Source organism: Rhinolophus sinicus, linkage group LG10, assembly GCF_036562045.2.
Source record: "Rhinolophus sinicus isolate RSC01 linkage group LG10, ASM3656204v1, whole genome shotgun sequence".
Lineage (NCBI taxonomy): Eukaryota > Metazoa > Chordata > Mammalia > Chiroptera > Rhinolophidae > Rhinolophus > Rhinolophus sinicus.
In genome coordinates this window covers 84,587,143-85,163,858 of record NC_133759.1, presented here as the reverse complement: position 1 = coordinate 85,163,858, position 576,716 = coordinate 84,587,143, and the positions used below count along the sequence as shown (strand labels likewise).

Genomic DNA, 576,716 nt, shown 5'->3' with positions numbered 1-576,716 from the left:
TTATAGAGATTTAAACAAGGTGATTTGGCAAAGGAGCATCAACTTACAGTTGTACAGCCCTGAAATGAGTTTTGGTGGCAGAGAGAGACTGAGAAATGAGGTAGATGTTCCGAATACTTAATTTGTCACTTTGTGTACTTGTGCTGCCTGAGGTAACTGCAGTACAAATGTTTGATGGTCAGAGATATTTAACCTTCTTTACTGCTTGGGGGAGCATTTGCCTATCTTGTTTTAGGCTAAAGAAAAAAAAAAACACAGCTATGTAGATGGCTTCTTACCCTCCTCTTCAGTGGACTTTTACGGCTTTGCAATTTTGTTTAATGCCATGTAAAAATGCTCCAGGGAGAATGTAAAGGTGAGAAGTGAATTTTTGGGTCTCTCTCTCTCTCTCTCTCTCTCTCTCTCTCTCTCTCTCCCTCTCCGCCCATGCATGCACACGCAGCCTCTTTTTTCAGAGCGACAGCCTAATAAAAATTTAAATGTTTGTTTCTATTGAACCAAAGTTGAACTGCAATCACATGACATTTCTGTTTTAAAATGAGATGTAGTCACAGTGCCAGCAAAATATAAGAATTATTATACTTAGGAATCAAACAGCACAAATACTTGTCTGGCTCTTGACCCTGCCTCTTGTCTTTCAGGCACAGGTCCCCCCATTTAACAAAGTATTCAGCTGTGTCTCCGGTGAAGGTATTGAGCTGAACAGCTTGATTTCGACCACTGCAAGGACATCTCCTTCAAAGTTTTTTTATCAACAAAACATTTGCAACTTTTGGGATTTCCTGGAAGTCCTTCAAGAGTACGTGGCTGCTTTCATCAGAAACTGCCTGGCTCCTAGATGGAAGAGGTGGGCATCTGGTGTGAAGACAGATCATTCCCAAGGAAACCACCTGCCTGGTGTAGCACAGATGCTCAGGGAGAAGCTTTATAAACTAAAGCAAAACTCAATTTGTGACGAGAAGTGTTCCAACTCACAGAGCCCTGCAGAAGTGCAGCAGTGATGTAGGTGATGTTGGATCTGCCGGCAGTTTCTGAGTGTGGGCCGGGATCGTGTCTCGTGAAGCCGAAGAATGGAAACACAGACCAGGGAGAAGCAAAAATGTTTTAAAAAGAGGATAGTTTATTAGAGGCAGAAGATGAGGTTGCAGCTCCTGAGCGAGCAGTAGGTGGTCCCGAATGGGGGGTACCCCATGACTGAGGCAAAAGCTCTTACTTTTATACCTCCCCTTGCCTGCTTGGGGAAGGGGAGCTGTTTGGAGAAGGGAACTGTCACCTTTTAACGAAATTCATCTACCAGGTTTGTTCTGCTTGCCCATCCTAAAGGAATTAGCAAAGTAACCCACTCTTATCTATTAGATCTGCTCCATTTGTCAGACCAAAAGGAATTTTATGATTAACCTCAATGCCTTGTTACATTATGTCCTGGAGCAAAGGAGTGATTTCAAAACCTGGAGTTTTAGGATATGGCTGTCTTTTCTTTATTCCACCAGGGATCCCCCCATCTACCTAGCAATCATACTAACTAACCTGTCTCAGCAGAAACCCAAGGTATGTCCAGAATTCACAAATGTCGATCTTACAGTGCTTCGTTTCACTGGCCCCTTGCTCTCCATTCATTTATTAAATTAATAAATATTCTAGAGTGCTTACTACTAATGCCAATACATTTTGTCAGACACTCTACAAACGCAGTGGATATCAAAACGACAAAATCTCTGCTCATAAACTTACATTCTGGAAGAGGAAGTACACATACAAGAATCTTTTGATCATTATAAGTGCTATAAAGGAAACAGACAGTGTAAGAGATACTATAAAACATGGGGTGAAGTGGGGCAGCATTAGAGTGACTGATCTAAGATGCTCTTTCCGGTGCTCTGAAGGGGCTACATTTCAGCAGTGATCTGAAGAATGAGAAGACATGAGATACCAGATATGCAAATAAAGCAGAAGAGGGAATTTGGACTGAGCTTGAGGTAAGAGCTTGTGCACAAATTTGAGGCCATTGCAGAAGTCCGGGAGAGGGCAGCACAACAACAATTTACAAAGATAAGCAGGGACCATACAGGTCATTTTAAGGAGTTATGATTTACTTATTTTTTTACCCTAAGAGCATTGAAAAGCAATTAGTACTTTCATTTACAACTCACGACTAATGAGTCTTGAACACTTTTTCATGTGATTATCGGTCGGTCATTTGTACATGTTCTTCTGTTAAGTGTATGTTTGATACTTTTGCCTGTTTTATTATTTATTTTTTGTCATTTTACTATTGACTCGTAAGAGTTCATATATTCTGGACATAAGTCTTTTGTTGGATTTGTGCATTTTGATTATTCTTTCCCATTTTGTAGCTTGCCTATTCATTTTCTTACTGGCGTCTTTTGATGAACAGACATTTTCAATGTTGATGATGCCCACTTTATAAATTTTATATTTTGTCATTGATGATTTTTTTGCTGTAAAAGAAATCTATAGCTAGCCTCACATCACAAAGCTATTCTCCACTGCTTTCTCCTAAGTAGTGTTATGCTTCTAGCTTTTGTGCTTAGATCTATGATTCATCAAAAATTAATTTTTGTATGTGAAGTATGGTAAAACTCAAAATTCTCTAGTAACCATATGTTAAAAACAAAACAACAACAAAAAAACTTTCCTGTCACCACTGAATTCACTTGGTGCCTTGATCATGAATCAACCATATAAAAGTACGTATCCTTTCTTTCTGTTGCTTTTCTGTTCCTTTGATCTACTTGACTATATGCCAATAACACCCTGTATTGACATAGCTTTATAATAAGTCTTGAAATCAGACATTGTAAGTCTTCCAATTTCTTTGAAGGATTGTTTTGATTTCTCTATATACTTTGCAGTTCAATATCATTTTAGAATCAGCTTGTCAACTTCTAAATAAAAAAACTTACTTGGATTTTGATTGAGATTTAGTTGCTACCACAGATCAATTTGGGGGGAAATACATGTCTTAGTAACATCAAGTCTTTTAATCCATGGACAGCATATATTTCTCTACTAATTACTGCCTGTTTTAATTTCTCTCAACAGTGTTTTATAGTCTTGAACTCCTTTTATTATATTTATTCCTCGGTATATAATTTTAATGTCATTGTAAATTTTTTTCCTTTTACTTATTTTCCTATTGTTCAATTATAGTATATTTAATACCATACTTTTTATATATTAATCTTGCATTTTGTGACTTTTCTAAATTCATTTATCATTGCTATAATTTTTTGTACATAAGATTTTCTAAGTACACAGTCACGTCAGCTGTGAATAATGAGAGTTTTTCTTTTTCTAGTCTTACTTTTCTACCTTTTATTTCTTTTGCTTGTCTTTTTACACTGGCTATGACTTCCAGAGAATGTTACATAGCTGTGATAAGATTTGACATTATTGCTTTGTCCCAAGTCTTAGATGAAAACATTCAGTGTTTCATTATTAATTAAATGATGCTAACTGGAGATTTCTCATAGATTTCCTTTATGTAATTGAGAAAGATTCCTTATATAACTTTCAAATACTTTAGTTTGCTTGGTATTTCTAACATGAATTCATATTAGATTTTGTCAAATGTTTTTCCTACATCTATTGAGATAATCCTTTGATCTTATCATTTATTATTTTAATGTGGTAAAGTGTATTAATTCCCTTTTGAATGTTAACAAATAAAGAGCAGCATTCCTGAATAAACCCTTTTTGATCATGATACTTTTAATTATATTGCTGCATTTGATTTGCTAATATTTTGCTAAGGACTTTTGGCCCTTTTCTCACAAGGGTTGTTAGGCTTGTGTTGTATTTTATTTTGGTGTCAGAATTATGCTGAACTCATCAAACAAATAGAGAAATGTTTCTTCTCTGTTTTCTAAAACGAATTTTTGAGTAAGATTGCTATTACTTGAAAGTTTGAAACAATTCACTAGTGAAGGCATTTGGGCGTCAAATTTTCTTGGTAAGAAGGTTTTATTTTTGCTCTTTTTGTTTTTGTTGTTTATAAATTCAATGACTTTAATAGATAAAGGTCTTCCTGTGTTTTCTATATCATCTTGCATTATTTTTCTCATGTTTTTCAAAGAATTTGTCCATTTCATCTAAATATTCAATTATTTGCATGAATATCCCCTATCTTTTTAATATCTGTAGAATATAAGCATGTATATCAATAAATATTCTTCTATATGTATTTTGATATATATTTTCTGGTGATTTATTTTGTGATTCATGAGTTATTTCAAAGCTCTTGTTGAATTTCCAAATAATTGAGAATTTTATATATATCTTATCATTCATTTCTAATTTATTATTATTGTGACCTAAAACATACTCTGTATCATTTCAATCATGTGCAATTTGTTGAGACCTGATCCGTGGCCCACATATAGTCTATCTTAATGAATATTCTATATACTTTTGAAAAAAAATGGTATTCTGTAGTTTTGGACTGTAGTGTTTATAAATATCAAATAGGTCTATTTATTGGTGGTGTTAAACCGATTAATATTGTTCCATTAGCCTCAACTGCTCTGGTTCATTTTTTACACTTTTTTTTTTTTCTCCAACTGCTTCCATTTGGAACAATCTTGAAACTTCCTGACCCTTTTCTGTTATGTCCAGTCTTCTGTCAAGATCTTCAAATTAATTTTCATTTTTCCTAACAAATGCTTATTTGCACCCTTTCCGTTTGGTACTTTTTATAGTTTACTACTCTGCTGAAATTCTCCTGGACAAATGGAAATAGGGAAGATACTTCACACTTTCCAAAGTAATGATCAAAGTTCTTTTTTTGTTTATTTTTGTATTGTTTTTGAACATTGAAAATACTAAGTGCTTTGTGATCAGTAGACACTCTTTGTTTATTCCAGTTGAGGGCTAATGTAATTTGAATTGGTAGATAGGAAGTCAACAGTTATCAGATCTCATTAATTTGCACTATAGCCAAATTAGATGAGTATGAACAGGCAATGCCTCCAGCGACTATAGTACAGGTGAACCCACACATCCACAGTCTTCATTCAAATAAAGGCCATCCTCATCTTTTAAAATAAATGTAAACAAATACAGTCAAGAGATCCCTGGGTGCTGATGCTGGAGAACACCTATGTGCAGCATATTTTACTACAAGCTTTCTTCATTTTGATATTGAGATGGAGGTCAGTATGTTAATTGAAACTTAGAATATGCTAATGTGAACATCAATGAAGTCTGGCAATTCTGTAACTTCATTAACTCTTGATCTTTTGCATTTGGGAAAACAGATTTCAATATTCTTTGTACGTCAGTCCCTGAGAGATACACGAAACCCACTTTGAATGCTCTAATAATAATATGGTAACAGAAGTGTACCATTGTCATCTCCCTTTGAAGAGTGGCTATCACAATTTCAAGTGTATATGAATCATTAAGGGAGAATGCTAAAATGCAGATTCCACGGTCTTTCAGCCCAGAGATCTTAATTCAGGTTACAGTGAGGCCCAGAATCTGAATGTTAAAGACCGACGCAAGACTTATGTGAAGTACTGCCTTATAATTAAGTCTCAAATGTACAAATTTACAAAGCCCCAATGACTCCTTATATCCTGATACGGGCATGACTTATCTACCTGGGCTCCTTTTACTTTACTCTCCCCTGACTGTTTCAACTTCCGCTACACGCCATTCAGTTTCCATAAAACTGCATGCTCCGTTCTGCCCTTAAACTATCACATGTGCTGTTTCCTTTGCCTGGAACCCCTTGTCTTTTTGTCTGATCAACACCTTCTCTTTCTTGGGCCTCAGCTTAAATGCTTCCCTAGTACACAGATTAGGTGGGCCTCGTTTCTGTAAACCACTCTCCTACTCCAATTAGAAATTTCTTTTCAAACTTTCCTTCTTCACAGCTATTTACACAGCTGTAATTATGCATTACTTTAAAAAAAACAACAACATTAAATCACTGCCTTTCCCGCTAGAAGTATAAGCTTATTGATCTTGCTGGTTCTGTTCAGCAATGCTACATACTGACTATCTCCGTGACTGGCACAAAATAGGCATGCAGTAACTCCTCATGGACCGCCTTACTTCTCATGGGTGCAAAAAGAAGCAATGTCAACCATCAAACCTTTGTCCTTCCATATTGCCTGTTTGTTGTTCTAAGTCGTCATCATCCCTTCTCTTCTTTGGGGGACAGATCCTTCTAATTTTACTCCATCCGCATGGTTACTTTGGGTGCCATCCTGCTACTTAACTCTAAAACCTCTCCTCTTGAATACAGTTGCTTTGTCCAAGCACAATTGTACTTTTTGTACAACATTTTTGGAAGTAAAGTCAAAAAGAGAAGAGATTTTTCTGGGTAACTGGTCTATGAGATAAAATAGTCAGGAACTCTCGGGAGCTCTTGTTCAAACATAACTGGAGAAGTAGAGAAAGCCGGTCTCCAGACAGAGAATGAAGCAGATAGGCCGAGCCATATGTGGGAAGATAACCTTGTTTTCATTGTAGGCTGTGTTTGTTCCTGAGGCCCAACCACTTTCCTGTCTTTGACTTCCTGTGATTGTTCCACACATCAGAAGTCTGACTTGGGTTTCACTGGGCAAGAATCAAAGTGTCTGCAGGGCTGCTTTCCATTCTGCTTTTTCCAGTTTCTAAGAGCTGTCCACATGCTTTGACTCACGACCACTCCCTCTGTCTGCAAAGCCAGCCATGTCACATCTCTCTAAACCACCTGAGAAAGATTCTCTGCTTTTAAGGACTCCTGAGATTCAGATGGGTCCATCCAGATAATCAAAGATAATCTCATTTCAATGTCCTTAACCTTAGGTCTGCAAATTCCCTTCTGCCAGAAAAGGGAACATATTCACAGGTTCTGGGAATAAGAACATGGACATATTTGGGGGACCATTATTCTCTCGTGTGTATAAAGTTATACTGTATTTCTATAACAAGAGAACGCCATAAACCCTCTTGTGTTTTCTGTCTAGATCGATGGCAATACAATTCCTAGGTTAGAAACCCAGAGCTTTCCTCAATGTCTTCTGCTCACTGCATCTACATCCAGTCATCCAGTGATTCACTGAGTTCTATACAATTCTTTTTTCTCCCCAGTGTACTAGTAGTTTAGAGTTTAAATCCCTTTTTACCTGTATTAGTACAGCCTCCAACCTGGATTCCCTGCCTGTAATTTCTTTTCCCAGCTCCTCTTCTCATTGGTAATAGTATTATCTTTTACTGTTGCACTCACTATGTAATCACATAATGCTACAAATTTCCTAATAAAAAGAATTTGATGGTTCTTAAAGTCTTTAAACTAAGCTCAGACTTTAATAACATGATCTAATTTAACTCATGATATGTTTATTTTTGTTTTGCCTTCTTCTCCCACCGTACCACATTCTGAGTTCCTGTAAGTACTTAATGTTTGTGGCATGAAATGCTTGCTTCATCCATCGTTCATTTATCCCTGCACCATATTAGCTACTACGAAGGATAGGGAGATATGAAAGTACAGTCTAAGAAAATTTATGAATGGTTACAGTGTTGAAGGAATTTGAAAAATAGGAGAGAAATGGTACACAATAGACATATAGGCAGGATATTCTAGGCTGAAGGAAGACCTGATAATAGGAAACATAAAAATTGCTTTTAATAAAATGTGTCCATTCCTTAATTCAAGTGTTTTTAAAAATATTTATTATCATTCTATGTTCCTAGGAAACAGTGGTGATAAAATGCTCATCCTCATTGAGTTTATATTCTAGTGGAAAGACAATTAACAAGTGAATTTTTTTTTAAATACACAGTTTTGGATTGAGTTATTACAATAAAGAAAATAAAGCAGGATAAGAGGTTAGAGAGTATGGCTGTGAGCTGGAAGCTCTTTTAGATTGGGTTATGGGGACAGTCTCTGAAGAAGTGACATTTAAGAACTGAATAAGAAACACCCTACTGTATGGAAGCCTAAGAGAAGAGAATTGAAAGGTGGGGACTAACTGTGCCAAAGCTGTGTTTTGGAAATAAACTTGGAGTATTTGAGAAAGAGCAGCAAGGTCAGTGTGGCTGCAACAGAGAAAGCAGTAAAAAATAAAATAAGAAAAGGAAGGAATTGCAAATCTAAAATAGCTTTGTTCACTATGTCGATGTAAGAAACGTCCAAATCTGCAGAGAATTTTAATAAGTTTGAGCCAAACTAATGACAATTGCTAGGGAGCAAAATCTCAATGGATTAACAAAATGCTCTGGAGAATAGTGATTTTGAAGCTTATTTTATAGATTAGAATCAAAGGAGGAGACAGAAGGAAGGTTCCATGAAATCCGTTGGTGGTAAATTAAGGGGTTGGGAGAAAGCAAAGGAAGGAAGTCTCTGGGATTAGATAAAAAGTAAAACAAAGAGACACATACTTCTTTTACATTGATGAGTACATGATCGTAATAATTAATATTTACAGCACATAGAGATGGTATTCGGGGAACAAAATAACAATAAGGGGTTCTGTGGTCTCATGCTTTGGGGGGTAGCGTGTGTCCTGAGGAGTCCAGAAAAAGGGATTACTCTGATAGTCCCAGGGTGTTATCTTAGATGCAAAAAGACAATAAACAGGCTCATTTAAGGTAAAGATTAACTTTTATCAACAAAGCTGCAAGCCAAGGATGTTACTACCCACCATGATCCGCTTTTAGTTAGCAATTTTTATGTTCAGACCATCCTATGTGGTTAATTTCAGTCTCTGAGTTTGTAGGGCCTGCTATGCTGGCCTCCCCCGAGCTTGTCAGGTTTAGTATGTGGCCCCTTTTTCGTCCACAACCATGAAGTGGAGTTTAAATTGTATTCTAAGTGCAACAGGAAGGCACTGAAGGGTTTTAATCAGGAAATTTGCAATCTGATTTGTGTTTTAAGAAGTTCACTTTATCTGCTATGGAGGGAATGGATTTTAGGGGAGCAAAGAAGGACAAAGGGAAACCAATGTAGATGCTCTAGCAACAGAGAATGGTCTCTGAGACAAGGAAGGTGGCAGGAGATGTGGTGAGAAATCATTGCACGTGAGACACGCTGAGGACTGAGTTGCCAGGTCTTAAGGAATAGAGTGTACGGACAGAAGAGAAGAGGGCCAAGGGCTGAGCCCAGGGTGACGTTCCAGGGTGGCTTAAAACTTGGGACATTAGACAAAGTCAGCAAAGGAGATTAGTACAACAGAACCACTAAGGTTGCCAAAAGAACAGGAGAATGCGGTGTTCCAGAAGCCATGTGAAAAGAGTGTAAAGAAAAAGAGAGGAATCCACCACATGTCAAAGGAAACTGACAGGACAAAGAGGAGGACAAGTTAAAGGTCATTGTTAACCTTAATAGGAGCCATTTCCTCATCAGGACAAAAACCCTATTAAATTAGTTTCAAGAGAAAAGAGGGAGTAAAGATCTGGAACCAACAGGTATAGCCTACTGTTTCAAGGAATTTTCTGTGAAAAAAGTAAGTAGTAGGTAAAAGTGGACAGAGGCTCAAGTGTATCTTCTTTATAAAATCGATTTTAAAATGTTTGCATGCCTGTGGAATTTCTGATAATAAGCTCTGTTATAATAGGGTTGACTCTACTACATCCTGCATAACAGTTCTCTTCAAAATTTTAGTATTATTATAAGCAGCATACATCGTAATTAAAAAGTTAATGTATGGTAAATGTTGGTAAATGTATGAGCTTAGACTAGTTAGTTAAGGTCTCTCACCCATTACTTCCTTACCCATATAATGGGGATGACAATATATTTTTTGGGGGAAGGAAATATGATACTATACCAGGGGTGCCTTAAACATGTATACAAGTGAACACTTTGGTCAATGTTGCTCAAGCAGCAGTTTGCTGTCATCAGAAGTGTGTGGACGCTGATGGTAACCACTTTGAGCACACCTCTTGTCATTGCAGAAGTCAAACGTGACTTGCATTCATCTTTTGTTATGGGAATATATTGAGAATTACAATTTTAATAGTTTTTTTTCTTGCTTAAAATGTGTATACATCTTTTTGGCACCCTCTGTATAGAAAGCATCTACCACAGTGCCTGAGACATAGGAAAGCACTCAATAATTGAGATGAATTATCATCATTACTATCTTAGTGCTTGATGGTTAATACTTCTCCCGTCAGTGAATGGCCTATTAGGATTTCAGTTACACTAAAGAGAACAGTTTCTGTCTTGACTTCCTCTCTCTTGATGTACCTCCAGTTCCAAGGCAGACCTTAATGCCTTTCCCCATTTCAAAGCACGGTAGGGGACATAGCCTAGGGGGCGGAACAGCTGTATGCCAAGCCCTATATAGAAACCCAGTGAGTTAATGTCATTTTAAACATGGTCTTCTTATGTGTAAATTAGCTTGCAGATTTGCGAGCTTCCTACCACTAATTACTAGATTAGCTAGAGTTACCCTGCAGGGAAAGCAGCAATGAGGAAGACAAACATGGCATTCTTCTGTGCATGTTCATTTGCATAGTTCATCCCACTCCAGGCTTACAGAAAGACAGCCCCCTGCTTCTCCTAGTTAAATCGAATACGACATTTACTGTTTTACACAAGAATATTAGGCGACAAATTAGCCCAAAGCTGCAATTAATCACAATCCAGAGCCAACCCAAGGGAACAGAGAACTAAACAAACAAATTTCTTAACATTTAGCTCTCCTCTTGATTCATGCACATTGGACAAGATAATTTTCTAACTCAAGAAATGCTGGTTGAAATTACAGCAAAGAAGCTTTGGTAAGAAAGTTGTGAAGTGCACAGTTGCAGATATATAGTCCCTTGAAATCAATACCTGACTTCAAATCTCAATTCTCACTAACTCCTTGCATTGAACAAACGTTAGCCAAGACAATCCTGTATGCAAGGAAGAGAAGGACTCCCAATTCTAACAATTTAAACAAATATATTGGTACACTTAAAGGAAATGCTTTGGGATCAAGACTTCTTTCCTGTGTGACTGGATACAAGGGTTCAAAGGGCATTATCAGTATCTGATCTCCCTCTTCCTTATGTCACGGTTCTGCTTTCCTCTCTGTGCATCATCTATACTGCTAGCAGTCCCACAAAAAAAGAGGTTCTTTCTTAACAGCTTGAAAGCATCCCTAGAATTGAGTCACAAGCCCATCCTGAACCAATCACGGTGGCCTGTGTTGTTATACTGATGGGCTAGACCTGGGTCTCATGTCTAATTCAGAAACCAGGGTGGAGTCATCTTCACCTAAACCACACCAACGGAGAATGTTGGTGGTTTTGTTCCCCTCCCCTCCCACAGAAATAGAATGCTACTACCCTAAGGAAAGAAGTGAGTTGAAGTTGGAAAAGAAAATATAACAGATGCTCAGAATTGCAAATGATTCCACCATTCAAAGTTTCAGTTTCTGTAATTGTAAAAATATAAATAACAACTATTATTATAATAGTATCTACCTCTTGGGATTATGAACACTTGCATAAATTAAAGGCTAAATAATTACATTTTATTATTATTGCTTTCTCAAAAGTATTATATATATGTGTTGCTACTGGCCCTAATAACCCACTTCACTTTACCTTTCCATGACTGGAATTACAAATGCATTATATTTTATAAGTTAATTATGTTATCCTGTTTAGTAAGTGGTTCTTCCAGCATGAGAAGGGAACTAATTCCAAAAGACACACATTATGTTACTGGCATGGTTAGTTAGCTGTCCAGTCACTCAAGCTCAGAGATACATGGTTCTCCTTAGATGAGTAAAGAAAATTTTGTTGGATTTAGGGAGGTCAAACACCAGGATCCATCACCTGTAAAATCTCTCATGATGCACTCATATCAGGGTCAAGTATAGATACAGTTTAGTTTAGAAATATCAGTTACAGTCTGTGCCCAGATCACCTCTTGAGAAAAGGTTTTCAATTCCTTGCTGTTTATGTTTGCTTAAAACAATTCCGTATTTTATAGTGTCCCACAGAGGGAAAGCAATATTCCCACAAACACTTCCTTGAAAATAATATACACATTTCCATTATTGTTAGGTAGTTGAAAAATTACAAGAGATTTTTGTTCTCACTCTAACAATCTAAACAAATGCAATAAATTGTAAAGTCATAGTTCATAAAACCATCGGAGAGCTCGGGATGCAAAGAAATCTAAATAAATTAAATTCTAGAAAGTTACAAGCTTTCATAGAGAACAGACAGGAGGAAACTATTAAAAATAAGAAAAATGCTTGAAGTGAAAAATTTGATATTAGAAATGGAGAATTCATTTGGTAGGCTGAATAGTACACTAGATACAGCAGGAAAAAAAGGGAGAACTTGAAGATTCATCAATGGAAATTATCCGAATAGAAACACCAAAAAATGAGGAAGGGGGATTAAAAATCAGATGTCTATGGAATAATACCAGTTGATCTAATGTATATGTATTCAGTGTTGCAGAAGAAGAAAGAGAAAGGGGGCAGAAAATATTTGTATTTATAATGACCAAGGACTTTCTAAAACTGATAAAAGACATCAACCAATAGATGTAAGAAGCTCAGTAAAAACGAAGGAGAATAAATACCTAGAAACTTGCATCTAAAATTACCATGGTCAAACTGATGGAAACCAAGGACAATGAGCAAATCATAAAAGCAGCAATAGAAAAAAAGAAGATAATTTTTTTTAAATGTCAGCAAATTCAATACACAATAACCAAATGATGTTTATCCTATGGATACAAGTTTAGTTCCACATCTGAAAATCAATGTATTTTATCACAGTAAAGAATAAGGAATAAAAATCATGTAATTACATCAATACATGCAGAAAAAGTGTTTGACAAAATTCAGCATCTATTCATTATAAAAACTCTCAGTAAATTAGCAATCAAAGGGAACTTGCTCATCTGATGAAGGGCATCCAAGAAAATCCTGAAACCTATTATCATATTTAATAGTAAAACACTGAATACTTTCCTTCTTACATCAGTAACAAGGCAAGAATGCCTGTTGTAATGATTTCTATACAATACTATACTGGTGGTCTTGCCCAGTGCAATAAACCTACAGGTTATAAAGAAGTAAAAATGTTTATTTGTAGGTGACATGATTGAGTATGTGGAAACACTGAATGGACTCTAAGAAAATTAATAAATGAGTTTAGCAAAAATGGAAGATACATAGTCAATATACAAAAATCACATGCATTTTTACATATTAACAAGAAACAATCAGAAAAATAAACAACAATTATCATAGTACCTAAACTATAAAATACTTAGGAACAAATGTAATAACAAATGTGTGAGACTTTTAAAAGTTATTTAAGATTTTTGCAATAAATTTGCAGTATTATGTTATTAATTAAATAAGACCTAAGTAAATGAAGAAAAATATAATAGTCATGAATTGGAAGACTCGATATTGTGAAGATGCCTATTCTTCCTAACTTGATCAATATACAATTAGTATCTAAATTCCAATGCACCTTTAATGAGAAAATTGTCAGGTAGATTCTAAAATGTATATGAAAATGCAAAGGATCCAGAGAGCTAAAACATTTTTGAAAAAAAAGACAAAGATGGAGAACTTACATTATTTTATTTAATAACTTACTATAAAGCCACAATAACAAGGACAGTGTTAATTTGGCCCAAAGATAAACAAATCCATGGATAGCCTAGAATTTATAAACAATGACACTCTATGGTCAAAAAAGTTTCGAACAAGTTTTAAAGTCAATGTCTTTGGCTTTTATTTTGAATAATTTTAAATTTACTGAAAAGTACAGTGCAAAGAATTCACATATACAGAGAGTGCCAAAAAATATATATACACATTTTAAGAAAGGAAAAAACTATTAAAATTATAATACTCAATATATACAGATAACAAAAGATGAATACAAGTCATGTTTGACGTCTGCAATTACAAGAGGTGCTCAAAGTGGTTACCATCAGCGTCCAGACACCTGATTACGGTGAACTACTGCTTGAGAAACATTGACCAAAGTGTCCACCTGCATGCATTTTTTTGCCCCACCCCCCACACACACACCACCACCACACTCCTCACTCAGTTGCCCCTATTGTTATCATTTTCTACACCCACGGTGCATTTGTCAAAACTTTAAGAAAACAACATTGATACATTATTATTCACTAAACTCAAATCTTTATTTGGATTTCATTGGTTTTTGTACTACTGTCCATTATATTGTAGTGTCAGGATCCAGTGCTGGAAGCCAAATTGTGTTTAGTCATCATGTCTCCTTAGATGCTTCTGGTTAGTGACAGTTTCTCTGCCTTTCCCTGTTTTTGATAACTTTGCTATTTTTAAAGAGTACTGGCTGGGTATTTTGTTTGGGTTTGTCTGCTTTTGTTTGTTTGTTTGTTTTTTCCTGAGGATTGCCTGGGGTTGGAGCTGTTTTGGAAGAATATCACAGATGTTGTACATCATATCTGATGTACATGCTATCAACATGACTTATCACCAAGAATATTAACTTTGATCACCTGGCCAAGGTAGTATCGCAGGCTTCTCCACTGTTGTTTCCCCATATCATTATTCTTCAGAAGCAAGTCACAAAATCCGTCCCATAATTCAAGGTGTGTGTGTGTGTGTGTGTGTGTGTGTGTGTGAGAGAGAGAGAGAGAGAGATTGAGCTCTACCAGCTGAAGGGGGAGTATCTACATAAATTAGTTGGAATCTTCTGTAAGCAAGACTTGTTTTTTTCTCCCGCATTTACTTATTCACTTACTTATTTTGCTTTTATTTTGTGTTGGATCCAATGTTACATTATTAATTTATATACATAAATTGTTCTAGCTTTGGCCATTGGGGTCTCTTTCAGGTTTGCTCTTGTACCCTTTGACAAGCCCCCATCCTTTAGATTTTGGAGCACGTTCTTACATTTAAGCACTACAAGAAGCTCCAGGCTCATCTTGTATTTCCCCTTCTTCCGTCCTAGAATCAACAACTTATCTAAGAGACCCAGGTACCTTTTATTGGAGAATGGTATCTAGAAACCAAGATATGGGCACTGGATATCCTGTTTGCTACTGGAGCATCACTATGTCTCAGCTCTCTTTGTGGACAAAGCTAAGAAATGTATGTGTATATAGTAACCCATGTATACATACATATCTATAATTCTTTCTGGGTCTCTCCATCTGTATTTGTGGTCATTTAAATATGTGTTAATACTAATATCTCCTACTCCAATCCAGTACCGCATAATTAATTCTAGACTTCCCCTTTGTATCTATAACTTGGCCCTCCAACAATGAGAAGCCTATCTCCCACCACTATCCATATCCATTTAGTTATTTGTTTGACCTCCGTGTACAAGGCATTTTCAGAATTATTAACCTGTACCTGCATGATAAACAAATTTACCAGAGTACAGGGTTTATATTTTGTTGATTTTGTCTTTAGCCTTATAGTTGTTAGTTAAAAATCTATTTTCCAATGTTACTTAAGTCAACTCCTATTTCCTCATCCCCATCAGTGAAGTTATATCACACACATGCAATACAGATGCTTTTGTCTGGTCAACATTTCATCCTGGGGTTTCCTCCAACCTCCTCATTGATTTTTCATTTAATTTACATACATTAAAGTTTACTCTCTGAGATATAAATTTCAGTGGCTTTTGACAAATTCATAGAGTCATGTATTCTCCATCTTGATGCCATATAGAATGGATCCATCACCCTAAAAATTATTTGTTTCCCCTTTGTAATTAACCACTCTCCCGTCTCCTAACCCCTGGCAAACATTGGCCTGCTTTCTGTTCTTACAGTTTTTCTTTTCTATAAATGGAATCATACAATATGTAGCCTTTTGAGTCTAGGTTCCTTCACTAAACAAAATGCATTTACGATTCATCCACATAGTTGTGTGAATCAGTAGCTCATTCCTTTTTACTGCTAAACAGTATTCTATTGTCTGGATATATACATCCTTTCACCTATTGAAGTGCATTTTGGTTGCCTCCAGTTTAGTGAAATGATGAATAAACATACATACTCAGGTTTCTGCATGAAGAAGAGATTACAGTTCAAAGGGGTAAATATTTAGGAACGTGGTTGCTGGATCATGTGTTAAGTCTGTTTACCTTTATAAAAAACACTTGCAAACTGTTTTATCAAAGTGACTGTACGATTATGCAGTTGAATCAGCAATAAGAGAGATGCCCTATAGTTCTATATTTGCATCAATATTTGGTATTGTCAGTTTTTTAAACTTTCTCATCCATTGTACAGATCTGCAAACATGAATAAATGTAATTCCATGACTGGGATTTAAGTCAAACTGCACTGACTAGGACAAGTTAGGAAAATGCCAGTCTAAATTAGTGTTCGAAAATTTGCTTTATAAATGTTTTAAGAAATTATATCCCACTAAGGGGAAGTAAAATGATTTTGGACAGAAATGACAAAATGGTTCATCTCATGTGAACTCTGATTAATTGCTAGAGGTTTGCTTGGTGTTCTCCATTGAGAAGAATTCCGAGGCTACATCTGACCTCAGTGAGAAAGAATGCTGTGAACAATTAGCAATGTCTGTTGTAAGCCAGAGACAAGGCTCTGGGGTACAAGAATATTTAGTTTCTAAGGTTTGGGTTAATTCAGATAAATGGTGTTCATCCAGAGGGACCTAGTGTGTTAGGTAGAATAATGGCCTCTCAAAATGCCCAGGATCCCTGGACCTGTAAATGTGTTAATTTACATGGCAAAGCAGAATTAAAGTTGGGGATGGAATTAAGATCGCAATTAATTGACCTTAAAAATAGGGAAATTATTCTGAATTATCCATATGGGCCCAATGTAATCACAAGGGTCCTTAAATGTGGAAGAGGAAAGCAGAAGTGTCAGTGTCAGAAAAATGGGATGTGAGATAGACTTGACTGCCGGCTTTGCTCTCTTTGAAGATGGAATGAGACCATGAGCTAAGAAATCTGGTGGCCTCTAGAAGCTAGAGAAGGCATGAAAAGGGATTCTTCCCTAGAACCTTCAGAAAGAAATGCATCCCTGTCAATACCTTGATTTTAGGCCAATGAGACGTGCATCAGAATTCTGACTTACAGAACTGTAACATAATAATTTTTTCTCATTTTAAGCCACTAAGTTTGTAGCAATTTGTTACAGCAGCCATAAAATACAAACACACCTACTTTTGTAATTAAAAAGCAGATGTTGAAAATTAAAGTGTTTATTTTGGATATTAGCCCCTTATCGGAGGCACTGTTTGCAAAAATCTTCTCCCATTCAGTTGGTTGCCTCTTTATTTTGTCGATGGTTTCTTTTGCTGTGCAGAAGCTTTTAAGTTTCACATAGTCCCATTCGTTTATTTTAGCTTTTACTTCCATTGCCTTTGGAGTCAAACACATAAAATGCTCTTTGAACCCAAGGTCCATAAGTTTAGTACCTATGTTTTCTTCTACACAGTTTATTCTGTCAGGTCTTATGCTTAAGTCTTTGATCCATTTTGAATTAATTTTGGTACATGGTGACAGATAGCAGTCCAGTTTCATTCTTTTGCACGTGGCTATCCAATTCTCCCAGCACCATTTATTGAAGAGGCTGTCTTTCCTCCATTGTATGTTTTTAGCTTCTTTGTCAAAAATTATCTGTCCATATTTATGTGGTTTTATTTCTGGGTTCTCAATTCTATTCCATTGGTCTATGTGTCTGTTTTTCTGCCAATACCATGCTGTTTTGATTGTAGCCCTGTAGTACAAGCTAAAGTCAGGGAGTGTGATACCTCCAGTATTGTTCTTTTTTCTTAAGATTGCTTTGGCTATTCGGGGTCTTCTGTGGTGCCAAACAAATCTGATGATTTTTTGTTCTATTTCTTTAAAACATGCCATTGGGATTTTGATGGGGATTGCATTAAATCTGTATATTGCTTTGGGTAATATGGCCATTTTAACTATATTGATTCTTCCAATCCATGAGCACGGAATGTCTTTCCATTTCTTTGTGTCTTCTTCAATTTCTTTCAAAACAAGGAACTCATGAAACTCAACAACAAAAAAACAAACAACCCAATCGAGAAATGGGCGGAGGACATGAAGAGACATTTTTCCAAAGAAGACATACAAATGGCAAATAGACATATGAAAAAATGCTCAACATCACTAATCATCAGAGAAATGCAAATAAAAACCACAATGAGATATCACCTCACCCCAGTCAGAATGGCTATCATCAACAAGACAAATAGTAACAAGTGTTGGAGAGGCTGTGGAGAAAAAGGAACCCTCATACACTGTTGGTGGGAATGCAGACTGGTGCAGCCGTTATGGAAGGCAGTGTGGAGGTTCCTCAAAAAATTAAGAATAGAATTGCCATATGACCCAGCAATCCCTCTCCTGGGAATCTACCCAAAAAATCTGAAAACATTTATACATAAAGACACGTGTGCTCCAAAGTTCATTGCAGCTTTGTTTACGGTAGCCAAGACATGGAAACAACCAAAATGTCCTTCGATAGATGAATGGATAAAGAAGTTGTGGTATATATACACAATGGAGTACTATTCGGTGGTAAGAAAAGATGATATAGAAACATTTGTGACAACATGGATGGATCTTGAGAGTATAATGCTGAGCGAAATAAGTCAGCAGAAAAAGTGGACAACCATATGATTTCACTGATATGTGGTATATAAACCAAAAACAACAAAAGAACAAGACAAACAAATGAGAAACAAAAACTCATAGACACAGACAATAGTTTAGTGGTTACCAGAGGGTAAGGGGGTGGGGGGTGGGAGATGAGGGTAAGGGGGATGAAATATATGGTGATGGAAGGAGAACTGACTCTGGGTGGTGAACACACAATGGGATTTATAGATGACATAATACAGAATTGTACACCTGAAATCTATGTAATTTTACTGACAATTGTCACCCCAATAAATTTAAAAAAAAATGAAGAAAAAAAAATTAAAGTGTTAACTTGTTAGCATGAAAACAAAAAGTTTAAAGATTCTGAAGTCATCAAAATTCTTAGGTGGGTTAGATAGTTTCTCAGTAACCAATTTATTTCTTAGACAATTGTGAAAAAGCACATTTCAGACGCATTCCTATCCATTTACAACTAAGTTAGAATTGGTGCGTATAAAATAATGAGATTTTCTTACACTACCAAATTAAGCCATCTAGACCAACTGAAAACTTCTAGAGACATTCTGTCAGAGGAGTCTGCAAGAACAGGGGCCAGATGTCAGTTGAAGAACACTGGAAAGATGGAAATATTGTCACTATTGCCATGGCATAACTACACCTATGTTGATGGAAGAATCCATGTGCCAGGCGGGATTCCATCTCCGACTCTGTCCCCAGCTCCCAGAGTAAGAACAGCACATAGTTTTGATTCAACCAACCCCGCCATTCTTTTGATAATCTCTACATCTTCTTTACGACTCTGGGCTGTGCCAACACATAATAAATGCTGCCATTATTTTCTGATGGGCCCACTGTGCTCATGGGTTCTACTTGCCTCATATTAATGACGAATTCTCCATCCTCCCTCACCTCTCATTCCACACCTCCTTACCTTTCCCCTTCAGATGGCATCGGATGTGAGGGGAGAAGTGCGATCATGCTGTGAGCACATTTTTCTTTTCTCATCGCTGTGAGCTGTATCCTTTTTATTAAATTCAAAATTGTGCTTAAGGGAATGAATGCAGTGTCATGGATGGATGAGGGAGTTGCTGCTTCCTTCCCATGTAATAGAAAATCTCATGAACTATGCACACCAGTAAAAAGGGCATCCTTAGGGAAACATTAGAAAAACCCAGAACAGCTTCAAAATCACAACTTGAGGCTATGTCCAAGAAAAATAAGTTATTAAGTAGATAGTTAAATTTTAAAATAAAAGGAATGGATAGAAAAGAAGCAGGATTTTTGTGTATTCCCTCCAACATGGCTAAAAGAGTCTTTTTCATCTCCAACAGAGCCAATCAAGAACAACAGGAGCATTAATGGAGCCCCAAACCAGGAATCAGGGCAGCACTGGAGAAAACATCAGGGGATCCCCTTACCCTTCTGGGAGGCAAGAAGGCGTGGGAGTGCCTGAGGGTCTGAGGAGTATCCCACAGAGATCTTAAAAGCTGTTCTCAGACGTAAAATCATCTTCTTTTGATCTTACAGTTGATATTCAAAGGGATACATGTCTACCTACTGAAAACTTTGATATCTGTTGTTTTTTTGTCAATAATATTCATGGAAAACCTTTACCTTTATTACAAACCTGGGTTTCTCACGGCTCTTTTACATCCTTAATGAGAAATAACTGCTGTTATCTCACAGCGATGTTGGAAAATTTACATCATCATCAAAATATCTAGATATAGTGCTTATTATACAGTAAGTGCTCAATATTTAGAAGCTTCAAGTATATCTTGATTCCATCTCCCCAAAGGAGAATGTCCAATCATTTATGCCCAGTTCTCAATGGGGTATTCTAAGGGCCTTAAAATGTCATGGGAAGAGGGAGTCTTCCTAGGGTCTCACGGAAATATAAAGTAGGACATGATTGAAAAGGAAATTTAAACTTACAATTCAGTACATATTGGTTGACATTTAACAATATCTTAGTAAAATAGTATAATTTTTTCATTTTTCTGATTCTGTTGGTGCAATCAAGCCACGTGTGATAAGCTACAGGTATGGACGGTGCACACACAAAGACTCAGACTGGAATTACAAGGCTACTTATTATTAGCAGAATGAATTCTGGCAAGTGGCGTAACCTCTCTGAGCCTCTGTTTCTTCATTTGTAATAGTTTGTGAAAACTAGTGCGAACACCTCCTAATAGGCACTTAATAGTTATTGAATGGCTGAATGAAAAATGAATGGATGAATTAATAAATGAATGAATGTAGGGAATTACAGATTTTCCTCCCAAAATTGCTCCACTTGTAGCTTTCCCCATCTCAGCTGACAAACATGCTGTTGATACATTTCACATCAGATCTGTCAGGAAAATAAGAGGATCCACAGGGAACTTGCTTGACCTCTTTTCGCCATCCGCATTGTTATAATCTAGTCTGAGCTGTCTCTAACGCTCAGACTAACTTTTTCTCCAAGTTAAAAGACCTTTTAGAGTATTTCTTTCCACAGCTCCTGATAATATGCATGCTGGGTTGAGTGAGACCACTGTATAATGCTCTCATTGTGGGCAAAGGGCCCCCAAATTTCAATGGGATGAGAATTATCCAACAGTTCTGTTTCTAATGATGATGTGATCAACAGAGTAATGACCAGCACAGGTTCTTGGATCAGACTCCCTGGATGCCTTGTCTGACTTTGGGAATCACAGTTTTCAGGTTTAGGCCGTACGGGATAGGGTTCCTATAAGGATAAAATCAGGTAATGTTCATGAAGCTCTCAGCACAGTGCTTATCACATTGCACATTTTCCGTTCTAGTTTGTGCAATACTCTCTCCTGTTTTGTAAAAGAAAGACTCAGAGGCTTAAGCAATATGCTGCCAGTACAGTGCATTCTTTGGTCCCAAGGAGCCACTCTGCAATGGAAGTCGCAAGGGAAATGTGCTTAGTAATCGGATACCATGGCCGTGGGCAAGTGATATAAACATGATGAAACGTGGGCTCGTCATAAACTAAATGGGGATAATAACACGTACCTCATAGGAGCTTACAGTGGAGATAAGACATAAAAGGACAGTGCCTGGCACATAGGAAATGATTATGATTTGCATTATTATAATCATAGGCACTAAAAGAGAGTCCTGTGACTCTCTTCCCACCTCTTCCTAAATACAGACCTTCCTTCTTCCCTCCTTTCACCCCTTGTGAGTTGTTGCTGGACCTCTACACCTTCTGATTCATTGCTGGTTGGGTCAAGAGTTTCAGCTATTTGCCTTTCTTCTCAGCCCTTTCAGCAACACTAATGCTGCTTCCAGATCCCCCAGCTCTTGCCCGAACCCCAGGCTTCACTTCACTCAGAGGGCATTCCTGCTCTTAATTCCAAGTCTTCCTAATCAGGGCAATCCCAGCTGTCAAGAAGCATGGGAGAATCTGCGTCTACTTTACCTTTATGTCCATATAAAGATTCATCATCAGTATTTCCAGCAAACACTTGTTACATGTGCCTGCCCAGCACCCATTTTCCTTTATTTCGGTATAAGGTATACTTATGTACCTGACAAGGGTACACAGATGGCCTCAAGAGCACCACCTTTCCTGTGAGGAGTCACCTTTCCTCCACTCCTAGCCTTGTCATCTGGGTGGGGGCATTTCCTTGCCCCCTGTGCCATGAGGGGTTATGTGGTTGTTTTAATATTCACACAAGAAAAGGGCTTGAGAAGAGAGCAAAGCAGATGGAGACAGACCGGAGAGATGGAGAGAGAATCCAGCCCAATAACACTGTTTGAGCTCCTAGATGAAGCCATGTCTGAAGTTGAACCACCCCTCAGTTTGTCAGTTATATCAGCCAATATGTTCCTTGATTGCTTAATACATATTTAATTGGATTTGCTATCATTTGCAACTGTATCTTAATTCTCCATCTATGTGCAATTCTTCTTTGTGTGCTGTGATATTTATGTTTTTATGGGGTCACAGGTCCCTTTGAGAATCTGATGGAAGGTATGAACCTATCTTAATTCAAAAGGTATATAATACAGAAACACAAATGTTGCAAATATTTTCATGTTGTTTAGAGCTGCCTGGAATCCCAGACGCAGAACCTCATTTTCATAGGTGTGAGGGAAAAAGAAAATGACATAATAAAGCTTTTGAGAGTGAGATAATTATTTCTTAATTATTTGGTGTTGGATGAGTAAAGATGGGATAAACTGTTTGGAAGGTGGTGTGGTGTGGTTAATCCCCTTTACAAAATCTATAAAAGCTGTATACTTGAGCCAAAGATAGAAAATAGAGACAGGGAAAGCTCTGAGATTGCAATCTGTTCTGTGATGGGTCAATTAAGACACGTAAAAATGAAGTCAGATGCAGAATGAAATTGCAGCTAACTTTTTTTTGTTATTCTTGCTTTCATTTAATTTTTATGGAAAGTCTTTGACACACACAGAATAGACCAAAGGGTCTGAATCCTCATTTACCCATTATCAAATCATGGTCAATATTTTTTCACCTATATCACTACCCACTTCCTTCCTCCTGCCTTTTATTCTTTCTTTTCTAATTGAGGTGAGATGCACATAGCATAAAACTAACTATTTTAAAGTGAACAATTCGGTGGCATTTAGTACATTCACAATATTGTACAAACACCACCTCTATCTAGTTCTAAAACATTTTCATCACCCCCAAAGTAAATCCTGTACCCACTGAACAGTTGCTCCCATTCCCTACTCCTCCTAGCCTCTGGCAACTACTTCTGTGTTCTGTCTCATTGGAGCTGTTTATTTTGAGTATTGTATAAAAATGGAATCATATAATATGTGACCTTTTGTGTTTGGCTTCTTTAACTGAGCATGTTTTCAAGGTTTGTCCATGTTACAGCATATGTCAGCACTTCATTACTCTTCATGGCTGAATAATATTCTATTACGTGGATATACCGTAATTTGTTACCCATTCATCATTGATGAACATTTGAGCTGTTTCCACTTTTTGATTATTGAAATATTGCTATGATGAACATGCACATACATACACTTGTTTGAACCCGTTTTCAATTCTTTTGATTAAATATCCAGGAGTGGAACTGCTGGGTTATACGGTAACTTAATGTTTAAGTTTTTCAGGAACTACAAAACTGTTTTCTATAGTGGATGAACCATTTTACATTTCCATTAGCAATGTATGAGGGTTCCAATTTCTCTCTATCCTCATCAACACATTTTCTGATTTTTAAAATGTTTATTATTATAGTTGTCGTCGTGGGTGTGAGGTGGTACCTCATGATTTTGATTTATAATTCCCTGATGATTAATGATGTTGACATTCTTGTTATGTGCTTGTTGGCCATTTGTACATCTGCAGAAAAATAGCTATAAAGCCTTTTGTCTATTTTTTAATTGAGTTGTTTGCCTTTTTGTTGTTGAATTGTAAGTCTTCTTTATATAATCTGGATCCTAGGACCTTATCGGATATATGATTTGCAAACACGTTCTCCTATTTTTTAGGTTGTCTTTTCATTTTCTTGATAATGTGCTCTGTTGCAAAAAAAAAAAAGTTTTACTTTTGATAAAGCCCAATATAACTATTTTTAATATGTTTTATATAATAGTTATGTAATATGCTCACATTTATAAGGATATGGATCCTGGTACCCTGAAATTCTTTTGCTCTTCATACTTTTCCTGACATATGTAAGAATCTGTTGCCAAATCCAAGTGCATAAAGATGTATCCCTGCTGTCTTCTCCTACTAGTCTTATAGTAGAGGTTTTTAATTAGTTACTATACACTCTTCAATGTGTTTTGTGCTCCTCTCCAGTTTTAAACCCTGAGTTAAATGACAAGGGTACACAGATGGCCTCAAGTTCTTCCTATTCTAGAGGGGAAAGTCAGGGAGCCAATCCAAACTGAGAAACATTCTACCACCTATAATGATATAGACCCTGGTACCCTGAAACTTGCACCCTGGGCTTGTGGCACCTCTAAACTATATGGTAATTCTCTGTTGGCCCTCTTTGATCATTATCCACCTTTCCTTTCCCTTCTCTGTGAGCCAGGGGCTGACATTTATGGACTGCAACACCTGGGACACTTCGCCCTCTGGATTCCCGTTGGGTATGACCAATGAGAGAAAATGACAGAACATCAGAGGAAGGGATTGGGGTATTTTTTCCCCTGGGCTCTTTTTCTGCTTCAGCATTGTGCTACGGCAGTGGCCTCATTCCTTTACGAATACAACACCTTTGGGTAACCTGTCTTTCACACTCCAGCTCTCATAGGCCACTGATAATGTTATTTCTTCAATTGCCTCTTTAGGCCTAGAGATAGAACAGGAATGGGTAATAAAGAACTCTAAGCACAGTGATTTTTATCTATAAAGCAGGTAAAACAAAGCTTGAGATGCAAAAACCTAACCATAATGTTTGACATTGTTTCTATGGGAACTGATGTTCTGGTTCTCAAACAACAAACATTACAAACGAGCTTCTGGAGGGAAATCTGTTTGTTATTCTGGAGTTCCTCTGTTATTTCCTCGTATGTTTTTTCTCTCTCTTAATAGCTTGCAGAAAAGTGTACACTGCACTTTCTCCAACAAGTTGACTTCAGACAATGAGCTTGAAATATTTCAGTATTTTATGGAGTTAGAAGCAACTGTAGTTAGCACAGCTGTTAACTTGGGGGCATTAGCTTGTTCTAAAATTAATAGAACTAGAAGAAAACATGATAAATCCCACTAAAATTTGTGAGTACGGAAAATTTCTAACTATGAATCAAAAATCTAGGAGCCATAAAGAAAAATAAGTTAAACTATGCAAATATGTTTTAATATTTACATGGAAAATAAAACAATGTAAGTAAAGGGTAAAAGTATATGACAAAGTGGGTAGAGCGGAATGACTGCAATTTACACTAAAATAAAGAACTAATCTCTCTGATATATAAAAAGCTGCTAAAAATGAAGAAACAAAGAATAACAATCTGATAGAAAAATGGGCAGGAATCATAAACAGTTCATAGAAAAAGATGTCCCACCTCATTCATAACAAGAGAAATTAAAATTAAAATCCACTAAAATAGATCTTTCTTTAACAAAGAGATTGGCAGAAATTCATAATCATAACAATGGACTATTTGAGCAAGACTACTGGAAATGGGGTAAACTGTTTGGAACAATGGCCACTGTCAGTCCTTTCCTTATAGCCGCACCTCTTTTCAATGTGACTCCCAATGAGATGTGAAGTCCATTTTCCTAATTTGAGTTGCCCTTGTGACAGAATTTGACAAACAGAATACAGGAGATATACCCTTATGCCTGGTCTGTGATAGACCTCAGGTAGCTTTGCATGCTGCCACTTGTTCTCTTTGAACGCTGCCCAGACACCATGTCAACATACCTGGGCTAGCTTTTTGGATAAGAGACACTTGGCCTGGTCACCACCCTTCAACCCAAACAACAGCCGACCTACCTCTGAAGCTTACCTGAAATTGACCTCAGGTCAATTGACAGAGCTCACCTAAGAACAGAACTGTGCAGTTGAGCCTAGACTCAATTACCTACCCACATAATTACATACTAATTAAATTATAGTTGTCTTAAGTAACTCAGTGTTAGAGTGGTATTTTACTCGGCACAAGCTGATACAAGGAAATAGGCAGCCTCAGACTTGGTAGGAGTACAAAGCTTCCCTATGGAAAGAAATCTGGTGATATCTAACAATATCTAACAAAACTACATCGCATTTACACTTTGACCAGCAATACCACTTCTAGGAATCTATACTAAAGGTGTACTTGCAAAAAAATGAAATAAATTTTGTATTAGGTTATTTTTCGTGACATTATTTATAATAGCAAAAGATCGGAAACAACACAAATGCTCATCAAGAGGGAATTGGGTGAGTAAATGATGGTAGAAACATACATCAAAGTGTTACGCAGTTGTAAAAAGAATGAGAAAGCGCTCTTTGTTACTGACATGAGGTGAATTCCAAGATACAGTTAAGTGAAAAATGCAAGATATAAAGTAGCCTGCATTTTCTATAAGAAAAGAGAGGAGGTAATATGTATGCATATATTCTTCTGCTGGAAAAAAGAATCAGTGAAAAGATAAATCAAAAACTAACAAAAATGGTTACCTATAAGAGGTGGGAGTGTTGGGGTGAAGGAAACAGGGAAGAAAATGAGAATTGCCTGAGACTACCATTTAATACAGTTTTTGCTTTTGAACCACAAAAATATTTTATATATTCAAAAAAATCCAAAGTAGTAAACAAAAATATCACAATATCACAGATGGAAAGATCATTTTGGATGTCTTTAGAATACAATACTTGAACTGAACATATATAGTGAAATATATACTAAGATCCAAAAGAACTGCAAAAGATAAAATTCATTCAGTAGTTTTAGTGTAATCTAAAAATGTTTTACAGACATTTTAAGAAAAGATAAATAAACACACAGATCCATATGCATATACGGAAATTGTTAAATCTAATGGGAATATATGGGTGATCATTTTTTTCTCTACTTCTCTGTATGTTTAAAATATTTATAATAAAGAGTGAAAAAAGGTAACAGTGCTATCATACAGTAATAATTCTACTATACCTTTTGCTAGTTCTAAAATTCCACCTCTGAGGAGGTCATATAGTGTAGTGGTATAGAATAAGATTTAGCTTAATACTAGCTCTGTGACCTTGGATGAATAAGTTAAATTTCTGATATGGAGTTTCTCAATTTTGAACACTCTTCATAGGATTCATTAGAGTTAAATAAGATAACACCATGTACCTAGCACACAATTAGCATTCAGCTGATTTTAGCTATAACAATCATCATCATCCTCGTCAGCACCCTGCCAAGTACGTCTTCCACTATGTGCTATTTCACATGTCAAATAGATAAATTAATCCTGCTGCCATTTGCAAAAGTGGCTAAATTTAGCCCTAATTCTCTAGGCCAGTGTTTCTCAAATAGTATTCCCCATAAATCTAATTTTTGGAGATATTAGTACATGCCTCCCAAATCACAACAATTCTAAAATAAACAAACACTTCAAACAAACAAACAAAAAATCCTGTGTTTAAATTAGTTTGGGAAGAGTATCTCTATGTCTCCTCTGAGATTCACAGTTCATATTACTATATTAGAGGCTCTAAGAAGTCTGCAATGAAGAAATCCATACATTTCTGCGTATTTGCTTTGACTCACTGTTTTCAAACTTATAAGCATGAAAACGTTTCTGCACTGCTTATTAAAATCACGAAGGACAGTGTTCGGTGAGCACCAATTTGAAAGATGGATCCACGTGAGCAACACATGAGGAACATAGAGTTCATTACAACTGAGATTTTCAGGGGGTTTAATTCTCTGGGTGCCCGTTACCTACACAGCTTTAGCTCCTGGCGTCCATTAAGCTGTTTGCCAAGACCAACTATGGACTTGGATCCACTGAATTGTTCATATTGTGCTCTCATTTTCTGTTAAGTTTTTAAATTTATTTCACTTTTTTTTGTTAATTTGTCATTTGTAAGAACACTTAACATATACCCTCTTAACACATTTTTAAGTCCACCATACCGTATTGTTAACAGCAAGCACAATGTGGTACAGCAGTCTCTAGAAATGATTCATCTTGCTTACCTGAACTATATCATGGAGCAACAGCTTTCCATTTCCCTCTCCCTCCAGCTCCCGGCAACCAACATTCTACTCTCCACTTCTACATGTCTGACTATTTTAGATTCCTCATGTAAGTGGAATCATGCAGTATTTACTCTTCTGTGACTAGCTTATGTCACTTAGTGTAATGTCCTCCAGGTTCATCCATATTGTTCCAAATGGCAGAATTTTCTTCTTTTTTATAGCTGATTAATATTCTACGGTAGGTATATGTTACGTTTTCTTTATCCATTCATCCATCGATGGGCATTTACCGTGTTTCCCCCAAAATAAGACCTAGTTGGACCATCAGCTCTAATGTGAGCAAAAACTAATATAAGACCTGATCTTATTTTAATATAACATAACATAATATAATACTGGGTCTTATATTAATTTTTGCTCTACAAGACGCATTAGAGCTGGTGAGCTGGCTAGGTCTTATTTTGGGGAAACATGATAGGTTGTTTCCATACTCTTATTTTTAATCACTATTCAAAACAGCTTCATTTCCTTTATTACTATGTTTATTTTATAAATTTATTTATTTATTTATTTATTCATTCATTCATTCATTCATTCATTCATCACCTTCTATCTGAATGTCCATCACGAGCCAGATGCTGTACCAACAGGTATAGATTTAGCTTAATATTCTGTAACCTTGGTTATAGGGTTATACATTCCCCTTGCCCTGAAAGAGTTTGCAATCCTGTTATTTTCACCCGATTAATACCCTATAAATGTTATTTTATTTTAAACATTATTTTTCCTCCCCTAATGTACATGAATGCATTGGGTTAACAGTTAGTTCAAAATACACACACACAAAAAATCGAAACTCATTCCAAGCCCAGAAATGACTTTAATATTGAAATATAATCAACAGTTGATTATCCTGGCAGAATGATCCATTCCATTTTGTTGTTTTAATGAGCAAGGTAGTTTGTTTTATGTTTATGTAACGGGATCTGGGAATTTTTCCCAACAATTTATGAATATTTTCACAACATGTAATACACATCCTAAATATACTATTGAGCACAACAAAAGGAGAATATACCTCCTCGCTGAATTTCAAGCTCAAAAACAAATCTTTGAATGCATCTGCTTTCAACCAACAAGCCACACTACCTCACAGCTCAAAAAAGAAGAGGGAAAGAGGGTTATTTTTAAGTTTTCCCTAACATTAAATAGTATTCTTCCACTGACATATGGTATAGGTTATGGGGAAGATTAGGACCAGAAAGTCTGGGATTTAAAATTCTAGGAAAACACCACATGTCACTCCAGAGAGGTCATTTCAACTTTTTGTATTTCTCAGTTTAGCCATAAAATTGATAAAATCTAAAATTATATTGATAAAAATTGTAGCTCAGCTATATTTTCTGTGGAGGCATTTGCTACAATAGTCTAAATCTTCCATTGGTCTGACAACAATGATATTAGGGTAATAACAGAGTTACCCTCATTCAACCTAATTCTATTGGTACAGAATTTCACTTACAAGTAGCTACTTAATGAATTCTCTTTGAAGGAAGCATTTCATTGGAGATAGATTCTCAATTTTTAATTGAAATTTAAAGGCTTTATCCTAAAGTTAGAAGATGATAGCAAAGCTGATGGTAAAATAAAATCACAACTGGTTTCAAGATAGGTAGCCCATCATCAGTCAAATGTTCCTTGTAATGTTGGAATGTAGAAACTCATCATCAAACAATTTAATTTTCATCAAAATACAAAAAATAGTGTACATCAGGTACTCATGTCCTAAATGCTTGAATAATATGCATAAACCTTCATGAAGTTTTATGACTATTACACTTTTAGAAAACAAGTTTTGAATAATTGGAGATTTTCTATTTTCTACTAAGAGAGAGAATATTCAAGGTATAGGAAGATTTGGAAGAAGAATTGGTATACAAATGTGAAAAAGCTCTTCATCAATACAAAATAGATATATTTCTGAGTTTTCTGTGTCTAGTAATCCTTATTTAAATCCTATAATAATTGTACAGTATAAAAACAAGAGGAAAACACCTGTTCTGGTGAATACAGCTTTGCTTGTTAACTGTATCATAAATACCTTAGCTTTCCTCAGAAGAAATGGCAGAGAAAAAAGGAATGAATATACATCCACCAAAATCTTACTATGTGTCACATAATGGGCTGTAAGTTTTACTCCTGTCCCATTTAAAGAACACTTCTGTGCATTTCTTGTATATAAAATTATAAAGATTATAAAGATAAATAACATACCACACTTTCCTTTCTCCCCCCAGGGTCCTATTCTTAGCAATAAAACACACACATTTAAAAAATGCTAGTAATACTCAGGATTCCTTTTGATGTTGGTAGAATTTCCTGGACAGATTTCAAGGGACGGAGAAGACATTGTGGAAATTGGACTAGCATATATGTGTTGAGAAATGGTGAATTCCAATATAATGCCAATCAAAAATGAATTTAGAGTAAAACTTTTAAAGATTCATTATAATTCAAATGTCTTTAGGATCAATCTAACAATCATATACTACGAAAACAACATGTCAGGAAAGATTACCAACTGCTTTCCAGCTCATGAAGTAGACATGAATTGGAAGAGTGGAATGTTTGACAAAATTTCCAAACCTGGGCTGCAACCTCATACCCCAGCATTACTTCTGGTAATGCACTCAAACGCCAGGTCACAGGGCAGGTACTGGCCCAAGCACAGAAGATCATAGTATATCCCTCCTACCCTCACCACGGTTGTTGGGCCGAGATGTGGGAATGTGGCCTAAGCAAAGCCAATCAAAATACTTGCGCAGAATTTTTCAAAACAAGCTAGGTTCGGGGAAATTCTCCCTGAACAGATGAGAACAGGAAGCCATGTTCCCTGCTATGTGGAGAACACCCATCAACAGCAGAAGAGATTAAGAAGTTAAAGTGCAGAGATCAGCAGAGAAAGGAGAAAGAAATGTTCATTAAGTCCTATTCTGGATGTCAGTTCTCTCCTATACAAACCTACATTAACCCAAGTTATGTTTGATTTCTATCACTTGTCAGCAATAGCATCCTAATACACTCAGCAGTTTAGAACTAGTTGTCAATATCGGCTACATCAAATACAGAGTTGAAGCAATTATATAGATTTTTCACAAAAACTGGGACTTGATTCATTGTCAGTAGTAATTAAATTCACAGAGAAATCATACAAGTCATTACCATCAAAGCTAATTTAAAAAATTCAAACCCTAACTCCCATTTTTATCTATGTATATTTGCTCTTTTTGGTTATGTTTGCAATTACACTTATTATCTCAATCCTCCATTCAATCTAATTCTTTTCATTGTAGAGTCTTTTGTTCACTCTGACCCATATCTTTGTAATGCGACAATTAATATTATAATAACATAAATTAATTATATTATACCATTAGTAGCAGGCTAGTATATTAAACATTAATTATGAGCTAGATATTTGCCAAGCTCATTTCATGCCCTGTTTTGATTGTTATCAATACTCCGATAAGTCAGCTACAATTATAATCCCATCTTATAAATAAATCAAGGCATAGAGAAGTTAAATAATGTGCTGAAAGTTACACAGCTAGTAAATGTGAAGGAGCTGGGATTAAAACCCAGGCAATTTGACTCCAAGTTAAAGGAGGGCCTATTCAAACATAAAACAGTGCTTATAAGATTGATGCGCTCTGAAGTCACAAAGTAGTGGAAAATTGTATTTATAGCAAATGAGGCAGAAAGAAGAATAAAGAGTCCACTATCATCATCTCCTAGCTGCACTCCCATCCCCACTGGAATAGTCAAAGTGATGATGTGGGCAGTTATTTCAAATCCCTCTCATCCCCTATGCAGTTTCTTCACTTTCATAGCATCTGTAAGCGCCTGGCATAGTGTCTAGGACATAATACCCAATAAAAACTAAATGAATGGAAGAGCAGAGTCATTAAATGAACAAATGAATAAATCTAGGGGAAAATGAGAATGGAGAACAAGAAGTGTGTAAAGAAAGATCAACTAGAGGATCTGGGGATTGCAGAACATGAAAACCCTCCAAAAGAACTCAGAATCAGAGTGCACTCCATTTCACCACCAACCCTCACTGCAAGGTGACGACTGGGCTATTTTCCCTCTCCTTTGGGATGCTGAAGAGCTTCAAGGCTACCAAGCTCCTCCCCACTCCCCCACCTTGCCCTCAGCAGTTCTTTAGCAAAGAATGGCTATGGAAATGCAGGGTGCCTATTTGAGTAGGTGCCTATTTTAGACACTGTTCTCTGGCTTCCCAGCTACAAGCTCCTGAAGACCAGCTTGTTTCCTGCACATTTAATAAAGCCCAAAGGCAAGTGGGAAAACAACATAGAAAGGAGGTCATGTAAGGATCCCTTTTAGCATCTCCTCTTTAGCATAGTGTGTTTTAACTGCGATAGCTAAGAGATAAGTGAAAACTGAAGGTGCAGGGTCCTTCTGTATTTCCCTATTTTAGCTCCTTTGCCAAGAGGACATGTTTACACTTAGGATCTGTTCACTGCTGGGCTTCTCTTTTTCACTTGTCATTGCTGGGACAACAGAATATCTTGGGTTGGAAGGGGGGTGTGGAGGGCAAAACGATTCTAGTCCATCACTAATTTCTCACGTGCTGTCTTATTCTGAATTCCATTGCAGAAGGGAATTATGTGTAAGCTGAATTAACCATTAACTTCCCTGCCTTCTGCAGGCTGGTCTAATGAGGACAAGTGATTTTAATCGCCTAGGTCAGAACTCACACTGGTGCCCTGTGCTCTCAATCTAGTCTGCAGATGTGTTTTATTTTCCTGATATTGACTTAAAAAAAAAAAAAAATTGAGCCAACAGGTTAAAATTGAGAGTTTTTTCCCCACGAAGATGAGGTATGAGACCAAAGATGTCCACTCCTTTTCAACATTGCACTGCAAGTCCTAGCTAATGCAATAAGGCAATAAAAGGAAATAAAAGGCACACAGATTGAGAAAGAAAAAAATAAACCTGTCTTCGTTTGTAAATGACAGGATTGGCAGACAGAAAATCTGAAAGAAACAAAAACAACAAAAAGAACTTCCTGGAACAAAAATGAAAATAAAGCAAACTTATAGGATATATAGTTAATACCCAAAAGTTAATCACTGTCCAACATACCACAGTGAACAAGTAGAATATGAAATTAAAAACACAGCAGCATTTACATTAGCATACAAAAATGAAATGCTTAGGTATACATGTAATAAAATACGTACAAGATCTAAATGAAAAAAACTACAAAACTGTGATGAACAAAATCAAAGAAAAACTAAATAAATGGAGAGATATTCCATGTTCATGCACAGGAAAGACATGATATTGCCAAGATGCCAGTTCTTCCCAACTTGATCTATAGATTCAATGAAATCCCAATCAAAATATCAGGAAGCTATTCTGCAGACATTGACAAAGTGATTGTAAAGTTTATATGGAGAGGCAAAAAGTTCAAACTAGCAAACACAATATTGAAGGAGAAGAAGGAAGTAGGGGGATTGACACTACCCAACTTCAAGACTTATTACTATAAAGCTCCAGTAATCAAGACAGTGTGGTATTGGTAAAACAACAAATAAATCAATGGAACAGGACAGAGAACCCAGAAATAGGCCCTTATAAATATAGACAACTGATCTTTGACAAAGAAATGAAAGCAGTGACATGGAGCAAAGACGTTCTTTTTATCAAATGGAGCTGAAACAAGTCGAAATCTACATGCAAAAAAAAAAAGAATCTCAACACATACCTTACATCCTTCACAAAAATTAACTCAAAATGAATCAGAGATCTAAATAAAAAACACAAAACTGTAAAAATCCTAGAAGATAATAGGAGAAAACCTAAATAATCTTGGGTATGGCAAGTACTTTTCAGATGCAACACCAGAGGCACAATTCTTGAAAGAGAAGCTTAAGCTGGACTTCATTAAAATTAAACGCTTTTGCTCTGCAAAATACTGTGTCAAGAGAATGAGACGTGAATCTGGGAGAAAATATTTGCAAAGGACACATCTGGTAAGGGATGGTTATCCAAGATATACAAAGAATTCTTAAAACTCAACAATAAGAAAACAAACCAACTTGATTTAAAGAAGACAGGACAAAGAGCTAAATAAACATCTTACCAAAGAAGCTATACAAATGGTGAATAAGCCTATGAAAAGATATTCCACATCTTACTTCATCAGGGAAGTGCAAATTAAAATAACAATGAGATACTGCTACACATTAAAATGGCCCAAATCCAGAACACTGACAACACCAAACACTATCAAGAATATGGAGCAGTGGGAACTCTCATTAACTGCTAGTGGGTATGCTAAATGATACAGCTATTTTGGCAGACAGTTTGGTGGTTTCTTACAAAACTAAACATACTTTTACCATATGATCCAGCATCACACTCCTTGATATTTACCCCAAGGACTCGAAAACTTATGTTCACACAAAAACCTGCACACAGATGTTTATGGCAGTTTTATCCATAATTGCCAAAATTTGGAAGCAAACAAGATGTCCTTCAGTAAGTGAACGGATAAATAAAATGTAATACATCCAGACAATGAAGTATTATTCAGCACTTAAAGTAAATGAGCTATCAATCCATGAAAAGCCATGGAGGAAACTTAAATGCATATTACTAAGTGAAAGAAGCTAATATGAAAAGGCTATATACCGTACAATCCCAACTATATGACATTCTGGAAAGGCGACACTATGCAGTCAACAAAAAGATTAGTGGTGGCCAGGGGTTAGGGAGGATGGAGGAGTTAGTAGGCAGAGCAAAGAGGATCTATAGGGGGGAAGGAAAATACTCTGTAGAATATGATACCATAATGATGGATAAATGTCATTATACTTTTGCCCAAAACAATAGCATGGACAACACCAAGAATGAACTACAATGTGAACTATGGACTTTGGGTGATTATGATGTGTCAGTGTAGGTTCATCAATTCTAATAAATACACCCCTCTGGTGGGTGATGTCAATAATGGGAGAGCCACATGGGGGGGGGGGGCAAGAGATATATGGAAAATCTCTGTATCTGCCCTCAATTTTTTTTTTTAATTTTATTGGGGAATATTGGGGAACAGTCTGTTTCTCCAAGGCCCATCAGCTCCATGTCATTGTCTTTCAGTCTAGTTGTGGAAGGTGCAGCTCAGCTCCAAGTCCAGTTGCCATTTTCAATCTTTAGTTGCAGGGGATACAGCCCACCATCCCCTGTGGGAATTGAACCAGCAACCTGTTGTTCAGAGCTCGAGTTCTAACCCACTGAGTCATCTGGACGCCCCTCCGGAAGTTCAGCGGCAGCTCATTGTCTTCAATCTACTTGTGGAGGGCACAGTTCACTGGTCCACGTGGGAATCGAACCAGCAACACTTGTTATTCAGAGCTCATGTTCTAACCAACTGAGCCATCCGGCCGCCCTCCTCTCAATTTTTATGTGAACCTAAAACTGCTCTAAAAAATTATATGAATTTTAAAAAAAAAATGAGGTCACACATAAAATCCCAAAATTCTAATTCTCTATTAAAAAAAAAAAAAATCAAGGCTTTTTTTCTTTTTTCTCTTCAAAAAGCCTAGCAATGCTTGGTCCATATTCCTACAAGGCAACAAGCACCAGAAACTAAAGGTGGCTGCTGCTTTCCCTGAGAAACTGGGCTCAGAGTCACTTGCCATTTGTTATTGAGCTCACAAGGTTGTTTTTCTCAGAAGAGCAAAATCCCTCTATCAAAAGTAAGACAGCAAAGGAGAGGTAAAGAGGGCAACATGGCTCCATATGTCTATACAGCTTTACTCATACGTGTATGCTACCTGCTGGCCCCTACAGACTTCTGAGTTTATGAGCCTTAGATATGGATTCTAAAGCGATGCCTATTCATGGAGGAAATATAGTAGCCACAGTGACACTTATGATAGAGAATGTTTAATTGAGCACTTACTCTTTACTAAGCGCTTTATATAAAATGTGCTTTAAATACTATTATAACCTTCATTTTACAAATGAGGAAAATAGAGGTTAAAAAAAGGTACTTAATTTTTTAAGGGCATACAGCTTGTAGTAGTTGATTCAGGAATCAAATATATATATATATATATATATATATATATATATATATATATATATTTACTAATATACTATATACTAATATATATATATGATTCCTGAATCAACTACCATGAGCTGTATATGTACATATACATATATATATTTGGTGGTGTGTTTTTTTTACAACCAAGGCCATACTTTTCAACAAGTATATACACTAGCTCCATAAAATATAAAATGGTCAACTTAATAAACCATAAACTAGTGCTCTTTGTAATCATATATTAATGATTCTTAGGACTCTCCTTATTAGGATTTCTATATGGACATTTACAGTGACAGTCATCCAAGCTCATCATACATGAAAAACATAAAATATAAGAAATACTCAACAATTTTCCAATATTAACTCTTTTGCATGATTATATACAGGTTAACTAGACACTTACTGGTTAATTAGATTTGGTTAATTCGTTTTACTAAGATATGTTTGATTGGGTTATCAACAACTTCAACCTGAATTCCAAATGGCTTTTTCCAGAGCTATAAAGTTCTGGGATAGTACTTGACATGTGGTTAGACTTCCTGGGCCACAATCCATCAGCTGAGTCTCTGAACACTACAGCCTTAAACAACCCACCAGACAATATGAAAATCCACACCTCTTCATCACTTGGGATCTTAGAAAGAAATAGATGGTATATACACGTTGGATAATCTAAGAAGAGTCATACGTGTAGGCAGAGTATTGGGACACAGCAAGGTACTACATCATTACCTTTCCTAAGATGAAAGGTCCAAGTAAGGGGGCAGTTACGAGAACCTGGAGATAGAGCTGTGTGGAAAGAGTCACCTGAAAGCACTGCAGCTTTGGTTAGAGGATGCAGTCAAGCCATGGGGATGTCACAGGGATGGACTCATGGAAATAAATACCAGCACCATGCTCTTCTTCAGGCTTCCAGGCTCCACTGGTTCTTGGCATAGGCCAGAAGGAAGATGTAATCTATACAGGTAAGTTCTTCCAAGGCACAGAGCAAAGTGGGAAAAAGACAGAGAGTGTATCTGGAATGGAAATGGAAGACAGGCAGCACCCCCATCCTGGCTAAAACAACCAAGCTGAAAGAAATATTTTCAAATATGAATCAGGGTAAACCGTTAAGAAACCTGCATTGAACTGGGTGAGACTTCAAAATAATGAAAAAGGCTCTCACAGAATTTTAGGAAGATAGATGTGGGGAGAATTTATCCCACCCAGACCATCTAGATTTAGAGTCAGGAAGAGCTGGTCTCAAAGATAAATCATTGGTTCTATCGTTCCTAGAAGGAGGAGAAAAGGGTACTGGCAAGAAAAGAAAAAAAAAGACGTCCACCACACTCATTATGAGAAAACTCTTCCAAAATCTTCTTCTTGTCACATGCATTTGTCCTAGCTCTACCCTGTGTAGTCGTCTGGAGATCATTTACTCCCTCTTTTGCACAAATCTCTTCATATATCTGAGACCATCCCTCATATTCCTATATCGCTCCAAGTCTTCGTTAGTCAAAACACCACCGCCAGCCTTTATCTACTCTTCATGGAACATAGTTTCTACACCTCCTGTCATCCTGACTGTCTCCTCTGTATTCTGTGCAGTATATCAATGGCCGTCTTCAAGAGAAGGGCCCAGAGAAGAACACCAAATGGGTACCTCACAGAAGAATAATGAAAGTTAACATTCATCTGATACTTTGTATTTTCTAAGCACTATTCCAAGAAAGTTACATATTTTAACATATTTAATCCTCTCATACTATTGTTATTGCCACTTTATGAGGCACACAGAGGTTAAGTGACTTGCCCTAAGTTACTTGCCTAATAAATAGAATATTGTAAGTTCAAACCCAAACAACTTTGTTTCCCAAGTTTGTACTGAAAAGGCACAGAAATGGTACATAACCCTTTAAGGGGAAAAAATTTTCAACCACATTCATAAGCAAAGAAATGCAAAATCTTCCAATTTAAGAGGCCACTTTCAACTTTCAAATTGGTGTGTTTTAATACTAATAACGAACAAAATTAGTCAGGAAGAAATACAAACTCTCTTCTGCTGCTGGTGGAAGTTGTGTAACAATTTTTTAAAACAATTTGGCATGATGCAACTACTCTCAGAAACATATATTTTGTTGGAAATATATAGCCTACGGATGTAACAAATCTGTAACTGCAATCATGTAAGATGCTATGTACAATAACAAACATCAGAAACAATCTAAACACTAAGCCGTGAGAGATTGGTTAAATACCTTTGACACATCCACCCAATGGAATACAAAAGCAACCATTAAAAATGCTAATATACAATGTTTAACAATAGATAACTATGTTTATTCTATTTCATTGAATGAGCACATAAGAAAATAAAAAGTAAATTGAGAGAAATTGGAATGGAAGAGGAGGGGCTCATAATCTCTCATACAGATGTTCGACAGAATTTATTTATACAGCAAGCTCCCGTAACAATTCAATTCACAGAAATTGGACTTTCTCAACTCTTTCTAGGAGCGTATCTATTACGGAGGGTCAGTGTATCTGGGCTAACCACGTGAGAGTTATCAGTGCCTGCACCCCATGCATTGGCAAAGGCAATTATTTATCAGACTGTGTTACACACTGGTGGATACCAGCAACACTAATAGAGGTTCATTCTCTATCTTGCTTCAGCAGGTCTATGTGAGAGAAAATCTACATTTTATGTCTTCCATGCCTCTTTGGGGCAGAATTTCCAGCTTCCTCGTCTCTAGTCCTTTTAGAAATAGACACGTGGAGGCATAAAGGAAATGATTCCTGTCTGCACTCCTATGAGATCTTCATTTTTTTTCTCTCTAATTTGGTTGAAAAACAAAGGCTCAACCATATGCAAGGAGTCTTTTCCCCTCTGCTTTGTATTAGTCAAGCCATAGAACTAGAAGCACAGTATTTTTGTATACAAAATAATACTATGTGCATTGTGGAAGATGTGGAAAAAAAATAGATTTTTTTAAATGAAAGAAAATAATCCAGAAGCCTACCACTAGTTGTACCACTTTTAACAATGCGTGCATATATTTCTAGAATGTTCCCATGGATGTTTACATACACGAAATCACACTCTGTGTCCTGTGCTATAACCCTTTTTCACATCCTGAAATAGCGTAAGTGTCTTTACCTATTATTGCATATCCTAAATCAGGATATTTACCGCAAAGATGTGAATTTATTGTTTTAAAAGAAGTAAAGCTAAGCGTTCTCAAGTGAAGAAAGCAAGACTCCTTTGGTGCTTTTGGTAATATTACATTTGCCACTAAAAGCAATTAAGAATGAGGAATGAGGGGGAAAAAAGAAGGAATCTAATATTTATTACTAACAAAACCTTTTACTAAGTACTTTACATTCATGGACTCATCTCAAACATAACCCCTTGAGAGAGGAATGTTTATTCCCCATTTCCCACAGGAAGAAGTTGAGACTCAAATCTTCTATGCCTTGCCCAAGGTTGTGCTGCTATAAAATGGGGAGCCAGGACAAAACTCGCTTGTGTCTGACTCCAACCATAAAATGGGAGAACAGGGACACTCACTCAATTATGTCTGACTCCAATTTTTTCATGCTACTTCCACTTTACCACTGCCTCCTGGAATTTATTTACAGAATGTTCATTGAAGTTTTGGACAAATATTTATTTATTTTTTACTATTTTCCAGGCATGGGGTTAAGAACTGTGCATACAACACTAAACAAACCAGGAAAGGTCCTCTGTTTGATGAACTTTACATGCCAGAGGGAGAAGATAGGAAATGGATGCGTAAACTCATAAACAACTAATACCAGCAAATTGGCCTTCCCACCCAAATATCCCCATAGGAAACGCGGTTCAAACTTTGGGCTTTCCTAGAAGGGGTCTCTGAGCCAAATGGCTGTGTCCGGGAACCATTAGGCATCAGGTCAGTTCAGACTCCAGGACCCTCATCTGGAAATATATTTTTCTCCTGACCATAGGAGGCATATACAAATTAGAGGCCAGAAGCTCTGATGTCCCCTTAAGAGGGCATGCTTGGGGTGTGATGGAGCAGTGGGTGGGAAAGTGACTTTTTAATATGTCCTGTGATTGTAAGTATAATCATAGTTAACATTTTATAGGATTTTACCATATGCTGGGCATCATGCTCAGTTCTTTTCCACTTTATCTCATTTAGTTTTCAAAACCATCTTCTAGATTAGACATTGTTGAAATCCCTAGTTGAGAAAAACGAAATTTAGAGAAGTTCAATAATGTGTTCCATATCACTCAGGCAGTGAGTGGTAAGGCCCAAAGGATGCTGAGATGCACTTGACTCCAGTTAACATAATGTAATTGATACGCTAGCAAACTGAATTTTACGTGCAGGTATTAGAAGCAACTGCTCCCATGATGTTTCCCCCACTGCGATATTCATTGGCTCATTCAATAGGTTCACTGTTGAGTGCCTACTATGTGTACTACCATGGGGATGCAGCATTGAACGTGATGGGTGAGTCCTGACCTTACTGATTGTACTTTCCAGTAGGGATACAGACAATTCACAAATACACAAATCAATTTTAAAATACTATCCAGAAAAAACAATGCAGCATGGTAGGGAGTGAAGAGAATTGCAGACTCCAGGAGAGGGCTATCAGGAAAGACCTCTCAGCAGAAGTAATACCTGTCCTATTCTAAGACTTGGATGCAAGGCAGAGATACAGTAAGGTAAAGTGCAGAGGAAAATGAGCCGGGAAAAAGTAGGAAGTGCAATGTCCTTGAGGAGGGAATAAATTTGGCATATGAAGGCACACAAAGACTACCTGTGTGGCTGGAGTGTGGTTAACGACGAGGAAAGATGAGGAGAGATGGGAAGGATAGAAGAAGATCAGAGAAGTAGACCAGTCATCCTACTTGCTTACAGCTTGGAAGGAACTCTGGTTCACGGTGTCTTGTTTTTCTCGTTTATTAACTATAAAGTAATTGGAGGTGAGAGGGAGAACCAGTGCAATGCTGAAGGTACACATTTGCACTACCACTGCAATTTGGACCATGCAGTACTATGACTATAATGATGTTAAGTATTGATCAGTCTAGATTGGAGTCCATACTCACAATCTCACACTATGTTCATAGGATAGTAGGGTTCTTCTAAGCCTTAGTTTTCTCATCTGCAAAATGGGGCTAACAATAATAGCCTATCCCTATAAGCACACGGGATCCATAGCACCAAGCTGCAACATGTTGATAAAAAAAAAAACATTAAAACCCAAAAGATATTTTTACCCCCATGTTCATTGCAGCACTATTGGCAACAGCCAAGATATGAAAGTAACCTATCAGCAGATGAACCGATAAAGAATATGTTGTATACGAGTATATATACAAGGAATACTATTCAGCCTTAAAAAAGAAATCCTGCCATATGTGACAACATGGATAAACCTAGAGAACGCGATGCTAAATGAAATAAGCCTGTCACAGAAGGACAAATACTGCACAGTCCTACTCATCTATCTAAAATGGTCAGACTCCAGAAGCAGAAAATACAGCAGTGCTTGCCAAGGGGTGGGAGGTAGGGAGAGCGTGGAGTTATTGCTCACTGGGTATCAAGTTTCAGTTACACAAGATGAATAATTTCTAGAAATCTGCGGTACAACATAGTGACTGGTTAACAATACAGAATTTCCCACCTCAAAATTTGTTAAGATAAATCTCATGTTGAATGCTCTTCACACACACACACACGACACAAGGAAACTCTGGAAGATGCTGGATATATCTGTTGCCTTAATAACGGTGATAATCTCCTGAGTGTTTACATATGTCCAAAACTGTCAAATTGTATACATTAAATATTTGCAGATTTTTGTATATTAATTATACCTCCATAAAGCTGGGTTTTTTTGGCTTTTTTAATAAAATGGACAGCTAGACAGTTTTTAAAAATCTGCATTTCTGAGATAGTGTGGTGTTAACCTATATTTTGGTTTCTGCACTTGCACAGCAGCTGAGAAAACTGCCTGCCTCGAAGCGCGTCTTGTACTTATGGGCATGCATGACTCAACAATACATGTTCAAGGCATAAATCATTTTCTCTTTACCTTTTCTATGCTTCATAATGATGCTAATAGCTAAAAGGCCACCAATTTCCTGGCTGTTTATAGTCAGAGGGTTAATTTTTTTCAACTGGTTAGAAAACATCCAGCCCGTCAGTAGCATTATTCACTTCATTAGCTAATGTAGTATAATTTATTGTTTGGGGGATTAAAGAAAAGACATAGTCGAAGACTACCTTGGAAAAAGATAAAGGATATTACTCAAAAGGGAAATTCTTTGCTTAAATTACCATCATCACTACAGCTGATTATCTTTTATCAGAAAATGACCCCATATGTTTGTATGTCAAATGACCATATATTTTCCAAATAGCCCTAAGCCATGATTTAAAAAACAACAACAAAAACCCTTTAGCACCATTATATAATCATTTCAATGGCAAATATTTATTAAGCCCTAAATATGTGCAGGGCTCTGAGATGAGCATTTTAAATAAATTGCCTCACAGAATACTCATTATATTCTCACGGAGAAGAAACTAGTGCTATCATTTTGCAAATGAGGAAATGGATGCTTTGAAAAGTGCAGCTGGAGGAAGGTCACCATGTATCTGAGGCCTCACCTGTTGGTGTGTGGTACAGGAACTGGCTTGGGCTGGCTCTTGGCTAAGGCTTAAAGTCAAGGGAAATGCTATTTCATGGTTCAAATGACAATGAAAGAACATGCTATCACTCTCAGCTTTGTTCCCAGCATTGCACCAGCTTTGCATCCAGTCTTCCCTGTTTCACCCAAATCTATTTTACTGGAAAATTGACCACTGAGAGAAAAAAGATTCCATTGCTCTGGGATCTCCCTACCAAGATCCCACAGGAACGCACTTCCTGAAACCTTTGTCTTCACACACGTTGCTCCAGCCACCCTAGCCTCTCCCTCGCATGTGTTACAGTGCTAGCACATAGGGGATACTCAAGAAAAAAATGTTAAATGCATTATGACATCCTATCATTGAAAAAGGGAACCTGTGAAGTTACCTGTAATCCTCTAGTTAAAACAGTTTCCAGAACTTTCTTTTTATCTCTATTTGAACATCACATCCAGGGCATAGAAATTAATAGAAAAGAAAAGTGTAGAATTTGCTCAGTTACTGAAGTAGAGTTTGTTATCTGACATTCTGAATGAAAATTCATTCTCTGCATAATGCGACCACAAAGAAAGGATAGACTTAAAATCAATAGAAAATAGACCTGCATGAAATCTTCTCATGATGCAAACTTAGAACTGCCTCAAAAATAGTCAAATAATTTTCTTACTACTTTTACATAAGATTGCTAGAATATCATAACAGGGCAAAACCATTCTGATATCATCATTCACAGGACAGAAGTGACCAAAAATAAAACAGTGTTAGAGAACGGTATCATTTTAACAATACTTTTAGTAGGTTAGGCGAATATTCCAGCAACATTAGTCCTATTTGTTCACCAATTATTTTTTTTTTTCCTGCTGATAAAATGCTAAGTCTTAAGCTGTTGAAAAAATAATTCTGTCGTGTTTTTTCATCAGTGTTATTTATAGTCCAGTAAATCTAACACCCCAGAGCTGACGCTGATATGTTTGTCCCAACAAAGCAACAGGCCAATTCCCTGCTTTTACATCCTGTGCTGTGAGCAGGGGCTGACCCCTCCTAACTGCCTAGAGGTAGCAAACCTCATAGGATGAGATGGACACCAAGGTGGCCATGAGTGTGCAAAGGAATGTTGGGAAGAGAAATTCTGCCCATTTTACAATTTTGTCAAATGTTAGCCCTTGGAAAAAGTTTATGGCTAGATCCATGAATAATCCACATTAAAGATAAACAGAAATTTTAAAAAAAGAAAAAGAGCAAACCCTGATATGCTGACATGGTGCCTTGTGCGTGTTACTGGGAGTCCAGCAAACCTGGAATCTAGATACCCTCTTCCATCTATCAAGCATGAGGCTTAGGAACATAGTTTAAACTCTCCAGGCCCCAGCTTTCACCTCTGTAAAATGAAATAATAACAATTCCACCTCAGAAGCATTTTTAGTGACAAACAAAACAGACTATGAAGGAAGAAAGTTCTTCATAGAATAAAATGCCCAACTGCTCTTTGAAGCAGGTTCCAAGGCAATTAAAAGGGACTAGATTGCTGGTCTATTTTGGTTGAAATCCCAGTTAGTGAGCTGACTGCCTTTGGGCAAATGACTCTTGCTCTCAGAACCTTTGTTTTCTTATTTGTAAAATGGAAACACAACAGTCCCTCTCTGTGCTAGGTGTTTCCTACTGCTCCCTCACGATCACGCTCCATGCCCATCTTGCTGTCACCCTGGGGGATGGCCTCTGTGAAGTAGAGCAACAGGCTGCCTTCTATCTAACTTCCGGTTGGATGCAGCCAGTAGAAAACACAGCTGAACAGAAGGTGGGAGAAAGTAAGGTAAGGATATTTATTCCTCTGGACCCCTTCCTCGTAGGTCTCAGTGGCTTGCCTGCTACTTTCTACCCAAGCCAAAGCTCCAGTTACATGGTTCTCTCCTATAACCCCAACTATTCTCTCTGCATTCAGCTAACAACCCCTTTCTCTTGCTCCTTCAGGCCTTAAGGTGGTAACAAATAACTGTTAGCAGTAGTTAGGGTGGCTTCACCACCCCTTGTTACCTTCTCTTGTGATCCATCACACTTTGTAAATAGGTACTTTATTAACATTTCTTTAGCCTATATGAATGTCTCATTTGTTTCCTACCGAGACCACAGCTGATACAACAGGAAGGGCCTGAGGAAATAAGTCTTCCTGATGGAATTTTGAGAGGTTGCTCATAGATTTGAGGGAGGCATAGATACTTTCTTTGTAGGAGGTAAGTGAAACCCCCGTATTTCCTGTGATGTTGTGGTCTTATAATTACTTGAGTTATCACTGGAGATGGCCTGGCAAGAAGTGCAAATGGAAGGCAAGCGACTGAAAGATTAAGTGGCCGTGGCACTTAGTTTCTATGGTGACAATATTGAACAGAATGTTTTTGGGGGTTAGTTAGTTGCTGCTGACAGTGCTGGAGAGCTGGCAGACCCCCAGAGAAAGGACAAATTGGCATCTTTAACTGTCTAGCTCATAACTCAAGTAGAAAATCAGGAAGCCTTAATGATAACTTTGAGTGGTGCTTTTCCTCCTGTAGTTACAGGCTAACATGTCTGTGATGGAGCCCAAGGCCTGATTGTAAGTAATGCTGAGTCGGGATACCAATTAAATGCTCACCTCCAGCAGATCTTTTATGTAATGGCTCTGAGGGAGGAGGAGTGAGACCCTGATACTCGAGAAAGCTACATTTGGGCAGAATACAGATGATGCTGAGAACTTTGCATCTGTAAATCTCCCTAACTGAAGCAGGTATACTGACTACAATAACAATAAAAGGTAAATCTGAGCATATCCAAGGCTGAAAATTCAAAGTCTGGGAAGAAATAGGATATTTGCCAAAAGAGCTGCTGGGTACTGCCGATTTACATCAAGAGGAGTGAGTTGAGGTAGCATGCATGGGAGTGGACACTAACGGTATTAGACTAAAGATAACAAAATGTCAAACTGCATTCAGGTTAAATTTATTGATATAGGTACGCTCACCTCACTGGGAACAGAATTAATAGTCTGCTTGGTTGGATAATTAAACTTAGATTAAGGAATGGGATACGGCTAATAAAGTGAAGATGTCAGAACTTCTCTGGCACGTATGTTTATTTACACACACACACACACACACACACACACACACACAATTTCCCTGAAAATAAGACCTAGCTGGACAAATATATATATATATATATATATATATATATATATATATATATATATATGTATATATATATGTATATAGATATATACACACTTACATATACATATATATAGAGAGAGCCAAAAAATGTATATACATTTTAAAAAAGGAAAAAACTGTATTAAAATTACACTGATGGTAACCACTTTGAGCACCTCTTGTAATTGCAGAAGTCAAACATGACTTGTATTCATTTTTTGTTATCAGTATATAATGAGTATTACAATTTTAATACAGTTTTTTCCTTTCTTAAAATGTATATACATTTTTGGCACCCTCTGTATATTATATATAATATATATGTATCATATATATATGTGGTATATATTTATATATGAATCAAAAGACTCAGGGAGATGGGAATGGTAGAATAGGCCTCATATACATAATCTATTCAGCTACGCCAAAACTACCATGATGTGAGGAAAACCCAGAGGACACTCCTTTCATCAAAATCTTAAAAAATATATCCACGAGGGGCACTGATATCCTTTGAAAACAGTATGTTGGATGTCTTCCTGTGCTAGAGATGACTGATGGTATTGCAAAGAGAGTTGCTTTCTTCACCTCAATGGAAATAATGCAGGAATAATGGGAAATAAGTGCTTTGATGTACTGAGATACAACGGCAATGGTTAATGGGCTATTGGATTGCTAGGAATTAAACACACAATAAACTTTTTAAGTTCAACTTGACATATTTAAGAAAATTCTAGGTATTGGTGGCGTGGTGAGAAACCTAATTAAAATCTTTGGGGCTGATCACGGTCTCTTACAGCGTTCAGATTCTCTTGATCATGGGGGAAGATACCTCCCTCTGAGGACAGCCTCAACAAGTGACCATCGATATACACTATAATTATTCATCCAAGCCTTCCTTGAAGGAATCTGTGAACATTTACCAGACTTTCTGAGAGCTATTAGATACTGACTCTGTACTGAAATGGATCCCCTGAGACTCAAAATATTAATACTACTATGAGTTACCGGTCCCAAAAGGAAGTCAGCTGATAAATGAATTCCTGACTCAAGACCATCTCATAATGGATGTAGTGGGAAACTGACCCATGTTGTTTCTTCCTGTAATCCTAGAACATGCAGTGTGAAAAACGCAGTGCTCCCTGTTCTGTTCCTTGACCCACTGACTGAGAGATACCATGTTAGGAAAGACTTAGTGGAAGCTCCCAGAACTATTCCCCACCCCAACATATGCTGATGTCCTTTATCCATGGGGGGGGTGGCGGGCAAAGACTGGAGGTAAGAGCTTAGGTTTAATATCAAAGACTTTAAAAATACAGAGGTGAGTATTACTGCCTCATCTTCCTTTAAACTCATGTTTGGCCAGAGCTAAATCTAGTAAAATTATATTTAAATTCACAAGCCTGTGCAGATATCACAACATAAAAATCATAGCAACAGGAACAATCATGTAAATTGATGTGGCTTTTTCACTTGTCACCAAGGAATCATAACTTGGGTTAGTATCGAAAGGAAATCAAATCAGCCATTTCAATAGAAGCTTATATTGTGAAGGGTAAGGAAGGAGGCTTAAAATATCTTATTTCCAAGATGTGTTCAAAGAATATGGACTCATTTGTGACCGGGGCCAATAAAGCAATACTCCCTTTGCAATGTTAAGCCCAACAGTCATTACAGAAGGACCTTCCCTAAACTTATCTTCCTTCCTATGATCTGATTTAGTTCTTAATATTAAATATGAAACCTAAGGAGGAGAACAATGATTTTAGATAGATTAAATGGTACTTAATTTAATTCTTCAGATTTTTTTTTTAATTTCACCCAATGAGAGATCTAGGAATTCTGATATTTGAGATCTACCAATATTACATGAGGTGACCCACCCAAATTTGGAGTAGAGTTTCATCAATAATCTAGAGGCTATCAATAGCTCCTCTTTTTTGCCCTGGGACCTTTATTAGCACATTTTCTCTGGTATTAAATAGCAATTAGATTTAATTTCATCCTCCCCTTAGTTTCCAAATCTGCAAAGTGGGTTAATGACTTTTGCAATCAATATTTGAGATTCGTGAAGATGTTCCTTTTCCAGATCCCCCACCTTCCTAGGAGACTCTGTCTCAGGGTACTGCTGCCTTGGTCCTTCCACGAATCAAAGGGGCTCAGAACAGCTGACCGATAATTTTCTGGTAAAGTCTTGGTTTCCAGCAAATATATATATATATTTTTTAAAGATTTTATTGGGGAAGGGGAACAGGACTTTATTGGGTAACAGTGTGTACTTCCAGGACTTTTTTTTCCAAGTCAAGTTGTTGTCCTTTCAATCTCAGTTGTGGAGGGCGCAGCTCAGCTCCAGGTCCAGTTGCCATTGCTAGTTGCAGGGGGCGCAGCCCACCATCCCTTGCGGGAGTCAAACCAGCACCTTGTGGTTGAGAGGACGCGCTCCAACCAACTGAGCCATCCGGGAGCTCAGCGGCAGCTCAACTCAAGGTGCTGTGTTCAATCTTAGTTGCAGGGAGCAGAGCCCACCATTCCTTGCGGGGCTCGAGGAGTTGAACCGGGAACCTTGTGGTTGAGAGCCCACTGGCCCATGTGGGAATTGAACCAGCAGCCTTCGGAGTTAGGAGCACGGAGCTCCAACCACCTGAGTCACTGTGCTGGCCCTCCAGTAAATATTCTTGAGTGGAGCCTGAAATCATCTGGAATGTCTCTGAAAGCACATGCCCTGTTAGATAATCCATGACAAGTCTCAGGTGTACCAACAGCGAAAAGGGATAGCTTTGTAGCTGGAAGGGAAATACACAATAAACAAAGAAAACATTCAGAGTCCTGGAGCTAAACCTTCTAAGATTATAGAGGAATATAATTTCAAGTATCTGGGACTTCTTCCCAGTTGTTAAAAATCACAGGTGACTGTCAAAAAAGAGGTCTGGACATAGTCCACAAGGTAAGCATAACATCAAATGCTTTCATTTATATTGTCCTACAGTATTCAAACAGTTTTTAAAACCTATCACCTGAGTCCCATTAGAAATTAGGAGAGGAAGGGAAAGAAGTCATCCATCTAAGGAGAAAGGTGAAATCCCATTAAGGCAGAGAAAATGCTAATCTTGGCCACTGGATTTATCACGAGTGCACAGCATGGTGTTTGATATATAGTACGTGTTTAATACATGTTGCTTGAATGAATGCATAGAGAGAAGAAAAAGAGAGTAGGCTGAATATTTTTGGAAGACATTCCCCACCTACATGATTCATCATCTCTCCCCATGAACTGAGCTTCAAGCCTTCATGAGCTACTTCATCTGGACAAATGCAGCTCTTTCAGAACTCTTATTTTGCTTACCACTCAAGAGGTCACAAAGAGCCAGCATGCAGGATCAATTACTATCTTTCATGATCTGTCTTAAAACAACTGTGCTCCAAGCATCCTCTCTCGGATTTCATCCAGGAGGTGGTTTATTTGTCTAATATATTATTATACTGCACAGAAAAAAAGCTTAGGGAAATACGTATATCTTACTGAGTGTTCCAATTATATTCCTTGGCATATTCAAATAAGCTTCTCCTATCCTCTTTCTTATTGCCTTTCCCTTCCTCTTTTCTTTCCTTCCTTCCTTCCTTCCTTCCTTCCTTCCTTCCTTCCTTCCTTCCTTTCTTTCTTTCTTTCTTCCTCTCTCTCCCTCCCTCCCTCCCTCCCTCTCTCCACCAATACCAATGATACCAACCCATTTCTTTCCCTTCTCTATTCCTAGTTCGTGGCAAAACATTTCCTAACTCTTATGCTTCTTTGATTTAAATATCATTCACGTTTCCTTGATGTAACAATTTAATTGCTCTTTCTAGAAAAAAGCCTTATCTAATCTGAATTCCCGCCCCCCTTCCTCATAATTAGATAATTGCACATTTGGTTGCTTCTGAATCAGTTAATTGTGCATGTGTAAAAACTGCTTTAATATGTTAAAGACACTAGTTTGTCGTTAGTAAAAGAGATTAATGTTTGGGTTTAGAGGATTTGTGAGTAGATTACTTTATAGCGTCCACATTCTATTAATGGCACCTGGGGCCAACACGACTTCTGTTCTTAATGAAGGAATGGCTTCTTATAGACAGACTTTGATACCTAAGGAGAATTGAATGAAATACATTTCTTAAAATTAAAAAGCCTGTGCTTTTACTGGCATGGGGGCATTGTGGTTGATGTTGACTCGATTGTCCAAAGTAGCCATAGCCATTGTGAAAATGGTGGGAAGTGTATAGAAAACAGCATCTCTTTATCAAGTTCAAAGACTTGCTCAGGCCCTCATTTTTGAGGGTTCCTTCTTAAAACTTCATGATCGAACACCCTGGGGTCTGGAAGCTAATTGATAGTTATTTTTTTTCTATATACACCATGGGTAAAACATATTATCAGAAATTTTTAAATGGATCCTCCCAGCACTGATGTTATACATTAAAGTGGTCATACTGCAACCACCCACTTGGGGCACCCTTATCATAACCACATTCCAGCTCCCGGGACAGAGCTGTGTCTAAGAACAGGCAGAGGAAAATGTAACCTTCCCCTCACATAACCAATAAGGTATGTCAGGGCACATTAGTACCCTGACCAGAGCACATCCTCAACTTATGGAACGAAGACCACCTCATTGGAAATAGCCTGGAATTGATCAGGTATTTTAAATGCTAGCTCTTCAAACCTCTTAAACTACGTCTTTAACATGTGTATACATGGCTGTCCCTATCTTTTTCCTGACTCACCCAAGTGTTCTTTTTCTCTAAAGGTGAAGAAAACTGAAATACTCTAACAGCTTCCACTCTTGTGATCTACGTGTAAGCTCTTTCAGATGCAGAGGTGGTTACAGATTACAATTTCAGGATTCTGCCTGCTAGCTACTTCATACTCTTATTGTTTTGTCATGTATTACTAAAAATGCACACAAAAAAGTCTAACACTGTCCCCTCTTACCTGTCCCCCCCCCACACACACACACACACTGTGGATCAGAACTAAAGGGAGTATATGAAGAGGCAAACAATGCTTAGGCCACTTTTCCCCACATTCATAAGCATATAAAATAAAATGATGAATAATGATAGCCACAAAGAGGCAAATACTCTGAATATCCTAGCCCAACACCATGAATCTGATATTAATGTTTGTTAGACTGAGACAGAAGAAAATCCAATGAGGGACCAGGGTTAAATCCCTTTGAACATCTCAATATTTATAAGCAAAGAGACAAAGATCCAAGGCGGAACACTTTGAGGAACTGAACACTAATTGGCCTCAATCAGTCAAGTTCTGCCCGGGGCAATGGAAGCTACTTTGCCAACTGCACTGAAGAAAAAGGGGCTGCTGACTTTCCCTCCATCTATCTCCTCTCTGTTACCTCACCCCCCCGCCCCCCCACCCCCAGTTCAATCAGGAGAGGATCTATTTATAGACAGAATATCGTGAGCAGACCAGGACGAGCAGACCAGGATGCTTAAATCATCAAATGTCTGGATGGCCTGCACTGGCAGTTGAAGAATGACACGAAAAGTAAATCAGCAAATTAACAAAAGCAAGTCAATGAAAGAGAGACAGAATGTTTCACAAATGGTGCTGGAACGATTGGACATCCATAGACAAAAACCAACCAAACAAAAATCGCTCTGACTTAAACATCACACCTTACACAAAGTTTTGAGTTAACTCAAGATCATCACTTACATAAAACATAAAACTACGAAACTTTCGGGAAAAAAAGCATAGGAGAGAATCTTCTGTGTGTAAGGTTAGATAATTAGTTCTTAGACTTGACACCAAAAGCACAATCCATAAAAGAAAACAAAATGAGAAACTGGACCTCATCAAATTTAAAACCCTCTGCTCTGTGAAAGACCTTATTAATTAAGAAAATAAAAATATTTGTAAACCGCATATTTGACAAAGGTCTTTTATTTAGAACATATAAAGAACTCTCCTGCATTTAACAAAGTTAAAAAATGTCCTATTTATGATCCCTAACTCCTCATTCCACCTCTATTTAATCTGTATCACCCTTTAGACCAGGGGTGTCCAAACTGCAGCCTGCGGGCCAACTATGGCCTGCAATCCATTTTTAATTGGCCCCGCAGCAAATTCCAAAAAATATATTTAGTTTACTTAAATAAACCAGGTGAGGCAAGACGTACTTCACCTCGAGTGAGTGGCCCGGCTGTTTGTGTATTTTACCGCATATGGCCCTTGGTGAAAAACATTGAAAAAAGTTGGGACACCCCTGCTTTAGACTTTTGTGATCCAAATCATTGTCCCTTCCTCTCTCACCCCTCTATAAAATTAAAAAAACACTTCCTAACAACTCACCACTTAACATTTCCCCTCCCCTTCCATATCCTACCAACTCAGAAAAGATACAGCTGCAGCTGTTATATTGAATTTCTTGTGTCTGCTCCCTGACATTTCCTAGACTCCAGTTTCCTCTTCCTGCTAGGACTACTGCTCTGTTCTCTGCTTTTCTCTGCATGAAACAAGACTTTATCTCCTGCAGCCTTCTGCTCCAGAGTTTTACGAATGTTACTGGGATTATCAGATGCCAATGATGGGAAAGGTGAAGACATTCTACTGGTATTCTCTTGGCTAATATGTATGTGTCCCCTGGGAAAGATTTTTCTTATCAAATACCTTCTCTTGTGCTTTCAAAGGACAACGGAATGAGTTGAAACAATTATTTAGAAACACCAGATCTTAAGAGCAACAGCTGCTACTGATAATGAAGTAAGATTTTGTTCAGAATTATGTCACCATTAATTACATTTCCTAGATAAGTTCTTGACTCTCTGCTTGGCCTCGATGGAAAAAGAGAGAACAGGACACAGAGTTGGGGACGGAGAAGGGAGTTAATTCAGTGACTGAACAAATCAATTGAAGTTGCTTTTGGATTTCAGCTTCCGAATAGAGCAATGGTGATTGATCACAGGGAGTCATTCATTTATCTAGTAATTACAAAGCTGAATGACAGCTATGTTTCTAGTCTGTTTTATCTTGGGCATTTCCTTCACCTCCATGTATGCAAACAATTTTTTTTTTCTAAAAAGTAAAATACTGAGTGAAAATCTTTGTGAAGCAGTTCTAACCCGGATTAATTATTTAGCTACTCCAGAGAAAGTATGCTGGGGACCTGGAATTGCTTGCTTTCTGCACTTTGTGTGATTAGAAATACCCCGCACTCAGGGCCAAGTCTCAGTCGGCATTCTGTTGCAGCAAAACGTACAACTGCGCAGATGACTGTACACACCGCTGTCTTATCGGCTGGACCTAAGGATCCCAGCAAGAAAACTTCTGTTTGGAGTCACTTGCTCATGCATCAGCCACTTGCTAATAGTACCATTCACACATCTACATTGGGAATAATTGCTGTGGTCACAAACTGCCAAATCAACACCATCTAGGCCGGTGTGCTGAAGCTTGGCTCTTAACATATGTCCCTTGTTTCTATAAAGTTAGAAGGAGAGGGATAAGGCCTGCAACAAAAAACATTGTCAAACTACTTACTGGGATAGAAAGACAGTAAAGAGAGAAATATAAATGTTACGTGTAATTAATTTTTTAATACATATATAATGAAGGCCCCGAGACTACAATACTTATTGGACTTTAATGCAAATTTACTGATCACCTAGTAAAATATCAGGCACTATTGTAGGCACTGGGGATGGCGCCAATAACAAGACAGGCAAGGTCTATCCTGCATGCAGCTCCTATTCTGGGGATAAGCCAAATATGCAGGTAAATACCATGCACATAGAACACTTCAGGAAACGATAAATGGTATGGAGATAAATCAGGGTGATAGGACTGAGAGTGACTAGAGTGGGGAAGGAAGCAGAGGAGAGAGTAAGCATGCAAGTCCTCTACAGAAGAGACACTTGAGCTGGCATCTTATTGACTAGAAGATGATGCACATGGGCAGCTGCAGAGAAAGGTAATTCCTGGTAAAGGGAACAGAATGTGCGAACACCTTAAAGTGGGAACAAGCTGGGTGTGTTCCAGGATGAGAAAGGTCAGAATGGCAGGAGGGTAAGGTCACAGCAAAAACTGCACAGCACAAAGTTAAACAAGTAAAAAGGCATGATTCAAGGCCATAGCAATAAGGAGTTGGAACTCCGCACCACGGAAACACAGAGCAGAACTTTTAAAAGCTGGGGTGGGGACGTTCTAGGTCAACTGTGTCTGCTAATTGGCCTTACCCACAGTCAAAATAAACTGTGTCCTCTCTTCATGACAGAAAGTAGTTTTGGAATTTGGAGAAAGGGCTCAGTGAAGTTAGGCTCCAGCGCTCCCACAGGAACTGGGAGGTGCAGGGTGCTGTCTTCCTTGATTACATTTCAAAGGGATGGCTCCAAGGTCTTTGAGAAAGACATTCCTGGCTATAAAACTGGCAGGAAACTTTTAAAAAGATTTACACCTCAAAGGATCAGAGAAAGACTTTACAAGTTTTCTAATGAAAATGCTCTAAGAAAAGGGGAGGTCAGATCACACAATCAGGAAGAAGCCCATCTAAAGTGGAGTCAAGATGACCGGAATGTTAAAGCTATCTTGGTCAATTGAGAGTAGGATGAGATGAGCTTGTGAAGACAGGCAGGCAATCACTGAACAACACGGTGGTGGTGAGAAGAAGGCTTTACTCCTAGTGTAGCAGGAAGCCATAACGGTATTAAGCAAGACAAAAAAATTATCCTTGGCACTCCCATTTATATAGCTAAAATATTTGGTGTAGAGGGAATTAACATATATAAGCACTTAGAATGTACAGCACGTGCATTTTTTTATTTAATCCTTGTGACCTTGATATTACATTGAAAAACAAACTATGTAACTTTAGGAGTTGTGAGTTAATTGGCAATTTAAATATTATCTTCATTTTGAAGTTAAAAGGATGAAAGCTCAGAAAGGCTAAGCAACTTGCCCTAAGTTACCAAGCTTCTAAGTGGCACCTTACTTCCCCGAATTCTTTTTTTCATTTATTGGGGTGACAATGGTCAACAAAACTACATAGGTTTCAAGTGTACAATTCTGTAATACATCATCTATATAGTATTTCATTATGTGTTCACCACCCAGAGTCAGTTCTCCTTCCATCGCCATATATTTGACCCCCTTTACCCTCTTTACCATTCTCCCTCCCCCTTAACCTCTGGTAACCGCTAAACTGTTGTCTGTGTCTATGAGTCTTTGTTTCTTTATTTGTTTGTCTTGTTCCTTTGTTGCCTTCAGTTTTATATCCCACATCTGAGTGAAATCATATGGTTCTCGACTTTTTCTGTCTGACTTATTTCACTCAGCATAATAATCTCAAGATCCATCCATGTTGTCACAAATGGCAGTATTCATCTTTTCTTATGGCAGAGTAGTATTCCATTATCACTTTTTGCAGATGACACGATTCTTTATATAGAAAACCCTAAAGACTTCACCAAAAGCTATTAGAAACAATAAACAAATACAGTAAAGTTGCCAGCTACAAAATCAATATACAAAAGTCCATTGCTTTCCTAAATACTAACAACAAAATTTCTGCAAAAGAAATAAAAGAACAATTCCATTTGCAATTGCAAGAAAGAATACAATACCTAGGAATAAATTTAACAAAGGATGTGAAGGTCCTATATACTGAAAACTATAAGACATTCTAAGTGAACCTGAAGAAAACACAAAGAAACGGAAAGACATTCTGTGTTTATGGGTTGGAAGAATCAACATAGTTAAAATGGCCACATTGCCCAAATCAATATACATATTTAATGCAATCCCCATCAAAATCCCAATGACATTTTTAAAGAAATAGAACAAAAAAAAAAAAAATCATCAGATTTGTATGGAACCACAAAAGATGCTGAATAGCCAAAGCAATCTTAAGAAAACAAAATAATGCTGAAGGTATCACACTCCCTGACTTCAGCTTGTACTACAGGGCTACAATAATCAAAACAGCATGATCTTGGCAGAAAAACAGACACACAGACCAATGGAATAAAACTGAAAACCCAGAAATTAACCCACACAAACATGGACAGATAATTTTCAACAAAGGAGCCAAAAACATACAATGGAGAAAAGACAGCCTCTTCAATAAATGGTGCTGGGAAAATTGGAAAGCCACGTGCAAAAGAATGAAACTAGACTGCTGTCACCATGAACCAAAATTAACTCAAAATGGTTCAAAGATGTAAACATAAGACCTGAAACAATAAATCGCACAGAAAAAAGCATAAGTACTAACCTTATGGCCCTTAGGTTCAAAGAAGATTTTATGAATTTGACCTCAAAGGCAAGGGAAGTAAAATCTAAAATAAATGAATGGGACTATATCAAACTAAAAGGCTTCTGCACACAGCAAAAGAAACCAACAAAACAAAGAGGCAATCAACCAAATGGGAGTAGACATTTGCAAACAATGCCTCTGATAAGGGACTAGTACTCAAAATACATAAGGGACTCATACAACTCAACAACAAAAAGACAAACAATCCAATTAAAAAAAGGGCAGAGGACCTGAACAGAAACTTCTCCCAAGAAGACATACAAACAGCCAACAGATATATGAAAAAATGTTCAACTTCACTAGCTATTAGGGAAATGCAAATCAAAACCACCATGAGATATCTCCCCGAATTCTTAATATTGAAGAACTTCAATGATTTCCATTTTCTATCAACATCCGGGTTACTGGTGATCTCCTCCAATCTCGTGACTTTAAATGTTTTCTGCATGCTGGTGACTCCAAATTTCCACTTCCAGCCCACACCCCATCCTCACAGCTAGGTGAGGACAGGTGATATAGGTGTAGTCACTGAGATATAGAACAATCTTTCCGGGGGTGGGAGTCTGAAAAAGAATTTCTACTCTGGTAATAACAGCGAGATGTATGAGGACAACTTTCTGGACCATTCATTCTTTTCTTTTCTTTTTTTTTTTTTTTATCATTGTTGGATAAAGATGTGATGACCACTATTATGTGATCCTAACCAGCACACGGAGGATGAAAGGTGTAGAAACATGGGGACAGCCTGGGTCTTTGATGATTATCAAGCCAATAACACAATCCAGGACAACTGGTCTGCAGCATTTTTCTTATGTAAGAGAATATCAAATATTAGTTGCTTAAGTCTCTATTACTCGGTTAGTCTGTCACTTACACCTGAAAGCCACCTAGTCTACAGGCTGTCACAATAATTTATCGCAGTCTGTGCTTCCAATCCAGCTTTCTCACTATTCAGATGACTATTGTGCAGTGTACTGAGGCACACGCCAAGAAAATCCAACTGTTTGCCATACCCAAAGCCCCCTCTGGCGGCGGAAATAACATCAAGGTGATTGTTTTTTCTATGTTCACTCAACAAATATTGAGCATCTGTTTTGTGCCAGAAACTACTCAAAGATCTAAGGATACAGCAGCAGAGAACTAAACAGGCAAACGACCCTGTCCTCGTGGAATTTACATTCTCTCAGGGAAAGACACATCGTCGTTTGGACTTCCAGAGCTTGCACATACAGAATTCTTCTTTTTGGCCAAACACTTACTGCTACCATGTGACTCGTTCTGAACAAGTCCTGCTAATGCTTTGTGAGCAGAATACGTGCTCTTTCTGGGCCCAAACATTTCATTTTCAGTGCAAGAAACCTCTCTTCTCCTGTCTCCCATGCTTGAAGGAATCTGTATGGAGATGGATGAGCCACTCATGGTCTGGATTTCAAAGTCATCTCTTGGAGGACAGATTTCCTAGAGAGTCATCCCTGCTCTCACTGCACTTTGCACGAGAAAGGAACTTTACGATGTTTGATCACTGAGATTCTGTGATTGATTTGGATTGCCTAACCTAACTAATATAATGTGTTTGATAGCACATTTGACTATAAATTTCCTTTTTAAATACAGTTTTCTCACATCGTACAGCTTATAGAAGCATTTATAAATTTTTCTCAGCTACGTTTAGAATTTATCCTCTCTAAACAGCATGAATCATTTTAGTTTCAGTGTGTGTAATACACAAACACATACACATTGAACAAAATTATTATAAGTCAAGTCATATTCTGATTCCTATTAGTCATTGATCACAACTTCCCTTTAAATACATTTTCTCCTGTTCTGAAAATCACAAGGTAACAATTATAAGAATCTACACATTAAAAAAAATATATAAAAAACATATCCACACATTTAAAAAGATATATATTTGTGTGTGTGTGTATACACACACATACATACATACATATATTTATATCTACAGATATATATTTATACAAATATACCTATAGATATAAATATATAGCTATATTTATATAAATATACATATACACACATAAAGCTAGAATGAATTAATTGATATTTAGAATAAAAATTGGAACCAAATATAATAGTGAATTCAGTCTATTTGCAGTAAATGACTAGTGAGTCTGTATCATGTTTTTTTTTTTTTCTTGTGCTTTCTAATATGATTCTCTGAATGTCCCAGGAAATTGAGCGCCCATCTGTCATCCCAGGAGACTACTCTGTTATGAACAGTGTTCCTTTTCAGCTGTTTTCCAAGATATTTGCTCTAGAATTTTTTTTCTAATCCTAATCATTTACCACTGAAAGATTTCAAGTAGCAAATTCATTATGTCATAACATGTTTCTAAAATGGTTGTTAGACTAACTCTCAACAAGATATATTTAATATTATCATTTTTCATGTGCTGATAACCAGAATCTCCTTCTATCTCTATGAGGTCTCTAGGGAAAGATGCCTTTGTTGCAAAAATGGATAAAATTTTCGTAAATGCTCTTCTGGAGTTTTTGTCACAGGATGTCTCTTAGGAAGACTATGGGCTGTGGCTTTATGAACACAGAGAATATGCCTGCATCATCCACAGCTTTATCTCCAGGGCCTAGCTCAGTATGTGTACATGGTAGACATTCAATAAAACTTGATACGGTATTAGCCCATCTCAAGCCCACATAACCGATTATTTGCATAAATACCACTATCAAGTATACATAATAATGCTTAATGTGTTGAATGAAATAAAAAGATGAATCAATGTATAAATGTATGTATCTCTCTGAGTTGGAAATCCATTGTCATTAGTTTGATTTTTATGACATCATGGCCCCACGTTCCAAAATTAGTAGCATTTTAAAAAATAATAAAAACTTAAATAAGAATCATGCTCCACACCCCTCCACATTTATGAAAACTTATGATATAAAGGACTTCATAAATGATAAAAGAAAATCCAGATTTACCTACATATCTTGATTCATTCATGCTTCTCTGCCTTGTCTGTTATTTCTTCCTTCCCAATGAAGTTGCAACCAGAGTGCAAGAGAGCCAGAGCAATAGTAGACAGAATAAGGGAACCTATAGATATCTACATCCTAATCCCCAGTACCTGAGAATACATGGAAAAGAGACTTTGCATATGTGATTAATTTAGGATCCAGAGGTGGGGAAACTGTCATGGGTTGATTACCCAGGTGAGTACAATGCAATCACAAGCATCCTTATAAGAGAAAGAGCGAGGCAGGAGAGTCAGAGGAGATATGACAACAGAAGCAAGAGTCAGGGTCAGAGACACAAAGTTGCTGTCACTGAAGACAGAGGAAGGTGCCATGTCGCCAGAAATGAGGGTGGCCTTTAAAAGCTGAAAAAAGTCAAGGAAATGGATTCTCTACTACAGTTTCCCAAAAGGACACAGCTCTGTTGACACATTTGGACTTCTGTTCTCCATACTGTGAGACAATAAATTTGTTAAGCCACTAAATTTGTGTTATTTGTTAAAGCTACAATAGGAAACTAATACAACTACCATTTCAACTTCTCTGTAAATTTAAAAATTGTCAAAATACAAAGTTGGGAAAAATTACTGAACTTCACATTAGCTAGAATAGCAATCATTTTTAGGACAAACTTTCCAACATTCTTTCCTTAATGAGATATACTTTACATAAAATAAAACTGATTATAAATATACAATTTGATGCCTTGACATATATATAAATCTGTGTTATCATGACCCCAGTAAAAGTATACAACATTTCCATCAGCCCAGAAATTTGTCTTGTGCCTCTTTACAAGTTAATCTCCCCAGCTACTCTTAAGATTTATATCATTGTAGATTACTTCCCTGTTTTGTAATTTGTATAAACGAAATTATACTCTCTTGTGTCTGACATTTTTCAGTCAACAAAATAATTTTGAGATCTATCCACATGAGTAGTTTATTGTTTTGCTGAATGGTTCTCTAGTATGTGATTATACCGTAATTTGTTTTTCCCTTCACCTTTTGGTAAGCAATTTAGTTATTTTTGGCATATAGCTATTATATACTGAACTGCTAATAACAATCTTCCAAAGTCTTTTTGTGTATGTGGGAACATGTTTACGTTGCTTTTAGGTACATAACTAGTTCTAGAAGTGAAAATGCTGTGTATAAAGTAGGAGAACATTGAACTTTATGAGAAACTAAATAGTTTTCCAACTGGTTGTTCCATTTTTACATTCCTACCCGCAGACATTTTTCTTATGTCTCATTTTGTGAAGTGTCTTCTCAAGTCTTTTGTTCTTTCTTTACTGGATTATTTTATTATTAAAATGTAGGAGCCATTTAAATATTCTGGATGTAAGGCTGATATCAGATATACATTATATATGCCTATATAAACTTTGGTATGTTCTCATAGTTGGTGGTTTTTCATTTTATTTTTTATTATTTTTTGTTTTGTTTGTTTGTTTTTTCATTTTTATTGGGGAATATTGGGGAACAGTGTGTTTCTCCGGGGCCCATCAGCTCCAAGTCAAGTAATTGTCCTTCAATCTTATTGTGGAGGGCGCAATTCATTGGCCCATGTGGGAATCGAACCGGCAACCCTGTTGTTCAGAGTTCACGCTCTAACCAACTGAGCCATCTGGCCACCCCCATTTTATTTTCATGACAGTGTCTTTTAATTAGCAGAAATGTTTAATATTGATAATGTTCAATTCATAGTTTACTTTGTAGATTGTGCTTTTGTGTCATTTCAAAGATATCTTTGCTTATATTATGGTTGTAAAGATTTTTTTCTTCTGGTTTCTCAGAGGAAATTTATGGTTTTGAATTTTACATCAGGTCCATGATGCATCCCAAATTTATTTGTTTATGGTGTGAAGAGAAGTTTCTTTTTTTCTACTTTGCTGATATTTGCTCTTCTTTTTATGATTTCTTCAACATAGGTTGAGTTTCATTTTCTTTTTATTTTCTAGTTTTCATGAAGTCAGAATGGTTCATAATGTTCAAATCTTCTACACTATTATTGACATTTTTGAGAGAGGGGTATTAATATCTGTACCCATGATTGTAGATTTATCTATTTGTCCATTTAGTTCTCTCAATTTTCTCTCCATGCATTTTGAAGTTCTGTTATTAGGGGTCTACACAAGATACTGTTTTCTTGATGAATTTACCCTTTTATAATTATAAATGTTCCTCTTTTTATCTGGTAATGTTTCTTGTTTTGAACTCTACATTTTCTGCTATAGCTAAGTCAGATTTCTTATAGTTCATATTTGCACAGTATATTTGTATCTATTCCTTTATTTTCAAATTATTTGTTACTTTATATTTAAAATACTTCTTTTGTAAATAGCACATATGTGGGATTTCTTTTTTATCCATTCCAACAACCTCTGCCTTTAAATTTGAGGCTTCATCTAATTTCATTTAATGTAATCATTGACATGGTTGAGTTTCAATCTGCTATCTTTGGGTTTTGTTTTGTTTTCTATCTTTGAACAATCTGTCTTTGTTTCTTTGACAGCTCTTTTCTGATTTCTTTGGGTCTAATACTTTTATTACTTATTATATCTGCTTTATGGGCTTATTAGCTATGTCATTATATTATATTTTAGTGGTTGCTGTCAGGATTCAATTTGCATCCTTAACTTTGTGCTAGTTAATTTATAAAGAAACTTAATGAAAAGGAACATTATACTATTTACTGTATAAGAAAAGAATATTCAAAGAGAAATTCCAATCCCTTTCTTCTTTCTTTTGTATTATTGTGGTCTTATAGTTTACATCTACAAATACTAATGATGTTTTATTTATTTTTTATTTTACTTCATACATTAAATTGTCTTTTAAAAAATTTTAAAGAACTGAGAAAAATTATCTTTTCTATTTACCCACGTAGTTGTCATTTCCATTCATTCTGAATAACTTCCTTTACAAATTTTTCCCTCAGTTTTTATTTCTCTAAAGTTTTTATTCTTTTGTATTGACTTTGAAGAATATTTTGCTGAATATTTCTACACAATAATGTTTTCTTTCTAATTGTTTTATTTTACTTTAAAGATGGCTTTCCATTGCATTCTGGCCTCTCTTGCTTCTGATGATGTCATCTATAATTCTTATCATAATTTCCTTGCATGAAATGTATAATTTTCCTTTAGCTGTTGTTAAAATGTGTTCTTCATTTGATTTTCAACTGTTTCACTATGATGTATCCACATTTGGTTTTCTTTGTATTTATTCTGCTTGGGTTTTGCCTCCTTTTTTCATTGTTTTGGATCATTGGATTGAACTTTTTATCTTTCAATTGATATTTTTAAAAATAGCTAATATTTTCTCAAATGTTTTTCTGTTCCACTTTCTCTTTCTGGAGTCCTATTACATGTATGTTTAATCACTTGACATTGTTCCATGATCACTGAGGTTATATTTATTGTTTTCAATTATTCTCTTTTATGCTTTAATAATTTATATTGACCTACCTTCAAGTTCACTGATCCTTTCTTCTGCATTTTATTATCACCATTTAAATCTGATCACTGTATTTTTTATTTTGGGTTTTATTTTTTTAGTTCTAGAATTTCTGCCTGGTTCTCTTTTAGAATTTCCCTATCTCCCTTGACATTCACATACTTACTTTCATGTGGATTCTTTTACATATTTTCATTGTTATTTTAAAGTCTTAGCACAGATGTTGAAATTAGTAGGCAATCTGTGAATTTACTTCTAAGGTTTATTTCTCCTTATAGTCATATTTTGTTGACTTTTATTGTCTGGTAATTTTTGATTATATACTAAACATTATAAATGATACATTGTAGGTACTCTGCATTATTTGTAGTCCTCTGAAGAGCCTGGAGTTTTGTTCCAGCAGAGAATTAAGTTAATGATGGATCACCTTTATCCTATAGCAGCTTTGGTTTTTTTGTGTTTTTTTTTTTAAGAGTAGAATAATTGCAGATATATTGGATGAATAAAATATATCATTAAAATTAATTTCACATGGACACAGACAATAGTTTTAGTGGTTACCAGAGGGTAAGGGCGGTGGGGGGTGGGAGATGAGGGTAAGGGGGATCAAATATATGGTGATGGAAGGAGAGCTGACTCTGGGTGGTGAACACACAATGGGATTTATAGATAATGTAATACAGAATTGAACACCTAAAATCTATGTAATTTTACTAACAATTGTCACCCCAATAAATTAATGAAAAAGAAAAAATAAAGTATTAACATAAACAAATAAACAAAAATTAATTTCACCTGGATCTTTTAACTTTTTAAATGTTTCTATTAACAATTTTTAAATTATATGTATCTCACATTATATTTCTATTGGCTAGCATGTCTCTATACTCTTTAGTTACAGTAGCCAATAAATTCCCTTTTTTCCTGATTGTAATTTGAATTGAGCTTTTGTCACATGCAAATGAAAGAGCTAAGACAGGCACATATTGGATTTTGGCTTGGGAGGTTATGAAGACACAGGAGTGCCAAGCAGAGCTTGCATAAATCATCAGGATGGAGACCACAGAAGAACATTAAGCTCTCCTTATATATGGCTCCTGTGACCTCCCAAATCACATCTGTTTTTCTCATTTCTCTTCTGAATGCTAGGCACAGATTTACAAATGTTAGCTAGACATTTCTCTTTGGCTATTCCCCACCACGAAGTGAACATGTTTATAACCAAATTGCCAGGTCTTTCTGGTCAACCATATTGAAAGATTTGAAGTCATCCTTGATCTCATTACTCTCCCCTACCTCTTGATTTTCCTTTTTTCTCATTTATTTATTTATTTATTTATTTATTTATTTATTTATTTATTTATTTAGTTTCAGGTGCACAAGACAAAGCAAAACTTAGATGTTTATCATTTATATCCCTCACACTGTGTGAACTTCACTTATATGCGGAATCTAAAGAAAAGAATATGTGAATGAACTAAACAGAGACAGTTTTGGAAACATGGAGGAAAAACTGAGGGTTGCTAGAGGGCGGCGGGGGGGTGGGGATAAGGGGAAGGTGAGAGGTTTAGAAAATAGTCGGTAACCACAAGATGGTCATGGGGGTTTGAAAATTAATTTGGGGAATGTACAGAGGGATAGCAGCTTTGTTTTAGGCTTTACTAGTGAAGGTCTTTTTGGGTTTTCCTTTAGTCCTAGGGCACAGACCTTAGTTCTGCCATGCAGTTCTCATTCCTGAAGCATGATCCTTTGTAATTTTACTCAAAAGCCCAAGGTGTTTACTAATTTGTTATAACTTAATGAGGACTGCACCCCACACTATCTTCCCAACACAGAGAACTATTAAATTTTCAGTTCTTTCAACCTTTCAGCTTTTGAATTACTTGAAGCCTCACCCACATTCAAGAGTATATCAAAGACATAGGGAGAACATATATTCAGATTTTGAAGTTTCCACCCTCTGTGACTTTCTTCTTTTACTAGATTCCGCTTTCAATTTCCAGCCATTCTCACAACTAGGGAAATACCATTTAAATGTGGATTGCAACTATTATATTTCCCTTTTCAAACATTTTATTCCCTTAAGTTTCCACCTGCATTGTGTTGCTGTTGTGTTTTCAAATAAATCTTGTATATACTTATTTGACATTTACAGTTGTTAATAGCAAAAATAATTAATCTTATAAAATGTGCACCATCATTTTTCAAAGACATCCCTAGGGAAACTTTTAAAAGAAACGTTTGAGGTGTAAAACTGAAGCAAAAGTAAGTGAAAATAAATGACATACACTACAAATGAAGACGCTGAATCTAACCAAGCCTCTCTATCCACCTACAAGCTTACAGGAAAAAGAAAAATAAGATAAACCAAACCACAAGGGGACAGATAAATTCATAATGTGCAACATTCTACAGGACAAGCGATCTAATTTCTCCAGCAAATCAGTGGCATAAAAATAGAATGAATACCTACAGGATAAAACTAAGGATACTTAACAACTAAATATTACAATGACTCCCGGTTTAAAGTTTGATTATAAAAAAATAACTATAAAAGGACTTTTTTTTTTTTAGATAATTAGAGAAGTTTGAACATAGACTGGATATTAGATGACATTAGAGAATTATTATCTTTATATGTAATGATGGCACCGTGGGACTAATAGCATAACTTTATCAGTTAGAAATATGTCTTGAAATATTTACTAATAAATGACACCCATCAGTAATATTTTAAAATTTAACAGGAAAAACAGGTGGGGAATGGAAATATCAATGGACATTGGAAAAAATATCGTTTTGTGATAAGAACATAAATATTTATTTTACTCTTTCTTTACTTTTAGGTATCTTTTACATTTTTGATTAAACATTGGTCAAAATAATAACTGCATAAGAATGGATTCAAGATCTTTACTTAAGTCAGGCATGGCAAAACATGGTATGTGTGTTACTACTCCTGTATTCTGTGCCTATGGAAGGCACATTTCTTAATAAGCAAGATTAACTTTCTCAGCCAAGCCCTCTGGACAATTACAAAATAATGAATTGACACTAACATGGAAGATACAACAACCCTGAAAATGTCCCTTCCTTCCTTTTTATTTTCTCTTTCACTCTTTATGAGCCAGCATGTTCTCTGATTTTTCCATGAGGTTTTTAACATGTAAACCTACCAGTCTACTGAGATGAAGAAGGTTGTGGAAGAAAATACTAGAGCTCTCTGATACCCATTTTACATCTGGACCCACAGAAGTGTCTTCTGGTGTTGAGTTGATGGGGACAAAAAAGACAAAGCAACTTATATTTCTGACTGACCAGATAGAGGACAGATGGCCTGACATGTTGTTTGGAACCAAAGAAGATTTTAGCTCAACAAGGAATAATATTTTGTTGTATTAAACCACTGATACTTGAAGGGCTTACTGTTGTTATTACTGGCTTGCTTGTAGGCCTAGACTAAATAAATAAGGGTCTAGAAATGGAGATGATTGAAAGTATGGGATAACAAAATATGGGGTGTTTTTAAATTGTACACTATATTTTAGTGATAATAATAACTGTCACTTACTAGGTGCTTATTAATATTAGGAACTCTGCTTAGTGTTTTATAAAAATTACCATATATTCATTACATGAATTACACTCATAAAAACATAGAAGGAAGGTGCTGCATTTTCCAACAAGAAAATTGGTGCTCAGAGTTAATAAATAATTTTCCCACGTTCATGTAGATAGGAGACCCGGAAGCCGGAATTTGAAACTAAGTCTGTATAATTTGAAGTCTGTGCTCTTAATCACTGCACTGTAGGCTCTTGGAGGGTAGCTATAGGACCATATATTTTTATTGTATCCTCCAGGGCACTTGGTAAAAATATTGAGCCCATATTTTATTCATCATGAGTTGGATACAACAAATAAATACATTTTAATGCAGGAAGTGAAGAAGATAGTTCTAGGAAACAGACTGGGTGAGGGAATTCCACTAATGCGTAGTTTTCTCTTATACATATCTTTAAGTCATTCATAATAGGTTAGAAGTTGAATGTATAATTGTTACATTGAGAAGTAGGCCTCGTTTTTAAAGTACTTATAATTTAAACAAGTAATGCATGTGTGAAGGTGAGAAAGGGATCAGAAATACTAGGAAGAGACTCTTTACTCAGTCTTATTCTAATGCAGTTTACAAATACAGAGAGTGCCAAAAAAATGTATACACATTTTAAGAAAGGAAAAAACTGTATTAAAATTATAATACAATGAATGGCGTTAGCATTCATTTGGTTAATACCATCTTTTGAGTGACTATCATACGACACATTGCTACTGTAATTCAATGCAACTTTGAAAGTAATACATAGATAACATCTCTTAAAATGTGTATATATATTTTTTGGCACCCCCGATATTTGTTAAGTATTACGAGTATTATAGTAATAGAGTCATGGCTAACATTTATGGAGCACTTGATAATGAACCAGACAATGTGATAAATACTTTTTATATATTAGCTCATTTAAAACCCAAGCAGAACTAAGATCCCAGCACCATTGTTACACTTTACGGATGAGGGACATGAGACTCAGGGAGGTTAAATGACTTGCCGAAGGTTACGGATGAGTTAAGTGGTCCAAACACTGATCTAAGTCGAGAGTATAAGTCCTCAACTACTACACACTGTCTTCACTATCGCTCATTTTGCTTCTCTCTGCCATCTAAATCAATGGCAAAATCATTTTGTTAAAAAGGGAACTATTTCTGGTAGGAAGTTAGATTCTGCAAAAACCATGGAAGCTCTTGATTTATTCCTGCTTAGAAAGCTATCCTTTTCTTAAAAAGTCACTCCTTGGCATTTTTCTCTTCTGCCAAATGTATGGCTTCTTCTGAAATTCTGAAAACCATGTCTGAGCTTCCAGAAGCATCTCAATTGAGATGAGCAAAGTTTAATAATTAAGGTCCCCATATGATTTAGAGATTTGGGGAGGGGTCCTCTTACAACCGTGTCGGCAAAGTTAAGATTGAAGGGAACCCTGACACTGTCTTCCCACTCAACTCGAGCTTTGAACTAGACCTTTCTTGAGCGTCTGTTGTCCAATTCTGACCTTTAGAAGGATTCATTGGAAGCATGAATAAAAGATTTAAATATAATACCTATGAATCATAGTGTTGTAGACTTACAAGTCACTTTACATTATCATCTGGTCCAACTCCCTCATTTTACAAATGACAAATCTGAAAAGAGCATTTTTGAGACCAAAATCTCAATAGAAAATTAACATTTGTCTGACACACAGTCCAGTGTTCTTTTCACTTCATCACAAGAGAGGGATGGGGAGATGGGTTGTTTAAAGATACACAGGCTGAGAAAAGGAAATATCTATATGAGGCCCTTTTCATCAGTGAAGGATACAACAACAGGCAGCAAGCTTTAGCTTAAGCATTGGAGGATTTCAACTAGAAAAAAAGACAAACTCCAGTTATCGGGAATGAATAAGTTCTGGAGATTTAATGTACAGCATTATGAATACAGTTAATAATGCTGTATTGTATACTTGAAATTTGCTAAGAGAGTGATCTTAAATGTTCTCATCACACACACACACATACACAAGCATAACTATGTGAGGTGATGGATATGTTATTTGGCTTGACTGTTGTAATCATTTCTCAAAGTATATGTATATTAAAACAGCATGTTGGACACCTTACATATATACAATTTTTGTTTGTCAAGTATATCCCAATAAAGCTGGAAAAAGAAAGAAAATTGAAGTATATTCTGAGACACACACATGCACATAAAAGAAAACCCTATAAGAATTAGTTAAAGAATAGAATCGATAAGGAAAAGAGTTAAAGAGTTTCCTTCTCTATAAGCCTGGAAAATCCAAGTGATTTTCACCACTACAAAATGACATCCTTATAATCCTTACCATAGCCAACAACATGTATTCCATTCTTCATAAATATTTATGTAGGACTTTTGTCCTGTCCAATGTCTTTGAGTTTAAAGTAATAAACAACACAGAATTTTTTAACAATACCTGCCCTCATGAAGTGAGCTTTTTATTTTAATGAGGGAGAAAGGTAATTTAAAAGTACGCACATCAACAAGATAAATATGCATTGGGATGTTTATGAAGAGCATAATAGGGCAACGGAAGAGTATATGGCGAGGGTCCAATCTATACTCATAAAGGGTCATCAAGGAAAGTCTCTTGGGCTGAAATCTGAAAAATATAAACATGATAACCAGGGAAAGTGGCAGGAACAAAGCATTTCAGGGGGAAGGGAAGAGCAAGTTCAAGCAAAGAGGTGGCTTGTATCCATAAGGAATATTTTTTTTTCCTGGTCACCTAAGCCACCAAGTACATTTTCCTCTGGACTCACCGAATGCTGGCATTCTTACCCTGGTCTGTCCATTTCCTTACCAGTATTGGCTTACATTTCTAAAATTTATTTTTCCCCCTGAATTTCTTTAGTGCTTTTATGTAGATGACCATCTGGCCCAACTTAAAATCTCTCAGGAGATTCTAATCTTGTAATAATCACCAGAGGTTTCTCTGCACACATTTAATTTCAGTACTTGAATACTGATCAATCTGATTTCTGACACAGGCAAAGAGCCAACATCTCTGAGTGCATAGATAAATGGAAAAGAAATGTCGAATATCCTACCCCACGCAGTCTCTTCAGAAATTCCCTGACCACAATACCCATGGGACGACAAGAATAAGGACTTCATGATTTCAGTGCTGTCGTGATAGAACACACATTAGCATGGTTAGTGTGTGTTGTCAGTACGTCAGCACTGATTTTCCACTCTGACAGGCCTTTAACTAGTATGAATGGGCCTGTGCCAGACATCATACAGTGTACAGAAAATATCTAAAATCGTGGTTCCTTTCTTCCTTCAAGATTATAATAATTTTCTTCTCTGGGGGTACAGAATGGGTTTTAGACTATTCAGAGCAACCCATATTTCCCCCCTTAGCATAAATGTTCATTATACTTAAATATCCTTGTGCATAATTATTTAATATCCTCCACTAAATGTTAAGTTCCTTGAGAGTAAGGGGCAGATTCATCCTGTTTATCATTGTATCAGTGATATCTTTCACAGCGGGTAACACATTGTAGGTGCCAATCAAATCCCCTTGGATATATAAATGAATAAACTCATTAAAGTATAATGAGTTTGTGTCACTTATAATCTAGAAGGGTGCTAGTCGGTTTGGCTTTGGAAGAAGAAAAACCTAAACTGATGAAATGACTAGAAGGTGAGGCAGTATTCATTCACTCCATTCATTCATTCATTCATTCATTCAGCAAATGAATGAATGGCTTTATGCTGAGGAAAGTCAGTGGGCGAAATCAGAAAAAGTCTTTGGTTTCACTGAACTGACCATCTGGTTGTAGAACCAGATGCTAAATAATCACACAAACAAATGGAAAGGCACAACTCAGACAAATGCCATGAAGTTGCTGTATAGTGGCTCATTTAAATGTTAAGAGCTCTAAGCAAGGAATTGCCAATGGAAAGGTGCGGACAATCGCTCACAGTCAGGCAAGTATGGCTCTGGCTCTGATTTGCCTCATTACTATTAACAGCTTCCTGTCTGTGCCCACAGGCAACATAGAACCTGTTACTACATCTCAGGCAGTCAGACACTTTTTTCAGACCTTATGTCCCACCATCCATTGGAATCTATCTTCCTGATTTCTATCCAGCTCCCTCACTCCTGGAATCTGTGTCTTCACTTGGTCCCTTTCGATACATATCATAGCTGGACGCTCGGTTTGGTTTGGACACTTTGGCTAGATATCATACTTGGGCTCTACTTCTTGGTATCCTTTTCTGGATCCTTGCTTGTCTAGTCATAATTTATCCCGGCAGCCAACCTACAGCTCAGAGTACCAATTTCTAGACTTCTGTTTGTGCAGCAGGGGAATTGAGCCCTATGTCATATACGTCCCTGCCTCTGTATATACTCTTCCACCCAGGTTCCACCCTTTCTTCCTAGTTTATCTAAATCCAATCCAAATGCCCCAGGACTAGCTCAAGCCTAATCTCCCCTAGGAGGTTTCTGATCACTCCACTATCTCTGTACTTCGCAGTTTTCTATTATTTCATTCAGAAGTAAAAGTGATACTTTTAAAATGTAAATCACATCTTGTCATTCCCTGCTTAACACTCTCCAATGGCCTCCTTTCCTACTGAAAGTAAAACCCAAACTCCTTACCACGCCCTGCAAGGTCCTACTTGATCTGTGCCTGTAGCCTTTCTGCTTACATCCAGTATTTTTCCATCATTCACACTTTACTGAGCTTCTGCACATTGAAGCTAAATTGTGTCAACCTCATTCCCACCCAATGGCCCTAGTGCTTACTGTTCCCTTTCCTGCAGAACCTTCTCAGTATCTAGAATATTTCTTGCCTGGCTACTTCCTGTCAATTTACTATTACATGCTCTGAGAGATCTTTCCTCAGATACAAACCTTCCCTATATCCACTCTCAAGTTAGTTCTGCCTTACCCTAATCAATAGTTATTAAATTGTCCTCATTTAACTTATCCATGACTCTTACCACTCTCTCAAATTATCTTGTTTACTTACGAGGTTTGATCAAAAGATACGATGAATGTTCAAATTTTAAAAAAATTATTACAGTAGAAGACACATTGGCATTAATTAATCCTCCTCAAAATACTCCTCCTCGCTTAGAACACACTCATCCCATTGTTCTTGCCACTTTCTGAAGCACTTTTGGAAGTCCCTTTTCATGCCTTTACTTCATCCTCCATCATGACAACGCTCCGTGTCACACATCGCTTCTGGTATATGGCAATTTCTGTCAAATAAAAACATTACAGTGTGTCCTCATCCACCTTATTCACCGGATATGGCACCATGTGACTTCTGGCTCTTTCCCAAAGTCAAAATGACCATGAAAGGAAAACATTTTGAACCGATTCAGGACACTGAGGCAGCCACGACAGAGCAACTAAAGACACTCACGAAAGAGGACTTCCATTACTGCTTCAGAAAGTGGCAAGAACAATGAGATAAATGTGTTCAAAGCGAGGGGGAGTATTTTGAGGGAGATTAATACCTGTGTCTCTTACTATAATAATTTTTTTATTTAAGTGTTCACTGTATCTTTTGATCACACATTGTATATAAGAATAATGGTATTCTAACAAGTATCTAAACTGTCCAGTCAATCTTGGTTACTGAGGAGTATAAATGCATCTCTATTGCAGCTGACCATTTACTCCTGCCTCAGACATGGCATCTGTTGCCACGCAGCAGCCTACCCATCTGTCTCCTCCTATCTGCCCCTAAAACAAGGAGAGTCTGTGAGACAGATCCTTTCAGGGACTTTGCTTCACCTTTATGCTTGCACCTTATGTCTCCCTGTTTGGCCCCAGAAAAATGGCTGGTCAGCCAATGACGAGTGCGACTCCCCACAGCGGGGGGGTGGGGGGGTGGGGGGAGGGGGGCAACCTAAACCAGGCGGAGCCGTGTGGGGACCAACAGGAGAATCCACGGGGTTCATAGAGGTGGGCACAGCCCCCCACCTTCCCCCGGCTAAGGAGAGCCTCTGCCTCTGTGGCTGCATGCCTTCCCACAGCCTGCAGGCGAAGAGACTCAGTGATGTGCTCTCCATCTATTCATATGCATAAAGGTTTTGTCCCTTGGGGAAGTACATACATCCTGACACTTAAGGCTCTGCTGCCTGCAGGCAAGGGTGACTGGCTTGAGTCAGTTTCCTATTACAATGTATAGGATTCACAGATCTTGAGATTGACGAGCTTTATCTCCTTTACTTCCCCACCTAACTAATAAAAGCTAATGCGTAGGCCTGATTTGGGGCTCAGTCCTGGAGGCTGGAGTCCCTTGGCCCCACTTGCACACTATTCTTGGCTACTGTCTTTCTTAACCTTGTGCCGCCCTCCTCGCTCCCCACAACCCTCGTGGTGCAGGACGCCACAGGCATCCACTGGTACATCAGGTTGTTTCTTCTGAGGTTTGTTCAATCCAGCCCTCCTAGACAGGCGTTATGTCATCATCCCCTCCCCTGTGTTTTCATGCACATTCTATCCATGGGGACTATTTAAATATTATATTGCTCCACAAACTTGATGTCTGCAGGCGACTCAATACTCCCCCTCGGTCCACTATCAAAGCAGCTAGCCAACCTATCTTTCACTTTTTGGATTTTCTAGGAGGAATCAGACTCAAGTGTACTGTGTTCCCCAAACTACAATGAAATAATATTAAACACAGCTGGTCTCCTTAAAGACCTCTCTTAACTTGGGATGAAGGGAGAAGCAGTCACACCCATCCTTAGGGAAGGAGGTAGCACTCACAGAATCCTAAATGCTCTCAACAAAAGTCCTCTTTTTCATGTTCAAATGCTGACTTTCAGTTATGCTCATTGCAGGTGAGGGTCTTAGTAGATGTAGAAGTGGATTTCAACACCTCTTTTGAAATATTTATTTCATGACCTCCCATTTCACTTTGGAGCATGGTATTTATCATCAAGGTGTTTCATCCATAGCTTCCATTTCAACACCATTTATTAAACATCTGTATCTACAATTGTATTCAAGAACTTGCACAACCAATATGGCATAAGACCCTACCAATCAGAACGGAAACGAGCTGAAAACAACTGGCACAGCCATGCTACTTCATAACAGAGTAACAGCAGCCTCTCTGTCTCCTCCCACTAGAATCTGTACCCTCTGAAAGCCAGGCACTGTGTGTCTCATTCACCACTGTGTACCCTTTGAGCCAGAAACAATACCTGGCACAGAGTTCCTGCTCAGAAAATAACAGTTGAATGAACTGAATGAATAAACACTTACTAGGTGCCAGATAACACTGATAAAAGTTTTATATTAAAATACACATCTCAAAAATAGTTATTGTTCTTTGTTAGATAAAAGAACTGAGGTTGAAAGCAATTAAGTGACATGACCGAGGTCACATATGTGAAAGTATCTAAGACGGGATTCAAATCTAGGCAGTCTGACTGCAGAACACTTAACTTTCTTTACAAGACTATTAGGTACAAAGCTAATACGTGCAGTATACTGTAGCCCTCGAGAGCTGGAACTGAGGCTGATGCTTTTTATATCCCAATGAAAAGAATGAAACAAGGCAGATGACTATAGTAAAATGTAGAATATGTGTGCAACAAGAAATACATTGCTGTAGAATTCCAGGAGAAAGCATTAGCAAACTTTATTGGGCAAGATGCGCTTTCATAAAAGATTCTTAAAGATGATGGACTCCCAGATTACTGTGAAAAGATGTTTTCCATTTTAATAGTTGTAGATGGGGAGTAAAAGCATTCTACGAGAAAGAAAGGGGAATATTGCAGTAGGAACGAAAAGAAAAGAATCAAGAGAAACTATGAAGCCAAATCTGTTAAACTCGGTAGCTGATCACATATTGTGGATAAGGAGAAAGAGGAATTGACTATGGATATACGGATTTAAGAGCTCTAAGTTGAAATAAAAACGACAAAGAAATTGTCATTGCCATGGAAAGAATAGGAGAGTAATGATGATCTAAAACCAAAGCTAAAGGGAATATGGCAAGAGTCAAGAGTCATAAGATCAGATACATAAATAAAAGGACTAGCTAGACTCCTAGCGGGTCCACCCCAGGTACTGGGCTTTGCAAATTTGTAATGAACCCAAATAGCATCTTTCAAGAGATGTAATAGCTCTGTTCCAGAAAATGGAGAAATTGGTTAATTAAGCTATCTCTTTCCACAGAAAGATAATAGATGGTAATAGGGCCAAAACAGTCTTTTTGGTTCCTGATAGGCCTTTACTATTTCTGTGCCCTTCACTACAGAAGATGCTCCCCATAGAATGGGTTGAGAATTACCCATCCTTCCTGTGGACAATGCGAAACAGACAGAGGAAAAGCCATGAGCAGTAAGGTATACATGTAATATTTAACTCTTCACACTATAATAATTTTCCAATACCACCCTCAACTGAGATTATAGTTAAAAATCATCAGATATTTGTGAACTTTCATATATCTATCTATAACAGTAGGTATGTTTACATCTATAACTATTATTCTTTTCCCAAGATACCAAACAGGGATTTATTTCTTAGAATGCTGACTCGTGAATATGTCCAACCATAGAAAGGTTTCTGCGTCACCGAGCACACAATGAAAGGGATAAATGTTGCTGGATTGTATTGTGGGATTCACCTCAGGATCTCTAGTTCCAGAATAAAACCATGTTTCGGGTGCTAAGTTCCCAGATCCAACCTCATTTGTTCAAATGGGAGCAGCTACCTTTCCCCAAGTTTGGAAGAGATCTCAGCATGTTTACAGCTTGTTTGAAGGTTGAAAGTAGAAGCTTTGGGAATTTCTATGTCATTCTTTGGCAATCAGCAACATCTGTCCAAATTATGTCTATGAAAACAACAAGGATGTAAGGAGCAATGGCTGAACCCAACGTTGGGAGGCCTCGACGTCACTTGCGCCGTATCAGAAAGATGGAGTGGAGAGAGCACAAACAGCAATCACAAAATGCAAGTTCCAGTTCTATGCCTGCACAGTAAGAATGATAGTTTTTACTCTGCCTGCTTCCTGAGATTGTTCTGGGAACAAAAATGTTCTAGCGGATGCAAAACATTGCAATAAATGGAATAATTTCATCCACTCATGGATTCACTAAATAAATATTTACTGACTATACATTTGTGTCAGACACTCTACTACTCTCTGGGTAAACACTGGTGTGAAAACAGAAAATATTCCTGTTTTTATACATCTTACTATCTCGTGTCATAGCCATGTAAGATGTTAGTATTATGCCGTGATAGGCTTTATTCTAACCCAAGCATCCAAAATAAATGTATTTCAAGCTCTGAATCTAGTGTGTGTGTGTGTGTGTGTGTGTGTGTGTGTGTGTGTGTGTGTGTATTTGAATCTATATATGTACATTTGAATCCAACATATACATATGTGTACTTCAAGCTCTGCTCAGGGGTTTTTCACTTGGGAGGTAGGATTAGAATTGAAGTCTAGCAGACCTGTGTTTGTAAGCAGGTTCCATCACTTACTAGCTATCATCTGGAAAATTTACTTCCTTTCTGCTATACTTGGGAGTCTTCATATGTACAATGAGGATAACAATAGTTGCTCCATGCTAGCGTTGCTAGAATTTAATGAATTAAGGCTTATTAAGCACTCCACGTAACACCTGGCACACCTAAAATCCTCTATACACCATGGCTTACAAATTTCACTTGGAGATGCTCTTTTGGCCATGCAGCTGCTGGAGGATAAACATCATTCCTCCCAGCTCTCTAGGTGAAGCTTGTCACTGAGGGCTACCCTGAGAAATTGCCAAATAACTGACGTGGCTAGAGGTGGGTCTACACTCAGGTACAGGTACTATTGCAGCCTGTCTGATTTCAGTTCATTTCTATGCCAGGTTCTCAGGCCCTGGTGCCCCCATAACTAACCCAAAGTGTGGGGAAGATACAGCCCCTCAAAGATTTCCTGCCAGCTTAACGGGAGTGCATGGCTCCTGCAGCAGCTGGGAGTGGAGCCACATGAGCTAAATTCCACTGCAGGGAAACTCTGAAGGAAACGTAACCGCTCCACTACAGAGGAAGCAGCTAACCTTCTACAAGCCAATCTCCAGGAACCGGAATAGGAAAGGGAAATCTTGTTAGCTATCCTCTTCCCCAACAGCCCACCTAAGAGGCAGTGGATGGAACCCCTGTGCTGTCTGTGAGTGGGTAAACAGGCCTCCAGGACCAAGGGTCCTTGTGCTGGTGTGTGACAGGCCACCTCAGAGGGCCAGTTAGGAAAGCCACCAGGTCTAGTTCCAGAAGGATCCCTAAAGTAAGTTGCCAAGGTTGTCGGGAGCTGCTTCAGCAGGGAGGGTCTCGCTGCATGTGCCACTCTGTCAGCTCCTGCTAGTGGAAAGTAATTGAAGCAGGTGCTACATTAATATTTATCCTTCTTCCTTTAAACAGAATTTGATTTCAGAGTGTGAATTGCCACACACAGGAACTTTTCCATGGGCCCGTTCTCCAGCGTCCGGCTTCTCTCAGTGACATTTGCTACCTGAAAACCGGAGTCTAGAATTTCCAGTTAATTAGCGGAGGACGTACCAGCCCTGAACTACCAGGGTGCAGCTGACGAAATGTCCTTTACTCATAGGTCTATTTGGAGGTCTGGGGGATTTTTTCCTGCTGTATCTCGTCAATGGTACTACCTTAAAGTATTAAAGGGTATATATTAGTTTCCTAGGGCTGCTGTAACAAAGTACCACAAACTAGGTGGCTTAAAACAATAGAAATTTATTCTCTCATACTCTTGTAAGGCGGAAGTCCAAAACCAAGGTGTGTACAGGGTCAGCTCCTTCTGGGAGCTCTGGAGGAGAATGTGTTTCATGACTCTCTGCCTTAGCTTCTGCTGGTTTCCAGCAATCCTTGATGTGCTTTGGCTTGTGGCATAGTAAGTTCAATCTCTGCCTCCCTCTCCCCACAGCCTTCTTTTCTATGTGTCTCCTCTGTGTCTTTGTCTCCAAATTTATCTTCCTTATCAGGACACTAGTTATTGGATTCAGGGCCCACACTAACCTAATATAACCTCACCTTAATGTTATTCCATCTACAAAGACCCTATTTCCAAAGAAAGTCGCATTCACAGGTACTGGGAGTTAGGACTTCAACATATTATTTTTTGAGACATAATCAACCCACAACAGGCCAAAGGAGAAAGGACCAGCCAGAGGTCTGTTCTATGCTTAAAGAAGTTTCTTTAAAAAGTTTCCTTATCTTCCATATAGTGAGCATGTGGTGGACCTAGAAACCATAATTCAGGGTCATGGCTGTCCACTGAGTGACCAGAGAAAATCAGGAAAATGGTACAGTCAATTTTCATTACTTGTGGTAGTTATGGTCTATAAAGTAGTCATAAATAGAGAATTAGCAAATATTCAACCAGCACTCCTAGGAGAAATACAGGGTTAGGTTCCTGTGAACCTTTGGTCACAACATTTTTGTCAACCAATCAATACATAACCTTGTGTTTCATATCTTTTCATTTCAAGAAACCTTATTTCATGTGTACTTTTGTTAATATTGAACTTGTGGCCAACAACACTATAACTCATGTCTGAATGAAGCTTTTCTAATACACGCATTTTCTCCACAAGGCACATCCTAGCCGTTTTGTGCTGAGGAACAGTAAAATGGGGTCCATTTTAATCAGTGAAATCACCCTCAAAAAGCTCAAAAATGTGAAAAACACAACACTGAATAGACTCAGAAGGACACTTTACAGTATGAGAACTGAAACAAAGCAGAGTGTCACCTTGTTCAACCTCAACTGGGAATGTGTGTGTGAAGCAACTCAGATTTTTCACTGCTCTGAGCATGTCTCTGTGTGACCACGAAAGCACCATGGTTATTGATTTTAGATCATAAATAAATTATAGCAAATAAGAAAGTTCACAAATATGGAATCTGAAAATGAGGATTGACTGTATGTAGCAGCCATTCCCAGTGGGTTTCATGTAGGAGTGTACCCGTCTCAGCTGTAGATGTCAAAATGGATGGATTGATTTTAGGACTGCAAATAAATTACAGCAAGTCAGCAAACTCACAAATATGGAATCTATGCATAATGAGGATATATTGTATATTGTAGCCATTTCTAGCAGGTTTTATGGTAGAAGCACACCCAACTCATCTGCAGATGCCAAAATAGATGGAAGCTATCAGAGAACGTGACAGCATTATTGCATGTCTTGGTGGGCGCCAGGGTAGATGGATCCAGACCCAGCTACAGGACTTCTATCCCCACAAATACTGTAATCTTGAATAAACCCAAGATGATAAAATCTACACCAGGGAGGATGGAATGGAGAGACTCTGAATTTAACCAACTTTATCTATAAATATCAAAGTACTGGAGTTACCCAAATTAATCAAATTAATTTTTCTGCTGATGAGTAAAAGAGAGACATGACATAGATTAAATTGAGTTACAGAGAAATAGTTAATTTTTTTTCTCTCCTGTATGTGGACTATGAATATATACAATACACAAAAAATATTTATTGAGTACCTATTATGCAACAGGCACCATGCTTGGGGCTGAGGATACAAGAGTGAATTATACAGACATGGACTTAATGAGGAAGACAGATATTAAAAAGATAACAATGGATACTCAATATTTACAAATGCATGCCTAATACCTAGCCTACTCCCTGGCATATAATAGGTATTTAATATGTGGAATGTAGGTGCCAGTGAACATATCCTTGAAAAAATGACATTTAAGCTCCGATCTTAGGATGAGCTATCCTTACAGTTCAGAGGAGAGTGGTATTCCAGCAGAAGGACCAATGTTTGTGAAGTCCCAGAAGCTAGAGAAAACAAAGTGAGTTCAAAGAATGGAAAGGTCAGTGGGACAGGAGTGCAGTGTTTGAACATCAAGAATACAAAACTCATGACTACAGAAGAAATATACAACTTTAACGTAGACAGTGAAGGTGTTGAAATTGTTAAAACATTGTGCTTCCCTTGGTTCAGCCATTAATTCAAATGGAGACTGCAGCCAAGAAAGTAAGAGAAGGCTGAGACTCGGGTGGGCAGGAATGGAAGAATTAGAAAAGATAACAAAGAAAAAAGATGTGTCATTAGGAACCAAGGCTAAGATTACTCACACCCTTGTATTCCCAATTACTATGGACAGATGCAAAAGTTGGACAGTGAAGAAGGCTGACAGGAAAAGAAAGGATTCATTTGAAATGTGCTGGAGGACAGCTCTATAGATACCACGATCTCCCCGAATGATGCACAAGGAGGTCCTAGAGCAAATTAAGCCTAAGACATCATGGAAGGCAAAAATGACAAAACTGAAGCTGCCCTACTTTGGGCACATCATGAGAAAGCAGGGGTCTTTGGAAAAGACAGTTATGCTGGGAAAAACAGAAAGTCACGGGAAACGAGGAAGACCACGTATGAGATGGACTGACTTTGTAAAAGAAGCTATAGGCACGAGTCTACAGGAGCTGAGCAGGGCTGTTGAGAGCAGGTTATTGTGGACGTCACTCGTTCATAAGGTAGTCAGAAGTCAGAGCCACTTCAACAGCATACGACAAGTGTAGTATGCAAGAAGGAGAGCAGTTCAAAATGAGCCATTAGAAGCACAAAATAAAAAATATCAGTGTTGGCAACATTAAGACGTATGGCGTCAGAGGTGTTTACTCTAAAATGAAGGGTAGTATCAAGTTCTTCAAAACCCAAGTGACTTGATGTAAAACATCAATGCTTCCCTGAACACAAAAGTCCCCAAAACCCTTTGAGGGCACCCATGAGATCAAAACTGGGTTCACGGTAATACCAAGATGGCACTTGCCTTTTTCACTGGGTTGACATCTGTACTGATGATGTAAAAGCAATGATGACTAAACTTGCTGGTGCCTTTGCACGTATCAAGTCAGTGGCACCAGACTGTCCTGATAGATAATCATTGTATTCTTGACCACCATGCACTTATGTTAAAAACTAAAAGTCAATTTTCCCAAAGGATATCCTCACTGATGCAATATAAATTATTAATTTTATTACATTTCAATCTTGAGTACATGTTTTTTTAATATTGCATGTGATGAAATGGAAAAGGTGCATAAGATGTTACTGCTACACATCAAAATATGACGATTGTTTTGAGGAAAAATGCTTGTGTAGGTGTTTGAATTGTAAATTGAAATAGCTAATTTATTATTTTTTTTTCATGAAATGTAAACTTTGATCATTCAGACTTGGAAATTTGACATAAAGATGTTTTCTTGAAAATGTCTTGAGAATAATAAAGGGAGCCTGTCACTTTAAGGAAAACAGCCAATATTTGTGGTTAAAGATAAAATTTGAAAGGAAAATGAGAATTGAGAAGTTTGACAGTGCCGTGTCCACAACTATGAACTTGATAGCTTCCCAACACATATGGACTTTTCTGATGAGATTGATGATTCCATTAATAGATGTGATTTTGTTGATTCTATATAATAAAATGTGACAATACTCGAAAAATCTTCATAACTCAGTGAATCGATGTTTTCCAAAACCAGAGTATGATGTCATAAAATCATGCATTGGCAAAATATTCATTCAGAATGCAAGTAGACCACTGTATTTTAACATAATCAAGAATAAAAAGTTCATTTAAAAGAGTTGAGATTGCATATCACAACTGGTCTTTGAGAAATTATCTCTTGTTGAGTTTTAGTATAGTATCAAAGAAAAATATCCATAATTACCTGTAAAAGTTATTAAAATATGCCTTCTTCTCCAACAACATATCTCTGCGTGGTCAAATTTTTTCTCACTCCTCACCCAAAACATCATCTTACAACAAATTAAATGCAAAATAATATGTGAGAATCCAGTTGTCTTCTAGTAATCCAAATATTAAAGAGATAGTTTTAAATGTACGAGAACACAACTCACAATTTTTTTTGAAAATATAATTTTTAAATAAAAATATACTTACATTACCATAAAATGGGTTTACTAATGTTATTTTAAATGAAGTAGTAATATTTTTAGATTTTCTCAGATTTTTAAATTCTAATATGGTAAATGTCTGTGGATATAAATCCCATTAACAAAAGATTTTTGGGGTCAATAATTGGGGATCTAAGGCAAAAACATTTAAGAACCACTGATAGAGGGGAATGATACGGATTTCATAAAATCAATGGCCTGGACTCCCCTTCTTCCTGAATCACTAAGTAGGAGAGTGATCAATAAGTTACTGAACTCCCCAAAATCTGGTTCTTCTTTCATAAAATGAGAGTAATAATAATCATAAATGCTCACAGAGTCACTATAAGGAAGAAGTGTACTCAAATACATAGAGGTACTTTGTACCCTCCAAAACACTATACAAAGTTATTTCCTTATCATTATCTATGACATCAACCATTTTGTCTAAATTTTGATGAATCATGTTAATAATAATTATCTTCCTGTGATAAAAATGAAAACATAGATCCACTAACTCATGATACAAAACATTTTTATCTCATCCTTAACACAGGTTCAATGTTTAGTTTTCACTATTTTTTAAAGTCTTTAGAAACCTCAGAAATTCTGATGATAGATTTGATTGGTTGGTCTGATTGCTACAGCTTGGTTTGATAACAGACCAATTTGGAAAACAGTTTCCTAAATACTTATTTGGAGTACATGTGGGACTGGCAGCAAAACCCAGGAAAAGGTGTGCGATGATCTGAAAGAAATGAGTATGAGTGTGGCTGCAGGGACCAGCACTAAAGAGATCCAAACTAAAACACAACTCACTTCCTGCTGCTAGGAGAAAGGAACGTTAGTCAGAAGCATCATTAGCAGCCTTCTCAGTACATAACTCATCTAAAACAAGAATCTCTTCTAAAAACCTCTGAATGTATCCAGTCTCTACTTAATACTTCTAGTAGTTGGAGACATACCACCTCATAGGGTAGTTCATTTTATGTATTACAATTTTTTTTTTCATTATGCACATCTAATTATACAAAAAGCTAGTGATCTTCTATTTATAACAAGTTCCTAAGGGATGTTGCTACTGCTGGTCAGGGACCACACTTTGAGAACCACTGACCGAGGGGTGCAAGCACAATTCCTCTTGTGGCTCATATGGTAACATTTCTGAGTTGCACGCTACTGACTTGCGACAGTGCCCATTCACGGTTTTGAGACTGTCTAGATGGTGAACTCTGAATAAATGTTTGTGAGTAGAAGAGCAGTGATGTGAATAATCCACTACTGTAGATAATCCAAAAAAGGGCATTTCAGCTTGGTTTTGGAAGGTGTTCAAGTCAGATTTTAATTTTGCAGGAGCACTGGATTTGCCTTCATAAATAGGTTTTGCTGAGGCCAGTGTTAAAACTGAGTGACTGTTCCCTGGGTAAACATATGCTTTCCACGGGGGGAGGCAAACTAGACAGCTTAGCACGTTGGCCATGGAGACAAATGATAATTCACCAAGCAGACAACCTCCCCAAAGGATAACTGAGAGCTGAGTCCACATAAGACACTTTCAAAATCGTCCTTACTAAGAATATGCATGAGAGTTGGGACGACCGGGGGAAAACTCATCAGTTCTCCTTCTATACAATCCTCAAGCTAATGAAACTCGTGCAGCTTATGGCATTCAAAGTATTTCCCTTGTACCCTGTGCTCAACCCCTTATCCCTCTCCCCACCAAAAAACTTGAGAGAGAGAGAGAGAGAGAGAGAGAGAGAGAGAGAGAGAGAGAGAAAGGAGAGAGAGAGAATGAGAGAGAAAGAGAGGAAGGAAGGAAGGAAGGAAGGAAGGAAGGAAGGAAGGAAGGAAGGAAGGAAAGAAGGAAGGAAGGAAGGAAGAAAGAAATGCATGTTTATGGTTTTGCCTTAGGGAGCTTAGAAAAGAAAAATGCCATCCAAAAGCTCACAAATCCCACTGTTATCACTGATAGCCATGCTGAAGCTTGTGGTTAGAGATAGTTTTAGTCTATAAAAGTAGTTTCTGAATGTTGGCTTCTGGACAGGCTGTATCAGAATAACCCGAGAACATAAAAAACACACATCTAATTCCTTCCCCTCCAACTCATCTGAAACTGTGTTAGCAGGTGTCTTTACCTGCTTTCCTCTGACAGCCTAATTTTTCCTCTTCCACATCAGCGTCTCAAATATAAACAGAAAGAATCAATTACTACTAAACCAACTTGAGGGTATTTGGAAGAAAATTCACTGAAGGGCTCTGTAAATAATCTTCCTCCCCCAGAAATGCAAAATAATCTCAGAAATAGAGAAAATAACATCAGCTACCAATTTTTGAGTTCTTATCTGAGGTCAGATATCATGAATTACTTTACTTAATCCTCACAAAACCCTACCAAGTAGGTCCTTTCCTTGGCTTCATTGTACAGGAGAGAAAACTGTGGCCCCAAATCATATATAATAAATAGCTAGAGAGCGGCAAATCAAGGATTAGGATTCTTCTTTACCAGGCTGGAAGCCCATTTTTTAAATCACTGTTCAATATTGTCCCCCAAATGGGCACATGCTAATTACAGTATTTATTTAACAAAAGTTCCTCCTTGCAAATTAACTTGTATACCACACACTTCCTATGTGTCACATCAGATCTTCTTGGGCTCCTCAGTTCCTGGCCACTTGCCTCAGCATCAGCTACCTGTGACCAACTAGACCTAACTTCCCACAGACATAGCTCCAGAGCATAGCGTTTCAGTGCACCGCTCACCTCTCTCCTCAGGTCTTTCTTTTCCATGCTGAGATGACAGATGCTGCTGGGAACTATGAGGGAATTCATGGGGGTGTGGAGAACTCAGACCAATGAAGTCTGTGGGAGCAGATAAATGTCTCTTCTTCCCTTGCATGAACTCTCTGCAGAAGCATTCCATAAACTTCTGTGAGCACAGCCCTCCAAGATGGAGCTATCGCTCCCATACTAAGCAGTTGCTAACTTGGGAAAGTAGTTCGTATTGGCTCACTGGTTCTCACTCCTCCCCTGCCTCACACCCCTTCTTCCGCATGCTTCCTGGAATGACATCCTCTTCATAAAATGGTACCACAAAAACCTTTTCCCAGGCTCTGCTTTGTGGAAACTCAGGCAAAGACAATCTGGAACTTCCCAGCTCAAGGATATATGCAAGAGACAATGTTGCTTTTAATCCCTATTGGGGGTAGGGCAAAAGAGGAAGAAGACAACTCGGAAATGAGACAACTATAGGATTGTTTTGTCTCCCTTCACACCGTTTCTGGTAAAAGCATTCCTCTGCTGTAAGTCATGCCATAGGAACATTGCCACAGCTTTACAAGCAAAGAGGGACACAGTCGCAAACAGGCAAATAATAAACGGCTTGTCTTTCTTTTCTTACAGGGAGGTTCTTACTCTTGGTCTGCCTCCAGGCCGGAACAGAACGCAAAGTCCTGGGAATCCAGTCTATTGAGGCCGGGCCTTGTTAAAGGCCCTCCCCGAGAAAGGAGAGAGATGAGCCTCCTGAAACCAACCTCAGAAAACAGAATGACCCTTTCAGGCCTCCCTCCAGGTGGCATTGAAAAATCATGGCGATTTCCCCAGAAATGAAGCAGTCTAGGGAAGGTGTGGCTCTGAGCCAGAGCTGGAAGTGAGCAGGTGTGCCTCAGGAGACAGGTTTTCAGCATCCTCTCCAGGAGAACAAAATTAACATGTGTTTCCTTTCTCCTCCATTCTAGGAAAATCTGTCCAACAGACCCAGAAAAACAGAAAAGATAGAAAAGGAAAATACTTATTTCAAAAATCCTTAGAAAGCATGTATACTCCATATATATCAGCCTTGAATACGTTTTCAGACGTGAAAACACTAGATAATTGTGGTATTTACTGCATGTTCCTATACGTGATGTATTTGATAGCATATGTAAATTCACCAGAGTTCTCCATAAGCATAATGACCTAAGTGCTGAGCTGCAGATCAGATAAATGAACAGTTTCCAACACAGTCCTTGCCAGGAGAATAATGCTGCAAATCTGTGTGTGTGGGTGTGTTTGTACATGTGTCCAAATACAATACTTGTTTTCTAAATGAACAGGTAATGGGTTTACAAAAGGATGCTGGACTATTTTGATATTAAAATTCAGAAAATAGATATTAAGTTTGGACAACATGCCAAGTCCTATGCTGGGATTATTTTATAGTAATAAATCAGCGTGCATAAAACATAATCCCAACATTTAATGAACTCACAGATTGCTAGGAGATTGTGGTTATTAGCATTGTTATAGTAATAGTTGCTAGCATTTATTGAATCCTTGCTATTGTATTGTATTTCTTTGCGTGTGTTTTCTCATTTAATTCTCATAATGACCCAATCAGGTAGATATAATCATTTCCATGTTACTGATGAGTGAACAGACTCAGACCATTTAAGGGTCATATGTAGGATTCCATAGCTAGAAAGAGGTAGAAGAGGGACTGAGTTTCAAACCTGGATTTGTTTTTCTACAGAGCTGACTCCACTATGTTCTCTTGCCTTTTTAAATTATCATTTGATTTCCATAATCATAGGTAAAGAGGACAGCAATCCCTCCCATTTTAGTGAAGAAACAGGTTCTGCAGGGTTAAGTGATACAGTCCTGTTCACACAATTAGTGGGGGAACTACCACTTGAACTTTTATTCCTTATGATTTCAAGTTTTGATCTCTTTCCCTCACAGGAGCATGCTCCCATGGAATCCCAGACTCCAATTCTACACTCAGTTCCCATGACAAGTAGCTTTGCAATTTTGCTCCACTTTCCACTTTATAATGGAGATGTTAGAATGGAAACCTATGGAGGTGATGACCGAGTACCACCCTTCCCCTTAGCAATCTCATAGCTGAGCCCGCTCCTGCCTCTATGGCTGCAGTTGATTCATCTATAGGTAAGCAACAGACTCAAGACAAACTAACCGATTCCATTCCCTGAAATGTTTGCACTGAGGACCAGAGAGAGCCAGGGGATTTTCTTTCTGGAGATTAAAGACACACAGATACAAAACGCAGAATCTATTGATACTTCTCCTTTGCTCCCTGAGGAGAGAGCTTGGCTGTACTGAGAGATAATGAACTTGACTCGCTGGAAACAAGCAGCGTTGGGAGTCCGGGGGAAAGAATTGGTAGCACTCGAGCTCCTAGATCCATTTTTTCTTGAAGTTCAATTGCATCTGCCCTTTGTTTGTGGTGTATTTTCTCAACCCTTCCTTGAATTCTGTGAGTTAATAAATTCCCTCCTTGGACTGAACTCAATTGAAGTTTCGTTTCTCTCATGCATCACCAAAAATAACTTACCCTAATACAGTGTCCAATGAGAAAACCAACCAAAAAAGCCACTTAAAAAGCACCAAGTCGGTTATGAAAATATATGCTTATTTTATTGGAACTTCTCTTCGAGACCAAATTGGACCCTGACTTACTGTCTGACTCACACGTCTCAGCCCCGTCGAGCAGGCAGAGCCCACATGCCTCTTCTATGTGAGCACATTCCATCTAGCCACTACAGGACAGCACTCCCTGCTCTCACACCAACCTCCTCAAGATGCATTTTCAGGGCCATGATTTGGGGCTGAGGAAAGAGGTTTGCTTTGGCTCTCTGATGACAGGATATACACACTAACTGCTGCCATCCTGCCATCCCTGCCCAGAAACTTCCTGTAAGACCCAGACAAAATTTTGGGATGAGAAGGTGTCTCTCCTATCCTTTCAGAATTGCTAAGGCCTAGACAGGAGAGTTCTGTGGCTGGAGGCTAGAGAGGGTGTTATCTTATGCCAGGTCCCCTAGAGAACTCACTGAATTCAAGCCTAAAATAAGGACTTAGAAGCTCATGATTTATGGAGGGAGGGCTTTATTAGATACCTCATCTATTCCCATAGGTCAGGCCTCTTGGATGGCATCCCAGCCTGGCTGCCCTTTAGAATAATGAAGTTCATCTTGCTTTTGATGACTAATGTTGCCTGCTAGCCTCCAATACTCTGGGATCCTGTGATCCCCACTGCTATCGGGCACCTCAGTTCTGTACCAGCATTCCCTACTGTCAGCCTTGGCCTGCGCTGGCAGCCCCACTGAGCGCCTCAGGGACTGTGTGACACTGGCACCGTCCTCCCCAGTGTGCTCCTTATCAGCTTGGTAAAGGAAGTGTACTGAGGCCTCTCCCCAGAGAGAGTTAGCTGGTGGGTTCTCTGTTCTTGTTCAGGGGACACATTCTAACATGCCATTTCTCTGAGCCTTCTGATGACTTCCGCCACTGTCTGCCAATGGCATCTCCATGTAGGCCACCACTTTACTAAGCTTCCAAGGCTTATCCCAGAAACACAGGGCGACCAGCTACCCGAGCCCTGCCAGGGTGTTAACCTTCTGGCCCCTGTCTCAAGCTCTCCATTATCCAGGTTGGTATATTCCCCACCTTGACTCTGCACCCTCAGACTAGGTAGGCCTACCCTGCATTTCCAGTTAGCACACAGTAGCTACGTCATGGGGCCCCTTTGGCATATAATTCCCCCCACCCTTCAGCAATTCCAGGCCTGGTGCCATCTGCCCTCATTATTGGTCTGGTAACCAGGAGAGGAAGAGGAGGAGCCAGATCCCGAAGACCAGCTTTATCTTATAAGGCACTTGCCTCATTTGAGATTCCTCTATAGCCTCAATGAAAAGATAAGAGTAGGTAGGTACAATGGGCTCTATTTTTCAACAAGGGGAAGTGAGACACTTCTGCAGGCCCAGAGGGGTCAGGGGTATCTGGAAGTTCAAGCTGTTCAAGTACGTCTACCCATATGTCTTCATCCCAACCTCGGGGCCACACTCTTCCTCTATCGGCCCTGACTTGGCAGAGGTGACTTGCCTAGACTGAGAAATTCAGCTTTCTTCAAAGTTCTGCCAATCTCCCAATTACGTTATTTTCTCTGCATAGTCCTCAGCTCCTCTGCTCTCCAGCTGCAGGTGACAAAGTGCTCTTTAAATGCTGCCAAGGAGCCCTCTGGCCCTCATGCTTTACTTGAAATTGGTTATTGAGTCTCCTGAGCTTATTTTTTTCTGTCTTCAAAGCATCAATAGTGGTCAGCACAATATTATCATGGTAATTAGTACCTTCCTGCATCTATCAAATGCTTGAGGTATTGGTACACACCTTCCACTTGCATCCTGTACTAGTTCAACTCAGGTCAAAGTTTCAGCTTCGCTAGTGCACTGAGCTTCATGTGAGGAGCCTCTGCTACTCCATTTGCCATCAGTGACGGTGTCCTCATTGCCAACTGGTGGTGGCTGATCCAACTCAAAACTCCACCCTATTGCGCTGCTTCCCAGGACCACTCCTGATACCTGTTCCAATAGGCAGGTTCCCTCACAGCTGAAACTGAGACAAAAATTCAGGGGGGCTGCATGACGGGCGTGCCCTCTGGGTATCCTCCTTCCTGGGAGCACATGCTTCTGTATCACCACTTCTCAATATGTGTCCCCTGAATTGCCCCCCTTCCTCCACAATTCCCTTCTCTCTCTCTCTCTCTCTCTCTCTCTCTCCATATTTCCTCTATTCCTGTGTGCCCACAGCCCAGAATGACAGTCAGAAACCCATTTAAACCTCTTCAAATAACAAGTAGCCTTTCAAGTATCACTGATCTCTAATTCCAAATTCTAGATTGAGAAAACGATCTGATTTACCTAGCCATGGTAAGAGCCCATCCGCTAAGGCCACGGGTGGTGGAGAGGCCACAGTGACATAGTAAAAACTATGTCTTTCTTGGGTCTATTTCTGTGGGTGGCAGGAACTTACTTAGAAGACACTGGGCGGGGGGGGGGGGGGGGGTAATCAAGCACTCCAAACTTTCTATTAGCGCTTCCTTCTCCATAAATAGACCTGCCAGCTTACTGACATGAGAGGTAGCATAACTTACAGAGTGAAATACCCCAATATTTCTGGCAAAATGTTCCTTCCTACATATGAGAGGTAGCATAACCTTGTGTGAAATTAGTGGAATAGAAGCTCCGTGAGAGAAGGGATTTTGTCTCTTTTGCTCAGCAATGTATTCCCAGCACTTATAAAGTTATCTAGGTCATAGTAAGTTGTCAGTAAATTTCTTAAGTGAATGAGTTAATTAATGCCTGATGTTAAAAAGGTCCGTTTTACAGTCCTAAATCCACACATTGGGTTCTGTCTGGCTCAGTTTTCTTGTCTGTAAAATGGAGTAACAGTAACACCTAGTTTACAGTTATTTGTGGGTGAAGTGAATATCGATGCTATCATATTTACTTATACTTCCACACACACAGTTAAATATTCAGTAAATGAGAGCTATTAAGAGAGACTCATGCCAAGACACAGTAATAGCTGCTGAAATGAACAAAAGCCCACTGCACTTGGCAATGGCTCTGCAATGAAAGCAAGCCATCGAATGCAAAGTAAATAACATTTTCCCAGGGGAGAGATGCATTTTCCTTTTTAGGTGAATTGAGAAAATAACACAGATAAGTAATTAGAGCGGAACGAAAGGCAGTCATCCCTGCAAAAACAGATCCTTCCAGTTGGTCAGAAAAATTAACTAAAGCCCACAGCAGCAGCAGCAGCGACAATAAAACTATTAGCACAAAACCTCTCCTGACAGTGCTGCCTCTTGAGAACCAGTGGTCTTTGCCTTGCCTTCTCCACAAAAACTGTTACATGTTTCTGTGGGGAGTGATTTGAGATAAGCAACACATACTACCAATGCTGTCTGTACATGTAGGTAAGAAGACTTCAGTATACAGGAAAACGAGTCTAATTTTGAGCTAATCACAGCTGGAATGAAGGCTGTGTCTAACTCTCTTCCACCTGCTTTTTTTTTTCTTTTTCTCCCCGACCCTTGCAAACAGCACAGATGGGGAGGAGAGAAGCAGATGATTCAAACTGGTACATTACGTGGGCACAAACAAGTTAAGGAAAAACATCTTTGCATGGTGAGAAAACTTCCACTCCTTTCTTGGACATTTTCTGAAGTAATGGAAACCATGGCAACATATGAATGTAGCCAATGCATTGTACATTCTCAGTCTGAAACAATAAAAGACAAACTTAATTTATTAAAAAAAGCTAAAAGTAAACATAACTCGGACAACAGACTTTAATAAGCTTCTATTCCCTCTGATGAAAACTTATGAAAATCGGGCATTTTGAAAGAGAAAGAACTATTTAGATTTAGTTTATCTAATACATGTATACATATATGTACGTATATATAGGTATGTGTATATATAATGACACACATTATGTATGCATTACAAAGTATATAGTAATACATATGAATATTGTATAGTATATAGTAATGCATACATATATTATACATTCTATTATATTACACATATACTATATTATACATTATCACGTATTATACATATATATATCATTAATTATACATTCCATACTATGTATATCCATGTTTATATAGTATACATATCCTCAGGGCTAAGAATGTTCATGGAACACAGTATTGCTGAGTAATTATAATTACATATTTATAAATATAAGTGTGTTAATAAGTATATATAATATGCAATTTTATCATTCAACAATACCATGTATTAGGGAAAATCTTGGCAGTAAGACTATAGTGATAGACAAACACGGTCCTGCCCTCTTGGGACATACAGACTAGTGGGGAAACAGAGATGTTAGTCACACAACCAACAAAATACACAATTACAAATAGCTCTAAGTTCAATGAAGGGAAAACATACGGCAACATATGTAAGTATGACAAAGGAACAGGAAAATTTAGAAAAATAAGGTACTAGATTTTGGTAGCATGAAAAACCATTGTGTGTACTATTTCGAAAATAGTTGTAAAATATTCCATGATGTAGAAAAAGATATTCAATTAGAAAAAAAGTAGGAAGAGAGACTGATCCCCACCTGGCCTTCATTCAAGAAAGCAAGCAGAGGGATCAATTATTTCTAACAAAGGAAAGAGAAAAGTTATACCAGGTCACTGTTGCAGCATGGAAAGCTCTGCTCAAAGGCTTGGAAAAGATCGTCAGAATCATTTGGCAGTGGAACAAGTTACCAATGGAATTGGCTTCTCCGGGGAAGTCAGAAGTAGTGGAAGAAAGAAAAGTCACTTGAAGAAATCATTTTTTTTTTTTTTCTCAGATCATAACAAACAAAATGAATTTGTTCTCAAGATCATGAAAGTCATTTCGTGAAACACTGCTCCAAACTGTCCGGCAGACCCATGAACCCATTAATTAAAATGCTCTGCCATCTTGTTTTCCTTATCTTGGTTTTAGATCTCAAAGCCCAAAATAAATTTTAATTAAAATCCCTCTCTCATGAGGGGGCACTATTAATTGCATTTTTTGGAAGAAATATAATGAACAAATGTTTTCGGTGGATCATTCAATAGACTTGTTTGTTGGTCTAAGAATACAGCTTATATATTGAACTCGGACTTTCATGTATTAACGGAGACCACGTTTCTTAACCTACACTGGAAATGAAAAATTTAATACTGGCTTGAGAATGAAATAAAATAAAAACAGCAACTACACCATACACTTGAGAAATTATCTTCATATTATGTTGAGTTGTTCACTTCCTGAAACAGCCTGTTTCTTACCTTTAATAAGTTTGAGTTTGCTGTGCTCAGCATAATTGGACACAGCTGCCTGCATTTCTGCCAGGGTGTGAGGAAAAATGGAGTTATTATTAGAGCTTGGTATAGCAACCTGCCTGGCCAATGTAAATCTCAAGATTCAATTGTTTATTGGTTGTGAATTTTCCATTGTAAGGACACCTAGGAAGTCTCTTCACTAATAGGGGTCTGGAGAAAAAAGCTGAAAAGCTCCCAGTATCCAATCAGAAAATTAATTGGTTGACCCATCTATAATCCTGGAGTCAACAATAGAGACATCAGACCACAAAAAAACTGGGTTGTCCTCAAAATGAGTAACTGCAGGCAGCAATTTCCAATACTTGCAAGAGAAACTTGCGATGCTTTAAGTAGAGGCCTTTGTGAAAGCATAATATTACGAAGGAGTAGGTTTGAAATCAGTCTTGGCTTGGGTTTCCCCAGAAGCACACCCTGAGATAGGAATTTGAGTATAAGTAGTTTATTTGGGAGATGCAGAGAACACCGGCAGGAAAAATGATAGTGTCAGAGGGAAGGAAAGACAACTACTAAAGATGCATCATTTAGCCAGCTATCCCATTGAGCAAATGAAGGTTAAAGTCAGGGGGAGACTCTGGGAGATTTTGTTAAAAATGCTTCATAATTACTGAACCCCCAAGACAAGGCAGCTAGAGTATTTATACACTGACTCCTGAGGCTGCTCCCAGGGCTGCTAATTCCTTGGCATGTCTAGCCTGCCCTGAGTACAAATGCTACCTTCAGAGACTTTGCAGAAAGCCCTCAGGCAGAAGACATGCAGATATTGGCAGAGGAAGTCAGCTAGAACCCACCAAAAGTTCCGAAAGCTATGACTAGGGACAGAAATAGAGACTGCTTCAGAATTCTTCTGAGTATGGCTATTCCACACAAGAGGAACTTGGAGGCTCAAATGCCAGCTCCACTAGATTGGTAATGACTTCCATAGCACTTCCCTGATGCGGGTCCTAAGGCATATGGAGAAGAATTCCGGAACCCATTAAAGACGTCTGCCATGGAAAAGGCAGAATAGAATACTAGCACAAAAGCCACCTATGTGCCATCCTTGATCTACATTAGAGGTCAGCAAACTTTTTGCGGAAGGAGCCCGAGTAATATTTAGGTAAATATTTTAGGTATTGCAAGCCACCTATAGTCTCTGTCACCCACTCTTCTTTGTGGTTTAACAATCCTTTCTTTATAAATGTAAAAAACCATTCTTAGCTTGTGGACTGTACAAAAACAGGCTTCTGGCTGGATTTGTCCCATAGGTCATAGTTTGCCAACCCTCTATCTACAGACTAATAGTTTCTAATTGTTTTTCCTGTATGAGGACCCTCTTTTATTAAACATTATCTTAAAAAACCAGAGGACTACAAAATAATGTTTTACATATGATTCCTAAAAATATACATATTTAGGTCTTAGAAACTAGAGCTGCTCTCCCACCCTGCCCCCGAGGTTCCTGACACACAGACTGAAATCCACTCACCTAGTTCAACTGTCTCAAGTTTACAGAAGAGGAAATTGAGGCCTAGAGAGAAAAAAAGACTTGTTCACCATCAAATGCTTAGGGGTTCACAACCAAATATTGGTGAGTGGGTGATAAGGCCCTTATTAAGCCAGAACACATGAAACTATAACAGAAAATCCAAATTCTATCACGTATAAAGTACAAATTTGAGCTTGCTAGGAGCCTAAAGGAAAGAGGGAAGAAATATAGCATGAAATAATAAGAAAAGGCTTTACAAATAAAGACTCTCTCAGGAATGGAAAAATCACTTTTGTTTTATGTATGTTCAACAAACATGAATTGAGACCTTAACCTGTGTCAGGTGACATGTGGATAGAGGGCACAGCATTCCAGGGTACAGGTACTATAAAGACAAAAGAAATGGAAATGAACATGGTGTTTTTGGTTTAGATGTAGATTCATTAACACCCAGAAGGATGCTTTGCACACAGACCTCAATTAATAATTTTGCAATGAGTGAATAATGAATGGGTCCAATAGCAATTTTGGCTCACAGAACACATCCCAACTGCCATTACTCATATGCATTAGTAATAGAGTCCTTTGTTGTCTTTTACGTGTCCAGCGTTTATGAATCTGTTAAGGTTTTAGTGATCCCTGACAGCTGGAGGAGCAAACTGACATTCTTAGTTCATAATATAGTGTATAAAGGACACAACCTAGTAACTGTATCCTGGCTCAGAAACAGAGCCCAAGCTCACGTTTGCCATTATTTAGTTTCTGTCGGTCTGGTCAGTCCTCAACAAATCTAGGGGTCATGAGAGACTTATATAGTCAAGAAAGCTGGCCAATACACCGTTATGTAGAGCCTAAAACCTCAGTACAACAGCAGCAATTCACACCCGGTTGCAAAATAATCAGGGACGAGTAACATGATTGCCAAGACTTGCTGGGCAAGAAGCCAAGAACAAACGTGCAGCCCACTGAGCTCAGCAGAATATAAACATGAGATTCCATATTCCTGTGGTTTTCTTGGAAGCAAGGAGCTGTCCAACAGGCCAATTCCTTTAAACACTTAGTCAGCTTAATGTGCGGCACCCTCTGGGATGGGGTATGTAACATATAACCTATTTAATTGGTTCAACTAAACAGCCCTGAAGCATTTTTATCAGAAAACAAATGGCCTCAGGATATGGGAGTATTGGTTTAACTATGATTAGATCCCTTTATTCTGGTTACTTTAATGACATAAAACCACCACCTTTTACTTTGCTCACAGATTCTGTGAAGCAAGGATATAGACAAGGCACAGTGGGGTTAACGGATCTCTGCTCCACAATGTTGAGAGTCTAAGCGGGGAACACTAGAATGGCTGGGAGTGACATAAACAGGGGAGATTATTTAAAGATTTTATTGGGGGAGGGGAACAGGACTTTATTGGGGGAACAGTGTGTACTTCCAGGACTTTTTTCCAAGTCAAGTTGTTGTCCTTTCAATGTTAGTTGTGGAGGGTGCCGTTCAGCTTCAAGTTGTTGTCCTTTCCGTCTTAGTTGTGGAGGGTGCAGCTCAGCTCCAGGTCCAGTTGCTGTTGCTAGTTGGAGGGGGCACAGCCCACCATCCCTTGCAGGAGTTGAACCGGCTCCTTGTGGTTGAGAGGATGCGCTCCAACCAACTGAGCCATCTGGGAGCTCAGCAGAAGCTCAACTCAAGGTACCGTGTTCAAATCTTAGTTGCAGGGGGTGCTGCCCACCATCCCTTGCGGGACTCGAGGAATTGAGCTGGCAACCTTGTGGTTGAGAGCCCACTGGCCCATGTGGGAATCGAACGGGCAACCTTCGGAGTTAGGAGCATGGAGCTCCAATCACCTGAGCCACCGGGCCGACCTCCATGTTTTATTTTTATATTTTGATTTTTATTAAATTTATTGGGGTGACAATGGTTAGTAAAATTATATAGGTTTGAAGCATGCATTTTTATAATGCATCACCTATACATTGCATTGTGTGTTTACCACCCAGAGTCAGTTCTCCTTCTGTCACCATATATTTGACTCCCTTTACCCTCATCTATCACCCCTCCCCCGGTGCCCCCTTACCCCTTGGTAACCACTACACTGTCGTTGTGTCTATGAGTTTTTGCTTCTTTGCTTGTCTTGCTCCTTTGTTGCTTTCACTTTTATATCCCAAATATGAGTGAAGTCATATGATTCTTGACTTTTTCTGTCTGACTTCACTTAGCATTATAATCTCAAGATCCATCGATGTTGTTGCAAATGGGGCTACGTTTTAAAACCACCAACCCATTATTATCTGATTTTTATATAATGGATTCAAATACTGAAAGACAGCAGAGCACAGTGGCTAAATGAGTGCTGAGTACAAATACCAATGCTACCACTTATTGCCTATGGGCGCATTGTTTCAACTTTCTCTGTCCCAGTTTCCTTCTCTATAGGACAGGGGTAATAATTACCACACCTAATCTATAAGGAGGTTTGCAAGGATCAAATGAGTTAATAAAGTTATTGGCATCTGAAACAAAGCAATGTCATTACTAGTATATGAAACAAAGGAAACAATAAATGTTAGCTGTTTTATACTGATTCATTCATCAAATACCAACACAGTAGGCAATTGTGCACCCTGTCACTGTGACAGTCTCTAGGGATACAAAGATGAATAACAGATCATTGATACCGATGAGCTCATACTGAAATTAGAGAGGAGACTCACAAAAATTATAGGGACATCTAACATGTATATATCCAAGGTAAGGCTGTGTAAGGAGGAATGCTGATTTTAAAATCAGAGGCGAAAATTCAAGGCCAGAATCTGGTCATTTCTAGCTGTCACCTTCTCAATCACTCAACCTCTCCAGCCCTTATCTTTCCTTATCTATTGAGTGAGAATGGTACAGAATTTTCTAACCATCTCAGAGAGTTATTATGACAATTTGTGAAACCGATTTGTAAAAGTTCCTCATAAACTCTAATGTGTTGTGCAGATGTGAGCTACCCTCTTTGCCCAGGCAATGAATGCTGAACTTATGTGTTGGAATTTAATCACCAAGGGGTCAGTCCTGGAGAGGGGCTCCCAGGCCCTGCCTCCAAGCCAATTTCACAAAGGAGGATCTATAGCATTATAACATTACAAATCCCATATTTTAGTATGGCTGTTTGGTTAAAAAATACTTTTGAGCTAAATATTTACAAGCTATTTCTCTCTTCTGCTATACACCAGAGATTGAATCTAAATTCCAAGTCGAATAATGTGCCAGATAGGAGGGGATATTACAAGAAACTATATGAGTTACTTGAGAGATGGCAAGTGTCATTTTTTATTTATGCTCAGTCATAAAGAATAGGTAAATCTCAGAATGTGATTCCCTGGGACTGATTAAAACTAAAAATATTTTAAGTTCACTTCTTTGTACTGTTTAAACACTTACAACCCTGGAGTGAAAAGGGATGGGACTTAAAATGAATATACTGTTATCATGACAGGAAAGGCTGAAAAGATACCAAAACCACAAAAGGCATACCCTCCACCCACCCAAAAAAAAGACAGCTTTTGGTTACTCATAGACATGGGAAAATAGAGGGAGGAGATTCCAAAATTCTAAGCACCCAAACTAAGAATCTTGGGTATATAATGTCTACAAGGTGGTTGAGGAAAATGTTGGGATCTCCTCAGGAGGAGGAAGCACTCAAAATGAAAGATGTAGATTCAAGAGTCATCAGTCTAGTGATGAGGGCTGAAGCTTTAAGGATGGATGAATTCACCAAGGGGGAGAATATGAGAGGGAAAAGTTCATGGAAGCACCAGAGATCTTGGGGAGAAGGAAAAATCAGAAGAGCTAATAAAGCTGGTGAAAAATTAATCAGACAGTAAGGAGAAACAGGAGAAACTACGACATGGAAGGATTACAGCCTAATGGCATAGGCCATAAAGAGATGGAGGAGGATGAGGACAAAGTTAAAGATCCCAAGATGTGTTGCTTTCAAAAGAATTATTTTAGTAGAAAAAGTGGAGATTGAGGGACGGGCACATGGTAATAAAGAGGATATATCACGTGTAGGCTACATTCTCCGAGGAAGGATTTGGGCATATTTGCCATCCGAGAAAAAGGAGTAGAAATAACTGATGTTTCAAGGGAAGAAAAAAATAACCGATAAATCAAAGACCCAGAGAAAAAGGAACATGGAATTAATTGATGGAGATCTCTTAGCTAGCAGGGAAAAAGAAAGAAAGAGGAAAGATAATATAATTTGGAAGGCGGAAAGTAATCTTTGACTCTGGGGGAGATCACATTGAACTGTCTTGGTCTTCTGAGGTCTTAAAGTGGTTAGGAAAGGTCTGGAACTCATACTATGTATATCATCACAGCTAAGAGATTAACAAACGAGTGCAGATTTTTGTAAAATATATTAGGTAGTGTGTGAAGCATGTGCTATGTATATAGTATATAATAAAAAATATAATGTAATACATATATATTACAAAATATCCTACACCACATATTCCAGACAAGCACTAGTACTATATTCCCACACTTTTAACCATGTCCCCCATTTTTATAAATATTTCATATAGATTTTTTTAATTGGGAAAATTTCCCACCAGGGACTGAAAAAAGAAGGTGTTAGGAAAAAAAAAAAAAAATCGAGGCATTTCTGCTAGGTAATCTTCAGGAAGTAACAGAATGCAGGTAGAATGGGAGATTACTGATGGCCTCTGTCATGACGGAGAAGGTTTCCTGGAGAAGAATTAAAGGACTTTTGCCCTAAATTCCACTTACAGCCCCTAAATAGGATGAGGAAATGTAACACTGTAGGACTCCACTGGTGAAGGGATGATATTAGGGAGGACTTTCTCCCAAAGAACAGGACTTCAAAAGGAACAACGTATCCTGACTGAGACAGCCCTCTAACATAACAATAAAACAGAAGAGCATTTTAAAAATTCTAAGGTTGTGTTCCCCAAAAGATTCAAGAAAACATTTTGTCTGTGAAACTGGAGCTAAGCATTTATTTTGAAAGATATCTTCTAAAATCAGTAAATACTTATAAAGCTTTTTATAAATATTGGGGTAATAAACAGCAGATTAGATACTCCCCATAAATTAACAATGTACATGACAAAGTCAATAAATTCATAGACGATGCCAAAAATATTAACATGATGAAAGAGATGAAAGAAAAGATAGATGTATCTAATAAGAATGCCAAAAATGGGATAAAGAACAGAAAGCTAAGACAAAAACAATCAGAAATAATAGAAGGAAACAAGAAAAAAATAGAAGAAAAGTTTGCTGAGTTGAAGAAGGACACAGATTTGCAAAAATGAAGAGGTTCTTTAAATACCATAAGGCATTCCGAGTAAAAAGTCATAAAAGTACTATATAAAATGAATATAGACAAAAATATGCTATAATAATTTTAAAAGAATGAAAAAAGAAATCTCACATGTAAGTAGCCAAGAAGAAAGAGCGTGCTACCCAAAACTCTCTTCTTGAAAAATAAATTACTTGAAGATGGGTAGCAGCCTTCCAGAGATAAATGAAAATAAATATCTCCAGAAGGGAATGGTTATTATATGAGGCTTAACTATGTGCAATAAAATGAAATTAAACAAGGTAACATTGAGATAATTTTGTCAATATGGCTTTAAATTTAATGTAAGAATCCAAAGTGATCTTAGGCTTTGCCATATCATTTAACAACTTGTAATTAACTGATAATAATTTGGGGTTAACATCCAAGATTATACGAACAAATATTGAGAAGAATGCAAGTAGAAGAGAGCATTAAAAATTGTACTACAATTTCTATCCCACACAGTCAACAGTCATTTATTTCAAAACAGATCTTAGTAAATTCATTTTTTTTAATGTCTTGATTCTCCAAAGGGCATGATTAAAGCAGGACTGGGCAGAAGCACACTCCCAGCTTGGGGACCTGGGGTTCTAGCTCTCAGCACTCAGATCTTTTGGTTTTTATAAGCACCACCCAGGAAGCCATTCTCACCCACCTTCAGAGGTGGGTTCCAGGCCACCACTTTCTAGACTCAGAAACACTTCCCTCTTCCTGGAGCAAATTCTTTTAAACTGTTACAACATAACACTTCTGTTCTTACCCAGTGTCCCTAGACAATGAATTTCTCATCTAATCTCTTCGGAAAGAGCACCCTCAACAGTTCCAGGGTGCCTGATAATTCTGAGGGAGCCCACCCTCAGAGATTCAACATTGGTGTGACTCTCCAAATGACCTGAGATGATTCTTTATCCCCTCCTTAAAAGAAAGAAGCACAGATATGCATATTTGATATGATTCTACTATAGATGTACGCATATACCTCTCAAATCACTATAATAAAAGCAAAAACATGTACATGTATGTAAGTGTGTGTGGGACAAATAATAAAGATATGGAAGGAGAAAGGACATCATCAAGAAAGTGAAAAAATCATAAACAAAGATGACTGTAATAAGACTAAAGTTATCTGCTATATGAATGAATTAAGTGCCATACTAAAATAAAAGGATTTACAGGTGATGGGATCAGGACCCAAATAAATCAACTTATAAAAATACATCAGGGAAAAAATTGAGTTGGGGAAGTATCAAAGTATGATTTAATGTAAAAATATAATATAGAATAAAGACAATAAAGATGTGAGTCATAAACCCTTACACAAAGAAAATTGAATTGAAATACAGTCTACAAAATGTGTCAGAATTAGAGAAATTGTCAGAAACACAAATGAAGGGTGGAAATTTAATATACCTTCACAGCTTTTGATAAAACAAGAAGAAAAAATAATATATGCAAACAATAGATACAGGTTTTAAATATAATACATGGTTATGTATAGAATGGTTTTTACATGCAAAAAAATTAACCTTATTACCTAAAGATTACGGAACATTTATCAAAATTGGTTACATTCTGTGGTAAAAAAAGACTTACATAAATTTTTGAAGACAGAAATTATATATCACAACTTCCTCTAATAACAATCCAATAAAGGTAGAATTAAACAATAAAAGTATCTTTTTAAAACCTACCAAAGAGAACTTTTTAAAAAAGGAAAATCAAAACCATAATTACAAGCTATTTAGAAAATAATGACAATAGGATTACTATAATACAGAAAATGGCTAGAGCTAAAAGGAATTCGTACTTTTGAATTACCTCAATATTTTAAAAGAAAGGAAAGGAAATAAACTAAACTTCAAGATTTAGGAAAAGAACATTAAAACACATTTGCGAAAGCATTTGAGATCTTGCTTCCCAGCATGCCATCAGTTTGGTTCAAATAAACTCTTATAAAATTTTTCTACAGATTTGGACATTCTTACGTTTACAGCTTTTAAGCAAAGTAATGAAAACAGTTGAGCAACATTATGAAGAATAAATTTGGAAGGAGGTGAGATGAAAAGAGAGAAGCTCTACCTTAAATACTTCAGGAGAAACTTCCTGAGAACTAGTATGAAAGACCTCATTAATATATTAAATGATCAGATTGATTGTAATGTGAAAAATACCAGTCTGAGGTCATTTTCCTATACCCCACACATGCTTAGTGCTCATCGCTACTATCTACAACTTTCCTACACAGAGGGACGCGAGGGTTCAGAATGAGTCACCCCAAGAAGTGCCTCTGTGGTAGGCAGATTACTTTGATTTGAGCTAGAGGCAACCAAGACCTACCAAGACCTTTGGGCTCAAGAGAAACTTTTGTTCCCACATAACTACCTAGCAGAATCAAATAAACAAACAAAACACATTTGAGGAAAATTATTAATTCAAAGTTAATCAGAAAAATGCATTCAAACAAACAATAGCAAAGAATTGATATATGACTCTAAGACGTGGTTTTTCCTGAATGCAGAGAGATCTTAGGTCTGATGGAATCAAGAGCATGAAGCAAATGGAGAAAACAATGGCCACGCATTGAGTGTTTTGATCTTTATTTATTTATCTGGATATATATTATATAAGTAGACACATTCTGTGCACCAGCATACACATATAGACTATATAGTAGTAAACACATGGAAAATTTAAAGAGGACACATTCTAGAAAAACAAAAATACCAAAACTTGCCTAAAAAAAAAAATAACCTGAAAAGAATGACACCATTGGAAATAACAGAAAAAGATGTTGAACAATTGCTTGTAAAATTATTCACTGTGCTTAAATGGTTTTAAAAGTGATAATGATTGACTATTTAAGACAAAGATAACTCCCTTTCTCCATCATCTCTCTAATACAATACAAGGGGAAATACAGAACTTTCCATTTCATTTTTTCATTTCATTCATAAAATAGCAATTATACCAAAATCATACTGATGTATTGAAACAGATTTAAAATATTTAACATAATGTTAGCAAATTAAATCTACTCGTATTAAATCTATTCGTATTAAAGTAATTAAATGGTGGGTTAGGAAGTCAGTAGCGTGGTTTAAAACTGTAGTTTGCTATTTATACTAGTTTCTCATAACTTAACCTCAATGAGTCTGCATTTCTTCAACTGTTAAATTATTAATAGTACTGACTTAATACATTTGTAATGAGGATTTAAAAGATAATACATACAAAGTATCTTTTCTTACTGTTAGCTGCTTAAATAGATTTATTTGAAGGATGCAAGGAAGATTTAATATTACATGTGTACTAATACATTTAATTGCATTATAGACCAAAGAATAAAAATTGTATGATCTTGATATATTCTAAAACAGCATTGATACACTTAATATGTATTCTTCATAAAACACTGTGTCCCCCAAATGACAGATGTCAAGAGGCATTTTATAAATTGAAAATTGATTCATGGAATAAAAATAGAAAAATGTTTCTTAACCACCTTTTGCTTGAAAATAAAGTCATTCAGTGAGCATTCCAAAAGTTCTCTTCTAAGCAATGATCTAAAAACAATGGAGACTATACACATTCCATTTTCAGCTAAATAAAGAGACAGCTAAAGCCTCAAATCTCAAGATATGTCAAAGGACTGCCAAAGCCATGGAGCGAAAGCAAGAAATCACGCAGGCAAGGACAGGAGCAGTGCCTCAGGTACTCTCCGATAGGTACGAGGAGGCACGCCGGTGCAATGCTTGATTCCTCAGTCTACACTAATCCAAAGGGGCTCAGGGGCTGGTAGCAGAGGCTTCCCCAGATGAGACTCCCATCAACCAACCAAGAGAAAGCAGCACATACATAGAAAGTCATCAAATGAACAAACCACACGTTCAGAAATTAGCCTGTCTCTTCGGAAACAGATGAAAGATGTTGCATTCTGAAACTTCTCTCCACTACTTGGTCCAAATTAAACTACTCACAGTTGAGAGTCAGAGAGTCAGAGAGTCAGAGAGAGAGAGAGAGTCAGAGAGAGTCAGAGAGAGAGAGAGAGAGAGAGAGAGAGAGAGAACCAAACATTATTGGCTCCAAAAGCACCAGACCCACAAGTTCTAGAGAGAAGCTCTACTGCTCTTCCAAATATTTAGGAGAAAAAATGAGAGATAATTACACTACTATTTAAAATTTCCTAGAACATGAGAAAATAAGACAAGCCTCTAAAAAAATTCTTTTTTAAATGAAATGAATATAACTGATACTAAAATTTTGGAAATATTGACAAAGTGGGTATATATACCACCTTATTTATAAATGCCATTTAAAAATTCTAAGTAAAATATTAGCTGACAGAATCCAGCAATACATTAAAATAATTCTGCACTCAATGACCAAGTGGATTTAGTCCCATAATGGAAGTGCTATTAAACTTCAAGATGCTTATTAAAATGCACAACATACCTAAAAAGAAAAAACTATGTTGATCTTCACAGATGTTAAAAATGCTATTTCCTAAAAATTCAAAATTATTCCTTAATAGAAAAATGATTTAATAAGATAGGAATAAAAGCCTTCTTTTTAACATCATAAACTATGTCCATCTCAACACGAAAGTCAACATCTCACCGAGAAAGGAAGCACTTGAAGCTTTTTCAGTTAAAATCAGGAATAAGCCAAAGGTGTCCACAGCCACCATTATTATTTAACATTGTTCTGGAGCATTAAAACTGCAATTAGGAAATGCAAAACTAGAGATACAAAAAGAATTGGAAAGAAGTTAAAGTTACCATTATTTGCAGAGGGTATTATTGCAAACAATGAGATTATAAGCAAATTAACTGGAAAACAATTACAAACAAGAGAATTTAATAAGAAGGCAGTATACACAATTAATACAAGGAATCAATAGTTTTTATATACAAACAACATATTAGAAGTTTTAAAGGAAAAATAAATCCCATTTCAAGTTACAATTCCCCCATTCCTCCAATAAAAGATATAATACCTAGGAATAAACCAAGTAAGAATTGTGCAGGATTTATATGAAGCAAATTTAATTATATTTATATGGATAAATCTTAAAAATAGAGTAGTGAGTAAAAATATTAGAAATGAGACTGGTCCTTAGCAGGTCCAATAATAAATAATTTGGAAGGCATACAATTTCTTATTGTGTGACATTTATCTTATAATAATATCCATATCCAGGGTCATATATTAGACATCTCAGAGTGGGTGGTTATGTGGGTTGGTGGAGGATGGGGGTGGAATATAAGTGGAAAGCAGGAATGAGAGGGCCCTACAAATTCTGAAATGAGAATGTGCCCTGAGTTCTCTGCGTCAGAAGCTTTTTAAAAAATCCGAAAAATCTTGATGCAAAAGACAATTTAATGTCATTAGAATATGTGTATAATAAAATTTAAATGATTAAAACAGAATAAAAAATACTACATACAGATTATCTTAATTTTTGTTTAAAGTATGTTATGAATGAATAAAAGAGTAACAAGGTATTCACAACAATGTTATCTCTGAATCTTGAATGGTTTTCGATTCTTTCTTTTGACTTTTTAGATTTTTCATATGCAGCTAAAACCTTTGATTAATTATATAATAAAAACAAACAGTAACTGATAAAGGTAAAAATGTGAAAGAGCACTAAAGGACGAGAAAAGAACACCAGGTTTCAATTCCTAGCTTTCTTGTTTATTAGCTATGTGATCAGGGACCTACATTTTTAAACCTCAGTGTTTACATCTAAAAAATGGGTGTAGTAATGCATTCATTATCTCTCAGGATTATCGTAAGGATTTCTCAAGGTAGCACAGGTGAAATTATTTATAACCCATAAAGCTAAGGGTATACAGGTCCACAGTTCTTTATCTGACATCTGTGGTTGTATATGCTTCAGAATTCTAAACTTTTCTGTTTTAGAGACCTAACAGTGTAGGAATAGCATGCTACGTGTCAACCCAAATAGGGTCAAAGGAACGACCAAAGGAAACATCAATCTTCCATTAAAAAGAATCCGTAAATAAATAGCCTTAGGTCAGTTCAGGCTGTTGGCAAATTAGTTCAAGCCACATCAGGTTTAATATAAGCCACCAAGTAAATTATAAAATCATTTGATTTTCAGAATTTTTTTTTTTTTTTATATTAGAATTGCACCTCAGGGATTAAAACAATCTTATTATCTCATTTACGTAAAAGAAGAAAAGAACAACTCAGCAATTTCACATAAATGGATCTATATCTAGAAACCTAAATGTTTCAAGAAAATGCAAAATGGACTTTCCTCAGATCTGGAGGTTGGCAAAATGGATTGGGGAAATGCTGGAGGTGAAAAATATGGCTGGAAATAAAGAGCACGCAGCCACGCGGAGAGGCATGAGAACCTGGGTAGGAAAGGATTGATGGCCTTAAGGTTGCGATGAGGACGTTGAGGTTGAGACTAGGTTTCCTTGGGGGGAAGAGAAATGGGAAGATTGTGCTGAGAAGGAATTTTAGAGATAGCCCTGGATGTGTGTAAATATGAAGGAAGTCAGTTCTGAGCTTGCCACTATCTCCACTGTTCACAAGCTCTCTCAGCCATGCTTAATGGTGCGTTTATCCTCCCAACAGTGAATCCTGGCTCCTCCGTGGAGCAACGTTGTCAACTGCCACAGCTGCCAAGCCAACAGATGGTGTGGGCCTGTGTCACCAGCAGTTTCCAAATGTAAAAATATAGTCATTTAGATGTTTTCTGTGTACACCCATTTCCTCATTAATCTTCTAAGTGCAGCTGCAAATGGATAATTTCCATGTGAAACATAGTGGCATTCTGGCCACTTTCATTCACATACTTTCAGACCACCTGCCGTGTCCCCAGTGCTATGCTACAACGGGAGGTGTGCAGAGAACAAAGGACAAAGTCCCTCTGGTATTTTTCTCTTATTATTTAGTGAATCTATGCTTTATCTCATCAGTCATATATATATATATATATATATATATATATATATATATATATATATATATTATTAAAGAGTATTGGGTGACAATTGTTAATAAAGTTACATATGTTTCAGGTGTACAATTCTGTAATACATCATCTACATATCACATTGTGTGTTCACTACCCAGAGTCAGTTTTCCCTCCATATTTAAAGCTCTTTGAGGACAGCACCCTATACTTATTTTTTTATTTTTTTCAGTCTCAGGGAACACAGGGCAACATTTATCACATAAGAGTTAATGACTATTTCTGGGAAGGAGGGGAAATTGGGACAGGTTGGTAAAAGGTTACAAACTTTGAACTATAAGTTGAATAATATTTGAGGATCTATGGTATAACATGGTGACTATAGCTGATGACATTATTATATAATGGAATTTTGCTAAGAGAGTAGAACTTACATGTTCGCACTGTTATGTGATGAATGTGTGAATTAACAGATGGGAAGAACCCTTTTACAAGGTACACATACATAAAATCATCACAATATACACCTTAAATATCTTACAATTTTATTTGTCAATTATACCTGTTAATAAAGCTGAAAAAAGAGTTAATAAATAGTCCTTAAACTGATTTAAAATCAAAACTAATTTGTAAGAAGTGCCCATATCCCCTTCCAAAAAAGGGCACACATACCAACAAAACAAAAAGTGAAAGCTGAAAGAACGACTCGACAAATTGTACAGCCAAACATAAATGACTATTGAATTGTTCACCACATTTGTTTTGTAATCACTATTAAGAACAATTGAGAGTTATAATCTGTCCATTGCATCGCACCTTGAGGCTAGCAAGAGTTTCAAATTAGAACGTATTCCACTAATGCCTCCTTTCACCAATTTATCTTAAAAGTTCTCACCAAATTAATCTCTTTCAAGTACATACCCAATTTTTCCAGCTTAAAACTGTACAGGATTTCTATTACCTATGCAAAACAAATTAAAAAAACCATTGCCCTAGCAGTTTTTTATTATCTGGACCCATATTGTCATTCCAATATGGAAGAGACGGCCACCTCTCATTACTCTCCTGGTTGAGCCCTCGGCACCACGCTATAAGCAGTTATTTCCTCCTCCACTGGCAGATAACATTCCTTTCTGTGTACATACATTTGAGCATGCAATTCCTTCTACCTATGCCAGTTCCCACCATCTTTGAGGTCTACCTACTCCCCTAGCTCTATGAGGACTCAAATGACCCAGGCTTGGCCAATCATGGAATGCCTTCCTAGCAGTAAGCGTTGGTGCAGTGACACAGGAAGGACCCTCCCCAGAGACTTTTGTTGGAACTATTAGGGAAAAAACACACTTTTCACAGAGATTATATCTGTAAAGTCCATGTAAGCCTACAACTGTCAGTGGCCATATTTGTCCAATAAAGTCACCCCAAAATTAAGGATTCTTTTTCCCTTAAATTCCTTAGCTGCTGAGAATGAAGTTAGTATGGGAAAGTAGAAACAAGTGATGAAGCAAAGTTAGAAGGATGATAAACCAACTTTGAAAGACAAAGACACCAAATTTTTGAATCCTGAAGTGGGTTTTGATGTATATTCCAAACGCTCTCCAAAAATATCTCCCCACCAGGAGAGAACTCATATACACATACAAACACACACTGCCTAATAACTTTAGCCATCTACCTTGACTTTCAAGTTATCTTGTCCTTGAGTTTGATTTTAGGACCTTGGATCTATTTCTTATTTCTAATCAAAACTTGAGGGTCAGATTTTACATTCTGTCACATATACTAGTCTATATAACCCTCAGATCGAACTTACCTGTCAACTAGGTTGCTTCATAAAGAGAGCTATACAAAAATGAGGACTATACACCCTGGCAAAATGTTTATACCTCTTTTAAATCTTCTCTCCTTTCACTCACTCACATCTGGCACTCCAAATTTTCATTGTGGTGCCCAAGAAAACACATAATAATATGTGACAATATGTAAGTTTTGCTACATCCACAGACTTAAATCCCTAAGATTTCCAGATCATCATATTCCAACCTCAGGCTTCATCTGGAACAATTTATTGTGGATTCAGTCAGTGCAGGTCAAATCTCACTTTCCACTTCTGCCTCTCTGAACCACAAAGAATCTACATGACATAGACACATCTGCGAATTCAACCAAGAAAACCAGCCAAATTCTTTTTCTTTTATTGGCTTAATGCAGGTTTTAAACAAACCATTGACTAATTCTCCACTTTCCATGAAGAGCTGTTTTCTCCATGAATAGGTAGCCCCAGCCTTTGATGGTTTTATCAGCTATGCAGTGATTTTGAAAATTGTCCTGTTAAATAATTCTATCCTGCCATGTTCCTCTCGGGTATGCCAAGAGAAGGGTTGAACTGGAGCTGGGACTGAGACAGAGGTGCTTTGGCAGAAGATAAATGTAGACAGGTGGTTGGCAGAGAGAGATGCTACCCAGTTGGCAGTGTCTGAATAGACAGGTGGGTAGGTCTGGCTGTCATCACCAGAGCTTGTTGGCTCTTGGCCAAAAAACTGGGTGGAATTTTAATGCCAGAAGGTGTCAATCCAGGAGGTGAGCCAATGGGACTTGATTTTAGGACCCTGGATCTATTTCTTATTTCTAATCAAAACTTTAGGTTCAAGTTTTACATTCTGTCACATATACTGGTCTACATAACCTTCAGATCAAACTTACCTGTCAACAACATTGCTTAATAAAGAGATCTATAAAAAAATGAGGACTTGGGTGGCAGCCAACCGTGGACTCTGCCAAAGTTAGTAAGCTGAGAAGGAGCAGGACCAGGTAGTCTGAAGGGAAACAAAGGAGAACAGAGCTGTGCCCATGATGGGCAGTTACGGGCATTATCTTGATACACAGGGATAGGGAAATGGGGAGACTACACAGTGGAAAACATAGGATTTTATATTAACAAACCGGTGTTAAAGCATCAGCTTCCTCAGCTTCAACTTGGTCAAGGTATTTTATTTCTTTTAATAGCATTTTCTTCATCTATTAAATGACAGGGTAAAGAACAGTAGTTCTTAAGGTTGCTGGGAAAGCTCAGTGACAAACTGTATGCAAATCCTCCATGAATGATATAATGTTTGCAAACAAATGTTAGCTGTGTATTTGTCACAGGCAAAATCAAGTGCATTTTAAAATAGAGGCAGAATAAATGGACAAATCAATATTAAAAGCTGGAGACTTCAATATCCTATTTTCAATAATGGACAGAACTTCTAGGCAGAGCAGCAAGGACGTAGAGATTTGAGTGACGATACTAACTAAGCATCTATAGAGCACTCTACCCAACAAGAACAAAATATACATTCTTCTCAAGAGCACCTGGGTGGTACAGTCGTCAGGACAGATCACATGTTAGGCTATAAAACAATTAAAAAGTCTCAATAAGTTTGAAATCATACAAAGTATGTTCTCCAACCACAATGGAATGAAATTAGCCACCAATAACAGAAGGAAATTTGGAAAATGCACAACTATGTGGTAAGTAAACAACATATTCTTAAATAACCAGTGGATCAAAGAAGAAACCAAAAGGGAAATTAGAAAATATGTTGCTATGAATGTCAATGAAAACATAAGGCATCAAAAGTTAAATGATTCAGTGAGAACAATGTTCAAAAATAAATTTATAGCGGTAAAAATTCACATTAACAAAGAAGGTGATGTCTTGGCTATTGTGAATAATGTCACAATGAACATGGGAGTGCAGATATCTCTTCGAGATAGTCAAGACATGGAAGTAAACTAAATGTGTATTGACAGATGAATGGATAATGAAAATATGGTATATATGCACAACAGAATATTATTCAGCCTTAAAAAAGAAGAAAATCCTGCAATATGTGACAATATGAATAAACCTTGAAGACGTTATGCTAAGTGAAATAAGCCAATCACAGAAGGACAAAGTCCATGATTCCACTTACATGAGGTATCTAACAAACTCATAGAATCAGAAGGTAGAATAGTGTCTTATTCTTCAAACAAGAAAATTATTCTTCAAATGTCTTATTCTTCGAATAAGATAGGATATTATTCTACTTGTAACTCAAATGTAAGATACTTCTATATAAGATCTATAACATGTAGACCCTTAGACATTATCCTAAGTGAACAGGTTCTGTATGATTAAAACTCTGCTCAAAATTGAAGTGAATTAAGCTTAATACCATAGAACTGAATTGTCCAAGGACTCAACTTCAGTCAAGTAAATGTTACCCTGTTTATTTAAGTAAACCATTACAAATACTAAAAAAAATTAAAACACACTTCTAAATTACCCATGGGTCAAAGAAGAAATCACAATAAAAATTAGAAAATACTTCGAACTAAATAAAAATGAAACCACAACATTTTAAAATTTGCAGATGCAGGTAAAATGATGCTTAAAGGAAAATTCATAGCATTAAATGCTTATATTTAAAAAGAGGGGTCTCAAATCAGTAATCTAGGCTTCTACTTTGAGAAACTAGAAAAGAAAAAAATAAATAAACCCGAAGTCAGCAGCAGGAAGGAAATAATAAAGAGCAGAAATCAATGAAGAAGAAAACAGAAAAAACATGGAGAAAATCAATAATACCAAAATTATTAATAAAATTGATAAAGTTTTAGTCATACTGATCATGAAAAAGAAAGAAGGTACAGCTTGCCAATGTCAAAAATAAGAGAGGTGACATAGCTACAGATATTAAAAAGAAAGAATGGAACTATTATGAACTGTCAGGTTAACAATGGATATGGAGTGAATAGAACTCTCAAATATTGCTGGCAGAAATACAAAATAATATATAACCTCTTTGAAAAATGGGGTAGCTTTTTATAAAAATAAAATACAATTACCATACGACCCAACCGTCCCACTCCTAGGTAGTTACCAGAGAAAAATAAAAATAGATATCCACACAAAGACTTGTATGCAGATGTTCACAGGAGCTTGATCAACAATGGCTCGAAATGTGAAGCCACCAAGACGTCCATCAACTGGTAGAAGAATAAACCGATGTGGCACATAGATACTAGGGACTATTACTCAGCAATAAAAAAGACGACTACTACTGAAACATGCAACAGCATGGCTGACTGTCAAAGCATCATGCTTAGTTATATAAGCCAGACACAAAAGACTACATACTGTGTGATTCTATTGATATGAAAATCTAGAAAAGGCCAAACTATAGTGACAGAAAGATTAGCTGATGCAAGGGTACCTGGCAGGAGTAAGGAATTGACTTCCAATGGGCCCAGAAGAACTTGTGGAGATTACAGAATCGTTCAAATATTTTTTATCATAATGGTAATTACATAACTATATTAAATTAGCAAAACTCATTTAATTGTACATAAAATGGTAATTTTAGTGCTTGTAACCTCCATAAAGCTGATTTTTAAAAACACTACGGAAAATATATTTCTGCAAATGGATTATACATTTAAAAGTAAGGGAGAAAAAAATATCCTGAAACAAAATGGAGTAAAAATTGTTAAAGATGTATAAATAGTGAAAAACTGCTCCATAAAGCATGTCAAATTACCAAAAACTTAAGAGACTAAGATTATTATTCATTGTCATATTGAAGAACATGTTTTTAGCCAAATTAGAGTTGGTCAAAATCACCTGTTGTTAAGAGAAATATATTAACCTTTTGCAAAATATTGAAATTATGGATGATAAAGGATTACTTTCAAAATTACAAAGGATAAAATGTCTTTGCAACATCAAAATATTTAGCTAATTCATGAAAATATTTAGTTAATGAGGTTGTTGGATATTACCCATAAACAATGGCCCAGGTGAGTAAGGGCAACTTTGAACAAAATTCTGGCATCATAGGAATGTTGATTGTACAATAGTGTGATAAAATTGCAGAGTACAGAACTACATATGCGTGCTTATGCTATCGTTGTTAGTTAAACCTGGTGCTAATCCATCAATATCTATGCCACGATGACTCTGAGAGAGGTAGTGACATAAGTAGGACAGAGTTAGAAATAGACAATGAACATATGGGTAAATACCCAGTACACAGCTGGCACTCACTGAAGGTTGATTGAATGTAATTAAATCCAGTCAATGACATAAGACACGTTTTTAAAAAGTACAAGAATTTGAGTTAGGCCAGGAAAGCTTACCCAATTCAAGGAAAATGTACGGTGGTCTTTGAGGAACACAGGCCCTTTAAATAGGTAAATAGGAACGAGAGAAAGGAGAAACTTGCGCAAACACCCACCAGGGAATTGACATTGCGCGATCAGGATACAACAGCATCTTAAACTCTTTTCAGGGAGACAAATGGAGAGGCCTCAACTTGGCCTTGAGTAGAAGCACATCTAAGCCTTCGGGACTCTTCACCCTTCTTGCTTCGTATGCAAGTAAAGGCTGGCTGGGAGGCCACTTCTTGTCCTTTCCACTTAGGCTCCCCTTCATCCTGGAAACCTGAGTTTTATAGTCATCCTCAGAATTCGCAGTCAGAGAAGAGAAGGCATCCATAAAAATGAGCCTTAAAAACATAAAATAAAACCCAAGAAGCCCAGAACCCTATCCCCTGCAGTCTTGCCTCTTACATACCCTGGGGATTACCTAAAATAAACAGATAAAGCTGATTTGCAGTACTTTGGGAAATGTCACTCTCCTAATGAAGGGAGAATGCTAGGTGTCATCTCAAGCTCCTTAAAAAGAAATATATATTACCCCCAAATCACCAACTATCCCATCCTCCCACACACATTAAGAAGGGTGCCTTTTGGTGTCAATATTTGTTGGGGAGAGGATGGTAAACTTCTTGCCTTTGAAGATTCCAAGCCATCTAATTTCTGGATGAGTCCAGATTCTTTCCCTTCGGGCCATGAAAAGCTTTAGGCAGCAGAGATAAGGAGGATTAGCCAGGATGCCCCAAAACTATTAGCAGTGCTAATGAAAGGAACAAAAGGAAGGTTTATAAGCCTATGCCTGGGCATTCGCATTCATTAGGCCTTAAGGAAAATTTCAAACCCCTCAAGATAAAAGGAAAGGTGGGAGCGAATTCTAAAAGGCTTTAGCTTACTGTGTGGTTTACCTCATTCTGTGCTATTATTAAAGCCTCTCTCACCTCAACACAAGTCCACTTATGTGTCCTATAAGGACCACCTCCTCTGTCCTTCTTAGCAGGAAGAACCCTCTGGGGTCAGATACAAAGATTGACAGGACTCAGTCTGTCTTCAAACAGACTCACCAAAGAGACAGATAAGTAGGTACTGGGCTGTGACAAGACAATTTATCCTTTATTCTCCTTTTATGCAGAGTAGTAAGGACCTTTATTTCACCAGGCGGACATGAGAGCACAAATGAGCCAGACCAGGTGAAACAATGAAGGCTTTGGGAAGCAAGGGACATGTGAGGTCAGATTGCAGGCAAGGTAGCCAGAGGAAGACATGTAATTAAAAGAGGGAGGAAGAACTAAACCAAGCAGAAGAAACAGCATGGGAAAATAAGAGTGGGGATTTTGAACCTGCTGCGTTTAGGAGAAGTGGGAATTCTGTAAATCTAGATTGGAACTGCCAGAAGAAAGGTTGGGACACAAAAAGCCTGGGTGGACAATGCAGACATTTATAGAAACAGGCAAAAGAGAAGGAGCAAGTTAAGAGGAAGGTGAGTGGCGCAGTAAATATGAAGAGTTCAATGCTGATAAATATCATTTAGCAAATTTGAATACAAAACAGCTTTCCGGAGACAAAACTTAATATTCTATTTGTTCTATAGAGAAACAACTTAATATTTTCCTTGAGGCTGTGGGTTTGGACACCTTGAAAATATTAAATTCACTGAAAAGTTTAAGTATAGCACGGCCCTGTTATTGTAAATTCCCTGTTCTGCTAATATTGGCAAGCTGTTTTACAACCGTGTTGACTTTTAAGAAACAATTATGAACTGTTCCCCATAAGGTTTGTTAATTGAATTATTGAAAAGCGCTTCATACAAAGGTCAAAATCAGGATTTTCTATGCACAACATACACTAGTTTCCACTGCTTGGGTAGGGCAGAATTATTCAGGTGCCCGCACTACAACAAGGAACTACCGAGACACTACAACTTTTAAATGAGTAAATAATACAATAATTCAAGTCAATAGATCCATACGGGATGTGGATCGTCTTCTCCACATTTCCCAAAGACACAAAAGCACCCAGATGAAAGTAATTCTGTTGAAAATATAGAACATGTTGAGAATGTAGGACAAAAGCTACATTCCCAGAGTTTATACATTGTTGTCTCAGTGCACTGAATTCGATAAGAAATGAGAAAGTAACACAACCCATATGACAAAGCTCTGTTTGGAGTTCACAGCACACACAATGGCCTCCTAGCTACAGAGGCCATATGTTTCTCTGTGTCAAGAGCAGCTACCTGTCATGTATAAAGCAAAGGTCAAATGTGCAGCAGATTTCAGGCTAATCATTATCCTGTAAGAGATGATTTTTCGTTGTTTTTTGGAGGGAAATTGACCTCAATTTGTTTTTTCTTTAACCAAAATGTTAAGCCACACATATTTTTGAGTATATCTTAAACTTGTCTGAATAAAGCAATCCCTCCAACATATTTGTAGCATTTTGCAACGTCAGATGTTGCTTCCAGCTGCAAGACAATTTATGCTTTATTCTCCTTTATGCTGTAAGCAACTTAGAATGTTTACATCTACAGAAACAGTAGCTCCACGTGGAGTTCAGCACCCAAGAGATGGTTGTTTCTATACACCATTGGACTGTATCAAAGACAGCATTGTCAAGGACGTAATGGTTGGCTTTTCATGTGGGGCCCAACATTTCAACAGAGCTTTTATTATTCATACCAATCTGGCTTCAGTTCATCTTCCACAGACACTCCAGATGAAATTTTCTTCATTATCATTACAGAACTAGATGAATAAGTGGCACATCTGCTCATGAAGTGGTTTATTATCTGTTAGGATGAAGTTGGGGATGAATAGGATAAAAACTATGGAGGAGACAAATGCACCCAGGTTTGTGCCCACTGTGAAATGCAGAACTAGCTATGCTATCTGTCAAAATCCATCGGTCTCCCTGTTCTACTGAATGAGGAATTATCACCTAATGAGTTGATACAATTTCCCACGGGGAAAATGCAAAGCAGACAGGAATCAAACCTGGCATGTGATGAGGGCCTAATGAAGACCTTACATTGTTCCATTCAATTTACAGCCCTTCCTTCCACAAGAAAATTTGAAGATCTGTAAATATTTTACCAACAGTCCCATATCATATTTCTCATGCAAAATAAGACTGTATAAATAAATCTGTGGATTAGGATAACATCAACACACTACAGCTGTGCCATTCACATGGGGTTTACAATCCATTTTTTCTATTACTAATAGGCCTGTAGCATCCATTCAGGACTAGCACCAGGCCTGTACAGTACAAACAGTCTGCATACACTATAAATACTCAACTCTAACCTTTTTCTCTTATACCATCTTCTAACACCGACACTTTTAGATCACTTTTTTCTAGCTACACATATTTCATTGTGTGTATATACCATAATTCAGAACTTTGCAGCAAGCCATAAATGAGCTTCGGATATGCTCCCAGGTATGAATTTACTTGGTCCTCGGGGCAGCCAGGTAGGGCCAGGGGTTAGATCAAGGATCTGATGACACTCCTCAAGGACAAAGTGTGAGAAGCACAGCCATTAACTCCACTATATTTAGATATTTATACTAGTTTCAAACTTTCATTATTAGAAACAAACTATTACAGACATTGTTAGACACATATATTTTCCCAGTTGAGGGATCTGATGATAGAATTTTAAATACTTGTGTTTTCAGCAGATTTTTAAAGGCCGCAAGAAAACTGGAGATGTAAGAAAATAGTAGTTTTCACCCCCTCAGCTGCATGGTCATCCTTCCTAGGCCTGCAAATTCACAATGCGGCAGGATTCACAAAGATCAGTCATGTTCCTTTGACATCACTTGGAGTAACAATTAGAACTGAAATAAGTGGCCTGTGTTGCTAGGCTTGCTGGTATTTATATATCCTAAAATAGTAAAATAGAGTTAGTCAAACCAAGAGAGAAGTGGCTTCCCTTATGTTCAGCTGACAGGTGGTTGCTTTGAGCCAGTATTTGATCCATGGATAGCAAAGGTGTTTTCATTCAAATTTCCCAGTGCTGTGTGTACGTGTGCATGTCTGCATGGACACATGAGAGTGGAAGAGAAAAACAGATCGTAGGTAGACAAAAAAAGTAGACAGACAAGCAACATTTTCAATAAATTTAGCTAAAGTCCAAAAAATTTTTCAAGTTAGAGACCTAAAGCAACATTTTTCCATAAGTAGGCATTATTAGCCTTCCTTTTCAAAGAAGGTAAAGGAGGCTCAGAGAGTAACACACTCAGAAAGTCTCTAGAGCAATCTTTGACTTAAAATCTCTTGCTCCTTTTTTGAAGCCCGCACTACCCTCCAGAAAGGAACTTCTAGCAAGTCTCTCACATGCCATTTTGGGAATGCATGGTTAAAAAAATAATAATAATACATAAATGTTGGTTTGGATAAAAGCTGACCTTGATAAATAAAGCAGAACAATTAGGTAAGTTCTCCCTATGTAGTGAGCTGTGTGATGAAGGTGCCTGATCCACATTAGCCTGACACAATCACAACTGACGATGAAGATAGCCTTCTTTGAAACTGGCTGTGTTCATGATTGTCCACTGACCTGTTTAAGTTTTGGGAAGAGATTTGCCAAGAATATTCCCAAGATGCCTGACCAGCTCAGCACTAGGTATTGTACAGCCTGGGTCTTCCATGGTGCTTATCATCGTCTTATACATTCAGAATATGGAAAGGCTGCGAATAACCAGACATAGAATCAACTGGACCCACATCTTGATGTTAAAAATCTGCAGAAAATGATAAATAAGCTATGAAGTCGTAATGACACATTGGGATGATTAAAAACATAATTTTACGCATCATTGATTTGATGCTGTTTCTAAAAGGAACCCATTACATACATTTCATCTGAAAAAAACAATTTTTATCTCTTAACACTAAATGGATTCATTTGAATAATGGATCTTGCATGAGCAAAACATGCAGAACAGAGTTATGCATCAACTGTCATTTCATCGTGTACCTAGTATCAGCCGCTTGTTTTCTGAATCAACAAAGTAGCCAAGGAGATCTGAACTTTCTCTCTATAATTACAAATCTGTGGTCATTTCTTTCCACACATCTTACTTTAGGTCATACCATGTACTGGGCATGCAATAAGGATGCAAGAGTGAGCGAGACGGATGTGGCCCCTGACTTTAAAGAGCTTGAAGCCTAGACGGAGAGAAACAAGTAAGCAGGCAATTGCTTCACAGTGTGCTAGGAACTCTGGTTGGAGAACAGCAGGGCCAAGTGGCCCCAACCTAGACACTGGAGGAGTGACATCTAATCTGAATGACAAAAGACTTAAAGGAAGGATGGTCTGAGGAGAGAATGAGCAGCAATGTGAAAAGGTTCAGAAGGCTAGAGAAAGCCTGCAAATATTCAGGCTTGGCTAGAACGCAAAGTCTACGTGGGAATGGTAAGAAGAAGTGGGAGAAGTAAGCTGTAAGCAAATTACAAACTCTAAAGCAAATGAAAGAACTTGGACTTCATTCTGAGGGCAGTGAAGAAGAGGTAGCCAGACAAAATACAAGAGGCCCAGCTAAATTTGAATTTCAAATAAACAGTGGAATAATTTTTAGTGTAAATATGTTTCAAATATTGTCTGGAACATACTTACACTAAAACAATATCCACTGTTTATCTGACATCCAAATTTAACTGGGGACAGTGTGTTTTGATTTGCTTAATCTGGCAACCTAAATGGGAAGCCACTAAAAGTTTAACCAAGGGAGTAACATGATATAATTTAAGCTTTAGAAAGATGCCACTGATGTGATACAGAAAACAAATTCGTTCATTCATCGATTACAATGTTTTTGAGCAGCCACATTACATGCTAGACAAAGCTTTGGGTAAGAAACAAAATTTCATGATTCCATGTAAAGTTTAAGGCAGGTGTCTTGAATGGCACCTCTCTTCTTTTTCCTCTATACTTCTTTCTCTGTTGATACTTAAAAGGTGGTAGAGTGACTAATGGAGTAGAGTAACATTGAACTATGGAGCCCCAGTGTCTGGATTCAGTATTTGACTTCCTTACTTATGAACTGTGTGACACTAAGCAAGATATTTAACCTCTTATGCCTCAGGTCCTCACCTGTGAAGTGGGAATATAATAGTATTTTATGGCAATTGTGACGATCAAATGACAATCAAATATATGTAAAGCCTGACACAGAATTTCATAAAAGCATCAACTCTTCTTATAATTACTGACAACTGTAATCACTGACATTATTTTCTTCAAGTAGAATCATTTGAACTTAAGCTGACCTAAAGACAATTGAAAACCAATTTCATTTACCATGAATATTTGGTAATTTTAAAAACAAGAAAAAACAACAACAAAACCATCATCTTGGATTTATATATTTTTTTAACAAAATGGCTGCTAAATGTATTTTTAAAATCTAATCATTGCATTTTACAGAAGAGAAAAATGAGGATCAGTAGGAAGATATTTGTCTCAGGTCATAGAGTGACTTAAATACACAGAGGAGGATTATATCTTTGTTCGCTAACTGTTAATACAGAGATCCCTCTAATATATCCATGGTGGCCCTATCACATGCCTCTAGCATACACACCTCCAGAGTTGTGTAGCCTTGAACCTCCAATTATTCTAAAAATCTTGTAGCTGTAGTCTCATGACCTAGTGTCCCATCTCTGAACCTTTCTTTATCATGGACCATCTCTCTCTCCACTCACCCTTCTCCCTCCTCTCTAAAGGGTAGGTGCACCAATGGTTGGGTACACCATATCAGGAACAGAGTTCTTTAACTGGAGTCCCAATGGCCAAGGAGAGATAGAACCCTAATGGGGAAGGTCCAGAAAAAGCTTCTACATACACACACATATACACACATATATTACTATATCTCTAAATCCTTATATCTCTGGTAGGACCCCAGGGTCCAATACCTCTCTTTGAGCATTGGATCCCTTTTTCCTTTAGCTCTCCTCTTTTTCACTTTCTTTTGTGTTCTTTTTTTTTTAGTTTTTCCTGCTTCTGAGCCTCTGGATTACAATAAAAGAAGCAAAACTCCATTAGTCAACTTACTACAAAGCTGGAAAAATATTGCAATCGCCAAAAATCAAGATATTTGTTCACGAATCACCTAAAATTTCCTGCTGGACACACTTCAGAAACCTCTGCCTCGAAGAATTCTGTGCACGATTTTAACAGAAGCAAAAAGAATCAAACACAAAGAAGAAATAAACAGCTCAAGTCCCAGTCGTCTAATACGGAGAATGCAACACCTCTCCCAGCAGCCAATGCTGATGACCAAGGACACAGCTTTCATTTTTCTGTGGCAAGTCTTTTCTCATGGAGTGATGATTTATGAGCTCACAGAATAAGCAGTGCCCTAATAACGTGTGTACACATGCTTAGCACCATTTGGCTTTCTGTATTTATTTGCTAGATTTCACAAGTCAAAGCGGCCCTCATATGATTTTGATACAGAAATGTGATTCATACCTGGATGGCTGCAGAGAACATTTAAAATATAAAATTCATTTAGTACCGATTAGCCTTAGCACATTATTTATGTAATCTGTCACAATGGCAGATATTAGAGAGAACATTTTTCTCTTTCCTTTGGAACAGTTTATCAATCATCCTTGCTACTGCCAAACCCTGAGGAGGAGAGCATTTATCAGGGTGTATTAGAAGACTCTAAAAATAAGAGCTGAAACTAGTGTTTATAAGGAGAATATGGGCTGATTGCAAAGACTTGAGAAAAGAGCATTTAGTCTCCAAGTCACAGCAGGCAGTGGGAGAAGTCTAGCTTGCTGAGAAGCATTGGTCCGGCTCTAGAGTAGAGGAAAGAAATCTGCTGGGGGATCCTTAAAACTTGGAATGTGCAGAGATGAGGGAGTTACACAATGCCGTGAGCAATTCCTGGCTTCCAACAAGCATTGGCAAATGTATTGGTAATTTGGTGCTTTTCAAATTTGCCAATGTCACAGAATTCAGGTTACCTAGTAGAGTCAAACAAGTAACAATAACTTTGTATGACAAATGATAATATTTAGTACTTACACAATGTTGTGCTGTTCATCCTGAAAATGGGAAGGGAGCCGACTTTCACTGTTAGAACGGCAACGTACAGGAGTCTTCCACTTTGGTCAGTTTCCTCTTGAAAAGTCATTTAATTCCTCCAAGGTCTCCATTCTACTTTGGGAAAACAGTTACCAGCTGTGGTCTTCAGGAGTCAACAAGCAAAGTTTCTCAATGCTGGCAGTATATGAGAAGTACTTTGCAGGCTTTAAAATAGAATTACTAAATCCCACTCCAAAACTAAATACTACTTTTAGATGCTGTTGGTTCAAAAACAGGTCGCATACACAGAGAGTGAGGAGAGACAGAGGCCAGGTACAGACCCTCCAGAATGGTAGAAAGTAGGTTTAATAAGCAAAGGCATTTCCTCACGATGCTTGCCTTGGGCATCCACAAGTCAAGTAGCTCTCTACACCTACTGGTCAGAATCTTAAAAGTTTATAGGGAGACCTGAACGGGGTTCAGTCACGAACACTGCCCAGGGGGTCTCCACAACACTTTGCTCTCTGAAGGCTGCGGCCTGGAAAGTAGCTCTGGCTGTGGGAATGACCGGGGGTCCACGGAACCACAAAAGGCATATTCCAAGGTCAGGGGAGGGGACGAGGAGCCTTGTATTGCCAGAGTCCAGCCGAGGGGTCAACCGGCAGTGACGACCTCTCCATGCCCACCTCCAACCTTTTATCCCTGGTAACCGGATATTACAATTTTATATTCCCTCCTCTTCCACAGTAATGCTTTGCGCGTCATCAAGGGCTTTCATTAGCTGGGAGGCAGCTCATCTGGTGGCTATTTGGCTGCATTGAAGGCAGATGCTACAGTTACAATGTAGGCACCTGCAAGAGGAAACACAGATTAAGGTAATGATAATCAAAGTAAGTTTTGTTATTTATTTCCCCACTAGAGCCCCACGATTCAAATCACTGATTTACTGAGTCCCTCAGGCTAGGAGCTGGATCACTTAGGGTGTTTACCTGTGTCCTCATGCGATTCAATAAAGATGCTACATTAGCAGACTCATCAGGTATGAACAACCAACATTCTGATAGAATAATAACAAAGGTTCCTCCTTGTGAGGCAGTAACAATGTCCATGGCCATCTGTGATATGGTGATTTATAATAAGAAATATATATTTGGTCTTCATCCTGTTTCTGGCAAAGAGCTCCTAAAACTCTACTTATTTCCTAAGTGATGGGCCTGGAGGGAAAATGCCTTTTGTTATGTTAATGAGGTGACTATTGGACCTCACTTAAGGATGGGGAACCAACCACTTGATCAGAGCTTTGGAACTTAGCTCTAAGTTCCACCCCCTTGACAAGGAAGAGAGGCTGGAGGTTGAATCACTCGCCAATAGCCAAAAATTTAATAAATCATGCCTATGTAATGAGCCTCCATAAAAACACAAAAGAATAGGGTTTGGAGAGTTTCGGGGTTGGTGAACACATGGAGGTGGTGGGTCAGTGGTGTCCTTGGAGAGAGCATAGAGGTTCTGTGCCCTTTCCCCTTGCCTCACCCTATGCATCTCTTCCATCTGGCTGTTCCTGAGTTATATCCCTTTATAATAAACTGGTGATGTAGTAACAAATTTTTCCGAGTTTCTGAGCCACTCTAGCAAATTAATTGAACCTGAGGAGGGGATCTTAGAAACTTCTGATTTATAACCAGCCTGACAGAAGTATAGGTAACAACATTGCATTTTCAACTGGCCTCTGAAGTACGGGGCTGGGGAGTAGCCATGTAGGACTGAGCCCCTAACCTATAGAATCTGATTCTATCCCTGGGTAGATAGTGTCAGAACTGAGTTGAATTGTAGGACATCCAGCTGGTGTCCAGTGGATTGCTTGTTCATGTGGAGAAACCCCCTACCCCACGTTGGGCTATCCTACTTTGGAGGACAGCTTTTCTCGTTAGAGACATTTCAGTGCTCGGCAAAGACAGGCTTTGCCAGCCATTCTATAAGGTTTGTTGGGTGAGTTTTGGAAGGGCTTCTATACATGCTGTAATGTCCTCCAGGACAATGGGAGAGACAAAAACAGTGGCCAAATGATCAAACCAGTAGACCGTTGATCTTGAATAAAGGGATATTGGCAAGTTTTGTTACTTTGGGCCAGATTTTCCTTTGTGCCCAGGGAAGACCCAGGATTCAGGAGTCCAATCATGCAGGTGGGAGACACAGCCGAAGATTTGTGCCACTCAACTGTTGGGTCCCATTTGGGGCTACCCAATAAATACATGGGCAGTGTGACCAGTCAGTGACAAACTAGTTGCTGTCTTTTAATGTGACAGAATGACTACCCAGTTCCAATGATATTCATCCCACATCCCTGGGGAAATTAGGTTGGTTCTGTTTAGAGTGATTTTTCTGTTCCCAACATAGAGGTGCCTGGGTACTCAAACGTCCATAACCCAGGGTGAGCCACATGAACCTATCCCAAATCTGAGTGTAATTACCCATGGCTCTGATGGTGGTATTTTTAGGACCCTTCTGGTCAGCAGTTGGATGGGCTTCCTGTGTAATTTGACAGGAAAAGAATACCAATGCCCATTGTTATTGATAATGTATGCCACAGTCCCAGTTTCTGAATCAGAATTGGTAATATCAGATGAATTAAGAGTATTAGTCCTAGCTTGTTCTTCCTTTATGTACAGTATTCTGGCCTTCTGATCTCCTCCCTGGAGTGAAAATATTCACCACAGCAATCCTGAGGAGCTAAAGAGGGGCAGCTGCCCACATACCTAACAGTTGAATTGATTCCTTTGCAGGGCATATAAGTGGGCCCATTGTAGAAAGATATTTCCATCAGGTGCCCATCCTGTGAACGGATATCACAGGAGCAGCAGAAGTTTAAGGCTGAATAGACAGATATTTACTAGGCGTTTGGATGGGAAGTTCTGTCCCTTCTATAAGAAGTACACTGTGGCCTCTTATGTGTTAATGTAGCTGCAGCTTTAGGAATCTGACCTGGTTGTGTATACCATTCATGCTAGCCAGGGGAAGCAGTATTGTCAGGCATAAGGAACTAGATGGACAGGGAGGGTGTGAGGGACCTTTGATTGCCCAAGTCCAGCTTGCGAGTCAACTGGCAGTCACATGATGACCTCCTCCAAAAGATAGTGGGACTGAAACATTCTTTATTTTATTTTATTTTATTTTATTTTATTTTATTTTATTTTGTTTTTTGTATTTAAACGTATTGAGTGATTCTGATGTCCAACCAGAATTTTGCTACATATAGGGAAGTTTTAAAAATTCAAATGCTCAGGTCACATTTAATACCAGTTACATTAGAATATGTGGGGCTGGACCCAAGCATCAGTATTTTGTAAAGATTCCTGAAATGATTCTCATGTACTGCCAAGTTAGTGGATCAGTGGTGTAGACCATTGCATCTCAAACTTTAATGTGTATATGAATGACTTGGAGAGCTTATTAAAATACAGATTATTATTCAGTAGATGACACCTGATACTCTGCACTTCCAGTAAGCCCCCAGGTGATGCTTCTTCTGTTGCTCTGTGGACTGACTGCATTTTGGGTAGTAAGAGAAGTCCTAGAAGAGCAAATGCAAACTCCTTACATAGACATTCAAAGCTCTCTATAACCATCAGAAAAAAAAAAATGTTCACACTTGGCTAAAGAGCTACAAAGTCATCTCTCATGAAGAGCTACCCAAGGCTCTTAAGCTCTTACATGGTACATTCTTACCCTCACAAAATTATAAATGTTTATTCCAGTACTTTTCTACATCCTTCCTCTTAGAAGATACAGGAAAATGGAGATGAATATTACAAGAGCAATTTGAAACCATCATTTGCTGTTCAGTCATACTTCCTGCCACTGACTAGATGGAAATAGAAAAATGTCCTATGTTACTAAAGTCGAGAAGCTGTGAGCAACCCAGTCTTGAGACTTGAGCGCCAAGAGCTGCAGACTACAGGAACCAGTCTGAATTTCCCATTCTAAATGTCCTGAGAATCTGACATAAAAAGCTGTCCCAACTTACGTGTTGCAGTAACAGCAGAATTGGGTGTCAGAAAATCCTTAGAGTATAGAACCATGCAAGAAGTAGCTGAGAACACCCAGATCTTCAAAACTTGTAATAGATATTTCTTATATTTCTTTCCCTTCTTTTCATTTTCACAGTAATCATCCTTGTCCCAACGTTTTTTCTTTTTCATACCCCTAAGACTAACTAGTACATTAATTTCCTAACTGGCCTCCATGTTCCATTCTCTTACTACTCCATTTCATCCCCCAAATTGTTATGCAAGTACTGTTACTAGCAGACAGCTTTCATTATCATGCCACATTTAAAAATCATCAGTGGTCCCCACTGCCAGTAAAGTAACCATTTTTGGATGATTCCAGTGGAGGGACCCCTGAGGAACTCATATCATGTTCCAAGAGAAAAGAGTCAGTTAAGCTTCCAGTGCACAGAGGACTCAATGTTGGAATAAAACTATATCAGCTACTGAGAGGCATAGAATCTGTGACATTCCAGTAGCAATAAGCACACTGAGTGCCCAGATCCTGGTTTCTAATACTATTCTCCAGTAGATGAAATCAGGGCTCCTTGAAGAAACGGCTAATTCTCAGGACACGACAGGGAAAATATATGAGCCTAGAGGCTCCCTTAGTGTGTGAAAGTAAAGAACACGAAGAAATCAAAAGGATGGGGGCTTATCAAAGGGACACAAGAGCCAATTTGAAAAGCTACCAATGGCCAAAGGTGGAACAATTAAGTAACAAAATAAATAATGAATGCACTATTATAACACAAAATATAAAATAAATATACACGAGTCCATACTGATATAAATGGATAGATGATAGATGACAGATAGATGGTAGATAGATAGATGATAGATAGATAGATAGATAGATAGATAGATAGATAGATAGATAGATAGATAGATAGATAAAGGTAGAGAAGAAACAAATCTCCTTTACAAAAAAATTCCAAATTATTTATTCCAAACACCAGGAAGTAAAACTGAGCACCTTCTCCCCACCTCTTCAAGGGTGGGCTGGACTCAATGACTTACTCCCAAAGAATAAAGTATGGAAATAGGGGGAAAGCAACTTCACAATGCAGAACCTGGTGAACATGACTTTGGCCAGATAATCAAGATTAACATCTCCGGTAGTAAGTCATGTTCTCAGCACCTACCCTGAGGTGATGTAATAAGAAGGGCACTTCATCTCTGTGGTCCTCTCAAAAACTCCATTCTAACAATGAGAAAAATATCTGACTCACCCAAATGGAGGGACACTGCATAAAATACCTGACTAGTACTCCTTATATTTATAAGTAGTATCTTGGATGGGAACCTAGAACAGAAAATGGACATTAGGAGGAAAACATGTGAAATCTGTATAAAGTGTGGAGTTTGTGAATAGTAATGTAACCATGTTGGTTTCTTAGTTGTGAGAAATGTTCTATATGGTAATATAAGATGTTAACACTGGGGAAAACATTAGGGTGAGGGGTGTATGAGCACTCTGTATCATCTTTGCAATTTTTCTTTAAATATAAAACTATTTTAAAATCAAAAGTTTATTTTAAAAAATACCATCCATGTAAGAAACTGCACTCTTTACCTTATTAGCCTCCACCGCACCGTGAGCCTCATACCGAAGCAGATTATAAATGTGGAAGGAGATGGGACAAAAACAGTACGTTTTCCAGCTGCACAGAGCCTGGCACATAAAAGTTACTCAGATTTTTAATAAAGAAAAAAACAAAACGAAACAGAATGAAAGATTATGCGAAGTGTTTTGCAAGGAAGGTGCAGAGATGGAGTACACATATACATATATTCTTAAACTGATGTCACTTGTGGTCTGACAGAGAAGATAAGATAGAGGGATTAAAAACTATAATACAGAGAGAAAGTGAATTGTGCCATCAGTTCTCTTTGAAAATTTGAAGACATATGGTGTAACTGGAAGGTTCAGATTAGTTATTTTAATGCAGTGTCACGAGAGTTTCCAGACAGATGTGGGTATTTCCATTTCGTAGTTGGGGAGACTCAGACATGGGGAGTTAGAAGGCTTCACTGAGGTCTCCTAGTGTATTTGAACAAAGATGTTTGCAGATTGCAATAAAGGTGAATTTGTCCTAGTCCCATAACTCTAATGGAATGTAAACAACACAAAATCACCCACCTCCAACACCTAAAGATGTATTAATTAACAAGTGTACAAGTCGCCAGATTGTGTCGCTCTAAATGACAATGGATCTATGAGTTATGCCAGTGGACAGTGTTAAATCAATGGGATTTCATAAATAATTGTGTAAATGTGATCATCATTACCTAACAAGGCAATGTCAACGCCCAAGCTTACTTATATCCATCCATTGAGCCAAAATTCCTAAACCTTCTCTAGACCACAACTCAAACTCAAGCGTTCATTTCACTGCCTCCTTTCCCATCTAGCATCTCATGATAGGCTGTTGGGTTCTCACACAGTTTATGATTCACCTTCTTTGAGAGGAAGAAGAAGGGCAGTGAATAGGTGGAAGCAAAGCTCCCTCTTGCATGGTGAATGTCAATTCTTGAGCCCTGCTGCTACCCGGATCAGTGCCACATCTCTACATTGTCCCTGTGCCTCTCCAGGAGGCACATCCCTGGCCTGAGATGATGCCACAAAAAGGGGCTCATGCAGTTGTGGTCACCCGCCTTGAAAGCTGTTCAGGTTAACTGGCATTCTAGTTTAACCTATTTTTTTTTAAAAATCTCTTTTGAGACTAGGTACACTTCCCCTGTGAAAAATTTAAGCATTGTCTCTCCTGCCTCAGGTCTGCTTCTCTCTGAGTTAAAATGTCGGCCTCTTTATTGTTGTAATCATTGTCTAGAATCTCTCACTACCATCGTCATCATCACCATGATCAATTATAGCAATCTCTTACTGAGGTTTTGCCCTGTGCAAGGGGCTGTACCATGAGGTCCATGTGCATTATCTCCTTCAGTCTTAAAAATATGTCCCTATGGGGCAAGTACTGTTATTAAGAACCCCATTTTACAGAAGGGGAAAACAAGACTACCACCAGGAAACAGCAGGACCCTAATTCAAACCCAGATTCAGTATCTATGTTCTAACCACTTGGTAAATATACCTTCAAAGTTTGGGAGAAATATTTGTATGCTCAGTTCCCCACCTGGGTTAGATTAGATTAGATTAGATTAGATTAGATTAGATTAGATTAGATTAGATTCCCTCTCAGGGGCTTTCTTTGACAACAAAATGTAAGCTCCACTAGAGCAGAGTTTTCTTTTTTTCTCTTTTTCCTTGCCGTGTCCCAGTGCTGGAGAAAGGACTGGCACAGAATGGGCATGCATTCACTCTTTATTGAATGAACAATTAATAACGTTCTGTTGAGCCAGTAGAATACATTGCAAAATCTTGGAGTCATATAAACTTTTCTATTTACCAAGTACATTAATTTTAGGCAGATTACACAATCTCTCTGAGCCAGGAAAATGAGCAAAGTAACTCCTTCCTTGTAGGCAACTCTTGAGGACTAATAAGAAAACCTACACAGAACACCACAGAGTTGGCATATTGTGAGGTTTTCCTATCAGTACAGGTCAGTAGATGTTTCATTTCATTGCCTGGTTCTGTCTTCTGACTCGTTTTCTTATTTTAAATTATGTGTGCAAATTCAAATTAGCCCCTTGATAAAGTCTGTCTTCCTCATTCATTGGTCAAGCCCCATCTGTGAATATTCTAGAGAACACTTTTGGATTCTGGTTTCATAAACAAAAATAGCTTTGCCAGAATCATCAGTGGTATCTGTCTGAATGCAGATGATAAGCCAGTGTGATGACTCTGACCAGTGGAAAGCGGAGATGGGTCGGCTTTCATTTTAGGTAAGAGGGGACAAGTGCATTCATGGGAAACAGAAGTTATTGGTTTGGAGAAAAGAGATATTGCAACAAAAGAGGCTATTATGGTTGACGACATGTTTCCACTGTAAAGTGCCTCAGAGAGTAGGCTCCTTTTTTTATTCCTTGAAAATGAAACAGCATGTGCCAGTTGGAGCACTCAGTAGAAATGTGTGTGTGTGTATGTTCCAATCTAAACTTTTGGCAAATGAAGAAAAACAGTTTCAGCACAAATCACAAGACCAATGTTCTCTAAGGAGGGGAAAGATAGCTAAGTTTTCCACAAAGATCTTTTTTATTGCCAAGCTCATCCAAAACCATTTGCCTTCTCCTGTTCCAAGAATTTTCTCTGTTCTTCTCGGCACCAGCCCAGTAGACCTGGAAACCGATTTCCCCCTGGTCAGGAGCTGGCACTGTAGGTGATCACTGTAATCCAGGCTGCATATCACCAGGCAGTTTGTCGACTTTCAACAGATGTTGCAAAAGGCAGTCAGATTTGCCGTCCTATTCCTGGCAGCTTTCCTATTTGCTCTTCTGAGGTCTGATGTTTCCTTGCAGCACACAGTGTCTGTCTGAGCAGCAGATGTGTTCAAGAGAGCTATTTTTCTAAGCTAATTCTCTGCTACTATTTGCTGATTAAATCCCAGAATGTTCACTGCACAGGCTTCTCACAAAAAGGAGGGAACAGGACTTATTCAAAGCTGACTATCATCTGACAATTTGAAATTATGTATTTGCTTTCCCTGGAAAAAAATGAAAGCATTTCATTTCACAGTGAATGTTGTTCTGCTGATAATGCAGTAAGGGGCACAAAATACGATTTGTCTATGGCTGAAAATGCTGAAATTGGTCTGAACTACCTTTAACTTTGGGTGCCTTTAAAACACACTAGCTATGCTATGTACAACAAAAAAAAATAAAAATGGCAGATGACATACTTTGTTCAAACACTAATTGTTCTCTTTTTGTGATGCTTTCTGGCCTCTGCTAACATACTAGCACCAGAAATGACAATATATAATTTCTCTGGAAGGTATACAGTGGAGAACATTTTCCACGTTCTTCAGCTTACCATCCAGAAGCATTTTCATGGATACAAGACAAACTTGAGAAGAAATCAAGAAGCAGTGTCTTTACCACTTCACAGAATAGTCTGGGTGACTTCAGTTGTAATGAACAGAGACCCAGTCATGCTGTCTTGAGGAAGGGGGTTTACTGTAAGGACAGACATGGCCTGGAGCAGGAGAGTGGACTGGTCCAAATCCAAGCCAGCTCGAGGGGCTGCCCACTCTCCTGTCTCCCCTCAGGGGCTTCTCAGCCTCCACCTCACGATAACTTTTCTTCTCTCTGTATGACTCCGCCCATTTCTCCCTCTATAGGACTTTCCCCTGTTCTCTACCTCAGAGCCAAATTACACCTGGGTTTGCCTTATGCATATTCATCTCTCAGTGCTTCACACAAATGCACAGAAGTGAGCATAAGATGGGTGCCCTGAAACTGCGGTTCGCTCAGTCAGTTTCAGTTTCTTAGTGCCTCCCATACCGTGATACTCACTGCACCAAGTACAATTCCAGTATTTAAAGATACACGTTTTCAGTAAAACACGATCCCTAAATCAAGCCAACTAGCTTCATCTGATGCTCTACTAAAGAAGCAATAATCTGTTCCAAAGCTAAAGAAAAATCATGCAATGTTGAGCTTACCAAGAAACAGTAGGCTGGTTCCCCACGTGACACCTTTGTGGGGATTTACAAGGGTAAATTTGACTGCCTGTAACACCAGCTGCCTATAGGGACCAGCCTCCAATGCATGACTCTACTGTGGTATCTTTTATGCCTTCTAATAACTCTGGGCCCTGATGCGCTCCCGCAGTACCTTTTTGCCTTCCAAATAAGGTCTCAGCCTCACTACTCTCAATTCCAAATTCTGAAGGAGAATCGGATTGGCTTACCTCATTTTTTAATTGCAGATAATAGACCATAGTTGACTGACCAGCATCAAAGTTGCTTGTCCATAGATGAAGGGTTCATTTCCAGTCCAGTGTCCTGGGGTGTAGGGAGAGAGGCATGGATATGGTTGCCTGAGATGAGGTATTGTAGACAGGGCTATTTTCTATAAAACATGTGTGAAAGGCACATGTGATATTGTGGGGGCGGAGCCCCAGAGAGTGGTTTCCAGGCTCTCAGCCTCACATAGACAGGTGCTGGCTCAGGTAGTAAATGGCCATCAACTGTGATGGGATGGCCATCAGCTGTGGCTAGTTGGCCGTCAGCTGTAACCAGTGAGCCATTGGCCACTAATATAACTGCTGTGGCTATGCTAGGAGAAGAGAAAAAGAATGGGGGCTAGCAAGAAGATGGCGGTTGGGCTGGCAAACGTGGATGGCGGTTTGCGGACAGTGTGAATCCAGCCTCCAGTGAGAGTATAGTGCCGCCGGAGAGAATATAGTGGTATGACTCCCCTATCTATGGCTCCTTGTGTGTTCCTTTTTGGCCTCACCATATCCTGCGTTCTTGTATGGGGAGCGGGACCAGAGACTCTGCATGACACCCCGCATGACAAATGGCGAGCAGGGTCCCCCGCATGACAGATATCATGAGCCAAAATATTTTAGTATTCAGAAGTTTCTAGTAAACCACCAATAAAGTGGATATAAAACCACCTTTAAAGGTAGGTTGAATGTCTCTTTCGTAGAAAGGTAAGAAGCTCAAATCATCATGTTCAATGATTCCATTGATGCTGAGAAAGAAGCTCAGAGAAACAGTAAAATGGTTTTCATATTTCAGTGCAAATTAATTTATGAAAGAACTACTTACTTTGCAAGCCAGTACGAGAGGCCATAGGGAATATAGGAAGTATTAGACATGGAACACGCCCACAAAGGTTTCCTTTTCTTCTCCCTTCTTTCCTCGAAGTTCAGAGGATGAGGAAGCATGTATTAGAGATCAGTGCTAATACAAAATAGAACCTGAGAGCCGTGCCGACAGAGCTATGGATCAGATGCTTTGGGAAATTGGAATTATGACGCTGTAACTTCTAGCTGGGGGGAATTTGGAAAGGAAGTAGTCATTGAGCTAGATCTTGGAAGTAAGTAAGAACCACAATTGGAAAGGTGGGGCAGAATCCAAGCTAAGTCAGTACTGGCTAAGTTAATACTGGAGCACGGAGCGGATAAGAGAGAATTGAGTAAAATGAATTTGGGTTGAAAGTACCTGAAATTTTGAAATTTTGAAAGCCCAAAGAGGCAAAGTATTTATACTTTCTCCAACAGTCCAGAGGAGCCCAGAGCAGGCAAGCGGTGGGATAAGAACCATGCTGTATGGTGATAAATCTGGAAGGAATGAGAAAGACAGATGTGAGGGGCCAGAATGTAAAGGTGGCCAAAGAAATTAAGAACTTACTGCAATTTTACTTCCAAGGAATTGTCCAATTAAAACACAAACCAAGTGTATATAAACACATCACATTTTCTTAGAGAAAAAAGAATAAATCACTTAAATGTCTATTAATAGGGGAATTTTAACTGAATAATTATTCTTCCATGCAAAAAGGCTACTATATCACTATTAAAAAGAATGAGGTATTTTGATATAAGGACAGGTATCTCTGATCTATTCTGAAGTAAAAAGAAGGACCTTGCAAAATAACAGGTATAATGTCATTACAAGTTTATTTAAAAATTACAACAAAGAGTACAGTTTGGGGCTGTGGAGGTACCAGGCAAATTCAATCACTTATCAGATAGTACAACATGGACTGCATGAGAAAATTTACGTAAAATGTGTAACGCACTGCTGGCTCATAATAATATCCCAAATATTACCTAATTTGTGATTATTATGAATATATTGATATAGCTATATTAATAGATAAAGGTACATCTAAATATACATGCATAATAAAATCAGGAAATAACTATTTTAAACAGTTCCAACAGTTGGACAGTGGGATCAGAGAAAAAGAAACTTTCAATATTAACTGTATTCACATTGTTTTGTTTGAATTTGTTACCCAAAAAAGCATGCAATATTTTTATAATTAAAAAGAAGTTGAAAACTATCTTTGAAGAAAAGAAATTATGATATGAACTTGAACTTCAGTGGGAGAGGAAAAAGACATATAAGAAATATGCCTCTAAGTGGACTCAAGAGAAAGCACTTACCCACTGATTGAAAACCAAAGGTAGAGAGGAAGAAATTAAAGATGACGTGGACGCTCAATGCCTGGAGAGAACCTCAGAGCCTAAGAGAACAGAACTTCTTCCTAACAACAGGGAGGAGGAAGAGTTTGGAAGCAAAGACACATTAGTTTTGTACTTTGTTATTGGATGGTTATGCAATGATTCCATAGCCATTTATTCTCCTTGTGAAAAGTTCCTCTCACAGGATTTTCACTCCTTAATGAACCTGGAGTGGAGGAGAAAAACATTTCTAAGATTAGTTTTTCTTGTCTTTTTTATTCTTGCCAGTATGTAGTGTCAGTGTTCTGGATGTTGGCCACTCTATTAGGTGTGTAGTGGTATCTTGTTTAATTTGTAATTCTCCAATGACATAAGATGTTGAATAGCTTTTTATGTGTTCATTTGCTATCTGTATATCTTCTTTGGTGAGGTGTCTGTTCAGGTCTTTTGCCCTTAAGCAGGTTGTTTATTTCTTATGGTTGAGTTTTAAGAGTTTGTCATATATTTTGGACAATAGTCCTTTATCAGATATGTTTTTGGCAAATATTTTCTCCCAGTCTGTGGCTTGTCATTCTCTTAAGCCTGTCTTTCGCAGAGCAGAAGTTTTAATTTTAATGAAGTCAGCTTATTAATTATGTATTTTTCAGCTTATCAATTACTTCTTCCAACTCTACTGGTGTTGTATCTAAAGTCATGGCCATACCCAAGGTCATCTAAGTCATCTCCTACATTATATTAGGTTAGGTTTTTATAAAAATGAATCTTATATTTTCCTGGAAATATTTTAAAGAACATAAAATCTGATTTTGACTGAAGAACAAATTATTTTTTTAATTCCAAAAACTTTTAAGTTTTTATCTAGATGATGTTGATTCACAGACTTGTTTCTATTAAATGAGGAAGCCCCAAATCTTGAGAGTGGCTGTGTTTATCAACTCAATGTGATATCAAACATCTAAATGTTTAAAAGAACATTCTGTCAATTAGCCAGATGTTTCCAAATGTTCAGCTACTTGGTATTGTGTGTACAGCTGGTTCCAGAACCATCTAATTGATTGATAGAGCCTTTTTACTTTTTGTCCACATGTTGGGTGTCAGGTAAACACATCTACCTTCACTTTAACATCTTGACTAGTTCTATGCATATAATCAAACAAATGAGAACTAAAGCTGCAGATTAAACAATGCAGGTCTGATGTTAAGTAATCACAGATGCTATTTCTTTAAGCCCATTAAAACATCTAGTGAAATAACAGATTCTTCTAGATAGAGACAAATAAGAAATCTTATTATCAGCTGCATTGGTTTTTTTATATTGCTGTCACTACAGTGTTACCTTCTGCAAGTCTGCACTCAGATTTTGAAACTTTTATTTATTAGGTCATGGCTTGGCATGCCAAGTGATGGTAACAATCTCATTAACTATGTTTGGCTGCAGGTTCTTGGAGCCTAAATTTGTCCCTATAATAGACATGCAGTTGTTGCACTGGAGTAAACTAAATACAGATACCGAATGAGGATCCGTCCTTCCACTGCAGTAGATTACAATATAGTGGACTACATAGCTTTAGTCTCCACACTTAAGTCAATTGCAATACAGTTGACCTATGAAGCTGTAGGCTTTACAGTGAGTTATATTAGAATACAGTTGACATATAGAGCTGTTAATCCTCATATTAGAGTAGATTATAATACAGTTGACCTATAGAGCTATAATCTTTGCATTGGATTAGATTTCAACAAAGACAAAAGAATTAGACATTATGTGAAAAAACATAAGCCAGTATGTAAAGATAGAGTGTGATTCATATATAAGAACTGAACAAATGCAAAGTGTATTAGTTAAGGTTCTGCAGAGAAACAGAACCAATAGAGATAGATAGAAGATAGATAGATAGATAGATAGATAGATAGATAGATAGATAGATAGATAGATAGATGATAGAGATAGAAGAAAAGAGATTTATTGTAGGGATTGGCTCATCCAATTATGGAGGCCCAGAAGTCCCACAGTCTGCTATCTGCAAGCTAGAGAATCAGGAAAGCTGCTAATGTATTTCAGTCTCAGTCCAAAGGCCCGAGAACCAGGAGCACCAATGTCCAAGGGCAGGAGAAGATGGATGTCTCAGCTCAAGCTGAGGGAGATAATATACCCCTCCTCCACCTTTTTGTTCTATTTGAATGCTCAGTGGATTGAATGAAGCCCAGTCATTGGGAAGGGCCATCTGCTTTACTCAGTTCACATAGTCAATGCTAATCTCTTCCAGAAACACCCTTACAGACACTCTCAGAAATAATGTTTTACCAGCTATCTGGGTAGCCCAGTCAGGTTGACACATAAAATTATCACACTACTTAGAATTCTAGTAAGTAAGTTAGAATTCTATTGACTCATATTAAGGTGATGGGGGACGGCATTGGGCTTGGAAATATGGCAAGGTGTGATGGTCAAGAAGACCTGTAAGAGAAGATGCACAACTACTTAAATCTAAAGAGAGGTCTTCATTTGTCTCTTCTGGCTGCAGTATGTAACTGAAAACTAGGAATGGAACTAACGTAAAAGGGGCCAATTCTAAGCTACCATGGCTCACACTGCATTTCTCCTAGAAAATCAAAGAACACTGGGTCTGAACAGTAGCCCCTGACCCCTTCATACTTTTTCTCCTGCTGCTCTTGGGTCCCTACATTCCAGTTTCTCAGTTTCTACAGCTTGAAACTAATTTTGACCAGTACAATTTTGCTGTCCCTTCAGATATCGACTGCTCAGACTGTCTGAGACAATCTAGCCTGGATAGGACAATTGCAAGAACCATCTGGAGGTCCAAGCAATTGAGGGTCACTGCCTGCCCCAGTGTTCTGGCCTGGGGGAAGGTTAATGCTAGCATTTGACTTATCTTTCTGGGGGCACTACCTGCAGTGACAGTAAAGTCCACCTATAGATCCAGGAGCATGAGAAATAAACTGAAGTTTAGTTTACCTCTGGTGAGCTGGGTCCCCTGGTTTAGCCAAACCAGCAAAATGAGGAGCAGCTGCAAAGAGCAGTGGGCCTCTTCAGACTGAGCACAGTAGGGGAGATAAATCATTAGCAGCATGGACATACTCCAGGAGAGCAAGAAAGCAGTCATCTTCTGTGGAGTGGCCGTGACATTATGATGCATTAAGCAGATTGTACCATTCAAACTCTCACACTGCTGTGCAAGACACAGATGTAGTTCAAAGATCAGAAACGGGTGCTTCCCAGGTGACTACAGCTGCGGTTAGTGAAAAGGTCTCATCCTCTAGAAACCACTATAGTGGAGAGTAGATAATTATCCTTTTGATGTGAATAATACCCTCTGAACCCAAGGTCAACCCTCTCTAGAACAGCCTTAGAGAGCAGACCATCCTATCCCTGAATGTTTGCTTAATAAAAGCTGACACCACCTCAAAACAAAACAAACGAAAACAAAAAATCCCAAAAAACTCAAGGGCAAAGGTAAACATAGATCGATGGAGCAGACATGGGAGGGCATAGGCAGCACCTGCCAAGATGTGAAAATAAAAATAACGAATTTTCTGAGCTCTTAGCATGTGCCAGGCACTGTGCAAAATGCTTTACATGAAGCATATCATTTAATTTTAAAATAATACTGCAAAGTAAGTACAATTATGTTCCTGTATAGATTAAAAAAAAAAAAAAAGCTCAGTTTAGTAATTTACCTAAAGTCACATAAAATTTTGGTTTTGTAGTGTTAACTTAGCTATGCTGGAAGTACATTTTCCAGAATTCTCTTCCTTGTATGTGTCCAGGTTAGAGCTGTCCACAAGAAACCTTAGCTATAATTTTGGTGACAAAGGGACAACAGCCATTTTACTGTAGAGGACACTGTTGGTTAGAGAGAGATGCAGAGGGTTCCTATGTGTCCTTACTTCTCTCCAGTCTTAGTCCAGTTCTTCCTTCTGACTGGGGTCCAACAATAACTCCAGGCCTACTATTGATGCTTCCCCGAAATCTCACAGAAGCAACACCTACAAAGAGCCAGCGATTTCAAAAACTTCTATGCCAGCGCGTAGAAGTCAACTCCAGAAACAGTCGACTCCGGCAGCTGGACCAGCCTCGCTTCCAGCAGGCTCCAACTTCCCCACCTGCCCCACACTGGTTCACCTGTGCCAGTGACTTTTCTCTAATTCTTTTTGGATCTTGTGTTCTCCAGGCCCACCCACCATTGGGTAGGGTATACTTCTTATTCCTTAATACTTGATGGTCGTTCTGTGTCCCTAATTAAGGAGTAACTGATACACAGATTTAGCAAACGGTGGAGCCAAGATTCTAATATGGAGCTAAATGGTTGGGCTCCAGGAATGCCAACATTAGGTACCATGCAGCCATCGAAGGCAATATTAGGACTTACTCCTTAGAATTCTTCTTTATTTTACTAAGGAGAAGAAAATAGACAGTATTTATAGCAGTTGCCTCCCATGAATACCTACTTATATATGAAGCTTCCTAATGTTTCTTATAAACCAAAGGGTAAGACCAATATATTGGTAAATAAGGATATAAAATGTACAAGCGAGATACCACGGAGTGAACTGCATTTTAAGATTAAACCTTCCTGAAGCGATATAAATGGAAATGCTCTGCCCACAGGAGAGCACACACATATGATTCTATTCACATAAATCAAGTTTCTCTTTCCCCCAAGCATTCATGAAGGTCTCATGCCTGCAGTTATAATGCTGAATGCTCTTACGCACAGAGAATTCTACTGTGCCTTGCAGAAGTCTCCGAGACCACTGGGGCTCAATGGAGGCTGGTAGGCAAAAGCAATACGAGAAGATTTACCTGTCATTTACAAAAGGCCTGCATTCTCTCCCATTCACTACCATTTCCATGATTGCCAAAGCCAATTTTTCTGATGACACTGCATTTCTTACAGCCATTGCCTTCTGCTCTTTTCTGGGTCTGAATCATAAAGAATGATCCTCGGGTCAAGTCCGCCTGTGTTCTAGGAACACGACCCTGCCTGGCAATTGTGTTTCAAGCACACGCTTCGGATCATTTCCTTTACCCCTAAAATTATCAAAGCCATAAACGTTATTTTGTTTTAAAAAGGCAGAGATAGTAAACTATATTACCTCTTTAGTCAAGCGTAGGTGTGATTAGAGGAAATATGAAAAATAAGAGAGAGCATTGTGGATAGGGTACAAGAGAGAATTCAGTTGTTTATATTTGGAAATATTTTTATTTCAGAAGTGGTTGGACCCTCACTCACCTTCCTAGGGGCTGACTTCTTTGTTGAGTATGACTGGGCAGATATAGTAGTCAGAATAATACCAAAAGACAACTGATGGAGATAGAATTCTTGCATCCATAAAATAAAGCAATCTGGGGGAGATGGACAAGAGCACTTAATGTAAAGCTTGATGTTCTACGTTTTAAGAGAGACCTTTAAGGTCCATCAGTGAAACTTTTATGTTGAATCGTAATAATAGCTATCATTTATAGAGGTTCTAGTCATTTGTGCGGCACTAGCTAGGTGCTTGAAAAAAGCTTGAGTAGCTGATAAATTTGAAAGATGGAGATGTGCTCAACTTAACAAAATAGCTGTAAGAATAGGTTTCCATAGCGTCCAACATGGTTGTAACCATCCAAGAAAACAGGCATTGCCATTGCTATTTTTCCCACTTTTCAGGTAAGGAAACTGAAACTGAAGCTCAGAGACATTTACCTAGCTGTCTGTCAGGACACCATAGCTCAGCAACAGAGATTCATCTCAGATGCAGCTTCTCTGACTACAAAGTCCACACTCTTTCTATACTTCTCTCTTGTCTCTAGAAATGCTCTTATTAGTTGGGTTTTCAAAGACTCAAGCAGGAGATAAAACACTTTATTTGAAAACTAAAATTTGCAAGCTGTTGTCCCCTTCAATGATATCCCTGTTGGTGATTCTAACATTCAAAGCTACAGAGAAAAAGATAACTCTTTAGCTGAAGAAATTCCTAAAAGGGAATATACACAAGGTTGAACACAGGAGCACTACAATAATAAGTTATTAAGGAGTTATCTCTGCCAACAATATCATGTTTTCTCTGCTTTTCAAAACTCCCTTTCTTAATTGTCTGGCGCAGTCCACTTTGCTTCACCATTCCGTTTAGATTAGCTGCTCCAGTGAAAATCATGACAACTATTATACTAGCTTATATGCTAATAACTGTGTAAATATTTCCTCAGACAAGCAAATAATTTCCTCAGACAAATAAAATTCTTATGAAGATTTAGAACAAACTTTTATAAAATACAATGTGGAGAGAATGAAGATCATTTAATGTCAATATGGTGAAACAATATTTTCTATCATTTAAATATCTGATCTGGCACTTACAAGATCTAATACAGAAGAGGCTACTGGTCGTATGTCAACAATGAAATAAAAAGCACAAAGTAAACATTGCAGCATTCTTTAAAAAATATAATGATGAAAAGTTTGACATAGAATTTGTAACAGGACATAGGTCAGCGAACTACGAGATTCCTGACAGCAACTATCATGTCTTATCTCCATATCCTCAGATATATGGTAAATATTGTATAAAGATTTGATAAATAAAATGAATGGGATTTTAAATAAAGAAGTTATAACATCTGGGAGTTAGGGAGACATTTAAGGTTCAAAAACGACATTTCACCCTATAAATTAAATAGAGCATTAGGAATATGTGAGTTCTTTATTTTCATCATAGGCAGCCAGAATGACATGTTGAGTCAAAAAAAAAATAAATTAAATTAAACTTTGGAGTCTGAAAGACCTGGATTCAAATCCTAGCACCACCATTTACTATACGTAAGGTTTTAGACAAGTTACCATGTCTTTAGATCATCATGTGTAGGATGAGAAGATATGACCACCAAATACTGGCCTCTTCAATGTATAAGAATTGTGTGGACTGGTCACCCTAGGAAACCCACTAACTAAGTCCAATTTGGAAAAACAACTATAAGACTACTTCATTATTCCTGGATATCAAGATTTGATTAGAACTAGGCAAAGCGTAGTGTATCACTTTGTGACTGTCATACCAATAACCAATCAGAAGCCAGTTGGCTTTGAAGGTATAAATGATGTATCTAAAAACACTTTTCTTAGTTGCATTGAGTAATAGTTTATGGGTCACTTTAGTTAGTTTATTATCCAACACACCCATCCACAATACAACAATGTCTCATTAAAGCAGATTCCATCCTAATCTGGAATTTGACAAGACCTAGGTCTTAGACCTTATCCAATGCAATTTTGTTGTTAAAACTCCAGAAGGAACTTATTATAAGGTAACATTTTTTTTTTCCACCTATAAAGCAGTCTCACTGCAGAGAAACCCCAGAGATCGTATAGACTTATCACAGATCTTATAGACTTATCACTGAAAAAAATTGATTCACAAGACACGCAGCCACACCACTAACATCATATACAAAATAACCATCAAAAACAATAGGCAACTGAACTAAGGACATTTAGACAAGCTAGGGAAAAGGATTCCTATAAACTCAGCAAAATATCTTCCCAGTTGTATTAGATCTATTGGAGAGAAAGAGTGTTCCCTGCAGTATCCCAGAAAATAGTGGTCATAAACAAAGAGATAGAGCAGATTGGAATTGGACTCGGTGGAAATTCATTTAATGACACTGCGAGTTATTTTCAGTAAATTGGCAGATGTGTGAGTTCAATCAATCCTTAACAGGGGAATAAGGAAATACCAGTTCCTTGACTTTCATTAGTAACTCATGAGAAAGCTTTTTAATAGAACATATCACTTCCAAATCTTTGCCTTACTGACAGATCTTCCTTCTGCCTTTTCCTTATCGTAACACTATCAATTAACACGTGTTGAGCCAGATTCTCCCTGGACCTAAGCTACTCCCTGAAGAAAAAAAAAAAGGAAGCCTGGGATGCTGGTAAGCAGGCAGCCAGGTGGCCCAGCTGATTCCAGGCTAGTAATGATTACAGTAGCCAGACAGCCTGTGGTTCCCGTGGCTGCTGTCACAACTCAATCAGAACTACACAATGCCTTAGAAAGGCTCAGGTGGCTTATGCATTGTGTGCACAGTTTATGGGAAAAATTTCTGAGTCAGGCTGTCTAAATTTAGATCCCAATTCTACTCCTGACTAGCTGCTTGGAGCTAAATGAATTGCTTACCCTGGAGCATGCCTCCATTTTCTCATCTATAAGACGAGAGGTTATAATATTATCACATGAGGTTGTGGTGAGAATTAAATGAGATGATAGATTCTACGGCTTAGCACAGTACCTGGTACATTGTAAGGGCTCGCTGAAGGTAAGCTGTTTGCACAAGTAGTTGTGATGGGGGTGATGGTGGTGGCGGTGGAGGTAGTCATGGCAGACGCTGTGGCAGAGGGGGTGGTGATGCTGGTAGGAATACTTAGTAGAAATATGTTATTGAAGCGCTATGACATAGCATTAACTATAATTAAAAGAGTAAAGATCTAATCAGTTAATTGAGGATCCAAAGCCCTGTTCATTCAATCTTTTAAAAACACTAAGCATTTTAATGAAATTGCATAGCTTTAGATAGCCTCAGACTTAGCATCGTGGTACTTGGTACTCCTCTCAGAAGGTTATAAAGACTCAACGAATTTATTTATTTATTTACTATTTATTTTAATTAATTAATTAATTAATTTACTTTAAACCCACATTTTTCTTCAAGGTAAGAAACATCCTGGAACTGTACCTTTTTTTTTTTTAATTTTTATTGGGGAATACTGGGGAACACTGTGTTTCTCCAGGACTCATCAGCTCCAAGTCATTGTCTTTCAATCTAGTTGTGGAGGGTGCAGCTCACTGGCCCAAGTGGGAATCGAACCAGCAACCCTGCTGTTCAGAGCTTGGGTTCTAACCAACTGAGTCATCTGGCCACTCCTCAATGAATTTGATTACCACATATTTTAAGTATATCATCCCATTTAATCCTTACTATGATCCAGCAAGGTATTAGCTCCACTTTATGAATGAGAAAACTGAGGGTCTGAGAGTTTACGCAATTTTTCCCAGAGTCACAATAGGAGGATATGGTAGGTTTTAAACTCAAGATGATCCTGAACTCGTCAGCTCCTGAACTCTTCCTGTCAAGCTGCCACTCAAAATCTTTCATGCACGTAAGAGTGCCTAGTACAGTGCTTGCTCATAGTAGTCACTGAATAAATACAAAGCTCTCTGCCCTAACCCTAGGTGACCCTGGGGGTCTGGGCCCATGGAGGATTTGGGGAACATCCAGATATGCTCATCACAGTGCACCGTTACCAGACTTTCTTGCTGCACGTGGCAGAAATCCATTTCACACTCACTTTCTCTCTGGCATGTTACTTCTTATACCTTGAAGTTCTTTTCATATTTACTTCTTTTATGTTGACTTTGTTTTGGTCTTCCTCCCATAGTAAAACACAAGCTTCACGGGGGCAGGGACTTGTTTGCTCTCACCGATACCCCTAACACCTAGCATAGTACATGGCACAGTAGATGCTCAGTAACTCAGTTGAATGAGTGAGTACATATTTTGAAACAGCATTTAAGACCAATGGCAACCTTTTTTCCAGGTGACCTATAGGCAACACTATAGCTGGACAGAATATACATCACAATTTAAATGCCTTTGTTGACTTCTACCTCCAGCAAGAAATGGTGAGGAAAGCCTGTAATATGCTTGCAAAATATTGGTTTAAGTAAAAATAATCCACCTTGAGCATGGCTCTTAAAAAATAAGGTCATACTCTCATCTCTCTACCATGTTAGAATATTTTACCCACCTGGCATTGTACACCAGGCAGCTTCTCACATTCATTTTTTTTTAAGGTCAATGAGCAGAGTAGATGTATATATAAAAACCCAACTCCAAATTCGCTCATTGTTCTTTCCTGTTATTAACATAACTGATTTTCAGTCTTTGGCCTTACAGGGAGAAAACTATTCCATTATCAGCAATAAACCTGGGCAGTGTATTTATAGAGAATATTTAATGTCTTATGGATACTACCTTCCTGTGGATCCATTTTGACTCCCAGCAGTCAGTTTACTGTATAGTTCACTCAATTTGATAGAGAGCAAGTAGGTGAGTATCTTCAGATGATTTGTCAATATCAACTGATGTTTTCTTGTCACAGATAAACAGCCTGTGCCATGAATCAATAGTGTGTCAGCCATGCTGTCACAATCCCCCTATTATGTGTGCGGCATATTGACAGCAGATATATTACCGTCAATGTCTGCAAATGCTAAACAGCTTAGCTTCTGTGTGCCACCACTCCATGCCTCTTTACAAAGTAGGGCATTTGTTTCAGTGGCGTCCAGGGAATGTGACTGAGGCTGGTTGCATGCACAACAGCAGAGGGCTGCGTTCCATACCATTCCAACTGCAAGTTTCCGCTGAATGAATTAGCTAAAATCCGTCTAGGCTGTGTGGCTCTGATTACACAGCTGTGCCCAAAACAACACATGGAGGTTCTCATTCACATTAAAGTTGTACAGTATCCTGAAGCACAGCCCTCAGAAGCAGCACTCACTCTGTATGTCCCAACCCAACTGGCAACACCCAAAAGGAGCCCAGGTGCTCCTGATACAGGAGGGTTAGCATGTGCCTAGGTAGACAGGGAGGTCCCTGGTAAAATAAAGAAAATACAGCCATATCCTAAAACTTCAGGTTTTAAAATCACTCCTTTGCTCCAGGGCATAATGTGGCAAGGCCTTGAGGTTAACCATAAAATTCATTTTGGCCTGACAAACGGAGCTGATCTGATAGATAAAGAGTGGGTTACTTTGCTAATTCCTTTAGGATGGGCAAGCAGAACAAACCTGGTAGACAAATTTCATTAGAAAGCCCAGGTCCCTTATTCAAACAAGTTCCCTTCTTCAAACAGCTCCCCTTCCCCAAACAGGCAAAGGGAAGGTATAAAAGTAGGAGCTTTTGCCTCAGTCATGGGGCACCCCCCATTCGGGAACCCCTCCTGCTCAGCAGCTGCAACCTCTTCTCCTGCCTCTAATAAACTATCCTCTTTTTAAAACTTTTTGCCTCTCCTGGTACGTGTTTCCATTCTTCGGCTTCATGAGACAAAATCCCGGCCCACACTCAGAAACTGCCGGCAGATCCTACATCACTCCCAGTTCAGAGTCTGGGTCAGACAGATTTTTTCTAAAGGGCTCTGGACCCCAGAGCTATCAGGACAATCTCACTCATCCCAACAGAGGAGCCAACAGCAGGTGAGTGTAACCTGGGACCGGGATTGACATCTTCAACAATATAGCGGACAGTACAGTGTAATCATTTACAACTTGAGCTTTGAAATTAGATTAACTTTGGTTCCAGTCCTTTCACTCAGATCCTGAACAAATTGTTTTAGTCTATTTTCTGATTTTAGAATGGGGGCAGAGGGTTCCTAATCATAGAACCTTGTTATTATGAGGACTTAATGAGATATTACATGTAAAAATTTAGCCCAGGGCCTGGCACCAAATATGTTCTCAAAACCTGGAAAGTATTATTAGAACAAAATGAGCCATATGAAGAAATGAGAAGGCAAAATTGCAATGAATGAATGATCTGTCCCATTGCAAGATGGAACGGATAATGTTGGTGTCATGTGCAAATAAAGAGCCAGCCACTTACGGGACAACTTTATGGGTTAAATGCTACCTCCATATTACTTTGTACAGATATTAGAATTTTACTTCTTCAGCATATCAGTAAGGCAAAGTATAAAACCCTCCTAGCATCCTATGCATGAAAGCCTGTGTTAACAGGAATTCCTAGCTGATTAACACTTGATATGTAGTGATAATATGTCTACTTACTTCATTCTGATTCCTTTGTTAATACATACACAGAAAAAAGAAATCTAGGCAAGCAGTAAACTATTATGGTAAAGGCTTATGCTCCTAAACCAAGCATTTACCAAAATTATAACTATATTCTGAAAAAGGGCATGCAAACACACTGTCTTACTTTTCTCAAGAACACTGAGATAAGTAGAGCAGGAAGTAATGTTCCCATTTCTCAAGTGAGAGGAGTAATTCTCAGAAACAAATGACTTGCCTAAATGCTTGTACATGACAACTGCCCTCACACCCAGGTGTGAGGGGGTTCTGCTCCAGGTTCCAGGCCTTGGAGGGACCTGCATAACAAAAACACACACAAAATAAATTTAAGAATGCATAGGTTCCTTGCCACCCAGAATTCAACACCCAGACCTGGCACAATGTGACCTTAAATCCTAAACGTCCACTCTCCTGATTAATACTGTTCGGGCCAAAGAAACATTTCTCCACCTCTCTTGCCCTATTCCCTCTAAAAATGCAATTATGTCCAAAAGCTGTGAACATTTGTGGTTGTCTGCTGCTGGTGTTGGCTGCTTCAGAGAGTGTAGGCGTTGAACAGCAAAAGTACTTAGGTAAAAGGAAAGGCAAATTAACTCATCAAATCTTTTCTCACAGGTACTGTGAAAGCAACAGATTCCTGCAAACAAAGTATTCTTTCCCCAGAGTGTGTCCATTTTCTCACTTCTATTTGTTTTCCGACTCATAGTTCCAGAGGAACTTAGGAATTACGTAATGTAGTATTTGCATCTTGGTGGGCAGAGAAATAGTCCACAATCTGAAACAACTCACGTTACTCTTAAATTCCCATTGCATGCTGCTGATTCTTCCCATGTCAACTAGATGATTGAATACTAGAATTGTAAATAGTTTAATTAACATAGAACTATTTAATAAGAGGCAATCAAATTTTCAATTGAAATTGTCACAAGTTCTTAAATTGAAATAACAATATATTAAGTGTTAATGGTCATTATCAATAATTCAAGTTTTCCTTTTTAATTTTCACCATTTTCCATAAGATAGAAAAAGATGACTGAAAACACATGAAAAATATTTTCATATTTCATTACTTCTTACATTTACTATAATTTACTTTTTTTGAGGAAAATATAATAAAATTGTGAACCTTTTGGATAAATTTATATTTTTATCCTTTATTTTTTATTTTTTGTTTCTTTTCTTTTTTTTAATTAAAGTATATTGGGATGACAATTGTTAGTAAAGTTACATAGATTTCAGGTGTACAATTCTGTATTACATCATCTATAAATCCCATTGCATTATTTTTAACCTTTAAAGAGTTACTGTTACAAAACCAAATCATTTGGGGAAATCTTATCACAGCATTGTTAGTGCTTGGGCTGAAGTAAATCAAGGGAAAAATTGAGTGAATGAGTAATAATAATTAATTAGTTATGCATGTCTTTATTTTATTACTCAATCAGATATTATTGGCCTAGTAACAAAACACCAAGACATATGCAAGAATAATTAAATTTAGTCATCTTAGATATTTTGCAGACGTTTGGTCATATAAAAGCCAAAGCTTTATACAATTTTATTTTATCGTTATGAAGGTGAAGTTAGGACGACAGAATATATTTTATTTAACAGTTTTTAAGGTTGTTTATTATCTCTAAACATTTCGACATATGGTGTGCTGACTTCCACGTGTACTCTTGCCCTGAGCCTTATAAATGTTAAGAGAGGGCCTGAGTGCAGTTAGTACCTGTCCGAACGAGGTCTCAAACCCATTATATTTTAATTTGAGTCCAGGACATTTTTTTTAGCATTAGTTATATATATATATATATATATATATATATATATATATATATATATACACACACACACACATATACCAATCAAATATACAGGTGCCGGGCCCCCTCATGCTAGATGTTTTTTAGATTGTTACAGGTACAAAAGTCACAGTGCTATGAGGTCTAGGCAGGGGTCCAAAGGGCTGGCAGATCTCTCCTAAGGCCAATCTCACCCTTCCCCAGCCTGTGAGAGAGAGGATGGAGAGAAAGGCTAGGGGTTCCCCTTTTGTAAAGGACCAAGACCCCAGACCCAAGACACATTGCTTCCTTTCAAGTGGCCTTAAACAAAGTCACAGCAGGTTCTGGAAAAAGGACCACCGAGCCCATCCCCCCCTCCCCTCTAAACCCCACCCTCTGAACTATGCATTTCCACTTTATCTCTGTGCTTTAAACCAAGGCAAAGCATGTGTAACTTGCCCCATTAAACCCAAATCTTCAAACTTAAGCACCAAGTCCACACTTTTTTTTTCCCCCATGGCTACTGCACGCCCTACCTTCCTACTAACAAACCACTGAGCTACTAGCATGGAATTTAGATTTAGAATTCTAAGCTTTCAGTGGAGGCCCTGTTCCTTTCCTAGTCCTGCGACCTGGGACCAATTCCCAACCTCTCTGGGCCTGGCTTCTTGCCAAGCCTAGAGCAGGTTTGTAAAAATCAAAGGATGTGATAAAACATCTCTCTTAAGCTCCAAGTGGAGACCAAACCCTGCCAGGTGGTCTTCTCCACAGGAATCCAAACGCAAAATAGCTCCCAATCCCCCAGGGATCTGCTCTCTGAGGGACAGCTAATCTAATAAACTAACACAGTGTGTTAATATGTGCTAATATATTCACGCATTTATTGCTCCCAGTAACATTTGCATTCTAACAGGAGCCCTGGAGGCTTTGACAGGAGGTGTGTTTCTAAGGATGGGGCTTTCTGGCAGTTGGTAAGCGTTGGAGGAAGGGGGTGCTGGTGGGATGTGGTGCTAGTGGGTTATAGGAGTCTAAAAAGTGGCAAGGGATGGTCTCTGAGCACGACTAATGTCCCAGAGTGTCTCCCACCATGAAGTTTCTCCCAAATTTACCACTAATACTGAATTATTCATCCTCCCACACTGGGATCATTTACTCTAATTGTTGAGAATCTCTGGAGAGTATTTCAAAGAGAAAATATCTCTCCTGATAACAGGAGAGAGGCCTCTCTTGACCTGTTGGTGGAGGTGCTTAGCTCAGTGGCACTGTTAGTGACTTTATTTACCCCCATCTGCTTGCCAGAGAGCTGGAGAACCCCCTGCAAGCCTGATTTCTGTCCCAAGGTCAGGATTTCAAGTCCCCAGCCTCTCTTGTTACATCCGGAGAAGAGAATTCAGGAGAGTTTTTATTCCAAAGGAACTTGGTACATTTACTTCATAATTGGTACCTAATAATAATGAGTGAAGTCATTTCTAAGCAGCCATTTCTTACAAGTGAAATTACATACATTTTTTAGCATGAGTATCAAAATAATAATAATGCTAAAAAATAACGCTCAGCGTTTATTAAATGCCTACTGTTCTTCTGATGCTGTGTACATTAAATCAAGAAATGTTCACACAAAAACCCATGCATCGTCTATTTTACAGGATCTATGGACATGTGACAAATAAAAGCCATCAGGGCACTTACATTGAAGTCCTGGCCCTACTACTTTCTAGCTGTGTGACACTGGGCAAGTAACTTAACCGCTCTGAACCTCATATGTAATACGAAGATACCAATATCTACTTCATTAAGCTATGATGAGGACTAAATAAAAGAAAGTTATAAAGATATCTAGTAAGTACTAGATTCAAAGTAAATATTAATTTTCTCTCCCTCTCCTTTGTTTTACAAATAAGGGAGAAAGCGTTCTAGAGCTATTAATTGACTTGCCCAGGGTCCCCCCAGTGAGTCCTGAGTGTGGCCAAGAGAACGGGGGTTCCTTAACCCTCGCTTCTCACTGCCTGCTCCTGCTCAGTGTCATTTCAGCGGAGTGGCTCCCTCTCCCAGGACCTTCCATCTGACCTCACAAGGAGCTTAGGTGGTGTCTGCCAAACTGCCTCTTGGGAATAATCAATTTATTTGTTTCCCACAAAACTGCCGTGGTTGATACTTTTTGACTAATCTTGGCATACTCTAAATATATGTGTGCTCCCACTCAGTTTGAATAATGTGAGTTTTATACCCCAAATCACTGTAGAAAGAACTGAACTATCATCTACCCTTCATCAAGGAAATTTCCTTATTCATGAAGAAAATTTGTCAATGGCTGTTTATCTACATACCTGTTTGGAGGCCTAAGCTCAGACTAACCCCTCCCCAACACACACACGTACACACACACACACACACTTTTCCACTCATATCAGCATCTCAACCTCAGCTATTGACATTGCAGACTGGATAATCCTTTGTTGTTGGGAGCTGTCTTGTGCATTGTAGGATGTCCAACAGTATCTACCCACAAGATGCCAGGAGCAAGACATCCCCCACCCCACCTGTGGTGACGATGCCATTGCGAATGTCCCCTGGGAGGTAACGTTGGACTTAGTTGAGAACCACTGGCTAACGTGATTTCAAAGGGCCTCCTGAGTACTAGTATTTCTGTGAGTCTCCACTACAACCGAGAGCAGAGTGGAACACAGAATGGAAGCTGGATGATACCCCTTGTATGTTTTCGTCTTGGTTGACATTTATTTATAAATGACAAAAGAAGACTACAAACTATGGGACACAGCTGCACTGAACGTGTTTCTACGCTGTCTTGTTAACCCTTCATTCTGCTCTATTTCCAGCATTTCCTCAAAGCCTCATAAATATCCATGCTAGGTACTCCATAGCTGTACAGACCCATGTGAAGTTATGGAAAGGATGGCTCCGAGAGGAAAAGCATGCGATCCTTTCCAAATCCTGAGCTTTTGCTACTGCTTTAGGAAACTTCCGCAGAACAAGCATACTCACTGCGAATCTTAAGGTGCCCGATGACAGTGTGGACTTCCTCCCCTCGCGAACATAGAAACCGGGCTTTGCAAAGGGTCCTGCAGGTAGCAGCTCCTTGGAGAGTAGATCGAGATAAGTGCCACGCGATTCATGTACTCCAGCAGAGAAAAGAAAGCCAAAAAACAAAACCCCTCTTACACGTCAGGTACACAGACCTGATTGCTGTCAACCTCTCCTTCTCCGCTTTCATACCCTCTCACAATTTCAATGTTATGTGGCAGAGAGAGTAGAGCCTCCATCTCCTTTTATGTAAGAAATCGGACAGTTTATTATTTCCAGGTGCTGAGGGGACACTCTCCCAGGGGCAAGGGAGAGGAAGGACAATTTACTGCCAATTGTGGCATTTCCATCTCCAACTCAAGTCACTTTACTATTTATCCACCTTTGCCAGTCCCTTCCCATCTATCCATAGACAATAACACGGGAATTCACACTGGGCTTGCTGAAACAAAAGCTGCCACTCTGGGTAAAGCAGGAAACCCATGACTAAACCTGGGCACATGGGGAAATCAGCAGGAAAAGGGCTTGGGTATCCACTTCATTCCCTGGAAGGTCCATTGTCAGAGAGAAGAGTGAGGACAGCCTATCCATTCACAATAACTTTGGGACAACAGAGTGTGAAGTATCCACCAGCATCCAACTTACCTCCTTCTTGTCCTTTGTTCTCTCTTAGATAGACCGGCTGTTTCCTCTCAGACATCTGAAATGGTCAATCTGTGGGAGCCACCAAAGCCTCCTGCGCCCCCTCCCACAACACCCCCCCCAAGAGGGAGACCTGGTGGGGCCAAGATGAAGACTAGGAGAGAAGAGCGATGGCAAAATGGTGCACAGAAGCATCTCCTCCAAAGTCCTTATTTATAGATCAGATGAGGAAACTGAGGCCCAGAGAGAAGTGTGGGGGTGAGGGGGGTAGGGCATCAGATAAGGGATGCTGTGCTTTATTAAACATATTAACTCTGCATATCAGACATACAAAGAGAAAACAGAGTAAAAAGAGATAAATAGAAATGCAGAGATGTAAACTTGGAGGAGCCAGGAGAGACGGAGAAAAGAAACGCTCTATTTGTGTCAGGGGCACATGTGGCTTCGCGATTCAGTGTCTTGGAGACAACAGATTTAATGGCTTTACGTCCACCAGGGAGCAGAGGCTCAGACAGCACCTTGGAGCCCAGGCCCAGCCACAGAGGAGCAGCAGTCTAATTCAATGTACTGGCTATCCTCAAGTTTCTTGTCACCCTAAAGACACGTTATATGGTGAGCCAGGAGAAAGGGGAAAGGAAGCCGAAGACTGAGTTTGGTGCCCAGACTTTCTTTGCAATGCTCCCATGACATGCTTGCTGAGATTAAACTACAGCTCCCTGGATGTACCTGGGGCTCTCGGGACATCTGAGGATTTGGAAAACCTGCCCTCGGAGCCTTCGATGCTGACCTGTTGTTATTTTTAAGGCTCACAAGGTGAGTCTGGCCTATTTGAAGCTGAAGGTGTTCGGCCTGGCCAGAGGCTTGTTACCACCCCTATTGGGATAAACACGTATAGTGACTTGTCTCAGTGGCAGCTGCCATTGGGGTCAAGATTTAGCATGGGAGGGAATGCTGCCTCTGGCTTGAAATTAGAGAGGAGAAGTATTTTCTGAGAATATGGTGGTTTTCCCTATTTCACTGACCTCCTTCCAAAAACGATTATCCTGATCAAGTCCTGTTCAACTCAATTTGTCAGAAGGATGAGTTTTTTGATGGTGGCTATTTGCAGTCACTGGTTCTTGGTGACTACAGAGTTGAGATGGATGAGGGAATATTCCATCCAAGTCTCTCCAAAGAGCTTGATGGGGAGTCTTTCTGCTGATCCATCAATAGTGTGTCCCTGTCTGGGCTCCTCCATGCACCTTCTTTTCCATCTGGGCTCCCAGGTAAGTAGGGAGAGTGGCTTTGCGTCCTCACTACCCACATTGCAGAGGTTCTAGGGAGTATTTGTGGGACCTTTGGTTTGTGGAGAACCAAGCTGCTGTGCTGGGGACAGATAAATTTCTTGCTGTTGGTTATTCTTTCAAGCTGCAGCCTGTAAGCCTGCAGCCAACTTTTCCTCTTGATACCAATCCTTGATGGCTATATTCTGAAACAGTGGAGGCAAAGCCCTTCCCTGTGACCTGCATCTAATGACATTTTGGCTCTACTTAAGTAATTTCTCGGGCTCTAGAGGTCACTGACTTCACAATTTCTCAACACAAGGTTTTTCCAATTTTTTTTTCTTTTTCTTTGACCAAAGCCCACGGCTACCCATATAAGAGTTCCTAGGAAAAATTCCCCTCCAATTTTGTCTACCTAAGCTCTTATTTCTCTAGTGGGCTGAGGGACAGCATGGCCCAGCATCTGTGTCACAGTAGTGTATATCTCTAGTGATAGCTACCGAGGCCCAAGCAGGCCTCCATCTGCTCCTGGCCGATCTCAGGAGTGACTCAGTCGGGATTTCTGGGCACTGGGTCCTCACCTTGCTCCTTCCTGGCCTTCAGTACCTCACGGGATGCTCACTTTGGGTCTGCACCAGCAGGACAGATGTTGTGCATTTAGAAGAGTTTTTCAGAACCATGCTGTGACTGTCGTCAGTGTATGCGAGCGTGGTGTGGGAGGACGTGTCCTAGCCTGAGGGATAGAGGGGGTGCTAGACCCACGACCACCAACCACATCTGCAATGCCTCCCCTCCCCTGTCTGGATTTCAGCTTTCCCTCCTGTACAAGGAGGACATTGACCTAAATTAGCATTTCCCAAAATGTGTCCTCTAAAACTAGAAGCATCCTTGTGAGAGAAGTTTGGGAGAGACTGGGTTAAACAAAGTTGGAAAGTACCTTTACTATATAACTCCCAGGGCTTTAAATAGGATAAGGAGCATTTTAAAATTACAAAGTGGGGGTTGTAAAAAGGTCATATTCCCAGATGGTACGTCACCCAATTCCCTTCCCCTTTTCAACGCATGTCATGCAACCAGTGTTCTGCCAAATATACCTCACAGCAGCAAAAGACGGAATTATTTCCAAAGGCCCACCAAGTGGTAGTATTCTCTTTTTTCTCTGCATAATTCTCCCTTTTGATTAAAAAACAGACTGAGTGCTTAGCTCTATAGGCAACGCCCTAAAAAGCTAAAGAGAAAAACTGTTGAAGCCGAACTCCTCTTTAAAAACGTGCATTTTGGATAATAGTAAGAAGAATGAGTGGGGTTATTAAGCATTTATTAAATGTACTAGGTACTGTGCTAAATGCTGTACTCAGAGCATCTCATTTAATTTTCATAGGAACCTTATTAGGTATCTTATTTTTATTCTCTATTTACAAATGAGGAAACTGAGGTCTAAAGAGGTTTGATAAACAGTGTAAAGCCACTCAATTAAGAGACAGAGGCAAAGCCTGGACTCCTTGTAATTTCAGCAAGCTGGATTGAGGTATAAAACTTATTAAGTCTCTCTTTTTATACCTCAAGCTGCCAGCTGAGGTATATCCCGCAAGCTGCCACAACAAACCAGAAATAAACTAATTGCAATGGTAATTACCTTTCATCTAAAATTATTGAGTTAGCATGAAATAATGTTGAATCATCAGTCTCATGTATACTGGAAAAAAAAAAAATATATATATATATATATATATAAGACAACTAAATGTTACCAAATGATTTATTATGGTCGGTGCTAAATTACAATGTATATGAAATGGAGTCATTTATGGAAACACATAAAAAATAGTTACCTATTTCTGTAATTATATTCACACAAGAATCTGAAATATAGTTTCTGGTCTGCCTTTTAAAATATATCCACAGAATAACTTTTGTAGTTTTCACCACACAATTTTACAATACTGATACTGTACCTGTATCATTTACCATATTATAACAACTAAACAGAATATGAAAGCAGTTAATAGCAAATTAATTTTTTTTATATCCATCAATGATTCCAAAGAAAATAGTAGTTTGTTCCACTGGCAGTGAGTCATTAGCATTGCAGATATTGCATACATAGATATGTATGTATACATTTATATGTTGCTCAGGGCCATTGTTCCATCAATAGGCAGTTGCCTTGTGGGTGGACCAATGATTGCCAAAATGGTGTGCAATTCCATTGGGACAATTAGTAGTGCTATCTTTTACCATGTTTCTCTCGTAAAAACAATTAGGTAAGAAAGAAATACAGCAGGCTAAAATCTACAGTGTTACATACCATGGTAATAACAGTTACTGGGTTATCAGAGTCACAGCAGTTTATGTATATTTGCTATTCACAGACTTTTTGCTGAATAACCGAGCGGCTGGGAGTTGACGACATGTAGACATGCAATCCTGTGAGTCCATAATTAGCGATGTTTATACTGTAATAAGCACATTCATTTTAACACCATTCAGTAAACAGATTCCTTTAAAGTTTGAGCTAAATCTGCTATCACAATTACACACAAAAAGGACCTGTAAACAATTTGACATTACACTTATGTACAAGCAAACTGCATTGGGAAGGAGAAGAGGTAATTTCAATGGGTGTCACTTGGTGTACATCAATGTGCCGCAAACTGACCCAAGTCATCAAGCATGTGAATGAGGCCAGGAAGAAGTAACATGAGCAAAACTCCAATGGATCACCACTCAGTGTTAGGCCCAGAAAAATTCAGATTCTCCTATTTGTGGTGACATTGCATTCAAAGCATCAGGGATGGATGTAAGAGGAGCTTGAGAAAGCCTAGAAAACTGTATTGGAGATTCCAGGTCAACCTAACCAACAGGGTCTTCATAAGTGTCCAGGATGAGGCTGACAATATTTAAACATGTTGATGTAATGTGAACCAATTATTTTGTTTGTCAGTTTTGACCCAGTGCTCTGCTGGTTCTGAACGAGGAGAGGAACAGGAATTCAACTGAGATGATTAGTTCAATGTCTTCAGCCAACACCAAGATTCTTGATTTTACAGACTAAGTTCCTATAAGAGAAACAAGCTGGATGCCATCCCTAATCTAAGTGGTGACCCATTTACAGGAGATCCCCTTAACAGCTGTCAGTGGGACTCTCAGAAATGCAGCTCCCCTAAGCTTGTGTTTGTGTGTTTTCAGTAATTCATGAATTACTCCACTAATTCATGAATCCATTTTCTTAGATCAGAAACAGGGTAATGAGGGGTTTGGCACCCCCACTTCTCCACCCCCCGTGACTTACAAAAATACATGTATCTGTCCTTTGCTCAACTAAGCAGAATACTCTAAGGACAATTCTCCTGATTTAAGATTCTCCTTTGGAATTAAAAACGTTTTAAATGAAAGAAAAAGATAGAGGAACTTGAAGTCAGGGATGATGGAAAACATGCCCCTTTTGCTTCAAAATTTTAGGGAAAAACAACCACTCCTTCAAGTGTCCCTAAACGTAATTAAAATATTTCATTGCTTCAAAATTAATTCTCTTTTATATGCTCTTAAGATCACATCTGCAGGGAACCTATGGAAAAAACTAAATGATCCTACCGGATTAGAGTGCAAATGCTTCCGATTGTACGATTGTATGAGCAAACCTGATGGGTCCCTGGGAGGAAGACTCTGTGCTTGGACTCATAGCTGAGCCCTGGGCTGGGAGCCCACATTGAGTTTCTGATGGTTTGGGCTTGTGTGCAGACACACTGGTCCCAAGGAGCACCAGGAAAGCTCTGTTTGCATAGGTAGACCAGAAACACTTTTCACATTCCCCACAATATACGAAGCACATAGCTAGGATGAAAGCATAACTGACTGTGTCTTTAAGAGTGCCCAAATTTTAGTCTTTTGGTCATTATGTCTATAGGATGCCAAAACAGATAAGTAGTGTTTTGTTTTGTTTTTTTCCATTTCACTTTCTGTTGTTCCTTCTTTGAGCAACCATTTTGGTATCTGTAGAAACCGGCTTAAAGGGTTATTTGCTGGAGTCTAGAAAGTGTTTGGTTATTACTACACTGTGCCCTTGAGCTTTAGTATATATTTACAATGTACATATTATAAATTATTTACTACCATATAGCCTTAAAATAATTAAAGAGATAACTAGCTCGACCTACAAATCCTGTAGAGCCACAGGGACCCCCATGAATGAGGAATTGAAATCAATAAGGAGATAGTAAATTGACCAATAAGTAGGGGAAGTACCATCAGCAAGATAAACATTGGATTTGTACTACCATAGACCTACACTTTCTTATTATTTTCTTCTGAAACATCATCATGGTCATTTGGTAAGGTTTTTTTTAATGAACGTGTTGGAAAACAGTGTGAAATTCCAACAAATGATTCAAAGAAGAAAGTCAGTTTTTACAAGTGTGGCTTTTCCTTAAATGCACTTTTGTTTGGCTTGTATCTATAGATGTTAAACCAAGGTATTTTAATCATGTTTTCTGCACCATAGATGAATAGATACACTCATAGTAGAAGGGAATTTTGGAAAACATAACTATATTAAACTATCTAGCAAACCAAATGAAAATCACCATCATCATCGTCCCTCAAACTCAAAATTACTTCCAGTTTCAAACTATGAGGTTTGTTTATGTGTGTATACATATGTATAGATATAGATGTACATTTAGATAGATATACAAACGTATATACAAATATGCACATTTTATAAACACACGTACATAACACATATATACACACACTCCTGTCATACCCACTCACATATTATATTTCAAAGCAGTTTCTTTTCTGTAACTGACTCTCATTTTTCCAACTTAGAACAGCAATGATGAGATGCTGAGGGCAGCCAGTCATATTTGGATTTCTGACCTGTCTTGAACAAAAACCGAGATTGTTTAAAAAGCCAAAAGGTGAAAATAGCAGATACAAGCATATACACACATGGTTTAACACCTAGTTTACTTCTCATGAAATGAGCCCTGCTAACCTGTGAACAGCATAGCAAGCCATTGTAGCTGCAGTCCTCTTGACACGGAAGCTACCTTGCCTCTTTGGGTTTCTTAGGGTATCAGTACTCACCAGATACTTAGTCTACAATATTACTGCCCTTTGGTAAGGCTTGTGCCATAAAGCACAGTCTGTTAGGCGAAACTACCCCTCCAAATCTGCCTTTCCTTCCTCTCTTGGGGAGATGCCTGTCCAATGATTTGCCACTCAAAATAGCTAATAACTTCCAGGAAGGATGTTCAGGCTGGATTCTTTCTCGCTACCTTTGCTTGCAGTAGGAGAAATGAGGAACAGGTGAAATATAGAGAACAGAAGGAAAAGTTTATATAGTGATTTGGTTAAGCCATCAGCCTCTGGAGTCCAATAGGCACAGATGAAAACCTGGGTCTGCCACTGTCAACTTGTGTGCTGCTTTACCTATCTGAGCCTCACTGACCTCGTCTGTAGAAAGAGGGCAGTAACTGGGCCACTTCATTGGGTTATTTTATAGGATTGAATGAGATAAGGCATATAAAACACTTAGTGGCATTTCGGGCACATAATAATAATTCCTTAATATATGTTATTTATAACTTAATATTTAAACTATAAATCTAGAATGTTGATTAGAACTACAGAAAAAAATAATGTGAGTCTAGGATCTAGGTGATTTGAGTTCAAGTTATATATCCCAACTTTGTTTCCCTTCCAGAATCTCACCACAGTGACCTGTACATGCCAAGCACTCGACAAATACCTGTTGAATAAATGAATGAACAAACGAAAAAATGAATACTGACTTAAACTCTCGGAGTCCTTGGTTTCCCTTGTAGACAATGGGAATAGAATGATAGGACCTTTGGTCTATCACTGGAAGGTCGGCATGATAAATTAGAAGAAAAATGTCAAATTATGTAAGACACAAACATGTTTTGTGTCCTAATAAAGTCAGTACATACACATGACATAATAAGGTTCAGTAGTCAGGGCCTGCGCTTAGACTTGTCACATCTTTGAAAATAAGGCCATAGGGGCCACCTGTGTGAATCTGAGAATCATATTTTCCAAGATCTAAGTGTCATCTTTAGTGAGGGGATATTCCACCTAAAGAAACAAAGACCACAATGAGCAGTTAAAGATAATGAAATCATTGGCCTGTTCTAAATACTCGTGCTCCCCCTTTCCTGTTTCACTTCTGAGAGAGCACCTTGTTGTCTACTGTTGATAAGCTTGAAAAACACGTCAGGTAGGGTCATGTGAACTGAAAATGCTTCTGAAGTGCTTTATGAGAAACACATGTAGCTGTTAGGTTGATGACTTCACTGAAATATCATTTTTCGGAGGCAGAAACAGACTGACACAGAAGACAGAGACCCATACCACAGGCCTGTCCATCACTACTGGAACCCTAGAAATAATGACATATTTATTTCCTCTAAATCTCAGTGTTCACATCAGTATAAAGAGATAATTGTATTTAGCTTCAAATAAATCCTCTACAGATTTAAGGTGGTACTAATTATTGTTGTTCCATTTCATCCTAGCTCTTGACCCAGAATTTCTTATCTACATGGGGAAAATGCCTTGAAAAATTGGAGCCAACTCTTAACTCAGGGCTTCTTAGCCTCAGTGGTATTGACATTTGGGGCTGAATAATTCTTATTGGGGTCTGTCCTGTGTATTGAGGGGTGTTTAGCAGCCTTCCTAGTCTTTGCCATTGGATGCTAGTAGTATCTCTCAAGTCACGACAATCAAACATGTCCCAAGGCATTGCCCTGGGGGCAGACACATTTGGAGGAGCATCCCTGCCTTCAGTGCAGATAACCCACACAAGTCAAAGAAAAGCGTCTCCTGAAATTGCTTCTGTCTCTCATGCACCAGGATAAACCACTGACCACTGGCTGCAACTGAGAAAACTGCTAACAATCATTGTGAATCCTATGTATATTTTAGATTTCAACACAGTTTTTTTTTCTTCTCTCTCTCTCTCTCTCTCTCTCTCTCTCTCTCAGTAAGATACCACTAGTGACTATATGAATGAAAATGAGTTTGATTTTTACCCCGAAATCTGTGATGTTTGAATTTTGCATCAGGAGACTAGCTTTACTCAACATTTTCAAGGACTGACAGCCTCAGGACAGACAAACTATTGTGCTGAATTAAAAGCTGTTAAACTTTGTAAGCAGGGTGGTGAACACACAATGTGATATATAGATGGTGTATTACAGAATTGTACACCTGAAACCTATGTAACTTTACTAACAATTGTCACCCCAATAAACTTTAATTAAAAAAAAAACTTTCTAAGCAAAGTTTAGGCTTTTTCCAGGCACTCAGATAGCATTACACCGACATTAGCCACTGACTCAACACCAATCTAAAACTTGCACGTGTGTATGTACACACACACACACACACACACACACACACACACACAGATGTAATTAGAAAGCAACCCTTCTCTACTACTTGGCTGTGCATCAATCCTGTTTCCACTTGTGATGAATGGAGCCCACATCAGCAGGGAGAGAGTCTGAAGTAATGTTGATTTTTATTGTGCAAATGCAGGTAAATTAGCTAAAGGTCAATTCTAAGAATAAACTGACAAGATGGAAGAAGGTGCTGGGGAAAAGAAACTTGCTAAATCTTCCACATGGCATATAAGTCCTTTTAGGAGACTGATGAACAAGAAAATCACCACCCCCTGCCCCATGACAAGCCCCTTGATAGTTGCTGGGCCAGGGCATATTTTTCTTTAGTCTTGTCAAAATAAATAAAGCAAGGATGCCAGTTAAGGAGCTAAAATTTCTTTACCCAATAAACAACACAATTTGTTCACAAACAAGAGGAACATCTTTTAAAGGTTAGGAAGCTAGGGCAGTAAAGGGATTGCACTTGGAAAGTAGAAGAGGAAAGGCGAGCAGAATCAAATTTAACATTTAAAAAAAATCTTAGCCAAATAGTCTTAATTAGCGGCTCAAGTTCATTTGTTTCATGAACCATTTTGCACTTCCTTTTGGCAGCAGTCTTACTTAAATATTCATTGATGACAATGATAAGTATTAATTTAAGCCATTCGTTCTCTATTTCTTATAGAGTGTGGGAAATTGGTACCTCTCCAATGATTCTGTTATATGGACAGGACCAACTGGATCGATGAAAGCCTCCAAAATTCTTCTATCTGAATAATCACAGTACGGCCATCTCCCATGATCAGAGTGGCTAGAAAAATACAGAATTTTGTGCCATTCCACATGGAATATGACCACTAGTTTGAACTTACTCCTTATCTCTTTCTTTGGTTTTTATTCTCCCTCATGGGTTTTGCTTGAAGTTTTTAGTTAATGTTGGGGTTCAGGATCTTTGACTCTCTGAGAGCTTCATAGTCTTCCTGCTTGAGTCAAATTGAACAAACTTAGTAGTTCAATGACTCAGGATTTTGTTGGTGAAATAGGACTAAATTCACTGATGACCATTCCACATTCATTTTGGTGATGTTTGTATATGCAGTTAATGGAGCCACCTTTGGGGCTTACACGTCATTAAATTATAGATCACAAGTTCCTCTAACTCCAGCTGCATAAGGGCCCGGAGAGGAACAATTCTCCTTGGGCAAGGTCATTATTTTTATTCTGTTGGGCATCATTAGAATGCATCTTACTCAGAGATGTGCTCCCATCTACCCAGGGATAAAACTGTATTAATGCAGGCTTTCAGTTTGATAAAAAATAAATAAAAGGCACAAGCACATACAAAATGGAGAAGAGGTCATGGTTGACAGACAGATAAAAGGCAAAGGAATCATGGGAATCTATTCTACCTTAGTCCTGGGATGGTCTTCTTTGGGCCTATTCCCTTAAGATAATGAATAATGCATGTTTTGACTTATTTGTAGTGGACAGAAAATGAGAGGAAGTGAGAGAATGTTACATTGTCCGTAAACAGCAGAGATTCTCAAAGCGAGGTCCACAGACCATCCCATCCAAATCATTAAGGGTGCTAGCCCCAAGTGAAGATTACTTGGCCCTACTTGAAGTTTCTGAATCAAACGTTGTGGGGATAGGGTGAAGGAATCTGCACTTTTACAAGTGCTACAAATGATTTTTGTGCATGCTGAGTATTGAAAAACACTGCTAAAAAGTTTGCAGTGGAGACACTGGAAAAAGAATCTCCATTCCAGTATATATGGCAAGATGAGAAAAACAGACATTTAAAACAAATAAGCTCTGTGGTGGCATCACAGTGCTGTGATTATTAAAGTTTAAGACTCTTTTCTTTTAGCAGGGGTAGAGAGCAATAACCATTTCATCTAAAACCAGAATGATGAAAGCAATATAAATCAAACTCATTCCAGCAGGTTTCATTTGGCCTAATTTCTCTGCAGATATTAATCATTGTACAGTCCTGTACAAATGACAGCTAACTCCATTTTAACTTAGAACACAGAACAGTCACTCCGATTCTTTCTCTAGTGTGTTATTTTGACAATATAAAAGAAAATAAATAAATTGGAACAGTGGGCCATCAAGATTGCAAGACACCAATATATCAAGACATTAAAAAGAGAAATGGTCCATGCTAAACCTATAACCCAGCATGCAAATTGGCAAAAACATTTATCTGCCACAGACAGAGTCACAGGGGGAGGCAGGAACAATAACTGCCTTCATTTTTTTTTGCCTTTGAAAACTGCTATGTCAGGTGGAGGTGGCAGAGAATTCTTCCTGAAAGTTCACAGAAAGTGTCTTATTAATAAAGGTAAAGGTACCTAGGAGACCAAGGTTAGTCAAATTCCATGGCATATTATCTTCCAGGGCATGGCAGAAATACTAGCATGTAAGTGCTCTGGGTCAATCCACTATGATAACTACAGATGTGGAAGGTTGACGTGGTGGCAAAGGAAAATGTATGAGAATCAAAGTTTGGCTTCCATTATGGGAGATGGCATCAAGTAATTTTGCAAAATACCATATACGCTTTTAATTTTCTCACTAGAGCATGTTTTACTCAATACAGGAAAAGGATAAACAGAGGAGTCTAAAAACCAGAAAAGCAAAAGTCATCCAGAAGTGCAAGCAGTGGCAAACAAGAGGACCTAGAATGAACACCGCACATCTGTGCCTACGGAGAAAGACGTCTCCAAATGAAACAAGGCCAACTGAAAAGTGAAAAACTCCATGTTGACTCCCCTTTAATAAATCTGTCCCCCCCAAATCCATTGGTTGGGGGTAAATATAGCTATAGAGGAAGAAAGAGCAAAGGGAACACAGGATTTGTGCATTGTTCCCCTTTTATTTTAATTCACCACACATGCGTTTCCAGTAAGATAACTGTGCCTGCAATTACAAAGGATAACATCACTGCATATTTGGGAAGCCACTTCACTGTATTATTTTATGGCCACACCTCAGTGCAATGTTTTTCTTAGCCAGGGGAGGGAAGGCACACTACCACAACGACCTAACAGGTTTTTTTCCTGGTTTCCTGTTTTCCTGATCAGCGCAGATCACTTCTTTTTCGATAGTGGGTAGGAGAACTTTATAATGTTTCTGACTTTAGGAGAGCCACATACCTGGAGGGAATGACCTCCCCAAGTTCCCTGCATTTTAGCAACAGGATTTCCCGGGAGGCAACCACACCTGTAGGGAATCTACCTGTATGATTCTGCATTCATCCTATTCATCAATAGACCCATTGGATGCTCTTAGTGTCTTTATATCAGCAACTTATGGCCCATGTCATAACTAATATTCAAGAGGCGAGCCACACATATTATACTGCCCAGAATTGAACTAAAAGTTCTAAAAACAATTTGAAGTGCAGGGAAACAGGCCTGAGTCAAAATGAGTACCAGGACCTTGAGAGTATTCAATTGTACAACTCACTTACCCAGAACTCATTTCCAATGTTGCAGGCCGCAGAGGTGTCACTTGATAACTCCACTCAAACTAGGACCGAAGATGTCCATTTATTCAGTGCCTCCTCAGAGTTTTTTACTGGCCAGGTCTGTATTCATCTCTATACCAACAGCCAAGCAAATGAACACTGTATTAATTGTCTGAGCTCTGGACTATTTGGGGTGGCTGTCAGTCTAGAGTTGGCCCAGATGAAAAAATGTTGTTTTAAACAGATTTCCTACCACTAGCTTTGTTGACTGGGGGATAAAGAATGCCTATACAGAAAATAAAATTCATAACAGGTCAAGGGACAGAGAAATAATGCCATGAACCTTTTCTTTGAAGTGTTTAATTTCCTATTTAAAGTATATAGTTGAAGTAGTGGGTTGACTGCCAGCATACTAGTTCTCTCATTCTTATAAGTGTGTCTCTATCTTGATTCCATTAAAGGCAGGTCTGAAATTTAAGGTAGTTGGGACTTTGGCCATTTTATTTAGGCCCCAACTCTTTGAAAGCACTTCCAGTAGGGTTACAAGAATCATTTGAGCAAAGTGAGTTTGGGGATATTTTATGTGATTTTTTTGTTTGCAGGAGCTTCTATTATTAGGAGAATGGTATTTTGATATGGTGTTCAAAAACACTGAAAAGAATGAAGACAGATTGGAAGGCTTTACAAAGCTATGTTGTAGTTAAGATCAAATGTCTGCTAATATATTGATACATAAAAGAATACCGTTTCAATTCATAATTTAGAATTCTCTTGAAAACTGAACTCCCCAAGTAAACTTCCATTTTCACTTACGTAAAACTTTAAACTCCATACAAATTGTCACAAGAAAACAAGTTTAAGGGCAAGAATTACAAAAGTTCAAAAAGATATCCATATACTAAAGGGCACTGATAACAGGAATCAAGACTGAAACTCTTACATAATAAATGTGCACCAATGAAAGTTTTCAAAAAGAAGCAATTGGTCATTTTTTCCCTTCCTACAGACATCATCCAGTTGCCTTTATTACCTGTGACACATATGTATACACACACACGCGCACAATAAAAAAAAGTTAGGAGTGCTTGGCACACAGTGATTGATTGACAAATTATTTTTCAGTCCCATTGAAATGCACGAGGAATGTAAAACATAAAACCTGGTCTCTTACTCTTCATTTACCACAAGTCTACGAAAGAGCTATTAGTACATTAATAGAATACAGAGTCACACAGCTGGATGGCTATTAACAGTTTATTTTTGGCTGTGTCTATACAGGTCAAGGATGTAATCAAGAAAGATAGTTTAGAAAGTCCAAACCTTAACTTTGGAGCTCCAGTTATCTACTTGGGTTGTTCACAGACACGAGAGAAATGAAAGCCAATCCTAGTACGGACACAGCCAAATCCCAGAATCCCAAAGGCAAACACAACTGGCTACAAGAAAATAACAACGCAGCACTGTGGGTTAAAAAAATTATGAAAAATTATTAGGAGGTGTGTAGAGTAGAATTCCCTCATAAACAAAGAAAAGGCTGGACCCTGATCCAAGTGTGAACTGTGTGGTGCTCTTTCCTCCGTCCCCATGTGGGAACGCAGAGAACTTAATGTGGATTGTGTGGAAAGGCCACACCAGTAAAACATGGGCAGTAAGAACTCGGAAAACAGCGAGAGGAAGAATGTTCAACTAGGGGTAGAGAAGGCTGTGTGTGTGGGGCGGGGGAGGGCATTTGGTAGTGATTTCTGTGGATAGGAATGTTTGTTTAATACGAAGATGTTTGACCAGCTCTTCTCACCCTCTCTGAGTGCAGAGAAAGAGCGATGCAGCACAATGGAGCCTGAGGATGTTAATTGCTAAATAAGGAAGAGGATTTGTCGATGATGAGCGTTATTTGATGTTAGAAAGGGTTGCCAAGAGAGAGGCTGGGAAATCTTCCCAAAAGGGTTTTAAGAAAAGAGCAGAGGCTCATGTGTTGAAGTGCTTTGAGCGAGTGCAGCTGGGGGCAGGGGCATACCCCATCGGAGGCCCGGCCCTGGCGTCCTGTGCACTGTGTGTATCTACAGACTTGGCGGTGTCTGAGCTGCACAGATCTCCTGCATACAGAGTCCATCTAAACCGGCACGTAATCGATTTGAGTGCAAAGTCATATCAGTCTGCCATTCCCCCACTTACCCCAGAAACCAAGGGAAAAGGAAAATTCAGAAATCAAACATAAAGCCATTAGGCCAGATCTCTTTCTACCACGTTCTCCTTCAAATGAGGGAGGTAGAAGACGAGAGAAAACCCAGTTTGGGATAAAGGACTCCCAAGGCCTCTCAAGGTACTCTTACATAGCTGGCTCTCATTATATATAAGATACTCAGCACATGGGATCAAGATAAACAAACAAACAAACAAACAAACAAGCAAATAACAACAACAACAAAAAAAAAGAAAAAAAAGATTTTCTTATGCTTCCACATCCGGAAAGAAATCTACCCTGTGGATTTCTGTGTTAAGGTGAATTAGGTAAATAGGCAGTAGTGTATCAATGGGCGTTGTGTTCTAACAAAGGTGTATCGTTAGTTGTTGCTTTTCTTTTCAAATAGGAATTTCTTTTAGGAGGTTGCATTCAAAACGCTTCCACGGTTTGTTTCCTCTCCCACCCCCCAACCCTCCCCTATAGATGATACTTCCGTAACAGTTCTGATTGCCAAGGATGTTTTCTCTCGGGGAACCGATCTGGAATTTTGATCTTGAGGAAATCCTGGATGCATTTTTCCAGCTCTTCCTCAATGGAGAGCTTTTCCTTCACGGCTTTTTTTTTGCTGCTCATGTTCGACTCCCTGGAGCCCGACGTTAGAGTCCGGAGCAGATCGCTTTTCCGCCGCATCTCGGACTGTTGGATCTGCTGTACGGGGCCCTTCTTGATGGGACGGTCCAGAGTCTGGATGTTGGTCTGGCGTGTCACGGGCCCGCAGATGACCGTCTCCTGGGGAGAGCTGGCCTCGGACTGGCTGTCGCAGCTGGAGGTGGAGAGGTCGTTGCAAGACGTGCCGCTCTCCCCTTCTTTGTCACCCTTGCCGTTCTTGCAGCAGCAATCGCAGTGCGAGGACGACCACCTAGAAGGCTCACCTGCAAGGAAGCACAGGACCCAGTGATTAATGCCAGCCAGCACAGCCAGAGGTAGCAGCACAGCCGCTGAACACGCGCACACAAGCATCCACAGGCATGGCTTTAGGAGCAGTGGTGTGGCACTCAGGATGGGCTGCAACAGGAGCACTCAAGCCATGTCTCCTGAGGCGAGGAGGTTAGTAACGTGTGGTGTAAGAGGAAATACAGTAGAATGCTTAGGCCCACAGGCACTGGTGTCACAGAGCCCTGGGTAAGGACACTCAGCTCTCCCAGTTACCAACCTTGTGATGGTGGTAGACCCTTAAATTCTCAAAGCTTCGGCTCCCTCACCTGTGACATGAGGATAATAATTTTCCTACTACCAGGAGTTGTAGGTGAGAGGGTTTAGATAAGTCATGTGACGTTCTTAATACCCAGTAAGAATTCAGTAAATGCTAACCCGTTTTACTGTGGCGGATGTTAAATCTTAATCCAAAGCTCCCCGCGATAGCAGTCAGGTAACAGCGGAATGACTGCTGTCAGTCAGGGAGGGCTTACTTTGTGCCCGTCCCCATGTAAGCTCTGCGCACCCATCAGCTTGTCAGATCCTCATGATAATTCTATGAACTCAGTAGCTCCAGACAAGCAAACTAAGACCATAAGCGTTTGTGCCATACTTTGCACAAATTGTAAGTGGCAGAGCTACAATTTGAAGTCAGATCTCCGAAATGCCATACCCAAGGCAACTAACCAGTTTTCCTCAACATTCCTGTCTATACAATTCCTGCTTCTCCTTTCAAACAACATTCAAGGTTTACCTTCACTCTGAAGTTTTTATTCATCTCTACTCAGAAAATATGTCCTTTTGCCCCTCCGAATTATGGTTGTGTTTTGTTTTTGTTTTTTGTTTGTTTTTTGGAAGAGTCTATTATTTCACGTCACATTCTGCTGTAATTCTTTTTTGCCTTCTGCATCTCAGCTACTATATCAGGAGCTCCCTGATATGAGCACCGTGGAGTGTCTATTGCTGTAATCCCAGCAAATAGGTCAGGGAACAGTGTAGAAATTCAATAAAAGACTGTACCCGCATAATGATTTTAAGTACCTGGATCCAGCCATACCTGAAGCTGTCAGGGGACTTTTCAGTTACATGATCCCCTGAGTTACATGTAAGCCACTGTGAGTCCTTCTCTCCCTATTTCCCTGAGTCCTGACTTATTGCACTGAATCCTGCTTTTCGGAGGCAGAGCCTTTTGTCAGACACACAGTTGGTGGCTCCTTGAACTAGAAAATTCACACTCGTGGCATGAAGACATTTCCTAAATATCAGTCACAGCTCCCAGCCTCCCACCCTCTAAACAGCCACAGTCTTCTTGGAGTCATGAACCCGACACTATTTGCTGTTCAGATATTATGCACCGGGCCCTTCATTACAGTCCATTGCACTTAAGCCATAAAAAAGTAAAGGGATACAAAACCCCTTTATGATACTAATATCAGGGACAAGGCTAATGCAGCATCTTTATATGTTTTATAGGAGACCCAATTTTGATGTACACACTATCTTATTCTCATAAATAATGAGTCACTTTACAATAAGATTGCACTTTATTGCCATTTCACATATGGTCAAAGTAGAGGAAACCTAGGGTGGAAAGTATAAGGAAAACTATGTCCTGTCTTCAGGGACAGTGCCTGCCCTCTACATATCTAAATGATTTAACAATTTATAGCAACTTCCCTTGATACAGTTTTCCAGAGGGAGTAAAACAAAAACGTCCCCGTAAATCACAACTCCAAGAGTATCTCTAATGTATACCCATTCTTCCAAACCACTTTTAAAATGTGACTAAGTAATCACTGAATTTATATACCCATTAAATGCAATGCGACAATCCATTTAAGCAGAAGGAATCACCATGGCACTAATGTGCTAGTTATCCTAGGCTATTACAAATCCATATCTTCCATGCAACGGAGACCATTCCACATGTACCAGCTGGTGACTGAAAATAACAGCAACAGGGGACGGCTGCTGTCTGCCAGGCCTGGGTTTGAAGAGATCATTTGTATCCTTTAGAAGGAGAATCTGCCTCAACCTCTCCGCACCCGGCCTTCCCCATACTATTACGACTCGATGGAGAAATGGCTCCAATGAATTGGGTCAAGAAAAAGTATTTGCACCAATCCAGAGTGGATTGCGTTTGATCCTTTTTGAGGAAAGATCAGATATTGAACTTAACCTTAAAAAAAAAGAAAAAAGAAAAAAGAAGAAGAAGAAGAAGAGGAAAAGGGGAAAGGCAGAAAAGAGAAGGAGGAGAAATGTATGCTAGGATATGCCTGCCTAGTACCTTAAACCAAAAAGACAAAATATGTTGGTCACGAACCCTGCTGAACCAACAGAAATGCCAGCCCTGTGTTTTTCTGCCCAACAGCTACCTTCCCTGTGGTCAAATCATTCCAGTCAGGGGACTTGGAGGGAAACCCTAAGCTTTTCTAAAAGCCATTGAGCAACACAAACACCATCTTTGGAGGGAGCCCTGTGTATTCACGTGGAACTGCATGCAGCCCTCCACAACACATCAAGCCCACACCCTGGCACAGGTGCAGTTCTCTCCTCCCTCAACAGCTGGGATGGTCATGGAATTAAATGTCAGCTGGGGTCCTCCAGCTTCCAGGCAAATAGAAGTCTGACTTTCCACATATACTAGGTGCTATCACTATTAAAGGGAAATTGAACAACTTAATTCTAGTGGGGCCTGTCATACTACCACATGCTTCAATATTTTATGAGAACATTTGAATGTTTTACCATTTTGGCAAGACAATTCATGAGATGGCTTCTGAAGTCTATATATTATGTTGAAATCAAGGGAGAAAAATGGGATTAAAACAGCCTAGCTGGAGGTGCTGTATGAAGAGCAATAGTGAAATCTGAAAACTAATCAAATGTGAGAATATAACCACCTATTTCTTTTCTGGAGGGGGTCTGACTACCCTCTCCCCAAGAACTCAACCACAAGCAGAAGTTTTTAAAAACCGGAACAGAGAAGTAACACACAGAGAAGTAACGGACAGTTTCAGCCTCTCAGTCCCACTGAGATGTGCCCGCCAGTCCTGGAAACTGTAGCAGAATCTATGAAAGGTAACTCAAGGTATTCAAGAATCCCTCCAAATTATAGCAAATAACAATCTCACGAATACCTTGGTACTTCAAATTGCAACATCCTTTTGCTCCCTGTTTGCTGAGGTCTCAATGCTGCCCATAATAATTCTCTCCATTTGAGGAGAAAATTGGACACAATTGGCTAGCCAGATGTGGGGAGAAAACCACTTCATTCTAAGAAAAGTCTGATTTATTGATATTAAAAAAAAAAAAAATCTATTGCCGTTTTGGGGTTTATTAAATAATTGCTGGTCAAAGGGCCTAATAGCTCCACCTTACTTTAAAATAGACCATTGATGAATTTCTTGGATATTATATCACTTTTGGTACCTGGTACATAACAGAAGTTTGATAAATATTTGGTGAATGAATGAATGAGTCAAACACACACATTGAATTATATCAAGTTGATCACATAGCAGGGCAGACTTCAGGTTCCAGAGTCAGGACCCACAATTTGTTAGCTTGGATAAATTACTTCACCTCTCTGCCTCAGTTTCCTCATCTGAAAAATATAGTATCTTCCTCACAGGGGCTCTTGGAAAATTACATGAGATAGTTCGTGTAAAGGTGTTTCGTGGACTGCGGCCTCCAGTAAGCATTCCATTCATTCATACCTAATCTGTTCTAGTACAAGCCAGACACTGATTACATAAGCAAAATAAATCAGGAGCTCATTAGATATGATTATTATGTGTTTCCACAACCAATTCTAACGTCTGGTTGGAGTATCATATGAGGAAGGATACTGATGCTATAACTGGACTCATCAGGAAAATGCATACTGAGTACTCAGCCATGTCTGACTTTGGTGTAGGAGCAGAGACCAACCACAAGCACATACAGCATCTGGCACACAGTGTGCGACTGGGGGATAGGTAGGGAAGGGAGGTTCCTTTGCAGTGCAGTGCTTAGAATTTCACAAATCAGATGGATGAGTCTTCCGGGATAAAAATGTACCTGAAGACACATCAACTAAGTTGAAACCCAGAACCGTGAAGAATTTGTAGTTTGGATTAAATGGGGGAGGGGTAGGAAACTCGCTTGCCTGAAGTCCTTAACGCCCAAAGCTTTCAACATTTTACAACTTGGAAAAACTGAGGACCAAACAAGCAAATGGTACAACTGGACTTGGTCCCTTTCCACTGCAGCTCTAACTGTGGAAGTCCTTACCAATATAGAAGAAGTAAAAGATCAAAGACTACAGAATAGTTCTCCCCTGTGAAAAATCCGAGCTGAGCTGAGCACAACATGACTTAGCAAACTCACAAAGTGCTTATGCATTTTTAAAAGAGGCAGCTCTGCAATCTACCCACACTTCACATTCCCAACCTGCTATTGGTGTGCACACAATGCACATCATTTACAGCCACAGCTGTAAATGTCTTCTCTGTCAATGATGTAGGAGCCTGCCCGTCTGGGAGCTAGGTGGCCAGATTTAATTTATTGGGGCTGCTGAAAGACGTTCTTAGCATCCCCGGTTAAAAAGTCAATAATGGCCAAATTGATGTTTTTATAATTCTGCTAACCTTGGAAAAGATATTGCATACTGGAGATTGGGAATAGGCAGGCTGTGCAAGCTTCCGGGAAAAATGCACCTTCCAGCTTGACAATCATCATTTCTTGCTTGTGGTTGACCTTTTTCCCCTCATGGACATTTGGCCTTGAAGGGCCCAGCAGGGGTTCCTCCTGAAGAGGGGCAATTTGGGGCAAGAGCCGACAGTTAAACCATCCATGTATCTGTCAGGACCAGTGAGGAAGACAGATACTCCACCTGTTACTTTAACAGGGAGAATTTAATGGAAGGAATTGATACAATAGATATTGGAGGAGTGAAAATGCAAAAAAAAGAAAAAAAAGGGTGACACTGAAGAAGCAAAGATAGTGACAGCAGGGGGCAGCTACCACCCTTAGTGCTGGTGAGATACATAAAAGGCTTGTGCGAGTTGTCCTGTGGAGGTGGCACCCAGTTGTCTGAAGAGCGTACACTACCAGTTAGTGCTGGTATTTCTGAAGGGGCCTGAGGGTTATAGAACAAAACAAAATCAGGGACTGGGACCAACTGCTTCCGGGGGAAATAAAAGATGGGTTGATGCTTACGAGCAGAAGCAGACAGGAGTCCTTCCTCGCTTCACGCGTCGCAGCCTCCCTGTAGCACCCCCTATGGATAGAACCTAACGGGAAGCCAGCTGGGCAAACAAGAAGTATGGTTAGCTGAATCCCAGCCCCAGTGTCATACAGCACAATAGAGAGGGGTGGGTTTGGAGCTGGGCGACAACAGGTGAATAACTGCACACTCACCTTACCCTACATGCAAAAAAAAAGAAAGGCAGAGCCCTTGACCTGCTGAAACGGGTACTCAAATGGAGGCCTTAGGAGAAACAAAAGAGCTACCGCCCAAGTTCCTGCCCTGCCACCCTTTCTTATACATACTGTAGGGTTTTGCATTTGCTCTTCCCTCTGCCAGTAACACTTATTCTTCAGATTTTCATCTGTTTAGCTCTTTTTGTCCTCAAGAGCTTGGCTTAAACCTCACTTTCCTCCAGGCCAGCCTAATCTAGCTCTCCCCCAACCCAATTCAGCCAGTCCCAATCTCTGGTCCGTTTCTTTCACACCATCACCACATGTAATTATGGAGGTATTTTTAGGTTTATTTGTTTAATGTCAGTTTCCCACACGAGACCGTGAGGCCTGTGTTTGTCCCCTTCTCAATCCTAATGCACACTCCAGGGCACATACGGGCCAGGGTTCCAGCGCACCTAATAGATGCTCAGGAAACACCTGCATGATAAATGAATGGGAGAAAAAATCAAATGATGTATATAGAAAGTCATTTTTGGTTTAGAGTGTGTGTGTGATAGACAGTGAACCTCCCACCGGAAAAAAAAGAAGCATTGAAAACTCTGACATGCAAAGATCATTGGAATGGAAAACATTTAGGAATATCACTAGACATTTAATACGCGTGTGACAAAAACATGCTGGCCAACAGAGATAATGGAAAAATCCATAAGCCTATCCAAAATTGAAAAATTGCATATGTAGTATGTATGTATGTGTGTGTATATATATATATATATTTTTTTTTTTTTTCTCCATCAATCATCAGTCATAATTATTGACTGATACATACGAAACCATCCCTAAAGGTATTATACAACTTAAGTAAAAATTAACTTCCCTAACTATTCAACCCATCATCTCTAGTCAGATAATTTTCCAATTTGGTGATGCTTAGACATACCCTCCTAGCTCAGGTTTCTCACCTATGGGGTTTCTCTCTAAACACAGCAATGCAATGGTTTGTATAAGGCAATACACTGTGACTTTTGACTTCCGGGTCTACTGCCTTGCTCTTTTGAGTGTTCTTTGATGACACGTTTATTTCATTTGTTTGTCCTTTTCTTGCTTTCTTCCTCCTCATCGTACCTCCTTCTCTTGGTCTCAGGATTCTTCAGCTAAGATCCTACCTGGTCACTGCTGCTCCAAAATTCTCATTTGCCTGTTCTACAGGGAAGTTCCACGGTCCATCCTGAGCCCTTTTCCTCTCCTGTCCTCTTCCTCTGGGCCACTTCCTTTTTCATTTTTCTTCACCCATTTTTCACAAACTTGAACAAGTCCCTTACACAACCCGTCCACCGACAACTCCTCTCAGCCAATATCTAAGGGTGTTTTGTGTCTTAGAATGAAATGTATATGTAATTACTAAAACACCCTGCTTGTTCTTCAGGGAACTGCCCCTTCCCTATTCCATGTTGTCCCAAAAGGGCCATCAACCATGGTACCATGCTGAGCCACAAAGGGAGGACATATTGCCCAATTTTGAACTTCCCACCTCCCAACCAAAGTGAGTGATTTAGGCATGGGCATGTGATCCAAGCTGGATGAATCAGAGTCCTCACTGGGACTGTTATTCTGGAACTTATGGGTAATATATGTTCTATGATGTGGGAGGTTGCTCAGCTAGGATGGAAGTCCAGTGGCCATCTTCCCAGCAGTTGGCGGACATTCATTCAGAAAGAAGCCAAGCACAACAGGCAAAGCTGAGAAATAGTCAAGAGACAGAGACCTATATCTAGAAGTGTCTCAAACTGGCCCTGTTCCTAGGTGTATGGTTTTATAAGCCAGGAAACTCTCTTCTTGCTTAATCCAGTGAGAGTTGATTTTATGTTACTCACAACAAGGGTCTTGAGCACTTGTGTAATTCTGGCATGAATGTTGGCCAGTGCTTTAGAGAGCAAGCACTACTACTTTGCCAAGCTAATTTATAGATGACTTATTTCCTGTCTGGAATGGCAGCCTCTTTGCTGCACTAGTCCCAACAAATTTGACTAACACGCTTGAGAGACATACTAAGGCTCTCCTGCCACCTGTTATATACAGTGATCCCAATGGTGAATAAGGTAATAGCTGTCCCTCTAACACCAGAAACTTAGCATAATAATAATAGATATCATTTATTGAGCACCTCCTATGTGCCTGTTATTTTTGCTCTCCACTTTGCCTAACTTAATCTTTAAAACAATCCATTAGGCATGTGTTATTCTTCTTTCCTTTTTATGGGGCGGGGGAACTATAGCTCAAAGTGGTTAATTGTCTGATCCAAAGTTATAAAGTTGACAAGTGGCAAATTACAAATTCAAATCCAGGTCTCTTTTAATACCTGATCACAGCGCCTAGAATATATCCAATGCCCAATGAATAATGGGTTTTAAAAGATAACTGATTACTTTACTCAAAGGGCAACATTAACATTAATCATAATATATGACATATTTGAAAGGCAATTTCAATACAGGTAATTATATAGGTAATCTGTTGTTTCTTCTACTTTTCTTTTGATAGACAGTTGACCTAAAGCCCACCTTCATCAGTATCTCTACTTTCAACTCTCATTATGGGCTGTCTACCAATGAATTGATCCCATTTGAATAGATTGGTAATATTTAGGAAAACATCCTGATGTACAAATCCATAATATATGTCTTCCTCTGGCCCTGGGGCAAGGATTGCCATACTTGACCTGCAGTGACTTTAAGAGCAACAAGAATTGCAGAGAGAGAGGAGGAGGCAAATTGTGCACTGTAATGATAGTTCACTGTTACTCCTTTATATATGATTTGCCTATTTTTGTTAAATCACATTCACTGCACACAAATACACAACCTCATAAGATTGCTCAACTCACCCTTCTCATATAGGGAGAAATACCCTTCAGTTGTGGAGCCCACCATTACACCTCCATGCTTACTTCACTTAAAACAGTCGTCCAAGTAGTTTGACAGATGTATCCAAGAAGCAATAAAAGCAAAGGGGTACAACCAACATAAATTAGCGCTAAGGATTTCTAGACCAGAGGGTATGGGAAATAAATAGTATGATCCCTGTGATAAACATGGGGAAGGCAGATTGAGACATATTTGGGTTCTGCGTTGTTTGGTTTTTGGTTATTAAACATATTCTTCTCTCTGCACTGATAATTAGACCATTAGTAACACACTCTTAATTGTTAACATTTGAAAAGTAGATGGAAAAGAGCTTTTATAAAAGAGAACCAAAGAGTGGTGTAAGATGAGAGTTCAGTTTCATTCTTTTGCATGTGGCTGTCCAGTTTTCCCAACACCATTCATTGAAGAGACTGTTCTTTCCCCATTGAGTATTCTTGGCTCCCTTGTCAAATATTCATTGACTGTATATGCAGAGGTTTATTTCTGGGCTCTTGACTGTGTTCCATTGGTCTGGGTGTCTATTTTTATGCCAGCACCATACCCTTTTGATTATTATCACTTTGTAGTATAGTTTGAAGTGAGGAAGTATAGTCCCTCCTGTTTTGTTCTTTCTCAGGACTGCTTTGCCTTTTCAGGATCTTTTGTAGTTCCATACAAATTTTAGGATTTCTCCTCCTCCTCCTCCTCCTCTTCCTCCTCCTCCTCCTCCTCTTCCTCTTCCTTCTTCTTCTTCTTCTTCTTCTTCTTCTTCTTCTTCTTCTTCTTCTTCTTTTTAATTAAAGTTTATTGGGGTGACAATTATTAGTAAAGTTGTATAGGTTTAAGATTTGCAATTCTGTAATACATCATCTATATATCACATTGTGTGTTCACCACCCAGAGTCAGTTCTCCTTCCATCACCATATATTGGATCCCTTTTACCCTCATCTACCACCCCCTGCCCCCCTTACCCTCTGGAGGATTTTTTTTTTTTCTATTTCAGTGAAAAATGCCATTGGAATTTTTATAGAGACTGTATTAATTAAAAATGGATTAAAGTCTTAAACATAAAACCTGACTCCATAAATCTCCTAAAAGAAAACAGGAGAAAAGCAACTTGACGATTGGTCTTGGCAATGATTTTTTAGATATGACATCAAAAGCACAAGCAACACAAACAAAAATCAATTAAGTAGGACTACATGAAACGGAAAAGCTTTTGCACAGCTAAAGAAACAACAAAACAAAAAGGTGACCCACAGATATATGATATGGCAAATCATATATCTGACAAGCGATTAATATCCTAAATACATGAAGAATTCATATAATTCAATAGCAAAAAAAAAGATTTGATTTAAAAATGGGCAGAGGAACTGAATACACATTTTCCCAAAGAAGACATACAAATGGCTAATAGGTACATGAAAAGGGTGCCAGGAAGAGGAAGAGGCTGGGGAGGTGGAGTGAAGATGAATGACTTGAGTTCAGTTTGGGATTCCTTATGGAATATTGGCATATGGAATATTCCTACAGAATATCCAAATTGATAAATCCTGATCTCTCTCCTCACAAACACTATTGCAAATTCCTTGTTTTCCATGTTTCTATTCTACTTCTATGAAACTCCCCTTGTTTCAATAATTCTATATAACATACATGCATCCACATACGAGTAGTTATACAGAGTGGCATGCTGTAAAACAGAAACCTTAGCAAAATGAATACAGGGCATCTTACAATGTTTATAAGAAATGTAATTTTACTCTTTGTGCTAATTTTGTCTTTCATTGAATTATAAGTTTTTGGAAAGTAAGTTCCCATTTGACAGAGTTCCTGGCTGAATATCATGCTTACTCCACTTTGATCAAGATTTGAGAAGAGCCATGCCTTAGCAGGTAAGAAGATACTATAAAACCTCGTATTTGTACAATACTTAATATATTATAAAACCGTTTCCATTCATGATACCTCATTTGACCTTAATATTGATTAATATTGATTAATATTTATTCACTCAGCATTCAAATAATATTTCATTGCTTTCTGCTTGATACATCAGATGCAAAGGTCCTGAGGTCAGAAGAAGATGGCACATGCAAGGAACAGAAAGATCTATGTGTCTTGAATGTGCCAAGAGAGGAGCAATGGGAGAAGATGAGGTTAGAAAGAGAGAGACAGGGGCCAAATCTTACAGGGCCTCGAAGACCACATTCGGGGATTAGAATTTTATATCAGGACATCAAGAAGGATGCTATTAACGGGAATTACATGATTTGTCTTTAGTGCAAGCTTACTCTGACTGGTCTCTAGAGAACAGATGATAGGTGAGCAAGAGTGAAGGCAGGGAGGCCCGTTAGGAGGTTATCACAAAATCCCAGCAAGAGGTGACGGTGACGTCTAGAAGTGGAGATGACGAGCAAGGACTCCATGAAGTCGATTTCCTCATTTCCAGTTTATAAATGAGAAAAGCGAGGCTCAGAAAAGCGCAGGATTTGTCTAAGCTGGGTATTAGAGTGGAGAGGTTTTCTGTTTTTAAGTCCAGTTCCTCCCCATTATTGCATACTTGTGTCAACGGCTAAGGCATCTGAAAATATTGATTTTTTTTTTTTTTTTTTCCGAATCTTCAACAACCAATCAGGTTTTGACAGAAGCTGCACTCGCTGTCTCCGGCTCTATCCTGCATAACAGAATACTTGCTTGGTTAGTCCTCCTGCTGACTTGCACCTGCCGGGGTTGTTTGATTGACTTCAAAAATTAGGAGCCTGGAATTTAATTCTACAATCAGGAATCATTATCTTGTTTGTAAACAATGACAGACGATGCTAAATATGCATTCCAGTTCATTACTGCCTTCCCGTGTACCATCTTCACTGTCTCATTTCCATCATCTTGTCACATCTTAATACCTGATTGTGTGTTCTCTACAACAGGGAGAGAGAACGCAGCTGCAAAAACATAGAAATGCAAGAAGACAGCCCTATATTCTATTGGGTTCTTAGGAACAGGAGCCATACTTGAAGTTCAAACACTGTTGAAAATTAACAGGCTCTCAGTATGTTCAACTTTCTATCATTTTTTTTGGTTTGTACATTAGGTTTTTATTCAAGGGACAAAGTTTCTAATAGATTTCCATTACAGCCCAGCCCCTGAAGCTAAATAAGTAAACAAACAAACAAACACACAACCAAAAAACAAAACCAGTAAGCCAAGTTCCATTAAGGTCTAAGACATTTGGGTTTTTCTTTTCTCTCTCTTTTGCTTCTCTTTCTCTTCTCTTTCTCTTCTCTTCTCCTAACAGCAGGACCAATGAGTAGTTAGTAAACATCATGGGTTGGGGCTTCTTTATCTACAGAACAGCAGCCTCTACAACTGAATTCTTGGAACAGAGAAAGAAGGCTCCATGTAGCTTATTAAATACCAATAATTCACGTATGGCGTAATACAGGCATTGTATAAATCAAGTGGCAGTACATGAGAATTGCAGATTGACACAGTGCTGAACAGTTTGGGCCATGACATCAGACAAACATCAGCATGAATCATGCTTTTACTTAACACTTGTGTGACTTGAGCAAGTTGCTGAACCTCAGTTTGCTCACCTATAAAATGGGGGCAATAGCAGTACCTGCCCCATGGGGTGGTTTGAGAAGTAAATGCAAAGTGCTCTGCTTGGAGCTTTGCTCCTGAAATAAATATATTTGTCACTGTTGTTATCAGTTCTTCCTCTTATTACTAATAACATATAGTAAGATATATTATTACTAATTATAAATAATTAACAATTTCTCATGTATTATTACTAATTATTATGAATTATTCCTTATTCTTTTTCTCTCATGTGAAGAGAATGCATTATACATTTTGAGCTTTGGCTTCCTACTGTACTCTACCAAATAGAAGTCCATCTGACCAACCCCACTGGTGAGAAGATGGCTGGCCTGGATTTCAGGTGATGGTGAAGGCTTTAAGCAAAGGTGCCTCGGTGACACGGCCAGGCAATATACTGCCCCAGTCACAGTCCAAGGCTCACATCCCAAGCTCTGATTTAGTACCAACAAGTTATGTGGCCTTGGCCAAATTCCTGCAATTCCTGTATTGTTCTCACCCCTCATTTTGATAGTAGCGTTACCCTGCTTACACCTTGCTAGGTGATCTCCATCAAATGAGAATATTCACAAAGACATTTTGCAAAATAATAATGATAACATAGCATATAAGATTTGAGGTAGAATTTGTATTTTTGGTATTATTATCATTCTATTGTCCATCTTCAGTTTGGTCTCAATGGCACTGGGTGATTCTCCTTAGCAGGACAGAGAGACTCTTGATCTGGTATTTGATTCTCTCCTTAATCTGGTCTCCTTCCACTGACTAAATGTATTCCTTAGTGTTTGTACATTAGGTGTCTTGCCTCATTGACTTGCCTCAGATTGTCCCTTTTGCCTAAAATGTCGTTTCCATCCTGTCTTCCCTTTGCCTGGGTAACTCATCAATGAAGGGTCAGCCTAGTTGTACCTTCCCTGGGAAGCCTCCTGATTCCACTATGCCCAGCCCTAAATACCCCTAGAGGTCAAGTTATGGACCCTTCTTCTGCCTTCCCCTTTCACCTGGGGCATATCTCTCTTGCACTTACAGCACTGTGTTGTCTCTGTGAGTGGTTCCCCTATATGAGACTCTAGGAAACTTTATCAGCAGGGACCATGCTTATCTCTCTTCTATCCCCACAGACAGCAAATAATGCATTTTGGTCCTACATTACGGCAGCTACTGTGTCACTGGGCGATAGGACTTTTTCAGCTCCATTATAATCTTATGACGTTATCATTGATCGAAATGGCATTACATGGCACATGACTGTAGATCAATGATTGCTGCCTTTCTGTTACCAGTTTGTATTTCATCTGGGCATAGCTTAATTTGTTTCCTCAACTACCTCACTTGAATCTTCAACTACTCTTTTTATCTGTAGCTATGTACATCTTTTATTTAGAATATTTCTGCATTTCCCCCTCCTCTCAGATCTTTAAATACCGATTTTAAATAAAAATAGTCTGCATAGCATAAGATTTGTAAGAGACGATTGAAGGAAAGGTAATTTCAAAGTGTCTATCTTTTTAAAATACTCATGTTTACAGTTATTACAAGAAGCTGTATTTTATTTGTTTTGCATCCACAGAGAAAAAAAAAAAAAAAAAAAAACAGAGCGAGATGTGATTTAGTCTCAAAAACAGTGTTACCAAAATGAATTCAAAAGCCTAGGTCTACCCAGCTATAAATGTATCAGTCAAAAATACATTCACCTAAATGAAGTCATTGAATCATGCTTTAAGGAAAACGAATAGTAAACCTGAGACCATGGCAACTTATCTGCCTGGACTGAAAGAAAAATAGGCAAGAGAAGTGTGATACGCAAACTGCACTGTAATATGCCCCCTAAGGAATCTAGCCGGGGATAAATTGTGTGTGTGTGTGTGGGGGGGGGGGGGCAGGGAAGGAAGGGGAAGTGGGTGGAGAGGGTATGATATGAATGGAAAGGAATGAAGTGCTAGACCAAATCAGAGAGAAGAAAGAAGCACATAGTGAGTTCAGAGACAGGCTGTGTTTTCAGTTATAGTTAATTGTACTTGAAAGAAAAGCATGCATTTTCTTTTATGTTAAAATGTTAGTGTTAGAGGTCAAAAAGAATTACACTATTCTCATGCTACGCCTATTGTTCAAAACCCCAGAAAAGTTATACTCTTTTGTTCGTGTGTGGGAGTAGAAACATAGAAAGAATTTAAAGTAGTGAATGTATATAAAGAATTACGTGTGCCTTTTTGGATATACCTAGAGAAAAGAGTTACATTCCAAAATCATACTTCTGTTATTATTTGAGGATGATGTGTACCATTTATTTATTGCTATGGGTAGAAGATCATGCAAGTTTGGTACAATTTTTAAATGACATGGCATGAGACATGGCGATAGCTTGCAGTTTATCTTTGGATCAAGTTCACATTTTGAGCACTTGCAATGCGAGATACCAGTTTTCCTTCCGTGATGGTGTTACAGAAGAATCAGGCATGCACCCAGGACACCAGGAAAACTGTTCCTGGAGAACCGCAGCTGTGTTCAGGTATTCTCAGACTGATGCTCTCCCAATTTATGGAAGTCCCTTCCTTTATTTATTTATTTTTTAATTTATTTTTTAAATTTATTGGGGTGACAATTGTTAGTAAAATTACATAGATTTCAGGTGTACAATTCTGTATTACGTCATCTATAAATCCCATTGTGTGTTCACCACCCAGAGTCAGTTCTCCTTCCATCACCATATATTTGATCCCCCTTACCCTCATCTCCCACCCCCCCACCCCCCTTACCCTCTGGTAACCACTAAACTATTGTGGAAGTCCCTTTCTTAAAAACAACAACAAACAAACAAAAACCATGGCCTGTCAAAGCTTCCACTTCAATGGAATGCTTAATTGCAATGCTTAATTGTTCTCTTTGAACATTGTCTGCCACTCTTGTCTAGAACTATTCCTTCCCCTTCCTTCACCCAGCTGCTAACCGCTTAGGTTGCTACAATGTCTGACTCCCCTGCTCAACCATCAAGGTCAACCCATCCTCCCAACCCAACTCTCTCCATCCCACTACTAGTTCAACTAATTGTGCCCTCATCCCATTGCTTTAGTCAGAGGTAACCAGTAGCTGGGCCTTGTCCCTTGACTCACAGTAAACTAACTGAACTTCCTTCTCTGACTTTTCCTATCTATCTTCTCTTGGTCTCCAAATCACCCGCCACGGTGGTCTCTACCACAGCAAGGGCATGCTCTATTACGTGACAGAAACTGGATGTGCCTTCCTCTTGTCATGTGGTGCTGGGTTACCACAATGAGTTTATCCACTAACCAGGGAAGTGGATTCTGGCTAAAAGAGGAGAAGGAGTTTTGCACTTTGGAAAGGAAGGAGCCATGTAGAAGCAAAAGAAAGTGGAGTGAGATGCTCCCACTTGCCCCTCTCCCACCTGCTCGGGATTCAGGGGTGTGCATGCTCCTTAAAGCTGCCATGTCCAAGAAAAGTAGGAAGGGCCTGCTATGACTCGCAGGGAAAAGTGGGAGCCGGTGGCCTCTAGAACCTTCCAAAACACCAGTTTGTATCAATCACTCAAAGCTGAAGGCCCCTGATAGGCTCTAGATTGTAAACTTCATGAAACCAAAGGATTTTGTCTCTCATCTATTGCTGTATCTTCAGTGCCTAGAGAAATATCTGCACATGGTAGACACCAACCCAAAAGTATCGGTTGAGTCCATCAGTGTACTGTACTGGCTTTGGCCATTTATGTATCTCTATCCCCATATTCCTGTTTCAGGAAAGCTTAGGTTGAGTAGCCTTTTACAGGTTTAAATTTCCCCCAAAGAAATCACCAGATATTTAAGATACCTTTCCCTTTCTTGCAAAAAAATAAAATAAAATAATAAAAATTAAAAAAAATAAAAAAATGGCGTTACAACTAGTAATTTTTCCTAAGGTTCTTCGTGAGGATAAACAAAGATCTGTGTGCACCTTTCTCAGAATGATGAATCCCACATTATTGCAGACATAGAAATATCCAATACTCTAAAAGTTTGTATGAGAAGTATGTTGAAAAGTTTTGCCTGCTTGCCACGGAATGGTGCTCCTGAAGAACAGAGGGTGTGGTGCCTCAGGTGAGGCAAAGGAGCTCTGAGTGGATGCTGTTAGCACGGGCCAAGTGCCCAGGAGCAACTATGCAATGGGTGCGGACCCTTCACCCCAGCTTGGATGCAGATGCCTGGTTGTGAACAAAATCTCTGAGGGGCTGGGGTGCAGGGGCCACATCATCTCAGATATTTGAAAAGGAGGAAATCTCAAGCAGAGGGCTAAAACAGCTGTGGTGACTTCAGAGTGTGGTAACTTAAAAATGTGGTCTTACAGCCTTGGGAATTTTAACAAAAGGGCAGCGCAGTCAGCCCCTGGCTTGTCTCTGCTTTTTTGGTGACTTGAAACTTCAGGCCTATTGGGTTTTTTGGTTTGTTCATTTCCTTGTCACTGTGAGTATCTCACCATCAAAACTATGAAGCTTGGTCTAATGCTTTCTTAAAGGGAATTATTAATTTGGGGAACGTACAGAGGGATAGTGGATGGGGGGAGGGGGGTTCACACAGTGTGAGGGATATAAATGATAAACGTCTAAGTTTTGCTTTGTCTTGTGCACCTGAAACTAATAAAAATAAAGTAAAAAAAAATGGTGGCCTAATCCAGAGAAAAGACATGACGCTGACTTATGCAAACAATCCCCTGGGAAGGCCATGAAGGCATTTCACACCTCTAGGGTAGGGAAGAGAGTATGATATGAGAAGGTGCTTCCTTCTCAAAGCTGAGTTAGCCACGAGGGATCTTTAGATATGGAATCCCAAGACTTCCTGTAGAAACTGTAATGACTTTAAAAAGCTTGGGTTCTATTTACTCATTGTTGATTTCTCTAGCATGGCTGGAACACCAGTTAGAACAGTGGTGTACCAACGTTCTCATCAAAAGAAATCTGAGAGTTCAGTACTCCTTGATCCCAATTCATGTCTCTTCTCCATCTGCTAAATTTACTGTTTGATGGGCCCAATATTATACTGACAGCCTTTCCATGAAATCAAAAGGGGCCACCTTTGAGACCTTAGAGAAATTAACTCTTGCAAAGGGTTGGCATATTTTAAAATTTCAATCCAAGATTAAGTCCAGCCTGAAATCAGTAGAGTTAATAGCTACTACAAGATATGATATTAGAATTTTGATAGAAGTACTCTCTTCTTCTGCCCAAAATAATTATTTTACTGGCCAGCCAAGAATTCTACCATGATGAGAATAAGAATACTAACAATTACTCAATGCTTAATAGTTTACCAGTGGGCTTTATATAGCTATAATCACATTTTATCCTGTGGAATAAATTGTGCTTTCTTCCATTTTCCAAATTAATAAATTGTGATTCATCCTAATTAAAGATATTTCCAAAACTCCACAATTAGTGTGGACTCAAATTGGGGGCTTGTGACTCTAATCCCATCACCATCTCTCAAAGCATTTTGTCTTCAAGAGTCTCCTATGAAAATCCACACACCATAAAGACAGCATGAAGTAAGGCGAGACTGACAACTTAGGGTGAAACAGCTTCTTTCCAACATGAAGGCGAGAGGAAGACTGGAGGAGTGGGATATATTTCAGATCCCTTTCGATTGAGGGAGGGAAGGTGATCAGACTAGGAAGTGAAAGCATGCTGGTTAGGGGACTTCAGCAAGGGGCTCTGAAGCATCAGAGGCTGCCACAGGCACCGGGGGCCTGGGCATCACCTCAGAGGAGGAGGGATATGGGCACTGATGGGGGGAGAGTGCAAGGATGCAAAGACGAAAAGCTGTCCCTTCACAATCTGTCTAGGATGAGTTTGAATTATAGATCATCTTCCCAACAATGCAAAACAGATGCAGACAGCTCTGTCTTCAGGGAAGAAAGAGACGCTCAGGACCAAATTCACACTGGGTACATTTTAGACGCCTTCTCCTCCTCCTCCCAGGCAGCCTTCCATTGTACTTGTGTGGCAGCACCAGACTGACTGATTTTTACCGCTAACTCCTCCAGCTCAGGCATGATTACTGAGATATGCTGAGGGTAGTCTGTACTATTTCTCAAATAATAGGCTGGGAAGCTTGGATCATCAGAAAAAAGGAGCCACTGATGTGAGCACTTGGAGAAGGTCCAAGGGTTTTTTCCTATACTTGGGGTGCTGCTTGGTTTCCGTATTTTACCCCCTCACTTAGCCTTTATGTTCTCTCTATCATCATGGTGACGAAAGACTCTATTTCATTTTGGTCCAGTTTCGGCAAATGACAAAGGTCAAGTAGTCATTTCCAAATGCTCTAAGCGGACATCCCAAAGTTAACCGCATAATTTTAAATCTAGACACTACTTTCCTGTAGCAAGGCTATTTCTCCTCCTTCTTCTCTAGCTCCTTCTCTTTCCCCCACCCCAATCATTGTATTAACACTTTTCAGGCACATCTTCTGTTTGATTCATTCCCTCCCTCCTTTCTTCTGTCTGGAACAAAGATTATGCGCCACTGGATAAACCACCACCCTCAAGTCCGTACAGGATTTAGGTTTCATTGTCTTCCTTGGTTCACCAGTCCTGTTCCTTGAGATGGGTTAAATTTTACTTAGTATGTTCAAGCTCAGATTATCGGAGAATTTGCCACACGTTCAATTTCAGTATTATGATAGAGCCAAGGCTCCCCAGTTCATCGTGGATGGTGAAGAGAATGATGTGTCTAAATGTGGAAGGGGTACATCTTTCCACTCACTCTGCCCAGCAAGGCAATATTTAGAACCAGCTTTAAGGGCGTGGATGGGAGATAAGAGACAAGTGTCCATTTGTTGTATCAAAGAGAACAGACCCAGAGAAATTGCTGTGCTGTGACTAATACAGTTTCACTCCTAAGTAGAACACATTTCCCTCACTCCCTCCCTCCTGAATATTCACACGGCGAAGGGAGAAGTCTGAGGTCCTTCTCACCGTTAATGAGTCAAGATGTTCAAGAGAAGTTTCTCAGAATACCTGCTTCTGAGCCAGGGCGTTGAAGTGATGAAACCCCAGTTCCAAATTGCCTCGGGAAATGCAATGCATTCATGTTCCAAGTACAAAGCCCCTCAAACTCACTTTGAAAGTTTGCTTAGAGTCTAAATAAATCAAACCGAAAGACTTAATTATGAAATCCCAGAGCTGGTCAGGAGGATAATAAAGTGCCTGGGTTTCTGTTTTAATAGACGTGTTAATATTTTAGCAGCTCCTAACTGCCTGTGTTCTATTTCACAATTTGTGATTAAAGTTTGATTTTAATAGAGCCGCCAAAAAAAAAAAAAAAGTGAGATTTAGGTTTCAGTCCCTTGTTATTGCACTGGTTTGTCCTTCCTGAGATGTAATTAATATCTCCCTCTTAGCCATTATCTCTAGAGGGGGCATAGACAGCACAGTCACAGCTAAGCCCCATGGGGTGACCTGATCCACACCACACAAAACCGGACGCACAATCACAAATTGGCCTTTCCTGTTTTCTCTTGTGCCATCTATCCCAGGTATAGGTTGGAAAGTAAAAATAATAAATTGACTACCCTGCTAAAAAAAAAACCAAAAAACAAAAAAATCCTTCTCTGTCTTAATTAGGAATTAGAACTTGAGACCTCTAGAGAAGTGAGAAGTGAAAGGAAGCAAGTGAAGTTGCTTTAAGAGACTCTTTCGTTTCTTCTATTCAGATAAAAAAACCCATGGAAAGTAATAGATTCTACAAACCCCTCGATAGTCATGAAAAAGGCAACCTCTACTATCTTAGAGGAAAACTCTCGAAATACACTTAACTTCTTTAAATGTACATAAACATATAGATAGTCATTATAAGAACATTAAAAAATCAGATTAAAACATTGAAAAAAAACTTAAAACCATCCATAATTCCATCACAAAGAGGTCACTATTTTTACTAGTTAGATGTGAATCCTTTCAGCCTTTATATCATCATCTTTCCAAACTGCAAAGATGAATCTTTGACATATTTTTAACGACTTCATGATGGTTCACTGGTTGTACCAAAAGTTAATCTTACATCAAACCAAGATGAGTTGTTTGGTGTCTACTGGGACCTAATATGATACAATAAAAGCCATTAGGAAGAAGTGGTTTCTCATTTTTTCCTAAGGGTGGAAGCATTAAGACCAGGAGATTTGATTAAGAGAATATAGAGACAAATCAGAATCTTTAATCCAGGGCTTAGCCTTTTGGAATCATGATTTAATCTCAAACAGGACAGCTTCTTAGAGCTGTCATTTTAAAAATACGCTTGCTCTTGTTTCTGATGCTGTTTTAATGCAACCACTGATAAGAATCCACTCTTCACAATACCAGAGCCAGACCAAGCATATTTTAAAGTGGCAGGTCTAATTTCCAACTTCAGCCTCAGTGTTATGAATATAAATCATCACCCAGAGAAGCAAATACCCTATAGAGGTCTTTGTCAGCAACTCATTCTTCTCAATAAACTTTCCAAACACCAAAACTTACTCTCCAGGAATTCACAGGGATAACCAGAGAGAGAGCTGAAGGCTCGCCTTCAAGCAGGAACTAGCTCATATTCACACACAGTTAGGGTTCGATTGGGCACAGTATGGAGAAAGAAAACCTATATTTACAATGACTCCGCCATTTCACTTGCCTTGTGTTAAAACCAGAGACTTGTAATAATCTTTAGATATGTTACCTACAAGTTACATGGTGATTATCAGGTAAATAGTCATTTTAAAGGGGAGGGGTAATTCTAGGCAAAGAGAACAGTACATGCAAAGAGACAAGAGAAGCAATAGGGTACTGAATTTTAGTACTATGAGTAGTTTGATATGAACAAAGCATAGGTTATGTGTGGGCTTGTCAGGAAATAGCAACATGGAAAGATGGAGATATAGACAACAGCCAGATCAGATTGCAAAGAGCCTTCTGGTCAATGGTTCTCAAACACTGGAACCACCCGGGGAGCTTTAAAATATATGGATGTATGGTCCCACCCTGAGTTTCTAATTTAATTGGTCTAGGGTACAATCTGGGCATCCGAGTTGTTAAAAAGCACCCCAGGTGCTTCTGTACTTATAAAAATAAAACAAGAGATCAAAAGTGTTCTAGAGAAAGTGAGAAATATCAAAGCCAGGCAAAAAAGACATTCGACGAATAGATAATAAGCATCCCTACAGAAGAAAACTGAAGCAAGGCAACAAATGATAAAATTTGTAACTCAAGAAAATTGAATTATTTTATATATGTATATATGACTTTCAGGAAAAGAAAAAGCATGTGGCATATTAAGAAAAGAATATTAAATTATCATTAGAGTTTTGACAGCAATATTTTATGCCAGAAGAAAATAGAGTATCACATTTAGGATATTCAAGGAAAGAAAGTATAAGCCAAGCATTTTATATCTAGCAAAACTAACTTACAGGTATGAATGGCACAAACTGTTATCAACTGCAAGAACTAAGGGGATATACTTCTCTTAAGAGCTTTCTGGGAAATCTATAATAGAACAAAATTTAGCTTACCAAAATGACTAGAGAGGTGTCAAAATAAAGACTTATGGCTAGTATTAAATATATACATATATAATATATTACATATATTATAATTATATTATACATATATATTATATTATGCATATATATGGATGTGGTTACAATAATACTTGCTTTGGAATAATTTATTGTTGTGCATTTTGTTTTAAATAGTTTTCTACATTAATTTTTTTAATATATTACATAAATAAACAACTGCTCTGGAAGTACTGTGGAGAATATTAGATTTCAGCCAAATGAAGTTAGAACCAAGCCGAACAACAGATAAGAAGCTAGTTTAAGAGTCAGGGAAAGTTGGGGGTATTTACGAAGCTACCTAAGAGGCAAATTAATAGGATTTGGTGACTAATTGGATGAAGAATGTAAGAAAGAAGACAACTCACAGGTTTATTGCTCAGGTGAGCATGAGTTAAAGAACAGAGGAAAAGGAACATTCTTCTCTCCACTGACAGCCTTTGATAATTGATTCTTCCTGCCCAAAAGTCATGCTGACTTGGTCTGGTAACAGAAACAATATTTTCTTGGTGACCCTCCTTCTCAGTCCATGGGGTTCAGATGGCTGTCTCCAACTGTGTTCCAGGGAGTGCCGGATGACCCAGGCCTGGCTAATCAAAGCATAATGTGCCATGCCACAGTGACTAGTGCCGGTATGAGCACATGACCCAAGCTAGATTCGTTTAGAACTGAGAGGCTGACACCATCTCTTGTTCTCCTAGACTAGGAGGTACAAAGCTTGACACTTAAACTACTGTGGCTGCCACAAAGTAAGAACATGGCTAGGAGTGAGGCCAACACAGCAGAAAACAGAGCACAGAGATGGACACACACAGAGTCCACAATGTGCTCATACAGAGTGTTAATGACATCGATTAGGCTCTCGGATCCAGTCAAGTCTGAAGATAGGCTATTACTGTACTTTTAAGTTATGCGTGAGTCATTATATTCCAATTACTCCTCCTTTTTTAGAGCAGGATTGAGTTGGGTTTCCGTCAATTGCAAATTAAAATATCTTAACTAATACAGGGATCAAAGAACATTAAACTGTTACCAGAGTACCCAATTATGTAGCTGCTCTAGCCTAACATTGGCCAGTAGAAATACAACGTGAGCTACATATATAATTTAAAATTTTCTAGTACCCACATTTAAAAAAATAAAATATACATACATATGGGTGGAATTAATTTTAATAATACATTTTACATATCCATATATGTGTATTATATATAAAACACCCTTTCAACATGTAATCAACATTTTCAAAATTATTATTAGAATCCATTCTCTTTTTGTGTACAAAGTTGTTGAAATCCACTATGTTTTTTACTCTTAACAGCTCATCTCAATTCAGACTGGCCTCATTTTAAGTGCTCAGTGGCCACATGTTGTGGGTACCTGTCTCACTGGGCCACAGAGCATGAGGCCATTCCCTACTTTTTCCCAACAGAGAGTCTCTGCCTTCTCCTGATTCCCATTCAGAGTATTTTAGAATTGTCAGGTACCTTAAAAGTCATGTGCTCATTTTACAGATGAAGAAAATAACAGTAGTCCAGGCCGATGAAAGCAAGTTAGTTTCGGAGCTGGAATTCATAAACAGCAATAAGAAAAACAACTATCAGTGTTGAATGCTTTCTATGTGTCAGTGTTGATATTGGTAGGACAGGTTTGTTAGTATTTGTATTAGTGTTTGGCTATCCAGTATGAACTCCTTCGTATCTGGGAAAATTAATCATATTAAGAATTAATGGCTAGTGAACTTATTATAGTTCAGATCATGTTCTAAGAACTTGACACATACCAACTCATTCCATCCTCAGAATAACTCTAATGAGGTCTGTATCGTAACCATCCCCACTTTACCCATGAAGTACAAATGGTGTCAATAGTGGGGTGAGAACTTGAACCCAGGGCTTCTGGGTCCCAAATCCACACTATTGATCACTCCGCTAATCTTCCTTCGTGGTCTGGTTGAAGGCAGCATCGCGTTTTCCATTAGAGGCCAAATGAGACAGTCACTCCTTCTTGTCCCTGGCAGCCTGGAGATGGGTTCTTAACTCCGTCTTGACCAATTGATTACTCCCACTCAGACATTCAAGCCTTGGGGAAATGGTGTAAGTACAAACGATATATACAGATTTACTCACAGTGGAAGCCAAGGGCAGCCGCTGGGAAACCTCAGCCAGATTGTGCTGTGGCCTTGCCCACTGAGGAGCTGAATTCCTGCCTATTTTCCAGAACTTGAATCTATGGCTTCCTGTTTATCGGACAAGTCCTGATGTCTTCACAGTATCTTTTGCTTAAAACATCCACAGTCAATTTTTATTATCTACAATCAAGAACGTTGATCGATACCTGTAGGAGATATTATTGTAACCATTTTATACAGGAAGAAACTAAGTCTTTAAAAAGTTAAATATTTTTCCCAGTATTGCCTAAGAAGTAATTGGCAGAGTAGAATTTGGACCCAGACCTCTAGTCTCTTAACTACCTTCTATCCAGGAGGAGAAATCCGTCTCTTAACCTGAAGATCAGTTTTCTTTCATAATGGAAAGAAAATGTGGTCATTTCTGGAGGCCACAAACAATAGCCTTTTTAAGTGAGCACAAGAGGTTAAAATAAAGTGCATGGTTTTTCACATGGTCCCTAAAAATTAAATCCCAAGAGGCGAATGTTGAACACTATGGCAGAGCAGTGTGAGAAATATTTAGGGAACAAGAGAACCATAATAGGTGGTTGTCAGTCAACTCCATTTGCCACCACACCAGGTCTACCAGTCCCAGAGGGTAAACATTCATTAAAACCCTGCAGGACTTTAGCTTTTGGGCAACAGAGAGAAAGAAAAGAGTCAAGACTTGGACAGCTTCCACTTTGGAGTCACATCTGCACAACAGGTCACCTAGTTAAAGCCAAAGCGGTTTCCATGGGGAGATAGACCGAGCAGGCCCTAGAAATATAGTCCTGCAAACACAAATGCTTTGTGCCCTTTGGGTGTGTGACTGGCTGAAAGCACTGTGCCAGAGAGTGGAATCAAATTAAACTACAATACACACACACACACACACACACCCCACAGAGTACTCACAAGCACACAATAACACAAAAACAACAGCTACCACCCAACAAAATTACCTCCATCGATGCTTGCAAACGTGTGGGGGAGAAGGGAACTCTCAGACACTGTGAACAGAAGTGTAAATCAACTCGACTGTTTTGAAAGACAATTGCCAATATTTATCAAACTTAAATACAGAGATCCCTTGTCTTAGCAATCCCATGTCTGATAATATGGAGGGGTATATGTACAGGATATTCATTGCAGATTTTGTCATAGCCTAAAAACAGTAATAATGTAAATATCCATTACAAGGGACTGATATATTACAGCATATTCACATTTTAGAAGATAAAGCAGACTTTAAAAGAATGAGACAGTTCTATATGTAAGGACCTGGGATGATATTCCTGATAAATTGGTTTAGGGAAAAGCAAGTGGAGGAATACTATTAGCAGGCAGATTAGATCAATGGACAGGTAGAAACATCGATCTGCAATGACACTGCTATGAGCTCTTTCCACACATTAATTCATTTAAACCACACAACAAACCTATGAGGGCGATTCTACACGTAAAGAGATGAAGTAAGTTACAGAGAGGTAAACTGGTTTAAGCAAGGTTGCATCTGTTCAATAGAATGGAGAGTGTGAGAAGCCAACTATCAGTTTTTCCTTTATAGACTTCCATATGGTTTTATTTTTCTTCAATGAACCTACCTTTTTTTTTCTTGAAGCTAAAAAAAGTAAGGAAAAAAGGAAAACAATACTATAAAAATCTTTTTAAGAGAGCCAAAAAATCCCGGACCCACAGATTGTCTTACACTTACCTGTAGCTGCCTCCCACCTAATCCCCACAGCACATTTCTCAGTGCTATTTTTTGCACTTCCCTGTTCCACTTCAAAATGACAGGAAGAACTCCGCTCCCCTCATTTCCCCAGAGAGACGGGCCCACCAGTCAATAGCCTTCATCATGAAGAAATATGTACTGATATTTGGACTCAGGGCTCCTTTGCTCAGTTGCATTCTAAGATGTGTGCAACATTAAAAATGCAGAACATGGTGCTTTGTGTGACCTATTTTACTACCACTATGATCCAACTGTGCTATGATATGTATTTTAGGTACTGATTAGGCCAACATATTAATCACTTCAACTAGAATGAAGAAGTTGGATTTGGATGAGTCTTTCAAAACATTATCTGGACCCACAGATTGTCCAGTTGCAATTAACATCCTGTACCATATCCAAAAGGGTGTAATGCATAGCATTATATCAAAACTGATTGGAAAACATGGGTTTAAGTAAATGAGATGAAGCATAGGGCCAGTGGGGCTTAATCTTCCCTCTCTCTGGCCTTTTAAGAGGATTACCATAATTCATTTCAGCAATAGTATTCCATGAGCTACACATTTCTCCCTCATTTAACATCCACATGTGAATATTATGTTTATCAATATTGTTCTGTCCTCTGTGAGACACATTAACTATTAATTCCTGTGCCAACCATAAATACCTAGTTACTTCTAATATCAAGTAAAGAGAAATCACTTACTCACTGGGCAGTGGATTTCAGGTTGTGAAATAAGAGATAGAAATCAGCCATAAAGGTAGAGATGCTCTCTTGGTGAGTTCACTCTTTAATTTTGTCTGAACAGTAAACATTTCTTTAACAACCTCAGAGAAGCTGTCACAGGTGAGTACTCTTCCAGCTCAACACACTGGCTCAGTGGCTAGGTTTGTTTCATTGAAGAAAGCAATTAAGTTTTAGTGTGCTGGAAAGTGGGAAACAATTTCACAGATTAGTAGCGCTGAGGGCTCTGTCTGCTGGTGATGGTGTGTGGCAAAAACCACTTCCCACCTTCTTTCTGGGCCCGCGTAATCAGGAGGTGGTAGCAGGACACTCAGGGGCAGCTGGATCCCTGGACAGACTCTTAAAAACAATGACAGAAACGACAATGGCTTTGAAATAACACTGTGGGGACAGAATCCCAGAGAGCAGTTTCCAGGCTCTCGGCCTCACGTGGAAAGGTGCTGGCTCGGGTAGTACATGGCCGTCAGCTGTGGCTAACTGGCCATCAGCTGTAACCAAGTTAGCCAATGAGCCACTGATATACCTGCCTCAGCTGCGCGGGTTGGGGAGTCGGTTGGTTGGCAGGCAGAGAAGCGGATGGCAGGTTGCAGGTCGTGTGGATCCAGCCTCCAGTGAGACAATAGTGCCACCAGTGAGATGATAATGGTATGACTCCCCTATCTATGACTCCGTGGGTGTTCCTTTTTGGCCTCACCATATCCTGCGTTCTTATGTGGGGAGCGGGACTATAGGCCCCGCACGCCGCCTCGCATGACAAATAGCACAGCGAGCAGGGTGTGGTGTCTGCTGAAACTCTCCGGAAGCTACTGGAGCAGTTTATACATATGAAAGCTCAGTTTCGTAAGCAGGGTACGGTGCCGGCCAAAACTTTCCAAAAGATGGTGGAGCAGTTTATGCGTGTGAGAGCTCAGCTTCAGGAGGCGCATGAGGAGCGAGCCACGCCAGGAGCAGGAGGCACGGTCTGCCTGAGAGACTCAAGCCTCCAGATGGCACACCACCCTCTTGACCATGGAAGATGTTGCCCTCCTTTTGTTGATCTGCTGCTGCCTTAGGCTCCGAGGGTTGTGGACATCTTACACGGAGGTCTCCACCCACTCAAACACCTGGCATGGCAAGCAAGATTCTGGCCAGGTAGGAATGGAGTCTGACTCTGGGAAGGAGGACAGGTGGCCTCTGACAGTGTGTGGTGTCTGATGGCCACTGTTCTTAGGAGTTGGACCCCCAAGGAAGGGTGGAAGGACATGGATGGCTCTCCGACCAGCATGGAGAGGGCCCTGCAAGTTTTGGCTGAGTGGTTGCCAGAGGAAGCAAAGGCTACAGCTGGCCACATGGACTGGATGTTCCTCACAGCCTTGAGTCTCAATATGGAAAATGTGCCTAATGAAATGGCCCAGGTGCCAGACCAGATGTCCCAGTTGGAGGCCCTGGAAGCTCGGGTCCGCCTTATAGAAGAGAGGCCCGACAGTGGTGACTCTGAGGCAGAGGCAGAGGAAGCCAGTGGAGACAATGTAGCTCCCAACCCCCAAGCCCAGCCAATCTTGAAGCAAAAGGTAAAACGTGAGCAACATTTGGGCCCCGGGGGCGTTGCTGCCAGCAACCCAGCTGTGACTGAGTTCACAACTTACACTCCTTACGCGCTCCCACTGAGTTGCAAGGGCTGGGGAGGTGGTACAGACAGCACCCTGGAGGGCCAGTCTTGGCTTGGCTATTACGTTTATGGGATGAGGGAGCAGACAACATTCTCTGCTCCCCAGACGAGATAGAAAAGCTAGCCTTTGTGACAGTGCATCCGTCCAAGCGACAAAGGTTACAGAACTGCCATAGGTTGGCCCACGACCAGGGCAACCACACTCTAATGGAGTGGCTCACTGCTGCGGTACGCACAGTATGCGGACAGGCTGGCGAGCTGCCAGACACTGTGAGTCAATGGCAGTCATATATGGAACTTACTCAAATCATCTGTGAAATGGGTATGAGACATGTTATTTTCAACCCTAATATGCAGGGCCCGGATGACGAGCTTTTTACAGCCAGCATGAGAGATCTCGTTTTGGATACAGCACCTACAAGTGCTTTTGGATCCTTGGTTGCCATTCTTACGCCCTGTATGGAGCGACGGATCCATGAAGTTACAACTGCCATGGCCACCATAGCGGATGTTGAAAGCCGGAGGCGAAGAAAGTTAAGACAGGAGGTCCGCGCAGTTGAGACCTGGAAGCCCAAATCAAAAGTAAAGGGGTGAGGTCGTGGGCCTCAGAGAGTAACACGCACACAGATGTGGTGTGATCTCGTGGTAGCAGGGGTCGATCAGATAAAAATAGACCGACAACCCAATGCACTCTTGTTGGAACTTTAGAAATAGTTGCATCTGGAATAGCAATCCAGGAGAAACCTAAAGGAGAAGTCTGGGAAAGCGCGACCCGTGTCCCTCCAGGACTTCACGCGGCCGCTTGAGGCCGACTCCTTTCAGCTTGATTAGGGGTGGGGCCAAGGTACTAGGTCAGAGGGGATGAGCAGGGACCGGAGGCCCCATGTGGAACTGTCCATACATTGGTCCCCTTCTAATGTGCAGAGGGTGTTAGCCCTCGTGGACACTGGCGCAGACTGCAGTCTTGTTTATGGGAACCCAGAACTGTTCCCCGGACCAGCAATCTGCATTGATGGCTACGGGGGAAAAACTGTGACTGTGAAAACCGTTTCCTTACCACTGGGTATAGGAAGGCTTCCTCCTCGTACCTACAAGGTTTATGTCTCCTCCATTCCGCAGTATATTCTAGGGGTGGACGTGCTACATGGCCTCAGCTTACAGACGTCAGTAGGAGAGTTCCATCTCCGGATCCGGGTGGTGAAAGCGGTGACACGTGGGCATGCTCACCACCCTCCTCAAGTGTTACCACAGCCCTGGCGCGTGGTTACAGTGTGACAGTACCGCCTGCCAGGAGGACAGCAGGAGATTGGTCATACAATATTGGAATTGGAGAAGGCACACATTGTGAGGCCGACGCACAGTCCCTTTAACTCCCCAGTATGGCCTGTCAAGAAGCCAGATGGGACCTGGTGAATGACTGTGGACTATAGGGAGTTAAATAAGGTGACACCACCCTTGCAGGCTGCAGTGCCTTCAATTCATGATTTAATGGATCGTCTGACTGTCCGCCTGGGGACATATCACTATGTAGTGGACTTGGCCAATGCTTTTTTCTCCATTGACATTGCACCTGAGTGTCAAGAGCAGTTTGCTTTTACTTGGGACGGGCAGCAGTGGACTTTTCAAGTCCTTCCGCAAGGATACTTCCACAGTCCCACTATCTGCCACGGGCTCATGGCTGAGGATTTGGCACAGTGGGATCGCCCATCCTCTGTGGCCTTGTTTCATTATGTCGATGATATCTTGCTAACATCTGATTCTCTTTCAGATTTAGAGCAAGCAGCTCCCTCTCTTCTCCGCCACCTGAAGTCACATGGCTGGGCGATGAATGAGGAAAATGTCCAAGGCCTGGCTTATCCATCAAGTTTTTGGGTGTTGTGTGGTTGGGTAAGACAAAGGTCATACCTGAGGCAATTATTGATGAAATACAAGCCTTTCCCGGGCCGACCAAGGTCTCCTAACTGCAGACGTATTTGGGTCTGCTAGGATATTGGCGGGTGTTTGTACCCCATTTAGCACAAATGGCAAGGCCCTTGTATAACATGATAAAAAAGGGGGCCTCATGGGATTGGACAGAGGCTATAGAGCAAGGCTTTGTTGCCACAAAATGGGCAGTGCAGCAGGCACAGGCTCAGGCTCTGCAGTAGTGGACCCTGGCCGCCCATTTGAACTTGATGTTCATGTAACCCAAGAGGGGTACGGTTGAGACCTCTGGCAATGGCAGGAACGTCTCCTGTTGCCAGTGGGATTTTGGTCCCAATTGTGGAAAGGAGTGGAGGTCCACTACTAACACCTACCGCCACATTGTTTTTCATAAGCAAAAGGGTGTAACGCAGTATTTAGATCTGGAAAGACAACGATTTAAGGATCTCAAACATCATACTTGAGATATGCCAACCCTGCCAGGCACACACGGAAGAGCAGCAGAATGTAACAAAGCCAAGTTAGCAGAAGCAGCCTCCTTGGGAAATCAGAAGAGCTAGATGCTGGTTTTCTATTAATTTTTAAATGTCAAAAACGTTATCATGACAGAGGTAGAAAACGAGCAGTCTAGAAACTTCATTTGGTCCACACACGTTTTATTTAGCTGACACTTCAAAATAAAATTTAAAAAACCATAAGCCAATTTTTAAAAATGAGGAGATGTTAACCAAAAAATCCAGAGTCCCAACTTTTCTTGAAAACTCAAGAAACTTGGTCCAGCCATTGGCTTAAGAGGATAAATGGCTGCTCCTCCCAAGAGCGCAGTTCACTGCAGTCGGCACCACTCCCTATGGCCTTTCCACACCTGAGATGAATATCAGTTGTACTTAATCACTGCACCTGGCCTATTATTTTTTAATATCAGAGAAGAATTTCTGTTACACAGGCCTCTTATACAAAGTGGGAAAACAGAAGAGTGGCCAAGAGTGCCAAAATATTTCCTTTTATTACTCCTGACCTGTTACACTCGTTTTCATGGTTAATCTGGCTTCTGTGGGCTTTTGAGTTTGTGACACCTGCTGTAGCTGGTAAGAAGCTATAAGAACAGACTTTCCAAGTCAGACGGATTGGGAACAAATTCTGGGTCTCCCACGTAATATTGTTTGGCCTTAAATAAATCATTTGTATCTCTCTACAAATCTGTTTTTTTTTCACGAGTAAAATGGGAATACTTACGGCAATAATGTCTATCTCCTATATGAGCAATGAAGATAAACTATACAAGGAGGACAATTAAGTTCACGAACTCATCCTAGAAAGAGTGCTACACACCTCATTGCTGAATATCACTATGGTCACCTTCGAAGTCCTCCCCTTGGGAAGCTATGAACCGACGCCCGCACCTACTCCACCCTTCAAAGCAATTTTGGCACTCTTTTTCTGGAATGGCCATCAGAGCTGTCGTCATATTACCCTTGATGTCCTGAATGTCATCAAAATGTCTTCCTTTTAACATTTACTTTATCTTCGGGTAAAGAAAGAAGTCATTGGGGGCCAGGTCAGGTGAGTAGGGGGGTGTTCCAATATAGTTATTTGTTTACTGGCTGAAAACTCCCTCACAGACAGTGCCGTGTGAGCTGGTGCATTGTCGTGATGCAAGAGCCATGAATTGTTGGCGAAAAGTTCAGGTCATCTAACTCTTTATGCAGCATTTTCAGCACTTCCAAATAGTGAACTTGGTTAACCGTTTGTCCAGTTGGTACAAATTCATAATGGATAATCCTTCCGATATCAAAAAAAGGTTAGCAATATCACTGCAACAAGTTTGCAAAAGTAATTTTGCAAATGGCATGTAGAAGTGTGTGTGTGTGTGTGTGTGTATATGTATCGCCATAAAATGAGAATATAAAAAGTGGAAGAAAAAGAAAAATTGGGCTAAACTTAGAAGATACCTTAAAATTAGATTAGATTAGCAGTGGAGAGCAATTTGGATAAACTGAAGAGTCTTATTAGTGATCTAGATTACATATATTTGCATAATCAGGCTTTGTTTTAGTATTTGCCACTGGGGTATAAATCTGTGCCAATATAAACTATTCTCTCTGGTCCACATGGACCCTGACAAATTATAGTTATTGATACATGAAGTTTTTCTTTTCCAAAGTAATCATTTCAGTAAGACCTGATAACATGTGGGTTGCAAAAGGCTCATTAAAATGTTAGGTAAACACATATTTCCAGTTCTGTTGGCTACTAGGTAGGTGACTTTGAACAATCACCTTCACTTCTCTGAGTCTGTGTCTTCATCTGTGAAAAGGGTGTAACAATTGCTTCTTAAAGGGGGTTATGGTGAGGCTTAGTCAGCACAGTATCTGTAAAATACTCATCAATGTTCCCAAAAGGTAAAAGGAGCAGAACTCAGTGATTGCATTTACTTTTATTCTATGATTCATGTGAAAAGTATCCTACTCAGATTAAAAAAAAAAAAAGAAGAAAGTGCTATTGGTTTTATTTTTAAATGAAAACCAGAAACATTTCAAACATTGAAGAAATGGCACAAAGATTATCTAACTGTACATATTATCAAAAGCATCTATTTGCAAGTTGCATTAGAATAATAGAAAAAAAGGGGAGTTACATCATCTATTTCATTTTTATTGAATTATAGAACGCACACGGCTCCTTTCACAGGATTAGAAAATGAGCAGCTTAAAATGATCAACATATTGAAAAAACATCATATAGAAAATTTCGTTGTGATTCCTAAGACATATGGCTTGGTGTTAACATTTTCCATTACTTCATATATTATAGTGTGCAATGCGCTGCAAAATGCTTCTGAGCCCAGGCAATTTCCCCACGATTCACTAACGCAGGAATAATTCAAGTTAATGAGCGCATATTAAGTACCTACTTTGTGTAAGGCATTGTGTCAGAATAAAAACAAGATAGGATCTTTGCCTCAAACCACCATGTCAGGAGTGCAGTTTCTCAAAGCATCATTCTGGGACCATCTGCCTCAGAATCACCCCACCCCAGAATGTTTTTAACACCCGTAGTTCTTGCCTCGTCTCATAGCCTTAGGGATTCAAAATTTTGCAATCTGGACCTGGCAATCTGCATTTTAACAGGTCAATGATTTGTATGCACCCTGAGGTGGAAGGCTACCCAGCTACTAACACCAACTGAGTTAAAGAGCTAAACTGGATTCCATTAGTAAATGGTGAACTGGTGAATTATTTAACTATCTACTAGGACATGAAAAGCAATAGAACTGATACCCACCTTAAGAAATCATTCATCCAACCACCTCACTGTACTTGTGAAGAAACTAAAGCAAGTCCTTTCACCTCGCTAAAGGGGCTGACTACCTAATGGAATTGCTGTCGTACTTAAGTGAAACAACTAGTCATTTTAAAGAGAAAACGTTTTCCTGATTTTCTTGTTGCTGAATGGACTATATATTTTATATGTATGTGCAGGTGGGTGGCTGCTTACTTTTGACAGATGCAACTTCATTTATAATTAGAGCTGTTTTTATCGGATGACAAGGTAACATTGCATTTAATATCAACTACATGATTGGTCTTCAGGAGGACTATAAACCCTCTAAAATTTTACACAAAATATGGAATATTTTTTGTTTTTTTTTTTTGTGTGTGTGTTTTTTTTTTTTTTTTGTAGGAGGTCCACGGCCATTAATTCTCTTTCGCTCAGGGAGAAATCTCTTATAGCTAAAGGGAATGAAAGCAACCTGCAGAGGGAGAAAGAGGGCATAGGGAGCCCAGCTTTCTTCTTGTCTCTTTAGTATTTTGTAAGCTATACCAGTATCCTTCCAATAAAGTTTATTTTTTTGCATAAGCTTGCTCAAGCTGGATTTTTGACACTTTGAACCAAAAGTCCCTGACAAATACACGCATGATGCCTTGCCCCAAATAAATGCTCAATAAAGATTTACCGAAGAGTTTTCCTTCTAAGTCAGTCTACTCCGTTTTTCTCATCTCTGCCCCCTTAGATTTTAACTTCCTTCCTGCCCAACCCGGCTTCCTTTCTGTTTTCTCCTTCAGGAGAAGCTCTTTTACAGCCACCTGCAGCAGGTGTTTTCATGCAAGGTGTCAGTGGCAGGTAGCATGCAACAGAATACCCAATCCAGGAAAGACATTTCAGGAAAAAAGAAATATTATTCTTGTCAACTGATGTTGGCAGAAAACAAAAGTTGGGAGGGAGAAGGAAAAGACACTGTGTTCAGCTAAAGAACAGCCAACACAATCATTTAGGAAACAACATCTGCTCTTCTCAATGGCCTTGTCTAGTCTTCCAGACCAGAACTGTTGCTCATTCAACTTTCCACTGTGCTCATGTCACTGGTGCATTCCTTTCAACTCCACACAACTCCACAGGCACCTTGGGAGATTATCTCCCTTTGGAAAATAATCACATTTTGGCTCCAGCCTCCTTGACTTGCTATTTTTCCTGCTGTATCCTGACAATGGAGGAGTAAAGCTTGAAAACAATATTGCTTATTATTCATAGAGTACATAAAGAATGGCTTGCCTTGAAATTTTGAGATAAGGTAATCCTTGTAAAATGTCAATTTGATTTAAGTCATTCACTCAGGCGAACATGGTTCTTGGAACACCCTGCTGAAACCACACAAGAATTAAAGGTCTTGTGATGGATGAGGGAGCTGGATCTAATTGGTGTTTTAATAAATGTATTCTGACTTGGTAATCTACCTAGATTTATCAACAGAAAAAGCCCCTGTCTAAATAAAATTACCAAGTTATGGTATAAAAACAATGACAAATGCCTTGTTATTGGCTGTTACGCAAGGGCTGGCATTAGGAAGGCAAGCAGGATATTGGTGTCTAGAATTGCTTTCAAGGTGCTGAGTAACAGACAAGCAAACAGAAAAGGATGTTGACTGTTACGTTGTCTCTTTCAAATGGTCTTGAGTCAGAATAGGTAGCAATGCAAGTTTTTATTTTTACTGAGGGAGTTGTACCTGGGGTACAGAGCTTTGGGGGATACTGCCAACTAATTCAGCATCCTTTCATGTGTTCTAAGGAAGATGAAAAGACCTCTGTACCTATAAACGAAGCAAACACAGCCTCAGTGCTGCCACCTATCAAGGGCTATGGACATCCCATATAGAGGTGTACGAGGTCTGCCAATTAAGTTCATGAACTTGCCACGCGCACCTACATCGGCAGCACTGTACAAACAGCTCAGTAAGATTTCATAACCTTTGTATATCAGTGTCTCACAGCTGTGTTCGTGTCGATGTGTGGCGGTGTCTTGCTGAGTGGCGTTCATTATTGTTGTTGTGTTTTTGTGTGCTGTCGTGAGAACGTCTGAGCTTGAATTAGAGCAATGAACAAATGTTAAATTTCTTGTTAAACATGACAAGAGTGGAAGTGAAATCAGGGACATGTTTGTGCAAGTTTATGGGGATAATGCCATGAAGAAAACGGCAGTGTACAATGGATGGTTTTTCTGAGGGGAGAGAAGGTGTCACTGATGAAGAGAGGCCTGGGCGGCCAATAACGAGCAGAACTGATGAGAACACTGCAAAAATTTGTTGAATTGTGCATCAAAATTGTTGGCTGACTGTGAGAAGCCTAACAGACCAAATAAACATCGATAGAGAAACAGAAAAATCTTAACTGAAAATCTTGGCATGAGAAAAGTGTGTGCAAAAATGGTCCTGAAGGAGCTCTTGCATCACGACAATACACCAGTTCACGTGGCACTGTCTGTGAGGGAGTTTTCAGCCAGTAAACAAATAACTGTACTAGAACGCCCTCTCTACTCACCTGATCTGGCCCCCAGTGACTTTTTTCTTAACCCAAAGATAAAGGAAATACTGAAAGGAAGATATTTTGATGACATTCAGGACATCAAGGGTGATACAACAACAGCTCTGATGGCCGTTCCAGAAAAAGAGTTCCAAAATTGCTCTGAAGGGTAGACTAGGCACTGACGTCAGTGCATAGCTTCCCAAGGGGAGTACTTCGAAGGTGACCATAGGGATATTCAGCAATGAGGTATGCAGCAGTTTTCCTAGGATGAGTTCACGAACTTAATTGTCAGAACTCGTATATTAATTTTTGTAACCTACCTTTCACTTAGCATGACACTATGAGTATCTTCCTATGTCAGATATTCTTCTTAAACATGTCTTCATTTTAAATGGCAACATATTCTTCTATAGAATACCATTGCCTACTTAATAAATCCTCTGTTGTTGGGTATTAGCTTGTTTTCTTTTCTACCACCATTAAATAAGCTCCTTTATCTTTCATTGAGTAGAGAAAGATGATGGGTGAATTTGACTTTTGATGTTGTTCCGTAGTATCACTCATTTTCCCCAACGAAACATTCAAATTGAACACATAGGCCTGTACTATTTGGAGACAGAGCTTGGATGGCCCTGTGCCAAGCAATAAGAATAAATAGCACTTGCTGAAATTTTCCAGTACAGCCTGTTGTATTTTTCACGGAAATAGGGGAGCATAAATACTTCCATTTGTGGATCTATTTGAAATTTTAAAAATGTGGATGTTCTGACTTTCAAGCTGCCTAAGTGGGAAGATGAGTACATGGCATACCACACAGATTCCCAAATCAACACACAATCAAACAGAAACATTTAGATGGAAATCAACAGCTCAGAGAGCTTGGTCCTGGCTTCTCTTTCACAAACACTAGACCACAGCCTCGTTGATTGTCAGCTCAGCAAAGTTAATGGCACTTTTGGATTTTACATACAAAGCAGCCCCGAGTTTAGCCAGACAATTTGTTCCTAGTCTCCCATAAAGCACAGATTCTACATGAGATGTAAGAGTCAGAGAATGTGATAAGTACACAAGGGACATTGATTGAAATTCTACCAGGGGAGGCATGCCAGGGTTCTGATTAAACTTTCACTGCACATGTAGACAAATGTTTTACTGCCTGGACTTTTATGGCGAACTCAACATCCCAGGCCCCATATGCTTTTCAGTACAAAGGGGTTAAGATTACCCAAACCCTATGTAAGTTTTGTCCACTTATTTTAGAAGGCTTCAGACCCTCCCTATCAGAGTGTGTCTCAGTTACTTCCTGGGGATCCCCAGGGTTGACTCAGGGGTGCTCAAGAACAAGTCTACTCAGGTTTTTCACTTCATCATTCCTACTGTCCTCTGCTAGCCCTGGATGTGCCCAAAGTTGCCAGCTGTGAGAGTAATTGCAATGTATGTACCATGATGGAGGCAGTGGCCATCTTTCAGCCACTCTCTCCCACTTAGGCCTTTGAAAACAACTCCCTTCAGCTGTCTCACCCTCTTACTCCGCTGGCATTCAACCCGAGTCCAAGGAGCCAGGTGGAGTATTCATGGCATGCCATCCTGTCTCATTGCTAGGCACATACAAGAAAACCTTCCTACTCCTTTAGGCAGCACACAGCACTGCCCCCTTACAAGTCAACCCATGCAAATAAATGCCTGGCTGACTCTCCAGGCCAACAGAGTCATACACAGCTCAACTGTAAATCCAAGTCTGCACTCAGAGGAACAACACCCTCTCAGGACATGTCATAAATCACCTCCTTACAGGGAGAAGCGAGGCCAAGGAGAATCATTTGATTGGAGATGAAATGGTTTGTATGATTTTGAGAAGCTAAGTCAGGAAACATCCTCATTGAATCATCTGGAGTTAGGAACAAACAAACAAAATTCTTTATGCATATTCTGAACAAGATTTTCTATGTAAAAATAGATGATTGAGATGTATGTAGACTTGTGCTATGGCCAGCCACACCACAGCTGGGGAAAGGTCTGAGAAACCAGAACAACCAAGGGCAGCTTTAAGCCACTACGGTGGAGAAGGGGCAGAGAGACGTTTGAGGAGATCGAAGAGAATAGAGGTCAAAGCAGATTTCCCTTGGTTTGGAGATGATTTACACCAAAGCATGAAATTCACATTCAGAGGGCAATCCAAACCGATGCCGTGAGTGAAGTTACTCGGAGGGTTATCAGGGACCACAGGACAGCTATGTTGGCCCTGGTCTCTTTCCTTTGATAGAGGCCCCAAGAATATTGCCTTCCAGCATAGATTAGGCTGCTATAAGCATTTTCTCTTTGGTTTTTGTCTGTCAGTCTTCAAACATCATACATATCCACATATGATGCACCAGGCTCTTAAAGCACAGCCCCTTCCCAAGATGGAAATTAAAGGCAGTTCTCCTTCCTGAGGATGCCCAAATATGAATTAAATTCTCAGTTCCCACAAGAAAACTACAGCTGCTCTGTTAACCATGATATCTGGAAGCGGACACACACACACACACACACACACACACACACACACACACTTTAAGAACTCACTTTGGAGCCATCTTTGATTCCTTCTGCTCCCCCAGATCCAATCAGTCACCAAGTTTCGGCAATGCCACTTCCTAAATAGCTCCATAATCTGCTTCTTTCCTCTCAATCCCCATTACTGTTGTCTTAGTTCCAGCTATAGAATCTTTCACTAAATTATAGCAGCGACCTCTTAACCAATCCTGCCCTCTTCAGCCCATCCTCCACTTTGTAGCCAGATATGACGAACAAATCTGATCAAGATAAAGTTCTGCTTAAAACCCTTCAGAGGCTCCTCAGTACCTACAGGATGGAGTCTGTGCTGCTTAGAACAAAATACCAGATCATGACCTGACCTCTGCCCTACACCCAAGCCACAGCTCTGACCACTTCTCACCTCGTGTTGCTCACTCTGGCCAAATCGGGCACTGGAATTTCCAGAAACACCATGTTTTCTGCCATTGCCAAGTCTACATATGTGGTACCCTCTGGCTGGAATGCTCTGTCACCACACTTAGTCCTCTTCATAACTGTCAAAATTTTACTAGCTAAGAGCAGCAGAAGTGTTTTACAAAACACTTCAAAATATATTTTCAAGTTTTATCATCTTAATAAGCCTGAGAAACAGGACAGTCTAGGATATTGGCCCCATTTTCACAGAGGTATTTGCCCACAATATAACAGTCAAGAGTTTGTCCTTGGGCCAGGATTCTTTCCACTATTTCTCAAAGCTTGCCATGGGCTTATTTCTATGGACATGTTTTCTGTGCAAAGGACAGAAAATGCAACCCCACGTATCTTAAACAAGGGAATTCACTGGCTCATCAAATATATAAGGCCAAAGGAAAGTCTAACTTTAGAAGTGGCTCAAACGATGCCACCAGGTCCAAGTACCTCCCATCCTTTGGCTCTGCTTCTCCACAAAGACTTCATCCTAAAGCTCCATTGATGATATTATGGTTGCCAACAGCTCGAGACCATTCAACCCTCATTTTAAGCCCAGCTATAAAGCAATGTGTGCCTCTGTCTCTCAGCAGAGGGTTTCAACATAACTGGTTCTCATGTCTATCCCCGAACCTGTTACTATGGCCGCAAGGATACAATTCTCTAACTAACTCAGCACACCTAAGTCACTTTCCTACTCTTCTGGCTGGTAGAAAAGAGACTTCAACCCAAAACCCACTGGCAAAGAGGTGAAGAGGGGGTGATACACCCTAGAAGAAGATTGGGATGTGAGTCAATGCTGGTCAGCTAACCCCAAAAATGTCTACTGTAGTGTTATAAATAAAACTTTCCAAAGTTAAATTAGCTCAACCTTTTATGCTAGAGGTCATGTACCAGGAAGATTTTGATATTTACTCCTTCATTTATACAAAAATCATATATTAAGTGCCTACTTTAATATGAGGCCTAGCGATTCAGTGATTAAGAAGATATTGTCCATGCCCGAGTTAAACCGATAAAGTGAAAATTTCAGTTGGATAGCTTCCTACCTTCACACCATTACTGGCTCCAGCTTTCCCACTGTAAAAATAACATGAAACAGTTTGCAGGGATACAAAGGCTGTGTACTCCTAGTACACTCTACAGGATAGAAATGTCATCAGTTGCCATGACAACCCGTTTGGGTTCTGAGGGTATGTAGCATTTTTTTATACGATCAATCAGAAGGTAGATTTATTTTACAATACTCCACAACACTGACTTCCTGGAGAGGAAAATATGGATGAAATAACTAGAGGGGCCCTGAAGAAATCACAGTTTAATACTGCCTCTACGAACACCTTAAAATTTAGAAGCAGAGCTAAATTTTTCTACAAACTAACTTCTATAATTGCAACTGAATAGATTGCTTTTCAACCCACCAAAAAGTTGCATAGGTGTGAAATGTTTTTCAATGACATATACCCACTGGGGACACAAACTTACATTGCATGTTTAGTTTATAATGGGCCGACCATGTCGTCTAGGACAATCTCTTCAGCTCACAGGTGAAGACTGTGAGATCCACAGAGAACAGGTAGAGTGCCCAAGGTTCCAGAGACCTAGTGACGGACCTCAAACCAGAACCCGACTCTCCAGATTTCTACATCAATGCTCATTCTACAACACCAACCAGTTAAGCCACTGACGACTGTCCATTTAAAGAGTACTTACAAATTTTGTAAACTATCAAGTGTACATTTGCGCCAAAGGCTATGACATAATTTCAGCTCACAGTTCTCCACCTTGATCACACCCTACAGATGGGATGACTAACTAGTGTTATCATAATAAATACCACAATTCTTGATAATGGATTCATTTGTTTTAATCCTTGCTATATTCTCTTATTTCCTACCACAAATGTTTTTGTATACTGATCAGGGGAAGCTGATAACATTCTTGACAGCAAACACTAATACTATATTCCTGAGAAATACATGTCAACATTTTCCCCCAAATCAATAAAAGTATACTAGCCTAGTTCATAAATCAATGAATTACATGTAATTTTCAATGTATTCATTTAGAAAAGGGGATAGAGCTTGTATGAATCTGTAAGGACTTCATAACCAAGTGCCACAGACTGGGTGGCTTACACAACAGAAATTTATTTCTTCATAATTCTAGAGCTTAGAAGTTCAAGATCAAGATATTAGCAAGATGGATTCTTCTGAGGCCTTTCTCCTTGACTTATAGGTGGCTGTCTTCTCCCTTTGTCTTCTCATGGTCTTTCCTCTGGCATGTCTGTGTCCCAATCTCCTCATGTTATAAGGATACTCCTTATATTGGATACAGGCCCACCCATATGACTTCCTTTAACCTTAATTACCTCTTTAAAGGTAATCTTCAAATACAGTCATATTATATGAGGTAGTTCAACATACTGTGTGTGGGGGTAGGGGGCACAGCCTCCAAATACTCAGTCCATAGCAAAATTGTGTTTATGTTTTAGAACAAAATTTCAAGTTATCAGAATTTTACAAATTAGAACAAGATAACTTCCTTTGTGTTCACAGGCATAATCAAAATTTTTAGAGAAAACAAAACCTCTGAAGCGCTATTCTCCCAAGCGCTATTTTAGTATATTGCCTACTACCCAATCCCTCATACCATGACAACATAGGCATAGAACCTGGGGAACTTGACACATCAGACCAAGCAGGATAAAGACCAAATGTCACAAAATGAATGAATAAGCACATAAGGCAGTCATTGGGAATTGGCAAAGTTTGAAGATCTATTATATTATCTAGTCTTATTTTCTATATCCCATAAGGAAAAACAAAAAGGAACTTCTCTCCAAGTAGCCCTCTGGATTTATCCCAGTTAAATGTGAAGATATGTGTAGAGTATTGTCATGAAAGTCAAATGAAATAGCAAGGCACTACTAACCTTCTCTCTGTCTTCTGTAGAAATAGATTTAATAGGCGAGTGTCGTGGAAAGGAAAGGATTTAATGGCTGCATAAGCCAAACAACATGCCCTATTCTGGACTTTGTGTCTGAGAAGACACTAATGAAGGCCTCCCTCTTCAGGAAGCACAGAGCTCAACAACCTAAGACGACCTCCCCTGGGCTCTGCCAGAACCTTCTGCAGAGCGATGCTCAGCTACCTTTTTCAATCATCTCTTTGCAGCCTCTGCTCCAGCCTGGTTAACTGCATGGCTCACTGGAAACAGGTGCTTTGTGTCCCCTCCACACGTTAGTGCCTCTTCCTGGAACGCCCCCCTCATCCTCACCTGGGTAACACTACCGTCTGGTCTTGTTTGAACTATCACAGCATCATGGACGTCTCCCTGATGTCTCATGTTTGCACTAGGTGTTCTGTCAGTGGGCCATCATAGAACCCTCCCCCATCATGGTACTTAACCCTGTATTGAAATTGCCTGTTGTAATTACTGTCTCCTGGAGAATGTAAGAACCTGGAGGGCAGAGGTCTCGCTCATTGCTGTATTACCAGAGCCTAACACTGTGCCTGAGTCTCAGAGAATGCTTGTTGACTGAATGATGGGTAACACAGTTGTTTCAAAAACTATGCCAAAGGTTCAATCAATGGGGACTGTTTACAGATGTAAATATGATACACTTTCGTGGAAATAGTCTTCCATGCACGTAAAGTGACACAGGATTCAGTGAAGCACAACTGCTGTAAAAACTTAAAAGTCATATGTGAAACTAACTTTAGAAATCTGGTTCATATTTTTTTGTTTTACAAAAGTGAAGCTGAGGCCTAGAGACTTCTCAGAATTAACACAGCTTAGTAACTGGAGGGATGAAACAGAACATAGGTCTTTTGACTTCCAGTTTATTCAACTAGTCAGTAATATTAATTAAGCATGTCTATGTGCCGGTCACTGGCAATAGAAGGGTGAATAAGAGAAGGAAGAACCCTGTCCTCATAAATCATATGTGCTGGTGAGGGAAGATAGATAATAGATGGGTAAGAAAGGAATTATTAAAAAAAAAAAAAAAAAAAAAAAAAGATACAATAGAGAGCTTGATAAAGTGGTCAGGCAAGGCCTCTCAGAAGAGGTGGTATTTGACCTGAAGTTCAAGAAAGCGTCAGCCATGTGAAGACCTAGGAGTACAATAAAATGGGAAGGCTGGAGCAATGGAATAAAATAAAGGAGGTGAGAATGGTGGGGGTGTAAGGAGCAATGAGGAGAAGCGTGGAAGAAGAGGTTGAGCGAAAGGCAGGGACCTCCTCCTGGAGGGCCTGGTAGGCCAGGGTAAGCAGCATGAATACACTCTGAGTGCAACGGGAAGCTCTGAGACCATGTGACAACTGATCTGTCTTGACCTGCAAGACCTTTTTTACCCATGCGCAGTGTGTCTGTTTTACCCAATCATCATTGTTACACTGATAAGGGAGGCAGGGTGAAAAATGTAAGAACGAATATAGCAAATGAGCCAAGTACTCATTGGGAATGTATTTTTCAGAAACGAGGAAGTTTTGTAGTTATACATAAATACTTGTATACTTGCATGAAAATGCATTCTGAGAGTAATCTGACTGGACCATAGGTGCCCAAACCATACAGTGAGCGAGGCCTTGCAAATTCAACCAAGGTACAGTATCTAAAACGGTGTTCCAGTGAGGAGTCTCTTTGCCAGGGCTGTGCCGAGCAAGTGATCGTTTACACAAATTACTCAAATACCAGCCCTTTTCCTCCTGGCTCTGCACATGACTTCTGCAAATCCATGTGCAGAAGAGCCACAGTGAGAAAATGCAGCTGAGATCTTAATACCTTCCCTTAAATGCACCCGGTTGCTGAAGTCCCCAAACGTTTGCTTTATATTAAACGTGCATTGAATGAGTTTAAATGGTGCATTTCTAAAGAAGCCCTAAGTGAAACTGTTTTCTGCCTTATCTATTCTAATACTTTCAATCCAGAATTTGGTGGGATAGGGGGAAAAAAAAGAACATTAGGAGAAGCGGGATGAAAAGTCTGGAGACTCTGGTAATGCTACAGGTGCCATTTTCCAACTGCCTCCTTTCCCCTGACCCTCTCCCATCAAAGGCATGAACTTAACAGTAAAATGCCTGCACAAGGGCCCTGCATCAGCTTTGCCAAAAGCCTTCTGTTTACTCACCTAACCTCAGGGCCAAGGGAACCAAGTTCTACCTTTAAAGATCAGCTAAAACTCCTGTCCTTGTCCCCTGTATGAAACATCAAACTGCATTTAATGACAACAAGTGATTGGTCATTTGGAAGTGGATCAGGAACAAGACCATCTCAGCCTCCAAATCCTGGCAAGTCCCAAGTCTGAGAATGACCAGTGAGTTTCCCTGCAGTAGCGTTTCATAGGTGGCAGGTGAAGGAAATCTCCTAGGAGAAGCTTGCATTGGTTGGCACATTATTGGCTTAACTGGACTCGCCCCTATCTAAATTCCCTGCCTTTTTCTATTTCTAACAGCTTTCACCTTCCATCATCATCAAACTGTACTTGCCCTGCAACTGGTAGCTGCTGAATGAGTGTTGTTGGCCAGATTTCGGGAAACAGGTGTCTGCTTGATTACTTGCACCAATGTGATGTATGTGTTATTATGAAATGAGATGAACCATAACTAGTGCATCTGGACCCAGGATAATAAGGAGGGGGGGCGGGGTGGGGGGGAAATCACGTCTTTTGACAACTGGGGTAAAAAAAAATAAATAAACCCAAACCATCACTTATAAATGGAAATTTTTAGAACCCATCATTGGAAAGGCATTCAAAAGATACCCTACCATGGAACTGATTTTTAAATCCGTTCCTCAGTTCAAATCATTAATACCTACCTGACCTTTAAGGTCTTTTTTTCCCTTCTTGGCCTATTGTAGCAAACTAATGTTCTTCAGTGACAAATTTGAGACAAAGTAAGGAACTAACCAACTGTGCTTCGTGATGGGAAAACATCAATCACTGCCTCTCAGCCACTGCTTAGGGCTGGAACAACCTTTGTCCACACTAAAACACTGTGTGCGTGGTATGGGTTTCCTTTTATTAGGCTGAAATAGTGTTGGGAATTCTCAGGGTGCTTTTTCGTTATCTAATTCCCACTGTGGTTAGGCACAAGGCGGGGAGAGTCACATCATTTGTTAATGCAAACAAGCTTGTTTGCAAGGGTAACTTCCAACACCGTTCAGAAGAACCAGCTCCCATATTTCACCAGGATGAAATAGAGTATCAATAGTTTTCCTCTTTGTAAGCAAATCTGCTCTATAAATAGAATCCAGATCAGCTTTGTTTTTCATCCACTCCGTCGGAAACTCAGATTTCAGTAGGGTATCCCATGGAGTTTAGTAGCTTCCAAATGTCTACTGCAGAGAAATAAGACTCACAGCCTGAGCGGAGAACTCTATTGTTTGGGGTCTTTCCAGTCCTTCTGCTAGAGATCCCCACTGGTCCCTTCTGCCATCCCAATCAATGACATGAAAAACAGAGCTGTTTGCCAACAAAAGGACAAGGGGCCCAGCGTCCTCAGGGGAGCAGCTCCCTGCAGAGGTGATGCTTGTGAGAATGCTTGGTCCTGGAGTTACGAGTTCAGAGCTACCTGGTAAGCTGTGAAAAGCAGAGAATCTAAGTCCCCACCTTAGCAGGAGGAGGCTTCTCATGTGTTACATAGAAAGGAAACTAAGACAGGGGTCCAAAAAGTGTCTTCAGGCACAACAAAGGCTTATTTTGTGGAAATAGTTACTGGCAGGTGTCCGTTTCTACCGAGGACAGATCGAGGGAATGAGATTCCCGCTGTGGCAGCAGTGATTAAGGCATCCTGAAAAGTAATTTTCTAAACATCACAGGGTCCCAGAAAAGTCTTTTCAGCTCATGACATTCTCATTGGCCTCAATTCACCCCAATCTCCAGCAAAATGTGGTCTGTAGGAAACCATGCTTAAACTTTCTGTTGATTTTACCATAATTTCCAGACTACATTTTATAGAGGAAGTACCCAGACCCAATGGGTATTACTTAACAAGCACTACTAATTTCCAGAGGCAGTTATAGTAAGATGGTTTAAAACTTGGCCTTTGGAGTTAGAAAGTTGTAGTTTCAAATCCTGACCTCGATATTGTCTGTCTGTAATCTTGGGCAAATTACTTAACTGCAGTTTCCCCATGAAACAAATAGTAACGTGGGCCGTGCTTAAGAGAGCACCAGCTATCCTAAAGTACTTAATAAATCTTGACTAAGTATGATTTTTACTATCGCTATTCATTTCGGAACTCTGCTCATGACATAGGAAAGCTCTGCCTTCATTCTTCCTTGACATAGCCTAGAAGCCAAATGGCTGAATTTACTGACAGTATTCTATGATCTGGCCAGCTCTGCACCTGCTGTAGTGGAGAGTAGTTCAGCCATGAAACAGCTTGCATCCAGAAGTGTCGATCATATCCACACACCAGGAAGACATCCCTACCTTCCTCTCCAGTGTAAGTTTCTCCAACCACACAATGAATATCAACCTGCCACCTCTTTACCATAGTGAGATCTATTAATAGAACACTTCTGACATGCCATGATGCTAAATTCTCTGTTCTGGTTTCTCAACAAAGAAGGCCCACTGGTTTTGCCTATGCAATTTTCCTCTGTAATAGTACGTTTCTGCTTTTGTCTCTCCAAAGCACGTCCCTGTCTGCCAACTCAGAGGTATCATGGTTTTAGTATCCCTGTGACACAGATAGGAAAGGAGGTGCTGTGTAAAACCAAATTATCATTGAGGGACAGTCCCCATTATCTGAATATTTACCAACCAGGTTGTATATGTCTTGTCCAAATGAACAGCGGGGAAGTATTCATTGACACTGAAGGATGGCCAGGTAGTCAACCATTGAGAGTGTAGGGAAAGGCAGAATGTAGCTGTTAACATGATGATAATTATACCATGTTTCCCCGAAAATAAGACCTACCCCAAAATTTGCCCCAATTAAGATCATCAGCCAGACAGACACATTTAGTATGTTATGACGATGTTCCAGAGGATGACATGACTGTATTTGAATAAATACAGATTGTTGTACATGAAAAAATAAGACATCCTCTGAAAACATACCCTAAAGCGTCTTTTGGAGCAAAAATTAATATAAGACCTGGTCTTATTTTCAGGGAAATATGGTATCAATATTCACTGACACTTACTGGATGCTTATTACTACTGGTGGGGGCAGGGGCTTCTCCCCATTTTGCTCTATGTGTCCATATCATTCCATAGGGAATAGCATTTCTTCCCTTCTTCCAACGGGTGAGGGGGTTGTTACATTAGAAGTTTCTAAACTCCTTTACTCACCCTCACTCTCTTCTCCCATGAAGAAGTGTGGTTGTTAAATGGATCCAGTAGAGCCTGAGACATTTTTCAGGCTCTGTTTTTAAATGGTGAGTGAGAATGCTGTGAGTTAAAGATTGGGTTCTACTCTATGCACTTTCAGGTTACATCTCACGCAGTAAGGTCCCAGGGGGTGCACAAGGCCTGCCTCCCAGGCCTACGCTCCTGAGTCTCGTACCGTTTGAGCTCATGCACATGGTGGAGTCAGTGGATCCCGGGCTGACTCTACCAACTTAGAGTCAGGGTGGGATTTCAGGAAACCTCACTTACCCTTATTTATGCTTTGGTACTGCTTACCAGTGAGTCCTGTGTTGGAGGGGCAAGGAGGAAGGATCGAACAGTAGGTGTGGTAGGTAGGCTAAAATAATGGTCCCCTAAAGATGTCTATGTTGTAACCCCCATAATTTGTGCATATGTTACCTTACAGAGTATACTAATTTCCTAGGGCCACCTTGTCAAATTAGCACAAGCTGATGGCTTAAGACAACAGAAATTTATCCTTTCATAGTTCTGGAGGTCAGCAGTCTGAAATTAAGGTGTCAGCAGGGTGATTCCTGCTTGGGGGCTCAGAAGGAGACTCTGTTCTATGCCTCTCTCTCAGTTTCTGGTGGTTGCTGACAATACACTCTTTGGCCTTCTTTGGCTTGTAGACACATCACTCCAATCTCTGCCTCTGTTGTCATATAGTGTACTCCCTGTATGTCACTTCTGTCTCTGTATCTTCACATGGCATTCTCTTCTGTGTGCCTGTGTTCAAATTTCTCTTGTCTTGTAAGGACACCAGTCATTGGATGAGCGCTCACCCTCATCTAACTGTGACCTCATTTTAACATGATCACATCTGTAAAGATCTTATTTCCAAATAAGGTCACATTCACTGGTACCAGGGTACCAGGGATCAACATATCCTTTTAAGAGATGCAATTTAACCCATAGTACGTAGTAGTGAAAAAAAGACTTTGCAGATGTGATTAGGGACATTGCAATAGGGAGATTATCCCGGACTATCTAGTGATGGCCAATGTAATCACAAGGGTTTTTATAAAAGGGAGGACAAAAGGGTCATAGGTCAGAGAAGAGAAGGGATTGGAATGATGCAGCCACAAGCCACAGAAGCTGGGAGCCCCCAAAGCTGCAAGAGGCAAGAAATGGATTCTCCTCTGGAGTTTCCAGAAAGAATCAACTCTGTTGACACCTTGATCTTAAAACTCTTAAGACTCATTTAAGACTTACAACCTCCAGAACTGTAATGGAATATATTTGTGTTGTTTTAAACCACTACGTTTGTGGTAATTTGTTACAGCAGGAATGGGAAATGGATGTACTAGGTAATTTTAAGAAGTATAATTTTATATTTTATTTTCTATTAATACTTGGGGACACAGTTCTCCAAACAAAGGGAAAATGGGTAATTGGTAGAATTTGAACATGCAAACCATGACAAACATGTAAGAACTAGGTTACACGGTTGAGCTAAGCCCTCTTGAGGGATGAACTCTTCAAAACAGCTCCTTGCAGTAGGGAATTTTAGTATTCCTAATAAAAAGCTGAGAACATTCAGGTCAAGCAATAGTAAATAATTTGTAGCTCGTAAGTAGTGTAGTGAGAATGTGAATCTATATCAATCTGACTTCAAGACTTATATTTTCCTTTATTGCTAAGCCCTACTCTTCTCCCACCCACCTGTAGTCAGAGAGAGAACCTTACTGAGCACAGGATATCAAGCCTGGGCTACAAATGCTGCAAAAGTGCCACCCTTGTCATTTGTCTTCCTACAAAAGAAACAGCCATTGTTTACCTGGCCACCTAAGGGGAGGTGGTGAAAAACAGGCCAAGTAAACATCTTCCTGCCACAAACGCTTTTGTGAGGTAATCAATCAGACTATCAAAGGCTCGTCTAAAGCCAATGAATAGTTAATGGTGCCAGTATCCAATTAGCAGAGGAAGAGTAACAGCCTTGGGCGCTGCACATGCCAGGGGATTCTGGCTTGTGCACCAAGCTGAACTGTTCTTCCAGAAACTGAATACGAGAAAATCATCGTCTCTTCCCCATATCTTCGGGCTATTTCTGAGACACTGGAAGGCTGTCCATCATAGATTGCAAGCGCCGTAATGGCACCATATCTGATGTCTCATTTCTGCTCTTTGGGCCTAACACAGTCTCTGGGATATAGGTGTTCCACAAATATTTGATAAATGAAAGGAAGAGGAGCCGACATGCTTAGACCCAGACCCCATTTCTATTGCCTACTCGCTGTGTTAACTTGAGTAATTGACTCACCTCACTGAGCTTGTTGTCACATCTGTGAGATATAGACTTAAAATCTGGGCAGCAAGGACTTAGTCTTATAGAGCATTACAGAGCTCAGCAAGATGTTCTGCACAGAAGTGACTTCTTAGTAAGTGTTTCATGACTGAGTACATGGATGGTAAAGGTAAGTTGGATGCATTTGTTGCCCCTAAATGATGCGAGTATTGCATACATTTATCTGTCTGTAGAGTGCCCAGAAGTTCTGCCTGCTCCCATTGCTCAATGCTGTTGATGGACTCAAGATGGCCTGAGGTTTCCCAGGGACCTCCAGTTGGTCAGAGTCATGTGGAAACAAATTAAAAGTATGATTGGAACGATTTTACTTCCTTTTCACACATTAGTTTGTGTGTGTGTGTGTATTTGTATCTGCATGTGCTTTGTGTGTTTCAGTCTAACATACAGATAAGTATAATCCTATACCATATAGAATTAAGGATACGATGCAAGTTTTCTGTATTTCCTCCTCCTCCTGGTGTGCTCTCGCTTCTTTTATTTCTCTTCAATATTTCTGTTAAAAATTTCATATGATTGGTGCTGTAACCCCCCATTATGACAGGCGAATCAATGTACCCCATAAGAGTTTAAGTGAACCCACCCTAGGCAAGAGTTTGAGTGTGACCCTGAGACAGGACAGCAATCAAGCCCAGCCTTTCACTAACCACTTTGGGTCAAGGCATTTTGGTTCTTTGAGTTTCTACTCCTTTATCTTTAAAAGGAAGACTTGACACTTGATCTTTACCTAGGCCTACAAGGTTTCACGATGTGGCCTTTACCTGCCTGTCCAACTTTGGCCAACCACCCTTCCCTTCACTCATTCTGCTGTCATCACACTAGCCTTTTCTCTGCTTCCAAACACATAATGCTTTTCACAGCTCATGCATGGCCTTTGCACGTGTTCCCTCAGCCTGGAGATATTCTTCCCTCAAATTTTCATATCACTGGCTCCTCCACAAAGTCACAGCTCCGATGCCTCATCTAAAGCGTCTTTTCCAATTGCCCAATCTAAAGTTGCCATCCAATTACTACCATATGACCTTGTTTTGTTTTCTTTATAGTATGCATGACTATCTAACACTTTCTTGATATTTGTTTGTTTATTTACTGTTTGCCTCCTTTCCTTAGACTGTAAGATCCGTGTAGATAGAGACCTTACCTGCCTTGTCCATCACTGAATCCCGAGCACCTAACACAGTACTTGGCACACAGATGGTGGTGAATGAGTGATTTCTAAGATTCCCTCCAGGTATAATGTTCTACATCATCTCATAATGTACCGCTACTCATTCTACATCTCTACTCACTCAAAGTAGTGTGATCGATAGTAAAACTAGACAAACACATTGATGTGTTACATGGGGGTTCATGTGGTGGGAGGTTCTCTGCAGCTCTGCCCTGGATGAGAGGTTGTGATTCAAGTATTGGCTTTGGAGCTCTTCCTAACTGGCTTCTGGAGAATTCCAGCTGGCCACCTCCTCCCTCCCCCAGTTTCTGGATCCCTTCCTTGTTCCAAGTCACACCTACAGGAGTCAAATATGTGTGAGCTTCTCTCACAGAGGACACCCTTCTATTTCCCTTCTTCCTTGCAAGGCCCTTGCCCTGTCCAGGGGGCACCTACTCCCACAAGTACTCTAGGGAAACCACCTTACCCCTGTTTAGAAAAGAACCAGGAGAAACTCCTCTTGTTATAAACCCAAGGGGAGTTTGTATTATACACTGAAAACAATAAATATATTTAGAGAGGAAAAATATTGAAAGTGAAGAGACACTGAGATCACAGCTGTGTCTATTATGGCTATGGCTTTATAAATGGAAAAAATGGGAGCATCAGTTAAAGGAAAAGCTGGAACAATAAAGGATTTGAACTCAGATTTACAGATTCTCAAAGGAGAACTAGACAAACACATGGCATGCAAAATTCCTTGGTTCTCGTCTCTGGGATCAGGGATAGAATCAAACTTAGATCTTTTCTTAGGTTGAGATTTAGAGCATACAGAACTGCAGTATATCTTTGGTGCTAGAAGGCCACAGTATGAGAAAATGAGATGAGCACAAGAATATCGTAGTAATTGTTGTTATATTCATGAGAAACTCATTTCTAGGTATGAAATGCTGTTTGTTCATCTGATTTATCAATCAGACTAGTGAAGATTGCAATGAATGTATTTCATAGACTGGAGTGGCTGCTAATGAAACATACGTCAACATTTCATTAAGATTTCTAGAATGAGGAAAATGTTCCTATAGATTCATTACCTATTCAAATGATTGCACCACAACAAATGTACTAGTAATTGTTATGGCCGCCCTCCTCCCTGCCCCCCTCCCACACACAAAAAAAAGATAACAGACAACCACTTGGCTCACTGAAAACTGATTATTTAGAAATGATCAGAAAGAACAAAGTACAAAACCAGAAAAGCCTATTTATTGTCTTAAAAAAAAAAAAAAAGTGGTGTTCTGACTTTGCACTCATGCTATAGAGTCTAAAAAAGAAAAAGAAAAGAAAATTCCAGGAGTGAAAACTCCCAGTTAAGGGTGAGTTGCTTGTAACTCAGGGAATGGAGAAAACAGCGGTGACTGAGGTAACTTGGGGGCACAATATAATTTCATGTGAATCATCTTCTAGGTTAGAGAACACAGATAAAACAGGACATCTAGGTCCTGAGCGTTTCTAAGGTTCACTGTGCACAGCAATGGTGTTGCTTTAATCTTCAGATGCCCCCTGGCACCGGGCATCATGCTTCCCACATAGTAGGAGTTCAGCCAACATTGGCTTCAAAAGACCTCAAACCAACACCCTGCTCCTCTGTATGTGCAACCTTGCTGCCATTTCTCTCTGGTACCTGCAGTCGAGAAGCACATGGAGATTTTAAATCACAGCAACCAACTGAGAATCTCATATTTCATTCTTCCAACAAAGGTTTTAAAAAGTTATGGCATATCGGACATACTCGTAAATGCAAGGAATAACTGAAATCAAACAACAAAAAACATGGTTGTTTATACTGCAGACCTTTCCTAAATCTTGAACAAATAAATATATTCTGAAAAAAAAAAATAGTACAAATACATAGATAAAACAGGTAAATCTATACCAGAGTCACTGGGGGGAGCGGGGTGTGTGTGTGATTTTATGGAAATTAAATGTGTGAGTGGGTGGTGGTGGTGCTGGTGGTGGTATGTGATATATTCAACAGTATTTATACCAGGAGCTTATTTGTATGAACTACTCTAAACCTTTTTATAGAAGGAGGCATTTTTGCATCTGGTCAAGATTAAAAACTTGTGAATACATTTTAAAAACTACTTGGGGATATAAGATAACTAATATTTTTAGAGCTCACGCTGAAGGGACTTAATGGGGAATTAGCCTCGAAGGAAAGAAAATTCTCACTTTCTCTTAACAATCTGCCTTGTACTCTTCCTATGTAAATCAGCCTGAGCTCATAATCATCTTGGGCTAAAATAAATCCACTGGACATAAACATAAGAAGATTGAGGAAAATCAGGATTTAAGAAAAATTAGTTCAAGTATATGAGTATATAATAGCAGACGCAGGCAGTTCTTCTCTTTACGACCTCATATGTTACCACCATTCCACTGTAAATATGAAATAGTAGTAAACACATTATTGAATAATTTAAAAAATTATAAATTAGCAAAATTCCTCATCACTACTAGAAAATACAAAGCCAAGCAAAATACTGTTGATAGGTGTTGCTCTGGGATATCCATTTCTGGCAAGGCCCCAAGTCAGTAAGTTCTCCATATAGTCCATTGGATTTAGGTATTAAGAATACAAAATAATCCACCCCATGGTTTCATGGTTCCGCCATTTTCATTCCTTGTTCATCACGGTGGATGTAACCAGCTGTTAGAGTGAGGGCTGTGATTTAAGCTCTCATATGACATGTTCTAACCAATATGGTCATTTTATTTTTTGGATCATCTCAAGGGGAATCTGAGACATGATCTCCCTATTAGCATGGGGGATCAATTCTTTCTCATGGACCATTTGTCTCTGTCATTTTCAAAATAATACCAGACAAATAGTTCTAAAAGTGAATTCAACAATGCTAAAAATGCATAAATAATAAACAAAGTACTTGACTGGAGGATATTTCTCAGAGGTTGGAAAAGCAAGCTGACTATTCTTCAAGACTTAGGAGCACTGATCAGAGTGAAACCTATCCTGAACCTATTGGAAAGAGGCAGAGCAATGCTTGGGGTTTTTGGTTTGTAACATTAGGTTTGATCAGAAAGCCTGATGTCAATTTGCCAAGTGACTATAATGTATTATTTGGGCAAGTCATCTATAAATGATCTCAGAAAGCTTCTACGCTTTTCTATTTAAAGTAAGTCTCTGACCTTCAATTATCAGTTATGCAAGAAAATACCAGCTAAGTTTTAATTTAGTGTCCACGAATAGCTTCCCCACCTCTCCCAAATCACGATCCAGTCATTTGAATTTTATTTAACAATCTAAACACAAATGTCATTGGACATAAATCACGAGTTTTGGCCAAGGTGATAAGAATCAGACACCAAAAGGAGGTACCAAACCACAACTGTGTGTTTTTAAAATGGGTGTCCAAGACCAGCTTTATGATTCTGGGACTCCTCGCTTACCGGGGTGCCAAAAAAAATATATACACATTTTAAGAGATGTTATCTATGCTCAAACAGTAGTTCGCCATAATCAGAAGAGTCTGGACACTGATGGTAACCACTTTGAGCAACTCTTGTAATTGCAGGAGTCAACGTGACTTGTATTCATCTTTTGTTATCAGTATCTATTGAGTATTACAATTAATATAGTTCTTTCCTTTCTTAAAATGTGTATACTTTTTTTTGGCACCCTCTGTACATCTAGGCAATAAAGGTGTTGAGAACTGGAAAATAAAGAGAGGATTTCTACAAAGATTTCTTGGATCGAGTGGCTGCAATGTGGCTACTTCCTTTCCTTAAAGGTAAGGGATAGATGGGGGTGCTTCAAGAACACACAGACAACTTGATAAATCCAGAGTTTGAGAGGAAAAGCGGACTGGGGTCTGAGTTCCCATTTCTTCCTCCTGCTCCCTTCCCCTCTTCTCTCCTTTCTCCACCTCCAGAAATCTAGAACAAAGGTTGGCAAACTTTTTCTGCAAAGAGCCATAGTGTAAATATTTTAGGTTTTGCAATCTCTGTAGTTTCTCTCATGTTGTAGTGCAAAAGCCACCATAGACATACAAATACAAATGGGTGTGGATGTGTTCCAAAAAAACTTTATGTAAAAAAACAGGCAGTTGGTCTGAGTTGGCTCAAGGGCCATCGTTTACCAGCCTCTGATGGAAACTGACACAGCCTGATCTAGAAGCTGACAGATATCTCGGGCAGCAGAACCTAGAGAGTGGCTGCTGCGTTGTGGTCAGTTTACTTGACCACAGCTCTTAAGCAAAGGTGCTGGAAGGTTTCCCATGGTCCAGATTAGGATCATGCTGGGAAGAAAAAGCCCACCTGAAACAGCTTGAATTCTGCCCAAAAGGACTCCCATGGGAGGGTGCTAGAACTCCAACAGGGAGATAATTGGGGAGGGAATTGCCAGAAGGTAAGGATGTAAACAGGCAATGCAAGCACTGAGTGGGGAGTGTGTGCCTGAAGAACAACAAAGAAGCCTAGCGGAGGTTCCCATGGCAGCCAGCCCAGCTGGGGTGCACAGAGCCCCGAACAACTGCACTGAAACCTCTCAGCTCAAGACAGGGAAGGTCCTCTTTCAGGGAATACATTTTAAAGGAATCTCAGAAAATGAAAATAAACTTGCATTTTGATGACATTCTGGAAGTTATTTGGTTCACTATATCAGATACAGAAACATCCCCTCCCCATGCCTACATGTGAAAAAGGAAATAGATCACTGAACAACTATCTGGGTTATCGACCCAATTACATAACACTGCCATGACTGCACCAATTCAACAATATCCACGTTAGTTTACGTCAGTGGTTCTCAAACTTGAGCTAACACCAGAGTCACCTGGAGGGCTTCTTAAAACACAGACTTCTGGGCCCTGGCCCCAGAGAGTCCGATTCAGTAGGACTGGGGTGAGACCTGAGAATCTGCATTTCTAACAAGTTCCTAGGTGAACAGATGCTGCAGGTCACACTTTGAAAACCCCGGTTTAAGCCAAACCTAATTTCCAGCTGAGACTTGTCATCTCATCTCACCTTCTCGTGCTAGCTGGACACATACCAACACTTCACTTTGTTCACATGGGTCATTAGTCATTCTGGATCAGTTTTCAGAGAACTGCTACAAGATGATTCATCTGTGTTACCAACAGCATCCATCTCTTATGGTATCATGGACAACTTTGCTCAAGGAACCTGGATTTTCTGGACTTGTCTTTCCTTTGCTCATATGTAACATAAAGGTAGTTTCCTGCCAGTATCAAGTCTTTTACATAAAGTCACCGATCCATCCAGTGCAAAAAAAAGGATATTGAAGGAGTTTACTGACATATTGTCTGACACTGTCATGATCCATGAGTGGCAGAAAATAGACACCCAGGGAGTAGGCAGATTTCCATCTGGCAAGAAGATGGCTATAATGAGCACCAATGTAAAATGACAAATAGTAATAGGAACTGGAAAGTCGGTGGGAAAATTAGCTTTCCTTATTGCACATCTGCACGACAGGGGGAGCTGCCAATCACAGCCTCCAGAGAGAGAAGCTTATCTGGGTTCCCAACCACATGCAAAGACATGTTCTCCTAAGTTAAAAAAAAAAAAAATGGGGGAGAAAAATAGAATCAGTCTGTTAGAGAGCTTTAAACAAATGTGGGGCTGCAAAACAAGCTGTTGCAAATTGGCACAAAGAATACAGAAAATCAATGTGAAATGAAAGCTGCCTCTCCCAACAAAATAAAGGCAGCAATTAACTCTTCCTATTCTTGCTGCAGCCTACAAACCATGTAAAGCCCAGAAGGCAGGTTGCTAGGGAATGCTTTAAATACACAGCCTACTCGCTCCTTTAGCATGGGTGGAGAAGTGGGTAAGAAATAGGCATGCAGGTGGCAAGGAGGAACCAATTTGGCGCATATATATATATATATATATATATATATATATACACACACACATAAATATGTGTGCATACACACACACACACATTGAATGGGCACATGAGACTAAGAATAGATATTTGAATCCCCCTAATTATATTTGTTCCCTTGGTAGAGTTGAAATGACAGAGGGATAGAAAAGCATCTTTTAAGAGTTTTAATAATATTCACATAGAGAAACATACAAATTCACCACCACAAATAAGAGAATATAACAATTCAAACCTTCCAGGTGTCAGATGAGAACATGTCTTATTAAGGAGACCACTTCATGGACGGTGTAGATGCCTGACCAGTGTACTATACACCTGAAGCTAAAGTTGAATAATATTGTATGTCAACTATAATGTTATATATATACATACATATATATGGTCACAGGATATGGAGTACAGCATAGGGAATAGAGTCAATAGAATTATAATAGATATGTACGACGTCAGAGGGGCAACAGATTGGCGGAGGGGCATGATCACTTTGTGAGGGGTGAAATGTCTAACTAGTGCATTATTTTGTACACCTGAAACTAATTTAAACAAAAATCAATGCTCTCACCTCTTAACCTTTAGATAGAAATTCTGTTGGTTAAGAATGATCTTTTCCATACTTCTCTTTATCTTCTAATTATATCTTAAACATTCTTTCGGTTTCTTTCTCCTTGAAGACTTTCTTAGCTCCTAATTCTCCTCCTGTATGATCTTACAACATCTGTACAATCCCTCTCATAAGCTCTGTGAATGAAGGAACCAACTGTATCTCCAAAGTATAGTATTTTGTCATTTTACTCAAATATTTATAGAGTAAATGAATGTGTTTGGCAGAAAAAAAAGAAAACAATTCAAACCTCCCATCTATTGGGCTGCTCAGCTCTGTTCTGAATGAGATACAAATGATAATGAGTAAAAGGACATAACTAAAACAATTACAAAAGTCCTGAAAAGGCCTTCCTTAAAAGACCAGGCTATTGATATATTTCACTAATTAAGGTTACAAGAATACTGCTCTGAAACAGAATACTGAGTAAAACAAGGACAACAGATGAGCTATAACTCTGCCATCAGGACTTAAAAGGGTCATTCATTATAGCATCAACATATTTGTAAAAAAGGAAAATTTATTTGAAAATTAATTTGTGTGCTTATGTGTAAGCACAGCACCAGTCAAGACACTTTCTGCTGCAGTAACAAATAACCCCGGAAATCTCAATGGTTCTGGGCACAACAAAGGTTTACTCTTTGCTCACACTACCATGTTTCCCGAAAATAAAACCAGGTCTTACAGTAATTTTTGCTCCAAAAGATGCATGAGGGCTTATGTTCAGGGGATGTCATCCTGAAAAATCGTGCTAGGGCTTATTTTCCGGTTAGGTCTTATTTTCGGAGAAACACGGTATAGCCAGTATTGGTCATCAGGGGTCTCTGTTAATCATAGTCACTCACATAGGGGCTCACACTGACGGAAGCTCCACGCTTCCACGTGGACAAGAGTTGCCACGAACATCAAGGAGGAAGATGGGGAACACAGAAGATCACACATTCGTTCTTCAAGTTTCTGTCCAGAAGTGACACAAGTTACTTCTCAGTTTCATTGACCAAAGTAAGTTTTAAAAAGTTCATACCTAACCTTAAAAGGAGTTGAGGAATGAAATCCTACTGTGTTCCCAGAAAAAGGAGAGCTAGAAATAGGCCGTGAATAGCACCAATGACAATGACAATCATCCTGATTTTTGTGCCTGGACTTCAGCTCTAAACTCTTAGCCAGTCTGTTGTCACATAAGTCTGTATCTAACCTATTCACATAGCATCCAGAGAGAGAGAGAGGTCTTTTTTTTTTCCTTAACATAAATCTAGAAGTCCTATCAGTCTCATGTTTTGCATTGAGTGGCTTTGCATTGAACTTACAATGAGACTGAGCACCTTAACCACGGGTTACAAGGCTCTGCATGATCTAACTCCTGCCTACATCTCTGGCCTCATCCTTCTACCCAATATTTGATCCAGTCTTTCCACCACCCACCTCACTTGTAGCCACATCGGTCTCCTTTAAGGTTCCTGAATTTATGAAGCTTTGTCCATGTGCTTTTGCATCCTTCCTCCTACTCATTCCTTCAAAACCAGGCTTTCACTCTCCATCATTTCTCTCTCATAGACTTCATGTTTTTCCCCTTCACAGCAAGTAACATGATTTTAATTATAAATGTATAATTATAATAGTTACTTATGTGTCTATTTAATATTTTTCTCCCATAAATTCCCCCAAGGGAAAACATAATGTTTTTGTTTTTCCTTTTTTTTTTACCATCTAGACATAGCACTTAGCACACTGCTTGCCATACGGTCGATGTTCAACTACCACATGAATAAGTACATTTGGCGCAGTTCTACCTCTAATGTCTAATGAAGAGCAGCAACTCAGTTGAAATGTGTACAGCAGAAAGCCACTAATCTGGGATTTAAAGTGAAAATCCCAATGTCAGAATTAAACATGCCTTTATGTCTATGTCAACAAGTCAGTGTTTGGAAAGGAGATTCACGTCCAGTATGACAAATGATCCTTTAAGTCCACAGTAGGGAGGTCAGTTCATGGAGATACCATCTTACAGGGAGGCAACAGAAGCTGAGGGAAATGAAGAGATCGCCCAGTATCACACTGCTAGTCAGAGGCAGAGAAGAGGACAAATAAGAGACTTCTGACTACGTCTGCTTCACTTTCCACACAGCCTCCTGTCTCTGGATTCAAGAAGGTCAGCCTTAGAAGTAGTCATGTGGGAACAGTGTTAATGAAAGGAAAAATATTAATATAACACCTCGGCCGGATTCTGAAATAGATATGCAGAGAATGACCTTCAGTCTCAGTTCACATTTCAGAATCTCTGCCCTAAAGAATTGATTGGGCAAAAGAAGAACTTCATCAAAGGTGGTTCCGCTTTATAAATATATCTCTTCCTGACATCCCTAAGGACCTTGAACACTCCACGTAGAAGGCGTGTTTCTAAGAAGCCTTTATGAAATACCTGTGGTATTTGGGAGGGGTTACATATTAAGCTGTGACCACATTTATTCAAGAAATATATTCTGAACACCTACTGTAGGCCAGAGGCTTGCATGAAGCAATATATCAGGTTAGCTGGGAATAAATGGAGTCATGAGGCTTATGTTCTAATGAGAGTAAAAATCACAGTAGAAGTGCAGGGTCGTTCTCGGTAGAACCCCATGGGAGAAGACAGAGGGCAGAAATGAGCAGTAATTATTGGGAGTGGGGGTGGGAGGAGGCTCACCAAGGCACCAACTGCCTTTGGAGCAAAGAGAAGAAACACAAAAGGAGGGAAAAGAGAGGGAAAAGAGAAAAGAAGATGAGAACACAGAAGATAAATGTCTCTATTGTGTCCTTAGATGTGACTAATTGACTGGATCCTAGTTTGAGAAAAACACTTTTTATAGCGTGTTTGAGTTTTTCTCATGAATTTATGTAATGACTTAATGACTGATTTTTCAGCCACTGTAAAACAGCTCCATGCCCAACCCCCATACACAGGCCCTCCCAACACCGATTGGAGCTGGACCGTCTTTTCTCTCTCATTTTCCTCATGGGTTCCAACTCCAACCTTCCCCTTTTTCCTTGGAACACATCACCGTTTCCAGTTCTTGCCCAACAGTGCACCCAATGCACGCTTCTCCTTATTCTCAAGGAGACAATTTCAAATCACTCTGAGGTAGGGCTGAACTAGAAACACAGCAATCCACCTGACGGGGTAGATGGCCATGATGACTTATCACATACAGAAAAGGGTACTAAATAGTTAGGTTGGCTAGAATCCCATTCACATCCATATAAAAAAGCTACATAAAATATTAACTGTGTGTAGCCACTTGCTTCAGAGATAAAGGATAAGATTCATTAGTCTTGACAAAAGGATTTTTTAAATATGAGATTAGGTAATGAATATCCTCGAGAGGCTCCACAGAAGATAGTACACGTTCAGAGACAGTCTATATGCTGGACTCCAATTTTAATTAGGTCACTGCTTCAGTAATAACCGAGACCTTTAGAAGAGAAACTAACTTTTTTCTCACCCGAACAAGAAAGTGATTTCTCAAATCACTTCTGAACCTAAAACTTTCACAACCAACACAAAGGGCAGCTTGATACAATCAAGAGAATTTTTTTCTTCATGCCTGTATATCATACTCTCTACAGACTTCTTACAATTCTCCCGGCTACTCCTTACATGATAATTTCTGCCTCCGACAATCAATTATTTCTAATGACTTGCTTGCACAGCAGGAATTTCCATCTACCCTGGGATCTACTTATTCTGTTGCAGTAGGCAACCCCAGAGAGAACTTGCCTGTTGGGAAGCAGAGAAGGCAGCTACCCTCAGAAGGTAACTTTGGAAGCTCTGAGAGTGGTCCTCCTTGGGACCCCTGGACCAAATACCCATATACTTCCATCATTCCTTATCACTCTAACCTACCTTTATTTTTCTCTGTGGCATTTACTACCTTTCACATACTTATACATGCACACATGCATACATGCACATACATTTTTAAAACCTATTTATCTATTCACTCTACCAGAATGAATATTTCAGGAGAACAAGGTCTTTGTTTAGTTCAGGGATGTATTCTCTGTGTCTTGAACAGCGCATTCGAAGCATGGTAGGTGTTCAATGATTATTTGTTGAATGAATAAATATTTTTCCCTATGTTGCTTCCTCTCAGTATGGCTAGAAAGAAGTGACAAAGTAACAGGATTAATAAACAGCCTAGGAAGAATTCCATTCTATGTGAAACCAGGGAGGCTGAAATGTAACGGAAGACCTTCTTAAGGTTTACACAGGCAGCTGAAACTGCATAAATTACAGTTCTAGGGTGAGAGTAGAAGTTTGCTTTTGCACTAAGTGGTAGAGAGTCTATGGTATCCAACTCTCAAAAGCCTAAGGTTGAGATGAAAAAAATCTCAAGAAAATGTATTAAATCCAAGACTATATTCAGAGTGAATTAATAAAAAGGTAAAAAGTGTTAATAAAAGAAAAGCAATGATACAAAAGAATTTCATTTATTTTAAAAGCTTGCTCTAAGTTAAAACTTGTTTTGTTTTCTGATTAATAATAGATAATGAGTTCTATATAATATTTGACCTAAAAAAAAAGTGAGAAACGTTGATGGAGAGAGTAGAAATGCTAGCTTTGCTTTTTATTAGCGTTGTGTCCTTAGGCAAGTGACTAAACCTCTCTGACACCAGAATTGCTGATTGGTTAAACGAAATGGGAGGGGTCACTAATAAATTCCTAATGTTAGAGTTGGTGCTACAGAACCAGCCCCTAACAAGCTGGACTTAAGACTTGCATCCACTTGGTGACAAAGCTCTTGCTGGGTCATGTTTTGAGTAGTAAAGAAATCCACTCTGAAAGCTATACCTGTAAAGTCACTCATGTGAGTGACAGAAATTCTCACACTCCCGAGCTCTTTAATCCCTCAGCTTTCACTAGAGACCTCCATGCCTCGCCTGCCGCTGACGCACACTGCAGAACCTGTGGGTTGGTTGATTTCCTCTCTGATGAAGCGAAGTAGCACCTAATTCTTTCTTTATACTTCGAATAAGTAAGGAGTATCATTGCTCATTAAAACAGAAGGTTCCTACCCTGGGATACTTATTCTAGTGTGGAAGGAGGAGTTCAGACTTACGTTCAGAAACATTGAGCTTGAACTGTGACTTCAGTATTAAATATGTGACCTAGAACCAACTATTTTCTCTCAATGAACTTGTTTCATCTGTACAATGGAGATAAAATAGCACCCTCATGAGGCTGTTAAGAAAAGTGATAGGGATGCTAGCCCTGTTTCCCCGAAAATAAGACCTAGCCGGACAATCAGCTCTAATGCGTCTTTTGGAGCAAAAATTAATATGAGACACGGTCTTGTTTCACTATAAGACCAGGTCTTATAATATAATATAATATAATATAATATAATATAATATAATATAATATAATATAATATAATATAATACCCGGTCTTACATTAAGTTTTGCTCCAAAAGACGCATTAGAGCTCATCTTATAAAATAAGACCAGCTAGGTCTTATTTTTGGGGAAACATGGTATATATGAAAGTGCTTTGCAAATGGTGAAGGGCTCTACAGATGTAAACTATTTTAGCTGGGTGAACCTGGAGTTGTCTTTTGTGATAACAGTAATTAATATCCCTTTACAGCTTAATCAAATACTCTCCTGTGCATTAATTCATTCCAACGGATGTAGTCTGAATTCCCATGATCAGTTCTAATACTTTGAGGAATGGTGACATTTCCAAAGAAAGCTTCACAAGGACTTTAGAATTTGTCTATTTTCATTCCTTCCTTCCTTCGTCCACTATGTATTAACTGATCATCTCTTATAAGCACTGTATTAAGCCAATAAACCTAGGGAATATACAAAAGGAAGGTATGTCCCCTTGTCTTTTATAAAAACATGTATTCATTAATTTAGCAAATGTGTATTGAGCATTTACAATGGACCTCACAGCCCTATGGGCAAATAGAGTTCAAAGCAAGAAGTTGTGTAAATGAAAACACAACTGCGACCACAGTCCCACGGTACTACCACAAAGTGGTCAACACCTCCCTAAAAACAGTAAGAAATGCATTGATCTTAAATCACCAGTCATTAGTCTTTTTACAATGCCTAGATATCTCCAGAAATATATGTTCAGAACCCCTTCTTGCCACTAACTTCATGAAGGTTTTACTAGAATTGGTTACAATGCAGCTGGGATGCTTCAGTGGTAGAACTGCCATTCAGAATACACGTAGTATGTAAGGTATCCACCCTAGACACACACTCAGTTCACTACAGAGGGCCTTCTACAATCAGCTGAGAGAGAAAGTCAACAGTTACTCAGCTCTGTCAAAGAGAAGAGATTAAAAACTATTTGTCTTGCTCTTAACTGAGTCTTTCTGCCAATCCAGTAGACATATCCATTTTATTATTTTCAGTCTATACACATTTCTAGAAGTACTATCTCTCAGTGACAGTAGACGATGTGAAAACCTTATAAGAACAATCCTTAAAATCCAAACAATGATTACTAATAGCCCAGCCTCACGTTCCACCAACAATATTTTTAAGGAAGTACAGATGGCATATGAAACTCTTTGAAGGCAATCTTGAAGGCTTTTTAAAACAGACATCATTGTTAGGCCCTATTAGGTATGCATAGGAAGCAGTGACACTGCACTTTTAGAGAACTACTTTCCCTTTGCGGGGGGTGGGGTGGGGGAGAACCTGTCCCCCGCCCACATACACACATACCCTTATATGATTTGAGTAGGAACAGCATTTCTGTGCAATACGAGCACATTCGTGGAAGAGTTGACTGGTTCAGATCTTTATACGCTTCCAAATTTGGTCCAGAGCTTTATATTCTTGCAAATTTGGGATTGGGGTCAAGAGTTAATTCAGTCTATTCTGCGTGACTGGACAATAATACATGAACTTGGGGAGCCTATGGTGGCCATGTTTCCCATTGTGAGAATGGGAAGCAGAGAAAATCATTTTGCAGTAATGGAGCGGCAGGAAGCAGATGTCTGGTGGAAAAATAGAGATTTAATATGGAAGAAAGATGATTCTATTTGGTCCACTCCATCCACTGTCAGTGAAGGTGGAATAACATTCCAAACAAAAACAGGGAGTGGCCTCCAGAAGTGGATGGGAAGGAAACAAAAAACAAATCCCTCTAGCTTGACTCTACATATACTACACAAGACTATTTAAAACTAAATATGGACAAATAAGTAACAAATACATGCCATGTTCCTTCCTGATTACATTTCTGTTATCCATGATTTGTTAATATTATGCCCTATATTGTCTTCACTGCAGCCGTCAGTACCTCACTACCCATGAGTAAATGAAAATATTTTTCTGAATTTGTGCACCTTATATTTTATTGAAAGGTTATAGCCTCAATCAACATTTCCCTTTACTGACAGCTATAATCAAGGCAGATCATTTTAAGCTCACATATTATTATTTCACAATGAACTGCGAAAGGAATCATGATTCATGAATTTGCTGATTGTTTATTCCCAGCTGCAGACATCGTTTCCTTCAGCCAAAACACAAACTATAGTGCCCCACTTATTTGAATGTCAGACTTTCAGCAATGAGTCCCCAAAGGCAATGAGCTTCTAAACAGCCAAAATAGACATCACAAAATGGCGACACTTTGGTCCATGAAAGGGTTGATCCTACAATTATGTTGACTTTTACTTTACATGTCATCTTCTTTTATACACCTGATTATCTATTTATCCATCCTAAAATTTTAAAGAGTAGTCAAGTGACTATCATGAAAAAAAAAAAAAAAAAAAGCTGGAAGCTGGAAATACAACCCTAAAAATTACCCACAATTACCATGAAAATCCATTTGTTTAGTAGCATTTAGTCTCTACACTAAATAAATAACACTGCAAACATTTGCAATGTCTACAGAATTATTGAATGTTTGTAAAACTCATCCTGAGTCATCAGAAAAAAGTCAAATTATGTTCAGCATATTTTGTCTTAAAATGGTATCAAGGTAGGTAACATACACTGGAAGATTTATATTCTAAGTGGAATTTTATTTTAAAGTTGCATAGAAAACATCTTTATGTTGAAGATGGCATTGTGAGGTATTAATACATTCAGCAGTAATGCAGCTGGTGCTGCTGTTTCCAGCAGCTATTTGATGGAGACCACAGAGAGGATTTCAAGTACAGACTGGCCAATCTCCTTTCCCACCTTCTTCCTTAGTCTCCAGGTCTGAAGCCTTACCTTTGCCTTCGTACCAGCTTTTCAACCCTGAAAAGTACCTAAAACTGTAATGTGTATTACAAGAAAATGATGGGTATCCATTATGCAAAGGTTTGAATGTATTTGGAAATGAGCCATCATGTGCTACCTGACCAGCATGGGAGAGCATGAGAGAAGAGAGTGAAACACAGAAACTCCATCAGAAGCCCTCTCTCTCTTCATTGGCTTCTACTCAGACTAAAAATCAAACCCAATTATACCCGGGGGGGGGGGGGGGGGGGGAGGAAGTGCTATTTATTTCACTGCACAAGGACAAATAATAATTCATTACAGGAAAACATCTTTTCATAACTGTCAATTCATAGCTACCACATTTACTATTTTGGTTTCTCTGATCAAAGAGATATCTGCGACTCACCATTTTTAATGAATAGATTTTTACATATAGTTATCAGAGAATTGTTTTTTAACCCTGTGTTTCAATCCCATCAGAACCGCTGCTAAGCCTCTGGCTCAAATGGTCTCGAAAGCAGATGATATAACTGCAACCAAATATAGGATGAGCAAGGTAACCCTAGGGTGGTCACCATAATACATTTGAAAATTTCTAATATATGACTCATTCAGCTCGATCATGAAAAACTGCCAGCCACCATTTGCTTTGCAGACACTGGTCCTGGAGCCTCATGGGCTTTTGTAAAGTTATATATATATATCTCCTGAGAAAATATTGAAGTTTTAGGAAAGCAATGTTTTCAGCTGCTGTAATCATTCTAATTACTTTAGAATGTTTCTTTATTTTTTTTCCCCTTCACCCTCTAGGGCCTTTTTGCCTTCAAATCAGCTACAGAAACAAAGCAATTCAGCACAGTAAAAAGCTTATTAACACATGATGCAGTTCAGTGGCATGAGAAAATGCTGGGGAGAAAACAAAGAATCCATCCCATGAAAAAAGGCAGATCTGAATATTTCAATAAAGGAAGCTGAGCTGGGGAGTGACTAACTTAACAAAATGTGTGAAGAAAGGTCAAAATGGCAGCTTTGACTGCCGCTGAGAAAACTCAGCTCCATGGGAGTAAAAATGGCAGTTTAATTCCTTAACTTGCTTAAGAAGTGCAGATTACAGCTAAGGTAAAGCATTTTCTAAGTCCTCATTTATCATTTAAGAGAGTCCCGAGGTTCTCTTCAACTGTGGTTGCTTCTGCTTTTTTCAAACCCATCTTTGAGATACCAGGGATGGTGAAGTGGCCCGTTTATCTGTGGAAAATGAATTTGAAGGTTTCTGTTTCTCTGCAGAGGTAATAGTAAGGAAGGGTGAGGGGAGAGGTAAAGTACCAAAGCTATTTTGTCAAGTAGAGTAAGAAAAACAACATGACGCTACCTACCAGAGAATTCTGAGTACCCGGGTCAGAAAGGAAACAATGCATGGAATAGTATGCAAGATATACCCCCAAGTTGGACGAATTTAGTGGTGACTTCATTGTCAAAGTCTCATTTTCTTGACCCAAGTAGACTGCACCTTGAACAACTCAATGCACCTCCAAAAAACAGTATAAGAAAATTCTGAAGTGAAAAACAAGAACATCGAGAGTCTTGCAGTGGCTACAAAGAGGCTTTGAATAGAGACTTTGTCTTCTCAAGAATAAACACTCATTTGTCCACCACTTGTCTTTTGTGTATCTACTATATGTTGGGAATGGCGCTAGCTGCTGGGCGTGTGGATGTGAATAAAATAAATTTCCAGTTTTCTTGATACTCATAGTCGAATATGGCAGAAATACAAATCTATGCAATGTTTGTTCATTCTATACCTGTTCATTGAGCAACTAAACACAGTAAGCTCAATAAGAGGACCCTAAGTATGATGTCAGAGGAGACTCGGGGCATGGGATCCAGGAAGGCTTCCTGGAGTCGCTGGTGTCTGAGCTGCATTCTAAAGGTGAGTTCTAGATGATGGTGAATGGCATTCTAGGCAGAGGCAACCACAGTCACAAATGCATGTAGGCATTTGGCCCACTGCTGGGGCATAGAGTTTGTATATGAGGAAAATAAGAAAAATTAAGCATATAGACTACTTTTATGATATTGTACATATAACTGCTGGAAACCCTTGGATGGTTGCTTTATTCTTTTATCTACTTTTTTTATTTGCTTATAATTTCCTTGGAATATTTCTCAGGGCAATGATGAGGATATGAAGCCACAACCACTAATTCACTCTAGCTAAAATTCTTAATATCAGACACTAAACCTGGGGGGAAAAGCATGGGTAATTATATGTAGTGCATTTTGCAGGGGCTATCTTTGTGGAACTTTAAAAGGATGAGTAAACAGTCCCACACTGGTATTTTCTGTCATACCTATACAAAGAAATCTATCTGAAAAATTGTCAACAGAATTATCTTTGAAAATAAAATAACGATATTAAGGTCTATAGCATGCTCCAAATCCCCTAATGAATTCCTTGTCTCTAATCTAGCAGGATGATGTATTAAAGCTATCCTCCAAAAGTATGTCCCTAAGCTTCCCCCTCAGTAATGCACTCTTCTCTCTTATGGCTCTTATGGTCACAAAGCATCCTTACAGAACACCTAAATTCATCGTACTGCAATTCTAAACCCACCTCAGGTAAGTCCCTCTTCTTTTAGGACACGAGAGACCTCTTTATTTACTAATTCCCCCATCCTCATCCAAAATCCAACCCAATGTGTAAACAGCCAAAAGAGCATCTTTCCCAGGACTTTCTTGTTATCAGTGGAAACATCTGAGGAGTGTAGCAACGGAATAGTCACACAAACGGGAAAACCTAACAGGTAGGAGAGAAAGAAGAGGTGGGTAGTGGTGAAAATCATGTACCTGCCTTGAACATGTCATGATAAACTGAATCTCCTTTTGAGCATAAACATACGAAGGACAGAAAGCAATACCCAAAGTATGTAACTCTCTCTCTCTGTGGGTTGTAAATAAATATTCACTCTGAAGCCAGGCACCTAAGAGAAAGCTAGCAATTAATACAGCAAAATCCCATTTCATGGACGCTTGCATTTTTTTCCTATGATGAATGCTTGTTTAAGATCAAGGCATTGTAAAAAGTCATCCAAGACAAAGCAAGCATGTGTCCATATGCAGTGAAGCAGAGAAAACAGGCCAAATAATAAAATGGTCCCACTCAATGTATGCCTGCTACATTAGCTGTTTACTTGAATAATTTAAAAACATAAGTCTATTCTACTGCCTTGACCAGCGCTAAACCTAATGAAGTTAATCTGCCATCTGTGACAAATGTGACATGATTTTAATGCACTTAAAACATCTTATTTAAATTACACATAAAAGTAACAAAGGCATGGGAATGACATAGTCAATAAAATTGGATTCCAAAGCTGTTAAAATAAAAAGAGAAAACACTGCAGATTGGTTTTAGTGTATCTGAAGCTAAGTAATTATTTCTCTAACTTTATTACAGAAATGAAAACTACTCTGTGATGAGCTACATACAAGCTTTCAGTAGAACAAGAGCTTATAATGGCTCAGATGTAGTACCTGAGCAATAAAGTAATAAGATTGATTTAAGTCCTATAAACCACTTATCAATGATCTGACAAAGCAAGAAACTAGATTTGGTATATTTTTACTTAATAATATATATTGATTTATCCGTATACACATCAGTCTTATTTCACTCCTGTGTTTGGAATTTCTTAGCTAGAAGTTTGTCTGTTCCTTTTCACTACAGGTTTTTCCTACAGCTCTAAACACACCTTCCCACCGCAACCTCAGAGCTAGTAGCGTTTCCTCCCCTGGGAACAAGAGGCAGAGCAAAGGAGGGAAGACCACATCCTTTCAAATTCATGAAAACATCTTTAAAACTCCAAACTATGCACAGACACTTGGCGAGATGAGGAGTGTTTCAGTTCTTCATTTTTTCAAGGTTAAAGCCACCCCCTCCCCCAGCAGATTCCATGTACTGATACATATGCATGTGAGAGAACCTAAAACACACACACACACACACACACACACACACACATTTTCACCTAGTTGTAATGGAAGGAAGAAAAAACAAAGTCAGTTTAAAGAGATGGGAAAGACAATTACCCGTTAATTGCACATAATCCTGGCACGGTGGAGAAAGAGGTTTACCAGGTGTAGAGAGATGGAGGGTTTTGTTATTCTTGTTCTTCTTTCCAAGTCCCTACTCTTTCCTGAGTCTGGGGACTTAGTGACCATGAGGTGACACTTTTAGCACAATAGCCTGCAGGACACTTGTCAGCAGGATGTTTTCTTTCCACTATAAAAGGGTTGATTTCTCATTAGACAATCTTTCTAGAGGCCTCAACTTTGGGAGGGCTCTGTCTCTCCTTTCTTCAACTTAAAGACTCTTAAAGGTGTGTGGCTGTCAGGGGAGTTTAGAGAAGACGGGTCAACCAAGTGTCACACACTGATGAACTCTAAGCTGATTCTTGCCCCACAGATGGGGGCAAAATGTTACCTTTTTAACAATGCACAATGTAATAAAATTAGTAAATATCACATACAGTTCCTAATTTCCATATAGACTCACCAGTTTGCCACAGTTGTCACCATTCTTTATAGTCTGAATCCAGTTACTTCACTCGTGTGTTATATCCAGCATCTCCATAAATAAGTAATTTAAAGATGTTATGGTTAAAATAATCAAAGAACCCCCGGGGAAAGTAAAAAGACAGAAAGTTCAATAGGGGATATTTCAACTTGAACAGAGAATGGCTCCATGAAGAATGTCTAATATTGGAGAGCTAAGATTGAAGGTTTGTTGGAGGAGGTGAGGTAGGAAATGAGTTGAAGAAAGTACAGAAACCACTGCCTGAACTCCACCACGTCATCCAGCGCTATCCCGAATCTGAATGGGCCAGTGTATGCACCCAAGCCTCCTATGAAGCCTATTCTGCTGGGTTTGTTCTGCAAGCTCAAGTGGCTAACAGACTGTTCAATTATGGATGGCCCAGGAGCCTAGCAGCGTAATCACACCAGAACATTAATCACCTCTCATATTTACTTTAACTCCCAATTTTTAACTTTCAACATCTCACCATCATTAACATTCAACTCAGCCTTTTAATCAGCCTCGCCTAGAATGCCAAACAAACCAAGAATATTGCAGGATGTTAAGTGAAAAGTAGGGCTCAGAGGAATGACTCATCTCCTACTGAATACTGTATTTCTCTTGGAAAGATATCTGTGATACATGACTCTTCTCTCAAGAATCTCTGGATTCTCTGTAAATCGGGATCCTTAACTCACCTTCTCCTGCCCTTGTCCCCGTGTGAACCAGAACCCTCTGCTCCTTCCTCTCGCTCCATTATTATAGACTAGTACCCTTCTTCTGCATGAAACCTGGGTGCCAGATTCACACCTGGAATCCAGAGACTCATTACTCCCATGCGCAAGTCAACAAAGCATTTTCTCAGCAAAGCCTCTCACTCACTATAAAAGAACCGCTAGACCAACTACCAAGATTATAACATTTTATCCATGTCATCACACATGTATTCAGTGTATTTCTTTTTGATAAAGATGGTACCTTCTGTACATACAGTGTAAAATGAATGCTCCTGGAGACATGTATCTATAATCAGTTAACTTTCAACCAGCGGAAGCTAAATCATAAATGAAGCGTATTGGGCTCAAGATGCCCCAAGGAAGGAAAAATAATTTATAAAAAGAGAAGGGAAAAAAAAAAAAAAAAAGAAACAGTAGAAATGAGTCAGAATGAAGAGCACTCAGCTAAGAAAAAGGGCTTGATTTGGCAGTCGTAAAATACTGGCCTTACAAAGCACCTCTTGGGGTTCCACTTCTCCGTTTTCAGAAGGGAACATGAAGGTAAAGTTCTCTGTTACAAAAAGACACACAAACATAATTGCTGAAATAAGGATTTTCTTTTCTCTCACACAACAGCAGGGGCAGTTCTCATCCATGAGCCCTTCCAGAACCCAGGTTCCACACACCTGGTGGTTCCACCATCACCTAGGGTGTCGTCCTCTTCTGTAAGGTCAGTACGGCATTGTCATGTCCATGTCTCTGATCATGAGAAGTGAGAAAGACAGGAAGTCCAACACATGCATTTTCCTTTTACAGAAGTGACTTTTTATCACGCAAGTGACTTTTTATCACGCGTGCTTAAATGGGAGAGAATGAGGTCACATGTCCTCCCTGAACTGCAGAGAGATGTGCGATTGTAGGCTCCAGTCATTCAGCTGAAATTCTATTATAATGGAAAAAGAAGAAATACTTTGCAAGGGGCTATGAGCAGATTGGTGCCGATATCAAGAAGGAAAGATGCTTGCCAGGCATCACGTGCTATCCCAACCATGTGAGGGTCCTAGCGATGGACTCTGCCATCTTCTCTATGATCACTCTCTTCTCAAAGAGCTAGGCAAAAAACACCATGGACTGGGAAGAAAGGAAACCTCAGGAAGTGGACGAAGGGATGCCGAATTCAGGCCTTCTCTAAGAAGACCATGGTTGGCCCATCTGGAGGTAGTCAAGGCTCTCGTCAGCACTGACGTTTGCTATACAACTGACCCATGAGGTGGTGCATTGAAGTACACGCATTATTGCTGAGAGGCGACGTGGAGAGCAGTATGGACCAGTAGACAAGGGCAGCCTCAGAGTGAAAACCCCTGAGAAGGAGACTTCACATGGTTTTCATTGGGTAGAAGCTAAAAAGGGGGAGTCAAAATAAATGTGTCTTCAACACAAAGCCTAGCACAGAACAGAGATTATGGTAATAGGGTTACAGGAATGTCATTCACATTAGCTGAGTAGAACTTTATCAGGAAAAAAAAAAAAAAAAAAGCTATTGTTGTTTCTTGGGAGAGTATAAAGACCACAAGACTGGCCAGAGGCTGTTGAAAGAAATAAGAGTCAAAGGAGTGATCATCCACTAGTCCTCTGCTTTCCTGTCTCCCACACAGGCAAGCTCTACTTCCATGAGAAGGAAATGAAAAACTAAAGGGGCTAGTGTGAAATCTCATTCTAGTAAGAGAAGTTATATCTATAAAGAAATATAAATTCTTTTACCCTCTCCCTTCCATTTGGTCTGCATCACAACATTTAGCGGATGATACTACTTTATCATGTGAATCTTTCCACCATTTCCAATATTAACCCTGCTATCCAGCCTCACTCTTACTCCCCCCACCCCAAATGCTAGTTTTTATTGTCTGCAGAGGTTGACGTTATCTCATAACCTCTACTACGTCCCAGAGTACCTAGCAGAGAGCATCAGCCATCATTCATCACCATCTCTTTCAAAGCATCAGGATGGTACAGGTCTTGATTAAGGTAATGCTGCCACTCTCAATCATTTCTTAACCCTATCGTTTTGTTTTTAAATATTTGTTGTGTGGTAGGCTAAATAATGCCCCTCCCAATGATGTCCACAAACTAATCTCCAAAACCTGTGACTATATTACCTTACATGACAAAGGGGACTTTGCAGATGTGATTAAGTTAAGGACCTTGAGATAAGGTTATTCTCCTGGACTGTCCACAGGGGCCCTAAACGTGATCATAAAGGTCCACATAAGAAAAAAGCAAGAGGGAGAATGTGATGTGATGAAAGAAACAGAGATTGCAATGATACAGCTGGGTGCCACAGACCACTGGAAGCCTCTAGAAGCTGGAAGAGGCGAGAAACAGATTCTGACCTGGAACCTCCAGAAGGGACCAGCTCTGCTGACAATCTGATTTCAACTCAAGACTCATTTTGGACTTGTGACCTCCTGAACCCTAAGATAATAAATTTGTGCTGTTTTAAGCTACCGAGTTTGTGGTAATGTGTTACAGCCCCCATAGGAAACTCAGACATGTATTCTCCCAATTAGCAATGTAATCAATGGGCTAACTAATCTTATCTTACCAACTATCAGATATAAATCGAACAGGAAGCTTTGATTTGCCATCTGTAAATGGCTGAGCCAACAGCTCTCGACATCTAGGAATCCTGCCTAATGATATTTACACGATAGGATTTCAAGCACCCGTTTAAAAGAATGAGAAAGATCTACAAATATTGACCTATCTGCTGAGATGTACATAGATGATATATCATGTAAAAGATAATAAGCAGCAGTGTACGTGCAGCAACTGAGTATGTCTCTCAAGCAGCTTGGAAGAACACAACCCAAACTCATCAGTGTGGTTATCTCTAGATGGCGGCAGCTCAGGATGTACTTGTTTTTCTTCATTTCTGTGTTAGTCTATTTTCTCTTTTACCATGAACATGTATTATTTTAACAATCTGAAAATCCATGGAGATCTTTCTACATTGGACAAAAGAAAGATTTTATTCACCCACAAAGATTTCACGCAGCCCATGACTTTCCAGGATTGCTATCCCTGCCACCCCTGTCTTGGTCTCTTCCACCATCCTTTGTGCAGGGTACTTCTCCTCCTGTCACATAAGTACCAAAAGCACCACCAGTCTATTACAGGGGAGACATGGAGGCAAACTTAAGAATCAGAAGTACCACAGAATTTAATATAGGAGTCTCCATTTTCTGCCTAACCCAGTTCTGTCTCCTGTTTTCCCCTATTTCAGTTAATGCCACAACCACCTACCCAGCTGCCTAAGCTAGGGCGTCAGGGTTGTTTTTAGTTCCTTTCTACATCCCACACATCCCATCAGTCACCAAATTCTCCCATTCTATACCCTCAGTTTCTCTTGAATCTCTTCCTTGTTCTTCGTTCCCATTATTATTAATAGTAAATTTAGATCAGGTTGTCTGACCATTTCTTCCGCAGACTAATGCAATACCCTTCTAACTAGGTTCACTGACTCTACAATGTGTTTGCCCAACTCCCCTCCTCAGAGGCAAAAAATAAAGCTGTGGCCTCATTACAAATCTTCACAGTCTCCTCATTCTGAGCCAAGAGCCCTCCAAAGGGCTTGGCACAGATTTTCATGATCTGGTACTTGCAATGTATCTGTCTTCTTTTTCTTACTATTCCCCACCCAGACCTCTTGGTCCAAGTGTTACAATAACACAGAACTTCTCCTCCCGGAGCCAAGCCTTCAAACACAGTTTCTCTGCCTAGCATGTCCACCTTTTCTATCCAGTAATACCTCTTCATCCTTTAAGATTTGGCATCTAGGCTGCCTCCTCTGTGAAGACTTACCCAAATTCGGCTTCTCAGTCCCTAAACTCTCGTAGTCCTCATAACATATCATGGATGCAGTTGTAGACTGGAGCCATTTGCCATTGTCCTGTAATTAACCACTTATGGAATCTGCAGCACCGCCTTGATCTGACCAATGGGCTCCTACAGAAAATACTGCACTCTATTCATTTCCGTATCCACCAGCACGTGACACAGTGACTGGCACAAATAGGAAATTAATATATGGCTGCCAAATAGATTAATACATGAAGGAATGAATGCTAACTTTTATTGGACGCTTACTCTGAAATAGACATCGTGTAAACATTTCCCAAATGAATGCTTACAAAAATCCTATAAGATAGGTGCTACTATTATTTGCATTTCATAGATAAGGAAAACACAAAGGGGTTAAATCAATTTCCCAAATGTACCCATGTAGAAACTGAGACAGTCTGGCTCTAGGACATTAACTTCTACATTGGAATAAATGAATGAATGGACGAATGAATGAATGAGCAACTTCCTAACCTTTCCTGTTAGTGTCCAATATGTCAGGCTCTGGCCTCATCCTTAAGCTGCCAGTGAGACAGACATGTCCAATCCACTGTCCTTTATTCCTTCTTGTTTTGCTAATGGGGTGAGAAGGCGAGGCGGGTGTGATTAAACAGAGCATAAGGTGAGAACCCACTGACAACTAGTGGGAAGAGAGGAAGGAGAGGCTTTGGGTTATTAAGTAGAGTGTTAATTATTCATTAATAGTAAGTTGTGGCTCTTGCCTAGCAGTTACCCTGTAAAAGACATGACAGGCGAGAAGAGAAGAGAAGAGAAGAGAAGAGAAGAGAAGAGAAGAGAAGAGAAGAGAAGAGAAGAGAAGAGAAGAGAAGAGAAGAGAAGAGAAAAAAGAAAAGAGAAAGAAAGGAAATGGTTTTGATCAAATATTTCTGAGGTGTAAATTAAGAAGACAGCCTGCAAGGTGAATTTCAATTCCCCATCACATGGTTAGCTTCCTTGGAGCTTTTCCATGGACACCAAGGCCATGGAACTTAAAGAGAATGTGTTAATTCCAGTGGCATTCACTTACCATCTCTGCATGGTGCCATATATGGAACCAGCAGCGTCTGGTTGCTGTGCGTGGTGTCTAGGGACAGGGAACATTCAGGAATCTTCCCTGCTAGATATGTGGGAGAAGTAGAGTATATCCTCAAATTACAAGGGAGAAACAGAAGGCCTGAGAGGCTGTCCTTTGGGCAAAGTCCCATGGCAATTTGGTGTGTGGCTCTCAAATCCCCAAAAAGTCTTGAACTACATGTCTCTCAGTCACAGTAGAAATGACAAAACGGGGACAATTTCCATGATGCCAAACCACTGAAATCATTATTTCAGAAAAATGTTGGAAAAAAAGAAAAAATGCATTTCCAGAAACATCTCAAAAGCTGAGAGAAAAGAGTAGGTATAAGGTTAGTGTGCCCATCTTTTCAAAGAAGTGAGGCAGAAGTGTTTGGTCGCAGGTGGTTAAAACCACTCCAAATTGTCTTAGACCCAAAAGAGAGAATTTAGAAGTTCATTAGCACCAAACGGAAGGGAGACAAAGGACAGGGTGGTCACAACCAGAGACTCAACTCCAGTAGAACTCTCTCCATCTTTGTTTTTTAAATGAAGGCATCCACGAGGAAATGGAATGTCCCATTTCTATTAAGATTGTGATAGGTGGCTGATGGAAATATAACTTTGGGGCAACATTTGTGTTTTCTGGAAAAAAATTGTTTCTGAAGTATAATGGAGGTGATGCCAGTAAGCAAGGGTAATGCCAGTTAGCCAACTCACCTTCCACCTTTACTGCCTTATAAATACAATTTCTATTCCCATAACTAAGAATATGTGTAATACCTATTCTCCCAATAGATGCCTAAGAATTAGTAGCAGATTCTTCCCTTTAAAAACAATGTTTCCTATGAGCTAAAGAATTCAAAGCCTCTTGTATATGGGAAAGGCAACCATGGGGGAAAGCGCAGCAGAAAGAGTATTATTTCTAACAGAACTCAGTCACACACTAAGTCTGGTTCCCTGGCTTATGGAGTTTATAAAAACCCTCCCATCAAATATCCTATCAAACACCTTTTAAACAAAGTTTTACTAGGGCAGATACGCAGAATAGTAACTAAGAGGATTGCGGGAAGAGCAGCTGCCTACTCTGAGCATATTCACTGCAAGTGGCTTTTCAACTATTTTAAAATGTTAAACATGTAACATTTTTGTAATGGTTTTTAAGACCAGAATGATGGAACGTAAGAGGAAGCAGCATAAAAGCAAAGGCATGAGACTGACAGAACAGAAGTCAAGGGTCGGAACCCTTCTCTATGTCTGTTCCCTACTAAATAACGCAGAGCCTGAGGTTAAATTCTTTTTCTGCCTCTGATAACGTAAGCATCAGGGTAAGCACATCTGAGGAAGAGTCACAAGACAGGGATGGGGGTCCGAACCTTGACCTCAGCTATCTGCGCGACCTTGGAGAAATTAATTTCTCCGTGTTCCGCGTTTCTTGTCTGTAAAATGATGAGATTAATCTCAGGTCCCCCTGGCACCAGCATTCGGTGAAGACTATTGTTCTTTCAAATGGAGCCAAAGAATATTCTGCCATCATAAAATAAATAAATGAATCTTTTAATGCACAGCCTGCTTGCAGGTGAAGCAATTTTGAAAGCCACACTCTCTTAGGCCAATAGGAATCACATTCATTTCTCCTTTGGTTTGGGTAAAACTGGAAAGAAAGAAAAAAGTTAAAGGCAGCCGCATTTAACGTGAATGATGTCTAGCTTCTCTGTCAGGGGCCTTTGATGTCATCTACGGAGGGTCCTCGTGGCCTTGACATTCACTTCTAACCTGTCCTCATCTTATTCCTCAAGGGACCAGGATCTTTTTTTCACTTCTGTTCCCTTAATATCCTCTTTGGAACTCATCTGATGAACTGAGAAGTCACACGAAAGCAGAGAGTCCCAGATACGTGTCATTCACAAGTTGCTTTCAAACTATCTTTGCAGTCCCTAAATACAATTATCTAATTAATATTTCCCTTTCAACGGACACACTACTTGTACTTACTACCAATGTTAGCCTCGTTAGAAACCATGCGCTTCATGCGCTATGTGTGTTTTCTTGTAATTCATCTTAAAAACACATAACTATGAAAACCGTATGTTCGTCTGTGAATCGCCTAAAATCATTTCACGTACCCCGAGGGGTGTGCGGGTTATACCTGTGAGCTGCTCTATCGGAGTATGAACGACACATGCCTTTTTCCAGAGGTATTAGATTTAGAGCGAATGAAAATCTCTAACATCTTTTAAGCTACGTGCTCTTTGCTCATAACAATGTGCATTTCAGAGATGTCACTGGCTGGATGACAAACATGAGAAAACATTTTACAGGACATTAATCTTAAACCAAAGGATTGGAAAGAGCCTTTACTTGTGACTCCAGACATTTTGGAAGCAGGGAGCTTCTTCCTTCATGCTCCTGAAATAATCATATAATAACAGCCATTGTGATAGCAAGGATGACAGCTGCATACTGATGCTGACTATGGGCTGGGGTGCAGAGAGCTGCTCTGTCTTCCTTTTACCTAAATTCCTGCCTGCACTACTGGCTGCCATAGCGTACAGACCACCTGGGAGACCTTTTTTATGTCTGCCCTTATTTCATCTCTAAAAACAAACAGTAGGAGGGAAAATAGTCAAACCAAACTTGATGCACCGTGGCTCTCAGGCATCAGCACAAAACCCCATTTCATGCTCTGAAGCCTTAACTTTGACATGGTGCTCAGGTTGCAAAGCAGGGTGGGAGCTGGGCCCCTGAGGAGCTCCAGCCATGGATGGGGAGTCTAAGTGGCCCCCGTGGAGCAGCACAGCCTCTTCCTGCAGGTGCAGAGCTGCTGTCTGGTTCCTTTTTCTCTCTCAGACAAACAAGCAGAGAGGAGGTAATATGAGTGATACACTGGCATAATGGCCCATGGGACTCACTGTATCTTCCAGGATGATGGGGCACCCCTCAGTTCAGGCTGGTCGTATTTTAACATCTCAGTTGGTGAACGACTTGGGTTTGGGCCTCTTGCAGAACAAAAGGCCTGGGTTCAACTCCTGCCTCTGCTAATTACTAAATTCTATTATTCTGAACCAGTTACTTAACCTCTTTGAGCTTAATTTCCTGATATGTATGAGCTGAGAGATGCAAGAGGCTCTACTTCCTAGGGAACCTTGATGATTCTAGTGGAATGATTAGAAAACACCTGGTACTGTGCTTGGGGCACAGCGTGTCAGTTTCCTATCGCTGCCATAACTAATTATCAAGACACAGTGACTGAAAACACCTACTTATTATCTCAGTTTGCATGGGTCAGAAAGCCAGGCATAGCGTGGCTGCACAAAGTTTTCTGGTCAGGGTCTCCCAAGGCCAAAATCAAAGTGTTGGCTACACTGTTTTTATTTGGAGACTCTGGGAGAGAATCTGTTCCCAAGTTCATTCAAGGGGTTGGCAGAATTCAGTTCCTTGTGACTATAGATTCTGATGTCCCCTTTTTCTTGCTGGCTATCAGCCAGGGCCACTGTCGGCTCCTAGAGGCCACACATTCCTTCTCTCAAGCCCTCTCTATTTAGAAACCAGCAATGCCACAGCGAGTCCTTCTCAGTCCCACTCTGCCTTTCTCTTTTACTTTTAAGGGATCACATCATTGGGCCCAGCTGGATAATCCAGAATAACCTCCCTGCTTTAAGATCAACTGATTAATAACTTTAACGTCACCTGCAAATTGCCTTTTCCATGTAACATAAGATATCTATGAGTGTAATACCAGGGCGAAAGGTCATGGGAGCCAAAATTCTGCCTACCATAATCATCCTGCGTTAATTATTGTTCATAGGTCAACTCTACAAATGAGGACACTTTATTGACTATAATTGCCTATAATGCATAGATATTAAAGAGTATAATAATGATCCCTCACTTTGATATTTGCATTAGCTCCTGCATAGGAGATGTGTCATTATTATTCCCATTCTACAGATGTGAGAATGTGTTAGAACAGTTTCATCTTTGGGGACTTGAAAAGATTCCAGGGTATGGTGAAAAAGACATGGATCACTTTCATCAGTGGGGATTTATGGCAGGGAACATTGGGGTTACAGTCTGTGGCCTTCTTGGAGCCACACACAACTGCTCTGGATCTCAGTACTTCTGAGACTGAGATGCATAGCAGTGGTCATGACAGAAGCCAAATCTCTTAGCCATGACTCTTCTGGTTGCAAGTAATAGAAATCTTCTTGATGAAACAGAAACTACAAAGTAAGAATAGGCTTTAAGACTTATTAGTAAGAACACAGAGCACTCTCACATAACCTGTCACCAAGGACTGGAACCAGGAACAAGAAAGCCTCAGAAAAATCCACACAACACTCCTGTGAGTGACCACTCCTGCATGGTCACTCATCTTTGGGTACCTGCTTTGTTCTTTACTCTTGGCAAACCTGCCATTTTTCGCCCATCCTTCCCCCAAATCCAGTTTATCTGTCTGCAGTTCCAGTGACCAACTTGACTAGGACTTCTAAGTTTGAAGTCTAAACTCAAGGGGGATAGTTTACATCAGTTGTCCATCTCTGTTCTAATCAGCTACAACCAGAGGGGCAAAATCCTGCAGGATGGACATGGTCCACATGTGCATATGGACGGATATATGCTGCAGAGGACAAACCTCAGAGTGAGCTGAGTAGAAACTTCCAAAGGGATTTTCTTAGCATTCTTTGCAATAGAGCCAGAACTCAAAGGACTCACTCTCTATCTATACATATTTGCTGAGCAATCACACTTTCTGCAAGTGAGACTCTGATTGGATCTGATTGCCACTGTCTACCTGATCAGGCCACAGACTGTACTGAGTAGTTGTTAGGTGATGGGTCAGCTCAGTCACTTGTGACTCGGGTAGCAGGACTGGTCTTCTTCTAGTTACACAGTATCGACCCCTGACATTATAGTGACACTGAAAAGACCTCCTTCAGGCTCTTTCCTCAGAAGAGGGTCCAGGCCCAGCAGCATCTTGGAACTTCCTAGGTTGCCCACAAATAGAGCGAGGTCTTTTTCCAGATGCTGGGACTCCAGATTCCTTACTCTTCCAATTCACTCTCTTAGAAAAGCTACTGGAATTCATAGAAACATCTCATACCCACGTGCTTCATTTACAGCAAATAATGGTATTATAGCAAAGGAAGTCAGAGGAGAGAAGACTCGCTTAAGTAATGTCTGGCAAAAAGAAACAAACAAACAAACATAGTCTGGCCAGTTAATATCTTTACACTTATTCGTAGGATCTGCAGCTCAAGGGGTTGGCAGAATTCAGTTCCTTGTGACTATAGATTCTAATGTCCCCTTTTTCTTGCTGGCTATCAGCCAGGGCCACTGTCGGCTCCTAGAGGCCACACATTCCTGCTCCCAAGTCCTCTCCATTTAGAAACCAGCAATGCCACAGCGGGTCCTTCAACAAGACTCTGAAGATGATTTTTCTGAGCACTGATGATTTCAAGCAGACACACTTTTGATAGGGTACTTCATAGTTTCTGTCGTGGGCCAGCTTTTAGATGACTGACTACAATAGCAATAATGGCTCATCTTCACTGAGCATTTATTAGTATCAGGTACTCTTATGATCTATGTAAAGGTATATGTGGACGTATGTATACATTCTGAAAAATAAAACATGTATATGTAAAAATAGGTACATAAATTAAAAAGTATACTTCCTCCCACCCCAATGTTATGGTCCCTTCCCAAAGGCATACTTTGCTGCAGTTTCTTGGGTATCCTTCCAGCAATAATGTTGGTATCAACAATCACACATCAATAGCCCATTATTTTTATACCAGTAGCAGAATACTATTCATATAGTTTTTACTCTACAATAGACGGAGAATGTCCTTTCATCTTGATAACAAATAGCAAATAAGTAAGTACTTTTAAAAATTGAGTGTTTCATATGGTTTCACCTGCTCCAAAGCATCTAATCCTTTATTGGGTTGTCCATTGATTGAAACCTGGTGCAGACGAACAAATTCATTTATATCTCAAGAAATTCCACTATTCTGTCTAATTGCTAGTCACAGCCCACTGCCTTTCACATTACATGCAACACAAAAATTTTTTCAGGAAAATAACAAGTTAGTGTAACCTGAAACAACTAATAAAATGTATTGATTCTTATTGGTTTAGTTCCTGAAGATGCATGCAATTACGTTACCTGAATTTCAAATGGGAATGGGAAACAAGTGGGCAAAGGAATGTTCAGCTGACACGGGTTTAATTAGTTTACAGCTGTCTTTTTTTTTTTTTTTTTTTGAACCAACTTGAGAACAAAAATCTGCTTCCTATTGATCTAATTAGAAGTAGTGATTAAATAAATAAATATTAAAGAAAGAAATTGCACATGTGTAGAACATAAGACAGTTAAGAAGGGCTGCTTGAGTAAATGAATGATCTTTCTCTACCTGAACCCCCTCCAGTACCAAATAAATTAGTAGCTATAGCAAATCAGAATATCTCTAGGGGAAATCTTCTAAACCCTCTTTTAAAAAGACTATCAAAGAACAAGGAAGTCTGGGTATAAAAAGAGTCGTCCTAGCAATTATCAAAAATAGCCAATGGAAATGCTCCTAAGTCTGATAAGCTCACTGCAGCGTTTGTGGTGACAACTTGTCATCAAGGAAACAATGAAAGGAGATGCAATAATAATAATAATAAAATAATAATAATGTTTTGCTCTGTTCTGAATTAACTTGCATCCACTTTTGAAAACAACCGCTAATAATAACCACTAAGTAATATTTATTCCATGGAAATTATTCTACTGCCCAGACTGTTTAATGTGAAATAATAATAATAATACAATAAATAAAAATAGCATGGAATTTGTCTTGCTATGACTGCAGGGCTTCTGATAGCTAGCTAGCACTGCCTTTCAAGTGAAAGATGCATCTGGTTATCTCCAGTTGTTTTACTTGGAACAATTCCTTTCCCAAAATAATTATAAAGCAATTACCTGTCAGTTTTTCATTTTATTGGCTACTACTTTTACTCAAAGAATAGCAATTACTACATAATTACAGTACATGGTTATCTGAACAGTCTTAACTGCGCTGACCAACGATAAATTATACAGTCAGTGTAGCTCTAATTATCTATAGGACATGAATATGCAATGACTGTGTAGTTACATATTAATAAGTCACCCTTCATTTTTCAGAGCTTCGTACAATAAAATGCCATCTGATCTACTTCCGTATGGGAGCCTCTGGGGTCATGCTTGTTGCTCTGCTTGGCTTTCTGGAAGCCAACAGACTAAAACGTGCATTCAGTACTTCCCACCAGTTCTCAGTCTCATCCACGTACACTCACTGGGACAGAGAGAAAATAAAATATGAGAAGTAAGAATGTGTTTTTAACCCTCCTTTTTTAGCATGTGTCCTTTTTGATGGAAACGCAGCATCTGTGGCTTAGATCCAAGAATTGCAGGTGCTGAAGCTTGAAAGTGTCACCGCGGCCTCACCTACACATAATCATTGCCCGCAAAATACCTGGATTGAAAAGCAGGAAAGAGGCTTGAACTTGGTCTTGGACTGTAAATTTGTTGTTTATGATCTTAGGATGTTATTTTGGTTCCAAAAGTCACCATAAGGAATCAAGTCTCTGAGAACAAAGAGTTTAGAAATGCAATCCTCTAACAGACTTTTATTTTTACACTTCCCTTTATAGAAGTCGATTTCACAAAAATCTGAATTGCACGAAGTCAGTCAGTCACCACCAAACTGGAGAAAGCCCATCAAACTGCATTACACCTGGGCTACTGCACACGAACAAGGAATGGCAAGAGAGAGCTTGAAGGAGGCAGATGACAAAGGACGAAAAAATGGCTCTCCCAGCAGTTACTGATGCTCTCTGAGAGTTGTTGCACTGAGGGACAGACCCTGACATGCACAGGTGAGGTGAGAATGAACTCACAGTGGAAAACTTAGCAACATGGCCTCCTACCTTTGGCCACATACCTGCTCCAGAGGCTGTCATTCTCTGAAAACCCTCTCCTTTACCGTTTGCCTTTGATACCCATGGAGCAGAGATCAGGCGGACTTGTCAAGGGTTCATCTCAGAGAAGAGCCTGTTGCCAAGGAGCAGGAAGCCATGAGGGCAGAGAACACGAGTGTGGACACAGGTGGAGAGCTGAGGCCACTAACACTGGGGCCACCACAGCAGAAAGATGGTGATGGGGTAAATCAAATAAAACGTAGTGGCTAAACTCATTGAAGACTGGCCGTGAGGTCTGGATTCAGTGTAGTACACAATAAACATTTTTTTTTTAATGATTATATAAGTAAATGAGTGAATAAGGGTCTCTAGAGAAGTTTTCCGTCAAGGGGCAATGTAAATAAAAGGATTAAAGATTAAGAAAAATAAAAACTTCTAAAGAAGTTTTTAGTCTTTAGTCTTTGCACTATCATCTTTAATCTTTGCAAGAGCTCTGTGTAGTGGGTTATTATTACTCTCACCTAACTGATAAGGATGCTGAGGCTGGAACTGATGACGTCCCTTCCCCATTATCACACGTTGCGTAAGTGGCAGGGCTGGATTTGTACTCCAGTCTGCCAGACTTTAATACTCCATGCTCATTCAACTAGGATGCCCGCATCCAACAACACCTGACAGAATTAACTTTTAATAAGCACTTACTGGTGCTGGGGCTTTACACACACCATTTTAGTCAATGCTGATTATTAAATAATTAGTGATAATTCTATTATCATTTGTCATCCACAGATGAGGAAACTGTGCCTTAACGAAGTGAACTCTCTCACCTAACATGACATAGTAAGTCCTACAGCTGGGATCGAACCCTGATCAAATAGCAAAGCCTGTGCCCTTAGTCACCACCCTCTGCCACTCTCATACCAGAGATCGAAAAGGAAGAGATCATTTCCTGCCAAACAGAGGTTTACGATCCAGTGGAGGAGCTTTGGCCATCCCACAGGAATCATGCTTTCCCACAGGAATTCAATGCTGAATTGTGTTCCAGTGCTAAATGAGCCCATTTTCCTCTCCCTGTCTGGGTCACCTTTCTCGTTCCCTCGGCTGTGCTTTCACCTCCACACTCCCATAGCAGTCTGGATATGGACCTGTGCTCTTCCCCTCATGAGCCCTGCTACTTCGGAGGTCTCAGAGGGTAATTCTTATTTCTGTACCTGCAGCGCCGTGTCCAGGACCTGGCTGGGAGCAGGTGCTCAAGCGGTTTGGAAAGACGAATGACTGAATGAATAAATGAACGAACAAACATGGAATTCTAGACTGAAAGGGACTTTAGAGAAAAAATTTATTCCAACTACCTCATTTTACAGGATTATTTTCCTGGATTCAGAAAAATGTTAATTGATTTGCCCAGAAGCAATTTCTAGATAAATATGCAACACACACACACACACACACGCCTCATAGTAAGAGTCAAGTATATAAAATGTGCCTCTTTTGCAGATTTTAAATTTCTTACAGGTTTTTAAGCTATATAGGCCACAGATTGTGATGAGAGCACACCCTAATTTGGCAAGTGTTTCGTATCCATAATAAGATTTTCTGAATGTTATCTGTTTTCAGTATATACAGATATCATAATATTTAGTGTGATTGTGGCACTTGTCATATGGTCTTTCCTCCTCCTATATCCCAAGGGATTCCATAACCTGCAGTGGCAGTCAGCAAGGGGTGCTGTATATTGGTGTATTTTTTCATACATGGATGTTTTTAAATGTATTCTCTAGACCTCAGCCATGAGGACTTCATGAAATCATAGGGAGACTTGAAATGGATGCACTATATCTGTCTAGTGACCTGGTAACTTAACATCCAAACCAGGACTGGACACATGTGTGAAAGAAAGGAGATGTTATTAAGAATTAGGTCTGGCACGTCCCAAGCATCTCTGGACAGATAGTCACCCTGCTCATCTGTACTCATTGACAGAACAATGCTAAGGACGTTTTCAATGAGGGTAAGAGGCATGGTTGAGGAAGAAAGCAGTACAGAAAACATTCTTGGTATGGGAAATGGCAGGGACAGGGTTTTGTGACTTGGCGTCACCTTTGAGGGATCTGAGACTCAGATGGAAATCACAGACCCTCTCCCCCAGACAATGTACAAACACATAACATTTTGCAAAACATTTTTGGGGGTATCTATAAATTCTATCCATAGACTCCTGGACTATTAAATAAGACCCCTGAGTTAAGAACCCTGGTCCTAGAGAGGGATTTCTCTACCTTGGCACTATTGACATTTTGTGCCAAATATTGCTTTCTCACTGGGGGTTGCCGTTTGCAATGTAGGACACTTAGCAACATCCCCCGCCTCTGCCCACTAGATGCTAGTAGCACCCCATCACCAGTTATGACAACCGAAAATGTCTCCAGGCATTGCCCAACGTCTTGTGGGGGGCAATACTGCCCCCAGCTGAGATCACTTTTCTAGAGGTAGGAGCGTGGAAAATCTCACATAAGGAATAAGAAGTAGACATAACTTATTGGTATGCAACACATAGCAAACTAGAGTTAAATAAGAAGGGACGCAGTGCGGAACAAAAATTGCGACATTCCCCCCTTTGAATCTGTCTGTGCCCCTAATTCACGACAGGTATGACCATTCTTCTCACAAAAGAGAGCTAATGACACCTACTCGCAGAATCTGGCTCTGCTGAAGACTTCCTGGGCCACCTCATGCTACCGTCTGACAGGTGCTGAGTGGAAATCATTCTGCAAAAAACATTCTGAAGTGTTTGTAATGAGGAGAACTTGTAACCTAAACTGGGAGAAACATTCTGGGAGGCTGTTCCATTTATAATGAAGCCTACAGAGACAGGGCATAGTAAGCACCTGGAGAAGTGTAGCTTCCAACTGAGTATTTATTAGGCACGCTCTGCATCCTCAGCTCGTCCTCCTCGTTTGGAAAATGAGGAAATGGACATATGCTCTCAAAGATCCTTTCAGCCGTAACATTTTGTGATTCCATCAATGTTTGTGTGAGATACAAATATAGATGATAGAGATAGAGACAGAGATAGAGATAGAGATGATAGAAATGAGATAGAGACAGAGAGATAGATACAGAGATAGATATATAGACACGTCTCTCTCTCACTTTCTGAACCTCCTGAGCCTTACTTTCCTCTGTATACGGAGGGCTAACAACTACACAGCAAGTCCCAAATGAGGGCCTGCAAATCAGCAATTGGCAAAATGCATAAGATGCTTTATGGAGGAATTTGTTTATAGGGTTAATGGGGGAGGGGACGGGAACTTGGAGTGTCATTTGCCCCAGGGCCGCATATTTGCAAAGGGCCTCAAATGTTAACTATCTGGGCTATCACCAATTGGGATTATCTATCTATATATCTATATCGATATCATCTATATCAATATCTACGTCACTTGCATTAATAGAATCACAGAATTTTGAACATGTATTAAAATAATTAATTTGCTACATGTAAGCATATTAAAAATCACATATTTGGTCCCCCTGTTGTGGCATTTCTTCAATTTCAATATGCCAGGATCTTCAAAAAATGGAAGCAGCTTAAACCCCTCACCACCTCTGTGTCTCTGCTTATTATGAAAATAAATGCCCGTGCCCAGCCCCTACAGGTTCCAGCTCAGTAAGTCTGGGGTATAGCCTGAGACTCTGCATTTTAACAAGCACCCTGGGCAATTCTGAGCATGTCCTGGGAACACATAGGGCTTTATCTAAAGCGAGAAGAAGGAAAAAGGTATTTTTCCCAGGATATTAGACAAAGGGGAATACAGAGAATTGTGGGTAACTTTTAAATGTAAAGCTAAAACATTTCCCTTCGCTTCCTTATCACCTAACAAAACCCCAACTCTTATTCTTCAAGGCCCAGCTCAAACACCACCGCCTTGTGAAATCCTTTAGACAATCCCCAGTTCCATCAGTCATCGCCACATTCACTGCGCTGTGAGCTCCCAGAGAGACAGAGAGTACCTTGGTTATAACTTATGTATTCAGTGCCTGGCACTCGACATGTTCAGTCAATTTGATAGCCACAGTGTTTTATTTCACCATTTTATTCCCGGTTCCAATTTGTCCCAGGAGATTCCAAATTTCAAGAAAAGGCCGTCGACTGTGACCCTACGTGGCCTAAGATTACATTCTGGAGCCATACCTGAGACCAGAGGGAATTGTCAGCATGGTAAAGCGAGGGCTGCCTTCTGGGTTGCAGACTTCTTGCTGTATCCTCACCTGGTGGAAGGGACTAGAAACCTCTGTAGAGACTCTTCTATGAGACCACTAATCCCATTCATGAGGGTTCCACTCTCATAACCTAATCACCTGTCAAAGGGCCCACGTACTAGGGTCAGGATTTCAGCATAAGAATTTTGTGAGGACACAACATGAGGCCATATAACCCATGCACATTTTACTGAATAAGACGATGGTAGTGCAGTCTCACCATGTTAAGTTACGTGGTAATTACAGAAGTATAAGGCATGATCCCTGCCTTAAAATTGTTGCAATCTTCTTAGAAAAAGGACACTCACATATGAAACAAGAGTGCAATAAACTCAGAAGCATTGAGAATTTAATTGTGTTCTACAAGCTCCCGAGAGGGAGGTCACAAAGGACTAAAATTTCTCCTTTCAAAGTCTCAGAAGCTACAGAGATATTTCTCCCAAATGGGCTGACCTTACCAGGCTTAAGCTGATTTAGAAAAATAGATAGGATTTTAATAGAGAGAACAGAACAGGAAGGGCATTCTGACAAAGGGGAATAGCTAGAGAAAAAAAGAAAGATAAATGAAGCCCAAAATCAGAGTGGTGTATCCCTAATACATACCTAAGACAGGCCCGAACAAATCAGGGGTGAAAGAAAGGAAGGGGCAGAGTGGATAATGGTTATAAAGGACCAATTCTCCGAGACTACAGAAAAATGATAGATTAAAAAAAGTAAAGAAAAAAAACAAAGATAGGTATGAGGACACATTAATTTGAGAACTATAAGTGGAAGTTCGATTATGTTGCTGCCCACTATTTTATGGGAGGAAACGAAGGCCCCCAGAAGGTGAAAGATACACTATGTTATGGGTCTTCTGACGACCCCACCATGTCCACTGCCTGTCCCTTCCCAATGGGTGGCACTCCTCTGCAAGTTTCACATTTCCTGACATGAAAATTTAATTTGAGACTTAGTTTGTAGATTTGATATTCCTCAAATGTAAATAGCCATTTTTGGAATATTCTTTCTACAAGCCTCTGAACTGAATAGTGAGAACATAAATTTAAAAAACACAAACACACTTTTTTCTTTTTTGATACAGTTTATACTTTTGCTTTGATCAGCAAATTTAAGGCCTTATGAACAGCAGCTAACCAGAGACCTTGATCTCAAAAAATGTGTTCAATATTGTTGTCATCCAAAAGTGCCAATCTATAGAATGGGTAGAAGACAGACCATAGACATAGCAGAAGGTTTGTTTTCTGACTCCAGAACTTTCTAGATGTGTGACATTGGGCAATTCATTTAATCTCTATCAATTATGTTCTCTCATCCATAAAAGTAAGTTGATAAAATCACTTAAGCCCTGGAAGTTTTGTACAGACCAAATAGGACAAGGCATGGAAAGTACTTAATAAAGAGCCTAGAACATGTTGAGTCCTCAGTAAATGTTAGCTATTATTCACTATAATACTTTCAAATACATAGTGCTTTAAAAGAAGATCTGAAAGTTATACCCTAGGGTGGCAGAGTACGTACTGATTTGTAAGTCTTATATGAAATTCACTTAGCAACTCACTTTGCTTTCTGGTTTACAAGTGAAGTTTATAGTATTTGTATCACAGACTAGATAGACTGAGCACATGCGTCAGACCCAGAAAAGCAGGAATCCCCATAAGTGACATCATTCTATTTCAATGAGTATATTACGAAGTTTGCAATCATACTATCTAGAACTAAGATATTTTAATTTCAACATACATTAAAGCTTTGTGTTTTACAGGTTGCTATTGTTTTATGTGTGATTACATATGGCAGGTAATATTTGCAGAGTTTAGGGGCTCCAAGCGTCTTAATTGGCAATAGGTGGTGAGTGGGAGGGGCTGGGGGTGAACTCCAGAGGTACCATAAAGTCCCTGAAAGTGCATGTAAATCTTGGGTGCTTGAAAGGTTCTATAGCTATAATCAGATTCTCAAAGGGAGTCCATGATGATAAAAGCTTAATCGACTGAACAATATCCGTAAGAGAATGATAAAATCAATGATTGCACACATAATAGACTAATCAGTGGCAGTTCTTAGAACAGTGTAGATCAATATAGGTAATGACATTGATAAAACATCTATGATATACTGTGATAAAAGCGAGTTACAGAATTATCTTTCTAAGTTGCTGACTGTGTTTATAGGTCATATTTTTCTATATACCAAGTACATGTAGTATTTCTAAAAAGACATCATAAATAGCATATACAGTACATGTTTTTATAAAATAAAATTAAATTGTTTACACACACACACACACACACACACACAGAATGCCAAAAAAATGTATACACATTTTAAGAAAGGAAAAAACTGTATTAAAATTATAATACTCAATATATATTGATAACAAAAGATGAATACAAGTCATGTTTGACTTCTGCAATTACAAGAGATGCCCAAAGTGGTTACCATCAGTGTCCAGACACTTCTGATTATGGCAAACTACTGCTTGAGCAACACTGACCAAAGTGTCCACTTGTATACAGTTTTGGCACCCCTGGTATATACATGTGTGTGAGTACATACTATGTACGTATTTTAAAGAGATTAGAAAATATATTTCAATGGTTAATAATAGCTTATCTTTAGGTAGTAAAACTAATATATGAGGCATTCATTTTTAACTACCCTATTTCTCAATTTCAGTTGTTGTTTTTTTTACATTTTAATATTTAGGAAATCAGAATTCACCATATAATCATAATATGCACTTAATTAAGTCTTTCTTTGCTTCCTCCTTTCCAAGAAAACCCTTATAATATATGAAAAGTCTTACAATTGGGGGTGAGTTCAAGTTACGAAGATATAATATATATATATATATATATATATATATATATATATATATATATATATATATAGCTTAAATGTTTTACAAAAAGCAAATATGTGTTTTAGGATTCCCCCCAAAACACAACCCCTGAAATAGATAGTTTTAAGCCCCTTACTTTTATTTCATATTATTATGCAAATAAACTAGGTCACAGGAATGTGTATCTACTTATAGACATTCAGCATTTGCATATATTTGCCTATTATTCAGTATCATTTAATGCTAGTTCCTTAAACCTAGAAAAGCTCTCCGGGGGTAAAACAGCTAGACCAAAAAGTGTTGGAGCTAGTGGACTCTTTCACCTCTGTCGTGCGGGAGACCCTGCTCGCTGCGCCATTTGTCGTGCAGGGCGGCCTGCGTGGTCTCTGCTCCCACTCCCCACATAAGAACGCAGGACATGGTGAGGCCAAAAAGGAACACCCACGGATCCATAGGTAGGGAAGTCATACCTCTATATTCTGGCTGGGGGCATCCACCTCTCTGCAATCCGCGCTTGCTAGCTCAGCCACCATCTTCTTGCTAGCCCCCATTTTGCTGCTAGCGTAGCTTCAGCAGTTATATTAGTGGCCAATGGCTCACTGGTTACAGCTAACAGCCAACTAGCCACAGCTGATGGCCATGCAATCACAGTTGATGGCCATTTACTACCTGAGCCAGCACCTTTCCACATGAGGCCAAGAGCCTGGAAACTGCACTCCTGGCTCTGTCCCCACAACCTCTCAAATAACTTCACATGGATACAAATACATGATACTATGTACATTATTACAATATATGAGGCAGTGCTCTGAGCACTTTACATCATTATCTTATTTAATTTTCAAAATAATGGCATAAAATAAGTTCAGTATGTGAAGCCCAATGGACGAATGAAGGAACCAGGGCTTAGAGACCAAAAAAGATGCTGAGCCCCAAAGCTGGTGTGAAAACAGTGGCAGGCACCCTGTAGATCTCAGCCTGCCTCTAAAGCTTCATTTTTAACCATCGCATTGCTCCGTCTCCACCTCTTCTCATAGCTCCATGCCCTCGACCAAAGAACTAATTTAAATGTACCTGGAAATTATTGTGTTCACCTGGGATTAAGCTGCGTGTTTCCCAAACAGGGGCAGAATGAGCAGTGACACAGGACAGACCAGTGTAAGGACTTGATTCAAGGATCCTGCAAAACTAAAAGTGCTCCGCACGCTCTACTTCCTCCATAATGTACCAGGGTCTGACTGTGGCCCTTTGGAGTAGACACTGTTTCCAAGGATTTCTCCAGGTCTGGCAGAAGCAGGTGGCAAACATTATCCCTGCTCTACATCTAATTAAGATTTTATCAGATCTGTTCCTATTTAGATTGCCAAGGTTTGTGCAGCTTAAAAGGCATGTTACCTTTCTTCAAAGCTAAGTGGAATGAACAAAGCCTAATTAAATGTGATTTTTTCCAGTGGATTCCGTATTTATAAGCAGACAGCTCACCGGCTTCAAAAGTGAGTGTTGGTAGCAGCAGAGCAGAGGGTGTTCAGAGAGGTTAAAAATAAATGACTGGAAGATGAGGCTGAAAAACCCGTTAGTGCCAAGTCAGATGATTTATTTCCATAAATCATTCCAGTGTTCCAATTTCACGTGTTAAAATAATTCAAAAATAATTCTGCACTGCCTTTTGATCTGAAATCATAGTGAGTGCTGCCATTGAAATAGATAAAAATTAAGTGTCTCCATTTCTTCAGAAACAGAGCACAACCAAATCGCTCTATCATAAATTTTAACACCCACAACTCAGTACCCTGTAGAGACTGTGCTCAATTTGGTAGGTTTTGCTACCACAGAAAATGAAGAGCAATTAGCTATGGGATAGAAAATTTGGAACGAAAGCTTTGGGGACAGAAAGGACAATCAAAAAAGTTTTCCAAGGAGCCCCAATGTCAAGGGTGAGAACAAGCGTGAGTGTATATGCACGTGTCACAATTGTTTCGCGTGGTAGGGGGATATCAGCTGACACCACGATCCCCTTACATTTGCTTAGCTATCATCCTTTGCCTGTATTTCTTTTCTTGGTACCTAATATGAACCTTAAAGTTTTCTATCATCGGCAGTCCCTTCACATTTTCGCTCTGAGTACCTTCCTCCTACATTGGATGTCAGTAGATGGAATCAACGGCCCCCAGTCATTTATCTGTCATTGACATTATTATATTTTTAGGAAGTAGACAAGATCATATTCTGTTCCTGCTTTCAAATGTTTGCTGGCTCCTTCTTACCTATAAAATAAAATACTAGCATGGCACAGACGGGCGTTCCCATTCGGTCTTAGTCTGCATTTCCAGAACAATTGCTCATCATCCTTTATCAAGGCACTCCCTCCTCTCTCCCCATAATGAACAACACCCCAGTCTCCAAACATGTCAGCAGATCCTTCGTTCATGTTAGTCTCTCTGCCCACAGTTCTCTTTTCCCAACCTCTCCTTCTGTATCTGGTAGAGGCCCATTGTTCAAGGTCCAAGTCCAATATCAACTCTTTGGAAAAGCTTCCTGGAAAAGAATGAAACAGTCCCTTTCATTGTCCAAATGGCCCATGGATCATATCACAGCTCTGTGTTTGCTACATCACACTGTACAATTTGTCAGCCAGTATGTGTAGGGCCTGTGTTCCTTATAGAGAGGATGCACTGCAGTCAGTGACCCACGGCTGACCTGTCCCTATAGAGCACTGCACCTTGCAAAGGGTGATCGAGATATGCTTATAAATGAATGAAAAGGTGAGAGATGAGGACAGAGACAGAGAACAAAGACGAGGATCAAAAATCTTTCCATACAACATTTTGAATGGAAGTAACATGAGTTGCTGATGACACTGATTCTCATCTATTAACCATCACAGACACACACCTCTATTCCACTTTGAAACCTATTTTTCAAGCTTATTTTACTTCAGCAGTGTCCAGACCTTAATTTTAAATAGAAATGCACTAGCCTTGCTTCTTAGCAATTAATGTTTCTTACACACGGGGATTTAGGGGCAGCTGTACTTCACATGAAAAATTTATGCAAGCTGCATGCCACTTGGAATTCTCTAATAAGCAAAGAAAATACTGAGGGCCTCAGCACAAATTGCCACATGTAATAGAGGATACAATAATAATTGCTGCCTGTGGAAATAGCAGGAGATTTTAAAGAAGAAGAAGAAGAAAAAGAAAACTGCACCATCCATGTAGTATTATCTGAAAAGAGAAATACCATAATCTCAAGATTATGCTTAATACTGCGAGTAATGTTTTCTTTTCCAGGTATATACACCCTGAACTCTGAGTACCAGGATTCAACAGCCCCACATGAAGTGGCTGTAATTAAGAAGTCCTCATTGACAGGGGAATTACTGCAATAAAGAGGACCAGCATAGGATTAAAAACTCTACCACTTACCAAGGAATTGGGGAAAAGTCACTAACTTTGCATGTGTGACTCAGATTTCTGTTAAAAAAAGAAAAAAATAAGTATGTCAGCATGTTTACAATTTTAATATTGAAACTACCTTATAATATGCATCTCTGTTCTATGCCTTCACCACATCAGAGCAAACATCCCAAGAACGAGATAATATCTAGCCTTCCTCTCTTCAGAACAACAAGCAGGCCTTGTGTTTGGAGGTCTAGACTCCTTGCCCTCAGAAGCAGAGCATTTTTTGTGGTCTGAGAACTGAAAAGAGGCCTCGTCATGGTGAGGGTAGGGAGTAGGGTACTGCACACTAAAGAAAACCTTCAGCCAGGCCTTTCTTTGTTGAGGAAGATTTGGACCAGTGTTTAAAAATTAAAATACCGATAGGGGCCATGACATGCATGTGTGAGTTATTCTGGGCGTAAAACAAAAGATCTTGGTTGAAGCCACGGCCCAAACTAAAGATTCCAAGCTCTGTCTGAAGGCATTGAAGTTCAAATCTTCTAAAATCACCTTACTGACAAACGGGGCTGAATTTGTCATTCTGCTGCTTGTGTGGAGTATTTGCTAAGTCTCATCAAGGGGAAAAAGCTGGACTTCCCTGGAGGGAGGGGTGGGAAGTTGTCTGGCTCTGAGGTTGAAGAGGGCCAAGGTGCTGCTAGTGTAGGAAAGAGTTTGTGAGCCCAGGAGCAGGGTGTCGGGATCCCACGGTCAGAGAGAACAGGACCCCTGAATGTAGTAGATGGTGATGGTTGCTCAGGAGGGGATGGCTACATGGTAGCCTTGGATCAGGTGATAAGGCCCCAGTGCGGGCAATGGCTAGTGGACGGGAAAGGACCAGCACTCAGTGTGGCAGGCATAACAGGGGGGATGACAGTGACTGGCACAGACTGAAGACCAGGCCTCTCTCAGGCCTCTCTCCACCTTCTGAGCTAGGTCCTGGGGCAGCGTAAGATACAAAGGCTTGAGGAGATTGAGAAAAGTATCCGCTGTTGGCTGTTCTTGGGAATCTTAGTGAACGAGGGTTTGCATTCAATTTAATTTGATTTAGAAAAAGAAACAGTTGTGACGTTCTTACATTAGATAGCACTCCATAAACTTTTCAGAGATGATACTAATCGCTATCACTTGTCAACCACGTATGAGCATCATATACAGTACTTCATTTACTACTGAACAACACTACATGGTAAGATTCATTACCCTCCCCACTTTGCAAGCAAGGAAACTGAGGCGAAGAGTGGTAGGCTTGCCCAACATCACACAGCTGGCTCAGAGATGCAACCAGAGTTTAGATCTAGGCAGTCAAAATACAGAGGCCACACAGGTTAACAACACACTGCACCACCTCTCAGATGTAATGATAATTCCTTGCTCCCAGGATGTTTTGAGTGTCGATGTGTACACAAGCATTAGAGAGATGTACAAACATGTTCATTAGTTTTAAGCTTTGGGTCCATAAACAGGACCACAGTCTGATCCCGCTAGCCCAGATGGACGTGACAGTCCACAAACATTCTTCCTGTGAACCAGAGCCTCCCAATGGACCAGAAGAAGAAGTCCCAGCCTTCACCTGCACACCCCCATGTCCACCTGTCCTGTGGGATTTGTCAGCTCCCTGCAGGGGGCACTTCTCCCTTCTAACCTCTGGACACTGCCCTTAAAAGGGAGGCAGTGGGGCTGGAAAGTATTGGTCAGGGTTGATGGAGGAAGGGTCTGCCTTCTCTGAATAGGATGGTGGACTAGAATAAACAAACATAAATCAATATTTCTCAAGCTCGAGAAGTCTATAAAGAAAGGTACTTGGGAACCCAAGAGTCCTCTATGGAAACTGTTCAAGTTTAGTGTTTTAGTATCAATGAAATTTTAAAAAGAATAATAAAGCATGTTCTCAATTATTCTGAACACCACCTCATAGTAACTGACCAGGGCCACTAGCCTGGTGTGGCCATTTAAATTCAAATATATTAAAATTAAATAATTCTCAAAGCTCAGCTCCTCAACTGCACTATCCATGTTTTAAGTACTTAGTAGCCACATGTGGCAAGTGGCCACTAGATTGGACAGAAAAATCATTCCCTAATCTAATTTAATCTAATCACATTACAGCATTTCCTTCATCACAGAAATTTTCTCTTGGAGAGTGCCGATCAAGAAGGTAAGTTTCATTGGAATACTACTCTGCCATAAGAAAAGATGACATACTGCCATTTACGACAACATGGATGGATCTTGAGATTATCATGCTAAGCGAAATAAGTGAGACAGAAAAAGTCGAGAACCATATGATTTCACTGATATGTGGGATATAAAACTGAAAACAGCAAAGGAACAAGACAAACAAATGAAGAAACAAAACCTCATAGACACAGACAATAGTTAAGTGGTTACCAGAGGGTAAGGGGGGAGGGGTTGGTAGATGAGGGTAAACGGGATCAAATGTGATATATAGATGATGTATTACAGAAATGTACACCTGAAACCTATGTAACTTTACAAACAATTGTCACCCCAATAAATTTTAATTTAAAAAAGAATAGGTTTCATAAAAGCAGTACCCTTCCCTATCTTGCTCACTGCTGCATTCTCACTGTCCAAGACAGCGACTGACATACATAGGTGCTCAGGAAGTATCTTCTTCACAAATAAATGAATGAATGAGGGGAAGGATAACCCCCAAGATCTTACATCCGTCCTGGGTTAGAATAAACCAAAAATAATGTGGTTGAGGAAAATGGGCTTGCAGACTGAAATCACCCGGGAATTCTCAATACCGAATCTGCATGCAGCCTTTAAAATTAATGTGTGACATGTGTGTTATATTGCATTTTCTGCTAATTAAACTCCTTGCCATAATATAACTTTGTGGCCAGTCCCATATATCAGATATTCCCAGGAGACCTCTGAAAGAAAGGTAAAGGCAATAATACACTACTAGAACATTTCTATGAAATGACTTACATAAGAAACTTCATGAAACCGATTTATGGATCCCATTGTTACACAAATGTGCGCTATTAATGGGCAGCAAAGAATGAGAGAATAGAACTTACATTTCCTATGGGGCTAGGCATACTCTGCTTATTCATTTAATAAATATATGAGCATATGTTACAGGAAAGTGGGAATACCATGATCGCTACTATCTATACTCTATGTCCTGCCATGGCTGAGAAATATGAGCTCAGAGTTGCAGAGGTTCCTCTCATAATACATTCAATCAACCAGTTAGTAGTGGGTGAACTTATGCAAGCTGTTCTGCTTTTTCAAATTAAAGATCAACAATGTGAATACTCTTTTGAAGGTGCTTTTGCTTGTAATGAAACTAATCCACTCTAACAGAGTCCTGTTCACTGCAGATGTTCAGATCTCTGTTGAGAGAATTGAAGGCCTTCTGTTGTGTCCTCAGTTCACACTTGAGAGGCGTCCATGGGTGGGTAGGCATGAGGAAAAACGCCTTTTCAGTATGCACTGCCCAATCTCTATCAGAACTTCCCCTGAGGTGTGTGTTTCATTTGGAAAATACTATTTCTCGCAAGTGAGCAAGGTGGGGGTGGGGACAGAGCCAGGAGTGCAGATTCCAGGCTCTTGGCCTCATGTGGAAAGGTGCTGGCTCAGGTAGTAAATGGCCATCAACTGTGATTGGATGGTCATCAGCTGTGGCTAGTTGGCCGTCAGCTGTAACCAGTGAGCCACTGGCCACTCATATAACTGCTGTGGCTACTCTGGCAGAAAATGGGGGCTAGCAAGAAGATGGTGGCTGAGCCTGCAAGCGGCGGAGTGTGGATTGCAGACAGTATGGCTCCTGCTTCCTGTGTCTCCAACCCAGCCACCAGCAAGACTATGGTGGTAGAACTCCCCTATCTATGGCTCCATGGATATTTTGGCCTCACCATAGCCTGGGTTCTTATGTGGGGAGCGGGACCAGAGACCCCGCATGACACCCTGCACGACACATGGCACAGCGAGCAGGGTCTCCCTCATGACAGTGGGTGTCCTGTTATCCCCCTATCCCTTCAAGCCATCTACCCAGAAGCAAAAAAGGGTGCTGCCTGTTCCTGTTAGCCATTCACAGAAGTCATTTAGTCATGGTGCTAGAGAAATTTGGACACACTCAGGCTGGGTGCTTCATGCCCCAGAGCAGCCTCATCCAGCTCCTGGGGTCCTCGCCAGGCTCTCTGTCTAATTCTGGCTCTCAGATCCGGATTTGTAAGCATGGCCATAGGAGCCCACCTGCCCTGCTTCAAAATGTGTGGTCAGTGGATGGAGCAGAATGGGTAAAAATCACCCAAAGTCCCCTCTGTCTTCATGTTAATCTTTGGTGCTGCCCTTCCTGCCCAATAGTTGGGTTCTGCTTGGGATTTGTGTAAAAGGCATCAGTGAAAGCACGACCTCACTAACTGCTGAGTGAGAAATAAGTGTGGAGCAGAGGCCCAGGAGGTGTGCAGTGCAGCCTGACTGTGGATCAGAAACATGTTTTCATTATATGCATCTCGCTGTGCATTTTTTCTGTACCTCTAGCACCTAGCGCAGTATTGGGTAGAGAACAATCCTATGACAAATATTTGTGGATGGAAGAAAAGGGAGGGGGAGAGAAAGAGGGAGGGGAAAGAAAGCAGGCAGTGCTTCCCATCTTTGGGGGTGTCAGCTAAAATATCCTGCATGTATTTATTCAAGTCCTTGAGGGCACTGGACCACACCTGAGAACACCACGCATTTCTTAAGTGCTTTCTGCCAGCATTGCATCAGGCATTACAGAGAAACAGAAACACACAGAAACAGAACCACTCAGCAGAATGCTTGGCACACTACATGTGTTCCACAGATGTTGAGAGATTGAATGCACGAGCCAGACCTTGGGCAAGGGCAAGAGTAGGCGGGGAGAGGTGACGAGGAAGGAAATGCCATGGGGAAAAGGAGAGAAAGCAGCAATGGAACAGTAGTTGTGCCAAGTGTAAAGTTAATGTCGGAGACTGCATAGATCAGTGGCTTTGGAAATAGGCAATCCTGGGTTTGAATCTGACCTCAGCACTTACTAGCTTTGTAAACTCTTCAAGACTCAGTTTCTTGATTTTAAAAATGAGAATAAAATGAGCACGTGCTTTTTAGGGTTATTGAGAAAACCGAATGAGGTGATGTATGTAATATACTAGGCAGAGTACCTACTACAGGTTAAGTGTCCTGTCAACAGTAAATGACGAGGCCGATCAAATGTGATGCTAATCTAGGTGGCTCACAGTTGTTCTGTGGACGTGGAAAGAATTCCTGTGCAGTATTTCTTGTCTCACACCCCAAGGGATGGATAATGGAGATGGTCTCTCTTCTGTGTATCCTAGAGCACAAAGCTAGCCTCTCTCTTGTGAGCCACCAGCAAATTGCTCTCTGCTTTCTATGTGCCTCTTTGCCCTGGCTCTACAGGCCCTAATATAAGTAATGGGAACCTCAATGCATCTCAGAGAGCAACCCCTTGGCCTTCCAGCCTCAGAACCAAAGCCTGACTTCTCAGTTCACCTTCCATCACTCCGAAGCCTCAGCCATCGCATTACTTGCAGTAGGTGGTTTTCACACTATATTCCCCCATTTGCCTGCATATTCCCATGAAGAAGTCTTGGTTCAGGTCATGCTGCTGCAAATGAAGATCTCTCTGTGTCACGAAAGGACCAGTTCAAACCCACTTGTTCTCTGAAGCATAAGATTTCTTTTCTTTCCTCTGGCCATAACAGTAATCCCACTCACCTGAAAAATAATCATGCATATCCTCTTTTCAATACTAATTATTATAACTTATTGAATGTTGATTGTGTGCCATGTACATAATACATGCATATACTACACACACATACACATATACATATACATAGTTCCACTTATTTAATTCTCCTGACACCTTGCAAGGTCTGGATTAGGCTCAGAAAGGTCAAGCAATTTGCTAACACCCACACAGCTAGTCTATGATCGACGCTAGATTTGAACTCAGGTCCACCAGTCTCTACCATCCATGTTCTATCTACTATGCCATGCTATTATTTAACATACATGTTTATTTCTGATCTCTTGACGTAAAGCCCCTGGGGCACTGACTTATTTTTTAGTATTTTCACCCTGGATAGAATAATTTAGTGATTTGATGTAGTAGATTCTTGATCAGTGTTCATTAAAGTATGACTGGGAAGAAGGTCAAAGTTTACTTCCTGATCTTTTCTGCACCCATTAAAAGCTCAGGTGTTATTTCCCATTGATACTCATACTCCAAAAATAATAGTAATAACTACATTTATATAGTTCTTGCTTTTGGCCAGGCCTGGTTCTAAGCACTTTCCTTATGTGAATCCTTTTCGTCCTCACAGCAGTAGACATCATCACTAGTATCCCCGTTTCACGGTTCTAGACCCAGGCAGTCTGGCCCTCGAGCTCTTGTCTTCTGCCTTAACCTTATATAGCGAGGTCAGGATTGCTCTCTCGAAGAAGCTGGCATTTGAGAGAGAACTGAATGAGGAGGAGAAGGAGGAATCGTGTAAAATGGGGGGAAGAAGATTTCAAGGGAGCAAATTATTACTGTGCACAAATGTCTAATCTGACATGCAAGTGGTTCCCATCTACACCATTTAAGGTCTCATTAAAGTTCATGAGAAAAATCCACAGACACTAAGTATATAAACAATGTAAACGAACCACGTACGTAAGAGAAAATGGAAAATGTTCATTCTTCTTACTAATCGTGGAATTTCAATGGAAGGCAACTTTGCTCTACTATTTTTCACCTAATGGATTCACAAAACAAACAAAAAAAAATCTTAAAATCACAGCACACTATTGGTGAAATTAGTATGTTCACACTCCTAGTGACATAAAAGTTTGTACTACTTGTTTTAGAAAGCAACATGGAAATAACTATTAAAAGTTACAGTTTCTCATAGACTTTGCTCCACTAATTCCACTCTAGGACACTTATTCTGGAGAAATTATTTTGCAATAACAATGCAAAGATACTTATTATAGATTTGTTTATAATCACAAATATTTAAAATGGAAATGTCCAAAATTAAACTACAAATAAAGTGAATTATGATACATCGACCAATGCTGTATTATATAGTAGTCGCTAAGACAGTAATTATGAAGACAATGAAGAAACTTGGGGTAATGTTTATGAACATTATCTGATGAAAGCAAAATGTAAGGTTATATATACAATAATAGTTATAATGTACATTACTATGAATATTGACACTCACCCACACAGCCCTCTCTCCTTTCCTGAGCTTGATATAGCTGAATTCCTCAGATTGCAGTATCCTTCCATGTAGTTTTGAGAATACAAGGGACGTACGTGTGTAAGTGTGTGTGGGTTTGTATGTGGTCTGATGTGTGTGCCAGGGTAAGTGGGTGGGCTGCAAAGGGAAAATAGGAGCGTGTGAGTGCAATGAATCCCTCACACACGAACAAGCACTTTCTTTCTTGGAACTCTAGTAGAACAGTTTGTCTTTTTCATGTAGAAGAAATCATAGAAACAGGTTTTCCAAGAACCTATGGTGGGAACCTGGCAACTGCTTTCATTGAAACAGGTGGGAAATTCCCAGAGCTTGGAAATAACGCCCTGGATGTAACCAGCGATAGCAGTGATGAACTCCAGGTCATCAGTCAGGTATGGGACCAGGGGCAGAGCGGTGTCTGGAAGTATAAGGTTGGTGCAAAAGTAACTGCGGTTTTTGCAATTGTTTTTAACCTTTTAAACTGCAATTACCTTTGCACCAACCTAGTATTTTCAGGCTGATAGAAGCAAAAGATGACATTAGAGGGACTCCACAGTGGCAGCTTGCTTCCTAATTCACAGCATGAAAATGCAGATGGATGCTCTTCTTGGCTTCGAGTTGCCTCATTCTCTCACAACCTGCTCCAGTAGCAGACGGTGCACATTGTGGACTGTGGGTCAGGCGCACACACACCTTTACGCTTTGCTCATTGCCCACACTGCTGTTACAGATGCCAGAGTCTGAGGTCAGCCGCTGTGCCAGGAGCTTGCTCCTTTGCACCGGCAAAGGGGAAGAAGAGTTAGAAGTCCTCAGAAACAGATTTGCAGCAGCTCTGCATTATTATGGGTCAGTGCACAAGACAGCCCGTCTGCCTGTGTTCTGTCAGTGTGGCGATACCATGTGGCCACCCAAGAAGATCCTTTCAGCTAGACGGATGGCACTGGACAAGTGGCATCCCCATTCTGTGACTCTAGTCCTACTGGAAAACAGGCAAACCCTGCCTGATGTGGGTACTGCAGCTTTTTACCATTTTAACTTAACGATGGATGTTTTTAGATCCTTAAAATCGATGCTTCCCATTTTCTAAGCAATATCGCCATTTTCTCAGCATGGCCCTTCATGATCTGAGCCCTGCTTGCCTCTGAACATTCTTTTTCCATCGCACCTTCACCCCCTAACTCTATTCTGCATCTGCTATGACCTGCTCATGTCTCAGCACTTTGCATGCACTAGAATAGCCTTTCCTACGCTTCTGTTTATTTATTGTTTTCTTTCTGAGGAGTTCCTTCCCATTCTTTATGATTCAGCTCAATTGTCACCTCTTCCATGGAGCATTTCCTAGCTCAGACCCGGTCCCCCACCTCCATGAGCAAATCAAAGTCAGTTGCATTATGGAGGTCTCTGCTAGAGCCCTTTGCCATGTTGTATCATCATTTTGTGTGTGTGTGTGTGTGTGTGTCCTTCATCGGTACCTGAGCTCCTTTACAGCGAGGTTTGTCTTACTCATTTCTCTATACCCTGAATCTTCCTCATAGACTTCCAATAAATGATTGTTGGGCAAACAAATAAAAGTCATTTTCACATGTATAGTCCTCTGGGCTCCTCTTAATAGCATTATTCCTCTGCCCTCCACCCATGCTGGCTACATACCATTTACTTTCTTTAGGCATGGACCACATTTTTGTAAGTCTTTTTCCTCCTTCCCATTCTTAGCCCCTCACTTTTAGCAGCATGACAGAGAACGAGGTCAGCATTCTTAAAACACAGTAAGTGCTTAGTAAAGATTAATAATAGTACCATGCCTTCTATTTAATGCAAGCTGCTGCATCATGGGAATTAGTTCTGGGGTGAACACTCTGGAGAGTGCAGAAGCTTCCAGCTGTACAAGATTGCCACCGTGTACTGCATGAAAAGGGTAATTAAGAAGACAGGCTCTGGAATCGGACTGTCAGATCCCTTTCATGACACTGCTTTCAATACCTATGAAACTGGATAAGTTACTTGACTCTTCTATAACTCAATTTTCTGTAAAATAGGGATAATAATATTAACTTCCATAGCATTCTCATTAAGATTAAATAAAATTATGGAGGGTAAGAGTGTTTATCATAGTGCCCAGCACATAATACTCAGCAAATGAAAGCTATTCTTTTTGCTGTTAATGCTATCACAGGGTAAGTTCAAGTTGTTGCCATAATGATAATATAACCATTTGTAACTGGTCTAGAATTTTATACATTTAGATAAGTATCATCACCCATTTGTGTCATTTAATTAGGCCTATGAGATAGGCTTTCTTTAACAAGGATAATCACCACGCTTTTTCCAAAAAGGAAGCAGAGTCAAGTGATTGTTCAGAGTCACTCAGTTTGATCCCTGAAACCAAGTGCTGAGATGAGATATCTTCTCCACCAGGACCCTACCCTATATGCAGTCCAAGGGTTTGGACTTTGAAGGTGGATGAGAGGAAACTCCAAAGTGATTCCATTACTTCAACGCTGAATGGGGATTTGTAAATTCAGTCCCGTGTTGATTAAATCCTTCAAAACCACACTTCAAAGAACAGGAAGTCTATTGTATACACTGGTTCCCTTCAACCTCTAAAGGATTCCTTTTTATGTCAGTAGCTTTCTGAGGAAAATATATTCTGCTTTCACGCTGAGTTGTATATTTAATAAAAATGTATATAGCTTGAGGTCCTTTAAGCCAAGAGTAAACTGTTGGGTAAGGGTGAACCCCAAAATCTACACCCCCTAAATCAGAGTGAAGTCCGAACACAAAAGAGAAATGAGGTGATAAGGTGGAGCCAGATGTGACAGACAGATTGCATTGGTGGACCCACTTCTTCACCTGTCCTTGACTCTGGACTCAGTCATGGGTCATGCTTTAGCCACAGGGGGATCAGAAGTGTGATGTGAGCAGAGGCATGACACTCATACATGGAGGCTTGCTTTCACGCTTGCTCGTCTACCTTTGTCATCAACACGCCCAGACTAAACTACAGGAGGATGACACATGAAGAAGAACTGAGTTGCCTACAATATTCCCAACCTGAGCAATCCTAGACCGGCCAACATCCAGCCACCCCACCCCCTCACCCCCACCCCACCCCCAGACACGCAGACTCACAGAGAACACACAGGCAAAAACAACAGGCTGCCAGGCCTCCCTGCAGCTGACCACACACACAGGAGTTGAGGGAGTCCAGCTGACACCACAATAACCACCTAGCCCACCTGCACACTCTTAAGCTAAACAAAGGTTTATCGTTTTAAGCCATCAAGATTTAAGGTGGTCTCTCATGCAGCATTATTGTGGTAATACACAATTGACACACCAGAGACCAAGTAGGAAGGACAAAAGAGAAGCCACATTAAGATAGCAAATATGTATTATTTTTCAAGAGCTTTGCGCTGGGAAGTCATAAGTAGATGCTCCTTTGGCACAACTGCCCAGTGATTCCGTGGAATAGGTGACCAAAATATGCTAATATTTATGATCGCACCCTGAAAGTCCTAAAGTACACAACGTGATTACTTTTAACAATCTTCTTGGTTAGGAAGAAAGGGCACATGGCATTCTAACCTATTTACTCACGGCTTCTACAGTAGCAGCGTGATCAAATGGAGACCTGGCTATTTCTTTGGGGCATGTCAAGTGTAAGAATTTTTAGTGTCCCTCTACTCCTCATTGGGCATTATTAGTTTCTCTAGAGAAAAACCCTCCGATTTCTTGGTAAGCTATTTAGAGTTCTGGGAGATACGCAAAGGAGAGAAGTTGAGGGTTGTGTGAGTCCATGTGTAGATTTTAACTTAACTCCTGATTTTAAGTTCAGTATTTCAGCATTGCCCTCTGCTGGGTTTGTTGTCTGAGTCCAAAGCATCCCTGGTTCAGTTATCTGAAGAAAACCTTCCCTGCACCTGCAGGGGCCATGGCTTATCTGGCTGTACAGGGTGGGTGATTTACTGGGTAGCCTAAGGGCTCCTTATACAGCCTTTCAGAGGATGCCTCTGTTTTCAGCCGTCTCTTCCGATGTCCTCGGCAATCTGGACTCTTCAGTCTCTCTGGCTTTGCCACGGTCACAGACTCAGCTTCTTCGTCTTATCTTTCCCCTCCGTGTAGGTTCAGCTTTCTCTTCTCTACTAAGTCAGTTTTCACTTGTCCATCCACTTTCTAAGTTCCAAAACGTCGTTGGCATTTCTTATCTGGTGCCATCTTCTGGTTCATTCTCTTTGTCCTTGTAGTTTTATAAATTTTATTCCTCTTTTGTCATTTTAAGGGTGTTGAATAGGAAACGGAAGGGGAAAAACTTGTATATTCAATTTGCTATCTTTTATCAAAAGGCATATGTGTGTGTGTGTGTGTACATATATATTTCCTCTAAAAATTCTTGGCATCTTCCTATAGTCTTAGTGGTCAGAAAGTCACAATGACATAAGCTCTGAGTATAAGAATTATTCTTTAATCTTAAAAGGCATAGAGGATTTTCTTACTTGCTTCCTGGATAAAACATAAGAGACTGGAACTTTTCGGTTCGAAAATACGAGCTGCATTCAACTACACCGAAGCATTTTTACAGATAATGACATTCAACGCCTTCCAGTAAACTCTAGGACTTTCCTACTGCTCCTTAATAATAGGGAGCACTCCTAGGATGTTGTTAGGATTTTCTCAGACTCTTAGTGACATGATGCCAATATTGATAAATGACAGTAACATTGCACCTTCAATTAAGAGACCTGAAATTCTTCAAGTCTGTAGAGAAATGGACAGACCCTCCACCTGCCCCTCACCTTTAAGGAGCAGGCACGTCTAGGGCATCACGTTGTTTGACAGCTGACAACTCTCATTCATCTTGTTCCTGGGTAATTATATACTCCCTGCTTTTCAACCTATGCTACTGTCTGTCCTGTGTGAATTAGATGAAGACTTGAAGTCTTCTTTTTTTGCATATTTAAGTAGCAACCATCACATTGTGGAGAGCTGATAAATAGCAATGCACTGAAATTCATCAGCCCAGATTACTGCTGTGTGTTTTTGAGACAACTACTCTGGTGATGGCGTTCTTCTCTGTGGTCTCATTATGGCAAAAGTTTGAGATGCCCTTTCCAGCTTCAAGCAAGAGTAATGACGGGACCATGCCAGTATCACAGCATGACAGTCAACACATCAAGCAAATGAAACAGTACCATCGACTCTATGAGGATTCAATAAACTTTTGGTAACCGGAAGACTCCCTATGCAGCCCAAAGGAGAAGTCCATGTTTTTGTTTTCCTTTCTTCCTAGAATGTTTTCTCTCCTTCTTTGCCTAGAAAACTTCTATGGCTATTTTAATACCCAACTTAGGTTTCGTCTCCTTGAATCCTCTCTAATTTTCCTCAGTCTGTGTTCCTACAACATGGCATCCGTTCCTTGGTTTTTGAACTTGCCCCAGTTGATTGTTGAGTTTTCTGTCCCGGTGTCTGTCTACCCCAGACCATAAGCCAGGGAGCAGAGACTGAGAAGGAAGAGTTACAGAGAGGCTTCTCGATCACACCAGTCCTTGAATGGCGTGCAGGCCTGCCACTTGCTCCTGCGGTTGGATGTGAGCCTCAATGACCTTATCTGGAAAATACGGATAATAAAAGAACCTATATCATAAGGGGCTGTTTTAATTAAGTATTATAATGTGTCTTAATTGATTAGCACATTGCCTGACCCCTCATAAGTGAGCATCCATAAATAGTATCTAATATTGTTATTCTTCTTCTGATGTGTTACTCATTTGTGTATCTACCATAGTACCATGCCTAGTATGTAGAAAACGCTCAGTCAATTTTAAGTGAATAAATAAAGGGGAATATAAGTAATCCTGTATAAATCAGATTGTTTTTATAATCCAGGTAAATACAGCCCTAGATGTCTTTTTTTCAGAGGCTGAACTATCCCATGGCTTGTGCATATTATTCCAGTAAGCTGACTGTCTTACACATGGTGACTTTATTTTTCATTGCAGGCGTTCAGCCTACTACTGTGATGTTGGTGGATTTAGAGTTGAAGCTGGTAAGCTTTGAAGCCACAGAATGTAACACAGGAGAGACCCAAAGCCACTCATAAAAATTTCAACCTCACATCATTCAACTTCTCTGAACTTCAAATGCCCTTATCTCTAAAATGGAATGACTATGAATTATGCCTGACCATTCCTAGGGTTGGTGGATTGAACATATGAGATATGTTGAAAGTATTCTGCAAATTCGGTGAGACCTATGCAAATATTGATGTCTGTGTGTTTGTTTATTTGATTGACTGTTTATTTGTAGAAGCCTATGTCTTGGCAGCACCTGAAAATTCGTATCCAACTTCACTAATATCCACACTCCTTCAAATGTATCTAACAGATTGATTCAAGGCCACCAACAAAATCTGTTGCTGTGTTGGTGCATAATAGAGATTTGTGATTTTTCTGTAGTAAAACCCAAGAGGGCCAATAAAATGTTTTCATTGATTGCAGTGTCAGTTTTAGATGCTGCAATGGCTGCGAACAAGAGTCATCTTTTAGCACTCAGCTTTGGATTTACTTTTTATGGTCCTGGGTAAATACGGCTAGTGGGTAAATACTGGCTTCGGCATTAACACTAACTTGAACAGACAAACCTCTAAGGAGGACCGTCTCATCTTTATGCTTTTCCAACCCTGGGGCCATAAATCCTATCAGCCTGCAGAGAGGAGGCATCGGAACGCTTATGGAGGCACAGAGGTGTTCTTTGAGTGAGCCAAGCTAATAAAAATTAAAGTTCAAAGTCACTGAGTAATCTAAGACATTCATTATACTTGCATTGAGCAAGTCAGTGTTGATCAGCCAAATAAGCATCAGCCCGGTGAACAGCCAGGAGAAAGTAGGAAATACCTCTAAGATGCACCATGTCTCCCCACAAAAGTGTCAGCATTGTGGAATGCACACAATAATTCAAATAAATGTACCTTGGAAAGCACTAGAGGTCTTTAAAAACTGTTCTGAGTTTGTAGGCCAGAATATAGATGGGTGGCATATTTACAGTTCATCCACTAAAAAAGGGGGTACAAATTAGAAATCACTACAGCAGCCAATCTGAACTGAAAACGATTGGCATCAAAGAAGGAGGCAACAGGCTGGCAAAGCCAACAATAAGTCTCCAGCTGTCAGGAGTAGCAGGGAGTAACTGGGCGTAGTGGGTCACACACTTGAGGTCAGATGATGGAGGGCCTTGGTGGTCAGGCTGGAGCGTTTCGGGTCTATCTGCTAAGCTCTTAAGATCCACGAACAGTTTTCACATGCATGATGTAATGCGCATGAGAAATGACAGGAGGAAAGTGATGTTTCAGCACTTAGTCTGCTTGGGGCAAAGAAGAGAATATTCACTCCTTCCTTCTTGCTCCCATCTACACATTCACATCACCAGGCAGCCTGTCTGCTGGCCCCAGGAGACAGCCTCCTCTGAGAGAAAAGAGATATAGGTTGATTCTGGAACTATCTCTCCTTCCTTTTCCTGGGCCTCTAAATAAAATGGATGAGGAGATTGTCTAATTGCCTGGTGACTGCATGACCGCACACACACCTTCCCATGAATTATCAAAAGTGTCTGAGTGTCACATTAATGAGTGACTTTAATATTACCTCTGACATAATTCTGACGGTGTTAACACCGGCGAACACAGGAGCCGAACAATTCATTCCTCATTTCTTCCTTCTGCAAATATGTATTGAGCATTGCGCTGGGTGTTTCAGGGATCAAGGGATTAAAAAGCACTGCCCTACACTCAATTTTCTCACTTTCTAGGTGGGGGAAGAGAAGAATAAACCCATTTTTATATACAGTGTGATGTGGTTGGTGGGAGACTAACTGATGTGAAGCGTTTTTGTAGAGTTAATCTCCCCATAGGAAACAGGCCCCTGCCCTGTGCCCCTGAAATCTCACTGGAATGTATCCTGAAGACATACTCACAGAAGTTCACCAGGGGTTCCCCACTGTGGTGTTTGTAAAAACAGAAAGCTGCAATAAATCAAAGTGCTCATAATTGGGAGGCTGGGTAATTATAAATTATAGAGCATCCATAAAACATAATTATTAGGTAGCTGTTTGAAAGAATAAGGCAGGCCTATATGTGTTAATAGAGATAGATTCAAAATACAGTAAATAAAACGCAGGGTGGTAAAGATGGCCTAAAATAGGAACTGTTATATGTTTTTGTAAAACCCATGTTTATATTTAGTTACATGTTCATCAGCAGTATGCAAAATTTCTGTTTTATGGGGAAAAAAACCATGAGGAACTGTTAACAGGGATTATCTATAGAAAGAGGGATTGAGGTATGTATATAAAAACGCCGTATAAAATTAATTACGTACAAATACAGTGTGGCGAGCATACACAGCTCTCTGGTGGAGGCCATGGAAACACAAGAAAGGGTTCTTGAATTCTAATGGGAAAGAGACAGGAAAGTCCAACAAAGCCATATATATATAAAAAAAAGATAACAGTTGAAGAGAGAGCCAGTGTTACACTTGGAGGAGCAGAGGTCCCAAATGCATTCGAGAAAATGTATCTGGATTCTAGAAGATGTATCTTTGGGGAACTACTGAACTTTCAAAGCAAGTAGATATATGTCTCTCACAGCAAGAAGAAGGGCTCCGTTGGAAACAAATAATTTCCAAAATCTATAAATCACTACAACATGTGCTCTAAGCTGCAGGTCATCAATGGTATGCAGTTTTAGAAACTACCACATAGTTCTGTCTAAGGAAATAGTATCATGCATGGACCTGGAAGCAAAATCACTATGGCCCAAATTGCCACTTCCTGCTCTAAATACTTTTACACCGTGAATAAATTCACAGTGGATGGTTTAATTCCCTCACTCTATTATCCTCAGTTTTTCCTCAAAACTCCTAAACTTTCTCCAAACTTCCTCATACCTAAAGCACTTCAAAAATGTCAAAGGCTAACCATGACATTATACTATGAGAACAGGAAAGCTTTTGATTATAAGCCCAACTTAATTGTTTTGTAGAATCTATTATTACTGAAGTTAAAGATTTTAAAACACATTTTGTTAAAGCCTGTTTTCTGAAATTCTTTCTTGGGATAATTTATTCTCCAAAAGACAAAGAATTGAGACCTGGAGGCAGATGAAGAGACCTGAATCTTATTCTATCTTTTTCTGTGTGAATCCGAACTGATTTTCAAACCAGGTAAATGTCTGGCTTAGAAGTACCCATAAAAATGTCCTTGCAGTCATCTATAGTCAAGAAGAGAATAGCAGGCAGTACTGAAATTCAGAAGCACGGTAAGTTACAAGGTCCAATTTGATCTGTGACACAAGTGTTTCCATTTCAGTTTTAATACTGCGAGTCACACGTATTGAGTGGAGTTTGATAAGCTAGATGGCAAAATATTTCAACTCATCACAAATGAGCATACTTGATAGATAAGGCTATAAACATTTTAAAAATCTTACAGTATAGATAGATGTGTTTGTTCCTCCATCAGATCATTATTTTCTGTTTTTCTCCTGCCAGTCTCTGATATCCATCATCTCTGATTACATTGATATTCTGTATTTACTGTTACTCTCTCAAAGTCAATTTACTTCCTAGACTTTACTGTTCTAGACATTGGCATCCATCTTAGAGAGGGTGTTTTTGAAGAAAAGTATCCCATGGTAACTGATGGGAAAAATTAGTCACATTTATACCATGTGGTGTCTTCTTTTCAACAACTGCAGAACATTTATAAAATATAATGACCTATATGAATGGCCTCAGTTCTATGACAGAACAGAACATTTCGTCATATCATGAATATAACCATATTAAAACCGACTTTATTGAATTTCTTATTATCAACTACCATGTTTCCCCAAATATAAGACCAGGTCTTATATTAATTTTTGCTCCAAAAGACGCATTAGGGCTTTATGTTCGGGGGATGTCATCCTGAAAAATCATGCGAGGGCTTATTTTCTGGTTAGGTCTTATTTTCGGGGAAACACGGTATTAATATCCTTCTGATGGGTTTATTTATGAAAAGTAAATGGAATACACGTAAAGTCATTCATATATTGCAGTCTCTCCCGGAATTGTTTTATTATTGAACAAGCATTGACTGGATGCCTACTGGCTGCCAACCCTTGTTCTAGACACTGGCAACTTGGCAATGAATAAGTCCTAATTCCTAAGTTCATGATCTTTATAGGTGAAGGGAAAGGGAAATCAGGCAAATCAAAAGGCAGTTATAACAGCATAACAAGGGTGAGGGGAAGGGGCTTGGAGCTCTGGAGGCTCCCGGGCAAGGTGTTTCCTCAGGATGAGCTGCCAGTCAGTGGTCCCTAAAGCCTGGCATGTCCAAGCTGAGACTTAAAGGAGAATGACATACAGCTCGGGTGAAAGGGAAGAGACAATGAGAAACAAAGGAAGAGAAGAGTGTTCCAGTCCAAGAGACGTGTTTATTCAAAGACCCAAGAAATGGGAAAGCACATGACATGTAATTCAGTGTGGATGGAGCGTGGAAGGTGGGAGGAAGGGGGAAGTGGGGAGGGAGCATGAGGAGAAGGAAACAAAGAGCATAAAAGAACTGCTGTGTAGGGCGTACACAGTATCCTGAGGGTGAGGAGGAGTCACTGCAGGACCAAGATCTCCCATTACACAGGGGGCAGCCCGCCCAGAGCCACGGGGGCTAGAGAAGAGGCCACCACAGAAATCTTCGTGAGCGATACTGGTGGCCTGCACTGTTATACGGCCCACCTCAGAGGTCCCGCAGGCTTGGCTCCAGACCATCACAGTAAAGCAGGCATTGCAATAAAACGAGTCCTGATCTTTTTGCTGGTGGAGCATTTTGCCTTCAATTTGTAAAACACATAACACCTGTGAAGCATAATATGGAAAAGTGCAATACAATGAGGTATGCCTACAGTGGGAGGGGGTGAAAAGAAGTGTGTGTGTGTGTGTGTGTGTGTGTGTGTGATAATCGCCATCAGTTTTCATCCAAGTAATCAAAGGGAAGAGATCCGGCCTGTAAAACTCTGCAATTGCACCCATGAATAGCACATAAAAGCAGTCTTTTTGGTGAGTGCTTTAAAAGTCCCATCGACTGGTTACTGCTGGTGAATGCAATCCTCAGATCGCTTCATAGGTGGGAATTAAACATGCACATTGGTGCTCAAGCCACTCAGAGAATACCAGCTGGAGCCTGGAGTCCTATTTAGTTACACTGCAGCAAACGTAGTAGATGGGAGGGGACAGTTGAGAGAGAAGACCGTGTGGTCTCCTGTGACCGTTTCTCTATAAAGCATTCCCAAATTTCAACCCAAGGGAAGAGACGGACTTGGGAAGCAAGTGAAAGGGAAAAATCACCCAGAACTCATTTGTCACTAACGTGGAGAAGCAAATTAGAGCACCAACCTAGTATCCTGAATTCCCAGACGCAGTCACTTTCATTTCAATGGTAGTGAGGCCTTCCATTCTATATACAACAGGAGGATATAAGTGGGAAACATTAGTGAAGCAGCCCTACAACTTACAGTCACCGGGACAACCACTACAGGATATATCAGCAAGGACAGGAGAGAGTGAAGCATTATGCTGTAGGTCAAGTAATAAACATCTGGCTGTCTAAAGCTTTGGGTAGAGTTTGAGGACTACGTAAATATATGGCAGTTCTCATTGTTCTAAATTTGACTCATGATGTATCAAGAAGAAAATAAAGTCCATTAGTAACAGAAAGTAAAGAATTAGGCAAAATGCAGATATGCTGAGTCTCTGTCATTAGTGTTCATCTAGGAGACATGGAATATCGCATAAAGAGGTTTTTAGTTACTTAAAAAAAAAGAATTAGGCAAAATGGCAATCATACAAAGGTCAAAGAAGAAACTATATGGATATAGTCTCAGAACCAAAGAAGCACTCATGAAGTGAGAGTCAAGCAAACATGGATGCTTTGACCAGAAGAGAGCTTGAAAACCTGTGACAGAAAGTTCTTGATCACTGCATGATTATCGTAGATGATAATCAACATTATGGTTCAGACTTGGTTTACCACACTAACACACGTAAAAAACCAATTGGACCTTCTACCTTACCGTGCTTCTGAATTTCAATACTGCCTGCTATTCTCTTCTTGACTATAGATGACTGCAAGGAAATTTTTATGGGTACTTCTAAGCCAGACATTTACCTGGTTTGAAACTCAGTTTGGATTCACACAGAAAAAGATAGAATAAGATTCAGGTCTCTTCATCTGCCTCCAGGTCTCAATTCTTTGTCTTTTAGAGAATAAATTATCCCAAGAAAGAATTTCAGAAAACAGGCTTTAACAAAATGTGTTTTAAAATCTTTAACTTCAGTAATAATAGATTCTACAAAACAATTAAGTTGGGCTTATAATCAAAAGCTTTCCTGTTCTCATAATATAATGTCATGGTTAGCCTTTGACATTTTTGAAGTGCTTAGGGTATAAGGAAATTTGGAGAAAGTTTAGGAGTTTTGAGGAAAAACTGAGGATAATAGAGTGAGGGAATTAAACCATCCACTGTGAATTTATTCATGGGTATAAATATGAGATGTCTTTCCATTTATTTGTCTGCTTTAATTTCTTTCATCAATGTTTTATAGTTTTCAGTGTATTAGTCTTTCACAGCCTTTTATGTTTATTCCTAAGTATTTTATACTTTTTGATGCTATTATAAATGGGATTTTTTTTAATTTCCTTTTTTGATAGTTTATTGTTAGTATGAAGAAACACAGCTGATTTTTGTATGTTGACTTCTATATCCTGCAATTTTACTGAATTTATTTATCAGTTCTAACAAATTTGTGTGTGTGTGTGTGTGTGTGTGTGTAATATACACATATAATAGTGTTGACAAAACTGGATATCCACATGTGAAAGAAAGAAATTGTACCCTTATTTTACACCATACACAAAAATCAATGTAATTGTATAAAAGACTTAAATGTAAAACCTGAAACTATAAAACTCCTAGAAGAAAATACAGAGGAACACTTCATAAATTTTGTCTTGGCAATGATTCCTTGGATATGACACTAAAAGCCCAGGCAACAAAAGCAAACGTAGACAAATCAGATTACCTCAATCTAAAAAGCTTCAGCACAGCAAAGGATATAATCAACACAATGAAAAGGTCACCTACAGAATGGGACAAAATACTTACCAACTATGTATTTGATAAAGGGTTAATATCCAAAACATATAAGGAACACCTATAACTCAAAAGCGAAAATGCAAAACAAAATAAATAATCTGATTTTAAAAGTGGTCCAAGGGTTTCAATAGATATTTCTCCAAAGAAGACATACCAGTGGCCAACAGGTGTATGAAAAGATGTTCAACATCACTATTCATCAGTGAAATGCATATCAAAACCATAATGAGATATCACCTCACACCTGTTGGGATATCTAATTACCAAATAAGCATAACAAGCATTGGTGAGGATGTGGAGAAATTCGAACTCTTGTACACTGTTGAGGGGAATGTAAAATGGTGCTGGGACTATGGAAAACAGTGTGGCGGTTCCTCAAAAACTTAAAAATAGGACTGCCATAGGATCCAGAAATCTGGCATATAGCCAAAAGAACTGAAATCAGGATATCAAAGAGATATTTGCACTTGCACATTCACTGCAGCATTACTCACAATAGCCAAGATATGGAAATTTCTTAAATGTCCATCAATGGATGAATGGATAAAGAAAATGTATATGCATCCAATGGAATATTATTCAGCCTTTAAAAACTAAGGAAATCCTGCCATATGAGACGTCATGGATGAACCTGGAGGACATTGTGCTAAGCAAACTAAACCAGTCACCGGAGGATAAATACTGCATGATTCTAATATGAGGTATCTCAAATAATCAAATTCATAGAAATAAAGAGTAGAATGGTGATCGCCAAGGGCTAGGGGCTGCGGGAAATGAGGAGTTGTATTCAATGGGTATAAAGTTTCAGTTATACAAGATGAACAAGTTCTAGAGATCCGTTGTATAATATCCTGCCTATAGTTAACAATATTGTCTTGTGTATTTAAAATGTGCTAAGAGGGTAGATCTCATGTCTAATGTTCTTAGCAAAATAAATGAAAATAAACGTCTATGAATAACCAAAATAAAAATAAAAGTAGAACATGGAGTGCTCTGCCCAGAGGACTAGTTAGATCCCTCCTCCTTTTTATGGTAATGTATTGCCAAGCTAGTTTTATGGCTCAGCCTCCTATGAATGGGCTACAAACAATTGATTGACAAGAACCTGATTATTTCTGAGGAACAGATACACCTACTCATTTAGTTAACAAATGTTACTGAGTGTGTTCTAAACTAGTGCTGTGCTAGACATTGGATTTAAACTAAAAGCAAAATCAGACATGATCCTTGCTCTCACGTGGGAAAGACGACCATTGATCAAATATGAATGAATGTATAATTACTAACAGAAGCCCTAGCTATAAAAGAAATGCAATTTTAGGACACAATTCTTGGAGGCTATATTAAAAAAATAACCTTTACTAGACTGTGGGGCCAGAGAAGTCTTACCTAATTAATGTATTCATCAACTGAAACCAGAAGGATAAGTAGGAAGCAAGAAGATAAAATATAGGAGGAGTGGGTAACGTAATCAGATAGAGGGAATGCTGAGTGTAAAGACTCGGGAGTAGGACAGAGAAGGGTGCCTTTGAAGTAACAAAAGAAAATGAGACAGATTGGAAAGATGAGGCCCAAACTCCTAAGTGACATAAATTAGTCTTTCCAGATCCATTGTTCAGATATAGTCTCTATAAATATGAACCGATAGCTAAAGGTCTACACATAAACCTAGTCACAAAGTATCCATGTTTGTTATCATCAACATCATCATCATCATCATCACTAACAATAATTGGGCACTTGCTATAGACCATACATTCTGCTAAGCATCGTGTATAATTTATCTCATTTAATCTTCATAACAACTCACGAGGTAAAAGCAATTGTTATCTGCATTTTCTGTACGAGACACACTGAAGTTAAGTGATTTGCCCGTGTCCATATAGCTGCTAAGCAACAGAAATAAGATTTTAAAAGGGCTTCTCTGATTCTTAAGTCCATGTTTTAATTACTATGCTACGTTACACTGGTAATATTTAGAAGAAAGGTTGCCGGTTCGATCCCCACATGGGCCACTGTGAGCTGCACCCTCCACAACTAGACTGAAACAATTACTTGATGTGGAGCTGATGAGTCCTGGAAAAATACACCTAAATAAAAGTTTAGAAAAAGAAAAACAAACTCTACTTACAGAATTATTCTTATCCCTTGAGATTCATTATAACTGATGGAATTGCACAAGATTTATATTGCTACTATTCTTTCTCCTTCTTTATCAGAAAAGACTTTGTTTTGATTTACATGTATTTTTAAAAATAAAATGAAATTGGATTTTTACCTCACTAATTAGGTGCAATACACAGCTAATCGTGCCACAAGGACTAAGTTAAGAGCAGAATAAAGGGAAGATTTTTCAATACATGTATCATCCTTTTTTTTCTCTGAGAAGACATGCTTGAAAATGAATTTTAAACATTTCAGCACTGGTGAAACAAATTAATAATGGCTCAGACACAGAGGTGTTGCATATTATTCATGATCTTGAAATTATTAATGTAACACTAAGCCATTATTACTACAGATTGCCATCAGAATAATTAACACATCTTATCTAATAGAATAAGGCTGTCAAATCAAACTAAGAAGTAATTAAGTTACATAACTACACAGCTGATGCAGAAAGATGCATGTCAAATGAATTTTAAAAACTGCAGCTCGGGGTAGCCGGTTACCTCAGTTGGTTAGAGCACTGTGCTCTTAACAACAAGGTTGCTGGTTCGATCCCCACATGCGCCACTGTGAGCTGCGCCCTCCACATCTAGACTGAAACAACTACTTTACTTAGAGTTGATGGGTCCTAGAAAAACACATTTAAATAAATAAAGTCTAAAAAACAAAACAAAACAAACAAACAAACAAACAAAAACTGCAGCTCACCTAGGTGGTTCTGAATAGCTAAGCAGGGTGATTTGCTATTTACTGTCTAGTTTACCACTGATAAGTTACTTCACTGAATCATGCCTCAATTTGTATGTAGTATGAAGAGGTTAGAATAAAGTGATTACCAAACTCTAGTGTTTATAAGAATTACCTGAGCTTCTGAGACATCTACACTCCTTGGTCTCCCTTGGAGACACTAATTCAGTGGGTCTACAGTGGAGGCCAGGAATAAGTATTTTTTAACAGCTCCTACCTCACAAGGTGATTTTGAAGTTGGTGATCCATGACCCACATTTTGAGCAATTCTAGAAAAAAGATTTTCAAAGGTCCCTTCCAGTCATAATGACCAATGATGAGATCACTCACTATTCCCAATATGGTAGGGAGGTTTTTGTCAGGAATTGGCATTTGCTTTATATATGAAATGCCCACGATCCCATTATCTACTTATGGTCTGACCCTTCTCTTCTGTAAAACTGGCATGGAAAAAATACAAAGAGCAACTAAAGAGAAAAATAACCATTTTCAGCTTTTAAGGAATGTCACTCAACTCTGAAATTATTCCAAACCATAACACTCATGCCCTATCCTAGGCAGTAAATGAGTCACACAGAAGATATTATAAAGTGAGGCACAATCTATAATTTTAAGAAAACTATAATGTATTTAGCACTCTGATTTCACGGAGTAACAACTTCTAGAAAATGCACATCGTCTTAAATTTTAAAAGTTTACAATCGTAGTAAATTAGAAGAAGCTACTGGTATCCTGAGATTTCCAAGATATCTGTGAAAGCCTTTCAAGAATGAAACCAGGTTTTATTTACGAGGTTGTGAGACTTCATCAATATTTAGCCCATTGCTACTGTCCTGGTTATAGGTCATCATGCCTGATACAGAACAGACACACTACAAATGTAAAGCAAAGGGTGGGGAAGGAAGCCCTTGGTCAATTTAAATGTATAATTGTTTAGCAATATGAGTGGAGTAGACAAATATCAATGTATAACATTTAAGTATGCTTTCATATGTAAAATCACCAACAGAAAATAGTATAGTAATTTTGAAAAACTCTCTTATGTCACTGTTAGAGTCTTCACGGGCACCTTTGACATTCGTGTCTTGGTGACCATCAGAGCCACTTTTTGAGTCGAGCAGCACAGTGGTCCAAAGCAGTGTCCACTGCCATAAAAGTCGTTTGAGATTGAGTACTGTTTAGGTCAGTGTTTCACGAGGTCCCTTGAACCTTAGCATAAGCCATGACATGACATTCTCACACTGTGGACAGTGAGGCTGAAGAGGAGTTCCAGAGAAGGGGAAGAAGAAGAGACTAAAAGCCAAGCTTTCCAGGGATGTTGAAGACTTCACAAAGTACATGAGGTTCACCTAGGCAAGCCCCGACATAATTTATCAAATGTACAATCTTGGCAGCATACTCGTAACAACAGAGCTAATTGAGCTAACCTCTAATGTGTTAGAATATTTTTACCACCTTAGGGAACCCAGGCAGAACTGGAAATAAAAATGTCATTATCTTTTACTATCTATTATCTAAGGGTGCATAAAAGTACACTTAGGGTTTGGTGACAGAAAGCAGACCTAACACCACTAGCTGTGTAACTTTGTATAAGTTATTTTCTACGCCTTTGTTCCTTCATCTATAAAATAAAGATAAAATGACAAATTACATGTCGAAATCAAATGGGATATTGCATGTAACACTTCCAGCCCAGTGACTGGGCATAAAACAAGCATATAATGAATTTTTATTATTCATTCATTACTATTTTTATTATTCACTCACTGATTACAGTAAATATCTATTAAGCACCGATTATGTATCAGGAACTGTACTATATCACACTATGTCCACTGTTTAGTTACTGAAATATCACCTTAATTATTTTAGCCATTTCCTCAACTAACTTTTAATACTATTTTCTTAGATTTTTTTCTTTCTTCTTTTTTATTAAGGTGTAACTGATGTAACATTCTATTAGTTTCAGGTGGACAATATAACGATTTAATATTTGTATGTATTGCACAATAATCACCACAATACATCCAGTTAACACCCATCAACATACATACAGTATTCCCCCGTATCCACAGGGCATACATTTAAGACCCTCAGTGGATGCCCAATACTGCAGATAATACCAAATTCTATATATACTATGTTTTTTCCTATTCACACATACTTATGATAAAGTTTAATTTATAAATAGGCACAGTAAGCAATTAACAGCTAATAATAAAATAATTATAAAAATATATTGTAATAAAAGTTATGTGAATGTGGCCTCTTATCAAAATATCTGATTCTACTGTACTTCTTATTATGATATGAGATGATACAAGGCATACATGACGAGATGAAGTGAACTAAATGACATTGACATTATGACATAGTGTTAGGCTACTACTGACCTTCTTATGGTATGTCAGAAGGAGAATCATTGAGCCATGATAATGTCATGTCTTCCACCCACAAGTTTAATGCCTTTTCCATCTTAACTAAGCACTTATGGCCCTAACTTTTGCAGGTTGAGGTGCAACAGCAAGACTAGCATGGCTTTCTTTTTCCTGTTCACAATTTCGTGGATAGGAGATCTGTTCTTACTATAGATCTTAGGAACCTCAGCATAAGATTTTTTTTTCTTTCCTTATTAACTAGAGAACTTTCACCTTTTCACTTAAAGGAAATACTTTATGGCTTCTGTTTGGCATATCCGAATTGCCAGCATTACTACCCTTGAGCTTTGGGGCCATTATTCAATAAAATAAGGGTCACGTGCACATATGCTCTGTGATATTGTGACAGTTGATGGGAGAAATAAGCCGGCTACTAAGTGACTAACAGGCAGGGAATGTCTACAGTGTGGACACGCTGGACAGAGGGATAATTCATGTCACAGGCAGGATGGAGCTGGACAGCGGGAAATTTCATCATGTTAATCAGAACGGTGTGCAAATTGTTTGTTTCTGGAATTTTCCCTTTAATATTTCGGACCGTGAAACTGGAAAGCTAAATGGCAGTTAAGGGGGCAGGGAGGACTAGGGTGGTTACAATTTTTTTTTTCTTGTGATGAGAACTTTCCAGATCTACTCTCCTAGCTACTTTGAAATTTAAATTTTCCTTTACATTGACTTACTTCAATACCTGCTTTGGCCTCCCTCTAAACATCAAATCTGTGAAATCACAGGTTTGATGTGCTAGTTTTATTTTTCCTAATACACATTAACATAAACATATACAATTAAAATTTTGTATATTTATCCGTGAACCACGTAAAATCATCAGTCATGGGCAACATCTCACTTTGGAGACTATAAAGACAGTCTCTCTGTCCTCAAAGAGCATTTCTTTCTTTGCCACGCAATTCTTCAATCGCACAGGGCAGGCCTCGGCTCTTGCTAAGAAGCATTTAGGGTCGAGCTGTCAGGCAGGGCCAATGAGATGCCTGCCTTGATGAAAAGGTGACCGCAGGGAAATAGCTCTGAATGTCAGCAGGATGCACCCAACTGAGGGCAGAGCTCAGGCTTCCCCTTAATGAATCTGAAAGTGGCAAGGTAATGCAATTACCTTACTCTAGCAGAGAGTATGTGCTGTGGTACCCCATGCGTCACATTATGCACACAGACCACTATCTGCTGAGAATACATTACTTCTAATGAAATAAACCCATACATTTCAGCATCACCTGGCTGTCACACAGATGGTCCCATTATTGCATTATATCATAGTCTCACTGGCAACGTACTGTGAACAAGGTACCACCCACATCAACCAAGTCAGATCAAAGTCTGTGGTAATAAATACAGAAAATCCTCCTCTGAGTCCTCACCGGCAAAGGGAAAGGACTAACAAAGGCTTGAGCCATTACACCTTCGATCCCTCTTTCAAGGCTAGAAAGAGATTTTTCAAGAGCATGGCCATTGCAAGAAGCCTCCTTCTTCAGTCTCTCCAACCCAGGGTTGAAAGGAAGCCTTGCAGTCAGGAGAATGCATCAGCGCCAGAGAACACCCATACCTCCAGTCTCAGTGTGGTGGGAGACTGAGTGGAAAGCACACTTTCCCCAGATTTTTTGTTCACTCACTTAGTAAATATTTGTGGAGCATCAATATTTGCCAAGCATGGGGATAGGCTCTGGGGAAACACAGATGACTAAAACCCCATCTCATCCCTCCTGGATTTCACACTGTAGCAGGAGTGACACACAAGCGAAAACGTCACTCCAAATTGGGTGATGAGTGCTAAAACAGAAATACAAGGCACCCTGCACGCAGGGCAATGAAGTCAAGGTGAAGGAACCCCTCAGTTTTAGGAGCTAAGAAGTCCAGGAAGGGATCAGAGAGAAGAGGGCACAGGCAGGGAGGATTTGAAGGGGTAGGGAAAGAAAAGGTGAAGGAGCACATTCCAAGATGCAACCAGGCCAGACGAGCTGACATCATAAGCAGCGTGGCAGGATGAAGCACAGTAGATGTTTGGCTAAAAAGAGAGGCAGGGGCCATGCTAATGAGTTTGGGCTTTCTCCAAGACCAAAAGGAACAAACGGAAGTTCTTAATGCTGGATTTATGCTTTTACTTTCTTCAGTTCTGTTTCATTTTTCTAGTGTCAGCCCAGTCTCAGGAGAGTGGCTTTAGAAATTCCTAGGGAATTCACTGTACTCTTTAATGTTCATGTTTTGAAGATTTGGTTGCCAAGGCTAATTGAAAGCACAGAGGTCTATGAACTTACATACAAAAGATGCAAAAATTGAAAAAGAATGGATAAATAGGCTTTGATAAGTACGCCACCCCTGGATATAAGGGACATGGAGAAAAAAAGAAACATAATCCCTTCAATGAGTAACTTCTGCAGGGGTGCTGCAGCATGCTTGATAACTCCATTGTAATAACTCCATTATAAAGAAGTTCTCTTAACTGAACCTGACTTGACCAATGCACCAATAGGTTCTATTTTCCTCTGCAAAAAATTCAGGCTGATGCCCAGGGCAGTGCTGAGTGCTTAGAGCTAGTAAGCCCCAGGCACTCTGGCCTCACCTGTCATATTGTTTGTTAAGAATCAGTGGTTTTCGTCCCCAAACTGGTTAAGGCCAGTTTTATACTTCTTGTTGTAATGACCCAGTTTATTTTAAAATTATACAAACTAGTAAAATACAAGAACAACAACAACAAAACAAGAGGTGCTTCCTTTATGAAAACTAAATTAATTGCTTTGGGAAGACTCCACAGAGGAAGCTGTCTTAAAAAAATAAAAAGACTCAAGAATTGAAGAATTTACCATCCACTATAAAGTTAAAACAGGTGAAAATTATATTATGGGTGTGGTTTATTTAAGAAAGGCAAAAGCTAATTGGTGTAGCCATCCTTAAGTAATGGCCTTGGTGTGACATCTATGGTTAGGAAATTAATGTATAAATGATGTATATTTAAGTTAAAATTAAACAATAAGGTGTGCATAGTTCATTGTTCATGATTTCTTTCTTTAATGTTTTGGTCCTTTTCCTTAGTCCATCAGTTTTTCCACATGAAGTTTCCAAGGTTTAAATATTCTATTTTTTCAGAGAGAGTGTGTGTGTGTGTGTGTGTGTGTGTGTGTGTGTGTACCCGCATGAACATGTATTAAGACCACTTTAACAGATAAATATAACAAAAAAACTTTGTGAACTCAGAGAAAATAGCTTCTCTATTTTTAAAAGAAGTGCAACTAAGACAACAGCTAGGCAGATTTTTTCCATATATAATCCTGACACCCTTCCCCCGTTTCCCCCTCACCCACACAAAACAAGCCCTGAGTGCCTAACGTGATACTACCATGTTTCCCCGAAAATAAGACCTAGCCGGACCATCAGCTCTAATGTGACTTTTGGAGCAAAAATTAATATAAGACGCAGTATTATATTATATTGTATTATACCTGGTATATTATATTACATTACATTACATTACATTACATTACATTACATTACATTACATTACATTATATTATATTATATAAGACTCGGTCTTATAGTAAAATAAGACCAGGTCTTACATTAATTTTTGCTCCAAAAGACGCATTAGAGTTTATGGTCCAGCTAGGTCTTATTTTGGGGGAAACACAGTAGTTGGGTGGTAAACCAAGATCTGGCCACAGAGTGCTCGCTGAGTTTGCAGTCCGGTCTTTAGCAAGTTTGTTTTTGGGCTTTCTGACCAATGCCTCCTAAGCCAGAGTAGAGTGCACATTTTTGTGTGGTTTTCACCAAGCATGTAGACTTCAATAACAGCAAAGTGACATAGCCCAAAACTGTGTGAGAAATTTCCTCTGCTGGAGCTTCCATTACTCCCAAGACAGTTATGTGCTGTCTCAATTTGCGGTGGTTGAGCATTGCCAATGTTCCAAAGAATCCCTGTCTCCAGTCACAAATAGGAAGGAAGAGGAGAGGGAGAATAGCAAAGGGAGAGGAAGAAGGAGAGAGGGGCCGGGGAGAGCAACAACAACAACAAAATACTTCCATGACCACCCAAATACTTTGGGGTCTGATGATAATATTTGTATTCATCATCAGTATTTGTTAATAAACCTGCTAATTGCCAAATCTCTTTTGTTCCCAGTGAAACGAAAGTGAGAGCGGAGTTACTCAGACAATTCGTCTCTCTTTTGTGTGATTCTTGTAAATGTGTGTTTACATAGTGCCTGATATTAGACTTCCTAAGTCAAATTCCTCTATTTACCTCAGTATGGTCTTAACCAAATTAACTGATCTCTTGAAACCTGCGTTTCTGTTCTGTGAAATGCAGAAATAATAAGAACACCTACCTCAGTGGGCTACTGTGATGACAAAACAAGATAATACATACCAAACACTACTTCCAGAGGCCTTTCAGTGTAAAAATAATTGACAGTGTGTGACAGGTGGGCTCAATAAATGTTTATTACTACTTCTACTACTACGATGACAACTACTGAGAGGTAAAAATGTTTCTGGAGGCTCTGAATATTCCAGATTGACTACCCACCTGGATCAATTTCATCACATAAATGTTTAGCTAGCCACTGTGAGGACGTTGTCATCGTAAAGAAGGGAGGCATCACTCCCCGGTTTCCCAACAGGGGAGGGTATTACTGTTTGTAAAATATAACGACACCTTGGGTGCCATTAAATTAAAGTCAAAGCATTCAGAAATCTGAAGCAGTTGTTTCTGTTACCATAATTTTTGAAAGGAAGTATAGCTGTACTTTCTAAATCCTGATCTACTCTGTGGTAAGAAAACCTTACGGTGGGTTTAATGTTTTCATGTCCAATCATAGGTGACGGTCTGAGGCTCCTTCATGCAACAGCGTGTCCCAAGCTCATCACAGTAAACGTGCTCATTTGCATCTTAAGACACTGCAAACAGGCTGTGTTTGGCAGAAAATTTCTATTGGCAAATGTTGAGATTTTATGAATGGTTATGTCTAACTGCAAATGGATGTTATATGAATCTGACCCGTTAATGCTAATGTGTTGTTTTTTTTATTTTAGCATATTTGACATTTTTGTGTTCTGTTGATCTCTCATCTCATCACATCCATATAGAACAAAACCCCAAATATTCCCCCTCACTTTCATCACCAATTCAAAATCCTATTTTGTCAGCTTTTTTGCAGAATCCCAAAAATGCCCTGAATATACTCGTTGGCTATACCTATTCCGCCATTCTTTTTATACCTTTTTCCCTTCATTCCTCCTTTATTTACCCAAACTTCTACTATCATTACCACTCTTACGTCCCTTACCTACAATTTTCAACTAACGCAATTGGTGAAAGGATAGTTATTAAAAACTTCCTTCCAAGACTGCTTAGGAGAGACAAGTGTGACAGCTTTTCTTAAGAATTCAATCAAGTGTCTTTTGCCTTGTCACTTCCTGTCGCAGATTGTTGCCATTGTGTTTTTACAGTGAGTTTCAACACCCTCCCAAATTACAGGAGTAGCGCCAGGGAAAGGGATAAACAGGAACCCTTCACATCTCTTTCCAGTGAAGGTTTCTCTAGCACTTTGGCCACCAGGCATAATCTAAGAACAAAATCAAGACAGAGAACTTTTTCTTGTTCTCTTTTGCTGTGTGCTCATTCTAAAACATTTACACTGCAAATGGCATTCCATTTTGAGGACATAGCAACAAAGTGAACAAACTGAACTAGCATCAAAAATAGCTTTGGCTTTCTTCCACAGGTGGAGGCAGCTCCTGAATTCTGCATGTGAGGGGTTTGGGGACAGCGATCTGATTGGAAGGGGAGATGAGGGACTTACCTTGAAGCTGCAGTGGAAGTCACTTTTATTTTTACTTTGATTGTATATGTTTAATCAGGGTGACAAGTGCCAACCATGAAGGCTGATGGACATTACTGATGGGGCTGAGAATCTGTCCAGCTGCCTTTGGCTCAGCCACTGTGCACAGGGTGACATGCGGAGGCAGAAGCCTCAGATCCCAACCTTGTTAACACAAACAGCCAAGTCAAATGCATTTCCCTTTGCTTTGTTTTGCTTTGCTCTGTTCTGCTTTGCTCTGCTCTGCTCTGCTCTGCTTTGCTTTGGGTTGATTTGATACAGTCTAAACACTAAGAGAGCAGACTACATAGGCTTTTGTGAACCATCCAGCAAAGTGTCTGGCTCCTAGTAGGCTCATTATCAATATTTGCTGAATGAAACTGAATCAGGGTCTCAGCAGAAATCTGCAGCAAATGGTTTTAAATATATATATATATATATATATATATATATATATATATATATATATATATATATGTATCCTGTAGCTTTAAAAGTTATATAAACAATGCATGCTCATAGCGAAAAGATTTGAAAATGCTTATTCATAGAAAAGAGAAAATAGAAACCATCTTTTAAGGTTTGAAAGTTATTTTTCCCAGATATTTGTTAACACTGTGTAAGATTAGAAGTGATTTTTTTTCTTTTCTAATATCTGTATTTTTTTGCCTTAAAAATACAGCTAAATATGCATTACTTGTATAGTTTTTAAAACCTATAATTTTAAAAACATCTCCTGCTACTTTGAGTGGATATCCTGTCTGTCTCCACACACCTGTATTTACATTTGTATTTGTAGTGGTATCTATTTCTATCTTTGAAAAACAACCTGCTCTTTATGGAATAATATAAACTGCTTTTCATTTCACTAAATACAATTCTACTGTATTAATTTTTAATGGCTTCAAAGTATTTCTTGGAATGGAGATTTCATTGTTAATTATTTGTGGACAATTCTTAGATAATTAGGATCCCAACCGTAAATAATACTATGGTGAACATCTACATATCTTCGCATGTATCGCTAATTATATTTTAAGCATACTTCCTAGAAGTAGAATGTCTAGATAAAAAGGTGGGAACTTTTTAAAGGACAATAATAACCCTTTAACTGAGTGCCTACTAAGTGCCAGGTATTTACTATGTAATAACTCAGTCTTGACAACTATCAGTGAGTTAGATACGACTACTGTCTCCCCTTTACAGATGGGGGGACTAAGACTCAGAGAAACTGGTACCTCAAGAGCCTCAGGCACATCTCAGAAGACCAAACTGACCTGGCCTGTCCATATCTAAACCAATCAATGGCCAGGGGGATGGAATTACTGTGACTGACTTGGAAAAGGTCAACCTCCAATGGACATTGGAGAAATCAATCACAATGCACCCTGCAGTACAATTGTAAAAGACCAAGATGCTACTACCACAGTCTTGTAAGGATGAGTGTGCCTTGGCACTGTGGGGAATGCAGTTTCCCTCTCCCCAGAGCTGCTCACCAGGAAGGGGCATTAGGTGGAGGCAGAGGCAAGGGTGGGGGGCAGAAACCCTGAGGTCTTACAGTGCATTTAAGTTTGGGTAATTTTCAATTTTCACTAGCCAATGCAGCATAAGCCCCTCACAGCCACATAAAGCAGGAAGCAGAAAACAAATAAGCAAACTCAATGAGCTTGACTCTAAGTGTATGGACCTCCTCTGTATATTGGAAAGGTTGGTCATGGGTCAGACTTGAATGGCCAGTTTTAATCATTAAGATGATGAGTACTGTTTAAAAACAAAACTTATGTTTTTGCTGGCTTAAGACAAAGCATACTTAGGAAGGAGGAAAAGAAGTCATAAAAGACCCAAAGAGATCTCACACATTATTTCTTAAATATACACAATGACACCATACAGAACAAAAATAAACTGTACTGCGCAAATTTTTCTGTCTTCCTCTCTCCTCTCACCGTTTTTCTGCTTCCGTGTCCTTTAGTAAGTTCCCAAGGGGATAAACTTTTCCAAATAACTGTAACTGTTGTTGCATTTCCCACTAACTGCACCCTAAAATAGTCTATTTCCCCTTAACTGCACCCTAAAATGGTCCATTTCCCACTAACCACACCCTAAAATGGTCTATTACAGGGATTTCTTTGTGAGTCTCTTGAATTTAGGGCCAATGTGTGAGTTATTTAAGAAGCCCCAGCTTTGTAGATTGGCTAAGCAGATGCATGACCTCCAGGATATACCTCTGAGGTCTATTCTGCCATCTGTATCCAGACCTCCAGAGGATTAAGTACTAATATTTTGTGCCAAAACAGTAACAGAAATTTGTCTGGTCTCAGGACTCCGTCATCAGTATTACAAACTGACCTGGCCCATTTCCCAATCTAACAAGGCTGAGAAGATTCAAATATTAACAACCAATGAAGACTTCGTTCAAAATATGCCAAGAATGTGTCAACCCATATCACACCTCCTGGGTTTTATATGCAATTGGCTTTACTTTGAACCACTGTTATCTTTTCTGTCTGAAAAAGCTCAGAGGAAATGTGAATGCCCTATGTGTCCAGTCAAGAGGATGTCACTATGGGTGGGTATCTTCCCTCGTAGAGTTTTAGGACATATTGATCAAGAGTTTCATATTTGGCTATTCTAAAAGTACATAAAGTGCTTTGGGCAGTTTGGCACAAACTGTCCATTAAACACAGCGATAAAGGAGAATGTATTGATTCCTTCGAACATTCACCTCCTCTCATGACTTATTGGTTTGTTTCAGAGAAGAGGCAGGGTGAAGTGTGTTGAGAAATATGACAGCTCATCACAGCAGCCAGAGGTAAGCATCAGGATCAGAGAAGCCCGTGTTAGATCCCAACCCACCATTTACAACCTCTGTGAGTTTAACCATGTTACTTACTCTGGCTCTCAGTCTTCCCTTCTGTGAAAGGGGGACAATAAAACTTATGTCAAAGGCCTAGTGCCAGGACTCAGTGAGTCCCTGGGAGAATACTGCCCAATGCTGAATAAGGCTGAATACTAGTTAATTCTCTTCCCTAATAAAAAACAAAAGGGAAGAAGGAGAAGCTGTCACACTTTGTCCTCTATTGCTTTCACTATTTTTTCCTTTATCAAGTTTCTTTCTCTCACCCTACTCCACCCCAAAAATTGAGAATGGAAACAGATTTATCTATCTTTTGTCTGACTAGGTTTGCCCATTAAGCTGTGTGGGCCTCAGCAGGATTGACAGATGATAGATAGATAGATAGATAGATAGATAGATAGATAGATAGATAGATAGATATCAATATCTATACATAGCTAAACATCTCCACAAATAATAGGACAGGGCATTGTCAGTCAGACCAGTGTAAGATGGGAGTCACCAAGACCCCAGAACCCAACCAAATGAAACTTGAGTTTCCTGTTGGGATGACGTCAGCCTGGAATATCTGGATGCCCTAGCGATTCAAGCAGTCCAGTCACAAAAATCAACACCTGCCCACCAGCCTCAGGCAGGCTAAATTTTCCTGCTTCAAATTAGAATCTACCCACTGAGTCAACAGAAATAAAGCCCAAAGGATGGCAAATTTCTTCAGCATATTTGCTTACCTGACTGGTTGGTGGTAGCCATTTTCAGTGCTATGTGTGAAGCTGTAACTGGGAAGCATCTTGGGTGTGGGATCAGAATGGGAGCATATCTTTTAAATGGCAATGACATGGGGATGGGCTGAGATAATAGAAAAAAAAAGGTCAATGTCCTGGACAAGCAGAATAAAGGCAATTAAAATTTCAGAGAACTGAACCTATTCTTCTAGTTATCATTAAGGCTGCCCCGGTCCAGCGTCTAAACCTGTATCTTATATTATTGCCTTCAGACTACTAGGTACACAGCAGTGAGCTTTGGAGATAGGAAGAGTCTGTTTAAGAGCCCCAGCCAGGCAGACCATCTGTCAGCATGATTAATGTGCTGGTTAACATTCAGCTGTTCTTTCCTTAGCATGGCAAATGCACCCAACACATCACCTTTGTTCAGCTACCGCATGGCTGGGCCAAGATCAGCAATGCACTTCGATCCTTAATGACACTCTGGGCTCTTAATCTCCCTGAACCTCTATTAGGCAGCCTTCCTGGCTGGGAATTACAGCAAGAAGTTGGTAGCAGCAGCAGTAGCTGCCGCAACGGGCAACCATCACTGGGGGCTGTTCCATGGGTTTGCCTTAACATAAGCTCTTGGAATGGAACAGCTAATTCATCCAAATCAATTAAGCAGGCCTCCATGGAGTGCCAAAAGGCAACATCATACACCAGGATTGAGAAGTCAGGAAGAAATGGGTTCAAATTCTGCATCCACCATTGGCAAACCGTGCTAGCTTAGGGAAATTACTCAACCTATCTAAGTCTTAGGGGTTTGAATTAAAAACAAAACAAAACAGTATTAAATAAATAGAGTGAGCGCTTAGCACACAGCTTGGCACATAAGAAATGCTCAATCAATGATCATTACTATTCTAAAAGCACTGGATGGGGAGTGGGGGATAGATCTATGGGATACAAGATGCTGTCCCAGTCCTCGAGAAGTTTAGTGGAGGATTTCAAAGATGGATAGAATTTAAAGAGATGGTGATGAGAGGAAAGGGCACCTTGGGTGGAGAGAATAGCACGAGCAAAGGCATGGGAAGTGATTGACCAGCAGCAGGTAGACTTGAGAGGCTGGCATGTGGTTATGGATAGGGGCAGAACGGGGGGCGGGAGACTGATTAGAAACCTTTGGGTTCCACACTGAGGAATGGGGCTTTATTCTGTAAGTAATGGAAAGCCATCAACCATTTCAGGGTAAAGGAATTGCCTGCCTAGGTGAGAATGGACAGGGACAGAATTTTCTTTGACTCTGGTGTGTGTTAAGGCTAACTATGTAATTGAATAGGTTTGCCTACAACACGGCAAGGAAGTTCCCAGAAGGGAGAAACTCTGACCTCCATAAATAACAGCTGGAGTATCCAAGCCTTTCTGGGGCCTTTAGAAAGGTCCGTTAGCAAATGGGCGAAGTCCTGAGGGGAAGTGGAGTTGCAGCTAACAATTGTCCCCGTACCACCAGGCAATCCCAAGGCAGGTCCCCACAGCCCAAGCCACACAGAGAACTGAGGAAGCCATATGAGCAATTCAGGCCAAGGGTAAGTCCCTTAGCCCTTACAGGTTCACATAAGCTGAGAAGTTTGTAAACCTACTTCATGGGAAAGCCAGGCGCAGTAGCAATCACTGGCATAAACTCGGTGTGAACTTACTCCTGAGCACCGCGGTGGTAGTCAGAGGGGGAAGCAGAGAGGGTAGGTAAGGCTTTCAGTGACTGCATTTCTGCTCGGGAGCAGTGAGGATGGTTCTAGTGGGAACTCCTAACCGAGCAGCCAGGGTTGCCAAAGCACAAACCTGCGATGACTTCTCCTTCCCAGAAGTCTCTACCCCAACCAAGTACATGCCAGCGAGTACTTAGAATGGTCTAGGGGCGAGGCTGAGCTGCTGCTTTCTTCCAGCCCTAGGAAAGTACTCTGTTTGGATCCAGTTATAAACTAGCAAAGGGAGGTGTCTAGCTCCTTTCTTACTGTTGATATAGGTCATGATTATAGTGACGGAAGATTTCTTGGGATATCTGCTCAGCTTACAATAAACACTGCTTCTCTGATTCACCTGTATTACCGTGTTGCCCAGAAAATAAGCCCCACTTAAGATCGTCAGCCAGACGGACGCATTTAGTACGTTATGATGATGTTCCAGAAGAAGATGACATGACTGTATTTGAATAAATGTAGATAGTTGTACATGAAAAAATAAGACATCCCCTGAAAATACACCCTAATGCATCTTTGGAAGCAAAAACTAATATAAGACCCGGTCTTATTTTCGGGGAAACATGGTAGTTGGCTAGGGCTGCCATAACAAAATACCACAAACTAGATGGCTTCAAACAATGGAAACTTATTGTCTCACAGTTCTGGAAGCTAGAAGTCCAAGATTAAGGTGTCAGCAGATTTGGGTTCTCCTGAGCCCTCTTTCCTTGGCTTGTAGACAGCTACCATCAAGCTACGTCCTCACATGTTATTTCCTTCATGCAGTGTGCCCCTGGTTGCTCTCTGTGTCCAAATCTCCTCTTCTTGTTAGATCAGACTAGAAGCCCCTACCAACCTCATTTTATCTTAATTACCTCTTTAAAGGCCCTATCTCCAAAAAGAGTCATATTCTAAAGTATTGGGGGTTAGGACTTCAACATACAAATTTGGGGAGGGGGGCGAAGGGGGGGGACAATATCATGCATCCCAGAATACCACCTACGCTGTCCCAACAGAGACATAACAGAATCTTCTTCCTGGGAATTTGCACTGGGACTAAGAGATGATTAGTCACTTTCATCTCTTGCTCTACGCAGCTCTAAATGCAGTTTTATACCTGCCAGGTGAACCAGAGAGAACAGGTGACCAGGAGTTTAAAATGAGGTCGTATTAGCCCAGAAAGGCAGAGCTCAGGAAAAAATAATAATAATATTTAGAGTGTCTTGGAGTTTTCTGTTCCTCCAAGAGGAATGCAACTTTGGCCCTTGCGTTCTGTGAGACCATGTGTTATGGTTCAGGGAGGTAGCCACAGGTGGCGGTAGTGGTGTGAAGGATGATGGTGACGTCACTCAAGACGGTCTCAGGTTGGGCTGCTAAAAGGTGGCTTTTCACCTTCAGGATGACCAGGTTAATCATTTGCCTTTTCTCTAGTTAACGATCCCCTGGGACAAAGACATCGTACCATCTCTCAGTACATCTTTCTAGCATTTTGCCACCTGTGCAAGCTTTTGCTGTTCCTAATGCCCAGTTACATCGCCATTACTTCCATTTAAGGTCACTTATTCTGGCTAATGTCTTCACTCACAGGCAGGAAATGGCTTTACTTTCTCACCATGAAAACACGTACTATCCTCAAAGAGTAATTACCCCAAATTCTCCCCTTCTCTTCTCCAGGCTGACCAATCCAAATTTCTTTAGCCTTTCCTCAAAGGAAACTTTTTGTTCTTTTAAGCTCTGGGTGCTTCTTATCTTTTCCATATCCCGTTTTCATATCTGGACCAACATCCAGACTCTCCTATAAGGAAGGTCAAAGCAAAGCTGAGGACAGTGGGAAAATGACGTACTGATGCTGTGTGACATGTTCTTCAGGTAGCACTTCAGAATTATGGGGCCCTTTCCCCTCCCCACACCAAAACCACTCACATTAGCTATTCACATTCAACTTATATTTAACTCTGACACCCTGGTCTTTTTTGGTTCTCTCTAAACTAAGTCTGTTTTCAGCCTCACATAATTTGATTTGTTCCTTTTTTTTTTTTACTGTAAGGCATTTCATTCAGGTCTTTCATTTCCTCTTTTCTTTTTCTTTTGAAGAACCAGAAAATTTAAACCAAAAATAAAAAGTGCGAGGGTAGATCACACAGCCTAGGAATGGTAAACTGGCAGCTATGGGCCAAATATTGCCCATAGATGTATTTTCGGTGACAGGATATTTTTAAGTGTGTTTAAGGCTATAACGTCTTTACGTCAGGTGGACAGGCACTCTCCAATGGTCACAGACCTCATTTCTACCTTTTCTCTTCTATTTTTTTTCCACACCTCTGATGGCATTTGAGGTTAAATTCCCGAATCCAACCAACTCAGATGAAACAGCAGATGGGAGCTGGAGAGTTGAAATGACTTCCCAGGGTCACAGAGATACTTAATAGAGAGCCTGAACCCCAACCTGGAGCTCCTCATTTCCCACCCCAGCCCAGTCCTTCCATTAGCGTGTTTATCAGCTCATTACAACGGCCATGGGAAAAAAAGATTAAGTAATGAAGAGTTTGGGGTATTTCAACTGATATTCTTGATGACAACCAAATACGTGCAGATCAGTCTGAGATACTGAGCAGAAAAAGTTGAATCACTTTTGAAACTTTTATTTTGACAAGAGGCCCAACCTTGGACCATTCCTATTACCCTTGCCACACAAAGACCCAGAGTTCTTTTTCTATCTCTGAATAACCCCTCCTCACGTGGACGTCCTAAAGAATCTTAAAAGTGCTGAGATTTTGATAAATCATAACAGATGTAACATACCCCTCAAGGTACTATAAAACCATGCTTTGCTACCAATCTAGAAGAAGAATCACTTCCAAGGCTTAGGTAACCAACGGTCAGCTGAAGCTCAGATGGCGTGCATCTGAAATAACATTCCAATGATATTTGCAGAAAAAAATGGGTTAACTAGAGAAAGCCAACGACCCTGCTGTGGAGAGAAAGTTTGCTTGCATGCTTCGGTCTGCTCTCCTTGACATGTCTATAAAGATCGCTAATGACCAGCAGTAACCTTGTAAAAGGAGGCACTGGTGTTCTAAGGATGCCAATTACATAACTGCATCCTAAACAAAACAGGCGAGAGGAAAGACCAGATGAGTGATGGATAGAGGTAATCAGATTTCCCCTCTACAATACAGAAATGATTTCCATATTCCATAACAGCCTGTTTATTCTATAGACTGCATTTCTTTTCCACTGGTTATAGCCAACCCAACGGGATCCAAATTAAAAGAGACAGAACAATGAGGAAGGAAGAAGTGAGTGGGCTTTTTCATCATTCTTTCTGCATCCAATATAAAAGTCTATCCCTCACATACAACTGTGGCATAATCTCTCATGTTATTTTAGAATAGCTTTTGTACACCAGAGCTATTGCTTTTACTGGATATGAGACTCTCAGACCCAGAATCGGAAACACAGGCTGCTTTACAGTTAAGTTATTCTTTCCTCGATACTGTATTAGTAGAAGAAAGAGAAGCATTCGGGAAGCTAGAGTCATTTGGGCTTATTCAAACCAGAAAGGAAAACCAGTGGGTGAAGATTTATGAATTTATTAACAGGTCCAGAAATAGCCTGGGAGTAAGTAAAGCTGCAATCCACAAAAACGTTTCTACCCTAAGTGTACAGTTCTTCTGTACCAAGGATGAAAGCCATGGCTAAGGGCCCTCTTTCACTACCTGCCATAAAACCCTCCCTCCTGTCTGTCTTTCATATTTCATTTCATTCAAATTGTATTTACTAAGCACTTCCTGTGACAGCATATATTCTTGTTTTGAACTCATGTCTCTGTCTTTCTTCTACTTTTTTTCTTCCTTTCCGTCTTTTTCGTCTCCCTGAAGCCTGCACACAGTCTCTCAAAATCCATTAAGACACCACATGATACTGTTAAGGTCCCAGCCCTTGGCCACGTGTTATGCTAAATCTGCCTGTTCTCTTTATTTTTTATGGTGATGAGTGTGTTTTGGGGTCAGAAAACCTGGGTTCAAAGCGCTCCTGCCTCTAGCCATTTGGTCCTAGACAAACTACTTAAGCTGTCTATACCCCAATTTCCTCATTTTTTAAATGGGATAGTAATAAAACTCTCCTAACATTTGTGTAAAAATTAAATGAGTACTTAGGAGAGTGACTACTGCAGGGTAAGTATTCAGTAAATGAAACCTATCATTATTATTAAAGATGACAATAACAAAATCAAATGAAATAATGATTTTGAGATTTCTTATTTAATCTCTATGAATCCTAAAAGTATCCAAAACTTTAAAAGCCTCTATGTTGAAGATCCAAAAAGAGAGGGTTTTTGATGGCAAACTTCTGGGCATTTGGTTGCCAACGGAAGCATCAAGATAATTTCTTATTCACATAGTGATTCATAAAGTGGTAATTTTCATGTTGTTAAAAATGACAGAGTTTTACCAAATATATGTTGTTCACTGGGTCAAGACTACACTGTGCATGTACATTTTTAAAAGTAGATATGGATTGCTAATCTAATCATTAGGCAAGTATTTTCCAAACATCTACTATGTACTTGGGTTGTGCTAGAAACAAAGAAAGATATAAACAAAACACAACTTATGCTTAATAACCCACAAGGAGCTTAGAGTTTTGTAGGAGTCAAGACATACACTCTTGTCCAGTTTAAAAATTCACCATCTCTCTTCTTACCTATTTAAATTGCCTACCATTGATCTTACCTCTGGTCTTACTCCCTTTCAGTTCAATCTCCATGGGGCTCTGATCAAACCATTTCTAGCCTAAAATTCTTCAGAAAAAATTCCACCTCCTCTAGCATTGCTTTCAAGGTCCTTCATCATCTGACTAATTTTATCTTCCTTTTTCATCTCATCCCACCCTCGTCACCACGTACTCTGGACAAATTCCTCAGCATTTCCTGCACATGGTTTGCCCTTAACTCTGTATCTTCTGGGTATTCCACTTGGCATACCTTTCTACTCTTTATCCTAGCAAACTTCTGCTTAGTGTTTATGATGGACTTTCTAATAGTGTGAAATGCTTTAGGAGAATTCTGCTTCCCCCTAACACACTGAATATTAATTATGAGCTTATATGTCTATACTTTCACCATCAGGAGTTTTAGAGTATGCGTTCACACTCATGTCAGGCCTTCACTAGTGGAGTATATCTCTTTCCTCTCACATCCCTTATAATTACCATGATGTCTGCCGTAGGTTGAATCATCAAGTATTCATTGCATGATTGAACGTAGAAAGTCAATTATAACTTATATTATATATTACATACATGTAATAAATTATACTGCAAAATACCTTGTAGATTTCAAGATGCTTCCTGCTACATTATCTCAGCAAAATAGTACAAAGCAATTTGTACCTTATTAAATAGTACAACTGGTATTATTGCAAAACTTAGCAGCCGCATTCCGGAAATGTTGCAAAGATTTGGGGAGATACAGAGTAAGGATTTGAAGGGTGACAGTGAGGCAGAGATGTTTTGTGATGTCAGACATATAATATCTAGATCTATTTTGGCAAAGGAGTAACTGGCTATATCAGGAACCCAACAGACTTACTTCCTTACACTTTCCAAATGAATCCGTCTCTTCTTTGATTCAATGCCCTTCCATTTGAGAGGTTGAAAACTGTTCCGGTAATAATACGAGTGTGTGCTCAGGTCCTACCTGAGTGCGGCTGAGTGATTCCATGAAAGTCAACCACAGCCACTAGGCGTGACTGGTTTGGAAGCACTGCAGTTATACTGATCAGGAAACAAACTACATTGATTTGTAAGATACCCAGCGATGAATGATTACCAACCAGGTTGTAATCCCTTCATTTCTCCATGTACAATAAAACTTCATTTTGTACTGACAGTACCAGCCTTATAGGTTTCTTATTTATCTTGTGAGACAGATAAAACATGTCATTGCATTTTTACGTTGTTGTAAAAAATGAAATTCTAATTTTTGTGTTATGCTTAGTTGCAAATTCCTTTCCTTCCTGTTTAAATTCTCCCCAAACCCTCTGTCTCTTCCGTTACATTATTCTAATCCCAGCATATGCACATTATCCAAAATAGTAGGCCAAAGGACATGGTAGTAAAAAACCAAAAGTTTACCACTTCTCAATATTTGTACAATTGAAAAAAAAATGGGACACTTTCTATTTTTCAGTAGAGGATTCTAATGAATAAGATAACCTACTGACATATGAAAGCTTTGCTTCTAGAAAATGAATTTCTTGAAAAGAGGACATCCAAATTTGATTACATGTTTTCCTGTGTCATTCTCCATCAAGATGTTGACATAGCCTAATACTATGTTAGGGAGGGCTTAATGCTTAGGACCAGCTGTGTGACTTGAAACAAGTTATATAATCTCTTTAAACCTCTTACCTAATCAATAAAAGGAGAATAATAGTGTAATAGTAATGTCAACGTCAGAGCCTTATATAAAGATTGCATAATATAATTTATGTGAAATGCTTAGTATACCAATTTTTTGGCTACTATTTTTATCAATATTGCCTGAACTCAAAATAAAACAAAACCAACTTTTTGATTCCAACACATAGAGAGAACAGCCCCAATTTGTCCCGTGAAAAGTACTGTTAAGCAGGCACAGACTTGGAGAGAGAAAAATCTGAAAACTCTCCTGTATGCCTGCTGTTCCTTTATCCCCACACCCACTATGCCTTCTGTCTCCTGTACATTGATGTATGTCCTTGGTCTCAAGACCATTATCAAGAGAAATTCACCCAGACTTCTCCTCCAGGCATTCTTTCGGCTGAACCATAGCCGGAAAAGGAATCCTCCTTCTACCTTGTTATATGGAAAACAAATAAAAACCATTCCCCTTCTCTTCACATGCCCACTGTTTTCCAACGAGCGAACATCTAGCTCTGAAGGATGGAGCTTTGGCCTTCAAAGGAAGCCCATGGAGGTCCCAAAGCAACTCAGAAGCCCATCGCTCTGTTTAAGATGTAATTGTCCTAAAGCAATTCAAGATCTGAGTGAATGAGTTTTCCCTTTTTTTTTTTTTTTTTTTTTAATGGTAATATAATGTACCTGCCATAAAGGGACCTGGATTGTCTACCCAGCTTCCAGTGTTATTGATTGTAATACTCCTCAAAGGCATAATCAGCAGTGTTGTCCCCAAAATACAGGGCGCTCACTAGCTGACTTGTTTCTACAACTAAGTGTCTGAGTACTTTATTTTAGACAATACACAAAACATAAAGTTATAAAACTAATGGTGGATGGAACCAATTCTCCTTTCAAATCTAGAGGGCAGCTGGTACAGTTAGGCAAGTAGCAAAAGAAAAATAAAATCCCAATGGCGTGCCCATTTATATAAGCAACATTAAAACATAGCATAAAATTTTGAAAACAAATATGAATTCCACTCTGCCTGGTCACCATCAGCCATGAACAGAAAGAAATTAAAACCACTGTGAGATAATTCCACTTCTGGGTATTTATCTGAAGAAAATAAAAACACGAATTTGAAAAGATATATGCATCTCTGTGTTCATTGCAGCATTATTTGCAATAGCCAAGCTATGGAAGCAATCGAGTTGTCCATGGATAGAGGAAAGGATAAAGAAGATGTGGTACATATATACCAGGGAATATTACGCAGCCATAAAAAAAGAATGAAATCTTGCCATTTACAACAACATGGATGGACCTTGAGAACATTATGCTAACTGAAATAAGTCAGACAGAGAAAGACAAATAACATATGATTTCACTTATATGTGGAGTCTAAACAAAACAAAACAAATGACCAAATAAATCACAACAGAAACAGATGCATAGATACAGAGAACAGAATGATAGTTGCCAGAGGGGAGGTGTGTGGGAGGATGGGTGGAAAACGTGAAGGGGAAGAAGAGGTACAACCTTCAGCTATTAAAAAATAAACAAATACTAAGTCACAGGGATATAATGTACAGCATGGGGAAAATAGTCAATATTACCATAATAACATTGTACGGTCACAGATGATGACTAGACTTATCATGGTGATCAGATCATAAGGAATATAAATGTCAAACCACTACATTGTACATCTAAAACTAATATAATGCTGTATGTCAACTACACTTAAAAAAAAACAAAAAAACAAACAAACGACTCTGAGATAGAAAATAAAGAGTATGTTTAAGATTAGTGGGATCTCTTCCTTCTCTGAAGTTTTTCTGGATGATTTTTATGTATGTTACAGGTGTTATTCTCATAGAACAAGGCTGTCAGTAAAGCAGGAGTGGATCCTTATCATGAATGGCTCAGTGATTTGCATTCTTGGTCCTCTCTGGAAAAGGAGGTTAAAAAAAGGTTGAAGGGTTTTGCCAAAGTGCTAGCGGTCCATTGTCTAGGATCTCTAGGCAACATGAAATAGCCCAGTGACAGGAGAAAAGAAAAAGGCACTGCTCCATTTGATGGACTCAATTTTATTCCTTGCCCCTTCAGAGAGTCTGTGTTAGCCTGCTCCATTCCTGAGATGCCATTGTGCTGATCAGAATATTGGATGAAAAGGAAAACTGAAAGAAGACTAGACTAAACGGATCTATATAATGAAGAGCTGCAGCTGAAAGAAGGGCAGGAAAAAGGACTTAGAGATGGGCAGGCGTTGGGGAAAGACCCCAAGTACAACAGGGAGCAGTTGTGACAGTGAGGGGATTTAGAGAGGTGGAGATGAATGAGAGAGGAAGAAAAATTTGTACGTGTTTTTCAGTGGTGTACAAAATCATTGCCTTGTGTCTGCCTTGAGAGACTTATTAAATCCTTACATGCTTCCATACTTGTTTGGATATTGGACTGGTGTTGCAGCTAGGCATTAAAAATGCTTACACAGCCGAAAACTGTCTCCCAAGGAATTAATGTCCCAGAAGGCACCTTGAAACTGAGTGCACTTACAGACACCATACCTAGCACTTTGCAACAGTGTCTCATTTCACCCCCACAACAATCGGTACCTATAGCCAGGGTTGTGTGTCCAATAGCTATCACCATCCTTTCATCTTCCTCCTTGTTGACAGAGCTGGCCCCCCACTATAAAAACTGTAAATGCTGTTACAGACATTTAATTCCCAAGCCTTCTTTGCTTCTTGAATATGGCATGAGATCTAATCGTGGCCAACGTGGTCCAAATAGAAGTAACCTAAGGTAGTGTGGAAACATTTTGAAAGATTTTATTCCATCTTGAAAGGTTTTATTCCAACTCATTAAAGTAAAATTCTTCCTCACTAGATGCAGTATATCTGGATATAATGTCTGAACCTCTGCAGGTAACTTGGGACTATGATGAGTCATCTCTGACACTGTTAGTCGAAATATGGAAAGCACCCAAATCCTCAATTGCATCACTGAACCAATCCTGGACCTGCCCTGTCTCCCAACTTCCTTTTAAAAGTAATAATCCCTTTATTACGTAAGCCTATTTTCGTTGCATTTTCTCTTACTTGCAGCCAAATGCATTCTTACTGACGAGGCATTTAAATCTAAAAGGGCACACCCACGGTGGAATAGTTCTATCCTTCATACAACAATAAAAATATTAGTAAAAATTTTAATGGGGGAGAAAAAAGAAAAAGGCACTCCAAGGTGATGAAAGGGGGAGCTAGAGTGAATGGAAAATTGATCTGACCCTCTAGAAGCATCTCCCAGGCTGGCTCCCATAATCTCATCTCCAATTTTACTAGATTTAAAGCATCTCTTGGGTTTAGGTTATCTGAGACCATGTAAAATTATGAAAATCATGTCCCAAAATTCAGGACAGTAGCAAATTCATATCTATTATGTTTGATGTTCTAATCAGCTGTCTTTCTCTGACTCTTGAATACATAGGTATGGAATCACTCACTCACATACAGAGTTTATCCTAATTTAGCCATAAGGAAAACAATTCATTTAGGATTCTTGCCTAGGAACAAAAGTGAGGACGAGAAAGTAGGGAGGGAGGAGAACCACAGAAACATGGAAAATATTCCTCTAGCCTATTTTTCTTGAACTTGACTTCTCAAAACATTTGCTTCTAAGGGCTGCTCCTTTTCCATTTCTAGGTATATTTGTTTTGTTTTTCTGCCAAGCAAGCCAAATGCTCCAGAGGATGATGAATTCTCCAGCTGGATAGTTATGGCAGTGTATAAGTCAGGTACTTAGAATGCAACGTTATTCTCCAAAGAATTGTTGCATTTTCTGGAGGCTTACGGCAGCATACACATAGATTTAAAGTTTGCTTGTTTTTATTGTGTCTATAGAACAGTTTTACTTTTCTAATCCACTGACCCCTTAGAGAACCTGAAAACAAAGAGAAGGCATTAAATGTAGAAGAATGTTTTGACTGCCAAATACCCTGTTTAAATGGAACTGATAACATGCCTACCTGTGACAAGAAGCCGTTTCTTGTACAATCTCTCTGCTTCAGTCATTTACAAATTTGTTCATTTAGTCATCCATCCATCCAGTTAACAAGTACTTACTGAGCACCGTAGCAAACACTGCTGGTAGCTCCCCAGATCTCCTGGGACCCCTTGTATCATTTCTGAGTTCATTCTACTCTGGTGTACTTTTGCCTCCCGTTGCTGTACCTGCAAATATTCTTTGGAGAACTTCTCAGAGGCAACTGGAGTTGCTTTGCACATAAGAGCAGAGAGCAGAGAGCCTGCATTCTAGGAGTGAGTTTATGTCCCCATATTAATTTCCTACTGCTGCCATAACAAATCACCACAAATGTAATGGATTAAAACTACACAAATGTCTTACCTTACATTTCTGTACAAGTCAGACACAGTTCTCACTGGGTGTTTGACAGGCTGTATTTCCTTCCAGAGGCTCTAGGGGAGAATCCATTTTCTTGCCTTTTCTAGCTTCTCAAGGCTTCCTACATTCCTTGGCTCACAGCCCCTCTTCCAGCACTTTCAAAGTCAACAATATCACTTCTTTCTGACTCTTCTTCTATCATTATATCCCTCTCTGACCTTAGCTGGAAACGTCTTCCACTTTTAAGGACTCATGTGACTAGAGTGGGCCTCATGGATAATACAGGGTAATTTCCTTATCTGAAAGTTTGTATCTCTAATTACACCTGCAAAGTTCCCTTTGCAATGGAGGTAATACATTCACAGGTTCCAGGGATTAGGATATGGAAATCTTTGGGGGCCATTTTTCTGCTCACTATAGTTCCCCATGATGCTCTTACTCAATGACTGACAGTCACAATGATTGACACCTCCCCTATCTCAGGTTGGGACTGCTCTGAGGGCTAATTTACCCTCCAGAGTCTCCTGAAGCATCAGGTCACCTCCACTGGAGTTTGCCTGAATCCCACCCTTCCTTGGCTTCTTCTGCTTTCTTGTTCTTTGTTCCTCAATTCTTTACCAGCTTCTCCAGGGAGAACCTCCTTAAAGAATTATTTGCACAGAAATTCCTACCTTGGAGTTTACTTTTGAGGAACCCTACCCATGACAAGAGCCCGGTATGTGCTAGGAAGCACATTAGGCACTGGAACAAGATAATCACTATTATAAGTATCCTGGTCAGGAGACTTATAAACTAACAACAATAATAATATTAAAAGTATCTACTATTCACTGAACCCATACTATATGTCTGACACTTGGCTTAGTACTTTCTTGGCTAATATCAGTTAATTTGCATAAATGTATATGATATATGCTATTGTTATCCTCCATTTACATGGAAGTTCCATCAAGTCAAAGACCATGCTTATCCATAGCAGTTTACATAGTGCCTTCTATATAGTAATTTCCCAGTTGGTAGTTGAATGCAGACTGAACAGTACAGAGAAAGCAGCAGAGGTGGGAGAGGTTAAGTTAGCATGTGTACATCGTGAGTAGGAAAGCAGTGATTAGAACCCAGTTGTTCTTAGATGCCATTTGTCTTTCTCTATCTGACTTATCTCACGTAGCATAATAACGAACTGAACAAACAAAACAGAAACAGATACATAGATACAGAGAATAAACTGATGGTTGCCAGATGGGGGATGGGGTTGGGGGCTGGGTGAAAAAGGTAAAAGAATTGGGAAGTAAGAATTGGCAGTTATAAAAACAGTCAAGTGGATGTAAAGTACAGCATAGGGAATATAGTCAATAATATTGTAATAATTATGTATAGTGCCAGGTGGGTACTAGACTTATCAGGGGGAGTCACTTCCTAAGTTATATAAATGTCTAACCACTATGTTGTACACTTGAAACTAATATAACATTGAATGTCAACTGTAATTAGAAAAAATAGTTCTGTCAACTCCAAAGTCCACGCTCCAACTGTACTATTTTGCTACCAAACATAAGTCTACTTCTCCTACTCAAAAAGAAAACAGGGTTGAAGACTCCACATGGGTGGAATGAAGAAAGGTTTCCTTCCTGAAAGTATTTAAAAAAGGATTCTTTCACAGCTAATGGGCCTTAAGACTGATCAGGAACAAGCATATTTATGAGTAATTCTATCCATTGTAGATGGATTTGCAAAATTTGAGTCAGAGAATCTGATAATGTAGTATCGGTAAGTAAAAAAAAAATTCTCCCCCATAACAAATAATAATGTTCACATACAAACATGCCCACACATACCAGAGTTAGGTATCTGGGAATGTGAGGGTCATTGAACATCTCTATGCATCTTCAAAATATATATACATCTTACATCTCAGACATCTAATTAAAAAGCAAGCTGCATCCATGAAAGAAATAATTGATAAGCTGGACTTCAGTAAAATTAAAAACTTCTACTCTGCAAAAGATAACGTCAAGCCACACATAGACTGGCAGAAAAAATTTGTAAAAGACAGATCAGATAAGGAACCGTTACCCCAAGTGTACAAAGAACTCTTAAAACTCAACAAAAAGAAAATAAATAAGCCGGTTACAAAAATCAGCCAAAGACCTGAACAGGTGCTTCACCAAAGAAGAGATACAGATGGCAAATAAGCATATGAAAAGATGCTCCACATCATCTGTCATCAGGGAATTGCAAATTAAAAAATGAGATATTACTGCACACCAATTAGAATGGCCACCATCCCGACAATACCATGTGCCGGTGAGAGTGTGCAGCACCAGACAGACTCACTCATTGTTGGTCAGAATGTACAATAGAACAGCCACTTTGGAAGACAGTTTGGTGGTTTCTTACAAACCTAAATCTATTCTGACCAGCAACTGTGCTCCTCAATATTTACCCAAAGGAGTTGAAACCTTACATCCACACAAAACCCTGCACACCGAAGTTCATAGCATCTGTATTCATAATTGCCAACACTTGGAAGCCACCAGGATGTCCTTCAGTAGGTGAACAGATAAATAAACTGTGGTACATCCAGACAAAGGAAAGTTATTGAGTGCTAAAAAAAATAAATAAATAAATAAAATGAGCTATCAAGCCATGAAAAGACACAAAGGAACCTTCAACGCATATTAATAAATGAAAGGAGCCAACTTGAAAAAGCTACATACTATATGATTCCAACTATACAACATTTTGGAAAAGACAAAATGATGGAGACAGTGAAAAGGTCACTGGTTGCCAGGGGTTGTGGGGAGAGAGAGGAACAGGTAGAACACAGAGGATTTTAGGGCAGTGAAAACACTCCGTCTAATACCATAATGGCGGATACATGTCGTTATACATTTTCCCAATGCACAGAATGTACAAGCTTAGAGTAAGCCCTGATGTAAACAATGGACTTTGGGTGATTATAATGTAGATTCATCAACTGTAACAAATGTTCGAGTCTGGTGGGGGATGCTAATAATGGCGAGGTTATACATGTGAGGTGGCAGGGGACGTATGGGAAATAAATCTCTACTTTCTGCTCAATTTTGCTGTGAACCTTAAACTGCTCTAAAAGAATAAAGTCTTTTTAAAAGAGTAAACTGCAATGAATTATAGAGTTATCAGCATATCTTTGATAGGTATCAACTAAAAGTAAGTCAATAGCTATTTAAAAATTCATGATAATCTGTTTCAGGTTATTCTGTCATTTTTGTTCCAGTGTCAGCAAAAGCAAAATAAGATATGACATTGGTATTCATTTTTAAAAACCACAATTTTAATTTAAGAGGATGCAGGGTTTATATTCCAGTTAAATTACCAGATAATCTTCTTAAAAACATTCAACACTATATGCAAAATGGAATTGGCTTCTTGTTTAATTACACAAAAACTGACTAATGAAATGAAATGGATATTTCGATTTATTAAACTATACTTTTGTGGTTAGTTCATCATTGAAATTGGCATGGACCTAAGGGGAATCGGTATTCCAGATACAGCTGACTAAGTAGGTTGCCATCTTCCTGCTTAATATGAATGTTTTTGAAGGTCTCCATAGAGAGATCAAATTTCAGTCAAAATTATAAGGTACTTCAAAATAAAATTTCAGCCATGGATGGGGCCAGAGACAGCAATGATACATAAGAATGAAGCTGCACTGCACCTTTATAAGAGCAAACCTTTATAAACACAGATTTAAATTTCTAGAAAAGCCATAGCAAAAAAATGATACAAACAATAAACGTGGACCATTAAGTGACAGGAGGTATGTTCAACAGCAGACACCTGTATGGTTCCCTAAACGTTCGCAAAAGGAACAAATTGGGGGAGCAGCTAATTGTGGAGGTCTGAGGGTTTCTGTATCGTGGTTAAAATTTTCTTAAAGCTTGCAAGAATTAGTATAAGACTCTACAATTAGACACGTTGGAAAAGAGCCACAAACTAGGTAGCAGAGAGAGGAAAACCATGGAAAGAAGGGAATGTGATGGACGAGAAAAAGGAACTCGAGAGATCAGCCAGAGAATAGCTTCAGTAGAAACAAGAGGAGGATTGCATGCTGTGAGAGCTATAAAAAAATGTGGCCAGTCAAGAAAATAGCCAAGCTCTAATGAGTTAAGTAACAATGTGTGTGGGTCTTGGCCTTCGATGTCACCAAGCTTCTGGACAAAAAGGCAAAGGAATTCCGTGCCTTGAGCTTCATAGTGTGAGGCAACCTGGGCCCTTGGTCACTGCTGAACACTGGCCCTTCCTGGACAGCACAGCTCTCTCCTAAAATATGTGCACACGAGGAGTCCAGGTTGTCCTTTGGATAGCACTAACCTCCACATAGTTAAGTGCTGGGCAGAGATCCCGCGTGGCTCTTGAGAGGTAGGAAACTGAGAACCTTCTATTGATTCTGATTCTTCCTGCCTAATTCTCAGCCTCTTCTCTCATTCTGCTTTTTCCATTAATAAACTGCTTTTGATCTTTATATTTCACCTCACCTCTCTGTACTGATAGCTTTCAAATCCCCAGCTTCCCACTGAAATTCCAAACCAACACCTAAACCTACCAGATTTTTATGTCAGCTCAAACACGGTAAAACCAAAACTGAACTCTTGCTCTTTCTCACCCAAAGCAGCACTTTGAAGGCAGCTCATCTGTCACAGTTTCTTCTATTTCACTTCTGGTGCAGGCCACGCAGCATCTTCATCTCAAGTCCTAATGGCCACCATCTTTGACTGGGTCCCCTCATCTCATACCTTGGCTAAAATAGATTTCTAAACGAGTTTGACCCTCCAACACATCCTATGTAGAACAACCAGACCCATTCTCCTAAAAGAATGATTTCATCACACCAAGATCTACTCAATAGTATCCTGGATTACCCAAGCCTCCAATCCAAAATCCGTTACACAGCAAGGACATCTTCACCATATCCCCAAATACCTCTCCCCTGAACTGTCTCCTTACAGGGACACTGGGCCAACATCCCTCACAGGCCCTGCCCTCATTGAGCTTACAATTCAAATGCTCCTAACCATTTTGGTGCCAAATATTCCTTCGGCAGTCTGATGAAAAGTCCAGGAACCCTTTCTCATAAAAATATTTTTAAATGTATAAAATAAAATACAAGGATTACAAAGGAAACCAATTATATGGAAAAAAATAGTTCAAATAGTCTTCCTTTCAATCTTAGATGTGGAGGGCACAGCTCAGCTCCAGGTCCAGTTGCGGTTTTCTAGTTGCAGGGGGCACAGCCCACCATCCCTTGCGGGAGTCGGCAACCTTGTGGTTGAGAGGACGCACTCCAACCAACTGAGCCATCCGGGAGCTCAGCCGCAGCTCAGCTCAAGGTGCCGTGTTCAATCTTAGTTGCAGGGGGCGGAGCCCACCATGCCTTGCGGGACTTGAGGAATTGAACTGGCCACCTTGTGGTTGAGAGCCCACTGGCCCATGTGGGAATCGTACCGGCAGCCTTAGAAGTTAGGAGCATGGAGCTCTAACCACCTGAGCCACCGGGCTGGCCCTCAAATAGTCTTTTAAATTAATATAGAAATATAAAAATATACAAGGACCTGCATTGAAGCATTAAAGAACAAGATCTTATAGTAGCAGACTTAAAACTAGCCTAATTGGGAAGGAGGACCTTAAACAACATTTCAAGAATCTGAAGTAACTGATACGATACAAAAACATTTGTAATTTCTACAGATGCCAAAGTCAGAGATACTACTGATATTACACTGCTTGGTGTAATTCATAACAAAATAAATGTTACATTTAAGATGATGGTTAATGAAAATTTTTTCCAACCAAGTTCCCAGATTCCCAAGTTATTTTTGTTGTTGTTTTCTTTTTTAAATCTCATTTTAATCATCCCTTATCTAGTGATTTTGAGGTACTCCTCACTGGAGCCCCTAGAAATAGACACAGTTTTCCTCTCTAAAAAATGTACATCTGGCTTATTATAATGGTGATCACTTCTTTAGGTACATAAATGTTGAATATATAATAACTATGGTATGTAGCTAACATAATATTGTAGACTAGCTATATTTTAATAAAAATCTTTTTTAAAGCATATCTTAGTTTTTAAACATGCCATGCTCAATGCAATTCAATTCAAATATTAAGCAAACAGCTATTTACCATACGTAAGGCATGATATAAAAGACATAAAACCTGTGTCTAAAGACTGCAGGGCCTACTGGGTAATAGATCTCTACACAAATCACAGAACATCATGCTGGGTGCCATATTAATAGTACATGCTAAGTTCTAAGGAAGTACAAGGAAAGAACCGTAATCTGTCTGGGAGAGCCAAGGAAGATACCACAGGGGACAAATGATCTGAGCAAAACGTCTGGGTGTGTGTGCATAAGCAGGGAGCTGTGTGACACTGGCAAGGCAGGAGTCTAGGGTGCCCGAAAGGAATGACAGTTTGCAACCAGTACATGAATACATTCTGGAGATCTCATGTACAACGTCGTGATTACCATCAACAATACTGTATTGTAAACCTTAAAGCTGTTAAGAGAGTAGGTCTTCATTGTCCTCCGCCCAACAAAGAAATAATAATTATGTGAAGTGATAAAGGTGTTAGCTAATGTTACTGTAGTAATCACATTGTAATATATAAATGTATCAAACCAACACAGTATACACCTCAAACATACACAATGTCATACATGTATTATATCTCAACAAAAGAATTAAATAATTAAAAATGCCTTTAATAGTCTGGATTATACACTATGCAGTAATTGAAAAAGAAAATGTCATTCCTTTAACCTGTAAGGAAGGAAGGAAGGAAGGAAGGAAGGAAGGAAGGAAGGAAGGAAGGAAGGAAGGAAGGAAGGGAACAAAAATAAAAAACAAAGGAATGACTAGGGGAGGAAGAGGAGATCTTGGTTTCAGCCAGATAGTATAAACTTGAGAATGCCAAACCAGGAGCCATCAAAGGGTTTTTAGGCGATCAACGCTGAATTTCATTTCTTTGCTCATTCTGCTCCCTCAGCAGCGAGAACCATTCCTCCTGCCCTTTCCTAACATATATACTGCTACTTTTTGGTTTTAGATCTATCATCTTTCTTCTCTAAAAAGTCTTCACTGACCACGCAGCTTTTGATGTTTCAAATAATTTTAATGTCCTATATTATTATGTTTTTGTAATCCACATTACAATACTTTTGGACCAACACAGTTATAAATAAATTAATATAACGCCTTTGAAATTGGTGTGGCTCTGTCTGAACAGAAAGACAAGTGCTTGGCATGAGGTCAGAGGTCAAGGGAAGCTGCATGCAATGACACAGAATACTTCAAGGATGATTTCCGGACAGGAGCTGAAATTACTGAATGCGAAAATCACCCTTCTTGACAGGCATTAAAAGAAAATAAAAGCAGGACTTTTTTGGAGGCGAATGTCTTGGCAATGTTACATTGCCAAATGAGAAAGTTCGACATCTGTTTACAATATCATGGATGGATAATCAAAAGCAAATGTCTTATTGATATCAAAGAGCAAAGGATCTTTGAAAAAGAAGTCATGGAAACTGCTTCTCCCTGGACATTGACTGTGCTATAAATGAGAGGCATTCAGGCATACTAACTCAATTATAAACATGCTTAAGATGAATAAATTGAAGAATACCTATGACTCTACAAAGAAAATTCCAGTACAAAACAATAACACTAACGGATGTTAGTATATCTCATCTGGTTTAGTCCATACAGAAAAAAATCCCAAAAGGAATATTTATGATAGAGGTTTTTATTGTTTAAGGTTTTTATTGTTTGATTTTATATGCTTCTTACATGTTCGCGACAAAATTTCCACTTGAATTTTCTTGTCATTGTATTTATTTTTGATACCGCTCTTAATTTTATGGTATAGAATGCATTTGCACAAACAAAAGTTTAATTTACTATATTCTGCCTATGGGAAATAGGGCTCAGGGTTAAAGATAGTTTAATGTGTTACCATAATCTGGTAACCAGTTAGGTCTTAAGAAAGGGGTTGCTTCTATCTCAGCAATCCTCATTGAAATAGGGCATGTATGACCCTCAAGATAAAGACACTGAGGCTGCGGGAAACTCAGGGGTTTTATCCATTCCTAATATCCTTGGCTTAAGAACATAAAATGGAAGAGAAAAGCACCCAGATAGATCCAGTAGAGGGAATGTGTGTAGCAGTGCCCAGTCTTGGACAATCAGTTTCCCCCTCTCCTACCAGATGTTTCCCAGGCAAAGGACGAGTAATGTGAGACCAGTGTGAGTAATCTTTATGGACAGGGAGGCACTTCACAGCTTTAAACCTAAGTCCGTTTAAATCCATAGTACAGGAGCATTCAAGCTGATCCCTGAGATTTGCTTTCATGGGATATAGGACCATTAGATATCCCGCAGTGAAATGCAGTAGGATGCAAGTTCTGGCACATTCTGGCTCCCATCGGAAGCTGGAGGAAGGGGCAAGCATTAAATGAAAGTTTTCTTCATCTTCCACAGCAACCTGACTTACTATCACTGTTAATTTTTCAATAGGGCCAGTAGTAACGCCATGAATAAAGGGGGGGAAATGCACCAATGAAATGCCTTTTCAAGGATTCCATTTTTAAGCCACCCACATAACCAGGATGCTCTCTAGAGACATAGTGTGACTGACTGAAGAACTGGAGGAAAAATTAATTCTGTGATTTATTGGCTACTTGACAGACATTCCTTTCTACCTCACCTGGATTCAAGGACAGGTATCAAATATGCTCAAATCTGAAGCACATGACATTCCCACAAATAGCCAGGTTCCCCGACCATCTGGTGACACAATCAGAGAATGATGCTATTGCTGAGGGCACTGCTGCCAGCAGGCATCATCCTAACAGGTACTTGGACAATGCTCCCCAGATTATCAAGCAATGCTTTCCCATCTAGTGCAAGGGCAACTCACAACAACCTGGCGAGTCCTACTGAGTTCATTGGTGCTGTTATTATCATCTCTACAAACCAGGCTTAACAGATTTAAGTAAGCTATCCAAGGTTTTACAACTAGAAATTGGCACAATCAGAACTGAAAGCACTCTTTCCTGTCTCCAAGCCCGGTAGTCTTTCTCTAGAGTAGTGTTTGTGCAAGTTTGATTCAAATATCATTTGGAAAGGATCACTAGGGAAAGACCTTAAAAATGGAAATCTTGAAGCCTCGCCCCAGATATATTACCCCAGAATTTGTAGGGTGAGGAGCTATTCATCTGCTTCTCCAATAAGTCCCAGGGTGATTTTATGTAGGCTCAAGGTTAAGAATTACTGCTCTACACCCTCATAGGGTGCTTCATAATTTGTAAATCAATGTAAAGAGTTTTGTGTTAATAGTATCAAAGACTATTAAAGTATAACCTTGCGAGTTGATCTAGCGACTAAAAGCATAGAATCTGACACCAGACTGCATGGGTTGGGATCCTGGTTCTGTCATTTATGAGTTATTAACCTTGAGCAAATTACTTACTGTCTCTGTTGCCTTAGTTTTCCCATCTGTACAATGAAGTTGTAAGGTGTGGTCACCTTGAGCATGCACCTACAGACTTCCCACCACAGGGAATGTAAGTGATCAGCTGACCAAGGACCCTGACAGCTGTGCTCTGAAATCCACAGCAGCATTTGCACCAGTGCCCCACCTTGTACAGGCTTCTCCCTACCAATGACGGGACACAGGAAGACAATTAAGGCAGGCCCATTTCTAGAAGACATGAGACTCCTCTAATGGATAATTTTGAGTCAAGGATACCCTGTCCCTCTTGCCTAATCTTCCTCAGACTGATAGCCGTCTAGGATAGATACTTCCACCTAACCTCCCCCACACCCCTCACTTGAGGTGACACTTGCCTCATAACCTGACACAGCTTCCAGTCTCTTCTGGCTCCTTTCCCATTTTTGCTCACAGGCATTTTTCCTGACAAAATACTTGCATGTGTAATCCTATCTTGGCATCTGCTTCTGGGAGGACTTAGAGTAATACAGAAGGATAAAGTGAGGTAAATCATAAAATATATTTAGAATCATACCTGGCACGTTGTGAGTGCGCAAGAAGCATTTGACATGATATTATTATTCTTACTATTGCTATTACTACTGTCATTACCACAATTACCATAGGAGGTAGATTTTCCTCATCAACTCTGCTGAGTAATTAACTCACTATCATATTATTAATTCAATTCTAGGTAACTCAATCTACATAAAAAAGATTTTGCAGATAGTCTTAAAATTAACAATAGAAAGGGAGGCAAAATTCCTCCTCATAAAACTGTATTTTAGAGGGAAATTAAATGACAAACTCTAAGGCACAGTGCAGCTATCTAGCAGTAATAACATCTATTTCCCCACCCCCACCCTTATCCTTAGGGACAATGTCTTACTCATTTTCACAGCCCCAGCATTTCTCACAGTGGCTGGATTGTGGTGAGTGTTCATAAGTCTTTGTTGAATTAAATTGTTAAATTGTACAGCTCAGTCTAAAGCTTACAGTATAAGATGTAGAAGAGTAATTATTTGTTAAGAGTAATTATTTGTGATTTATTTTCCATCACAAATCTTGGAGCCCTTTGAAATCGGACACACACTTTCATGGATTAAGTACAACTGGGTCAATTTCCCAAAATGATAGTGGAAATCGCAATGACATCCCTGTTGGAGAAGCTATAGGGTCATGAGGACGTATGTCTGCACCTTCAATTCATTACGAGTACACTGGGAATCAAATCTAAATATAAAGATATTTAAATTTTTAGAAGGAAAAGACACATTGTCACTCACACACTTATGATGTATATGATATTTGACTATGGTCACAAATAAAGCATGCAGAGATATAAAGAAATAAAGACATCTATCTAAAAACAAAACAAAAATCCTCGGGCCTCCAGATTTTATGTTAAATTAAGCCTGGCAATTGGCAATGATTCAAAACAAAATCAAAAACGTTACTCCAAAAAACATCAAGTGATGGTGCAAATGACTTAAATCCTTTATCAGAAAATAACAGTCATTTATTATCACCATTAGCAGAAGGCTTGAAAGGGAGAAAAATAGATTAGAATGACAGCCACTATATTCACATGTTTCCACTCAGGCCTGTGGCTGAAACACAAAGCTTCTGTGCATCTAAAAATCATTCTATCTGGTATTCTGAGTTTTGAAGAAATGGGCAAAAACTTACAAAGGGATCGGTCCTTTAAAAAAGATTTGCTGCCATATCAGATCATCAGAATACCAACTACAAAATACTAGCATTTGAAACCATAACGCGACGTTTACAAAATAGACAATAACATAGAATGCATTGTTTTAATTAAAATAGAAATGCTTCTTTCATGACCCAGGAGTTCTAGCTTTTGGGGTGAAATAGCACATGGGAACATGTACACCACAAAAGTATTCTGAGTAGATCCCAGTGGAAAAACAATCCATGGTATGTTGGTGCTGTGCTCAGAAAAAGAAAAAACTCAGTCATTGCGTTCTAACGTAGGTGTCTGGAACATACAAATCATACTGAGGCACCTTGGCTCTGCAAAAGCCAGAGCTGGGGAAAGAGGGGCTGCAACAGGAGGGACTGCCAACGAGAAAATGGGAACAGTAGCAGAATAGATGGAAGGAGAGAACATTAAGAAAGCTAAGAAAGCTGTGCGTGAAAGTTTCATTCTGAGATGTTTTCAGACGGTACACCAACTATACCCCATGTCAGACTTTGAATAAAATATTAAAGCATTTTTTTCATTATCGCTCTTTTCCTTCTTATCCCAAAGAGGTTGAGGACTAATTTTTAGGCTCTCAGATTTTCTCAAGTGCTAAATGGTCACCCTGGCATCTGCAGCAGGCCGAGAGACTTGCCTAAATCTTTGGTCTCTTTCTTGGTTCCCAGGAAATTTTTCTCGTGATGCAGCTGTTTCAGCAGCAACCACATATGACTCCTTATGGCGACCTTCTCCACACCTTCCTACAAACAAACTCCGCTCTGATGGAGTGTCAGGTGGAGACTCAGTCTCCTGTGAAGCAATTTTGTGTCCGAGTTTCTCAGCTCCATACCTCTGTTGGCAGCTGAACGGAGGTGGTGCTTCTGCAATGGTGCAATTCAGACGATTACTTAGGAATTCTGGCTGTGACACTCTGAATCCCGAGCAAACCAGTTTATGGTGAGAACTATGGAAGTCGAGAGAGAAACATCCACAACTTTAGATGACTACCATCTTCTCTTTCCAAACACTGTGCTTCAACCAACATTCTGCTTTTCATTCTTAATGATATTTTTCCCCTTAGCTATAAAGATTTTGACATTAAAAAGTGTATCTGATATACTTTTTAACTTGAAATCTGTTCCCTAATTTACACACACACACACACACACACACACACACACACACACACACACACACAAACAAAATATAGCAGGTAGCAATTAGTGAAAAAAAGAGGCATGACCTGTCCTTTGTATATGCCATTCAATAGTACTGGAGAATGGCACTTATTATACATGTCAGTGCTAAACTCAGTAACTCCAAAAACTCAGCATATTCACTCACTCCCCTGGATTCAAGAGAATTGCTACTGTTAGAGTTACAGAAACCAGCCTTTGAGCTCTCCTTCTCACACAAAACAGGCTTCTAAGCCACACTGTGAAAGGTTTCTTTTCAGAGCTTCCATCCTTCAACTTCGCCTACATAGTGGGTAGCTCTTGTTTTGGCTTTCTAGAATCAAGGTCTTCTTGTTGCGCTCACAGGCCCTCAAATTTCCTCTGAGAGTTGCTCTTTCCTTACTTGCAGTCTGCGCTGTATCAAGGGCTGAGCCAACTTCCTGGTTCCAGACCTCCGCCTGGACAACCAGGATAATAATCATTGGTTCAGAGGTGAGACTATAGCCCAATCCAGGCCAATCAAGGTGAACTTTGAAATTTCAACTCTGATTTTGTAAAGGCTCCTCCATTTGCTGGAGTTGCTTTGAAAAAAAGATTATAAAATCTGGAATTACTAGTGACCTTGTCACATCATGGGAAGAATGTGCCCCCAAATGAAGCCAACGGAAACCTATACAAACCATGAAAAGGAGGAAGACAGATTCCTGACTGCAAAGTTTGAGTAACTGGATACAGCCATTTCTTATGCCATATTACCCCCCGGATTTTAAAATACATTTCTTTTTAGGTTAAGTCAAATGGTGTCGGATTTCTGTGATCACAACTGAAAGAGTACTTACTGATACAATCTAATTGATTTATATCCTCCAGGTAATCAATGTTCTTATTTGTTTTTCATTTCATCAGGTACATATATTTTCATGCCCTACCAACACATGGTCTTCAGAAAACAAGTCTTAGAATTCCTGTCTATTTCCGTCAAGGAATTTCAGTTCTCTATTTTCGTTTCCTATATCTCTGGGTTATGCTCTATGGTAGCGATGATCTGTTAAACTGATTAGAATTAGGTAAATGCAAAACTAAAACCACAGTGAGATACCATTACAAATGTACTAAACTGGCTAAAATCTAAACAGTAACAAGTGCTGCCAAAGTTGTAGATAACTGGATCTCTTATTCACATGTCACTACAAAATAGTACAATAACACTGGTAAACAGTTTGACAGTTTCTTATAATGTTAAATATATACTTACTCTATGACCCAGCAATCTCAATGCTAGTTGTTAATCTTTCCACTTCTAGTTATTTACCCTAGAGAAACAGAATCTTATGCTCCCATAAAAACGTGTACACAAACATTTATAGCAGCATTATCTGTAATCACCAAAAGTTAGAAATAACCCAATTGTCCTTCAGTGGGGTGAATGGGTAAACAAACAGTGGCGTACCCATACAATGGAATGACATTAACAAATAAAAAGAAATGAACTTCTAATACACTCAACAACATGAATGAATCTTGAACACGTTATGTAAATAAAAGTAGCCAGGCTTAAAATGTTAAATGCTGTATGCTCCCATTTATACGAAATCCAGGAAATAGAACTACTATTTCAGAGACCTGTGGTTGATTGAGGTTAGGGATGGAAGTAGGGTTTGACTACAAAGGCTCAGCATGTAATATTTTGGAATAATGGAACTGTTCTGTATCCTGATTGCGTTGGTAAATTTGTCAAAATTCACAGAACTACATACCAAAAAAGGAAAAATAACTGAATTTTACTGCATGTAACATTTAAAAAGTAAATTTTTAAAAGCCTGATTAATAATGTTGGCCCTGACAATATCTTGCTGTGATTGTGGACCGGATGTATCCCCTCTTTGAGATTCAGTTTTCTCAGAAGGAATATGAGGGTATTGGTCTAAGTTCTTTTCCAAGTTGAGCTGTCTATGATTGAAATTATACCAGGCAAATGCCTATCTATTTTCTAATTGAATTTAACGTGCACTCTACAAAGGGAAGTCATTCAGAGTTTATGATGTTTTTTCCTCAGCAAGGGTTCTCATCATCCCAATGGAGCATCATCACCATCACCATCACCATCAGCAGCAGCTTTGAGCTATCTACACTGTCTGAGTTCACCAGATAATTCAATACCCCAGACCAGGAGGCTCACCAAAGACCACAAATAACTATACACTTGCAAATTATTATTCCTGCCCTAAAGCAAACTTTCCAAAGAGAAATAAAGCACTTAGGGGTAAATATACAGAGTGAGTTTTGCACCCTCAGGGAAGAATATAGAATCTACGGATATGCAGCAACACTGAATAAATATTAAGTCCATCACTCAGAGCTCTGCTTCACACCTGTCATTTGCACTGTGGATAAAACACAAGATCTGACTGTCATGGTGATGTAATTTCTTGCAATATTGTTATTTTTTAATTACACAGATTTATGGAATCGAGTTTCAATAGGGAACAAGATATCTCCTTCCAGGAAACCAGAACCTACTAGTCAAAAAGAAATGTTTCCAGATCTGCGCCAGATATGGAGGGCTAAGAGAAAGGGGCAGATTCTTTGAAAAATTAGGATCACAGCTATTCCATTTCTAAGTATCTACCCTAATATGAGCCGAAATGCAAAAATACTCCCTAGAGAATTATATGTAATAGTGAAAAATTATAAGTAATTTAAATGTCTACCATTAAGGGACTGGCTAAATAAACTGTGATGGAATCATGTGATAGAATACTAAAAGCAAATAAATGAATTAAAGCTACAAACATCAAAACTGATAATCCCCTAAGAAATATTGAGAGACAAAAATAGAGAGATGTTATTTCTTTTTTTAGAAAAATACACACAATAGTTCTACATAGCATCAATAGATATCTATTAGAATTATTTTGAAGGGTACTTACTAAATACATTTTGAGAGAAGAGGAGGGGACTGGGTTTAATATAAAAGAGCACTTGGAGGAAAATGTATTCATGTATTACTTGTGTAATGAAAACTTATTTTTAAACAGAGGATCCAGTGAAGAGTACCACAGAGACCTATTTCATCAGGAAATTTGCTAAGGCCACTTAGAAGGGCCTTAAAGACATATCATCTGGAGAAATGGTATCAGAGGATGGAATGGTCAGTCTTGCCAAGAAAGCCTTCTCTCAGGGCCCAAGCCATTTTAGAATATTAACCTGGGAGCTGCATTTTAGGAATTAGGAGTCCATCTTACATTGTTCTTAAGAAATCAAACCGTCCTGAAAGGATCTGTAACATTAAATGCTGAAGTCTTTTGCTCAGATCACTATTTAATTTCACACCCACCACCCCTGACTCCCAGCCCACATCTTTCACCATCCAGTGGCCCCCAAACCACAGAGTGATACATGTTTAGTTTTAAATTTAGAGTGAATTAAAAACAATTTTGTTTGAGAATCCTGTGATACCCTTTGGAATAATGAGCACGACCCTGTGGTGTCACAAAAGCAGAATTGGGAAAGCATCAGCTTGTATCGTTGCCATGGGGATCTGCCTCCTGCAACAATCCAGTTCTAGAGAAAGCAGGAGAAATAGGGGGAAACCTTGGAAAGGCTGTGAATTAGAGTCGCAGAATACATGATAGCAGTGGGTCAGGAGCTTTGCCTTCCCCAGTCTGTCCAGGCAACATGACGTGTGAGGAAGGAGAGAATGTACACTCTTATCAGGTTGCAATGAGTCCATTCTGCTCAATCCACTTTGCAGAATTAAGTGCAGATGGAAGAGGAGCAACTGGGAGGTGGGAATGTTCTCCTCTACCGTTGTCCAGACCTGGTCACTGACCCACTGTGTGATTACAGCGCAGTGGGTCTGGAGCACTGCCTTCCTCTGCTGCTTAGAGCCTCAGCCCCTCCGTGGAGGTGTATTATGTTTCCCAATTTTAATTTTAGCATCCACACTTTGGCAATTTGCATTTAAATGTGTTGTCAGAGAACTTCCAAAAATCGTTAATAGGAAGACCGATTTGCATTTTAATATGCTGTTAAAGAATTTCAAAATATCTTTTTTTAGTGTTGAATACACATTACCAGAGGAATGTCCACTGTTAAAGAAATTATAATTACCTAGGTACAATTTAAACGGAGCTGGCTTTCAGAAGCACCTTGGCTTGGTAGGACTTTGTTAAAAGTTCTTTGAAAATCAGAAAGTCTGAAAGAAACAGGAAACCTGATCAGAAGGCCTTACAGGTAGAATTGATACCACTGGCACAGAAATCCAAACAGAGAAGTAAGTGATTCCCCAGGGCTGGGGTAGGTTACTTCTAAGAAAGGAAGACCCTCTGAAAAAGGAAAGGGGAAGGTAGAATTTTCTTGGTTGTTCCTTGCCAGCACACCTCACAACCATTTCTTCTCTACTGAAGTTGGAAGGCTGGATTCAGAGACTGGTCAAGTCCCAATCACGCATAGAATGGATGTTTCTGCCCACCCTCCTCATTTAATATTTTCGCAAGAATAATCATGACCCTGAATGGACACTTGAATTTTCGTGGATTCTGGAGAAATACTGATGAGGTCAGAACATCATTTTCAAAATGATGAAAAATACTTAGCATACATCTCATTCCCTCTTCTCCCTCATCCTCAATGACTCTGAGTTACCATAGCACAGACTGGCACTGCAAGCTTTATCGAATCTGTCCTCGACCTACTTTTCCAACTATGAATTGCCCCCATTCTATAGTAACATTGAACCTAGTCAAACAGCCCATTCCTACGCAGCTTGGCCTTAGCTCACTGAGGACGTCCCACCACGAATGCCACACACTCTGAGATGTATTAAAGGAAGAGATGGAGAAGGTTGTAGAGAAAGGAGAAAGGAAGGAGGAGGAGGACAAAGAGAAAGAGAAGGAGAAAACTTTGAAAGAGAAGGAGAAGAACCAGGAAAAAGAGCACAGGAGGAGGAGAAAACCATCCAGAAATTCTATCTCTTGAAAAATGTTTTAACCTTTCTCCTTAAAATGCCCATGTGGTTTTAAATAACTTATATCTCTTTTTAATTGAAGGAAATTCCCTTTAGAAGTCTCCCGATGAGTTTATTTTGCAAATACTGCTTTTGTATTGTTTAAAAAAACAAGACACCTGGCCCAAAATGGAGTTGCTTATGCTAAGCCCGCCGTCACCAAATGAAGAGTTTGGATCTCTCCAAAACGGAATCTTCAACCAGTCAATCAGCAATTGCCTGATGAGCAAAATAGACCCCTACCATCCCCTAAAGGAAAGAGATCTTGTAATAGCCAACCTGCTTTTTTGCCTAGGATAACTTCCTTGCTCCCACTTCCTTCTGCCTATAAACATTTTTCATTTTGTACAGCTCCTCAGAGCTCCTTTCTATCTGCTAGATTGGATGCTTCCTGATCTGAATTAATTTTTGCTTAAAGTCTTAACATGTTTGATATGCCTCAGGTATCTGTTAACAAGCAGAAAAGTAACACCTCAGAATCATGTCAGCTCCAATTGATCACTACAGATTTGAAGTGATCAAACTGGTCACTTCAGGGAAAGAATGGCATCTAATTTGACAGACTGCCTCTTTGTTTTCACCTCTTCCACTGGTCCTGTGCATTCTCTGTGGGAATCTTGCTCAGCAAACCAAGGATAGGTGAAGAGGACAATACCAGCCCTTCAACACAACCTACAGTGAAGGAAAGGAAAGTGAGAAACAGAGAAATATACAGAGAGTGCCAAAAAAAATGTATTCACATTTTAAGAAAGGAAAAAAATGTATTACAAATGTAATACAGTGAATAACGCGAGCATTCATTTGATTAACTCCATCTTTTGAGCGAACGTCACACTACACATTGCTACTGTCAATTCAATTCAACTTTGAAAAGTAATACATAGATAACATCTCTTAAAATGTGTACATTTTTTGGCATCCCCGGTATACAGCCACAGCTTCAGGGTAGAAAGTCCAAGAAGCAACTATTCATTTATTCAATTAATATGGTTTTTGCCTTCTGCATGCCAGGTGGAAGAGCCTCACATAGCAAGTGTGTTAAGACAAGACAGGATAATTGAGGGCAGCTAGCTTTTTAAGGTACCTCCCAGGGACTAGCCCTGGGCTAAGTGCCTTCCATTTTTTAACTTAATCTTCATAGTAACCTTCCTAGGTAGGAAACAATTGTATCCACAGTTCACAGGCAAGGAAGCTGACACACAGAAGGGGCAAAGAAGGTGCTCAGTGTCACACAGCTCACCTGTGGAGCAGCTCAGAGTGAAACCGGGCCACGGACCCAGAGCTAACACTTTTATCATTAAATCCGACCCATCCATCTTCTCTGAAGATCCACCATCTTTGGCAAATACCTAGAATGTGTTCTTGGGAGTGATGATGAAAATTAATAAACCATCCACATTTTCTTTCCTGTTTCACTTGTGACTAGAGAAACTGACTTTAGGATGAGGGCACGTAGGAATATATGTCAAGAAACACAAATCAGTGGATGAAAATTCTGTTGGGAAGAGTCATGCTTAATAATGAGTAGATGGACTGAAATATCTCTGTCATGGGACAGGGAACATGTCAGCAAAAAGGTTAAATAAAGAAATGATTCAATGACTTCCTCCCGGAAATGAGCACAGTGTCCGATTACTGGCTGTTAAAGAGAAAGAAAAATTAGAAATCTTGAGGGCTTAGCTGGGTTCATGTACACTGTTAGCATGACACTGAAGCTGAAATTTTACACACCAGGTGGACAATTACAACAAATTTATTTGTGTGTCACTGAGTTTTTTCCAAGAAGGAAAAAACACACTGAGGTTGAAGAAGGGTGTCTGGTCAAAGCCTTGACGTTTTTCTATTAAGAATTTTGTTTTTTAAAGCCCATTATATTCTCCGGCTTTCGAGACGATTCTGCACTTCTCGATAAAACATTACCCAAGTGAATTATTTATAAAGCTGCAGGAAACTGCAAACTCTGGTGAACAAATCTTATTGATGTCTGCATCTCCTGCAGGGCTGTTTGGTGTTACCCTCTGCTCCCTTCTGCTGCAGATATTCTGGGCTCTCTTTGGCTACAGCTGCCCATTGTCCTCAGAAGTCAGTCCAGCTGCCAGCTGCCCAAGAGGCAAAGGATGGATGGGAAGGACGGATTCAGTTAAGTTATCTCTCTGAGTCCCTAGTTCCCCCAGCTGCCAGATGGGTGAAGAGAGGTTAGGCAGTGACAAAAGAAAATCAAAGACAATTAACACATATACATATGCATATACATATAGGTCTGACAATTAAGTTCGCGAACTCATCCTAGAAAAAGTGCTACATACCTCATTGCTGAATATCACTATGGTCACCTTCGAAGTGCTCCCCTTGGGAAGCTATGCACCGACTCCAGCACCTACTCCACCCTTCAGAGCAATTTTGGAACTCTTTTTCTGGAATGGCCATCAGAGCGGTCGTCATATTACCCTTGATGTCCTGAATGTCATCCAAATGTCTTCCTTTCAGTATTTCCTTTCTCTTCAGGTAAAGAAATAAGTCATTGGGGGCCAGATCAGGTGAGTAGGGAGGGTGTTCCAATACAGTTCTTTGTTTATTGGCTAAAAACTCCCAGACAGACAGTGCCGGGTGAGCTGGTGCATTGTCGTGATACAAGAGCCATGAATTGTTGGCGAAAAGTTCAGGTCATCTAACTTTTTCACACAGCCTTTTCAGCACTTCCAAATAGTAAACTTGGTTAACTGTTTGTCCAGTTGGTATAAATTCATAATAAATAATCCCTCTGATATCAAAAAAGGTTAGCAACATCAGGGCAACAAGTTTGTGACTTAATTGTCAGACCGCGTACATATACACAGTTATTTTCTAAACAGAGCCTAAAACTTTTAACAATGTCTGTCTGTCACTCACCAAAGGCTCTCCCCAACCCATTAGAGGCAACTCATTGGGAAAATCTGTTTCAGCATCCCAGGAACACACATGGATTCTTTTTTTGGTTTTGTTTGTTTGTTTAAATAATGTTACAATCATCAGACCACACAAAAGAATCTGAATCTGCACTATTGGTGTTTTCTTTGTTCATATGTAAGGCCTTATTGAGGTGGTATAACTCTTTTCCATTCTGTAGGAGAAAAAAACTGAAGCATTGGCCTCAGGCATATCCAGCTTTGAATCCTACTCCCATCACTGTGTGAACTTGACACATTACAGTGGTGCCTCGGTTTTCGAACACAAGTTCTGAAACGTTCAAAACCAGCCGACAGCGAGGCCTCAGGATCTTGCACTCAGTGGAAGCCACGTGACATGTTCTACTTCTGAGTCATGTTCAAACACTGAAGCATTTACTTCCGGGTTTACGGCATTTATAAACCAAAATGTTCGTCAATGGAGACTTTCGAAAACTGAGGTACCACCGTACTTAACATTTCTGAGCCTGTTTCCTCAATGAGACAATACAGATAGTAACTACTGGAATTGGTATAGCAAATCATAGCATCAAACACACCTTGGGTATTTAGAAATAGTAGCTATTATGATGATGGCTCATTCATTCAACAATATGAAAGAGTCTTCTAAGAACCAAGTACTGCTTCTAAGGCACAGAGAATACAGGCAACTTACTGGAATCCTGGTCTTTGTGGAAACTACAGTATTTTAAATTGAGGGTATTCAGGTTGAACGGAACTGGTGGGAATGGACAGGGGTTTGTTTTAAGATCATGAGTTATCCCTTGGTTTCATTATATTTCCTGACAGAGTGCTCTTACAAGATCATATAATCCCAACCTCTCTCACCTTATAACATCAAAATCAAGTGATGGTGCAGTCATTCTCCTGAAGAGAGAAATCCTTAGGGAGGGAGAGCAACGTGAAGCTGTCAGCGGAATAGCAGGTCATCATATTGGTGTGGAGTGGTTGTTATTGCTGCCGTTGTAGTTATTGTTTTCTAACCATCTTGCCTGTTTGTGATTAAGATAATAATGTTATGCCTTGCTAATGTTTCGCTTTGGGAAAAATGTAAATAGATATTGTCAACACCTGTACCATTCTTGTTAAGTAAATAATTTTCTCCCTACACGTGTTGGCTTGTTATGGAAATACAGCCAAAGCCATTCCTCTCACTGAAAATCACAACAGCTCAATCTGCTAAGTTTTCATTCTTCCCTAGTAGAAAGGTAAGTTTTCGAAGAGCTGGAAAGTATGTGCCTCTAGCAAGTAGGAAAAGCAGGGGCTTAAATACACAATTTTGAAAAGGAAACTTCTCTCATCTCATTTTAACTGATTGAAATTGTATGAAATTTTATTTAGTAAATTTACTTATCTAATTACTGGATAAGTGTGGGGTTACATATTACAGGTATATAAATTTTGAGTAACTTAAACTTTTAAGTATATAAGGGAAGGTTTGATACTTAATATTCTATTGTTCATTTTCATTGTTTTTAATAAACAAAACCATATCCTTTTAATTTGTTTTATGTAAATTCAGATTTACATATGTATTAACATTTTGAAATTCAAAATTGCATTTCTAAAAGTACAAAATAAGAAAGAAAAAGCTAACATATTAAATGCATTTTTCCCTGAATTGTGGTATTCTGTGTCTTTTACTTTTTAAATATCTTTATATCATTATGTATTTTCCAGGATCATATTCCAACAATAAGTATGGATAATGTTTATAATGAGAAAAAGATGATAAAAATAAATAAAAGTAATATATATATGTGACATATTTATTTTCCTAAATTAATTTAAATTAATTTCATATGAATATTTTCCAAAAAATGGACCCTCAAGGTAGGCTTAGAAACAAGGCTAGGAATCATCTGATCTAGTTTCTCAAACTTCAGTCATTTGTACATCAGCTTCGTGCTTTTTTGCCAAAATCTGTATATGACCTTTGTCATATATATTTTAAATCTTGTAGTTTTCACTTCAAAAGATTAATTGAAAATGAAATTTTATATCCCCATCCTACCTGGAAAATGAGCATAACTTGCCATGAAAAAAAGGAAAGCATAAAATAAATATAATTAACATAATAAGATTAAATTCCAGCCAAATACCATTTCCTATTCAAAGGTTCTGATCCTGAAGTTCATTCACTTTTCATTTAAAAAGGAAGATTATCAGGAGTTTGAGGGGGTTAAAGATAATCCAGCGCCAAACTGAGAGTTTCTCTTGGTAATAATTAGAAATGCCAAGGTAGAATTGAAAAGGGAATTATATTATGAAAGTGTGAACCTATATTTAATCTTGATGCCCTTGCTACTCATAATGATTTCCTCTGTTAATATGGCTCCCATGCTTTGGGAACCATTGGTCTAACCCAGCCCAGACAAACGAGGTACCAGTGCCTTCTAAAAAGATCTCCAGAATTGGAGAGTTCATAATTTTGTTCATAATTCTATACAGTGATTATTGAGGTAACCATACATCCCAGTTCAGTGCGTTCAATCCAACTTTCCACTGCTGTCCCAGACAACATAATCATTACTCCCATTCCCTTTTACACTCAAATGTGTCCTGATTTGGGACAATCCACTACATGGTCACTAGGCTGATTGCTCATCTGTCCCTCATGTTCTGAGTACCTACTCTGGACCTGGCTCTGTGATAATGACTGGAAATACAAAGATGAGTTAGATGGTCCCCAGTCCTCAAAGAACTCAGGAATAGATGATCAGGGCCTGGAGGGGAGGGGAACTACTTAATGACAATACAAAGTGAGACGAGTCACACGTAGGTCTATGCCACACGCTGTTGGGATCACAGGGGAGGACAGGTGAATCAAAGGAATGCTGCAGGTTCCTCAGTGAAAAGGGCAAGAAAACCAGCTAATTAGCGATGGAAGAACCAATGCATCAGCTCTACAGAACTAGGCAGGTCTTTCCCTTTTAAAACAAGGTTTGACTTTGTGTTCCTGCATGTGCCATTCTCGCAAGTACGAAAAGCAGAATTAAAGTGGGAAGAACACATACAGTTTCCTACTCATATTTCCTCGGTGGTTATAAGGCATAAGAAAACCTGCCCTGCCTGACGAATCCTGTAATATGTGGAGATAGATAAAAATGTTTGCAGGGGAAGGAGAGGCTCCACAATTTACCAGTTTCAAAACATAAATCAGATCATGTCACCTCCTTGTTAAAACCCTTCACGGATGGATCGTTGTTCTCAGAATAAAATCCACACACCTTCCCACAGGCCACAAGCTCTGCCTTCCCTCTGCAGCCACATTTCCTGCTAGCCTCACTCGAGCTCACTCTAGCTTTAGCATCTTCTAAGATGCCAAGTTCTCTCCCACGTGAGCCCCTTTATCTTCCCTGTTCCCCCTGCCTGGAGCACTCTGCCTCCAGTACTTTACCTCCATGACTTCCTCTCATGCTCCAGGCCTCAGTGCAAACATCACCTGCTTAGCAAGGGCTGCCCTGAGCCACCCATTCCCACCCACCTCACCCAGTTCACCAAGTGTGGCATCTTCTCCGCACTGACCCCAGTGTTTCTGATTCCTGCTTACTGTCTTTCCCATGAAGGGCGGACCATGCCTGGTGCGCTCCCCGTGTCTAGCACGGGGCGTGGCAACAAAATAGGAAACCCTCATTTTAAATAAATAAAGATTTGTTGACTGGATTAATAAGAAGAGTGTGGGGGAACACAAGAAAATATAGCCAACTACGTTTTGAATCAAAAAGATTCATAACAACAACAAAAAAATCTTTAAAAACAGTCATGTTCTGTCCTCGCTCAGTTAGGACAGGAAAGAGGAGGGCTGAAGTCTGGGTTTCCAGGCTTGTGGGTGCTCGGTGAGGCTGACGAAAGGCCAACTGGCACATGCACCGTGGTAAAGATCTACGAAAATTATCCATCCCTCCAGTGGTACTTGCAAAAGGCAGCAATGAGTCTGGATCTGCAATGAGGCTGTCAGGTATTTTTACACTTTGAATATCCATTTCCAGATGACACAGAGGACTTCTCCGGGTGACCTTCAGTAAGCCATCTAGATAAATTTCTGTGTTACTTAAATGAATCACCTCTGTGGAGAGACGTGATGAGGAGGCTTGTTAATTTACATTTGTAAAAGCACTTTGAAATCTCTGGATGAAAGAATTTCTGCAGAGAGGTACAAAGGGTGAGGTGATTGTTGGGTAAAATTCTACCCTTTAATGGAAGCAGAGAGGCAGGCTTGAGGACACTTAGAGGGAGGCTCTGGCACATTATATTTCAAATTAATCTTCTAAGAAAGCTCCCTTCTTCCAGTGCATCGTGTTTTAATCACATGTGTAAGTTATTATTCTAGTAATTATTTTCCTTCAACATTTTTCTCCTAAAGTCTCAGCTTTGTGTAAAGGGAGTCTTTAGAGGGATTTCACTGGAAGGTTTTCCTTCTGTAACACTTTAGTTTGTTAATTGTTACCTTACATCAGTGATACTCAGTTCCCGAGCATGACAGTTTCTGTTGCTGAGCTGACTGGGACCCACACGGGGTCATTTCATCAATTCAAGACAGATATTTACAAGTTAGAGTCAGATATTAGAACACGCTCAGGCAGGAGGGAAGAGAACATTTCAAAGAAAGCTGCCAGTCTATGAGTTAATTACATCCATTTATAAAAATGATATGAATAATTCCTTAAGAAAAAGTACCCATAGAACATTTTCTGAGGATAATGATCTCTTTCACCAAGGCAAAGACAAACGCAAAGATAAGACATGTATTGTAAAACTGTCAAGGCAAAAGCTGAGCTTAAAAATAAAAGAAGAAACAGGCGACCATCTTTTTCAATATGCTGCATCAATTATACACTCGTGACCGTGCCCACACGACCATATATCTTTCTTTATGTTTTCCTTGACCTCGTCATTTTGCTTATGTTGGGAGGGAAGTGGGCAATAAGTAAGTTTATTACATAGTCTCGGGAATAGGAAGGGTTTATTTGCTTTACTGTGCCTTCTTCTGCCTGAAAGAGAAACAAGCTCCTTGACCCTTTCCGTGGATGCACACAAGAGGCTTATCCAGACAACTGCTCCTTCAGAAGGCTGCAGAGCTTGATGTTCTTTCTCTGGTCATCGTATGTCTTTGGGACTTTGTTTAACTGCTTTACCTCTGAAATCTCTCCTTCCTCCAGAGATAGCTGGGCCCCTTCTAGCTGCTCAGAGGCCAGGCATAGCTGGGTTCTTCCAAAGTCCTGCATGTTGACAATAAACGCACACCAGCCCACGACTGGGTGCATACTAGACCACATGCATGATTCTGGCACTCTGAAGACTGCACATGGGGCCACCGGAGAGGTCACCCACATCCAGTCTCAGACTCAGGACTTCTTCTTGTCTCCTCATACGTGAACTGTGTGAATGGAGGGGGCCCAATCTGCTCACTGGCCATTGGGTGTCCTGGTCCATATGCCCTTCAAAGTTTTCTCAGCTTTTGAACTACTCCTCTTAGGCAATGCCTATAGCTTCATGCTGGCTGGAAAGATGGAATGCAAAGTCCCTAGAGACTGATTTGTAAACTCCTGGCCCTCTGATTCATCCCCTTGACAATATACAAGTATAGTAGTGAACATTAGGATATGAAAGAAAATAGCTGCACATCTGATTTACTCTGGGCAACGCCTTCTAACTAGAAACTAAGAAAAGTTTGGCATTTCAAAATAAGGGGTCTTTTGCTGACTAAAGGGTTTTCTCTAGCTTTTGACAGGATTTGATTGGTTCTCTTTGACTGGCAAAGAGCCTGATGGTCTTGACTTGAAAGAAACTCAGGGTACCATCACCATCACCTACTCAGCCAACATCAAATATTTCTTGAGCATCCACTGAGTACGAAGCATGGTACACTCATAACATGCTAAGGAAACACATCTTTCTCTTGAAGGGAAGGCACACTTTAAAGGATGCATCCAGACAAATGGAAATACGTACTCATTTTTCAGTCACTTACATGAGCACAATGCCAATAGACAGGTTCGGGGTGTATAGAGGGGGCTAGTGACAAGGTCTACAAATAGGCCCATCGTTGCATCCACCCACTGGCTCTGTAAATTTCCTTAGCATCCCCTACATTTAGAAATGGCAACAAAATCCTGCAGAGACTATAGAAAATACTTGTTTAGAAGAGCATCTCAGTTTGATACCGATCAGGCAGCATCTATGTTCACGTCTAACCTGCTCACCTAGTGACTGTTCCCATAATGATATGCTTCATACCCTCTATGGTTCACCAACAGTCTTCAGGGAAGAGTGTGGTGCAGTCAACGAGCAGGGCTGCCAGACAGAGAGACTGGGATGTGAGTCCAGCTTCACCACTGACTTAGAGTCGTCTCTCTGTAAGTAAATGACTACAGTTGGCTTCCATTTCCTCATCTCTAAAATGGGTATGAGAGCATGGAATTCACATAGCTGTACAGGGGGAATGAGATTGAGCATCAAAAAGAATAGCTGTAAAAAGCTCAAAAGTAGTAACTATTTAAGAAATATGAGTAATTTCCTTATCTCCCTCCCTTTGAATTAAAGTCTATGTGTCAGTGAATGAAGGACACAAACACTGTTAGCAATTGTGATCTATTTCTACTATGAATTGCTGCATATTTCACTTAAAGTTCATTTTAACTTCATGGCAACTGTATACAGCTACCTACTATCTCTTGTGTTATTTAATACTTGAATCACACTATACATTGAACCATACTTGTCTCTCCAGCCAAAGAAAAGGTACTTGAGCTTCTCAGCATCTTCTATACACACACTTTTAGGGTGTATTTGAAGTGTTCCATATACATTTTTCTAATAACTAACTTGAATAACATGATAAATGCCTTTGATCAAACCATGATACCTATCTACTCATTTATCAGTTTTTTTGGAAGGCAGGAACTACAGTGTATAGGTACTTACTGAAGGTCCCACGTATGTAGGACATGTCTCTATACAGCAGGTCTCCTAGTCTCATTGGCCACAATGTCCAGATCTTACTCATTTTTAGCATTCCTAAAATGTAGCACTGTGCCTTCCTGCACAGAGAAAATACTCTATATGCTTGCGGCGTAAAAAGAACAAATAGTATAAATGTTGGTAAAATTGAAACATTGAAGGCAACTCTGTGAATTAAGTGGATGTACATAGAGTCAAGGGAAAATGTGGTTACAGGTCATCTAGGTCTTATGAAGCTCTTCCAGCGTGGGAAGGGGGGGTGATAAATGATGCTGTGTCATCCCCGGTGAAGTTAGTCCCAAACACTGTACCACACATCATGATAAGCTGACCCCCAAAAGTCTAACAAGAAAACATGCCGGAAGGGCTGCTGATTCATCCATAGGATAAAAAGAAGAGAAATGGCTGTTCGAAATTATTTTAGCGTTTGCACACTTGAAATAAATGTTTGTCTTTGTAATTCACTAGCTATACGAGTCCTCAGTTGAATTGGTCCTACTTCACAGGTCAAAACTGATAAGTCTTACGATTCATGAACATTTGAAAAAAAGCTTTTTTCTTACACTTCTATCAAAATGAGGCCCCTCTATTGCGGTGGTGGTGGGAATGTTTTAGAATGAAAACAATTCCTTGAATTTCATCGTTCAATAGTGTACTTTAGGGGATATCAGGGTAAATCATCCATACACCCCTGCCCTCTAAGAACTTACAATCTAGTAGAGACTCAGATAGATGTATAAGTAACTTAGTATAAGATAAAGTAGCATGATAAGTGAGACTACCCAAAAATTTTAATAATCATGATCTAGGTATTACTTTCCAAAAAGCAAAATTTATTGCCACATTGTTTACCTTGTATATTCTGATTTCTCACTACTGCTTACTCAAAAAGACTATTAATCGCTTAGAGATTTTTAGGGTGTCACAAAACACCTACTGGAACTCTGCACAGAAGATGTTGACCATACCTAATTATCTCAGTCCCTATCTTATCTAATATATAATCCCACTGATACTCCTACTTGTCACATGCAATAGTATGAAAGTCCGAAAGTGTCCAGGAAACAATGATTTTCCTCTAGTGACATGATGCATGACCTCAAACTTCCCATTTTGGCCACTAGCCCTTGTAGGACATCTTTGCTGCTTTAACAGTATTAAGTCACTGCTTTGTCTAGCCCCAGGGGAAGTCAGGCAGACAAACTATCACTATTAAAAGATTCCTTGGGGACGTTTTGGTGGCCTCAGCTGTTAGTCTTTTCTGATACTGTCCTTCCAAATGCAGCACAAGAAATAATGACCTTATGGATGTAAATTTATTTTCAGTTCCTAAAAGCTAACCTATGGTTGATTCTTTGTGCAGAACCCTAAACAGACTCACCTCAAACAGGTGTTCTGACAAACTTTCTCTTAGTACCAGACTTTGCAATCTCATTGATCATTTGCATTTCTTTCAAAAGGAAAATGAGAGAGAGAGAGAGAGAGAGAGAGAGAGAGAGAGAGACCGACCCCAGGAAGTCAATTGTTCTGGCCAAGGTCACATTGAGTTTCTTTGGTTTTAGACTCCAGATAATTGGAATTGAATGTACAATGTGATGTTTGTATCTCTGCAAAGAACCATCATTGCACTTTTTTTTTTTTTTTTTTTTTGTCCAAATGATTCTGGACCTATGCCCATAGGCAAGTCTTGATCAGTGAACAACGGAGTGGCAGAAAGGAGGCATCTAGATCCAAAATGCCTGGATTCAAACCGAGATAATAGCAACATCATGGCCTTTTTATCCAACGAAGGCTTGAAGGAACCTCACTACAATTTGTGAGAGCAAAAAATGGGAGCAAAAAATGGATGATTGTGTATGAGCCAGGAAACGACTTCTGGAGATCTGCTCCTGCCATTCTCGTATCTGGATGACCTGAGCCACATCACTTATTGCTACAAATCTCCATTTTATCATCTGTAAAAGACTTCAGCATTCTCTAAGGATTTTATTTGCTGAAAATCCTAAGACTGGTTTAGGGTTTCCTCTTTGCTAAATGCTGGTTGGTAGCTTTACATGCCCCTGGACTCTTTGAAACAAAATGAAGTAACTGCACAATTGAACTCAGAGCTCTGGGTACTACATTTTTTCCATAGTCAAAGGTGTTTGGGCTCCTTTACTCAATATCAGAAATTAGTTGGGGCAAGAGTCAATACAATCAAAAGAGGAAGAAGAAGGTTTTCTAGTTGGGTTGCCAGCTGATTCTCAATCTCAAGGAAAGTGATTTGCAGATTAACATAGTGAGTATTAGGATATGCATTTGCCTACAAGATTGGTTTTCTCTAGAGACCTAACCAGGCCTTGGATACACAGGTCAGTAGAGAGCAGGTTGTTACCCTAGAGACGCCCGTAATTAGCTGCCTACTTCTTCCCCAAGTCCCATGTGGGACTCGATGTGATAGTGATTCGGTAAAAACATAGCGGGCAACAACACTTTTGCGAATCCCTGGGGGGAAAAAAAAGGAAATTTATATGTAAAAAAGAACTTTTTTTTAAGTTCTAAGTATAAAACATGCTTGCAGTTTTCATTAGCATTTAATTTGGTCTCGACATATATGTAAAAAATTCACCTGCCTCTTCGAGGCGTTTAATCGCTCAGGGTCAAGTACCTTCAAATAGCCATGATCTCAAACTGTAATAAAAGACACATTTTTCTGTAAAGGAAAAAGCCATTTATAAATCCCTCTCCATCAATAAGTATAACATCTTTAGAAAACTACAGAAGTTACCCAAATGGTCCTCTTTTTTAAGAAAATGTTTCTATTTTCTATACCCACAGGTCTGCAACAAGTTCATTTTTGAACAAAAAAAGGGAAGAGGGTTTCCAAATAGTAACATTATACAAAGCAGTTTCCTATTTTGGGAGGAGGTAATGAATTTGAGACACAAGACAGCTTGATGAGCAAACTTGTATAAAGTACCTGCTTGCGCTCGTCACATTTCTAGGGCTCACGAAGCTACCAGAAGTATCTTGTCTCTGCTGTGGGGTTCATTACACTACTCTAACCACCTTTATAGATGTTTGAGGATTATCATAATAAAAAAACAGTTTACTGATTCCCAGAATCCAATATCGTATGACTAAAAGAGAAGTGATATATAGGATAGCTATCTGAAATGTACAATTATATATTCCACAAATGTGTAATATATGGATCTATCTATAAGTGGTGGGGCAGGAGGATAAAACATGCCGGCTTAAGGATAAAATAATGACAATGAAAAGGGGGTACAACGTGGGACATGGTGAGATGACCATCAGTCTTCAAGCATAAACTATGCTGGATACAGCTGGTACTCCCTTCCCAAGTGTATTCATCTAAATTATAACACTCTTAACTCTACCATCTTTATTAAGAGAATTAGAAATGGCTCCAAGTAGGTCTGGCTTTAAGTAATAGGTCATAGAAATGACCTGTTGATTCCTTAATGGTCACTAACCAAATGAGTTCCTAATATTAGAGACATCAATTCATAGTGAGGAAGGAAAAGAGAGAGAGCAAGGGCAAGTGGGTGGGTAGGGAGCCGGGAGAAAGAGAAAAACTAGACAAAACAAGATGAGAAAAAAGAACGTGCCTTGGGCTGTGATCGCCATGCTCTAATCACTGAGTTAGAAATAATTAGATACGAATGAAACTTCCCGGACCCTCAGCCTCTGCCCCTTGACTTGCCTTACGTAGCAAGATCTAGTTGCATGTCTTTTCTAGAAAAATGTTCCACTAAGGTTTTCTGACGTGAGACTTGTTATCCCAGAAATCCAAAGAAGTCGGTGAAATGGTTCTTTGTGATCTGGTTGAATGCCACTGAGAGAAAAAAATCACCCATGAGACTACAGATGCCAACTGTCACCCTGTCCTGTATGAAGCAAAGATGAGGACTTTGACTCTTTGAGTTTCTTCTAGGAAAGTGACTCTCCTATTTATTACTCATCCACTCTGAGTTTTCATGAAAAGCATTAAGACCACCTGTCCAATGTTTGTACCTGATATGGGGCTCATATCAGATGTGACTGACACATTGAAAATGATTAATAGCAGGTTGAAATATTTGTAGATTTTCTGAAAAGGCAGAAAAGAAAAAAAAATCAAGATGAACTCGGATTTGCCTTTTGGTAGCCCTCTCCATAGTGCTATTCAGAAGATAAAATTTATGCAGTCTTTTGCTCACCCAAATAAATAAACACTTGAATTTAGAAAGATAATAAATGGGGTGGTGATCTCTTTTGCATTTTAAAAATAAATTAATAATAGCATTTTTCTAAAGAAAAACATGGCTTTTTGCTTAAAATAGTCCAGTCATAAAAACTAATGTACACCCAACTTTACAGGAATAGATTTACTGTATACACTATATTGATACACCACAAATTACAAGCTGCCAGTGGCATGTCTGTATATGTAAAATTGTACCTGCACATGCCACTTTATACAGGAATTCTTACAGTCACCTCCAGTCAGAAGTTGACTGTAGAAATCATCAGGACACTTGGAGAAAATCCAGATCTTTGGGGATTGGTGAAGAGGTCTAAAATGTCACTTTTTGTGGCAATCTTTACTCAAAATTTATCATCATGCCCATTTTAGTTATAAAATAACACAGAAATAGTTGTCTTTTGCTTCTCTTACTTGCAAATCAACTATTCATTTCTGGTAAAAGAAGAACAACCATTTATTTAGTGTTTTTCTAGGCTCTCAGCTAATAACGAACCTGTAATACCTCCCAATGCTCATCATAAGCCTATGATGTGGGTCACATTATTACAAATGAGGAAACTGAGTTAGACAGACATTATATAATATGCCCAACATCATGCAGCAGTGAACAGCGAACCTGGGGTGTGAACCCAGGTAAGTAAGGCTCCAGAGCTCCTTTTTAAACAGCACGCCATCCCTCACTATCTGCCCATACCTGTTGATTTAAATATAGATTCCTCAGTTTGTCACTCACAACTCTTCAAGCTTCACCTTAATTGACCATTCCAGATTTACCTCTTCTTATATTTCAAGACTTTTCCACACAACCCCAGACTCTCGCCAGCATGGGATGGGCCACTTCCCCATACATCCTGAAATTTCTCCCTTTCATAACTTTACTAATGGTGTTTCTTCAGTGTAAAATGCAGCCACTTACTAATAGCAAAGGGAGAATTGAAATAGAGAGAGAGAGAGAGATACTAATTACAAACGTTAACATTTATTGATAAATTAGCATGTGCCAAAAACTGTTAATCATTTACATAAATATATCAAGAATGCAATTATGTATAACAATACACATAGGTATTGTTACCCCAATGTTACGGATGAGGAAACTAAGTCTCAGGGAAGCTAGGTATCTTGTCTAAAACAAGTTAAATAATAAACAGTAGAGTCACAACCCACACTCTGACTCTGTCTGACTCCCAGGACCCAGCTGTTACCCACATATTCTAATTCTCATCTATCCTGCACCTATTCTAAATTCTCATTTGCATTATAGTTGTTTGAGAGTAAGTCTCACAGCTCCCTACTAAACTGAACACCTCTTAGAACAAAAGCTAGATTTTGAATCTCTGAACACTCTCCCATGCCCCAATGCACACACAGTACTGAGCACAATGTTTGTGGACGTGACATAAGTAAGTAAAGAATTCTAAAGTAAAACGTCAAGTTCAAGGCTTCTGGGAAGTCTTCAATCCCTGGGAGACGCACCCTTCCCCCATCCCCTTGAAGCACTACTTCTGTTAAACGTGCTCTATTTTTGCCCACGGGTAGACTGACAGGAGCAGACTTGCAGAAAGAGTCCGCGTGTGGTGGGTCTTCTGTACAGCTCTGCCAGATCCCGGGTGGAAACGGCTCCCAATTCCTCACCTTGCCATGAACGCTGGGGAAAGTGGTTTGTGAGCAGATTGAAACGATTGCTAATTCAGGCTTCTCAGAGATTATAAAGCCCCCAGAGACTGTAAAATTAGGTAACATTTTTAAAAGGAGCATCGTCCCTGGGAGGTTTCTTGTATTCCCAGTTATATTGCCAGCGGTCAGTCGAAGAAATATGTATGTAAATTAAAGAAGGTTATTTAAACACACCAGAGGCGGAATATATTAATAAATCTGATTTGGGGTCTAAAAATGGACAAAGACTGGAGTCAGCAAAATTTGAGACCACTTCTAATTTTATCTGACCCATTTGATTACATGCTGCTTCTTGAGACAATATCAGTGCCTAGGGTATCACAGAGAACGAACACGGTATATGGAAAGAACACCAGATTCAAAGTCAAGAGGCATGGATTCAAGGTCAGGTCAGATTGTCACTTAAAAGCAGAGTAAGCTTGAGGAGGTTATCTGGCCCAGTAAGCCTTATTTGCATATGTAAAATGGGGATAGTCTGACCTACTGATTTTGTACAAAATCCCACATGAAATACTTTGCAATTTGTAAGGTCTATGACATAAAATGCTTTAATCAATGGAGGCAAAATTGTAGCCAACATAATGACAATATTTGATATATATTTTGTACTTGATTATAAAAGAGAACAGGGTTTTCTCTCTCTACCTCTTTTCTTCCTACCTCTATTCAATTATTGAACAAATATTTACTAAGTGCCTAATGTGTGCCAGACACTGTATTAGAATGTGCTGAGAATACAGTGGCAAACGAGTCAGACTGGATACCTTGTGAGGGAGGGGAGGAGAGAGACAATTAATGAGTGTGCAAATTAATGAATGAATAATTTTAGAGGATGAGAGAGACTATGAAGATAATAACAAAATAGCTTTCTTAGGAGATAACACACAGGTTGCAATCTGAATGATAACACATAGTCTCTGGTACAAAAGAAACAAAAAAAGTGGGAAGCGTATTCCAGAAAGAGAGAACAGCAACTCCCGGTCCCTAAGACCAAAATGATCTTGGCATGTTCAAGACTCAGAAATAAGGCCGCTAAGGAACTTAGATTTTACTCTAAATGCAGTGAAAAGCCATTGGATAGTTTTAAGTAGGAGAGTGATTTAATCTGACTTGCAAGGTCAGAATCTTTGATAAGACCCAAGAAAGAGGCAGCGTCTTTGTTCACATTATAACACTGAATTTTTTTGTCACAAGAGGCAGGCAATATGTAGCCTTTGAAAATGTTTTTCCATGGCAGAGACTAACAGACATCTCAAACTCAGCATGTTCAGTCGTGAGACTGAAAGTGCACACAGGAAACACTGAGACCAGTTCAGTAGTGGAGTGCTAAATTGCATTGCACGGCAAATAGAGAATAGGAGAGTTTATGTTAAGTTGGTGCTTATACAATATAAAGAACAAGCATAAAACAGGCACATATAGGAGAAGTGAGTGGGGGTTGCTGCGTAAGCCGTGGAATTGGACTGATTGGCTCTCCCCACCCCATTCTTATACTTCCACGTAGGACATATTCTCTGGTCACATAGATACGTGACACAGTCTATCTCAATTTTAATAAAATAACCCCTTTAATAAATTAAACCTGTTTTTGTCAGAGGTTGGAGAGATACTTCTATTTTTATATATCTTTCCCCGTGGGACTTAAAAAGTGGACCCAATTTCCAATTCCTCACCCTCTCTTTTCAGATTTTCTAGGAGCCTTGGTTAGAATTCTAGCCTTAAGTTTGTGTCTTGTTAACTTTGTGGCGTTTTGAGGTTCATTTTGAGCTTCGGATTCTTCATTAGTAAATGGAAGGAAATGTAGAAACGAATGTGAAAGCTCATTGAAAGCCGAAAATCACATGTGAGTTTTTTATTATTAGTATTGGGGGGGGATGTCATCAGACAGTGAGCCATGGAGATCATGATAAGATTGCACAGCTCTGGATATGGGAAGATGATAATATTCTGTGAAAAGCTGATTGAGAGTCTCAAAAACCCAAATTGTTATTTTTTGTGTTTACTTATTCATTTTAATATTTATTCATCCATTTACTTATTTAACAAATAATTTGTATCTTAAATGGGGCTGGCACTGTGCTGGATGCTGGGGATTGGAGAGCAAATATACACATAATCTCTGTCCTTATATAGTTTAGTGAGGGAGATGAAAAATAATCAAAGAATCAGACTAATAAATGTCAAGTCACAACTGTGATAGATACTTGCAAAAAGAAGCATCTATCATTATTGTGACTTGACAACTCTGTTATTATAAGAATGCATGAGGAGAGATTGACCTGTTAAGCGAGGTCAGGGAAAATGTCCTCAGGAAGGGATGGTTGCTGTGGGATTTGAAGTGTAAGAGTTAGCAAGACACATGGAGGAGGAAATAAGAGTATTCCTGGGCAAAGGACTACCATTGGCAAAAGTCCTAAGGCAACAGGAAGAATACATATTCAAAGACCTTAAAGAAGTCTAGCATGTCGGGGAAGGCAGGGTGCAAAGCAGATGGGGTTGAGAGACATGTAGGTCCAGACCTTGTGGGCATGGTAAGAATTCTGGCCTTCATCCTAAGGAAAGTGGGGGAGCCACTGAACAGGAATGACACAATGATGAGGACACTGCATCCCAGAGATCAGGTGATATGCGGGCAGAGCTGTTCTTCACCGGGCTTCATATCTGCTAGTTGAGTCCTCCTATCATTATGTTTACAGAGAAGAGTAATTTAATGTGAACTCTTCAACACAAAGAAAGATTTGTAAGTGTTTGCCTAGGGATGCATTATCAAAAAAGCACTGAATATAACTCCAGATAGCATTGAAAAATCATCAGACTATGTCCATTTACTCAATGAACAAATGGTGGCTACTTTGCAGAAGTCATTAGGATAAAATTTGGCTTTGAGTTACATCCACTAAATATTCATTTAAAGAATAAAATATTGGTATATCCAAACAATCAAATTCCTTCCTCAATTGAGAAGATGAATTTCAGTAAAATCCTAAAAGAGGTGAAATAGAAAGCCTTATGGCTATCTAGAGAGTATATTTTGTGCAGTAGGGTCAGGAAGAACAAAGGCCTGAGGTGGGAGTAGGCAAGAGTGTTCAAGGAGCAGCAGGAAGGTTAGCTAGTGAGACTGGAGCAGAGTGAGTGGAAAACGGGCCAGAAATGTGGGAAGAGAGGTCAGTGGGAGAGATGTCATCGAGCCTCCAAGGATATTGTGAGGACCCTGACTTTGACTCTGAGATAAGAGAAACAACGGAGGGTATTAGACAGAGAAATAGTATCATCTATTGTCTTCCCATATCCAGAGCTGTGCAACCTTATCATGATCTCCATGGCTCACTGTCTGCTGACGTGCCCCCCCTGCCAAAATACTAATAATAAACAACTCACATGTGATTTTCAGCTTTCAATGAGCTTTCACATTCGTTTCTACATTTCCTTCCATTTACTAATGAAGAATCTGAAGCTCAAAATGCCACAAAGTTAACAAGATACAAACTTAAGGCTAGAATTCTAACCAAGGCTCCTAGAAAATCTGAAAAGAGAGAGTGAGGAATTGGAAATCAGGTCCACTTTTTAAGGCCCACGGGGAAAGATATATAAAAATAGAAGTATCTCGCCAACCTCAGACAAAAACAGATTTAATTTATTAAAGGGGTTATTTTATTAAAATTGAGATAGACTGTGTCACATATCTATGTGACCAGAGAATATGTCCTACATGGAAGTATAAGAATGGGGTGGCGAGAGCCAATCAGTCCAATTCCACGGCTTACACAGCAACCCCCACCCACTTCTCCTTTATGTGCCTGTTTTATGCTTATTCTTTATATTGTATAAGCACCAACTTAACATAAACTCTCCTATTCTCTATTTGCCGTGCAATGCAATTTAGCACTCCACTAACCAACTGGTTCTCAGTGTTTCCTGTGTGCACTTTCAGTGTCACGACTGAAATAGAAACAGGTAGGAATTACAGTGTTTCCCCCCAAAAGACCGGGTCTTTTATTAATTTTTGTTCTATTAGGGCTTATTTTCAGGGGATGTCTTATTTTTTTCATGCACAACAATCTACATTTATTCAAATACAGTCATGTCATCTTCTGGAACATCGTCATAACGTACTAAATGCGTCCGTCTGGCTGACATCTTAACTGGGGATTATTTTTGGGGTAGGTCTTATTTTCGGAGAAACACGGTATGTCTAAGCACAACTCAGCACCCCATGCTCAAGAGTCTTACGGATCTTTTGACCCAACCACCTCTTTTTACAAAAGTCATCGGGTACCCATCAGTCCCAAAAGCTATGACTGAGAAGCTGAGCAGAGATTCTGGGTGCTGAGTTACACATAGAAAGAAGAATCCCGAGTCCACCAAGGGATGAGAGCCCTGGAGACTCCCCATACTTTGGTTTGGGTGCCTCCCGAAGACCTATACACCATAAATAGACCAATCTTCACACGAGCAGAAGTCCTACAACAAATCATCTCAGTCCTTGAATTTGGGTGAAGGTAATCCAGGACTTCCAGAGGCCCTTGACTCCTGCTACAGACAAAAATAAACCCTCTCTAGAAACACCATCTTACACCTCACTTTACCATGACATGTTTTCAAATACAATTTGGAATTCAATAACAATTCAACCAGGCATAAGAAGAAATAAGACAATGGGATCACAAACAAAGAGGAAAAAAAGCAATGTAAACGAATTCACAAGGGATACAAATAAAAAAGTCATGAGACACCACCTATGTTTAATATATTCAAAGAGATAATAGGCATAACTGAAAAGTTGGACAGGGAACTGGAAACTATTAAAAAGAACCAAGTGGAAAAATTGATAACTGAAAAATATAATAACCAAAATTAAGAACCCATAGGTTTTTAACAGTACCATAAAGCCAATTGAATGGATAGTTAGTGAAGTGGAACATAGGCCAGAAGAAAATATCTGGAATAAAACATAAAGAAAAGGCTTTTTTTTTTTTCTAAATCAACAACCAAAAAATCCAATCATATTGCAAATGTATGAAAAAAACCTCACTGAAGACGGTAGAGGGAAAATGCTAACTTTGGAAATGAATGGAGTCTGTGAGAATAAAAGCAAAAGAAACTGGTCATAAGCACTGTTCTTTGGTAAATTTGTATCCCACACAGTACAGGCTACCAGTTCTGAATTTGTTGTACATGCATAGTGGAACTGAACAATTCAGGAAATGGATGGTAGATGGTTGGAACAGGTTTCTCACTGTTGGAGACGGAGTTTACCAATAAGCAAGGGGAGAAAGCCAGGACAATCCACGTGTGAACATATTAGAGATACCAGTATGAACTCATATTTAGCTTCACATAGATATAGATGGTTACACTATCTGTATGATATTTATACATAGACTATGTACTCAGTATACACACATGTATGTGCATGTTCTGTCAGTTGACAGAAACTAGAAGCAATGTAACCCCAGTAGCAGTGAGCACACTTAACCTCAGATCATGATTTCTAATCCTATTAACCAACAAAAGAAACCAGGGCTTGTTGGGGATGGTTGATTCTAGGACTGGGGCAGGAAATATTCCAAGTAAGCCTGAAAGATCTTGTAGCACCAGAAAATAACGAAGAATGTTAAAAAAGAAAAAAGAAAAACAACAACAACAAAAACCCACAAGAATGGTGGTATGTCAAAGGGACACAGGAGCCAAATGAATGAGTTCCTAATGCCTAATGGCCAAAGCTTGAGCCACAAAATAAAGTTATAATGTAAAGTAGCACTGTAACTCGAAATATATAAAATAAATGTCCACAATGTAAATAAATGAATAACAAAATAAATGGGAAAGAAGAGACAAATATCCCAAGCAGAAGAATTCCAAATAATTTACATAGATATTCTGCCCTTGAAGAGGAACATAACTCTTACTTCTTACATGTGGGCTGTGCATAGTGACTTCTTTCCAAAGAGTACAGCGTGCAAAGGAGAAAAATGCATTAACTTTATCATGGAGAGACCTGACAACCACTACCTCAGTCGAATGATCAAGGTCAACATCAAAAGTGGTAAGTCATGCTGATAGAATGTACCCTTGATATGACGTGATAAAAATGGCACTTTATCTCTGTGGTTTTCCTCCCAAAAGCCCACAACCCTAGCCTAATCATGAAAAAGAATCAGCCAAGAGGCACCAAAGGAGATAAGACAACTAAATGTAATATGGTATCCCGGATGGGATCACAGAACAGAAAAAGGACACCAGGTAAAAGCTAAGGGAATGTGAATAAATTATGGACATTAGTTAATAATATCAATATTGGTTCACTAATAAATACTGACTACATAAAATTATTGTGTTGTCTGGTGAGATTTAAAATATATGTAGAATTAAAATATATGACAATTGCAGCATATTAGCTGACAAGTTGGCAAATGCATTATCCTGGGGGAAAAGTATATAATTGTCTGTGGTTTGTTTTATTTATCTGATAATAATAATAAAATTTTATTATGGAGGAATGCTTATAATTTTCTATAAAAAGCCACCTGCTGAGAACCGTATTATTTTATAGGTAAGACTAATATGACTTCTGTTTGTAAAATAGAACGTTGGTATGTGGTCCCTAGGTAAGTAAGGAGTTCCTGGTCTTGGAATTCCAAGCAATGAATCTTGCTTTAATGTCTCTTAATACTCACAATAATATGCTTGAAAAACATAAAGCACATTGCAAAAATAACCTTCTCTTTCAAAAAAACTAACAACAAAAACCAAAAAACCCAAACTCTGTAGGTTTCCAGTTCTGTTTCTGAATTTATCAATTTCAACTTAAAAACAACTTTAGAGAAAGTGGGGAAAGTGGGATGCACTTGTGTACTGTTCCTCCCAAGAACAGAATGGAAATCTGAAATTCTCAACTGCAATACAGTTGCCATATCGTATCACAAATGTGGCACCAGTGAAATGAAGCAAGATACTGAAATGAGATTCTTTTAATATTTCATAGAACACAGAGATTTTGTGGGTTGTTTCTCCCCCCCGGGGGGTTAAAGATTAAATGTAATATTTCAATCATACCTGATAGAACATGAGTTAATATTTCACAGCTACTTAATACACTCATTCAGAAACAGAAATGCAAATGTTCAAATATTTATGCTTCGTAGGCAAAACATGGTGCCTTTATTTATTGTATTGTGCTTTTTGCTCTCTTACGCCACTGACTTATGATTCATTTCAGATCAGGAAACCAGAAAATCACTGTATTCAACAGGGGAGCACTAGCGATAAAGTCTTTATACTCACAATCCTTTCCTTTTTTATTCACACACAAGCCTTATTTGCCTCCTGAATAAAATTAAAGTATCCACCAAAGTCAGTGACTAAGGAAGGGATTAATACTGTGCCTTTAACTGATTGATCTGATTGCAATTTCCCATCTACATTACGTGTAAAATTCAAAGGCTCTTGTGAGAAGAGTGATTCGACTATAATATCCTGTTATTCCCAGACATGAAGAGTGCCTTCAATATAAACTTTCCACCTCAATCATAATGGAAGTTGTACGTCAGGTTTGCAACCCCATCTTTTAATGCTTCTGCAAAGTGTTTTCAGAGCACGAATAAGATCAGGGAAGAAGCACATTATTTGGAATGCTTTTTACTCATTTGGTGCCCTTCTGTCCACTATCACTATCCCCAACATATCGAAGTGGAAAATGAGGTTCAGACAAAAGCTTAGACCCTTCAGAGTGAATTTCAGAGTTAAGAAGGGGAGCTCAGGTACCGTGAATGACGTGACAGAGGAATCCGTCCTGTTGTACATAGTAGTAGCTTGGGAGTGGGGAAGGTAAGAAAGATACAGGGAAGAGAGCTCATCACCTCCCACTTCCAAACCCTGTTCTCTTCAGAGGCACATTTCCTCTTTTATCACCTCACTAGCCTAAGCAATGTGGTAGCACTGAGGGACTATTAAAACCGTATATCGTCATCATGTACCCCTTGGTGTGAAGCACTGAGAAAGACACATCACCTCTCTGGCATCCTTCCCAATAATGCATGATCTCAATCTAATCATAAGAAAACATTAGACATACACAAATTGAGAGGCATTCGTCAAAACAACAGGCTAATACTCTTTAAAAGTGTCATGGTACCTGAAAACCAAGGAAAGCAGTACTGCCCCAGATTGGAGGCTAATATGAAACTGACTACTAAGGGCAACGTAGGATGGTGGATCGGGTCTTTTAACAGGAAAAGGACATCAGTGGGAAAACTGATGAAATCTCAGTCAGTCCTGTGCTTTAGCTAATCGTGTTGTACTAAGGTTATAACTCACATATAAGGTTACAACTAACCTATAAAGTCATGTCTTAGTTTCAGTGAATGTCCTACAGTTATGTCAAATGTTCACATAAGGAGAGGGCGCATGAAGGGTATATGGGGACTTAGTACTATTTTTTCAACTCTGCTATTAGAATGCTCCTAAAATTTTTTAAATTAACTGTTAAAAAGAAAAAAGAAAGAAAGCCACCACATATGATGATGAAGGAAGAAAGGGAGGAAGGAGGATGATTCAAATTTAAAGAGATATTTGGGATGTGTCAAAAATGCTGCTGATTCCTCAGTAGATGTGCATGATTCATTTGAAACCCTTCTGATGCCCAGTTAGAGGTGGCATAATATGGTGGTGAGTAACCTGCACTTTCAGATCAGCTTTAACTTAGTTTAAAACCTGATTTTGCCACTTATTAGCTATGTGTCTAATGACACATTACTTAATCTCTCTTTAAGTCAATTGTCTCATATGCAAACTAGGGAGGTGAACAGTACCAATGTCATAGGATTGTTCTGAGGATTCAGTGGAGTAGTACACGTAAAGCTCTTAGCACATGCCTGGCATATAGAAAACGCTTAATAAATGGAAGTCATTAAATTATCACAGAAACCGGCACTATTCACTCTATTAATTTCCCAAGTGTATACCTTTCCTTTCATTTGGAAACATTAATAACCCCCCCGCCATTCCATTCAGCCTGACCCAAATTTTATCCATCCTCTAGTGCCAATGGAATATCAATGCCTTCATAAACCTATGATAATTCCTCAACCTCCCCAACTTTGCATACAATTTATGTATTGTGTCATTCTCATTCCCCATCACTTTATGTGTGGTAACCATGTTACAACATGTACACTAGAAGATGCTCAGTGATAAAGACCACCTTGTTTCTTCTTATATTGTCGCTGGCATCGATGTTGAGTACATAGTAGGCATTTGAAAAGCAAGGTAGCTAATGATTATGTTATTTCTAAATTTTCTAGAGGAATCGACTGACCCCATGGATTTAATAACTGGGAATTTAGAGGCTTGTAAAACATGACTGGAAGAGGTGTACATCTCCTTAAAATCCCTTTAAAAAAGAAATAAAAGCCTTTCAGAATCCTCTTCACTGCCACTGCAAACTAAATTAGATTCTTCACTGCTGTCTCTGGGGTCTATGTCATGTGTGTTTGTCTTGTAAAGAAGACACTTCACAATAGTCTCTCAGGAACTTCCATAGACACATTTCTTTGGCTGCAATCTATTCTCTCAGGAAATGTACCCAAAATTTTTAATAACTTCCACATTCAGATACTATGATCACACACAACGCCAGGAAGAGCACATTGTTTCTTTGAACAATTCCCAATACAGCATTAGGGTTTCTTAAGTGCTTTTAAGTATACTATTTTAATTGATTCTCATAAAAACTCTGAGAGGCTGTCTGGAAAGTATTATTACCCCCAGCTTGCAGATAAGACAACTGAGGCCCCCATGTGCCAAAACTCACACGATTAGTAAGTTGCAATTCAGCATTTGTGTCTCATTCATCAAGCATTTATTGAGTGAATCCTGTAGGCCTGCCCTGTCCTGGATGCTCCCTCAGCCCCACATGCTTGCTCATATCATAGCACTGTGCTTATCATTAAGGGTTGTAAACATCTACCTATTTGTCTAAATCCTCCCTGGACTATAAGCTCCATGAAAGCAAGCATATGTATGTCTTGCTCAAGTTGAATCCCTGACAACTAGCACCAAGAAAGAACTAACTAAGCTCTTGGGGAATAGATGAATGGGAACAACTCAAAAGTTGATGCCAAAAGAGCTCAAATTAATTATTTTGGATTATTGCAAATTACATTTTCCACATCTTAGCATCTTACAACCCAATTCTTCCCAACAGAAAGCATGGCTGTGGGGAAATTCACACTCTATACTCTTGGGGAAGGAGCAAAGCCTATCACTGAGATGAGTCAACAAGACCAGGTGATCATGGAGAAGCATTTCCCTAATAGCTAGTGAAGGTGAGCAGTGAGCATTTTTTCACATATATGTTGGCCATTTGTATGTCTTCCTGGAAGAAGTGTCTGTTTAGGTCGTCTGGCCATTTTTTAATTGGATTGTTTGGGTTTTTTTTGTTATTAAGGGCATGAATTCTTTATACATTTTGGATATTGGCCCCATATCAGATTTATATGGAATCACAAAGGACCCTGAATAGCCAAAGCAATCATGAGAAAAAAAGAACAAGTCACACTCCCTGACTTCAAATTATACTATAAAGCGACAATAATAAAAACAGCATGGTATTGGCAGGAAAACAGACCAATGGAATAGAATTGAGAACCCGGAAATGAACCCACATATATATGGGCAGATAATTTTTGACAAAGGAGTCAAAAACATACAATGGAGAAAAAAAAGCCTCTCCAATAAATGGTGCTGGGAGAATTGGAAAGCCATGTGCAAAAGAATGAAACTAGACTGCTATCTGTCACCATGCACCAAAATTAACTCAAAATGGATCAAAGACCTAAACATAATACCTGAAACAATAATGTGCAGGGGCCGGCCCGGTGGCTCAGGCGGTTGGAGCTCCATGCTCCTAACTCCGAAGGCTGCCGGTTTGATTCCCACATGGGCCAGTGGGCTCTCAACCACAAGGTGGCCAGTTCAATTCCTCGAGTCCCACAAGGGATGGTGGGCTCCACCCCCTGCAACTAAGATTGAACACGGCACCTTGAGCTGAGCTGCAGCTGAGCTCCCGGATGGCTCAGTTGGTTGGAGCGCGTCCTCTCAACCACAAGATTGCCAGCTTGACTCCCACAAGGGATGGTAGGCTGCGCCCTCTGCAACTAGAAAACGGCAACTGGATCTGGAGCTGAGCTGCGCCCTCCACAACTAAGACTGAAAGGACAACAACTTGAAGCTGAACGGCACCCTCCACAACTAAGATTGAAAGGACAACATCTTGACTTGGAAAAAAATCCTGGAAGTACACACTGTTCCCCGATAAAGTCCTATTCCCCTTCCCCAATAAAATCTTTAAAAAAAAAAAAAAAAAGCAATAAAGGGCATAGAAAAAAAAAAAAGGTGCTAAACTATGGACCTTGGATTCAGAGAGGATTTTATGAATTTGACCTCAAAGGCAAGGGAAATAAAAGCTAAAATAAATGAATGGAATTATATCAAACTAAAAAGTTTCTGCACAGAAAAAGAAACCACCAAGAAAACAAAGAGGCAACCAACCAAATGGGAGAAGATATTTGTCAAACATTCTTTAATAGGATGAGAAACTAGTACCAAACCAACATGGCTGGAAATTATTTGTGCTTTATGTTCACCTTGATTAAGACCAAACAGAGGCATGTAACTGGCAAAGCCACAAGCACCCAGACTTTCAGAGTAGGAGAAACATTCTGGGTAGGGCCAAATACCCCAGAACCTAGGACTCATGAGAAGGAACAATGGCAGAGAGAGGCAGAGAATCACGGTAGAGATCTAATAGTATTTCCATCTTTCTAGAGCTAGTCACTGGTACCTAATGATCTGATTCACAGTCATACATTAGTCACAGGGCATTTGTTAGTGGGGCGCAGGCAAGCCATCAAAATATAGTTCAGTACTGAGATACCTACTGCCAATATGATAAATCCTTAAACTGTGAGCCTTTTAAGATCACCTCATCCAAAGCCCTTATTTTACAAATGAGGAAACTGAGGCCCACAAGGTTAAGCAACTTTGCCAGGTTACCACCCAGTTAATAGCAGAACGAATCTCCTTTCTCCCAGGGCAATGCTTATGCCATGGCACCTCCCCCAGAGTCCCAAAAGCTAAAGGTTTGTGCATAGATCTTCCCTTCCTTTCCAAATAAAGTCATGTGCTTTTCCAGCTATGCACCGATACCTTTCCTAAACGTCCCTGCCTATCTTACTATCCTAGAAGCAAGTTTCTCTACGATGGTATCTTTCATAATCTTCAGCTGTATTTCACAAAATGTGAGTCATGCATATTTTATATGATCTCTACATCACTAAGAAGGAGCTATGTCCGTGATTTTTAGGTAAGCGTAATTAAGAACACAATCTCTATCATCCTTTGCTCTAGGCAGGCCAGACTAACCACCAAATCCATAAAATACCATGGACCCATCCCTTTGATGTTCTGTGCCTTTGCACATGCTGTTCCTTCTGCCTGGATGCCACTGCCCCCATTTCAGACCCCCGTCCACCAGCCCAACTCCTGTCTGTCTCCAAAGACCCAACTCAAATGTTGCCTCTTAGACAAAGCTTCCCCTGACTTCATCCGAAAGTCAGAATCTATTTTTCCCTCTGCATTTTCACTGCACCACAGATTCAACACTTACAAATTATCTGGTAATTACTTGTATTTGTGTTTGTGTCTCCACTAGAGTATTAACACCTCATGGGCACAAACAGGGTTTTACACATCTTTAGCATCTAATAGTTCCTGGCATGCAGGAGAACCTAGGTACATGTTTTGTCGTCTAGGGATGTCAATGCTATAACAGAGTCACTGCCAAGATCTATGCCATTTTCTCTTGTATTAGCCTCCAGAAATTGACAATGACCTTTGGGTGTAAAACGTACCACGCTTACTCAGTATTGGGTCAGTACCCCTAAAGTGTTATGATAAGATTTGTGGGTACAGAGAAAGAATGAGGATGTTTATACGCTCAAGCTATTTAAACACTTATGGTGCATTTTTGTGTCTTTTAAGATAAGAATCAGATATGAAAATGTTTCCAAAGGGCATGAGACTCATTCCCATAGGCATAAATTTTCCATAGTGACTCTCAAAAGACCTGTCTGAAGTATAATGAGGAATAGAGAATATTATACTATAATTTCCTATCTAAAAAGCTAAAAAAACACACAACCCTCATTTCTATATCAACAAACATAAAAGTTAGTATTTATTGAGGGCTTACTATGAGCCAGGCCCTTCATGAAGTACTTTGAGTTCATAATTTCATTGAACCCTCTCAGCAACACCATAAAGTACATACTGTCATCATTTCCATTTTCTAAATGAGGAAACCGAGGCAGCAAGCGTTTAAGTAAGTTATGTACACAAGGTCAAACAATGAATAATTAATTGGTACAGTGAGGGCTTGACCCAGTCAGACTGACTCCACGGCTCCTGCTCTAGTTAAATACAAACCGTGCAAAGTAAGAGTTCCCCAAATTCACCGAAGCTCCCTGGGCTAGCCAGGAGATAGCGGCCAGTCAGATATTTAGACTCTCTTAGCTACGGGCATGGAAGCCACACCCATGAGAGGGGCACTGGAACCTCTAAAGAAAGGGGAAGAATGAGACTTTTATCAACCCCGAGGAATGAATTATTAAAAGGTTGAAATCACTGAATCAGTGGACTAAGCTCTGTGCTTAACAACCAGATTATCACCCATGCAAAATGATTCCCCCTAAAAGCATAAACTGAGAACATTTTATTCCATCAACGGGGTGTGCCTGCGTACTTTCATAGGGTGGAAACTGAGTGCGGCTTTAGTGAGGCTAGTGTATATAGTATTTCCTGGCAATTATTTATCTAGTGTTTTTTGGGACAGCTTTTAGCTTTCATCCAAAAAAGACAGTTAGTAATGTATTTCTGTTTTCATTAGGAGAGAGACAAAAAGGCTGAGGTCCCTTTAGGGAGAGATTTGTTTGGGGCCTGTCTTAGTAACTCATTTTTTATCATAATAACTTTTTGTCTGTACAAGAGCGGGGGGGATTGTTATGTGTATATTTTATATGTGAATTAACACCTTCTCTGTATAGTGACTTACGTTTGTCAAGTGTTTTCTTATAGACATCATCTTAGTTGAGCCATACAACGACCTGGTGAGGGGTTGGATTTGTTCCGATTCTTCACAGAAAAGCCTGACTCCATTTGCCCAATGGCTTGTCTTGGCTCACAAAGCAGGTAAGTCACACGACAGGTATGAAACTCCAGCTTTCAGATCCCAAGTCCAAGATCTTCCACTACACAGACCCTGTTCACCTGTCTTCCTGGTTTGAGTGAATCTGCTTACAAATTACCTCTTATGTCACCTGAGTAACCTGTGATCCCAGGGATGGAGAAGGAATAGGCAGTAAATATGAACAATTTGATCAAGACAAACAGAATTTAAAAAAAAAAACGTGTGAAGTTTTATATGTTATGCTTTTCACAAGAGAGTTAAAATCTGCACTTTCTCTTGTGGAGTGAGGCTGATAAACACCGGCTTTAGAGGTAAAGGGCCAGAGTCTCTCGAAATAGGGAGGTTTGAACAATTTATCTTGACTTTTGAAATTTGGACTATTCAGAGGCAACATCAAAAGCAAACATAACTCATTTCCTCCCCATTACTGAAACTTGTCTGCTAATATGGCACCTGTTGGCATCAGATGACTGGGAATGCAAATGCTTCTGTACAAAAGGAAAAGACAGTAAATGAAGATTATATTCTTTACAGTGGACCACTCCTCCTGCTGTTATTTATTTTCTGCCTAAGCAGAAAATATTATGATTGTGTTTTAATCCTTGGAGACGTTTGTCTAATAAATACTAGTTTCCTAGGTGCAAAGCAGATACTGCAGAAATTAAACAGAGAGCACTAATGAGTGTTTTTTAATTCTTCCTCTTCTCCCTCCCCTTCCCTAGGACTGACTGACAGGACAGGAAAGGATTTATCACAACCAGATAAAACCAAACCAGTCAGCACAATTCAAACACCTGGGCAATTCTGTCTTATCTTCCTAGGTTAGCTGGGTTCTTTTATGTTTAGTATCTGTCCTGTTTATGGAAGATCCAAAGGGTAGAAAACAAGAAAAACCCAACTATAACAATGGATTCCATTTAAAGTGCAAATAGTGTAACAGCAAGGTCCTTTAAGGATGGGACTATGATGAACAGAACCTGAAGCCATTAACACTAAATTTATTGTCTTTTACAATAAAATAAAGTAAAAATGGAGCGAGATGGCGAAAAGAAAAAAGAACTGTGAGAAAAGCTGACACGCAATCTTCAGACACGTTTTTCCTTTCTTCTTTTTCTCTCTCCCAGGCTTAGAAAGAAAGCTCTGACAGGTTAGACTCCCTATTGGTTGTACAATTCAGATGGAACAGAGTTGACCTTGATGGTATCAAGCCCTCACAATGTAGATTTTAACATTATAAAGGTGCTGAATTTAAAATGATAGAATCAAAATTTCACCTGAGATTGAGGGAAAATGACAAAGATCACAGCTTTCATCTCCACCTGTGTCTACAAGAACAACAACAACAAAACCAGTAATTTTCCCAATTGATGTCACTTGTTTAACAGTTGGTTCAGCTTCCTTTATGAAACTCAAGCTGGAAATACGGCAGGGACCTGCAAAGCACTTCTCAAAATCTAGAAGACAATTCTACTATGGTGGAACACTGGTTGCTCTGCCTGAAACAAAGGTTCCATGTTTCCAATTTTGTATTAAACAATAACTACAAAGTCTCAGGATCTACTGATGAATCTATATATGATGTCAGACCAACTTGAGGCTCCTTAAAAATGACTCTCATTACTCAGTCATAAAGAAGAATGAAATCTTACCATTTGCTACAATATGGATGGACCTAGCAAACATTATGTTAAGTGAAATAAGTCATTCAGAGAAAGACAAATACCACATGATCTCACTTATATGTGGAATCTAAAAAAAATAAATGAACGCATTAATCAGAAACAGTCTCAGAGACATAGAGGAAAAATTGAGGGTTGCTAGGTGGGAGGAGAGGTGATGATACGAAAGTCAATCTGGGGAATGAAATCAATAATGTTGTAAAGATTGTGTAGCGTATCCGATGGACACTTGTCCCATTAGGGAGACCACCTCAGGGATGATGTAGATGCCTGATCCCTGCACTGTACACCTGAAGCTGAAGCTGAACAATAATGAATGTCAATTACAATTATATATATATATATATATATATATATATATATATATATATATACACACACACATACATATATATGTATATATATATACATATACAAACACATATATATATAAAGTTAGAAGAAGCGGAGTACAGCATTAGGAATAGAGACAGTGGAAATGTAATGGCTCTGTGCGATTTCAGAGGGATAGTGGATGGAGGGAGGTATCACTGGGTGAGGGGTATAAATGATAAATGTCTATTACATTGTTTTGTACACCTGAAACTAATTTAAATAAATAAATAAATAATAAAATGGGACTCTAAGGCTTCACTTTCTAAAGGCTTCACTTTCTAAAGGCTTCACTTTCTAAGACAGTGGCCACTGAGCACTTGAAATATGGCAAGTGTGACTGAAGGACTCGATTTTCAAATTTTATTTAGTTTTAATGATTTTAAATTTGAAAACTGAACCAATGGAAAATGTTTAGAAATACATCAAAATGATAACCTTTTTGATATATTGGGTAAGATAAAATATTTTCTTCAAATTAATTTTACTCTTTTCTTTTTACTTTTTTTTCATGTGGCTACTAGAAAATTTAAACTTATATACACAGCTTGCTTAATGTTTCTATTGATGAGTGTTGCTCTAAAGACTGCAGATTCTACCTTAGGGAGGAATCTACTTTAGATTCCATCAAAAGGTGTTTAATTGCTAGAAAGAAAAGACCCTTTGGTAGCTTGACCTTCCAGCATTTTAGTCACATATGATACACAGATTCTAGAAACTCACAGCTCAGGTCTGAATCCCAGCTTCGTTTCTTAGTAGCTGTGTGATCAGGAACAAGTTGCTTAGCCACTCTGAGCTCATTATTTTCAGTGTTTAGAGAGTGGTTCTAATATATTAAGCATGTAAGTGCCTGGAATATTTACCTATTACTAATGTTGTAATCATTAGCAAAAGTTTTGTTATTTGAACATTATTAGATTATCTGAAATTCCAAACATGAATTTAAGAAAATTTATGTGTAAGAAAATGGGCCATATATATGAATCTGCCAGGGATAACAGTCTATTCTTTGGCAAACCATCAAGTTGCAAGAATATTCGAGACTTGAGAATAGCTGCCTCTTCTTAATGAAGAGTTAGATATGACTGAAAACCTTTGTCTTTTCTTCCTGTGGTGCTTCTATTTCTGGAAGACTCTTGACACTAATAGGGAGCAAAGCTATAACAGAGGATGGGGGAGTGACTTTGTCAGCTTCTATCTAGTTCAGCCTAATGCAAATCCTATAAGCAGTATTTCTGGATAGTGATTTAAGCTTATACTATGTTGGCTCCTCTAACCTCCAGAGTAGGAATAAATACTATAGACTCTATCACTAGATTAAAACCTAGTTAGAAAGATGAGACACAGAAAAAGAATTCCATTAGCATGAAATAGCAACTTAAGATAACATAATTTGTGTGTGAATTGGTCTACCAATCTTTATTCTCCACTGGAATGTCAGCTTCATGAGAGCAGAAACTTGGTTCTCCCTGAGTCCCTAGTACTTAAAACATATCTGGGAGAAAGTAGGTGCTCAATAAATACTTATAAATACAGAAAAGTATACCAGAAATCATAATCAGATATCACAAGGTGTTACATAAGCATTGAACAGTGATATGAAGTGAGCTACACTCCATTCGCAGTGAAAACAGAAGGAAGGCACTAATAAGAATGTTTTGTGGTCACTACCTGCCTACAAGTATCCCCACCATCTAAGATAAAATCCAGTAGCTTAGCACGTCATATATGGCCCTTCACCATCTGCTCTCTACTTAGTTCTCTAGACAGAGCTTTCGTCTGCTCCCTGCCTCTGCATTCCAACCATGCGGTTCAGAAGACAAGCCATAATCTCATGTCCACGCCTTGGCACCTGCTTGTCCGACTACCTTTAACACTATTCTCTGTATTGTCTGTCTGATCAACTCCTCATTCCTTAGACTCCGCTTAAGAACTGCCACCTTAGGAAAGACAGCCCTAATCATTCCACTGAATTATTTCCTTTTCTATTTTTTTCCAATACCTTTAGCATCTCTATATTATAAAAGTGTCCCATATAGTCGTATGTAATATATTCCTTAAGTCACGTTGCATAAATCAAACTGTAGATTTACACTTTACATGTAGGTACTGCCAAATAAGAAAAGAAAAATAATAATAATAACACGCCTAATTACACCTCCCATTTCAGACAATATCTTTAAAATAGAGTTCCTATATTTCATATCTTTTTTTTAAAAAACTATGATTTTTTTTTCCCCCTTCCTAATTGAAAACTGACCCAACTGGCTTAAATCCAATGGTATTCACTGGAGGCTAAAAATTTGGCTTTTTCAGCATGCTTAAAGATTTCCATCTTTGTCTCAATTATATTAAGTTTATGAGATAAATGCTTCTTATCACCAATATCAGCACTTTCACTTTCTATTCTCTATTCATTTTTTATAAGATAATAAGGGCCAGATGCAATAAAATATTCAAATAATTATTCAAACATGTTCATACTGACAAAGATGATAATGCGGCTGGAATTGAATTCTCAACAGTAATTCCATACAATACTTTTCATCCTTGTAGCCCTGGAACATGGAACCGTGCAGTGTTGTTGGGGTTTAGTAGGCACTTAATAAATCTGTGTTGGATGACAGATTTCCCAGACAAATGACACAAAGCATTTGAAAGTCCCCCAACCCCTTTTAACTAGACATGGCTTAGAGGGAGCAAAATATTCCATATGTAGAAGCCACTGTGGGTGGGGGGGGAGTGTGTAAGAGAGGAGTCATAAATCGGATTCAAATCCCAGTATTGATACCTCCTACCTTTGTGCTCTTGGACTATTTACCAACTCTTAGCCTCAAACGTCCATTCTAAAATGAGGCAAACAGAACAGTTATGAAGTTGAAATAACGTAATTCTTGGTGCTTCCAACATCTGTGTACATGATTTTTGAATACTCCCAAACCCTCTCTCTTCCAACAGTCATATCCTCTACCTTCCCTTAGTCATTAACTTTCAAGTTTATACCTTGGACTGTGTCATTATTAATTGCTGGACTCTCTGTGAGCTCAGTTTCAAACATCCCACCATCTCCTCCTCTCTTTCCAATTTTTTTTCTCCAGGACTAGATCCCAAAACCCTCTGACTCCATAGGGACCGTCAATCCATTCATCCTACACCTTTTTATTTTCCTTCACCTACTTCATGCCCTCACTGTATTTCTTTCCTAATTTAAATTCAATAGTCAATATTTTAATAACTCTTCTTGGATACATCGTCAACTCTTCTGCCCCCACTTTGCAAGAACCTCATGCCTGTTGGTTAGGGTTAAACCTGGGCCTGCACCCACCTGCATCCATGAAGCTGGACTTGGTTGGAGAAAAAAGTACAGTCGTGCTGACTGATCTAACTTTAAATTCATGGCCACTTGCTTCAAACGCATCCTCAATGCTTCCGGTCAATAATACATTTCCCTCATTCATTCACTCTCCCATGGTCCTAAATAACTATTTTATACTGTCTTTCTCTCTCCAAACCCCAAATACTTCCTTCGCCATCCTCGGTCTTTCAGCTTCTTATTTTACTAAGCAAATAGAAGCAATCTAAGGCAGCATCAACAAGTTCCCACCAAAGCATGCAAACTGTGTCTTTACCCATATATTCTATTACTACTTGTTTTATATATGCATATATATGTATATATATGTATTATACACATACACACACACAGTGCCAAAAAAGTGTATACACACACATTTTAAGAAAGGAAAACTGCATGAAAATTATAATACTCAATACATACCAATAACAAAAGATGAATACAAGTCACGTTTGACTTCTTCAATTACAAGAGGTGCTCAAAGTGGTTACCATCAGCGTCCAGACACTTCTGATTACGGTGAACTACTGCTTGAGCAACGTTTACCAAAGTGTCCACTTGTATACATTTTTTGGCACCCTTGGTGTGTGTACATATATATTATATATTATATTATATTTACATATATAATATACTTGTGTGTACCGTGTTTCCCCGAAAATAAGACCTAGCCAATCAGCTCTAATGCGTCTTTTGGAGCAAAAATTAATATATGACCCGGTCTTATATAAGACCGGGTCTATTATATTATTTTATATTATATTATATATTATATTGTATTATACTTACATATATAATATACTTGTGTGTACCGTGTTTCCCCGAAAATAAGACCTAGCCAATCAGCTCTAATGCATCTTTTGGAGCAAAAATTAATATATGACCCGGTCTTATATAAGACCGGGTCTATTATATTATTTTATATTATATTATATTATATATTATATTGTATTATATTATATTATACCAGGTCTTATAATAAAAAAGACTGGGTCTTATATTAATTTTTGCTCCAAAGGACGCATTAGAGCTGATTGTCCGGCTAGGTCTGATTTTGGGGGAAACATGGTATGTTTATGTGTGTGTGTATATATATATATGTATATTATTATGTATATATATTATGTATATACTATTACTATACCTATTACACATCTATTCTGTATTCACACAACCTATTACTATAGATGAACTCACAAGATTCATAATGAAGAATAAACTCTTTATGCGCTCGAGGCCAATCTTTCTTACTTATCCAAGCATATGACTCCAGCTATCTCCTTTTCTCTCCTCTGTATTGTCAGTTTTTCCCCACCTACTGGAGTCCTCCTATCAGCATACAAAGATTCTATTTCTTCTACCATCTTAAAAAAAAGATTCTATTTCTTCTACCATCTTTTGATCTCAATTTCCATATTTCTAATTTCTATAATTCACTTTATAGAAAATATTTGTGATCTATGGACAGTCTGATGTAATTTAGCAATTAAAAAGAACTTACAGTCTTCAGAGTCAGACAGACTTGACCAAAGTCTGAATCCAGATTTTATTATTTACTAGCTGTAAACTTGGGTGAGGATCTCCCTAAGTCTCAGTTTTCTCATCTGTAAAATGGAAAAAAATAATCCTCACCTAAGGTTGTTCTGAAGAGAGAACAATGTAGTATCTGCAAAGCACAGTGCCTGCCATGTGATCTGTACTCAATCAGTGACAATTATAATTAATTTCTGGGAAAAGTAAACAGTTAAGTAGAGAAAAACAAAAACTCTAAGAAATGGGGGGAAAACAAGATTCTATACTTCCCCATCTTTAGGGTTCTATGGTTTTCATTAAGATTCAGAAGGGAAAGGGGTTGAGATGGTCAATTGGTTTTAAAACCCAAGAACCACTTTTTCGTTTTCCTTTTGGTTGTAGCCTTGCTGTTGATATAGCTATGCTTCTACAGTCATGGAAAGGTAATTCTAAAGTAACATAAAATACTTACTCCAAAATTATATTCTTAAGTAACTCTCCCCAAACTTAAAACTAGGCAAGCTTCTAAAAGAGGAGCTCATTTTTGGTATATTTTATTATTTAAACAGAGTTTTGGGTTAGTCATAGATTCATGCTTAAATATACCTTTTCTCTGGGGACCAACAATGCCTGTCAGGGCATCTGTATTATTCTTGTTTAAGACTACTTCACTCATCTCAGGTTTGCTTCTGATTCTAGAACTAGAAACTGCTAATATACCTTTGTAATTTATCTATTTCTCTTTCTTTTTATTACTTTTTTTCTCAGGCATTTGGTGGCATGGAGGAAGACACAGAAAAATCCTTCCCATTCCATTTCAAAGGTTTCTTGACATTTTTTTGTACTATGAAATCTTATGCCTTTTTGTATCTGTGGTACCTAGGAAATCAAATTCTTAAAAATAATTCTGTGTAGGAGTTTCTGGGAGAAGAGACTGTGTCCCAGAAGTTCTGTGTGGGTAACTGAGGACAGATTTGCAGATTTCAGTCCAATCTGGTTCAATTTTTTGAAAGCTGAATCATGGGGAAATCATGTTCATAAGGCTTGAAATCTGAAGGGGAAATCAGCCAGCACCTTCTGCCATCCCACCCCTGCTGGAGTCTGTATGTGGGTTCCTCACTTAATTTTGGGAGGTGGTTCTCCTGAAGAGCTGCTTTTGGCAGTTTGAAAAAGATAGCACTGCCATCTGGTATTTCTTTGGTAGGGCAGTTAAGGGTGCCAGAATTGGGGTCAGGGCAATTGGGGGTTGAATTCTGCTTAGATCATTTATGAGCTTACATAGCAGTTACCCAGGTTTGTGGGGTAGGGAGGTTTATTTTAAAGTTCAGCCACATCCATCAGTCACCCTTGGCCTCCATCAGTGCACTGTCAACCACCGTTCTTGATATTAATGAGTGAACTTTCCTCAAACTTAACACTACTAGGTTCTTCCCATACAGAAATTCTGAAGCAGCCAGTAACAATGACCTTGAACAAGTGAAACCTCTCTAAGCCTCAGTTTCTTAGTGTGGAGGTTTCATGAGGATTAAATGAGAAACACTTGATGTGATACCTGACATACAGTTCAATAAAGGATAGCCATGATTATTGTTAACATCTCAGTTTAAATACATGCCACTGCATACCTACATTTTATTTCTGTATGCTTAGCAGGACTTCAGCAGCAAATTAAGATAGCAATTATTTGATTACATTGCATTGGCTTGTTTGGAAGAAAACTTGTTTTCCCATAAAAGGAAGCCAATTACCAAGGCAAATCACAGGCTGTAAACAATATAAAAATATAGCTATGATAAAAAGAAAGTGTTCCTGCTGTTTTTATACAGAAGAATATGGCTGGTATGAGGGATTATTTGCAAACACCCCCAAAATAGACTTTTGTTTGCAATTAATTCTTCATGTCAGGATAGAAAGCACCATTTCAACCAGAGATTGTATCACAGTCCCTTAAGCTCTGTGGAGGAAATATACATTATATTGATCTAACAGAATAATATACTACCTTTAGGCTTTATTCACAGTATAGAAAAGTCAGTTGTAAAGACCGTCTTCCATGCTTTCCTTCAATAGCTATAACTACCATTGCTTGTGTTGTTCCAAAAAAAAAGTAAAGTGGATAATTAAGGTAACTTTCTCTGCAACATACCAAAGATGGAGGCAAAATTAATTTAATTTTGCTCATTACTTTTTTCTAATAATTGCCTCCAGTTCATCATTTAGTCCTGTCCTGCATACTAAATGCAATTCAAATGAAAATAAAAGAAGTGGGAAGGAATACACAGCTAAGAACCTGACCAATAATGTAAAAAGGCAGAAATTCACATTTGTTTAGAATGTCTGGGTTAGCATTTTTCAAACAGTGACACTGAGCTCTGGGGTTCCTGAAAGTTCCCCAAGGGCCACCAGAAACTTAGGAAGAAAGGGGGAATAAGGAAGAATGTTTTCCTCACACCCAATTCCCACTTCAATCAAAAACAACACTTCTTTGAAAGATTATGTAAGTTGGCTTCTACCTAAGACTTCATTTAAAGCCTGAAGACTCTGAAGCCTCAAAAAGAGGAAACAATCATGCAATACTGAGATTCCCCCCACCTCCTAGGATGCTCTGATTTTATAAATCAAGTTGGAACTCTATCTTGAAGGATACGCTTCATGCTCCCATCCAGCATTACAGTTTATGGGGCTCCAATAAAGGGTTCCTTTTTATTCATTTAATCAGTATCTTCACACCCTAAGTATATGATCATTACACAAATGGAGGAGACCAAAATATACCCAACATATTTTTGATTGTCTGCTACTCAATCTTATCTAATAAGAGAGCTGGAGCTGTAGTCCCATAAAAACCTGTTTGCTTATTGTGACCATTGGCATCTAAACGCTTTAACTACTTTCTAAATGAGCAGATTTAATCTCTCTTCTTGGGTATAGTTACCTTTCTTTAAGATGTCTCTGGATGATCACTCAAACTAAGATAAAATCTACCTTAAGAGCAGACATCTAATCAAGCAGCACAGTCACTTTATATATGTCATTATTTGCTAGTGTCCTATAAGGCAATTAAATAGCTTCACCATTAGTGTTATACAACTGAGGTACCTGTGGATTGGAGAAGCTAAGTGACTCATCAAAGCAAGTTTCCCCACTCTTGTTTACATCTTGTATCCTCTCCTTCATGCATTTCTACTATACTAGCCAGAGCTTATATATATATATATAATCAGTTGCCTTCACCATGAGAGGGAATCCTACTATTATAATTTTACATGGTGGGGTGGGGAGGATAGAAAACAAAATCACTTATGGAGTACATACTATGTGCCAGGCATTGTACTAGGAATATAAGATAGGAGGACAAATATAGTGCCTGCGTCCCTGTACCCATGAAGCTTAGAGGAGAGAGAAGAAGGGGGAGGGGGAGGGGGAGGGGGGAGGGGGAGGGGAGGGGGAGGAGGAGGAGGAGGAGGAGGAGGAAGAGGAGGAGGAGGAGGAGGAGGAGGAGGAGGAGGAGGAGAAGAAAGTAAATCACGCAGGTAATTACACATGTGAATAGGGCTGTCTATGCTGGAAACAGGGTGATGAATAGAGAATGACCAGGAAGACACTGGCTACTTCAGCTCCAATAGTAAAAGAAGGCCTGTCCAAGGAAAATACATTAAAGCCTAACTCTGAAGGATGAGTAGGACTCAGAAAGACTAGGAGTGAAAGGAAGAGTATTGTGGGGAGAGGGAACACAAGTGCAGTATATCGCAATAGGAAATAGACTGGCCTATTTTAAGAGCTGTCAAAAGGATGGTGTGATGGATGGAGCACTGTGGATGGACGAGAGCCTTCAGAAGGGGCAAGAAAGGAGCGCGTACAGACGGAACTATAGGACTGCATGTTATGTGGTGTGTTTTTCCTTTCTCAAGGTCATGAAGTGTGGATAGTAGTAGTCCAGAGTGAAACCAGTGGGCAGCAGCGTGAGTTTTGTTTCAGTAGTGGGAGGGTCACCTCTATCGGATCCATATTCTCTCAGTTTTTCCTTCCCGGTCCAAACACACTCATTTGTAAGATGAACTAAAGGAGCCTGGCCATGAAGTACCTGGCTGTTGATGAGACAAGCTAACAAGATGGTATGGCCTTGGCTAAATCTTCACAACACTGCCATGAAGGAAGCTTCCCCATTCTCCTTTCCCTGATGAGTGTTCGGAGGTGTAAAGAGGTTAAGACACTTGCCAAGTAGGCCCTGGTGTGACAAAACGAAGGTTTTTATCCAGATAGGTCTGATGTTGTTAACCCATTTAACCATAGATTCACTCTCGCTCACAGGATGCACCCATGCTCAAAAGTAAAAAACAAGTAAAACTAAGGCAGATTTCATTCACTTTACATTTCACATTTTCTTTAAAATGTGGTGTTATGAATGTATGCACGTATTCAACAAGTGCTTATCAAGCAGCCCCTAGGTATTTAGCACTGTGGTAGTTATTGCAAATGAGTTGCATGTGAGACTGACAAGGTAAATCAGAAATCCTCAGTTAACGTTAAAATAATAATAATGACACACAGCTTTCTGAGAATCATTATAAAAGGAGACCACAGACATGATCATAAAGTAACTTTACGGCTATCATTTGGCTTCTGATTTTTCACTTGTACTTTCACAAGACAAAAGTTTGAATGGAAGAGGGGACTGAAGAGGTTAAAAGGGAAGCTATTGGTTGCTGGAGGAACTAAATCATTCACACAGCTATCAGTGGAAAAAATCTAATTCAACAAGAAATCAAATGGTTGCAAATTTTCTTAAGGTTCTCCTACGCCATCATAGGTATAACTTTTATGACTCCATCAGCCAGCTAGTATCTTAAAGTCAACAAATGCATTAAAGATGTAAGCATTTTCTCCTCTCTAAGCATTAATGTAAACTCTAGTTTAATTTTCTGACTCCCCAAGTTCAGATAAGGAGCTTCCTCTCTAGTCACATGAATTCATGCTTCCCATCATACTAGATGGAAATTGCCCACTTACTGGTCTAATTTCTTCTAAAACAATATGCTCCATGAGTACACTGACCACATGCTTCTTGTTCCCAAGTGACCCTGAAATTGCATGCAATCTCAGGGGCACAGTAGGTGTTCAATAAATATTTCTAGAAGGAGTGGGTGAGATAACCATTCTGGAGATGTCTAGAAACTTAGCACACACATAAGCAAAGGGTATAACAGGGTCACAGTGTGCCTGGCACTTACTTGTAGCGAAAGCTGCAAACGAGAGAGAGAGAGAGAGAGAGAGAGAGAGAGAGAGAGAGAGAGAGAGAGAGAGAGAGGTTTGAAGTGCCTGCAGTTTCTAATCAATGAGGTCTGTGACATTGTGAATTACTTCCCTGGCAGACTGTGGAGAAGTACTAGGAAATCATTAACATAAGGACTTTGTGAATCAAGATCTTGATTCTTTGCATACAGATATTCTATTTTCTACCCACCTCAATTGGACAATCCTTAAAATAAAAATAAAAAAATTTACTTTATATAAGACAGGTCCTCCATAAGTGTGAAGCAGTCAGATCTTTTCAAACAAATAGTTTATATTATTGAGCACCCATGGGCCTAAACATGGCCTTTAAAATGTTGAAAGTATCACACGTTGTCGCGTCAGTCATTGCAGTTCCATGCCAAAGGAGTAGCTACCTATCCAGAAAAGCCAAGCAAAACCGCTCATTTTCTAAGGCACATTTTTCTTAAGCAAATAGGAATTAACACCTTTCTATTTCACTGCAGCTTGACAAATTGCACAACTCCACATAGGTATGCCTCTGTTTAAAGCAAACAAGATACTTCACCTCGTTGGCTAGAAAGCAAATTAATGAAAAATGAATTCTGTATTCCGTTTGCATTACAGTGTAAATTTGCAGGCACCTGCCCGTAGGAAAATTTCTCTACTTGATGTAACTGAATGCTTAAGCTGTAAGAAAATTAACCATGATGCTTGACCAGTGCTTGATGTGTTTTGTGTTATAGGCCAGCTCGTTCTGTTTGGGGTATTTTCAGAACTCAGCAACACTTCTCCAACTATATTCCGTTGGTTTTCATTTTATGCCTCTGCCACCCTCTGACATCCATCTGCTCATGTCCCTTATCCCAGTCACTAGAATTTCTCTGCTGCTCCAAGGTCCCCTTCACAAAACAGTCACCATTACCAGAGCCTAGGTATCCTCTTCTCTATTTTGTTGCCTGGTACTGTTGATCTGGACAGTCTACAATATTATCTAAAACACAATATACAACTGTCTGAAAGTCTCTAAAATATGCTATCGTTGTGTATAATGGGTTGCCCCTGTTTTCATCTACGTAACTAGTTCCTAATCATATTATATCAATATACCCAGAATAAAAGGTCTCTATAAATTCAGGTGGGAACATTACTAGAATGTTCTACTTTGGAATGGGACTGATGAATAAAAGTTGAAAGGTATGAATTTCGTCACATGGGGCGGCTTTAGAATGGGTCACAGGGTAACAGTCCCCATTAGCGTTCTTATTTCCTTTTAATGTCACAGAGCACAGCAATGCACAGTGTGAAGCAAACGTCTTGTTTTCATTTCTGGAACAATTTTAATGATTCCATTGTCAGTGTCATACTCAATAATCATTCCCTGTCACCATAAAGGAGACTACTCTCTAGGCTGAGGTTCATAAAGGTTATTCTAAGTCTACCGTGACTGAATATGTCATTTAAATTGTAAGTCTTAATTTTCAATTCTGCCACATATTCTCCTAGGTTCTGAAAAAAACACCACAGTTGGAAAAACAAGGTGGGGGGGGAGGGGAAGCCACTATTAATGACTTGCGTTATGGAATAGGCAGGGGGAAGAAAAGAATCACTAGAATTCGAAGTTTTTTGAGAGGTTCACTTTATGTTTATTCAGATTTAATTAAAATAAATAGCTTGAACTTTCTCTTAAAAAGCCACTTGTAGAAGTGTTTGTTTGTTTACTTGTTTGAACATGCATAGAATCAACAGACTGGGCAAAGTATCCACAAGGACTATTAGAAAGAATCAGGTACATTATTTAGAGGAAGCACCTGTGTCGCATCCAGAATTCCCAGAGGTCCTCATAATTTTTTTTTTTTTGGTCTTCTGTTAATTATTTACTAACACTTCCATGGCATGGACAAGGCCCCAGGCACTGTCATGAGCACGCTATACATATCACCCCATTTGATTCTCCTAACAACCCTATGAGGCAAGTACTACTATTGTCAATTCCATTTGACAGGTGAGGAAACTGAGACACAGAAGTAAAATAATTTGCCAATGATCAAATAGCTAGGGATTCAAACTCAAGCAGTCTGGGTTCCAAAACCCAGGCTCTTAACCATCGTTAGTGCCTCGGGCATTAAGGAATGACCATTAATGATTACGGCAAGGGAGGGAAGAAGGAAACGGAACACGTAGCAGGAAGAAAATGAAGGCCACCTGGCAATTCTCACAGCACACTTTGCAGTCTAGTAGACTTTTTTTCCCACGGGGGCTTTTGTCTCCATTTTGTAGCACTTTATTGACTTCTGAATCCTTCCTGGGTCATTCCTTAAACCCAGGCCTCACCCCAATTTCAACGTGCTCCTGCTTGGATGAACCAACTAAAAGAAAACCACAGGAGATTTTGCTGCTGGTGTTTTTTCCACTTCCTTGAGCTTGAATCTCTGTGCAGGTGCTAAGAGCAGAGAGAGCATCTTTCAGTGAGAATTCCAATTTGTATGCAAAGTGCTTAAACTACTGGTACCTACAGTTCTCAGTGGCATTAGGAAATACCACTATTATTATTTAAAGCACCATCACACCGTCACTTCTCTCCAGTTCTTCTATTAAGAGACAATGTAATGGTATATTCAAGACAGTGTCATCATTCGTGACCATAATAGAACCCTGCAGTGGGCATTTATTTCTCATTCCTTTGAGAAATATTTACGGAGTACCTATATTTTTGCCAGGTACTATGCCAGGTGTTATGATGAACCTGACAGACACAGTTCCTATCTTCACAGAGCTTATAGTCTTAATGCGAGAGAGACCGTTAAATAAGCAAGTAAGATACAGTGTTATTTGTGCCGTAGAAAGAAAAACAGGATCCCATGGGGCAAAGATAAGGAGTTGCCTAATCCAGATACAGTAGGTTAGGAGAGGCTTCCCAGCAAAAGTCACCTCTAGAATGGAACCTAAAGTCTTTAATCAAAGCAAGTGGAGGCGGAGTTCCAGGGGCCATCACGTACAAAACTGAAGAAGGAAGTGTATGACAGTACTCCAGAGGTCATTTCATGAAGGGCAAGGAGTTTGCATTTCACTCCAAGAGCAACTGCAAAGAATGAAGAACTTGAAGCAGAGCAGTAATATGGTCAGACTCACATGTTAGAAACCTCACCATGTTAGCAGCAGGGAGACGAGATCCAAAGAGGACAGCACCAAACGTGGAGTGGAGAGGACAATGTAAGTGTCTGCAGTAGTCTAGAAAAGCAACGCTGGTGGCCTGGGCCAAAGCAGCATCAGTGGAGATGAAAAGAAATGGATGGACTTAAGAGAGAGGAAGAAGAGCCAATAGGACTAGTCACAGATTGGAGCGAGGGCTTGGGGAGAAGGAAGAGACAAGGATGATCAAGATTTCATTCTTCCTTGGGCAACGGGGTGATGATGGAATTGCCATTTACTGAGATAAGGAACACAGGGAGAGATGAAATTTGGGAAACACAGATGATGAGTTCCGTGAGCTTCAACACAGTTGAAAGAATCCAAGAGTACAAAATTAGAACAGCCCGGAGGAGAATTTTCCCACCCAGAAGAATTCTTCCCACCCCCCATCACACAGGACCCTCCCCCCAGGACCCGGTGCACTTGTGGGTCAGCTCACTGCAGCCCTGATGGTAGCCACCCCTCCCGACCCACCCCCAGTCTAATGATGAGAACAGCAGTGGAATACTAGATAGCTCTTGAAGGGCTTGAACGAAAAATAGGTATCTGCTATATAAAATAGATCCCTATTGCTATATATCTATATGATAAATATGAAAAACTAACAATAAAAATATTCTCTTCCCTTGCCTTCATAGTATATAGCATTTCAATCTGTCAAAGCAAATTCAATGTGGATTTGCCATCATTTGTGATGATTTCTTGCTAGAAATACTGAACTTGAATCTGATCAAGTCTCTAGAATCTCGAGTCTAAATCTAACAAATGTACAGAAAATAGAAGGGTCAGGAAAAAAAAAATGTGCTTATGACATCACAGAGATCACAGCGCTGGATCAGCAAAACACAGAATGCAGGACATTTAACATGACAAACAACTTGGTTTCTTCCGATAAGTTGGAGAAAAAGAGAGAGAGCAAGAGAGGAGAGAAGGAGGGAGGGAGGGAAGGAGAAATGAAAAGATAATTAGGATATACGTTTTGCCACTTGGTTGCATGTAAGTTATATGCAACTGTTTTTCTTTCATTTCGAAAGAGAATAGAAATCGCAGCCCAAGGTAATGAATGGATCTCATTTGGACCTTAACTCAAACAAGCCAACTTTAAGAAAATATTGTGAGCAAAATCAAAGCAGTTTGAACACCAACTGCATATTAAATTGTATTTAAGAATTACAGCAAGTCCTCGAACAATGTCGTTTATTCAACGTCATTTTGTTATAACATCGATGAGATGTCATAGGAACTTAACTATTGTTTCTATCCATCAGCCTATGGTACAACTGGTTTCGTTATACAAAGATTGGCCTAAAGTCACAGAACGTTGAGGACTTACATATTAATTTTGTATGCGACAATTGCACTGTTATTTTTTCAGTTCAAACATAATATACTATATTTTAGAAACATATAGTATAGCATTTATGGATGAATGAAATCATGGCTGTCTGAAATTTACTTCAAAATAATCCAGTGCAGACAGTAGGGAAAGGAGGTAGGAATATATATGAAACAAGATCGGTCTTGTAATGATAATTGTTATTATTGGAGCCGAGTGTCTCGACACTTGGATGCATTTGAAAAATTTCTGTACTGACTTGCCAAGAAATCCAGTATTTGAGGAAAGTTATAGCCAAGACCAAAGAAAAAGAGCAACAGTTGCGATGCAGACACTGAGTATTCATCTATCAATTTCTGAAGGAACTGCTTTCTGTGCACTGGACTGGCACTGCCTCCTAACAGTCGCTCCTCTCCATAGTTTGTATTTGGAGGGGATCCAAATGGAGCTTTGTGGCACCTTAGCTGCTAGTTCCATTTCTAATTCCTTCGATAAGATCCAAACCTCATTCGGCTGTCAATAGCATTTGGCCTTCTCTTTCCAGTTGTACAGATATTTTTTTAACTTATCAAGGCACTTGTGGGCAATCTGAGAGACCTCCCTTTTCTGTCCACATATTGACACTTGCTGCCAAATTCATTCAGTGAGGCCACAGACCGAGGAAGGGACCACTTGAATCACCTTCCACAAGGGATTGGGCTCTGGTAACACATCTTGTTTGGCATGAAAAAGCAAACAATATAATGAAATATCTTTCTAACATGCTTCTATCACTGTTATATTGAACCCAATGCTCAGAGCACAGCATCTTAAAGAGATAAGAAAAAATTCCATCCACCACCCCTGCCCATTATCATCACCATCACCATCCAATATCTGCCCACACCTGGGTCTAAATTGACTTCTTGATGAAGCCTTATATTTAAGTTGTGCTATATATTGTTTTAGTTATAAATTAAGGCACTTTAAGTCTAAGAACACTGCCTTCAGAGTACAGTTTCCTGATCCACAACTATTAAACTATTAAAAGATTTCTTCTGTACAAAAACCCCTGAGAAAAGTTACACCATGCCTTAAAAGTATGCTAAATATAATGGCAGAACAGAGTTTTTACTGACAACAAGTCTTGATTACAGCACGGAGGGAAAGAACATCAAAGCAGGAATCACTAAAACAAGACGGAAAGAGAGCGTCTAAGGTAGATAAGGCAGAAAATCATCCCAGAAAGTGGAGATGTCGGTGGTGGTAGAGGCCATGATTCTGTCCTGTTGGCTTCATTTTTGAATGTACCAACATCATAGTTCTGTGGGTAATAAGCATTGGCATTTTCATTGGTATCTTTCAAAGTAACCAGGATAATCAGAGCTGGAATCATTTCAGGATTCCCACCTGTTTTCCTATAAAAACACACTCACTTACAGAAGTTTTTAAAGTCCACGTTGGGTAAGTTATTCACAGTGGCCAGACCCACATATCCCTTCCCAATACAAGGCCATGCAGCCGAATTCTAAGTGAGAAATCATTTTCTGATTTGCTTTTCTCCAACATCTCATCTCAGTCCACAGCCCTGAAGATATATACTCTGTACACAAAGCAAGTTAGAGACTTTTGTGGCAACAGCCCTTTAAATGTAAGGAAAAGAGGTAAAGAGAAGAAAGGCTAAAATGAACGTACGTGCAGCAATTTGTTGAAAAAGTGATGAATTGGTGTCTCTCTAATTCCCAGAGCTCAGAGTAAGTATCCTATGAATTAAACTCCCTACTTGTGGTCATGTTATCACAGTTTTATTAGAGGCAAATGCCTTTCAATCGGAGTGCTTTCAGGCACTTGTCTGAAGTAACTCACTCATGAGTCGGATTGAGGAAATGTGCATAATTCTCTTCCCACTTTCTCAGGCATTGGAAAATGGCTCTAAATAAGTGGTTCATTTATTTCCATGCACCTGTGATTTTGTTTCTAAGTGGTGTGAATGGCTATTGAGTGTCTGGATCAGAACTTCTCTTTTCCAAATTACTTAGCTCCCATTTCATTTAGAGGTGAATCAAGAAGGCATTCTCTGATGTTTATGATATTACCTTCTCTATACAACCCTTGAAGGAGGTAATTATTTATCTAGCCGGGTGGGAAAGAAGGAAAGGTACCTCCTCAATGGTTGAAATTGAAACAAAAAACATATCTAAAACACCATTTGTGAGGTAATCCCAGGACAGACATTTCTTTTGTATGTTCGTGTATCACTCACATTTTCTTGGTTGCTGGTAAGTGAGTCATAATCTATAGTACCTCCCATATCGTATTTTGATGTGTAAGCAATGTAGACACACATTTCTTACTACCCTCTCAAATGCATACAAGCACCTGTTGACTTTAATTGTTCATGGTTCACAGGAACTAAACATGCAGTTCAAACTACCTGAGGCTAATCTCCAGGTCTACATGAAGATTAAATGAGGCAAAAATCTAACCACTTAATAATTGAGAGACAGATTTTGGGTTCATTTCCCCTTGGAAAACTTCTAAGAAAATTAGGCAAATAGGAAGAAGTGGTCTCTCCCCATGACTGTCAACCACCAAATGCAATGTATTAACTTCTTGCTATTTATTTTTTACTGTGATACGGATCCAGGGAAAGTGACTGCATTATCCCTGGGTAATTAGAAGAGTGTGATTGCTTGGAGTTAATTTCTTGGATCTATGGAGTTTCTCTCTCTCTCTCTCTCTGTCTCTCTCTGTCTCTCTCTGTCTCTCTCCATATATATATGAATTTGAACTAGGAGGAAGCTGAGTTCCTCCACAAAGAGCATCCTTTTTTTGTTGGTTGGTTGGTTGGCGGCTGGTTGGTAGCTGGTTGGTTGGTTTGTGAGGATGCGGGCACACTCCCGGAGCTGTGTGCTGCCCCTTAGAATCCGGCCGGCTGCAGCTCCTGTCCTCTGAGCACTCCACTCTACACTGCACACAGTGGCCGGGGACTCGGTGGCTCTGAGCTGGGCTTAATGGGGCTAGCGCTCGCTCACCGAAGATTGCCCGCAGTCAACTGACGCTTTAGAGCACCTCCCACAGTTTTGGCCCATTAACTCAAGCACAACAGTTTGATGAATTAATGCTTATATAGGCACAGTTGGCAGCTTCTAATTAAATAATTATGGCTAAGCAGCTGTGAGGAAGCTGTTACGCACCCTAGAAAGCCAGCTGTCAGTTTGATTGGTCCTAAGACAGAGGAAGAGTTAACACTGAGCCATAGATGTTGGGCACTGAGGGGAAGCTTATCATATGAGGCATATATGCTGTGCAATATGAAGTTGCTGTGTATTTATGCTAGCCTGTCCGTGGAGGGATGGAGGGCAAGCTGCCCCTTGACAACCTCTCTCAGCAGTCCAACAGAGAAGGAAGCAGTCATACGATCAGCAGAACAGAGCCCCTCCAGAGGGCACAGGGTTAGATACATAAGTCTGTGATGAACCCAGAAATGTCGCTGAGCTAATAGGCATGTCAGGTTCTGAGCCTCATTTAGGTGAGCAAGTGATTAGAAATCTAGTGCAGTCTTTTGGGGCAGGGGGCGGGGGGGTGGCTGGTATGCTTTCATTTATTTGACTGAAGCTTTTTAAAATGCTGTTTTCAAGTATTAGAAATTGGAGAACAAGGAAAATATCACAAAGCTAGATTGGAACTCTCCCCACGGTGCATTTTCTCTTTTTCCGAAAAGGAAGGAAAAGATATTTGTTCTACAGAATCACAGATAAAGTCAGAGTCCTTTACAAAAGGCTAAAAAGCTAGTCTTATCTCTACACTAGTGGGAAATTCACCCGAAGAAAGAAAACAGTATCGGGTGACTGAGCTCCATCACACAGGTAGATACAGATTATAGATAAAGGCCATGAATAGGGTTATTGGACCAAATCATGCTTGTTACTGCATATCAATATGATCCTGAACTGATAGCTGATTTTATTTTTCTCCATAGGCTGTCCTTTCTACACATTCCATGTATCTTCACTTCTAAACACCCAATGTATGAATAACCCAGTACGGAATAATTTGGCTTCCCACTGGCCAGTTCACCAAGGTTCCCGGCACTGTCTCCAAAGGAATCAGCACAACAGTAGGCAAAAATCAGTCTGTAAAATTCATTTGTACCTTTATGTTTAAAGGAATTTAGACATTTTAACCCCCTAAATGTATAGGTCTGCCTTAAAATAAGAATAGAAGAAATCGAACGTTAACACTGGAAAAATATTCCTTATGGGATTCACGTCCCAATTCCCAGTCCTGTTGAATATCAGCAGTTAAATCAAGCACTCAACTTTACAGACGTATTTACTGTTCTCCCGTCAGAGGTCAATGGATTATAGTTTATCTAGAATAATGTCATTTCAAGAAAACAGGCAATCTGTACCATAAGTTGTCATCTAAGCAAGTGGACTGACCTCTAAGAAACCCTTATTTTTTAAAAAAGCTTCAGTACAATAGTTTTCTTTCCTTCTGGTTACCTTTTATGTCAGCAATTCTATCACCTTAGCTGTCTAGATGTTTGCATGTGATTGACAGTTCTTAAGGATCTAGCTCCTTTTAGATGGATCTTAAACGAAGTTCAGCTTAATTAAGTCTGCAGTGCAACTCAAGTCTCACTACAAAATGCTAAAGAGTCCAACAGCTGATTTGTAAAGCCTATGAAAGCAAATTTCAGACTCGGGTTGGGGTTGGGGGTGGGGGGAGGAGGAAAGGGGTCTTTCGTCAGTCTCTACTGCCATCTAGCCAAGATCACGTCACTCAGTTCAGCACCCATTTGTGTTTTCAAAGCCCCCCGATGAAAGCAAGTCTTCAGCAACCAGCTTCAGAGACCCCAAAGTTCAGATAAAAGAATAGACAGCAGCCCTTCATCCACTTCAGTCTACCAATCTCCATGGACCAACAGCCCAGTTCTAATCATTGCCTTATCTTCACAATTCAATATCTGGCGAACCGATATACATGTCTATTTTCATTCCACATATTACCTATACCAATATCATTTGCATCTTGTGATTTTTGAGGCCTTTGAATATTCTGTGACTTCATTGGAAAAGTAGATAAAAGTTGCCTTTGGTAAGACATGAGAGCTGAATTATAACCTCTAATGCTCTATACCCCAAGAGTTAAAAAAAAAAAAAAAATCCCCAAAATAGCATTCCTTAGACATCGACTGAACATGCAGACCATATACATCAGTAAAGAGAATCAATACACATGAAAAATAAAAAGAACCCTTTGCACTTACGGTAGAAGACATATTCAGTATAGCTTGACCAGATCTTGTCATCTGTATATTGGTTGACAAAAGATGCTGTCACAGAGGAGTTACAGGCCACCATGTGGAATCCACACTCTGACAACATATCAAAAGCCCTTTCCAGATGCTTGAATTTGAGATAAAATCTGGAGGTGTATCTCTCTGGGGCTCGGTCAGGGTCTCTGCTCTCATTCAAAGTTTCTCCAAAGACCTCCTTTGCCAAAGAAATCCTTCCACAAACCAAAATCCGGGGAACTCTCCGAAACTTGGCATCTGCCTGCCCCTCTCTGCCCATGGTACAGGACCCCCTGTAACCCACAGTAATAAAACCCCACTTGCGGTCCACAGGGAGCAGCGAGGCAGGGGGACAGATTCTCGTGTCGCTTCCTTGGGAGGCATCTTCAAAGTCACTATGGCAGAATTCCTCGGGGCTTTGCTTGATTTCATCAGGAGTCAGGAGTTTGACCAAGTCTGGCAGCTGGAAGTACTCAGCTTCCCTTTTCAGTCGTCCTCTTTCTGGAAAGTGATCAGGCAGAACCACCTGCCTGTCCCTGAGATAGTCCAGAATATATCGGAACAAGAATCCATCTCTGTCTATGAAAAACCTTCCCTTGGAGTCCTTGGCTAGATCGTTAGCCGTGTCTCTCTTTGGGGAAAACATTTTCCACAGGAGGGAATGAGGGATGCTTATTAATGTGGAATGGCGAGTGAAATACACTTGACCCCCAACATTCAGCTCCACGACCTCAGGGAAGGAGTTGGGCACTGCAGCCCCTTGTTCTCGAGGATAATAACGACTACAGTTGCCACTCAGAGCCATTGTCCCTTTCTTCTTCTCTTCCTATTTTGCTATGAAGGTGCAATCCAATGGAGTCACAGCCTTATCCTCTGCATCAACTTGTCAGGGAGGCAGGAAGATGCTAACTTGTTAAAAACGACCTCCTCTTATCCTAGATTTTTCCCCAAGAAAGCAAAATTGAGAAGAGTCCACAGGTGAAGTAGTTTAAACCCTGGCTGGTGGTGAGCTATTACTTCATGGAATATAACCAACTCATCTCCATTCGATCTTCCCCCAGGCTCAGTAGACAAGACAGGCCAAGTCCCCAGTTACTCAGAGGTCTGTCTGAAGGAAAAGAAAGAAAATTATTTCCTCAAACCCAGCATGAGTCAGAAAAAGAGAGAGCACTGGAGAGAGGAGAGGGACTGAGAAGGAAGGAAGGAAGAAGGGTGGGAGGGAGGGAGAGAGGGAGGGAGGGAGAGATTATTTTACATAAGCAGCCCTGGAATTACTGATTTCAGCCATTATTCAACTAAATCCTAGCTTCTCTCAAGCTATTTTGTGTCTGCATGTTTATCTGTATGCCTCTGTCTCCAGAAATGAGTATTAAAAACATTTCTATTTGTATTTCTTCATTTAAAAGGAATATGCAATTTTCAACTCCTGAAAAGGGATTTTTTTTTTTTCAGCTGGACAGGAAAATCAATAAGCCTCAGAACTTACCTTAGTGAGTGCTGGAAACCCAGTCTTGTGAAGAAATACCCATTTGCAAAGCAGTCAGAATCCACAGCCACACTGAGCCTTGAGCTTGTCAAATCCCACAGAGGTAAAGGACAGAGGTATCAATGAAAAGTGCCAGAAAGATTGCTCTTAGAAAATAACAATATTTTATATATATTTATATAAATGTATACTTGTATGTATATATGTATGTATGTATATATTCACTGCCAATCTCAAGTTAAAACAAGTCACACAAAAGTTAAACCCTGATGACAGGTGATTGGGTTGAAGCAGCAAAGCTGAGAAAAATATTCAACCAAAGCGTCGCCAGGGAAAAAAAAAAAAAATCCAACCTTCAGCAAGAATCCTTAAAACAGAAGAGAGTTGCCAGAGGTACCGGGACTTAGAAGCTTTTCAGAAAGCCCAGAAGCAGAAAGAAAGACAGTGGTGCCCTGCTGGGGTCCCAGGTAGCCACCCCACCTGCCAGCAAGAGCGAACGGGCTCCCATGTTCCCAGCCAGGTGGGAGCCGGGGGGCGCTGATAGGAGCCGGCGCCGCCGCAGCGCAGAGCTACCGGCGGGGGCTCGGCTCGGCTTCCGCGGGCGGCGGAGCTGGGTGGTTCCACAGTTCCCAGCGCAGTTGGGCTGGCTGCTGTTGTTTCAGCAGTGCAGGCAAGAAACCATCCAGGGAAATGACTATTACATCATCTTAAAGGAATATGGCTTGGAGAAAGCGGAGGCAGCTCCGAGTCACGTCCTCCTCGGTGACAGGTCGCCAGGACTGCACGGGGACGACGCGCGCCAGCCGTGGACACGAGACTCCCGGGCGCTCTGGCCTGGGGCGGGGACGCGGCACCGGGCATCCACTTCCCTCCCTGCCCTGTCCGGAAGTGTGGAGTTTCCATCCAAGGGCCTTTGCTTTGCCCTTTCCTCTAGTCTTTACACCTCCATCCCCCCGCCCCCCCCAAACAACCCCCCCAACCCAGTGATGAGATAAACCCAAGTGATTTTTCACTTGAAAAATCTACAAACAAACCCTTTGCACATGCACTGAATTTCTGCTGAAGGGCAAATTTCCCCACTAAAGCTTGTTTAAGAAAAAAATAAAAAGCACACCGAATGACCCCCAACGTTCAAGCTACAAAGCAGCGTTTTTAATCAGAGGGGATTAAACCATGTTCTCTCAAATGCTCTCTTCTTTTTTTTTTCTCCTAGCTTCTCCATCCCTCTGCCACCCCACCCCCCCCCCAATAAATAAATGATAAATAAATACAGTCTCCCTGGAATTGATAGCGCTCTTTCAAAAGAATGTTATGAAGCGCTGGTACCCTCAGAAAGCCCACAGTTTACACAAGTTAGTCCTTATCTCCATTATCTTCGCTTACCTGTAAGAAATTGTAACCTGCAACCTCTTTCTGGGGCTGTTTCCTTACTGAGCATCTCCTTGGGTGTGCCCCACCCCCTCCCCACTCATCCCAAGAGGACTCTGGTGGAAGACACGCCTGCAAAGAGACGTTTTACTCCTGCCCCAGAAGACTCCCTTAAGTGCATCATTAGAGTTTCAGGAAGGCATTTCCAGGGCAACCTAATCCACTAACAAAGTGCTTCCAGTTGATCCTGCCAGTCAATAATGGCCCAGCCAACAGTTTACAGTAAGTCAGCTATTTCCACTTTAAAACACCAGTATCTTAGGACTCACATCCTTAATAGGAATATAGTACTTCATCTATGAATAATATATGTGAGACACACTCTATCCCAAACAATCGCTATTTAAAAATAAATAAAATAGAAAGAATGAATTAGAGATATCCCCTTTATTGCCAATTCTCACCCCCAAGAATTAGCTTGAAGGTAGACTCAGCAGTAGGATAAACTAATTTCTAATGTGTCAATCTTTTCTTTCAATAAGTATCAGGTTACTGAACACAATCAGAATATTAGCTAACAGTCCAACACCTGATTATATTTGACTTTGTTTCTTTAACTAAATGTGTTAACCTGTTCTGGCCTCAATCATTGGGATCTTAATACTGAACCAATCAAGGAAATGTTTATTATTTGATGCACTTATATCGCCATCTACTGTCCCCAAGCTATCAGTGCAGATCTGTGTCAGACAACTTACCTGAGCCGAAGTTAAATCTTTTCTCTTTATTTTAAAGTTTTTATAGTGGCTTGAGTATTACCAGAAACATGCTCTTCACCATAATGACAAACATTTAGCTGCCACCAGCTCAAGGGAAAAAATAAGTCTGAATCTATGCCTATTAAGTATTGGGTTTTGTTGTAGTTAAAAATAAGAAAACGTTTTATTCCTAACAGAATAGGCCTGCGCACCATGACAATAGCTTTGGAAAATAGATATTAAAGTATTCTGGGGACAATTTGGCAGGAAGTGGAGAATGGGAGTAAGAAAAACCATTGCCTTTTAAAAGCTAAAAGGAACTTGAGAAACGGACATCACCATCTCATCTTAGAGAAACTAAGGACCAGAGATGGAAAGCATTTCCAGTCACAGAGCCGTGGAGTAGCGGGGTGGGGTTTAGACCACTGCCTATTCTGTATGATCAATGTCCCATTTATAACCTTACATATTCTAGAACAGGGATAGAGAGGAAGTAAATTAAAAAAAAAAGAATTTCAAGATTACTACACATTTGAAAACAAAAAACATCAAGTCATTTAAAAGAGTTTTTAATATTAAGTTAAATTGCAAGACTAAAGAATTTAACAATTTAAAAAAGTAGTCTTCTGAATATCAAAAACCAGGAGCTCCGTTCATTGGTTTGGATATTTCAGGGGCCACTTAGCAAGGCTGAGTAAAGAGAAACCAGGGACCCACATTGCCAGCAATCTGCAAATTTTTATAAACTCTCTCTCTCTCTCTCTCTCTCTCTCTCTCTCTCTTTAAGGAGGGCTCAGCTCACAGTGATCCATGCGGGGATCAAACCAGCAACCTTGGTGCTACCAGAACCACGCACTAACCAACAGAGCTAACCGGCCACTTCTATAAGCCTTCTTTTTGAAATGAGATTACACATACACTCACAGAGAAACACTCTGGGGGTTGAAAAAATAAAACATTCACCAGACAGCCTTAACCTGTGACCCATGGTTGGACCACATGACCTGAAAAGAGCACTCTGAAGATGCATTTTTTAATAAACACTGCAAATATCCTATTCTTTACACAATTGGATTGCTTTATATTATTTTGTGCTAAAATGTTCATTTATGATAGTAAATTGCTAAAATAAATAAATAAATAAACAAACAAACAAACGTTTTGCTAGCCCCCTTTAGGCATACTTACTTTTTAATCTACCTGAAACCTCAAGAAATTGAGAGGTTTTGGGGCCTTTCTCTCACCTTTCTGAGAGATCAGGGATTCGGTTCAAGATTGGTTAACATCCTCTGCTCTGTACCCTTTCTTGTTCCTTTAGTTTCTGAGAGGTAAACAAATGAGAAGTGAGATTAGAGAGAGAATAGGCTTGAAGAACACAGCAATACACTATCGAGAGAGATTTAAATAGTGCTAGTAGCGTAAGCGAGAGTAACTCCGGGAGGTTGTCAGCAAGCCTGGCTCTGCCTCAACAAGAGGCAAGAAGCCAAGTCTAGGCTGTAAGTGTATTCCTGTCCTTGGTGTCAGCAGATAACGCTGCTAGCATTATGATTCTCTTCTGGCTGCTCTGCGTTGAAACCTTGCAGGTACACTCGCCCGAAGGCTGAGCATATAGCAACAGATTTCTCTTAAAGGCAGAACAAGGAAGAATGTTCCATCCTGTTCTGTGTAATAGTCAAACCTATACAGCACATCAAGACACACCATGGGTAAATTGTGAAATTGATAAAACGTGTCTTAGCCTCTGTTTCCTGTTTGTAACTGTCATATACCCCCATAGCTGAATGTTGAGGAGTACGTTCTCAAAGGAACAATTTTCATTTTAGAGACATGTGATCCCCTCCCAAATCCTCACCCCCAACCCATCCTCAAGTTTCCTAGCTCCTCGAGCAGAGATAGCCTTTCTGCTGACTGTCTTTGTTATCAGGGAGGGAGGAAATTCATCCCATAAATTTACTGTTACTAAGATGCTGTACACTCATTGTGTTATATGCCCCAAGGCCTGCTCCATTATCCTAATAGCTACTGTTGATGGAGGGCTGGCCATCAAGCACTCAGTGGCCATTACCCCTCTCCCAGCTCCGGCTGTGTGACATTGGACAGGAGACTCGATGTCTCTGAGCCAGGGTTAAATGGGGATAATGAGACAGGCCTTCCAGGTGTGTCATGCAGACTCAATACTATGATGCATGCAAGACCCTAACACATTTCCTGGCTCTAGTTGAGTACTTAATACTAGCTTAATAGTGGTAAAAGTGGCTGTATTTGTTGTTGTTAGACTCAATGGAAGCATAAAGAAGTTAGAAAAGATACCCAAAGCTTGAAATGCAGCTCTACTGCTAACATCTTTGCTCTTCCCACTGAGTTTCAAGTAAAGATCATGGCTTGTTATAGATGTATTTGTTAATAATGGGGAGATTTCAGGCTTTGGTGGGGGAGATGGCGTGGCAGCATGAGGAACTGAGAATAACGAATTCCACGAAGGTAAAAAATGAAAATGCCACTATCTTCTGCTAGACGAGGTTATATTCCTGGTACTCTTTTATTCATTCCACATAGATTTATGAAGTATTATACCTATATCCAGCATAGTGCTGGGTACTTAAAATACAAAGTTGAGTTCTATACAATCTCTGAACTCAAACACTCACATACAAACACGCACTTATACTCAAAATCATACCAATGAAAGACAGGGATTGAAAATTTCTTGAGTTTTGAGCATGGCCTCTTATTTGCAGAAAGATACCTGAAGCTGTGTTCAGCTGTTGGTCCTACATATGTCACATACTCGTATGATTTGGACAAACCACTTAACCTCAGATGGCCTCTGCCTCCATATCTATAAAATAAAGTTGTCTCCTTTTATAGAGATACCATGACTGATGGCAAAATAGAGGTAAAATACACCCGTCAAATCTTCAGAGACATACTAGGAAGTAATTTGCTAGGTAAGAAACAGAGGAAGAAAGCAGCAAACTGATCTTCTTTGTTAACATAAAGCCGTACAAGGGATTAAACTTGTGTAATCTTAAAGTTAGAAGGAGAGAGCCTTAGAGGTCACCCACTGTGACCTTTTAGGTCCACCTAAAAGTCTGAGGTAATAGTGAACACTCAGCGTGGTCATTTCTCTTACAGTCTCTCCCTGAAAATACTCTTGAACTCTACTCTCATAAAATAAGAAGAATAGTAAAAGCTGTCCACGTCACCATGACACCTTTGAAAGGAAGCCTGCAGAATAAAGTTCTTCCAAGTGAACTGTCATTTTGGGATCTGAACTTTTAATAACGTTGATGCTGATCTGAGAAAAAAGTACTGCTCTTCAAGTATGAAGGTGACATTATCAACTGCTTAGTAGTCTAAGGTTTTTTATGTGTGTGTGTGAAGAGGGGATGTATCGATTTCTGTAGTAGGCACAGATGTGCAGTCACCTGTTAGATTTCTGTTGAAAACAAGGAAACTTTTCTGGAACAAGTGGTCAAAATTGGGAGGGCATGATTTGGCCGTGAAGTTGGGTGAAACCAACCTGCACATACGTGTTTTGAAACTGAGATCTCATCACTACGAAACCTAAGCAACAGAAACACAGACTCTATTTCGTAAAATGGATTGGCCAATGAGGAAAAAAATAGAATATAGTTGCCCAACTATCAAACAATTGGTTCCAGCAAACACACACATACTTTTTTAGAAATAGCTATAAAAGACAAAAGAGGTTTACCCTGCCTCCCCCTACAGTTTGCTTAACTATTTTGTATTAGTCACTGTATGATGCTTGTTACATATGCTGTCTTGTACATGTTGATATGGTACTTATTATGTTTGCTGTGTATTATGAAGTATACCTCTTGGTAAAGGAGTAGTGTAATTTGTAGACGAGTAATTGTCAATCTTTTATCTCCTACCTAGGAAACCCATTTTTCAAATCACATCTTTGTCATCATTCCAAAATATGCAACAGATACAAGCAATATCAAGTCAGAGTAAGCTTAGGTGTTAAGTTCAAAAACATGTATTTAAAAAGCTACCTGTCATCGCTTCTCGGCCTTTTGGCTAAGATCAAGTGTAAAAAGCTACCTGTACAAAACGCAATAATGTGTCAGTGATCTTTTGAGTGTACTTTTTTTCTAAATAGTTTTATATATGTAGAAGTAGAATTTATTGAACCCCACCCCCACTCCCACCCCGAATCAACTTGCAGGAAATAGAGTTTGAAAATCCTGGTTAGAATGAAAAGGAACAAGTGTTGGTGTCAGGCAGAGCAGGGTTTGAAAGAGTCTGTATGATCAGCAGCTAATCACTTTATCTCTCTGAGGATGGTCTCCTCCTGTGTATACTATTAGAAGTAAAAACATCCACTTTGCAGGATTGATGTAAGGATTAGAGATAATGTTCTGAAAGTGCTTGGCACGGAGCACATGTTCAATAAGTAATGGGCAATGAGATTATATTTATACCCGGCTCCATCACCTCCTCTGTCCCTCTTCCTCCACCCTCTGCCCACACCCCATGGGTTTTTGTGAACCAGTGGATGGAGGGTACCACATTACTCATTCATGCTGGTGATGGCAATGATCCTTTTTCTGCAAGTCAGCTTCTCCCTGCTGGGAGGGGAGTAAGAGAACGTGAAGGGATACAGGAACTCTGAGAACATTTGTCCTTGGAGATGGATAATTAGTTCATTTAAAAACGTGCTCTCCTACCTTAGACAGCAGCTGTGTCTTTCAAAGGTGGATGAACGGAGGAAAGTGAATGTACAGGCTGGCTCATTCAAAACATCTCACATCATTTTACAATGATTCAACGCAGTCACTTTGGTGTAGCGATTGTTTGTGGAAGGCATTTTTTGCAACTAAATCCAAATATGTCACACTCGTAGGGTGAAATGAATCTTACCAGTGGCACCTGCAGACGGGAACAGGTGGAAGAGAGAAGGACAAAGAGCAGATAACACATGGAAAGATTTAGCTCAAGGAACAAAACTGACCAGTTTTACAAGAGAGCTGGAGAATTCAAAGCTGGGAATTTCAAGTATGCTCTGAATACCACTTGGTATGCAGACACTTTTTTTCCTTACCTTTTGAGTTATTTGCAAGAAATTCATGGAGCAGGAATTGTTTTTTTCACATTTTGGTATCCCAGGTAGCACAGGGTCTGGCATCTGGAAGGTGCTCAATAAATGTTTGTTGAATTTAGCTGCAGGAGCAAAAGAGTATCCTCAGAACAACTCAACAAAACGATATATTAAGAAGTTGACAGGGTTATGTCAGAATGTGCTGTTGGTTGAGAATACAGGATAGTCGATTTCAGTTTATTTCTCAAAACATGGAGTTCTCCTTGCTAGCAGGGAAACTTTCATGTGGTCAGGTCCTAGAGAAATGCACTGAATGCAAAAACCAGCCTTTCTTAACTCACCTCTGCAGAGGTCATTCAAGTACCCAGGGTGGAGTCTAACTGGAATGGAAGAATGAAAGACTACTAAAACAAACACCCAGAAGAGTGAGGAATCGCAAAGTTCCCAGTTTCAAAATTTCACTGACACCAGTTTCTTAAAATTCCCGTGTCTGTGCCCAAATAAATTAATAAAATTAACCAATAAAACTAACTCTAACTGGAAGACATTTTCACGTACATTATCTCTTTTCATTCCCACGACAATCCTCAACTGTTTGCATTGTAGGGAGAATAAAAGATCCTCCAGTAGGTTAAGTAATTAGCAACAGGTCACACCCAGCCTGTCTAATCTCAACGCCCCCTTTTAACTACCTGAAACTTATTCAGCCATATAGTTCCTTTTGTTAAATATTCTCAATATGCCCCTAATATTTGCATTTGGTATCACACAGAGCAACCACAGTTGTAGCAGATCATGACTTATCCTCAGTCCTAGTTTAGTGCTTGGCAGAAAAAGCACTCCACAAGTATTTGTCAAGGGATTATTAGAATGAACAAGTGAGTGAATGAATGAATGAGTGAGTGAGTGAATGAATGAACAAATGAATGAATGAATGAATGAATGAATGAATGAATGAATAAACGAACAAAATAATGATTGGAGTAATGAGATCCAGAAATTTTAGCTGGATACAGCAAGAGTCTGATGTCACGTGGCATGTCTAACTTTCTTTACTCCTGAAATGTTGGTCCTAAATGATAAAATGATTCCAAAGATGAAAACTAAAGTTTGTAATCACAGCATCAGAGAAGCGGCCCTTCATGAATCCAAAAAGAAGGGTAATATAGAATTATATATGTTCCTGAATTTAGAAGCTTTTAGATATCAGAAACTGAGACAGAAAAATCATAGACAGTCAGGGACATGGAAAAGGTGGAAGGAATTAAGGCCAAGACCATAACAAAGCCAGAGGAAATAACTTTATTCAAGCTACAGGGTCAGAGTAAAACTCAGGTGGAAAGGGGGAGAGCCATTTAGCTTGTAACAAAGCCCGTCAAACTACAGAGCCCCGCCAAGATTAACTGCCCAGGTACAGGGAAGGGCCAATCAGCTTATAGTTAACAATTTCAAACGACAGAGAACATGCACAGTCTGAAGAGATAAGGGAATAGCTCCCTGTCAATCACAGGTGTTAATCAAGTGGTCCCACACCTGGAGAGGAACAGCCCATCCCAGATAAAACCCACAGGCTCCTGCGAGCCACGCCTCCCTTGAGCTTGCCTTTGCTGGGGATGGGGGGCCACTCCAAACCCTTCAGAGTGTACTTTCCTTTCTAATAATGATCTTTAAGCCTTTTTGAGCCTTGCTTTTGCTCGGGGGCCTACTCCAAACCCTTTGGAGTGTACTTTCTCTTCTAATAAACTGGGTTTTCACTACTTTACCTCAGTATCTCATTCAATTCTTTGCTCGAGATGCCAAGAACCTGAATACTGCACCAACGTGGGCCCATCCTCCAGTAACATAGCGGCTGAGCTTCCCAGAGGCCAGGGTTCGACACCCAGAGCCAAGCTCAGACTTCCCACAGAGAAGGGCCCACTGTCTGGTAACAAAACCACCACTTTTGGAATAACTCTCCCTCAGAACAATAATATCCTAGGAAAAACCTAGGGTTTTTTTTTGTTTGTTTGTTTTTTCAAGTGCTTAAATGCTGAAAAAAATATGATTGACTTTAAAGATATTTCTTGCAAAGGTACCAGGCAATTCTAATCCAGCTATTTTATGCATCATTCACTCTGCATCCTTTCCAAAAATACATGTGAAGTGGGTTTGGGGTTGGAAGACCTGGTAATGTTTGATCTATACAGACACACATACTGGGCACAAGATTTAAGGAGCTGAAATACACGATTCAAATAATGCTTTTGCTGTATAACGCAGATTTGCGTAGCTCTGCCAAGGAAATTGCCTGTTATGGACAATGATTTGAGCCTCAAACACATGTCAAAGTTACCCTCGGGTCCTTCAAAATGACAGGCTGGGTTGCAAAGCACAGTGCCACTGGCTTGCAGAGGATATCAGGCAACCGTTTGAAATGGAGCCAGTATTGTATTTCTTACTGATAAATCTGGTCGCCATTCATCAGGAAATAAATGAAGTGACCCCAAAAACGCTTTATATATCTGATAGAAACTGGATTCAACCTGGTGTGTCTTGACCATCCCCTTGAAATGTGCCCATATTTAAATGGGATCTTGAGAGTTGCTGCATACGTCTATGTGGTCAAAGTACCATTATACTGGACACAGAGGATAAGATTATCCCCAGAGAGAATATTAAATACAATCATAAATTAAGATAAAAAATTAGATAAATGAGCTAGAGATAGAGATGTGATGAACTTCTTATTTGCACCAAAGAGAGTAAGAAAATGCACTCATTTTAATGCCATTTTGCCCAAGGACAGTTGTGCCTATAAGTATAAAGAAAGAAAAAGAAAAATCACTGCCCAATGAACGTGACCGATGGAGTCTACGTGGAGAAGAACATCTGGGCTTCACAGTTATAACTACCTTTTTCCAAAAGTGTATCTGCAGAGCCACTGGCTAATCAGGCCCCTACCGAGTCCTTCCCCAATCAGTAGTAACAACTAAGGTTAATGGAGTCCAATAAACGAAGCTTTGGGCTACTTTAAAACCCCTCTTCCGCTCCATGTCTCTTATCATCATTCACTTACCAAACATTTACGTATCTATTTGTGCAAAGAACTGTATTAGACACTGTAGAGAATCAACAATTTACCAGACACGAGATTTGCCCTCAACAAACTGATAATGCAGTAGAAAAGTACTCACTGACTGTTTGGGGGGTGGGAATAGATAACTGATGCACAGAAGAAAGTGGTGAATGCTGCTAAAAACGCTGGAAAAAGTTCTATGAACGAGGCATGGAGCTAATCAAAACAAAGTCATTTTTTTGAGGTTTTAAGGAACATCATACCCAGCCCAAAGCACGCATTAGTAAGTTATTGATGGACTAAAGAAAGTGCCACCGTGCATCACTACACATTTCCTGGGCATGTATATACCCATTACAGTACTGATTCGTACAGCTAATTCTTATTTGGTTCTCAGCCAGTGAGGACTAAGAGCCATTTGAGTGGCTCTTCCCAGTCATTTATTTACTCCACCAGTTCCCTCTTTCTGCCATTACTTGTGTGCCAGTGAACACTTTGGGTCAAGATGGCTGACAAACGATATGCTAATGATAGTGCTGAGGAATTTACAAAGATCAAGGAAGATAATGGATGATAGCAAACAGAATTCACTGCAACATCTACAAGTGCCTGCAAGAAGAGGATCAAAGAAACACGTACTAGCAGACCTGTTGCCTGATAGAAATCGTTTGACATTTAGAAGGGCAGCATAAGCCTCACTGCAGCCCAGAAAGATGGACAAACAGCAGTATGAAGGACAAACACAAGAAATCTACGGCCAGAGGCATATCACACCTTCAGAAGACTTGACAAGAAATAAGAACAATTGCCAAAGTACGACATCAGTAGCATATCTCCAAGGTCTCATGCTGCAGTAATCCATATGGCACCAATTTAGTTGATGTGATCATTTTCAGGAACAAGTTGCCACAATAAACGAGTATGCCTATAATGTAAGGCTGGGGGATGGAGGTGGAGGAGGATCCAAAACACTATTTCTATTTCGAATACCCTAAGAGCCCTGTAATTAAGGATATCCAGAGGGCTTGGGGAGGTTGACTTTCTGTGAGCAGCAGCAGTTCTTCAAGGCAATTGTGCAGCATAGGAGGAGATCTAATAAAAGAACAAAAGTTATTTTTGTTCAGCATGGAAGGACAACCTTATGAGTAACTGTAGTCACCTTTCATTACTGCTAATAAAGTTTGCCTGATTTATTAACATAATATCCACAACTTTGGGATGGAAAGAAAGATGCAAAGAAATACTGACACAAAATTTAAGTACTAAAAGTGATTATTTCCTGTGCAGGGAAGCATTTGGGCATCATGGTGAAAAGTATGCTTTGAGGTCAGCCATTCTGGGATCAAATCCCAGCTCCATTATTTACCATCTGGGAAAGTAATATACCTCTCTAGCCACAGTTTTCTCATCTGCATAATGGGTAATAATTGCAGTTCTTTATAGAGATCTTGTGAGAACCAAACAAGAGAATGCATATTGAGTGCTTAGTTCATCACCAAGCCCAAAGTGAGTGCTCAGAAAATGTAGTTCTTTTAGTGCATTTTTCCCCAAAACTGTTTGAGATGATTTCCTCCCTACATCAGAGGGTAGAGCTACATCATGAACCTTAGTCACTCCTCACTCTGGACCCCTCACACGTTTGAAGGGATGAAAGCCGAGCAATAATATCCCCTTTGGGATGCAGAGCTTCCTGTATTTTGGACAGGTCAAAGGATACCATATGTCAGTGTTAGGATATTCCTGGTCTGGATAACACACTCTCTACGCGCCAAATTGTTGTGTCATCATCTCTGGCCTCATGAAGCTTTAGCCCTTGCTCCTCGTTTGCTAGATGTCACTTATTCCCGCATGGTTTTTTGTACACAAGAATGTTTGGGCAAAAATCTGCACATTTTAAAAGTTCTCTTCTTTCCCCAATGCATGCTCTCCCTTGCTGGCCTGATTCAGTGTCTGTGGACTATCATTATTATGAAAACAACCCCAAAATATAAATGTTTGGCTTTGGCCTCTTTCCAACTTCCGTATACCTTCTGGGTAGCTTCATAAGAACCTACCAGCATCTCACATTCAAGCCCAAAGCCAAATATCCGTTTGCCACTCCCATCCATTACATTCCACCAAGTTGTCTCTGAGTTAATGACATCACTAGCCTTTTTCTACTGTCCAAATAAAACCCATCATCTGATTCCTTCCTTTTCATTGTCTCCTGATATCCAATAATCGAATCAATCCACTTTATCTCTACTATAATTCTTTCAGGAATCACATGTCTTCTGTTCCATTTCCATTAGTCCTACTCTTGTTTTTTTTTTTTAAACTTTTACCTAGATTCATATATTCAACAAATAATTACTGAGCATTTACCATGAGCCAGGTATAAGCTCTACATGTGGGAGACCCAGAAATGAACAAGGTAGACAAGATTCTTGCCCCAATGCAACTTCCATTTTAGGCAAGGAGCACAGATTTTTAAATAAGTAAACAAATAAATGAGCACAATAATTTCAAATAGTGATGTAGGCTATGAATAAAATAGAACCAGGTGATATGAGAATGTTTTGGGATGGGGGTGGGGAGAAAAGAGAAGAGGATGGATTATGACATGTTGGTACCTGTGAGGAAGTGATATTTAAGCTGAGGCAAGAAGGCAGCCCTGCGAAATTCTGGGATCAGTGTGTTTTAGGCAGATGGAATGGCAAGAACAAAGGCTCAGACTAAGTTTGGCTGGTTCTAGGAACCAAGAAAGCCAGTGAGTTGGAGCCCAGTTACTAGAAGTGAGTGTGTAGGTCTGAGAAGCAGACAGAGGTCAAACCATGGTGGGCCTCATGTACTAGGCTGGGTGTGAATTTCATTCTAAGTGTGATAGGAAGTCATTGATGCATTTAAAGTTAGGAGTGACATGTTCTAGTTTACTTGTTTTTTAAAGTTGGATTTGGCTGCTGTGAGGACAATGAATTGTAGGGGAGCGAGATTGGTTGTAGGGCAGTCAGGGACGAGAATGTTATAGGGATCCAAGAGATAGATGCTGGTGGCTCAGACTAGAGTGCATTGTGGAGATACTGGTGGCAGTATTACTATATGGATCTGTTAATGTTCTCCCTCTTTCCAAACTTTTTTATCTCTGTTCATTCAACACAAAGCTGACAGTGTCATCCTTCTAAAGATGCCATCCTTTGCCCAGGTATCTTAATTGTCTCCCCTGTTATGTGTAGATTCAAAGCCCTATGCAATCTGGCCTCATCTTTAGAGATGCATAAAAAGGGGCTTTTAAGGAAAGGAAAAAAATAGTTACAAAGTCATTCAAAAGTTCTAAGATAAATCATTTCCCAGACAGTGCTATTCACAGAAAGTGGTAGTGGCTTTTGATAAGTGAAGAACCAGCATTCACAGCTCTTTAACTGCTCTTACTCTGAGAGGTTCTAGTCCTAAATGAAAAATCCCCAATGCATCAACTAGTGGTTATGCTTTAACATCCAAGGCACGTCCGAGTCACTAGAAGGAATTAAGTAACCCCTTAGAACATGCATATGTAGATAAATGAATTGGTTAATTTTGTTACGATCCTTGACTTCTTCCATTTCCCTGAACTGTAACATCCAATTATAATACAGTTGAACTAATACCTCACAACAAAATTGAATGGTCAAGTTAACTATGAAAGAGAACTTGATAGAATAAAATCATGCCTCACATTGAATATGTAATTTCTTTTTCTCTCTGCCTTAAGCACATATTTCCTGGAAATTGAAAATTCATGTCAGGATCATCAAACCAGACTTGAGAAGTCACTGGTATTAACAATCCAAGGGAACAGAAGGGGGCAGTGTTATCACAGTCTCTTGCATCGACTTGAGGAGAAATGGAAAGTTATGCAGAGTAACACCGCTCATTGACGCAAGATCCGGAAGTGAGTCTCAGTTTTATTGCTTGTTTTTCTTTTTCACTGGTTGAGTCTCAAGCCCCCAGACAACGTTAGCAATGCGTTCCATCCTTGGCCTACCACCCTGATGTGTCCTACCTAGCCCTGTGAGAAAATGACCCTCTTCACTGCAGTCTCAAGAAACACAAGCCCAGCTCTATCTTTACATTAGTTGTTGTTTTTGCCTTTTACAGAATGGCTGGTGAAAGACATTCACCTGTACTAACCACATGAGAAAAATACTCTATATTTAACATATTATCATCAGACAGGCCCTACAGGTGTTTTTTTTTCCTGTACCACTAGAAAAAGAAACATATGCAGCTATATATCCAGAGACTTACTCAAAAACATTTGCCGAATGCCTGGTATACATAGAAAAACAAGGAAACAGTCCTAGCTCTTGAGACAATTTAATAGACAAATCTAGAGAGAGCTCTATGCAGGGAAAGGTTCGTAATCACCCCCAAAAGAGAGGTAAAAATTCTTAAAGGAATCTGAGGAAGAACTCAGCTGGCCATCTTCAGCGTTTAAGGTGGTGGAATGGGAGAGGAATTAGAGGAAAAATCCTGATGAGACAATGTCATAATTGCACCTTGAAGAGCAGTAGAATCTAGAAAAACAGAAGCTAAGGTTCTATGCAGAAGGAAAAAATGAGTTGAAAACAATGTGTATGTGTGTGAGTGAATGTGTGTGTAGGAGTTGGGAAAAGAACACTGAATGCTCCCATTTGGCTAGAGCTAAAAGCCCTGTGAAGGAACTAAGCAAGGGAGTTGCTGAGGAGTTTGAACTTCAATCTGTAAACATGAGCCTATTACTGTAAGTTACCGAGCAAGGACCACAAGTTTTTCAATAGCAGCGACTTCTGCAAGGTAATAGAGAACTCCTCCACCCTTCTCCCTGCGGTGAAAGGACTCACCACTCAATGGTTTCCATCCAAGGCCCCACTGAAGGGTGTGGCTTTGACATCGAAGTTCTAATCATTTTGTTATCACAGAGAGGGCCCTCTTTGGCCCCGTGTCCAGGTTCTTGGCGTCTCAAGCAAAGAATTGAACGAGACACAGAAATAAGGTCGTGAAAGAGTAGTTTATTAGGAGAGATTGTACACTTCAAAGAAACAGAAGCGGACCCGAGCAGTAGAGAATGGCTCAAGAGCCCAAGGCGGCATTATTAGGAGCAAAAGTACACTCCAAAGAGTTTGGAGCAGGCTGAGCAAAAGAAGAGGCTCAAAAGGCAAAAAGGCCCAAGGGGCCACCGGCTCCGGTTCAAAAAGGGCCTGACTGGGGAGGACTTGGAGTTGTTATCTTTTTCTCTCAAATGGGCTGTTCCTTTCAGGATGTGGGACCACTTGATTGACACCTGTGATTGACAAGAGGCCATTACCTCATCTTTTTAGGCTGCACAGGTGTGAGTGGCCGGTTTGATCTAGTTGGGTATCTTGTACTCATTTGTTTACAATGAAAAGGGGAAGTTTCGGACAGCGAAGGGAGGTCTTTTGGGGCAGTAATGCAGAGACCCGATGTCTATCTCTAACTGCCTGCCTTGTTTTCCCCTTGAAAGAAGTGATCCCATAAAATCTCTATGTAAAGTTGAGGGACAGGAGGTCTTTTCTTTTGTGTCTGCTTCCTGCTGGGCAGGGGCATAGAGCTGTCCCTACCTATTGGGGGATTCACGGAACTCTCGCCCTGTCTGATCTCAGATGAAAGGAAGGGGTCTCGAGAGCCGCCTGGAAGACCACGTTGGCTTCTTTGGTTGGGACTGGCAATCTTGCTGGGGTGTCCTCTGTATCCCCAAGGCCCTTGAATGAGGAAAAATATATGTTAATTAATAAATCCGTTAGCTCTCTAGAGCCTGCGGCCATTCAACCAGTCATTTAAGTGGTGTCAAGATTCCAGCAGCTGGGCCCAGAATGGGTTGGAAAGAACGTTAGGCTTCAATGATTACAATCAACAAATAAACTGGCCTGGGGGGTCCGGAATGGCTTGGGGGACGTTGGGAAGTCACAGGCTGTTAAATAGTTACCTGAGCGACATTCTGTGATGCCTGCGAGGAGCAATCTTTAGTGTAGGATTCAGGAACTGATCAGAAGAGTAATCAAAGCCAGGGGCTAAGGAGCTAAGAAACTAGGGCAAAGGAGACTTAAAAGTTCTATAGTGAGGGAGCTCCCATATCAATTTCAGTTTTTACAACACTTTTGGAAAATGTTTCCCCTGCCCCAATCATGGAAGAAAGAGAAATAAAGTAGAAAGCTGATCTATGACCATTCGGCAAAGTAAAGAAATGCATACATTTAATGCATAACATTGAGGAACAATCAGTGAGGCTCACCTACAACTGAGTGAGAATGTTTTACGTGTGTTGTGGTGTGTGTGTGTGTGTCCATTCATTCATTTATTCAACAAATATTTGTTGAGCATATTCTATGTGCCAAGAACCAACTAGGTATTAGGGATACAGCAGTGAACTCATAATAGCCAAAGCCCCTACCTTCATGGCGCTTAAATCCTAGACAATAAGCAAATAAATATATCAGATGTTAGATGATGACAAGTACAAGTGTGAAAAATAAAGTAGGGTGAGGAGGATATCAATTACCACATTGCTGGGGGGGGTGTCAGCAGCAAAGGGGGTGTGGGGACAGAGCCCCAGAAAGCAGTTTCCAGGCTCTCGGCCTCACATAGACAGGTGCTGGCTCAGGTAGTAAATGGCCATCAATTGTGATTGCATGGCCATCAGCTGTGACTAGTTGGCCGTCAGCTGTAACCAGTGAGCCTTGGCCACTAATATAACTGCTGTGGCTACGCTAGCAGAGGAGAAGGAGGCGAGAGAGAGAATGGGGGCTAGCAAGAAGATGGCAGCTGGGCTGGCAAGTGTGGATGGCGGTTTGCGGACAGTGTGGATCCAGCCTCCAGTGAGAGTATAGTGCCGCCAGAGAGAATATAGTGGTATGACTCCCCTACCTATGGCTCCGTGGGTGTTCCTTTTTGGCCTCACCATATCCTGCGTTATGTGGGGAGCGGGACCAGAGACCCTGCAGGCCGCCCCGCACGACAGGGGGCAACAGGGACAAGGAAAGAGGTGGGAGGAATGTGTGTTGTTTAGGAGTTTATGTTTAGTAGGATTGGGGGGGCAGGTGAACCAGAGTGAGGAAATATATTCAACAATCAATTGTAATGATAATAAATATGAATACTGTCTGTAATAGATACTGTCTAGTGACAGTTACTAGGATGTCGCTGTGCTAAGAATTATTTCATTTATTCTTCACAATAAACACAAAATGTTATTAGTGTGATACTTTTGGGAGCAAATGAAACTGAAGGGAGGGAAGGAAGGAAGGAAGGAAGGAAGGAAGGAAGGAAGGAAGGAAGGAAGGAAGGAAGGAACCAAGGCTTAGATAAGTTAAGTAGCTTGCCCAAGTGATCCCATTCATACGCATAGAGCACGGATTTGAAGACAATCTGACTCCAAAGCCTGCCCTCTTAACCCAGACACTGGATTGGGATACACAGATACATAAGTTATGCACTCTGTCTTGGAATTGCTCATAGTCTAGAAAGAGAGACCGACTCGTAAACAAATGATTCCAGTGCAGCGATAGGAGCTATAATCGAGGTATAACAGAGTTAAGGAGACATAGAGGAAAGAGTGACTAACTGCCTGCCTGTGGGTGGGATGGGGGGTCATCAGATGCAGACATTCACTTGTGTTTATGTCATTAATTGCTCTCTCTGGGCCTGGTTACTCACAACGAATCTGCAGTGCAAACCTCTTTCCGGTGGGTTTTTCCCCAGTCTGTCTTCACAGGTTGTGGTTAATCAGCCTCATCCTGTGTGCAGTCAGTCTTCTGCCACAGGCACCGCATCACATCTTGAGAGTGTTCTGGGGAAGGAATGCAAATAACCAGATAGCAATCTCCCTTAACTACCCTCACAAGAGGGTGAGGAACGTGACAACCAGGTGAATTAAAATGCAATGACCTGAGCCATATTACAATGGAAGAGAAAGGGGAGAGGATGCTGGTAACCCACCTGAAAAAAAACAAGGCCATGTGCGTTGTGGCCAACAGTCATTCAAACAGGAGAACTGCATTCCATGAAGTCCTCACAATGAAGCATCATTTGCTTTAAACACCAAGTTCTTAAATTCGGTCCATGGATGGACTGTATGAAATTCCTGAATCTCCTGAAATAGTGTGTAAAACTCTATGTATCTGTTGTGCATTTTCTAGAGATTCCACAGTTCACGCAAATTTCAAAACAGTATGTGTGCTCCAAGTAGGTTAAGAGCTATGTATTAAATACGTTCAGAGCTGTTATTCCAATAGATTTCAGTGTAATATAGAGTCGGGCATAATTTAGAAGTCTGAAAAGTCTATGTGAATCGTTTGATACCATTCCCTTTTATCAGGTCCCCACACATGAGAATAAAGCCTTGACATAACTTGGGGACTTGCCTTTGATTATGTTGTGTATAGATGCCTTTTTGTCTTCTTTTTGGTGCTTCTGGATGGGAGGATTAGCTTTTCAAGGCTGTAGACACTATTGGTTCTCAACCTTTCTCACGTGTGTGGCAAAGGCGGGGGGTGGGGGAGGGGATGAAGATTTGATTGGGAAGGACAGTATTAATCACCCATCTGGTGTTTTCAAGCTACATATACCCTCCTATTTGTCTCTTCACCCCCAACCTCTGTTCCAGCCCTTTACTGATGCTGCCCATTGACAGATTTGCTGGAGGGTGAAATGTCCTGCCTAGTACAGCAGTCTGGGCTCTTTTGGTTAAGTGTCCTTGAGGGGTTAAGAAAAGTTTAGGATTAGAAAGCTCACCTCCAGATGCATGACTCATAAAATCCACCAAAAAATGGACTGTTAAAACTAAACTTCATGTTCTCATGGTCTTTTTATTGAACGTAAATCTTTTTCTTTTTATTGGAGTAAGAAAAAAAGTAAATCTAAAATGAGAATTTGCCCTTGATGATTCTCTACTACTGTTCTCTAAATAACATTATTCCCTAAATAACAGTAAGTCTGGGGGTGGTTCAAGGCAAATATTGCTAACTTTTCAGAAGTACCAAAGGGAAATTTGCAGTGAAGGATCACGTCACCAGAAGAACCCAGACGAAATCTTAAGATTTTGACAAGTTCACTATCAACCAAAACATTTGCCTAATTTCTTCTACATCGAAGCAGCCTTGCTGTTGTGACAAGGAGCAAGAAAGCTATAATCGCTGCGGGTTACCCTATGGCTATGTGCCTATCCTAGTAAAGGATGGTTCCAGATACATAATTTCTCAGTCCGGCAGAATGCATAAGCTAGACTCAGAGGGAAGTGAGCTGTCTACTAAAACAACCACACCCACTTCCAGGGTGGCTGGAGGGGTGGTGACTTCTGCAATGACTTGTGCAAATATATTTTCATGAAATCACAGCCTGGGGAAGAATAGCTTCTGGCAAAATACTATAAACAGGGCTATTGGCTAGCACTCAATACTCTCGTCCCTTCATCCGAACTTAGACACATGTGGAAACTGTAGGTAGTTTTTACAGGTTAAACCAAGACTCTTACAGAAGATTTAATTAATAACCTGACTTGTGGTATATGAAGCAATCCGGAGATCAACTGCCAAAGAGGAAATCCAATAAACAATAAGCAATTATAAGGTCTACCTCTTCTTAGCCTTGGGTTATCAATGAACCAGTAAGACATCTCATTTCACATCTTTATGTTCTATCAACACAATTAAAATATGAAGGGAAGGGAAAACATGAGGGATATTATATTAAAGTTATAAAGATAAAAAAACACATCCTCTCTCTCTCTCTCTCTCTTAGTTTCGAAACTCTAATTTTATTTGAAGAAAATATAATTGATATCACAACTGCTATTATAGACTTCAGGATAAGGCACTATTAATTTTCAATCGCTCCCTGTTAGAAAACAAAAAAATTTAAGAAAGGAATGAAAATGAAGATTGAACTATTATCTGAAATTATGCATTCAATATGCATAGTAACTGTTACTACAATAACAGCCAGGACACAATGTATTATGTCATTCACAGGTAGAAAATTGTCATGAGTGGTTTGCAAAATCCATGACTAACAGTCTGGGGAAGAAGAGTCTAAGAAATGAAATGAGATTTATCAGACCTCTCGTATAAACACATGAGACCATCTGTTCTATAAACTATTCTTTTACATTTATGTGTACATGGAATTTAGGAACTGAAAAGTCCGAAGGCGTCCTTTGACTATTTGATGAGTGATAATTTGAATCAAGTTTGTTGTCTCCAATGACATTGTACCCTCTGCAAGGGCAAAACGCACATCGATTTTTGTTTGCCACCATAGCCCATCCCCAGGATCGGGCCCTGTGTCTAGCACAGAAGAGGCGTTTAATAAAGAAATGTTGAATGAATGGATGAATTGATACATCTCCATTCCAGTTTTGTCTTCATTTTTCAGTTGAGGAAGCTGAAGCCAAGAAAAGCTAAAAGGCTAATATCACACGTCTAGTGATAAAATTGGCACTGGAACCCTCCTCTGCCTTCTTCCAATTCATTAACAAGAACTGCCAACTTGTGCAATTTTTTTTATTACTACATTAAAGTAGGATGATTCTAAGAGATTATTTTTAAAATCTCTTAATTTTTTGCAAGATATTGAAACTTTAATATTACATATCTTTGGCATATTGCCATTGAAGCCTTTTCTATTGGGAATGCCTTGAAGAGAAAATGTGGACACTTTTGGAAAAGAGCTTGGTACTTGCTTCAGCAAACTAGTTAAACACTCCTGCTTTTGTTGAAAAGTTTTTAGAGGTTCTTTGCAGCTATGTTTTTTTTTTTTTTTTTTACCTGCAAAACTAAAATGTTACTAAAGTTCTTATCAATAAAATAGCCAATGCTCATGATGATGAACGATAGGGTGGATATTTGTTTTAAACTTTTAATCACGATAACTTAGACTCTGAAAAGGGACTGTTGGCCTTTTTTTTTTTTTTAATGTTAGTGTCCAGCACAAACTTGATAAAAAGACTACGTGGTTATACTTTTTCCTTATCTATAAACTTTAGATGCTGTGTTAGCCTTAATCATTAAGAGTAAGGTGGTTGGTCAAACGAGGGTCCCTGATGTCTTCCCTGACAGTGAACATCAGGCTTTGACGTAAATGATAAATTCTTCTGTTCCTTTTGTGAGCTTCAGTTTCTACACATGACAAGCACCTACCTTACAATGCAATTGGAGGAGACATTCTGCAGCCGGCCTGCCCAGGTGAGAACTTTGGCTGCATCACTGATAAACCGGGTCACTGTGGGTGAGTTCCTGCGTTCTCTTCCACATACACCTAGGCACTTCTGCGCCTCAGTTTTCTCATCAGCAACATGGGATGATAACAACATTTGCCCCACAGAGTTCTTGTGAGCATTAGTCGAGCAATATAGTAAGCACTAAATCAATGTTACCTTTTTTATTTCTCAAACCATTATAAGCAAACAGTTTTTAAAAACATTTTGCTTGCATATTTGTTCCAAAAGAGAGAAAAACAGCCATCACCCATCCCCACAATAAACCAGTAAAATATGAATGAATGGATGTCTAGTAATACTGCATGGGGACCGCCCTATCCCCACTCTGAGTTTCTGTGGTTTGGGTCATAGTGATGTCATTCTTTTTCCAAGTGTGGATCCATGACTCACAGTGTAAGGGTGGGCTTCAGGGAATCAATAGTGCAGTTAGACTTAGCTGGTTTGCAGTTTGACTCACCACAGAGCTCACTATCTAGCTACCTGTAATTAGGCTTTGTTTGCGTTTGATCCATCCTGATATTCATCTGTTTTCTCTTTGTTTCTCCTCCCGCTGATTAACTGAAGGACTCTGTTTGTTCCTTTTTTCAAGGCTACCCGTACCTTGTTAATTAACAAACATCCTAACCTGAAAAGAGCAGCTTCTTTAATCCTCAGGCGCCCGGATGTCGGGACTCAAGATCACAGTCCCCTAGCAGTTTTTCACAACTCCTCCGTAGCAGTTTTTCACAACTCCCTTGCAGTTCACAGATGGCTATGGACAATGAGATTTAAGATAACATTGAGGCAGACCCATCTGAGGCCTCGGAAGACGCCAGGAGATGACTTCTCAACTATTAGTCCAGAGGCCTTTGTTCTTTCCACTTACCTGCCTACAAAATCTCTTAATCATTTTGTCTCAGGGAAGGTGGTCTTTCAGACAGAAGTCTGCCACCTTCCCTAGCTGCTGGCATCTAGAATAAAGGATGCTTTTCTTCTCACCAACCTTTGTCACTCTAGTTGTTCTGGACTGTTTGGGCAGCAGCAGCACCGAACCTGAGTTCGTAACAACAGAGCATCCATACTCCCTGCCACTGAGGTTATTTCAGCAATGGGCAGGGGGCTCAATCAAAGCCAAAGAGATGTGACTTGAGGATGTTTGCTGAGGTCATTGGGAGATATAAAATTGTTTAAGCCTCTGGATTCAAATATATCTGAAGCTAGCTGTACCCTAGCCATTTATGGGGGTAATCAATTCCTTCTTACAATGCAATCAATTTGCATTTAATTTGTTGTCACCTGCAATCCAAACTTATACAGAAGAGGCATTCAGGAATACATCAGAAAAATGATGTAGGTGATATTTTAAAAAGTGATACAAAGAAAGATTGAGTGGGTGTCAGAGAGACAAAATAATTAAGTGCACAGACTCTGAAGCCAACTGCCTGTGTACAAATCCTGGCTCTACTGTTCTGCAGCCATGGGACTTTGGACAAGTCACTTACCTCTCTATGCCTCCAAGCCATCTTCTGTAAACTGAGGATAGGAATAGTATCCACCTTACAGAGACATTTTGAAGAGTAAATAAGTTAATGATGTAAGGAACTTAGAACCATGCCTGACATGCAATGTAACAAGTGCAGATGTAATGTGTGTGTTATTATTTTATTATTATTCAGGTCTCAAATAAATGGTGATACAGTGTATGGGAAATGCCTCTTATGTTGCTAGCTGAGATTTTTCTGTCTACGGAGGAAGCCACTGATGAATTAAAAGCGACTTTTTGTATCAAAGTACTTGAATAGACATTTCTCCAAAGATATACAAATGGCCAACAAGTACATTAAAAGATGTTCAACATCACTAATCATTAGGGAAATTCAAATCAAAACCACAATGAGATATCATTTCACACCCATTAGAATGGCTACCATTAAATAAACAGAAATAAGCACTGGCCAGGATGTGGAGAAATTGAAACCCTTGTGCTCTGTTGGTGGGAATATAAATGCATCCACCGTGGAAAACAGTATGGCAGCTTCTCAAAAAAATTAAAAATGCGGTGGCCGGATGGCTCAGTTGGTTAGAGTGCGAGCTCTGAACAGCAAGGTTGCCAGTTCGATTTACACATGGACCAGTGAGCTGTGCCCTCCACAACTAGATTGAAGGACAATGACTTGGAGCTGATGGGCCCTGGAGAAACACACTGTTCCCCAATATTCCCCAATAAATTGTTTTTAAAAAACGTAATTACCATATGGTCCAGTAATTCCACTTCTGGGTATACATACAAAACAATTTAAATCAGTCTCAGAGAGATCCATGTACACCCATGTTCATAGCAGCATTACTCACTGTGGCAAGAGATGGAAACAAGCTAAGTGTCCATCGATGGATGAAAGGATAAACAAAATGAGGTTATACGAGTGCATACCATGGAATACTAATCATCCTTAATAATGAAGGAAATTCTGACAAATGCTACAACATGGATGAACATTGAGGGCATTGTTAAGTGAAATAAGACAGTCACCCAAAGACAAACGCTGTATGGTTCCGCTTATATGAGGTGTCTACAGTACCGTGTTTTCCTGAAAATAAGACTTAGTCAGACCATCAGCTCTAATGCATCTTTCAGAGCAAAAATTAATATAAGACCCGGCATTATAGTATATTATATCCTTTCTTATAGTAAAATAAAACCGGATTTTATATTAATTTTTGCTCCAAAAGACGTGTTAGAGCTGATTGTCCAGCTAGATCTTATTTTCGGGGAAACACGGTAATCACATGTATAGAAATAGAAAATAGGTTGATAGTGGCTGGGGCTGGGGAAACAGATAATGGGTAGTTGTTTAATACATACAGTTTTAGTTTTGCAAGGTGAAAAAGTTCTGGAGATTGATTGCACAACAATGTGAATATATATAACATTACCAAACTGTATACTTATAAATGGTTAAGATGATATTTTTTTCTTTTTTTTATAATATGGAACGCTTCATGAATTTGTGTGTCATCCTTGCGCAGGGGCCATGCTAATCTTCTCTGTATCATTCCAATTTTAGTATATGTGCTGCCGACGCAAGCACAAGATGATAAATTTTATGTTATGTATATTTTACTATAATTAAAAATTAAAAAAAAACTTTAAAATGTTTTTTGAAGTACTTTTTTGTAGCCCTGTAGGTAGCACGGTACCTGATGCAGCCGGCACTAACATTGAATGAATAAATGAATAATAATGTAATAAAACTAATGGCAAAACAAGTGAAAGGTAAGGTGGTTCAAAGAGCTGAAATATTTGTGGAGTAAAATGGAATCAAGTATCTAGTGCTATGTGAAAGATTTATGATAAGAATGATAAGACAGACACAGTAAAACATGTAAGGCATGGAATCCATAGATATTTGTTCTAGTCTTGATTCATTCATTCCTTTGTTTTTATCATTTATTAAATATTTCCTGTGCACCTTTGATTTGCCAAGCACTATTCTTGTTCATCAATGAACAAGACTGCCCTGCCCTTATGGGGCTTATTTCTAGTGAAATGGGAAAGCAATATCGAATTCCTAGTTCTAGCTGGATGTGTGACATCAGACAAGTCCCACAAGTTTTCCGGGCCTTAATTTCCTCATCTATAAAATGAGATGCAAGGGGCAGTGGGGACAAAGTGGCACTTTTCCTTGTTACATTCCAAATGATTTGAAAATTAAATGTAAATACGGAATGAGAACATAAGCCACTAGGGGGCAAAATGATCATGGCATAAGCATTCTACTGAGGTGACATTTTAGAAACAAAAAGGAGTCATCCTTTTGCATCATGAAAAAAATAAGTAAACAGCAAATGTTGTGTATCATTGTAGGTCAGGAAAGTGCTCTATTGAATAGTTATCCAGATGTGCTTTATCTATGAATCAAGTATTTGATTTAGAGGTCATGTTTTTTCCAAGAAATAACGGCATGTAAGAAGCAGAATAATTCCTTAGTAATTGAATGGCATCTCTAGACGCATACAATAATGACTGTGGCTACAGAACCACAAAACACCAACCAAGATACTCAGTCTGGAACTAGCCCTTTACTCACATGTCTGGATCTCATGGGTATTTAAAATTCTTTCATTCTCTTTCACTTCATTTCTTCATTGCTATTAATGTGTATCGATCTATCTGATTACAAAAGAAAACATGGGGAATGGTAGTTTTTAAAACATGTAAAAAATCTTTGCCAATCTTTTATGAAAAGTTGGAGTCTAATTCCGTCTTCGTTGAATATGGACCAGCTTTAGTGACTCGCTTCTAGCCAATAGAATACATCTCAAGTGATGCTGTGTGACTTTCGAGGGTGGTGTAGAAATGATGATACAGCTTTTGGCTCTCTTAGGATGTTTTTCCTCAGAATCCAGCCCCTGTTTTGAGGAAGCCCGGGCCATATGGAAAGGCCCTGTGTAGGTGTCAGCTAAGGTCCCAACCTGTAGGCAGCATGTGAATCAGACAGGTGAATGAGCAAGCTTTCCGATGATTATTCTGATACCCAGCCTTTAAGCCCCGCGCTGAAGCTCTGGGGAACAAAGATGATCTGCCCTTGCCAAGCCCTGCCCAAATTACAGATTTGTGAACAAAATTAATGTTATCATTGTTTTTTTAAGCCATCGAGTTTTGAGGGCTTTTTTGTTTGGGTTTTTGTTGTATTTTTTGTTTTGTTTTTTGATGAGTGCTTCTGTGGATTCCCATTGGCATAGTTCCATTCACCACTGCCTTGAAAAAAATAAAAAGATATATAGCAATACCTCAGTGTCTGATCCCATGTTCACTCATTCCCAGAACTGTGGTGTCTTGGAGAATAATACGGCTTCTCATTTAGGGCTGTCATCGTCGCTGACATTCACTGTCAGATTACTATAAACATTCTCCCAAGCAGCCCGTCTGCAAATGAGAGCCTTTTCCTGGTCTGGATCCGCCAGTCCACAAACAAGGAATAGCAAGGCTGGCCAGTTGGAAATTCAGTAGTGACTGCATCCAAACAGAGGCACTGGGGGACAGGGGCGTTCCTGCTCCAAGCAGACGACTGAAGATGGCTAGCTTGCATCCAACCTGCAGGGGAGATGGGAGAACCAGACTTCTTCCAGCTTAAAACACCAAGAGGCAGACACAGAGTCTGTTTGTTGTAATATAGCGATGGGCACTATTAAATTCTCAGTATTTGTTAAATAAATGAATAAATACCACAAACACAGCATTATTCTATACCCTGGAGTTGGGACACAAAGTAAATATAACGTGACCGCTATCCTGATAGTTTCCAATATAATTAGATGGTGACAATCACTCACTTATTTACCATCTCATCTTTGTCATCTACCATCTGAACATCACAAAAAAGATAGTGACGAATCTGACACCAGCCATCTTAGTCAAAGTGATCCAATCCCTTGTCTGTTCTCTTCATCCTGTTGGTAAAGGAGGGAATGGCTGAACACATGACACCTAACACTGGGCAGATGAGATTGCAGTTTATTATTAGGTTGGTGCAAAAGTAATTGTGGTTTCTGCAATTCTTTCTAACCTTTTAAACCGCAATTACTTTTCCACCAACCTAATAATTACATACTCACAGCCCTTGTGAGGAAGACATCACAAGCCATGCAGGGCTACATGGAGGTTGTACTCCAGAGTGAGCGATCAGGGGTCTTGGGAGGCAGACTTTGTAGTGTCAACAGGGTGGGGTGGCCCCCAGTTCCCATGGGGGGTGAGGGGGGATATGATTTGTTTGAATAATTTCAGCAGCTTGTAGGAAGGTAAAACCAGTTAGGTTGAGGACCCTCGGTGGGCTATAGCTTGTGTGGCTGATGGGGAACTATCCTGGTGTGGAGCCTTTCCCAGTGGGTAGGGGCACGTCTGGCAAGAGCAGAGGAGCCTGTGGCTGGGTGGCTTTGGGGGCCCTATGAGGGTCAGAAATGTCCAAGCAGCACTTGAAAATCAGGTTTTAGAATACATCCCCCCTTCACTTCTCTTGGCCTTGGATCCTCATTTGTAAAGTCAGAGGGTGGTGAACAAATGATTTCAAGGTTCTTGTCCGTTTTAATCTCTGTAATTTTCACATTATGTGAAGCCAGTCAAAGGAGAGGTGCTTTGGTCTTTTTTCTGAGGCACTTGATGTTCTGATTTGTCTGTGAAGACTAGTCTATTTTTGTTCACTCTAGAGGTATCTCAGTGAATTCAGGTTAATCTCCTAGGGCCGTCTCCTTGTTTTAGTGGGAAGCTGAGACATTTAATTTCCAGGGATTGGGAGGGGAGTGTGTTAACATTTAGTACAGAAGTCAATTTTGGAGTTAACAGGAAGAGCTTTTAGAGAAAGTCCAGGAAATAAATGGTATTTATGAACCTAAAATCCACTAGTCTTTTAAGTGATATTAATCTTTCTAAAATAAAATCTTAGCAAGAGTCAAGACATGTGTATATTATTTCCAGAGGGAAAAATTCATTATCTCAGACAGTAGGGGATTTGTGAATGTCATTCAATTCTGCAAATTTGGGACTGCAGGAGAAGAGTCAAAAACATCTTGAGTGCTTAATGTAAAATCAAAAGGCAAAAAATGTGTTTGTCTTTGACTTCCAGATCCAACTTTGCAGAATTTAATGAAAATCATGTTTGATTTCACATGCCTGTTTTAAAATAAAATCCTCCTCATTTAAGGAAAAGCATTATAATTAGTACTATAACTAGCAGTCGTAATAACAAAAAGTCAGGTCTAAGTACATGAAAAGTATTATGGTTAAGACACAATAACCTGTTCTAATAACTATAACAGTAATCATTCTCCTTTTAGGGAATGTGCATTCTCCAACATTTAGAAAAGAATGAAAGAATGATACGGAGGGTGATTGGGAAAGTTATCACTTTGTGAGGGATGTAAACGTCTAGCCCATTGTTTTGTACACCTGAAACCAATAAAAAATTAAAAGTATAAACAAATAAAAACAAAAAGGGTATACTGCTGCTGCACAGGGGTGACAGTAAGCCGGGCCCCACGGCTCCTACACGGTCACCTCTCTCACGTCTAGTGACTCATCTCCTACTCAGGTGAGACATTGTTATTATCAAGGCATTAATGTGAAAATCAGATCAAATGAAAAATTAGAATTCTGTAGGTTAGACGTGTATATTCTAAAAGACAAAATACAAAGTTAAAACAATTTTTTTTTCAACCAGTTAATCTTTTAGTTGACACAGCTTTCAGTGTTTTCTGTACATAGATCACAAGGTAAATATTTTTGCAGCTTTACAAAAATGGAGTAATGCCATATATATGGTTCTACATCTTTTATTTTTTTTTTAGTTTTACAATGCACCATAGACATTTTTCCATGCAATGAATGAAAATCTGCTGCTGAAACACAGAGGGCTGCAGCTGGATAATGCGAGTGACCCTAAAGCAAAACATTAGCCTAAGGTTATAGCCCAGGGCCTGGCAAATGCCTGCAGGGACACTACACAAAAGGAATGTCTTCAAAGCCCCTTTGTGGAGCCCTGCAGCCACCCCTGAGCTCCCTTGGGCCCCTTGGGTGGAAGGGGTCCTGTAAACTTTTTTGCATCCACATAAACCCCCCCAATTTCTGTCTGGTTTTCTTCACCTCATCTTCTACCCTAGCCATCTCATCAAATTCTCTTATCATCTCCTCATTGCTCAAATGCATATCATGTATGGCCTCCTTGTATTCCTTGAGGCACTGAGCCAGCCCCTTGTTGGTTTTTCTCTTAGCTTTCTTCGGCATATCATCCCCAGCTGGGCGCTTTACTGCAGCCCTTGGTTCACTGGCTGGTTCTTCTTCCTCTTTTGGCTTTCCCTCATTCTCTGGCTTTCCCTCATTCTCTGGATTTCCTTCTTCTTTTGGTTTTCCCTGGCTCTCCAGCTTCCCCTGGCTCTCTGGTTTTCCCTCGCTCTCTGGCTCTCCCTCTTCTTTTGGCTTTCCCTCCTCTGGCTTATCCTTATCATTAAGTATTTCCTCATCTCCTGTCTTTCCCTCGTTTTCTATCTTTTCCTCTTTTTCTAACTTCTCCTTGTCTTCCAGAGCACAAGCCATTTCTGGCTTTCCCGCATCCTGTGGCTGTTCTTGGTTTTCCACCTTTACTTGGTTCTCGGGTATTGCTTCACTTTCATTGCCGAGTTTGTCCATGTTGAGATGTCCCCTCCACGCAGACCTGAAAGAACCGGGAGCAACAATTAGGAGCTTGCAGATGGCTCAGGGTCTGACAGCAGCAGAGGGCAGGAACCTGGACTGGTCAAAACAAGAATGTTTTAAGTTTGTATTTAAATTTATCTGGCTTAAAGCTCCCAGAGCAGCAATGCCTAGCCCTAGAAATACTGTTTTCTATTTTTAACAATGACATTATAACAGTAAAGAGTTAAACTGTAATGATAAGCAGTGGTAGCTTGGAGTGTCTGTAACTGAGAGGGTCATGAAGAATTCTAATCGAAAAATATAAAAGGTAAATTGCCTGAAGGAACTGTAATAACTTACACACTTTTAGTAATATCTAGGCTGCTTTCTTGTTGAGTACAATAACACCTGATCCTTGTATGATTTTTAAGAAACATTATATATTAAAATTTCTATGACAATGGTTTTACATGGCTAGGACACTGCCATTTTTTTTCTTTGCAAACAAACATATTTTCCACAACATAATTCATCTTATGCACTGTCTCCTGGTATATTAAATCCCACGTGTTGGGGAAACAGAAGAGAGAAAGGGAGATAAAGCATAAAGATGAGCACATTTTCTTTAGTGTTTGGAATAATATAAAACACACCAAGAAAAATCAAATATGCATAGCACTGTTCACAATTTTCAAGTACAACGGCTCCAACGTATGAGTGATTCTTAACCTATAGTGTCTGATACCAAAAGATATTTGTGAGACTAAAATTTACAGTGCAGACAAGCCCAATTTGGGAAATCTGGGACAGGAGATAAAGCAAGCATATTTTTAATATACTCTATCAAAAGGCAAATAATACAGAATCTGCAGGGAAGTATCAGAGTGAATGTGTATAATTGTTGTTTGTTCAAGTTCAATCATTGCAGTTTTTTAAAGGTCCATTTCGGTTGCTAACAAAATCCTATTGTTTCTGTAGCTATATAGATTCAGCAGTGATAATAACTGCCAACATTCACTGAATACTTAGTACTCAGGCATTGAGACGTCCATGCATTATCTCACACACGCCTCCTCGCAAACATGTAAGATGAACACTGGCATTGTCTTGGTCTTACCCGTGGGAAACGTGAGGCACAAAGACATTAAGTGACCCACTGAAGATCCACGGCTAGTAAGTGGTGGAGAATGTAAATCCAGGCAGGGGCTCCAGAACACGCACCCTTAACCACTACCCATTATTAATTAAATTACATGATTAATATGAGGTGAACTTGAAAATTAGCTGATTTGTCATGTGCCCAACGGGAAGATTACAAAAATAATTTTTTTTATCAACTTGAATATATACACATTTGGGGACGTAGGCACAATTTATCAACTAACTGCAATTTTAGTGCACACATATACACATCATTATATATGTCATTATATATCATGTATACATAACATATATAATGATTTCTATACATATGTAAAAATCACATTTTAGGTAAAGTAGTATATTCATTAGAAATATTGCCTTTTTCCACAAGGAATCAGGAGCCAGACTGGTCTGGATTCAAACTTCAGGTCTAGTATTTCCTGGCTTAATGATGTTTGACAAGTTATTTAATGGTTCTCTCCTCAGTTTCATCATGTATCAAATATATAGTACCTCCCCTATTGGGTTGTTAGGAAAAGTAATTGAGTTAAAAGGTGTGAAGTGCTTAGAGCAGTGCCTGGCATGTACTAAGTATACACAGGTGTTATGTTTTTCAAATGCTTCACTTCCACCTTTGGCAGGAAAGGTTCTGCCATCACTCCAGCCCAGTCCTCTGATGCTGTTTTTTACACTATCACTTCTGTTAAGTTATTTGAGATATAGAATTTTCAGTACCATCACTGAAATTCTAATTCCAAACCACAGTATCCATTCACCTAATATTAGAAATGTCTTTACTTGTTATTTACGAGGGTATTTGTGATCTCTACAATGAAAATAGAGCATTGCTTTAAAAATTATCTTTAAAAGATTTTTTTTGGCAACATGATGCACTTACAATATTGAAGTCAAAGTCCCAAGGTTAATTATTAAATTGGGATAACTTTCTTTGCCTCTTAAAAACCAGTTGTCCAAAAGCATCCAATGATGCTACAGAGGCAAATCTGTCTTCCCCAAATAATAATTTACTGTTCAAAGTAAAATAATTGAAATAACAGAAGGAGAATTTGATGAGGAAACTTCCTAAGGAATAAAGGGTAATTTGGGGGAAATATAGTTGTTATATTTGGGATATGGGGTTACATAATTAATATTCAGGGGAAGTAGAAACAGATCTTGGGCATGTACAATGGTATTTACCATAATTAGCAGGTTTCATTGTGGAATTTGACATGATATGCTTACAGCTACCAAATTCTCACCTTATTTCATACTTGTGGATATAGCTAAAAGTCAGGGAAAACTACCCATGTTCTAACCATAATTTTCAGGCACAAGTCCCTATGACATATTTACTATGGAACAGAGGTGAAAAAAGGCAATTCTAAAATATTTAAGTACAATTTCACTGCCATCCTAAAAATTTTTTTTTGCATTTGTGAAGTATATAAAAGTTAGCAGGCATACTAGCAGGTTTGTAATTAAAAAGTATTACTTGTGATTAAAATGTTGCTTCTTTTTTTGTTACAAGTTTGGTAATTGACATACTAGGTTCCAGGGAAAGACTGGGCAGCTGTTACAAGCCCACTTCCTGTTCCATCCTCTCTTGACCTGGTTCAGGCTTTTAACTCCTAATGAAGCCAGCTCAATGGCTCAACAGAGGTCAGAAGCACATTTACCAAGTACTCCAGTTTCCTTTACTATAACTTGCTGGAGCCTGTCCTGGGGTGGGAGAAAAGAAAAAAGTTTCCAAAAGAAAGGCCTACCTGACTAGCCACGGAATTGACTGATCGGCTCAAAGTCCCTAAGGGGCTTCGGCAGGATACCTTGGCTTATGTTTCAAAGCCAAACAATGTGGAAGATTTAATCACGTAACTCAATTTTCTTGCTTGGCTTCTCAATTGAGGCAGGGGCTGGAGAGGAAAGAAAATCGAGTAAATACGGCAACTGATTTCACAGACAGAAGCAAATGAATAACATCTATATCCAACAATTCATTCCTAAGTAACTAATTTTTAATGCTTACATTCTTGTATTTTATTCAAATTTGAGAGTAATATCTCTTTTGGATAGGAAGAGCAGAAGAAACAACAGAGACCAGAATTTTTTTTTCAACCATAAGGTCACTAAGCAGATAAAGTAATAGATTATTGCATATTGTTGATAATTAGAAACTCAGCTTTCTAGATAATGTAGCTTATAAAGAGTACAATCATATAATTTGTACTCAGGGATATTTTTGAGAGCAAAAAGGAAACAATATTAATTATGCTGGAACAATAAGGCATAAAATGGGATAAAGGGCTGTCTCCAGCAAATCAAGATATATGGTCAGTCTACCTAGAGTTGTGCAGAGTGGAATTTACCACATCAATAAATTCTAAAATGATTTGTAAAAGGTGGTAAATTAAATATTTGGATGAGCAATTTCAGAAATTCTCCGATATAGAAAACTTCAAAGGGTAACTAACTGCCTATTCATCTCTAGAGCACAGTCCTTGGTTTTTTGGTTTGTTATATCCTTTTGCTGTTGTTATTTTTGTTTTGAGGGGACTATTTTTTTGTTTGTTTTACTTTTACTCGTTTGTTTCATTTTAACTAGTGAAATTTTATCCTTCCTTTGGAAACTGGTCCCAGAGCAATGGCCTGGCTTCTTTTGTCAGGCCCACGGGATTCTGGTTCTGCCATACAATGCAAGGGTTTACGGTATAAATTTTAGTACTAGAAATCCTGAAGAGAATTCTGCTCATTGATTAATACCATGGCATTTGGAGTTAGTCAGGATTCTTCCACTTTGAGAAAATGATTTAACATAATAACCACAAAAATTGTTCTTTCTTTCTTTTTTTTTTTTTTAAAGAAACAAGCTCATACCATTCACCAGTTTCCCTCTTCCTTTAGGACCAACACGAACACCCAACAAGACACTATTGCCTGGTCCTTGCCTGTAGCTCCAGCCTCAACTCCTTTGTGGCTTCACTCACTTGCTCCTCCAATCACCCTGGCTTCATTTAGAACCATGATTTTCAAACTCTGAATTTGCCCAAAGGACATTCTGAAATGTCTGGAGACATTTTCAGTTGTCACAAGGTGGACAGGGGTAGGCTACTGGCATCTAGTGGGTAAAGGCCAGGGATGCTGTTAAAAATCCCACAGCGCACAGGGCAGCCCCATACAACAAAGAATCATTTGGACCAAAATGTTAACAGTGCAGAGGCTGCGAAACCCTGATTTACACCTTTCCTTACGTAGTGTTTCCCCCCATCCCAGGCCTTCCTCGCGCAGGCTGTTGTCTCTGCCTGAAACATTCGCGCTCTTCTCCGCCCCTCCATTTCCCTTCCCTTTTCCGGTTTCCCCCATTTCTCCAATTAACTCCTCGTCACCCTTTTGATCACCACCTTCTCGTAGTGGCTCTCCAGGTTCTTAATCCCAGATAAACATTACACCTTTCCAAAGAATCATGGCGCCCATAAGAATACTAGTAACCATTTCACACGTATTTGTTTGTATCTGATCACCGCCTCCTTTACCAACTCCAGGTGGGCCGCCCCATCCGGTTCGTGTTCACTATTGTAACCCCCGTAACCCCAGCAGTTAGTACAGCTCGTGCTAACACTGCATTCGATATTATTACACGAACACTTAACAGCCTCACTTATAAAAGGAGAAATAAAAACACAGTAAGCATCTCGTTAGGGGGTAAAGATAAATAATAAACTTATCACAGTGCCTGAGTCACAGTGAGTCCAGAGAGAGCGACGCTCGCTAGTTGGTGGAGCAGGAGGCAGGCTCCGTCCGCTCCACTTCAGCGCTTGCACGTCTTCCTCCGGGCCCTCCTACTAAGGAATTCTCCTTCCTCCCAAATAATGACTAACAATTACTGCGCCTGTGCTTCTCCGCCTTTTCCGTCTTCACCGCTAAACAGCTACCGGAAGTATTTTCCCCCCACCTCTTCCCATTGGTCCATACTGCGCATGCACCAAATCAGGCTCCCCCGCCCCTCGGCGCTCAACCGGGAGCGCAAAATCTGCCAACACGCCTGCGCAAGCGAGTGTGCCCCGGAAGCGGTTCTTTGGCCTGTAACACGTAGCAACCCGGCCAGTTCAGAGTCTTAAGCCGAGGGTGGGGCTTATTTGGGGCTGCCGGAGCTACTGCCACCGCCTTTGCTTTTGGTGAGTGACCCAGGCCCGTGGCTCACTGTCCTGCTTTGCCCCATACCTGTGCAGCGCGGCTTATTGCCACCTTTCGGCTCCGCGCCCGGTCCTTTCCTCGGACTCTCGCTCCCTTTCAAGCTCTTGCTGTGACGCGGCCCCTGCACCGCAGGCGCGGCCTTTGGGGAGTCTGCACTGACCTGGCAGGCCCAGGCCTTATTTTGCAAGGTGGCAGCGGAGTTGTCAGTTGTAAAGTCCCGCCCCGAGGTGAGGAATCGTCTTTGTGGTTGATATTTCAGGTCCCCTGGAACCACTCCTCCCACGACCCTGCTTCTAACTCAAGGCATATCAGTACCTTGAAGTGGAGGTGTCTTCCCAGGCCTTAATTTAAGACAGTAGTCATTTCCTTAGCACCCCCGTCCCCGACCCACCCTCCAACTGCTGCTTCCCAAGATTTCCGAGGAAATATTTGCTGCCTTCTGGGGGTATTTGCTTAAGCAAAGTATCAGGAACGAGTTAACTAGGACCTGGGCGTAAGCAATTATTTGCCGTTTCTCTTCTGTTGCAGATCATTTGCAATGTCAGGCTTTGATAACTTAAACACGGATTTCTACCAGACAAGTTACAGCATCGATGACCAGTCACAGCAGTCCTATGATTATGGAGGAAGCGGAGGACCCTATAGCAAGTAACTTTTCAACTTCGGCAATTTATTTAGTCAAGATAGCAGGGAAATCTTGGTATCCAGAATGTTTGGTTCTGCCTAAAACTGAGTGTGTGAACGTGTCCGTTTTCAGGATGTGATTTTTCATCATCTTCCTTCCTCTGGAGCGATCTGGGACACTGGTTTAGGTTTGAAGGGCTTGCCCTATTTAGAGTTTGATGGCTTCTATGCAATGTCTTCAGATGTGTTGTGGGTGGAAAAGTGGATCGCTGAAGAACTTTTTCTAGTAGAAGTATTTCTACATCCTTTAAGGTACAGATAGGAGTTCAGGTACCTAGAAGACAGGCGGTTTAGTCCACAGGACCAGTTAAAAATTAAAATCCTTTAATGGCTTTTTTAGTAGTTAAAATAGTCCAACTTGGAGACTTTCTCAACATGAATTGACAGTGCTCAGTGACACTGTTTAACAGTGTAAGCTTCCTGTTAGGAACCATCAGGTGATTTTCATAGAGCAGTCGATGGTCATTTTTATTATTACAGCAAAAGCTTTTGGTCAGTACACACAAGTTGCCAGTTGCAGAAAAGGGGGCACTCAAAACCTTTCAGTCTTGAACTGTTAAAAAAAATGATTTTTTAAATAATCCCTGGTATTTGCGGCAAAAATACAGTAACTGAAGGTTTTCTACCAATCTCCTCTAGGACATCATACCCTAAGTTTCTTAGGACCTTAAAGATAATCTTATCAGCTTCCTATCCAGTGAAGGAGTTTCCTATACCTGGGTTGCTTAACCTTTTTTAGATGGTCCGCTACCCCTTTGAGAATTTAATGAACTCGGGGTGGTGAACACACAATGCAATGTATAGATGATGTATTATGGAAATGTACACTTGAAACCTATGTAATTTTACTAACCAATGTCAGCCCAATAAATTTTTTAAAATCTATTGAAAATTATGGGCCTATTTCTGAGAAACGTGCATGCACTCAGACATCCCACATAAATGTGCATATAACTTCAGACAGTTGATGTGTCTGATGTTCATCTATGGGCTGTGAATTAACCTCATGAAGACTATCCCAGGATGAGGGCAAGGAATGAGTGTGCCCAGTCAGTCTGAGAGAAACGTGTAGTACTAGAACATCTTTGAATTAATAAATCTGAATGGAAGTGTCCAAGAATTTAAAAAACAAAGCAGAAATCAAATTGAGACCCATAGTCTGGTCTGTCTTGGATAGGTTCTACTAGTTACAACTTACCCCTTGAATCTGCTTACTGCAATATATTCTAAGGCTTTTTCCCCTCCCTAAAACTTAACAGTGAACTATAGGACTGAGCATGTAAAAAATTCTCTCTATAAGTCACGTTCTTCCTTTCTGAGAAATTCTCAACTATATATCATTGAGGATTTATCTCTTTTGGTCAGTCAATTGGGCAGAATTAGAAAAATCATGTTGAGAAATTTTCATTCATTTATTTACTTAAATATATATTTTTTGTGATTGTCCTGTGCATGAAAGGGCAAATGAATATAAGATTGGACAGAGTGCAGCCATAGGGCTTTGGAAAATCTGCGCTGGGTGCAGGCCTGTTTTTAACTAAATTATATTGATGTTTGGAACAGCAGAACTATTCCATTTAGATTGCAACCTCCTAGGTTTATCTGTCTCTGACTTTCTTTCCTATTCTGTCCATGTTGGCATCACTTAAAGGTGTAACTTATCATTCCATTTATCTCATTTCAGTTTTCCAGAGCAGTTTAGATATTCTCTTGCTAACTATTCTCACAATTCCATTCCAACCAAATTATGTACCAGTAAGCATTGCTTCAGTGCTAGTAAAGATGTTTTGTTCCAGGTGCTAATATAACCATTACTGCCATGTAATGAATATTAGTTTATAGATGATGCTTAGGAAAACAAAATGCCTAATGTATTAGCAGTAATAGCTGGGTTTCTGAGTTTCTCTTTTTTTAAATTTGTAGTTCACTCTGGCTTCTATTTTATTTATTTATTTAGTTTTTTTAATTTTTTTATTTTTATTTTTTTAAAGATTTTATTGGGGAAGGGAAACAGGACTTTATTGGGGAACAGTGTGTACTTCCAGGATGTTTTCCCAAGTCAAGTTGTTGTCTTTTCAATCTTAGTTGTGGAGGGTGCCGTTCAGCTTCAAGTTGTCCTTTCAGTCTTAGTTGTGGAGGGTGAAGCTCAGCTCCAGGTCCAGTTGCCGTTGCTAGTTACAGGGGGCACAGCCCACCATCCCTTGCGGGACTCGAACCAGCAACCTGGTGGTTGAGAGGACACGCTCCAACCAACTGAGCCATCCGGTCAGCGGCAGCTCAGCTCAAGGTGCTGTGTTCAATCTTAGTTGCAGGGGGCGGAGCCCACCATCCCTTGTGGGACTTGAGGAGTTGAACTGGCAACCTTGTGATTGAGCCTACTGGCGCATGTGGGAATCGAACCTGCAGCCTTCGGAGTTAGGAGCATGGAGCTCTAACTACTTGAGCCACCGGGCCGGCCCCATTTGAGTTTTATTTAAAAAAAAAAAAAAAAAAAAAAAAAATTTTGGCCTCTTCTAATTCTATATGTGCCTTCAGTTAGATCTGCAACCTAATGGCATTTTAAATGTCCATCTCAGTTTATCAAATAATATTTTGTTTGTGTTGCTAATTTGGTAACAAAGATCAGCTGTTGATGAAAATCTAGGTTCGACTAGCATATGACTTAGACTGTCTTCAAGTTTGACTTATTATTAGTCTATAGTTTTGCATTTCCCCTGTGGAGTCAGCTTTAACATTTTACATAGTTTCCTTTATGGGTACTTTATAAATATCATTCATATATTCATACAAAAACAACAACAAAAATACAAAGAAAAAATTAAGGGCTGTTTGATCTTAATGTGTTGAGTTTTATGAATGTCATATTTGGACAGGACCCACACTGTATTCTAGATATGCCTATAAAATGCAGTCCAATCACACAATTACATAATTTTTTAAAGTGTTGAAAGCTAGAATTTTTTTTTCCATCTTTGACTTAACAGATAATACCTTTATGGACTCTCTAAGGATTTTCATGAGCTTAAGTAGCCAACCCAGTATATTAGGAGGCTTTGTGTTTGTTGTTGGTACTGAGTGCTGCAGCAGGTTTACTACGGGTATCTGCTGCTTTTTCTGCTGTTAAAATGTTGATTTAGCCTATAAAGATCATGTCTACTATGCTGTGTTTTAATTTAAAACTAGCAGGGGTGACTCAGGAATTTTCCTGACCAGGTCATGCCAGAAAAGGAAAATAGTAAAATTCTATGGTATTCTTTCTCACCTTGAATCTTGAAGAAGGAATAATAGTGCCACCTTTGAAGCTGTGATTCGCTTGCTATATTCCTCTTCCTGATGTGAGATTTATGCGTCTGTATCAGGGATTCTAAAGTGTGGACTGCAGACCCCCAACCGTCCTTGAGACCTTTCAGAGAGTCTTGAAAGTCAAAACTATTTTCATCACAAGACTAAGACACACTGATAATTGGGAAAGCAGTGGTTGGTAAAACTGCTGGTACCTGAACATGAATTAAGACAATGGCATCAAATTGTTCTAGTAATCATTGTATTCTTTATTGCCACCCACTTGTTGGTGGGTCGGGGGAATCAATTTCATTTAAGGATGCCCTTGAGGAAGCAGTAAGAATTATCATTTTATTATATTCTGACCCTTGAATACACACATTTTTAACATTTTCTGTGATAAAGAGGGAAACAGTCATAAAGCACTTCTACTTCATACTGAAGTACAATGATTATCTCTCGGAAAAGCTCCTGTGCGATTTCTCAAACTCAATCACCCGCTTTCTCATGGAAACCATTTTTATTGGAAAGAACAACTGACCTACAAATTATGGTTATTCAGTCTTGAGTATTTGGCAGATATTTTCTCAAAAATGAATGAAGTGAGCCTGTTAATTCAAGGAAAACAATTAACGGTATGTGTGGCCAATGATAAAATTAGAGTTTTCAGGCAAAAATGAGGATTTTGGAAAACTTGCATCCATAACTGAACTTATCCATTTCCCAGTAATCATTTTTTTCTGATGAGATCAGTAATGATAGTAACAAATGTGATTTTTAAATTTATGTATGTATTTATATTAAATGTGTCAATATTTGGAAGATCTGCATAACTCATACTAATATTTTCTAAATGGCCAATGTATGATTTTATAAGTTGTACATGAGTAAAGAAAAGATCCTTTCAAAGTGCAAAATGGATGTATTCTAATGCAACAGTATAAAAATTTCATTAGTATTGCTCCAGTTTCCATGTTGCAACTTAAAACAACTACCACTTTGCTTTGAATTTTAATATAATATCAAAAGGAATATTCATAATCTGAAAAGGTTCTTAAAAATACTCAATTTTCCAATTGCAAGTCTGCAACACTAGATTTTCTTCAGATACTTCAACTAAAACAATATATCACAACAGATTGAATGCAGAAGCAGATAGAAGAATTTTAGCTATCTTCTGTTAAACGAGACATAAATGAGATTGTTAAAAATATAAGCATGCCACTTATCTCAGTAATTTTTTTAAAATAATTTTTAAATAAAAATGTTTATGATAACGTAATAGATTTATCATTACTTTAAATGAGTTAATAAATATTTTAATGTTTCTCAGTTTTAATTTCTAATATAAATATTGATGGATATAACCCACATAAAAAACATATGAGATTCTCAGTAATAAAGTTTAAGAGTATAAAGGGGTCCTAAGAGTTTGAAAATCACTGATCTGTATCATTCTTTTTGGTTTTTCTATTGCATATACATTCACATTTATATTTTCTCTCTCGCCCCCCCCATGAGAAAAAATAAAATACAATCTGTTTATGCAGATTGGAGAAACCTTCATATGGCACTTTTCTAGCTGTTTCATAAACTCAGATGGGGATTTAGGATATATCCAAACAGTGATCAACACAATAACATATTGTATTAAATCAGAAAATGTGAGTTTTTGTCTTAGTTCAATCAGCTATCCCTGTGGGGTATGTGTTTGTGTAAATAGAAATCAACATATTTGCAAACCAAAATGAATGGGGAAATGCATTTACAGAAAAAATATTACAGCGTCTCTGTAAAGTAGGATTTGGGAGTGATTTTTATTACAGTTGTTAAGAGTCAAAAAGTCTAGTTTTTAATCTACCACATGGGCAAATCATTTTAATCCAAATATCAGTTTTCACATCTTTATAATGGGAAGGATGATAAAATCAACTTCTTTGAGTTGCAATGAAGATAATATGAAATAATTCACATTAAACACTTGTAACAGTGCTTTAACAGTAATCTTCAAAAAGGTCATTAGTTATGGTTTTGGGTATTGTCAGTAGTTGATAGACACCTATATATTACATATAACATTTGAGGATTAATTTTAATAAATATTAAATGTACTTCATTTTTAAAGGTACAAAAGTGTATAATGTGAAAATTAAGTCTTCTGTTTCCTGTTCCCAGGTCCCTTTACCTATATAATGATATATATAGACATGGGTATATAGATATAGATATAGGTAGTATCCTAAAAAGCACAGTCACAATGGGTGTATGTGATATATACTATTCTGAACATTGGTTTTTTCCTTTCCACTGAATATTTCTTGATTATCATTCCTTATTAGCACACATACCACTGTCTCATTTCCTTTAGCAGTTACATAGTAATCTATGCCCATATCTCAGCTTATTTACTATAGTTGTTTCCTTTGTTTTCTGGTTTTTGCTATTAAAATAATGCTTCAGTGAATTCTATATTATTATATAGCCAGCAAAATAAACAGTGTTTTTTTTCAGCATGGATTGGACTAGTGGTGAGTCTTGAGAACCCCATTGGAATTTCCAGAAGGCTATGTATGTGAGGTTGAAAATTTATCGTTGTTTTGATTTGCTTCTAATCAAGATGTTCAATTTAAAATTTAGATTTATTTTAAAATCTCAAATAACATTAATGGAGGTCATTAAATTTTTATATTTATCTAAAAGGGAACTATAAAATTTTAAAAGGTAATTAGACTAAAAGCTCTCTAAGTCTTCTCAGGTCTGATTTTAAAAATACCTTTTAAAGTAATTACTTCTGTATTTCTTACTATGTAATTAGATTGGTCCCATTGACAGATGTCATAGTTTTTCAGAACATGGTGAAACAATTGTTTAAAGATATTACTTCAGTATCCTTCTGTTCCCTTTTTTCATCACTAAAGTAGCCATGGTAAGGTCTCTCCCTCTAAAATGCAGGATTTTAGCACATACCAAATGAAACAATAGGTGTACAACTACTTTGAAAGATTAAAAACACTATTCAGGGCTGGCCCGGTGGCTCAGGTGGTTGGAGCTCCGTGCTCCTAACGCCAAAGGCTGCCAGTTCGATTCCTACATGGACCAGTGGGCTCTCAACCACAAGGTTGCCAGTTCGACTCCTCGACTCTCACAGGGATGGTGGGCTCTGCTCCCTGCAACTAAGATTGAACACGGTAGCTGCCACTGAGCTCCCAGATGGCCCAGTTGGTTAGAGCCCGTCCTCTCAACCACAAGGTTGCTGGTTCGACTCCCGAAAGGATGGTGGGCTGCGCCCTCTGCAACTAACAACAGCAACTGGCCCTGGAGCTAAACTGCGCCCTCCACAACTACTATTGAAAGGACAACAACTTGACTTGGAAAAAATCCTGGAAGTACATACTGTTCCCCAATAAAGTCCTGTAGTAAAAAAAAAAAAAAAAAAAAAGTGTGTGTGTGTGTATATATATATATATATATATATATATATTCAAATTCAAGGCATACTAATAAGGTTTTGTTATATCCAGAAGCTTTCACAAAAAAAGAAGCTTAATTTTTCCACTCTGGTTTGAAATTGATGGTTGTTCTTAAAGACATTTACCCACTTGTAAAAAACATACTACAAAGAGTAAAGAAGAATGATTTTTTTCATTCAATAGAGATCCAAATTACAATGGAAAATTACATAACGTACAAAGTCTCTCATCCTAAGTTTTCATTCATAGTCTTAGAGATAAATTTTACTTCACAGCTATCTTTATATTATATATACTCACTAAGGGGGAAAAATAGACAAGATTTTTGAGTTTTCATTTGTTGGCCTAATGTTAAAAGGTTGAATAATTTATAAAATGCTCAAGTGCTGCATGAGTGAGTGTTGGCATCATCAGGAAGATTCTCTATAAAACACAGACTACTTATTGTAATAATCACATTGGTTCTAGTAATCATTTCAGCCATCATTTACAAAAACTGGCAAAGTGCATATCCTAGGAATTGCATGACTAAGATTTTCTAGCTGTCAGGGATATCAGCTGTTGGGGGTTGACGTAATTCTGAGAAATGTAACTAACTTTGATTTACAGACAGTATGCTGGCTATGACTACTCGCAGCAAGGGCAGTTTGTCCCTCCGGACATGATGCATCCACAACAGCCATACACCGGACAGATTTTCCAGCCAGCTCAGACATACACTCCAGCCACTCCCCAGCCATTTTATGGAACCAACTTTGAGGATGAGCCACCTTTATTAGAAGGTAGGATTGGTTGCGACATCTGATCGTACTTTATAGTATCCAGCTGGTCAGTGAAAATAAACCTTAGTTTGGAGAAGTTATGCTTTCCTTTAAAAGAATAATGTAGAAAATGTTTTCTAAGTGACCCATTTTGAACAGATTGTGTATAAACCACATTGAGCCAGAGGAGAACAGATTTTTATTAGATCTTTAAAAGTGATAATAAGATATGTCAATATATTAGCATTGACTTTTCATATTATCAATTAAAATCTATCAGTGGAAGAAATGAAAGAAAATAGCATGGTATTGATTAGTCATCATAGAAATAAGCTGACAAAACTAGTAACATCCCTGTAAAGTATGGTGGTTTTCAAATTGTATTCCAAAACCCTAGAGCAGTAGTTTAGAACATTTTTTTTTTTAGTTCGATACCCTTTGAGAGTCTAATGAAAGCTATGAATACACTCCTTAGAAAAATGCACACATATGCATAGAGACATAGTTTTGTATAAAATTTCGTGGGGCCTCCAGGTGTTCCTGAAGCCCCAAGTAAAGGATCCCTTACTATTAGCCCTGCTCATATAGTCTTTTCTATGCAGTACTAGCTGACAGTGTCTGTGCCATCATATACCATTTTCTGACACCAAACCAGAAATCAGATATTTGTGGAATAAACACCACAGTCAAAGAAGACTGGTGTTGAGGACTCATCCAAATAATATCTGGTATTTCTGGATCGTCTTTTGATGCTGGCTGTTTCATTTTGTCTCCTGTTCTAGCATAGATTCTGGTAAACTAAAGGTATATTCCAAGTCCTACTTGACTTCCTTATTTTCTTTTCCTTCAGAATTAGGTATCAATTTTGACCACATCTGGCAAAAAACACTAACAGTGTTACATCCATTAAAAGTAGCAGATGGCAGCATCATGAATGAGACTGATTTGGCCGGACCCATGGTTTTTTGCCTTGCCTTTGGAGCCACGTTGTTACTGGTAAGATTTTAGTTTCAACTCTTAGTGTGAGATTACAGAACAATCTTTAAATGTTCCACCAAGAGCCATTTATGAGATTGCTTGTACATCAAGTCTTTGATGTGTTTTGAACAGTATTGAGTTGCTTGAATTTATACCTATTCATCACTTCTCCATTGATAATAATACAGTATATTAAGAAATCATTTCTTGTTCCAAGAAGTGGTCCAATTGTTAGGGGAAAACAAAAAATAAATAATAAATAACATGTGGCATTATTTCTTCATCAAAATTCCTTCTTTTATGAGATTGACAAAATTTTTTAGTCTATTGCTTTTTTTTTTTTTTTAATTTAAATATCCAGACCTTGGATAATGTTTTCTTGTAATGGTGCGGGTGGTTACTTTTCTGTACATTGTTTTGACTTTTAATAATTGAAATATTAAAAGACAAGAGGTTTTAGTCCCTATCCCACCTCCCTAAGAATGTTAAAGCATATTGAAAATGAAAAGTTGTAAAGACAATTGTTAATTTTTTTTCAACTTTATCTTATATCTGTAAATGGATAGAACATGAAGTTTTTAGTCAGAAAAGCTGGGCGTGAGCTCCATGCTTCTACTCTCTCCGTGAGGAAGTCTTTTAATCTCCACTCCCTCTGATAGAGAATTCTTTGCTTGCCCCCGAACAAGATTGTTTTGGACATTAAGCAAGACAGGTTATGTGAGAACACTTTGAGAAGTTTAAAGCACTGTGCAAGCATGAGATTTTATTATTACATGAGTGAATTATCAATGAACTCAGCTGAGCCTTTCAAACTTCTGTATTCTCAATCAAATATTTACAAATAAACATTGAATCTTAACAAAATCCCAAAGAGTTTTCCATTTAACGGAATTTGTGGAGGCATTCTCATGACTGAGCTTTATGTCAAAAATCTGGCAAACCAGGAACGTTTTGAAGGCTTCTCTGTAGAGTGAGTTTTAATGATAGTGTGACCTGAATACAGTGATACGATGTTTCACATAACTTTACTAATGGTACTGTAACTCCAAGTTAGCTAACCTTAACTGTCCTGAGTGAGTGTGTGTGTGTGTGTTTATTTTTGGTCAAAGAACTTTATAAATCAACACACAATTTGGAAAAAAAAAAAGAAAAAAATATCTTCCATTATATTCCTCTTGCCTGGTTGTTATTCAGTTTTCTTCTCTCTCCTTCCTACAAAACCCTGGCCTCCTGCTTATCCTGGCTTGCTTTCTCCTAGCTCCTCTAACATGTAAAGCGAAATGACAAAATGATTTCTGCTGTTTAAAAGATCATACCTAAAGATTATAGCTACATCTGTGCATAAGACTAACTTGCTCTGAGGCAGTTTTGGTGGAATGAGGTGCTTTCAAGTGATAATAGCTATTGTCTAAACATTCTGAATGACTTTCCATCTTGTCTCTAGTTTATTTGCTTAAAATCAGCGAGATTTCTTTTTAGAAGTCTACTGCTTTAGGTGATTGTACCACGATTTTGTATCTTTATATGTTGAATTCTGTGCCAAGCTCAGATGCTAACTGGAAAATGAAAAAACAAATATCTTTGTGTTGCAAGGTGATACTTTAAACTTCTTAAGAAAGATGTAAAAGTCAGTCTGCTCAGTGTTCTACTTCTGCGTAAAAAATAGATTATCTCTGTAGACTTTGATGCTCATAAATTGAATATCTTCTACATGTACCATTTTGGGTGAAATAAGGCCAAAAGTAACTTATTTTTTTGCCCTTTAACCTGTAATCTTTTCTTTATCCATAGGCTGGCAAAATCCAGTTTGGCTATGTATATGGAATCAGTGCAATTGGATGTCTAGGAATGTTTTGTTTATTAAACTTAATGAGTATGACAGGTGTTTCATTTGGTTGTGTGGCAAGTGTCCTTGGATATTGTCTTCTTCCCATGATCCTACTTTCCAGCTTTGCAGTGATATTTTCGTTGCAGTAAGTACTGATTTTGATTTTGGGTGTCTATTGACCAATTCTGTGTAGTAGGATTTACCTTCCCATCAGTATGAGCTAAATCACTGATCCAGCAAACGTTAGAAGTGCCTCTTGTGCGTGAGGCTGCATGCTTTTCAGTGATGAACAGTGGAACTGAGAATAAACTTTGACATCTTTTATACCATCTCAGCTTCTACCTATGAAAAAGAATTTCACTAGTTTTGTGTTCATTTACCAGTGTCACTAAACAAATTGAAGAGTGGTGATTGTTAACTTAAATGTTAAATTTAGCATGGAAAAGTGAAGTTAAAAATTAAACTTACTTTCTTTTTGATATTTTTCAGATTAGACTATATCTGATTTCTTGAAGATGTTGGGCATGTAGTAGTGAATGAATAATAAACATATTCTCTATTTGGCAGTTTTTTAACTGAAAATGAAACTTTTTTTTTTTTTGGCATGAGGCTGTTACCGGCCTATTGTGTTCTCAGATATAGTTGTAAGCAGCTTTAAATATGTGTGATTTTTAGAGAAGAACTTAGGTATCGTTAAAAAGAAAGGTGAAAATTACTGCTGATAGAGTTCCTGCTCCTGGCCAGTGCAACGGTGCCCTCAGCAGTCAGGCTCCTCCTTGTGGCATGTGCTGGACAGGGCTGACCAGTGACCCGGCTTTGTTAAACTTACAAAGCTGAAACGGAGGTTTGAGAGAAGAGCATATATCAACTATTTGATACCAGAGATTTGGCAAGATGATGGCTTTACAGTGTTCCTACTTTCGATAAAAATGCTTCAGATTTCTAGTGTAGAAACTGCTTCACTCTTTTCATTTGTTGAGATTGATATATTTACATTTGAATTCTATAGAAGATATTTTCTACTAAAACACTGGTTTCCAGCCTGGGGCAATTTTGCTCCTAGGGGACATTTGGCAATACCTGGAGACAATTTTGGTTGTCACAACTGTCGGGGACAGGGGTGCTACTGGTACCTTATGGCTAGAAGCCAGGGATGCTATGGACATCCTAACAATGCACAGAAACCCCCCTACAACAAAAGTATATCCGGCCCATACTTAAGTAGTGTGAAGGTTGAGAAATCCTGTGCTAAAAGGCGCAAAATGTATTGATAAACGAGCTTTTATCACATGGAATAATTCAGCATCTTCGAATTCACTGTAAAGTACATTTGAACATTTGGGGGGGGAAATCTTGATTAGTCCTGCAGATGTCTACATGTGGATTTAAAATGCTTTCTTTAGAATTGCTTATTGTAGTTAGTATTCTTACATAACTAATCTTTCTTTTTTTGTCCGCCTTCTTTTTCCTTGTTGGTTACAGAGGAATGGTAGGAGTCCTTCTCACTGTTGGAATCATTGGATGGTGTAGTTTTTCTGCTTCCAAAATTTTCATTTCTGCATTAGCCATGGAAGGACAGCAACTTCTAATAGCATATCCTTGTGCTTTGTTATACGGAGTCTTTGCCCTAATTTCCATTTTTTGAACTGAATTTATCTGGGATGTGGACATCATTGGGCCAAATACACGAAAAGGACTTCGGACTCTTAAATTGGACCAGCAAACTGCTACAGTGCAACTCTCATGCAGATCTAACATTTGACTATTGGAACAATGGAAGTAAATGTGTATCTTTTGTTCATTTTTATAGAACTTTTGAATACTGTATTGGATTTACCTGCAGTATAACTAGCTTTAAGTGTTTGTGCTTATACAAATAAGAAGTGCTATTTCTTTCCTGTTCCTGCAGCCTTTAAAAAACAACTTTTTTCCTCGTAAATTATGTTTTTGATAGATTTTTATCAACTGTGGGAAACTAACCACAGAGCTGATAATTTTTCTTAACAACAATGCAGTCATAGTAAAGAAGATACTAGACTTATTGCAGAAATATTTTTTCCAAGGAATTAGGAAAGAAAAATTGCCTGTATTCTCAAGTCAGATGCACTTCAAGCAAAAAAGTGATCCCAATGTAGAGTTTATGAGTTTGCATTTCAAAAATTTGACATTCCTTTCAATTATCTCTTGGGATTTTTGCTAAAATTTTGCGATACAAGAAGCGCACAGTCTACCTTATTGTAGACATGAAATGTGAACACCTGTTCCTGTAGTAGCGCTGACTACACTACTATGACCTAGACTGGCTCCATTAACGCTCATAGTTGAATCTCCATGTTTCCCAGGAAAAAAGAAAATCATTAACGTTTTCTGAGAAAAATACTTACAATGTCTCAGTTTCAGTATTGCAGTTATCAATGTAAAGTACATTTGATGCTTATTAATTAAAATTTTCCCAGTTAATTTTAACTGTGTTGTTGAGTTTACTTTTGCTAAATCACTGTTCTCGGCGTCCTCTTTTCTTTAACTAGGGTCTGATTGTGATTTGCATTCTTAATTTATCCTAAATTTTAAGAATAGAAGTCATCTGGTTTAGAATCAGAAAAATGCGATTCAATGCAAAGCAGTTTACTTTGAGTTAAAACATTATTTCTTGTATTAAGTTTATTCGGTTACTATTGTTGTACTCTCTTGCCAGAGAATCTGTAAGAAACTACTGTGTCTTGTATGTTGATCATTGGCTATTTCTGAAGAAACTGCCTCTGATTCTGGACAAAGTTCAGTTATACTTATAAGAAACGTACCACATGGGGAGGAAAATGTTGCCTTTCTTAAAAGGGGAAATTTTCAGACTGAAAAAGAAGTGCCAAGCTGACATAATAGTGATTCTTTTTTAGAGCAATTTTCAAAATAGTGATTTTCAATTATAAAAGGAGGTTAAAATAATAAAATATATTTCTTACAAGAAGATCCTGATTTCTAATCTCTGGAGCCACATAAATATGTTTTTCTTCATTAATAATCTGCTGGAGGAATACACTCATTACTAGTTAGTTTTGGGCTGGGTTTTCAAACTTAACAAATTGTTGTAGAATATTTTCATTGTGATCCTTGGATAGTATCTTTTTTGCTTTTTTCAATTAAGTTTATAAATATAAGTCTTGTTAAGGCAAATGTAATGAGTGCCTTCTGTTAATACTATTAGTTCTTCCTACTGAACGGGGGAGATGAAGATTTGGAAATTAAATTCCCCCACTGTTGCTTAGACTTAAGACCATTACTCTTCAGCCAGATTCCCAAAATGGATCAAATTGTTTTGGTTTTTTTTTTTGCCTCCCCGACCCCCAACAAAATAATTTTTAGTTTAAATCAATATTATAGAGAGTTTTGTTCTTGGTTGTCTTTTATTTAACTCCAAATTATTAGGTCTAAAACTTTTTTATATTTAATTGTTACTCTGTCAAAACAGCTATACAGTAGAGTTGCATTTGATGGCAATTGTGTAGTTCTAGAGTTTGCTTGGTTACATGAAGAGTCACATATATGCAAAATTTCCCTTATAAAACTCTCTTAAATAAAAAATACAGTATATGTAGCTATATTTAAGCATACTCCAAAAATCGATATACTGTGTCTCAAAAAGTTACTGTGTGATAACTTTTTTCTTTAGCATTGGAATAAATTTCTGTTTCTCCAGTTAATACCAGGTAGAGCATCTGACTTGCTTTTAGGGCCCATTTTATACCAAAAAGATATTTGTACCTTTAAATACTAGAGACACTGTCAGCATAGCTAAAAGCTCACCAAGTGATTGTCACTGAGTAACTGAAACTCCGTTACTGTGTGTTATTTATGCATCCATGCATGTATACCAAGGATGTGTATGGAGTTAATGTAATGTTACCAGTGGATGTTTTCAAGAGCTGTATAGCTAGGCTTGTAGAAGTAGGCACTCTTTTTCCAGATACAGTTATATAGATAATGAAAATTCTGTAAATCTTTTTTTTTCTAATTTTTAATTTTTATTTATTTTTATTGGGGAACAGTGTGTTTTTCCAGGACCCATCAGCTCCAGGTCAAGTTGTTTTCACTCTAGTTGTGGAGGGTGCAGCTCACTGGCCCATGTGGGAATTGAACCGGCGAAGTTGGTGCTATGAGCAATGCGCTCTTACCAACTGAGCCAACTGGCCGCCCCTGTAAATCTTAAAATGCTAACTGTCCTCAGATGCGGCCATCCAATCAAAAAGAATTTTTAAAAATGTATCTTATGACATGATTTTTGGTAGATTTTAAGCACTGTGCATTTGACATTTTGCAAGTATGTATTTTTAAACTTACTAGTCACTGCTCAACTCAAATATACTCCAAAGCTAAATAAGGATAGTTGTTTTTAAAGTTAAATTATATAATTATGTTTGTAGTACTCATTACCTACAGAAAAAAGAGCCTTTCTGAAATTATATACTTTTCTTTCCCCATATAAATAGAAGAATGTAGAAGTTTGAGCAAGAAGAGAACTGTAGTGTTGCCTTACAGCTGCCCAACCGTTTGTTCCCTGCGCTCTTCCCAGGATTTCACAAGGGAGGGCCTCAGCAAACAGGCCCGATGGAGAGGTATCGGTCCCTCCCCTTCAATGGATTCCTTGGAGAAGATGTGCCTGTGTGTGAAGGCAAAGTTCAAGCTGGAACACAGTGGGAACTTTCGGAAAGACAGCCCGCAGGCTACTAACACACAGATCTTGAGATTAACAATCTTTTACCTCCTTAGAAGTTTACCAATAAAAACTGTGCTTTGGCCCGATTTGGGGTTCAGTCCTTGAGGCTGTTCCCCTTGGCCCTGTGGTTTTCATTCTATTCGTGGCTACTGTCTTTTCTTAACCCTGTGCCGCCCTTCTCCCTCCCCACAACCCTCATCCTGCAGGATGCAACACTGTAGAAATTAGAATCTTATCCTATAGGATACTCTGACCCAATCATGGAGAATTAGAAGAAATCAAGACCACATTTGTAAATTCTGCCTGTTGTCATATAGAGCAGACCTAATGTAATGACTTAGACAATTTTCTTAACTTCTCTGTGGAAGGAAAACAAAGAAGTATATTTATGACCAAGTGTTTAGCTTTTCATAAAGTAGTACCAAAAATTTTCCAAAAAATGTCACATGGTACAGATAGAATGAAGAATACTTACAAAGAATAGCACTGGGCCTTTAAAACGTTAGCTAGAGCAAGCTTCCTACCCAAATAATGCCCCAAGTTAAAATCTATCCTCACAAAGAATCACTGATTCATTTTGTCATGTCATGTCAAATCCAACTACTGGTTACCAAATGATGCCAATTTTTTATAAATTTCAATTTATTTGGAAATGAAAGCTTAAATTATTTCTCAAGCAATTTATTTCTATCCAATGATATGCTTGTTTCAACATATGAACTTCAAAAACAAAACATTTAGAATGAGGCAAAAACATAAGACAGTTACGTTTTAAAGATAGTTACAGTAGTTAAGGAGAGTTTCTCTTATCTTTTTAGGATGTGTTTAGGATTCGAGGGAGGGAGTGGCTGTAACAAGATGCCCGAAGGAAGAACTGGTTCCTGTGCTTAAATGAACAGATAAGTGACCTGCCCTTAGCTTGTTAAGCAAATAGTGTTTACTTTTGAACAGCCTACAGAAAGCCTGTCCTCCCCATTATCTCTGCAATCTGGGCTGTTATTACTGTATACCACCAATGAAGAAATAATTGTGGTTTAATTAACTGTACTTCTGTTACCATCCAAATTGTTACTGTTTGAATTTTGGTACATCGCTATTACTTGAATTTCAGTAATTTACTTTGCTCATTAATAATTAAAATACCCATTTTATAACTGGGCAATATATAAATGAAACGTTATATATTGATTTCTAGGGAGTGGCAGAGTGCTTAGTCAAATAGGTGTTATATTATTATTAACGAATGTGTAGGGTGACCATAAAACCTGCAGAATAAATCTGGTCGTGTGCAGTTCTGATTTTTGCATCACAGATGAGAGTATTTCTTCTACTCTTGTGCACAAAGTTCCTACTCTAGTTAATGAAGAACATTATCTGCTGATGGAGCACAATGTCCTGTGTTTGTGCAAATAAATTAAAATGATGACATACTCAAATGAGGACTAATTAAATACAGAGCTGTTCTTCTCATTTAAAAGCACGAATACTTTCTTGAGCACATTAAGTTCTAAAAATCGGATATTACATATTTTGTGAGCTTAACTAATTAGCTTACCTTGCATATATAAATTTGGTTTATTTCTGAAACTACCACTAAATCTGCTGATAGCTTGAAGGGTGATTAATTATTCATTAATGTGTTTTAAAGAGCTTTTCAACACTTGCTGCACAAGAAATTTTTTAAATGAGAAAACAAATGTACTCAGTGGAAACATTTAAGGTGCTTGTAAATTTATACCTACTTGGTTTTATTGATTCTCCTAAAAGTAGAAAAAGCAATATGGTTATTTCTTTTCTTTTTTTTTTTAATTGGGGAATATTGGGGAACAGCGTGTTTCTCAAGGGCCCATCAGCTCCAAGTCATCCTTCAATCTAGTTGTGGAGGGCGCAGCTCAGCTCCAAGTCCAGTCGCCGTTTTCAATCTTTAGTTGCAGGGGGTGCAGCCCACCATCCCATATGGGAATTGAACTGGCCAACTTTGTTGAGAGCTCCCGCTCTAACCAACAGCCATCCAGCCACCCTGGTTATTTCATTTCCCCCCCCCCAGCTAAATATAGTTTAAATGAGTGTTTGTGAAATTTAGTGACACATTTGCTAACAGTTTTCAGTTTTGTGGTCTTTCATAATATTATAGGACTTTAGAGGCCTTAGGCAATCAGTGGTCCTAAAACCTCTGTTATGTTTTAATTTTCTAAATGAGAATGTCTTTCCTTTTCCTGTTACACAACATGATTAAAATAATCCCTCCGCACAGCAATAAAAAGGAATGGATTATTATCTCAACATGGACGACCCTCAAAAACATGCTAAGTAACAAAAAATAGCCAGATATGAAACACTACGTATCGTAGATTCCAATTACATGAATTACCAGAAAAAACAAATCTAGAGAGTCAACAGATTAGTAGTTGCTGGGGGTGGAAGTGGGGATTGACTACACATGAGCAGGAGTTACATAGTATGTTTACTAAAATCATTAAAGTGTACACTAGAAATAGGTAGATTTTATATGTCAATTATATGTCAAAATTTTTTAAAGCCTGGAAGGGGAATCAAAGGTAGAGAACACTGTTAGAACATCTGTATTTTTAGAGTTCAAGAGAAGAGAAGGGTTTTAGGATGGATTGTAATAGAGGAAAAAAAGTATAGTACTTTTACCCAGAGGGGAAAAAATACAATACCAAAAAGTGAAATTGCTGTCCCCCCCACCAATTTCACTCCCCGCATAACTCCCCTCAGATAGATCGGTGTGCATTTTATCAGACCATACAAGTACTCTCTTTCTTTCCCCCAGTGGCTTATATATATATGAACACACTCATGCACGTGCCTCTTACATTTTTATTAAAATTCATATAACATTTTAACAGTTTTAAAGTGTACAGTTCAGTGGTTTTCGTGTATTCATAGTGTTGTACAACCATCACTATCTAATGTCAGAATGTTTCCATCATCCAACCCCCCCACAGCCCCTCAAATCCCTACAGCTCTCTATTCCCTCATATACCTCGTATACCCTGGCAACCGCTAATTATTTTCTGTCTCTGGTTTTGCTTATTCTGGGCATTTCATATACATAGAAACATAAAATGTGGCCTTTTGTTTCTGGCTTGTTTCACTTATCACAATGTTTTCAAAGTTAATGTTTTTTGAAAAACTTAGCAATCTACTATGGGCATCATTATAATACATTGAACATTGAAATTTACTTTGTTCTTTTTAGTAGCTGGTTATCATATGAGCAGAGTCTAATTTACTTCAGCAGTCCCCTATTGTTGGACTATTGGGATCTTTGTACCTAAGAAAAAAAATTATAAATAGTGCCGCATTAGTATCGTCACATTTGCTTTCTTTTAAATTATTTTTTTCAGTTACAATTGACATTCAGTATTATTTTATATTAGTTGGAGGTGCACAGCATAGGGGTTAGACATTTATATAATGTATGCAGTGACCTTCCCCCAGCCCACCCCCAATTAGTCTAGTACCCACCTGGCACTATACATAGTTGTTGCAATGTTATTGACTATATTCCCTATGCTGTACTTTACATCCCCATGACTATTTTGTAACTACCAGTTTCTATTTCTCAATCCTCTCACCTTTTTCACGCTGCCCCTAACCACCTCCCCTCTGGTATCCATCCGTTTCACATTTGCTTTTAACAGCACTCAAGTTGATCATTATATAAACTCAATTTAAATTCTGAAAATTTCAATAATTTTATTCCCTAATTATTCTTCTATTTAGTGTAAGTATAGTTTTCTGTGCGTTGTTGAAACACACACGTCATACCCATGTCTGTACAAGGCATTGCTCTTTGCTTCTCCATGATCTCAGCATCTTTATGCTATTAAGCAGTAGAATGTGAATGCTGCAAGGATCACGTCACACGCACACCTCCAATTATTCCTGCCTCAGAAGGGAAGACTTCATTCAAAGTGAGCTGCCTTTTATTTCATGCCCATTTAGAAGACTAATTCCAACAGTGTCATCTTTAGGTCACTGTTTTTACATCGCTTTTAAGACAAATTCTGAGATGTGCCCGTTTTTTATTTCTCCTTCAGTGGGTCTGTATGGCCATAGAATTTAGTCATTTCAAGACGTCCCTAACATTTAACTCAGTTGGGCTTCAATTGTATCAATACTCATTATTAGAAATAAGATCAAATGTGCAGTATGGTCTGATAGTGGCTCTGCTCAAATGAGGCCTGATTAACTATTTTGTTCCTAAATTCCCAAGAGTTTAATTTTATCACAGGAGCAGTTAAAAAGAAGACTAAAATCACCATCTCTAATTCAGCCATCTGTAGAAATCAGTTTATACATTTGTATTGAGCTTTAAGAGTTTAATTTCGTAATAAAATGGTTTAAAATGCTTTCCTTCTGCTTTTTAAAAATATATATATTTTGTTGTTTGGGTGGGGTTATTTGTTTTGAGGTCATTTGTTTGCTTTGGCATTCGTCGATTTATAATGTTCTACATCTGTGTAAGTAGGCTTGCTTTTTAAATGTACTTTTTTTTTTTAAAAATCACCATTTCTGTATTGTTCAAATGTGGAGGTACTTTACTATATGAGCAGGATACTGAACAATGTCCCCTAGCTTAATTGCCAGTGTCTGTCCCAAGGTCATGCTTAACCCAGGCCCAAGTTTTACCATCTCGTCAAACCATATTCTGTTCTGACTCTGGTCCAGATCACAATCTTCCTGGTAGGATAACATGGCTTTTTCTATAAAAGATTCAATCATTTCTGTGGTTTAATTAAGAGATTATTCTGCATCTCCAGTGTGGTGAATGGTGTTTAAACATGGCTAGCTTTGATCATCTACTTTGAACCAAAGATAGAATTTAATATTTGACATGAGTCGCACTGATTTTCTATTTATATTCATATCATAAAAATAAGAGGGAATCATTTATGAAGAAACTGTGGAACCAGGAGCCAGCTGGAGGCAGAATGGGAGCTAAGTTAAGAGTATGAAAGTCAAGGCTGGTGATGGAGGGGGATCTGGGGCCTTCAGAGAGCAGAGAAACAGGAGAGATTATGCTAAGATGAGCTAGGGAACTTGTTTCAGTGCTGATATTGTGTTACATAAACACTGATAGGAAATTTTCAGCATATCAAAGTAAAGCCTATTTACATGATGTAAAAACAGTAAGTACTTTTAAAAGTAAACCAAACAGGAAAGGTATTCATTCTTTAAATAAATTTTATAAAGAAACTTAATTCTGAAGTATTTAAATATATGAGATCTGACAACTAAGTTTGCAAACTCATCCTAGAAAAAGTGCTACATACTTCATTGCTGAATATCACTACGGTCACCTTCAAAGTCCTCCCCTTGGGAAGCTATGCACCGACGCCAGTGCCTAGTCCACCCTTCAAAGCAATTTTGGAACTCTTTTTCTGGAATGGCCATCAGAGCTGTCGTTGTATTACTCTTGATGTCCTGAATGTCATCAAAATGCCTTCCTTTCAATATTTCCTTTATCTTTAGGTAAAGAAAGAAGTCATTGGGAGCCAGATCACGTGAGTAGGGAGGGTGTTCCAATGCAATTATTTGTTTACTGGCTAAAAACTCCCTCACAGACAGTGCCGTGTGAGCTGGTGCATTGTCGTGATGCAAGAGCCATGAATTGTTGGCAAAAAGTTCAGGTCGTCTAACTTTCACGCAGCCTTTTCAGCACTTCCAAATAGTAAACTTGGTTAACTGTTTGTCCAGTTGGTACAAATTCATAATGAATAATCCCTCTGATATAAAAAAAGGTTACCAACAGCATTGCAACAAGTTCGCGAACTTAATTGTCATTCCTCCCATGTAACCAGGCAATTCTTGTTGATGTTAACATGTTTGTAAAACCTCTCAGAGATCCAATTCAAGCCTAGGGTTAAGAAATTTTTCTTAACCACTAATTTAAATTGCTCATGCTGCAAGTAGAACTTGGGTCTTGTTCTCTCTTTATTAGAGATGGCATCAGGTCACCATCCTCTACAACAAGAGCAGAGAAGGGAACCTGTGGCCCCTGGCCACAATCTGGAAGGTGGTATCCATTCACTGCCACATCAACAGATTTCATTTCATCTGCCCCCGAGGCTGAGCATGCTCTGGCTGCTGGTCATTGCTCCAAAAATAAATTCTTCCACATTGGGAATTATACTATCTGATTCAGAGCAGAGCCTATGAATTGAAACAGTTAAAAGAGCTATAAAAATTAGGCTGTTTATCAGGCATTTCAAAGAGGTACAACATAGCTAAGTCCCAGAGTATGGTTTCTATCCCTACCTCTCTGTCTACTCATTTGGTGTCTCAACCTAGGCTTCTGTTTATGTCTGTTCAAACTTTATTTGACTCTAGAATAGAAATGAGATGTATTTGTAACATTTGTTGTGCTTATCAAAGTTTTATGTTGCCTTTTCTCAGTTATTCAACAAAAGAGTAAATGAACCAAATAGTTCGTCAATAAGCGATGGGGAAAATATATTGGATATCTTTTTTTTTTTTTTTTTTTTTCAAAGGATACAAGGAGGAATAAGGCCCTTTCTTGCTTGAGGTTTTCCTGGCTCAGTGGCTGGGGAAATGTTTCCCATCTTTGCTCAGTGAGTCTTTCCCACTGAGTACAGTCCCAAGCCATTAAGTGCCTGCCGTGAACCAAGTCCTGCTTTTGGCTTCCTCCTTACAAGCTGAATACTCTCTGCTTTAATGCTTTTCCTCACAACTCATTTGCTTTTTCTGATAGCCCTTGGACTCTTAAATCTCTTCCAGATTCTTCACATCTTTCTTTGATTGTGCAGCCCAGATCAGGATATGTACATTTCATATGTCTGATGACAAGTTTATAATGGTGACCTCACACTTACTTCTTTTTCATGTGACTAAGAATGACAAATTTCTTGCATACTTTTGAACTGAGAGTGAAAATACATATCTTAGCACTAGCCCTGCTAATGATTTGGTGAGACCTCGATTATCTCATTTTAGCTTTTGTTTTCTCTATAAAATGAAGTATTAGATTCTTTAAATCATTTCAATTCTGAAATATATATATATATATATATATATATATATATAACTTTTATATATAATACGGAACATGTGTTATATATAACATGTTATACACAAAATATATATGCATGTAACTTTTGAGGTGGTAATACAATCTCAGTTATATTAAAAAAGAACACATTGACAAGGGAACATATTCCCTGTATATATTCTAATTTTATCAGGCTATGTGAAAGCATATATAGAATGATATCTTCTTTGTTAAAAAAGCATTTATATATGTGTGTATACACACACACACACATATATACACACACACATACACATAAACATTTCTCATACGGCACAATATTTTATTGAGAGAATTAATAACTAGATGTTCTTTTCCAGACGTCTTGAAATGATTGGAAGTAGTTTTAACTATTCCTTGTAAAGAAAATGTGATTTTGCCCCAATAACTCCTAATGCAATTTTGGCTTTTAAATATTTTGTCCTTCTAATCTAAGTGCATTGAAAAACGTTATTAAGCAGGTACATCACCCATGAGCCAGAGTTTGCTATTCTACCAGTAGATGATTCCTTCTTTTTGGTTCATCAGGGCCCTTCTCCATCTTATAAAAATAACCTAATTCACTCTCTGATACCAAGGACCTCTATATTAACACTGGCTTCTTGGGGTGTAATATATCTTTTCTCAAAAAATCCTGTAACTATTCCTTAGTTCAATAACTAAAATATCTTGGACAAAATAAAAGCTTTGCTACTTTTGAGGAAAGCAGTTATGTCCATTTCAGCAACACAGGAAGTACAGGAAAAACAAGCATGGCTTCAATAGGCAATGCCTATAAGGGAAAGGGAGTTTCTTGGGTTCTTTATTAATAAATTTGATATTTATACTTATAATATGCAATATACCTATACACCGAGATTTAAAAAAAATATAATAAATACCCATGTACCCTGCCTCTAGGCTGAAATGTAAAGACATTAAGTATAGTTGAAATACCCTGTGTGTATTCTAATTGTAGCCTGTCTTCCCAGTAGAAGTTACCAGTGTTCTGAAATTTAGGCTTATCATTCTCAGCATTCCTTTATATTTTTACTATGTGTGTGTCTAACCTTAAACAATGTAGTATTATTTAGCATACTTTTGACTTTCATGCAAGTGACATCATGTCATGTTATTCTTCTGTAATTTGCTCTTTTCACTAAGTTTGTGAGACTTAGCTATGTGGAAGTAGCTATGTGACTACTTCGTGAAGCTCTGCTTACTAGTATGTGGTATTCCGTTACCATATCGCAATATATTGATCCATTTCCTGCTGATGGACATTAGTTTTGTCTCCAGTTGCTGGCTTTTGCAAACAATAGCCTATAAACAGTCCTGTGCGTGTCTTCTTGTGTACATGTGTGCAAAGGTTTTCCTAGGGACCTACATCTTTTCCTTTATGGTTTGTGTCTGTCTTATCCCAAAGCCATAAGAGCAGCTTCAATACTTTCTTCTAAGGATTTTAAAATTTTGCTTTTAAATATTTAAATATGTTTTATCTACCTGGCATAGGAAGTAGGGACCCAATTTTGTTTTTATCCCTATGCATCACTAGTTCCATCACCATTTATTTCATAGTAAATCCAGGAGAGGTACTGTTAAGCTAACCATAAAGCATTTTTCTAGGTTAGTCCTAAAAAAACAAACAAACAAAAATTGGAAGGGAAAAACTATTTTTCCCCCCTATAAAGAAAAGAATCTCTCTTTAAAATTTTTGTACCTTTCCCCCCTCCTCTAGCATCAGTCTCTCTGTTCTCACCTACATGGAACTGAGGAAGCAGTACCTTGGAATAGTATGACTTCCTATCTTCTAAACCAGAGGTCAGTAAACTTTTTCTGTAAAGGGCCAGGTAACACGTATGTTAGGTTTTCGGGGCCAAAAGGCAAAATCAAGGATATTACGTATAGTATATGTAATATGTATGTAATATATGGTATATAGCTATGTAAATGCCAAAAGGAAAAACACATTTTCACAAATGTTTTATTGATAAACTTCAAAATATAATAATAATTGAGTATAATTTTAGATAGTGGAATTCTTCCTGATTATCTAATTTAATTTATTCCTCCTAACAACCCGATGAGGTAGGTATTATTAATATGTACATTTCATTCGTAAGGAAAATGAGTTCACACAAGATGACCCTGCTAGCAAATGTTGGAGTCATAATGTGAGCTTAGCTCCAGATGGTACTCTTAACTTTGATATCATTTTCAAAGGGGAATTAATATTTAGTTTTATTTAAAAAATGAAGAAATGGAAGCTCAAATGGGTTAAGTAAATTGGAAAAGGTAACACAGATTGCTATAGGGCCATGTCTGTCTAATTTCAAAGCCATGCTCTTACCTTTCTACTCTGCTACTTCAAGACTTCCAGTGACCTCCAAATCATGGACTATAGCTGCAATTAGCAATTCGGGTCCCAAGTTATATTACCATTTTAACTGAAATATTTTAGTACAGAAATCAACAGCTGTATATACTTTTTCTTTTTAATTATAAAAGTTATAAATAGGCATATTAAGAAAATGATCATACAATACTGAAGGGTGGTTGGTGAAAGGTATAAAGTGAAATTCATTGATTCATTGTTTTCTCTCCTCACCTTATTTGCTCTCTCCTTATTTCTCTCTTATCTTTCTCTCTTTATTTTTCTCTCTTCTTATCTCCCTCCCCCTTTTTTGTGCCTTATGTTATCAGAGCTGCTCAAAATAGAATAAAGGCAGTGCATCCCCACAGGTAGAATTAAGATCTCAGAGAAATAGAAGTTCTCTTATTGACCAAATACAATGGGAACCTCAAAGCCAATATCAGTTCTTGGGTGAATGGTTCTTAGTTTCCTGGCATCAAATCAGTGTTCAACAACTGTTTACTGAGTGACTGCTTTGAGGTAGATTCTGTGAGAGGATACAGATGTAATCACCTACCTGTGCCTTCAAGGAGCTCACGAGCTAGTGAAATTCTAACAAAGCAAATGGGAGAGTATAAAGAGAAATCCTAAGAAATTCATCCAGGGCAGAGATTGTGCCAATGTAGCTCTAGCACTTTACATCCTTTATTAAGAACGATGCAAATTAATCAGTGATACCAATTCCCAGTTAAATGATGCCTTTGGTTAGGCAGTAAATCTGATTAACTTCAACTTTAAGATAAAAGCATAATCACCATTTGTTACTTGGCATCAAATATGCATTTAAAAATGCTTTGCAGAGTGAAATCCACAACTAAAATGTACTTGTCACATACCCGGTGTCAGGCACCCTGTCAGATGTGTCGCATACGTATCTCATTTAAAGATTACAACAATCCAGTGAGGCAGGTGTTATTATTATCATCATCACTATTTTAGATTATTTTAAAGACTCAAAGTATTTGCCCAACTGTTGCACAGCCAATATTGAGGATAGCCATGATTTGACCTAAAGAGTAGTTATGAAAACTTGAAAATGTGGTTACATTTTGAAAAGAATCCATGCTGCCTTATCATTTATTTTCAATCCTAAGGGCAAACTAGAAAAAATAAATCATCTATGTAGCATTGAAATGATAAATGAATTAAATTTTTGCCTCTTCTCCCAAAGGGCTTTCTTTTTCTTGGCAACAAATCAGAAGCTGAGCTATCTCCGAGGTTTAGGTTAGTGGATTTTGGTTCAGTTCTGAAACAAACTGGAGATCTCTGCCTCTAATACCAAAGTCTAGATTACACCGGAACATAAAAGGTTTGTCCCTACCAGGTGTTACTCACTTTGCTAATGGGCTCCTGGGGAATTCTTTTGGTCACTGCAGTTATGTTGTATATACAGTTACTTATATGTTCCATGTACGTTTCCTCATATGGAAGGGCCAGGCAAACGTGGAAAAGGCTTGGCAGAAGGTCAAACATCAGATGCTACCTCTGGCTCTGCTTTGAATAAAGTTAAGTTTTATACTCCCTGTAAAATGGCAACAAAAATGGTTTCTCTGCCCACTTCACTGAACTAGAGGATCAAAAGAGACCATTTATGTGAAATACAAAGTCCAAAGGGCTCCACGTATGTGGGACACTGTTTTTTAGATACAAACTTGGCTGTGTGCTCATGAGCTGTCTGTGTTAACCAGTGGTTAGGGGAAAAGCAGAGCCCAAAGCAGACCTGCTGAAGCAGAGATCTGGCCTCATTCCTATGAAGACGAAGGACAGGTTAGTTAGCTGTATTCAAAAGTCCCGCTCAAACTCTCCGCATTCCAAATTCCTATTAGTCAGTAGAAAATATACTGGGTAAAAGCCCCGCCCACTAGAACCATATAGAAATGTCCTCTCTCAGCCTGTTTTCTCATCTACGGAGCAGGCATATAGTAACTACAGCATCTGCGTATGAGTCTTTCAGGATAAATTAAGCAAAGAATGCTAAGGACTTAATAAGGTGCCTTGTAAACTGAGAGCAGCCAATGGTAGTCAGTACGATCTAATATTTTGGACAGTAATAGTCTCGACAACATTAGTGCGGCAATACCATGACAGGACTTGGACAAACTTTTTCTTGCAATTGTGAATGTACTTACTTAGGACCTAATTTGCATGTATTGTGCCTAAACAGTGGACCAGTGATCTCACCTACTGTTTTCACGTGTTTTTGCTGAACAAGAGCTACTGCTTGTTTTTCGTGGTTTTTTTTTTAAACAGTTATCGCTAAGACAGATTTTTTCCCTTTTATGCCCAGATGTGTATTTCCTTTCATTTACATATAATTCATGATTATCTAGATCTGGGGGGCATCTATGCCAGTCAAATGATGTGAATCTTGACCATGGCTTTCATTCTGTAAGACTTACTCATAAAGTCACATAACGTGTGCACCTCATTGCAAAGACTTTAAAAAAAAATGCATTTGTCATTGGCATATTAGTTAACATATTCATAATAAAATTTATCCCATTTGGCTCAAGTAAAACAAGTACCTGTTTACTCAACTTGATACCCACATCTGAAAATCAATGACATCCGCTATTGAAATTGTCTTTGTTTTGCGGAAGTTAATGCAGCTGAAGAATAACATGAATGGTTAAAAGTCCTAAAGCATAATTTGAAGGAATGTCAACAAGCCTATATTTATCATAACAGTACTTGGGCAGTATCTCATTTCCACTTAGCTTCAGAGCTATAAATAGTTCTAATTTGTTTTCTTTGTATACTCACTGAATTAATTACAGTAGAACAAGCCAAGTGATATTATTATAGCAGTTGGCTAAATTTGATGCAAACACGATAATTAAAATGATTGCTTTTTATTTCTCCCCTTTTCCGTAATTTAATGGGCTGCATCTACAGTGTTATAAGCCTTAAAGAATTTGATTTGAGATTCATTGGGCTTTTCTGCCAATGGGTGTTCATTGTTGACAGTGGATTTCAGTGTTGTTGGGAGTTTCCTTCAGAAAGGAAACACCTGGGCTCTGCTCCCATGCGATATCTGCTTAGTAAAAAAAGTATATTGTTTCTATCACACTTGCATCACCATGGAATAATCACGCTTCAATTTGCCTATCTAAGTCGATGCGAATAACACACAAACGCACATGCACGCACACACATACACGCTCTATCCTTGATAGAGAGACGACTTCCTCTGCCATCAGTAAAAGTCACGTGTGTTTATTTCAACATGTCCACCACCAATCCATTTGGTACCTCAGCGTTACCCAAGGCAACAATTGTACCGAGCGGCTTCCCCATCCTGTCTCTCGTTTTTAGATGTCTGATTATATCTGGAAAGGTACTGTTTTTGTAAATGTACATGAAGAGGACCACTGGGAAGCAAGGAAGTGAAAAATGGTTACTGCCAAAAGTATAGTCCTTTCATCCTAAAAAGGTTCCCGGAGCCACTCTTGGTCCTCCCATTATGTTCCTTCATGGTTTGCCAATTAACGTTTCCCAATGCTCAGGGGTCACTGATCTGGACAGTATCCTTTGGTTTCCCCTCCCACCGATTCCCAGTAAAGCTGTTCTAAATGCACTGTACTTTCTTTTTTATTTTCCCTTAGTGGCTGCGTTGCTTTGTGAGAATTTGATGCACAGGTTTAAACAACCTCTTTACAAAGTGGAGACAAACCAAAAATACAAGGAAAAAAGTATAGTCAAATGGGCTAGAATGAGAGCAAACTTCAGCTGCAAACTTTTTTAAATTGAAGTACCTGGATTTTTGTTGCTTTTGAGAATTTTAAAACAGAACACAACTGAGAGATGGGGATATTTTATTTCCTCTGTGTGTCTCAGAAGGATTTTCCACTTCATAGCTGACTTTGAACATCTCTCTATACGGTCTACATTTAAAATGTCAAGTAATTTCGCCGGGCGTTTAGTAAAGAAGGGTTCAACTGGCAATCGGAGAAGCTTGTCACCTGCAAGTTTCTCCAGTGTTTCCCAACACTTTTTGAAATAGTGGATGCTCTTCTGCGTCCTCAGTTTTCTGTCTTTACTTCCCACCCTCCACGGCAGATCATTTGCTCTCACAGATTCAACTCTTTATCCAAATCTATATCCCAGACACTAACTTCTCACTCAGGCTCAAATTCTTATCATCACTTGCCTGCTAGACATTTCTTTAAGATGTTCTATTGTCAGTTCAAACTCAGCATATACACAATGAATGGAACATCCCTTTTCTCCTCTGCTCAGATGGGCTTCCTCTCCATAATCCACAGTTCTCTTTCTCAATCAGTCTCTCTCTTCCCTCCTCCTTCCCTCCTTTTCCCCATCTCCATCTCCCTCTCTCTCACAGCTATCCCACTAATGATCAAGACTGCAGAGTTGTCATTTGATTCCCTCTCTCCCCAACTTCTTATGTCTATGGACTAGATAAGTCTTCTGTATTCTTTCATGTATCTCCTCTGCTTCCTTCCTCTACAATCTTGTGACTAAACTTCCAGGTTTAAATAAGCATTCATTCAGCCAATGCTTATTAATCATCAAACCTTGCTAGCCACTGTAATAGGCACTCCGAAGATTTGATGTTGGCAAAGAAATGGCCATGGCAATTGTGATAGCAATTGCCCCTGAATTATTGCAACACTCTGCTATTGGTATCTTGGAAGCCCATGTCTCTCCCTCTCCAATAAATCAGTCCACAAATTAACCTTCCCAAATACAACTTTGATAACATGTTTCTCAATATCATGGATTTAACTCTCAGTAACTCTATAATATACATTATGATAGAAAATCTTTGGGACTCCTCACACACCGCGGCATAGGGCACTCAGCTGCATTTTGAGTCATGACTGTGTCCACTAGCAAAATGGAATGCCATCTCACCTTCACTTCCCATCCCTGTTTCCTCCGAATACTGCAGTGGACCAAATCCCTTGGGGATGCAGGACAAGGACGTAGAGTCTCCTATTGCCAGAAGCAAGACTCCCTGGGGGACAATGGACTGTCCAGGCTAACGGATCCAGAGATTAACTTCCCCACTGAAAAAGGGAGCACCATTTGGTGCCAAAGCCACTGTCCGGGCCCATGATGCCAGATGTATAACCGAACAATACGTACGGGATATTTGTAAATAGATTAGTGCAGGTCAACCATACTCTAGCCTTAGGGCATCAGGGAAAACCTTCCCGGTGACGTGACATCCATTTCTTTATGTTTCAAACATGTCCTCTTTTTCATTATTACAGAAGCAATGCATACATATTGTAAACCAATTCAAACAGTACAAAAGTATACAAAGTAGAAATTGAAAGTTCCTCCTATGACCTCCACCCCCACAGATCACGAGTAACGTGAGGACAGCATGTTGCACTGACATACTCACTAAAATGTTCAGTCTTCTTTGTCATTTCAACATCTCTCCTTCCTCTACAGCTCCCATATAGACGTAGAAGTGAAAAGCCAATATAGCTGACTCATTCTGTCCCAAATTTCTGCGCTCCGTGACATTCCCAAAAGTGGGAGAAGAGGCAGAAGCCATGGAGGGCACCCAGAGCCTTCGGTGACAGGGCACACCATCCCCAAGCCCAGGGTGACAGTAATTAAACTCATCACACACCCCAATTGAAGTCTACATGATCAGTGCGGATGCACTTTCACCACTAGGTGGGTCTGTAGCCTACCGGATGCAGCTGCCACTTGCTGGCTGAAGAGAAGAGCAGACACATTTGGGGTAGGATTTCCATCCCCACAGCTTCCCCATCTATTTCACGTTTCACGCACTCTTTCATGTCCAAATAGAATTTGATCATGCAGTCAATACACCCAATCTCACCAAGGCTGCTGTGTTTCCTGTTGAGGAAGAGAAGGGAGCCAGGGTCAGGCTGAGGCTGCAGGTTGCTTCTAACTATGGAGAGAGATGAGAGGGTTTCTGGCCTGGCTGCAGCAGGAGTGGAAATCTCATGCTTCATTGATGGCTCCACCTCTACTGCATTCATTTGTTCAACTCACACTTACTGATACCTGTTACAACCAGAGAACCTTGCGAGATCCAGAAGGTAGAGAGAGACTGGGATATCTCATCCTTGAGAGCTTAACAGTCATGTAGGGATCAACAAACCAGTTGCTTGCCCATCACCCATCCTCTCTTCTCCTGGATCTCAGTTTTCCTCTGGAGAGTATGTCCCCTCCCTTCCTCAGTCTGTGGGTATCAGATGTATGACTCCATCCTGGCCTGAGTTTTGCATCCCTGCTTACACTGGTTCAGAAATAAACATGTGGACCGATCCCATGTGAGGCAACCTGAGGAATTTTGCTGGGACTATTGGAAAACAAGTTTTTTTCTTCTATATCTTGCCATCACATGAAGTCTGAGAATGAATCTAGTGCAGAGGAAAGCAGAGTTAAGAGATAGAAAGAGACTGGGCCATGGTGATATCATTTGAGTCCTTGAATCAAAATAGGCCTGAACTTAGATCTACTCCTGAAGTGTCAGTAGATTTCCACTTCACTTCATCTTCTTTGAATCAGATTTTCTGTCACTTGTACCAGATATAATAATATACAATATGTGTAATAATAAATAATGAGATAGTTACAATGTAATGTGATATGAGTGATATAATAGAGGTTAGTACAAGCTGTTATTGCAATAAATAGGAGCAAGATCTAACCCAGGGGCAGGGATGTCTTCCTTAAGACATATCTGTATAAACATTTACTTAAGAACTAATATTGAACACTGTATTAGTTTACTTGAGCTGCCATAACAAAGCACCACAGACTTTGGCTTAAATAACCGATACTTATTTCATTTCATTTGTTTATTTTCTCACAGTCTGGAGGCTAGAAGTTTGAGATCAAGGTATTATTGGCAGGATTGGTTTCTTCTGAGGCCTCTCTCCTTGGCTTGCAGATGGCTATCTTCTCTCTGTGTCTTCACAGGGTTTCCCCTCTGTACCTGTTTCCAGTTTTCTTCTTTTTGTAAAGATAACAGCCATATTAGATTAGGGCCCACCCTAATGACCTCATAATTTCCTCTTTAAAGGATATCTCCAAATATAGATACATTGTGAGGTACTGGGGTTTAGGACTTCAAAACATGGATTTGGAGACACCATGACAAACACCTAATTTGAAGGCAAAGACAAAAATGACTTATTGTTCTCAATGAGCTTACAATCTAAATAAGACTGACGAAAATAATCATAATACTAGCTAAACAAATGAAACATGCATTTATTGAGCACCCTGCTAGAAGCTGCGGATGGATTTATCATTTCAGATATGACAATATGCCTGTGAGGGTGTATTGAAATAATATATTAACGTAGGTTGTATACATTTCTGAGTTTCAATGAAGAGGTCACTTCCAGATAGTGTGGTATTTGAAAAGCCCTTTGAACGGGGGTAGAAGTTTAGTAGAGACAGCCCGGGTAGATGTGGGAGGCTCCGACAGTGTAATTGCATTTACCCAAATCACCCAAATAGGCTGAGTAAGTCACTGTTTGCCATTTCTTCACACCTTCTTTCCTGTTAGGCACTTTTAAAAAATAGTCACTTTGTTTAATCCTTGACAACAAAGGTAAAAAAACTTTTTCCTTTTTATGCATGAAGAAAGAAGAGTGCAGCGAGCTCAAGAAATTTGCCCTCTTAGAGCTAGAATTGGAATACTTATTTGTCTGAGTCAAAATTAATTTGTAAAATGACTGCCACATCACTTGGAGGAATAGTTGCCCAAGGGCCAGACCATATCTCCTTATGTAGTATGTTTAGTTCTGTAGACTGGATTTAAGCAAGTGTTTATAAAGAACCACTGAGGGGCGAGGAAGATGCTGGATGCTTGTGACACGGGGCATAAACAGGACCCAACGGCTTCCTTTCTATAGATTCTTGGGTGAGGGTAAGATTATACCATGTTTCCCCGAAAATAAGACCAGGTGTCATATTAGGTTTTGCTCCAAAAGACGCATTAGGGCTTATGTTCAGGGGATGTCATCCTGAAAAATCATGCTAGGGCTTATTTTCCTGCAAGGTCTTATTCTGAGGGAAACACGGTATGATTTGGGAGCAAAACTGAGTATTTTTCAAAAGTTGTTCATTTACACTTTTAAAACTGGCTTTCTTACATTTTGGGTCTCCTGTTTTTGTTTGTTTGGTTGATTGGGGTTTTGTTTTTGTTTTTTATTTCTGTGGGGTTTTTTTTGGACAGTCAATAACCTAGTGTTATTTAAAAACAGGATTCCCCACCTTGCTTTGGGAGATGGGTGGATTTCTCAGGGCAGTTAATTTTCTTTAGAAGCCATCAGCACTTTATAAGTATTTTCTTTACAAAAACCTTGTATGGCTATATACGAGTGAGTATATGTATGTGTGTACACATTACTTAGCCATATCATCCAGTAGATGCATATAAACTCCATCTGAAATAAGTGACAAATATTTTATCATCTCTCTATGCCAGGCACTGTTGTATAATAGATGCTGAGGAACTATCAGTGATCAAAATAAAATTTAAAAAGTGCTTTCATCACCTCTGGCATTCTTCTCCAAAGTTCGTAACCTCAGTCTAATCCTGAGGTTACGAACAAAACCCAAATTGAGGGATATTCTGCAAAATATATGACTAGTATCCTTCAAACCTCTTGAGGTCATGAAAAACAAGGAAAGACAGAGAAACTATCTCAAATTGGGGAAGATTCAGCGCCATGATGACTAAAATGCAAAGTGGATCCTGAATCCGAAAAATGACGTTGACGGAAAAAACTGGGGACAGCTAAATACAGTCCATGGTGTAGTTAATGGTATTGTGCTGATATTAATTTCTTGCTTTTGATAGACCGGGGTTGTGTAAATGTTAACACTGGGGGGGACACTGGATGAAGGGCAAATGGGAATTCTCTGTACTGTCTTTGTAGCTTTTCTGTAAATCTAAAATTATTTCAACTTAACATTTTTAAAGAAAATCCGTGGCTTCGCAGAGATTAAATTCTAGTGGGAGAAGTAAAACAAACAAAATACAATAAATTGTATGTCAGTATCAAGACTGGATGATTTTGAAAATCCTGAGACTGCACATGGGAAAAGATACCAAAAGTCAGAAACGGCTGCCAAGACAGTGGTGTAGAGAAAAGGCTGAACGTGTGACTGTACAAGCTTTTGTTAGCACCTCAGCAAGATAAAAAGGTCCGAGAATTCGGTCACAAAATAGCTTCTTTGCTATTTGGTTCATTGTGCATTTTTGGCATTACATTTGATTTTTTAAAAATAAATATCACATTAGAATCTTATTTATCTTTACTACTGTGTTTTGGGGTGCCCCTTACCATTTTCCTCGAGGCAAGGGACTCCTTTACCTCACACAGGTCCCGGCACATCTAGAATAAGCTCTAGATGTTCTTAATCCATATTTCACAGTGAAGGAAACTCAAGCATAGACAAGGAAGTACTCGAGCAGGACCACAAAACAGCGAAATAGTCAAGCTGGAATCCAGAGTCTAAACACTGTGTGAACAACGTTTTGTCCTTGTACTGATAACTCTTAGAGACGAGTGTAGTACGGCCCCACACAGCAGCATCTGGCGATTTTGTCACCTCTACTGCCGCTGCCTTCTCTAAACATGCAGCTTCTCACTCCCAACAATTCCAGCAGACCTTCCTGACTAATTGCTAACTGGCTGACCTCGGTGATAAAGCAGTGGGCTTCTTGCTCAAGTCTCGGTTAGTAACCCCGTTCCATAACTTCATAGCTCTTCTCTAAAATAAAGGGCCTAGGTTGTACATTACCTATTTTGTCTCCCAGTCTCTTTTGTGTGAGCTGCTTGGTTGGCTATAAATCAGGTGGTGAAAATAGCAGTGCAATGCCAAATAATGACACATTATTGATTATGAACCCTGAATCAATCCTAGAGAAAAGTTCAGGTCCCCAAAATTGGGCTTGTTTATGGTTAGCCATCAAGGATACCAACAGTACGTATTATAATAGCATCGTTCAGTGCACTGTGAAAGGATTGCATTTTTTAATACAGAAAAAAAAACACGTATTTTTGTTTAGGGCAGAATAAAAAAAAAACTAGGATTTTGTTAGGGATCATTCCCATAAACAATTGCCAAGTGTCTCCTACCTCCTTCAGGGCTGAAGCATACACAGGCACACTTGAAAAGTTTCTCAACCCAACCTTCCACTCCCAACATCCACAAGTCCTTCCCCACCTACTGACTGGTTTCTGAGAGTCTCCGAGTACAAAGCCTTTCAGTATACAATAGGAGTTAAATCTAGAATGCAAGAGCCGCTGAAGGAGGAAGCACATGATCTAAATTCACCTCAATTACTAAATAGAAGCTATTAGATCCTTTGCAAAGAAAAGAAGAGGGTGGGGAAAGTGAGTGTTACAGTCCAAATAGCAGGCTAGGTACTGCCTTCCTTCAAAGCATTGTCTGTGGCTGTTCTTACAAAAGAACACTTTTGTAATGCTCCTGAGAGCATTTGGGTGGTAACCCCATTAGAGAGGGTTTGCAAAACATTCTAGCAGCGTGTTCTTCACTGAAATATTCCAATAATGTGCAAAAAAAGCTTTTGCAAGTGTGAGAGGTCCCTGAGCCCATGTGGAATTAGTCAAGAACTCTAGAGAAGCCTCAGATGGTAATACTGCTTTTGTTAATTAATCTAGAAGGATCCCAGTCAGGACCTTGTCAGTTAGAGCCTATCACAAGTTGTGGGTAAGGATAGAGAAAGGAAGTTCCCTTAAGCAGAGTTACTGTGAAGCTTTTACCTCCAGTATGTCACTTTCCTGGATGGGTTCCCTGTGTCACTGAAGAAGGCTGACATTGCCATGGCCTGCAATGTCCTAGTCTCTCCAGCCTCAGTCCATGTGACTGCCCAGTCCCTCACTGGTTACCTTTAGGTCCTCACACACCTAGCTGGCTTCTTTCTCCTACTTAGACCTGTCTGGCCCTGTTCTGCCCCTGGGCGGCTTGTACTCACCCTTCAGATACCAGCTGTCAAATAGCACTTTCTCAGGGAAGCCTTCCCTGACCTCTGGGACCATCCTAAGGCCGGCTAGTCTTGAATCCTCAGACTGCCCTGCCCTCCTCCCTTCCCCCTAGTGTAACAACACTGAAATAATTATTTGCATGATCATGAATAATCGTTTGTTCAATGCTTACTTCCGTCACAAGACTACAAGTTCCAAGAGAATAGAAACTTTGATCTATCTTATCTGCAGCGATCCAGAGAGTGCCTAGCACATAGTAGGTACTGAATGAATATTTACCAAATGGATGAATGAATAAAAGGTAGTTTATTAGACCCTCGGAGAGCCTAGTCCAAACCCTTAATTTATAAAGGAAGAAATTAAACCCTAAGTAGATATGCTGCTTTGCCCAAGGCCCTACGCATGAGCAAAATCGGAGTTAGAACCCACATGTCTCCACTATCTCAATATAGTGTTCTTTTCTGTCTGGAAACTTTGAAATCTCGTGATTCATCACACTGGAGGGAACAGCACTTCCACACAAGTTCTTCAGGGCCTCACTGAACTTGCAGGTTTGTGTTTTATTTAATACTTTATTGAAAATGAGTCTATAGTCGATGTTTATTTCCCCGTTTCTCAGTTGCTGGATCAAATGTTAATTGTCACAAAGAAGAGATAATGTGGCAGTTTGGCAAGATTCTGCTGAACTAATGAATGTTTAACAGGATCACAGATGGAATCATTTGCATATGGGAGGGATTTTTTTCAGGGTTTTGTCCCAGTTAAAAGTTGCAAGTTCAAATCAGGTTACCTGTTCCAACGAATAGAAGTTTGCACATTTTAGAACTTGAACATATGCCACTCTCTCTTCAGTATATTCACCTCTTGATTTTCCCACATTTGACAAGCTGAGAAATATTTCATAGTTGCTAGGTTGCTGAGTAAAATAGAATAGTTACAAGCTTATTCACGACTGCCCCTGTGCATTGGACAGACAGCCTGTTTTACGGAGCCAGTAAGAAGAAACATTCTTTGTATTTCTTTTGCAACCTGTAGTAATAGCTCGTTTCAGATAATCATTAAGTGAATGCCTTCCTTATTTCAGGCACTGTGTTGGGTGCTAGGGATGCAAAGAAGAGTAAGGCATAGTTCCAGGCCTTGAGGAACTCCAGGAAAGCGGGGGCGAGAGGCACAAGATCATTTAATTCAAGTGCAAACTGCAGGGATAGACATGTAAAAAGAATGCCTTTTGAGGCTGGAGGAAAGGTAATAGAGAGTCCTCCTTCTTAGATGATAACTACTATGCATGATTCAAAACTTAAAGGACCCGCAGACGTTATCCAAGTAAAGAGAGTGGAAAAGGGTTTCTAAGCCAAAGTTAGAGCAAAAAGGCAGACATGGAGTGGAATGTGTAAAGAAGACTGACTGAGCTATCTCCAAAGACACCATACTGGTAAAATAGAAGACTAATAATAATAAACAAAGCTATTCTGAACTGTCAAGCCTCTGTCATCTTCAAGGTATGTTAAATTGATGCTTCCCCAAATTGCATTTACGTTCCATCTTCACAATTCTTTTTGTAATTGCATGCTACCATTTCTATTATTCACTTAATTTTTTTTCGAGAAAAGGTAATGTCAAGAAAACGTTTTAATTAAACTATAGAAACAGTGGTTCACTGAATAGGCTTTAAATTGACCTATTTCACTTCATCCTAAACAAGATTATTTATTAAATCAGTGGGTTTATCTGTTAGTTACATTTTTCTAATACTTATTAAAATAAGTACATAACTACGAAAATATAAAAGTATGTCTCATCTGGAATCATCTTAAATACAACCAGGGTCAGGCATACCTGACTTTGATTAAAAGATTAGAGTTGGAGTAAAGAAGAGGCTGACTAGTCCATAATGTGTTCTTCCAACTCATTGGAATGATTTGATTAGGGAGGGTAATATCGAGCTGAATTTAAGGTGTCATCAAACCGGTCATCAAGATCATGTCACCATCAAGATACTCAGTGATGGCTTGGTTTAGTTTTCCTGTTTATAAATTAATAATATTGCTCTGGTCTGAAAGTTTGTGTCCTCTCAAAATCCATATGCTGGAATCCTGATGCCTGTGTGATGGTGACAGTGTTAGGAGGTGGGGCCTGTGGGAGGTGCTTAGGTCACGAGGATGGTGCCCTCCTGAATGGGATTAGTGCCCTTAGGAAAGACACCCCATGGAGCTCACTAGCCGCTTCAACCATGAGAGGACACACAGTAAGAAGTCTGCAATCCTGAAAAGAACCCTCACTTGACCTTGCTGGCACTTGACCTTCTTGGACTTCTAGCCTCTAGAACTGTAAGCAAAACAATGGCTGTCATTTATAAGTTACTCAGTCTGTGGCATTTTGTTATAGCGGCCTGAACAGACTAAGACAGACAACAGTAACAATGATGCCAGTAGCAGCTCCCATAGGCTCCGTCCTTGGTATGTATTCGGCATTGCACTTGGTGCTTTTCATTCATGTACTTCACTTGTGTAATCCTCGCAACACTCTGCAAGTTCTATTATTATACCCATTTTAACAGGCTCACGAGGCCAAATGTTATATCAGAGTTCTGGTCTTTTGTTCAGGAGAAAAGATCACAAGAAAGCTGCCATATATAATTGAAAAAGCCTCCAGAGAACAAGACAAACAAATGAAGAAACAAAATTCATAGACACAGACAATAGTTTAGTGGTTACCAGAGGTTAAGGGGGGAGGGGGGTTGTAGATGAAGGTAAAGGGGATCCAATATAAGGTGATGGAAAGAGAACTGACTCTGGGTGCTGAACACATGATGTGATATATAGATGATGTATTACAGAATTGTACACCTGAAATCTGTGTAACTTTACAAACAATTGTCACTCCAATAAACTTAAAAAAAAAAAAAAAAAAAAGAAGAAGAAGAAAGAAAAAGAAAAAGGCTCCAGAGGCCAAGGCTTTGTTCTCAACCCGTCCACGGGTTCACTGTGGACTTCAGAAGAGTCTCTTAAACTCTCCAAACTGCAGGTCCCTTGGGTAAAGCATTTGTACTTGATGATCTTTAAGATCATTTGTAAGCTCAAGACTTCTCCTAGGTCTGTTTCCTTATCTGTAAGGCAGGGCTAATAATATGGTAAAGATTAAATGTAGGTAAAGTGCCTAGCCCGAGGATTGACACATGGTAAGGATACAATAAATGGGACTATAAATAAAAGTATTGTTAACCATAATAACCCTGATAATCTTGATAATCCCTTGGCAATCTACAAAATAGATAATTTACCCATCAATAAATAAAAGTGAGTTAATTATACTACCATATTGAAATGAGTATGCAAGCTGATTATCATTTTAGGCAGATCAGTGTGCTATCTCTATGCTTCCATAGCTTTAAGTCGGAGACTAAGAACATACTCTTCGCTGGTGTGATAGTGGGCCTCCAGGACGGTCTCCATGATTCCACGTGCCCTTGGTAGTTGCTTCCCACACTGAGAAGGGCCAACTTATGTAGTTACTAAGATATTCCGGAAATTATCCTGTATGACTTCTGAGGCTAGGTGCTAAAAGACATTGTGGTTTCTGCCATGCTCTCTCTCTTCTATTGATCATAAGGACAGTGAAGCAATCCTGAATGTCCCACGTGATGGGACATGGAGAGTCCCATGTGACGAAGAACTGAGGTCTCCTGCCAGCCAGTGGGGAAGTGAGGGTTTTTTTTCCAACAGCTGTGTGTGTGAACCATCTTGAATGTGGGTCCTCCAGCCACAGTCAAGCCTTCAGATGACTGCAGCCCCATCCGACATCTTGACTGCAACCTCATGAAAGACCCTGAGCCAGAATCAACCAGCTGAGCCACTCCCAAATTCCTGACACAAATTCCACAGAAACTCTGAGATAATAAATATTTGTTGTTTGAAGCCACTCTGTTTCAAGGGAATGTGTACTGCAGTAATAGATCGTGAATACAAATAAATCATTGCAAAGAATAGAGAAAACATTTTAATTGAAAGCATATAGCCACATTGGCATCGTCTAATTCAGGCCACGAAGGAGCTATGCATGTTTAAAGGGAAAGGAGAAAAGTAGGGGGAGAAGAGAAGCATGAAGGAGGCTGGCGGCTCAGCACGCTGGAGATCCATGAGAACACCTGCCTAGTAGCAGGGCCAGCAGAACATGTCACCACGCATTGCTCACCAAGTGCAAGGGCTCATTCAGAAGCAGGAGGGATGGCGGCAAGGGAGAGGCACCTCCAACACACCAAATCCACCAAACGCCTTTCTCACAGTCAGAAGGGCCAAGGCAGTAGTTTGGAATGGGTCTCATTTGCACAGTGAAAGCTTTGTCTATCTCACCAGCTATTTAGTCCTGATGACTTTTGAATAGTAAAAGTTGTTAGTTTTTCACTTAGCAACAATCAGTCACGAATGGGCAATGTTACTATTCGTGCTTCTCTGTTAAAAAAAAAAAAAAGGCTCATTTTCGTGCTTTGATAAAGCACATTGGATATTGCGAACATGGATTTGAAACACGGCAAAACCTGGTTAATTTTGTAGCACTTTATACTGTGCCAATTTGTAATAATGCCTCTTAGGAAACTGGCCTGAGGATATTAGCAAAAGATACTTTGAGGAGGGTGGGGAAAAAGGCCTTGCAACTGCTCTCTTTCTTTCAGCCCTGGTCTCTACTCTGTAACCCTAGTGTCCACTGACTGGTCCTCCCTTGTCTATTTCGTCCATGTAAATACCATCCTTGGTCTCCTGGTTTGGGAACTGTTTTCCTCTAAAATGTTTTCTAGGAAACGGAACATGCCTTATGTACAGTCCTGGTCAGTATCATCTCCATCCCCTTGCCTGCTCCTTTGGTCACCACTTGTGTGTGGGGGGGTGGGGGGTGGGGGGTAGGGGGCGTTTTGCCAAAACCTCAAAGCCCCACTACCCTCCAGGCTGTTGTGTATGGCCAACTTGTTGTTTATGGGGATAATGAAGACGTATTCTCAACTTAGAAATATCTCATGTTTACCATTTAAGTTTCACCTTAAATGTTACCTCTTGAGAAAGACCTTTTAAAGGACGCGTCTGTCAAAAGTGAATCCTGCCTAGTGATTTTCCACCAAATTACTTTGCATACGAATATGCCTTTCCTGCCATTCACTATAACCTATAATTGCATTTATTGGCAAACCCTAGAGGTAGACTACTACGTGGGTGCTAATCCCATCCTCATCATTTACTGGCTAAGGGGCTTTAGGCAAGTTAACTTTGTTTTCAAAAAAGTTTTGCATCTGTAAAATAAGAAACTCGTAGTATTATTGTTAGGATTAAAGGAGTTAATATATGTAACGTACCAAGAACAGTGCTTGGCACGTATTAAGTGCTGTATAAATACTACCTATTATTATTAGAGCCCCAGCCTCTAGCACGTGACCTGGCCCACAGTAAAAGTTCCATTACCGGAAATTAACATGGAAACCCAAATGTTGCTTTTCTCAGTCATTTCCAAAATCCCCAACCTAGGAAATATCTCAATGGCCATTTTTCTCCTTGGGAATCCACCTGCTGCCACTTTACGTGGGCCTCTCTCTCCCCTTCCCCCCCGCGGCCAGATGCAGATGAAAACGCACATATCTTGTTGTTTTTTAAGATTTTAATTAAAATATAGCCAACTTACAATATTATATTAGTTTCAGGTTACACCACAGTTATTCAACATTGATATATTTAAAGAAGTGATCACCGTGGTAAGTCCAGTAATCACCTGACACCACACCACGCTATCACAATATTACTAATTATATTCCCTATGCTGTACATTACGTCTCCATGACTTACGTTTTCTATAGCTGAAAATTTGGGAGGGGCTGTGGTGCAGGCCCGGGTCACCCACTGCCTGTGACTAGCTGGGACTACCTGGTAGGAGCTGCAGTTGTTTGCTGCCTGTGCTAACCCTGGAGACACATGGGAGAGGCCGCGCTGTGAACCAAGGATGTCTGCCACGAGTACCAGGCCTAGGGTAGCTCCGCAAAATGCCAGGACATCCCGAGGCCCGCTGCTACCTGCTGGCTCCCTTAAGTTTCAGCCATTGATAAAGCTTCGTGCAGTACGCGAGTCACAGGAGGCGGGGTTTCAGGGAATCCATAGAGTGGGAAGAGTTGTCAACAGGTTAATGTAGACTCTGGTTTGGTGCCAGGGCTGAGCCTGGAGCTACTCAGCAAAAGTCTCAGAGAGGCCAGTCACTGCTGCCTGGGCTGGTGGACTCTGATAGTTTTCCAAGAAAGAGTGCAATGCAATTTGGGCTGGCTGCTTGAGGAGAAAGTGCCTCCAGTGTTGGGGGAGTTGGATGGGGTGGGGTCTCAGTGAGACAGCAGGGCAGAGCTTCGGATCTCAGCGGGCCAATCAGATTCAGATTTGGCCGTGGTGGGGATGGGCCAAACACGGGAAAGATGGCGCCTGCCTGTCCCTCACAGGGCAAATGGAGACTGTTCTCTAGCCCTTACTTCAAAGCCACACACCTCAGTCTGTCCGCCATATGTCTCCGACGGCCCTCTGAGTTACTGTCCATCCCCCAGAGCCTAAGGTGAGTGCCTGCGAGTGAAAGAGTCTGTGCACGGGCTATTTAAAAGCACGTTGTGTTTCCTGCTGCCTTCTGCACCAACCAGATGGTCAGAATCTCCACTGTTTTTCACAGTCAGATGTTATGGGGACTCCTCTTTCCAGCACCAATACTCTGGGCTGGGAAGGCTGGTATGGGCTGGGGTCCCTCGCTCCTCTGCGGGGAACCTCCATGGCAGAGATATCCCTCCCTGTTCTCAACCACCACCTGGAGGTTTGGGGCCAGCGTGTTTCGTGTCTCTGCCCTTCCTACCAGTCTTGACGTGGCTTCTTTATATTCTTAGTTATAAAACTTCTGTTTAGGCAGACTTCAGATGATTCTCCAGATTGACTGTTCTATAATTTAGTAGTAATTTTAATGTGTTCACGAAGGAGGCAAGCAGAGCGTTTATTTACTCCGCCATCTTGGATCCTAAAACCGCCCACAGAGCTTGTTTACTCATGCAAGACAGTTTTAGTTTTCAACTCTACCTTAGACTATTCTCCCTGTCCAACTTTGCATATCCAAATCAGGCTTTTTGATGATATATTGACTAGGGAAACCATCCAGATCAGTGTTTCCCAACCTAGGATGAGCATTAGTACCACAGAACTAGTGAAATAAAAACTATGTGGAGCAGAAAACAATTGTGTTTTAAAATCTTATCCGTTGCCAGTTCAAAGGTGAAGAATCATGGTGAGAATCAAGACCCCCTCATTTTATAGATGAGAAAACCTGAGATTGAGGGACATGAGAACCATCCCCAAGAAAAGGCAGTGAGCCTGGGGTGCCTGTTCTGCTCAGCTGGGGTTGCTGTATGTATGGGCTTTCTTGCTGCTGGACACTGAACGCTCTTTTCACCCTTTGGAAAAGAAGCTGGTGAACACAAATCTATTAGGTTGGTGCAAAAGTAATTGCGGTTTAAAAGGTTAAATAATCATTAACTATCTCAGGATTTATCATTTGACTAAACAAACAAACAAAAACCCTCAGGCTTTCTCACCTCTGTGCTTTATTGCACTCAGAAATTCTGCCAGGCCCTGCAACCATGGAAACACAAACCCGACAGTCCACACCCACTTTGAGAACAGCTGCCCTGGACTAACAGAGAACACCTCCTGATGCCTGGTGGAGTTGTGGAATGCTTCTCTTCAGCATTGTTGTAGGTGTTTAGGAACCAGGCTTTGAGAGTCAGCCTCCCCTGATTCAAATCTCGGCCCTGTCACTTACCCGGTGTTTGACCCAAGGTGACCCGCTTGTTCTCTCTGATGAGCTGCCTGTACCTCAGAGGCTCTTTGTGAGGATGGAATGGGATCATGCATTTCAAGTGTAAGTCCAGAATCTCACACAAAGGAAGTGCACAGGCAATATTGGGGAGTGGGTATTACTGAGCACGACCTGTGTGCTAGTCCCTGTGTTGGGTGAAAGGTCATGGAAATGAGTAAAGCATGCTCTATCCCCTCTACAAGTTCAGTCACATGAGGCGGAACGATTAACAGATGATGATGTGGTAAGTTGTGGCATCCCTGACCAGGCTGCCTAGCTCACAGGAACTGTAGACCTGACTAGGAGCCATAATCCCAACCTGTCTGCAGCACAGACAGCTAGACACTGGCTCTGAGACACACCTCTGCAGCCAGCCTAGTGTGACCAAGCAGCCTGCAGGCCCAGGTGGAAGCAGCCAGTCAGCACCACAAGGGCTTGGCTTTCTCCCACCTCACAGACAAGGTTTGTTACTTTTCCCTCTTCCTCCAACCTCATTCCTGCAGAGCCTAGACTCTGCTGGGCAGTAAAATCTTCCTACTCATTGCTTAATCTTAGTGTTTTACTCTGTGTAATTTTCCTTAAATCTGTTTTCCCAGGATATTGTATAGGGGACACAAACTCATACAACCTGGGGGCTTAGAGAGAACCTATTGCCAGATGACAGGGGAACAATTTTTATTTTATGGAGTCACCATTTTGATTCCCATAATAGGAGAACATGGTGCATAATAGGAGAAGTCGTTTAGCTACTGAGTGACTGAACTTTCCAAGCACCCAGCATCCACAGGTCATGACACCATTGTTAGTTTCTACTTATTTATGGAATTTCTCCCTGACAGAGAAAATGGATAGATTAAGTTTTTCAATTATAGTTTATGTATTTGACATAGGGATTTGTATGTTTTTGAGGTGGACAAATATTTGTAACTGCCTGCTGTGTTTTCCCTGGCATTGCCTGTGAATCCCTTGACTCTTCCCTAAATGGGGCCATCAAGCTAAGAGATTGCCTCAGGGCAGAGGAGACAGAGCAAACATTTCAAATTGCAGGATTTGAGAGGGAATCAGGCATAAAAAAGACAGGAGAAAAGCTTCCTAGACTCCTAGACTGGAAAGTTGCTCAAATGAAATGTAAGTGAGGAAGAGAGGGAAGAAAGAAAGCTTAGACTCAAGGATATATCTGAGAAAATGGCTCTCTAACCTGTCTTTCTCCTTGCCCATCACCCCTGCCAACCTATGACCAGGTGGATGAAATTCTAGTAGTGGGGTGACAAAAGCCCATATAAGATTGGGAGATATGAGAGAAGAGAGGAGCTATACCCAGCTTCTGATTCTGCCCTGGGAGTGGGTGAGACCTCAGAGTAGAAATATATACATGGAACTTCCAGGAAGATGGACCGAGGACAGGAAAGGACAGAGCTCTGGCACGGTTTGAGACGAGCAGGATGTTTCCCACAAGCCTGGCAGGGCTCAGTAATCAGAGACAGCATCAAAGGAGCCCTGGGCCAGGAACAAGTGCCACCCAGCCGTGCCTGTGGTACAAGGGATTGAGAACAGGTGGGGCTGAAGTCATCAAAGCTGATAAATCCTGTCCCACAATGCCCGGGCATTATGCTACCCCTTCCCCGGAAAATAGATACCACCCTCAAAAAGATGATGCACGCTGAATTGACTGAGAGTAGATTTCTGCCTCTTGATGGAAAGAGGCTCATAATAGGAATTAAGTTATGGAAAAATAGTTAAGCTTCTTGCCCACCCGAGTTTGTGTACTGAGATTCATACCTGCTATACTTGGTGGCATTTATCAATTCTCAGATAATCATGATAGCACTGGGATATCTCTTTTGCGAATGTCAAGTGTCTGATAGTTCTCTTTGTTGCACAGCATATATCATGGGGCTAAGCACTGAGAAAGTGATATGTAGAGATTCTTAATGTGTGTGTATGTGTGTATGTTGGAGGCTTGGATTCTCTTCTTAGAATAACATTTTTAAATGCATAAAAAAAATACAGGATTACAAAGGAAACCAATTATATGGAAAAAGTTATCAAAGTATTTAAAAAACAGATGTGTGATATAGTAATGTATGGGGTTCTTTACTCATGCCTTACATAACAAGATCTAGCAACAAGTCTAATAAACGTTATAATATCAAAGTGGTGATAAGCTTAAACAATATTAAGAGATACCTACAACAAGTAATATGATATGACAACACCTGTACTGATGACAAAGTCTCAGATTTTGTTAATACTGTTGTGGCTTATTACCTATATGCATCATTGAAAAAAATGATTATTTTCAGTTAGAGGTTAATGAAAATATGTAATTTTTTCCCATCCAAGTTCAAAGATCTTCTGGATTCTAACCAGGAATCCTTGGAATCTGCAGAGCACTGTACTATATAACTACTTCTTTATTGACAAAAGATTTAATCTGAACTTTTCAAAAACCCCTCCAGACTCCATTTTAGTGAGAAAGGTTAGGAGTTGCAGAGATGGTATTATTCCCAGAAAACGGGTCCTTGGTGTTCAGGAGAATTCAGGGATGCACTGAATAAGCCAAGCAAATGGTAGATTTATTTTAAAAAGGATGGTACATTCTCAAGATGGTGAGAGCAAGCTGGCTTGGAGAAGAGCAGTTGCCCCGAAGACAAGTGCACTTTGGGAATCTATTACACTTAAAATGCAGGCACGAAGTATTCAAGACATGGGTGTCATTATTGGCATTCCTCTGCGGGTCCTTGCTGATCACTTCCTGCCATTGGGAGGAGGGATTTTTGTCCTTGTTTGGCTCTGTTGGAACTGTCATGGTGACACAGCAGTGGAGAGTTTCCTAAACCACAGTGCTAATAATAGAACCCATTATAATCAGGTAACATTCACCTGGAGGGACTAGGTGGTGTCCTGGCTCTCCCCTCGGCCACTGAAATCTAGCTCTGGCTGGCCTGGTAACTGCACTTTTTCTTAAGGACGATCTTATCTCCTCCCTCCCTTGTTTCCCCTTACTGCCTTCTTCCTTTTCTCCCTGTCTCTCCCTGCAACCCTATTCTTTCTGCCTATGTTAACAGTATCACCTACAATAATTTCCCCTTAACAAAGGGTTCAGGACATCTAGGGGTAGTCAGTTCTCAGTAGATCCCTCTACAATCATTATACTCCAAGGTCCTGAATTTGGGAGCTCCTAATCCCAGGCAAGTGTTGGTGTGTGGACAAGAAGTACTCAGGTTAGCCAGGCGCTTATTTTTAGATCAAAAGTAAGGACAAGCTTCCCTGGCCTTCCCTGGCCTTCCCTGGCCTTGTAAGGACAAGCTTCCTAAAGATAAGGTACTATGTTCCCTGGTGTCCCTAAGACAGTAACTAGAAAATGGTAGAAGGTGGACAAATATAGTTTGGATGAATTAATTGATGGATCATGCGAAAACATTGAATTTCAGTCTGGGTCAAAGAAATGGGCTCCCAAGTATAAATTCCTTAACAGTGATCTTGGCAAAGGGAAAGGGCTTGATTATGGTCAGCTATTGTTATTTTTATGTCATAGGCATTCCTTTTGCATTCTAGTATCTAACTTAGTCACCTTAAACAAATAATGTAGCTTTCCAAGGGGCTTCTTTATCTCTAGAGTTTGGATAGGAATTGGGTAAGATATAGATATAGATATAGATATAGATATAGATATAGATATAGATATAGATATATATATAGATATATATATATATATCTATATATATATATATATATATATATTGCATATAGCATAGGGGCTGGTTAATCAGTAAGTGCTCAATAGTTGCTGTTATTCCTATGAGCTAATGTAATAAATTTTATAGCTTTAGTATTATTAATATTAATCAAGGCAGTGAGTCAAGTTTAGTAACATATTAGAATTACATGAAGAATATTTAAAAATACTTATTCCCCAAGATCTCACTGAATCAGAATCTCTGGGAAGGGGCCTGGAATCTACCTTTTGAAAATGCTGGCAAGGGATTTGGAAAGGAAGCTGGGAGGGGGAAATTGGAGCCCAGAGGGAAACTGAGTCATTAGGACATTATTTGTATGTAAACAGTGAGTACTTGCCAAGGTTTTATGTATTGATGAGAGAATACAAGAATACATTTAATGTATTCATGTGAGCACTAACAGGGGCCTAACAAAGCAAGGTCCAAAGATGGTGTGAAAAACCGAGATTTTATAGGGAGTGGGAAAAAATAAGTCAGGCTGAGAATAACAATCTCATTTGGATACAAAACTGGTGAATGTCCATTAGGATAATAAAACCATCAATTCCCTGTTTCCCCAAAAATAAGACCTAGCTGGACAATCAGCTCTAATGCATCTTTTGGAGCAAAAATTAATATAATACCTGGTAGATTAGATTAGATTAGATTAGATTAGATTAGATTAGATTAGATTAGACTATACCCAGTCTTATTTTACTATAATATATTATAATAAACTAAGACCTTGTCTTAAATTAATTGTTGCTCCAAAAGATGCATTAGAGCTGATTGTCTGGCTAGGTCTTATTTTCAGGGAAACACAGTTTGTGGATTTTTTTTTTTCTGCAAGACAGAAGAGGAAATCACTGACTTGATCATTCATTTTTCTGTAACGTCTAACTGAACAGAATTGTAAAATGTCTGTTTCCTTATCAACAGTAAATGGAAACTCGAAAAAAAAAAATTTGAATCCCTGAGTAAAAGCTCATTATGGGCTCCTTAATTGCCTCTGCAAAATCAACCCATCAACCAGATTGATTTTCTTCATCTTGAAAGTCTGAAGTACTTACATTATACTCAGGTATAAAATACAGGCCACATTTTGTCTTTGATGTGATGTTTTAGTACTGGATGGAGGAGTAATAATTAATCCTTGTGCCGCCCCTCAGAAAAAGTTGCTGTGAAGTATTCCATTAGTCTTCCTGTTCTGATGCAATAGCCTGTTAGTTCCCTGTCCTGCTGGGGTTTGAGGAGTCACTGCAGGGTTCTGCCTTTTGCTCACGAAAATTATCACCACCACCTCTGCCTGTTGACTCCTGAAATCCCATTATTTAAGATTTATTTTCTTAGGCTCTTGCTCTTTCTCTAAAGTCCTCCTTTTTTTTTTTTTTCAAATGGAAAATACCCTAAAGGGAAACACTGATGGGGAATAAGACAGTGTGTTGTTGTTGTTTTTTAAATAAAGCTCTTCTCTGTCCATGATTTCAGCAGAGACTTAGCTTTTCCTCATTTCCTCACAGTTAGCAATATTATTTTCTCCAGAGATTTAGAGCAGGGAGAGGAGAAGAAAGCACCAGCTGGAGCGCTCCAGATGTTGTGAACATAATATCGTCTCATAGCTTTAATCACATAGAGGAAAGACGCTCAGAACTGGGGTGCTTCACACAGATGCCTTTGATGTGCATCACAGTGGATATGCAGGGTCTGACTTTTCTGATTTCACTTTGTCAGTGTTTCATCTCTGAGCTGTCTTTGGAATTAATCCCTGGTCATTAGCAAAAGGTGAAAGAATTCACAGCCTCAGAAAAGTAGGGGAGCAAAGAAAGTTTTATTCAAGAAGAAAGACTCCAACCAGTCTCAGAGTACATAACTGCACCTAACTTTACGTTAGCTTTTTCTTACGTTGGAAAGGGTAGGTAAATTTCCTTATAGCAGGAGATGTGATACATAGACTGACGTCATTTAATTGATATATGTTGGTTATATAACTAGTTTCTTTCTGCGCATGCTCTTACCCAGAATGCCTACAGGAAAAACCCAGGGGGGCGGCCAAGACTTAATGTTTATTTTATTTTTTATTTTATTTTATTTTTTATTTAAATTTATTGGGGTGACAATTGTTAGTAAAATTACATAGATTTCAGGTGTACAATTCTGTAATACATCATCTATAAATCCCATTGTGTGTTCACCACCCAGAGTCAGTTCTCCTTCCATCACCATATATTTGATCCCCCTTACCCTCTTCTCCCACCCCCCACCCTATTTTATTTTAATTGTATTATAATGAGACTAGAGTTCAGATACCAGCTAGGCTTCAGCAGTTTGCACATTTGTCAGGAACCAGCTTACTCCAGTTAGGGGCTTATTTCTCCTTTTTAGGGGTGTTTGGACATCTTGATTGATCTCTAGCGGATGAGCCTGGGTGGTTCCTGGGGAGGGGATGCAGGCCTGGGCGGTCCCCCTTCAGGTGCACTTTTCTTAACTCTTTCTGCCTCATCAATGTCCAGTGTATGGAGGGTAGAGGTGATTGGGACCGTGGCAGAAACATGTAGGAAGAAGGGGGTATGTGTCTACATTGGCTAGACACATTGTTTTGTCTGCTCATCATTTCCACACTACAACTCTACACAGTGTTCAATGTATTCCATCTGTCATAGTTGATTGGTCCAAGGGAGACACGTGACCCAAGTTGGCCTATCAGAACATTTCTCTGGGAATTTTAGACTTGGTCATAGATATAATCAAGACATTCTCTCCTGGAGGTCGGTGAAGCTGTAAGCCATAAAATTTGAGGAATATCAACAACCATACTTCTGTTATGTGGAAAAGACTATAGGCAGCAACAAAAGCAAAAGATGTAAAGGAAGAGCAGACATGGGAATTGGAGGGAAAGCATTGGGCTGGGTATGTGATCCTAGTTCCAATTGAGACGCAGATTCATCCACTCTAGGTTCACAGGGGCCTGGCAGGGTCACACAAGTGCCATAAATTGTTCCAACCCAAGGGTAGCTCAATGGTAAATTCCTTTAGGACAGGAAGTATTTCAAGCTAGTCACATGACTGTCACCCAGTAAAAGAATATACTGAAAAAAATTGGGGAATTCTATCAAGTAACAAGAAGACAATATTCCTAGTTCCACTTATAATCCAGAAGGGGGAAAAAAGAAGCAAACAAATCACTTTAATGAGTGAGAGCCCAAGCTGACAATAAATCCATTGTATTTCTCAATGAATCTACCTTGCTACCTAAAGAAGCAAATTGAAGGAATATGTGATAGGAAGATGAACCTTGAGTGAAGAATTATTTTACTATTGTCTTTAAGTTGGGAAAAAGGTGACTACAAGCTTGTAAAACTCACTGTCATCTAGTTGCTGTTTAAAGGCACCTGAATCATAGCTGCTACTTGGTACACAAAGCTATGGATAAATTTCTTCCTCCCGTCACTGTATGCTTTCCTATGAGTGGGTTGCTTGTGTACTCTGTGGGGCTGCTTGTGTACTCTGTGGGGGCTTCGCCAGGAGACTAAGTCTGCTGATGTAATATTAGAAGTTTGGTAAACACCCAGAATTTGCCAGGTACAAATATAAGGAAATAATCTAGACTCAAGATGGAGAAAGTGATCTCTTCTGTCTTTGGATTCAAAATGGGCCATTATCTCTTTTCCTCTGAAAAAATTTAGCTCTTGAATACTGTGTTATGACAACAGTAGTTTTAATGCTTGTGTGTTTCTTTTTCTTTTTCTTTTTCTATAATGAGTTTTATATAGTCTTAGGCATGAGTCAGGCTTTCATCCTAACTCATAAATACAAAACCAAATATAAACAGAGTGAACACACTTTGAAAAGTTCTCTCCTTGAAGAGAAGAATCATTAAATCAAATATACTGCATATGATAGAATATATATTAACATAGCGTGCATGCTTTGTATGCATGACTAGAGAATAGTCTGCATAATATACACAAAAATATTAACATGATATCTCTCGGTGGTGGTATAACTAGTCACACACACACAGCTAATTTTAAAAATTTTTAATTGAGGTATATAGTTCACATACCATAAAATTTACTTATTTAAAGTGTTCAGTTCAGTAGTTTTTAGTATATTCACAGAGCTGTGCAACCATCACCACAGTCTAACCGCAGAAATTTTCACCACCCCAAAATGAAACCCCATATCCATAGTGGTCATTCCTCTTTCTTGACTCCCTACACCCAATCTAGGCCCTGGCAACTACAAATTTACTTTTTATCTCTGTAAATTTGCCTATTCTGAACACTTCACATAAATAGGATCATATAATATGTGGCCTTTTGTGTTTGTTTCTTTGGGATGTTTTAGGAGAAAGGGCTCCCTGCTACTCTCTGCTCACTGTGCTGTATGTTCTGATGTCGATTGCGTTTGCCTAGAGAATGAGGCATCTTTTTCTAATTTTAACAAAAGTACAGAATTAGCTAGTAGAAGTCCTGCTTTCAGTTGAATGCAATACTTCCTTGCAATGAACGTTTTCTAATTTGATACACCATTCATCACATTTTCTTGTAGTTTGCTGTGTAATTTGTACGCCATTAAATAGTGAACTCCATGAGGGACAAGACCAATGTATGACTCAATCCATCCTATGTAGCTGGCACATAAGTAGATGATCATAAATGCTTAATGACCAAGGTGGATGGGAATTTTTATATTCAATTAGTGCCATTGCAGGCTATGCTTACAAGCTGTCAAACATCTGGATACTTGAGAATATCTGGATGGCTGACTGAAAGTTTTTCATCTTAATCTGGATGTTTTGGCATCAAGTAATGTAGCCCTGAGCTTAGCCTGAAAAAATCAGGGCCCTCATTCTTTTATTCTCAGATGTGGTGAGATGCTGAACTGTCATACAGATGAGTGATGGTTATTTAACACACTGTCATCCTAACTCTTAGGGAATTTCCTCCAGGGGGGCAGAAGGCAGCCAAGAGTTCTTTGGGAAATCTTTCTTCATTCCAGATGTTAAGAATATGACAAGATGTGTTCTAGTGTGTTATTGAAGGCTTAGACTCTGAAGAGAATTCAAGAAAGGAAATTGGTAGCTAAAGTCAAAGTTCCTTTATGGGGTCACAGGCATCTGACAGATGTTTTGGTGTTAGAATAATTGTTGACTTTTTCTCTTCCGTTAACCCTGGAGCATTTTCTCTCCAGACCCCTATTCTCAGATTGGCTGCACAACCAGAAAGTAACAAGAGGGTTAATCAAAGAAGCTTAAAAGAGAATGGAAAGCGTTCTCATCATTCTTAATTGGCTTATTACACTTTCCCTGTCCTAAGGGTGTTTTGATTTAAAATTCTAGTTTAGGCATCTTTGAAGATACAAATTCATTTTTATCACACTTCAAATCAAATGTATGTATCATTTTACATTTAGTAGATTATCATATTACCTTTTCTCTTTGTGTTTCAAATTCAATTTTGAAAACTTAAATTCAAGCTTTCAACATTTTAGAGTTTAAAACAAGTAGTACAGAATCTCGTTAATATGAGGGCATTTTTGTTGTTGTTGCAAGTGGTACTCCACAACTTGATGTGACTAAAGAAAAACAATGACTATCAGCTCATGGATATAAGTAATACAAGGGTTAGTCTCACTTCAATTATGGCTTCATCCTGGGCTCAAGCACTGTCACCAGGCTTTCTCCATTATAGGAACTTAATTTCTAGGTGTCTCATAGTAGCAAAATGGCTGCAACTGCTCCAGCTCCTGCTTATTCTCAAGTTCACATCCAGTGAAAAAGAGAAACTGTCTCTCTACCCAAGGATTCCCAGTCAAAATTTCATTGCATCTCATTCGTCTGTTAAGTTCATATGCTTATTCCTGAGTCAATCACTATGATCATGGACTAGGAGGCACTGATCGGCTTAAGAATTTATTCACAGTTGAGCTGAAGGAGTGAAGAACGTCCTGAAATGGGGACAGGGATAATTCCCAAATTTACATTAGAGGCTTTATGTAGAATAAGCAGGAATGGATTTGGGAAAATAATAAATATCCAGTGAAACTGCATTTCAGTTCCTTTATTTTAATGGAACAGATGACTGCAAGGTTGAACAAAAACATAAGAGGCCTAGAATCCAACACAATACATAGTATATATTAGTTGGCTCAGTAAATATTGATTGAATGAATGAATAAATGAATGAATGAGTTATTAGAAAGAGTATCACACCACAACCCATGTGTCCTCCAAACTCCAGGGAAGGTAGCAAATTCTCTGTATGGTCCCCTTGAAGTCTCCCTCTTTCATTTGTTGTAAGATGAAGGCCAAGCACCACCACCACACCCCCCACCCCTCCACAAATGGTAAAGAGAACAGGCCCCAGCACTATGTTACCTGGATTGTTTCAATTTCACTTCTTTTATAACCTGGAAGGGGAATGGCTATTTTTCAGTGACCTCCTCTCCCAATCCTGTGGAGCTCTGTGCACTGGGGTTTGATTCTTGGCCTTTGGAGCGTCAGACGCCAGAGCCCAGATAGAACATCTTGTCAACACAGTGTTACATATGTTTCAATACATCCACTCCTACAGTAAGTCCTCACTTAACATAGTCCATAGATTCTGCAACTTTAAGTGGAACAATGGACACCGAAACCATTTTTACCATAGGCTAATTGATATAAACAAGAGTTAAGTTCCCATAGCATCTCATCGATGTTATAACAAAATGATATTGAAGCAAATGACGTTATTTGAGGACCTGCTATATAAAGGAAAAAGCACACATATAGAGGAAAAAGAAAAAGAAAGAAAGAAAAGATGGTGCCTGCTGGCTAGAGCATGAAGATGGCACCTGCCATTTAGAGCAAGAAGTGAGAGCATATAGAGTGCCTGTAGGAGAAAAGAGAAAGAAAACTGAAAAATTAAAAATCAAGTGTTAAAAAAAAAAAAAAAGAGGGCACTGGCTGGTTAAAGTGAGGCAGAAAAAGCGTGAAGACGGTGAGTGCCAGCCAGCAGGCTCCTAGATGTGTGAAAAATTAGATGCCCCTCAGGTGGGCACTTGAAGGTTAGCACATGAGCATGTGGTCACGTAAAGTCTGGGCTCCTCTCACTAAGTTACCTCTGCGCTGAGCCCTGTGGCAGGTGAGTGGGGCAGGTGAGTCCTGTGGCAGGTGAGCACGCAGGCCTGTAAGAGATGTTTCTCAGGTCATTATGGCATGTGGGTCTCCTTGACCAGAGTCCGTTGGTTTCCTAAGCTCTATGTTTTGGAGGAATTGTCTCTCAGGTTCAGGTCCTAAAAGTTGGAGTGCCTGATGTGGGCTACCAACCCTTCTCTCTTGAGGGAGAAGCTCCAGGTTTTGAGTTCCCTCCTGACTCTGGCTCACCACGCCAGGGATGGGGTTTATGGTGAACAGATGTCCTAGGCTCTTTTCTATCTGCTTGGACATAGCTACGGATTCGGTGTGTCTGTGGGGGAGGTGAGCACAGAATCCTACTATGTCGTCATCTTGAACCCCTCACTCTCTCCCTCTTTGAGCTGGGACGTCCGTCTTCTGACCTAGGACTTCAGAAATCCAGGTTCTTGGGCCTAAGACTCTGGGTTACCCCAGAGGTCCCTCGCTTCTCAAGGCCTCAGACTTGGCTTGAATTATACAGCAGCTTTCCTGGGTCTCCAGCTGGCAGGTGGCAGATGATGGGACTTCTCAGCTTTCATAACCAATTCCTATCACCTCCTCTTAAATGTATGTGCATCTATATCCTATTGGTTCGGTTTCTCTGGAGAATACTGACTCATACAATGCCATAAGAAATGAAGATACATTAGTCAATTACAGGAACACTCACTTATTATTTCCCAGTTCTGAAGGTAAAACATCCAGTGGGTTTGGATGATTCTCTGCTTTGAGTCTCAAAAGGCCAGAATCAAGGTGTCGGCAGAGCAGGTTCCCTCCTGGAGACTTTAGGGGAGAATCTGTTTCCAGGGTTCCCTCTTGTTGTTGAGAATTAGTTCCTCACGTCTGTAGGACTAGGTCCTCCTTTCCTTGAGGGCTGTCAGCTCAGGCCTCCCTGAGCTCCTAGAGCCTAGTCTCCAGAACTTGCATGGAACCTTGTAGTTCAGAACCAACAATGGCATCAGACCCTTCTCATGCTGCTGCCTCATTTCTGTGCCTCCGCTTCTGATCTCAGGGGCTCATGTAATTACATTAGGTCCATCAAATAATACAGGATAATCTCCCCATTGTGAGGCCAATTGATTAGCAGCTTTAGTTCCATTTCAAAGTCCATTTTATCACGTCAGGAGCAAAAGCCATTGAGACCAAACTCCCGCCTACTGGATGTGATATGTGTTCCCTTCCCGAATGTTTGTATCAGTTCATGCTGCCTCCAGCATCGTATGACAATGTCCATCTCCTCTCTCCCCTCAACCATGGGTCTTCTTATTAAAGCAATGAAAATTGCAGTTACCCACTTCACATTGGTAGGTGACCAGGCATCTCAGTATTGCTTGAATTGCGTTTCTTAGATTATTAATGAAGTGGGATTTTAAAGGGCATTCTGTGAAATTGTCAATTAATGCAGTTACACAGAGATCCATACAGACAGCGGGGCTGTGTGATGGGAGGGTAACATGGTTATTTCTGTGCCCACAGCCTGGCACGGAGGAGGAGCTGCCCATGATAGCAGCGGGAGACCAAAGCAGATGGGTAGCAGCTGAATCAATCAGGAAGCGATGGCTGTCGATGGTAAGTTTACCAGGATTGCTTTTGCCATAGCTGGCATCTGTTTTGACACAAACCCCTGTCTTTTTGTTTTATCATCTTGTGCCAAATGTGCCATAACATACGTCACAGATTACCTATTTCTCACTAAAAAAAAAAAAAAAAATTGGTGCCAGATTCAGGTTGCTCAAAGAACGTGAGAACCAAAAAATTCAAACTGTAGGATGACTGCTGAAGGAAGAAAAGTGAAACATATTGAGACGCCGAAGCATAGCAAGGCTTGTTGACGGTCTGTCATAAACTTGGTAAGATAAATACATTCACTGAAGCAAAGTCCTGTATTTTATACGGACAGTTAATTTCATGAAAAAGATTGTGATAGCATCTTGATACTCAATTCAGAGAGACTAGGAAACTGCACATGGATTTGGATCTTATCCACACATGTGTTAGGGAGGCATTTGGCTCAAATGACCTGGATTAGGTAACATAAAGGCTATGAATTCAAAGCCTTTCCCTTGGCTTTGTTTGTATAGACAAAGTGAACGGAAAACTTGGCCAAGACTGTTATATAAAACTCTGCTGATAAATTGTCTGAAATATCAGATCAAGGTTCCTAGCAAGGCAATTATGTATGTATACTTTGTCTTTTAGCAATCCACAGTTTGCATTATTGTAACTAATTCATACACAGGCAGTATTTATTTGACTCATCAGTTTGACTTTACTTAGAAAAAAGGCAACAGACAAGTGTGTACAATAGTGCTTAATCTTGTAGGGGTGGTTAGGGACTGGAAGGGGCTTCTGGAACGCAAATAATGTTCTGTTTCTGGAACTGAGTTCTAGTTATACACACACGTTCAGTTTGTGAACATGTGCACCTATACACTTATATATGCACTTTCCAGAATGTGTATCATAATTAAGTAATATGTTTAAAAAGAAGGGTGTATGTCAGTGGTGGGAGATTAAGTTTGAGAACATTTTTCAGGTGTTGCAAAATCTCTAAAATTGGGGGTAGCCAGATGGCTCAGTTGGCTATAGCGTGAGCTCTTAACAACAGGGTTGCCGGTTCGATTCCCACATGGGCCAGTGAGCTGCACCCTCTACAACTAGATTGAAGGACAACGACTTGACTTGGAGATGATGGGTCCTGGAAAAACACATATTCCCCAATTAAAAAAAACAAAACTTTAGCATTGCAGGTTGTTGTATTATAGAAAATAGTTCCATCCATTTTAGAGGTTACAAAACTGTGGTTTGTATGCCAGGTTCAAACCCATGGATGTGTTTGGTCCGTGGTTTAAAACAACAATTAAATTAATTGTGAACCATTAAAAATGGAGGGAATTTACATCAAAATCCAGATTGCAAGCTTCCTTTGAAAAGTTAGCAGCTCTCGTAGCACTGGGCTTGCATGGCCATGTGTCAGCTATCTGGTGACACAAAGTAGGAGCTGACTCCTGTCCACAAGGCCTGAGCTTCCCAGTCGGCCACAGTCTCCAGCATTCCCTGTGGTCTCTCTGACAATTTGTTTTTTAACCTTCACTTCCTGTCAGTCAATCTGGTTGAATGTACAATTACCGATATTCTGATGGAAAATTACAGTGGGTCACATAGACCCGAATACTGGGTACTTTTTTTATGTGGAGTGAAATTAGGTTCATAAAGAACCAAATACTGGGTAGCTTTTTGATGTGGAGTGAAGTTTGGTTTATAAAGAACACAGTGAAGTATGGATTTGGTCATTACATGGTTAACCACATCAAAGAAGATAGTCTGTGTGGAAAATCTGAGTTTCTAGATCTGTCTGATTTGTGCTTTGTAGCAATAGAAAAGGCCTTCATCGCAGCTTAGCCTCCATATGTTCTGAAGACCACTAGGTGCTGCGTTTGAACTAAAGTCAGAGGGACGCGTTCCATATGAAGCCAACGCATATGTTTGGAACAACCATAAAAACAGATTTTCAGGTTGCAGCTGTAGTCCTTTTATTAATCACATCTCCAGTCCCCGGGATGTAAGCCTTGCTTAGAAATGAAGTGAGGCAAGAGTTGGAATTGTTGTGCGTTGTCCTGGAGCCCTCCTGAGCTGTCTGCCCACACGGACCGCTGGAGAAAAGGCGACCTGCTTTGGGATGGCTGTGCACAGAGCCTCCCTGAGGGCAGCTGTGGTTCCCTGCCTCAGCCACCAGACAGGGGATGTGGGGACTCAGCCTGAAAATACTTACGGATCCTGGCTGTCGGCAACCCCAGAAAAGCAATGACAACTTGGTGTGTGCAGATGACAACACACATCTTGCTTATCAGTGTTCTCACAACAACTGTTTCCCCAACAATGTGCTGGCTAATGTGTGAACAGGGCCCAGTCCCTGTCTCATTTACAAAGAGGGTGGGTGTTAGAATGGAGCAGATGCCTGCACATCTGGAATGACCAAATCCAACATTTTCAAGTCCTAGGAGCCCCAGAGTTTGTCTTAGTTTGCTAGCTATTTTAGAGCTGATGACATTTCCAAAAGGCCATCCACTTGGCATTGGTGTTGCTGTCCCATCTTGATTTTAAAATACTGTGGATTTTATATGTATCTTTGACTTCTTTGGGCCCAGCTACATTTTCAGTTCTAAATTGGGCCTTCTCTAAATGGTACTAGGGTTTGAAAAGTGGCAGTGGCCTGCAATACACCTGGACAGAATTCCATTTTATTTGTGCTTGTCTGAGAGTCCTCACGGCAGGGAAAGGGGGTGAAGGGGATAGAAATGAGGCTTCATCTGAATAGAACTCTTATGACTGAAGAGGTTGAATAGCGAAGTGCTGACATTTGCCATTAGGTCATTTAGACTCCAACACACAGAGAATCAAATCACTTGCCCATGGCCACAGGAACAGTTAACAGCAGGAATGAGACAGAACCCCAAGCCCTCAATTAAATCAGGCTCTCTTTTCCCAAGTAAAGTCGAGAATTAAAACAACAATCTAAATTGTTTGGTCCAAGGACCATTTGGAGGATGTCAACAGGATGACAAATATTTCTACAAAAAGTTAAGATTTCTATCAAAATGCAAATGTTTCCAAATATTTACATGTTTAGTGTCAAGTCTATCACATCAGTTGCTTTCTTCTCTCTTTCTATTTTCATGTCTGGGTTAAGTGCCCATTCTTTGCATTAGCCCAGCACCAAAAACATCCTACTTCCACTGCCTATAACAGTACTTCTTACCCTGTATTTAAATGGTCTGTTTACTTGTCTCTGTTGTCAGTAGGTGGTAAGCACTGAGGGCCTGTACCACAGTGGTATACAGAGCTAGGTCACAGCTACTCACAAAAACCAATTGTCACATTTTCAGAAATTTTGCAAGCCATTTCACAACAAGTTGGCAGTTTGCATTCAGCCATGGGTGAAGTATTTACACCATAGACATTGGCAAAAGTTACAAACCCGGGCTCCCTGCATCTCCGCAGAGCCAGTTTTCAGCATTACCAGCATTTCTCTGGTCAGAGAGCTTATTTGTTTGGCTTAGCATTATGTTGTGCCTGGTACACAGTAGGCACTCTGTAAATGTTTGTTAGAGGAATTAATGATGCTTGATGAAAGGCTGAGTGAATGAAGGCCTCTCTCAGTTTCTTCCCAGTCCTGATTTCCTATAACTTGTTGAGAGCTAGAAGAGGCATTGCATGGGACTATCTTAGCAAAGATGATAGTTCCTAGGAGAAACTGGAAGTCCTTGCCCTTGGAGAGAAGTGGACCCAGATGTGAACCCCAGCTCTGTCATTAGCAGCTATGAATTATAGGCAAGTTATCTTTCTTCTCTGAGCCTCTGGTATTTTATTCCTCTTCTATGAAAAAAGGTACAATAATACCACTTGTGGTATTGTACTGAGAGTTAAAGATAGTGCTACCTGAAGCACCAGTGCACAGACGTCCAGCCTCTGTACCAAGTCACCTCCTTGGACTCGTAGCTCAAATACCATGTACATTTGCCTTCAGGTCCAAGGTATTTCCCATCACAATTCAACTTTCATATATTCAAAGTACCTATGATTATCCAAAATGACTTGTTTACTTATTTATTGTTTGTCTGTGTCAACAAGTAAGTTTCAGAGATCAGGGTCCTTACTGTGGTTTGCTGCTTGCTATCTAAAACCCTATGTGATGCCTGACATACGTAGTAACCCTCAATAAATATGGCTTGAATAAGTAAATGAATAAATGAATAAATGATATTTCTATTTGTTAGGTGATCCCCTACAGTAGGGTCAGAAATTACAGCCACAGACCAAATCTAGCCTGCTACTTGTTTTTAAAAGTAAAGTTTTATCGGAGCATAGCCATGCTCCTTCATTGATGAATTGCTATGGTAGCTTTCACACTAAAACAACAAAGTTGAGTAATTGCAACAGAGATCATATGGCCTGTAAAGCCAAAAGGAAGTACAATCTCTCTCTTTAGAGTAACAGGAAAGTAAAACCTTGCTGACCTGTGGTCTATATGATCATCTCTGAAAGCTACTAATTTAAAGCTCAGAAAATTGAGGAGTTTTCTTAGCATCCCTAAATAAATTGGTGGTAACAGAGGAAGGGGAATGGGTCTCAGAGCACTGAAGCATAATATCCTAAGACCTAAGTAGATGGGGAAGGCATCAACCACCCCCCTTCTTCCAAGCAAAACGTCTCAGCTCTCCCAAATGGTTTCAACATATCTCAATGCAGATCTCTTTTCTCTGAGTCTGCACGATGATTATATTTTTCCATAGGTTTTTTTATACTGGCACCAAAGGAAAATATGGGGAGCTTCCAAATGAGAGGGTAGAGTTTGAGATGGCAACAGCATTGTGAAAACATGCCCGGCAGAGCTCCAAACTCTCATCATGACAGCAGTATCTAATTATTGCACTAAACTTTGAGAAACCTGATATTATGCAAATAAACACCAGCTGTATTTTATGACAGCACATACAATTTTTATAAAAAAAGTTTGAAATCCTTTTTATATGGAAAAATATCCTTCTCTTACAGTATTTAGAATTAATCAAAGATACAGTCTAATCGAGTCTAATAGTTTAATTCAGTACAAATGTTGGAGTACATAGAAATGCTCTTTTAAATTAGAAAAAAAAAAGAATTCTGTACTTTGTGTGTGTGTGACAGAGGACAGTGTTTTCTGTGGCTTGCTGTTTGGTGGTAGTGGGAGGGCTACGTACTTCGTTATACTGGGATGTTGATGGTGGTGAGGGTTCCACTCTCCAAGGCCGTGCTATATGACTTGAAAATTAAGGAATGAGAAGCAGGTAGCCAGGTAAAGCAAGGTAGAAATGTGTTCTGGGCAGTGGGGAGATCTTTTATTAAGACTGGAGCACAGGGAACAACGGGAAGAGAGGCCTGGAAGGATGCTGGGAAGAGAGACCCTGGCAGAGAAAGTCAGCATCTGTAGAGCTCCTATTCTGCCAGGCACCGTTGTAAGTACTGTGCCCGTATTAACTCGTTTAATCTACACAACAAACTCATGAGGTGCGATTATTATTCTTACTTTGTAGGTGAGGAAGTGGAGAAAAAAAAATAGTGGGAAAACAACAATGACAACAACAAAAGCTTTGCCCAGTGTTGTACAGCTACCCAGTGGCAGAACTTGAATTTAAACGGGCTGAAATTGAATCTGGCTCAAGAAGTGATACTCTTAACCAGTGGGCATAGTGACATTTGATTGTCGAGGTCCTTGAGAGCTTCCTTGTATATGATTCTCAGAAGAATCAATAAAAAACTATTAGAATTAGTAATGTAGCAATGTTACTGGTTAAAAGCTCAATATATACAATTAATTGTATTTCTATATAGCAAAAAAAAATCAAAGATAAAAGTTAAAAGAATATGCTATCATCAAGTGCACTAATACTGTCTTCTAAAGTCTGGGGGAGAGACAGAGAGCTAAGAAAATCCTGTTGAGTCATGTCTGGCCTTCACTGGGTCCATTGCTGCTATTCTCCAAAACTGGAAGCAGAACAGAGGTAAAGAGAGATTCTGAGGTGTGCAGAAAGCTGACGTTGTGACTAAAGAGTACAGAGAACACCCCAGTGGCTCTAAAAGCTGGCAGCCAGGCTGTAAAGCAAAGTAGGATCTCCCACAGCTCAGAAACCTGGTGGCTTCACTCTAAGGCATAAAGAAACCTATGGCGTCTGCTAAGGGCTGGATCCTGAGCCTTGATAAATGGAAGGTCCTAATCCCTCTCTTGGAACATTTGAATCTGTGGTGAGCGGAACCTAATTAAAGTGCAACCCCGCTAGACTCAGCTTAACTCTACGTTGAATTCCTCTGTCCCCTTTGCTGGCAGCTTCTCAGAACTGACATGGCCTTTCTAAGAATTCATATTTACTTCTGTTTATACTACCTTTTAACGTATAAAAACTTGAGACACATAATGGAGCAATAAAATGCAAGCGATGGCCTAAAGGGAAAACTGATGATAGAATCCGACCGAGAAATACTATGTTGAAGTCATCAAGCTGGAACTTTAAAATAACTGATATATATATTAAAGGATAAAGTGACTTTTCTTTTTAAAAGGGCAGAACAGAGTTATACACATTATTCATTGATTAGATGACTAAATATTATAAAGATGTATATTCTCCCCAAATTGTTCTATAGATTTAATATAATAACAAATCAAAATACCATCAGGTTTTTGTTAAGACTTGACAAGCTGATTTTGAAATTTGTATAGAAATTCAAGTGACTAAGAATAGCTAAGATATTTTAAAGAAGGTAGGTGGGAAAACTTGCTTTACTAGAAATCAAGACCTATTGTTGTCGTGTAATTATTACAACGTGGTATTGGATCATAGTAGATTAGTCCAATAAAACAGAATAGAATCCAAGAAAAGGCCCACACATATGTGGATAGGTAATTTACAACCAAACTCTCATATACTGATGGACAAGGTGTAATTTAGTTTAGCCTCTTAGTGAAATAGTTTAGCATTAGCTATTGAAGCTGAAGATATCCATATCCTATGAAGTAGCAATTTCTGCTCATAGGTTTATACTTAGGTTGCCAGGCTTAGCAAATAAAAATACAGGATGCCAGATAAATTTAGATCTCACATGAAGAACAAATAAATCTTTAATATAGGTATGCTCCATACAGTATTTGAGACATACTTAGAATAATAATAATAATAATAATAATAATAAAAAATCACTGTTTATCTGAAATTCAAATTTAAATAGATGTCCTGTATTTTATGTGTCAATCCTAAATATACTCCTCAGAAACGTGTGCTGCACAGACGCACCAGAAGGCATGGACAGGGGTGTTCATAGCATTATTTGTGATCACCAAGACCTGGAAACAGCCTAGTGTCCATCAAAAGTAGGATGGAGCGGCTGGCCCAGTCGGTGGCTCAGGGGATTGGAGCTCTGTTCTCCTAACTCCGAAGGCTGCCGGTTCGATTCCCACATGGGCCAGTGGGTTATCAACCACAAGGTTGCCAGTTCAATTCCTCAAGTCCCGCAAGGGATGGTGGGCTACGCCCCCTGCAACTAAGATTGAACATGGCACCTTGAGCTGAGCTGCCTCCCGGATGGCTCAGTTGGTTGGAGCACATCCTCTCAACCACAAGGTTGCCAGTTCAATTCCTCAAGTCCTGCAAGGGATGGTGGGCTGCGCCCCCTGCAACTAGCAACGGCAACTGGATCTGGAGCTGAGTTGCACCCTCCACAACTAAGACTGAAAGGACAAGAACTTGAAGCTGAACGGCACCCTCCACAACTAAGATTGAAAGGACAACAACTTGACTTGGGAAAAGAAAAAGTAGGATGGAAAAGTAAATTGTGGAATATTTATACAATGGAATATTATGCAACAACAAAAAGGGATGAACACTAATAGCTAGACAGAAACACGTAAATGAATCTCATTAACATAATGTTCAGCAAAAGAAACCAGATACCATAAACATCCATACTGTAATTTATATGCAATTTTAAAAACCGGTGTTTTAAAATTTTACTTATAAATGAAACAAAACTGGTATTCAGGAAAGTAAGCTTAGGTGATAAATTGTAAAGAGATGTTCATGAAAGTCAAGATAATGGTTTCCTTTAAGTAGAAGGAGGATACGATTTTTGAGAGGGACCTGATGGAAACTCCAGCAGTGCTGTTGTTTGACCTTGGGCGGTGGTTACTCGGGTGTTTGCTTTGTATCTTATATTTCATTTTAGGGACTTAAAAATGGAGGAAGAATATAATATCCTACCTACCTACCTACCTACCTACCTGTTTCTTTTATAGTAAGTACGTTGTAATACTGTCTCTTTTCTATCCAGAAATGACATTCATAGATAGCATAATTTATTTACATACTTCGTATTAACAACAGCAAAAAATTAAAATGTCTTAACTACAATATAAAGAAGAAATAAACGTAACTTATTATGAGATGCTGTGTATTTTAGCATGCCAAGTCCTTGGGCCTATCGTCACTTGAAGACATAAAAGAAGTAGTTGGCTGCTTCCCTGTGTACATTGAATCAGCATGAATACGGCAGGGAAGTTGTAGTGGTGACTCAAATACCATGAGCAGTTGCTGAAGGCTGTGATTTTTCTGAAATGGTGAACAGCTCTTAGTAATGTTCTGAAGTGAATAATTGAAAAAAAAAATCTTCCCTTAATTTGCATAGTAGTTGCATTGCTAGAAAATTGTTTTATATCAAAACTATGCAAAAAAAAAAACTCCCAAAACCCTTTAAATTTATGTGAGAACAAAGATTCTATGATAAGACAATTATCAATAAGTTTTTCAGTTACAGGATTGTTCTTTGGGAAGATGTAAAACCATGCGAATCTTGGGGCAATTCTTCCTTAGGCTGAATTGTCATAATTGGCAGGATGTCTAGCACCCCAGCCTTCCTGAATGTAAGCAGGCCTTCCAATCATTGTGTAACCAAAAGAACCCCACAAATTTCCAAAACTCCCTTTAAAGGGCTGTCCTACCTCTATTCAGAACTCCTAGCCCAAATCTCTATTATTGTAATAGTGTTAGAGCAACTGGTGTTGCTACAGAATTAGACTCTTAAGTTTCTCTAAATAGCTTTGTGTTATTTCATTTCTTAAAAATTTTGACAGCAATACATACATATAGATTAATGAAATAAATTACCATTTGGAGCTTTACCTGGTGGTCTTAGAATTAAGTTAGAAAATGTGGCTCTCATTATGCATTTCAACTTTTTTAATTCCTAGAAGAGAGGGAACTGAATGGTACAGTCAAAAGCATTTGTTTAAGGCACTCACAGAAATGAGGCAGCCCACCCACTGCCATCTCTAACCAACCAGTGTCTGGTCAGACTTCTGCTTTTCTGACTTTCTTGTCAAAGCCCCATCTGGTCATCACTTTTTTTTTTTTGGAGGTAGACGTTTTTGGGGCCAACCAGCAGCCAACTACCAGTGGACAGGAAGTCCCGCCTCCTTCCAGGACTCCTAAGGATGTATAATGAGGAAGGGACTGGTGAAGCAGGCTGGGCAGATTCTAGATCTGGCCAACAGCATTCAGGTAGGACTTTGAACATTTCTCATATGAAATATTATTAATGTTTTCCAGTGTTTAATCATCTGGAAAATTTGTTACTTATTTCTTAGACACTTTGAGTTGGAATTTGATGCCTCTAATGCTGATGAATAGTAGTTAGAAATACAATTGATTTGAAGGAGAGTGGGCCCTGAGCAGTTTTGGTATTTTGTGGTGGGGGAACACAGAAGGAGTGAGGATGGGAAAGGAAATAGAGTTATTTTCCAGTATATGCACTTCTGGTTTATTTTTGAGATCCAAGGAGTATAAATCCTTGGAAGAATTTTTGTTCTTTCTTCCTTGGGAGGGAATGAAGTTCAGGTGTGAGAGGTTCTGTTACATATTTCTAAAGAAAACAAAAGGTTGCCTTTACCAAATGCTTTCGGAAATTTCTCAGATCTTATATAGGTTGTAATTATAAACCAGATTGTCATCTCCCTGAGTGCAGTGTCTGTTTCATCTTTGTAGCCTTCTTGCTAGCTGGATATAATTTGTTGAATGCATAAACTAATGAACAAATTTACCTTCAGGCATTGCAGAGGCTGGGAGTACATTCATTTGACAGTTAAAGGACAAAGTACACTTTCTGAAGTTGACAATTAAAAGCGTACATTTACATTTTATTTTCTATTATTCCTTTAATAACTAGTAATTTAAAGAATATCATTCTTTCGATCCATAAACTTTTAATGAGCATCTACTGTGTGCCAGGTATTGTGCTAGGCCTTGAGAATGTGTCCCTGTTTTCATCATGGATTCTGTCGTTCAGTGGATATTTGGTATATGATATGATAACCTGTCTTTACATTTCCTTCATAATAATGGTTCAAAAAATGGACAGCCAGTCCATAGGTCATGCAGACTTCCACCTACTTTATTGACGTACATGTTGATCTTTTGAACTAACCCTTATTAAGAACTTGGATGAAGTAGGTCTATACCTATGTCCTGCATTTGCCTTTTAATCTGGACCAACCCCAAGTCCAGGTCTCCCTGAGGTGTCACTTGCACTCAGTTTTACATTCGCTGACTTAAAAAGTGATATATGTTTTAATGTTATTACATGTTCGTATCTCAATCTCTTTCTGACCATCACTGACCACCTTTCACTGGCAACCATAATCCCACCTGAAAGAAAAGGATTTGAAGGGAGAGGGCTTTCAAACACAAAAAAATCCCCAAAGGAGCTAACCCACTGCAGGATGAACATTGATATACTTGTGACCAAATAAGAACCCAAACCTTGAAATACCATTTTATTGCTCTGCTGACATTTAGAACCACTGAGTAATGGAACTTTCGAGTTGGAGGTCATGGGAGATGGAAGAGAGTGGTCCGAGGGGCTCCCTCACCAGGGAGGCTTGTTAATGATGCAGGTAGAGGCACCCAGTCACAACAATCTGCATTTCTAATCTGGGAGTTCTTCAGAGAATCTTTACATCATGGGTAGGAGTTCTGAAGTGAGTTCTAAGGATACAGCAAGTTAGTTGGTAGAGGCTGAATCGGAACCAGAGGATCTGCTTCCACACCCAGAGCTCGTATCTTAGTGCTACATATGTGACAGTGAAATGCCAAAGTGAAACAAATCAAGTTCCTCCCCTTTCCCCAAATCCCCTTCCTTCATTTGGGTTGAGGTAGACCAATCAGTGATTGTAAAGGATAAGAGGAACTCTATCCTTTTTTTCCCCCTAACATGTGCCAAATAATTTTTCCCCTGATGAAGCACATATGACATTTAAATGCCACGTATTTCCTGCCCAGATGAGAGACCGCCCTGTGCTCTAGACCTCACCAGTCTCCACGCTGGGACCTGGAGGGAGATCTGATCTGGCCCTGCTGTACTCACAACAGGCAGCTGCTGAGTGTGGGTGCCGCTTTGCGGGCCATGCATGCATTGGCTACATCTCTGTAAAACCTATACATATATGGGGATGGTGAGGACTTCCCAGGTAGGCTGTGGCTTCTTCTGTCTTCTCTTGCCTCTATCCATCTCAGCCCAAACCACATACTCACAAGCCCATGAATGTGCCTCGGGGTGGAAATGGTTAGCAGCCAAAGCTGATATGTGTCCTTCCACAGGCTCATTTCCATGCTTATAAAGTCAGACCCTGGCCAGGAACCAAGCTATTAGGGAATAGAGCTTTATGCCTGAAGCACCCCAAAGCTACTGAAGCTCGTGCTAATTATAAGAACCAGCAGAGCTAAGGCACTTTGGCAGCCACACAAGGACTGCTGTGAAAAGATACAATGGCACCGCAGTGGACAAGATGAAGCTCCAGAGCCAACCGCCCCAGCATCGCTGACTCCATGTCTCGTTACTTAGTCAGACCCTTCACAATGTGGCTTCTGTGTGGTTCACGTGAGGTGCTGACTCTAAAAACCCCTCTGACTAGACATAAAGTATCCCCCGCAGGGCTGGGGCTGCTTGGGCACAGAGCAGCCCCACCTACAGACACTACATGTCCACGGGGACAGGGATGTGATGCAGGCAGGGGCTGAAATGTGTGCTCAGTTTGCTCGTCGTCTGGGGATTGGTATAGCCCTTGGGTAGGGCATTTGTTTTGTGCCTGGGGAGAAATGCTGGAATCCTATCTTAATACATTTAATAATAAGCTATGCAATGCTACTTGTATATATGGTAGAAATGCTGCAAATTGATTCATGTTGTTACAGATATCATACTGATTGTTGGTTTTCTTTGGGGGGGAGAGGACAGTAGCCTTTTCTGTTTTAAAATTAGATTAACTACAGAATCATATCATCATCATCATCATTATCATCAAGAGTTAACATTTATGTGCACTTCCTAGGTGTAAGAAGTGCTTTACTTTGATTATCTAATTTGATCCTCATGACTATCCTATAAGGAGAAAGGAATAATTATCCTCATTTTACAGAGGAAAAAAATATGAGCCACTAAATGGTTAATTCAAGCAAAGTTACATATTCAGCAAACGGAGAAGTTGAGATTTAAATAATGAGAGTCCAGAGTCCATGTTTTAAATCTAGTATACACTATAGCCTCCCTCACTGGACTGTTAATGTGCAAGAAATATGGTAGGTTGCACTTTGTACATTTGGTCTTTCTTTCAGTGCTTCCCTCTTTTCTTCCTTCCTCCCTTCCTTCCATAAAAATGAGTACCAATTCAACATGAGACATCAGGCTTTGTTACGAAGATGAATAGGACAGTTTCTGCCCTCAAGGATTTCACTTTGTGGCAAGAAGACATGCATCTAAATAATGATTATAAACGGAATGTGATACTATAATAAAAGCACTTCCAATGTGTTTGATGAGGACAGGAAGAGTTGGGAAAGGTGTCCTGGGGCAAGCTATTGATCCTGAAGGGAGGAGGAAGAGAAGAGATGAGGGAAAGGAACAGTCCAGGCCAGGAGAATGTTCATCAAATGAGGTCCTGCCCCGGCTTCTGTGAGAGACACACACACCAGTGTCCTACTTTCCAAGAGCTTAACTGAGTGAGAGAGTTGTGTCAATAAATAAGAATGAAGAGTGTGTTCATAGCAGAGATACAAACAAACCTCTCCGGAAGTATAGAAGAGCTTATTTCCTGCTCTGGGAGGAGGGGAGACCTGGGCACCTCTCCATGGAGGGCCAATTTGAATCAGGCTGACAAAGATGCGAGTTTTTCAAAATAGAGAAGTAGAGGACTGAAGGAGTGTGGGCCATTTAGGGAACAAACGATCTGTTATGAATGGAACAGAGGCACATGGAGGCTGGCAGTGGGAGCTGAAGGCACCGTGCCAGTGCTTGGAAGGCCTGGATGCCACGTGAAGTGATTTGAAAAGCACTGATGAAATGTGGACACTCTTTTCAAGCAGAGGTATTGCTAGGGACATTAGAGTTCATCCTAAATCAGTCATTTTCATACTCGCTTTTAGCTATGGAAGCTTTCTTTCAAACACAGTCTTCAATAAAACCCTAAGTATTAAAAGGGTTAAGAACAGAGCCTGTCTGGTTGGCATGGGATGGAAGTGGCCCAGGATCCAGACTGCTCAGCCTCCACCTAGTGTTCTGTGCAACAGAACTGAAAATCCTCCTATAAATGAGAGGTCTGAAACTGGAGAACAGGGTGTTTGCAGCCCCAGTTTCCAGGCTGACTTGGTAGACCAGCAGCAGGCATGCTGGTACTGTTGCTGGCGCTAAGGCAACACTGATGGTAGCTCTGGACATTGGTATTGATCTGATTTGTACGTGAACCACAACAGCCATTCACAGCTGATCGGTGGGTAGCTAAGTGTGAGTCTGCCCACACAGATATCCACAGGGCTGAAATGAGGCACTTGGACCAAGCTGTTTGCTGTTTAGAGGATTCCTGTTCCGGAGATACCGCCTACGAATTGGAATCCTGGGGGCTTGAAGGAGTTAACGTAACTTCAGAACTGCCTCTCTCTTTCCCACAGAAGAACTTGCCCACTGGGAAAATCTGGCTCCATGCTGAGGACTCACTGCCAGAAAGCGAAATGAAAGCCGTCACTACATCTGTGCACCTGGGTACCCTCAGGAGAAACGAGTCAGGGAAGGGATATTTTATTTTCAGAGTTTCCAAATACATATTCCAACAGGTCAGGCTGCAAGGAGAAACGGTGATCCCTAAGAGAAATAAGCCAGAAGAGGCCCATGACTTGTCAAAGAGAAGACTTCCAAGAAAATGGGTCCAATAAATATAGGACACCTAATTAAACTTGAATTTCTGATAAATAATAAATAACTTTTTAGTATAAGTATGTCTCAGCTGTCACACGGGATATACTTATACTGAAAAAAGAAATTATTTGAAATTCAGATTTAACTGGGTGTTCTGTATTTTTATTTGCTAAATCTGGCAACCCTACCCTCAAGCCACTGCCCCTGTGGAGATGTGACCCCTCTCTATCTACCCTTGAAGAGAACCTGGGCCCAGTTTTTGGTCTGGGGTCTCACTCCACACCCCTATAAGCATGAACTCAAACTTCTCCACATCACAGTGGCAGAGGGCTTCTCCAGCCAAGGAAAAGGGACTGCACCCTCCAGAGCCCATGTTTCCCCCCTTTGGAAGTCCTGGAGCGTTGGTCAGAGGCCAGCAGGATTGGGGATTAAAGAGGCCTACAGCCTGATGAATAAATGTTTACAATAACCACATTCCCGCCTTGACTAGCTGGGGAGTTTCCATCAGAGCTACGTTGCCATTAGGCAAGCTGTTTGCTTTTTTGTTAGAAGTAACTTATTGGTGCATTGCTGCTACAAACAGAAAACATCTGTGGAGAGCCCACAAACAGGAAACTTTGGAGGGGAGTGGGGAAAAAACTCACATTGCCTGTTGACCCTGCTTTATGCATGTTTGAAAGAGAAGAATGTAAGTTAAATCAACAACCCTCCAGTACAAGTATAAGCCAGGGCCAGAGTGTGACCAAGACTGAGTGGCACTGAGCAAGCTTTTGTCCCGTGCTTTCCTTTTTATCTAAGCTGGGTGCATTGAGAAAGGGTTCCTTTCTCCAGCTAGCTCAAATTCTCCAGGGAACGTGGTGGCTGCCAAAATAGTCTTTCTTTGTACCTGATATGCAAGTGCAGCAACCGGAGAGGGACGCTGTTGTAAATTCTAGACAGTCTGTCTCAGTGGAGCTTCCAAACACATATCATCCGGAATTGCTACAACTAGAGTCAAGCAAGCAAAAGAATATACATGACAAGTTTCCCACAGAGGAAGCATTTCACCTTCACGTGTCTGGGCTATGAGAATGCCTTTCAGTGGTTTGCTTTTCTCTGTGCTAGGAGGTTAAGAACATTTTTAAGAATAAATGTATGGTGTCCTAGAAACAGTGAGGTGCCAGGAACAGAAAAGTATGGCTGGAGGAGGGGAAACAGGTAAGAAATTTACTCTCCCTCTTTTCCCTGAAAGAAGAAGAAAAAGCAAGAGGAGGAGGCTGAGGGAGGAGGGATGGAGAGAGGAAGCCTGCGAGGTAGAGACGTAGACATGCAGCCCGATTCCTTGGTCTGGAGCCAGCTTGCATATCCCTCAGAATTTATGTGCCTGTGGGGCTGTATAACTCATCCAGAGGACCTGTGATTTCCTTAACGATCTAGACTAAAGAAAAGCTATTATAAATCCAACCGTGACTAAAATTTTAGTGGACTATAAAGATCAGGGACAAAAGTAACCCCAAGTCACCATAAGAATGTGACCTGGATAGGTGGTGAGGGCGGTATGAAGTTATGGCTTATGGTTGGCAGTGGAAGAGAAAGAGGAAAAAAAAACAATCTGAAAAGGGACAGTTAGCAATTCTGATAGAAAGAAAAAGCAGGTGAGCGTGAGATTTGGCCAAGACATAGCCCGTATTCCTGCCATATAATTTGATTGATTAACCTGTGGTTCTCAAAATTCAGAGTACATTAGAGACACCTGGAGAACATGGTTTTTTTCCCCCCCCCAACAATTCAGGGCTCCACTCGCAGACTCAAGTTCTGCAGGTAAATCTGGTACAAGCCGTCCACCAAATGTAGTTCAAGAAACAATACTCGTATTTAAAATGTGTCTGGGTAATTTGTCTCTCTCTCTGAGTAACCAGGTAGGGTACTATTCTTGGCTCCTGGATCAGAGAAAAAAGAACCAATACAGTGTCTAAGAGAGGGGGTTGGGAGTCAGTCCAATTTCAGCTCCACCCTGAGTCTATTACTTGCTAATGATGATCGCCAACAGTTACTTATTCTCATTAGAACGCAGTCTCCTCATCTGTAAATTCAGGATGTTATAATATATACTATATATAGTACGTGCCTCCATAGGTGATGGTAAGGATGAAATGAGATGATGCACGGAAAGGACTTAGCAGAGTCCTTGCCCAAACCAATGTAAGCTGCTGCTACCTTGTTACCACCCCCATTATCATCATCATGGCTGTCACGTCAGTAATAGATTTGTCCTCTTATTGAGGACATGCTCTGTGCCAGGCAGTGAGCTTGCAATTCTACTCTTTTTTATTATTGGTTTGGTTCTTACAATGAATGTAAGGGACAGATTATTTTTCCCATTCTCCTCTGCCCATTTTTTAAGATTTAAAAATCTGATTGATTGTTTGTTTTTTTTTGCTATTGAGTTGTAGGAGCCCATCTTTTTCAGTCTCTTTCCAGAGCGATGATGGGTAAAACAATATCAATGTTCTAAAATTTGCATTTTCCTGATTTCTTTTGAGATTCAGCATCGGTTCATGTTTTTATTGACCAGTTGTATTTCTTCTGTGACTTGTCTGTTGATAATTTCTATCCATTTTTCTACTATGTTGTTTGTCTTTTACTGATTTATAGGTGTTCTTTATGTAGTCTGGATATTAACCCTTTGTGTATTATCTTGCAAAAAATTTCTTCAAGACTTTACTTCTTTTTAAACTTTGTTTATGATTAATTTTTCATTAAGAAAATTTAAGTTATCAGCCCATTTAATAGTTTTGGGGTTTTACACCTTTCTAACCACTACATTTTTAAGACTCTTACCATATTTTTTTCAAATATTTCCCTAGTTTTATATTTTATGCTTAGGTCTTGAACCCATAAAACATTTTTATTTGTATATAATGCTTGGTAGATATTTTATTTTAAAAATTGATAGCTAATTTTTAGCACCATTTAATAAACAGAAAATCATTCACCTTGATTTGAAATATCACATTTATTTTAATCCAAATTCTCTTACATGAATTTCTGTTCTTTTCTACTGATCTTGTCTAATCCCATGCCATTTCTACACTATTTTAATATTTTGTTTTCATCTTTAAATTAATTCTTATTTTTTTAAATATCAGAAAAAAACAAATCTTCCCCCAACATACTTTCCTTTAAAAAAGTTTTATTAGATATTGTCACTTATTTTCTTCTCTAGGTAAATTTTAGAATTGACCAATTAAGTTTTTTTATCCTTTTGAAATAATTATTGAGACTGGGTTGAATTTGTATATTTATTTTGAGAAAATTGGTTTCTTTAATATCATACAGTAATATGTGAGTCTACTTACTCAGATTTTCTCATATATTTCAGTTATGCATTGCTTAAATATGTTCTTGTACACTTTTTGTTTGGTTTACTGAAAGGACTATAATAAGGTTGTATTGCCATTATGAATGAGATTTTAAAAATCTATTATATTTCTTAATTGTTATGACTTGTGAAAAGGAACACTATTAACGTTTAAAGTTTATTGACGTTTAAATACTACTATTGCTGTAGTATCTGTCACCTTTTAAAACTCATTTATTAGTTCTAATAATTAGCCTGTTAACATCCTGGGTTTCATTAAACATAATTATTGAGCAGCTATTATGTGTCAGATGTTGGAGATATGGCCAGATCTATGTCCACAGAGACTTTGCATTCTACTGGATGAAGATGATTCAAAAAGGAAACAGATACATAAACACAATAATTTTAGTGCTTCAAAGGAAATAAAAGATAAAAGAGAATGATGAGACAGAGAGAGAGAGAGAGAGAGAGAGAGAGAGAGAGAGAGAGAGAGAGAGAGAGAGACTCTAACAAGTATCACCAATGAAGGCTTCCCTGAGATGGTGCTGGAGACCAGAGACTCAGCCATATGAAGAGCTTTCCAGGCAGAGTAAACGGCAAGCTCAAAGGCGATGGTGCTGGAAAGAGCTTGCCAGTCCAAGGACCAGAAAGTGAATATTCAAGTAGGTAGAATACAGTGGATAACGTGGCAATTCAGAGAGGTAGATACAACCTAGAGAATATGAGGATTTTTAGGCCAGGGCAAGGAATTCAAATGTCATTCTAAGTGCAGTTGGAAGCTGCACTTAAAACAGTGGTCAGAATAGTGAAACAATCTGATTTATGTTTTAAAGCAACTGCTCAGGCTATGTGGAGGAAAAGCTTCCGATGAACACAAGCAGAAGTAGGAGGAGATTGTAATGTAGGCGTTGAGAGGTGATGGTGGCCTAACGAGTGTGGCAGCAGTGGATAGAAGCGGATACATTCAAGATATATTATGAAGTAGAATGAATCAGACTAACTGGTGCATTTAGTGAAGAGGCCTTGGGTGGTTTGTGGTGCCATTTACTGAGATAACAAACACTGGGGAATAGTGGTTTGTCAAAGGGGAGGGAAGATCAAGGATTTTGTCTGGGAAGTGTTTATTTTGCAATACATAGTTGGCATCAAAATGATATGTCAATAGATTGTTGCATAGATAAGTTTGGAGTTTAGGAAGCCATCAGTCCTAGAGATATAAAGTTGAAAATCAGAAGCAGATAGAGTTTAAAGTCATAGGACCATATAAGATAAGGGGGGGGGGGAGAATATAATTACAGAAGAAGAATCTACTACCAAACTAAGGCAATGTGACGTTGAGATGTCAGTTATAGGAAGAGAAAGTGAGGGAGGAAGAATATCAGGGTACAATGATGTCATAGACACCAAGAGAGGATGGAGTTTTAAGGAGACAGCTCCATCAAAAATGTTATCAAGAGTTGCTAAGAAATTGGGAAAGAAGAGGTATAATTCATGACCTTAACAAAAAGTTTCAGTGAAAGCTAAGGCATGAAAACCATATTGGCGTAAAATCCAGGTTGGAATGGGTTGAATAATGAAAGGTGAGGTTGAATAATAATAATGATAGCTAGAGTAGACAGTTAATTTCTTAAAGAAATTTTGCTGCAAAATGAGTGAAGAAATAGAATAGTAAGAGAAAGAGCAGAGGGGGTCAAGAAAAATTTGCTGTTCAAAAGATTTTTAGATGTCAGAAAAATATGTCTGCTGAAATGAATAAATAATCCAGGAGAAAGGAAAAAAATCAAAGGTGAAGAAGAAAGAGAATAAAAAGTGCATGAGCAAAGTTCTTGAAAGGAGAGAAGGGGTGAGACCCAAAGCCTGAGTGGAGGGAGTGATCTTTGGTACAGACAGAAACATCTCCTGTTGGAACAGGAGAGAAAATAGAAAGCTGAGTACTTTCACAGATAGGTTTTTAGATTTTGTTGTGATGAAATGGAGAAATTCCTGTCTGAATCTGTAGAAGGGGCGGGACTCATATCAATTTTTCATTTCTTGGTAAAGGATCAAAATATGTGAAAATAGTTATAGGATTGCCTCTTCTTTTACAAATAAATGTCTTATTGCATTGGTGTTACCTCCAGTCCAATACTGAATGGCTTTAAAGGAAATAATTCTATCACCTACTACTAAATAAAGATACTTATGCTTATAGGTTTCTGGTGCATATACTACAGCAAGTAAAGGATATTTACATTGTCTAAGATTGAATCATGCTTGAGATGGTTCATTTTGGCATAACTACATGATGGTGATACATCTTTTTCTTTCAATGTACTTTTTGATTTGTGTTGCTAATAAATTTCTTATATAGCTTTAAAAAAATCTATACTCATAAGTGAAATTGGCATAGAGTGTTTCTGTATATGTGTTATCGTAGGTTTTGGTGTCATGGCTATTTGAGTTCCATAAAAGGACCTAGAAACTTTTCCATCTTTTTACTAAGCTTCAGGACATTATTTTAAGGAAGGTAAATTATGATATGAAAGAAATCTCTTGTAAAACCTTTTGTGTCCAGTGATTGTTTTTTTAAAGGAAGTTATAATACATCTTTAGTTTCTTCTACAGTTATTAGTTGATTCAAATTTTTCACTTCTTCTGTGGCCAGTTTGGGTCATTTTTTTTCCCTAGAAAATACTCATGTCATCCCAACTTTTAAATGTGTTTTAAAAGTTATACATACTATGATATTATAATTTTTAAAATCTCTGTATCTGAAGTTATGTCCACTATCTCATTTCCAATGTGGTTTATTTGTTTCTTCTTTCATTTATCCTTGATCAGATTTGCCACTTTGGGTGTCAAATAAGCTTTTATTTTAGTGAACAAATTTTATTTTTTTTTTATTGAACAATTTTTAGTTTCTTTGTAAATTTGAGGTTTTAAATAATCATTTATTTCTGCCTCTGTAAGTAGTCTTTTCTTTCTTTCAGTTTGCTATGTTCTTTTGGTACGTCCTTCCACTAAATTCTAGTTGATTTATTTTCATTCTTCTTTCTAGTAAATGCATGAAAAGCTATAAATTTTCCACTAAATCTCACTTGGAACATAGCCCATAAATTTTGACATGTAGTGTCCTAATTTTAAATCACTTTCAAAGAGCTTGTAATTTTAATTTAGATAACCTCTTTAAGACTTATTTTGAAGATTGGTCTTAATTCTCAAGTGGTTATAATTTTTGTTATTCTCTCATTATTAACTTCTAATTTTATTGTGTTATACCCAAGGAAGATGCATTTCAGTATTTAAAAATTTTGAGATTGTAATTGTGGTTTAGTATACAATCAATTTTTGAAATATGTTTAATCTATATTTTAAAATGTTATGCATTCATTTTGAATATACAAACTTTTAATATGTACATTTTTAATTAGTTTAAGCTTAGTAATATTTTTTTATGCCTAGTTAAGCTTAGTAGTATTTAAGTCAGATATTAGGTTGGTGCAAAAGTAATTGCGGTTTAAAAGGTTAAAAATAATTGCAAAAATCGCAATTACTTGTGCACCAACCTAATATATGTTCTTATATTTCTAAGGATTTTATAATATCTTTTTAAATTCTAAATTAGACTCATAGAAAATGCAGAAAGTTTTAAATAAGGAATAAAAACATCCAAAGCCCTATGAATCTAGAGATAAACATTGATATCATTTTGGCATATATTTTCTTAACTTTTAGTCTTCTTACAAAGTAAAAATAATGTTATACATACACAATTGTACCCTGATTTTTTTTCCTATTTAGTCTTAGTACTTCTGCATGTCAAATAATTCTTCATAACTGCCATTTTATTAGCTAAATAATACATAATAAGAATCTACTATGATTACAAAGGTGTTTACATATTTTTCTATTATAAATAATTCTGTAGAAAATGTCTTTCTATGTAAATGTTTTCCACATTTAAGATTCTTTTTATAGGATGAGCTAGTAAGGAGAAATTAAGTCAAAAAGCATGCGCATTGTTAAGGCTCCTGTACTTACACGCCTTTTTCACATACGTAAAACAAAAGAAATCTATGCTCTTCATAGAAAGTAGAAAGTCAAAGTACCACTAAACATAATCTCCTCTAGCTGCCTCCTGTCTTTGTCTTACTCGACCTACCTCCACTGCTTTAACATCCAGAGAAGAATTCATAGTTTGCAGATCCTTCCAGACCTTTCTATATATGTTCATATACATATGTCTGCATGTGCCTGTTTAATGTTTATGTGTGTGTGAGAGAATACATGAATACATAAGTGCATAATACACACTAAGCATATATATTTTTACACAGTTTGGAGATGGTATATACAGAGGGTGCCAAAAAATATATAAATATTTTAAGGAAAAAACTATTAAAATTGTAATACTCAATATATCCCGATAGCAAAAGATGGATACAAGTCACGTTTGACTTCTGCAATTACAAGAGGTGCTCAAAGTGGTTACCATCAGCGTCCAGACACTTCTGATTATAGCAAACTACTGCTTCAGCAACGTTGACCAGTGTCCACTTGCATACATTTTTTTGGCACCCTCTGTATATATATATATATGCAGTATATATACCAGGGGTGGCAAAAACTGTACACATTTTAGGAGATGTGATCTATGTATTATTTCACGAAATTGAATTGACTTACGGTAGCAATGTGTAGTATGATGCTCACTCAAAAGATGGCGTTAGTCAAATGAATGCTGGCATCATTCATTGTATTACAATTTTAATACAGTTTTTTCCTTTCTTAAAATGTGTATACATTGTTTTGGTACCCTCTGTATATACTTCTTTTTAATGTGCTAGTTCAGTAAGAAACTTTCACATTTTCAGGTGCCTAATGATTAAAAATATGCCCTCAAAATATGGACTCTCTTATTTCATCGCTAACACTTTTTTTTAAGGAGATTTAACAAAATAGTGAATCTTTCTGACGTCTCCTTCATTATCTTGTGAATAATTGTCAACATTCTAGTTTCTTTATCAAGTTCAAGCACTGGTGAAAGGTCTTGCTGCTCTTGCTTTAATTGTCCTTTAATTAAGAGACAAGAGAACTGAGACAGAGGAATATCTTCTCCTTGGATAATCAGATCAGTTAAGAGCAGGGCAACTTCAAGAGGGTGGCTCCCAGAACAATGTAGCTGTTCCTTAGATATAAAGAAATGGAAATTAATTCGTACCCACCAGATGGTTGATGATGACATACTAAAAGACAGGTTTACTTTCTCCCTTTGGATTGCTGCTATTGTTTCGTTTAGGGGTAAACCCCCCAATAGCTAAATAGTAGCTTGACTATTTAGGCTGCAAGTTATAGGAAACCTCAATTTAAATTGGCTTGAATGCCAAAGAAGATTCATCATTTCCTTTAGTAAGAGTTCTCCAGGTAGCTTTACTGCAGAGTTGATTAGTCCTGTGGCTCAAAACGTCATTAAGAGCCCTTCCTTCTCCTGTACCATCCTCAGCCTGTGATAACCCTCCACACCCACCCCGTGTTCTCAGCTAGTTCCTTGCCTGTAGTCCCAAAGAGACCCAATATGGTTGTCAGTTTCAGCTGTCCCATGCACACGTTGAAAATGTCAAGCAATGAACTCGCCCTTATGACAGCTTTTGAGAAAGGAAGACCGTTTCCTAAAAGTCCCATGCTGACTTCTATTCTTAGCTCATTGGCCTGCCACACAAACTGATCTAAATCAGTCGCGGGGTTAACGTAGATCAATCAGCCTGCATTCTCCCTCGAAGCAAGTGACCCTATTAAAGAGGGTGAATATCCAAACAAAATCAGCCTTCTAGTTGGAAGGAAGAAGTTGAGGGAATATGTATCATGTAGGCACCCAACTGTGCCTACAAAAATGGATAGTATTGCCCTATTAATATTAATTAAACTATAGCAATATCCTAATAACTAAATAAATATTAATTATATAAATATATATTAACATTAATTATGTAAAATTGTAGTCTATACTAAAATCTGTTAACTAAACCTGCTTTTCATTTTAAGTCTTGATAAGCAAAGCTATGTTATCTTTAGGAAAGTTCATTCTTATCAAATATTTAAATATCTCCATGTTCCTTTTTGGATTTAAAAAAAATCAAATTACCCTTTCAGATGCCAGAATCACCCTCCCTTACCAGAATGAATCACAGTAACATGAGAATGTGGCCAGGCTGGGAAACAGTTACAATAAATCATATCTATTTATCTGTAACACGCTCTGCATCTTTAAAGATTGCAGTATTTTCACCTTAATAGTTTGGGGTGTATTTTTAAAACTCTTTTGATAGAGGTTTTCTTCCTCTGGTTTTATGTGATTGCACCATAAATTTTTGATGATGATATCATTGCAAACCACACCAACTATAAGGCCATTAAGTAATCTAAAATGTTAATGCGTAAGACTTAAAGGCTTATGGAGAGGAAACAATGTTTACTTCTCACACAAAGCAGTACCAGGATGCTGTACTGCTTATGAAAAGTTGAAGTGTATAATCCATCAAAATGTTACCTTTTCCCTGAAGGCCTTTTAAAAAGAAGAATGATAAATTAAGACCTGAGGTATCCCCAAAACGATAAGACCTAAGTATTTGATTTATTTCCAGATGATAGACAGGGATGATGAATGAGTCATAAATTTGAGACGTTTGACTTCTGGGTAAAGGAATTTTTATATGCATTTATCACATGGCCATGAGTCATGGTCACGATCATGATTTTTAGGGAATCAACATTGTTTATGTCATATCTTTACCCACTTGTTTGTCCATAGTAGGATAACTAGTCTACATTGTTTCATACTTAGGGAGACTCATTCATTTCCAGATTTTGACTCACTTTATCCTCCCCCTCATATTCCAAGTGTGGAAAGAAAACAAAGATCTTTGGATTCAATATAATTATTCAGTACAATTATATATAAACTATGTGTGCTGCATCATGCCATATAAATGTCATGAATTGCAGTGACTAAGACTGGCTGAATGCTTTTCTCAGAGAAAATAAAAATGGGGGTGGGGAGAGAGGATACAAGAAGTCCCTGTCCCTTTAGCAAAGGGATCCACTATTGAGTATTAGTTTGAGAACAGGGAGCAGATCCTATGCTTCTTTATTTCCCTAGTAGGCCAGGTTTTACATACACTAGCCACCCAGTACATGCTGGTATTGAATGAGGATATGTGTGGTAGCAAATAGATATCCATTCTGCTCACACTTCAGTGTGAAATCCTAAACGCAACTACAGATCTTCTAGGCCAAGGGTCAGGGAGTAAATATTTTTAGTTTTTGTGGGACATACAGTCTCTGTCACAACCACTCAACTCAACCATAGGTAATATGTAAACAAATGGGTGTGGCTATGTTCCAGTAAAACTTTATTCACAAGAAGTGGTGGGCAGGATTTGGTCTCGGGGCCATAGTTTCCTGACCCCGGTACTAGGCTGTATCATACCAGACCCTTCCTTGGAGAGATACTTTCAGATGCACCATCACGGCAACACTCTCCAAAGGTAGGTGGTAGAGCAGGTCTCATGTGGAAATGATGCAATTTCAAAATCATGCAGAGAACTACTGGAGGAGAAAGTATTGCCAATTAAAAGGAAATTTTAGCTGTATTTCTAGACAGTAAGGGCTTCTAAGCCAGCAATGAAAGTCACTGACTATTTCTATGGAGAAATTAATTGGCCTAAATCAATTGCTTAGACATGTTTGTTCTCAAACTAATGAAATTGACTGGCACAGAATTGGGAAGGGATAGAGGAAGGGCAAATATCATGGCAGTGTACTCAGTGGCTAAGAGGGTTACTATTTAGCTATTAGTGAATGGTAGAAACTTTTCATCATTGTTACATAGATAGAGGAGATAGGAAAGATAGATAGGTAGACAGACAGACAGACAGACAGACAGACAGATATCCAACATATTTTAAAGGACACATTAGCTAAGCAGCATTAATATCTTAATTTTTACTTGTTTATTTTCTGTAGAAAAATTTAGTTGACCAATGAGATGAAAACATAATATAGTAACTGTCAGTATTAGCGCAGCAAATGGTGGGTATCTCCGTCTCTGTGTGTGGTCAATGTACTTGGTGTCTTGGGGAGACATGCCAGCAGAGCTGATGCAATTAATCATGTTGTAAATTGCGAGTAGAAGATGGTGGGCTCTGGAGTCAGACAAATTTAGATTTGAATCCTGTGGTTCACTTCCTGGATGAGTGACCTTGGGTAAAGTAATTAACCTCTGTAAATTAGGAATAATAATGGGATCAACCTCACAGGGTTGTTGTTCAGATTAAGTGAAATATTGTATGTGAAACTACTGGCACAGGGTCTGGCCCATAGTAAATACTCAACAACTAATAATGATTATGATTACTGATTGGAAAATCTGAATACTATTGCTGGACCTACCAATGACTTCCTGTGGGGCCTTAGGTGAGTCATTTCTCTTACTGGGACTGTTCTCCTTCTGTATAATGAGGGGCTAGGTCATCCCTAAAGTGCTTTCGAAAGTGTAAAGCTTCCAAGATAATTTGGCAAAAGCCCCTGCTGCTCCTCAGATGAAGTGGAACTAGATTATATAAGTGGGAGCATCGCTATTCAATGGTGGATTCTGCAAAGCACAAAGGCTCCCCACGCTGTTCAAGTTGGCCAATTAGGACTTAAAATATTCCGTAAGAAGCCACTGGCCTTTCCAGCATTTACTATCTGTTGGTGTTTACTCATGTATCTTTGTCTTCTTTTAGTCTAATCTTTCCAAGTCAGACAGATTTAGAAAGACTGGAGCTCAACCATAAGGGGCCTCAGAAATAATTGAAGAGAGCACACCAGACCAAATACACAGATCTTTCCTTCTGATGGCCCAGAAACCAGAAATGACATGACCACTAAATAATTAATGATCCCAGCTTCTGTAATGCAGGGACTTCACACTCCAGTCTATGCCCTGCACTGACAAACTGTGTGTGATCTAGGGCAAGCCCGTTACCCTTCTAGGAGAATTCTAAAACAGGAAAGATCACCCCAACTTCATAAGAACAGGTACTTAATTAGAGTGAAATGAAGAGGCGCATCTGTCAGGGCCAAGCCCAGGGCAGGTGTCCGCTGCCATCTAGTCATACCAGGAAGAGTTTCCATAGCAGTGATAGTGACCAGAGAGGGCCTAGTTCATGTACATGGCGCAAGATGACATCCCAGAGACATGGACGAGGAACGGCAGAGCTTTGTTTCCCTGGAATGCCCAGGGTATGATCTATTTGGCATTAACAGTATTACTGGACTTAACTCCAAAGGTGATAGAAAACAGATGGTTCTCTCCAGCCCCACCACTCCTTGGTCTCACCCTATTTATTGTCTAACTCTGAATCTGTGTCATCCTCTATCCATTAAGAGTCCTGCCCCCTGGTTATATTCAATAAAACACAGATCTAGGTGCTGCTATGAAGGGATTTTGCAGGTTCCCTGTCCCTATTGATCTTAGGAAACAGGTCACCTAGGTGGGCCTGGTCTAACTCCATGAGCCTGAGAGGTAACTGCTGTGCCCTGGCTGCTGAGGACGGAGGGCGATCACGGGTGAGAGGGAATGCAGGTGGCCGCTAGGAGCAAAGGTCAGACTCCCGCTGACAGCCAGTAAGAAACAGGGACCTCAATCCTACAGTCATAAGGAACTGGTTTCTGCCAACAACCTGAATGACCTTGGAAGTGAGTGCTTCCCCAGAGCCTTCAGATAAGAGCCCAGCCAGCATACACCTTGGTTTGGGCCTTGGGATAGATACCTTGAGCAGAGCCCAGTCAAACCCACCAGGTCTAGCAGAACTATCAGAGCTATAAGAAAAAGGATTTTGTTTACACCACTAAGTTTGTGATAATTGGTTATGCACTAATAGAAAATGACTCATGGGCTTTGGAATCAGACAAATATGGATTTGCATCCAAGAACTGCCACTTGCTATCTGTATGATCAAGGGAAGGTTCCTTACGCTTCTTTCCTCACCAGTAAAATGGGGACTTGAATAGAACTCACCCCATAAAGTTGTGAGGATTAACTGAGATTACAAAGTGTGGAACAATTAGCCTGGCACATAGTACGTGCTCAATAAATATTAGCTCCCAATAAACATTTCAGTTTTCTGGGTGTCTTCAGTAAAAGCAGAATTTCTGAAAATTCTTAAAAAGCAAATCATCCAAGTAGAGAAAATGCCAAATTGCTTGCCTGTTGCCATAGAGGCCAAACCTGTTGATTAATATACTTTGCTACTGCCTATTGGGGGCTTTTTTTGGCCACTACCAGCCTATTGCAGGATGAAAAAGTCCATACTTGAAAAAGGGCAGAAAACTCGGATTCCTGTTCCTAGTCCTGTAAATAGTCAAGGGACCTTGGGAGTATTCATCCATTATTCTGGGCTTAATTTTTCTCATCTGTGCAATGAATGCAGGCTTGCTAAAGCCCCCAGGAACCTCCTCACTTTGCTCTTTTGAAAAGTTATAGATGAAAAAAAAAAGTGCTGTCTACATAGTAGGAACAGCTGTGTGTCCTTGAAAGCTGGTGGGGGGGCGAGAGGAGGGGCCACGGTGCAGAGGTGAGGACCCAGAGTTTTTAATTTCACTGGTGGTCATTATCTCACCATTTACTCATACTTCAGAAGGGTTTTGAGACCCAAAGAGAATCTCGGTGAATGACAGAGCAACCCATCTGTCCAAAAGACGTCTAGGATTTGCCAAACATTCATTAAGTTAGCTTCTCGCTAATCTGTACACAGTAAAAATTACTTCCAGAATTAGAAGAGAATTAAGGTAAGATGATTATTAATATCTTCATCTTGTTACTTGATATTCTCCTTCATACGTTATGAAATCCATCTTTGCAATTATCCGTCCTCAGTAAGCCTCGCCAGGTATTACTTCAGCGAAAGCACAGTGATGAAAAATACCAACTCTAGCACTGGGGAAAAGCTTTGTAGATGAAAACATTGGCATTTGGGACCATTTATGCTGCTTTCCAATTCTGAATGATTGCTGGTGTTCATGTTTATTCAGCAAAGTTCCTTAGAGAACTGTTTGAAAGGGCACATGTTCCCTGAACAGAGAAGACAAGCTACTCTGCTCTCTGGAACAAAACGAGGGACAAAGAAGAGGTCATCGGTGACCTCAACTTTCCGCTGCATGTGCACTACTGCTGTGAGTTTATTAATGAAAACCCCACTGAGGAGATGGGAAGCTGACTTTGTTTTACTGGCTGTGTACCCTTAGGCAAGTTACTTGACCTCTCTGGGCCTCATCTGTAAAGTGGGTACGGAGTGACAAAGAATAGACTCTCTCACCAATTATTTCTTTTTAAAATGTCTTCCACATTATTAGAGTGTAAGGAAATTCACTTCTGTTTTTCTAAATCTAAATGGATCCCATTTGTCAGGATTGACAAGAAATCTGTATCAGTCGTTATTGGGGTGGGGTAGTGGCATGGCTAACGTTCAGCAGTCCTGCCGGGGTAATGCAATCTTGAGAGTATGGAGAAGGGCCTCTGTTCTTCAGTCTGTTATGCTGCTACTGAGATTTCACTGCCCACATGAGCCATGCCAAAATGAGCAGCTCCTCTACTCATGGCATCCATGCCTTCAGTGCCCAGCCTGGCTCCTGCACCTTTCAACAGGTCTCCCAATATCACGGAACAGGGACTCGAGACCCAGGCAGCCATGCTCTGTGCCCACCCTGCCTCTTGTCATGTGTGATTGTGAATTCCTGGCCCTCTCCACCCCTTCCCCCTTCAGATCTCTGAGAATCCAGCCTCTCTCCCCTGGTCAGACTACTTTTCCCTCCTCTAACCTTGGAGACTTCCCACCGTGGGTCAAGCAGCTCCATATTGCAGTAAGCCTAGGTTAGGGACCACAGTGGATTTGAGCGTAAGGCCAAATGGCGGCAATCACTCAGCCATGGGGAATGCAAGATGAACTGGGAAGGCCTGCAGTGAACACATGCCCATCTGAAGGAGGAAGTTACTATTCAGTTTCAGGTGATATATATCACATGGGAATAGAAGCCCAGAACTGTAGGGTTGTTGTTTTTTAATGTTTCAGGAAAAGCAGAAATCCAGGTTTCTTTCAGGTGCAATTTCCTGGCTTTAAAATGTTGGTACGATTGAAAACTAAAAACATCATGAAAGCCAAACAGACCACATCTGATGATAGCTCGTTTGTAACTGTATTAGTTTACTAGGGCTGCCGTGACAAAGTGCCACAAATTGGATGGCTTAAACAACAGACATTTCTTGTCTCACAGTTCTGGAGGCTACAAGTCTGAAATCAAGAGGTAGGGTTCCTTATTCCTGAGACCTGTGCAGGAGAGACGTGTTCCAGGCCTCTCTCCTTGGCTTGTAGGTGGTGATCTTTATATTCCCTATATATTCACATCATCTATCCTCTCTGTATGTCTGTGTCCAAACTTCGCCTTTTTATAAGCACATCATCATCTTGGATTAGAACCCACCCTAATGACCTCATCTTAACTTTACTCATCCTTTTGAGACGAGAAGCCACGATCCATTCCTCAGCCAGGTTATCTGCTTAACACAGCGTCTAACTCATGATAGATTCTCAATAAATATGTGTTGTATTGGGGTGATTTGAAGTTGACCAGAATTGGGCAGAGGGAATAAAAAGGAGAGGAGGGGGTGTAGAGGTGAGCAGAGGCATTTAAAGATGCTCCTGGCACGAGCTGAAGGCCGTCCGTCCTACATAGTAGGATAGGAGCCCCACCAGTCTGCAGTGGGCATCAGAGATACCTGCTCAGAATCAGGCATCTCCTGGCTTAGAGGAAACATACAACAGCTTCTAACAGAATAGAACAGTTCTAACCTATATAGCATTCGGGACTAGGGAGGTTGAGAGACTTCGTTTATCAACACTGAATAAAAATGGGAAAGTGAATCACAGACTTCCTAAAAAATTATTAGTGCTATAATCCTACATGCTCATTTCTCTTTTTGTCTCCCTGTGTTTGCTTATTGGCGTGTGTTGGCAGAGTAGGTAATTTCTCCTTGTCTGATGAAGAATGCATGGACTTGGAGACAAACCTAGACTCACATCTGACTCACAGCTGCTCTTTCCTCTTATTTGCTGTGTGCCCTTGGCCAAGGTAGCAAGCTTCTCTGAGTCTCAGATTTCTCATTGGGAAAAGATTAAATTGCACAAATAATAGGTCCCTCTCAGAGGACAGAATGACACTACTTCCTTCTTATTTTTGATAAGTCTCCCTTCAGCACTTTTTCAATCAATGTATCAATTTTGGTTTTTTCGCCTGAGTTTATTTTGTATTATGAAGTATGTTCAGTTACCAACCTAAACAGACTTAAGTACAAAAGAAGAACAAAGCAGTTTATTTGCTGAGGCAACTGGGAAGCCAAGCATGGTTGTTCCCAGGAGTTCAAATAATATCATTTATGTTGTCTCTCTCTCTTTCCATCTCTCAGCTCAGACTCTGCTTGGTTTTATTCTCAGAAGACTCTCTTTGTAGTAGGAAAAGGATTATCAATAAATAGCTCCATGCTCACAACAGGTTTATAGCTTTGAATTCAGAACAAGAGATAAAAATCTCTCTTTATGGCTCTAGAATTCAAAAAAAAAAAAAAAAGTCCAGAAGACTTTGATTGATGGGGCTTGCATCACAAGCCCTTTCCTGAACTCATCACTGTGTCCCTGACCGGCTAAGGCTGAGACTCATGCAGCAGCAGGAGGAAGGGGGCTAGCTCTTGACTCCTACACCCGTGGAATGGGGAAAGAACAATGCCTCCAAAGGAAGGGAGGCGGGGCAGATGAGAACATGTCCACTGCTGTGGACAATGGTCTCTGGCTTGATTCAAGTTACTTGTTAAATCTTCTAACAAATTTTCAGCCACTGATTATTTTAGCCTTATAAATATGTCTGACCATGAATATTGATATTTTGGCTGGACATACATGGCAGACTGAAAAAAATTACAAGCTACTAAAGTGAGTAACGATGTTTTGCTTAATACCAATGGTGTGTGCATGCACACATGTCACACACACACACACACACACACACACACACACACACACACAGAGAGAAAAGACTGAATGGATATATACCAAAAGGTTAACTCTGATTTATAACTGTCTCTGGTTGGTGAGATTGTATGTAATTTTTCTTTTCTTTTGTTCCTTTCCATCGCTTTCCACTCCTTTTCATTCTTTTGGGGACAGCGTATCTGCATTTTCTTAATTTGCTATAATTAATGTTGCCTTTATATTTTTAAAAAAGGTCCATTTAAAAAAAAATAAAGAAACAAAAACCTCTCTCTCCGCTCTTAAACTCCACTTTAGAATCTAGTTCTCAGTGGAGCCATTTCTAGCGTTTCTTCCTCCTACACTTCCTGTCAAATAATGAGGACCTTTCAGTCCCCTGAACTGAGGCAGCGCCAACACCTCTGCAGGCGCCGATTTAACCCTCGCCAAATGCTGGCTATCAGTTCAATGGACCCAGCCTGGGTCCTTAAATTAGTCCCATAATGGTTCCAACTCTTAATTCAATTAAATTTAATAACTTTTGATTGAATGTCCAAGTGCTATGCTGGGCTGTGGCCATTTGTACATACAAAGGTATAGTTAATGGCCCCAGCAGGAGTGCTTGAAATAAAGAATGAGGCCACCTTCCTCATTTAATCCACCCTGGTGCTCCCACCCCCATCTACCTGAGGCCTGACCCCTCTCCAGACCTAGGTCCCTATGCCCTGTGTGTTGCCTATCCTTTTGAGTAGACTCATTCTGCCTCTTCTACAAAGGTTGGGAACTGCCACTCTGGGATGTGCAAAATAATTTATTAGGAGGAAGGAAGGAAATATTAGACATTTAACTTACATTTACTTTCAACCTAAAACAAAAGGGACATGAAGCTTTACCTGTATTTCATATTCGTTGGCACGTCACCCTAACCAGCTGTACATCAAATGAATTGCTAGTACGAAAACTGACACAGGTAACTTAATTGATGAAACTAGACCAAGATGAATCAAAAAAACTTTCTTTAAGCCTCATGCATTTCTGGTGGGATTGCAAATTGGTGCAGCCACTATGAAAAACAGTATGGAGGTTCCTCAAAAAATTAAAAACAGAACTACCTTATGACCCAGCAATTCCATTTCTGAATATTTATCCAAACAAATCCAAAACACTAATTTGAAAAGATACATGCATCCCTATGTTCATTTCAGCATTATTTACAATAGCCAAGATATGGAAGCAACCTAAGTACCAATCAGTAGATAATTGGATAAAGATGTGGTACATATATACAATGGAATATTACTCAGCCATAAAAAAAATCTTACTATTTGTGACAACATGGATGGACATAAAGGGTATTATGCTAAGTGAATTAAGTCAGACAAAAACAAATATCTTATAATTTCACTTAAGTGTGGAATCTATAGAAAAAAACAAATGAACAAACAAAACAGAAACAGACAAACAGACATAAAATGAAATGATGGTTTCCAGCTTGGGGGCGGGGTTGGGAGGCAGGGTGAGAAAGGTGAAGGGATTAAGAAGTACAAATTGGTAGTTACAAAATAGTCATAGGGATGTAAAGTAAAGCATAGGTAATAGAGTCAATAATATGGTAATATGGTAATAACTATGCATAGCGCCAGGTGGGTGCTAGACTAGTCAGGGGATCACTTTTTAAATTATATAAGTGTCCAACCACTATGCTGTAAACCTGAAATTAATATAAAATAATATTGAATGTCAAAATAAATTTTAAGCACAAACTATATGTTTTAAAGAAAGCATTTCTTTTTTTATATGCTATAACCTGTGGGTTAAACCCAGCCTGCTGTCTGTTTTTGTAAATAAAATTTTATTGGAAAATAAATAAATAAATAAAATTTGAAAACTAAATACAATTTTAAAAAAGAAACTGGTATTTATAAAATAGTCATGGGATGTAAAGTACAGCACAGAGAATATAGTCAATAATGTTGCAACAACTATGTATAGTGCCAGGTGGGAACTAGACTAATCAGGGGATCACTGAATAAATTATATAAATGTCTAACCACTGTACACCTGAAACTAATGTAAACTAATATTCAATGTCAACTGTAACTGAAAAATAAAAAATAAAATGTATATAGCATATAAAAAAAGAAATGCTTTCTTTAAAACAGTTTACCACCATTTAAAAAATTACAATTCTTAAAAAAGAAGTTTAATATGTCCTCAAAATAATAAAACAACAGAAGGAGTATTTGAAGAGGAAGGACTCAAAGGAAAATATGTAGAGTTAGCTTATGTCCCTCTTGTCACCATCTCTCAACTAGAGTCATAAAACTTTCTCAGAAGCGACAACAAATTTGTGCTAACAATTATAACAATTTAACACTTTACTATTGTATATTATTATAATAATTTAGCAGTTATAACACTTTAGGATTGCATTCTAAAAAATAAATATATTCCATTTTCAATTTCTATTAGTTATATTGTATTGGTTTATATTTAATGTTTGGATTATTTTTGAATAATACTTTATTTTAGCTGTAAATTTATGTTTAAGTAATGTATGTTTTTATTTAATTTTTTATAAATTTTCTTTGACTTGTTGCTTTTTAACACATAGTTATGTGTGTTTGCAATATAGTGAATATTTTACTGACTTTCTATATTATGAATTTTGAATATATAAACTCAGAAAATACCTAAGTGGATATCCATGCTTTTACGAAATACAAAATGAGTGCCAAAATGCTTTATTATCATTTTGATTTTTTATACTTTGAGGAGTTGGTTAATAAAAGGGCAAACCCATTACAATTAGGAAGATTTTAAAATATTATGTACTTTTACTTTATTTCATCCTTTGAATGTTTCAAGTTTTTAATGCTTTATAATGAAAGCAATACTTAATAGTAGTTCATTCAGAAAACTTGTAAATAGGTGCAAGTGTTAAAGGTGGATGTTTAATAAGTTTTTACCAATGGAGAGTACAATTTTTTTTAAAAAAGCTTGGAGGCTGTTTACTGTAAAAAAAAGCGAATATATTTATGTTGTTGAGGTCCTTTTAACTTCCACAGTTCAGACACCTATGATGCTAAGCAATAAGGAACAGCAGAGAATTACTTGAAATGCATCGCCATGTGAGAGGTGGAGGTTGGAGTTGTCAGGAAGACAGCACAGAGGAGCTGACTCAGCCTTGATCTTTTCCAGGCTCCGCCTCTCCTGGCCACACGCATGGTATAGGGGCATCCCTCTCATGTCTGGGCCAGCGTTAGTCATGCTGTTTTCTGGATGAGAAGGAGGATTTATTTTCACATTCCCTCAGAAGCATCAAAGCATGTCTCTTTACTGCCTGCAGCAGTGTTACGACCACGTAGAACAACCAGGAGACCCGTGCATGACAGACCATCTCGATAACTCTGTGCAGAGTTCCCATGCAGCTGGAGAGAGTTGTTCAGACACACAGAAAGGCCACAGGTCTCTTGACTCTTTGTCTCCCTCCTCCTCACATCCGCCACTTAATATCTCTGAAACTATGGACAATTTACTTTACCTCTCTGAGTTTTGCCATCCTCATTGACAAAGGAGGCAACGTATTAGTATTGCTGTACAAATTAAACAAGATAATCTCCATAAAGCACTTAGCACAGTGTCTGGCATGTTACGTGTTCTATGCTTGGCAGTTGGTGTCATTACTTTCCCAACTGTGGAAGATAAAATTAAGAGTTTAATAAACACATCAACCCCTAGGCCTGATGAGAATGCTCAGATCATCCATAAGTGTGTGGCTACAACTGAGCTATCTGAGAGATCTAGACACTTTTGCACATTGTTAGTACACACACAGTTTTCCAGCCATGTTTGAGAAACGGAGTTTTGAGTGGAATCAAATGACATATTTATTTGTTTATTCCATAGCAACTCCTTATTCCAAAAATGGTTTGAAACAACCAGAAGAGAAATACATATCATGCAGCAGGATATAAAATTAGATGTGGAAAATAAATTTCAAAAGGAAAACAGAGGTAAGAAAATCAAAATACGCAGTGTATGACACAAAAAAATGTGTAATGGAGCCTTAAACATCTAATTATCTGATGCATGTTGGTTGTGCTTGAACCCAGTGGAACTCGATCTGGAGCAGAGAGAGAAGGGCATCACAGCTTTTGAGTTTATCCCCCAACTCATGAGCTTGTCTGCGGCTTAAGACATAGCCTTCTACAGAGGAATAATGACACTCTTCTCTAAAAGATGGCCAGATGGCACCTTCAAGCATCCAAGAGCCTCAAAAGGACCTGCACAATTCTTTTGCCAGCCTACAGGTCCCCACAGTATAGCTTGAGGGTCATAGTATTGGGCCCTACTCGGCAGTAGGGATTGATGGTGTTTGTGTGATTCCTCATTGCTCTTTCAATACGTATCCTGTATTTGTGGAAATTCTTGCTTATGTTTCTCCAAAATAGAAAATCCTCCTTTCCTGCCTCTCTCATGGCTCTTCTGACACAAGCTACACCAGTCAGATAGACCCATGCGAGGCTTTGAATCAGAAGCAGCAATGGTAAGGGAGCAGACTCCAGGCAAAACCCACTTTATTTGTGGCAGGGGCTGTGGCTGAGGCTGCAAAGTCCAATGCCTGGCCTAGGAATAGCGTTGGCATTGCTAGGAGAAGGTGGGACACTGAGTCAGCACCAGACACGGGGACAAAAGTGGTGGGGACGCCAGCATCTAGGGATCAAGAGCTACGGTAGCAGTCCTGTCAGACCAGCTCTGCTGCATGGTTTGGGGAGTCGTTTATGGAATCTTGTCTCAAGTCCAGTACCCCAGCTCTCCCAAAGACACCCTTGTAATAAACACCCTTTCTGCCAGGGTCGTCTTCTTTTGCTTGAAACCAAGAACATTGGCTGATAATCGGGCATTTTTCTCCACTTGCCTCATGCCATGTTCATACAAGTGGATATTTTGTTTATAAAAGCCATAGTCTGGTTCATCTGCTTTGTGAGTAGAGATGATTCGTAGGGCATACAATTATGGAAAAGAGTTCTTTTAGTTTGTGTGTGTGTGTCTGTTTTTTTTCTGTGTCTGTTTTTTTTTTTTTTACCTACACATAATTTGAATTTGTTTTAAGGAGAATAAATTGCTTTATTAATTTTAAAAAGCTTAAAATGTTCAAAATTCAAGTTGTGGTCAGGATGATTTTGTCTATTATGCCATCAGGCTCCCTGCTGCGACACTGAGTATACAAACGGACAATATATAAAAGTAGAATTCTGACCCATGAACTGGTCCAGGAAGCCAAACAAAAACCCTGTAGCAATCAGCCCCAAATAACCTGGATTTGTTCAATGACTGACAGCTTCCCTAATTTTTGCCTCTATTTCCAATGTAGGGCCAACCAGAGAAAGGCAGATATGCTCCCCTAATCAATCACATAGTATAATTCTGCTCCCAATTCCAGTGTGTGTGTTTTTTCCCCACACCACCAACCAATTCTTCAACACCAGCTGAGTGTCCCACAGTTCAACTCAATGCTGACCCTATCTACCCAGAAATAGCATCAGGTGCCACGGTTAAGAGTTCAGTCTTATAAGACTCCTCCCTCCCCCCTGCAGAAGCCAATTGCAAGTCCAGGTGGTTACCTGTGCCTCTGAGCAAGTGGCTATAGACTATAGATGGGAGGTTTCAAGGACACCCCCTCCCCCACACCCACACACTTTGGGTTTGATTAATTTGCTGGAGGGGCCCACAGAACTCAGAAACGTTTCACTTCCTAGATTACCAGTTTATGATAAAAGGTTATAACTCAGGAACAGCCAGGTGGAAGAGATGCATAGGGCAAGGTGTGGGGAAAGGGTGGGGAGCTTCCATGCTCTGTGTGAGGCACTCTCCCAGAATCAATACATGCTCACCAACCCATAGGCTCTCTGAACCCTATCCTTTTGGGTTCTTCTTCATTGTAGGCATAATTGATTGACTCATTGGCCATCAGTGATAGAACTCAATGTCCAGTTTTTCTCCCCTCCTCAGAGGTCAGGGGAGCAGGACTGACAGTTGCAACCCTCCAATCACATGGTTGGTTCCCCTTGCAGCCAGCCCTTAGGTGCTTTCCCCAAACCACCTCATTAACATAACAAAAGACATTCCAAGGGTTGCAGGAGCTTTCTGGCAGAGATGGTGATGAAGACCAAATATTTATTTCTAATTATAAATTAGAGTATCATACATAGGATGCCCCACTTCTACTTAGCCTGCTTTCAGCTCCCCCATGCCAACAGCCTCCAATTAAGGCATTATCTGAAGCCTTCCCTTTTTCCATTGTAAAGCTTTCCCACTCCTCTGCCTGCGGTTGAGTCTCTGCTAAACACAAGTCATGGTGGCTGGCCGCCTTGATGCAGCCAGTTCTGAATAAACAGGCTTAGCTTGTTCCAGTTTGGGTGGTATTCATTTATTTCCACATTTATTTCGACTAGGACATGTTCCTGTAGGTCGTGGATTGACGCGAGCTGTGAGCTTCCTGTGTTCTTCACTTCCTCCACTTCTGTTCCCTCCACTCTTCCAACTGAGCCCCATTCCTCAAGAGGGACCCTGAACCATTCAGTGGCAAATGACAGATGTGGTGGCCTCTCAGGGAGAAGCAGTTGGCGCTAACATTTGTTCCTCTCTTCATGCTGTTTTTGCAGTTCCTAAATCTGACTCTAAGAGAAAAATTATTATGTTTTAGATTATAGAGATTAAGCATAATGTAAGGCAGCATAGTATAAAAACATTAGTCACAACTAATTCTATTATTTTAAGACTGTTTAATGGAGCTTTGTAATACATGCAGCAATGTTTCAGTTTTCAAAATTAATTCATAAAAGGAGGCTTTTATAATATATATTCTCAAAATAACTTCTATTAATTTGTTCTTCAAATGAACATAGGTTTCCATAAGGTATTAAATGAACAATGTATAGTTAATTTTCTAGAGTCACATTGGAATAGTTCTCTAGTTATTTGTGTATTATTAGATTGCTATATTATGAAGAACTTAGTAAAATAATTCCATTGTTCTCATTCATTGTTGGAATTAACATTTTCAAATGGCCCATCTACCTATACCAAGTTAATGTTTCAGACTTCTCTGCAGTCTCACATACTCTTTTCATTTCTCTCTTTATCTCTCTAAATACTTACTTTAAAAGGTGTCATTTTATCAAAGCATGGAGCGGATTGTCAATTAAAACAGGAAAATCCAAACAATATCCCTTAAGTATATTTCTTGCTTTGGACTACGTTTTTCTTGCTGCTTAAAAAGTCATCTTATTACTCAATTGTATCAATTCTAAGCACATTTTTTTTTCACATTTTGACGTATCTGAACTATAAATATTTTTTATAATCAATGCTGTTGTCTTAGTTTATTCGATCTCATTTTTTATTGTCTGATAAGGCACAAAATGATAGCACATGTTAAAATTGATACATCTTAAATGCAGTGAAATGTGACAGCAGACTTGTTAGGCATTGTTTTCTGGGTCTTCTATACCATAATAGGATAGGCGCTGTAGAAATGCAACAGCCCTGACCGAGGGCACTAGCTTTCCAAATGTGCCCTATGAAGACTAGGGTTTCTTGTGAGGAGGGGAGCAGGTGGGTCACTAGGGCAGCAGCTCTGTCCTTTTGTTTCTTCTTGCTTTTGAAACAAATGGGACTTCTCAATAAACTTTCCTTAGAAGAGAGTCTGTGTTGCTAAACAAAACAGAATTTTGAAAATCAGTGAGCAGGAAGATTGACTACCCACAGCACAGAGTAAAACCAGTGGCACCTTCTTGAGTTCCTGCTACATGACAGACCCAGAACTAGGTACCATACACGTGGGACAGGGGATTTTATTGAGGTGCTAATTTGTGTTTTGCTGTCTGTAATTTTACCACTCCTCACTCATTTCTAGCACGTAGTGAGGTTTGTGTTCTTTACTCACAGGAGGTTTGTGGCAGGGCCAGAAGGAGGAATGGCTCTTTCTGTTTCTTACTAATGATTCTTACAACTCCTTAAAGATGATGCTGGCTCTCCTCCATTCTGCCTCTGCCCCCCAGATTGGCAAGAGGTCTAGGTCTGAATCCAGCTTTGTAGTCCCATCTGTGCAGGTGGCATCAGAAGATGGCTTGATTTCAGATACACCTAGGAAGGGAAGGTGGGCCCCGGGCGTGAGACTCATATTCTCTGTAGTAATCTTCACAGACCCTCTCCTTGACCAAATGTTAGTCAGGCTCCTCTCAGCCTCCTTTTTGACTGGTCCCAAACTTGGGCTTCCATCTCGATACTTTTAGCAAGTATCCTGCTAAGTCATTTTAGCTAGAATCCCCCATCTTCAGTATCTGACCCATTTCCTCATCCCCCTGGTAATATCTAGTCACTCTGGCCAGCCTTCAGTAAAAATCTTAGATCAGTTTAACAAGAATTACCCTACTGTCTTAGCAACTTTCCATCCACTGACTGCTTCTCCTATTCTGCTCCTTAGCTGTAAATCCCCACTTTGCCTTGTCATGTTTGGAGTTGAGCCAAATCTCTCTTCCCTACTGCAAAACCCCATTGCAGTAGTTCCTACACCTATCACAGCGGTGCTGAAGAAAGCCAGCCTTACTATTTTAGCAAGTATCGGAATATGTTTCTTTGGCAATCTGTGCCCTAGGAGTGCCAAGACAGAGCAGAGCCACCAGACTTGCAGTCAATGTCTCCTTGGCACCCAGCATGGGAAGAAGCCTAGAGGAATCTTCAATGCTTTGATGGGTATAGGATGAGGAGAGGAGAGGAGAGAGCTCTCGGGATGGCTGTGCATCAGCCAGGTAGGTGGAGACTTGGATGTGATTTAAGAAAAAAAATTACACATTTCTTACACAGCAAAATTTGGAGTTGCAAATTTACATCAAGACACATATTTTACCCACTCAACTTCACAACACCTGAAAGGTTAGTGCCAAACCTGTTTTACCATTGAGGTCTTGGAAGTTCAGAAAGAAAAGAGATTTGCCCAACTTTTAGAGTGATCCAATCAAGACAGGACACATGAGTGCTAAAAGGAGTAACAAGGGGACCCTATTCTCTGGCATAATCATTTAATTTGCACTTGACAGTTATTTCCTTGTCTAGTCATTTCTTAAATATATGCTTCCTGGTTGATTTCTTTTTGAGAGTGTTGAGTCATTCAGGACAGGAAGACGACATTTGAGGAAATATTCTCAATTATACCCAAAATATCTGGATACAAAGCAAACAAACAAACACACAGAAAGATCAAAAGGAAGCATTCAGCTTCATCTAGAGGATGAAGAGCCCTGTAGTGAACATGGGAGAAAGATGAAAGACATTAATTTGCATTGTGGTGCAGCGTCTTACTTTATGGGAAGAGGACCTAATGGAAGCTCAGTAGGATAGTAATAAAAGCTCAAACTTTTATTACTGTAATAAAAGTTACTATAGAGATGAACTAGGTCCAAATTCTGTTTCTTGTTTTCGGGGATCAATTAGATAACCCAATTAATATGATTAGCAAAGTGCTAACAGATGGCAACCCACAATTTTTTTCTTTTTTAACTATGTCAGCGAGGAAAAATTTTCTACCATGCTAGGTTCTTCTGGTTCATCTACTAATTAAATTGACAGGAGACAGAGGAACAGGAGAAAAATTGCATACATACGGAGGCCCCATAAGAATATGAGACCTATAGGCATTTAGGCATTTGAGGCTTATATGTCATTCTGAGCTAAGGAGAAGGGGGTAAGGGTCTGGAACATCAAAGGGGCGGAAGATAATTATAGGAAGATAAGAAAAACAAGTGTTTGGTAAACAAATGTTTGCTCTGCCATGCAAAGACAATGGGGACACAGATTGGACTTTGAGCAAACAGGCTCACCCAAGCTCCCTCCCAGTTTATCACACCTAGCCTCTATTCTTCTAGTTATCTCTGGTGATAGTTCTCTTCCTGGACCTAGCCCTCGATCTAAATTCTTTTAGGTAGTTAAGGAGGAAGTAAAAAGCTCTTCCTGAGTCCTTTGGGCCTCAGTTGCCTTTAAGTCAACATGAAAGTGCCACATTCTGGGGAGACTCATTCTATTTAGAAAGGCTGAACACAGTCAGGCATCCAAATTAGGCTCTTCCATTTAGCAGCTGGGCGACTTGGAGCAAGTCATTTAACTTCTGAGCATCAGCTGTATCTTCTGGAAAACAGGGATCATAACAGAATCTACCTCATGGGTTGACGTGAGGATTAATTGAGATGACGGATACAAAGCTCTTAGCCCAAGATCTTCATGTGAGAAGCACCCAACAAATGGGTGCCATTATAGAGAGTATTATTGCGATAACTGCTGCTGTGACCTGCACTCACACGTCAGCAAGTACTTTGAATTAAACTCAGGCAGCAAACATTCTCTCCTCCTTTCTCCTTCCTCAGCCCCTCTGTTCCACCTTCTCCTCCTTCTTCTAACATGACTTGAACTGAGCTAATGTCAAAGTTTGAGAGCCCACATCTTTTCAGCATGAGCGTGAGAAATGAGAGTTTCCCAATCTTTGCCTAAACTCACTTGGAAAAAAAAAAGCTCAGATCTGGAGCAGAATGACTAATTATTATTACAGTTCTATAAAAACTGGAAGGTAAATATTGGCTTTCTAGATGCAAAGCATTGCATTTCTTCTAAAATTTGTATAAAATGCTTTTCCGCTAAGAATAGAAAAATAGATAATTTTGTTTTGAGAGCATTTATTATTATGCAATTAGATATTAAACACCCAAATATCTTATTTGCTAATTTGCCATTCATGAGAAAATTAGACATGCTAAAAAGTTCTCATTTTTAGAGCAAAGAATCTTTTATATTCTCAACTCAAAAGGAGGTCTACCATTGTCAAAAAGATATTTAAATATATGCAGATAATCTTCAATTCAGATGAAAAGTGTAATTCAGTCTGTAGTGCCCTGCTTTATGACAAAGCACTGTGGATTCTTTCTTGTTTCTTGTTTCTTTTTATATATATATATGCAGAGAATCATGGTGAAAGCAATGATTAATTTGTAAAACTGACAAATTGAAAGTTCAGCCACTAAAGAGGTATGGCGGTGCCTCAGCAATCATAGCGTTGTGTTTCTCTTTCTTAATGGGCCTCAACTTCCTGTGTCCTTTGTTGCTAGGAAACTAGTCTCTACTGAATTGAAAGCCACCTTTCTGTTGTTATTGTTGACTCTATGGAGTCTGAAATGAACCGGGCGTACCTTGAATCTTTGAATATTAACTCTTAGTAATGTGCCTATGGATGAGGTAAAAAACCCTGAACTCAGTATTTTCTGTAGAGCCATTGCTAAAACTCCAGAAGCAACCCAATGCCCTTATAACTTCCCTTTGGAAAATTCCATTTCATATCCCATGTGAAGCTTCCCAGAAGTAGAAAGATAAAAGGAACTGAGCTGTGGTCCATTTGCTCTCATTTCCATATTGAATTAAGGTGCAGACCACCTTAGGAACCTGACAGATGTTCAGAGAGGTAGAGCTGCAAAGTAACAATGCATTCCTGGGCAAATTGCAGTCTTTCAGCAGAGTCTTTTTTGTAGTCACAGTTCAAATCCAGAATTTGAATGCATGCTGGAGGCTTTTAAGCTTCCTTTGTGGTATTGAAAGTGATGAGAGCTACCAAATTGCATTTGCAAAATGAGTAACTGTTCTTTTGTTCAGGGGAAGAAGATAGTGAATGTGATTTGCAACCTTGTTTTCTTCACAACCCAACTCAGGAACACAGATTCCCTTTAACACCATTTTGATTCTGATGTAATTCTGAGTGTACATTCAGAGGAAGAGGTCATGTTCATAAGATGCAAATCATATGACAGCAGAAGTAAAGGTTCAAGGCAGGTCACAAGGCAGCCCTGAGATCCAGTCTAACCAAAAATGGACCATCAGCCAGTGGTGGGATGGGGTTTAAGAAGCCCATAGAAGAGCTTAAAGACTGGATGACTCTATTCTTTGAAGCTTTTCTTTCTAGCATTCGGAATAGTCCTTATTAACCAAGCTACCAGCCAGCTCCTAGTTGCTAGGCTCAGACACACTAGCTCAGGATTCCTACATCTCATGGATCAAGGGCACTGATTACCTTTCTTTCCCCTAATCCCTTCCCAGAGGACTGGGCAGTCTCCTTTTATACTCCCCAACAAAAGACCTGATACTGCTTCCTTTCCTTGGCAGTGGAGGGGGGGGGGGGCATTTGCTCACCCTTCAAACATACCCACTCTTTAAAGGAGTCCTGCTCTCGATGACTCAAAGGAAAGTTACTCTCCTAAGGGCAATTTGTTAAGTGCTTCCAAGGAAACTTTCTGAGGTACGTCTTCTCTTCTCGGTAGGAAAACAGAACTCTGACAGGGCATCATTCCATACTAAATAAGGATAAAACCTTTCTTCCATTTCAGAAGTTCTATTTGCCTCTTGATGGTAGGATAGTCACAATAGGGCAATGTTTCTTACTGCCCTAAGACCTTGGGTTTGAAAACAAGCCATCTGGGTTCAAATTGTATTCTGCTGGGGGACATGGGCAATTACTTTACCTCTGTATGCCTCAATTTTCTTGCTCATACAAATAGCAATTATAGCAATATTCATCTGATAAAGATTATTGTGAGAATTCCATGAGGTAATGAATGTTCTTAGCAGAGAACCTGGCATACAATAAAATACCTATAAAATAATAGGCATACCTATTATTGTTATTACCATCTTACAGCATTATATGAGCATGTTCCATGCATGTACTAAGCACTGTTGGCTACTGGTTAGGGAAGATAAATAGATAGGCATACAATTCTCAAGGAACTCTCAGTCCAGTGAAGAAAACAGACATGTCAAGAGTAAGTTCCAGTACAAAGTGGTGGATTAGAAGAAATAATATACTGTCATGAAAGTCTTGAGGGAGGCCAAAGATAGAGATTTAGGAATGTTTCACAGAGGAGGGATATGTGATCTGGCTATTTAAGGAAGAAAAATTAGGGGAGGAAGAAAAAGTTTTCAAGCAGTGGAGGACCTATCCAAAGATAAGACTCTTTTCTGCTGTGTTTGGGCAACTTGGGTCAACTTGGCATTAACCTTGAGCTTTGAGTGCCTGTGGATGGGGTGTCGTTTGGAAGTGTGAGAGCCTAGAAGTGGAGGAGACAAGTTTTGATGTATTTCCTTCCGTCAATGGCCATTGCTGGTACTTTCTGGGCTGTCTTATAGGTGCTAAGACTGACAACTAAATTGTGTAATCCGGATTTGGTAGTTTAGTTCATTGGCCCTATCTAGAGTGGTTCAACCAAAGAGTTAGAGGCTTTCATTAGGATTTTATATTCTCAGATATTGGTAAAGGCAATAAAGATTTCAGGCAATTTTCTTTAAAAATTTACCCCAAGCGTACTCTTACCTCAAGTTTTAGAAAATTTCACGTCAACATTTTTCTAGCTTGAATGATCTAGATTTTTGTCTGTTTGTTTGTTTGCTTTTGTTTTAGCTTCATTCTTCATACTTAAAGCCTTTTTTTTCTTAAAGAAAGCTACAGTTATCTTAATTTCTAAGAAGAGCATTAAAGCTTCTTTAATGAAACTCTGTAATTAAGATGAGAAACTCTTTCTCATGGTCACAATACTACTAAGTGTCTAAAAAGCATAAACTTTTAGGCTCAGATCTGAGTCCTGCTTCTATCTCCTCCTGTCCTTTTCCCCGCGGGAAAGTTATAGTCCCCTCTAAGCCTCATTTTTTAATCTTCAAATTGGAAATATTTATCCTTCTCTTTTTAAAAAAATTAAGACTCTTTTTTTTAAAGAGTAGTTCTGGATTCACAGCAAAATTGAGAAGGTACAGAGATGTCTCATATATTAATGTGACCATACATGTACAGCACCCCCCATCTTTACTTTTGAAGGATAACTTTGCTGGGTATAGAATTCTAGGTTGGTGATATTTTTCTTCCAACACTTTAAATATTTTACTCCATTTTTTTCTTTCTTACCTGGTTCCTCATGAAAAGTTTGCTGTAATTCTTATCTTGCTCCTCTTTAGGTAAGATGGTTTTTCCACTCCACCCTCTGGATTTTTCCAAGATTTTCTCTCTGTAGTTTGTTTTCTGCAGTTTGAACATGATACGCTTAGGTACTTTTTGTTTTGTCTTGTATTATTCCTACTTGGTGATCTCTGAACTTCCTAGATCTGTTATTTGGTGCCCACCATTAATTTTGAAAGTTCTCAGCCATTATTATTTCAAATATTTCTTGTCCTCCATTCTCTTTCTTTCGTATATTCCAATTATTTGCATATTGAAATGATCTTATGGTTTTGAAAGTACTGGCTTATTTTAATTAGTTTTCCGGTCTTTTTTCTCTTTGCATTTCTATTTGGAAAGTTTCTATTGACCTATCTTAAAGCTCCTGGATTCTTTTCTCCTGGATTCTTTTCTCAGTGTCCAGTCTATTTATGAGCCCATCAAAAGCATTCTTTATTTCTGTTACAGTGTTTTTTTATTTTATTTATTTCTAGTATTTTCTCTTGATTTGTTCTTAGCATTTTCAACTCTCTGTCTATGTTACCCACCTATTTTTTTTTTTTTAATAAGATTTTATTAGGGAAGGAGAACAGGACTTTATTGGGGAACAGTGTGTACTTCCAGGACTTTTTTTTTTCCAAGTCAAGTTCTTGTCCTTTCAAGCTTAGTTGTGGAGGGCACAGCTCAGCTCCAGGTCCAGTTGCCGTTGCTAGTTGCAGGGGGCGCAGCCCACCATCCCTTGTGGAACTCGAGGAATTGAACTGGCAACCTTGTGGTTGAGAGCCCACGCTCCAACCAACTGAGCCATCCGGGAGCTCAGCAGCAGCTCAGCTCAAGGTGCCGTGTTCAATCTTAGTTGCAGGGGGCGGAGCCCACCATCCCTTGCAGGACTCGAGCAGTTGAACCGGCAACCTTGTGGTTGAGAACCCACTGGCCCATGTGGGAATCTAACTGGCAGCCTTTGGAGTTAGGAGCACAGAGCTCCAACCACCTGAGCCACCGGGTCGGCCCCATGTTACCCACCTATTTTTGCATGTTGTGTATTTTTTCTATCAGAGAGTGTGACATACTAATTACAGTTATTTTTAAATTCCCTCACTGATAATCCCAACATCTGTATCATACTTGAGTCTTGTTGTGATGATTGCTTTGTCTCTTCAAACAATATTTTTCCGTACATTTTAGCATGTCTTGTAATTTTTGTTGAAAGCCAAACATGTTGCATTGGGTACTAGGAACTTTAGGTGGAAGTCTATGTTAATTTGTCTAGGTTTAATGCCTGCTGTCATATAGGTGCCAGAGGCTTCAAATTCCTCAAGTGTTCTTGTTTTCATCTCTCCACTTGATTTTGGGCTTTCCCCCTTTTTAGAGAGAATCTGTATCTTGTAGCTCTTTGAGCTGTAATCCACTGTTATTATACCAAAGTCCTATTATTGTGATGCCAAGGTGTAGGAGAGGAAGAACATTCTATAATCCTATAATTAAATTACAGTATTTTAGTAAACTTGTGTCTCTGGACTGCAACCACCACCGGTGTTTCTTCAGAGAGGTACCTTCCCCTGCCTTGTTCCCTACACACTTTTCTAGCTGTGGCATTCCCAATCTATTATTTTAAAATCCTGACCTCTGTTGACTATGGTATTCCCCTCTCTCTACCCTTTAAGTGAGATAGAATTGCTAGAGGGGGATGATTGCCAGCTGAGATAATTCTGGCAAATCTTTTTCTTGGAAAGTAGACTTTTATTATGGTGAAGACTCTTGAGACTATTTTACCATGATTACTCTTCCCCTCTTCCTGCCAAATCCAGGAGAGGATTTTTCTTGGATCTTCACTATAAGAACGTGGTAGTGTTCCTAGAGGTAAAGCTCATGAAAGTTTTAGGGCCCCTCTAAGACTATAGCCCCCCATAAGACTGTTTCTTGCTCTCATGCTAGTACATGCTCAGTCTTCATCAGTTCATCAAAATCACCTTTAAGTGTTCCTGCCAGTATAAACTTTTAGTGGCCTTTGCTCTCAGTAAGCAGTTCTGGCTGTGATTCTCTGTATGTGCCTGTTCCTCTATATTTCAGGGTGGCTGTTTGTCTTTCATCTCAGTTCTCTAATGGTTCCAGGAAAAGTTATTGATCTTTAGATTTCTCAGCTTTTTTTGGTTGTTGTTATTGTAAGGACAGGAGTGATAATTTACAAGCTCTTCCCATTTTAGACCTGAAACTAGAAGTCCAAGTTGGGAATAAAAATAGTTTGTGTGTCAAATTCCTTTGGGGAAGATTCAACAAGATAGTACATGTAAAGTGTTTGGCATAGTATCAAGTATAGAGTAAAGGTTTAGTAAAAATTAGCTTTTTATTATATCAGAGAAGGTTTAGAATTTTACTCCTATTAATATATATATATATATATATATATATATATATATATATATATATATATAAACCTAAGTATTTTTCCACCATGAATTCTTTAAAAAGAAAAAAAGTCTGAAATAAACAAAACTATTTTAACTAGACTATGTGAATCTAGCCAAGCAGTACAAGATTAAAGCTGAACACCATCCAAATGCTAAACTATACCTCTAGTTCCAAAAATACACAACAATTCAGTCTGGTCATGCTTCACTTATCAAAGCACACTTGCCATTGGAAATAAACATCTCAATTCCTATGATTCAATGATTATTTTTTAATGTACGTTTTATGTGCCAGGTGCTATGTGATATAAAATTGATTTTCTCTGTGTGTTTTCTCTGAAATTGTTCAAAGTGTAATGAGAGTGACAGCCAGGTAAATAGCTAATTGTAATACAGTACAATGACTATGTGGTAAAGATATAAAAAGGAGTGTTACGGCGTTATTAAGACAAAGCATTTGAACTCAGTCTAACTGCATTCAAAGCCTGGCTCTGTGACTTAACCTTGCAGTGAGATCATGGGCAAAATGTTTAGCCTCTCTCAGCTTTGGTTCACTCATCTATAAAATGGGACTAATGACACATACATTATAGGATTCAATGCATGTAGAATGCTTAGCACACAGCCTGGAGCATACTAAGTGTTTGGCAAACTTACCTCCAACAATTAGCTATAAACAAAACGCTGTTAGGAAGAGTCACTTAAGCTTGATGGGAGGATCTAAGCCTTGTTTCTAAGCAATCCCAAATACTTGGCACGTAGTGAGTTCTCAGGACAGCAGTCTCATCAGTGAATGATTGAACAAACGAGTAAGCAACTCAATCTGCAGGGAATTATGGAACATGTCCTAAGGTAGCATTTGAACCTGGTTTTGTAGGCTGAGGAGAATTTCATCAAGTGAAGAAAGGATTGAAAAAATGTATTGGGGGGAAGATATCTGTCACAAGAGAGGAAACTGGGAATTATCCATTGTCTCTAGAATTTTGCTTTAGCTTGAGAAATAAGCTTTTGAGTCTGTGACCCCAAAGTTTTAGTTTCCTTTTCTTAAAATTGCCTGCTCCATCCCTCCCCCTCCTCCCTGCTCCCCCCCAAAAAGAACTGAAAAGAAAACTAAAGGAAAACTAAAGGAAATTAGCATTAAATACTATATTGTTTTTCAAAGATTTTTTAGGAAATGGAGAAAAGTTTATGTTACCGTCAATTAATTCTACTCCTGTGGTTTTGCTATCTCAAATACATTCCAGGGAGCTGCTAAAATTGAGATTCCAGGCTCTCCACCAGACTTACTGAGTCAAAATTTCTGGGTACGGGGAGTAAGAATCTACATTTTAGATACCTAGCTCAGCTGATTAATTTGCATACTAAAGTTTGAGCACCATAGGTTTCCACACAAGGATCTCAAACTGGTGCCCAAGAGCTAAACACATATTTGATTATTTCTGGTATCTTGGCTTTGCCCCTAAAACACTTCTCCCTAACTCTCCTATCCCTAGACATACTATTTATGACTCACTATTTATTCTTCCAATGTTAGTTTATTCATTATTTTTTATTGAAAGTGTATTTCACAAATAGGGCCTACTATGAGCCAGACAGGAAGTTGTCTTTAATTTCCCTTCTGTAGATTAGGTACCCTTCTTGTGTCCTCCCATGCCACCCTGTACTTTTCACTCTCATAACACTGAGGATACTACGTTGTAATTACTTGTTTACTTGTCTCCCTTACTATAAAATATGTTCCGTGAGGGCAGGAACTATATCTTATTTTTGTTGTCTTCCTAGTGCCTTCCTTGCACATTGCCTTACAGATGGTTGATTCTCTGTAAGTGATTTTTGAGTGAAGAATGGATGCATGCATAAATGTATCAGTGAGTGATTACTGTGTAACATGCAGCTATAAAAAATCCTAATGACATATGACAATAAGCATTAATTTCACTTACGTACCTGCAAGTTATCTAAAGGTTGAGTGATATAGACAGAGATTAACTGTGTTTGGTTCCAAGCTGTAGGTTGGGTCCGCTGCCTGTCTTTCATCCTTCTTGGACAGGCAAGCTAGCTGGAACATATTGTTCTTGTGGCAGAAGACAGGAACACAAGATGGAAAGCAGGAACATTTAATACCTTTTGAAGACTAGGCTCAAAACTGACACACTGTCACCTCTCCTCACCCTCTCTTTGCCAATGACAGAGGGTGTGGATAAAGAAGAATGAAGGTTTAGGACCAATAACTCAGTCAGTTATAGACACATTAATAAATAAATGGAGTATTAAGTGAAGAGATTTGAAAGAAAGGACATATACTTTTCACCTAATTCACTTGCTTCCATGTCCTAGGATACTTGGGACTCTGGAGAAATGTAGTAATGATAAGGAGCCACCCTAGAAGATCGAGTCCAACTCCCATTTGGGGAGTCACTAGAACCCATTAAGTTCACATACTGAAGAGAAGAGATTTGGTCTTTACAAATTATGTAATAATGGCACCCATGTGTTTCAAACTTGAAAGGCTCCCCTGATGTGCTGAAAGTGAAAACACAAGCCCTGCACACACCCCGCTTTGTTTTTTCTTCTACTGGCTGTGCCCAATTATTGTGGGACACACTGGATAGAGGAGAGAGGTTTGGGGATGAACCTGGAGAGTCAGGGCCTGAACTAGGCGCGTAGCAGAGGAAGAAGGCAGGAGGAAGGGTGGGCGGGGCTTGTGGAGGTTCTATTTCTAGGACTTGCAGGTTTTCATAAATCATTACTGTTTGTTTAAAGCAGTCACATCAATATTTCCTTTTGCTTTCTTCAGATTTGTTTTTTCCTGTTTCTACAGAATGAAAGAATCAAGCTTAAGCTATTCACAGTGAGTGACAGCCGATTTAAAGCCATCAGTATTTTAGCATAATACTCTAGGGTCAAGTTTTTGTCATAAAAAGAAGAAAAACTGGATTACTGGGCATTGAAGCAGCAAGCCGAGGCGTTGAAATCCATCCAGATTTACCTGGACACACATTTCTCTGAACTCCTACCACGGCTGCTAGATAATTGTTACCCCACGACGTCTCTGTGGCTGGATTTGTAGCACTGCAGATTTTGATAGTAAAAGCAGAAACTCGGGTGAATATTCCAGATGTTTCCAATGATCGAGACGCCTGGTGTGATGGCAAGTCCTATCCAGATGGTAACTGAATATTTAATCTTCTGCTTGGATGTTGGCTGCCATCTGTACACCCAGGCTTAGAACTTAACAGGCGTCAGTCAATACTGTGTTGTCTGTTAATTAGAGATTGACTTGAGAACATTTTGTCCACTGAATGCCTGCTGTTTCAGTCATCTTCCAGCCAGACACATTTACCTGAATATTCATAGTCACTTAGAAGACGCTCGGTGGTCACATGCTGACTAATCATTTAATTTCTCCTACCTACCCGTCAGCGTCCTGATCTTGCTGTCTACTCACTAAGCTTTTATTATTTTTCTTTTCAAAATTTGCAGATCCCTGGAGCGAATGCTGTGAAAATGATTTGGTGGCTGTCTAATTTAAATGTTATCCATCTGAACAATTTCTATTTGCTGGTGAATAAAGTCACCCATCATGTCTTTGCTTGTATGCTGTATGGTAGCCTCCTGTTTCGCACTCTTGGTCATCTGTCCTGCATTGGAGCAGTCAGAAGATCTTTTTAACAATTCCTTAGGAAAAAGCCTAAACCCTTTAGCGTGGCTTAGAAGCCGTGCAAGATCACATTCTTGATCTCCCTTTTGCTTTTGTCACTCTTGCTTTCTTTGTTTCTAAAATAGCATTTCTTCTCTGGGATCTAAACCTTCACACATGCCTGGGTCCCACTTTCCCTTCCTCTCTTACTCATTAAATCCCACTCAGTTCTGAGATTAAACCTCCTCTGCTCAGAGATGATGTCCTGAAAGCCCCAAACAAGGTGAATCTGCCTTATCTGCACTCCTGTAGTATACTGGCATCCTTGTTTCATAACTCACCTTTTTCGTAATTATATCTTGGCAGTCTTCTGCCTATGTTGTATTATCCCAAAGGTCGGCAACTATGTGTGTTTTTAAATCCATATCCCAGTATCTGGCACATACCAGGCACTCAGTAAATATTTGAAAATTAGTGAATGAAAATGAAAGTAGAGGTTTAATTTGGCAAGTTTAGGAATAATGTAATAATGTAACAATATCAAATCTGCTTCAATTGAATCAACAATTTAATATCAATGAATATCTTCTTCAATATTTTTCTTACTTGCCAGGCACTGTGTGTGAGATGAAAAAAACAAAAGTAATATATAGTTTCTTTCCCCAAAGAATGTATTAATATCTAGTTAAAATACTTGCTAGTTGATGACTAAGATAACAATGCATAACTTTTGCAAATTTAACCTGTAGGCACACAGTGAGGTTAGTGACCAGATGAAGGATTATCTTTCTTTTCCTTTTCCTTCCCCTTGCTGATTTCTCCATGATGGTGGTTTATATATCGAGATTTAGGATATCAGTCCTCAGACTTCTCTTCAGGTGTCTAGGTATTCTCTAGGTATTGTAAGGAGTAATTGGTCCTTACTTGCCTTCATTGTCTCCAGCTTAAGCTTCTATCTGCAGCCAGCTCAGCGGTTCTCCTCTCTTCTAGGAAGCATGGCTATGGGACAGAGAAGAGAGAGGAGAATCTTCTCTCCTCTTTCACGGTGCATGAGTCCCAGTCCTACTTACCACTTCTTTCTTGCATTGAAGATGATTGGAAATGATTGATGATAAGGAGGGATAAGTTGAGATCAGGCTTTGAATTGCCCTGAAGTCAAGCACCTGCTTGGGCATGAAGAGAAGATTCCTTTGTGGTCAGTTAGGTATCTGGTGCGGTGATAGAGGCCTTGGAAGAACTTCGTCATACCTCTGGCTGGTCCAGCACTTGCTTATGGTTCTACCTTTAAAGTGTTATTTTTCACCTTGAATCCCATGTTAAGTTCTGGTTAAGGATGGTGGTGAGGCTCAAAACAGAAACTATGAGTGTTTTTTGTGGTGGCCGTGCGTGAATCCATCATTGAGTGGATGGGCTCTGGAACCAGACTGCCTGGATCTAAATCTTGACCGCACCTCTCACTTGCAGCCTCACCTTGAGTTAGGAACTCCATTTCTTTGTTTGTAAAATGGGGGTGCTAAGTGCATGCACTTCATAAGACTGTGAATTAAGCAAGTTAATGTATGTAAGCCTTTTACAAAAATCCTGAAAGGTTATGAGTGTTCAGCTCAATAGAATTTAGGTGATGTTGGTGGTGATGGTGGTGATGGTTACCATCTCAGCAACATAAAGAGGCATTGAGTGGTTATGAGCAAAGACTCAAGAGATGTCCAGCTGGGTTCAAATCCTGGTCCCCCCATTAGCGTGAACAAGGTGCTCAATGACACTGCTTCTGCCTCCTCATCTGTAAAACAGGGCTCAGATAATGCCTACTGAACAGAAATGTTTAGAAGATTCACATAATTCATATTTAGCACACACAGTGCTTGGCACATATAAGCTCCCAATACATTTTGGCTGTTATTATAAACAAGTCAGTGTTAACACTCAGAGTTAACAGGTCTGGGGAAAGATGAGCATAAAGCCATGGAAATGTCCCTGAAGTACGTTCAGATAACTTCCCGTGTCTCCCAGCTTTCTCTAGCCTTTGGGTCTGAACCCAGCAAGTCTCCTGGCTGTGACTGCTCTTCCCCAGCTTTCCCATCTCCTCTTTGTCCGTGTAGGTTACATATTTTGAGTGTTTACTGTGTTCTGTGACGGGCCAGCCATCACGAGTTGGTGGGTTCCCGAATGGGGGAGTGGGAATGAATAAAAGACACTCTCACATATGATGGCGATCGCGGAACTTCAGTGATCCTGAAGACACTAAGTTTATTTTACTGCACCCATATAAGCAGTTTGAGCACGTGCAAGTATGTATTAACATAACAAATGTAAATTCTTTAGCTTTCACATAGAGGATACAAAATTCACCGAAACTCACAAGTAATTATCTTATCAATTGCCCTGATAGGCATCAGCCTTCTGTGTCTGGGAACTGGCCGCTCCCACCAAATTCCTCAGCAGCTTACAAGCTCAAGCTCCCCTCAGGTGCAGGCAGAGACAATTGCCTCAGGGGGAGGAAACAGGTAGCATAAACCGAGCCATTCTGCAAAGCTCAGAGTTTCCTGTAACCATGGCTCCCCACATCTCCCCCTTTTTTATTTTATATGAACAAAATCCATCCGGCCAGGATGGTGAGGTGACGGCGCCTGTCTTAGGCATCCCAGGACGCCTGCCTCAACTTACCCGTCATTGGTACTCATATTTTATCATACAAGCCCTGTCTTAGGTGTTGAAGCGGCTCCCAAGTATTTACCCGTCATTGACTAATCCGTCCCTCATAAATGCACAGGGGTGAGAGTCTTAAGACTTGCCTTAAGCTCAAGCTGATGGATGTCTAATGAGGATGGGGAGTAGGCACAGAACCAAACAGACACAGAAGCCCAATAAACCTACTCAAAGCATACTCAATTTCTTTAAAAACCTACAAACTTTTTTCAGCATACCAAGGTCCAGAAATATTAACAGGAAGCATAACAAAAGATGGTTGTTTAAGTATCATAACATGAGTTCCTAATGGTACCCAAGAAATACAATTTGCTAAAGAACAATTACTACAGGATACACTAAATTGATTTCCTATAAAGTGTACATTAACATTTCCAATCAACAGTGCATAAGGAGAAGGAACACAAGCAGATATATTAACAGTCTTAGCAACAGTAGTCCAATCTCTAGTCCCATCTTTCAAGACACTCACATGACTGCAGGGAGTGCCTGATTTACAGAACTCAACTATTTGAACAACTTCACCTATTACTCCCATAAGTCTCCATAATGAATTTTGCTGATATTGTGTATCAGAAGTCCAAAGTCCAGAAATCAGTTCTCGGGCCCATCCTGACTGGTTACTTCTTGACCAGTTAATGATGTATCTGCCTGTTCCAGGAATGTCATAACGAATAGGATCATTGCCAGGACAGTCTCTCCATGGGACAGTCTCAATATTTAATTTCAATCTTTTATTAAGACGAACAGTCCATCCAACTAAAGAGTCATTAATGTGCATAGTGACAGGAGAACTACGCAAGCACCAAGATGTTGACCTATTATTTGCAATACAAATAGGCAAACCTGTTCCTGTACCATTATAAGTAAAATTCTTTTCTAGTTGTTGTTTTATGTGTCCATCAGAAGGCAATCTTATTAACATAGACTGGAATCTCAGGACCGTCCCACACAGCGAGGTGGAGGATTAGTGGATCAGGTACATAGGCCCAATACGTCTGGTCAGGTTCCGCTTGGCAAAGCATCAGTAGCATCATCAATGGGCTGAGGGTCCACATGTCGCACCAATCTTTCTGGCAGCCACCGAGGGCCTTCTGCATCCTGTGGAAAAACACATACATGTCCTCGTCCCCATATGAGGACTGGATCTGGGCCTTGCCAAGAGCCCGTAAGTGGGTCTTTCCATTTGACCAAAGCCTGTGGGGCAGTAGAAGGATGCCAAAAGCGCTCTGCAGCACTCTTGCCATGGGCATCCAAGGTCAAAAAATTTTGAATAAAGAGAGAATGAGACAAATAATTATGAGGTGTCAGGGGATATAACTCCCCCTTTTTTATTTTTTGCAAATTAACTTTTAATGTACCATGAGTACGCTCAACAATTCCTTGTCCTTGGGGATTGTAAGGAATGCCAGTAACATGATTGATCGAAAATTGCTGGCAAAATAGAGCAAATTTTTTGCTGGTATAACCTGAGCCATTGTCTGTTTTAAGTTTTTTAGGAGTTCCAATCATGGCAAATGCAGCAAGACAACTGTTAGTAAACTGCATCAGGCCTTGAATCTGTGCTTTTGTAAAAGGAATAACAATAGAATCTGGCTCCTTTTCATAATATTTTCGAGCTTTTAAGCGGCTCTCCTGAATTAAACTGGCCACAAATTCATAATAAGGTGTAAGATTTTTTTTGTGCAGCCACATGGAGGTGTATCCATCTAAGTGGCCCTTCTTGCCACAACACTGCTGTGGGTGTATGTTTGGTGTCTAAAACATACACATATAGAGGTTTAGAATAATCTAAAAAAGAAACATGTTGTTGCTGAATGGCTTCCTCAACCTTAGAAAGAGCCTTCCGTGCAGGCTCAGTAAGAGACCTGGGCGAGGTCGGATCAGAATCTCCTTTTAAAATTTCAAACAGTGGTTTAAGATCTCCAGTAGTTAGTCCCAAAGAAGGGCGCAGCCAATTAATATCTCCCAACAGTTTCTGAAAATCATTAAGAGATTTAAGATGATCATTTTTTGTGGAGTGAAATACTGAGCAAACAACTGAAATCCCAAGTAAGAATAAGGCTCACTTCGCTGTACTTTCTCAGGTGCAATAATAAGACCTGAGGCTAGAAGATTCTTTTTTATATCTGTAAAGCAAGCTAACAACATTCCTTCTTTCTTACAAGCCAATAAGATGTCATCCATATAATGAATGATATACACAGAAGGAAACTGTTTTCTGGTGTTATCAATTGCTTCACTAACAAACTTCTGACATAAAGTGGGGCTATTAGCCATACCTTGGGGGAGAACTTGCCATTGATATCTTTTCATAGGTTTTGAAAATTTGGACTATGAATACTAAAGGCAAATCTCTTACAATCTTGCGGATGAAGGGGAATAGTATAAAAACAATCCTTCAAATCCAAGACTATTTTATAAGTGTCTTTTGGTATGGCAGAGGGATGAGGTAATCCTGGTTGCAAAGCCCCCATAACTTCCATAGTTTCATTCACTTTTCTCAAATCCTGCAACAATCTCCATTTCCCTGATTTTTTCTTAATTACAAAAATGGGTGAATTCCAGGGCGACTCCCTGAATTGAGTCTTGCCTGTTGATTGAGCACTTCCCTCATAGGCTTTCCCTGAAGAGCAGCTGCTATCGCTATTCCCTGGGTAAAAGAGGGGCCCACATCAGTACACAGGCGAAGGTATTCAGATAAATCTCCTTTCTTCCTAATTGGCCTGATAACGGCTTGACATGCCGAATTGGCATTTTCATAGGCAAGCTGCGTTATAAAGGACTGGGTAGCCATTGACGCCCCAAAAATCCGTCCAGCCGCAGTGGTAAGGCGGGACACAAAATCTTGGAACGGCTCATCCGCTCCCTGTCTTATCTGAGATACATGTTCCTCTTTGCGGGAAGTTTCTGGTAGCATACGCCAGGCTTCATTTGCAGCGGCAGAAGTCTGAGCATAAGCTCCTGCCGCAAAGCCCATTTGGTTTCTTATTTCAACATAAATGCCTTCACCGGCCAACATCTCAAAAGTGATGGGAACTCGCCTCAAATTGTTCTGATTAGCTTTCTTTTTGCAGTTTTCATAAAACTCAGATCTCCATAAGAGATGATCGCCTCCCGAAAGGCAAGCATGAGCAATAAGCTTCCAATCCTCTGGAGGGGTGGCTTCAGTAGACAGAACATCCAAAATTGCCATGGTGAAAGGGGCAATAGGTCCATACTGCACACAAGCCTCTTTCAATTCTTTTATCTGCTTCCACTGGAAAGGCCTCCAATCCCTAACCCTACGTCCTGCCTGATCATATCTTTCAAAAATAGGATATACGCCAAACTGCTCTGTAGATTTTGCTTGTGAGCCTCTTCACAAGCTATTTGAAGAGGGGATAGTACAACAGAGTCCGATCCTGGCTTAACATAACTTGGCGAAGGCTCTGCAGGCATGTCCCAAACCGGGGACTGCGGCGGAGGTCTCCACCTACAGGACTCCTCAGGAGGTGGTGCAGAGGGATCAACTATGGGGGGATCTTTACCCTGAGGACAATTTCCTCCGTCTACAGCAACTTTAAGTTCTATCAACTGTCCCTGAATCTTTTTTATTTGATCTGCAAGAGAAAGTGCAGTATCTGCAAGTTTCTCGTCCTCCCGAGCCACAGCCACTAAAGGAGGGTTTTTGTCCCTATCATATTTGGCTCCCTCATCTTCTAATTTTTCCTGATCCTGAGGTTTTAAATCTTCCCGGTGCTCGACCGGAGTTTCCTGATAAACAGGCTCTTTATTAACCTTAAGAACTCCCTGTAGCTCCTCATCACCGGCTTGTTTCACTTTTTCTAATTTGCATTCCTCATGTTTAAGGTTCAAACAGTCTCGGATCAAAGTCCACAGTCCAAATGTTTCAATCGGAACCTGCTGAGGCCCGTGGTCAGTGTAAAAATCCTTTAACTGTTTTCCCACTTTCTGCCAGGTTCCCAGACTGACCGTTCCTTCTTCAGGAAACCACGGACAAACTTCTTTTACAAATTCTAAAAACTTATCTAACTGTTCTCTGCTCACCCGACTGCCACGGGCGGCAAGCAATTTCTTAAGTCCTCTAACATACAGGTCCTTGCTGCTGGCGTGACCCATTCTTTTCCCTAACTCGGTCCTTCTTTCAAACAAAGAAACAATCAGGTGCCCTTCTGGATTGGGGCCCAATCAAGCTCCGTGACAAAAAGTCGTGGAACTATCAATCATTCACACATTCATTCGACCGAGGGGATCGTGTCTCACTCACCGTGCATCCACTGATTCAGCTCTAATGAGCCGGGGCCCTTCCACGCGGTGTTCCTCACTGTTACCCCCGTATTCAGGCCCCACGTTGGGCGCCAAGTGTGACGGGCCAGCCGTCACGAGTCGATGGGTTCCCGAATGGGGGAGTGGGAATGAATAAAAGACACTCTCACATATGATGGCGATCGCGGAACTTCAGTGATCCTGAAGACACTAAGTTTATTTTACTGCACCCATATAAGCAGTTTGAGCACGTGCAAGTATGTATTAACATAACAAATGTAAATTCTTTAGCTTTCACATAGAGGATACAAAATTCACCGAAACTCACAAGTAATTATCTTATCAATTGCCCTGATAGGCATCAGCCTTCTGTGTCTGGGAACTGGCCGCTCCCACCAAATTCCTCAGCAGCTTACAAGCTCAAGCTCCCCTCAGGTGCAGGCAGAGACAATTGCCTCAGGGGGAGGAAACAGGTAGCATAAACCGAGCCATTCTGCAAAGCTCAGAGTTTCCTGTAACCATGGCTCCCCACAGTGTTCTAGCCATCAGATTATCTCCTTTAATCCTCCCAATATACCTGTACTATGACCATGACTCATGAGTGAAGGGAGTGAAACACAGAGAGGTTTAGTTACCTTGTCCAAGGCCACAGAGCTAAGAAGAAATGCAGCCTGGATTAGAATCCTGGCCCTGGCAATGCCTTACAACAAGGCCACACTGCTTCTCATTCCACAGTCCTCTGGAACGTGTGACCTTGTGAGGGCCATCTTCCAACTCAAACTTCAACAGTGATGTTTTCTGCTTGTTCCCCAGTATGGCTTGCAGCCTCTGAGAGGTATAAAAGCAAGCCATCTAGATTTAGGCCTTGCCCAGAGCCAAGGTAGGTGCTCAGGTTGACTCTTTAATGATGAAAGCACGCTGGTGTTACAGTGATAGTTATTCCATTAGAAGGCAGAAGTGCACAGTGCTCAAAAGAGTTCCAAAATTCAGACAGCCCTAAGGTTGCTGTGGCATTGCAAAGGTAAAGAATACTGAGCCTCAGTTTTTCACCTATAGAATGTGGGTCACAGCATGAATAATTCCTATCCTATGGAGTTACTATAATCACTGAATGATGTACTATGAGTAAACTGCTTATGTCCAGGAATGCCAGCATTTATGAGGCACCCATTTCAGTAGAACATGGCAGATCAAGGTGAATTTATCTTGCTACCAGATAGTCTACATGACTGGAAATCTAGAATTGGACCTGGGTTATGGGGTTGGCATCTCCCTGATGGGAGGCATTGTAGAACTTGCAGAGTTCCCAATTTTTGCTTCTTAGCCCCTGAGCCTCTCTTCTGGTTCAATGAGGGAACTCTTGCATCCCTCCAGGAACGCTTCTAGAAACACTGAAAATAAAGAGACCCCATGCCCCTGATTCAGTGTGGCTTCCTGGGGGAGTCAGGCCTTCTTCAGAGCCTTGTGCAATGTGAGGAGTAGAGAGCGGGTGTGGGAGTCAGGAGCCTGGGCGAACCCCAACTCAGTGACCACCAACTCTGTATCCTTTCCCCATCTATGAAATGGACATTGAGACAACAAAAACCATCCGAGAGCGCTTGCAAGCAGTTAACTCTCAGCAAACATTGACTGGGCACCTATGTGCCAGACATTATGCCAGGCACAGAGACACAAGCATAAATGAGGCATTCTCTGCACAGTAGACTGCAAACTTACCGTCAGTCTGGAGGGGAGCCCCACAGAGAGCCTCCGTCCCTGCCATGCCTGTCTGCTCACACCTAAACTCGTATGTCAAGATTATTTAGCACGTGGCACAATAAAGCAGCTCCATGGTCTTCAACATGGCTTTAAACCTCTCTGTATCTCAGATAATTCATGTGGAATTACCACCTCTCTCTTAGAGCTTCTGTAAAAACTTTGGGAGAGAATGTATGTTTCATAGGAACTATATGTTTAAATGATTAGTAAGTTTGTCCTTTCAGCCTTTCAGAGTGCAAGGCCTCCTCTGTTGAATGGGGCGTCTATCTTGGGAAGTTCTGGAAACAGGGGGTGGGTGTGGGGAAGGAAGTATTAGAATTTGTTTCAGAAAAACACACACAAAAACAGGGTATATTCAACCTATGTCATGCATAATAAGATTATTCAGACAGGCTTGACTGGCTTCTGAGGTGTTGCCTGAACACTACCTAAAGGACTGTTTAAATTATTATTATTAAGCTCTAAAGAAAACTGGAGCACAAGTTGTTATATTTTATTCCTTAACCAAAGCCCTGGGCCTTGAAAGTAAGACCAGATAAGTTATAGACAAACTGAATAAGCTATATTTGCTCTGCACTTCTGGTTTGAAAGCTGAATTAAATTTGTGCCTAGCACAGTTGTGGGAACATAGTAAATAGCTACAATTATTATGTTTGCTGTCTAAATTTATAATAATTACAGTGGAAGTATACAAAGCAAAAATAAACGAACAAACAGAAAAAACGATGCATAGTCCAAAAGCCATTCATATTTCACTTTTTCTGGTAACACATAAAGCAAGTTACTTTAGACGGAGAGCTCACTGCAGACAGGACTGTGCCTTTTTCATCTCTGCATCTCTGTCACCCAGGGGACTCCTCAGAACAGAGCAGGCATTAAATCAATCAATGAATGAACAAATTCCTCCCAATGTAGGCCCAGTTCTGGAGAAGCAGAACTACCGACCTACCCAGCTTACAGGGGATGGTATTTGGTGGTTACAACAGAAAAAAGCAAACCGTGGTGGGTGGGCCGAAGTCCATGAACTAACTGTGTAACCCTGGGCAAGTTATTTAATCACTCGGCACCAGCAAAATGGAACAGATTATCTCCCAGCCTCACAGGTTTGTTGAGAGAGCTGAATAAGAACATTGTATTTATGAAAGCAAAAAGCATGCTAGAAATATGAAATGCTATTTATTCCCCCAGAAACCTTAAGATGACTAGGCCACCTGTGGAACTCTGAGACTTGGCTGTTGTTTCATTCCCGGGGGGACAAAGGCATTTTAAGAGATTATTTCATTATTCTTCCCTATCTATGATTTTGATAAGGTTTAGTCTTGGCACCTGTTTTCACTTTTATTTTTTCGTAAAACTGAGTGATTAGCCCCCCAAGAGAACCCATGAAATCAGCTAGAGAGTAGGATTTGAAATAATTTCTCTTATTTTTAATCAAGACTTTATTCTTATTAAATGTTCCTAAATTTCTGGCTTCAGTTGGCTTCCTTTAAGACCAGAATGAAATGAGTTTTATGACTTTATGACAAAGCCAAGTGTCTATTCTTGAAACCTCAGTCAAAAACAGATGAGGCAATTTGAACAAAATCCAATGTCGATGTGGGCCCAGAGCTAACCGAATCCAAACCTCTGCTGACATCCATGTAGCTTCTGCCCTCTCTGGGTCGATGGCTCAGCTCCAACGCCATCGCATACAACAACAAGAAGCAAGAACAGAATTCAGAAATTTCACTGTGAAGCAGAGAGAAAACAATGGCAGACCTCTGAAAAGCTACCCCAAAATCAATGTGAGTGAATTATCGATATGCATCCACCCTTAACACCTCCCTTAATTCAACTGTCTCTCCCAAACAGTCTCTCTAGCTCTCAACTGATCTGTTCCACATACTGGTGCTTCAGGGATTGCACCAAATTTTGTTGCATAGATTATTAATTTTTTTTTTTTTTACTTCCCAGAATCTATTTATTTTTCTACTTTTGGGTTTCCTTTGGAGAACCTCCTGTGTCTTCCTTTTCAATCCCAGTGGTTTGGGTGAGCTGGAACCCAATCCTGGATGCATATGGGCATGTGACCTAGGCCTGAGCTCACCCATACTTCTTTCCCTCTGGCTCAGGGTTTGGTTCAGGTATATGTGCATGACCCAACTTGGGCCAATAAAATCCAGACCCTTGTCCAAATTGTTAGGAATAGAAGAGAGAAGCATTCTTTTTTTTTTTTTTTTTTTTCCTTTGCTATATTTGAATCTGGGAGGATTTACGCCTGGACCTGATATGTTACCATGTGAGGTTTGAGATTAAAACCAGTACAGGGTGAGAGGAGAGAAGGAAAAGACCCAAGAGATGGAAAGAGACTGTATTATAGTGCTCTTTGAGCCTCCAGATCCAGTCATGCCAGAGGCTACTTGCCTTCCCCGCTGCACAAGCTAATGCTTTTCTTCTAAATGGAGCCAGTTTAAATTCAGTTTCCTGCTGTGAGGGATTTTCCCATTTTGGCATTGAAAGTCCTGCATCCAAGGAAACCCCTCTGTCTTGGGCAAACTGGGATAGTTGGTTACTCTAGCCACTGCCAACAGAAGAGCCCAAACTGATGCAAACGCACATGGTAGGATTCCTTACCACTGACACTATATGACGTCATAGTGCATGTGGAACTAAGTGCTTCGAGTGATAGGGGGTAGGCTCGGGCACAATTTGATGTAAGAAATAAGATGGTAAAACAAAGTCAATGAGGGCAGCACAAAGTCAACACATGAAGGAAAGATTGCCTCTTCACTGGAATGTCGGAGGACTTTGGTTCTGAGGATCTAAAATGACAAGGTCCAGGCAGTAGAGAGTTGTGGTCAGTCGGCAAGCACTGAAGTGCTGAGAAGGTCATGCTAGTCCTGTAATGTGCTTCCATACACCGGCAGACATTTTTTCCTGCAGTCTGTTCTCACCATTACTGCTTACCTATGTTAGTGCTACTTTGCATCTTTTCGTTGACCATTAAACCGTGTGCCATGACAATGAAAGTATACAGAATGATTGGCTTTATCTTACCACTTTCTCCCTTGCTGTAGTTTGTGTATAGACCTTATTTTCTCTTCCTACTATTAAGACTCTTAAGGGCAGACAAAAATTTTGCTTATCTTATGTCCTCCTTCCACACCAAATTCAGTTTGAACGTGGGTGGCAGTTTAATAGTTTTGGAACAAATTCATCTGAGCCTGCTTAGGGCATACATAGTAATTTTCCTTAAAGAATCAGAAACGAGTTTAAAACACTTTACTGAATATGGATTCTTTTCAGTCATTAAATTCTTGGGATGGTTTGAGATGGCTGGATCACATTTGCAGGGGTCTGAGTTAACTAATGGGACCCAGAAAAGCTACAGGTGATTTTTCAGTATTTGAGTCTTAGTATGCAGAGAAGGTTTGTGTCTGCAACAAAGAAGCATTTCAGACGTGGTAGATTTGTTTGATGCCAGTGGGGGGGAGAAATGTTAGGTAAGGGAATTATAATAAGATTTCTTTTTTTGGAGACAGAAAAAAATAAAGATGGCTAGAGATCCAGAGAGGAAAAGAGAAATAGTCACTTTATGAAAAGTCAAAGATCTCTCTTTCTATTCTTATCAGGGCCAATACATGATTCTGAAAATCTGAGACTGTAACCCTATGGCTAGAGGGTTATTTTATTTTTTATCTTTACTGGAATTTAAATGAGTCAAGAACTCAAGACTTTTAAATTTAACCTTGTGTGATATTTGGATTTAAGAATTCCCACAGTGCTATACACACCCACACAACTCACAGCATAAGGCGTCTATATATGTTTAGGATTATATACATCCATTTATAGAAGTGCATTTTCCTATAAATACATGCATATGCATTTAGATGAATTTTAAACAAATGCGTATAGATGATTGTATTTAAAGGCTTAACAATATGCAAATTTCATCAGTGTGACTCAGTAGTATTGACTCTCTCTCTGATTCCAGCAGCTCGCTCAAAGGCCATGGAGACTTAAGAGTCAGATAATTCTGCATCCTGGAGTTTCAGATCACATCAGGATTTAACGTCAGTTCACATGGGCAGAGGCTGTGCCTTCTTCAAAGAAGTGTGCCCTCCAGGTTCTTCTGTACAAGCCAGGCTAGTCATTCCTCCCTGGCTGCCATCCCCTTCTTACTGAACCTATCTGTGCCTCCTTCCTGAGCATCTGCTTCATAATTGGGAGCGAGACTGAGATGACCTAGTTAAGGCCATAGGTCCTGTGCTCAAATTCTGGTTCTCCCAGTGATTAGCTCCAGTATTTTCTTATATGTTTTCTCGTTTCTTTATCTTATTGGCCCTCATTTTGACCTCAAGTGAAGTTACTCATAGTCACCACATTGGGGTTGTTACGAATTAAGAGGATTAGTGCTGGGAACCGTACTTGTCATACAGTGAATATTAGGTCCTGCTCACATGGCCCCAGCACTGTCCCCTTTAACCACAGATGACTGGATCAGGAGTGGCTACCTCGCTGGGAAGAAGGATTTGTCATGCAGGACAGCAAAGTCAATTAGCAGAGAGCTTTAGACCTGAAAAGGGGCTTATAAGAATCAGAACCGGGATCACTAAGCTTGAATCCTAATAAACCAGCAGAGAAAGCTTAGCTTGAAGGGAACTTAATAGTGCTAAGTGTTGTACAAACCACTTTACATGTATTAACTCATTTAGTTTTTAAAACAACTCCATGAGGTAGATACTATTCTGGTGTACTATTTTACAGGAGAGAAAACTGAGGCACAGAATGGCTAGGATTCACACCCAGGAGGTCTAGCTCCAGAGTCCACCCTCTTACCTGCTCCATAGACTGAGTGAGTAAATGAGCGAGCGAGCGAGAGAGAGAGAGAGAGAGAGAGAGAGAGAGGCATAGAGGGGGGAATAGAGCAAAAGGGGTATGTGGGGGAGGCCTGTGCTTGTCTGCATGTCGCATTAGGTCCCATTCCTATTCACGGATTCAGTGAGATACTATTAGAACATCTCAAGAAGTGAAGAAATGTACTCCTGCTCTGTCTAATCTGAATGGCTTACTCTTACTTGCTGATTCATGATTCAGACTTCTTCCTCCTTGTGACATATGGAGTGTGAACGGACCAAGGGAATACCATAGTGACACAGCAAACTGCACCTCAGGTTCCTGGAGCACCTGTCGGCTGGGAAGCAACCCTCCCACACGGGATGCTGGAGGAAGAGCTCAGGGGCCGGCAGAAGTATGAAGTGAGGTTCAGGATCCATCCATCCGGCCACAAAAGGAACAAGAGGCACAGGCCACTGTCAGAGAAGATGAAATAGTTCCCTCCACGTTAGAACGAAGGTTTATTGAAGCACAGACGGTACCGAGCCGCATAGGTTGCATCTCAATGTCACCTCAGATAATTTACATTCTAGCTTTTTGGCTTCTCAGTGCCAACTTTCCCTGTTAAAGTAAATGGGTAGCTTGAATCGGGCAGACGATATTTTAAATCAGGAGTTCAGGCATCTCCATGGTGATCCAAATCACCAAAATAGGTCAGAGCCGGACTATGTTTAAAAAAAAAAAAGAAAAAAAAATCCCTGGGACATTAGGGGAAAAGGAGAGAGGCTGCTGTGAAGTCCCAAATAGAAAGAAAGGAGCGGCAGTCTCTTGGTTTTTCATATGAAAATGTGATTCACTGAACGCTTTAAAGGCTTGAAAACATTACCTCCAGTGACCTAACTGCCTCTCAGTGGTGACATATGCCATATGATGAAATGCCAGAAGTGAAGAGGACTTTACATTTGACCCAACAAATACAGGTCGCCATTGAAAGGGAAACACTGACACAGGTCTCCGTGTCCTCACAGTGTCCTCTGGCTGCCCCAGTATTTTACTTAATTTCTTTCGTTTTAGCGAAGCTTTGCTCAAGTCCTGGATGCGCTGAAAAGAGCCAGATTCCAGGCCTGCTGGCAATGAGCTGTGCTTCATTCCTCATGTATGAACTCAGTTTCAGAATGAATCTCTCCCAGTGGAAAGAAACAGGAAAAAAAAAAAAAAGAAGTGGAAATTTGTACAGCTCAGTTCATCTGCAGATTAAGGAAGATGGGCTCTGTGAATTTGGAATTACAAGATGGATTCCCCCCCCACAGGCAGTATAAAAAAAGATGAAATTCATGACCACAATAAATGTCAAGCTAATTAACTACTACAAAGCACCATTTTTCACTATGTGTCTAACCCAAGTAACAACACTAATTGGGAGAATTGTCAAAACATCAAAATGTAAACACCCAGGGAATTTTAAGCTATGGGTGGCTGTTACCCCCCACAAAGTGAACAAGCGCTTTTGTTTTCCTATCTGCCATGCTTTGTGTCCCACCCTTATTCCTTGATTTTTAAAGCTCCCCGCTCGCTCTGCCCATTGTTCACTCCACTCCAATATTTTTCCTTTTGCACACTGGATGAGTGTTGCATTTGTGGTTGGAATCAGGAAAGAGAAGTCAGGATTGAGGGGAGAACTCAGGTGAGTTAGAAAATACCTGGGAGACAAAATGAACCCAGAGGCTAGAATAGAAGGACCTAAAGGACTGACTTCAGGAGCGCGTGACCTATGCATTCACCCAGGGCCCTATGCTTAAAAAGCACCCACCCTTGGTTTAACGCTCTGCTGTCACCATTTTGAAATTCTTAATAATTTTAAACAAGGATCCTTGCATTTTCACTTTACATTGGGCCCCACCACTAATATAGCTGGTTCTCAGACTCAATGGGAGAGGAATTTCCAGTGAGAGATCCTGAGGAGTGGCAGGGAGATAGCAAGTAGAAAGGTTTCCTAGAAGATTATGGAGAACAGCATTGACATGTAAGGGCACGTCATCAACTCACCAGGACTCAACTCCTACAATCAGAAAAGTGTAAGCAAGAAGCAGGCAAACCATGAAAGTGTACGTGGTCCAATTGGTCCAGGCCTGGGCAGCTACTACTCTTCCCTTCCTCCTCCATCCAATTCCACGTATAAAATTAAATTCATTTGGCTTAAGATTTTGCCTGCTCTTAGAAAAAAAGTATGTGATGTGATTAGTCATAGTAGTCATTTACATTTAGTCATAGTAGTCATTTAGATTTATTCAATCCGAAAAGACATATTTATTGTGTATCTACTATAGCAAGTCATTTTTCTATCTGCTATGGATATAGTGGTAAGATATACAGGAGGTTCATACTCATGATTACATTATAGTGAGGAGACAGAAAATAAAACATATAATTAAAAACATTAAAATGATAATATGTGGTAGGGATAAGTGCTATATAAAAAATATAAAGTGGTAGGTAGAGACTGGATGGGCTGCTTGCTTTAGGGTAGTCTGGGGTGGCCTCTCTGAGGAGGGGGCATGTGAATTCACGGCTGAGTGAATAGAAGGCAACTCTGTAAAGATCTGGAGAAAGAATGTTCCAAGAAGAAGAAGCAACATGTAAAGAAAGGCTCTGAGAAGAAAACTAGTTTTGTGTGTTTGAAGGACAGAGAAAGCCTGTTTAGATGAAAACGGGGTGATGAAGAGAATGAGGAGGGGTGGCCAGATGGCTCAGTTGGTTAGAGCGCGAGCTCTGAACAACAGGGTTGCCGGTTCGATTCCCACATGGGCCAGTGAGCTTTGCCCTCCACAACTAGATTGAAGACAATGAGCTGCCAGTGGGCAGCCAGATGGCTCAGTTGATTAGAGCGCGAGCTCTTAATAACAAGGTTGCTGGTTCAGTTCCCACATGGGATGGTGGGCTGTGCCCCCTGCAACTAGATTGAAAATGGCAACTGGACTTGGAGCTGAGCTGCGCCCGCAACAACGAGATTGAAGGACAATGACTTGACTTGGAGTGGATGGGCCCTGGAGAAACACACTGTTCCCCAATATTCCCCAATAAAAAAAAAAAATTAAAAAGAGAATGAAGAAACATGAGGAAAACAAAATCAATAGAGCTCAGATCACCTTGTACTCCAGAGGAGAAATTTAGATTTTATTCAGTTTTATAGTAGTGACATGATGGAATTTTACATTTTAGAAAGAAAACTCTGCTTATCGTGTAGAGTATGGACTATAAGGGGTGTAGTGTCAAGAATGGAGTCAGGAAGATGACTTCGAGGCTATGGAAGTGACCCAGGGGAGAGATAGGTGGCACCACCAGAATGGAGGCATGGAGATGGTCAGAAGTGGTCGGATTCTGAAGAAGAACTGACAGGACTCTTGATGAATTAGATGTAGGATGTTAGGGGAAAAGAGGAAACGTGGGTGACTTCTACATCATTGGCCTCAGTAACTGCTTAGGTGTTAGCCGCATTATAGGAAGGTTGCAAAGAAGAGGGTGTTGCTGTTTCGGGGGTGGGAGTGGATAGCAAGAATTCCATTTTGGTCTGTTTACATTGAAGAAGACTATTAGGCATGCAGGTGGAGATGTTGGATAGGCAGTTAGATATATGAGTCTGGTCATGAGAGAAGAGGTCAGGCCCAGGGCTATAGGAGGGTTATCAGTGTAAAAGTGGTTTTCGAAGTCATTGGATGGGATGAAAATTACCTTAGGGGGAGAATGTAAGTAAAGCCGATGAGAGGACTAAGGACAGAGGCATGGGCACACCTAGAGTAGACGTCTAGTTTGATAGTAAGGGACAGACAGCAGGAGAATGGATGTCACAGAACCAGAGATGAAAACATTTTTCAAAGGGGGAAATAGTCGACTATATAGACATCTGAAGAAATTTCAAGATAGAACAGAAACATTGACCACTGAATTTGGCAAGATGCAAATCATCAATGACCTTGAGAGGGACCATTTATGTATAGTGGGGCTAGAGGTGGGGAAATTACCCAATAAGAATGGATAGCAAAGAATGAAAAGTGCAGATGGGCATGCAGACAGTGAGAGTATGGACAGTTCTTTTAGAGAGAGAGAGAGAGAGAGAGAGAGAGAGAGAGAGAGAGAGAGAGAGAATAAATGGGAAGGAAGCGGAAGAGAGGAGAGGAGAGAAGAAAAATAGGATAGTAGATAGAGGTACACAGGGCCAAAAAAGCATTCTTTAAAAACATCTTAAAAAAAAAAATTATTTTAAGGCATATTGATACTTAAAAGGGAGGAAGAAATTGATAATGCTGATAAAGTAGGTACAATCGAAAGTCTCTTAATCAGCCTGTACTTCTGCCAACTAACTTGACCCTGATTAGCTGTCCTTCTCCATGTCTATTGTAAAGCAAGGACCCCCATGGCTGCTATTTTACACTCTGAAATTTCAAACTACTGTGTTCACCAGTGTGCTCTCCTGTTCACAAAGAGGCAATTGTATCCATCCCCAAACCTGCTGATCCCTAATTTAAGGACTGAATTGTGCCCCAGACTCACAATTTACATATGGAAGCCTTTAACTTTCAGTGTGACTGTAAATGGAGAGCCGGCCTTAAAAGAGGTTATTAAGGTTAAATGAGGTGGGAAGGGTGGGGCCTTAAGCCAATAGGACTGGTGTTCTTGGAGGAAGAGGAAGACATCAGGAGCATGCAGACTGAGAGGAAAGACTATGTATGAACACAGTCACAGGGGGCCAAAGAGAGAGGCCTCGAGCAAAAGCAGACCTACCAAAACCTTGACCTTGGACTTCCAGCCTCTAGAACTGTGAGACATAAATTTCTGTTGTTTAAACCAACCAGTCCATGGTATTTGTTATGGCAGTCCCACTAGACTCATGCAGCCTATTGTACTTATTACTGTCATTAATGCAACTTAATGAAATATATAAATAAAGAAGTAATGCAAAAGTTGTTATGAAAAATTACCTCAATGCTTTGGAAAGACCTTTTAACAAGTTGCTAAAAATATTGAGGTTCCGTTGTTATCAGCAAGAAAACTAATAGATTGATTGAACTGATAAAAACCTAGGACGGTGATCACAGACCATCTCTAAGCATTTTTCATTTCTCACTGGACTTCGAAGAAACCAAAACTGAAATTCATGGATGATGCAATGTACGCAAAAGGTGAGTTGGAACTGCAGTCTTTGTCCTACGCTAGAGTGGCAAATGAATAAATATGTATATGTTAAAATTATTTTAATGACACCCCGTTTTTATTAGCATTTTTGGTTTACAGATCAGTTGTGTCAGGTGAGAAGACTTTTGCCTCGAAGTACTTAAGAAGGTGAGACAGTGTGGGATCTGGGGCTGATCTTACTGCATCATTTTCCCCTATGAAGTCTGAGGCAAAGACACCAACAGAATGTAGGGAGAAGGATGCGGTGGAGATCTGAGGAAAAAGAAAGCATGAAAGAGCTGTCTTGAAGAGGGGGAATGTTACTTTACTAGAGAACTGTATAGAATCATCTTGCAGTACTGACTGCTCCTCTGAGGTTTGTGATCATAAATTTGAACTGAATCCAGTTAGTGTGGTTGCCTACTTTTCTCCGATAAAATCTGTCTGCGTAGGAGACAATGTACATTTAAAGTATATTTGATAGTAATTATGGTTGGTGTTTGCCAGGCAGGTATAACAGAAGGAGCGTGGGGCAAAGTGAAAGTGTTTTAAAGGAGATTATTTTAATGGAAAGTTAGGACATAAATGAGTGGCAATTCATAAAAAATAGTAGTAGTTGGAAGGTGAGCGAGAACTCAGTGAGGTGAAAGACGTGCTGAAGAGGGAGTATTCGCATGGAAAGTGCTGGAAGGATGACCAGCAAGTTCAAAATTTGAAATGGAGAGTTTACAAGTGGCACAGTTTCTGGCGATAGAAAAATCTAGGAAATGACCATGAATGGGTGACTGAGGTGAGGTGGAGAACTGATCATTTGAGCTGAGGTGGAGAATTGATCATTTGAGCTGAGGGATTGAGAAGCCACAATGGTGGTCATGATGTGGGTGCTGAAGCCAGCGGTCATGATGACAGAAGTCGTCCTGGAGGAGAGGGAAGTCGGGTGCCCAGGTCACTGATGAATGAGGAAGAGTTACAAAAGTTCAGAAGATAACAGGAGGCGTAGGGCTGACAAGTCTGACAGTTTCAGTGTGAATGATTTTTCAGAACTTAGAGGGGATTTCAATTTGGCGTGTAAAAGAGGAGTGTGAGAGCCCCACAGCGCTGGGCTGTGTGAAAGTGCCACTTAGGGCCAAGCCGGCATGTGGAAGGCCAGGGGAGGAACCACTGAGGATAAACTTATCTACTTATGGACCAGGAGACCAGCAGTGTTTAATCGTGTGTGTGTGTGTGTGTGTGTGTGTGTGTGTGTGTGTGTGTGTGCATGCAGAGGCACTCCTGCAGATGACAGAACACAGGTAATGAAACCAAATAGTTCACTGGATAGTGAGAGTCCACTCAAGTATCCCAGCCCCAGAACGTCTGCCTCAAAGCAATGGTGAGACATCCGCTGAGATGGTGATTCTCAGAGTAGATGGGAACTGCCACCCCTAGCTGCTTAAAGCTGGCCATTGGAGGGTCTCTGAGTTTGAGTCCAGATTTTGGTCTTCACCTGCAAAGCCTTTCTTTGCCTTCAGCATCTTTGCATGGTGCCAAGTGGCATCTGTGTCAGCCCACATTCATAAAATAAGAAAAAACATCATGATGTGAAAGCAAGATGCAGTCACTGACTGGGAGCCTTCAACCAGAAAATTAGAGCCCACAGTATAAATTCTTAGGTAAGCAAAGGGACAGGGCCTCTGTGTGACATTTAGTGTGAAATGCTAACCAGGGCAAAGGACAACAATACAATTATATTATAAATATACAACGTGTAATTATAAATATACAGAGAAAAATCGAAGCAGAAGCTTTCTAGATCTAGGCAAGTTAGTCAACAATTCACTTAGGAGAAACTGCTTAAGGTCAAGTTTGGAACAATTTGGATAATACAGTTTGTATTATTACCAAGCTTGGCTCTTTTCACCAATTCTGTTTGAACTGTTAGATATTGTGTCAGTGAAGGTGACAGAGATTGACAAAAGTGAAGAGCCAGGCCAGCTTTTCTCAGGAAAATGACCACAAGACTGTTATGTCTACTGTATTCTGGAATGGGTGTTTGGATGAGCTTCTCCAGTACATGAACTGCTAATCACTTCAGTCAGTTTATCATGAGCATTCAAAGTAGGTGACATGTCGACAAAACATCTGGTTCATTTCATGTTTTGTTCCATATTTGTGGCAATAATGCAGGCCCAGGATGAGTCCAGCTGTTTGGATGGATTGGAAATCGAATGTCAACATACAAGTTCCCAGTGTTGACTTCGCATATATCAGATGCATGGTTGAACTAGAAATGCTTTAAAATCCTACCCAGCCCCCATATGCCAGGATTCTGATTCATGGTAACCCCATGGCCCAAATTTGCATATCCTTACAAATAGAAGAGGACGAGAGATAGGCTAGTGAGTGTGACTTTAACTTGAGCTGAGGAAAGCATTTGTATTGCCTTCATGGAATATGAGTGGGGCCTGGGGAGAAGACAGACCCAATCTCATGAGGTAATCGTGGTCGTTAAGTGACCTGTTGCGTGCAGAAACGGAGGCTTAAAAAGAGTGTATGACTCCCATGGATCACTAGCCAGAGCAGAACTCCAATCCAGGTTGTTTGCTGTGGCCAAGGCAGAATCTACTCTAGCGAGTGTAAATAGAAAAGTAATTTATTTATTTACGACGGCTAGGTACCTCCCAGACATAAAGACTACACAGATAGGAGAAAAGTCTCAATTAAACCTGTGACCACTGCCATGGCCTCCCCACTACCGTAACTGGCAGGCACATTCCAGCAGCCTGCTTTGCCCGTGGGCCCTCCCTGGAACCTCCTCCTCTGCTGCCCCTGGAAGCTGAGCTACACAGAAGGAATTCCTTCCTCTCTCTGCCTTCTCCTTTGCGCCCCTAGCTTGCAATCCAAGTCTTACGTGGGCGCGTCTGACTGGCGAAGCCTAGGTCACTTACCTGTGGTCCAACTGCAAGAGAGATTTAGGAAGTGAAGTTCCAGTGTCTGCCTTGGAGAGGTGCAGGCTTCAAAGGTGGGGGACTCTTCAAACATAGGGAGAGCGTTCAAACAAGTGTTTCCTAAATGTAGGGCTTTGCATTCGTAAAGCTGACAAATTATAGCTTTCATATTCCTTTCAGTTGATTCTTTGGAAAAGAGTAATAGTAAGTAAGACAGCAGCCCCCATTTTCCCAAAAGGAGAAACCATTTTTCAGGTGTGGGAACCCTAATAAATGTGAAGGACTAGACATGAAGTCCTCCAGCTAATGAGGGTAGAGCCAGTGTTTAAACTCAGCGTTCTGGGTCAGAGGTCCTTGGTTATCGTCACGGGCCTTCTCCTTATGTAGTCAGTATGGTATTTGCCAGTGAACAGTTATAAAGAGGGTGTCTTTTTTTTTCTTTCTGATTTTAAAACTATAGATCATTACTATATAAAATTTTTAAGTTCTGAAAAATTTTAAAGTAAAACAAAAACACATCTGAATTCTTACACCCAGAGATAACCACTGCTAACACATCTTTATCATAAAAATTGAAATCAAACTATAGGAAGCAGTCTGTTTCTTGCTTTTTCTCTTAACATTTTATCAGGGAGGGACCTATCTTCCATTCATAAAAAAAATCTTCTAAAACATAATTTAAAAAACATAGTTTAAAAAGTATTCCCAAACATAATTTAAATGACTATATAATAATTTCATTATACATGTAAAATATAGTTTATTTAACTATGTCTTAGTTCTTGGACACTTATCACTGGAGTTTTGCTGTTATAAATAACAGTGATAAATATTTATTATAGATAAATTTTATACGTTATGTGCAAATTTATATATATATGTTATATGTAAATACATATAGATGCTAGGTTATATATATTACATAATCATATGTAATGTATAAAAATCATCAATTATGTCCTTAAGTTAGAATCTTAGAAATGCAATTCCTAGGTCAAATAATATGAACTCATTTGCTGTGTGTGAATGCGGCTATTTCCCGGAAACTTGAGCAATACTAGGTCAGATTGATTTTTGCTCCTTGTAGATGACTTGCTTTTGTTGGTTTGTTTTTATTGTTTTTGCTTGAGTATTTTTGCCAGATTTTTTCTTTACCTGGGTAACTACCAATGTTTGCGGAGATTTGTCTAGACATTGACTTCATTTCATTGTTATAGGGTGGTACTTAGGGGCATCCAGCCCACCTGGCTTCCCAGTCTCACTATTTGCTTCTTTGACCTTGGGCAAGTTACCTAGCCTCTGTGAGTCAGTTGCCTTATCTGAAAGTGGAGACCATAATTATATATAGTTGTTGTGAATTAATGAAATTAATATGAATAAAGTGTTTCAGTAAATGCCTGACACAGTAAATGCTCAAGGAATCATTATTATTATTTTTTTCCCCATTCATTTCTTTCTTTTTTCTCGTTTAGTGTGGCTTCTTTTTTTTTTTTTCAGTTTCAGGTACACAAATCTTCTCTCATCTCTGAAAATTTTCCTTTACCCTCAATTATTTCTTACCCTGATACTCCAATTGTTTTGTCCTGCTCCTTGAGAATTCTCAGGTATCTATCTGTTCAGTCTTATACACCACCTTCCTTTTCATCATTTCATATTTTTCTTCTGTATCCTCAGAGAGAATTACCAAGTGCATCCTCTGTATTACTGATTCAATTTTCCATATCGACAAGCCTGATTTGACTATCTCCAATACAGATTTTGATGACCTTATTACAAGTTTAGTCTCTTTGCAATTCTTAATCATATTATCCAGCTCTCTGTTCATCTCGGCTCACTACCTCTATACCACATCCTGTTTTCATCTCAGCTTATTCTCCTGATAACTTTCTGCTCCAGTTTCATTTAGACCAAATCTTCTAGTATCTTATTAATAATGTCACATGACATTCTGAACTTTTCTTCTGAGTTCTGTATTAATCAGGTTTAGAAGTCTGTTTTTCCCAAACTTCAGAATGATTTTCACTTTCCATTGTTTTGCAGTATTTTTTCATAGGCCCCTTGGTGGGTTTTAGGTCCCCTTTATTCATCCTCAAACTAGGGGATAGATCTTGGAGCCTGGTTTTTGTCTATAGACGATTGTATGGATCTCCTTTATCCCTATCATTATTGTCTTGGGGGCTGATAAAATTCTCTTCTCCATTCTCTTGGTGGTTGTTTCTAACCTGCTGCTCAGCGCTTAGTGTCAAATAGACATGCATCTAGTGTGACTCTGTTACATGACTAACATTTTCTCCCACATGCACTGCTTGGTTCTTTCATAATAATGCAGTATTTAAAAAATAATAAAACCCACAATTCCTAGCATGCATTATTCCTAGGGTTTTTCTATCTTTATAGGAACCATATCTCAGGATGCAATGTAACAAAACCAGTGCCAACCACTCCTTTCTAGCCAGTTATTTTATGAAAGTTGTGTACAAGTGGATATAGAAAGTGGGAACAAAGAGGATCTTCAAAAGTTGTAGCCATTCATTAAAGGTTGACCAGTTTTCCACCTGGTGGAGATTCCAGGTCTTTGAACCAAGTAGCAGGCAGCAGTGGAAGGACTGTTCTTTCTGCCTTCTTTCTGTGATTGAAAAGGCTGTAAGAAGAGATGAAGTATGAATATAGTTTTTCCTAATTGGGTTTCCTACACTTGCTCCATTGATTGTAGGCATCGTGGAAAACCATCCTAGATTCCAGCCATGGGCCACCTTTCAGCATTAGTCAATATGGCTACGTTTCATCTTTTTCAGTCTTCACAGGTACCAAAGTGGGGAGTCAGGATACATTGTATCAGGGACTGCTGGCCACACACTTTTTTATAAATGAAAGTCTCATCTGTTTATCCTTAAAATGTTCAATGCAAAAACTTGTTTTACATGGCAATCACCTTGGTTCAGCAGTGTCCTCTGGCTTTTGGTTTTCCCTCTTTACCACACCATCACATTTCTCTCTAACTCCCGTTTCTCTCTATGTGTGCCATCTCCCACCAGGAATTGAGCTCCTTATGGGTAGCAGTGTTGCCTGGGTCATCAGAGAGCATTCACTGGCCTGCCTTGCAGAGAACAATGCTCTGGAAATCTCTGCGTGAGCAATGACAGTGGAGCACAGAGAGGCTCTTCAGGGATGTACCTGTGTCACAGAAGGAAAGATCGGGTATCAGCTCCCACTAGGGTCATACTAAGGGCTTTAAAATCCATTTGCTCTAACACAACTGGAAAACTATGCATTGTGTTGCCACTACATGCAAGGTATTTGGGATCCCAAGATGACTAAGCCTTGTCTGCTGGGTAGAAAGCAGCCCATGCATGAAAAGCACTAATGGAGGGCAGACCACGGTCATGCTTTACTGGAGATTCAAGTAAAGCATAGAACTCAAATGAACTGGATTATCGCCACTTGCTCACCCAACAAGACTAACTCCAAGGTAGTGTAATAAGCACAAAACTAACTCTGAGGCAGACCATGTCAGAAGGAGCTGAAAGATTATACTTGATTCACCAAAGTCATGGAGAGGAGCACCCACATTCCTTTGTAGTTACCCACTATTGGGAAACCTTTGCCCTGGATTCTCAACTCACAGTTAAGCAAAAAATGCAGTTCTGGAATCAGAGGTCAGCTTAAGCATATCTATTACCTATGACGTTCTCTGTCTGCTTCCCACTCATCCCACTCAGTTACGAAAATGCCTTTTTTCCCCCCTTAGAAATGTTAATGTTTACTACAGAGAAACTAAGATGACACCCAGGCTATCTATCTTTGTATGTTACCAGAAGTGCCTGTGCTTTTTTAGTTATCACACAGTTTTGTTGTTGGAAACAGCTTTGCCTATTTTTCTGATGCCACAATTTGCTGCGTTTAACACTTAGCTGATTTTTCAAAATTATTTTTTTCTTATTAAAAGATAAAACATTTTTCAAGAGGCCTAATTCTAGCTAATAGTGTGAATAGAAAGAGTCATTAATAAAATTAGGGAAACAAGGCATGTGAATAATATAGTAGTTTTTAATCATCCTGCATGTGTCTAAAGGAAGCAGGAAGTGCTTTGTTGCCCATTTTAAAGATCAGTAAATCAAGACAGAGAGGAAAAGTACAGGTCATAAATGAGTCAGTAAATTAGAAAAATGAGGTCTCATGGCTTTTATTTCATACTCTTCCAACTGCATTATCTGTTTTCCACCTTTGCTATGGATACCACACAGTTTCTGAAGGGTAAGGATACACAATATTCTAACAGTAATAGTAGTAGCCAACTGGATTGATTTCTTACAATATTCCAGGCCCTGTACTAAGTGCTTTTTGTACATTATCTCCTTTAATCCACACAGCAGTGCTGTAAAGGAGGCATTATTTCCACAGCAGCCAGACCAAGTTTTCCAAAGCCAAAGTAAGATCATGCCCCAACCCTGTTCAGAACCCTCCAATGGCTTCTTATCTCAGAGCAAAAAAACCCCACAGTTCTTCCAGTGGCCTTCCAGGCTCTACAGCATCTGCCATTTCCTCTACGCCCCCTTCCATCTCCTCTCCTCCATTCACTCTCTTCCCGCCATCTGACTTCCTGCCGGCTTGTTTCAAACATCCCAGCGCTCTGCCTGAGGTCATTTGCACTTGCTGTTGTTCCTTTGGTCTAGAGGTGTGCTCTCACGTTTAACTACCGCTCTCAGGTATGGACCAGCCAGAGTCCATCACGCTGGCCGGAGGGCTGGCGCTGAGTCCTGGAGGCCCTCTGCGGTGCAAGGAGTTCCTCTCTTAGGCATCGACTGCCTGGGGAAGTGGTGTACCAAAGCGTGCAGACATATGTCAGTATTTTCACAGCCTGTTTGGCCTTACAAACTTCATGGATGAACGTCAGCTTTGGCTCTGCTCTATTTTCTCCTTTTCTAGAAACCCGGAGTTTAATCCCTTCTCTCCTTCAGGTCTCTGTTTAAATGCTCTCTCTCCCGGAGTCCCATTCCAACTTCTCTATTTTAAATCGAACCCCACCTCCTTATCCAGCTCCTCTCATTTCTGTTTCTCTATGGAACTTCCTGTCTTCTGACATACATGTATTTTGCTGACTCATTATTGTCTGTCTTGTACAATGGAATGTAAGTTGCATGGGGACAGGGTTTTCACTGTTGTTGTGTTTTGTTCGTTCGGCTTTGATTTGTTTTTCATTCTGTTTTATCACCTGCTGTGTTCCCAGCATCTACAGCAGTGCCTGGCACAGTGGATACACTCTGAACGTTTGTTAAACGAATGAATGGATGCTTTCAAAGAGCTTACGGAATGGCTGCGTTTTACCTCTGTGAAAACAGACAGAGGAGTTCTCAGCAGCCCACATGCTACAGGAACTGTCCTTCTCCGTGCTCTCATCTGGCATGTTGAAGCACAAGCCAAGGGAATATGCTCCCTCCTTCCCACCTCCCACCTCCCCCCACCCCAGAGAGCCAGGTGAGCATGACAGACCCAGAATGGGTCCTCGCCAGCAGTTCTCTTTGTTTTCATAATTGTGAGTAAAATGGCTTTGTGACACGATCCCAGCATCCTCCTTTGTGGCCAAATAATTTTATTTCTGTTTTGTTAGGTAAGGTATTGTTAACAGTTGGTCTTGTTTTGACAGCATGGGGCTATACTTAGCTTTTACAGGAAAATGTACCAATTAACACAGTGTTGGTGCTTCTTGGTTTGAATCTACATGGAGATTGGAAGACGCTAACTGAGAAAGTGTAAAAAGTATTTCATTGACATGAGTAAGAAATTCACCTGCCGAAGGGTAAAGAAAGCTGTGTGATAGCTTAGTTACCTCTTAAAGGAATGGTGTTCCTTTTCGTCTCAACTCCCCAAGATATTGTATTGATGCCCATCCCCTCTGTGATTTCCCTTTCTCTGAAATCCTCTCATATTTATGTTTTCACTCCTCATACTCAGAAATAGGTACTTGTCTTTTGTAACTTTTGGTATGTTGCCCAGATAAGTTAAAATTAGAAAGAATTTGTAATACTATGCAGTAGATATATGATAGAGAGCCAGATAGAGAGAAATCGCGAGGATAAGTTTAAGTGAAAAAAAAAAAATGAATTTGACGAGACATGTATATGACATCATTGTTCTGTACAAGTGGAAAAATAAGAATATATATTTATGTTTCCTTATACTTGCATAAAGTGGCCCTGGAAGGATAAATAAGAAACTATTGATGAAATGGTGATCTGTAGGGGTGAGGGGAAGAGGGAGAATGGGGATGGTTTAGGAATAAGGCCCTTCAAGTATACCTTTTATATCATTTTGATACTTGGAGCAGGTAAATGTATTACCTATTCCATATTTAGGTTATTGCTTTACAAACGCACTATGGTGTACTGTGCAGGACCTAAGGCAATGCTGGGGACACCAAATGTTCAATAAATGATGTCGATTGATTGCAAGAGGAGCAAAAGGACACATCCAACCTGGCGACTCTATGTTTGTGTGAACACCTGCCACAACAAGAACTTACTGTGTTTGTTGAGATGGCCTTTTTCAGCCTCTTATGCTGAAGCTCCCTTTCATGCCATATTGCCGATAGAATTACAGACAAGCTATAACTTTCTGCCACGTTCTTCCTCTTAAAACACTGATTAGTGGGTATACAGTGCTTCACAGTTTCCAAGGCTCTTGTGTAAAATTGCTTCTTTGCACAGTTACTTGGGGAGCCCAGACCTTTGTTCCCTTAGTCTAAGCAGTGGGGTGTCTTTGAAGCTCTGGGCAGCCTCAGATGAAACATGCAACAGAGCATAATTGGCTAAGTGGATGGATTTTGAATGAGAAAGACCCTAATTGGAATCCCAGATGCACTGTGTGACTGCTGTGTGATTTTGGGCAAGTTATTTACATTTTCTAAACGTTTGTATCCGCATCTATAAACTAGGCGTAATGATTCCTACCTGTTTTGATTGTTGTAATGCTTCTGTAAGGTAAGAAAAGTCAGATGCATAGCATTATGGCGCATCCATATGAGTGCCTGATAAATATTAAGAATAACTTATTATTAATTATACGTATTCATTTCCAATGCGTCTGGAAGGGTTCCCCCTAACCCATCCTAACTATCCCTTTCTTGCTCTTTGGCACGATGCTCACTAGAGCATTAAAGATACATTGCTTTGGGTTAAGTCTATGCTCTGCCAAGATGTTCTCATTAAAAAGGCCCATTTACTTAGCTTAACTTCATTATTTTCCCAGGATGACTAAGAGCAGGTACCACATAGAAGGGAAACTGGAGAGTCAGCAAGAGTAATTTCAGAGAATGGACTTCCTCTCCTAGGAATAATGGACCAAGGAGGCAGAGCTGTAGCAGCGCAGGAACTCTGCATGGCCTCGGAGAGCAGGCAGGCAGGAGGCACTCAAAGCAGCAACTAAAGTTGAGCAGAAGAGGGACAGGGGGCTGAAGGGTCTGAGAGATAGTCCTGGTCTAGAGACCCACCCCACCTCCCCACAGGCACTACACTGGGAAACATGTCAGCTCAGACCTTTGGCACCTGCATCTTTGCGTGTCGGAGCTTGGAGTGTGCGTGGGTGCTACAGTGAGATTATGTACGGCGTAGCTCCCTTTCCCCTCATAAATTACATTCAGGCTTTGGAGCATGAGTATAATGTAACAGATTATGCTAATTGTTTTGGTAGGATGGGTTGGAGCAAAATGAGACTAAAAGCAGAAACAAGGAGTAGAAAGTGCTTTCCGAATCCAGGAATGAGGCAAGTTGGGCCAGGCAGAATAGGATATCTTTGCCTTTTCTCCGAGGGTTACACAAGTGTAGGGCAATGTTTCTGCATGACCACCAAGTCTATATCCCAACATGGATTCACTTTTCGCATCATCTTGAAAATTTCCACATAATAATCAGCTTGGTCTTGAAGTTGTTCCATTTTGGTGTTTAGGATTGATGGCTATTATCCACAATTCCCCCCAGTTAATTTAGTCTTATAGTGACATTAGACAAATGCGTCTCTCCCTTCCTGAGCCAGCAGGTGTCACTGTTGATCAGTTGGAAATAAACATGGTAGCCTCACCATGGCAGCAGTAGATCCACGTGTGACTAGGAAAAAAATGAGTTGGCATTTCAGGTTAAAGAGATACATTTCCAATCCACTGGCTTCCTGGTAGACAGCTGAATTCTCAAAAGAATGTGTATTTCTTCATCACTGACTACCTGCAGGTGCAAGGCAAGTAGAGGTCTTCATGAAGAATGGAGCTGAACAGACAGTTGTCATGGCTCCACTTTCCAGTACCAATGCTCTGAGAGTTACTTACAGCCAAGTTTTCTATATTCCTTTTTGTTCTTTTTATAGCTAAATGTAGCTAATTTCTGATTAACTACTAAATGAATCTTCCATGGTAGATTTTAGCTCCAGAATGGCTTTCTTTTTTTGGTCTATTTCTCATGTATTAGACTTGATTTCAGAGAAGTCTATGCCAGAAATAATCAGCTGTGTAATGTATATATTTAAGATGTAAAGTCGGGGAGGGATGTTCTTGACTATACATCATCCAAGGCACTGTTCTCTCCTCCAACCCAGAACTCAACATAGGACAGTTTGTTAAATGCATTCATGCATGTACTTTTCCTCCGCAAATATATACTGAATTATTGTATGCAAAGTACTGTGTGCTTCCTGGGTGAAACCTCCCCCAACCTTCTCCTCCTCTAGAGAATTAATTATCTTCTGTAAGATTCCTCCAACCTTAATATTTATTTTCTTTCAACATTTCTCTTATGAAGTTTGTAGTATGTGTATTTTTCTACGGCTAGATTGTGAGTTCTAGATAATTTTTGGAAAAAAAAAATACATGACATATTATCTACCCCAGATCTTCTTCTTCATTTCACATGTGGGTTACGACGATAGTTAGCATTACTTGATTCACTTTTGCAATTGCAACACCTAGAATAATGTCATGCACAAAAGAAGTACGCAATAAATATTTGGATGTCAGATATTTCAGTGATGCAAAACGAAGACTTCTTCTCTGGCCCCTCAGTGAGAAGCTTATAGTCTAGAAGGGGACATAAAATATAGTCACAAATAGGACTTCCTACCTTGTATTGTCCTATACAGTGCATATCAAGGGCATGGGGAACTTGGTAAGAAAATGTGGCTGGTTATAAAAGATCTGTGGAAAAAGTGATTTTTAATCTAGAAATATATGTGCAGAAAAGAGAGGGAAAGAAGAGGGAGGTAAAGATATTTGGGAATAAAGCAAACAGCAGAGCTGAGGCATAGGGACAGAAAAGCCTAGAAGTTTTATATAACTATAGTGTATATGTTGTTCAGTTGGATGGAACCTTGACTAGGTTAAAAAAAGTATAATATATCACAAGAAAAATAATTTAGGTTTTGAACACATTGCATTTTATGTATATAGTAAGGTTTTATTGAGTTTGGATCAGGAAAATAATATCTAGAGAACTGGGTATGTGATATTCCCAGTTTTTAGAAAATGCAATGTTATAATTTAATATTTTGAATGGCACGATATTATCACCTTTGAAATTCTTCTGGTGCTTCCAATAACTTAACTCCTTTGAATAATCCTAGATAATTGCCTGGCGAAATGAAAAACCTTTCTGTTCAATATATGCATTTTCAAAGATTTGGGGGGCAAGAATTTCAGATAGAAGGAAGAGAAAGTGCAAAGACCTTAAGTATGCTTAAGAAACAGAAAAACAGGTCTCTTGCTGCAGTGACAGGAGCAGTTACCAGAACCTCGGCTCGAAGCGAAGACCAGGGATTGTTTTAAGAAAATGGCAGACAAACCCGACAGGGGGAAATCGCCAGCTTCGATAAGCCAAAGTAAAGAAGACAGAGACGCACGAGAAGAACACCCTGCCGACCAAAGAGACCACTGAGCAAGAGAAGCGGAGTGAAATTTCTTAAGAATCTGGAGGACTCCCCGCCCCCCTCATCTTAGAGACGCCAGTCGTGATGTGGAGAAGGGGCCACCTGTTAGATGGACACGAGCGACCAGCTGCACTGTGGACCCAGGCACTCCGCACCCATGCCATTGGCTTGTGGGTCTCTGAGGGGACCCCACCCCCCAATCGGACTGCCAAGTTCTCCGGACTGCCCTGGGATATTGTAGAAAATTGTTTGTATGATTAATGAAAATACAACACACCTAGTGGCAAAAAAAAAGAAAAAAAAAAAGAAAGAAAGAAAAAGAAAAGAAACAGAAAAACAAAGCAACCATTGACGGGAAGTTGGAGACTTACACTTGAAAATGAGAAGGAAGTAGGAAGTACAGGAATGGTTTTCTAAAAAAAGAATAGCAGTCTGGCCACAGCGCCACCATCCGCAGTTTTGGGAGGGAGCATCTGATTGGCTAGGCTCTGGTCACCTGTCAATCTCCTGGCTGAGCCAGGGTAGTGAGAGGGAGAAGCCAGGAGAGATGGCCTCTAGGGACTTCTTTGGGGCTGTGTTGGTGGTGGTGTCGGTTTACTATTTCACCACATTAATACCCAGTGGGAAAGAGTTAAATTCCCAACAGAAACTGAAGTATTTTTTGGAAGAGGGAAGGAATTGCCGAGTGGCCTCAGAGCAGCAAGCACCCACTTCAGTCCTCCCCAGGTCAGGGCCGCAGCGCAGTATGACGGGGTCGTGTCCCGCCTCCTGACTGTAGCTACAAGCCCCTGAGTTGGGGGTGAGGCACATTCGCCGGGTAACCTCTCCACGGCGAGGGGCAGGGACACACGTTGGACTTCAGCGTCGAGGACCACCTGCAGGCTTGTGGAGCTGCTTTGCAGGAGTCCGGCCCGCGGCACGTTGTGCTGGGAAATGACTCGGCCTCCACGGCGGCAGCACCCGCCCTGGCGTTTCACCGGGCAAAGATGACCGAGGCGGAGGAAGTTGTCGTGCCAGTTTTAAATATGAAACGTTCAGAGCTACCTCTACGAGGGGACAACGTCTTCTTCCTTTAGAAGATTCCCATTCCTGAGCCCCTCCCTATTTTCCGGGATGAGATTGACCTCCATGCGTTGCACCAGGTTGGCCATCTCACCTCACCCTTGTTGACCATCATGTCTTACCCACAAGGGATGCAGCCCTAGACGAAGCAGTAGCAGAGGGGCCAGACCATCAGCCCATCGAGCAGAAGCACTGCCCGCCCTGCCGTGTTTCGGTGGAGCTGGTGGGGTCTTGCGCCACCCTGGTGACGGAGCGTATGCTGCAGGGGGCACCAGAGATCTTGGATTGGCAGACGGCAGCCCTTCCCCACCGAACAATCAAGACAAGAAATGTGTGGAGCAACTGGAGGCTCTCTTTCCGGATCTGCCCGAGAGAAAAGACATCTTTGATTCTCTGCAAAAGGCAAAGTTTGATGTGTCAGGACTGACCACTGAGCAGATGCTGAGAAAGGAACAGAAGACTATCACCAGACAAGGCCTCAAGGTGGCCATTAGTGCAATGTATATGGATTTGGAGGCCTTCCTGGAGAGGTCTGGCCTCATTGCAGACCTCTGTACTCTCTGCCAGGCTCACAGCTATGATGCCCTGGTTGCCATGACGATCTTTTTCAGCACTCACTATGAGCCAGTGAGGCAGCTGGCTATTTTCTGTCCCCATGCAGCCCTCCGAATGACGATCTGTGGAGTCCTGGAACGCTTGCACTCTCCTTCCCTGAAGCTGACCCCTGCCCCAAGCAGCCACCCCAATCCCCAAGCCTACCTTCAAGGCAACACCCAGGTCTCTTGGAAGAAACTTCTGCCTCTGCTCCAGGAAGGCCTGTCAGCGTATTTTGACTCCATGACAATCCCTTCGGGGCAGCCTGAGACAGGGGGTGTGTCCAGGGAGCAGGTGGACAAGGAATTGGACAGTGCAGGTACCCCACTGATTCCTGGACTGAGTCAAGATGAGGAGGAACCCCCCACGACCCCTCACACCCATGAACGGCTGGTGGACGACTGCCCTCTGGATCAGGGGCTGCCGAACCTCTCTGCAGAGGCCATGTTTGAGAAGTGCAGTCAGATCTCGCTGTCACAGTCCACCAGTGCCTCCCTGTCCAAGAAGTGACTGTTGGGACAGGAGGGGGTGGTGAGAGAGGTTGCTTGAACCATGTTTTGAGACGTTTCAGCAATTTTCTTCATTGCTCCAGGATCTGGTGTACTGTGATCATAAACCTGGGAGGAGAAAGAAGTACAAGAAACAGCTGCTTCAGGAATGGCTTTCTGCCCTACTGCGCCCCTCCCAGTCTCTACCAATCAAATTTTATTATTTAAATGAATTCTTTAAACCTGCACTGACTCTCCTACATCTCATTTTCCAGGGGCACAATGGCTGTGTGCCCCAAAAGTGCCCTCCACGAGGCCCTTTACCAGTGTCTCATGGAACCATGCGTTTATGGTCTCCATGTATTCGCTTATTCTCTGGTTAAGTCAAGTATTTATCACTGAGCACCTACTTCAAGGTAGGTAGAAAAATAGAGTGCTTCGGGAACTCTTATTCCAGTTTACAGCCATTAGCAGATTTCCAGCTTCATGACCCCTCTCTCTGCCCCCAGTTAGGTAACGATGTCTGATTCCGAGGTGACTAAATTTCTGCTTTGAGCTTGTGACTCTTCTGGCATTACTGGGGAGCAGGGTAGAGGCCATTATCTTCTGTCCTGATCAGGTGGCCCGGCTCTCACTTTCTTTTGGATTCCTCTGCCCCAAAGCCACGGGGAGCCTCAGAAGACCCAACAGACCCTGATTCTGGAGTGTTCTGGGCCTAAGACTTCATGGCCTCTTCCCAAAAGCCAGCAGACCTTAAGAGTCCGGGCTCTGTCCCCGGCTTTAACAGGTCTGTCAGTTTCTTGTCCGTGCCATCCTCTTGCTCATATTAAGAGGAAGCCTGGAGTTCTAATACCAGCTGCCGTGAACCATGTGTCTTTTGGCGACACTTCTCTCGAGGTCTCATTTTCCCATCTATAACACGAAGGACCTGGACGCAAAGCTCTCTCGTGTTCTGTGATCTGCCTCTTGCCACCATCCTTTCTCTCCTCTGCATCTTTGAATGTTTTTGCTTTTGTTTTTCTGTCTTCCCTGGGAATGCTCGGCGTCACCAGACAGTATTTATACATGCTTGTGCCAAGGGACTCAGTTCATGTAGCATGTACAGAGGTATGTTTCAGACCTTAGTGACCCGGCTGAGAGCTCCCTCCCCTGACTTGTTGGGTGCATGTAATCTACTTTTCTCTTCAGACCGACCTGTCTCCCTTTTCCCACCCCACAGTCTATTCCACATAAGTTGCCGACAGTTACACGGAGTAGTGGGGTGTGTGATGGTTTTGGCATGGCGTCATCATTGTGATGGGGGCGGGCTGACTTCCCTGTGGGGATGATGTGTGTAACCATTGGAAAGTGAAAATAGTGGTGTGATTACTGAGCCAAAGGAATTTATGGTTTGTAATTTGGGTACTTTAGTTTGCATTTTGTTAAAGTATGAAATATTTTTTTTCCTGGGGAGAAGCACTGATGCTTTCAACACAAAGAAAATGACTAGTGAAAACAGCTAATAAAGAGGAGTGAAGTAGTATTTTTTAAAGATCGTATTACTCAAGAACCATGTGAAAGGATTTTTGACTTTCACCTGTTCTTGCCAAGACCCTCTCAGTCCCAGTGTATTCAGATTTCCACTGAGAGAGACATAAAGTGTGCTTTTTGATGTCATGTATATTTGAAGGGTGAGGCTAAAGAGGGACTTTTTAAGATCAGAGAGGAACTAAATAACTAGAGTTTTGAGGAAATTCAGAAATAGTGACAATAGTGTGGGACTACCATGAAATGATAAACCTTGAGCAAGTTATGTGGACTGCTGATCCAGAAAAGAGCCAGAAGGTGTTAGATAAATATCCAAGTATCTGACCACTTCAGCTATTTTCTCTTCCACTGTTGCTTGTGGAATGGGCAGCATTTATGGGCATGGCAAATGATTGCTGACCTAATACCCTAGAAGAATCTTCCCCACCTCCTTTTCAGGGTTCTAACTCTCATTTCAAACCAGACCTCTTATAATATTACCTAAACATGCATGCCTGCATATTGCCTTGCTTTTACATGCATGATTTTTCTCTACGTGTCAAAAACCTCATGCTATCCAAATGTCAACTTCTCTATGAATTATTCTATAATTGATCCCATCAGCTAGAAGCTATTTTGCCTCTAAATTCCGGTAGAATTATAAGTGCCCCTGCCATAAAGTCCTCACTATATATATTTTTTTCTAGTTAACTTTTTAACTAGAATAAAAATCATCAGGGACAGACTAATTGAAATTTATACTTAGGAGAAATTTACATATGAACTATGTAAGTGTACATTTCTAGAGTATATCCAACTTACCTCAATAAACAGATGAGTCAATGTCCCTGTTTGAAGCATCTGCATTCAGGTCAGCTATGACCTTAGTGTCTTTTTTTTTTTTACAACCATGAAATTGCATCGGGTTCACTTAAGTACCCATTATCGTGGCCTCCCCAAGGCAAAGTGAGTTCCATAGGTGTTTCCATGTCTCATGAGGGAGAACTGCCAGCGACTTTTAAATAACACTTTTTCTACCTTTGTAAATATACACGTGTATCCTAGACTGAAGCTCCTCAGGGATATGGACCGAATCTGCACTGATTCTACCCGGTCTCTGCACAGTACCTGTGTGTGGTCGCTACCAACGACGCAACTCAGAACGGATGAATGAATAGTTCCTAGAGTTTCTGAGGAGGGCTCATCATTTGCTGTGGAGTAATCAGAACTGTAAGCTCTGTCTCAGGATGAGGTTAGGTTCAAGTAGCAGGTCCATTAGAAGCCTGAGGGTATTAGAGAAATCCTTGTGTAGGGGTGATGGTCCAACCTTGTCTAAGGAGGTTCAATCCTTCCTGATATGTCTTTCTGGAGAAGACTTTCAGAACTGTTAGGTTCCTCTTTAAGTAAAGCTCTACCAGTGAGCAGTGGTTAGCTATCACAGCAGACCATTCATCTTATTCAGTCTGAGAATTTCCCGCACTGTTTTTGTTACCTGGGTGGTAGATAGCAGAGGTACGAGACTCATGGGCTTCTTAGCTTAGCCGACTCTGGTGAGCTATCAGATTCAAATAAGATTTTGTGTTGAGAGCCCGAAGAAATTCCTGGTATACAAAACCACTTTATTGTATCTGGTGCTTCAGAAATCCCAGTTGTCTCTAAGGGGGATTTTGAGGGAGATAGTCAGTGACAGACAGACCACCAGCCAAAGGCCCCATGCTCATATTTTCTCTTTCTTGGGTATGAAAAATATGTGTGTAAAACAAATAGGAGACATATTTATAGATAGTTCTGTAGTCAGACCTGGATTTAAATCCTGGCTCTGCCATCACTTATATTGAAAAAAAGAATGTCTTTCAGACTCAGTTTCTTTGTCTATAATATGAGGATGATAATATTAGTATCTTCTTCACTGGTTTGTCATGAAATTTAAATAACATAAATCATATAAAATGTTTAGCATTGTGCTTGTCAAATGCTCAGTAAGTGTTAAGTGTTGATGTTGATACTGCTGTTACCACTATTATTATTCCATAACCACGGAGAACAGCCCTGTACAGTGCACTTAGGTGCTCAAATCTTTATTTACTTTATGGCAGCTTTCACACATGGATAACCTCCCTCCCTCCTTCCTACCTCCCTTCCTTCCTCCCCTCCTTTCTTCCTTTAATATTCTCATATTGAATATGTAGCTAAGATCTACGCTGGATGCTAGGAATGCAATGATAAGCTTAATGTCTGTCCCTCAGGAGGTCATAGACAAGTAGAGAAGAGAGATGCACCAGTAAGTTCTTACAATGCATTGTGATCATTACAATAGTGGGTGTACAGTGTATCCTGTAGCATGAAAGGAGCAATGAGTAATTCTAACAGGGAGAGAATGGTCACAGGTCAGGATGAATGATGGTTTGCCAAGAAGAATGAATGATGGGAAAGGCCATTTCAGCAGAGAAAATAAACAGGCATAAAGGTACTGTGGGTGTGCTCCCTGGTACCTTTGGGAAATCATGACCAGTTCCATAAATGTAATCCACTGCGTTCAGAGGAATATTAGGACCTGAGGCTGAGACCCTGGCCCAGGGAACTTTATGTGAAGTTTGGAATTTAGGGAAACAACATAAATTACTACATGTTAGAATAATCCCTCTGGCAGGAGCGGGGAGAAGAAATTATTTCATTCCACATATTTCTTATTAACATGTCTCCTCATTCGACTGGCCAGAACTACATCCCACGCCCACTCCTGAACCAATCACTCGCAAGGGGGAATGCAAAGACTATGATTGCTTAGACTAGCTAGGATTCACCCAGTCTCTCCTAAAGCACATGCTCACTTTGTACTTGAACAATGATGGAATTTTCTCAGCAAGAAAGAAGGACAGAAACAGCCATTGGGTGGGCAATTGGCATTCTCTGCCACAGGAGTCAGATAGGCTGCAGTGAGTAGCAGCTTGTCAGGGCTGAGGCATGAGAGATGACTCCCGGGCATCTGGCTTAGGCCTCTCAAATCATTCTGTTTAATAATTATCTATGTAGACATGTTTTGATAGGTTTGGATTCAGAAGAAGGACTGTTACTATCGTCCATTCATATGTTTCAGAGGGTTAAAAAACAAAAAAGCCTTGAAATGTGACTTTACCTTACCTGCTCTATGGAATTGGATCTGTTTTGAGTGAAAGGTGAATAGTCACTAAATTATTGCCCTAAGTTGAGAACATTTGGGAACAATATGTATATGTCCAGGGGTTTGATCTCATTTGTCATTAAGGTAAAACTAACTATGAATGCCAACATTTAATACAAAATAAAATATTCTGCTTAGAAAGAAAAGATTTTAAGGCAGAACAAATGTGAGTTTTCATTTATATAGGTTTCACAATAAATGCCGTGCATATTATTTCCTCCTTATATACTCAGTTAAAAATTCTTAATCTTGAAACAGTTTACTTACCATGACTGAAACATCCAGAATTCTATTTTCAAAGCAGTCAATCTTTGCAATCACTCTCATCAGAGTAGCTGAAAAATATGATCTTCAATAAGGGCACATTTGGTCTCTCTCTATGGTGGGAGGCCTGTCTATTTCTAAAAATACGTTGCTATGTTACAAATGCACCATCCTGGCACTATAGGCAGGAAGATAGCTGTTTGAAATTAGCCTATACAAAGCCAATAATGGGAAATAATAAATCCGGGGGTTCTGAAAGCATCAGGCCTTGTTCACATTTTTCTTCTCTTCCTTTCCAGATAAATATATTTGTTCTTCCTTTGTCCCTTCTTTCCCTTACTTTTTTTATTTTTATTTTTTCACAGAAAACACATTCAATGTTCTTAGGTAATATGACCTAAAGAGAACTAGATGATTGAATAAATTTCAGTTCAGAAGCCTTCCTATATTGTGACTTTTTCTACCCCATTTTAAATAAAAAGAAACTTAACTTCAGTACTTTGTAAATAAGTTATCTCCAGCAACATGTTAATTTCAATGTGCGTTGCAAGCACAATATGTGGTGCAAGGGGCATTCTGAGTATTGATTCATGTTGGAGGCAAACTCCAGTTAGTGTAAACAGCATGGAGACATTTGACACTAATTTACAACAAGGACGTTAAACCTTAGAGGAAACACTGAGCCCTGTAGAGTAACATTACAGTGACAGCCTAAAGGAGCAGTGATGTGTTCAACACGATTCTGACGTAGAAGAAAACGGACCAGATTCCACCAGATGTCTGGCATAGAGGAAAGAAGTTATAATCATATAGTTTTCAAATTAAATAGCATTCTAATCTACTTTGTAGAGTATCAGGTAATCTTCTTAGAAGATATTCAATTTGGGATATTTATATGTATAGGGCATAAAGGTGCTTCTTCCCCTCAACAGATATTTTCCAACTACCTACTATGCAAATTTTTATCCCAACAGCATATAACCCCATATCTACTGCCAACAGTCTCCTGGTGGGTCTTTCTGCTTACCTTTTCTCTCCCTACCTGCATCCATTCTGCTCATTATTATTATAGGGCAATACTGATGATATCACTTAGATGCTCTGTCCTTTCGTGATGCCGATACCTGCCTGATAAAGTCCATCCTCTGCAGCCTGACATTCAAGGTCCTGTGGTGTATGGCCCCAGTCTCTTAGCCCTATTTGTCATTGTTCTACTTTTATCATTTGCGTCAATGCCCTCACTTGAACAAGGGGTGAATCATGCTACCCAGATGTCTGCTTCTTTGAGGGTAACCTATAAATAGGGGACCATTTGTTTTCTCTGTCTACACTACATATTCTTCCTGCCTCTGCATATGTTCTTCTTTGTGCAAGGAGGAAATCCCCGTCTCACTCTACCTCCATCTTTTCTCTCTGTTTAAAGAAGTATGGAATCTCTGCTGTCAGACATAGCAACTCCTATGTCTTGTTTCCCCAACAATAACTACGGAGTTTCCTTACTTCTGAGTCCTTTACTCATATTCATCTTTATGGGACATCTCTGGCTGGTACTTTGAGCAGAGAAGAACATTGACAATGCATTGTGTCATGAAAGTGGAAATGGCTCCATGTGACTCTTCTGTTCACTTGGTAACTGACTGACAGAAACGGGAGAATTCCAAGAGGCCTGCAAATATATACCCAGCTCACTGTCCATTTTTAGAAGAAGAATATAAAACAGAGCTTCAGAGTTTGGTGTCTGGAATCATACAGACCCGGGTCAAACCTGGCTCTACCACTTACGCCCTGTGTGACCTCAGGCAAGTTTTTAACGCACTGTGAACCTCTATTTTCTCATAGAGGAATGGAAATTGTATGGTTACCAGAAGATGGTGATGTGATTGATGGAAAACACCAATAAAAACACTTAAAGGATGTACAGTTTATGGAAAAGAAAATAGAAAATTATGGAGAAGTGCCATGGAGAGAAATACAGCAGGGTAAGGGGATGGGGAACATGGAGCAGATAGGACATCGCTATGCTGTCTTACATAGCACAGACGGGGAAGAGCTCCTTGAGGAGGCGGTATTTGATTGGAGGAAGTCTATGGAAAGTAAGAGATAGAGCTGTGTGTTACATAAAGTGGGACATGAGGCAGTTGGAGGTATTGACGTCTCAGGTCTTCAACTCTTCATGAGGTCATAAAGATTGCCAAAATTCTACCCACGGGAAGAAGATTCTACAAAGTACGAAGCTTGCTTTTACCATTCTCACAGAAAGTTTATGTATCTTCCCCTGCCTCTCCTCCCTGCTTGTGTCTGTCTGGTCACTAGTTACAAATCATGGGTGCAAAATAAACTCAGCCCATTTCTAAGTGTTCATTGTGATCTTAGATAAGTCATTTCCCTTGGATGTTTCTGAGATCTATTCCTGTTCTAAAACTGCCTGCTTCACTGGCAGAGGAAAGGATTCCGTAAGATGATGCATGTAAAACACTTAGCATGGTATTGGGTGTAGGGGAAGTGCTCATTCAATCATGGCTGGAATTATTATTTTAGTTTTTGCACATTACATTTTTTCCCCTCCAATGTGGGAGTCAAGTGGAATGATTTAGGGTCTGTTGTCCAAATCTTTTGTCAGATGGAACTACTTTGAATTTCCCCCCAAGTCTGACCATGACCAACGGGGACAATAGGAAGGAGAATGGAAGGAATAATGTTTTTAATATTTGGAAATACATATTCAAGAGGTGTATAAAATCAGTGTCAGTTACACCTGCCTCTGGAATGAATCATCTCTTTATTAAGGTGGAGCCAGAAAGGAGTAGAGATAATTAATAAAGGGAGAAGCAGTTGTGATCTTGTAATTTATATATATAGTAGGTCTTCATCTCCACTCTTGCTCTTTAATCCATTCTCTGCATAGGTGTACTTTATAGTTAAATGGAAGCCAGGTAATTTATTTCTCTGCTCACATCCTTCCAATGGTTTCCCATTAAAATCACATAAAAACCAAAAATGCCATATATGATCTGGCTTTCTGATTGCATTGTCTCCCACCTTTCCCTTCCTCTACTCCAGCCATACTAGCTTCCTTCTAATTCCTTGACTATGTTGAGCATGCTCATATCTCAGAGCCTGCAAAATTCTTCCTTTTGTTTATCATATAGCTCTATCTCTTACTTCCCATAGACTTCCTCCAATCAAATACCACCTCCTCAAAGAGCAATTCCCTGACTGTTCTATATAAGACAGCATAGCAATGCCCTATCTGCTCCATGTTCTCCATCCCGCTTACCCTAGGGTATTTTTCTCCATGGCACTTCTCACCATCTGAGACATTGCTTATTAACTTGCTATGCTGGATTTTCTTTTAGCCCCTTCAGATTCACTCTCTACTCCTTGGCCCCTGCTCTGTGCCCTGGGAGGCTGACTCTTACGGACTGTATCACATAGGCATTCTGGCCCCTGGACTTCTCAATTCCAGTTAGGTTCAGCCAATGGCAGACACTGGGAGGAGATGGACCATGAGAGAAGGGCACTGTTGGAGTGTTCACTTCCGTCCCCCTTCCTACCATGCTGCTTTTTGGCAGTGTCTCTGTTTCTCTTCACATGGCCGCAGCTTCTACAGGACAGCACTCTCCCACAGTTACAGGAGTCTCTCACTGAGTTCTTGTGATTGCTCCCTTCCCCTAACCTTTGAGGCCTAGAAGCTTTCTGCTGTTGTAGCCCCAGGCTGTCTCACCATACCTTGTTGGTTTCCCTTTATCCTGTAGCATCTTTATCATTAATTCCTTCATTAAACTCTCTCCAATCAATTACCCTGCTTGACTGAGCCATCTGTTTCCTGTGGAGACCTCAATTTGTATACTTGTTTCTTGGCTACACACACACACACACACACACACACACACACAATTCCTCAGGAGTAGGGATTTTGTGACTAGTACAATACCTGTTGCATAGTAGGCAATTGATAAATTTGTTGATAAATGAATTAATATGTTCTCTTTCTTATTCTTAGAAGAAATTCATGAGATAGGAATTATTGCCTCCATTTTGCAGATAAGGAAATTGAGGTTCATAGGGAACTTGCCTAAGATCATGCAGCTGGTACCAGACAACACCGATTAGAATCACTGTGCTGGGTTTGCATTGCTGCTTTGCCTTATTGTTTTTATTAAATCATATAATATCTTTCATATTGTTATTACATGAAAGGTGATTAATTTTATTATCCTTGTCTCATGATATTAGATTATGTCACGTAGTTTGTGAATTCTTCAGCTGCCATGGCAGTTAAGAAATACCACACAGAAAGGCCTTAGCTTTTAGCAAAGAGTAGAAGGTTTAACCACCCATCAACCAGTACAAAGAAGATATTTTAAATCCCGCACATATATTACATGTAAAGCACATGCAAATATTCTTGGCTGATAAGACAGTTTCTCCAGCATACTGCTAGAACTATGTCAGTAATATTGCCTCCAGTCTGCAATGAGATGAGAGACTGGAGTCTGGGCCAGAGGAAGGGCTGATTCAGAGCCAGCTAACAGGAAGTGCTTTCACCCCGGGGGAGTCTGCTGATGGAAGCAGAGAGGGACCCAGTTCCCACAATGGAAAACAAGGGCTCTAGTCTTCATTTCTCACCACACTAGCTGACTGCAAGCACCATGAGGTACGTTCCTTTAAAATCAAACATTTCACCTTCTTCTTCCTCTAAAACCTACAAACAAAGAAACAGAAAAAGCTCTCTTCTGTTTTATCCTCCTCCATAACAGCTAGGCCTCTGAAAGTATTGGGGTAGGGAGAAAAATGTCCTAATAGGTTAATGTCTTCTGAGGGAAGTAGATGAAGAAAAGCATAAACAAACAAACAAAAACCAGGCGACTACTGTGCATGCAATTTCCAAATGAAAATAAGCAAAAGGTCCTTGTTATAAAGGGAACTTATTTTTCAGGTTTAGAATGCTCTTCTAGGATGTGAACATTCTAAGCCCATGAAAAGGTGACTTGTTTTCTCTCATTTATCCCACGGGACATGAAGGAATCATCATCGCAGCATCTTCTCCAATGGAATAAAAGCAGGCTAGAGGGAAGCTGCTTGCAGTTAGCCACCCAGCTGAGTAGCTCTCACGTCCCAGGTGGGGCACAAGGTGCAGCGGGTACAGCAGTGAGCTAGACCTGCATGGACTCTACCCACTTCGGGCTTAGATCCTCCCAGGGGAAACAGACACAAAATGAGTAAATAAGTTATTTCTGAATGTGCAAAGGGCTATGATGTAGAAGTAGAGTGTTGTTAGAGCTTTTACAGGGGAAGCTCATTTGGTAAGCAAAGCCAGGAAATGTCCCTGATAAGGCTGAGCCTGCAAAGATGCGTAGATGTGGGAGGTTATGGATCATGCCTATTGTATTTATAATTATAAGCTCAGAACTAGCACAGGACCTTGCAGATACTCAAGAGTTTGGGTGACCATGCTATGTAACAATCCTCTCCAAAAATTAATAGCCTAAAATTATAAAAAAATGTTATTTTTCAGAATTCTATGTGTTGGTGGGATCCCACTCGGGATTATTCTGCTTCACATGCCATTGGCTTGGGCTGCAGTAATGTAGGGGCTCAAATGGGCAAGAACATCCAAGGGGGCTTGCTCAGATGTCTGGTACCTTGGCAGGGAAGGCTGGAAGGCTTGGGCTCGGACACGATGGCTGGGACCACTGAGTGTCTCTGTCTGAGCAGTTCCGGGGGCTCTCCTACTCCATGTGGCCTCTCCATGTGGTTTCTCCAGCAGCATAACTGGACTTTACATGACAGCTAAGATATCCCAAAGTGCAAACATGGACGGCATCATGCCTATGTAAGGCCTTGGCAGGACTTTGGAGTGGAGCCATTATTGCTTCACCTACCTGTGAGTCCCAGGGCCAGTCCAGACTCAGCGATGGAGACCACAGAAGGTTTTGAATGTCAGGAGGTGTGAGTCAGAGACTAGCTGCCCCTCTGGGTGCTCAGTAATTTTATTTTCAGTAATGGGGGAAGAAATGAGTAGGAATCAGTCAACACGGAGGGAGAGGCACAAGCAGCATCTTTGATGATTGGAAGGCAGGTGCAAGTATGTCTCATTGAAGGCCGTGGGAGAGGTTGAGGTCCGCTAGAGCACAGAGAGAGGAGGAGAGGCTGCATTGTGAGCTGGGAACAGGCTGAGCCTGGAGCCTGACTACCCCTGAGCTTTTCACTTACATAAGCCAATCAAATCCATTTCTTCCAGTGCCAGTTTCCTCTCTATGAATCAAGAGGCCTGACTAATAGGAGGGAGGCGGCAAATCATGCTGCCCAGGAGAGGGAGGCCCTGGAGGTGACCCTGCCATTGAATGCAAAGCCATTTGGAAACAACCTGTTCCGTACAAATGCTGAGACGCTATGATTATCCCCGATGTGCAGTTGCACACTCACCCTGAGTAGGATGGAATCTGCCCCTGGCATCAAAAAGAGAGAGGGCTGGGGGTGGATGTTCCTAACAGCTTCAGAAAGTCCTTTCCACATGCATAATTAACAGCCAACAGCCAGCCACAGCTCAGTATTCCTCCAGTAACTGGTCAGACACTTCAAAGACTCTTGTCAGATTCCCACGAGGTAAATTTGCTTGTGTCAGAATTCCAGCGTTCTGAATCCTAGACCCACAGTGCCTTGAGGGTTCCTATATTGCAAGTTTGTTGAGCAGAGTCAGTAAGATAATTCCTACAAAATGCTCAGCATGGTACCTAGTCAGAATCTAATAAAGCCCCAGTAAGCATTAGTGTTTACTTTTATTATTGTTGGTCGTCTGATCGCATTTCTGGAATCCCAATTACTTTGATGAATGTTGTTTAAAAAAATAAGTCTCTGCCTTTAGGCCCCCAAAAGATCCAAAAAGATAGGGAGAGCTAAGTACAATGGAAACAGCGCTTCTTTAGGGCCCCTCTGTAAAACCCACAGATAACCATCATCTTCGACTCAAGGTCCTAGAGGGCGTCACAGTAAGGGGTTGTAGGGCTATCCCTCCCAAGCCTCGGTGATGAAGCAAGGCAAGGCCTACGCAGGGCGTTGGAGACCATGACTGTTGTCCTCAATGGGGGCTGCAAGGCCGGCCCACGTGACCCAACTCCCTCTCACCTCCTCCTGTGTGTTCCTTGGGTGTGCCATACTGCCTCCTGCCAGGTGGCCTTTGCACGTGCCATCCTCTCTGCATGGAGTCGTCTCATCTTCACCACATTCAGATCACACCTCAAGCTTCACTCCCTCAGGGAAGCCTTCCCTTCCCGCAGTCTAGGCCCATTTGCATTCCTGCATGTTGTCTTATCATGCTGGTCCTTTGTTTGTTTTGGTTTTTTAATCAGCTCTGCACCACAATTTGTTAACATGCGTCTATCAGTGTGATTCTTTGATTAATAATGAACACCCTCACTTAACTGTGAGCTTCAGGAAAGCAGGACCTAAGGGACTTTGTTTGTTTGCCTTTCTCTTAAGTACCCAACACAGGGCCTGACACATAATACATGCTCAGTAAATTCTGGTTGAGTAGATGAAGAGAGAGAACAAAGGCTACTTCTATTGGGATTAGGGACTGAGCTCAACAGTTTATGCAATCGATTCAGGCCTTTCCAGAAAGATCACTGAGTTCCCAGAGAGGTGGGAAATAATTAATTCCAGGACACCAAGGGGGAATGGTCCATTGCTCTTTGTCTAATCCCTAAGTCAGTTAATTGTTCTTTGAGGACTGATTTCTTTGAGGAAATATTTCTCTCCTTCAAAGACGACTTCCCATAGAGGAGTAGTTCCCACTCGCAGGAGAGATACGTGGGAAGAGGCTAAGACTTTTTTCCTCTAGCCAAAGTGTACAAAACAAAGCCCGCTGTACACTCACCACCACCCACAGCCCTTTTCTAAAGCTTTTCTCTGAAGAGCCTGAGAAAGAGGCATTAGATAATGATTAATAAACACCGGTTTAAATCGACCAGGTATCTGAAAGGGTCACTCATTTGGGGTGGTTGCATTTAGCTGCCAACTTCAAGGTAGAGGCAGTGAGTATAGTGGTTTAAAGAATGCACTTCAGGGCCAGGTGGAGATGATGCAAACCCAGGATCTGGTCTTCACTATCCACGCGGCCTTACGCAAGTGAACGTACCCATAGTTCCCTTACTCATAAAACGGAGATATTGACTCTACAGAGGTTTTGGGAGGATTGAGTGAGGTACCGGCTATGAAACACTCAGTACCAGACATACAGTAAGGGCTCGTTTAGGGACGGTTATGTCTGTATTCTCCTGAATGGTTCTCTTTTTCATACGTTTGCCAAAAGGTGGTGATGAGGTTGTAAAAGGAAAACGAGGATCACTTAATTCCCTCCTACGCTGAAAAAGACTCCCCAAAAACTAAGAAGCGCTTCTATGGATAAGCTGGAGTTATTGCTAGTTAAATGAACCAAATTAACCAGTCACCATATCCTGAGCTTTCTGGTACAGTTATAACCATGCCACGCTTGTTTCTTTTGTCTGTTAGAAAACTTCTGTTCTATTTTATGTCGGGTGATTTAAATCGTGCTCTTTTACAGTCAAGACTTTGGTGATTCTGATTTTTGGAATCAACATGTTGTTATGGAAGGCTCCTGGGTTGGAGGCAACCTGAGGTCAAATTCTAAGTCTACAACTTGGTAGCTATGTGACCTAGAGAAACTTGCTTTGCCTCTCTGAACATTGGTCTCTTACAGAAGATTGGTAGAGTGAAGTGAAATGGCATAGGTACAGTGCCCGGCATATAATATGGAGGTGACTGGGGTATGGGTATTGGTAGGGGCTATCTAATTCACATGTTTTCATAATAATGCTACCTAAGGCAAAGGCAGATCATTCTACAGGAACCAAAGTAGTTCTGGCTTACCTGATGTCCAGGTATCGGGCTCTGTAAAAATCTCTCTACCTGCTAATGGTCCAACCTCCAATTGTGCTCACCTTCCTTCCATTCATCCATTGATCAATCAAAAAATTTGCTGTCAAGTGGCCACTTAGAATTATGTGCCATACACTTCGGTAGAAACAGAGACAGAGAGAGGGAAGACATGGTTTAGTAGAGAACAGCCAAGGAAACAGGGGATTTCAACATACTATTACAACATAGGTTGGTAAAGGTTGAGATGATTACAACATGGGATGGTAAGGAAGCTATGGGATTAAAGGATGAAGGTAGAGGACATTGTCTCTTGAGCTCAGACTCAAAAGAGAAAAAGAAGAGGAAAGGAATGTAAGGTGCCAAGGCAAGACTGACCACGATAAAGACATGGCACAGTAGTAGTTCTGAAAGCTGAATGAAAGGTAACAAAGGTATAATCAACCTTTCTGAAGAAATCCCCACTATCCAGTAATTGCCACTTTCTAAAACATCCCAGAAAGAATCAGCTCTTTTGAGCAAGCAAAAGTCTAGGTTTTGTTTTTCTCTTGCTAGTTTACCCAATCAAAGAAAATTCAAGATAAACCATTTAGAAAAGAAAAACCAGCTGACAAATTTTAATGATTTGGTTATTCCATTGGTTGAGATACAGACTCAGTTACATATTTGGAACATAATATGAGGACTGACCTCCGAAATGCATAAAACCGTTTTACGGAAAGTTTCCCTCCGTTGGACATTTTTCTTCAGCTTTAGGCATAAGCCTGGAAATGTTATATGATCAATAATTACTTTGCACTTGGTTCCTTTCAGTGGATAGAAATATGAACATGTAAAATTGTAAAGACCATTTTTCAAAAAAGGTCTTTTTTGAAAAGACCATTTTTCAAAAAAAAAAAATAATAATAATAAAGTGAAAAATAAAGCTCAACTTATTTCCCCATAACCACAACTTAGTTTCAGGATCCAGGGAGCAAAATGTTCTGATGCCAATTCCTGAGAGACCTCCACGTGGGCCACACATTAAAATGCTTCATTAAACCATCAAACGCGAGTTGACCTTTTAGAAGCAAAGATTATCTTGTACAGGAGGCTGAGACTCTGTGATCCCAAAGTCACAAATTATTCAAAGAACACAATTCTGACATCCAATAATATAAGTGAATATGAATTGTGTTCTAATGCCACTATGGTGATGTTATAAATACATCTTTGCAGGACACACTTGATTCTGTTTCTCAAAGAGTGGTCTGTGGTCCTATTTCAACAAACTTAATGACTATTTAGCCCCTTATAGGCACTGTAACAGGAATATGAGGTATCCCCGTGACCCAAACAGATACAACTTCTGCCCTCATGAAGATTGCATTGTATGTGAGGAGAAATAGACAATAAGTGTAGACATTATAAGTGAGGAAACAATAGTATTTATTAGAAAGGAAGCAGGAAAGGGGAGTAAGGGTTCCAGAGGCCTGGCATGAGGGCTGCAGTTTTCAGTTGGGTAATGGGGTAGGTTTTATTGAGAAGATGGCATCTGAACACAGAAAATGACAGAGGTACAGATGCTGCAGAAAGAGCCTTCCAGGGAGAGGGGACCGTCCTAAGGCAGGAGCAGTGTGACAGAGACAGAGAGAGTAACTTGGGAGTAGGAGGCGATGAGGTCAGGGAGGTAATAGAGGGATGGGGGGCATATTATTTAGGACTTGTAGACTCATAGGTAAAATGAGGAGATAATGGTGGGTTTAAGCAAAGCGGTGAGAAATCTGATGAGTTTTAGTGTGTGAGTCTGGTTTCTGAGTTGAGAACAATATGTGGCAGGGAAGATGGAATCGGGGAGCCCAGGGAAGGGGCTGTTGCAATGATCTAATAATCCAATTGATGACTCAGTTAGGGTGGTGGACGGGTGAATTAGAGATGATTAGACTCTCAGGATGGTCTGGAAATCTTATCAACACAATTTAGTGATGGATTAAATACGGGATATAAGAGGAAAAGGGGGGGAGGAAGAGGCATGAAGGATGACTCCGTGGTTTTGTCCTGAAACACTGGAACCGAGATGCCTTCAGTGGAGATGGGGAAATGTGTGAGTGGAGAAGATTTTGGAGGGAGGGAAGGGTACATTAGCAGTTCAGTTTGGGACAGGTGAAGCGTAAGACTTCCAATTGGAGATGTGGCCCAGGCAGTTTGATATGAGTCTGGAGTTCAGGAGACAGGTTTGGCAAAGAGTTTAAATTTAGGGATCTTTGGCATAAAGATGGTACCTATAGTCATGAGAGTGGAAGAAATTATGAGAATGAGTATAGAGAATGAAGAAGACAAAGGCCCTTTATCATAATTGTATGTGTGTTAGTTCTCTATTGCTGCTGTAACAAATTACTACAAATTTAATGGCTTAAAACAATACAAATATATTAGTTTACAGTTTGAGAGGCCAGAAGTCTTAAATGAGTCTCACTGGGCTAACATGAAGGTGTCAGCAGGCCTGTGTTCCTTTCTGGAGGCTCTAGAGAAGTCTCTCTTTTCTTGTCTTTTCCAATTTCTAGTGGCCGCCTGCATTCCTTGGCTTGTCGCCCCCTTCCATCTTCAAAGATAGCAATGGCCGGTTAAGTCTTTCTCATATGGTATCACTTTTACCTTCACTCTTCTGTTTCCCTTTTCCACATGTAAGGGCCCAGTGATTACATCAGGCCCATCTGCATAATCCAGGGTAATCTCTCCCCATCTCAAGATTCTTATTTAGTCACATCTGCCAAGTCCCTTTGCCATGAAATGTAATATATTCACAAATTCCAGGGATCAAGATGTGGACATCTTTGTGTGTGTGTGTGTGTGTGTGTGTGTGTGTGTGTGTGAGCGGGGGGAGGAGGGGGAGGAGGGACATTATTCTGCCTGTAATATTGTGGAAGCCTATAAATAATGCAGAATTCTGGGCTCCATCCCAGACTTACTAAATTAAAATTTCTAGGGAATGGTGTCCAGGAATGTGTTTTACTCACAAGCTCCCTGGGTGATTCTTCTGTACTCCACTGGCTTGGTGATGAATCTAGGTGGTGATGAAAGGGCAGGAATGAGCATCTGGTCCCGCTGTTTACCAAGACCCTGGTCCCTGAGGAGCAGGGAGACCCTATGTCTAATCAGCTACCCTCTCAATGCCACAATCGCTGGTCATCCATGTTACATGGCAGTATGCGCAGTTCCATGCCAAGGCCAGGCTACAGCCCAGAACCTTAGTGGTTAGAGGACCAGGCTAGAATATGGCAGCATGCTCTCTGACTCCTTTCCCAATGAACCCAATGGTTCCTGTGGAGAGCTGCCATTTCAAGGTGAACTCACCAAGGCACCAGTTCAGGCTGGCTTGAAGACAAGTGACATTCCACTGCAGACACTTGCTTTCAGGACAAAGGCATTAGCATCTGAGGGAGTATCTGTCTTCACAAACATTAGAGACATTTCCAAGCCATGTGATATGATTCAGAAGCTAAATTAAACCAAAAGAAAAACCAAACAAAATAAAATGATTCATGCCCAGCATAGGTGTGAATGATGAGTGACTGTCAGACAGGAATGCTTGGATCTCTAAATGTCTGGGTTTTTCCTTCAAACTGACTTCAAGAATTTTTTTTCACTCCTCCCCTTTTTAAATTTTTCAATTAGAGTTGACATCAATATTATTTTAGATTAATTTCAGGTGTACAGTATAGTGGTTAGACATTTATATAATTTAGGAAGTGATCCCCCTGACTACTCTAGTACTCACCTGGCACTATGCATAGTTATTACCATATTATTGACTATATTCCCTATGCTTTACTTTACATCCCCATGACTGTTTTGTAACTACCAATTTGTATTTCTTAATCCCTTTTTTATCCTGTCCCCCAACCCCCTCCCATATATCACCCCAACAAGTCTAGTACCCATCTGACATCATAGTTATTACAATATTATTGACTATATTGCTCATGCTATGCCCTACATCCCCATGGCTACTGTGTAACAGCCAATTGGTACTTCTTAATCCCTTCCCCTTTTTCACCTACTCCCCAACCCCCTCCCGTCTGGCAACCATCAAAATGTTCTCTGTATCTATGAGTTTGTTTCTGTTTTGTTTGTTTATTTTAGTTTTTACATTCCATGTATAAGTGAAATCATGTTGCATCTGTCTTTCTCTGTCTGACGCACTCCACTCAGCACAATACCCTCCAGGTCCATCCATGCCGCCGCAGATGGTGAGACCCCACTCCTTTCCCTGGCCGAACAATATTCCATTGTGTATATGTACCACCTTCTCTTTATCCATTCTTCCATCAACAAACACCCAGGCTGCCTCCACATTTGGCCCTTGTAAACAATGCTACAATGAACATATGGATGCACACATCCCCTTGAAGTAGCATTTTGGGTTTCTTTGTATAAATACCCTGAAGTGGGATTACTGGGTCCTTCTTTGTCTCTTGTTATAGCCTTTGTTTTAAAATCTATTTTGTCTGGTATAAGTATTGCTACCCCAGATTTTAGTTGTTGTTTGTTTCCATTTTCATGAAATATCTTTTCCCCATCCCTTTACTTTTAGTCTGTGGGTGTCTTTTGATCTGAAATGTGTCTCTAGTAAGCAGCATATGTTTTAAGGGTCTTGTTTTCTTATCCATTCAGCCACCCTATATTTTGACTGGGGCACTTAATCCATTTACATTAAAGGTAATTATTGATAGATAGGAAGTTACTGCCATTTTATCATTCATATATATAATTTTTTCATCTTAAAAATGTCCCTCTAAGATTCCTTATAATTCTGGTTTGGTGTGGATGAACTCCTTTAGTTTTTCTTGTCTGGGAAGCTCTTTATCTGTCCTGTGATTCTAAATGATAGCTTTAGTGGGTAGAATAATCCTGGTTGTAGGTCCTTGCTTTTCATCACTTTTAATATTTCCTGCCAATCCCTTCTGGCCTGCAAAGTTTCTGTTGAGAAATCAGCTGATAGTCTTATGGGGTCTCCTTTGTATGTAACTAACTGCTTTCCTCTTGCTGCTTTTAAGATTCTCTTATTGCCTTTAATCTTTGGCATTTTAATTATGATGTGTCTGGATGTGGGCCTCTGAGTTCATCTTGTTTGGGACTCTATGTGCTTCCTGGGTTTGTATATTTATTTCCTTCTCAAGGTTAGGGAAGTTTTCTGTCATTATTTCTTCAAATAGGTTTTCAATTCCTTGCTCTCTCTTTTCTTCTTCTGGTACCCCTATGATGCAAATATTGGTACACTTGATATTGTCCCAGAGGCCTCTTAAACTGTCCTCATTGTTTTGGACTCTTTTTTCTTTTTTGCTCTTCTGATTGGATGTTTTTTGCTACCTTATCTTCTATGAGGTGTGCTTAAACAATATGGTGAATGTTTAAATTAAAAAAAAATTATTACAGTAAAAGACACATTGCCATTAACTCCCTTCAAAATACTCCCCCTCTCTTTGAACACACTTATCCCATCGCTCTTGCCACTTTCTGAAGCAGTTCTGGAAGTCCTCTTTCGTGAGCATCTTTAGTTGTGCTTGCTCTGAAATGAGACAACTCAGTTCCTCCCCATATGTCCTGGAGCCTTTTGAGCTGCTGCCCTGGCACTGGAGCTCAGAGTGAGTGAGCCCGTCAGGGAGTATGTCCCTACTTGGGCCCTTTGCAAGGAGCTCCTGGGACTGCATCCACCCTCCATCTCACTCAGCCACCATCTTTGCTGATTTTCACAGCCAGAAGTTATGAGGACTTCTCTCCCCAGCACTGAAACCCTGGACTGGGGAGTCTCCTGTGGAGCTGGGATGCCTCGCTTCTCCAGTGCGGGACTGCAACTGAGATGTCCCTCCCGATTTTTAATGGTCACTCCTGGGTGTGGGACCAGTCCATTCTGCGTTTTTGCCCCTCCTTCCAGTCTCGAGGTGGCTTCCTCTCTATGTTCTCAATTGTAGGGCTTCAGTTCAGCTAGACTTCATGTGATTCCCAATGATGGTTGTTCTGTAGTTTAGTTGTCATTTTGATGTGGTCCTGAGGGGAAGTAAACACTTTGTTCACCTACTGCACCATCTCAACTGGCAGGCCTTCAAGATTTCTTTTTTAAGTTTTGAGGTTCCCAACTGAATTTTTTCTCGTAGGAATTCAAACATTAAAATTTGTTTTCTACATTTTTACTATACATGAAATAGAAAATTTTATTTCCATATAAAAATTTTAATTCAGAAACATAGGGAATAAAGCATGAAAGTCTTCCTTCATCTCCTACATCCCTGGGGGTAATTACTATCAGAGGTTTGGAGAACATCTTTCTTTCTTTCCTTTTATATATTTACCTGCATATGTATGCATGTGCACACATTTATCTTTTATATAGATCAGAGCATACTATCTTTTTTCTTACAATGGTGTCTTAGAGATTGTTCAACATAGTTTTACCTTATTCTTTTAAACTATAATATTGTACTTCCCTAGTTTGGATCAACCACAATGTGTTGAGGTTTTTCATATTGATGAGCATTTAGGGTCTTCCTCCTGCTTACTGACTGTGTGACCTTAGGCATGTTACTTAACCTCTCTGGGCCTTAGTGTCCTCACTCTAAAATAGGAATAATAATTTTACCTACCTCTTAGATTTGAGTACGGTTTAACTAGGTAGAATCCATAAATTATTTAGAGCAATGCCTGGACTACAGTAAGTTTTTAATTAATGTTGACTACTTTTAACATTGTAAACTATGCCTAACCAAACATTTTTATACATATTTTTGGTACATGTGTAATTATTCTTGCATGATAGTTTCCTAGAAGTGAAAGAGCTTATCGTTGTGTATATACATTTAAAATTGTCTTTGGTTCCAAAGCCAAATCAAATGATATTTACTAATTATAATTATTAATTTAAATGTAATTTTTAAAAGGAAAGAAAAATAATAAATAAGGGTAGTCTTAGCTCAGGCTGATATCACGACATGCCATAGACCCCAGTTGGTGGCTTAAAACAACATAAATTTATTTTGTCATATTTTGGAATGCTTGGAAATTGCAGATCAAGATGCCAACAGATTCCTTCCTGGTAAGGGCCCTCTTCTTGCAGATGGCTTGCAGATGGCTGCCTTCTCATTGTGTCCTCAATTGGCAGAGAAACAGAAAGAGAGCGTGCTCTGATCTCTTATAAGCACACTAACCCCATGATGGGGGTTCACCCTCATGGCTTTATCTAAACCTAATCACCTCCCAAAAGGCTCACCTCAAAATACCATCGTATTGGGAGTTAGGGCTTCAAAGTATGAATATGGGAAGGGACACAAACATTGAGTCCATAGCAGCTAAATTGTAGGCTGCAAATCCTGGAGAAGCTTTTGAATGTATCCCCAGCTGACCAAAACAATTTAAGTTCCTTAACTTTACTCTGCATATATTTTAACAATGTATTAAATTAGAGCACATTGGTAAATGCACTTGAATAACAAATATCTAATTCTTGATTCAACTTTCAGATTTCCAAATGAAATAAATTATCTATTTACATGCATCTCTTGACCATCTGGTTTCATGTGAGGACTCAACACAGAATCAACTAATTGTCATTCATGTTTATTCATCATTCTTAACTCATTTTCTCATAAATAATGAAAATCTAGGACCTTTAGCAAACAGTCTTCGCCATTAGTTGAAAGCTTGGTCTTCTAAACTATATAAAGAGCTTAGAACAAAAGAACTCAGCAAAATAGGCACCTAAGAAAATTAATTACTAGTCAACTCCATTGTGTCATTCCCATTTTACAGAGAGGGACAAAAGGGGAGCCTTGTGGAATTAGAACCAGAAGTCAGTATTTCAGATATTTGAGTTAGTTGTTTGGCAATTAAGTTCAATTTTTCGAGGGAATCCCTGAAATTCTTTGTTCTGGATTATGTCTCTTCCCATCTTAGAATCCAAGAGTCCTCTCGACATTTGCACGCACTGGAATTATTGAGCTCATACTTAAGCAAATAGTATGTTGATGGGGTGGAAAAGGTGCCAAAAATCCAGAACAACCAATAACTTAAACAATATAATTTTTATTTCAATTAAAATTATATGCAGAAAAAAACAAATGCTTAATGCATTACAAAAGCACTGTTTTAGCAAAGACCGAGGTGAAAAATTATTTGGTCATGCTCTTTATTTAATGAATACAAGCTTGTCAGTATTCAAAGCTACCTCCTCCTCAATTGTTACCTTAAACATCACTTTTCCTAACCCTGGGCTGATTTAGGTCTCCTTTCTAAACACGTGATAACACCTTCCACTTCTTTGTGTAATTATTTATAATTATGTACTTTGTGATTATACTATAAGTGCCAAGAGAAACTGTGACCTCTGTAGTTTTCTCATCAGATAAATGGTTCTCAATAAATATTTGTTAAATAAAAGAATGGGACAGACATGGCATGTTTTCCTGGAGTAAAATCTTTTGCTCAGAGGGTTGCGGTGTTTTTAAATGAAAACAAACATGAATGAAATGAAAACAGATGTATTATGAAATGAAGTGCAAAATTCATGTAGACTTTCAAAGTAGATTTGAAAAGTTCTCCCAGTGAATGCTCACTCTCCTTTGCTAATTTATTTCAGAGGGAAATTTAGTGACACGGTGATGTAGGGGGAGTTCAGTGTTAAGCTCCACACATCACGTAATTGAAGCGAACCATGTTCAGACCTTTCATTGTGAAAGGAGCAG

General features: G+C 39.6%; 3 protein-coding genes, 1 non-coding gene and 3 pseudogenes across 8 annotated transcripts; 4 read left to right on the top strand and 3 right to left on the bottom strand.

Moving 5' to 3' along the window:
• Positions 1-152,649: 152,649 nt before the first annotated feature.
• On the bottom strand, positions 152,650-378,894 carry KCTD16 (potassium channel tetramerization domain containing 16). 3 transcript variants are annotated; one of them, XM_074313721.1, is made up of 3 exons: positions 378,774-378,894; positions 375,878-377,012; positions 152,650-164,906 (listed from the first exon to the last, which is right to left on the bottom strand). In XM_074313721.1, the coding sequence occupies exons 2-3, from the start codon at positions 376,707-376,709 to the stop codon at positions 164,452-164,454; spliced, it is 1,287 nt and encodes a 428-aa protein (XP_074169822.1). In that variant the 5' UTR covers positions 376,710-377,012; positions 378,774-378,894; the 3' UTR covers positions 152,650-164,451. The 3 variants fall into 3 exon arrangements, with proteins under 3 accessions (XP_074169822.1, XP_019594636.2, XP_019594637.2); XM_019739077.2 differs by lacking the exon at positions 378,774-378,894 and adding an exon at positions 377,391-378,237; XM_019739078.2 differs by lacking the exon at positions 378,774-378,894 and adding an exon at positions 377,391-378,237 and having other exon boundaries at positions 375,878-377,008.
• Positions 378,895-383,546: 4,652 nt separating this feature from the next.
• LOC141567382 (U2 spliceosomal RNA) lies at positions 383,547-383,685 on the top strand (annotated as a pseudogene).
• Positions 383,686-401,830: 18,145 nt separating this feature from the next.
• LOC141567395 (U6 spliceosomal RNA) lies at positions 401,831-401,937 on the bottom strand. Its single transcript, XR_012489979.1, has one exon. It is a non-coding gene; the product is annotated as a U6 spliceosomal RNA (small nuclear RNA).
• A 4,221-nt stretch (positions 401,938-406,158) lies between these two features.
• On the bottom strand, positions 406,159-412,097 carry LOC109451121 (uncharacterized). Its single transcript, XM_019739076.2, has 3 exons — positions 411,886-412,097; positions 409,922-410,068; positions 406,159-407,052 (listed from the first exon to the last, which is right to left on the bottom strand). The coding sequence occupies exon 3, from the start codon at positions 407,025-407,027 to the stop codon at positions 406,341-406,343; it is 687 nt and encodes a 228-aa protein (XP_019594635.2). The 5' UTR covers positions 407,028-407,052; positions 409,922-410,068; positions 411,886-412,097; the 3' UTR covers positions 406,159-406,340.
• Positions 412,098-412,174: 77 nt separating this feature from the next.
• On the top strand, positions 412,175-425,815 carry YIPF5 (Yip1 domain family member 5). Of its 3 annotated transcripts, none has more exons than XM_019739071.2 (6): positions 412,175-412,327; positions 412,875-412,994; positions 420,392-420,564; positions 421,394-421,539; positions 423,313-423,494; positions 424,832-425,815. In XM_019739071.2, exons 2-6 carry the CDS (start codon positions 412,885-412,887, stop codon positions 424,992-424,994), a joined length of 774 nt encoding a protein of 257 aa, XP_019594630.1. In that variant the 5' UTR covers positions 412,175-412,327; positions 412,875-412,884; the 3' UTR covers positions 424,995-425,815. The 3 variants fall into 3 exon arrangements, with proteins under 3 accessions (XP_019594630.1, XP_019594633.1, XP_019594634.1); XM_019739074.2 differs by having other exon boundaries at positions 412,257-412,573; XM_019739075.2 differs by having other exon boundaries at positions 412,309-412,327; positions 412,875-412,990.
• Positions 425,816-551,912: 126,097 nt separating this feature from the next.
• LOC109451104 (thymosin beta-10) lies at positions 551,913-552,045 on the top strand (annotated as a pseudogene).
• A 48-nt stretch (positions 552,046-552,093) lies between these two features.
• Positions 552,094-554,327, top strand: LOC109451086 (exopolyphosphatase PRUNE1; annotated as a pseudogene).
• The last annotated feature ends 22,389 nt before the right edge of the window (positions 554,328-576,716 follow it).

Bases quoted from the DNA above. Each gene is read 5' to 3' on its own strand.
- YIPF5 (XM_019739071.2), top strand. From the start codon at position 412,885: ATGTCAGGCTTTGATAACTTAAACACGGATTTCTACCAGACAAGTTAC. The intron at 412,995-420,391 runs GTAACTTTTCAA...TTTGATTTACAG, and splicing joins AGCGGAGGACCCTATAGCAA to ACAGTATGCTGGCTATGACT. The intron at 420,565-421,393 runs GTAGGATTGGTT...CTTTTCCTTCAG, and splicing joins TGAGCCACCTTTATTAGAAG to AATTAGGTATCAATTTTGAC.
- KCTD16 (XM_074313721.1), bottom strand. From the start codon at position 376,709: ATGGCTCTGAGTGGCAACTGTAGTCGTTATTATCCTCGAGAACAAGGG. The intron at 164,907-375,877 runs GTAAGTGCAAAG...GCTTCCTTGCAG, and splicing joins TACTGAATATGTCTTCTACC to GTGAGCCTTCTAGGTGGTCG.
- LOC109451121 (XM_019739076.2), bottom strand. From the start codon at position 407,027: ATGGACAAACTCGGCAATGAAAGTGAAGCAATACCCGAGAACCAAGTA.